General features: G+C 35.9%; 1 protein-coding gene and 1 long non-coding RNA gene across 3 annotated transcripts in view; one reads left to right on the top strand and one right to left on the bottom strand.

Annotated features, from left to right (window-relative positions):
* Positions 1–411,638: 411,638 nt before the first annotated feature.
* On the bottom strand, positions 411,639–418,894 carry LOC118978473 (uncharacterized). The gene is made up of 3 exons (XR_005064715.1): positions 418,750–418,894; positions 417,277–417,339; positions 411,639–412,139 (listed from the first exon to the last, which is right to left on the bottom strand). It is a non-coding gene; the product is annotated as an uncharacterized LOC118978473 (long non-coding RNA).
* Positions 418,895–575,673: 156,779 nt separating this feature from the next.
* The window catches only part of LMO3 (LIM domain only 3), a 222,481-nt gene continuing 221,438 nt past the window's right edge, over positions 575,674–576,716 (top strand). For both annotated transcript variants that reach the window (XM_037033847.1, XM_037033848.1), the window contains exon 1: positions 575,674–575,737. The gene's annotated coding sequence lies outside the window, so the exon portion shown is untranslated. The remainder of the gene's footprint in view (positions 575,738–576,716) is intronic.

Below are 576,716 nucleotides of genomic sequence, written 5' to 3' on the forward strand. Positions count from 1 at the left end.
AATTATTACTGTATATATAACTATTTCCATGTTCATTATCTTGTTGTATTAATCTAATTACTGCATAAGTTCCAAAATAAACTCCACTGTAATTCTGATAGGATTACTTCAACTTAAAAACAAATGGCATATGCCCATATTTAAAGAGCTATTTACAATACATGTATTTACAATACATATGTTTTGCATATGTTATAGTTACATGTTGTGCACATATATGTGAGTGTCCAGTATACATAAATTATTGTGTCATCTTTATTATGTTACTTTTGATTAAGTCCTTGTTATTCTAGAGCTGTTCCTAATGTTAATGAGATCATTATTCCCATTACAATTTAAGCTAATTATTACTGGCATAAAGGAAATTTATTTTATTTTGTATATATTATCCAGATATTTTCCTAGATTTTCATTAGTCATAATATTATTGTTAATTTTAATTGTAAAATATAAAATCTGCCAATAATGATAATCATTATTTAACTTAATATTTGTAATAATGTTTTATTATATTGCAACATTCACTGCAACCTTGAGAACAGTACTGAAAATTATTTGTTTTATTAAACATCCTTTTTTAAAAAAGATTTTTTTAATGTATTTGTCTTTAGAGGGGAAGGAAAGGAGAGAGGGAGAGAAACATCAATGTATGGTTGCCTCTCATGTGTCTCCTGCTGGGAAATGGCCTGCAACCCAGGCATGTGTCCTGACTGGGAATTGAACCGTGATACTTTGGTTAACAGGCCCACACTCAATCCACTGAGCTACACCAGCCAGGGCTATTAAACACACTTTTTTGTTGTTTGTTTAGATTTAATTAAAATACTTATATTACTTCTGTTAAGTATGATGCGTTCTGTTAGCTCTAGATGTTTTAACATGTTTAAAATATTTGGAATTGCACACTTGAAACCTATATAATTTTATTAACCCCAATAAATTTAATTAAAATATTTATAATGTTCCTTATATTTTATTAATTAGTAAGCTTAAGAGCAATACCATTAGCAATAACCAAGAAGTCTTATTTCTCTTTTCTTCTACCCTTTACTTGATTCAGGAGGTAAACAACAAATGGATGAGAGTCCTTTAAATATTTTGTCTATGCCAACCGGCCCTATGCTAGGCCTTGTCAGTAAAGGAGACTGAGGAGTCACTGCAAGAAGAAGGGGTCTTCTCTAATATCTTGCAGCAGGCTCTTCTAGTGCAGACAGCCCCGGCATTACAGTATGTGGAAGCTAGCAGCACCCAGCATCCAGCACCCAGCAGGTTCCTCCAGCACACCATTCTGGAGATTTTGCAGCACGGTATCTCTAATGAGATCCCACCCATAAATGGATTTGTGGTGGCACTACTTCTCCTCTATCTCCTCCTGTTCCTGAAACAATGCTGCTTCAGGAAGCATTGTTCATGCCTTCTCTAACCAGGTCAGACTCACTCAAGGTGGTGGTTGTGGTGGTGGTGTGCGTACAGGTTCTTCCTTGGGCACTCAGTCTCAGCGTCAGGACATTTGGTTCTGTGCAAATGTTCAAATTAAAAAAAAAAAGAACACATGGTTCATGCCTAAATGGTCCTTAAAATTTGGTCCTATCCAAACATGTACATATAGAAAATGTCCCTGAGTACAGATAACCCATAATGGTTATTTAATGGCTTTCATTTACAGTATTAATACATAGAAAAACTATCATATTTGGCCCAATAATTATGTTGTGGCTATATTGACAGTAATGATCTTTCTTGCCTTGGTAGCCTATCTGGTCATGTCCTGTAGGGTTATGTAGATGGGCTGGCGTGGAGCAAATGTTTCCATGGATGGCTTGGACAGGGCTAGATGCCCACTAATCCTTGAGGAATATTGGCTGCTCCTTATATCTACTATTCCTCTATTTTTCAATTCTCTTTACTTATTTAAGCCAATTCTATGAGATTTCCCCATCAACTTTTTGCTATAGTTTATAATTCTTTTATTAAAATTTTCATCATTCAAAAAAGCTACATAATTTCTCTTTTCTGATTGGACCTCAACTGGTATAAAATATATAATTATAACATGTCTCATAATTTCTTTATCCATTGTTTTGTTATAAACATTTAGATTACTATTTTTTATTACAAATACTGCTCTTATGGTAATATAACCATTTTCCCAAAGTCTAAAGAATTTCAGAGTATCTATCTATCTATAATTTTAAAAAGTTTATTTACCAAGTTGATTTGTAAATTTACAATTTGACCATCAGCATATGAGTATTCAGGTGCTTTATATTTAACCAATAGATGGTATTGTCAAACATTTTTAAAAAATGTTTGTGAATCCAATTGATGCAAGAGGGCATTTCATTGAGATTTAAATTTTTATCTTCATGATAAAAAATGGCCATTAGTTGTTTAATATCTGTTTCATAGAATCTATTCCTGATTTCACTGTTTTTTTTTTAATTGAGTTCTTTCCCTTTTATTACTGAGTTGGTGGAATTCTTCTGATATTCTAGATATTAATTCCTTTTAAGTTATTTTTCTTATTAATAAGTTTATGGTCTGTGATTTTGATTTTATTCTCTTTAGACTATATTTCAATTTGTACAAGCTTAATTATAAAATAATAAAGTTTATCAAGGATTTACTTTAAAGTTTAATAAAGTTCAGAAACAATATTATTTTATATTGTCTCCTAAAAGGTTTAAGCCACATAAATTGATTTCTAACAACCTTATTGCTTTTAGTGTTTGATATAAAATGGAAACAAAATTTGATTTTTTTCCATATGGATATTGTCCAGCAGCAGATATGATATTTCTTAATTTCCTACACTGAAATATTAGAAAAGTTCTATCATATATATAGATATAGAATTTCTATATATTTATGAGTATACTCATTTCTCTTTTCTGTTTTGATTTGTTTAGTATGGTACCTATAATACACTGTCTTAATTAAGCTTTGATTTTGAAAAGCCAATACTCATCCATTTGTTTTAGGAATGTTTTGTTCCTTTTGCTCATTTGCTCTTTAATATAAAAATGAGTGTTTTTCAATTTACATGAAATTTTTTGTTGGAATTTTGACTCATAATAATGCATCTTGCTGAACAATTTGTTGTTTTATAACAAGATATTTTAAAGTACTTATCATAGCTGTGTAGGTTGTTCTGTAGGCAGAGAATAAGAATTATTAAAACTTTATGCCTTGATTTTCCTAGTTTCTTTTAAGGATTATTTATTTTGACACCAACTTGTAATTCACTCTGCTGTTAACATAAGCATGCTCTTTTTCCCCCCTTAAGATTCTTTTACTAAAAACAGGTTAATGCAAAATTATTGGGTTGGCCAAAAAGTTTCTTTGTTTTTTCCATAAGATGGCTCTAGTAGTGCTTAGTTGTCTTGAACTTTATTCAAAACAATTTTGTTAGATTGTATTGTGACAGCTGTGGTAATCAGTGAATTAAAAAAACATAGTATTATGCTTTATTATTTCAAGAAAGGAGCAAACATAGGTGAAAGGCAAAAAAATATTTGCACAGAGTATGAAGAAGGTGCTGTGACTGGTTAAACATGTCAGAAGTGGTTTGTGAAGTTCTGTGCTGGAGATTTCTCTCTGGGTGATGATCGGTGGTTGGTTAGACCAGCTGTAGTCGACAGCGATCAAGGAGGCGCAATCATTGAGAATGATCGGTGTTATACCATGAAGGAGATAATTGACATACTCAAAATGTCCAAATCAATAGTTATTGGTGAAAATGAAAAATATGTCTTTTATTTTATTAAAAAAGCTAAACAGACTTTTTGGCCAACCCAATAATACCATTTCTGGTTTTCACATTCTCACTCCTGAGGACATTAACAACATTCTTTCCATGGGTTAAGCAAACAAAAAGCTCACTGCATCCTACTTGCTTTGCCTAATACTGCTACTTGGAGAAGTGTAGCAGAAAAACTCCCAAGAAGGGAAACTCCAAATTGGGGAAATTCGGAAAGTTGAAAATTAAACAAGTTCTGTGAAGATTAATTTCAAAATTCTTTTTGCCAAAACATTCCTGGTATTTCTCTTAGAAGTTTTCACTGCAATCCCGGTGGAACATTTCCCTGTGTAATTGATTGAGCTCACCTGACCTTTTATATGCCTACTAAGAGTTAAATCCTATATTTGGAGAAAATTCATAACTGGAGAATATAAGATAAGTAATAAAAATTTTAGACACTGTAATAATTTTTCAAAAAAAGAAAACAACTGTGGTCTTACACATTAAATTGTTAAATACATTGTTAGAAGGAAATGCAAAGCTGACATATAAATACAATAAAATAGACAGTAGACATATAAACATAAATGGCAAAAAATACCTTTTTGCCACAGAATAATAAAATCAGGCTTATATACCCACACTGTAACTTTCCATAAGGTCATTGCAATTCACTGTCCTTTATTTATTTCTATTCAAGTGAATTTAATAAAATTTGTCAAAATAGTACAAACATTTTAGTAATACTAAAATAACTTATGGACCAAGCTATTTCTTTTTTCTAAAAATATATAAAATTTGAATCATCAGTTGAAAGGTGAATGCCAGCAATATTGGGTGGACTGTTCCATTTTTGTTTAATGCGGAGAGTCTGGAAGTGAAGCAACATCAACAACTGGTATTTTCACTTGTTTGAAATACTCATGAAACATGCTCATTTTCCAGGCAAAACACTAAAGATTTAGATGACACTATAAAACCTATTTTAATCATAAAGATTAATTTTGCCTAAAATATAAGTACTTTTTTGTGTAATTCAGAGACACATATGAGCTTCATTTTAGAGTGCATCACACTTATTAAAGAGGCCCCTAAAAGGGTAATTTTCTATTACCCGACATTTCATTATTGACAAATAGAGCTTTTTCTTATAAATGAAATAAAAGTCATTGCATATTCTATTCCATTTGGGGTAAGTAACTACCCTCCCAATACTTTGTAGAATCTTACGTTCTGTAATTTATAATTTTTTTGTGTTAGTGAAACCCTCATGTAAAACCTTTAAAAAATAACTTGGTTTGGAGATAGATGATCTTAGTGTTTTATGTGAACTATTTTAAATCAAGCTGGCTTGTATGTCTAGTGTAAATTATTTCAGAACCTGAATGTACAAATGATTGGTAAAGTTAAGATATTTGAAGTAAAAATGTGGGGCGAAAAGGCATTATAAGTGAAAAGCCAATTTTGTTGATGTAATAGTAATGTAATACAGCAGAAGAGCTACAAGACATTAAAAAGTGTAATTCCAATATGGTACAGAGGTAACCAGAACCACAGAAACAAAATGAGACTTATATGTCAGGCTAGGGATTTAGAAATGTATTTATTACACTGTTTCTTTTGTGAAGATATATATTAATTAGAGAGATTGAATTTAACCTGGCAATTTTCTTAACTATTTCCTTAATAATTTATAAATCACTACATAATCTCCAAATATAGTAGAAGAATATTCAATTAATCTGAATTATGTTATACTAAGACTAAAAATGCATTTTCATATAAACTAATATACAACTAAACTCATTATAAGTAATAGAAAGAGGAAAAGAAGTCATTTTACTTAGCTTTACAGCACATTGTCTAATTTTCTTTGACATTATCAAGTTACTTGGGAAGATGTAACTGTCCCTTCCTTTCTGTGAACTTTGATACAAATTAAAATTTCAATAATACATATGTAGATTTCATTGGCGACAAACCTGCAAATTAGGTATAAATGTACATACTTGAGACTTTGTCAATAGTTTCAAGTTCAATTAGGTGGTTTTAAGACTATTTATCCAGAGCAGTTTAAAGTTTACAACAAAACTTAGAGGCAGTTACAGAGATTTATTTCCCTTATATCCCCTACCTCCACGCATGTGTGGCTTCCCTCATTCTTAATCATCACTCAGTAGAATGGCACACATTTTACCAAGGATGAACCCACACTGACACGTCATTATCACCCAAAGCCCATACTTTTCCTTAGGATTTAATGCAGTGTTGTACGTGCTACAGGTTTGGACAAATGCATAGTGAGATATACCCACCATCCCAGTATCACACAGGGTGTGATACTTACCCTAATACTTACCCTAATACCCTGATACTTACAGGCTGTCCCTACCCTAAGAATCTCCTGTGCTTGCCTATTATCTCTTTCCAGCATTATCTATCTCTATCCCTTAGCAATCAGTGATATTTTTCATTGACTTGATAGTTTTGTCTTTTTTTAGAATGTCATATGGTTGGAATCAACACATAGTTCTTTTCAGGTTGACTTATTTTACTTATTAACTTGCAATTAATTTCCCCGCATGTCTTGTCAAGACTTGATAGTTAATACCTTTTTGTACTAAATAATATTCCATTTTCTGGTTGTCCATCAGTTTATTTGTCTATTCACCTACTTAAGGACATCTTGCTTGATTCCAAGTTTGGGCAATTATGAATAAAACTATTTATTTATTTATTTATAAACAGAGTTTTATTTATTCTTAATATTTTATTTATTTATTTTTAGAAAGAGGGGAAGAGAAGGAGAAAGAGTGGGAGAGAAACATCAATGTGTGGTTGCCTCCCTTGTGTCCCCTATTGGGGACCCGGCCTGCATCCCAGGCATGTGCCCTGACTGGGAATCGAACCAGCGACCCTTTGCTTCACAGGCCCATGCTCAATCCACTGAGCTACACCAGCCAGGCTCGAATAAAACTATTTAAACATTTGTATGTTGGTTTTTGTATGAATAACAATTTTCACCTTGTTTGGGAAAATACCAATTAATATAATTACTGGATTACATATAAGAGAACATTTAGTTTTTTAGGAAATTGCCAAAGTGTCTCGCAAAGTGGCTGTAACATTTTGCATCCTCACCAGCAATGAATTAAAGTTTCTGTGAGGATATCCTTGTGAGGATTTGCTGTTGTCTGTGTTCTATGTTTTGGCCACTCCGATAAATGTGTAATATTATCTGTTGTTTTAATTTGCATTTCCATGATGACCTATAATATGGAACATCTTATTGCATGACTATACTTGCCACGTATATATCTTCTTTGGTGTGGTGTCAAGATCTTTGGCTCATTTTTAATTAGGTTGTTTGTGTTCATATTTCTGAGTTTTAAGAACTCTGCATATTTTGAATAATAGTATTTTATCAGATATGTCTTCAGATAATATTTTCTCTCATTCTATGACTTGTTTTCTCACTCTCTTGACATTATTTTTGACAGAGAGGAAGCTCCTAATTTTAATTAATCCATTTTCCATTTACCAGTTATTTCTTTCATGGCTCATGTCTTTAGTGTTGTATTTATAAAGTCAGTACCATAACCAAGATTATGTAGGTTTTCTATTATGTTATGTATTAGGAGTTTTATAGTTTTGTACTTTACATTTAGTTCTGTGATACATTTTAAATTAATGTTTGTGAATGGTGTAGTGTCCATGTCTGGATTCACCAGTTTTTCAAGTAAATTTTGAGTTGTTCCAAAATTATTTGCTAAAAAGACAAACTTTGCTGGATTGTATTGCCTCTGACTTTTTTTTTGTCAAAGATCAGGTGACTATATGTTGGGTCTATTTCTAGGCTCTCCATTCTGTTTTTTTAAAATTATTGTTCAATTACAGTTGTCCCATTTTGCCCCCATTACTCTCCCCTGTCCTACCCAATCCCACCTTCCACATTAAATTCTGCTCCCCCTTGTCTTTGTCCATGGGTCCTTTATAATATGTTCCTTGACTTGACCTTTCCTCTTCTTTCTTCCATTATCTCCCTATCCCCTCCCCTCTGGTCACTGTCAGTTTGTTCTTTATCTCCGTGTCTCTGGTTCTGTTTGGGTCTCTTGTTTGTTTTGTTGACTAGGTTCCATTTATAGGTGTGATCATATGGCATTTATCTTTCACTGCCTGGCTTACTTAACTTAGCATAACTCTCTCAAGTTCCACACGTTGTCATAAAGGGTAGAAGTTTCTTCTTTCTTTCAGTTTCATAGTATTCCATTGTGTAAATATACCACTGTTTTTTTGATCCACTCATTTACCAATGGGCACATAGACTCCACCACTTGGCTATAATAAACTGTGCTGCTGTGAACACTGGGTACATAAGTTCTTTTGAATTGGTGTTTCAGGGTTCTTAGGGTATAATCTCAGCAGTGGAATTGCGAGGTCAAAAGGCAGTTCCAATTTTAGTTTTTTGAGAAGATTCCTTACTGTTTTCCACAGTGGCTGCACCATTCTACATTCCCATCAACAGTGCACTAGGGTTCCCCTTTCTCCACAACCTTGCCAGCACTTGTTGCTTTGTTTATGATGGCCATTTTGACTTGTATAAAGTGGTATCTCATTATTGTTTTAATTTGCATCTCTCCGGTGGCTAGTGCTGCTGAACATCTTTTCATATGTCTCTGAGCCCTCTGCATATCCTCCTTGGAGAAGTGTCTGTTCAGGTCCTTTGCTCATTTTTTTATTGGATTGTTTGTTTTTCTGGGGTGTAGTCATGTGAATTCTTTATATATTTTGGAGATCAAACCCTTGTCCGAGGTATCATTGGCACATGTATTTCCCCATATGATTGGTTCCCTTTTTGTTCTGCTGATGTTTTCTTTAGCCGTGCAGAAGCTTTTTAATTTGATATAGTCCCATTTGTTTATTCTTTCCTTTATTGTCCTTGCTCTTAAGATATGTATCAGTGAAAATATTACTGTGTGGAATATCTGGAATTTTTCTGCCTATATTCTCCTCTAAGACTTTTATGTTGTCACGACTTATACTTAAGTCTTTTATCCATCTTGAATTTATTTTTGTGTGTGGTGCAAGTTGGTGATCGTGTTTCATTTTTTTGCACGTAGCTGTCCAGATCTCCAAACACCATTTGCTGAAGAGGCTAATTTTACTCCATCTATGCTCTTGACTACTTTGTCAAATATTAATTGATCATAGAGACTTGGGTTTATTTCTGAGCTCTCTATTCTTTCCCGTTGATTGTCCACTATTATTCCAGTACCAAACTGTTAAATTTCCTTTTAAAATTTTATTTATTTATTTTTAGAGAGAGAGAGGAAGGAAGGGAGAAAGGGAGAGAAACCAATGTGTGGTTGCCTCTCACATGGCCCCCACTGGGGAACTGGCTTGCAACCGAGGCATGTGCCCTGACTGGGAATCGAACAGCGACCCTTTGGTTTGCAGTCCATGCTCAGTTCACTGAGCTACACCAGCCAGGGCCACACTGTTAAATTTCTGTTAAAAGACTGTTTGTATAGTCTTTTGCCAATACTGTTTTGATTATTGTAGCTTTGTACTAAGCTTTGAAATTATTTAATGCTGTCCTACAACTTTGTTCTTCTTTTTACATTACCATGTTTGCTATTCTATTGTCTCTCCTTATGTATTTTAGAGTCAGTTTGTTGGTATTCACTAAATAACTTGTTATTTTTTACTGGAATTGCATTGAATGTAAATATCAGATTAAGAATAACTCACATCTTGACAATATTGTCTTCCTATTCATGATCATGGGATATCTTGCTGGTTATTTTGTTTTTCTTTTATTTCATCATTAGAGTTTTATAGTTTGCCTCATATAGATCTTGTACATATTTTGTTAGATTTTTATTAGTATTCCATTTGTGGGTTGTAAAGTGTTATTGTGTTTTTAACTTCAAATTCTATGTGTTCATTGTTTGTATGTAGGAAAATTATTAACTTTTTTATATTAACCTTATATCTCCCAATATCTTGATATGCCTACTTATTAGCTTCACAAGTCTACTGTAGTTTTTTGTACATATATATTTGTGTGTATACATTTTGAGTTTGTTTATGAAAATGTAGCATTAAAATATTTGATAATAATTGACTTTTTATTTTTTAATTACTGACAACTTGGCTACCTGAAGTTTCTTCTATAGAATTGTGCTGAAAAATGAATACAGTTAATTGTACTAAATAGATAACATGATCATTTTTATATACATTTCAGATAATTCTTATATCCATATATTTCAGAAAATGTTATTTGTGTTCTGTAATTACTATTGCCATATCAACAATTGCTTGGTTTTGTAGTTTGATAAGAATTTATATCATGGTAATACAGCTAAATGAAAATATTTCCTCTGAATTAGATAATGCAAGCAATTCACAGAAAAGTTACCATATAAAGACGGAAACAATAATAGTTCTGCTTGTTTATAACAGGAAACTGTGAAACTAACTCCTGAACTTATGACCATTACCTCTGTTTCTCTTTTTGTTCTTTTAACTTACATTGATTCTATAAAGGTCATTGCATGTTATTTCAGTCAACACCCCATCTGTCTAGTCATAACTCAATTAAACAGCATACTTAGATTTGATTAAATTTTCTGAGAAAATGTGATAGAGTGGAATTCCACAAGCTTCACTGAAAAGTATGTTATAGTGACCTTCAGTTAGACTTTATGAGTATTTACTTAAGACTGTATACTTGTTGTGGAATACAAATATCATTTACCCATGGTCCTTGACTTGATGTAGGCCTACTGTAAAGTAAAGACAGCAGACTCATTAGCAGGTAATTTCAACACAATATGTTATGTGTTAGATATGAGTATATGGGCCCTGAGAGTAGACACACATGAAAAATTATCTTGGTTTCAGTAAGGATTGCTAAAAAGAGATGGCATTAACTCTACATTTGGAGCGTAAGAAATATTTAATATTTTTCCATTTTTATGCACTTATTTTTATCTCTTCTTTAAAAATAGATCTCTCCTACCAAAAAGTATAAACACAAGTTTTTTTTAATGTCATAATGAGTTTGTAACTTGATGGAGACTGCAATTTTCTGCCTTTGGAGAGGCTGTGTTTTGTTTGGGATATAAAAAGCCAAAGATCAGAACTTGAGAGCTTCTTCTCTCTTCAGTGTTTCCTTGAGCAATCTATGGAGCTGGACAGAAGGCGCCAATTATTTGCTTCTCTCCAAATATTTGGAGGTCAGGAGCTTCGTTCTGCCCCATGAAATAAAGTAAATTACCATTTAAATTTGCACTTTCTACAGCATTTTCTCCCAGTTCCCAGAAAACTGTGAATGAAGAACAGTTCATAAGACCTTACATTTTTATTTCAATGATTATGTTTTGATCATATGTTGATTACTTTTCCCCTGCATTTTACTTATATCATTTTCAGAGCTCTTGTTTATTTTATTTTATATTATCACATAACTAATAAAGGGTCTTTTAGGTGATAGATCCTTGTTTATTGTTTATTTATATACAAATTTATGTACAGACAGGATTTGAAAAATCTGGAAGGCCATGAAAGCGTTTTTATAGGCCTCTGATTTATCCATTCCTATATTCAGTATTGTTTCTCAAAAGAAAAAAGAAAAGAAGAAAGAAAAACAAAAAAGTCTGTTTTCCATCTTGAATGCTTTTGATGTTTTCAGTGTTCTACATCCATATTTAGAGTTTAAATACATTATTTTTATGTCAAGTTTTGATATCTTATTATGATAGATGAGGGTTAAGATCGAATCACTTTCCCATTCTGTTTTGTTCCAGATTTAGAAATATCTAACCATTTGAATGCTTCTGTGTTACGCCTGTAACTTAAAGTAGAACTCCCCAACTCCCCAACTACTGTGCCATGATGATTTGTGGCTTTGCTAAGACATAACTTTTATAGGCTCTTGGACTTACAGGTCAGGCCTGTGATAGCCAAGTCCATAGATAACTTATCTGCAGCCATGTGTTAGCTTCATATATTGTAACAGTATTAATGGCATAGGGTGGTATTATGTGAAAAATTTCAAAATACTGCTCTAGGTGTTGATTGTCATCAAACACATTCTTTATGAGTTCTACTTCATCTTCTCACCTCTAGTCATCCCTAGTTTTTCTCTAATGTTGTCAAGGTTGATAATACCTTTATTCTATAAGCATAATTAAATAAGGCTTTTCTCTAGATTGATTCTGTAAGTCTACAATCGTCAACCAGTGTTTACATCATTCATAGTAGCATACACCTTATTGCTTTTTATAAAGGTAAGGAGTATTCTATGACTTCATAAATTTTCACCTGTAGCCTTTCTCTCACCTTGATTTTTTTCTTACTCCCTTTCTTTTCATATTGCTTTGACTCACTTTATAATATATTTAATTTCTTTCAACATATTGTGCATGTTTATAATCTCTGAGCACAACTTTGTTTCTGGACACATCATCCCAGAAAACTAGTGTCCCGCCGGAGTACTAAAGTAATCACTATAAATAAGGCAGAATAGGAGAGAAATAGGAAGTTAAAATAGGCTGGACGAACAGGGAACAGCAGTTAGATGGTCTAATTAAATCCAAGTATATCAGTCATTACGTTATATAGTAATTGACTAAATTCCCTGGTTAAAATGAAAAGTAATTCAAAATAATAAACAATAAAATTGCACTCTATTTTTATAATAAAAGCATGTAAGGATTCAGAAGGCTGAAGAAGGGAGAAGATGTACCATGCAAACATCAACACATTGACTCTGTTCAAAGGAAATATACAAACACGAAGAATCTGCAAATTCAGGAGTTGAATTTAAAGTAGCATTTGGACTTTAAGGGATTGTGATGTGCCAATGTAGATTTATTAGCTGCAGTCATTGTGCCATTATGGTGGGAGATGGTGACGACTGGGCAGACTCAGCATGTGTGGGGGTGGCGTATATGGGAAACCTCGTGCCTTTTCCTAAATGTTGCTTTGAATCTGTAACTACTCTACAATATATGTTGTAACAAAAATATCAAGAAAGTGAGAGAAAATAAAAATGTAGTTAAAAGGTTTTACTAGATGGGAACAGGGATATTTAATAGTAATATAGTTTCAATGGATCCAGTGAGAAAATTCAACACTGCTTTATCACTAATTGACTGAATTATCCAGCATACCAAAAAAAAAATCAATAAACATACGGAAGCTTTAACCTGACTAACACACCTAACATAACTGTCATGTTTAGAATACTGTAGGCCCAAACTGTGGAGTTTATAAATTATACATTGTATAGATAATTTGTCTAAAATTCATTTCTGAAACATAAAAAAATATCAACATATTTTAAAGAATTGATACCATGTAGAGTATCTTTTCTGATCACAATGAAAGGCAGCTAGAAATCATTTTAAAAGATTTTCCATGTCTGCATATCATAGGAAGCTATTAAATAAATGTTTATATAAACCATTGACTTAAAATACAGTTAATAATAAAAAGTACTTTGAGCTGAATGGTAAGAGTGTTTGTGGGGTGTGGCTAAATCTTAGAGAAAAATACATGGCCATAAATTAGGAAAGTAGAAATGAATAGCTGGAAAAGTAATGTTATCAGGAGGTTTATATAGCAGAAGATTAGATAAAAGCTGTGACATTACTGAAAATAAGTGCACAGGGAAATATTAAAGTAAGAATAAATATATGGTAGTGAAGAGGAAGGATGCCTCCTGTGGAAGCAATATACCACTGAGTCATAGACATTTGTCTTCAAGAGATTGAGGCAAGGCTCTGCTCATAGGTGACACACAATGAGTTCTTGCTCAGTGCACGAGACTAGTTGTCTCATTGATATCTGCTTTCAATGATCTGTACTGCTTAAGAGTTAAGCACGTTGGATTCAATTCCTTTCACACCAAAAGAGGTGTTATCATCACCTATTTTGGACATTGGGTAATTTACCATTTCTATTTCTTAGTTTCCTCATTTGTGTGAAGAAACGAAGAGTCTTTATCATAGAGTTTTCAGAAGACGATGTGATATGCTCAGCTCCGTACTTGAGGTACAATAAGCTTTTAAAGCATGTAAAGCATGTAACTTTTTTTGTATCTCACAACACTTGGGAGTCTGCAATCTGACTGTGTCTGATTTGGGGGTAAAAAAAGAAATAAAAACTCTATTGAACTACATGCCGTCTTTCAAACATAAGCTAATGTTGTTCCTTTTGTTAGGAATACTTTTAATACCATTGTCTATTTAGCATCCGTTGTTAATAATTCAAATGAGGCTCAAAAATTGCCTCTTCTGTAGAACATTCCTGACCATTTTCCCCAATTCTATAAGTTGGTTCTCAGTGTACATTTAATGAATGTAAAAGTGATGGCGTATCCTGATGAAGAGCAAATAACTAACAACAAACACAATTGCTAAAACATAACCATTGGTTCCTCTATGATTTATATACTTTCTACTTTTTGTATTTCAAATAAACAGCTTGTTAAGCTATTGTTGAATAATAAGTTGACATCTTTATTGAGTGATTCACAAAGACACCTGGATCCGTTTCCTTCGAAATTAAAACACCTTTACAACCCATCAATGTCTGGTGGAAGTTTCATTTATCTAACATTCATTAACTCATTCTTTTCTAGGTTGAATTATATCTACTTTAGACATTCCCATTCAAAAACAACTAAATACACAATCAAAATGAGAACATATGTGTTTTGTTGCTTTAATTTACTTTCGCATTCCACATATACATGTTGTGATAGTGTGGATAATGTTTAATAACCACTTTTTATGGACATACTGTGATAAGGATATTTATGATACTGCTTGCAAAAGATAATGTAGGTTATTTAAAGAATTAAGAGAAAACATTTAAAAAGTTAATTGATGGTTCCATCTAATGAAAATAAAGTACCATAGTAATGATAATATACTGAGTCTATCAAGAACAATTAGAATATATTAAAGTCATCTACATGTTCAAATCCCAGTGCTTCTACCAAAGTAAAAAAAAATATTTTAGTTAAGTGATAAGGAATGTAACCATTTTATTTTCCAGGCTTTTTATAATGAATTTAAAATTAGAACTTTAATTCAGTTGACTATATTTTTAGTAGACTTCTATCTCTTTTTACTTTGCAATGCTAAATAGATTTAATGACTCCTATCAAACACTTTAAAAGAAGTTGAGGGGAAAATGGGATAGATAGGCTTCTTATAATATTGGCTACTGGACAGAGTTTCTTTTTACTGTCCTCTAATAGGGAAGATTCATCCAGATGAAATTTGCACCTTAAATATTTAAATATTGGCTTATTAAAGGGGATGATTAGATCAAGCAGATTAAAGACACTTCATTGCTACAAGTGAATTTCTCTTGTTGTGCATAAATTCAAGTTCTCTTGCCTGCATAGGTTTGTGTTAGCCTGATCTTCCATTTTTTTATTGTGTTAGTAGTTGCATGACAGAATGCATTTGTTAAATTCTGAAAGTTTGTACAACAAATAAAGTAAAATTTTACTGCTGTAAATATTATCTTGATTCAAAATAAATAGAAGTGAAACAACTTAGCTTTTCTGTTTATAATGGAACACCTGGGACCATATAAAGAGGGAAATAACTGCAAAACAGCGATGCCTATGAATGGGTCATAGGAGCATTTGTATTGGAGCACTTTGTATTGGAGCACTTTCTATTCTGTAGTGCAGGATGGAAATCCCAAACACAGCCCTGATATCTTGCTAAATTCAGGACAATATGGTGTAGATTTAGAAAGCTGAGGACACTGGATTTGAGGATGTGTACTGGAGAAACACGTGTTCTTCAGTAAAAACAGTTTCAGTATTTGAATAAGGGTTATGTTGAGTTCTTTCTTTGAATGCTGAGCTGTATATGCATTGGGTAACAATCTGCAAGTCTAGACAAAGAATAACAAGGAAGTATAAGCTGGAGAAGTTTAGAACTCCAGCAGGTTTGGAAGGTACTTAACTTCCAGGCACAGTGGAGAAAGCTGTGTTAGTAATTGCCCCAAATGAATGCCATGTACTTTTTCGTGCATGAAATGTCACATTCAATCAGAGAGCAAGGGTAGCTGACTATCTCTGATCCAACAGAAAACCCTTTAATTTTTTTTAAAGAAAGACAGTGAAGTGAAAAGCTAAGACTCCCAATTTCTCACATTTGATATCTCATATTTTTATGTTAATGGTGAATATAAACCCTTAGGAAATAAGCCTAGTCCTGTGTTAATATTTTTATCTTTTTCCAGAATACAAAATAAAGCTGAAATTAAACAAAGTGAATTAATATTCAGCATGACTTCATTTGTCTTGGTTCAATTTACAAAGAAAAAAGAAACATTCCAAATATTTCATAGCCTTTAATACAAGCTGTATGAACAGTGATGGGATATGTTTATAAATTTACTATTTTAATTTTTGAATTCCTATGACACTGATATTTTCCCCTTTTCTCAAAGAGCAAAATCAAACAAAGCACAGAAACTTAGGATTAGAGCAGAATTGCAGATCATTTGATCCAAATTCATCCTGAACCCATGAATCTCTTCTCTAACAATGATGAAGAATCGATGGCCTCAGTGGGCTAACCCTTCTATAAGTGAATTATTTATTATATGGTAATGCATGGAGCAGAAAGATATCTCCCTTGTACTTTTAAAGTTTGACTCTAATAAAGATGTGTGCTTTATGGACAAATAGTCCAAATTTACCCTGTTAGCAATGACCTCTCTTAAAATGTTTGGAGATGCCCTGGCTGGTGTAGCTTAGTAGATTGAGCACAAGCCTGGGAACCAGAGAATCGCGGTTCGATTCCCAGTCAGGGCACATGCCTGGGTTGCAGTCCGGTTCCCTGCAGGCCATTTCCCAGCAGGGGATGCACAAAAGGCAACCGTACATGGATGTTTCTCTCCCTCTCTCCTTCCCCTCTAAAGATAAATAAATAAATAAAATCTAAAATAAAGAAGATGCTGAGAGTCACAGCCACATTTTAAAAAAAATGTTTGGAGATAATTGTCAGAACTCCCCCACTCCCTTACACCTCCTTGTGTATTGCTACACACTTCTGATTTCTTCAAAAGATCCTCACTTAACACAATCAGCTGAACTTCTTGTAACTTACTCTTGGACATATTAAATCCAAGAAAATTCAAAAGGATAGAAAATATGACTCCATAGATCACTCATTCTATAACCTTGAAAGTGTAGAGGGCTCTCTACCATTCCCTTTCTCTCTGCCCATGGATTAAAAATTTTAAATTCTCAAACCACTAAGAAAGGGACAATTTTTTGCTCTTCTTTTGCAGATTTTTGAGACAAAAAACTAAAATTTACTCATTTTCTTATCAATTCCATTTTTTCCATAGTCTTATTACTGAACAAAGGGAGACTTGCCTGTCTGCCTCCATACACAAGCCTAACACAGTAATTGGTGGGGAAAGGAAGAGGTTTTTATCAACAGGGTGCCCAATGTGGGGGAGCTGGGGCTCCACTGGCCTAAACCATTCTCTTTTGTGAAACACCTAAATCCTCTTGTTCCCCAAAAGACTGAAATCCAAATCCATGCTCAGAGGCCCTCCTCCATTCTTATCTGTCCTTTTGGAGTCCAAGGCTGCTTGCTACACAGATGGGTCTCCATCTCTCCAGCTCCAAGTTCAGTCTCTCTCTCCCTCCTCTCTCACTCCCTTTCTCTCTCTCTCTCCCTTCTCCCTCCCTCCCCTCACCCCTCTTCTCTCTCTTCATACTTGTGGGGCCAGCCTCTCCATTGCCCACCTGCAGCTTTCTGGGGTGGGGACTCAAAGCCAGATTGCTGCAGCTGGTTGTGCAAAAGGCTTCACCTGCTGGGCCCCAGCATCCAAGGAGGATCCCCCCACCCCCAGCAGGCAAACTTTCCCAGCCTGTGCATCTGTCAGAAAACAGAAGTGGTCCTCGACCTGTGCCCATTGCTGCACAGAGCTGCAGTGAGCCACAGGCGGCTGCTGTCAGGGTGCTCATACCTTGCAAGCCTGCTCCCAATCATGCCAGTATGGCAAAGCATCTGCTGGGGACAGCATCTGCTGGGTCCCATGAATATTTCTGACCCCCTGACCAGGCAGGGCTAGGGGGACACAGAAGAGGGGCCAGGTGTCTCTGCACACTCCATTTTAAAGCTTTCACCCCAAAATCTCATGCGATGAATGAGTCTAAATTCCCAGGCAAACTCAGCTGGTGTTTGCAAAGCACATCAGTCCTCAGAGCGTCTCCGTCTGTGGTAGGGCTTTGCCTTACTCACCTCCATGACACATGTGTGCTGCGACCTCTTCAGCCTGCACAGGCTCTGTGTCATCTGTGTCCCAAGCTGCACTAAGTTGTTTACCCTCCCGCGAGGAATGGAAGCCTGTCACGGTTTCAGTAGTGATTTCAATCTGCCACCTTGGGGTTTCCTCTGACCCCTCCCTTCTCCAGGACTGCAGCTTCTCCTGCTAGACTGGGTTTCCCTGCTCCCAGCGACTTTGCCACACACCTCGTTCAGTCATACACTATGAGAAAATTATAAAGACAAGTTCTGATATGGTAAGTCAAGGTTGATTGACTGGTAAATCATTCTGGAAAGTTCAGACAGAAGCAAAATAAACAGAAGCAAACCAACTGAAAAATGATACTTGTATACAGAGTGGGTATTGCAGTGCATTATAGGTTAAATGTTTGCAAAGTAGATGCTAAACAATGGATTTTAAGAACATAGACCCACAGAATTGTACTAGATCAAGGTCATGTATGGACTGGTAAGTGATTCATGAATTATGTCCATCAAACCTCACATTTTACTATAAGCAACAAGCAGAAATCAACTGGCACCATCAACACTTCGCCTGAAAATGTCCTTAGTTTAAGCATCCAGTTAATTAGGAACAATTTCTATTTTATACATTACTGTGGATGACCATGTTGCTAAATTTCTGCAACTAAATAATCTGTTTTCCTTTCCCCTAGTTTCTAGAAACATTTTCATCATTTTCCTTAAAGCCCCCACTGGCAGCACTGTCAAAGTCCATCAGTGCCTGGTCCAGGCACTGAGTATTTCACTACCTCGTGCTTTCATAAAAGTTGTTTCGCCTTCTTCTTATTGTCTGATGCCAAAACACTCCCTCTAGGAGTCATTTGTTGCTGCAACTCTCCATATCTAGTTTTCCTAAATCTGCATTAGTTAGTTATTGCTGAGTGATCTATTGACCCCAAATGTTCTAGCTTAAGACAATGATAACTTATTATTTGATACACTATTTTTGTCAGTCAGAAATCAAGCGATGGCCCTTTTAAGTGGTTTTAGGTTAGTGTCGCTCATGAGGTTGTAGCCAACATGCTGTTTCAGACGGCGCTGATCAGGAAGATCCAGGGGGCTGGAGTGTGTAATGCCAGCTTGGATCGTCTGCAGGGCTTGTGGCAAGATATTTCAGATTCTTACCTCATGGAATCCTCCGCAAGTTCATTGAATAACTTTATGTCTTTTTAGCGGTCTTCCTCCAGATAAAGTTCCCCCAAAAGGAGCAAGCTAGGACTCTCAATTTCCTTTTAATCTAGGTCGGTCCTATTTAATGAGAGACACATACATCAGGGCATGAATACACACAGGAAAGATTCATTCAAAATGATTTCTTAAAAATTATTTTCTTAAGATGACACTGGTTAATAAGGGCACGTAGGTTTCCAGTGCACATTTAGGTGACACATGATCTGTGTTTGCAGTGCGTGCCCACCACCCAAACCAAACTGTCTTCTGTCACCATGAATTTAGTCCCCTTTACCTTTACTACCCCAAACCCTCTTCCTCTGGTAACCACCCTACCATTTTTGGCCTATCTTTCACACACTGCTATACAACCCCTCTCTCTTCTTCTTTCAGCTTTGTTATGGTATAATCAGCAAATAAAATTATAGCAATATTTAAAGTACACAACACGATGATTGGGTGTATGTGCACGCTGGGATTCCCTCCCACCACCAGGTTAATTTCCAATCTCCTGCTCAATGTCTGAAAGCAGTCGCTTCAGATAATTTATCAAGTTTTCTAGTTGTTTACAATGGGGAGGGAAATCCGACAGGATTTATTCTTTGGTGGCCAGAAGTGCAACTGTAGTACCATTTACAGACATAAAGAGGAAACTGGTACGTCGGATGACAGAAAGCAGAAATTTTGGACTCATACTTTTGAAAACTCACACCAGCCTCCAAAGGACCATGTTCAAATAATCTTACATTCAAGTCTCCAGGTGCTATAAGGTGTTTGAGCTCTACGCATACATTTTGGAGTCATCAGGATATTCATGACATGTAAAATCGTGGGACCCAATAAGATCACCTAGGGAAAACAAAGGGGTGTGAAAGCTGAACTCCAGGACATTTCAAAATTTAGAACCTATGAAGATGAGCAAATTCCAGAAAGCATACTAAGAAGTAGCCACCCGTGAGGGAAGAAGAAAACCATCCTTCGTGTGTAGTCCATAGAAATGTGAGGAGAGCATTTTAAAAGGGACAGTGGTCAGCTGGGCCAATGCTGGCAAGATGAGATCTGAGAATTGGCTCTTGGGGTTGAGAAGCGGACTCAAAGTAATCTTTTTTATCCCCAAACCAGTATGAAAAACACACGTAAAAACACTTGCCGATTGGTTCAGATGGACTATTTAGTTGCACAATTTAACAGGTTACTTTCCTACTTCCCTGCTTTATAATTTCTCGTTAAAGAATCGCACTTGCTGCCGCAGCCCCCTAAACACCTTTCGGTTCCAAGTGCTAACTTAGGGAGTCCATCTGCTGCCGCAGCTCCGCGATGCTAAAGTGGAACTGGCAGGAGAACGCACAACCAGAGAGGCCTGGCCTGCGTCATGTGCTTTTCTTCCACTTTGGCAAAAATAGAACCTACACTTTGGCAGGAAATGAAAGAAATGTCACACTTTGGTTAGCCTTTGTGCAACTTACCTCAAATGACAAAGTGGGGCACCTATGGGTTTATGCTGCAAAATCACATTGTTTGCAACACAGCCGGTAGTTTTTCATACTTTTATTAAAAATAAGAAAGGCTGAATCGGAGGTTGTGATACCTCACGTCACTAACATTAACTCAAGTGGCATACCCTTATGTGAAAGACACGTCTGGGTGACTACCAAAATAATGCGAAAATATTTAAGTTCATGTAACTTGGGAGAACGTGAAGTAACATTTCAATGGACACAAAAATTCCTCTTTATTATATAAATCAAGATATACAGCTAGTAAAGGGAATTTTTAAACAACTACAATATAGTATTAAGCATTATTGAAGTAATTTTCAGAAATTCTAGTTCAAAACATCATATATGTAGATGCTCCAGGTACAATTTTCCAAAATTGTATAAAAGCACTTACGTATCAAATAAGAAAAGGACAGAAACTCACAGACATGCTTCACACTAAGATTTACAGACAATGCAGCATTAAACATAGTTAGGAATCCCTAATAACTAAAAAAATGGTGCCAGTCACAGAAAAGTCACCTTTGACTCTGACAAGTAATTATTTCATGGCTTCTCCTGATAGAAAACAAAATCCTCTGAATAAAAATGTACATCACCCATTGTTTTTTTTAATTGTCCCCCCCCCCCAGGGAATTAGGAGAAAATGTACATCACTTAGTTTTCTCTACTGCTTTCCTCACAAAATAATGGCCTATATCAAATAGAGAAACCTCTCTATGTTATACAGTCCTTGATCAGAAGGTGAAATCAGTATGAGTGAGAGTATTTCTCTGTTCTTCTCATTGGTAGTTCTGGTTATTCAACGTATCTGGACTTGGCTCATACCTACATTCAAACTAATTTCATTTGACATTATTCTATATATATCAAGTTCAAAACTTCTGTTTTATGCAATTAACATGTTAGTCTGAAAGGTAGTCAGAACACTGACCAATGTCACCGTTTGTCTGTATTCGGAGAGAGACTGCAAAGTATAAAAAAATGTCTTTGAAAGAAGTGATATTTTACCACGATATAGCCTGGAAGTTGTAGGTTCACTAAAGTAGGGAAATCTCTCAGAGGCTGTTTTAGTTTTTCGTGTATTCAATCAAATGAGTTACAAAAAGGAACAGACATAGAAGATCAACAAAAGATCTGCATTATAGTGGCGGTGTCCTAAGTGGCTGTATTTTACAAGACTGGAAGTGGTCTGAGATCTGTGCACGACCAGTTGCTCTTCAGAGGTTTATCTGAGAAGAGGATCGAATCTGCATCAAAGGCCAACAGACAACATCAAAAACCATGCATCGTGCATGTTGACTAATGCTAGGCAGGAGCAAAACGTGCCCAACAACAAACAAAAATGCAGCCCCAGTACAACTTTGCATTCGTTATCAGCATCTAGAAGAATAAGAGGAAGAATGTTCCTCTAAATGTTATCTACCCCAGGATCTAAAGAAAATGTCACAAGAATGTTTGACATCCTTGAAGTGTGTAAGAAGACAGGGACTCTGCTACGACCACATAATTCATGAAGTTAAACTAGGCAATTGCACGACATGGCAAGGGATCTGGATAAGATAAAACAAGATTGTGGGGAGTAAATGCAATTGCAGGGTTAAAATCTACATTAGGAGTTGTAAGGAAAATATTTAAAGCTTCATAATATTAGTAAATTAGGTAATAGAAAGAGGTACTTGAGATCCCACACAAGGTTGCTGATGGAAATGATCAAGAAAAGATTAAAGAGATTAAATACATTAGAAGAAAGTTAATATGGTAACTATATGTGGTAGCTGATGTTTCTAAGAGGCCAGAAAAATTGAACAGTATCAATAGCCAAATATGTTCCTTATGTTTCCTAACTAAGTTTTTACAACTTTACCTGTTTCTTTCTTTTCAGCTTATTGTTTTCCCGTGATATAGAGACCTAGTTATTTTGCTTTCTTCTAAAGATAAGTGAAACTTTCTGTGTCTAAATCATTCAGTAGATGAGTTTTCTACTTGCTTAACTTCCAAATCTTCATGATTGATGACATTTTACTTCAATTTATAGACATTCTTCTATATACATTTTGCTTTTGGTTATTTCTCTGTTATTTATTTTGCAATGTGTAAACATCAACTGAGAATTACCAACTGTCCACAGATATAACATACACAACCCTATCATACATTGAGTTCTTGTGTACACCTGTTTATATAGATGCGTGCGTTTACTTAAATAACTTTTATATGTATAAGAAAGTTTTCTTGGGAATAAAATGTTTATTTAAATAATTTTTGGCATTTATAAGAGTAATCATAAGAATTACTTGACATATTCAAATGATAAAGTATATAACCTAATGCTTAGTCATCTTCCCATGAATAAAATTTATTCAGTCATAGTTTTTATTTTCATTCATATGAAAGACTGACTTTATAAGGTTGTACTTTATTTCTTTTAATAGCTACCTTCATTTATTTGATTACCTATAATTTCTTACTTTTTACTTTTTCTGCTTTCATTCCAGCAAAGAAATTGTGACTTATTCAGCCCAGTCTTGACACATCTCTCCACAGTTCACCGGGCCTTTTAACACAAGTAATTGATGAGATTTAAATATATTGTATTCTTTTTTGAAAAGAGAGATATATTTTTTACATCTACGACAGATATCTATCTTTAATTCATTCTCATTAGTTGTGCATTTGTCTGAAATTCTTTTCAATTACAGGTTTCCAATAGTTTCCTTCCTTGACAAAGAAGGTAGATTCAGATTCCCTGTACTTGCAAATGTCTTTATTTTCTTCATAATTGTGCATGCATGTGATTGTGGTAGAAGTAGACAAACTGGCAAAATAATGAGGATCAAATAGATCCATTTATTTCAGGAAATCTTTCTGCCTTTTTCTATTAAGAAAAAATTTGTTTCTTTCACTGATTAAATTGAATCCATTAAATTTATTTCTCTTATTTATTATTTAAACATATGCTAACTTAATTAAAATTTAGTTTTGTATTTCAAAGTGTTTCAAATTGCAGAGCTAATTACCAAAAACATTTCAAATATTCTCCTCTTTTCAACTGATTAACAAGTAGGTAAGAGTATCTAATAGTATTGTACTTGGGGTTAAATATTGTAGTGAGCCATCTAATAAAAATATTTTTGGCTGGCAAAATGTTTATGCTTTTACTTTTAATTCACACTTTTTACTACATGGTTTAAAATCCTGGTTTCACAGTTAAGTGACATTGAACAAGTTATTAAAACCCTTGTTATTTTATGTCTCTAAAGTGAAAAAGCAATAATTTCTATTGCATAGGATTTCTGTTAAGATTAAATGAGATGACATAAAATTCTCTGAAAACATGTGGCACGTGCTCAAATAATTATTTATTATTGTCTGCCCTTTAGAGTTTTTTGCTTTAGAGAAAAGCAAAGTCTAGGGTTTTTTTTCATTATAAAAGAACAATTTTCTTTAATTTGTTTCAAAATGTTATTTTGTACAAACAGCCTTTACTCTAGAATCGTGTGCTCAAGAGTACAGTAGTTTTTATACTCTAGACAAAGTATGAGTTGCTATTGCTCTTGTTTTCTATAACTTTAACCGAAATAGTCTTAAAGGTTATGTTCATGTTCTATGTGTTCCCGAGGTTTAGCACATCCCCGTACTTTTCCAAACTTGGTTGTTCTATGTAATAGTTTATTATTCTTCAATTGAAGTTTATCTTAACCAGTAAAAGTTGTCAATTTCCCTGCTGTATTTCATTAATCATATAATTCTTTTATAGTGTCATGCTGCTGTTGGATTTGCCTCCAACTGTCTCAGTCACCCAATAACCATTTCCAAAAATATATACAATGGTAAAACTCACTCACATGTACACCCAAGTTCATTTATTATAATATTCATAACATCACTGTAGCAGCCAAAACTTCAGTCAATTGAAATGTTTATCAACAGTAAAAATGGACAACTGAAGTATGGAGTATTCATGTAATAGAATATTAAACAACACTTCAAATTAACAAGCTCCAGCTTTGGGGTATTTATTTTACAAACATCATGTTGAGTGAGAAAAACAAAATGCTGAAAAACCTATGTCGTAAACTATGATTCTGTTTATATAAAGTTCAGAACAAGCATAAACTAAACCAGGAGTCACCAGTGGTCAAATCTGGCCTATCACACGTTCTGTGTAAATTGTTTCATGGGAACACATCCATATTCATTCTGTTACACATTATCTCTGTTTTTACATTAAAATACAGTCAATATAACATATTGTGTTCATTTCAGGTGTACAACATAGTTATCCAACATTTGTATACCTAATGATCACATAAGTTTAGTAACCATCTGACACTCTGCAAGGATATTATGATATTACTAACTATATTTCCTATGCTATAAGTTACATCCTATGACTTATGTTGAACTGGAAATTTGTACCTCTTATTCCTTTCACCTTTTTCTCCCTTCCCCCACCTCTATTACCTCTGACGACCAACACTTTGTTTTCTACGACTGTCTGTTTCTGTTTGTTTTGTTTTATTTAGATTCTACACATAGGTGTAATAACATGGTATTTGTCCTTCTCTAAATACCCATTGATAAATAACTGGTTAAAGAAGATGTAATATATATACACACACATACAAACAATGGAATATTACTCAGTGATTAAAAAAAAGAACGAATCTTGCCACTTGCTACAACATGGATATCATGCTAAGTGAAATATTTCTATGAAATTTTTGTGCTAAAATGCAGAGTGGAGTGGTTGTGACAGAAACCCCACTATGGCCTGCAAAGACTAAAACATTTACTGACTTAGCTATATAGAAAATGTTTGCTAATCCTGAACCAAACTTGTCTTCTAGTGATAGATACATAACTCCTAAAATCTTAAGAAAAAAAACAAGGAACACAAAATAAGTGAAATAAGCCAGGCAGTGAAAGACCATATGATCTCACCTATCAGTGGAACCTAATTAACAAAGCAAACAAATGAGCAAAATAGAACAAAAGACTTTGAAAGAAAGAACTGTCAGTGACCAGAGGGGAGGGGAGGGGAAGAAGGGGAAGGGGCAAGCCAAGGAAGCAAGGAGCAGGAATGGAGGACTCCTAGGCACGGACAATGGGGGGATAATGGGAGTGGAGGTGATGGGGCAGGGAAGGATAATGGGGAAAAAGGCGGGTCAACTGTAAATGAACAACAATTAAAGAAAAGAAAAGGAAAGGAAAGAAAAAAATAATAGAAGTAAGCTTAATATTTGTTTGAGGTTGGGAGAAAGGGCAAGCGACTGCAGTGTGACACACACAGGGGACTTCACCACCGCAGCCGGCGCTCAGCTCATTCTGACCCATATGAAGCGATCGCTCCGTGTGCGCTCACATCGCAAAGGTTCGTTGCGCTACATGTGTGCACTGATGTAGGTTTTGCTATGCTTTACAATGAACTATCTTTAATAGTGTTTAAAAGAAAGCAAGAATAAAATAAAAAAAAACAAAAAAGAACAACAATAAACAAGGGCTTTTTATAAACATAAGACCATGGATTTCATTTGTTATCAATTTTCCTGATTCCACTATCTAAATTCTTCAGTTTCTTAATTAATGGTAAAAAAGAGACATCACTTCCAATTAATGCCTGTAATTTCTCATTGAATAAATCACATAGATACCCAAACTTCAAATACTTTATGATCTAATATAGATATTTGTATTTAATAAAGTCACTTGAAATCTTCTGTTCATTTTCTTCTTTTGTATTTCAGCCTGGAAAATACAAATACAAATTGGTAGAAATTTTGCTGAAACAATGAAGAAAGTATCAGTTACTTATTTCTGCTTTAAATGGCTAGGATTTTCAGTGCATTTCAGACCTAGCCACACTCTTTGTACCTTCCTTTCTCTCATTTGCAAAATAGGGTTATATAAAGCTCACTAAATTTATATATTTATTAATAAACATTGTAACAGAGTCTATTAGAACTGCCTGCAAGAAGGCCAACTTTAAAGATACTTTCCAGAAATATAAATTTCCCCATTTTATGTGCATTTTTATTTCAGCCACTAGTGTGGCATTGGGAAGACATGCTGGGTTGACATAAAGCCAGTTCCAAGCTTCGAGCCAGCTGAAGTTCCAAAGTTTAGTGGGAATGAGGACGTGCTGATTTGGGGCTCCAAAACTTACATTTCTCCAGATGGAGCATTGTTAATATTCTGGATTTGTGGCAATGCACTATTTTGAAACAAATAAAATGAAGCAGTAAAAAGCAAGTTTGTTTGCCATATGGCTGTTTATTTCTGTGTGTAGAACCTAACTGTGAAATATACGGCTCCTCAATATGGGACGGGCACACCTGCTTTTAGCATGAAGCATCCTTCTTTTAGATGATATTAAAATCACAGTCTCAGATAGAGTCATAGTCTCTGAAGTCTCAAATCTTCAGATTTGAAGAATTTTTCTTATCATTTATGGGACCGTAAGTAGCAGTCTGGCTTATAAGACCTGGAAAATGTGATTATATATTGGTACTTTTACCCTTTAAAGTGTATGTATTATTTAAATGAAAAAGAGCTGTTTTAGGTAAGTAAAAGAATACGACAGATAGGAATTTGGTTGTTAATACTGTGAGGGGGGCTTGTGTTCCAATTCTACCTGTGACAGTGATGTGGAATGTAGCCTTGGGCAAGGAACGACATTTCTCTATCTAATCTATTCTAGCTTTGCAATTGGAATTTAAATAATAGAATCACAGAGTTATGGATTTCTTAAAATTTGATCTAGGCTTGCTCCAGGAAAGATACAACGAAGGTACCAAGGAGCAACAACTTTTTCTTTCCTCGGAAGAAACAACTTTTGTTTCCCGTCAGTGCAGTGCTACTTTCAGGGTCAGGGGTCAACCTGTTCTTCGGAACTTACTTTCTCCGTCTCTACTGGAAAGTCAGAGAAGAGTGACCCTTTACAAACCTACAGAGGATTTTAAAGCGCTACTTTCAGGCTGTAACAAGAGGCAAAGCAATTCTTGTGGGATAAATACTCGCTGTTTAGCTGTGCATCCAGCATTCTCCTAAACCTGCACTACCATACCTACAGACTCTGTCGGATAAAACTGTTCAGATTTAATGGTGAATTTCATTATTTTAATTAAAGCTTCCATCAGTTCTTTTATAGAAATCTCATGCTTTCTTACATAATTGTTGTAACTGTTTTATAAGATTTCAACCTCAATGTCTTTAAACCCTGACAGTATAAAACAAACCATTCACAATTATCATTTACGTGTGTGCATATTATTAAACCTTGAGACATTTAAATATTTATTTAACTTTATAAAGTTAAATGCCATCGCATGTTAAATACTGTTTATTACCAAAGAGGAAGGTATATATTCCATATATTTGAAATATAAAATCTCTTTGCCTAATTGGAGAACCATAACTAATGTATAAAAACAACTTTATTATAAAAAATATATGCACCCATATAAAAATAAGACATTTTTTTCTGTTTTACTGTTATTCATGTTTTTCCTAATTCTTAGGTAAATTCTATTTTTCTTTGCAACATTTTCAATATCCGTCAATTTCAAGATCCATCATATTCAAACTGCTTCACTAATACCCCTTCAGTGTGAGCATCTCTGAATTTTTTTGGACTTTATTGCCAAACTCTGTCACTCATATGTCTTATTAAAGCATTTGCAATATATGCTATTTCCTACTTTCCAGGTCTGATCATCATATCTCATCTACAGGAAATCAGTGTGAAGTTCTATAACATACTAGTTTCCAAGATTGCCATTAACAAAGTACCACAAACTCGGAGGCTTAAAACAACAGTATTTTTTTTCTTTCACAGGTTTGAAGGCTAAAAATAAAAGTTTCAGCAGGGTTGCTCTATGCCACTTTCTTTTTTTTAATGTTTCTTAAGCTCTCTTCTTTTTTTAAAAGATTTTATTTATTTATCTTTAGAGGGGAAGGGAAGGAGAGAGGGAGAGAAATATCAATGTATGGTTGCCTCTCATGTGTCCCCTGCTGGGATGGGAACTGGCCTGCAACCCAGGCATGTGCCCTGACTGGGAATCAAACCATGATCCTCTGGTTCCCAGGTCCGCGCTCAATCCACTGAGCTACGCTAGCCAGGGCTCTATGCCACTTTCTTAGCTTCAGGTGATGGCTGGCAATCCTTGACATTTTTGGGCTGATAGATGCCTCCAGCCTTGGCCCCACCTTTACATGGTGTTCTACCCGTGTCTCTGTCTTTACAGGGTAGTTCTCTTATGAGGACAGCTGCTTTATTGAATCAGGGGGCCTACCCAAGTTCGGTGTAACCTCCTCTTAGCTAATTACAATGGTCACGAACTTATTTCCAATTAAGATCACATTCTGAGATACTTGGAGTCAAGACTTCAACATATCTTTTTTGAAAGACACAATTCAACCCATAATGGATGTATATTCAGGTAAATCCAAATAGTATTATATCAGAGAGCAAGGATTCTGGTGAAACACTGAGTAAGTCATTGAAGTTACAATGTCAGTCCTACAAATTGAACACAACTTCTTCCGACACTATTTAATCATTGGTTTTAAAATTACTTGTTAAATGGATGGAGAAACGAATTTGCTCCAATTACTTATTCACTTCCTGATTTAGGTTTATAATAATTCTTCAATCATTGTCAAAGATATCTGGCTGTCTTTTTTTTTTTTACCTCTGAGCAGTGGTTTAAATTGTGATGCAATAAAAGCATCACCCCTATATCTTCCAGGGTGTTTTTTTATTTGTATTTCTATTTTTTAGTGGTGTTAACATCTGAAATTCTCTTAGAAATGTCATGTTTTAAGTTTGCTCTTTGATAGTGGGTTTCTATGCTAGAAGCTTACTTTTACTTTTTCTTATCATCCACAACTTGACCGCCAGGTCAGGGGACCATGGTGGAGATTTGGCAAGTTGCCAAAGCCTATCCTAATGAGGCATTTATGGATTTAAGAAATGAATTATTTGAGAATCCATTGGGCCCACCTATCTGGACTAAAGCTCTATTTATCATCTCAGAACTATAGGCCCTTGGTGATAGTCTGTAACTCGCTGGAGGAGGATGTGTAGCATATAACATACCCACTTCTCTCATTAAGAAAAGTGAGTCTCCATTTCAATCACAGAACTTTAGGTTGTCAGGAACTGTGAAGAATCAGAGGTTTTATCCTGTTTGCAAACTAACAATTTAACCTGTCTCAGTTTCATGGATGCTGGTACAAGATGAGATGCTTGTGTGAAGAAGTAGAGATTTTACTACTTAAAGCCCAGCGGATAATGAGCTTCATGTTTGCATTGCTTCCCCTCACTCACAATTCCACAAGGTCACGTGGATTGGCCAGGTACATGAAGCGAATGCTGTGGATTTGCATCTCAGCTAAAGAACATCAAGTTTAAGAACACCAATCTTCTGCCCCAGCTGGTGTGGCTGGGTGGATTGAGTGCTGGCCTGTGAATGGAAAGAAACACCAATCTTCTGTCATGAATTACACACAGAACTGCTGAACCTTTGCCCCAGAATAAAACATTACATTCATTGTCCTGAACAACAACAACAAAAATTTTTCCTCTTGTTCAAGAAGGAGTCACTATCTTTGTATTCCAGAGTAGTTTGCTACATTAGTATCCCCGTAAAGATAGTACAAGATGTAAACTGTCTGTATCTCCACTCAGTGACTTGCAAAAGCTGAGAGACCCATGGAGAATTGTCTCTCAACACAGGTATGTTGAAGCCTGAAAAATGAGTGACAGGTAATAATTTTCAGTTGACGTTATCCAAGTCAGTTTTCTGCTAACCAGACTTTGATTTTTTTCATATTTTATAGATTAACTAATACTTTTTAGGCTGTTCCTACCCCCAACTTAATGTGCATTTGTGAGAGGTAGTCCTCTGGGCCCTCTGGTTGGTGAGTCAGCAGGAGGTAAGAGTGAGAGAGGGCATGTAGGTAAACAGAAAAATCCAAAGAGCATTACTGTCTTCTTGGTCTTTTCATCCCTTTCTCCACTTGAAGGCAGGCAAATTTTGGCATTTGAACCCAACTCAGTGTGGACTAAGATTCAAATCAAATTTTATTCAAACTGTTAAGGACACTTTCTACAACTTTAGTCAATTTATGAAATGTAAAATCTGTCGTTAGTGCATTCTTATGAATATATTCTGCTTCACTTGTCTTAAGTCAACCTTTATAATTGACTTCTGTGCATACTTTTTGCATTCTTCTTGATAAAATTTAGCAAGATTTTGTAGTTATTTTGGCAGTTAAACTATCCTGATAAGATCTTGGGAGTAATAGACAGAAAACTGTACTTGAAAAATAATTAAATATTTTTTTTAAAAAAAGAAAGTGCAAAAAAAAGATCTCCCTAGATATGGCATAATTTCAGTTTCTGGACCTAGAATCAATGAGGATTATTGGGGGTGAATTGTGAGAAGAATATGCATCTTTTACCAGGTGATTCTAGAGGTGAAGGTTTGGGAATTTGATATTCTCATATTTATCTAAGTCTGGCCCAAGTTTTTCAATCCAAATCTTAGGTTCCCTCTCATTTCCAATTAATGCCCTAATCTTAAAACATGAGTGATTTGATCAGGTTGCAGATTCAATTTGCAGCTTGGTAACTCTACCCATGTAGAAGCATTCTGGTTCTTGCTCTTTGCCTTGAATATCCATTTTAAGTCCCTGAGTTTATTGTAATTTCACTAAAGTTTTTTGGATGAACAAATCTAACCCCAAATAATAAATCTAACAAAAAATAACCCAAGAGGGTGATCTTATCATAAATTCTTTACTAGGTAGTCATGCCCCAGGCTTATAACTTTCCAAGTAATAGGTTATCTTTGCCTTAAGCAAGTCCTGTCCATTGTTTTGGTGCAACAAAGTTAATGCACATTTGAAATGCCTCTTTTTCAGACTCTTCAGAAGCATAGTCACCCTCAAGAGAGCACATAATCTTGTTAACTATCTTGTAATACCCAATCTCACCCTGACTTTCTCCCACTTTTATATAATCCTCCTCTCCTTCCCTACTTAATGTCAACTGCATACAATAAATGACAAATTGTCACTCTGGGAAACATTTTTCTCAGTCTCATGAGATTCATGCTTCTGTTTGGCTCAAATAAACTCTACTACAATTTTTCTACACACTGTCAATGTTCTTACCTCAGTACTCTCTATTCCAGTAAAATAGTAAAGAATCCTGTTATCCTATCATCAACATCAATGCATTTAAAAGATACAATGGCTGCTTGATTCCCTAAACCTTACTTTCAATCACCACTTTATTCAAAGCAAGCACATACAATGATATATGTAATCATTACGCCACTGCAGATCATACAGAGTTGTCATCCTACTTTCTGTTTGTACAAATGTTACCACCACATTCAATGGCAAACAGCTAAGCAACTCCTTGCCACTCTCCCATCTTTGATGTCTGTGTCCTAGGACCTCCCATGTACAAAGAACGCCACAAGTCAAGGTTCAGTTGGAGAAACAGAAATACTTTGGAATTGTAAATAGATGAAATCTAATGCAAGCATTTTAAAACAAAGATAAGAGAATTGCTGAGAACATTAATCTGAAATGGGAGGGGAAACGGTAGCTACACGGGGAGACATGGCACAAGCAGAGGAATATCTGATTTCCCCCTCCTTTCCATCTCTTAAATTTTTTTGTGCTGATTAGTACGGACAATTAGCTTGAAATAGTGAGGGATTTAGAAATATGGCTGACTGCAATGCAAACCAGTGGGGAATGGCAGATGGAATAGTGCCCTGCTTCTGATACGAGAGATCTGGTCAGGTCCCTGGGGAGGGGTAGGAGGGGGCGGTAGGTGAAGGTAGCCTGAAACAATGTGAACAGTTTAGGATGGGATTGGCTGAGAAGCTGAAAGCCTCCGTATTGCACGGAATTATGGACCAGAAGATTTAAAATGAAAGAAGGGCTCCCTGGTCCACTGGCTCTCCCTCAAGGATACCTGAATGATCAGTCAGGCTGCAGCTGCTTACATTTCCCAAAGGATGCCATTTTGGATGGGAAGGAACTCTGGGCCCAGCCTAGGATCAGGCGGGCCTGGCAGAGGGGGGCAGAGTTATTCTTCTTTAAGTGTTCTAGAGGGGCCGAGTTCTGAGACAGACGCCTGCCATTCTTCCAAAATTGTGTAGCTTTTGTATCTTATGTTACTTTAGTTTGTCAACTTATCCTATAGAAATAAGATAATTAAAAACTAACGGGAAATGAGTGGAGAACTGTTAGAGTTTACACTTAATTTATAGGTTTAAGTGATTCAAGCAGTAACCAAACAGTTAGAGTTTAGCCTCTAATAAACTCTAATAACCTGTGTGGAAAGCTGTTATTCCAAAATTGTGTAGCCTTTGAATAAAGACTCCATTCCTTTATGGCCAAACCTTTGCTTCAGGAATTTTGCCTAGAGGGTGGTGGCAGGCAGCAAGACCCCACTTGCTGTTTAGTAACAACAATGGCAACTCTAGTGGGATACTAGCTGCCTGTGGCTGGTCGACCCCAAGCATAGGACTGTGGGGTGTCCCAGTCTCCAGGAATTTTCCTGCATATCTGCTCAAGGTGTCAGCCACCTAAATGCTCCTGGCTGGTGAAATGGAAATGGGTCTGTTCAAGGGGCCATGAAACAAGGTCCAAGTAGGGACTGCTTTCGGGAAGCCATTGTGTGGGGACCATCATTTATGACATTGGTTGGCAGAAGATATGCTTGTGAGTACTCTTTGGAGACACGGAGTTGTAGATACCAGTTTTGTCTATATGTTCTCAGGTTTCTTAGATTTTTCTGGTTATAGCTCTTGGTCTGTACATCTGGCTAATAAGGGCAGTTCTGTACTGTCATTATCCAATGTCCAGGGAAGTACTGATTAATTACTGTAATACTGCGGGGCCTATGTGTATTTTGGATTGTGAGGAAAGGTGGTTGTGCATAGTTCCCTAAGTTACTGTACCATCAAGCAATTGAAACAGTATTACCAACAGTTAGGCAGATGGGATGAAATTCATATGTCAATACAGTTATGTCATTGCATAATAGGATTTCACTGGAGATGAAGAACCATCTGTTGGTGCAGAGAGAAGAAGATGCCTCAAAACCTCTTCATAATAGTAAGGCACAGGAAGAAAAGGAGAATGAGAAGATAAACCTCATCAATGCTCTGAACTTAAGGGACTCGGGATTGGTGGCAGGAGGCTCTCTCTTGTCACTCCATCCTAGAAAAGTTACTCCCAAAGAGCCAATGGCTTTGACTCTGTATGATAACAGTTGGGTCTTCTTCTCAAAGGCCCAGCAGGGCACCCAATTTGGCCAGGGAGCATCCATACCAGGAGCAAGGCAGTTCCCTTTGGGGCAATATCCTATAGGTGGAGTAACTCTGGAAGGTCATCCTACTGGCTACTATTGGGTTCACACTCCATTCTCCACTTCAGACTTACTGAGTTGGAAGAATTCCTTGTAGAGGGATGATCCTCAGAGAATGGCAGGTGTTACAATTTCCATTTTTGCAATTCATCATCCAAACTAGGCAGAGAGATACAGGCTGTCCTAAATATCTTGTTAAGTGCAGACGAGAGATGGCTGGTTATATATAAATAGGGCTATTGAAGAGGCCCAACATCTCCACCAAGAGAATCCCGATGGGACCGCCAACCCAGCTGGGACAATTCCTTGGACAGAGACTAACTAGAACTCAAGTGGTGGATGGATAGCCTTCTTAGAACATTACAGAAAATGCATACCAGAAAGGGTTTATGAAAGGGGTGCCCAGATAAAAGAGCCCCAATATAATACTGGTTGTTTAACAAAGACCAGATGAGGACCCTTCTGAATTTTCAGAAAGGCCTATAGAAAGTGCACTGATGCTGATCCAGAGGCACCAGAAAATGTGAGCATAGCAAACATAACTTTTATTGGGCTAAGCACCCCAGATATCAGAAAGAAATCCTGGCATTTATTTGGGGCATTGGGGATGAAACCCTCTCAGCGAGTGGGCATAGAATTTAAAGTGTACAATGCCTGGGAAGCTAGTAAGGTAGAACAGGCTACAGTGCTCTTAGAAACATTGCAGAGAAATCAGAAGAGAAGGAACCCTAGAGGAGAGAGGAGAGGCCCCCTAGGTGTCAATCAATAGGCCTATTGCAAGGAGGAGCACCACTGGAGAGGGGAATGCCCAAAACCAAAAAAGAAAAAAATAGATTAGATGGGAATCTTTTGAATTTTGTATAAAAGGAATCATACAATATGTACTCCCTTTGCCTGGCTTATTTGGTCAGAAAAATATTTTTTGACATTTATTTATGTCATTGTATCGGTTGTATGAATGTGAGACAAGCCAGTAGGCCAGGACAAGTGGAATAGGAAAACTGAGTAGATTGCTAAATAGCCGGGCACTTTACAGCCATCTGGTAAATTGAAAAATCCTATCTTCCCTAAACAAAGGGTACTTAAGAGTAAATGGTTTACACTTCTCCCCACCCAGAGGGTAAATAGCTTAAATCACTCCACTCAGGAAAATAGATAACTGAAACCCAATTAATGCCATTTGTACTAACCACCCAAAGACAGATGAAAGACCTGAAGACACAGGGTCCTGAAGGCAGCTAGCTGAACAATGGCCCAGGCCCTGTGATGTCTTTTGGAAAATGCACTCTTCCTCCCTAAAGCTAACAGGAACCAGGCACTGATGCACCACCTTCAGATAAAACGGGTACTGCTGAGGGGGACGCAGACCCTGCTGCTGAGGTTGGTGCTCAAAGGGAGAGCTGGGTCTACCCCCCTGAAGGAGATTTGAAATTCCTCTGCTGGAAAAAGACAGTGACACCCAATACAGGGCAACAACGTTTCTTTTACCTTATTCATGTGTTTGTAAAGCTAGGGACTTTCAGCTGCCGGATACTGAGTTTGAGTGTGGTTCTTTCCATGGTGAGAAAAAACAAGAATTGAAAGTGCGTTGTCCTTGTTTCTGAATGAGTAAAGGTATGTAGAAGGTTTGTGAAAGTTGCAGATGTGCAGAACATTTTAAACCTGAAGGAAAGGAAACGTTGACTATTGGAGGTGGTTATTCCTTGCTTGTTTTCTGATCAGATGGGGACAAGGTTTGAACTTTACCATTTTGGGTACATCAGGAATCCCTTGTCTCTGCTGTTTGGCCATTGGGACCTAAGAGAAGTCATCTGTGAAGCTGGTTGGAGAGAACTCCTTTGCCATTCGGGACCTAGAAAGGTCATTTGGTGCCAGTGAAGTCTGGCTTTGGGCAAGAGAGCATGGCTTGGCCAGGAGACCAGTGGGCACAGTGGTAGGTGAGGAAGTGCCTCTGCTACTGGGACTCTTTGGGACATGAGAATGGTCATCTGTATGATCAGTTAGTGTGACTGGGGAGTATGAGACAAGATTCTAAGACTGGTTCTAGTCCCCCCCCCACCCCCCGCCTTTGCTTTGGACTTTGCTTTGCATTGGTTTCAGAAGGAAATTGAGATTTTTCAGGGGAGTTAACACTTCCCATAAGTGGGAAAGGAAACAATGGGAAGGTATAAGTCATGGAGATGCAATGTGGGTGGGTGTGAGAAGGGCAAGCATTTTTCTTCATGCTTTGTAATTTTTCTCCCTACCTGGTCCTTCTAGAATTTGGTGTTCTGAAGATGGCATAAAGGTTCTTTGCATAAAAACAAAAAGGCCAGTTTCCAATGGTGGCTTTGTTAACCAAGACTTTGACTGGGATATCATGGCTGAAGAAGGCAGGACTGGACTCCGTACGTTACCAGAAAATCTTGTGGAACTGAGATTGGATTCCAAAGCTAATGAAAAGATACTGGAGAAATGGTCTGGTACTGATTGTGTGGTTCATGGCGGTCTCTCCAGGGAGGGAATGAAGGTTGTTTTCCTGAAAGATGGCCAGGAGGAATCCTAATATACAACAGGAACCTGAAGGACTTGAGGGAAGCAAGTACTTCAAGTAAAGCCAGATAGCAGGTGTGTGGCTTAGCTTCTGTGCCCTGAAGTGTGGACTTAGACTCAATCTAAAAGTTCCTTGTGTGAGGTCCAGTAAAACAGTTTTAAGCATCCTACGTGATCAATTATTGCTCTTGTTGTGTTTATGCAAATGAACAGGCAATAATTAAAACTGGTCTTAATGCAGACCCTTTGAGGACAATGAGGATGACCTCAAGAAGAAAAATCATGTTACAAGGAAAATCCCAATGCTCAATGATGGGCATTGGTCTACTGCAGCTAACTGTCTTCAAAGTTTTGTTACCATTTGAAAGTTAAACTGGGTTTATAGCATCATCAGAGATATTCAATTTACGGGCAAGAGGACTCATCAGGTTGTCATTGTTTGACGTCATTCCAGCAAAGGCCTTGCAGCTGGTTGTGTTCTCCAAAGACAGTCTCGTGGACTCAGAGACTGGTTTGTGATTTATTATGTGAACTAACCTGTGTGTTCTCATTTCTGTTTTTTCATAGGGCATACGCCTATGATCTCATTACCTGTGTGGTTGTTTATACAACATAAGCCTTACTTGAGAAATCCATCTGCATTGCTGCCTCCTGACACTCAATGGTTTAAGCAGGGCTGAGTGATTGGATTGGTGAAGTATGGAGCAATCTGTGTGCTTCACTGTAAAACTGGTTTCCTTTTCTGACCTAATAATTTGGACAGAAAGGGCCCACCTATTAAAGGGGGCCCTTCGTATTAAAGCAGGGAACCCTAGAATATTTTCCTTCACCCTGAGTTAAGGATAGTGGCAAGATGGCTTTGGACAGGTGTGACATGCTTTGCACACCTTCCTCCAAGGAAGCCACTCTTTCTTAATTGGAGCCATTGTAGAATTGGTACCTATCTTTGTCCTTTAGTGGTTATGGTTCTGATTGTAGTTGCCAACTCTCTCGCCAAATCTGTCATCTTGGACACAGGCCAAGGAATTCATCCAGTCTCTGGAATCTTGAAAATAGAAGGGCACAGATTAACTTCCATGCCCTTCAAAAAGAGCACAGCCTTGGTTTTAGCTCTGTGAGGCCCATTTTTGGATACTGACACCCAGAATTATAGATAATAGATTAGTGTTATTTTCAGACACCAAATTTGTGATAATATATTATAGTGATAGTAGGAAAATAATACACAGAGCAAGGCAAGAGGAAAATATGGATATGAGAGGACACCAAAAATTGACCTTCACATCTAACATCTTTGATTTTAAAGTAGAAGTTCACAATATTTTTGTATGAAGAGGGCATGCCAGAATCTTTGAAGAATAAACCTTAGTGGGATCGATACTTTTTCTTAACCACTCAATTACATCATCCTGTAAGTGAAACTATAGTAATAACTTTAAATGTATTCAAAGTCAATATTTTAAAATAATGCACATGGAATAATTCATACATATATAAACATATACTCTGTCCAGAAAGTATCCAGCCACACAATGTGAAACATAGAGACATTTCTTGAAGAAGATGTAAAACACGGGAAGCATTATGCATAGAACAATGCTACCACAGTCCACTTCAAAGTAGGCACCTTGGGGCCTCACACAGTTCTCCCAATTGATATCAGCTGCCTCATTACATTTTCCTGAATCTCATTGACAGTATAAAATCTCTTTTCTTTCCAAGGTGATTTTAGTTTGGGGAAAAGCCAGAAGCCACAGGGTGCCACATCTGGGCTGTAGCAGGGCTGAGTCACTGGGGTGATTTGATGTTTCACCAAAAACTCTGCACAAGATGTGATGCATGAGCAGGCAGATTATCACAATGAAGCAGCCGATATTGCATCTCTCGACCTATGAAGAACATCCTGGCAGTACCCCTTATAAAGTGCTTGCCCTGGAGGGGCATACTTATGATGGACAACAACTTCCCAATCAAAAAACACAGTTAAAGTGGTCTTCATTTTGCTGCGACTTTGCAACATCTTTTTTCGGGCATTGAGAACCAGCCAACTTCCATTGGGACAGGTAGGCCTTCACTTACAGATCATAGCTCTAGACCCACCATTCATCTCTGGTCATGACCTTCTTGAGGAAGTCTGGTTCATTGGTAGCAGTTTGAATACAGGCATCAGCAACCGCAGCATGATGTTTCTTCTGCTCGAGCAATAGAAGCTGCGGAACAAATTTTGCCATGATGCCTTTTATGCCAAGGTCCTGTATCAAAATCTCAAACACAGTAGTTTTCAGAATCCCCACATCAGCTTCTGTTTCTCCCACTGTCAGTTGCCAATCTGTGGTGGTTGCAGCCTGTACACATTCAACATTCTCAGGTGTTCTGCTTGTTGCAGGCCTTCCAGAACATGGATCACTTTCAACAGATTTTCAATCATCTTTGAAGTGTTTGTGCCACACTTCTATTTGCGCTGCATTCATTGCATCATCTCTGAAAACCTTCCTAATCATCCAAATAGTTTCCACGTGGGAATGTTCAAGCTTAATGCAAAATCTAATTCAGGTTCATTGCTCTCCTAGCTCAGTCCTTTTGAGTGCAATGGCCACACAGTGCACATGCTCACTCAACAGTGTCTTCTTCCCCCACCGACTAGTGCAGTGAAGTTGGCATCGTTCACACATGTGCCTTCCAGTCCACTCTGCTTGATGCCAGGTTATTTTAGTGCTGTACAAACAATTTTGCTTATATTAACAATGGATGGATATATATATTATATATATATACTTATATATATATATACATATATATATTATACACACACACAAACCATATTATCCATCTATAGTGCCCTCCAATGTATAAAACACACTCATATTTTTGGTAAAAACTTTCAGGAAGAAATCTTTTGTTTTAATTTTTTAATTCAATTATTTATTTATTCATATTTAGATACTTGTTTTGTATTATAAAGGGTATTATTTTCATACAGATATAATTATCACTTTCTAGAGTTACACTTTTAACACATTGCATAAATAAAATAATATAAAACATTTATATAGATATGGAATTAGTACTACCCATATATAATGTGCATCCTTATTTTTCCCTAAAAAATTTGGGCAAAATAGTGTGCATTATATACTGCAAAATATGGTGTGTGTGTATAACCATTTTACTACATATATTTACATATATATATACTTTACCATTTTACAATGACTTGTGATCAATAATTTAAGGTGAACTCAAAAATTATTATCAGAAACAAATATGACAAAAGACTATGAAGAGCTAGAAGCCCAGTGAAACAGCTGGAGGATTCTGGGACAGCACCAAAGCCAGAGGTCCAATACTATTCCTATATATAAGGGAAAGTGTGGTTTACTTTCTATCCAGGTAGATGGGTTAGCTCAGAACTTAGGCCCTCAAGAGAACCTAGACAATATGGAGAGGATTCAGGCCTGTGCTGATTTGACATTTGCATCATTCAGTTCAAAAGTAGAGTTTGGGAAGAATGGCTGAGGACAATTTAAATACTTGCTTTGTAAGGTAAGAGTTATATACTCATGGTATATGCAGTAGTTTCAGTTTGNTTCCTATATATATATTCCTTATATATATTCCTATATATAAGGGAAAATGTGGTTTACTTTCTATCCAGGTAGATGGGTTAGCTCAGAACTTAGGCCCTCAAGAGAACCTAGACAATATGGAGAGGATTCAGGCCTGTGCTGATTTGACATTTGCATCATTCAGTTCAAAAGTAGAGTTTGGGAAGAATGGCTGAGGACAATTTAAATACTTGCTTTGTAAGGTAAGAGTTATATACTCATGGTATATGCAGTAGTTTCAGTTTGTAGAAGTTTAAGGTTGGTGACACACAGAGACTTGGCACACAGTTACCCTTCAAGCAAAAACAAGCAAGCAAACAAAACAAACAAACAAAAACTGGGAGTAGTAGAATGCAAAAGAATAGGAAACTGGACAAAGCACTTTGCATTTCAGGACCCTAGGAAGTCAAATGGTTCCTGTACTCAGCCCACGTGGAGTGATTGCTTTCATGTCCTGCTTTGTTCTTGTGGATAAAACGAATTCTCAATGCAAGTTGCTTCTTGGAGTAAGGTAAGTGCAGGCATTCATTGCAAGGAGAGGAATCTTTTCATCTGGGAAGGAATCAGAACGCTAATGAAAATTTATTTGAATTTTTATTTCATTCCTGTAGTCGACAATTATTTAAACAATCGTGATACCATGGTCATTGTGCTACGTGCTGAAAATATAAAGGTAGCTGTTATGTTCATGAAAAGTATTGTAGGTTAACTTTGTGATCTGGGCTAGTCTTGACCATTCCATAAATTGTGTCTTTCACAGCTCTAACCTCTACCTTATTACTGATAGTTTGGTTGAATTGTTCCTATACTCTGTGAAAATCAAACAGTTGATAATTACCATTCAGATCATGTTCATTAAACACAGAAGAATGTTTTAATTTCTCCCAGTAGTATTCATCATGAAGCATATTTTCCATTTCTACCTTTTACTTACATTTTTTTCAATAATATCAATATCTTCATGTCTCACTTGGGCTTTGAAACTTAAAATTACATATAGAAAAAGCTTGTGTATATATTATATAATAATGACAATCAAAATTTCTAAATACAGAACCCTGCTTCACAGCTTACATAAAAGGTTAACTAATGTCCTTGGATTTCTGCAGATAAAACTTTGCAATGTCTCTTGGAAAATAACACTGAAAACAGAATCTTTCAAGAAGCCCTAAAGTACAAATGTGTAAGATTTGTCAGATGTAACAGGTTAATTTTAGAGTTAGTACTCTCTTGTGGTATGGTAGCATTTTAGCATGTTAAAGATAAAACACATTTAATGATCACAGGAGAAAATGTAATTACAAAAGCAAGCTCATTTGCACTCCTTTCCTAGTCTCTGGTTTAGCTGGAAAACTAGAGAAAACATCTGTGCATGCAGTACAATTGTAAGGGTACAGGAGAATGATACCTTCAGGTTAAATTGTTCCTGCACCATGCAGCTAGTCAGGAGCAGCATGGATGCAGACTTGAAAGTGTTAAGCTCTTCTGTTGTATTTGTCCTGGGTTGTCTGAAGAAAATCTGAAATGCCAATCCTTTCAGAATAAGCCAGTTTACCCTTATACATAATCTAAAACATATTATTTTTTCCCTGTATTTCCTACTGTTTACTTTATTAGGATTTTGTTTCCATGTAAATATTTTCTGGCTGAGACATTTACATATGCTAACAAAATTGGATGGCTATACTAAAACATTTATTAAGGAGGCCATTAAATCTTTATCAATCTTAACTCATACATGACATAAAAAAGCCATGTCCAAAAAACAAAGGCATATACTGGCATTTGGGAAAATTACTACATCCTATTTTTTTCATTTGTGATTCTGTGAGGAAAACTCAAATAAACCTCTTCCACCGATAACAAAGTCACAGGGGATTCTGTCTGAAATATGTGTGGATATTTGCCCCAGAAAAAAATATAAAGATCAAAACCTGCATTTGGAACACTGATCCAAAAACAGACTACCTCTGTAACTCGCAGCTATGTTTCCATGACAGGTGTAAAATATTTTGGACGGGAACAAACAGTGGAGGCGGGAACAGGGAAGAGGTGGGATGGGTTTGGGGGGGTATACTCTCCAAAATATCGAAGATTTCTTCTAGTAATTCCACTTTTATGAAAAATGTAAACATTAGCTATATTAAAATAGTCCAAATGATTGGGAGCTTTTTATTTACATGGTGAAAATTTAACCTAGAACAATGATTTTGAGTGAGAACTCAAACCGATGCCAAAGATGTAACCTAAGTGAATTAAGGAGCTGTGTCTTGAGCAATCTGAAAAGAAATATTTCATATTTTACCCAATAGAAGGATTTACAGTTTTTAACTAGCTTAATAAAACTCCATGATTTAATTACTGCTATTGCTTATTTGGGGTATGTTTACTTAATAAATACCATAAAAGGATTAGAACTCCTAATTGAGAAATAATATAATGTTCTTCAAATGAAAATTTCCTTGGCATTGTATTCTTCAGGTTATACAAGTAACTGCTTCAAATTATAGGGTTATTATGCATTTTATATGTGTAAGTATAAGGGGGGAATCTTCAAATGCAGTGAAGGGGAACATATACAAAGTCAAGAGGTGGCAATTAAAATTTGATCATTACACTTCCGATCACAAAAGATAATATAAATTTACCCATAGTTAATAATTAATCCATACACACATGTATTTTTTCTCCAGTTTTCAATGTATAACCAAGGACTAAGGTGTTCATAAATGTTATATTAGGAAGTTTTTACTTTATAATGCAAACCATGTCTGTGGCCCAAAGCAAGAATATACATTCCTTTTCTGTTGGATATTCAGTTGCTTTCATTCCCTTTGATGCTCTTCCTTCACTTTCAGGACAGGAGCAGAGGGAGTTCAAGTTTGTGGCCTGTTCCCCTGTTGTCCTACATTCAACAGTCCCTGAAACGAGACGAAACCTCAACTGCTCACTGGTGCACACACACACACAAACTTCTGGCTTTCATCAGTGACTTTTTTCTGTACGAAAGTTTCTATCAGAGAGCGCTGCACCTTATTATACAGTCCATCCAGCTCCACTCACCATGATGTGGTGTGAATGAGGGCTTGCAGAAAATTCCAAAAAGGGGTTTCTTCATCCTCAAATAAGTTTATCCATCCTTATAGTATTGAGTAGTTGAACTGCATGAGTCTCTATGGACCTACAAAAATTGGTAGACCATAAAGGTTTCTATGGCCTTGAGAATTCTTTTAGTTATTTTGTTCCACCAACAAAACTAGCATGGAGTTGAGTCAGCCTCTCCATGATCAGAATAGGTAGGCCTAAATATTTGTTGTTAGATGAGACTTCCCAAGAGCGGTGGGGAAAGACTCACTCTTATAAATTGTATTTATTTTTGTTTGTTTTATAAGGCATATTGAATTTTTCTTAAAGATGTTAAAGATAAAAATTCAAAATATCACTGTGTTATACAACTTCTCTTAACCTCATAAATGTAAACCCTTTTTAAATAAAAAGTCAATTAATGGAACGAAATAAAACAACAAACACAGCAACAACTACAGAGAGAACCAAATAACCTAGAGAGATCATATAATCAGTTTCCTTACTCCAAAAAAGAATCACTATTAACATATGATGGGATTTATTAAAATCACTTTAGGAAATATTTCTTTAGAGATAAAAATAAAAATATAATATAAGCCATATACTTTTATAATTAAAATAGGAATTTCAGAAAAATTAGTTGAATAACCAAGAGAAATGTTATCTAGTCTAAAATTTCTCTCAGCCACCACAATGTTCTTCCTTTCAGACATTTTGTAACTTCAAAAATGTTTCCTAGTTAATTCAACAACTCTACAGATATTTATTAAATGATTTCTATGTGATTGGTACTCTTCTGTGCATTGAGGATACAAATATAAAAATAACAACCAGGCAAAATCCTTATACTTAAGACTTTAAAATTTTGAGTTTGAACAAACAAATGCATCTATAATGATACATAAGTGCTCTGGAAAAAATAAAATAGAGTAAGTAAAAACTGCAACAAGAGAAGCTAGTTAACATAACTGTCTGAGGGATGACAACTAAATAGAGACCTAGACAAAGGGAAAACACAGGCATATATCTGTATGAAGAGGCTACCAGGAAGAGGGAATATTATGATGCAGAACCTGAGCAGGAATGGGTTTGGCATGCTCAACATATCACAATGACATCAGTGTACCTGACCCTGATGGTCAAGTGAGAAAGCGAGATAAGCAAGTAAGAGATGACACCTGGCTTCAGAGACCATGGTGAGGAATTGGGGTTTTACTTTATGCATACTTGGTAAGTATTTGTGGTTAACGCTGGTGCAAAGCTATAATTAGATTTATTTTTTAAAACAATAAATCGTAGCTCTGAATACACTCTAGTTATGTAAGAGTGAAAGTAGAAAACCATTGGTATTGTGGGAGTCCAGGTAAGACAGCAAAATGGCTTAACCCAGACTAGGTCCTGATAATTTTGGAGTTGATAAAAAAGTGGATAATTAAAGATATAGTTTTACATTATTTAAAAATTATTTTATTTAATTGAGGGTAAATGGACAAAACATAAAATTAACTATTTTAAAGTGAACAATTCAGTCATGTGTAGTATATTTATAATTTATGAAGCTAACCCCTCTATCTAGACATTTCCATGACCTTGAAAGGAACTCCCAATTCTGCCCCCAACTCCTATCCCAGATCCTGGCGGCAGCTTCCAGTCTGCATTCTGTCTCTATGGATTTTCCTGTTTGTGAACATGTGTCAATAGTACTCTAGGATACATAGGTAAATTTTCAGGTCAAAGGTTAAGAACAATTAAATTCTCATGTGCAGTAATTGATGTGTAGTGGTAGCTCACTTTCTTTTTATAGTTAAAGATGTTGATTATAAAATTCATTTGGAAGCAAAATAAAAAAGATACAGAGAAATCCCAATTAGAAGAATAATGAGGGGCTTAAGCCAACCTTTTGGAACAGTATGGTATCAGTTAATGAACAGAAAAAGCAATATAATGAAATAGAAATGCAGGAAAAAACTTAAGTTCATGTAGAAATTTAGTACGATGTAAAAAAGTAATCTTGAATCTGTGGGAGAAAGTGGACATTTAAATAACTGATATTGGAATACTAGATAGCTAGCTAGTTGTACCTAGAAAGATCAAATTTGATTTCCTACCCAAGCTATTCATGAGGGAAACTTCCAAATAATCAAAGATTTAGGTTTAAAAAACATAGAATCACACAAGTATAAGAATCAGAGTTGAATAAAACAGTCCTATAAATAAAAATCTGGAAGCATAAAGGAAACCACTGATAAATTTCACTGTTTAAAATGTTTGCTTAGCAAAAGTACCACAAGCAAAAGAAAAATGACCAATATCCAATCAGGGAAATATTTACAATTTATGTTACAAACAAAAATTTATTTTTATTTATTTTTTAAAAGATTTTATTTATTTATCTTTAGAGGGGAAGGGAAGGAGAGAAAGAGAGAAATATCAATGTATGGTTGCCTCTCGTGAGTTCCCTACTGGGAATTGGCCTGCAACCCAGACGTGTGCCCTGACTGGGAATCGAACCACGGTCATGTGGTTTGCAGGCCCGCGCTCAATAAACAAAAATTTAATATTTCAGTATATAAACTGCATAAACATTGAAGAACCATGGCTGACAGCCCTATAGCACACTGGGCAAGAAATGCAAAGGAGAGACTGTTCACATCTCTATAAATGTTGTATACATGTCTAGCTTCACAACATTTTATCATACCAAAAAGATACTCATTGATATTACTCCTTCAAAATTACCCCTTCATTCAAATGTAAATCCTGAAACTAATGTGGTATCTATCACCATAATTTTGTCATTTTAAGAATTTTAAATAAATGAAATTTTACAATATGTAATATTTTGAAATTGGCTTTTTTAACACATGTTTTCAGATTTACCCAAATGGAAGTGTGTATCAATGGATTGTCCTTTTTATTGCTGAGCAGTATACCATTGTACAGATGTACCAGTTTGTTTATCCATTTGCCCATTGAAAGATGTGTGATTGTTTCTAGTTTTTAATCATTACAAATAAAAATTGTGAACATTTATGTACAGGTTTTTTTATTTATACATTTATTTATAGATGAATTCAAATACATGGAGACTGAATAACGTGTTATCAGATAATGAATGGGTTAACCATAAAGAAAGAAATCAAAAAGTACCTGGAAATAAATGAAAATGAACACACAGCAGCCCAAAACCTACAAGACACAGTGATGACTGTCCTGAGAAGGAAGTTCATACCAATACAGGCCTACTTAAAGAATATAGAAAAATCTCACATAAACAACCTGACCCTATATCTGCAAGAACTAGAGGAACAACAATAAAGCCCAGAGTGAGTAGAGCGAAGAAAACAAGATCAGAGCAGAATTAAATGACAGAGACTAAAAACAATCAAAAAGATCAATGAACAGAGGAGCTGGTTCTTTGAAAAGATAAACAAAATTAACAAACCTCTAACCAGGCTCATCAAGAAAGAAAAGAAAGAGGACCCAAATTAGTAGACTCAGAATTGAAAGAGAAGAAGTTTCAACCAATACCCGAGAAACACAAAAGATTGTAAGAAATTACTATGAACAATTATATGTCAAGGAATAGGACAAACTGGGCCAAAGTGACAAAGTTCTAGAAACATACAATCTCCCAAAACTGAATAAAGAAGCAGAAAGCCTGAATAGACTGACAACAACTAGTGAACTTGAAGCAGTATCAAAAAACTCCCAAGACACAAAAGCCTCAGATACAAATAAGTGGAAGCACCTACTGTGTTCACGAATAGAAAGAATTAACATCATTAAAATGTGCATAGTACCCAAAGAAATCTTTAGATTCAATGTCATTTCTATCAAGACACCAGTGATGTATTTCACAAAACTAGAACAAATGTTTCAAAAATGTATGTGGAACCACACAAGGCTCTGAATAGCAACAGTCATCTTGAGAAAGAAGAACAAAGTTGGAGGAATCACAGTATGTAATATCAAACTATACTGTAAGGCTACAGTGATACAAACGACATGGAACTGGCATTAAAAACAGCTGCAGTTATCAATGGAATGAGATGGAGAGCCCTGGAGGAAACCTGAACCATTAAATATTATGTTCACTTCATATTTGACAGAGGAAGCAAGCACGTACAATGGGGTAATGACAGTTTATTCAATAGATGGTTTGGGAAAATTGGACAGACATGTGCAGAAAAATGAAATTAGATCACCTTCTTACACCACACCCAATGAATTAAAACTTAAATGTTAGACCTGAAGACAAAACAAAAAAATCCTACAAGACAAAGTAGGCAGTAACATCTTAGACATAGCTTGTACCAATATTTTATCTGCTATACCCACCCCCAGGCAAGGGGGAAAAAAGAAATAATTTAAATTTTAAAAGTCTATTGCAGATAAAATTATACCTTTGATTAACTGATGAGATTTTTAAATTTTCCTGTGTTTCTTAGAAAAGTCTTTTAAGACACATTGTTTTTAAATGTAGGCACACAATTAAAACAAAGTGTGAACATATGTTTGATTTAAAAGATGCATTTCAATTAAATGTCCTATTATTTTACATATTGATCCATGTGTATGGAATATCTTACTATTTACTTGTTGGTTCTTCAATATTTTTCATCAAAATCTTATCATTTTCATTGTACAGGTTTTTTACCTCCTTGGTTCAATTTATTCCTAAGTACTTTATCATTTTTATAGCTATTCTAAATTGGATTGGCTTTTTAAAATTATGTTTTCAGGCCTGGTTGGTGTAGCTCAGTGGATTCAGGCCTGCGAACCACACAATCACGGTTCGATTCCCAGTCAGACCACATGCCTGGGTTGCAGGCCAGTTCCCAGCAGGGGACTCACAAGAAGCAACCATACATTGATATTTCTCTCCTGCTCTCCTTCCCTTCCACTCTAAAGACAAATAAATAAAATCTTTAAAAAAATAAAATAAAATTATGTTTTCAGGAAAGAGAAAAAGAAAAACTAGCCTAAAATTAACAGGACAGAGGGGATAAAAAACAGAGCAGAAATAAATGACATAGAGAATAGAGAAACAATAGAAAAGATCAGTGAAATTAAGATCTGTTTTTTTAAATAACCAAAATTGACAACTTTTTAGCTAGACTAAGAAAGGAGACAGACTCAAATAAATGAAACCAGAAATAAAATGCGAGGCATGACCACTGATACCACAGAAATACAAATAATTATAAAATACTACTCTAAACAATCATACACCAACAACTTGGACAACTTAGAAAATGTGGCTAAATTTCTACAACCACACAATCTACCAAGGCCAGATTATAAAGAAACTGAAAATCTGAACAGACCAATGACAAATCAGGAGGTTGAATCAGTAACCAAAGGCCTCCCAACAAAGAAAAGCCCAGGACCAGATACATTGATTCACTGGTGAGTTCCAGCAAACATTTAAAGAAGAATTTATACTGAACCTCCTCAAATCTTTCAAAAAATTAAAGAGGCAGAAACACCCCCAAACTTATTTTATGAGGCCGGTGTTATCTTGATACCAAAGCCAGGTAGGGAGGACACTACAAAAAAACTACTGGCCAAAATGCCTGATGAGGATAGAGTCCAAAATTCTCAACAAAATAGAGCAACCCAAATTCAGCAGTACATTAAAAGCGCCCTTCTCCAGGATCTAGTAGGATCTATATCTGAGATGCAAGGATATTTCAATGTACACAGATCAATAGCTCCGATACACCACATAATAGAATGAAAGACGAAAATCAAATGCTTGTCTCAATAGGTGCAGAAAAATGTTTCACAAAATCCAATCTCCCTTCATAAATAAAGACTTTCAACAAAATGCATGTGGAATGCAGCTCAACATCACAAAGGCCAGATATGACAAGCCCACAGCTAACAACATATTCAACAGGAAAGGCTAAAAGCTTTTCCTCTAAGATCCGGGACAAGGAAAGAGTGCCCACTCTCACCACATCTATTCAATCTGGTGCTGGAAGTGCTAGCTGGAACAGTTAGTCCAGGAAGAGAAATAAAAGGCATCCAACTCAGAAAGGAAAAAGTAAAACAGACTCTATTTTCAGATGATGTGATCTTATGCATAGAAAATCTTAAAGATGCCATCAAAGAACTGTTAGAACTAAAAAAAAATGATAAAGTTGCAAGATACAAAATCAACATGTAGAAACCAGGAGTGTTCCTATGCACTGACAACAGACTATCTGAAAAGTAAATAGAGATGAATGTGTGTTTCAACTTTTGCCATTGTGTTTGACATACTAACATCATCAGGCCTATCAATTTAAAAATTCTAATTTCTCTTTCTCATAATATTCTTATTCTCTTTCCACCTTTCTTAATCTTTGCTCATTTGTCATTGTTTTTGATCCTGTTATGGTTTTTCTTCAATTATGTTCCTATTGGTTCACTATTTTTCTTTATTTTTATTTCAAACTTCATATTAGTCATGCACGTTCAGGAAGCACAGAGGGTCCCAATCAAGATGAACCCAAACAGCCCTACTCCCAAACACATCATAATTGAAATGATACATTTTATTTTATTTTTAAATTTTATTTATTTATTTTAGGCAGAGAGGAAGGGAGAGAGAATGGGAAAGAAACACCAATGTGTGGTTACCTCTCATGCAACACCTACTGGTGGCCTGACTTAGCCAGCAACTGAGGCACCTGCCCTGACTGAGAGTCAAACTGGCTACTCTTTGGTTCACAGGCTGGAGCTCAATCCACTGAGCCACAACAGCCAGGGCTAAAATGGTACATTGTAAAGGCAAAGAGAGGCCCTGGCTGGTGCGCAGCATTGAGTGCAGGCCCGCAAACCAAAAGGTCAGCAGTTCAATTCCCAGTCAGGGCACATGCCTCGTTGTGAGCCAGGTCCCCAGTAGGTGGCGCACAAGAGGCAACCACACATTGAAGTTTCTTGCCCCCTCTTTCTCTCTCCCCTCCCCTCTCTAAAAATAAATAAATAAAATATTATATATATATATATATTATTACAAACCAATATCTTAAAATAATGTAAACATTTTATATATTTATATATTTTATATATAAGGTCTATCTGGAAAAACGTCCAGCCATTGTTAATAAAACAAAAGTGTTTTGAGTGACATCTGATGTCACCTGGCAGCCAAGGAGACTGGACTGGAATACACATGCGTGAGCAATGATGACTTCACTGCAGTAGTCAGTGGGGGTGGTAGATGCCATTGAATGAGCATGTGGACTGTGTGGCTGTCGCATTCAAAATGACTGAGCAAGTAGAGCAATGAATCTGCATCAAGTTTTGCATTAGGCTTAAACATTCCTCTGCAGAAATTATTTGGATGATTCAGAAGGCCACAGCTATGGACAATCGGTGATTGGCAGTTTCATCACGACAAGGTGTCTGCTCATGCATTATATCTCCTGCAGAGCTTTTTGGTGAAAGATCAGATCATCCAGTGACTCAGCCCCACTGCAGCCTAGATTTGGTGCCTGGTGACTTATGGCTTTTCCCAAAACTAAAGTCGTCTTTGAAAGGGAAGTGATTTCAGACTGTCAATGATATTCAGGAAAATCAGATGGGGCAGCCATCTTATTTCAACACAGGATTTCCAACACAGGATTTTGTAGCATGTTTTGAAAGTGAAAGTGGAAATGCCTTTGAGAGAACTGTATGAGGTTCCAAAGTGCCTACTTTGAAGGGGACTAAAGTGTCATTGTCCTATGTACAATATTTCTTGAATTTTGTATCTTCTTCAATAAATGTGTCTATTTTTCATATGGATTGGCTGGATATTTTGGGGGCAGGCTTCATATTCATGAGAGCTGAGGTGGTCAGCTTTTACAATACTCAAATGTTTGATACTTATTTGTCCTTTGCCACTAAAGGTAATGTTCCAAAATAGGAGAGAGCTTTTGGGCATAAATACTTTGTTAGGCATATTATGAATATTATATTACTTATTTGTCGATAGCCCTATAAGCTTTGCTATTATTATTTTTTTATTACAGGTGGTCAAACATAATAGAAATGGATAAAGAAGGCCAAAGGAAAGCCTTGGTTGGAATTTTAACGTAGATCTTTCTCATCATAGTGCTCTTTCAATAATATTTGGACCTTCACAATTAAAATATATTTATAACATGATAAAAACTATCAAGTTTTTCTATATTTTCAATCAAGTTATTTCATATCTTGGTCAAAGTATAAGCTAACACATCAGATTTTTCAAGCAATACTTTCCATCTCACACAGATTGAGACTTCAGAAACATACTTATGACATTCTGGGAATCTCAATAATTTAGCAGTAGAGTTAATTTATGAGTGATTTTTAATAATTTCTGGTCATAATTATATTTATAATTTGTTAGAAAACTATCAGACCATTAAAAAACTTAGATAAAACTTGTTCTTTGTTAGTTTCAGCCTAATTTAACATTTTATTTTGATGAAGTAGAACTAATCATTTCTACCATTTGCAATAATCACTATAAATAAACTCACATTTAAAAACTTTTACCTTTTTGGTTTTATATTCTTTGAGCATAATTTCAAAATAATTGAAAGCTAACTTTTAAATGGAAATACTCCAAATTTTACTGAAGTAAGATGTCCTTGCTCTTGGGGTTTTACACTGAATCATTGATTGGTGCTTCATATGACTTCCAGTTTTTATATTTGTGACTAGATGACTTTGATTATTTTAACTTCTTCTTTATTGTTGACAGATGTTAACAACTGTTACAGATGCTCCAATTTCTCTTCATTTACTCACCAGCACCCAGCCCCCTACACCCAATAGCTGTTTGTTCAATGTTGTGTATGCCTCTGTTTCTATTTTGTTTGTCAGTTCATTTTGTTCACTAAATGCCACGTACACTAAGATCATATGGTATTGGTATTTCTCTGACTGGATTATTTCACTTAGCATAACATATATATATATATATATATAATAAAAGTCATAAATCAGGAAACATTGTTGATTGACACTATGGCATCTGAGGACAATCCCTATACTAAAAGATGTTAAGCTCTAGTGGACAGAGTGAAAAAACAGAAGAATAAATAATTTCTTATCAAACAAAAGTATACATATTCCTGGATGACACTTCCCCTTCTTTCCCTCATTATACCCTTCCTCCTTCCCCTCTGGTTGCTGTTTGTTCTTTATTTTAATGTCTCTACAACTGTACTTTAAGAACAATAAAAAATTTAAAAAATAAAAAATAAATACTGGACAAGTAAAAATAATAAAACAAAAGTAAATTCTACTAATATCAAAATAAATATGATTGACCTAGACTTGATTAGACCATTGAATAATTGGATTTACAAATGTGACTTTATTAAACATATATTAATAATATTAACACTTTACTTTCATTTTCTAGATTAGTTTATTTAAGCTTTATTAAATTCTTTTTCAGTTTTAGTTTTCTATCACTATTGACACTCAATATTATTTTATATTAGTTTCAAGTGCTACATGATTTTTGAAGCTTTACATTTTTGTAAATAGGCACAATAGAAAAGTCATACCACTATTATTTGTATAAGTGTAGAAGAACTACGGTTATGTAGATTTGATGTTCATAAAACCCATCTCAGGGCATGGTTTTATTTCTAAGGCAGAGGGAAGAATGCCCACCCAGAGTCATCCAGACCATTGTCTGCAGTAGTTCATTTTACCTCTAAGTATTTTCATAGAGACACATACAGGGCTGACTCCCATTAGATTGATAGACATTAAAACATCTCGGTTCATTAAAATGTTTCCAGGACACCTTCCTCACCATCTCTGTAAACCCAGAGGGCACAGAATGAGTGACAGGTGGCTAAGATAAAAGGATTTATAAATTTAGCAGAGGTGATTTTCTTTGTATGCCACATACGAAACATTAACTCATTGTGACCCATAATCACATTATTTCCTATTTTTAAAAGAGGCTTTCAAAGGGTTAATTGACCTGTAACATTCATGGAATTTACTTCCCACATAACAAATTGTTGTAATTTCAAAATGGTAAGCTGAGCATCAAAATGTGGTTTTATCTGAACTATTTAGTGATAACCCTTCTTTATATCCACACATGTATGCAGTTTAAAGTGTTGTTTACTCATAAATTAAACAAAATGTCTCTGAAAAAAACTTTCAAAGGGAATTCATACTTTTTTTAGAATATTATGTAATTTATATTGTTTGTATACTTTTGTCCACTTTACATTATATGCTCACAACATTTTGATATATATTTTTCTAATTCTTTGGGGTTTTTTAATGACTGAGTTATATTCCACATTATGAGTGTACCAGGGAGTACTTAATTAACATATACTTAGAAGTATTTTAGTTAATTCTAGCTGAATATTAAGAACTTCAATTTTTAGTGTGGTAAACAACACTATGAACATTTTAACATACACATTTTTTTCACTTGTCCAATTGATCTGAAGATAAATTCATTAAATAAAAGATTAATAAGTCAACCTAGTCCACTCACATTTCATACTAATAAATTTTGACAAAATAACTTCTATAAAGATCTTTCAGTTTTCTGGACTTCTGAACAAGATGGAGGCATAGGTAGATACACTTTGCCTTCTTGTACAACCAAAAGAAAAACAACAACAAATTTACAAACAAAATACAACCAGGACTGGCAGAAAATCTAACTGTATAGAAATCTGACTACCAAGGAATTAAAGAAGAAACATTCATTCTGTCGGGGAGGAGGGATTGAGATGGGCAGCTGGGGCAGAAAGGACACATGGCAAGGTGGCTGGAGGACCAGGCAATTCCATGTTTTTGTGCAGGTAAACCAGGAGGAACAACTGGGGAGCAAGACAGACTGCACAACCCAAGGATTCAGTGTGGGGAAATAAAGCCTCGAAACCTCTGACTAAAAAATTGTGGGGGTTGTGGCAGCAGGAGAAACTCCTAGCCTCCCAGGAGAGTTCCTTGGAGAGACCCACAGGGTCCTAGATGTACATCAGCCCACACATCTGGGAATCAGCACCCAAAAGGCCCAGTTTGCTTGCAGATAGCAGAGGAAGTGACTGAAAGCCAGAGGAGAGCTGATTAAGTGGCACTGTTCCCTCTGTAAGCCCTTCCTCATGCACAGTGCCACCACTGCAGTGATGTGGGTTGTCCCACTCTGCCAAATGCCTAAGGCCCTGCCCCTTAGAATGTAAGAGGCACTTGAGACAAAAAAAATATGGCATAAATGAAAGAACAGATCAAAGCTCCTAAAATAGCACTAATCAATAAAGAGATAGCCAACCTATCAAATGCAGGTTCAAAATACTGGTAATCAGGCCTTGGCTGGTATACTCAGTGAATTGAACACAGTCTGTGAAGCAAAGGGTCGCTGGTTCGATTTCCAGTCAGGGCACATGCCTGGGTTGCAGGCCAGTTCCCCAGTAGGGGACACATGAGAGAAAACCACACATTGATGTTTCTCTCCCTCTCTTTCTCCTTCCCTTCCCCTCTCTCTGAAAAAAACCAAATAAATAAAATATTTTTTAAAAACCACTGGTAATCAGGATGCTTACAGAAATGGTGGAGTATGGTAGCAAAATAGAGGAAGGCTATGCCAAGTGAAGTACAGGAAAATATACAGGGAACCAATAGTGAAGGTAAGTAAGCAGGGACTCAAATCAGTGATTTGGAGCAGAAAGAAGAAATAGACTTTCAACCAGAACAGAATGAAGAAACAAGAATTCAAAAAAATGAAGGGAGGCTTAGGAACCTATGGGACAACTTTAAACATCTCAACACCTGAATCATAGGGGCACCAGAAGAAGAAGAGGAAGAGCAAGAAATGGAAAACTTGTTTGAAAACATAATGAAGGAGAACTCCCCCAATCTAGCAAAGGAAATAGACTTTCAGGAAGTCCAGGAAGCTCAGAAAGTCCCAAAGAAGTTGAACCCCAGGAAACACACACCAAGGGACATCATAATTTCATTAGCCAACATTAGAGATAAGGAGAAAATCTTAAAAGCAGCAAGAGAAAGGAGACAATTAGCTACAGAGGAGTTCCCATCAGACTATCAGCTTATTTCTCAAAAGAAACCTTACGGGCAAGAAGGGGCTGGAAAGAAGTATTCAAAATCATGAAAGGTGAGGATTTACATCCAAGATTACTCTATCTAGCAAAGCTATCATTGGAATGGAAGGGCAAATAAAGTGCTTCTCAGATAAGGTCAAGTTAAAGGAGTTCATCATCACCAAGCCCTTATTGTATGAAATATTAAAGAGACTTATCTAAGGAAAAGAAGATGATAAAAATATGAACTGATCACTTCTTGGCCTTTTGGCTAAGATCAAGTGTAAAAATATGAACTGAAAAATGACAACAAACTCACAACTATCAACAACTGAACCTAAAAAACAAAAACAAACTAAGAGAACAACTAAAACAGGAAAAGAATCACAGAAATGGAGGGTTATCAGTGAAGAGGTTGTTGGGGGAGAATGGGGGAAAATGTACAAGGAATAAGAAGCATGAATGGTAGGTACAAAAGACAGGGGGAGGTTAAGAATAGTATAGGAAATGGAAAGGACAACGAACATATATGTATGACCCATGGACATGAACTAAAGGTTGGGGAAATGTTGGTTGTAGGTGGGGTACAGGGTGGAGGGGAATAAAGGGGAGAAAAAAATGGGACAAGTGTAATAGTATAATCAACAACATTTAAAATATATATTTTAGTTTTATACTTGGACTACTATTTAACTTGTGTAAAAATTTCATCATCTTTATGAACATTAGATTTTGTAAATTTTAAAAAATATTTGAGCAAAATTCTAGTTCATTTTAATTTTCATCTTCAGATTTCTTGTGCAGTGGAATATCATTTATTTATTTGTTATTTATATTTCTTTTTTGCAATGACTGAAATAAATTGCTATTTGATTCTCTTGATGAACTCTTTTTAAAAATTTTCACCCAAGGACCCTTTTAAATTCATAATTTTTAGGAAGAGAGGAAGGGGCAGAGAGAGAGAAACATCTACGTGAGAGAGAAACATGGATTGGCTTCCTCTTTGAAAGCTGCCTGACGTGATCAATTTCATAACTCGGGCAGGTGCCCTGAGCAAGAATCAAAACTGTGACCCTTCAGTCTACAGGGTGATGCTCCAACCAACTGAACCACACCAACCAGGGCCCTTGATGAACTTTTTTAAATCTTATTTTTGTAATAAATTTTAATCAAGGCTGGTAAATCTGTCTGAGGTGTGGCAAATTATTTCCTCCTTTGTTGTTTTTGTTAAATTTCTCCTCCTTAAAAAATGCGTATGTGTGTGAGAGTGTGTTTGTGCGTTCATTATTTTTCAAATCTATCAACACTTTTCCTTAGAAAATTGGTCAAAGTTAATGAATATTTGTCCCAGTTGATGAAGTTGCCATGGCTGATGAATGATTTTTCAAGATGATATAAAGCCTTAGCTGTACTGTTCAGCAAACTTCAGCTTTATTTTCTTTATAATTAGATAGTTAACACATGAGACGTTATTTGGGTATCTTGAACTAAGTCGTCTAATATTATATTTCACCAAATCTAAAATTAATACTATAAAATAATTTTAAGGGTAATCCCATTGTTTTTCAGCCAACATAAAAATACAACTTTTTCCTTGTATCTAAGTTCTCATACAGTATGTGTTCCATTTATGTCCTCTCCATCAATCTCACTGATTTGTTTGTCTCCTCATTTGACCACATCAGAGTATTTAGTCATATAGCACCGTAACGCCTTACCAATGTGTCACAGTTCACATCTTTCTGTTTTCCTACGCTTGTGTGTGTGATGTAGCATGGATATATGCTTCTGAATTGATTCATTTAAAATTTTATATTGATTGATTTTAGAGAGCGAGAGGGAGGGAGGGTGGGAAAGAGGGACAGAGAGAGAGAGAGAGAAAGGGGGAGAGAGAGAAGCGCGGACCCATCGTTGCACTTATTTCTGCATCCTTTGGCCGACTCCTGTACCAGGGACGGATCCTGCAAGGTCGGTGCACTGGGCGGATGGCACTCCAATCACCTGAGCTACCTGACCAGGCCCCGAGTTGATCCTTTTATCCCATTTAAAAGAAGCTTCATCAGGATTTGGTTAAAATGCATGCAAGTTTAGATTAATTAAAAGAATATTTAAATACTTACAATTTCTGAGACCCGAAACAACATAGAAATGTGTTTAATTTGAAGAGCCTTTGCTTTTTGTTCAGATTACTATTAGGCATTATGTTGCTTCAGTTACATTTACTAATTAGTTTTTTTGAATGTTGAGAAACTACAGAATTTGCTATATTTACAGCATCCATCTGTCTTGTTACCCATAATAGTGCATTAGATGACTTTCTTAAAATTTAAAGCAAGTATTTTATTTATTATTTTATGAGAATTTTTTAAAATTTATCTTCATTCTTGTATTTGTGTTTCTCTCATTTAATCTTGTGTAACTTTTTTATTTTATCATTCTTTATTCTTTTTTTTTCTTGTACTTCCCAACATAACATCCTACATTTATATCTCTTTCACATTTTTTAAAGCTTCATATTCTCTCTTGCCACAGATTGCTCTCATTGGCTTCCACCCACCCTATTTTTATTCCCTTCAGAAATTCTTTATTAGCTAAGTCTTGAAACTATTTATACCATACAATGAAGACACTTATTGTGAATAAATTACAGTAAATTGATGAATGCCAACCTCAACACTAATAACACATCAAAAAATTAAAATCCCTTGTTACTGTCAACTGAATGAAATAAATTATCTCTGTCTTAGAAAAAAATGATGCAATTTCAAAAACACAGCTGGAAACCCAGAATTTTTTTCTGAATATCAAATATCAAAAAAGATTTGTTGAGACAATATCAATATTAAAGCCACGTCTCAGAGTTATTAAAATGTGCTGCATTCCTCATTAGCCAAAAATGATCTGCTCAAATCATAAAAAGTATGCAAAATAAAAGCTTTTACATAGCACTTTAATAAAAACTGATCGACTTCTGAGTTAAAAGAAAACACTTATCTTTGCAGATATTCAGGGTAATACTTAATTTTAGAACTTTCTCCCTAAAGAATACAGTTTCACTTAAGCTGTTTATTACATAAAACAATTAATGCACTAATTATAGTTTATTAGATGAAGAAAAAATTAATGACTACAGTGATATTTATTTCCTAAGATTAAAATGGGTGGCCCTAGGGAAAAATAAAGATATAATGTATTAAATCTCTATCAGAAGTGGTAAAAAAATATATATATATTTCTATACTGGCAAATTACACTTGATTGATTATAAGATTATAAAAGATATACAGGTATTTTATAAAAGATAAATATATGTTATATATAAAAATACAACTCTACTTCAACAAAAATAAAAAAGTGAGGAAAGTTATATATATATATAAACTTATATATATATATTTATAAATATATAAAATTGAGAAAAATATAAAATATATTTTTATATATTAAAATATTTTTATATTTTTTATAAAATATATAAAATTTTATAAATATATAAAATATATATGAAAATACTGAGCTTTTAGATAAAAATGTGTCTTATGCTCTCCTGCTTGCATTAAAGGTATTTTCATTGTCCTCTGTTTATTCTTTCACTTTATTTTTCATTAACTTGATGACTTATAAGCATTTGTTTTACATTATTTATATTAGGTCTTCACAAGTTTTGCATATTGCAAATATCTTTTCTTGGTCTGTAATTTGACTCTTCACTTGCCTGAAGTAGTAATGTACCAAAACTTTAATCTTTAATAGTTAAATATAAACTTTATATAGCATAAAGTATCAGAAGTATTTCAAACTAAAATGCTGCTGTTGAAAAACTTTTGAACAGATGATATTTCAGATTTCTTATTAAAAGTTTATCACAATTTTCTCCATACCTGCAGGAGAAAGCATACATAATAGTAATACTTTGTTCTAAAGTGAGTTAATGATGAAACATTTGCCTGAGTGGGTTTGACAAAGCAAGCTGCCCTTGGACTACCAGCAAGAGTGGACGCCTGAAGATGTCTCTGTGCTAGAAATCCTACAGCCAGCCTACATGTCAGTCCTAGATTCCTGGGTCAATTCCGATCTGGGTAATACACGATACTTACTAAACTTCCTTCTACAGTTAGAACGTCGTACAAAATATTTATTCATCTTTTTTCATGAAGCTTTCAATATGATCACATATGCATTAAATTGTATTTTGATCCCCAGAGTAGATGCCTTTTACTGTGACATATTATTTTTATGTCATAAGCACAATAAAAGTTTGTTGTATCAAAAATAAATGCGTAGTCTGAACATATTCTAATCCAGCTTAACCCGTATGGCTTTATTATCACAAAGCCTTCAGATAATATTGTAGATAGGATAACTGATGCTGAAAAAATTAAGGTTACATGCTAGTTAGAGCTTCAATTTGAAAGGATCATGTCTGGATCAACAGAATTTATATATTCTATAAACTGGTTCTAAAGTTCAGATTCATGCAGATGGTAGAGATTTGAATAGATAAAGACAAGGCTGAGAGAAAAATGCAGATACATCTTTGTAAGCTGGTTATGTTCATCTCAGTTGATCATGCCTTAAAAAGACACTTTGTAAAGTACAATCCCACTAAGGTTATGTACAGAAAACCAAAAACATGGGTGGAAAATTATTGTTTGCTGACAGTAATTGCTTGACTACATAACCAAATTTACTGAGAATACAGAATTAGCAAACATAAACAGAAGAACATTTTTACATTCATTTATGCATTACCTATATTTTCAATGTATCATTAATTTTAACTTGAAATTGTATCATATTTTTCTTAGTCTTTGCCAAATGCATAAGGTGGATTCATCTATACTTCATGAACTCTATAAGTTTGCTTAGGTGCTTAATTTTTTTCCTTAAGTATTTTAATATTAGAAACCAGCTCATTAGAAAAATAAGAACCTCTGAAATAAATAGAACAACAATGGTAAATTAGAGAATATTTTCATGCACTTCAATGATCATTTCATGAGCAGAGCTCACAATGATTTTTGGAGTGATACTATATTATAAATATGACTTTTTCCTTTGGTATATTTAGGATAAGCTTAAACCATAAGAAATGTCTTGTTTACTTCCCTGGTACTATGTCAAGTTTAAATAAAATATGAAATAATTTTTAATCAAGTACCCCTAATTTACCCACATGCAACCTGTTACCAATTTTATTTCTGATGAACATATCAAAGAAATTGTTGCATGGCCCATCTTTTCAGAAAGCATATGTTAAACAGGGCAGGCGAAGAGAAACTTGAAAAGCACTCACTTGTCCTAACAGCCCATCTGTTTCCTACTCCCCGCAGAGCACATCTCTTTTCTGGGGTCCCTTTCAGGTGCGCGCTTACCTTATGTAACACTCTCTTTATTGTAAGTTCATGCTGTGACCCTGTCAGAATTGCTACAGCAGGGGTGACCTCAGTAATGACCATCCACAGCCTGCCAAGCTAACTTGGTCAGTGTTAGCTGATTAAACTTTTAACAACATCCCCTGTGCGATAAAGGGCAAAATGACAACTTTGCCCATCGTCAAGGTGTCTGTATAATAAACTAATTAGTAAACCACACAGTCTGTGGAGCTTTTAATGAGTGCTATCGGCTGGCCTCTGTAATAAAAACCCAGTCTGCCCCCTTTTGGGATTCAATTAAGGCACAGACTGTCATATGCTTGGTCTAGCTGATCAATGAATCCATTCCGACCTTTGTCGGAGCTGTTTGCAAGGTCAGTGGCAGTAGTGAAGAAAGCCAGCTTGGTAAAGGAGACATACCCAACAGCGACCGACAGGTTCCAAGTCCAGTTGTTAATATCCTTGTGGTCATTTGACACCAGCAGAAGTTTCTCTCATTCAAAGGTTAGCTGAAAGAGAAGGCCGCAATGAGAAAAAATATACTGGTGTGTTTTTTTTTTCACAGAAAGGTCCCTCTGTTATTAAAAAATGATCATTAGCCTGTTAACATCTACTTTTACCTTGTGGTATCTCTTTTTTCTCCACCCGGTGGAATATAGTATCCAACTTTTATTCTTCCAAATATGCCTATCGGTTTAATTCTTTTCCAGACACGCAAACAAATGTAACCTTTATACAATGTAGTCCTATTTTTTCATGATTCAAGATGTTGAGGTTTTAGAAAAGAAATTCAGTTAGAAAAAAATGATATTTCTTATTGAATGTCCTTGATGTCAAGAAAAATTGTTTACAATTAAATATTTTTAAACGTTCTATATTGCGGGTGTTGCAGGAACATAATAAGTTAGGAAAACTAAATATTTGTAAACATTATGGATTATGTATTCCAAACTTAGTATTTGTAGTTTTTAGAGTAACCCAGAAGATCTATGAGAGTTATCAATCCATAATTTTATTGAAACTTGAGAGGGAAATGCTCTGCTATGAGGCAGTGGAATGGACAATGACTGAGTGAGACAGTGGGTATAGCTGACCCTGCAGCCACAACCTGAAGTTACACTGTTGTTGCAAATGTGTCGTGTGAGACACTGTTGAGGATGCCACTCTTCACACCTGCATGTAAGGTGAAATATATGTTATAAGTGGCATTTGGGGTTATGGAAATTTACATTTAAAAAATCAGGATTCTATGGTTTATTATTTTCCACAATATAGATACCTGTGTCTAAATCAGGTTGAAATTATATCCAAATTAATAAATTTTAAGTTCAATAATTTTTAATGACTGTATACTTGCCCGAATATTGAGTGTAATTAAAATTAAACAATCTGTCCCCCCTGGCGTGATCTTTGAGTGTTCAAAACGAAAACACCATGATCTCAAAAAACTCTAACTTTATAGTTTGTGCTATGAAAATAGTTATATGGCTATAGAATATACAGTTATTAAAATGTTTACTATGGAGTTTATTTTAATAAGAGATAATTGTGTAAAAATGAAATGCCCAACTATATGGGATTAAGTATAAAGAACCATTTGTCCACTTATAGTCATAGGAAAGTGTTCATAATACCAAAGGAAAAATATATTTCATCATATGTTGTATTTATATGTAAAATGCATACATGCATATGAATATAAACATATAAATGTATATGCATAAGATTATATACACATATTAATAAAGTACATATCTATATAGAGATATATCAAAATGTACAAATTTTATACACATTGTAGATTTATGAGTACTTTAGTTTTTATGCTTTTAATATTTTTGATTTTTTCTAATGGTTTTATATATTTTTTCATCAAGAGAAAAGAAAAATATATTTCATTGTAGAAAGTGCACTTAAGATCAAATAAAAATCAGAAGACATGCAATGAAAATCTGAGATACGTTTTAACAAGTTTGTAAATTACATTTGAAATATATATTCCACAAATTTTTCACATATTTGGTAATTTTACATAAAATTATCTAGAAATAAGCATATATTTATACCCCAAAATTTAGCTTGAGCGTCAATATACATTTATATAAAATATTTTCTGTTTCATACACTTAAATAAACTACTCAAATAATCATAGAAATGCAACTTTCATAAATGGCGTGAACTGTATAGATGACTGTCCTCATTCACTTTTATCTATTCAGAAGAGGAGATGCAATTCAATTTCGTTAAAGTAATACTCTTAAGCATATTTAGAATTCAAAGTAAAAATCTTATGGTTATGTGAGATTTGAAGCTAAAGGTGATTATGAAGTAGAAAAGTGTGATTGACACAATCTTGAATTTTGAGTTCTATATTTCCAATCTCTTACTAGGACTAGCCCAGTCTCTTTATGCACAGCCCCTCTCCCCAACACACATGCATACACAAAGATACACACAGATACAATGTGAACATTAACCAGGTGGATTTGATCATTTTTATGCTAACTTGAAGTATAACCATAAATCTAAGAAGACATGTTATTTAACTTCTCCTTAGAGTTAAAATCTAAACATTGTTATTACAATATTATTACAATGTTCTAAGACATGAGAGGGTATTTCCTGTGTCCTTTTATAAGTCATTATGTGTAATCAGTGAAAATACTGAGCTTTTAGAAGATAAAAATGTTGCACATCTGGTTTGACTGGCCCGCTCATGTAACAAACATACATCGTTTCCTCACCAAAATTGCTTTGTGAAGATTCATTTTAAGAAATGTAAATGTCCATTTTAGGTCAAGAGAATTGATACTGAGGGATAAGAGAAGGCAAGTGTATGTTCAGCAATGATGAAAAAGCTGTGCATTTTTGGCCCAAATTTACCACATAACCTGGCTTCAAATCCTGAGTTCATAGTCTACTTCTAAGTCCTCAAATTTCTGACTTAATTTGGCAAGTCTTGAAAAATTATGATTTTGAAATCTGTGGCATTATGTCAAAGGTGATTTTAACAGGAAGAACATAAAATTATTTTTTAATGTAAGAATATTCTAATGTTTTTAATTTGTATGTTGTTCAATTATACACTAGAAGCATGAGGGAGAGAGGGAGGAAGGGCTGGGGTGGCGGGGAGGGGTCGGGGGAAAAGGCAGAAAACAATAACTGAAAAACAATTTTTTAAAAAGTGAAAACAGCCCTGGCTGGTGTAGCTCAGTGGATTGACTGTGGGCCTGCGAACCACACAATCGCGGTTCGATTCCCAGTCAGGGCACATTCCTGGGTTGCAGACCAGTTCCCAGGAGGGGACTCACGAGAGGCAACCATACAGTGATGTTTCTCTCCTTCTCTCCTTCCCTTCCCCTCTAAAGATAAATAAATAAAAATCTATAAAAATATAAAGTAATATAAGTAATTTGTTTCAAATTAGAACCAAAGAAGGCAGAAAATGAGTGGGAAAATAGAATCAAAGAACAAACAATGAGTTAGAAAATATTCAAAAGTGCATATATTAATAACCACTATTAATATTAACAGTTTAAAAATATAAATGAAAATTAAGATATTGTCAGATTAGATAAAAAAGACCCAATATGTTAGGCTCCATATGTTACTTATAAAAACATTTTATTTTGTTATTTTAAATTGAATTTATAGGGATGACATTGGTTAATAGAGTTACATATAATTTTGTAATACATCATCTATATATTGTCTTGTGTGTTCACCACCCCAAGTCGAGTCTCTTTCCATATTTATTCCACCTTTACCCTCATCTACCTACCTCACCCCACTTTCCCTCCTTTACTCATCATACTGTTGTCTGTGTCTATGAGTGTTTTTTCTTAATCTCTTAACCTTTATTCACCCAGCCCTCAATGCTCTGATGGTCATCAGCCTGTTCTCTGTATCTATGAGTCTTTCTATACTGTTTATTAGTTAATTTTGTTCATTAGATTCCACATATAAGTGAGATTATATGGTATTTATAGTCCTCTGACTGGCTTATTTTACTTAGCATAATATTCTCCAGGTCCATCCATGCTGTTGCAAAAGGTAAAATTTCCTTCTTTTTTATGACTGTGTAGTATTCTATCATGTAAATGCACCACAACTTTTTTTACACTCATCTACTGGCAGGTACTTGGACTGCTTCCAGATATTGGCTATTGTAAATAATGACGGCAAAGGGGGGAAATAGGGAGACTTGCAATATAATAGCAAAATAGAATGCAAAGATTTAAACAGTAAAATAATAAAAACAACAAAAAGTAATGTTTGTGGAACCTAATCAACAAAACACAAAAGCAAGCAAAATACAACCAGATATACTGAAATAAAGAACAAACTGACAGTCTGACAGTAATCAGAGGGGAGGGGGCAGGGAGATAAGGGGAAAAAGAAGGAGGGTTATCAAAGAACATATAAAAAGGACACATGGACACATGGATGTATTGAGGGTGGGGGGTTGGGTCTGGGGGAGTTGTGTGAGGAAAATGGAGACAACTGTACTTGAACAATAATATAAAAAAGGGGAAAAAGATAATGTGCAATGAACATAGGGATGCATATATTTTTTCAGCTTGTGTTTCTGATGTCTTTGAGTTTCTTCTCAGAAGTAGAATCACTGGGTCGTAAGGCAGTATTATTGAATTTATCGGGTGATATAGGTTCATCAAAGTTAATAGGTTATGAGTGTAAAATTCTATAATTCCTCATCTCTATATTGTATTGTATGTTCACCACCCAGAGTCAAGTGTCCTTCCATCATCATTTATTCTCTTTTTACACTCTTCTGTCTTCCCCCAACCCCTTTTCTCTCTGGTAATCACCATACTGTTGTCTATGTCTATGAGCTTTTTTAAAATCCATATATTTACATTTTAAATATAAATGTAAAGATCCAGATAGGTTAAAATAAAGTAATGGAGAAAGATATACCTTACTAACACTAATCAAAAGAAAGCCAGTGTAGCTATATTAATTTCAGACTTCAGAACAAGGAAGATTATTAGAGCTAGAGTCATTACCAAATGATGAAGGAATCAACTTCCTAAGAAGACATAACAATTTTCAACGCACATATATCTGAACAAAAGAGTGGAAAACTATGAGGCAAAACTGAAAGAACTAAAAGAAGAAGTTATCACATCTACTATCATAGATGGGAACTTTAACAATAATTGATGGGTTAGATTGTGTATCAATGGATCTGTCAATAATTGATAGGTTAGACTGGCAGAAGTCAGTAAGAATATAGTTGTCCTCAGAGCTCTATTAACCAACTTAATCTAATTAACATTTATAGGCCACTTTTAACAACAGCGGGACACACAACCTTCTCAGGCTAATATGGAATATTAACCAAGATACATCTTATTGTGGAAAATAAAATATACTTTTATATTTATCTAAAAAAAGAAATTACACAAAAAACACTTGCCCCCCCTTATCCGTGGTTTCACTTTTCATGATATCAGTTACCTGCAGTCAGCCATGGTCTGAACATATTAAATGGAATGTTTGCTCCAGAAGCAAACATATAAACAAAAAAAAAATCGGAAGTTTTAAATTGTTCACCATTCCGAGCAGTGCGAGGAAATGTCACGTGGCCTGTTCCCTGCTGCTCATTCTTCTGTCCAGCGTATCCATGCTTTGGGATACTTTAGGATGGTGGAACTGTGCTGTTTGTGATTATAATGGTTTAGATATAATACTTGTTAAAATTCACAGACAATGAACATTGTGTATGCCGATTTTACAAAGTAATTTAGGAGGCAAGGGGTGCCCAGATGGAATGCACCCTATGATAAAATAATCTAACACACATGAAACGACCTCTGTGAATGTGCTGGGGGAAAAGGGTGGCAGCCTAACTTTGGAAATGAGTAGAGTCTAAAACTCAAGACAAACGAAACTGGACATAGCCTTTTAGTTCATAAAATTGCTACCCAAGGGGAACAGGTGTACAATTCTGGAACCACTGTACACTGGAATTAAACAAGTAAGTTAATGAACGGTGACTGGTGGAGGCCAGTTTCTCACGGCGGTAGTGGCAGGTAACAGACATGCCAGGGAGAAAGCTAGAATGACCCAGGTGCATCACAGTTGGAGACATCAGCATGCATTTGTTTACTTTAGTATTTGTATGTAGCTACACGAAGAAATATGTATAAATACACGTACAAACGTGGGTTAGTATATCACATATATCACATTGTTCTGTGTGCTGAGGAAGTAGAGACACAATGATACCTAGGTAGCAATGAGCATGCCTAGCACACAGATCATGGTTTTTAATACTATTTCCCAGTAAAAGTAGCATGGGTTCCTTAGAAAGGTGGTTGATTCTATGATTGAAGCAAGGGGTTCCCAAGATAAACCTAGAGCATTAACTGTACCAGAAAAAAAAGTGCTAAAAAAGCCCTAAATGGTGGGAGGGTGTCAAAGGGACACAAGTCTCAAATGAAGAGCTTCTGTAGCAAAAGATAAAACTATATAAGCAAGAAAATAAACTAGTTTTGAATTATAACCCATAAGTCCTGAATCCACATGATTATAAATGAAGAAATAAATGAGGAAGAAGAGACAAATATCTCTTTGAGGGAGTTTCAAGTAATGTATGCAGCTACTTCACTCTCTAGGAAGCAGGGCATAACTGCCTACTCCTTAAGAGTGATGCGCACTGTGATTTCCTTCTTCAGAGCAGTGTGGAGAGGGGGGTGAGGATATTGTAGCAGAGAAAATGGACAGGCCAGCCTCAGCAAGGTGATTAAGGTGGGCATCAACAGTGGAAAGTTGTGTTGATATTATGTACCCTTGATGTGTTGTGATCTGACTAGAATGACACATTGCCTCTTTGGTCCTTCTCTAAAAATCCCTAAACCCAGTCTAGTCATATGAAAAAATCCAATTGAGGGACATTCTATAATATTCTTAACCAATACCCTGCAAATCTATTAGGTCATATAAGTCTGATACACTGTCACACCAGGAGATGCTTAAGGAAACATCATCTAAATGTAATGTGTTATCCTAGACAACACATTATCTAGGATAGTGTGCTATCCTGGGGTAGAAAAGGGGCCTTAAGTAAAAACTTAGAATATATTAATAAATTACAGATTTTAGTTAGTAGCAACATATGGATACTGGTTTATTAATTGCGACAAATGTTCATACTAATGTAAAGTATCAGTAATAGAGGAACTAGGTATGGAATATACAGAAACTGTGTGCTATATATTTACACCTTTTCTGTAAATCTAAAAGTATTTCAAAGTAAAAGTTATTTTCCATAAGAAAACTAAAAAAATCCCTGTAGCTAGACAGATAGGAAATGAAGTCTAATAGAAAGGGACCGTATCGTCGAGACCATAGTTTAACAGAGATATTGTGTACTCTGATGGGAGCATTGGCAGTGCCATGATTTGATTTCTAATTTGGAAAGACAGCTCTGCCACTACGAGGCATACAGACTTACAGGATGAACAGAGTCAGCAAAGGGGTAACGACTGGAAGGCTAGTCCTGTGGTCCAGGAAGATGCTGGAGGCCTAGGCAAGTAGAGCTGATAAAGTTGTTGGATGACTAAACATGGATGTGGAAGATAGGGGTCATGGCTCAAGCCAAGGATTTCTGTTCTGGTGGCATTTTCTGCTGTGGAACATTGAATGTTCCCTACTCTGCTATGGAACATAGCAAGCCCATTTAAGTTTGGGGATTGTTAATAAAGTATCCTATGCATCCTGTTCCACACATCATGATACCTTTTTTTCACATACACAGGAAAATGGCATTGAAATGTTATGAAAATTACCAAAACTTACAAAGCTAAACTCACCAGAACTGAGATCATCTGAGCATGTGATCTTTGCATATTCTGCATTGCTTTGGAGCAATATGCTATCCACCACAGAAGAAACACATTTCTATCTTCTTACAATTTTCAAGGCAAAGTACTTGTGTCTATGACCAAAGAAACTTTCAAAAGTTGACATGAAAGTCTCCGGAATAAGAAGAAATGTAAATAATGCCATTTCAAAATGTGTCCTCACCTTTTGTTTTCCTTGGGAACTCAGAGACAAAGCTTAACTTCCAACAAAATAAAGGGAGAAATTCCTCACCATTTGGTAACAGAATAAATTTGGGACATGGTTTGTGTGATTTGATCCAATATTCAGGGTCACATGACTTTCATGGCCTCTCTCCACTTTTGTGTTTGTGAGTCCCTTCTTCTATTAATTATATATTCAAAACTATATTTTAAAAAAGGATTGGTATAATAGTATATTAATATTATATTATGCCATTATCCTTGACCTACTTTGCCTACAATGTCAAATGGATGAGCAAACCCTGTTCATACTGGTATGGAGAAGGAAGTTATTTCAGTTAAGATGTTGAACAAGGAAAAATATGTTAACCCAAACCACAGATTCTAGACTTTTTCAAATAAGAATTATTTCAACTCATGAGGATAATATGTAAATCATTATAGACACCAAAGCATATTTTTCCTCCCAAACTTTTTGCTAATGATGTAGTTTTTAAAATGAAGGATATGAAGATGGTTGTGTCCTTTATGTTTATCCTAAAATTTTTATTCTACTGAGCTTATTGTAAGTATTATTAACTATTATTGTCATCATTATTTTTTTTCTTTTTTGTTACCTCTGGGTTAAAAGAAACTGAGCTTTTAAAAATTATTTTGTTTGTGTGTGCATTTTTTCTTTATTGCCCAGGTTTGTTTCATCTCTTTTGCATTTTTTATCTCATAGAGTGTATCTGGGACACATTTCTTGCACTTTTTAGGCTTGTCATAAGCTAAAAATTGTTTAAATATCTCAAGCATTTGGTCTTTGTCCTAAATATGCTAAGGCAAGAAAAATATTCTTTATTAATAATTCTACCTTTCAAAGCAAATCATGACATAAGAAGGCCAGCACATTTATTAATTAATACATGTACCCAGAGGATAATTAAACAATTGAAATAATAAATGTAGACATGTCTCTGAATATTTGAATTTAATTTTATTATATAAGTTACCGGCAAACTTTAATCTGTACTTTGGGGCAAGATAATACTTGCATGTATTTTATTCTGTAGAGCTGAGAATTCTGATTAGCTAAGTTTTGTTCCTTAATATGTATTTTAACCACTTATGATGGGAATAATTTTAAAGATACTCAGTTACTACTTTGGAAGAATCATGAATCTTCTTTTTCATGTTCCATATTCACATAATCAGCGAACACTGCAGAATCTATCTTTAAAATATATCCAGAATCTGACTCCTAACCACAGCCTTTACCCTGGCCAAAGCCATTCATCTCTCCCTTCTATTATTGGAATAATTTTGTCTGGTTTTCCTGTGCTCTCTCTGCACAGGGCAGAAAGAGGAATCCTTTCAAACTTGGCAAAATCAGGTTGTTATTATTTTGCTTAACCCTCTCCAGGGGCTCTGCATCTCACCCAAGGCCCTGCCCGATCTGGACACCAGCTATTTTTGTAAAGGCTTTTCCTACTCTCCAGCTTCCTTCTTGCCAGTCACAGCACCTTCTTTGTTATTTCTCAAGCGCATCAGGTATACTTCTGACTTAGAGCTATTGCAATTGTTCTTTTCTTTGTTGTGGTTGTTCTTTCCCCAAGCATCTCTTGATTCACTCCTTTTTCTTACCTTGTTTCAGTTTTTACTCAAAAAATTAGGAAAAAAAGTTCTCTAACTGCCCTACTTAAAATTGCTATTCCCTTCTGGTACCCCATCCTTCTTAGCACATATTACCTTCATATATATGTATATATATTTGTTTTATTTGTTTTCTGTACCCCTCCGTAATAGAAAGTAAGCTGCACGAGGGAATTGATTGTTTGTGTATTTAATTTACTGCTATCACCCTGAAGTACAGAGCAGTAGAAAAAGTGTCACATAGATACATGCTGGATTGTTGAATGGCTTTACAGAGCCTTAAAAAGATGAGTATTTAGAACAACCATGATAAAATTTTAACTTTATCCTGGTATCATAAGATTATGCGTGTTTATCGAGGTGAATAACTTGGAGAATTTAAGGTAGAACTAGGGTTATGATAATGAATGAGTTAGGTCAAATTCATGAGTAATTGGGACAAATGATTCTCAATGTTAGTAATGATTAGATAAGCAACTATTTGTAAAAAGAAATGTATTAAACAGGTAGCTTTTTGTTATCAAGCTTAGGAATTCTGATCTTCAGGTATTTGCATTTTAACAAATGTATGAGATGACTCATGCAAACTGTCCGAAGGCTGTGCTTTCAGTATGCGTATTAGGAAAAGAGACAGGGGAAGCTGAAAGAAAACTTCTAGAGTTTGAGAGGAGTGAGTTCAACATTTTCCAAAAAAAATCTCTCATGAAAGTATGTGATTAAATAACAGAATTAAAAATTAGGTCTAGAATTCATCAGCCTTTTTCTTCTTTGTAAGGACTAATAAACTGAGAAAGATAGGCTTTTTCTCTGGATGCATTTAAAATAGATTCTCATTTTTCTGCAGTGATTTTGATGACGGTCTATTTTAAGATATCAAATTAGGCAAAATGAACTTGCATTGTTCTTTTCAAGTGCTGTGATCATGACTTTTAATCTTTTTAACAGCTACAAAGGGGTAGAGTGTATGTTCTGAAGAATGCATCAAGTTACGATCATTGAAAATAGGGCCAACTTTGAGTATCAAGTGAATGAACTACAATTGTACTTTAAAGTTACCTTTCTGCTTACATTAACAATCCCCCCACACCCTTCTCTCTCTCTGTCTTTTTCTCTCTCTTCCTATTTCTGTCTCTTTTCAAGGTGTAGATTTCTGTGCCTAAGGAGGCTATATAGAAATGTAACATATTTTTTTCCTTCATTTTAAAATGTGGAAGAGGTGAAACAAAAAATAACAGCAGCACTAAAGACATCAAAATTGATGAGTTCAAAAACTGTTTTGAGCAGTGGGAAAAAAACATCTAGCTACCTGTATCATATCAAATGGAGAGTACTTTGAAGGTGACTGAAGTTTAAACATGTAAGAATAAATACGTAATTTGTAATAAATAAATTCCATTTTGGGGGGGTCCATCCTCTTATCTGCAATTGTTTTCCAACCTATTGCAGAAACCGGGAATGACAAGTCTGTCTTTGCGTAATTGGAAGACAGTTTGCCTGTGTGACATTAAACTACAAGAAAGGAAAGATCAGTGAAATTAGAAGGGGTAAAAAATGTTTTAAATTTAAATATCCAAGCCCACCTTTTTCAATTTTTAAAATTAGAACCTGAAAGAAGAATTGATAATATTATAATGCAATGGATGTTTGCTTTTGAACCTTAAGAAACATCATGAAATATCATGACCCAATTTACAAGACAATTTGGGGTAAGTCTCAGGCTTTTATCATTCATACTTGGGACTTATTTCATTTTCACCTCAGTTTTAGGCATAGGCTGAAGACCTGCCTAGATATACTTGAAGTAGAGCCCTAACTAAACTGGGGCCCTATTTTGCCCTTGGTGATATGGGTGAGGATTCAAACTCTGTTCATGTATTTATTTGTATTTCAATTATAAGAAATTCACAGCTGTGGATGATGTTAAATACACATGGATTTATCCTCAAAGAGCCCTGCATAAGACATAAATGATTTTTAATAAGAAATGTTTAAGGAGAAGCATCCTTTTAATATAATTTGGAAAACAAACAAAATATTGATATCTTATATAACATACCAGTAACCCTTTGTTAAGACACTGAAGTGAATAAAACATATACCCTAAAACTTTATTTTTTATTGATAATTTAGCTGAATTTTTAAAAAAATTTTATTTATTTATCTTTAGAGGGGAAGGGAAGGAGAGGGGAAGGAAACATCAATGTATGGTTGCTTCTCGTGCATCCCCTGCAGGGAACTGGCCCCTGCCGGAAACTGTCCTGCAACCCACGCATGTGCCCTGACTGGGAATCGCACCACGATCGTCTGGTTCGCAGGCCGACGCTCAATCCACTGAGCTACACCAGCCAGGGCTAATTTAGCTGAATTTTTAAAGTAAAGTAAATATGCTAGGCAGTATTTTTGATGGGCCTTAAAGTTTTAGCATGACTAAAAGATTACTCTTAAAAATAAGGTTTTTAACACAGAGGCCAAAATAGAACACAATGTACTGAATCAACTCAAATTGTAAAACTCTTCCACAGTAAAAAGCACAGAATTTTGAGTGCCTAAATGCAGGTCACAGGATTTATACTTAGAAGCTCTTGATGAAGATAACACCTACTATTTATATAAAACCTTTACTCATCAACAGTCACTTCACATTTTACTCTTCAAAACAAATAATTATTTGTATCATTATCTGCATAAAAGAAAAAATAACACTCAAAGAGGCTGAACTTTCTCTAAGCCATGTGTCTATACCTCTTTTTGGAACTATTTATATTTAATGTACAAAAATTCAAGTATTTGAATTTGTGTACAAAACATGATAACTGTCAAGATGTAGTTTTGGTAGATGTAGAGATTAAGCTGTCTAGACGGACCCTTGGGGAAAGATGCACCCTTTAGCTCTGAGGGGTGTGACAGGCCACCTCTGTGAATGAGCATTTGAGAAATAAGAGCTCAGCCCCTTCCTACAGAGGGGATAATCACGGGAAACCACTTCATTGGGGTTTTGTGACCAAAACCAATCTCTCTTCTGTCCCGTAATGCTTTCCTCTTTCCCTTCACAGAGCCAGTCCCTAACAAATATCTTTGTCTCAGTATCTGCTCCCGTAAGACTAGGACTGGCTATATAATTTGTGAGCCAGACGAGATGGAATACTGGAGGACTCTTTCCATAAAGAATCTGTTTGCATTTTAGATGCTCATCCCTAACAGCTCTCAAGCCCCATAGAGGGACAGAATCTTCTACTCCCTGTCTTGGTCCCAGATGGGGAAATAAAAAACAGTCAAACCCATCACCTTGGTCGAGACTTTCCTTCCAGCCCATCTCTAACCACAAGAAAAAAAACCTAAAGCTTATTTTGCCCTGTTTACTCAAACCATTGGGGGTCTGCTTGCAAGTGTATGCTGATCTCCATAGAAACCCATATTATGTGAATAATAAACCCTTACTCACTTCTTGGTGAAAATGTAGCCTCAGCAGGTACAACATCCAAATCAAATTTGGGTGGGAATTTGATCCTGCACAAAAAATCCTTGTTCAAAATTACTAAAAGTCTCAAGACTGATATCAGAGTCTCACACTAAACCCAAGGCCATTTTAGGTGTGGATCCTGTGCAATGACAGCCCTGTGTAAAACCCAAGCTGAGACATCAGGTAGAGCATGCCCTTGAATTAATTTCATCATCTTAGTTGAAAAAGCACCATCCACAGTTTTCATCTTCCTGGGAGATTGGACTAACACTTTTATAATTACAATTGCTTCTCCCATTTTTCCTTCTGTTGGTTTTACCACTGTTCTTCCACACCTCAGTCTGAGAAGTTTTCATAATGTCTCCTTCTCGGAAAGCCATTGTATTGAAAAGGATCACTGATATATGCATTCCTATGTTCCATTCCCCAAGTATCAAGGAATTTCTTTCATATATAGGTAGGATACGATGCATAAGCAACTTCCTATCCTCCTAACCAGGCTAAATTGTACATCCCCACATTCTATCTTTTGTGTGTGAACACTGCGAACTTTCTTGTCCTGCTTTCACTTTGTCACCCTCTTCTGGCAAAACAATAATCCTTGGTATATTGCACTCTCCACCTAAACTTCATCAGGCTCTCTGAATCTGAACACGGTTCATTGTGTCAAGACAAATTCATAGCCATTAATTTCCCCTCTCTATTTGGTCACTTGGAGAAGTACATTTTGTGTACATGTTCTTTCATCTTTCAAAGAAAACCTCTAACTCCCTGTAGCTGCCAGCCAATTTTTCTATTCACCTTTCACAACAAGACTCTTAGAAATACTTGTATGTATTTTCTATCTCCAATTCCTTTCCTCACAGTTTTCCTTAAATTCATTTCATTCAGTCATTGGATTCCATGTTATACTAGAAATGCTTTCACTGAGTTTGCAAATGATCACTAGTCATATTGACTGTTTTCTTTCTCTCACAAGTCCCATCTCATCAGTTATGAAATTCTTTTGCTCTAATTTAAAAGCATATAGAATTTGCATCTCTCTGACAATTGTGATGCTGAGCATCCTTTCATGTGCCTTTGGGCCCTCTGAAAGTCCTTCTTGGAAAAGTGTTTGTTTAGGTACTTTGCCCATTTTTTAACTGGATTGTTTGTCTTCCTAGTGTGAAGTCATGTGAATCTTTTATATATTTTGAAGATCAAACCCTTGTCTGAGATATCATTGGTGAATATGTTTCCCCATATGGTTGGTTCCTTTTTCATTCTGCTGATATTTCCTTTAGCCATGCATAAACTTTTTAAGTTGATGAGGTCCCATTTGTTTATTCTTTCCTTTATAGTCCTTGCTCTAGGGGACATATTGGTGAAAACATTGCTGCATGGAATGTCTGAGAGTTTCCTTCCTATGTCCTTCTTAGGACTTTTATGGTGCCATGACTTACATTTAAGTCTTTTATCCGCCTTGAATTTATTTTTGTGTATGGTGTAACTTGGTAGTTGTCTCGTTTTTTGGCCTGTAGCTGTCCAGATTTCCCAACACCATTTTTTCGAGAGACTATTTTTACTCCATTTTATTCTTCTGCTCCTTTTGTCAAATATTAATTGAGCATAGAGACTTGGGTTTATCCCTAGGCTCTTTGTTCAGTTCCATTGATCTGTCTGTTCTTATGCCAGTATACCACTGTTTTGATTACCATGGCCTTGTAATATAGATTGATATCAGGTATTGTGATCCCTTCTCCTTTGTTCTTCTTTCTCAAAATCGCTGAGGCTATTTGGGGTCATTTATGGTTCCATATAAATTTTTGAAATGTTTGTTCTATATCTGTGAAATATGTTCATAGCGGTGCTTTTTGCAATAGCCAAGTGCTGGAAACAGCCTAAGTATCCATCAACAAATGAGTGGATCAAAACCTGCGGTACATTTACACAATGGAATACTATACAGCAAAAAGAAAAAAGGAACCCCTACCCTGTTAGACAGCATGAATTGAACTGGAGAGTATTATGCTAAATGAAATAATCCAGGTGGTGAAAGATAAGTATCATATAGTCTCACCTAAAAGTGGGACCTAATCAATAAAACAAACAAGTGAGACAAAACAGAACCAGAGACACGGAAATAAAGAACAAATTGACAACAACCAGAGGGAAGGAGGGAAGGGGATAACGGAGGAAAGAAGGGGAAAGGTAAGTCAAGGAACATGTATAAAGGACCAAAGGACAAAGATGCTGGGGGGAGGACTGTATGTGGAGGGTAGGGGGTGGGTAGGGCAGGGGAGAGTAATGTGGGACAATGGAGACAACTGTAATTGACCAACAATAAAAATTAAAAAATAAAAGTATATAGAATTTGACTTCCAATATCCAGAATGATTGTCTAACCCAATTTGCTTTATCTTTTGATTGAATGATTTCCAAAGCTCCTTAACCAGTCTTCCTGCTTCCCCTCTGTATTTCTATTAGCAGATTTTCAATCTAGAAGCCAGGATTATCATTTTCAAATCCAAGTAGATTTATGCCACTTAGCAGTTAGAATATTCAAATGGTCTCCATCTCTTTCTCTCTCAAGGACACACACACAATCAATGCTTCTGCAAGAGCCTAAAGACCCTTCATAACCTGACCCCTAATACTTTTAAAAGAAATCTCTTATTACTCTCACTTTTATTTCTTCCCTTCCAACCACTCTACTTCCCATGTTGCTCCTCAAGTCAGGTACGCTCTTTCTTTCATCAGTACCTGTACCTGTACCTCTGTACCTGTCGATTTCTCTTCCGGGGATACTTGCTATGCCTGAGTTGCCTTTACCAGTCTTTGATCAAATGTCATGTTTCTCAAGGAGTGCTCCTGTGATCAATTTAAAATACTATTATTATAGTATGTTTAACTGTTTGACATACTTAATACATACATTTATTTTGTTTATTGTATGCCTATGTCGCTAGCATAAAACTTCCATACTAGCAGGAATCTTTATGTGTCTGGAAGATAGCAAAGGCTCAACAAACAATTATGAATTGGTTAATCAAAGAATATTTTCTGGTAGATTTCTTATAAAATAAAATATTTTTAAAGTTCTTTACAAGTTCTAATAACCCAAAAATATTTCATATTATATGAGCAACCTGTCTAAATATTTCCTGCAAGGAAAAATGAAAGACTGAGCACATATAAATAAGACTGAAGAGGCAGAAAATGAAAATTATTTTAAATATGAAAGAAATATATGGTCATGAGATCATTTAAAATGTAGACTTCAGATATGTAGAACACATGTAATGATTTCAAAATAAGTGTACAATGGGGAAAAAGTGGGACAACCATAACTGAACAACAATAAATAAAAAATAATTAAAATAAACAAGCGTACAAATAAATGGAAAATGTCAAGACAATCTGTGTTTTGTAAGAAGCAATAGCCAAAACTCTGGTGGGTTTTAATTAGTGAATCATGATTTTAGCTTATCATGATCCTGGAATATTATTCAAGGAGACAGCAATATTTTTAAAGCAGCAACTCTGGCTTGAGGGTGTCTGTATATGTATGTACATGTGTGTGAGTTCAAAGAAAGAGTGAACACTTTATTGCCACATGAAATGGATAATTTTGTACTTTTATTATTAGTTTAAAGGACAGACAAAATCTAGCTCACTCTTTTAAAAAATGTCTTCCTCATGTTTCGGGTTGTCCAAGCTTTTTTCTTAATGTTTTGGCAGGAGTACCAAAAGGCTGTTATCAAATTTGTCATAGTTTGATATTAAAATATGGGAGCATTAATCTTATAGTGACCTTTTCCCTGAACCTATTGCTAGAAAAAGAATGCTGCATCTCTTGCAAGTAACTTTAAGGCACGATATCATACAGCATTCAAATATAAGCTTTTATCCAGTTAATCATCAGTCCCTACCTACTTTCATCAATGTCCAGGAGCTTAATTCTAGGATTACTCATCCCCCAAAAAGCTAAACATGAAAATCAGAAGCATAGACCCAAACAATAGAACTTTTATACCATGATAATTAGAAAAGGAACCTATTACCCAGGATTATAATTAGTGACTAACATATTAAATGACCTTTAACATTTACCTTAAGCCCTGGATTTCTGGAAAACCAGCAAGGTTATGAATGCCATATTAGTAATCTTTAATCTTTATTACTGTTGTGGACAGAATTTTAATGATTTTTAAATAGGCAGTGGTCACTAACATATCCCTATTAAAATTAAAAAAATCTCATAAAAAATTAAATGGATTAAGACTTCAAATGTACCATCATCAAAAGTATTACCTAATTAAGGAGTTCAGTGAGCAGGCCAAGTGAAATGGTTGGTAATATTAGTTACTCGCCACATGGGAATGCCCAGGATTTATGCACAAATAGATTCTGCTTCTGTTGCAACACAGTAATTAAGAATTTGTCAGGGAAATTTGACCCTCTAGGGTAGAGATTACTTTGTAAAATAAGAATGGCGGAGCACTGGTATCCTTGCTACACGTAATTTAACTTGATTATTTATACATCAAGGAGAGTCTGCAGCGGCTGCAGTATAATATTTAAGTAGAGACATATTAAAGGAGGAAGCATCCAGTGGAATCTTTCCCCCGAATCTCCGTGAGAAAATAGAAGGAATTTTCATAAAGCATTTCATTTTGCATATAAATTGGGGCCTAGATTGTGCCTGCGAATTTGCTGCTGTCAAATTTAATTTTTCTTTAATTCTTCAGGCCCAGATGTGAAAAGCTCTGTGTGCAGCTGCAATTTTCAAGGCTTACAGGTAGCACCCAGATCGATAATGTGTCTTTATGAGAAATTACCATTAATGTTATTGAGTATGCATTTTGTTTTATAGGATAATAAGGTAATATGAAATGCCGATTCATTCATTAGAAGAGAGCTAAGTGCTTACATTAAATGGGTGACAGGTCTGAAAAAAGATGTTATGGGCAGGAAGGCAGGAATGGATTTTTAATGACCTAATACTTAGAGGTTTAGCATTTTTGCAAAATGTTTTTGCATTTTCTTTGTACGAACAACTTAATTTATAAAATAAAGGAGCTGATTTAAATCAGAGAATGTGGTTTGGCTGAAAATTCTCTGCAAAAAAAAAATAACTTGTTGTTTCAAGGATTTTTCTAATGGGTTACTTTTAATGGGTTCACAGCACCAAAATTAACAAAAACAGACATTTCTGTATGAAGCAAAAGCTATGAAAGTCATCAGAACATAAAAGAATGTCACAAACAAGATCAAAATGAACCTTGTAATAAAAGAAAAATGCATTTAATACTCTTACATTTAAAGTAAGCTGCTATGGGAGCTAATTGTGATATTACTTACAAAATGCAAGCACACAAAAATTTGGGAGACTATGATCAAGTAATGGAAGATCAGGGAAACAAATGACTTTAAATAATTTAATTAAGTTGCATGTGTTTTTTAACATGGATCAAAGAACTTTTTATTTTGACATTAAAGACACCTTGTCTCCACTTTTTCAGGAGTAAAATTAGTCTGATACAGCCTTGTGTTATTAAACCAAGAGACATTTGCATTATCTAGAAAGTCAGGTGGACTCATTAATGAATGTCTATAATTTCACGAAGAGTCAGTATGTATTCTACAAGAAAAGCATTAGAGTAAGTTATTTAAACAAGATTTTTGGCAAATTACAAATGAAATATAGACTTATGTAAGTTGAATTGAAATGACTTGTTTTAACTTCATTCCACCTTGATCATATTTAATTCTGAAGCCACAATAAACTTCACTGATGTGTTCAACACAGTGTCATGAGCAAACGTTTTGGAGCTGTATGTCTCCGGCATAACATGAAATGGACATCTCAGACTGAAAGGAAAAACACATATCAACAATCATAAACACAACAAAGTAATTAAAATAACTGTTTATTAGAATTGTACTGACCCTTTTACAGATTAAAACAGTACAGATTATGTTAGTAATGGTGCCTACCTCTATTTCAGTATTGAAAGTCAAATTGTGAAGAACAATATGTAAAATGTACAGATATTTTGGAGTCTGAAAGACGGGGATTTAATTCTCAGCTCTAGTACCTGCTGGTTGTTTCAGCTTGGAAAAATCATTTAACATCTCCAAACCAGTGTTTTTTTGGTGTTGTTGTCATCAAATGGGCACAAAAATATCTAACTCATCACAGCCAATGCCAGACATTGAAGGTAAACTAAAATGTGACTACATCTAAATCTTAAGCACTAACATCTCACATTGTAACTAGAACCACCTATCATTCTGGCTGCAAGTTTCACTCCCGCTACCCTAGCTAAATACCTTTATGGAAACAACAGCTCCTTAGTCCCATCTCACCTCCCATCAGCTAAGCTAGACTTTCCAAGATTTGCTGTTTTCTCTCCTGAGCACAGATCTCATTATCATCCACTTCAATTACCATTTTGCCAATAACCTCAATGCCTTATATGTGTATCTTTAGAGATACCTCACTGATAACATTTCAATAGTGAATTAGTTTTAGTATCCATCTTTTTATTGTAATGCATACGCTCAACATTGCTAGAGAAGTGCCGCAATTTAAACATCCATGAAGCCTTAAAGATGCATTCAACACAGGTAGTTCCTCAGATCATTTGACAGTCATTTGCTTCCTTGATGAATTTCCCTTCCTGTTTCTTTCAACAGCTTTCCTAACTTTATCTTCAAGGCCTCTCAATTCGTCCATTCTTACTCTTACTACCTAAAAATTTATACTATTAGAAAATTTGAATTCATAAAACATGAATTATTTGCTTCTCAGTCTCCCTCACCTTCAGATTTTCAATACCAACCCTTGCCTTCGGAGAGAATTCTGTACTTCTTTGCATGGTCAGTGATGACCCCAGACATTTGTTCTTTGTTTTGTAAATACCCTCCAGCATTTTTGTCCTTCAGTTGAACCTTTCCTCCTTTCCTTCTCCTAGCTTTCTTTAGCCTTCTAAGATGTATGTCATTAGAAAGGAACTTCTTTACAACTTAAGCCCCATTAACATCATCTAAATTCTCTTTTCCCTCTACCAACATGTTTTCTGAAATAAGATATATTTCTTTACATCTGATCCATTTTAATACCCTCTAACTTACATACTATTTCTATTATTCTACTGAAACTGTTTTGACCATCTTACCAATGACACATTAATTACAAACCCAGTGGGTTTTTCATCTTTCTTGACCTACTAGAACAGTGTTAATATTACCACTCTTATTTGTAATTAGGAAACCATTCTGTCTTTCTTAATTTCTCTGTCTCAGTCTTTTACAGGTCTTCTCTACTGTTACATTTTTAAATGTCTCTGAACATTAACATATGGTAATTCTCACTCGACATACATTTGTTGAAGACTTTTTTCCCACTTATTGTAGTTTTAATTGTCATCTATGTTTATGACTCCCATTTGTGTATTTCTAGTGCCAATACACTGAAGTTCAGATTTATATTTCCAACTGTCTGCTGGTTATCTTCAAAACTATCTCAAACTTGGCATGAGCTTCTTTTTCCCATTAAACTGTTGCTGTTCCTATATAACCTATTTCTATTGTCCAAATATAATTAAAAATACAATATTGGGATATATGTTAAATTCCCTTTTCCTTGCCTCACCTTCCAGAAAGCCTCCTACTAAATGCATCGACTAAACTGTCTATGAATCTATAATATTTTCTCAAACCATGCCATCATTCCTTTGGCTTAGATCCTGCTTGTTTATGGCCTCACTGAGTGCCCACTGCTGTCTTTGCCTGCAGTATCTCTTCCTTTCAATCCATTCTCCTTGGAATTACCATCAATACTCCATCCAAAATAAAATCTGATCATGCCACTTGCCTCCTTTAGAACCCTTCAGTGTACCACATTGCCTCTAAAATCCTTTCACTTTGTTATTCTGTACTGCATAGCCCCCCATGACCTGACTCTCACCTTCTCTCCTGCCATGTCCTGCCTCTTACTTTATGCACTTGGAATCTAATGACTTGCTGTTTTCCTCATACACCATGCTGTGTCACAGCTCTATGCTTTAGCTCATGCTGCTTAACTGCCCTGAATGCACTTCCCCATTCTTTGCCTGGCTAACTCTTACTCATCCTTAAAACTTTTGCTCTCAGGAAGTCTTCCTGTATCTCCCTGGTCCAAGTGTAAATAATCTGTGCTTCCCTGCCTGCAGCTAGTGTATCCCCACAGCAGGGCTGATTTATTTATTTTCTTTTTGAGACTGACTTATTTTGGAGTTTCAGCTTACTGGTGTGAGACATAAAACCGCTTTACTTTTTTTTTTAAATAACTGACACCAACTAAGTCAACCCCTGCCTCTTTCTCACTTGCTCATGCACACTCTTTACTGACAACTCTGTTTCTTTCTGTGACTTGCCAATCATGGACGCTATTAGAAGGGCACATGTCTAGTTTCTAAAATTCAGGTGTATCCGTTTTACAATTTAATATTTAATTAATTGTCCTTTAAAAAATCTTCCTCTTCTCTCTTGACCATGTCATTGCTTCTCTTTATAACATTGGCAGATTATAGCCATCCTCTGCGGGGCAAATCCCTACATGGGACACATGAATAGTTATTGATCTTGGTTTTTCAAAATTTAGTAAATGGTGTTTTGGAGAAGGTTGGCATGGAAGGGGCAGCCACTTTTTGAAGTATCTTTTTGCCATTGTATGTTCAAAAGTGGACTGAGGCATCATCATACCTTCCCTAGCACCAGCCGTATCAGGCAATCATTTAAGGTTTTAATGTAAGTTAACACTCCGACTTTATAGTTAATTTAAGCAGTTGCATTTTCAATTCAAAATGACCCATTTAAAAAATTTGCTGACTGTACTTGCCCGAATAAACCTAGTTTAGACAGAAATCGAATACAGCCACAAATCTCAGTGTTTTGAAATAAAGAACAGTTATCTCTTGGTCAAGCCACATCCATCACGGGGATGGAAACAACACTAGGTAAGCTGTCACTGCCATGGCATCAGGGTAGAAAGAGAGCCGGGAAGTTGCCAATCAGCCATTAAATGCTACACCTTATATGCCTACAGCTACTTGGGCATCCAAGAAGTTGGATACACCTTCATACGGGGAAAGGCGGCTGCATTAGTTTTCAATGTTATATAACGTAACAAATACAAAGCAAGAATATAAATGTCTCTCCATGCATCTCATAGGAGTAAGAAAACTTTTCTAAGAATAGAGCCTACTAGTCTAGGAATTGGAAAACCAAGGTTCTTCTAAATTATCCCGAGTGTTGGGTTAAGTAGATCATTAACTCTCAGCTTCAGTTTTCATACCCGTTAAATAAAGAGATCAAATCACATCATTTAAAAAACCACTACCCACTTTGCAACTTTATGAAACTATGTGAAATATTTATTTTCTTTAGTGTAAATACGTAATTGATATCTTATGAATAAATAAGCACTTCAGTGAGTCCACTCTCCTTTTGGAGGATGAAATTTATTTCTCTTCGGATGATTTCATCGTTAAGTTTTGTTTTACTCTCCTCTGTAAAGTGAATGGCTCCAGGAGCCTGAAGGTGTTGCTACGTGAAGAGAGGGAATTTCCTCTTAGTCGTCGTAAGGTCCCAGAGGCACTGCTTAACTCCGGCTCATCCAATCAATAGCCAGTTAGGGCTGAGGAGACACAGGGAGTAAAAATTACGGAATCGATCTGTCCTGCCCCACTTGGGCCATCATTCACTCTCTGCACTTCCGAGGTTGTGAAGGGAACACTCAGGTTAATGGAAACACAGCGGCAGACCTGATCCTGTGTTTTCTCATTTCTCCTCACTTGCCCTGGAGTGAATGTATAGGTAGGTCTAAGACAGTCAGAGACACCGGGAGAATCATGATGGAAATTCCCATCTAGACGCCTTTCAAAATTTGCCGGTACTAATCATGACATCTATTCGCTATACTTGGGGCAAAGGCACGTAGGTTAGGGAAATGAGAGGGAATTTTATCTTGCCAAGATAAATAATGTGGTATCTATTAAAAAATATAAAGGGCACTCATTTAGGAGAGAGAAATCCTGTAAAACATTTCTAAATTGTGATAACAATTGTTTTGCAGTAAGCAAATTGCTGATGTTATTTCTGCACTTGAATTTTTTTACTTTTAAATAGTTCTCTTAAGGAAGCCATCATTGAGTTAAAAAGTGTTGAAGACTTTTTAATGGTTACTGAGAATTATTTGCAATTTTGTACAAATACTAAACAAATATTTATATAGTGAAGAAAGTTTTGTAAATAAAGTTGGGTTCTAATATTAATTGGTTTTGTAATGTTGAACAAGTAATTGGAAGATTGTAGGATTTTTTTTTCCCCTTAAAGTCAAAGGTAAGGTGAAATGGCCAGTGTAGACTCACTCTATAATGTTCTGGCTATAAGATTCTTAATCTGTGCTTATTTAATTTGCATTTAAAAGGATAGCTAATTATATCATTTATCCTCAAGATTAAGCATAATAAAACCTCAGTTAATTCTACATTGTTTGGAGGCCTGCAAGCCAAAAGAATAAGGTAAAATTTAAAATTATTTTTAATTTATCCTGTTATAAAATACTATTCAATTTTAAAGACTTCTCAATACAATTTTTGAAAATGCAAAGCTTATGAAAATTTTAGAACTGGGAATCTTTTCAAAGTAGTCATCTGCATGTCAGCTGAATAAAAAAATGAATACCAAAAATGAAAAATAAAATATATTACCATATGTAAAAATAAATATATTTAGTCTGATTTCCTGCTGGAACCACAAAATATTGTAATTGATGTCAACATTCCAAAACGAAGTGAGAGACAATCTTGAAAAATGAGGTTGAGAGGAGTGAATGTCTAACTCTTAACTTGCTTCCTCCCAATGAGGGAGTGAAATTGGCAGCCTTTTGGTTACAGAGGGATTTCTTCTGAGAACGCTGTCTGTGCAAGAGAAGAGTGCAACTCCTCATTCTACAGTTGAATCGAAATGTTCAGGGGACTAGTTATTATAATGTGGTCTCCTGAAGTTTGATAGACACAGTAGACAGTGCCCAACTATTACTTAAGAAATCTGCAGTATGAGAAACTGGCTGTTTATCTACTGTGACAGAAAAGAAAGTAACCTGTACTTTTTCAGTGTATTAAAGGCAGAAGCTGTCTGTTTCCTTAGGACCAGATGTAGTCAAACTAGAGAAAAATATCTGGCCCAAAATTGTCTTTGATGTTTACCTGTAGGAATGAAATGTTTCCATAGGCGGTGCCAGGGGAATAAGGGTGTGGAATAAAATACTAGATCTCCTAAGGTCTAACAAAGAGATTATAAATTGTTAACCAGAGTATTTAACATCATAAAAGGAACTGGCAATGAATTATCCTCAGCTATTGAGGATCTCAGTGAATAGCACTGCAATGAACACAGAAGTATTAATATTTCTTTGAAATCCTGATTTTAATTCTCTTAGATAAATACCCAGAAGTGAGACTGCTTAATCAGATGGTAAATTCCATTTTTATTTTTATTTTGAAGAAATAGGAATGGTGCATGCCAACTGCACCATTTCCCATTTCCACAAGCAAGCAGTATGCAAGAATTTCAAATTCTTCACATCCTCACCAACACTTGTTCTCTTTTGTTTCCTTGATAACAAGTGATCCCAACAGGCTTAAGTTGTTCTCTCATAGCTTGCTTTTATTCACATTTCCTTGATGATTAGTGACATTGATTATTTTTTCAAGTATTAGTTGCACTTTTGTATGTCTTTTATTGGAAAATGTCTATTTAAGTCCTTACCCAATTTTAAAAATCAGTTTATTAGTACTTTTTTCCTCCATTTATTTGTTATTGTATTGTAGCGGTCTCATATATTTTGGAGATTAGCTCCTTATCAGATACTTGGTTAGCAAATATTGTCTCTCATTTCATAATTTTCTTTCTTACTCTGTTGATAGTTTCCTTTTCTGTGCAAAAGCTTTTTTAATTTCGTGTCATCCCACTTATTTATCTTTTTATTTTGTTGTCTGTACTTTTGGTGTTGTATCAGAAAATCATTGTCAAGGCCACTGTCATGAAGCATTGCTTCTATATTTTCTTTTAGAAATTCTAAAGTTTCGGGTCTTATGTTTAAATCTTGAATCCATTTTGAATTAATGTTTGTGTAGGTATAAAATAAAGGTTCAGCTTAATTCTTTGCACGTGATGTACAATTTACCCAACACCACTTGTTAAAGATGCTGGGCTGTCCCAATTGTGTATTTGTGGCATGCATGATCCAGATTGGCTGGCTATATACGTGTGGGTTTGCTTCTGGACCACCTACTCAGTCCCATTGGTTTATACAACCATCTTCATGCTAGTGCCATACAATTTTGATTACTGTAGCCATGCAATATATTTTGAAATTAAGAATCAATACCTCTAATTTTGTTCTTTCTCAGGATTGATTTGGCTACTTGTGGGCTTCTGTGGTTCCATATGAAGTGTTAGAATTGTTTTTTTCTACTTCTGTCAAAAAATAGCATTGGCAGTAAATGAATGGATCAAAAAACTATGGTAAATATACACAATGGAATTTTATGCTGCAGAAAGAAAGAAGGAGCTCCTACCTTTTGCAACATCATGGATGGAACTAGAAACCATTATGCTGAGTGAAATAAGCCAGGTGTTGAAGGACAAATACCATATGATCTCACCTTTAACAGGAAGCTAAACAACAAAACAAACAAGCAAGCAAAATATAACCAAAGACGCTGAAATAGAAAACAGGCTGACAGTGACAAGAGGGGAGAGGGGAGGGAATTTCAGAGGAAATAAGGGAGGGATTTAGAGGAACATATATAAAGGATACATGGACAACAACTGAGAAGGGTGGAAATGGGAGGGAGGGGGGAGTATGGGAGGTGGGATGGGATGGGAGTAATAGACAGAAAACTGTACTTGAAAAATAATTAAATAAAAATATTGGGAAAAAATAGCATTGGGATTTGATAAGGATTACCTCGGCTCTTTCAGTTGCTTTGGGTAGCATGAACATCTCAGCAGTATTAAGTCTTCCAGTCCATGAGCACAGGATGTCTTTCCAGTATTTGTGTTTCTCTAATTTCTTTCATCAGTAACATTACTGATAAAAAGAAAACATACTGATGATAACAAAACCACACACTGGTTTTCAATATTTAAATATGTTACCTCCTTAGTTAAGTTTATTCTTAAATATTTAATTTTTTTGGTGCCACTGTAAATGAGATTATTTTCTTAATTTCCCTTTCAGTTAGTTAATTGTGAGTATATAGAGACATAACTTATTGTGTATCCTGAGATTTTGCTGAATTTGTTTACTTGCTCAGTTTTTTATGACATCGTTAGGGATTTTTGTATATAAGATCATGTCATCTACAAAAGGGATGCTTTTACTTCTTACTTCTTGATTAGATGCTTTTTTTTCTTTCCTAATTGCTCTGGTGAGAACTTCTACTACTATGTTGAATAGAAGTGATGAGTGTAGACATCCCCTAGCCTTGATACTGATCTCAGAGGAGAAACTTTGGGTTTTTCACTGTTGAGTATTATGTTCATCCTTTGTCAGCATAGCAGAGGAGGCCTCTGTGACAAGCCACACTGCTGTTTAAGCATTCTGCCACAAGTGACACAAATTACATTCATATTTGATTGGTCGAAGCAAATAACTTGTCACTCCTAAATTCAGAGGTGGAGATAATTCTTTTTATCATGTGTTGTAGGAAGAAAAAACACAAACTATTTGTGAACAGTGTCAGAAAATGAAGAAAGAAGACAAGAAACTTGTTTTTTGAGATTACACACATCATAAGTAATGTATAATTTAATTTACTTGATGTATATGCTTATATATTTATCTAGTATTTACATGATTATCATTACTACTGGACAATGGTGTGGCTAAAATGACTGTTAAAACATGATAGGCACTAGTGGTATTTGAAAAAGATGCATCATTGCATGTTTGCTATACATGGTCCTAAGCGAAAGGTTTGCTTAAATGCTCAATAATGAAAATTTTCCTTATACCAGCAAATTTCCAAATGACTGTGATGAAGCTTAAATATGATTTTAAAGGAGATTTTAATGGTCACTGTTTTGGAAATTCTGTCACAATATCATTAATCTGCTTTCTTTTTTTCTTTTTAATTTTTCTTTCTTTATTTTTAGACAAAGGAAAAGAGAAGGAGAAAGAAAGGGAAACATCAATGTGTGGTTGCCTATCTCATGCCCCATACCAGAGAACCTGGCCCGCAACCCAGGAATGTGCCCCAAATGGGAATTGAACCAGTAACCCTTTGGTTTGCAGGTTGGCATTCAATCTACTGAGCCACACCAGCCAGGTCATTGATTTGCTTTGAGAAGAAGAAGAGATAAAAAAACAAGAAAAATACATAAAGTAGCAACCAATGACATTAAAAGTGAGTTTACCTAACAACGAATTGTATTCTGTCCCACCGTGTCATGAGAGTGGACCTTGCAATATTTATACCATGGCTGATTAAATTAATATCATGTGGAACTGGCTGGCAAACTAAGAACAAGAAACAGCAAAACACTAAAAGAATCTACATATTGTCATCGAGCTGACTAATTCCTCAAGAATTATCTAATTAAAAATATTTCTACTAAAAATTTATGGACAAAATTAAGTAATCTTTGAGATACCAATTCTCTCTTTACCTGCATTGTGACTTTCGATGTAGTTTTCTTTTAAGATCTTTTTCTTGAGTTGTCTTCTAAATGTTGGAACTCCTGAAGCTTTGTCTGAATTGTGCCTTTTTCCTCTTTTCTATTTACACATGTTCCCAAGGAATATCTCAAGTCCCATGGCTTTGATGACATCTGCGTGCCAGTGCCTTAAATCTGCGTGGTTAGACGTGATTGTCCCTCACATCCCCAGTTTCAAACACCACGGCTTGCTCTGAAAGTTTCACGTGGATATCTAAAAAGCATCTTGAATTTGACATGGCTCACACTAACTTAATCTTCGGCTTGAAAATTTGTTCTTCCTGTCTTTCCCTGTTTTATATTGACCACACCAAATATTTCAAAACATTATTCAATTTCATTTTTCCCATTACCTCCTCTTTTAAAATCTCTAGCACATTTTCAAGTTTTATTCACTTTACTCTACAAAATATAATTCATACTTGAGCATATTTTTTCTTCTAAAAGTACCATATTTATTCAAGTGAATAATATTTCTCATCCAGAACTCTGCACCATTATCCCTCACTTCCTTCCCTGCTCAACCACCAGTTTTTCACTGTAAAAGGTAAAATGATGTTACACTAACTACATTATCTAATTGTTTTGGTAAAACCATCCTGTGGCTACCTTCCCACATAAAATAAAACTTAACAATGCCACTGCCTTACAGAGCTCCATCAGACCTGACCTTTTGTATATCATCTAATTCTATTTTTTCTCCTAAAATTCCATTTAACTCATTCTGACCTTCTTGCTCTTTCTTAAGTATAGCAGGATTGTTTTGGCCTCAGGACCTTTGCATTAGCTCTTGCTTCTGCCTGAATATCACATCACTGTATCTTAGATTAAACCTCCTCCTCAAAATAATTTCCCCATCCAGTGTAAAATGGCCAAGTATCAGACCACTGTACCTTATTTCCCTGTAGGCCTCTAAATAATTTATGATACAGTTGATATACATTTGATATCCCCTGTGTACTGTTATTTGTTTATTTTCTGCCTATTCTCTTTTAGATATGTGTACCTCAAGCATAGATACTGTGCCTGCTTTACTGAATGTTATATTTCTAGAATCTAGAATAGTGTATGTTTAATAAATACTAGTTGAATTAAAGAACTTTAAATGCGTCTTGGAACATGTCATACTTTATCTTTTAGCAAATAATGATATTTTAAATGAGAAATTTGAACTAATGATTTATAACATTTCTTCTATTTTTCAACTTTCTTCTGATAATTAGAGTAAAACCCCTTTTCCCCAAAGTACTTGGAACTAATTATCTTTATCGGCATAGGCAATAGTTATAACAAATTATATAAATGATTGGTAACAACATGTGAAGTCACCTATACCTTTAAGAAATAAATTTAAATGGTAAATTATAAAATTATATTATAAATGATAAAATTAATAAATAAATTACTTATGAGGTATTTAAGATCTAAATCTCTTTTTGAAGAATTAAGATTGAGAAAAAACAGGCATTGAGTTAACAGGTGTTACTTTACAATAAACCTAATAATTCTTATTATATGTTAATGAACTTCTGAATTTGATTCAGCTATAACAGAAGAATTTATGCCTATTTACTATAGTGGTTTTACATTTTTGTTTTCTTTTTATTGAATGTCAATGTTTTCTTTCTTTCTTGGTTTTGGAATCTTAAACTGCATTAGTCACACAAGGTATTTGAAGTTGTGCACTCAAGTTGTATGTGCACCTGTGTGCGCACATGCAGCTACTTTCCTTGTTTGGAAAAGCAAGGGCTCTGGTTATAAGGCAAAGATACGGGAAGAATGAGGACAATTTAGTGAATGAGATGACAGACCACACGTATTGGTGATGGTCAGTAGCATCTTCCATTGTCTTGAAGAATAGAATTTTTATCAATGTTCCTTGTCCCAGAGTGGCACTTCAAGAATAAATCATATCACTAATTATAGTCTATAAAAAGATTTTGGAGTGTTCTAATGGAAGTAATCATTTTTTTCTGGCTCTTCTGTGTAACAGAATTCAGACATAGTGATTTTCAGTCATATTAACTTTGAAATAATATATGTTCAGTTAAGTTGATCATGTCACATGAGGTCTACACCATAAATTACAGAAAATTGGAAAGATTTTCCTGCTGTTAGCAAATTCAATACAAAAATTACAAAAAATGTATTCTGTTTTTACCAAAAATATTATTAGGTTTGAAACAAATACATTTTAATTTCCATATAATACAGTGTGGGACCGCAGGACATTCAACACATCTTATGATCTTGGATTATTCAGATAATTGAATAAAAAGGTTTTCTTCCTGTTTCTTGATTTCCTTGGTGATTCTTATTAGTTTGGGGTTTCATACACTCAAAAATTCACCTAACAAATAGCCAGTCTCCCGACTATTCATAATTGACCCTAAGCTACTCACACCCCAAAGATACTTGTAAATAAAGGAGGTCCACTCCAACTGCTAAGAAGTCTAAGACATGTTAAGAAAGCAATGTTATCAAGCTAGACCCAGATCTAACAAAGCCAAAGAAGATATTTACTTCGAAGTTAGTAACAAACTATTGAAATTGTTTTTCTCTTTTCTGTCAGCTCCTGTGGCATTTTAAGAACCTCATTTGAGATTATGAAGATAGCCTTGAGGCAAGGAGAATCCTTAAGAATGATTTTTGAACATCACATATCACTGAAATACTCGTCATGCCAAATCATGAGTCTATGTTTAGTATTATAAAGCATGGAATGGCTAATTGTGAGCAAGTTAAATTGCACCCAGCTTCTGCTCACTCAAAAATGAATTAGAAGTTAGACATTCATAATACATGTTAGCTCAGAATGTCTTTGTTCAGAGGCCATTCACATGAAAGACCCAGACTTCACAAGTTCAGTCACTTCACATAGTTTTCCAAATTTTAAATTTACATTATAAACAAGTCATTTCATATTGCAAACAATGACTCCATTGAATTCTTCAGACTGCAGATATAAAACCTAATCCTGAAAGCAGTTCTTAAGAAAGTTTTCATAGCATGCATTTCTTATTTATCTTCAAGTTCAAGCTCAGAATGAAGTAGGACTGCAACTGAAGATACAAGAACAAATGACAAACCATGGTTCACTATACACAAATAAACACTTTAACAGTAACTCACTCCTTTCCAAAGAGAGACCATTTTCAACCCAGCTCCATAACTGATGCGTGAGATACACAATGGGAAAAGGGGCAGAGGGCACAGGGAAAGATGTGTTTCTCTGGCTTGCAAGATTTGAATTGTACTTACAAGCAAGTTACTTGTGAATGGTTAATGAAGTAGTGGTGGGGCATAGGAAGGAAAAAAAAAAGGAAGAAAAGGGAAAATGCTCTCCATTTCTCAGATCACGAAAAACAAAAGCAATGCCCATTGCCCGAGTACAGCGTTATTTAAAAATCTCTAAGCCTTCAAAAATCAAGGGCCGATGCTTATTTATTTTTTTCTTTTTTATTCAATTCTTACTCAAGTACAGTTTTCTGTTTTATATTCCCAGCCCTACCCCCCAGTGCTCCCCACCTCCCTCCCATTTCCACCTCCCACCTTAATTATTATCCCTGTGTCCTTTATACTTATTCATGTGAGTCCCTCCCCTTTTCCCCTATGATTATTTATTGTCAATATTTCTATATTTGTTTGAATCACTTTTGCTTCTTTTTTGAATTTCAGAGAATTGGCTTTCAGATTAACGAAAAACATTTTCCCAGTTTGACTGAAATTCTGAACTACTCTTGAGAATGTTTTCTGCTACAGAAATTAAAGGAATCTTACAAAGTTTTGTTTCAACACTGAAAATTTAGGTTTGAAAACTCAACACCACAGATGTAATCACAGCCAGACACTAATTAAGCATCGGGCCAAATTTGGTCCTAGAAACGTGTTTGCATAATTTGTGTCTTTAGTGGGAGTTGTTCGTGTATTTTCAAGGGCAGACTGTGGCCAAACATTTATTAAAAAATCTTGGGAGAAATGCTTCTAAGTATGGTACTTTTATTTAATAACATTTATTTGTTTTTTAAACCATTTCCTTTTGATGCATTGTTGGTAAAACTGCATCCATCTTTTCATATTTCCCATGTGTATTGAAAGGCACACAAGGGTATATAATCCTCTCCATGAGAGATTTTACTTTTCAAATTTTTAAATTTCTAGGTTTCCCTCATAATAGGTTTTTGGTGATGGATGGGAGTAAGGAGGGCATTTGGATTCAGCCAAGTTTCTCTGGAAAACCACCTCTTGGTGAGGTTGCTCCAAAAACTTATGAAATAAGTGTTTTTTTGTTTTTGTTCTTTATGTCTTTTAATTCGCTTTACTATTTAGTGTCTCTGAACTGCAACTATTTGTGACTCTGAACGTTGTTCTATAAGCTTTGGAGATGATGTGAGCAATTGGATTTACGTAGAAAGCCAAAGACACATTATTGTTAATGGACTTAGTCAAGTTCCTTTACTTCTCTAAGTTCAATTTCTTCATCAGAGAAGCGTCGATCACAACATGTCCCCATGGCATTACTGTAATGACCAAAACAAAAATATGGGGGGGGGATGATTGTGTTAAGCACATGATAATGGGCTTTTAATTATTTTTTTGTTCTCCTCCTCTCCTCCTCCCCCTTTGTCTTCTTCCTCTAATGATGATGATGATACAATGATGATGATCTTGGATTTTTAGTCTAAATAACTCATTCTTTATGTATTTTGATGTAGCTATCCCACTAAAAACAGAAAGCCATGTAACTGCCAAAGTATTTAGTGTAAAATGATAATAAAGACAAGAAATTTTTTAGCAACCTTAACAATCTACATACAAAAAGTTAATTATGTCCACATTTAGTATTTTGTGTGTGTCAGGGTTTTTATAACTTGTAACCAGGGAATCCAAAATCAATGGGGGTGAGGGTTGGGTGGGGGACAAAGTGGGGGAATTGGAACATCTATAATAGTGTCAACAAAACAAAGTTTAAAAATACTATAAAAAAGAGTGGGCCTGCGAACCAGAGGATCGCGGTTCGATTCCCAGTCAGGGCACATGCCTGGGTTGCAGGCTGGTTCCGTTCCCTGCAGGTCAATTCCTAGCAGGGGACGCACGAAAGGCAACCATACATTGATGTTCCTCTCCCTCTCTCCTTCCCCTCTAAAGATAAATAAATAAATAAATAAAGTCTAAAAATACTATAAAAAAGAGAGGAAGGGGGAAGGGAGGTAAAGAAGAACACAGCAAACAAAATAATGGTTTTCTACACATTTCACTTCTCATTAGGAGATGAATGGTTATGTGGGGTTCCATGAGTCCCAGATGGTTAGGTGATAGGCTTTCTGTTGAACTTCTGTGACAAGTCCATTTTCTCAAGGCTTCAAAGAGTGTATCAAAGGTACCATAGTAAAAGAAAGAGGTTAGAACAGCAAGTCATGAATAAGGCAAAGAACTTTCCAGTCATGTTTGGCACTGTGGTTACTAGAAGAGTTTTAATCCGTGAAGGGCCTCTCTTTTTCTACAGAACACAATTTGACTCGTTAGCCTCAGTGTTCTATTCATTTGCCTGTTTTCTGATATTCATCAGTCCCCACACTACCACAAACATCATTGTGCCTAGTGTCGTCTGGCTAGGGAAGAAGTCATGGTTTCTCTTTCTCTCTCTCTTTAATTAAGCACTCTCACAGACATACTCCAAGGTTAAAGCCAGACATTGAAAATCAATGACTCTGGTGCACTTGGCCATCATTTACCAGGTAATGAGTGGCTTTAGTATACACTATAATGATTTAATAAGGTAAAACTTATACTTGTCCTGGGTCAGTGATTTCTCAAAAGGTTATGCTTTAAATTTATGTTTCAAAAGGACAGAATATCAGACAAACAGAAAAAAAAATTTGATAAATTAGATACTATACATTCTAAGTCAATCATTCATTGCAAACAATAAGTGAAGTTCAAAATTAGTTTTGGTCATGGTCAATGTGGTCATGGCTAAGAATTATATTTCTTTAAAGTAGTTCTTTCCTATTTGGGAAAATGAACAACAATAACAAAAGGCAGCCACGTTGTGCTGAGTAAAATGCTTCCCTTTTACCAAAGTGCAATTATGTTCATCACCAGCAGGTATTAATTAAATTACTGTTGATTGGACCTTAACATTGACTTTTACATCTTGTCTATCATATCATTTACGTTCTGTGAATGCTGTAACACCGCTGATTCAGAGCATGAAAGCATGTGCTTGGCTCCATCCCTAAATGTCAACCGTTTAAGTGGTTTGACTTTTATTTTCTATTTACTTTGGTCAGTGTAAATTTCTATGGGTTTTGTTGGTTGGGAAAAGGGGGATTTGAGGATCTGTAGTTCTTGGTTATTAATATTTGACTTTGTTAGTGCTATCTATTTACTATATGACTTGTGGGGAGAAAAGAGGAAGAAATCAGATATTTGTTCACAGCTCTTAAAATACGCGGGGAGAGAGATCACACATCGGGCTTGTAATCTCTATATTTGGCTGTTCTCTGCTGTTTCACATTTAAGTAACAGCAGTCTTTGATCTTTTATATAATTTACTATTTTTTAGCACTCTACATATTTGTCAAATCAGGAATTGGTCGCTTTTTTCCTTAACATATTGCTCCCGGAGTATTTAACTTTTCATTTAAGAAATTTCCCAGTGTGTCAAAAGCCTGGATAATCCACCCCAGGCATTTGTTTTGGATCTCGCTGCCGGTAATTATATTGTAAGATCGTGCCTGTGAACCTCCACGCATCATCCTCTGAGCTAATGGCTTAGTCTAAATATCCCCAACACTGGACCCAGTTGTCCCAATGAACACTGCCAAAAACAACTCTAGGCAGAATAACAGGATGTTCTAACAGATATTACTCAGCTAAGCATTGAGAAGCTCACCTATCACAGGGTCTAACTAAACTACTTGGAATTGGTCATGGGAGGTAGCATGATGGAACATAGGAAGTGGAGTCTGAGGGGTACATCATTGGCTCTTCTGCTCTTAAGTGTTCAATTTTACTTGATTACCCTAAATTGCCCTTGTGCTTGCTTGGTGCTAGGGCCAATTCATGGCCTTCAGTGGATTAAAAGCAGTTAGTATTTCCTCTCTGTTCTAAATGACATATGTTTATTATTTTTCAGTATCTCCCTGTGCACAAAACAAAGAATTTATTTTCTCTCTCAGTGAAAATATCTCTTATAAATACACCTAAGCAATTAGTCTGAATTTTTTAAGCACAGTCAAAGACTTCTGAGAGCTTTGGATTTCTTAGTCCATGAAGTTCAGCAGTGTCCTAGGATGGCAATGTGCTTTCCACAAACAGTGCTCACGGGGCTATTCTTTAGTGGTGGGGTAAGAAATGACAATTTATTCCTCAAAGTTTGAGAGATGTCTCTGGTTTCTCAGCCCTACGTAATTGGCTAAAATTTCACAGAATGAACCAAGTCTGCATTTTATCTTGGATAATCGACCAGTCAATAGACAAAATATAGGACAAAAGTCTTTAACTATTACTGCACTGCTTCTGATGGGCACTTATCATGATTTATGAATGTAGTACAGTGACTTATGCTTAGTGTTTATCATTTTTCTAAAATAAAGATTTTTCTAGGCTGCAAGACTGAGTATAAAAAAAGAAGTCTTTAGTCAACTCTCTCATGGTATTCCAGTTTCTGGTGTCCTGCTGTAGCTCTGGGATTTTTGTATGGTATTTCCCATAGTGGCCATGGCTGAAAAAAATGGTGGGGAAAGCATTTATTTTATTCCTGCCAATACAATACACTGTTGGCCTCCACAGTCTGTCTGTTTCTGTGATGCCAGAAAGGCCTATTACAAAGGAGTTAAGGGTACTGACTCTGCTCTCTTCACTATCATTTCCTTTAGCAGAGCAATGATCTTTTTTTATGACATACTGGAATTCTATATTGCTTATTGTTTTATTCCAGAAAGGCTTGGGTATTATAAAAGATTTCCCTTTTCAGTTAAAACTATGGAAAAGATGACTGTCATCCCACAAGGGTGTGAGAAAGGCAGGATCCCTCATTCACACATGATAATTAGCAATACAGCCACAGACTATTGAATATCTTTTCCAGTCAAATTTTTTAATTTTCAGCATAACTTTCATGGCTATTACCTACCAGCACAGCATCTCTATAGCATCCAGGTTTACCTTTGACCTTTTAGAATGATTTCTTTCTATCCTCCACAGAAATCTTTGTACAATGAAGGAATGTATCCAGTATTCCAAAAAGTATTGCGCAGCATTCTCAGACCATTTCAAAGTAAAAGAATTTCCATTCTCCACCAAGGATGAGGTAAATAGATCTCAACCATTCCATTTATATTTTCAAATTGATGTGTTTAACTGATGAGATATACTTAGCCCTTTGTTTGAGTATTTCACATTCAAAAGCATGATTCTCATGGTTGCATTTGAGTTCTGACATGCTGAAATGCATTGACAAACTTGAGGAGCCTTCAAAAGAGGTACCGAAGGACCAAAAGCAGCTTTCTCATCCCATAAGTCATTGCAAAGTCCTATCAGCTGAATGGTGTCATCCTCATCAGTTTCCTCATTTGTATCCTATTTGTCAATTACCATCTGAACAACCTCACCCAGCTAAGCCAGATACCAGTCTCTTCACCTGCTATTTTTTCTACCCTCCCACCCCCGCCTTCGTGCCATATTCTTCTGGATACCATGAATCTTTTTTTCCCATTGTTTAGTCTAGTGAGTGGTCACTGAGTTAGCAGATAGATCTGTTGTTTTGTTTTGAAAATATTCCTGTTCTCTCTTCTCTGTTCCCACTCTAAAGGAATTGTTAATGACACACTTTGGCCTCCAACATCCTCTGTACGAGAGGCATTCAATTGTAAGAATCTCTCTGATTATCATACAGCCAATTTTGGATTGCTTGCTCCCATTTACTGTTTTAAAAGTAGTGTTCAGTTTGTTAATTAAAGAGAGTGTAGGGAAATTACCTGTCTCAGTACAAACCTGCAGAAACCCTATCTTTACCCTTTGAAACAAGTTGGTTATTAAACGATCTGAAAGTGTCTTTTCACAAAAGCTTTCGGGTACTTGGGGGTCCTTCATAACCCAAATAACTCTTTTCATTCAACTATATCTGAAATCATTGACTTCCTGCCTGATCATTTATTCATTTATTCTTATTCTGAGAATCCTTGCAGGAATTCATCAAGTTGGTGCTTGTATTTCTCCATAGAGTATCCTAAACCTTAGCAGAATAAACTCTGGAATCTGAGGTCAGTTGGCTTATGATTGACTATAATGTTTTTACTAAATCAAGGAAAAATATTTTATTTCCCTAGCCTTTGTTCTGGTCTATTTCTACAGATGTCTAGATTTTAGTGGGACTGCCATTCATAGTTGGGGAACAGTACGTCTCTCTTAAATTATTTTCTGCTTGCATTCTTTGTCTATTCATTTAGCCAGTTTCCAAGATCTACGTCTATTTTCCCCAGATACCATTGTTAAGACTTTTCCTCCACAGTCTGACTAAAACTTTTTGCAACTTTATACAAAAAAAAAAATACAAATCCTCAGTAGATTTTTCAATACCTCCATTTTATTTTTAACAGTGCAATAAGTCAATATGACTTCCAGGTCTAAAAGTTACCGATGCCTACTCTACCCACCTGAGTCACCACAAAGGCTTGGCTTCTCAGATTAGACAGACACAATCTAAGGACTCAAAGAATCCAGACAAATACCAGGGTATTCTTTCCATGATTCAAAATGGAGCTCTTCCAAATGCCCATTTTCCCCCACATTGGTCTGAGATTAATGTAATGAGTTTTACAAGTAGTACGTGTGTAAGTATTGATCATAAATGTTAGCCATGTGAGTTGTGGAACACCCTTTTCTGTGCATTAATTACAGTGTTTATATGACCACTCCCCTTGCCCTAGTCAGCCCTGCCCCACGAGCTGTAAACCAAGAAGCAATCTAGACCAACCATGTATATTCTCCCCAAACACTTTATAGATAAGGATTTCTGGGGCTTTTCCACTAGGGACTCTATCAGTAGTGTTCACACAGAGGTCTGGCCAAAGTCATGCTCCCTCTCACCTCACCATGCATTGCCCAGGAAGGGAAGGAATGGGCTACAAGCTTGATGCTCACTTTTCCCTGCTCATTACTGGATGCCTGTACACAATGCAGTTTGTTTTAGTAATTTTGAAAGGTTCCACCAAAAGCCACTTTGATCATGTATCAGCTTCTTTCAGGTAACAGTGACTCTTTCCTTGAATGATCAAGTATTGAAGTGGTGGTTTCTTGCAATTGCTGATTTTGGGATTCTCCCCATTATTAGGACAATTTCTGAATTAGCTAATAATTCCATTACAATAATCTTAAATAAGCTTCATTACAAATATTTTAGCAACTAGAACTCTTGATTTAATAAGATGCCCTGCCATTTGTGCCTGAGTGAATAAATGAGGCTCATTTATAATTATCAGCTTTCTTTCTACAGACCAAATCTATTTTAAAATCCATTAAAACACTTGATTATTTTAAACAAGGCACTTTTTCAATTAATAGCATAGCTCCAGCTAATAGATCATAAACTCTGAATTAGTTGAAATCAGAATCAATTATAGCTTATTATAATAGTATTTTTACTTCAATCTTTGGGGTTTAGTTGCTCCGTGAATATCTTAGTCTTCATTTAGTGTGCTGTGAAATGGTAAGATTTCCAAATTTGTTAGCAGTTTTCCAGTGTCTTGTGCAGAACACTGCATCCATGAGATGCATCATAAACAAGCAAGAAAGTATTGAATAAAACAAATAAATTGTGATAAAAAAATATGAAACTTGGCTTACAATATACAAGTTTTTGATCCAATATACAATCTTGGATTAAACACTTGCATACATAGAAGACCCTGAAATCCCAATGTTTCCCAAACTCTCTGGATGATGACCTCCTTTTCACAAGTAAGACTTTTGTCAAATTCCAATTTAGCATCCTATGTAACAGCTTTTGGAAAGTGCTGTTAATAGGATTGACTTTATACTTCTTCTTCCAGCATTCAAGGCTTCATGACTCTCCATACTTCTCCAGAAGACTCATGATTTTTGATGCATTGTTTAGGCTTCTCATTTCTCGATTGCATCATTCACAGCCTTCCCTCCTCATTCTGCTTCACATTGTTTGCTGCTATGATTTGCTCTCCCCCTCCCTCTTTCTGCCGTACATTCCGTTCTTTCTTCAAAGTTTGGGTTATACTCATCTGCCAGAACTCTCGATGTGTCTACCTCATATGATAGTTTTCTGTTCCAGTCCTTGACTTATATGGATCTTAAATTGATTCCTTTCTCTTTTCGGCTCCCATATTGGATGGTGATCACTTTTGCAGACTGTACTTCTCAGCTTCCATGTAACCTGGATTTTGACATTTTAAAATATTTTTTTTTAGTCAACCGAATGCCTTGATGTGGGAGTGGGTGGGGGCAAGAAAAAGGGAGCTGTCAGGGTTTCCTCCTTGCTCCTTTAGCAAGAGTTGCCTCTTCTCTGTAGCCCTTCCTTTTACTAAACAGACCCACTGTAGATCAGCTTCTTTGGGGTGTCTAGTTTTTTCTTTCAGGTGACACTGACTCTTTCCTTTCATGATCAAGTATAGAAGCGTTAGCAACTTCTTGCAATTGCTAATATTTACATTGGAGTTTCTCATATGTTCCATCACTTGCATCAAAATCCTTTGCATGAAATTACTTCTGTTTAAAGGTTTGGAATGATTTCTACTCTTACTATCGTATCCTAATTGATATAACACCAAGCATTGACTGGACTACCATTCTATTATTATCATGTTCTTCTTTTCCATTAATTTTTAAATGTATATTGTCTATATTTCACTACAATAGTCTTTCAACATTGGCCATAACAAAGACTTGTACGTAATACAAATTCGCTGTGTTGAGTGATATTTTGTGATATTTTCAACACAAATAACTGAATTATAACAAATTTCTACAATATGAGATGGAAAGCACTCAAAATATTTTTAGCAATTATAATAAAATTTTTAATTATTTTGTCTTAGTATGTAACATGCACCTGGCTGTTTGTTTTCATATTGCCTTGCTTATACTCTTCCAAACTTCCTTATATTTTTTTGGTCCAAATATGAGGTCTGTCCAGAGCTATACAGTCATCTTACATGAAAAGTAGAGGCATGTATTGAAGATGATACAAGATACAAGAAACATTGTACATAAGACCACGACACCTGAGTCCCCTTCAAAGTAGGTACCTTGGGACCTTGCACAGTTTTCCCAGTAGCCATCTGCCCCATTGTACCTTCCTGAATCTCTTTGATGGTCTGAAATCTCTTCCCTGGTCTGAAATCTCTTCCCTTTCAAAGTTGTTTTTAGTTTTGAGAAAAAACAGAAGTCAGAGGGAGCCAAATATGGGCTGTAGGGGTGACTGAGTCACTTGGGTGATTTGATGTTTTGTCAAAGAACTCTACATAAAACATGATGCCTGAGTGGCCATGCTGTCCTGATGAAGCTGCCAATCACCAGCTGCCCTTAGCTACAGCCTTCAAAATCATCCAAACAGTTTCTGTGAAGGAATGTTCAAGCAGAACTCAAGATCTGATGCAGATTTGTTGTTCTACTGGCTCAGTCACTTTGAATGCAATGACCACACAGTACACAGGCTCACTGGACAGCGTCTACTGTCCCCACTAACTAGTACAATGAAATCGTTATTGTTCATGTATGTGCAATCCAATCCACTCTTCTTGGCTGCCAGGTTACATGATATTGCACAAACCTTTCTTGTTATGTTAACAATGGCTGGGCTTTTTCCAGACAGACCTCGTACCTACCCTTTTCCAAGGTAGTAGTCTGTGACATACTCTTTTTGAAAATTAGTTACAAAATTAGTTTTCACATCAAATTACCTTAAAAGATCAGAAGGGATGCCCTATTTTTGTCGAACAACTTCTGGAAATGTTGGCTTATTTGCCCTACTTGATGAATGACTTGAATTCATTTCTGGAAGGTTAATTCTTTTCTTTACCATAGAGAGAGTGTAGATGGCAGGGCAAGAGGGAAAGTCCACCACAAAAAGAATAACCAAAATTATCACTTTTACAGCTTAGTAAGCAACTCATTACTATAAAACTCAGCTCATTGCAGACATCTCTTTGATCTATCTCTTTCTGTTTTTAACCCCTTGTGTTTTACTCAGTGGGGGCCAGGATACCTACTACCTAGAGCAATGATAGAAAGCCTTAAATAACATGTAAAGAAGAAACTTTGGTAGATTTGTAATGAGATTTAGATAATAAATTGTATTTCCCCAGTGCATCCAATAAAAGCAATCAGCCTCTGTATTCTATGTTGTTGAAGAACTTAGCATTCTTTGTAATGGAACATATTTCTACTGTTGCATGGGCATGTTTCCAGTAAAATGAGGCCTAACTTAATAGTTGAATGTACCTGACTGCTCACTGCTTTTAAAAGCCATTATGTAATTTGTTCCCTGTAACTGGCTGATTAATTTCCACGAGGTAGCCACTAGGTGGCAGCAGCTATGTAAAAGCTCTGACGCTCATAATTGGCAAGTTGCAAAGTTGTACGGGTTTCTTTGTTATTTTTGCTTGTATTTTGTTTTGTTTCTCTAGAAAAAAGTATAAATGTGGAAACTTGAACTAATTATAAAGAAACAATAAGGAAAGGAAAACTTTAGCTGGATGTTTTCCCCTTCTGTGAGCAAGTATGCAACTGAGTAGAGCTTAAAACAGGGATGTGTTATGGAATTGTGCATCTGAAACCTGTACAATTTTTGTTAACCAGTGTCACCCCAGTAAACTCAATAAAAAGGAAAAAAACTGCGAATCTTTCAGACTTCATGCTACCAGCCAGCAAGGAAGCAAGAAAAAGACAAATATTCCAGTAGTTCCCAACAAACCAACTTTAGCTTGGGATTTAAAACTCCAGCTCTCTGTTAATGAGAACATTGACAAGCTAATCACTCCTTTTTTTTGTACAGAATTTTCTGTGTTGTTAGAGCCACGACGTAGATTAAAGCACCTCCATATATTTAAAATAGTCCTAATATTTTAGGAATCATTTTAGAGCTACCTGGTATAATAAAACTAAAGAAGTTTATTTTAATGAAATAGGACATGAAAAATATATGCAAAATGAAATTTAAAAAGAGAAACGTTTTTCTTATATGCAGCAATTTATTTTTAGATGTAAATGCATATGCTTTCTGAGCATATATATATAAATGTAAACATAAACATAAAAAGATTCTGAAGAATAAGAATCATACACAAAAAATTTAGTTAAACCAAGTTGTACTGTAAGTATCTGATGACTTTTTTCACTATAAATATTTAAGTAGTAAATAATGAAAGATATAGTTTATTATATGTGATATATTTTTGTTTTTTCCCAAAGCAAACCAGTTTTTAATTTGCTGAAATTATTTTGCTCTAAACCTGATTGATTTGTACTGGGAATACACCACAAATGCTCTCTGGGTAGTGCGCCCAAGCGACTAAACTTTCTCTAAATTTCTACGTGGAGATGGACAAGGGATGTAGAATGGAAATATTGATTGTGCAATTCATCAAAGGCTATGTTATAAAGTGATTGTGGTTTGATGGTGATTTGTTACCATTGTGTTTTATAGAATGTATTCATCAGCATAATGCAATTGTGGGAATAATTGGGGACACAGAAAATGTGAGTTCTTGTCTAAACCATTACATAACCTCTTTTCACAACTGGTTCTCCTGAAAATAAGTGTCCTGTGGTAAGTATTGTTTCATGGAATCTAAGTGAAAATATGAAGATTCAGTGTGTCCAGGTTAAGCCCTATATTCTTGTTTTCGATGAGATCCCCATGTGGATGCAGGATAGGTGAGGCTTGGGCTCCACTGCTGAGACACCTTCCAGCACAGAAAATCTGATGCCTCTCCCCTGGGCTTCTGCAGGGGGTCAGGTCGAGCTACATCCTTCTCTGTTTAGCAGGGTAAAAGGAAAATATTGGTTCTTCCCCATCATTGTCCCCGTGAGGTTTCACTGAGTTGTGGTGGACCCCAATGTGTCCTTTAATAGCATAAACGATCCTGTTCTCTCCCTAGAATGCCTCCATTCTTTCCTCCTCCTAAGAAGTATAATAGGCATGAGGATAAAAAAAAATAATAGCAAGAAGAACTACTTTTTAGCCATAGATATAGAAATAAAATGCCAGGCTTTAATTTCAGTTAGGTTTATATCATCTAAAAAGCAAGGAGAGCTTAAACTGTTATTTTGCTTATTTTTTTTTAATTTCAAAATGTGTTTGTTACATGAGGTAGTTGAGATAACTCTGAAGTTCCTATGTGCTTGCGTGGGTACATGGGGCAGAAGTGCTTAGATTAGGAAAGGGGTCGCTGCTTTGAACTTGCGTTTTCTTTAGCAAACAGGTTGCAAATTGAGTAGCAACATGTTTTCCTAAATTTAGCAAACTCAGTTTATTAGAATTACACTTAATTCATATCAAAATACTCTTTGAGGTATTTGACATTAATATATATTGCCATCACATTAAGAGAGCAGTTTTTATTAAACTAACTGAGACAGAAAAAAGAGAGGCACGTTGGCTGAAGGAACAGCCATAGAAAAGTGATTTTCCTGATGGTCGTGAAGCTCACATGGGTGCTCATTATCCTGCACATGTATCCGTCAGTCCTTAATAAATAGTGCAGTGCACTAGAGCAGCAGGAGATACTTTTGATATCCGTGCTACGTAAGGCAACGTTGAGTTAGCCTAGCTGGGCAGACCTATTGAGATAGAAGCCTAACCCAAATTAGGCTAAACTCTTTGAAGATATATGAAAATAAAAATGCCAAAGCATTGTGAGAAAGCTGGGTTTATTTTCTTTCTTCAATCACATCTATTTTTCCTATGTAGATTTTTTAAAATAGTGAACATTAAAAAATAAAAGCACCTTAATACCAAAATGGACATGGAAAAACCTACTATGCATATGCACTTAGTCTATAACCTGAAATGGGAGAGAGAAATGGAAATGAGAACGTACACTTTACACATTTACACAAACATTATTGTGAACATTGCCTGTGAAGCAACAGATGTGAATTTATAAGGTATTTGGGGAAATTTAATAATATATATTAATATGTATAGTAAATATATATATTGAGAGAGAGTCTTATAGTCTAAATCTTATAAAACTCTAGATATGTTCTCTAAAAGATTATTAGGAGTTTCAATAGAAAAAAAAGAGCAATGTTAATGAAACAAATGACTGAAATGACCAAATATGTGGTTATTTCAGGGATAAAAATTCTGACTTCTGAGTTACAGTTGAGTAGCTCATTTATGCCTACCTACGCTGACCAGTCTACTCAATTCTCAGTTGTAAGTGTTCAGGAAAGAAAGAAAGATTAGATGGCTGAACCATCTCAAAGTTGTCAGCAAAATGGAGCAAAATGCAAAGCATAAATGAAGACTATTATTAAAAATCAATTTCTTTATTGGCATATATTATATCTATAAATTTTCATATAAATAAAAACCTTCTACCTGCTTGATATCTAGGCTTATTGGATTTTTTAAAATGCAGGGAGAACACTTTACTAGAAATCTATAAACAGTGATGCTCCTTCTAGACTCCATGATCTGGAGTCTTTCCTATACCAGTTTCACTATGAGAGTACCCTGAAGTTCTTACACGTGCAACTTCATGGATATATATCAAGAGCATTTGTTAGGAGAAACAAATCCAAATGGTGTAACAAGAATTTAATGTATTTATCTCAGATTATTTATTAAATGAAATATAGATCATATTCCCTAAGTTTAAATACCAGTCTCTACCTCTTTCTCACTAAGCATGGTTAAATGCAATTTCCCCTAACATCTCTTTATGATAAGATTTATTTAGGATACCTTTTTAAAATCCAAAATACTGACCCCACTACTGATCCAGTGAATTAGAATCTTCAGGTAGTGTGTAGAAAGCTACACAGTTTGTTAACAAAAGTGTCAGGAAATATTTATCTTCAAAATTTGGGAAATGCCACCAAAGGCAACACTTGAAACAGTCTGGGACCTTCTCTCCTATCTTACATTGTTTTCGTCTTGCTCAGGCACTGCTATAAATGCCTTATCAAAGGCTCCATAATTTGGGAAAATCAATATTGCATGTAAAATAGGCGCAATGCTATGTCGTGCTTCTACCTTAGAGGGACATGAGGAGCTCGAGACTCTTCCCCAGGCCTGCATTTCCAAAGAATAGCGACAAGACTGGAAGTCCCTATGGGTTTGAACCTGAACAAATTGACGCCTCTCAAGTTCATTGAAACCCACTGGACAATGCACACTGCCCCACATAGACTTTTCCTGACAATGAATATTTTGGCTTCCATAAAAAGCCATTCTTTCCCTTAATATTTATGGAAAATTCTACTTCGGCTGCTGTTGTCTGAATCTCTTATTTAAGTGCTATCGGCCTGTGACTACATTCCCCAGGAATTCTAAGCATTTCTTCATGATGGGAGGGAGTGTTTTCATGTTCTCTTATTGAGCTGGAATTGAAATATCTCCCTCAATGAACAGAAAAAAATGGAGAATCTCCAAATTTGTAGATACTGTTTTTTTTTTTATGTTATGACAATTACCCTAAGGCCTTCTGGTACTAACTAAGCTTCTTCTATTGAAAATACTTTGCCCATTCTCTTTCCTTTGCCAGTAATGAAATAAAAATCAAGACCAAAATAAAAACAACTCCATTCTTATTATGATATTTTTCTTATTATAGCTTTCATAGAAGCTGCACTTTATGTCACTCAGTACATAATTTTACATGGTGTGTGTATATATTTAGCTACTGTCCTTCTGAACCACTAGCTTTTAATCTAAATGAAGGTAGAAACTATGACTTTATTGTTTACTTTTATAGCCTCAGTGTCTCTAGTAGATTCAGACACATATAATATAATTTTTAAATGTTATTAAGAACTATTAAAGGTTTTCCCATTGTCAGGAGGTCTGCTAAGTGCTTTACATGAATTAACGCATTTAATCTGAAAAACAATCTTGTAAAATCATTATCATTATTATTATTATTCCCACTTTCCCTAATAAAGAAATAGAGGATCAACTACGTGAAATTCCTTGTTCAAAGCCATATACCTGCCATGGACTGAGGTCCGGTTTGAAATCTAGACTATCTGAAGTAGAAATATTTACTAGAAAATGGATAAGAGAGTGAATGAATGAAAGGAATTGTCTTCTCGAAGCCGAAGATTGAATTGGTCTAGATCTCCTAGGAAATAGATCTCATGTCTCTTCAATTGCAGTGGATGTTATTAAATTTAATGCTTTCCCTACAAGTGTACTATTGGTTTATGTATTCCCGTTATCTAATTATCATCTAATTTTAGATATGCATAGTGATCTGCCCTATAAAATGAAATGAAATAAAAAGGGCCTAATACTGGAATTCTAACAATATATAACCTCTGAAACCTATTTATTGTGTATGTCTGAGTTTACAGCTGGTGAATCTTTCAATCATCCCTCTCATTCCCATAATGTTACATCAGTTTAAACAGAAAAGATTTCGGAGATATGTGTAGATGTTTAAAATGCAATTGAACACCCTACATTATTGTGTCATTTTAAAGAAATGTGTATGCTATTATTTTAAGAATTGTTCTATTTTCCCAAAGGGTTGATATGAATAACGAAAAATGGAATGATAAATGATGCCTAATTGGTAATTTAGATTAATTGAGCAACCAATACAGACATTTTCAGTGTTTTAAAAGAATTTTTTTCAAGGAAAAAATGTCCATGTTAATTTCTCTTTTTTAATGGAAGATAAAATCAATATTCTCAAAATTCCTGGAAAATGTCAAATTTTTCTATTATTAATCTGCATAATCTTAGCTGTTTAAAGCATATAGCCACATAACTCTTAATGAGTTTTATCCTAAAAATCATCTTAAGGATTCATTTGTGTACATATAAATACATTTTAGTCTAGTTTTCTGAGACCAAATTATTTAAATAATTTTGGGACAAAAGTTTAATTATGAATCATTCTTAATTGAGTACATTGAATAAAAATTGACATTAATTTAATTGACCAACCTAATTTCCTATGTCACCTACATTGGTAAAAATCATCAAATAATTTTCTCATCAAATAATTTCTATGTTTCTATTTGACTTTGTGCTATATTGAAGTAAAACTGAATGCTTTACTTTTCCCTAATTCTTTTAAATTGATAACTGGTTTCCACTTTATTGGTTTAGCTTATTACAGTGCACACTATTCAAGGAAATAAGATGAACTGACATATACATAAGGTTGCAATACTGTAGAATCTTTATATCCAAGGAGTATTATTCTCAGATTTGAGTATTTGCCAGAGATCAAAGGCCCATGGCCTAAAATACATAGTCATTTTGCTGAGGCAGATGAATCGCGAGCAATCAGGCTGGTATTCAGAAAGGAGTCTAGCAAATCACACAGCATCTTTTGCCAATAAGGTGTGGCAACTCATCTTATATTGCAAGGAAAGTATTTTCCTGGAGGTGTGTCGTGATAACATCAAGAGTCTAATGAAGTTCAAAAATGGAATTTAGTTGTGATGATGGCACTTTTTAAACAGCAAACAGAAAAGGTGATTTCAGACTGTTCCTAGGATTCAAGTGGTAAATTTATAAATATGTCAAAACACGAAGTCTTTTGATAGAATGCATGTGACAATCAGCTCACAGAACCACCGCCTGGTCAGTTCCTTTAAGCTGTACTCCGGTAATGGCTGCGCACTTGAGCTTTGCTGACTTGCCGTGAAAAATTTTGTAAGCAGCTGGTTCAATGAAAATCCTGTACTGATGAGCTCTCCAGGACTTTCAGTATGACCAAGCACTTTATCAACAGAGCACTCTGAAAGAGAATAGATGGCCTGACACGCAAACTTGTCAGAACAAACCGAAGGAAGGGGGGACGGCACAGCGTAGTTATAAGGAGAACGCCTGACAACGGGAGGAACACTGCGCACTTTATTTTTTTCAGCTTTCTACGGCATAGCTGTAGGCCATCTTTCCATAACACATCAACTTCTGACACCAGGGAAATAATATGTACGAGTTTAAAGGGATGTCATGATTTGACTTACAGAGCTGTAAAAACTATCATTGTTAAGAATCTGGGGGGAGGAAAGGAGCCAGAGTCATTTAACACTGCTAGCAATCCTGCTCTCATTGACTGTAGCAAGGGTATCTTGATGAGGCAGATAGTCTAAAAGAAAACCACGATAAGGAACATACCTTTTTTTTTAAAAGATTTGATTAATTTATTTTTAGAGAGAGGGAAGGGAGGGAGAAAGAAAAGGAAGGACATATCAATGTGTGGTTGTCTCTGGTGTGCCCCCTGCTGGAGACCTGGCCCTCAGCCTAGGCATGAGCCCTGACTGGGAATGGAACCAGCCACCCTTTGATTCACAGGCTCAATCCACTGAGCCACACCAGCCAGGGTAGAACACGTCTTAACTAGTATCCCGCAGTCCAGGTTCCTCCATCAATACAACCCAGTATCCACTGGTTATCAAGTACCACACTTTCTTCACAAATTTGTCTTTTTATTTATTGACCCCATAAGCACTACTTTTTCTTCTATGTTAATCTAATGATTTGCCTTATTGTCATTTCTTCTCTTTCCTTTCATGTTTTCCTTGAGTTTCTCTTCTCTCAGTTACTCGTTTATCTCTCTATTTTATCCGTACCCTACTATATTGCTTTTTCCTTGCAGTTAAGCTGCCACTTATCCAATTAAACATCAAATTAGGAGCACCTGTATGTATGTATGTGCGTGCATTCAAATTGATTGAACTGAGTTTAGCAAGCACTGTATACATATTCAAACATGTTTTACATAAATATACATAAATATATTATTCATTAATTCATTCAACATATACAGAGTGCCTACTATGTAACAGTTACCCTTCTTAGTATTAGTGATATTACAGCGGGTTAAATTCCTATGTTCATGGATATTACATTCTGGTGAGGACCTCAGACAAGGAAGAAATCAATGTAAATTATAATGGCAGTAGTAATAAGAGGGCATCACTGGGATGGAGGTTCCTCATTTAGGTAGGGATAATCATGGGAGACTTCTCTGAGGAGGCCATATTTTATCAGAATAAAAATGTAAGTTTGTGAATATCTATGAGAAGAGCATAAAAGTGTGCATTCTAGGTATTTCTGCACGATATCAGAGAGAACAACATGGTCTGGTTGAAGTAAGAGAGGAAATGTGTGATAGGAAATAAAGTTGAAAATATAATGAGTCCAAGTTGTGTAGGGGCCTGATAAATATTGCCTTTGAAATTTATTATAAATGAGATGGAAAGCCAAGGGTAGATTTATTTCAGGGAATTAACATGGTCTGTCTTGTATTATAAAAGGATAATTCTGGGTGCTAAGATAAAATGAGGAAGTAGGAGGCGAGGATCAGTTAGAAGGCTACCACAGTGGCTCGGGTGATAGATGGCAGGACTCTGACTGAGCTGGCAACTTGTCCAAGTGCAGTGAAGGTCAGATTCCAGACTAGTTTTGCAAGGGAAGCTTCAGGAATCTGCCAATGGATTTTATGTAGCATTTGAGAGAATTAGGAGATGAGGTTTAATCCAAGAGTTTAGGTCCAAGCTACTGAAAATATGGAAATGCTATTTAATAGGAGAATGAGAACCAGGGAGAGGAAGATTAGAAGGAAACAGTAGTAGTTTGGTGTATATTAAGTTTGAAGTATAAATAACATGTTCTAGATGAGGTGTGTGGGCAACAGGATACACAAGATTGTTTTACAGATTGTGGTCAGTAATCACTGACTTCTAAGTAGCTTGCTTCTCCTGCAGAACATTAAAAAATACTAGGCCCTATTGTAGGTAGAGAATAAAGTTGGTCTCTCTCAATAATCTTGCAAATTCTTCCCATTTATTTACATACATACATCTGCAAGGAGAGAAGTTTTTCACTCTTTCATCCGTATTTTTTCATTCTATATTATACAAAATTTTAATATTATGTAACCAGGTCACTCTAGTAGTATTGGTGCTTCCTCATATCTTTCTAATGTGTGTATCTAAATGTCCACGTAAGTGTTGTATGAATAAAATAGTAAGTACCCTGCTGAAAATTTGGTACAAGAAATCAGAAATTACTTGGGGGACTCCACATTTACTTACTTTGGTGATATCCTTCAGTTCTGGATGTTACATTAATTGCTGAGGATACAGATTGTTTCCCAGAAAAATCATGGGTTGGAAATTGGGAGATTTGGCTTCCTGGGCTTACCTCCAACAATTACCCTGGTGCTCAGTGTTTCATCTGTGCATTGGGGGAGAATAATATCTACTCTCTACCTCTGATAAAAACCTATAAAATGATAAAATCAATAAAAAATTAAAATTCTATAATATATTTTATTAATCATGTTGCTTATAACTAAATATAGATGGAGGAAATATTCTATCTTTATGAGCAACATTTCTGAAGAATGTTAAAATTCTTCTGAATCTCTCTTATAGCTCACTCTTTCCCTAAGAGAAATGAGCACACAGCATGTATTGTGTGACTCCTTGTCATATGTAATTCACATCATTAGCTATTTGGAAAGCATAGGTTGAATAAGCATAGTTCAATTTGAAGATTTAAAAGACTTGGCTATGGGAACAAATAATTGCAGTGTAAAGCAATATGAGATGTATGTCACAAAGCGGGAAAAGCAAGAACTACTAAAAAATGAAAAGCAATTTATATCCTCCCCATACAAGCTTATAGTTCAGAAGAAACCAAATAAAAACATTGTCCAAAATGATATCTAATAGGCAATCACTTTCCTTCCAGAAGCATGCAATTTGATTACCATCTTTTTAACTTATATGAAGACAAATGTGGTCTATGATCATAAAATTGCCTGAATGTTTGAGGAATCCATCCACATTATTCAGTGATATTACGTTGTGTAGTAGTACATTCCATAAGTTGATGGTGCACTTTGTTAAACCGTTTTAGTTTATTTGCTCCGTATTTACTGCCCTTCAACTCTAAGTATCCTTTTCCTTTCTTTTTACTATGACATGGTAATAGGCAGAATTGATTCATCAGCTATTATCATTCATTTTAAAATGCTGGCCTTCTTGGCTGTATTGACTTATGTTTTCTCTTCTGTTATAGCAATGAGCCACTGTTACACCCTTGGCTAAATTCATCACCTGGCTAGAGTCCTCTGAATGGAAATCTCATGTTTAGGGGAGTATAACTGAAATAAAAATATGTTCTTCCTACATGACCCAGTGAAGTAATTCTGCTTGCATTCAACCCTTCTGAACATATGAGACTCATCTAAAATATTTTTATCCTATTGTTTGGTCACTGAATACAATGTAATTTTTTGTTATTTTCTTAATAAACAGTAATCAGTGCTCTGAAACCTACGTAAGTTAATGAGGTTCAAAAATATAAGAAATCTATTTATTTTAACCTGAGATGGTGTTGAAATCGATTAGGAAATCTTTATATGAACTCTTTTATTCTTCATTATAAAAGAATGAAGAATATTCTGCATTAATTTATTCTCTTCATAAAACTAGATTGGATGCTCAGAGGCAGCATAACTCAGCATCCAAGAGTTTGAAATTCAAGAGTTTGGAATAGACTACTTGCTGCATCACCACTGATGAGAACTTGGGCAAACTATTTAACCCCTCTGTGCCTCAGATTATTTATTTTTAAAATGAAGACAATAATACCTACTTACTAGAGATACAGTATTGAATGAGCTATTACAAGCAAAGTGACTTGAAAAGAGTCTCAATGCCATATTTAATATTACCAAAGAAAAAGCTCTCTGCTGGGCATTGTGAGAACGACGACAAGTTAGAAGGAGATTCATTAATCCACTGAATTTCCACCAAAGTTTTCTCAGTGAAAAAGTACAACAATATTTATATTTCAGATATTGAGATATGCTCTGTGTGCCAAGTGTTGGATCTAAGAATCTGACGTAAATGTTGAGAGTATACATTAAAGCTCACTGAGGGGTACCCCATGTTAAAATGTGGAAAGACAAAGACTGAGTATAAAAGGGAAAGGTTTTACCTAGTGAGCTAAGTGCTACTTTCAAAGAACTTGCTACACAATATTTTTTCACTTCTATGTAAGTTATTTAACCTGACATCCTGATGTGAAAGATATAATACAACTTGAAGAATAACTAATAATCATCTCCAACTTTTTTAAAAATGAGATTTAATCACGTTGTCTTAAGTCATGCATGGTATACCAATGTACTTTTCATTTACTAGGCTTTTACTAATTAAAATAAAACTGCCTCTCACTTTATAGTTTAGTTTGCCAATATACTGCAAGTTTTCCTCTTGTATGACACCGTATTTTTGCCTCTGCTTCGATTGTTCTTCCTACCTTTCTTTCTTAAATTTGACTCTTGAACACTCAATTTAGATGGCACTTCCACCAGAATGCCTTTTCCTAAACACATAGATTGGGTTAGGTGTTCTTTACTTGTTTCATTTATATATTTTAATAACTGTTCTATATACTGGGTTATATTAAATTATATTGTGCTTAATCTCCTAATGGAATGCATGCACCTTTAAAGCAATGAGTGTTTCTCATTCACCTTTTCCACACAGTATCTGGCCTTACCTCACATGAGGCCTGAGCAGGCCTATGACACCTACCTGTGTGTGTGTGTAAGGGGGATGAAGGTTTCACATGGGGAAGGTCTGCCCCAAACAGAAAATGCTCACACACCAGGTCAAGCCTGGCAGGGTGAATGTGGAATATGGATGGGGCCTTTTGCCCGAGGTTTATCACAAGCCTGGAAGTGAATCTAACTTTCCTGGTGGAGGTCTGTGCAAACACAGGGCTGGGACTAATCCTGAAGTGGAAGGTCTGGTGGGCAGCAGCAGCAGTGACTAGGGCTGAGTAGGGCTTGAGGCCTCCCAACCAGCTACCAGTCATTGTCATTTCAGAGTTCAACTCAGATCATGGAGGAGCAACAGGTGGTCGATGAAGACCATCTCCATCGGAGCCCACCTTCACCAGGGAGTAAAGGAGCTCCACACCACTGAGACCCAGAGCAACCCTGAAGTCACTGTCACCACCCAGGAATCTGGGGAACTGGGACCCTTTTATGGACAGAAAAGAACATCTTGCCTGAAGCTTCCCAGGCTCCACAGAAAGAAGATAATTTCCAAAACCAACATGGAGTGAGTTTCCCACACTAAACAAATGGGGCCAGATGACCTGGAGCCTGAAATGGCAGAGCCCAAGGGGGAGAAGTTGGGATGGGGGTGGCAGTGATGGTGCAGGAAAGCTTGTGGGGAGAGGCCAGTGCCAGACACACAGGGAGCACCCGCAGTAGCTGGCCAGGCATGAAACCAACCTCAGACCACCCATCTGCTGGACTGCCCATGGAGAGGACGTGCTGGGGTGGGTCCTGGACTATGGCTTCCCTGGAAGGCTTGGGCTGTGTCTGTCAGTGGGAGGCATGTGGAAATGTAGGCATGTGGGTTTTCTTTTCTCTTCTCAAAACTTCACACAAAGTCAGGAAGACCAGCTGGTCGACAAAGAAACTCACCCTGTCTCCAACAACAATGAGAAGATTCACTGCACCACTGAAGACCTCAGCAGGCCAGAAGTGGTTCTGGCCAACGAAGGGTCTGGGGAACCAGGTCAAGTGAAAGGACAGGAATGGCCACCTACCCCAAACATGACCAAGCTCAACAAAAAGCTAACAAATTTTCTCTCCAACCTGGAGCATGGTGCCCATGTTAAACAAACCAGGCCAAATGACCTAAAGACTAAGGAGGCAGACACCAAGGGTGAGAAGGTGGGAGAGGTGGAGTGGAATGGGAGTGGACTGGAGGAGAGATGTGGTGAGGAGTCGGTGTCAGGCATATAGTGAACACCAAAAGGCTCCAAAAAGACCTGCCTCAAACCAGCCAACTATTGGCCTCTTCACAGAAAGGTCATCCTGGAGTGGGATGTTAGCTATAGCTTCTCTGGAAGGCTCTGGCTGTGATCTGTCTGTGTGGGTCACTGGGAATGTAGGCATGTGAGTAGTATCTTCTCCTTTTGCAGTTGCAACAACTGGCTAGATGGAAGAGCTGGTCAAAGGAAACCCCAGCCCTGTCACCAACAGTGAGGGGCAGGTTGGCCAAGCCACCAAGGGCAATAACAAACCAGATGTCACTACTGACAGCGAGGCTTCAGGGGAACCTAGCTCTGGGACTGGCCAGAAAATGACACCACCCTTGAAGCCACTGAGTCATCACAGGGAGCTGAACATTCCTGTGGCCAACATGGAGCTCAGTGCCAACATTAATGGAACTGGAGCAGATGACGTGGAGACCAAGGAGTCTGAGCAAAAATGTGGGACGTTGGAGGGCTACTAACATTCTAATATCCTACCCAACCTGGATATGCACACTTATTCACTGAAGAAAATTGGCAAAGCAGCCCTGAGCATTGGAGACCACAGGAACTTCAGCATATAGATGAGGCGTATTATTGAAAACAGGGCGCTGGCAAAAGTCACACCCCTGATGCCGTTTCTCGTCTTGGCTCCTAAAAGACTTCCTGGATAGCTGAGATGATACGAAAACAAATCAGCAAAATGTAGAAACTTAAAGGATGTAGATAAGTCATGTGCAAAATGAAACTTTTAAAAACCAATAGTCTCCTTCAAAGTGTCACAAGATATAACAACATAAAGAGAAAAATGCAGTAGAAAAGGTTGTAGTATACTAAATACAATTATCAAAATAGTACAATAATACATTTTTATCACAAAGTTGAGTAAATCTTCACAAGAAATTTAAAATATAAAATTAAAATGGAAAAATTAAAAATTCAAATATAAAATTAAAGATTAAAGTTAAACATTAAAATATAAAATTAAAGCATCATTATAGGAGTACCAATACTGAATTAATAAAATTTCCAGATGTAGAGAATGGAGAAAATGAGTAGGAAAAAATAATCAAAGACATATTATTTAAAAGATTCTAGAATTAATCATTATGAATTTCTAGATTAAAATGTCTCACTGAATGCCTGGAACAATAAATAAAATTTAAAATATTATTTTTAAAAATATCAAAAATTTGCATCATCTTTATAATTAAGAACACTATGAATCAAGAAAGCTTACATAAAAAACGTTGAACAGTTCATGTGAAAAAAAGAGGACAAGAGAAATTAACATTAGGTTTTTTACCAGTAAGATAGCAACTCAGAAAAAAGAGGATTAACACCTTAAAATTTCCAAATTAAAACATGATTTCAAACATAAAATTATCTATCCTGTTAACCATAAGAATATTTTCTAAGTATAAGGAGGTTCTGAAAAACTCTTATCTTTATGTGGCTATCATAAGGAAGAAACTAGAAAACATAATCTACCTAAACAAGAAAACCATTAAAGAGAAAGACATGGCAACCAAGGAAAGAAAGGGGAAAAAGGTGATGAATAATAGGATTGTTGAACAGAACCTCTAAAATGAATGTTTTCTTTTTCTTCTTTTTAAAAAAATGCACATTTTTAAAGATTATATTTATTTTTATTTTTAGAGAGGGGAAAAGAGGGAGAAAGAGAGGGAGAGAAACATCAATGTGTGGTTCCCTCTCGAGTGCCCCCTACTGGAGAACTGGCTTGCAACCCAGGCATGTGCCCTGACTGGGAATCGAACTGGAGATCCTTTGATTTGCAGGCAAGCACTCAATCCACTGAGCTACACCAGCCAGGGCAAAAGTAAATGTTTTCTGATGAGCATTGACATTAATCAAAGATACACACACTTCTGTGCTTCCTTCCACATGTCTATCTACATACATCTCTCGACATTCTCATCTCATTTCACAATCTTCTTGACAAAGCAGCTAAGCTTTTAGTTACTGTCCAAAGTTTGTGTGTATTCTTCCCTTTGATTATTGACCTTCCATTCAAACTCAATAACCAAGTACACTGCTTGAAGCTCTTCCCACTGGGATAATTGGCACACATCACTGGGACAGGAATCTAACTTCAGCATGTGTCACTACAGTAATCTGATCTGTGCATGTATCAAGACCTCTCAGCTGCTCAGATAAGGAACTAACTGATCAAGAAGCAACAGTTGTGAGCTGACAGAGACGGCTTTTTACTCCCAACCTACTTAGGGTACGTCTAAAATGTACCATTTTCATCATCAAATGGATTGTTACTGTCTGTCTTCACACTCAGTAAATATAAAAATAAACAGCTAATGATGAACTATTATCACTTCAATGTCAATTTTTATCTCAGATAGTCAGTCTCTACAAGGGCCAGTAGCTCATCAGGAGATGCTTTTCACACAGTGATCAGTTCTGTATTGTAGAGGAAATGGTCTTACTCTGTACAGTAAGAGACTGTGCCGAGCGTGAAGTTCACACAGATGATGTGGTGTGTGGCATATGATATACCTGGCTATCTTGTTGGGGCGTACCAGAGATTTGACACAGGATCTATATTATACATAGGTACCTCTAGCACCATTGGATACATCAGATCATATTTTCTAAGTAGCAGATCAGCTTCCATGGAAGAATGACCTACTTATGAGTCACTTGATCAAAAGACAGACCAACATTCACAGATATGATATATCTTTACCTGGCACCCAATGCCAAAAACAGCATGCTTCTTAATTATTAGAGGAGGTATAAGGTACAAAACTTGTTCTTTTCCATTAAGGATATGCCCAGCATGCACTAAAGCATCCGACTCCTATATGTTGTACTAATTAGGCAAACCCCTGATTTTTCCAGGTTTGGTACTCACTCATTGGCACATGTGTGTCTTTTCATAGCATCCAAGGAACTCATCATTCCTTACTCCTGAGTAAAATTAGTATGCTTTTAATACTTTGGGGGACCAGTGAGATGTGCTGCAAATGTCAAGATAATTAAAGTTCTTTTCGAGTACATTTTCACTGAGGACATTTTATGTAGCTCTGGACAGAAAGAAGTGAATGTGTACTACTATCTTTTCCATAGAAATACAAAGTAGTATTGATTTCCTATCTTAGTGAAGATTAAAAATAGCATTCACTAGATCAATATTAATATACCAATTGGCACAGCTGTGTTGAATTGTTCTAGTAAATGTAACATATTCAGCACAAGAGTTGAGATTGGGATTATGATTTAGTTATGTTTATGGTTATGCATAGTTATTCATTCATTTGTATGATTCATCAATTTATATGATTCATCATTTATGACTTATTCATCTATATGATTCACTTGTATGATTCATTTGTGTGATTCAACTGTACTTTGTTTTGTTTTTTTTTTGGTGGGGACCCTACCAGTGAGTTGCTTGGGAATATAAAAAAACTCACAGCCTTCAATATTGAAATCTTTAAGTATTGTGTTAATCTCTACCTGTCTATTTTCAGCTTCTTAGAATTTTTATTCAGAATATGGATATATTATGTATGACTTTGGCAGTTTTTAATCAATAAACTATTGTTTTCCATAGTTGGAATTGCCATTTTACACTGCAGGTATGCGAAGATCTGACCCTAATTATTTGTCAGAAGCTGCGCTTCTCAAACATTGGCATGAACTGGAACCACCTAGAGGGCTTGATCAAACAGATTTGCCCTCAGAAGTGGCCTGGTGCCACTTCAGAGTTTCTGATTTGGTAGGTCTAGGTCTAACCAGTTTCCAGATGATGTTGCCTATCCAGGTCTTTGTTGCTAAGGACCACTTGTCTAGGGTCGTGAGAAAAAAGGGTGTAGCTCTTGTGGAGAAAAATTATTTTTTGAGGCATTCAACTCAAATGGATTGTCTCCAGGCAATAGAAGGATGCTCCCTTCTATAGAGCAGGTGAGGGCCGCTCCCGTCTAACCAAAAGTTAAGGTGTAAGTTTCTTCATTTTTACCTGAATTTCAAGGACTGCTAGGTATATAGTTCAAGGACATCAAAGTACCTTTTCAAATTAATCCTTTTTAGATCATTTAAATTTTAAAAATCACAAAAACTTTATATGTAAAGGAGGCAAATTAAACATACACAATGTATTTTTCCATCTGCTAAAAGTCTATTAAAACTCCACTAAAATGACAGTAAGGGATATTTTCAAAGATATTAAATGATACATACAATGTGAGAAATGTAAAGAAAAATAAAAATACTGATGATGAAAAGCAAATGCTAGAAGGTAACTATAGTAACAGACCCAGGAAAGATGGATTCTAAACCGAGAGAGCAGGAGCCGCACACTGAGGTGACTTACACTGCAGTGTGTGCATGGCCTTAAACACTGGTAGCACCTGCTGCCCCTGGAGAGGGAAGTGAAACCGAGTTCTAAAGAAGAGGATTTTTTGGAATCTGTTTAAGAAATTAGAGTCTCCAGTCTCCTCCCTGTCCTAGTCAGAAAAACAGAAGCTTAATCAGTAAAAGGGGTAGGACATAAGGATCATCAGTGAAGAACAGATGAAACACAGAGCAAGAGTTCCGAAAACCCCCCAAGATGATCAAATTAGTACGTGCGTTCTAGTTATTGAGACCTTACTCTTACTCCACTGGGATCTCCCAATGCCAGACATAAGGTTTGTATTCTCTAGGCAGGAGGTCTGGGAATTTTTCTTGTAGACTACCTCTAACCACACACACACACACACACACACACACACACACACACACACAATGTTCTAAAGTCTTTACACAAAGGTACCACACTATTTCTCTTAAAGAAATATTACTGTTAGTTATTAAACAAAATGTCCACAGTAAAAAATATCACCCCACATTCTTAGTTTTCAATAATATTTATAGAGACACAAGGATCAGAAAATATCTAAGAAGGCCTCTAAGATGTAGAAAGAATTAACATGTAAAGAGCTGGTACAATACAAGAAATGAATTTTAAAAAACAACACTAATATCAACAGATGGCTCAAAATATTCTAAGCAATCAAAATAAACATTGGAAGATAAAAACTTTTCAAGAAATGGAAATGATAATAAATGTCAAATTACAATAGGAAATTTGGCACAATTTGAGTAAATGTCTCAGAATTTAGAGTAACCAGATAAATATAAACATCTGATTATTCAATAATTGCAGTTCTAGAGAAAGAAACAAAAATATTGGCGGGGCAGAAATTAATGAGAAATTTAAAAATTTTAGTAGAATCAAAAATGTAAGTTTCTAAATTAAAAGAGACTGTTAAAAACACAAAATGATAGTTGAAAATTGGCCAACTCCAAGGAAAATATTATTGCAAAGTTTCATAACCCTGGGAACAAAGAAGAGATGGTGTGAACCTCTAAAGAGTGATGGCAAAAAAAATTCTCACAACTGAAGCATCATGACCACTCGGCAGCAGCAATGGAGTCAAGACAAAATAGGACAACTTCACCACCGCTGGAGAATGGCTTCTGCTCTTCAATTTAGTAAGAACGACATCTCAAACAAGTATGAGGTGGAATTAAGAAATTTTTTGTTATATTTTACTTTTTTTTCCTTTTCATTGAATTTATTGAGGTGGAACTGGTTCACAAAATTGTATAAGTTTCAGGTGCATAATCCCACAACACATCATCTGTACACTGTATTGTATGCTCACCACTTCAAGTCCATTCTCCATCCATCACCATTTACCTCCTCTATACCATCTGCCACCCTTCCAACCCCACCCCTCCCAGAAATTTCCACACTGTTGTCTGCGTCCATGAGTTTTCTCTTTTTTCTTTTTTCGCTCAACCCCGCTACAGCCCTATCCAGCCCCTTCACCCCTTCTTGACAGCTGTCAACCTACTTTATAGAATTAAGAAATTTAAAACACGTCCGTTTTCAAAAAAATATTTTCTAGGTTGTCTTTCTCTGAGAACAAGTGAAGAACATACTTTTCTTAAGTGATACCATGGACTCAAATAACAAGAAGGGTTACAAAAGACAAAGGCACAACTTAAGAGAGAAATTAAAAGAGAATTTGGAGGATGGGGAAGGAAGGAGATTCCACGATCGGGAATTATCCAACAGGGGGACAGCAGGATCCGTAAGGACTGGAGAAGTTCAGATGTCTCAGGGGGACGTTTTTCTAATGAGACAAAGTTTTGAGAAAATTCCAAACGATTTAGTGAAAATGTAGGCAGTACTTCTTTTGCAGGTTTTTGATGTGGACAAATTTCAGTAACCACAGTTTAATTAAATGATGTATTTCCCTAACACAGGATTCAAATTTCAGTCACCAAAGCCTAATCCACTTCTAGCTGTTTGGTTTACAAATAACTACATAATTAATAGATATACATCATTAGTGACCAATCACAGCAGTGTCATTTGAATACTGTTGGTGATTAGTCACTGCACACCTGTTATCAGCTCACGCAGACAGAAAAGTGTGTAATTATCTTGCATGCTTGTCGCCCAATAATAAACAAATCCACATTACATATTAGAAGAATGAATAATCAAAATAGTCAGTTAGCAACCCAAGATGAAAGTGCATAAGTTAGCAGAAAGTGAAGAAGCTGGAATTGAACTTTAAATATACTATAAATGAATTATAGAAAACAGTAGCTAACTATCAGAACATTGAGCTGTCTATTGTTTGATACACGGTAGATATTCAGTCATTGGGACTTAACAAAAGAGAATTTATTGACATAAATGAAGAAATAAAACATATTTACAAAAGAGTGTTATGATGAAAAGGATAACTCAGAGGAAGTAATTCTGGTAAGAACTTTACATTAAAGGAACCTTTGGAGATATTGCATAGTATTTGTAGTATTAATGGTGAAATTTTCTAAGCTGACTAAATTTAGAAAGGAGGATGACAATTCTTAAAGGCATGGAAAAGATATTCTCTCTGTACGGCACATTATATAGAAAGGGAAAGAAAAAAACTCAAGTTTTTTTTAACATTCTATTTGCAATGTTTCTAATGTTGTAACTGAATATCAGTTTTACTTTTTATTATTCTATATGCTTGTAGCTGAGAGTAGGAGTCTTTAACATTAGTTTTGATAGTTCTAAAGGTCACAAAGGAATTATATTTTCCCATTATTTACTAAGGTAGCTTTGAGTAATTGCCCTTCGCGTGGCCCCCTGTATTCCCCACACTGCCATACTACATGAGGACTGCCTCTACTTGCAGATGAGTCCCTTTGAAATTGGGAAATTAGCGAGCAGAGTGGTAGAGGATTGCTGTTCTTCCTAATAAGTTTCTTTCACATAGTAGAATGCAAAATTTTGATAATGAGATCTAAAATTTAAAAAGCACATAAAAAACTTTGAACAATTATAATGAGAGTCTAGCATAGTATGCTCTTCAGACAACAGGTGACAGGATCTTCTCCAGCCAATACTAGTAAAACAAAAGAGTCAATGTATTAGTCATTCAGTGGTGCCATAGAATGCGTTTCAGTTTTGTTTTGAGGTTTCTTTTTTTTAAGATTTTATTTTTATTTATATTTAGAGAGAGAGGGAGGGAAGGAGAGAGACATCAATGTGTGGTTGCCTCTCGTGTGCACCCAAGTGGGGACTCCGCCTGCAACCCAGGCATGTGCCCTGACTGGGAATCGAACCAGCGACACTCCGAGGTTTCTTTAATGTAGCCATTACATAGTAATGGTAGTAGGAACTATAATGGCTGATATTTATTGAATTGTTCATGTTCCAGACAACAAGAGGCGAGTTATTCCATGTGTTATTCCATGTGTTCCCCACTACCACTCTATGAAGTATATAATATTAAACATTTTTCCAATGAGAAATTAATGGTTGAACTCCCCCAGAGTCACAGGACAATTCTGAGGTAAAGTAGCATTTGAAACGAAAATATCTACGTTCAGATATCTTGCTGTCAATCTTCTAGGTTACGATCCCACGGTGCTGTGCATGGTGATGACCGCGGTTCTGCAGTGCTGACATACAGGACAGCAACAAAGTATGAAGAAACAAGGAAAAAATATTAATGGTTAAGGCCATCAATATACTTCAAATATTCTTTTTAAAGCTCACCTGTTTTATTTCCTTTATGAAACCTGAGAGTTCCCAGGGGGGTGCAGGGATGTCTCTCAACTATTTCCAATAAGGTTATTTATTTCAGTTCGTAATACACACGAAATTTTTTGAGAAAGAGCTACCCAGTTTCATTTGCCATCATCTCAGTTTATTTGTCAGCCTAAGAAGAAGTGAAGAAGGAGAGTAGGAAGGTGGGTGATTCTCAATGAAACTCAAATTCTCTATCGTTTGTTCCTTAAAACATTTTTATGGAGATATAATACGAATGTTTTAGAAGGGAAAGGTTTTTAGTCTTCTGTTTCTTAAACTTATGAATGCATTAAAGTCTAAAGGGGATGGCTATACAGATTCTTTGTCTACATACAAGATCTGAAGAATCAAAAACTATAGCGATGATTCGGGGACATTTTATTTTTATCAAGCTTAATGGTAATGCTAATGTTTAAGGCCTGGTTTGAAGAATACCATTTCGAAAATTTTGGAAACTTGTTGAACAACCGGTGATTACTTTGTTCTGCATGGCTCCCAGTGGGAGTGCAACTCAGCCTTACTTGGCAAATTCCTCTGAAAAGCTTAGGCATAGCAGGTGGATGTCTATCAATCCGTCGGTTACTTAGATTTCTCTCATAAGTGGTCATAAAATCAATTATATATAGGGAAAGAAAACTTGTATATGTATGAAAATTTACTGTTTTCTAACTAACATTTAATTCTTTTAGTTCATAAAATATAAACCTCTTGGCTTTTGTTATAAGCAGGGATGATTGGTTTGTAGGGGAAATTATTGTTTGTTTTAAAATTACAATATTGAAATAACATATCAGTAACAAACATATTTATTAATTGAGCAATTTACAAGGTCAATTAGAAAAAGACACCTATTCCAGGTGTCTTTTACAAAAGTGCTCATATAGTAATTTTACATATTGATATCTATATTAATATTTGTTTCTATATATGTAAAAATATACCAGGTTACATGATTAGTTTCTAAATGTAGGAAAAGTATAAAACCCATCAATAATAGAAACATGGTAAAAGAAAATAATAAATGAAAATTTTGCATTTCCAAATTAAATAAAATATTTTAAAGTGTAACTTTCCCATTCTCTTTCAGAACTGGATATCTTATTTAAAGAGTAATCGAAATCATATAAAAATGACAAGAAGAAATTTTGATTGTGTAGTGAATATTTAAAGCATTTTGTATCTAGAATCCAGATGAGGGAGTAATGTGTAAAGAATTGACACTGTCAACATACATAATTTCAGGTTGTTAAGATTTAATAGCAAATAAAGAAATTAATGTGTAACCATTAGTTTTCTATGACTTTACATAGATTAAAACTATTCTATTATAAACAAAAACATGCTCAGTTTTAGATAATTTTCAAAGTTATTTGCCTTGGAGATAGTCTGACGTAACCTTTCACCAACTTGGACTTCTTATTGTAGTTTCCTTTGCTCTGTTTTCCAAACCTGCACCTCTACTTTACACATTATTGTGTAAAGTTCACTATTTGGGAAGAGAAAAAAAATAAGATTTTTTATGTAGATTGGCTTCAGTATTACTAATCTAAAGTTAGTTAGTTAGTTAGTTAGTTAATGTTAGATGTTTATGTAGATTGGCTTCAGTATTACTAATCTAAAGTTCGTTCGTTAGTTAGTTAGTTAGTTAATGTGTGTGCAAATAGAAATGCACACACATTCAAAGTCACACAGGAAAGCAGAATCCTAATCAAGGAGCTTCTTGAGGTGTTACCTACTCAACCCAGGATTCAATGCTTTTTTCTTTTTATCATTATTGTAGTAAGATAAAATTTAGTGAGAAAATATGTGGCCTAATATTATTAAGTTGTATAATTGCCCTTGGACTGAATATTTAAGTCTTTTGTCTTGGTTACTCAGTTTACAAGTAGTAACAATGATAATAACAACAATGGATTAACAATAGAAAGAGTAAAGGTCTTGAGTGTTTTCAACACAAAAAGTTGAGATGTAGGACATTCCTGTTTTGTATGGCTACATTCAAATTTTTTGGACCTATGTTTACTAGGTCACTAGTAATTTTGTGAAGATAAATGAGAATACAAAAACAGGGGCAATAAAAGTTAGCTATTAGCTACCACTGTTATCAAAGGCACCATGTCTTTATTATATGTTTACTAGTGACCTAGCTAACTTTTATTGCCCCTGGTTTTGTATTCTCATTTATCTTCACAACTTACCCATGAATATATTGTACTAATTACCACCATTTTGCAATGGAGTAAGGAGGGGCATAGAAAGCCTGAGTAAACTGCCCAAAGTTTCACAGTTAAATATCTGAGCCAGGATCCAGTGCCCAGCCAGCCCATCTTCAGGACTCCTATTCATTTAGTATTCTGGCATATGTATGTATATATTTTTGGTATTGTACAATGTAATTTATATGTTGATAAATATCTGTGCTTAAACTAAATAATAATAATATTTTTACTATAACAAAGTATTTTCATTTCAAATAGGGTAGAAAGTAGAAAACACTGAACCACAAATTAGTTATCCCACAAACCTATGGAGGGAATAAAATATTCTAATGCCAGAGAAATTTCACAAAGATCTATGCTTATTAGAGTAACTGTCATTATTTTTAACTCAGCATCATTTAGTCACAGTATAGTGAGTGTTAGTTATGCAAACAACACACCATTTCATAGTAAGAAATAAGTGTGTGAATTTGAATGTCAAAGCTCAAGGAAAAGAGTGTTTTTGTCCAATCAATAAACTACAACAACCCAGAGATTCCAATCCAACTTTTTCATCCCTCAGGAAATGGTGACAAAAATGGGATAATTTACTTTGATATTGGAGCTCAACAGAGCATCTTGTTTTGATAAAAATTTGTTTTTAGATTCGTAATAATTGCAGAAACAAACTGTGATTAACAGGTATCTACACAAGAAATTTTGGTAGCTATTTCCCAATCACGTGCCTTTCAGTCATTCTCAAAAAATGAACTACGTATTTTTGTTGTATTAGGAATAGGTTTAATCTATGAAATGAAATATGAATAAACCATGAATCTTCCTACTCCCTAAAACTATACTAAATGTGTTCTAATTGCTTTCGGTAAGAAAGCAATATACTGATATCACCATCATAGTAGTATTGTCATTGTTATAAGAAATAATATAGATATGTACTGATCATTTCATTTACCCTGAATATGTCTTTCTTTTGAATAGATTCTTGACACTTATTTGACAACCAATTAAAAAGTCATGCATTTTGGAATCAGAATGATTAAATATAAATTTTAATTTCACTGTTTTTGAACCTCGTGATCATGTTTTAACTACTTAACTCTATACCTCTCAAGATCATCTATGAAACAAATCAGCCATGCCCAGCTCTGGGTTATACAGAAGATTAATGGGAAAGCACCCATAAAGGCAATTGTAAAGTACTATGTCTGTCTATAATAGGTGCTTAACAAATTTTCTGGCCACTTTTTCTTGCCCTATTTACAAGAAAAGATAGTAGTGAACACCTGCTTAAAAATTGTTAAGATATACTGTTGGTTTTTTCTTTAGTCACTAGATCAAAATATTTGCAAATTATTATTTTGAAGGCATCAATTCAATGTCATCAATGTCTTTGCTTTATACTCTGTTTTGCTTTCTATAACCCATCACCATATACTGAACTTTGTGACGAGGGAGTGGGCTCTTGTCACAAGGTGGACTCATGAAAGATTGGATGCATTCGTGCCAGAAAACATTATAAAAACTGCTATGCTGGTAGTGAGTCGGAAGCATCTTCATACCCCCCAAATTATTAATAAAATAGAAAATACATGTAGAGTTATTTTCCTTGAAATTTTACCTTTACATTCTGTTGACATAGAGCTAAATTTCCCAAAACTAAAGTATAATCTTACCTCACCATACTCAACAGTCATCTGAATTTGGCTTTAAAACAAATGGTGGTCTTAGAACTTAATCTGCTTATTGGTCAAGTAGAGGAAATAATGACTTGGCTTCAGTATTACTAATCTAAAGTTAGTTGTGTTAAATAAAAATGCACACACATTCAAAGTCACACAGGAAAGCAGAATCCTAGTCTTGGTCACAGTTATGACCAAGTTCCTTTCCAAGTAATGTGAAACAGCCCATTCTCCTTCCAGGAGACTAGCTTCAGAAGTCAGCACTGGTCAACGGGAAGTTCTGAAACATCAGGCAACAGTCTTCTAACTTCCCTCGACAAGAGAGAATTTTGATGTCTACTTTCTAATTTTCACTGGGTGGATCAATTTTTCTGCTAAGCAAAGAACTAACACGTTTTAAAAAACCCCGCAAACACTGCCACCAAAAGGCAACTCTGTTATCTTACGAGGCAGGTCTAATTCCCTCGTGCAGAGGAAGCAGAGTAGGATGAAGCTAGCAGAATACTTAAATCCTCATTACCACATAGCCTGTCTTCACCCATAGATCCCCCAGCCTGCCCATTATTGTCCTGCCTGTACTTTCTGTGGGACTTTGAAAAGTTTCAAAGAGCGAGACTTTCAAGCTCCCCTTTCCACGTCAAACACTTTCAACTCCTGATTTCAAAGTGCCACTCCGTTGCCGTTCAAAGGCCTGTGGACTCGTGGGGGGTGAGATTGAGTTAAAGGTTGAACTACAAAGCTCCTTGCATTCACAGCAATATCCAGCTTGGAGACACAAATGGTAATACGCACTCAAGCATCTATCAATAAAACTGCCAATATATGAAAGGAGGGACAGAAACATTCTAAATGGCCTTTTTATTTACTTTTTCTGCCAGGCTCGTGCTGTCATCAGTTTGGATGAAAGCCTAATTGATATTTTGAAGTAACTACTTTCCCCTCTGTTCCCATTACAGCTAGGAGAACTACAGAAGCAGTTGAGAGAAAAAAATAAGGAAGAAAAAACACGCACAAACCCCAGAGAAGTTAGATAAGAATAACTAAAGGAGTCTCTTCCAACATCTGAAAAAAAAAAAAAAGCCTGCCCTATCTAGTTGAGTATTCATTCTCTTCCCCTCGCTTTCTCTATCCTTTTTATCTGCCTGCCCACAAGATTTGGAGCACCATTAATTGGTCCTCAGGGAGGCTAACAGGCCTCTGCTTTTATGACTCAGTTCTTTGTATTGTACACATGTGGGCATCTCTCTGGAGATAAACAAAAGAAAAATATATGGAAAGAGGCCAGAAATTGCACAGGTCTAAACACCGAATAGGCCATTGTCTTGATTTACTTTTAATGCTTTAAATTATGTGAAAAATTCTAATGCCCCACCCCTGCTGCCCTCCTCTGTCTGCTCAAGTTAATGTGGTTTTTTTTTCATTGCTACGTGGCCGTCTGAGGAATTCTATTTCCTATTTGAAATCAAACATCCTAACCCCTTCCTGGCCCCCTCCTCTTACCCCTCCCATCCTCAGCAACAAACGGGAGAGGTAGTCTTATGGGAAGATAAAAAGAATAGTTGATCATAAGAAGAAACCTGGAGCCAACACGTTGGCCTTTTGTCCCCTCAGCACTTTCCAAATCCTGAGCACCTGCAGCTAATTCACTGGACTTCCATCCCTGGTGTCGGATGTGCTGAGGTACGGACTCTGTAGCAGCATTTTCCTGCCTCTTGAACTGCTTACATGTACCGAAGAGAGTGACAACTCTTAAGAGCTCATGACAGTATTTATAGCAAGTTTCTCACATGAGAACTTGCAGGACTTTAGTACAACTAACTTTTAAATTCAAATTCATCTTGAAAGGAAGATCAGGGCCTAAATTTAGCGTACTTACACAGAAAAACCTAAAATCACACCCAGAGTAGACACTGGTTGTATTCAGGTATCAGAACAGGGGCTTGGGAGCTACTACATAACCATGCAAAACATTTTAACATAGTAGATCTTAAACTTGCAAAATATTTTGGAAAGTATACAATTTCTAAAAGAAGAAAAGATGTAGGTCACCTAATGCCTTAAATTTCAATTGTTTCCACTCTAATCTATCCTTATATATGCCAATGTATTTTATATTGCCCCCTTCCTGGTTGCCGCCCCTAGATTCTCAGAAAATAGGGCTTGTGGCAAAAGCTTGCATAATGCATTTTATTGGAGGGGACGAATCAGAGAAATAGCAGTGAGTATAACAGAAAAGCAAGATAACAGTAGGAGCGGGAGAAGTTACCTGTGGTTTATTCCTGAGTGAGGCTTGGATTCTCCATAAACACAGTTTCCGAGTCTCGGGATGTCTTCCTGGAGGCAGTGTAGCAATTGCTCCACCTTGCAATACCTTGTCAAGGGAAAGGAAGAGCAAAGCAGTCTATCTGCCGATTTCTTACTATTCCGGTTCTCTTCTTAGTCAACACAGGAAACGTGTCCATAAATTTGTTGCTCATAGGAAATGGGTGTCAGAGCCTTCTAGGCAACTGATGGAAAAGCCAGAACTTCACGAGCCCAGTCTCGTCGCAACACAGATGTGGAATCTGTCATTGACAGTCAGTATCTTATTTGCCTCTAGATGATTGGATTTCTTGTGTGGTTCATGAGCCACTCACAGAGCAGAAAGGTATAAGGCTTTTTTGTGGTCTACCCTCGGAAGCCTCGTGGAGATACTTCATTGTATTCTATTGTTCAAGATGAGTAACAGGGCCAGCCCATACTGGAGTAGATGGGGACGGAAAAGGATGTGAACTCCAGGAAATACAGCTTATTGAGGGACTCAGCAGACATAATCTGTCCTTTGACAGACACATTCACACGTCACAAAATTCTCTAACTAGATGCAAGGGAGGTGGCCTAGTCTAGATAGATTCTAAGGATATCACCATTTTTATAGGTGCAGAAAACTGTACATCTATCTCTTTTAGGTTCCTTTGAATAATCTTTTATGTCTGTTATATAGATATAAAATAAAATATATATTATATGTATTTAAACATATATATCTTAAAGACTTTCTATTTATTTATTTTTAGAAATAGGGAAAGGAGAGGAAAGAGGGAGAGAAACATCAATGTGTGATTACCTCTCACATGCCCCCCGCTTGGAGCCTGGCCTGCAACCCAGGCGTGTGCCCTGACTGGGAATCGAGCCAGCGACCCTTTGGTTTGCAGGCCAGTGCTCAATCCACAGAGCCACACCAGCCAGGGCTATAAACATATATTACATATACATATACATTAGAATGTACACAGATTTAATCGTACAATATGGGTTCAATCACATCACTCTCGAGAAATACTTTTGTTTTGTTCATAAATTACTACCTCTAGGTAATGTACATATATGGACAATATTAATCTCTTAATTTTGCTAAAATAAAGTATTCTACTGCCCAGTGGGCAAGAAGGCTCTATCCACAATGCCGCAAATAGAATTCTACCATCATAGCAGCCTATTTCCTCCTGGGTCTGCTACACATCGGTCTTTCATACACAGTCCTGAATGAATCTTTGTAAGATTCAAGGGGTAGATATTTATTCTTATTTCTAACTAGGGGAAACATCCAAACGTTTAAATAATTTGCCCCAAATAAGTTAAACAATTTGTCCCAACACAAAGTACTATAGTGCTGGATATTGAATTCCATTTTGACTAATATCAGATTTCATGTGTTTAACCTACACTGAATCACATGACCTTCGGAAGTCTAACACCATAAATATGCTGAGAGGGTCCAGCGTGGCGTTTGTCTCATGGGCCAGTTTATTGGACGAAATGTTTAACTTTCACCTTCCTGTGAAAGAAATGGGCCTCACAGTTAGAAAGTGATACCTTTATAGTTTGTACTCTCTCAGTGTTCTTCATTACATTTCTACATTGTTTTTATCTATAGTTACGTTTTTAATCCCTCAGCAAGACTCTAAATTCCTCTAGGTAGATGGTGGTTTCTATTTATCTGCATCCCAACCTGCATCATCACGTTCATGTTTCTACACATAGTAGGTATTTATTTTTTTGCTGTCAAACCAAATTTTATCTTTTTATCAGATTATTATGAGAAAAACAGAATTCTTACTAATCGTTTACTCCATCGCATCTAGTTAGGCAAAAATTATTATTCCAATTAACCATTTGCAAAGAAGCGATTCTCAGGTGGTTATAAGTAGGGGAAGGTCCTGGGGAAAACTACAATTATAAGCAGCTGCAGCATGAATTATATGTAATTATAGTTGATTCCTGTAAATTATTCTTTCTGTAAATTTCCATGCCAAAAGATTTATTGCTTGGGAACAGAACATTTTGAATTAAAATCTATTTTCCCAAATTTATATAAATAAAATTACTATATCTACTGTAAGAGAACATTAAAAGGAAGAACAAAGGATCAAAGAAGAGAATGTTTCCATTTCTAGGTGTACATCTAACAAGTCACAGAATGAAATTTCTGAGGTTAAATCTTAATATGATTCATATGTTTGCTTTTATTTTCTTTAGGCTGTCTAGTGGAAATGAAATACACCCCCCCAAAAAAGAAGAAGGATATGACATACTCCGTTCTGCAGTAATTGTCAGCAAAACCCCATAATTCTATTTCAGCAACATAATAAGCATGTAATGACAGATGGCATCTGATGTGTCACCAAGGCACTGTTGAATACATTAATATGATTCAATTTTTTTTGTTGTTGTTGTTTAGAAGGAATGACTGTTGGGCATTGAGCATTTCCTGTTCTATTAATAATTTTGCTGTTATTTTTTCATTATGGTATATATCATCTTCTATCAAATATAGGCCAATGTGAATTATTTATAATATATATTCTAACAAAAATGACAAGAGAAGAGTTGATATATTATTTAAATCAATCTAACATATTAATATGGCCTCTCTGATTTTAAAATGGCAAAATAAAATGCAAAAAGTAGAAGATGCGGAATGGCTGCTTAAAAATGAAAAGAATGTCTGCATTTCTGAATTATAACACAAAATTAAAATAGTTTATGATTTCCAACTCTTTTCTTGCAACCAGAGTTCATCTTCTTCTGAATTATAGCTTTGTTTTTCTGCACAGCATCTAATACCTATACTTTGCCTGACGCCCACATTAATCTAATGTGGAGTGAGTCATATTGTTCAGGGGAAAAGATGATATGCATATCTTTATTTGACATTCAACATGTCTAAATCCTTCAGTGCTCTAGTATAAGACAAACTCTATATTTTTGTTCCAAAAAAGTGAGCTAAATAGTATACACCATTTTGATTGCTAAATATTTATTTTACCAAAATTTATATTTCTTAAGAGTCTTTGAGCCCATGAAGGCAATTCTTCTTTGTGCATGTAATCAATATTAATCCGATTGTACATGGGAGAGTACACACAGCACATAGTTCTCAAATAATCGCATTTTTCTTATATGCATAAAATCTTGCAAGTAAACCAGGTGCATGAGCAAAACAAAAGGAAAAATGCATTGAAACATACAAAGGGTCATATTCACCTCTGCTTAGGGTCCTTTATTTTGCCTCATACATCAAACAAAAATAATTCACCTCTCAGAAATATTAAGCAAAAACAATATGGCCCTGATTTACTTCTGCACAATACTGTCTAATTTCCATAAAATGTCTGCAGGGTTTGGCACATTAAGATATCTCTTACTAAAAATGTTTATGGAAATAGGTCATTATGTGTACTTCTAATGGAGAGCAATTTGTTATGTTTAAAAACAGCTTTTGTATTAATAGCTGTGAATAAATAAGTTATCAAGCATTTTAAATATATACAATACATATGTTTATAATATATTAGTGATACACCACACACAAATGCACAGAGTGCTATACAACCTAATAAGGAATGGATATTTAAGGGGAAAAAAGTATATCATTTAACTTAGTTTTCTAATAGTTCTAGGAGGTGGTGATAACAGGATGTTTCAGAATCTGTAAAATGCCATATTAAATATTGGGCTCAAAAACGAAAACAAAATTATTAAAACAATATCTGTTCAATATAATATTCAACAATATCTTTAGTTCCTATGCAACATATAATAAAATATATTCATCAGTAAAACACACGATTCTAGTTAGTCTGGCTTTGATGTCAGTAAAAGTGAAAGAAATGTACAACATCTATTCAATTATTTCAGTTAATATACAAGCATTAGGCATTCAAATTCCTAATTAAGAGACAACATGCCCTGTCAGGCATCTGCATGGGCTATTGAACATTACCGAGATTGTTCCATAATTATCCCAGCTTAATAGTTCTAAAAATGGAGGCAATGCACAGCCATTGAAAGAAGAGTGTGGCTTATCACATAAGAAGGTGCAGCACACAGAACATGCTCTGGTTCCATGTATTCACACTGGAGGTTTTTACTGGAACATGTTTTAATTAATCCTTGAACAGAGAGCAGCAGCACGCTACCAGAAAGTTGTTCAAACATTCTTTATTAAAAGAAATCACAGCCTGTAGGCAGAAGTACATGTATATTTGTTGTAGAATTCATATTTTTGACAAACCCGTCTTGCTCCCATTCTAGTATATCCTAGAATAGCAATTACTTTGGCATGATATTACAAAACACAAGGAAACAATGTCATTCATTTAAAAAATTTGATCTGACATAGGGCATTTTGTGCCTCATTTGAAAAATAATCAATTTGAGCATCATTTTACAAAAACGATATTGTTTGTCATTAGTTGTAAGTTACAGTTTTTGAACATATAGAACATAACTGACTCCTTTTCAGGTCAAAGATAGTGGGGTTAATAGATGAGGTGACATGCAAAGTATTGTTCATGTTTTATGTTTAAGTGCATAGCTGTATAGAGTATAGGAAATCAAAATCGATCTGTAAATTCAGGCATATCTTTGCATTAGAGGTAAAAGAGTTTGACAAAGGTGAAATAAATGGTACCACGTATTTGAACAAAGAAACTCAGCAGTCTTTATCATAGTAAAGTAGTTAAGCAATACTTTTTGTGTTTTATAGCAGACATTTATTTTCTCACAATTCTGGAGACTGTAGATATGAGAGAGCTAGGTGGAAGCTGGTTCAGTTTCTTCTGAGGACTTCCTTCCGGGCGTGCAGGTGGCCGTCTTCTCCCTGCATATTTACGGGGTCTGCCTTCCGTGTGTGTCCGTTTCCAGACCTCCTCCTCTGGAAAACTCCTCTGGAGTGTTTTGATTACTACTTTTCTTTCCTTAGTTGTGATTGATCTATTAAGATTTTCTGATTCTTCCTGAGTTCTGGAAGACTGTATTTTCCAAGGAATGTATCCTTCTCACCCAGATTGTTCAATTTGTTGGCATACAGTTGCTTGTAATATTTTCTTACAATTCCTTGTATTTCTGTGTAGTCAGTCAATGCTTCTCTCTCATTTCAGGTTTTATTTGTTTGGGTCTTTCTCTCTCTTCTTTTTCTTGATGAGTCTAGTTAAAGGTATGTTGATACTATTTACCTTTTCACAGAACCAGCTCCTGGTTTCATTGAGCTTTTGCATTTTTAAAAACTCTAGTTCATTTATTTCTGCTCTGATCTTTATTACTTCTTTCCTTCTATTCACTTTGGGCTTTGTTTATTGTTCTTTCTCTAGTTCTATTAAGTACATAATGAGATTCTTTATTTGAGATTTTTCTCTATTTGTTTGCATTACAAACTTAAATATTCTTTATTTTTATTGTATTTTTTCATTACCAATTATCTGCCTTGTACCCTTCCCCCCACCATCACCACACTGTTGTCCATGTCCATTATTTCTTTTTACATTTTACTCAGTTCCTCCATCCTCTACTTCTTCCCCAAACTGTCATTCTGCTTTCTATGAGTCTGTCTGTAACTTTCTTGTTAGTTCTGTTTGTTCATTACATTTCACTTCTGAGTAAAATCATATGGTTTTTGTCTTTCTCTGACTGCCTTATTTCACTTAGCATAATGATCTCCCGGCCCATCCATGATGTTACAAGAGTAAAATTTTCTTCTTTTTTAAGGACAAGTTATATCCCATTGTGTAAATGTCCCATAGTTTTTTTTTTTACCCACTCATCTACTGATGGGCACTTGGGCTGCTTCCATTTCTTGGTGATTGAAAATAACACTGCAATGAACATAGGGGCGCTTTTGTTCTTTCAAATTAGTGTTTTAGGTTTCTTCCAATATATTCCCAGAGGTGATAGCTGGGTCAAAAGGCAGTTCCATTTTTAATTTTTTGAGGAACTTCTATACTGCTTTCCACAGTGGCTGCACCTACCCAACTCCCACCAACAGTGGACTAGGGTTCTCCTTTCTCCACATCCTCACCAGCATTCACTCTTTGTTGATTTATCGATGACAGCCATTCTGAGCTGTGTGAGTCGATATCTTATTGTGCTTTTAGTTTGTGCATCTCTGATGATTAGGGATGTTGAGCATCTTTTCATATGTCTATTGGCCACCTGTGTGTCCACTTTGGAGATATGTCCTTTCAGGTCCTTTGGCCCTTTTTAATTGTATTTTTTGTATTTTTTGATGTTGAGCTGAGTTCTTTATAAATTTTGGGTACTAACCCCTTATCAGATGTATCATTGGTGAATATGTTTTCTCATTCCATAAGTTGTCTTTTTATTTTGTTGATGATATTCTTTGCTCTGAAAAATCTTTTAGTTTAATGTTGTCCCATTTCTTTATTTTTTCCCTTGCCTAAGGACGTATATCTGATAAAATACTGTTACAAACAATGTTCACAATTTTATTACCTATATTTACTTCCATGATTTTTATGGCTTGCAGTATAATATTTAAGTCTTAATCCATTTTGAATTTATTCTTGTGTGTGGTATAAGAAGGCGTCAAGTTTTATGTTTCTTCATGTACCCACCCAATTTTCCCCAAACCATGTATCGAATAAATTACCTTTACCCCATTGCATGTCCTTGCTTCCACTGTTGAATATTAATTTATTATAAAAGTATGGGTTTATGTCTGGGCTCTCTATTCTGTTTCATTGATCTATGTGTCTGTTTTTATGCCAGTACCAGGCTATTTCCATTACTATGGCCTTACAGCATAGTTTGGTTTTAGGTAGCGTGAATTCCTCCAACTTTGTTCTTCTCACTTGGGACCCCTGCTGCTATGCAAGGCCTTTTAAGCTCATTTGATATTTTCTGGAGTTGTCTGAGGTTGGACACTGGGTGTGCTGCTTGCTGAGTCCCTTGGAAAGGATTCTAGTGCACACCAATATCAGAGTCTGCCTGTGACTGGCCCTAGGCAACCTGTTTAGAGGTACAAAGTGATCCACATTTTGCGGCGGCCTCTGCTCATCCTGGGTGTGCACAGGGAAGGCCCAGCTAGGCACCAAGGCTGGCTTTTACTTTCACCAGACCCAGGGACAGGTCAGCAAAAGTCCCAAGGCACCCTGAGATCTGCCTATGTCTGCTTCCACCTGTTGGCTGCCTGATCGACTCTGTCACTGAAAGAGTAGTGGTACTCAAGCTGCATGAGATAGGGTTTCAATGAATTACCAGGTAGGGGTGAGTGGTGTTCACCAGATTGATATAGGTTCAAACTCAGTGCTGGTATTGGGCCAGCAAACATCCCAGGGTATACCAAGTCTAGGTGCCACCTGCCAGGTCTGCAGACTATTGTGTTGGGGCAGGGTCTCAGGGAGTTGCCAAGTTGAGGCCAACATAGTTTATCAGGCCCCAGTGAACAAATATTTGGCCATGTGAAGGAAGGGCTCTGCACCAGTCAGCGGTGTAAGAGAAAACAGCTCTTGCCCTACAGCCACACAACCCACTCTGTGCAAGGTTATGCAAGAAGCTCAAGCTCAACAGACTGAAGCTTCCAGGAGTCCGGAGGGTTGGGCCAGTGCATCGCCTGTGAGGGGTAAGGGTCAGTGAGGCTTGAGGGAAGGTGCTCTAATGGTTCCCATCCCAAAGCCACACAACTCAGACTAACTCTTGTTCTGCCCAGATCTCATGGAGGAAGTTCCATCAACAGATGAGAAGGCGCAGCCACTTTGAGCCTAGAGGTGGGGACAATGGATCTTCCATGAGGGTGAGGCAGAAGTCAGGTTGAAAAGAAAGTAGGAGAAATGGCCCCTGCCCCAAAGCCATACCACGCAGTCACTGGCATTCTGAGTCTGCCCAGACCTTTATATGGTGGCTCAGGCAGCTGCCTCCTCAGCAAAGTGTGAGCTCTGCAGAGTGGGGCAAAAGGGACTCCAGAGTAGAGAGCTGTTGGATACCTCCAGGCTGACGCTGTATGCAAGGGAATGCTCCCGATGAGAAAGATGTTGTCTGTGGTGTTGAAGAGTAACTCAGTACAGGGTCCTGGCACCTGGCACCTGGCACCTGGGCTCTCTTCCCAGAGCCAAAACCCGCTATCTCTTCTTGTACAACTCCAGTCTGCTCTGCCCTCACCCCACCAGAGCCTGAGAGCACAGTGTGAGTGGTTACAGAGAAGAACCTGTGCATTGGCCCTTTAGGAGGGCACCTATATCTTTAGCTAAGTCCTGTCTCTCCCTGGCATACAGGAAAGGGGGGATGTGAAACTAAACTGTTAAGTAGCGTACAGCCAGGACAGAAAGTGACCCAAAGATATAGTGGAAAAAGGAAGCCCTTGAAATGAAATAGAGCCTTGCTGTGTATGGGAAGTCAGTATGAAAGCACTAGACACTTCGCCCTTGACCCTGCATGTTTAGGAGCTGAGGAGCAAGGGGAGGAGAGTAAATAAACACACACACACATATATAATTACAGAACACCCAACATGTGGTAATCACTGGTGCAGATGATTTATTTATGAATTTGCAGAACACACTACAAAATCTGTGGGACCCAAAACAAAGTTAAAATAGGGGATAATATTAAGAATTTCAAGACAGCAACAGCAGAACATGAAACCAACTGTGGACCCGTCTGAGCACATGGCTGTGTGTAAGCTCAGGTCATGTGTTCGTGAGGTTGGCCTTGCTAATTTCACACGGGGACCCTCAGGATACTCTTATCCCTATTCCACAAGTAGTAGACCAAGTCTTAGAAAAGTTTAACTGGTCTGCCTGAGTTTACACATGTTGTAAAGAACAAAGATACAGGTAACTTTCAATCTCTGGCTCTTTTCATTTTAATATGTACTTTTTAAAAGGCTTTTAGAACTCAATAGAAATATTATATGCTCAATTTAAAAATATATATTTTAATGTTTATCTGCCCTTCCTTTTTCATCATCTCGTGACATGATCTCTTCCTGTATGGTATTGCATACATCTCTCTGCAGCTCCCTGGCTAATAGTTTTTCAAATTAGAGTGGGATTACAGATCCAATGGGAAGAGGACTGCAATATAGATGTAATAACCACAGCAATCACAAGGCTTTTCGACATCAGCATAGAGTAGGACTCTGTTATTGACAAAGAAAACCACAGGACCAGAATTGTGGACACCTCAGATTCAGTGGACTGTTTCCTGGACGGTCCTCTAACTGCTCATTAATGTTGAGGGCCAGGGTAATTACTCTTACAAAGCCCTATGGTATTTGCAAACTTTACCGTTTGCCAAATTTTCTGGTCTGGTTTGTAACAGAGAGGTGGCTTTCACCCACAAGCGTGCACTCTATGAGTCACTGGGGGGTGTGCGCTGCTGAAGGCAGGGGCTGCAGCCTCTACGTGTGTACATTTTTGAGGGAGGTAGGTGAGCAGAGGGGATGTGGTAAGTAGCATATAAATTCCCTCTGAACAAATGAGGCCCTCTAAATTGTATAAGTGAGCAAATCTAAATTTAGTGAACAAAGGAGGCTGGGAGATGCTGAGTGTAATTTTTATGTAAAAATAGAAAGTCTCCAAAGACATCTCTCTTTAAACAGATGAATGCAAATTACCCAAGTCGTCCAAATCAAGAAGGTTGATTTATGCATTTTTCATTGTACCCATCAACACACAAAGCTTTTTCTGTCTCTAAATAGTATGCATGTGGGGTAAAGTTTCACTTTGTGCACCAAGAAAGGCTGAGGGAAGAGAGCTCCAAAGCAGTCATGTACAGAAATTGTTTCTCTCTTTTTTTCCCCCTCAAACACAGCTTCTGCCAAATAGGCTGTCCAACTGTCTACTGTATCCACTTTTAGAAACTTGAATTTTAATTAAAAATAAAGGCTTCAATGCTATGTATAAGAATATATGATTAATTCTCCATTGGCACCTTGTGTCTTCGGCAGAGTGCAGGCACAATAAAGAAAATCAAATCCTGCTTGAGCACAGGCAGCAGTTTAATTCACAAATCAGCACCAGCTATTTGGAAGGTGGGTGTGATTTGCTGGCTTCGTCAGCATTGTCAGTGCTCGAAGCTTAGTTTCAGCCTTCCGCACACAAAGCTCTTAAAATGGATAGTGAATTATTGGCTACCATTCAAATGATTGTCCTATTTAAAACAATGCACTACTTACATAGCTTTTATACCCTCTCACTCATAGGGTTTCTTTGCCCCCCTATCCTCTTTTCAACATCCCCCTTCTAAATCTCTAAGGCTATTTTAACCATAGCAAGAGCAAAGAAGTTTAATCTCTTGTTTCCCTGGTGTATGGCTATGTTGCTTCTTTCAGAACTCTGTGTGAGAATGGGCAGGCACAAGTCCCTTGGGCAGCCCACTAAATACTGAAATCTCATTCTACTCTTCTCATTTTATTGGAGGAGAGGCCCAAGTTCTGAGCCTCCTACAAGCTTAATAGAGCAGTGGCAACTGCAAGAAGATGCCCATGTCTCTAGCTGCCCCAAACATCTCAACTGTGAAAATTTGAACTTTCAGTGCCATGTGAGCCAAGGCTGAACGGACCCCTTGGGGAACTCACTGAAAAGCCCGGGGCATGGGACATTCAGCTCATTCATTCCCTCTTGCCTCCTCCTCGTTCACAGAGGGGTTGCCATTTTGGTGCTGGCCTGTGCTGGCTTGGTGGAGGGGCTGACATAGGTAGAGTGATTTCTTTTTCACCCATTTCAGTGTGACTGATCTTGGTTCTGTGCTCACCTGGAGTGACTGCAACAACAAGCTGGGATTTGGACCTGTCCTGAGACTATGTTGCTCCTTACGTGGCTGTTAAGTGACTGTTTCTGTGGGGACAGGTGCTGGGGCTTTCTGTTGTACCTTCTTGCTGATGTCTAAATACCTAAGTAAAATACCTTAAATTCTATATCAATATTAGCTACAATTTCCTTTAACATTAAAACAAAACAGTTTCAGTATTTAACCACATAAAGTATGGAAATGGTAGTGTATACTCTTTCCTCAGAGATTTTTGAGGATAATTGGAACCTCACATTTCCATGGTTAACTCTTGCTTCAAATTCACTTTCCCTCAATTCTTACTGTTTGTGCCCTGTTCTACAGCTCCCGTCCTCTCTCTCTGAACTTAGCTTGTGAAATTGATCACTTCTTCTTCCTTTTCTAAGGTTGCTTCTTTTGCAGGCTTTAGCTGAAGTTGGGGGATAATGTTAAGGGTGACCACAGCACAAGGTCTGGGGACCAATTACACATTCTCTATGCTACATGTCAATTTGTAAAAATTACATGTTCCTGTCCTGGGTGGGAACTGGGGGTTCTTCTGCAGCCCCCTGTTGATCTCCCTGTTTGGTTGTCCCTCTCTCAGACACCTTCCTCTTTTGAGCTTCAGGCCGATGTAGTCAGCCTATATTAAACCTAGTCTTTGCTATTTCAAAGCAATCTCAAGTTCAAATACATAAACTAAATCCATCATCTTTTCTTTCCCCAAGATAGGACCTCTTTCAGTATTTCGTAAATGGACAATTGTCGTAATTTTGCTATTTTCTAATGCTTTTAAAGCAGCGATGCCTTTATTTAGTGAAGTCATGGAAAAACGTCATGTCTAAAGGAGCCTGAAAGCAATAGAAATTCTAATATTTTAATTTTAAGTCTCTTGCAAGTCTCTTAGGTGCTTCGAGTGCACGGTTCACTAAAATATATTTTGAATCACCTGTTACTACACAGCCTTTGACCTCAGAAACTCCTGAATGGTTCTTATTTCTCCTACAAATACATTTTATTTCAAGCCAAGTGTTCTATTCTTTTCTCATTTTATCCCTTTTATCTCCTCCCCCTGACATGCATGACTTGTCCCATAGGAGACCTGTAAAGAGTCACACGTTTAACACTCTCTTGCTCAGTCTAATTAGAGACTGTTCTGCATCCTCTAATGTCTATGATCAGGCATTTAATCACCATACCACACCTTGCCAACTTTGTTTTCCTTGCCTGGGATGGTGTGTTAGAGTGGGGAAAATAAGAGGTGGATAAAAGGAAAAAGGGTCCATATTAAGCATTTATGGCAAGAATCTCCTCTCCTGAATCCCCGCATGTTAATGCCACCCCATTTTATGTCTGTGTATGTCTTGTGTTGTGTTTTTGCTTGATTTTTTGTCTCATAAAAAACAAAACCTCAATTTTTCTATTCTAATTTAAAGATACTGGAAAGCAACTCCTCGTGTCATTATACCTTCTGCAATACTTGCCAGTTTCTCAAAATCCAAGAGGTTATTTTTATGAATTTCCTAGGGGCTTGGGAGATTTTAGGTTATTTTGAGATTATATAAATTATGAATAATTAAATATATATATACTTACAAAGTATTATATTTTGCTTTTTAAATTTTAAAATAAGATTAGTTTTATGTTCTTGAATCATTCATAAAATGAAGAATAGATACCTTAAGTATTAAGTACTATTTTTAGCTTATATCTTTAATTAAAATTATACAAGTATTTACTTATATCTATACAAATACATTATATATGGATATTCATAGTAAATTTCCTGATATTTAATGTATTAAAATATACCATTGATTGTGTTATTCTCTTTTTCAAAGTACCAGAGAGCAGGAACTTGGGAATTAATGTCACAGAAACGAACACACTATACTTATCTAAAGCTACCCATGTTAATCTTAGTAAATATTACACCCAACTAGGTACTCTACCTGAATTTTCTCCCAAAACTAGAACTTGCGTGTTAAAGATTCTTTTCTAAGTTTACTTTATCATTCATGATAGTTCACTGTGTGAACCTAAGAAGCAACCTCAAGGTCCTGACTCAGGTGTTCAACTGACAAAAAAACAGATGGCCAACTCAAGGATGCTGACCATAAAAAATCCGTGTTGGGACCAGCAAGGACACTGCCTACACGCCTTCTTTCCTCTCTCACCAGCACCTGCATGCCCGTACTTCCCCTGGGAAGTTCCCTTTCTCTAATTCCCACCCACTCCCTACAAGAATCACTGGCTTGACCAGAGCTGGCAAGAGGGGCTTTGGAAAAAAAATCCCCTGTCTTCTAGGTTGCCAGCATCTGGAATAAACCACTTCCTTTTTCACCAGTACCTGCCTCATGTGTTTGGCTTCTATTGCAGCCGTCAGCCAGACCTGCGTTCTGTTAAGACTGTGAAGAGATTTAAGATTGAGAAAAACAAGTACTCTTCATTTACCTCAATGTTACTAAATATTGCAAAAATCTGTAAACAATAAAAAAATTCATATTTTGTGTGTTATATTAAAGGAGCAATATAGGGATATATTAAGCATCCATCTTGAAAACAAGTGTATATTTCCTTAATGTCCAAATAAAACAGCTAATGTTTGCACTTTCATTTATATTATTTGATTTTAAAATATATAATTGATGTTGTAAAATAATATACTGCATTTTATTATGTGGCTAGTACTTTCTGCTTCTTTTTGTTCTGTCAAATGTATCCAAATGCTTATGTCACTAAATAAATCTTTATTTCCCATAACATTGGTAAATACTTTTTAAATATATATATGGATTGTATGCAAATAAAGATGAAAACTTTTCAATTCCCATTGTTTCCAAACATCTTTAATGTCTCTCATGGTGGGATGGAAAATCACAGTCCCATCACGTAACTAGCATTGGAATTGCCCAAAAGCTTGTCCAAGCCCTAGTACTGCCACCTCTTCTCAAAAGAGCCCTCAGTTCTCCGTTTAAAAAATTAAATTGCATGATAAGTCAGATAAATTTCAACCATAAACATTAGAAAATAAATAAAACTGGGACAGTCCAGTCAATGATATTGACTATTGATGTGCGACTTCTATTCCTTTTTCCCAGACAAAGAGTTGAGTAGATGAAAAGACCAACAGGGAATGCCTCCAGGCTGAGACTACACAGAATTGAACTCAGTGTCTGGGCAGCCTCATTTGCAATTTTGATACAAGTTGAGTTTCTGGTCAATTGTCAAAAATATAAATGTCAAACACTATATCCAATGGTTTGCAGTAGTAGCAGCCATTCTAAAAATAATGAATATCACCAATATTCTAACATTAATTATTGTACTACCAAATTTTTAAAGTTGCCTTTAATCACCTTCACTGACCATCAATTTATTTATTCAACAAATATTTATTAAGCTACTACTCTGGAGTTGACACTGTGGTAAGCTTTGGGACAAGGCTTCTTACCTCGTGGTTCTGACATTGTAAGGTGAAAACAACAGACACTAAATAATAAAAGAATAAGCAAAATAATTGTAAAATAAATGAACATAACATTAAAGTGGAAAGGTAGCTGGCAAAGCTTAATTGAAGCTAACAAGTAGTAGCTCTCACATAGAGACCATGAAGGATAGTGAATAACAGTTTCAGCTCTATCCTCTACGAAGAAAATAAGGAAAAGAACAAGACAGTAAAAACAGGCAAGATTATTCTTTTGGAACCTAAGAAATGGAACTTGGAAATCTGCATGACTGAGAAATTGTTTCAGAGATATGGGTTAATGCTCTAATTGACTGAGTTGATTTATTACCAAGGGTCTATATTGTCACCTGAACAATAAAAGGACCAAAAGGAAAGATTTCATTCATACTTAGCTGCAAACAAAACATTTTAGACGTTGTGTTGGTCTTTATGATGGCTGAGAAAAAGTAGGGAAGGTAATGACATCTTTGAAAGTGGCTGAACTAAAAAGTGGCTTTAAAGAGAGGAAATATCCCCAGTATGAATCATGTTCTGAGGCTCCCTATTTTTTCACTTCAAATTTAATTATTTGCTAAATATAATATTCCCTTTATTTCAATTTACTCTCTTCCTTACTACAACCACATCTACTTATAGTCACTATAATTAATTGGCAAGTTATTTTGCTGTAATAGCATTGCCCTTGTGGTTTTTCTTTCTGCACAGGCATTAGGCAAATTGCTCCTTCATACAAGCCATTACTTTATTAGCTTATTTCTGTTTATAGTGATCATGAAATAATCAAATTATAGTATGAAATGGACCAAATTTAATTTGTAAAAAAAGCCCAAGACATGTTCAGTATGGGAAATCATAATTAGTAAATCTGCAAGTCAATGGCATATTTATGTAAAGTCTGCTCGAATAGATTTTCCATTGTTAGACCATTGATTATGTAAATCTCATCTCTAATCTGGGTTTGCTCTTGCTAGAACATCAGGACGATAACATATGGTACTAGACTCCACTGAAGTTTAGGGATTTTTTTAAAGATACTTGAAATCAATTACCTTTATTTTAAGATACTCAAGAAGGCAACAAAAAAGAGCTGTTGATGGCCAACCAACATTAGAGATAATTTTTTGTCATTTAAATAATTGATAAAATATGTGTGGTATGTTGGGCATTTTATCTCAATTATTTGTATTAGTTTATAAATAAAGACTTCAAAAACTGTAATAATCAGACACTAGTTCTAAATCTGGTACCAGTTCACATCTTTTACTAAAATCTTATTCATATCTAAACTTAGAAATATCTTTAGTTTTTTTGTGATCCATAATGAATTATTCATTTCTAGAATTAATTCTGATAAATTAAGATACTTCACCAAACTCCTTTATCCAAAAACATTTATTATAAGAAGCATTCTATATATGATGAATTCTTATAGTTTCTCTCAATAAAAAACAAGAGAATACTCTAACACTATATTTAATGAAGAGGTCTTATTGGTAAGTGAACTTAACTTGATCCAGTTTTCCAAGGATCTAACGATGCAGAAAAAAAGTTAAAAGCTGGGCAGAATTCATTCAAGCCTTAGATCTCAGACAAAAGCTTGGGATTTAATTTTCCATATTTAAGTATCACATTAGGCAGAACTAAAGGGATTTTAGCGAAGTTCCTTTTAGTGGTTGGCACATGGCTATTTTTGTTTCTCTCAATATGCCTGGAAAGTGGTGATCTGGCACTTGTGTCCTAGAGTATATGAAAAACAAATGAAGCTGGAAATTTTAAAGTCTTGGTATTACAAATTTCTTGACCACCCACATATTTTAGAAGAAAAATTTAAAAGATTTTATGTATTTATTTTTAGAGAGGAGGGAATGGGAGGGAGAGAAACATTAAGGTGTGAAAGAAATGTTGTTCAGTTTGCCCCTCGCATGCCCCTAACCAGGGGCCTGGCCTGCAACCCAGGAAGATGCCCTGACTAGCAACTGAGCTAGAGACCTTTCGGTTTGCCAGATGACACCCAAACCCCTGAACCATACCACTCAGGGCTATTTTAGATAATTCTTAACATATACCTAATTTTGAATAAACTTTTCTATGGCTGGATTGCTGGGACAAATTAATTGATTCGGAGTAATTAGATGAATTGTCTTGCTGAATCAAATGATTTAATTCATGTTTGCCTGTTGCCTTCTATTAAAAATAATATTTTTCCTTGGCCAAATTGATTTTGAGCTCTTCTTTTTTTAATATTTGAGTAATAGATGTTCACTATTTTTATCTTCTTTGTGATTAAGCACTGTACTAAGTATCTGTAGCATAGATGGGGGAAGATCAGGGATGTTGGCTTGGGACTGACAAGCTCCACCCATTCAGCTAGAAAGATGGTGATGGCTGTTGGCTGAGAGCTTCTGTTTCTCTCCACCTAGGCCTCCCCACTGTACAGCTTGAGTTTCTTCTCAGCATCACCATTGGTTTTTCCCGTAGTAACTAATTCATTCATAACAAATGCCAAAGCTCTATTTTCTTTTATGAATTAGCCTAGGAAGTCATACACTATCACCTCCTTTGTATTCATTTTGTCATACAGAAATCACCATGATTCAATATGGAAGTGGGACAACTGGAGCCATTTTGGAGGCTCGTTACCACAAAAATAAAAGACAAATAATTACAAACAGTATATAAATGCAACCATGACAGTATTTACAAAGTAGATTCATAGTCCAGAAAAAAGCAATAAAGTTATAATTGCATTTGAAGAAATAATACAAATTCCAATTTGGAATTATGCTGGGAAAACTAATAAATTTACCTAATAAGATAAAATAACGTATATGGAGTGGTCAACTTCTAAAAGTAAATATTGTTTTAATTCCTTTTCAATATAATACAAATATGTATCTAAATCTACATTTTGAGTGAAAGGGTAGATTATTTTTCACTAGAAAAATAAATTACATGATATTGCCAGATTTAGAGATAAAATGATAATAATACTTTGATCGGGTTTAATACACTTTTCATCAGATTTTTTTCTCTATAATAAAAATTTAATTGACAAATTTTTATTTCCGAACATGGTGCCGAGCAATTTTTATCAAAAGATTACAAATTGTAAGTTGACAAGGTAAAAATGGTGACTGGAATGAATAATTGTCTTGCTGTGATTAGCACGAGTAAAAATAACTAAATCAAGGTTATATATAGATTACAATTAGCCAGTCATTTGAAGCATCAGAATTTTTGTGTGCATGAATGGTACATATAAATGACTGGTAAATGTTCAGCAACGGGGGGCATATTAGTGTAGTGTGGTGTATTTTTGGAATGACTTCTACTGTCTCAGTACTCTGACCGTTATTGAAAGTATTAGGGATTTGGATTTTTTAATTAAAAATTATACATTTATTTTTAAGAAAAAATAGAAAATGGAACAAAAAATATACGTGTATTTCATGGATCAGTAAAAATAATAAATCACAACGAAACATTCGTATAATGTTGGAGCTTTTGGTGTTTTCAATCAAACCTTGTAGTTAAATATCAGTAAAATATTTAACCCAAGGTTATATTCTGCTAACACAACTAGAATACCAAGTTCCCCTGTTCTGTTATTACTCTTTCAACAGTCACTTCTAATGAAGATGGCAGCCATCATTTAAATACACATCATTAGGTAAAGAACATAAATGTCAATAAAACATTTTCTATTAAGTATCAGGCTGATGGCACCATAAAAATGAGAATTTTTCAAGTTGTAAAATATAGTCAAAGTCATAATGGAGTACATTAATATAGTTTGGCATTCTCTCGGTATTCCTTAGTGAACTGAGAAAGAACTTTAATTAAAAATGATTTTGATTGCTTCACATTTACACTGGGAAAAACTTATAGTGTTTCCCAAGAAACTGTTCTGCACATGAAATTAAGTTAGATAGATGTACAGGACTTCCAAAGTAGCTTCATTTCATTCTGCTTGATTTTTTTAGATTATTGATACTTATTTGAATTTATGCCACACAAAGTGTTTTAATTTGTGTGTGCCTATTGGTGACATAAACCCATTCAGGGCATATGTGTTAGTCAATGTTTGTAAAATGTACATTTTTTATAATTATTTTCAGGAGCTGACCAAAGGGGCTGACCCAGGCCTACAGGTTAATTTAATGTAATTCCCTTCTCTATGGCCTTCTTCACAACACTAATAAATGACCTTCCAAACTGGCCCAATTTTATTCAACCTGCATTTTCTAAAAGTAGAGATCTGAGCATCTTGATTGTTTTGGTTTTTTGACTATATATCCATGCACATATTTAACTGTATGTTATAAATAAACAACAAAGAACATTTTAAAAAAGAATTGATCTTGACAAATCTAACTCTAATTTCAAGGAAACTTCATTTACAATGTGAAGACCAAACAGATATTTCAGTCTTAAATCAGGAATTTTACTACTTTCAATCCCAATGAAAGCAATAATCCATCATGAAAATGTAGATTAGTGCTTACCATTAATTTTAGAGCTTTTTTTTTCAAAATGTTCTGCCAGGAAAGTGTTTATATTTATATTTCAGGGTTACAGGAGCAAAAAAAAATAAATAAAATTTGATGCATGAAAATAAACTATAAACCTGCATCAGTCTAAAAAACTAAAGGTAATCATACACTAGGAAATCTAAGCCTTTTGAAATATCTGTTTATTCTTTTTGTTCTTTGGTACCAGGCACTAATGTGCAGTTTTGGAGGAAAATCACAGGACACTGGAGACACCTGCCCACCATGAAAGGCACAGGCTCTCTATATGAAAGGCAGGCGACGGCGACTGCAGAACTGTCTGCAGAACTACCTGCAGTCCCCAAATTAGCAGCTGTTACTTTTAAAGGCAGAAGCAGCAGGCACCAGCACCAAGAATTCAAAGAGAGTAGAAATCTACAATTTTGCATGAGGAATTAACATATGTGAATTCTTAAGGAAAAGGAAAAGTGTATTAAAGTTCATCATGAGTAGAACTTTAATTAGCAAAAAAAGCTCATCTTCACAGATCTTATCAAATAATTTTTATTTGTGAAACTTCCTTGAATTTTCATTTCACTATGCTAGGAAAAAATCTAGTAAGTTTCTACAGCTCAAAAGATAATCTTAAGTATCTTTTTCACCTAAATCCTTTGGTTCTTGCTTAAAGGAATTACGTACCATTTGCAAATACACACGGTAATAAAACGTACTACTCAACACCAAGCAATGTTATCCATGAGAGTGACATTGCTACTCATGTAGAGTTGTAAAGTGTATTAATTCATTTATGCCTTTTTCATCTATAAACATTTCCATTATCATATCAAGTAAACAAAAAATAAAAACAACATTTTCTAGATGGAACAAAAAGTAAACCAAGAAATGTATGATTTAGCACAGTTAAAAATGTTTATTTCAAGTAAACTTCTTATTTCTGTTCTATGCATGTGTTCTTATCTGATATGAGCAAATCTTGGCCTCTACAGTAAGATCTGAAATAATTGGCAGGGAAATCCCATAAATTGAAGACTGAGAAATTTGTCATGTTCAAATATTTCAACTCTATAGTCAGACATTCTATCTGGTATATTAGAGACTTATTTAACCCTTCTGGTACGTGGGTTGCTTCATCTGTGCAATGGAGAAAAATAGTATCACCTAAAGACAGAGGTTCTCAGTCAAACACTTTCTTGTAGTCTTTCCTACTTAAGATTTATATTTTATTTTTGAAAATATTATCCACTTACAACAAAAACCCTAATTAGAAAGCTTTCTCCACGTATAAATTTGGCAAACATCTCTGACTGATGGCTTGTGTTCAACAGAGAATTCCTGAATGTCAATCACATATGGATACATAAGAATAGAATCACCATATGAGTTTCATTTAATGAAAGTAATACAAACTTCTCACTATTCTTTCAGAACAAATAAAATAAAAATAAATAAAATAAAATCCTTATTACAAACAAGAGTTTGTATAATCAGTAAGCACAAAATGTTATTTGTATTTAGAATATGTCTTATAATTGAATAAATCAGTAAAATACCTAATGCAGTACGTGTATAGCAGTTGGTAAATACCACTTATAAACTTGAATGTAATGGTCTTCAACTGACCGTGCAATCTGACATCTCACTAATTCAAGGGATTCCTACTATATTTATAACAAATATGACTCCCTTATGTGATAGGAAGCTCACTATCTCATGATAGATGCTATGGCATTATTCGTTCTATTTGGCAGTTAATTCTACTTTAGATACAAACACACCCTTTAATAATTTGTACTTTTGAGTTCTTTTAAACGGCTGTGGAAAAACAGAGGATGGATTTATTTTCTTTATTACACAATAGCCATTTAAATATTTGAAGGCAGTATCCATGTTATTCTTTAGCCCTTCAGTTATTCCTTAATGACAAAAAAAAATCAATGTATAAGATTTGTTTTATTAGGTTTTCTTTTGACTAGTCAATTTTAGGTTGCTGTTGTTGTTGTTATTTTCAGAGCAAGTACGTGTTGCTGAAGCCATTTGTTGTTAAGGAAAAAAAACTTAGAAAAATAAATGTTGAAGTGCAAAAAAAGCTGGTATACTCATTAAAATGTGATTAAATGTTTAAACTTCCAATACATTAACACTGACATTTTATCTTTTAAACAGTGTCAGGTAATGAAGGTCAACACAAGCAAGCATTCTGTTTTTGGCCCTTAGTTAGAAGCACACTGTACTTGGACTTCACAGCAGGGAACTGTCAGGCGCGGTTCTCCTCTGTGCTGCTTCTCTCTAAGTACTAGCTTGCAGCTGGCTCCAGCATATGGCAGTGTATGGAGATATTTTCTGGGGCCCACTGCCTCAATCACTGTTTAATGATTAATTACTGCAGTCTGATGTCAGGGTGAGCCATTCAATGCTTCAGGTAAAAATCGTAACTATAGGAAATGACAGCAGGCAAGGTTTTGAAAGCTGAGTTAACTTTGTATTTCTTCTGATGAATTACTTGATTTTCTATCCCCTTGTAAAGAGTAAGGTGAAAAAAGACAAAATCGTCAAGTAGCAAACGCCAACAATGACAGGGGTGGTATTCAGCAGAATGGTCTGTGATTGTCACTCACAATGAGAATAGTGCAGACAGATACACAATAACTAACTCTCTACTGGAAACCAAGCAAACAACTCTCAATTGACATTCCAGGACATAATGGATCTGAGCTGTGAAAAGACTCTTTTAACAATGTTCCTAGTAAGCAAATAAGGGTGAGATAAATTTTCCTCCAGTAAATGTTTTTGAGCTCTCTATACACTTAAGAAAGAGGTGGCAATATTCTCTGGTTATACTTACCAATAAAATAAATAGTCTGGCAAAAAGTCCAACTCAGTATTAAGTTACATTAGTGTAATTGTTTATTTTCACTTCTCAATAAATACCAATTACTCTGAATCACTTATATTGAAGTAAGTTTTATTTTAAAAAAAGAATCAGAAACAGTTAACCTAAGCTAATTATGCAACTGAAAATGAACTTTGGATTCTGAGAAATTTAGGTCACAACTTAAAATAATCCAAGAATTATTAAAATTATAATGAATTAAGCTAACCTATATTTTATTCATAAATATTAATTATTGTTACTTTTCTACAAAGTAAATCATTTTGTAATTTCTTCATTGGATGTCTATTTTTTAAATTATAGTTACTCTGAAACAAGCACAGAATATTTGCAGGGAACCATAAATATTTTTAAAATTCTGCTAAATAGATATTATTCAATGGTATCTGTCAATATTATTTGCATACACATTGGCAATGGAAATATTTAGGAATGTGAAATAATTTACTGACATTAGGATTACAATTCTCATTTGTTGAATGGAGTCCAGCAGATCACCAATCCATAAATGAATTATTTCAAATGGACATTTATGAATTTATTATTTAGAACTCAGAATATACTTTTCATATAATAATTTATAAATATTGGGTAGATTTCTGGGCTAAACTGCCAAAATATTTTAAAGTTAAAATTGAATGTGTATATTTACAATAAAATATAGTAATAAATGTTACTGTAAGACAATGTGTGGTATTACAACTATAAAGTTAGTAATATTTATGTGTACTTTTAAAAAATGTTGCATAGATTTCAATTTTGGGATCAGGGATCACATGTATTTCATTCAAAATTCTCAACAATGAATAAGAATTTGCCTTTCATGTTTAACACTCTCCTTCAAATTATTCCACAAATACATATGAAGAACAAGAAGAGTCCTAACATTGTTAATTTTAAATATGTACTAATCATGTGTTAAGCCACATAGTTGCCTCTTAGAAACTTCTTTCAATAGAACAAAATAAAACAAAATCTCAAATTACCACATGTATGTAATTTTTTAATTATGTGGAATAATTATAATATTAAAATGACTTTTGTTTTCTCTGTCATGGGTTGTTATAGAGGATTAAAATGAAAATTGTATGTGGACCCCAGAATTTTGTAGAAATATTGTCTATTTTCACAGCATTATTCTCCTCAAGATTTAAGTAAGTGTTTTTAAAGCTATTAGAATTATAAAAAGGAATTTGCTTCTGGTCTGTATGTCTAAATCATTTAAATATTTTACCTTCATTTTAGATTACTATTGTTCATTTTGAGGATCAATGAATGCATTCCAAGAAAGGCAGCAGAGACAGAATTTCTAAACACCAAATACTCAGTTGACAAAATACAGATAATAAGAATTGAATTATTTGACCTATTGTTATTCTTCTTTTTATTGTTGTTCAAGTAGAGTTGTCTCCATTTCCCACCCACCACTGCCCCCCACCCCACCCATCCCCATCTCCCACCGCAATCCTACCCCATTTGACTTTGTCCATGTGTCCTTTATATATTTCCTTGACAACCCTTCCCCTATTTTCCTCAATTACTCCCCTCCTCCCTCCCCTCTGGTTACTGTCAATTTATTCCTAATTTCAATGTCTCTAAATATATTTGTTCGCTCGTTTGTTTTGCTGATTAGGTTCCACTTACAAGTGAAATCATATGGTATTTGTCTTTCACCGTCTAGCTTATTTCACTTAGCATAATGCTCTCTAGTTCCACCCATGCAGTTGTGAAGGGTAGGAGCTCCTTTTTTTTTTCCTTTCTGCTATGCAGTTTCCATTGTGTAAATGTACTGTAGTTTTTCAATCCATTCATTTACTGATGGGCACTTAGGTTGCTTCCAGCACTTGGCTATTATAACACCAGGAAGACAAACAACCCAGTTAAAAAATGGGCAAAGGACCTGAACAAACACTTCTCCAAGGAAGACATAAAGAGGGACCATAGGCCTATGAAAGGATGCTCAACATCACTAGCCATCAGAGAGATGCTAATTAAAACCACAAAGAGATTCCACTTCACACCAGTCAGAATCACCATCATAACCAAAGCAACAAACAACAAGTGTTGGCGAGGTTGTGGAGAAAAGGGAACCCCAGTACACTGTGAGTGGGAATGCAGACTGGTGCAGCCACTGTGGAAAACAGTATGGAATCTCCTCAGAAAACTAAAACTGGAACTGCCTTTTGATTGGGCAATTCCACTGCTGGGATTACACACTAATCCTGAAACATCAATTCAGAAGAACCTATGCACCCCAATGTTTATGGCAGCAAATTTACAATGACCCATTATTATTATTATTATACTGTTTTCAAGCACCCCACAATATTGCCATGGTCTAGCTCTGAAATGTTATTACTTGGAATAGCCACAAAACTCATTTTGGGCTTGTCTTAGGTGTACAAGAAAGAATGAGGGAACTGATGAAGGGAAAGATTTGGACACACCTGTTTTATAGGATCTTATAGACAATTACAGCATAAAGTTGAGAATTACTGATATATGTTAATCATCGTGCTCATTGAAGTGGCCCTGCAATAACAAGGTCAGCAAGTGCAGTATGTGACCACAAATATAAAAAAGGTATCATGCTCATTCAGCCTACTCTAAACCTGGAATAGAAGCATTCTAATTTCATTTGGTTATCTGGCATATTTATATCCCCAATTTAATGAAGCCTGAAGAGTCAAACGAGTAGTGTTATGATGAGTTAACACCACAGCTTTGATTGCTCACCATCCAAATAGCAAAATTTCCTAATATCTTTTTATGGGGCTTAAAAGACATTAAACTAAATATGATTGCAGCTCCATAAAATGGTAGGATAGTTTTCCATATACTGTATATATGCAAATACAATATCCCATCTCAACCTCCAGTGCCCATAGTAAGTTACCCTTACAGCTTAGACTGAATAACTATTATTGGTTTACATGCTTCTAAATCTTGCATTTTGTGTAACTAAGACAGAGCTAAGCTTTCAAAAAATGGAACAATGTCTTATTCACAAAACCATCTTGTTTAAAAGCTTTGCCTCATTATGCAAAGTATTCTTACCCATTTGAAATAAATTCATAATACACAGTGAAGACAATGCATATGACCAGAAAATTACCAGGGAATCTTTTTAATGTCAGATGTTTTATATACTTCTCATTCCTTCAGAGAAATGTTGAGCTTGGGGTGAGGGGTTCAGAAGAAAAGGGAATTATATTCTGAAAGTACAAACTCCAATGAGTATGTACTGTAGGGACATTTAATTTCTAGCTTTTAAGAGAAGCTGTAAATGTATAAATCACTATTTTATCATCCACTCAGAAATCCCCAGATTACAAAGCCCTCATATAGTTATGAATGCCAGTATATGTACCTCAGAATTGCAAAGACTTTTTGTGATGTTCATTTTTTTCTTCAAATTAGTTGGTATAAAAAGAATTGTAAAAGTTAAGTTCATGGAGGAATACCCATGTAAGGCCTGAAGATGTAGCTAAAGAATATGCCTTCAGTTGTATGAAAGGTTTTCCCTGTCCCCACCCCTTGTGATACACTCAGTAAACTTCCCTTTATGCCTTTCTCCACTTTTTTCACCGACGTGATGACAACCATGACAATCACATTTCACAGAGGCATGCTCTTTAGTGTGCTGATGTGGAAAATGGGTTTACCACACCTAAAGCTTCTCTTTACTGGAGAGACTATCTCAGAATCACCTGCCTGTACTGATAGACAAAACTCAAAACAGCCTTAACTGGGTAGCATCACAAGGTGGGACACACATCTGCACTACCCAACTTTGCCACTCCGTTTTACTTTGTCCCTTAAGTATGTATTCTCAGACAGAATTTTCATTATCATGAATAGGACCTGGAATTCTATTTATTTTTGTTTCCAACCTATTTCCATCCACTAGTTCTTGACTATTATTTTGAAATAGAAATAATATTTATTTTGAAAAGAAATGAAATGAAAAGCCACAACACTTTTCTGAGTCTTAAAATGAGCATATTCCCATACTTGAATCTAATGATATTGATTATACTGTATGGTGTCAAAATTTAAATATAAATTTTAAATTACCTGTATATGATACAGAAAGCAAGTGTTTAGAAATCTCTGAATCAAAATTAAAAGATCATTAATCAAATCATTGAAAAGCCATATAGAAAGAGCCCATAAAAATAGGATATCAAAATGCCTGGACACCAAAACATTAGAGAGTTAAGGTCCAAACTGAGTAGAAGTACACATATACCAACTTTTATAAGAAATTTCAGAACTATTAATATCCCCCCCTCAGCCATATGAAGGACTAAAACTAGGGGCCGTAGTGAAGGTAAATTAGAATATTTTTGTGAGGAGGATATATTTCAAGAAAGGTGATCTGTGAGAAACCTTCATGCTGGCTAATGAGATGTGATGCTTCGAGGAAGTACCCTGCCCTACATCTGCGGCACATAGCAGACTAGGGTCTTATCCTCGCCTGAGCAATGTGGAAAACAAGAGATTACCTTTTATAGTGATAAAGTCAGGAAACTTCATGACAGTAATAGACTGCACTGCACTTTCTGAATTTGTTGGAATGAGGACGCAAGGGCTCCTATGCACGAGGAGCAACTCACATGACAGGGTGAGGTGTTGACTTCAACTTGTCTCGGCTTCTGTCTGAAAGAGCTACCTCAAGGGTGGCAAGCCCTACAAGAAACTGGAAGAGAAATTGTAGGAGAGGAGAAATTATTTTTGTTTAGTTTTCCTGCAGATGGGAGCTTTAGGGGAAAAGAACACTGAATCTCAGTAAATCGATGAAAGATTTTGGGAAAAAATGAGACATATTTCAAGTTCAGAAAAACAGATACAGCTCAGAGGGCACCATCTAAGTAAAAGCATTTCTTTTGCCTTTATGATTTCTCAGTTTGTTCCCTCTGACCCCTCATGTTTTCCAAGCTGGGTAACAAAACAATGCATGTGGTTGGGATGCGGTTATAAAACTGAGTTCAAGATGGAGAGATGGAGAAGAGACATACAAATGTCCTTATGCTAATGGAGTCTCAAAATGAAGCAAGTTCTATCTGAGTAGAGAAGGAAAATATTTAATGCTGAAACAAACAAAGACTTAAATAAAGGGTACTAAACTATGACATATTCTTCTAGCACCATTCCGCAATGACACTTCAAGGAGAAAAGCCAGAACATTTTTTGTCTCAATATTCTAATAAATAACAATTTTCTATTTTTGGACTAACACAAACATTCATCTTGCTTGTGATCTATGGTTACTAATAACCAACAAATTCTTGCCAAAATAAGAAAAAGGACCCCAGATAACTTATTTGTTTCTCTGGAAATACATTTATTTCTGCTTGCATTTTGAAGAACGCTTTTGCTGAGTAAAGAAATATACATCGACATCTTCTCACAGCATTTTTCAGGTAAAATTCTGGTGTTCTTCAGCTTGAAGGGTTTCTTTTAAAAAATAGCTATCAGTATGATTGACAATATAGAGCCAATAAACTATTTTTTGTTGCATTCAAAATCACTTATGTGTTTTTTTAAATATCGGTTTTGTGGGATGCCCCTACATGTGGTGTTTTTCCGTTTCTTAGTGATTCTTATCTCTGTGCTTGATATATCTCATCATTTTGCAAAATGTTAACTTTGTCTTTTTTTAATATTGGCTTCATTATCTTTTTTTTGATAGGTCAGTTGCATGGAATTTTTTTATCTTTTCACAATGTATGTTTTTTGCAGTTTTTGTATTTTACCTTGTCTTGTCACTTCATGGTTCTATCTTATTATTTAACTCTAATCACTTACTTTTTCTTCAGTTGTCTTTAATGGCTATTAAAGCCATTAACAGGGTTCTGAATTTCAGTTGTTTTACTTTCAATAAAATTTCTGTAGTTTCTTGTTTTTGAATTATCTGCCAAACGCTTCCATTATCTTGAACACAGCAATCACATTTCTATTTAAATATGCCCTTATAATTTCAGTCATTTAACATATTTTTGTTTGATTCCTAGTTTTTGTGTGTACCTGGTTATTTTTTATTGAATGGTGGCCATTTGGAATGAATATCTAAAAATCATATAAAGCTCTGGATTACACGATCTTTATTCACTGAACGTCCACTTTTGGTTTTGGCATGAGATTGAGTTGGGAGTACCTCACTTTTATCTAGTCAGATACTGAGCTGATTTAAAAACTGACGTCAGTCCATAAGAGCGCAACTCTGTATTCTGTTTACCTTCCCCTTACAAAGTAGCTCTGAGGGTCCCATTCTGCAGTGCATAGAACTCACCAGGACACCGCTGTTTGGTAATTTTGGGCTTTAATTTTTGCATTTCTAACTCCATTAACTATCAAAAATTTCTCGATATTTCAACTATAATTTTGAAATCAATAAAAAACATTACTGAGAAAGTGGTGCCAGTGTCTGACTCTGTTTACTGGGCTTCCCTTATTTATAAAATTTTATGGTTGCCTGCAAGTCTTGGCCACCTAGATGGCTTTCTGATGGCTCTAAATAAACATACAGCAGTATATACATATATGTATACTTATGTTAAGTGCAAGTATATATATATATATTATATCAATAGTATATATAATATAGTCTATATATAGTACACATTTGTGTGTATATTATGTACAATTATATTTGTTCTCAGTGGGAAGACAAGTGTAAAATGGGTAGCCTTCCATTGTTAGATATAGAAACTATGACCCATTAAAAAAGAAGAGAAAGAGAATATATATGCTTTTGGGATGTCTAGTCAATTCTGGTAAGAGTGTTTGACTCATTCGAGTCCTAGATTTGGGGGGAGGTATCTGTGGTCAGTTAAATTGGTTTATTAGAAAAATTTTAAAAATGTTTTAAGTAATCTTAACAGATATGATGATCTGTGCCTGAAAGCTTTTGTTATATGTAGCTACCAAGTTATGATGAGAAAACTTCCTCTTATAAGATTGACAGTTCTGAGAGAGTGATGCAGTCATTTGTGCTGATGTCAACGAAGTTTCTATGGCAACGCTACGCGATTACAGGTATGTAATCTGTAAGACTCACAGTCTTTGAATGTAATAGAGGCACTGGAGGTTGTGCATTCTCATGTCTGGTCCACAAGGTGTTTTGGACACAAGGAAGTACAATTTTTTTTTTGTATACCAATTTTTTATAAATGTTATCCTTTGTTAAATCTGGAATAATAATCTCCTCAGAGTAATGTCTAATTTAGAAGTAAATGACAAAATATTAATGAAAAATAAGGTTTCTAATGATGAGTCATTAGTTATAATTATAATGGCAGTATTTGGATAATTATGTATCTGGTAGGATTTCAAGTTATACTTCTTTTTAAACTCATTATTTCATTTACATAAACCTTTATGTTATAAAATGATGGACAAAGATTACAATTAAACAGAATGGAAAGAGTTTTCTCTATATGGTTTAAAATTCAAAATCCTAAATGGTTAAAAGTTCTAATAAAAAAGTCAAAATTACATGAAGGCAAAATTTTGAGATATGAGTGTGAGACAAAAGTAAAACTGAGAAAGCTTTTAGTCTCATACTCTCCTCTATTCAATGTAAAATTATAAAGAGAAATAATAATAATCATATTATTTGTACTTTTGCACACTTGTATGTGCACATCCACATACCGTTCACTATTTTCACAATATTTGGTGGCTGCTGTGCTCATACTAGGTTTTGGACGCCGTTGTAACCCTCTGCAGTCCTTCGAGGAGCATGTGTCTGCCTCCCCAGCTTTTAGATGGGAAAATTAATATACAGAGGCATTACATGTTTTTTTCAGTTTAATAAGAACCAATTATCTCACGAGGCCCAATTGCAAAAGGCTGACGTTTACGGACTACCCTCTGAAATCTAGGCTCTAGAGCCCAAGACTTACTAAGACACAAAAGATGCAATATCTTAATAATTCAGTTAATAATTTGCCCATATTAAACAGCAGTGTTAGTAAACATTCCATTCATGTTATACTATGAAATGCAAATAGGCTTTCTATGCTAAATTGTCAAAAAAGTAATACACACAAATTGTATGTAAATGAAGAAAGGTAACTAATTATAAGAAAAAAATTAAAGTTTACTGCTTACACTGGTCTACATGTTATCACTTTAATTGCTTTTAAACACTGTCTTAAGTTGTGTACATTAAATATTTCTTTTTAATGCAAATGCAATTTGCATTGAGATATGGTGGTTTCTATAAACTAATTTACTTCAAAGAAAACAAGAGTACATGGAAATAGACACTCAGAATTGTTCTTCACAATTTGAAGAGAAGTTGAGTTGGGAGTCAACTTCTCTTCCAAGAAGTCTTCTGAGCACCGGAAGTGTTCCAAATCCGGTAGATGTAAAAAGTACTTAGTTAATAAATATTATTTTATTGGTAAATTATATAAAAACTGATATATTGAAGAAATTTATGTGCATGTTATTTGACTGAATAAAAAAGGCAAATATTTGGATCAAATTGTATCAAAACAATAATTTTGAGGCTCTTAATTTTTCAGGACAATCCATGGTTCTTTAGTTAAATGGTTTGTATACCATATTTCTAAGTTTTTTTGGAATTTGTTGCATTCAAAATAACAGTATCATGTTTACCAGAGGGAAAGGGTTGAGGAGTTAGTCAAGGGGAAAGGAGCCAAATATATGGTGACTAAAAATGATCTGACTTTTGGTGGTGGGCACACAATGCAATATACAGATCATGTATCTGCATTTGAAAACTATATAATTTTATTAATTGATGTCACCCCAATAAATGTAATAATAAAAAAAGAATGAAAGACAACAAGGTAATATATCTACACAATTGTATATAGTAGCAGAATAACAATAGACAAACAAAAATAAAACTAAGGGTCAAAGACAACTTTTGCACTTTTAATTGGTTAATATTTTTTACAAAGGTGCCAGGGTGATTCTATAACAAATACAACTTTTCCATAAATAGCGCTGGCATCATTATATATTGTCCCTCTTTACCTCTGATAATTTTGTCTTAAAGTATACTTTGCTTGGTATTAGTATTGCCACTCCTGCTTTCTTTAGATTAGGTTTTGAGTTACATACTTTTTCCATCTTTTTACTTTCAAACTATTCATATCATTATATTTGGATTGAGTTACGTATAAAAAAATACAGTTGGGTCATACATTTTGATTCACTCTCTTCGTATATATTTATTCATTGGTGTGTTTAGACCATTTAAATTTAATGCAATTACTGACACATTAAGGTTTATATATGCTATTTAATTTTTCTATTGTGTTATAATAGACATATGAGACTGGTCCCCTTGTAATACAGGCCTGCCCCACAAGGTGGGCGTTCTAGGATCCCATCTGTATCAGAGTACTGGCTGGTGTTGTAAGAAGCTGCATTTGGCTTCAGTGAATTTTTTTGAAGACTCTTTTAACGTGTTTGCCCTTTTCATATGGGTGATTTATGAGTGTACCCGCCTACACCGTGCTGAGTGGTTAGCAGTTTTTGACCAAAAAGGCATGAACCCTTTATCCAACCCTCCTTATTTACCCAGACTCACCTCTAACAACATTTTTTTGTTCCCCTGATTAAAAAAGAAAGTACTCAGAGAGAAACATTTTGCCGATGTGGAAGAGGTGAAACAAAAAATGGTGTAAAGACGTCAAAATCAAGTCCAAAAACTGTTTTGAGCAGTGGAAAAAACATCTTGATAGGTGTATTGCTTCAAATAAAGAGTACTTTAAAGGAGACAGAAGTTCAAACATGTAAGAATAAATACACAATTTTTTACCAATTAATTCTATTTTGGGGTCCCCCATAACATACAATTTATCATATAAAAAGTTCAAAGCGTATGGTTCAGGGCCTCTTAGTAGGTTGTACAACCATTGCAACTATCTAGTTTCAAGACATTTTTATCACCTGAGAAGGAAACTCCATACCATTAAGGAGTCACTCACCATTCTCCCCTCTCAACAGCTACAGCCAACAGCTAATTTGCTTTCTTTCCTTTGGATTTCCTTATTCTGCATAATTAATATAAATGGAATCATACCATATGTGAATGTTTTGTCTGCTTCTTCTAATGGCATGTTGTTTTCAAGGTTTACAGCATATCGGTACTTGATTCCTTTTTATGGCTGAATATGTTCTACTGCATACATATGCGATCTGTCCAGAAACTATCTAGCCATGTACTGTGAAAAACAGAGACATTTATTGAAGAAAATGCAAGATACAAGGAAGATTGCACGTAGGACAATGATACCTCAGTCCCCTTCCAACTAGGCGCCGTGGGACCTCACACAGTTCTCTGATCTTTCTTGATTGCAGCACATACACGTCCAACTTTTTCAGGTGTTCTGCTTGTCGTAGGCCTTCTAGAAAGTGGGTCACTTTCAACAGATTCTCTACCATCCTTGCAGTGTTTGTGCCATACTTTAATATGCACTGCTCTCACTGCATAGTCCCTGAAATTCTTCTGAATCATCAAAATAGTTTCTGTAGAGCAATGTTCAAGCTTAACACAAAGTTTGATGCAGATGCTGTACTCGCTCAGTCATTTTGAATGCAACAGTCACACAGTCCACATGCTTACTCAATGGCACTCTACAGCCCCCACTGACTAGTACAGTGAAGTCATCATTTTTCATGCACGTGCTTTCCAGTCCACTCTCCTTGGCTGCCAGGTGACACTGATGTCACACAAACTGTTTGCATTATAATAACAGGGTCTGGAATTTTTCCAGACAGACCTCGTATACCACATTGTTTCTCCTTTCATCAGTTGGTGGACATTTGCATTGTTTCCACATTTTTTTGCTATTGTGAACAGTGCTCCTATAAACATTTGGGTACAAGGGTTTATTTTTAGTTCTTCCCTCTTCACTAGGCTTTTCTGACACCAAACAAACCTGGAAGAGGGGGACAGCCTCATTGTTACTGAGTGGAGGAGGTAATTCAAGCTTTTCACGTGATCTGCACTGTTACCATGGAGAAAAGATGAGATTACCTAACAATCCAGTAGGGATGAAAGTCTTGGCTCCCAACCAGGCATTCTTTGAATCCCCTGGGTGGGGATTAGGATGCTCTGTTACAGCCGCCCAAGGGTGAGAAGTCTGGGGCTCCCACCTGGCCTTTGCTGTTATGGGTGAGCATGGAGCCACAGGGTTTTTAAATTTTTTTTTCCTGCGGCAAGTTTAGGGCAACCTAGGTGCCCGCTAGTAAATGAATGTATATGTACCAAAAAACTATGGTACATATACACAATGGAATTCTATGCCACAGAAAGAAAGAAGGAGCTCCTTCCTTTTGCAACAACATGATAGAACTAGAAAGCATTATGCTGAGTGAAATAAGCCAGGTGTTGAAGAACAAATACCATATGATCTCACCTTTAACAGGAACCTAAACAACAAAACAAACAAGCAAGCAAAATATGACCAAAGACACTGAAATAGAGAACAGGCTGACAGTGACCAGAGGGAAGAGGGGAGGGAATTTCAGGGGAAATAGGGGAGGGATTTAGAGGAACATATATAAAGGGTACATGGACAACAACTGAGAGGGTGGAAATGGGAGGGAGTGGGGAGGGAGGGGGTGGGATGGGATGGGAGTAATAGGTAGAAAACTGTACTTGAAAAATAAATAAATTTAAAAAAGTTTTATCTTTCTAGGCTGCCCATTTTATAGTCCTTTAGTTAAGGAAAGTGGGCTCTGTTGGAGCTTTATATTTTCTACATTCCTAACAGATTGGCAACTTCATCAAACCTGAATTTAGAATCTCTGGTCTTGAGGGAACTGCATGGAATGCACCGTTATTTTGTTTCTTGCATCCTAAAAGTCCCTGGCCAGTCTGTTTCCTTCACCCCAACTTTCAGAGTCTTTCTGTTTTTGTTGCCCATACACTGTCTAAGGTTTTTAATTATGCTTAATACCAGCAATAAAGTAAATTATGTTTCTTCCATCTTCATGGAAATAATAATCCTGGATTTTTTTTATTATGTAGAGAAAGAGCAATTAGTTGCCAGAAGCTCTTAGTTGTCCTTCAACGTGAAACATTTTATCCCTTCCAGACAGGCAACGTTGCCACTTATCTGACAGCTCACTTTCGAGTGTGAGTGTACCTAGCAAATCATGTAAAAAATGTATCTGCAACATTTATACCATTATACTGGTCGTAGTCCAGGCACTCCACCTACAAGAATTATCACTTAAACTTCACAACTGCACATTTTCAGTATAAAAACTTTGGAACAATAAAATTAGGTTAAATGTGCACACTTACTTAGTGCACACATAATTTAATTAAATGTGCACACTTCATTTCAGGAAATGTTCACATGGGATCTGTACCTAGGTGCTATAAGACCTATCTTATACCTAGGTCCTATAAATGGTGTCTGAGCCCCAGGGCCAGCAATCCTGTTTATGAATCAAAATAGTAATCTTGGTTGCCATAGGATATTAAATAAGAATCAATTACTAATATAAGTCTGAGATTATCTGTAATTTTAAAATTAGTATTGCCCTATGTTTGCATATTAATATTTTACCAACTATTAAAAGTCAGTATTAAATTCATTGTAAATGAATATCAATTATATGCAGCAATTAACTATTAATTTAAATAATACATGAACATGCTTTCATGCTTTTTAATTTTGAGTGATCTGATTTTTAAGTACCCATTAAACCAGGATATGATTTAGCAATTTTAAAAATTAATCATCCATATTGACAGTTTCAAAAATTAGAGTAAATGTTTTTGTTCTATAATCTTACTTTTTAACTAAATAAAAGTTGCTGTATCAAGTTTTAGTATCATTTAAAAATATGTCCTTGTAGAAGCCATAAATGTTGATATTTTCAGCAGTGTAAATTTATAGCGACACTGAAATTTTATGACACCATAAAAGTCCCTACTCATGATGACATCCAGAGCTGCATTTTCTCAGAAATACAAGACTTTGTATCTTTCAAATGAATGTTTTTAAATATTTTATTTATTAATTTTTAGAGAGAAAGGAAGGACAGGAGAAAGAGAGGGAGAGAAACATCAATCTGTTAGAGACACATCAACTGGCTGCCTCTCTCACATCCCCAGGGAACCTGGCCTGCAACCCAGGCACAAGTCCTGACTGGGAATTGAACAGGAGCCGCTTTGTTTTCCAGGTCAGCACTCAATCCACTGAGCCACACCAGCCAGAGCAAAATTTGTATCTTAGACATGTGTTTTACCCTACCTGATTTTTCAAAAAGAAGAAACAGGAGTAACTAGTATTTCTGGTATCTCCAAAGAAGTCAAATACACATGTCATAGGAATTCAAATATTTGGTTTCAGTCCTTTAATATCTGGCAGCCAAAGAATCTCTATATGTTACTTTTTAATCAAACTAATTAGATGATAAGAAAGAGGTGCTTAGCTAGCATCTTGTAGATGAGTCCATTAATGGAAGAAAGAGCAAATTTTTACTAATATGTATATATGGGTGGCAGAAACAAAGCTATTATCATTTATATACCCAGAGACTTCCTGGGCTTGTTGTAGTCTTTATTTTATTTTATTTTATTTTATTTTATTTTATTTTATTTTATCTTTAGAGGGGAAGGGAAGGAGAGAGGGAGAGAAATATCAATGTATGGTTGCCTCTGCCGAGGACACACAATGTATCATGTGTCCCTTGGCAGGAATTGGCCTGCAACCCAGGCATGTGCCCTGACTGGGAATCGAACTGCGATCCTCTAGTTCGCAGGCCCGTGCTCAATCCACTGAGCTACACCATCCAGGGCTTGGCTTGTTGTAGTCTTAATTTGCCTAATTAGGTAAAAATTTTAAACTAAAATATTTAGGGAAAATGACATATTTTATAGGACGTACTCTTATAAAATTTATTTGAAGTTGAAAAGAGACAATACTTATAACTAGTTAAATATAACTAAAATATTTACTAGTTTCTTTCAAGATATATTCATACTTATATTCTTTCAATTTTCTTTTATTGTTTTTCCACATTTTAATGTTGTTAAAGTACAGTTGTCTCCATTTTCCTCCCACTGCTCACCCCAATCCCAGCCATCCCTACTCCCCTCCAAATTCTACCCCCCTTTGGTTTTGTCCAGATATCCTTTACACAATTAAATGGAATCAAACACTGGCTGCTTGTTCTCAAAGAGATAGTTATAAATGTCTCAAAAGTTGTGGTTTTTATGAACCACCCCTCACTGATCTCGAACTATCTAGAGGAACAGAAAAATTGTGAGTTCCAGGAATAAAATGACTTTTGTCAGATTGCTCATTTCAAAGAAAAAGTAACTTTATATGTGAAATATGGAGCAAAAGGTTAAAAACAATTGTTAAATACAGCACTTGTCTCATCTCACTATTTATCATGAAAAATTTTCTTAGAATATCCATATGTTTGAGGAAATGTTTACCTCTAGTTACTATTACACAATAATAATTGGTAATATTGATATGCATGTTATACATGCACATGTAGTATACAGTATAATGTTTTGTATTATATACTATAATAATATATATGTAGTATATAATGATATATATTGTACATTATATATAGTATAATAATATTGATATGTGTACTGTATTAGTGTTATGAAGCAACTTGGAGCTGTTATGTGAATGCAAGTTATGAATAATAGTTTAATTTTATACAAATGTAAAGTGTTCAATGCCATTAGATTGATAATGGCATTGGACATTGATGTATGTGATAATTCCAGCTACAGTAAATTATATCATATTAACTCAAAACCATGAAACAATTTAAGATATTTCTATTATGCTATTGTGATTTGATGGTGGGGAGGGTTTTTTTGGTATTTCTCAATTTTTGGTTCTCAGCTTTAACATCATCCCCTATTGGGGCCTTCTGCAAACATTCTACGTTAATATTCCTAATCACAGAACCATTTATATTTTCTTTTTAGCACTTGGCACTTCCTTTTCTGCTAATATTTTATGAATTACTTTTCACAATAGACCTTAATCCCCATGGGGAAAGGTACTTAATCTCTTTTACATTTACATACAATAGGCAATGCAGTGCTTAGTGCTTGACAGTTATACATTAAATATTGTACATTGGAGGAAAACAATAAATCTTACATTTTATAATTAATTATCAAATATTTTAATTCTTTACTTAAAGCTATTAATTATATGATCAATCTTCTTACTTTACCATATATGAATATTTAATTAAAGTATAAATTTAACTGAATTATAAATTCTACATACAGTTTTAAAAATGAATGATATTATATGCATATATGTGTATTACTAATGATAGATAAAATTCATGTAACTTTTACTAAATACTATTATAGGCAGCGTGTTAGGGGTTTATAATCATTATTTTAGATAACCCTCAAAGCAGTAAAAATAAATACTATTCTTGACACTTTATAGAGACCACATGGTGTACCCCCAGGGGAGAGTGGGAAGAAGGCGTGTGTGAGAGAACAGAACACTGTGAAACAGGGCTGAGTGATGGCGAACAAGAGAAGGGCAGGGCGTGAGTGCAAAGGAACAGCACTTTAACACGATGCGATCAATTTGACTTTTGTCAACTGCCAGATTATTTTAAGAACTTTTAGATACTTGTATATATTTTATATAGGCATACACTCATCAAATCTTTCAATTTTTTTATACAGGTGAAGTCACATCGCTCACAGAAAGAGCACTGAGCCTGTAGAGATTAGGCTGGTTGCCCAACACAATAGTTCTGCCTCTGGGTTCAAATTCAACTAGTTTGAATCAGCGCCTAGATGTTTAATGCCACCTGATTGCTAAGGGTAGAAATGTTTTCTTAAAAATCCTAGAATTCTATTTTTAAGGCAGACTTTTAAAAATCAAGTTAATCTAATCATGGTGACAAATATAGGTTGCTAATAACATGGTATGCCCCTGGAAAGGCAAAAGAAAGCCAAAAACCCCTTTCTCAAATAATGAGGAGGTTTACCACTGGCAACACATAAGAGGAGACACCTTCACTTCTTAGATTATTACAATGCTTTTGTTTCCTCCAAGGGAAAGGTGTGCTCATTAACAGGAAGAATGGATTTATTTTCGCAGGCAACTCGCACTTCCGGTGGAGGACTGGACAGGAATTGGCTTACTCACATTTATTCTTTGCACTAAGCTAGAGTCTCTGAGGAGAACATGAAAAGATGCTCACTGTTTTCTAGAAGAACTGCTAAAAATTTCAAAACCCAGGTACGAATCAACGGAAAAAATTTCTGTGAGGAGATTGAGATATTTTTAAGGTGAGTTGGAGTGGCCTCCGTCAGCTATTCTTGAGCAAGACTGGCAATGAGGTCAGAGGACCCAGAAGAGACCAGGACGAGTTAGATTCTCAATGAGCACACACAGGAGACCTGTCCTTGTAGAAGTCAGTATCTCCCTTTATCCAGCCCAGGGGAAGGTTTAGATTTGCATGTAAATTTTTAGCTCTTCTATAGTGTGATACCATGTGGTTCTTACAAGATTTGTTGAGGCTTAGAGCTTCCTGTATCCACATTATAGCCTAGAGGGCCTGGTAAATCAGTGGCTGGTGGGCAAGCAGGTCACCACATCTCCTTGTGGACTCCACAGAAAGTGCTGGAAGAGTGACTGGTGCTTCTCCATGGATGACAACATCCTATCAGTCACCTTCGGGTGAGAAAGCCATTTCTGGGGAAGTGTTATAGAAGTCACAGACTCACAAAAGTGAGTAAGGCCATACTTTCTGATTGCTGCTTACTCCCATTCCATCCATTCCCAACAGACAGTCTTTATCACAGGGAAATTTAAGAGAGTGTTCTTGTTACACTCAGTTCTATGGTAAATCAAGTTTTCATAGGCCATAGGTGTTTATTTGTTTTCAATAACTTAGGTGAATGGGGTTGTACAATCTAGCAATCTCTCACTGTCTCACCTAGAACTGTGTTTCCATTACTATTCAGTGATTTGCCCAGTATTGTCAGGTTAATAAAAATCAGAAGATAATCACCCCATGCTCTTAAAAAACCTTTATTATGGGATAAGATAGCAGGTAAATTTAGTAGACTGAAGTGACTATCCTTGCCCAGAGAATAACTTTGGAACATTATTTTTTTTGTTTTCACACTACTTGAATAATTCCACTTTTATTGATAATTGCAAGAAGAGATTAAATGTAGTCACATAGGCTGAGAAAAAGCAGAATGAAAGGAGAAGGGAAACTTACCCCCAAGGGCCTCCCAATAGAGGATTCCATCCTTATTTCTCTAAACAGAAAAATTGTTTTCTTCTTCTGAATAAAACCCTATTTGTGGGTATGGGTAACTTATGTAAAGGGAATTGAACGTGAAGAAATTAGCAGTATGCATCATTGTTAGTAATTTTATATATGTATTTGGTGGGGAGACGAGAGATGGGAAACAAACACAAGGAAGAACAAGGGGTGAAATAAGTCATAACACTGATCTGTCAGCATGACAAGGCTAAACAAATTGCACTTACCTTATTTGCATTGCAAGTATTTTAACCAGATAAATCACTAAAATGCTGGAGATTATCAGCTAAGCAATTGCCCCCTCCCTTGACTCGTTTGTCTTTCTGCTAAAAGTCTCCATTAGAAACTTTTCTAGCATACGAATTACAATCCAAGTCACAGAGTTAATGTCCAGAGTTCTCCTGGCTCAAAAATCAACCCACCATCTATGGCATAATTAAAAATTAAATGTCTCTTAATCACAGCAGTAACTAGCAAGATATGGATAGGCATAATTACATATTGAAATTGTCTAAGCTCCACTAATTCCAATATTAAGATATTTCAAAGAATGTGGCAAAAAACAATGTCACATTATATCTCCAGTTCATTAACAAGCCTGTTTTTTATCCACTATTCTTCATGCTATGTTAACATGTGACAGGGGTCAAGATTACATTAAATTATAGAATAAATTACTATAGTTAACAGTGTTATTTGACAGCTTTGTAGGTAACTGCTATTCTTAAACTTGTTCTGAAAGAGTCCTCTTTTTCCCTCTGTTCACATGCTTTTTACCTGTTTTTTTTTTTTAACCTAGAAAGGTGGATTTTACCTGAAGTAAATGTAATATGCTGGCATCTATTTTGTTTTAGACTGTACCACCCTATTTAACTAAGGTAATAAGCATAGAAGAGTAAGATTATGAATAATGGATGCACTGAATTCCTTGATTATAAGCAAAGACAGAATTATTTTTAAAAAGACTCCATCTTTTTTTCTTTTAAAAATGGCTTTCAAATATAGACCTAAATGGGAGACTTCCACAGAGAATATTTATGTTGCATGTGTGTACGTAGTACAATGCAAACTTTAGACTCTTTATGAAAAAGATTGATTGAAGGAAAATATTAAACATACAGTGTTAATAATATTTTAAAGGGCTTTTGCTAATTTTAGCTCAAATTAAAAAAATTAAATTATAGCAAAATTACATTCTACTCTCTAGAAATGAATGTATTTATGTGTATATATCTATAGATCTATATTTATAAGTATACATACATGTAGATATATTAAAATAGCTATAACTGCTTTAAAATACATTACATTATCACAAAGCTCTGGATTTTCCTTGTTTATACTGAACAACTGACCATTTTTACTTTGCTATCATTAACTGAGTACAGCTTTTGACCTTAAAAGGGTAGCATTTACATAGGAAATCTTATCTTACCAGGGTGCATGACAATATTGCCCTAAAGGAATAATACATATTGCAAATTACTAGAAAAAGGTCATAATTTTATTAAGTTAAATACTGTTTTTTAAATTCAGATAGGTATTAGCTTTAAGTAAGAAAACTTTAAAGTGTGTTTCTTAAATGTTTCTTCTTTTACCTAAGTAAAAATCAGCTTTAAAACCTGTTAAAAATTGAAAGTTTTATTTCTTGAGTTTAACAATTTTGCATGTTTTTAGTTCTATATCTGTAGTATCAGGTACCTGATAGGAACTTAGTTATGAGCAGAGAATCACAGAATCTTTTGGAGAAAATCTAGCAGATTATTCATTTTTAAAAAAGGTTTTGAAACCTTATTTCTTAAGCTATTATTATAATCAAACCTCGCAGGTATATTTTTTTAGAGTAATGAAAGATGAGCATCACTAATCACAGAGCTATGTCACATTGGGGTAATAAAATATGGACAATTATGATTTTATCTGATATTACTTTTTAATTTCTAATAAATATTCTTTAATCATTGCATGGAATCTTATATTACATTTGAATTTTCAAGGTTTTTTTTTGTTGGGTGATTTTGCTCATTACCAGTGGAGGACTAAAGAAGATTCAACTTTCTTATTTATATATGCAGTAAATATTTGATAGCCTTTTCAATAATAATGCACTCAAAAGATAGCATAGTTGAATAACAAATTTCCAAATTGCATAAAAATTTAGAAGGTTAAGCTTCAGGAAATTCAAGAACATTTTTAAAGCTGATATGAATGGAATAGCTGAAAAGGGGCATTTTGATTTTCTGTGCTTAAATCGAATGACAAGCACAGACTAATGGACAAAGTTTTAAAAATTAATTTATAGTAAATTTAAATGTAGAACTCACTGATCATTTTCACTCATTTAACCAATATGTACTGAGCATCTTCGGATCATGAAATGCTGAGCTAGAGGTTGAGAGTGAATGGTACAGCCCTCAGGAAACTCAGGAACTGGCAGCGGAGTCAGGTCTGAAGGCACATTATCATGCAACATGTGCTGTGTGTGTCTCGATATATAGATGTGTGCAGTACAATATTGTTTCTACAGAGAGCATTACAATGATCTTCAGTGACACTTGTAATGTAGTGAGTCGACTCACAATACTGGCAAGAGTTTTTATTTTTAACAAGTAACAAAAAGTAATATGTTCATAATAAGACAGTCACCAGTGTACTATACAATCCTATTTGCTACCATGAAAATAGTATCCAAGATTTATACAACTGCTTGTATTTCTATTCTCAACATTCAATGACCTCTTGAGTGGAATAGTGAGAGGGATATTAGAGGAATATGAGATAATTCTTAAATTAAATAGGGTGATTTAGAGAAAGGAAGTAATTCCTCTAACAACTTTGAGAAAACAATCAGTCATCTGGCAAGTCCTATGTACATTTCATCTCTAACTACACAAGTTGAGAAACTGAGAATTTCTCTTTATCACTTCCATTGGCACCACACACCATCTAATTCCTCCTAACTTCTGTGTCTTTGTTTTCTTCTGCTGTGTGCAATGTTTTTTAAAACTGTTTTATAGTTTTTTTCTGTGATCCTTAAATATCCAATATGAATAACTGATTTAGATTTTAAGTGTAGGTCTTAGCATTATAATCATTTTGACAAAAATAAAGTATTTCCACAACAGAAGAAACTAATCCAATTTTTGAGTGAGATTCCACCCATGTAAGCAGATGAGATCTTAGTCCTCACAGCTATTACTGAGCGTGGTCATCACCTATATTTGCAGCCAGAGATCTGAAATATTTGTAATCAATAGGCATTTGGCTACACACAAACACATCTGAATATTACTTGTTGACTTTTGGGGTAAAAAATTAAAATGTACAATTCTGAAATTCACTTTGGTTGTCTCATCACTTAGAAACATCTGCATTTTACAGCTTTCTAAAAATTTTGTTTTATAAGTAATTTGTTCGGTCATTTGATGTATATACTTCATTGTGTTTGGACTTCAGTGGTTTTTCAGATCTGTGATTTTTATTCCATCCTTTGTATCACTTTAAGTATGTTTAATAGGCTGCCTATATATCTATGGTTTAGTTATGATCTACATAAGCAAAAAACTGAAACTTTTTTTGGTTTTTCTGCATGCAGTACTCTGTACAATGTAGGCATATAAACATAGCCACTCACAAACATCAAAATGTCAATACAAATGTAGCACTTTGACTTGCAGACTCAGCTCCTCATTTAGACATTAGCAGGGAGATGGCTATTCTTTAACATCAGACGAGACAGGTTGATTTGAGTGTGGGAAAAGTCACCTTGCTAAATCTGCTCTGTCAGTGAAGACATGTAGTTACAGATCCCACCAGTTATCTTCAAGTTGTTCTTTGCCTCAGTAACGTTTACTCAGCATACGAGGCCAACTAAACGCTGTACCTAGAACTTACCTCAAACAGCCTTAAATTTATGACAAAAGAATTCCAGAAGGAACCAGTTTAAAGACATGTCTAATCTCCTTTTCCATTATTTGTATGGAATAAAAGATATAGATTCCAAGAGAGAGAGAGGAATTAAATGTAAGAAGACATATATTATCGTAAGCAGTTCCAAGGGTAACAAAAAAATGCAAAACAATTTCACTTATTCTCTCAATTCTATTTCTCCTCTAATCTCCCACTCACATCCCAAGAAGGCAAAATAAAACACCAACTTAAATGAATAGAAGACGGCCAGCATTAGAAGTCTTGGTAAAAATCAATTCCTTTCTGCAGTCACTAAGATCCGGAGAAATTGTACAGGTCAGGAAAAAGTAGTGCAAATTAGATAAAGACTGAATGTGTAAAAGTAAACATTATTCAATTTTGGCTTAGGTGCTAAAAGTGTTTCCAGTCTCCCAGAGAAAACTCCCAATGGCTCCTCACTGTGTGGGTTCTTTAACTGTGTTGTCATGTGTGTGAGCACAAGCACAGTGTACAGCATCTAGTACTTCAAACGACATTCCTGGACATGTGTTTGTGATCTGACATTATTGCCTTCTAATGCCAAATATGTGGTATCATCTTCCATTGTGATATCTTCCTTTCCTTTTTAAGTATTATATACACATATGCCCTCACTCAAGCCCACCCTTAGGAGCAGTGTTATTATTGTTTTCTGAGATAAAAATGTGATGAGTTTCACAGTTTTGATGCAAAAGTATATTTCTTAATGGAACTGTATTAATCTGCTAATTTTTGCATGTAAGTGGCACAGAAATCTCTATTGAAAATAAACATTTGTTCAGAAAAAACAAATCTTGAACTGAAATGTCTTCTATTGCATGAGGAAATTTTGTGGTGGTTACTTGTCTTAAGAAAATAACTGTGCTTCTCTAAGTCATAAAATATGTTGTAGAATAATGGCATTCAACTGAGTGAATTAGCATCTAATTTGCACAAGTACACATATTATATATGATATATACAATACAATGTACATTGCATATAAAGTACATGTATTCATTTAAAGTTACAAAACGTCCAGTCACGTTTTGGTTAGTGTCCATGTGACCTCAGTTTGGGAACACAGTGGCAGTTTCCTGACCTCCTCCCGGACTCCCAGAGCTGTCTGTGAATGTGCCTTTGCCGGGGACATCCTCCAAATGCCTCCTGTGCCACTGATCCAGGCGTCAGCCTTAGCACTAGTGAGTGTCTGTGAAAGTTTGGCAGACATTTAACATCTGTTTGTTTGGAACCAATCTAAAGGTAAAAGGAAAACTTTTTAAAACCATGTTTAAGTTCCCCTTAAGAAATTATTGTGTACTTAATGAATATGTGGTAATATAATCTTCATTCATATATTTTGCTTTTTATTCACTTACTCTAATTTTAATTACTCTGTTGTAATTTATGTCTATAGCAAAATTAGATAGTTAAATATTTCATGTGGCTGTACTGTACTATTCCCGTCACACCCTAAGATTGCCTTGACTAGGTCCTCAAGGCATTTCCTTTATTCCCTTTTAGGGAATTGTTATTTCAGCAGAACATTTGTGAACTAAAAATAACACAATCGCATGGCATATTAGGGATACCTTTCTCAGAGTGCTGTCTGAAATTCCAGACCTCAAATTTTCTGATTACACCGGCACTACACACTCAGTACAGAGTGGTTCAGTGATAGCAAGAAGAATGACTACCCCACCAGGTACGGTACCCATCCTGTCTTCCATAGTGGCTGCACCACCTCACCTTCGCACCAGGAATGCACAAAGGTCCCAAGTTTTCTGCATCCTTGCCAACAATTGCTATTTTTTTTGTTTTTTAATTAAATTTGCTGGGGTGACATTAGTCAATAAAAAACTGAAAACAACAAATGAATAAATAAAACAAACAACTGAAAACTAACAGACAAAACTCCTAGACACAGACAACAGTATGGTAACTACCATGCAGAGGTGTAGTAAAGGGTAAGCGGGTTCCAGTATATGACAATGGAAAAAGATGTGACTTTGGCTGGTAAACAGGCAGTGCAATACACAGCTGATGTTTTAAAGAATGATACACTTGTAAGATGTTTTGCTTTCAAGGATAATATTTTTATTTGAATCTGTTATGAAATGTAGAAATTAAGTAGAATAGGTAATATTTCAAAAGTTAGATTCTTTTTCAGAGTGGATTATGTAGATATTTTCCAGTAAGGACAATTTTTAAACTTTCTCAGACTACATGACAATTTTAATTTTTTTGAGGGGAAGCATGAGAAAAAAAATCACCTTATATCAATTTAAAGCAACATATATGGGTTACCTTCATTTTTCCCTGATTTCATATTTGTAAATTCACCTACCTGCTCAAGTATATTTATAAAGCCAAAATCAATATGAGCAGCACAGTAACCCGGTGACACATGTGCAGAGCAGGTAGAGATTCAAGTTGCCTGACGGACGTGGTCCCGGCTGAGTGCGAGCACAGCAATATTCTCCCTTCTTGCTTCAGCTCGGCTCTCAGACGGTAAACAAGTACCCCTTTTGCTGTTTATTTACTGCCAAGTTTTTCTCATGTTTTGTTTTTTATTGGTGATTTAGGATTTTAAAAGGCCCCAAGTATAGAGTTAAAATGCTGTCTAGTGTTTTTCCAAAAGCAGGAAGGCTGTGATGTGCCTGACACAGAAAACACATGCGTTTGCTAAGCTTTGTTTAGGCAGGAGTTATAGTGCTGCTGGCCATGAGTTTGATGTTAATGAATAAACAATATCTATTAAATATAGGTTATTTAAACAAAAGCACACATAACCCAAGGTTATGTAGAGATCAGCTGATGAAAACGCCATGACCAGAGGCTCACAGAAACCTAACCCTTTGTCTCTCCTAGGAGCCGTCACTCAGTATTTGCTAATTTAGTGTCAGCAGCAGCTTTATGGAGCATAACTACCAAGAATGATGAGAACTGACGGTAATTTATTTTCAGTCCTTTTTCCTAAACTGATGGGGACCCTACCTCTTTTCTGACAATTTCAGATTTTCCGCTCTAACTCGAGTTATCCTTAAACTGTAAAACATCATAATTGCATTGATCAGAAATACTATTTAGAGAGTGACACGGTAAGAGTGCGCACACTCATGCAGTATTCTACACGTGGCAGATATTTTTTTAACTAATAATTCAACAATTTTTTTCAAGTACTGATATGGGCTAAGCACTTTACTCTACAATTGATTAATCCAAGCATAGAAATAATCTTATTTTCAGAAAGCTTAGGTATGCATATATTTCATCCAGAATGCATTACAAAAATTAATCAAATATCACATAGATGCATGTGTAATTGCTACTGAATTGTATGTTAAAAAACAGATACATATAGCTATATATATATTTATAGCATGGCTATTTTTTTTTCCTTAACAAAAAGAGCAAAAGGCCTCTTTCTTGAGTAAATGACCTGTGCTGAGATGTGGAGGGAGGAATCAAAATTGGAGGTAACCAGAGGTAAAAGAATCCAGGCAGAGGAAGCAGTGTTGAGAAGTGTTGCTAGGGCCCGTGAGAAGTACACATAGTTGAAAGAAGAAGGCTGTGGTTGGCATTTAGATGGCGTGAAGGAACACTGCATGTGGTGGGCCCAGAGAAACTCAGAGAAGCTGGAGCTCGTAGGGTTTTCAGGTCATTCAAGAAATGTTATATTTCTCTTACACCACAGAAAGAAGTTTGAATTAGAAGAATAGAATGGTTATTTTTGTGTTCTGGACTGATTGCTTTTATCACACATGGGGAAAGGAAAGTTTGTGCCCAGGGGAATGAAGAGTTAGTGTCCCAGTCAGTTCAGTGTGGATGTAGGTCAGTCCACTTAGAAGCTGTAGCTGTGGCTCAGAGGAGAAATCGTCATGGGTGGATAAGGTGAGTGTTGGTGAGGGTGAGAAGTGGAAGACTTGCGATGTTCAAATACGTGATAGCAACTGTTCTCTGACACAATGGTTGCAGCTCTGTCATTAAAGAAATTGAGCTTACAGAGGTTAAATGATTATTCTGAAATTACAGAGTCAGTAAGAAAAAAAGCAAGGATTACAGCACAGGTCTTATGACTCTGTCATGATAAGAGTTCCAAATCCCTTCAAGGAGAATTCTAGAGTTGGAAAGTAAACAAGAAAGCCTAATTCTAAGCTCCATGCCCTCTCACTCCCCCTTCCAGAATAGGCAGATGCCTTACTTAGCAGAGTTTGGGAGAAAATTAGCCGAGACTCAATTTAAGACTTAAAGCTCAGATAGCCCCAGTGAACTTTGCATGACAGAGAAAGTCAACTGTTCAGCCTTTTTGCTTTGCTTTGTTTTGACAGATTCTGAAAAAAAATGACACCAGGGAAAGGTGGTTTGTTTATATTTTTATTATTATTTTTATTGCTGTTCAAGTACAGTTGTCTCTATTTCCCTGCCCCCTCCCATGCCCCACCCACCTCATCTCCCACCCTCAATCCTACCCCAATTGTTTTTGTCCACGGATCCTCCATACATGTTCCTAAAATGACCCTTCCCTGTCTTTCCCCTGCTATCCCCCTCTTAATCACCTCTGGTCATTGTCAGTTTGTCCTGGTCTATTTATTTTTTAAGAGATTTTTAAATTTATTTTCTAGAGAGAGGGGAGAGGAGGGGAGAAAGAGAGGGAGAGAGAAGCATCACTGTGTGGTTGCCCCTCACATGCCCCTACGGAGGACTTGGCCCACAAAGCAGACATGTGCCCTGACTGGGTATCAAACTCACAATCTTCTGGTTTGCGGGCCGGTGCTCAGCCCACTGAGCCACACCAGCCAGAGCTGTCAGTTTGTTGTAGTTTAAAACCGTGTCATGGGATGAAGAAAATGATAAACTTTTCATTGCTCTTGTGGATTTTAAATTTTAGATATAAAAGATACTTTGAGTTTGTTTTTTTAAATGGAGAGAGTAATTTCATGTATTTTTATTTGAATTTTGCTTTCTACTTTTATTCTGAAACAGCTTTAGACTTTCAGAAAATTTGCAATGATGCTACAGTCTCCATATACCCACCACCCAGATTTATCTAATGATCACCTCTTGCATTGTCATGAATAACAGTAATATCTTGAATTATCATTACTAAGAAATTAACATTGGTACAAAGTTATGAGCACAATGCAGACATTGTTCAGGCTGGCAAAGTTTTACACCAACGTCCAGGATCCAATCCAAGATATCATATTGTTTTTAATTACCATGTTTCCTTTGCCTTCACCAACCTATGACAGATACACAAGGAAAAAAATGCTTTTCATGTGCTTTATGCTTTTAAAATGAACCCTTAGGCATTTTGTAGAATATTTGTTAATATGGGTTTGCTTCATAGTTTCTCATGATTCAAAAGGGGTTATGGATGGGGGTGGGGAGGCACAGACATGTTATTTTCTTCTTAGCACATCAAATCTGGTTTTTGTGGCCATGGTTTGCTAGCCTCATATTGCATCGTTGGTGATGTTAATGATGATCTTGTGGTCGGGTGGTATCTGCCAGGTTTCTCTCTGTCAGTGTGCCCTTTCTCCCTATCCAACTCGATGCCGTAAGTGACTTTTGAGTCCAGCCCACAATCAAGAAAAGAGGAATTAAGATGCTTCATCTAATGGGAAATGAAATGTGAATTTATTTAGAAATCACCAGAGTAATTAACGCATATTCTGGAAAAATTACTTTAAAACTTTACAAATATCTGCCTTTCTTTAAACGTTCAACCACTGATATTAGTGTTCGTTAGTGGAATTGCCCATGGCAATTATGGCTGTGGTATTCTAAAGGTGGTTTCCTATCTCCCTTAGCTCTTCCGCATGCATTAATTATAATTCTATAAAAAATATTCTGTAGGAGGATTTGTTTGCTGAGTGACTTACTGTATAAAAGTTATACCAGCAACAGCCCTTCAAACAAACATTAAAACATGTGCAACCTATTATTTTAAGGACTTTCCTAACTGGAATGGTATGCCTAAGCCTTCTTTTATTGAAGTTGATGTCAAATAAGCAAGGTCCTCGGATGTAAAGATGAGCATAGCTTCCATTCTACAACAGTCCGGGGCTGCAGAGAAAATCTCCATTTTGTAATTTGTTTTCACCAACAAGACTGGGCAAAAAAAATGAATGAATGAATGAATGAATGAATGAATCTCTCAGGTGACAAGGTGCTCAGCTGCTGTTGTTTCAGCATAAGAGGGACAAACATTCCCCAAAGGACTGAATAGACCAAGATGTCGCCTTCTTTACCTATGTCACCACTGCCTGGTGAGGGGGCATCACTGTAGACTAAACACTTTTCATTGTATACTCTGAAAAAGAACTGAAGTGGCATAAACTCCAGAACAATGATGTCTTCTGATAATATAGTGTCTATCTGGTTAATACAAGCAATACAATTCTCAAGGGCAACAAAAAAAGGTAGATGTCCAACACAGGGGGAGGAGAAAGTGGGTTGTTGTTAAAATAAACACAGCAGCAACAAATAATGCAGCCATGAGTGCATGCAATTTCCTGCTTCAGCATATCTTTTCTCCGCCTTGTCTGAATGAATTGTGGAATAGTTTCATTGGAAGAGTAGATATATTTCTCTGAGGATGATGCAGAAAGATGAACATTTTTATTCACCAGAATCCCAGAAGGGCTGCCCTTATGGAGACATGAGGTATGGAAGTCCAAGAAAAGATTAAGAAGGCTTCTGTGCTGGGTGTACAGGCTTTTATCAGGGGTTAGGTATCGATGCCTCTACAGCAGATTGAATAAGTCAAGTGCAGTGTGGGGACGTGTGAGGAGACCAGGGGCTCTGAAGAAAGAGGGAGCCAGAGAAGAGGAAGAGACATCTAAAGAAACGTTACAAGATTCTCTATTTGATATCCTATAAAGCTTTTGTCTGTTTCTTCAAGGAACACTAAAATAAAGCTTTATATAGTGTTCTGAGACTAGAAGTTGAGATAATGTTTCTTTGACTGCAACTTTGTTTCAAAGACTCATTTCAAATGAAGAACAAAGATCCCCCGTTATGTGGACCACACCAGGATGAGTTTTTACCAAGAAATGCTCCCATTTTATTTATCTCTAGTCATTTTCCACTCCTTCCCAGTATAACTCTCCACTCCTAATATTGCTTTCCTGAAGATCCCTTTGCAAATACCATTTCCTTTTCTGAGATTCCCTCTTCTGGTTTTCAGACAATACAAGTTTTAAACACTCTTTAGAGGGGCTCTAATCATGATACAAGCAGACACAGTTTTCCTTGTCTGTGTCATCCCTTGCAGCGACTAAATGGCCTGGTGGGTAGTAGTTATAATAACTGCCTCAATTCACCCAAACCTCCTTTTCCTCCTGAAGCATGTCTTTTTTTAACACAAGTCATGCTGTTTCATTTCACTCTTTGCTTTCCAGATTACATCAGTTTACATGATTTTTTCCCTGTCCATATACAATTATTAATGATTGGAGATGTATTTTCTACATTTCACTATAAAGTGAGTAAATACATAAGTAAAGTTTTTGTTGTACCACCTGTGACCTAAATAAGTATTTACTTTATTTAATAGATAAATAAACATATTACTGGTTTACTCAGCCAAAACTTGTTTACTTGACTTAAAAGGAACACTGTAATTGACTAAGCTCAAATAGGTCATAAGCGAGAAATATTAGGATATCTTAGTATTCCAATATTACACACCTAAGTCCTAAACCTTCTTTTTCAATAGATTTTCTCTCTTTCTCACTTCTTAGTTTGTCAGTATACTATTTCCTTTCCTTATATGCAAATTTCAAAATTATTGCAACAAATTCGATGAGTCATGAAAATGATGAGGCATGACCCCATTAATATCACTAAAGGAATGCAATTGTGAATTTTAGATACCTTTGCATAATGATGTGCAAAGAATGAACTCATTTCTCTTCCTTACCCACAGCATTGTATTACTCACTAAATGTTGTTAATTCTTCCTTCTCGATGTGTATAAAATTCATTTTCCTCTGTTTTTTTTTTCTGTCATCATTCTTTTTTTGAAGCTTTTATTGGATTACTAAAACAACTATTTCATGGAATTTGCTGTCTCCAGTAGTAACCTTGTCATATGTATTTTTCCTTTTCGAACCAGATTTGCATTTCTATAAAGCAAATCTACCCATGTAAGTTCCCTGACTATGTTGTCCCGTGTCTAGTAATTGTTCTTGGGGAAGGTCATTCTAGGTTTATGAATATAATTTTGACATTTACTTGGAGATGGGCAAAATGTGTTTGCTTATTAATTCACCAGATGTTTACTGAGCAACTATTGTACCACTGGCACTGCCAGGCAAGTTAAGCTTCCTGTGCCAGAGGACTCGGAGTCTAATTTTTTGAGATTCGAATAGTGACCTAGGGACAACTTTATTCATCTTATTTCTCTTATAATAGCACTGTCTTTATTGTGTACTTGTGAGGATTAAATGAAAAAAAATTCATGTGGAGTACTTACTGTCCTGTCTGATACATAGAAAGTTATTAATAAAAACAAAATGTTTAAAAATATATATGCCTCAATATAAAACAAAACACAACAATGTGTCCTGACTGTGGCTTCACCCACATTTGACCTTATGAAGAAGTGAAACATTGTATTTGACCTTATTTGTTATGATCCATTACCCAAATGACAGCCAGACTACAAAACGCACAGAATCGTGGTCTCAGGAGGACTCTTAGCATAATCAAAGGAGTACCAGGGAAGTCAGAGCCCGCAACTGATTCTGGGGTTGTTCCTGCAGTAATTACACACCCTGTCCCCAGGGAGTTTGGCTGAAAAGCAAGTTGACTTCCCACCTGATGAGGAGAATTTCTCTTATCTCCCAAAGTTATTCCAGCTCTTCTTCCACTGGCCACCGCATTATTTCACATAGGCGCTGCTTCTCCCTGGGAGTTTTTGCAAAAGTTTCTGAACTAGAGTTTTGGGTCCTCAATTTCTTTTTTCTTTTCTATATTAAAGCATGAGTTACTCATAATTTGACTTTAGTGAGTCACCAGCTGCATGTCTCATCACTGCCGTTCGGTGTTGATGCACCTGTCTTCCCAAACAGTTAGCAGGTCTCCCAACTTCCTTTGCTAGTTCAGGTCTTCCTGCCTCCTACTAGTTGTGTCTTTTCTGTTTGACAAGCAAAAACCCTTCATGTTTCAGGAATAAACTTTTGCAGTTATCCTTTTCTGACTCCAGCCCTGGGGAAAGTGAATAAGTGTCCCTAGAGTGTGAAAGAAAATGTCTGTGCACAGGTTTTCTGTGTTTTTCCGCATAGGTATAATTGAATTGTTTCTTCACTGAAAAAAGAAGTGTGTGTGTGCACACATGTGTACGTTAAAGAAGTGAAAACTAGGTAGGGTTATATTCTTGTATTCTCAACAACTCTTGGAATGCATTTTCTCATCATTAATACTGGATTAAAACGTGTTAATCCAGGCATAGGAAAAGATTAACTGAGGCCATGCATTTCAATTGCTCAGACTAGAACTTGGAACAGAACAGGCTCCTGAAAGTGACATCTTTCTCCCCTCTCAACCCCTCCACCCAATGGGAAGATTCATTGACTGATTTGAATTTCAAATGAAGATAATTTAAAGAATGAAACCACAACCAAGTGAAAATGACCATGCGTAGTAGTAAGACAAAAAATTTAGTAAGCACAAATTGAAAAAGTTTTGTTCACATTAAAGAAAGTGTGACTTTTTATTTTGTATAAATGATGTGCTTTAACTCAGATGAGTTGCCATGTGGTTAACTGTCAGTGGGGTTAGGGGGCAAATGTGTAAATTTAAATTAGCTTTTCTGTTTCTGTTTGTCTTCAAGTTTAAATAGTTTCTTCAACAGCCTTCGAGGGAGTGTCCAGATGCTTTGGGCTTTATGTGGCCTGTTGGAAATGGGGGGGGGGGGTGTAAAAATTGCAGATTCCCCTGTGCTTTTCTCAAGACCTCAGTTTTCTGTGTGGCAGAAGGGCATCTGGGATATGACCTCTTGGACCTTTGCATAGCCGCCCTCTCAGACGCAGCTTATAGACATGCAGTTTATTTTCTTGAATCAGAGACCAATGGCACTTCCTTGCTTTATTAGCATCTCTTTGGCTTTTATAGAAGCGTCAGTTCTAAGTTTCAGCAACCTTCTTCTTCCACTCTGTGTCTAGGCTGGTGACATGTGGCCTTTGTGGAAGGGTCATTTTGCCCCTTGCTACAGTAGCCACATGTTAGGTATGCTATTCTTTAATTCAGTTAAATTTTACTCCCCCAATGACACTTTCACATCACATGGGATTCTCTTCTATCTTTTATGGGAGCTACAGAAGATAGAGAATGTTAGTTATCTCTAAGATGCTGGGGTGTTACCTTTTGCTCCAGCGCACCTACCCTGACTTAGCCTGGGGCCACCGGCAGATCAGTCTCCAGTCAGATTACAAATAAGGATCACAACAAAAGCCTTTTCTGCTTTGCACATCTATCACCACCCATCAAATTGCACCACACACACTCATGCACACACTTCACACTATTTGGGAATTCTGGGCCAAGAAGATTGGGTAGAGTTTTATTTCTAAAGTGGGAGGTGGAAGAGAGAAGTGGTAAGCTTAGTTTCAGTGCAGGACAGATGTGGGAAGACAATCTGTTTTATCAATTACAGAACATGCACTGGATGGCATTTTAAAAATATTGTTCCTATTAGATACATATGTAGATGCTGGACAGAGTTTCGTTAATACAGAAGCAATCGTGGGATAACCTAGAGAGGATCTGAATGCTGATGGCAACTAGGAATGACGGCACTGCTTTGAGCGTAGTCATTTAACCTTCCACCCCAGTCCAAGCAGCAAACACCCACCATTTAAAAGTCAACCAATCAACAAACAAGCATACATACGTACCAGCATAGTCAATCTGGAGACTTAGCATTTTCCGCAATAGTTTATAGAATTTTTTTAGTTGACCTACCAGTGGATAAAAGAGATAAACACATATGAAGAATGAGCCCCTATTTTAAGCTACTTTTTATGATGTACAGTACACAGTTACTAAAGGTCACATAAGTAATCAGTGGCAGGTTTATGAAAAAATGCAATGCTCCTGCCTCACTAACCAATATTTTTTTAAATCCAGATACACTTGTGATTTCTTTCTCTTTATTCTTTTTAAGTTTCACTGCATACAAGGTTAGGGTTTTTCTTTCTTTTGTTCATGAAGCATCAGAAAACCTGACTGCCTATGAACTAATACTACCTATTAAGAAATCTAGTTCCTATTAAATAGGGCCCTTAAAGTGATATCCTAGAAAATTTCATATTTGTCACCTTATTTTAAAATGTTAATAGTAAATAAGACAGTGATTATTGTGTTTTACTTACACTGTGATTCATGTTTGCTGTATTAAAGAATCAGTTAACACAAATCATTTAAAGCCACCATGTGCTATATGCTCATTGATATTTGCCTATATTTTCATAATTATATAGGAAGATAATAGATACTTTCTTTGAATTTAAGCCCTGGTATGAAAAACCCATTTAAATGTGTATTTAATAGTAAATATTATTGTTTCAGAGCATATATAGTACATTTATCTTGAAATACAATAGAGGTTATTTGTATGTATTTGTATGGGCTGATTATTGATATTAGAAGGTAAGAGGCCATATTCATGCCACCATATACAGGATCTTCTGTGTACAAATAGAAGAAAGAAAAAGAAAAACTGTCTGATGTTGTTGAATTAAATAGAATATAATTATTACTTCATGTCTTCACAAAAGAAATTTTGTAACATTTAAAATTTCTGCTAATTGCACAAGGTACATTATCATGCAAAAGAATGTTAGTGAAGGTTGAAAAGGACAAACCAACTATTCTCGTACATCACCATAATTATGCAGCCCCATGTTCGAACAATTACATTTATGTAGACTCACTGTTAAAATCAATGTTACTTGTACAGCTAGTCCTTAATCAATGAAATCAGTCAATTTACCATGGTCACATCCTTCTTCTTAATTAAGACAGTGATATCTCTGGAGCGCAGGGTTTCAAAGAGATAAATAAGTACAGAGGTTGAGAAATGTCAAAGAGGTGACTCCCCGATTTTACTCCCGACGAACTTGGGAGGAAATAAGACAGTTCCTTCAGTCCGGGGAAGCAGCGCAATCTTCTAAAGAGATGGCTTAGCATTCATTAAGAAAAGAGCAGGTAGTCGTGTCTGACAGAAACAGCACTAATGAGCAAAGAAGGCTTTCTACATGCATATCCTTCACAGTCATACTCTGAATTATGAAGGTTGTGCCACCTAAGCCAAGTTTAATTAGAATGAGCACGGACCCCTTTGGACAGTTAGCCTTTCTTTCCAAAATCCATTTCAATATGGTGTCATTTTGTTGTCATCATCAAAATGGCAAAGTGATGGAATAACCTACTTAAAACGTCGGTGGCGTTCAAGCCCATACGGCCAACATCCTCTAACGACTCGGGTAATAAGGGGATTCCCCCGGAGGTGTTGACAGGGCGCTCCTGTTCCTCCCGTGGACTGCAAAGGTGTCACTTATTGGAAGGGAAAGAAGTAGAAGGAAAACAGCTCTATCAAAAGTAGCAAATGTAGATATATCACACTGATATTTTTATCCCACAAGGCATGCTATCTGCACTTACAGGCTGGTATCAGCCATCTCCTTTTATCCTAAGAGAAGCCCGTGTCAGGCCACATGAGAATAAATGAAAGAAAAACAATACATACACAGCATTGATATTTCCCTAAGAAAGAAATATGATCATTTTTTTTCTAATAAATTCAGTCTATGTGCACCTCCAGAAATTAGATGAGTATTCAAGTCAAAGTATAGAAAGAGAGTTTAAAGTTAAAATTTAGCTTCTTAAGCGAGGAGGGATTATACAATATTTATGGACACAAAAAAGTAATATTTTGTTTTATGTGTCCCAGGTAGCAAATACCACATTGCAGAAATATCTGGCAATTAATGTGTAATAAAGCTACCTATTTGGTATAAGTATCCTCTATCATGCTTATCAACCTATATTTACTAAATAGATGCTGAAAAATAGTGGGCATGGCTTTTATCAATAACTATTATAACCACACCTTTTTCTTTATTTTCAAAGAAGTACTTTAATAAATGTATACATTTTTAAACTGCTTGAAATGGATTACTCTTATAAAAAACAAATGTGCTTATATCAATCACTCTTTCTATGTAGGCTTTTTCTTTTAAATTTTCTTTTAAATTTTATCACAAAAAGAAAGTGACTCTAAAAGGTAAAAAACTTGTAACAGATTTCTCTACACTTATGTGGTTGGTTTTCAACTAAACTAACTTTGATCAAAAATTGTTTCTTAGGTCATGTAAATTTTAATTGCAATTTAAAATTGGGGTGTTATTTTCCCTGTTTGCATCAAAAGACATTAGGAAAGAAGCCCAACCAATTAGGAAGACCATAGGAATATCAATGGACACACACACTCAAGAGGCTTTACAAATAAACATCATATAGTAGTAAAAGGGTAGTCAGTCACTAGGTTATCTACCTAGCAGGAGCCTGAGTCCTGAGACAACTTCGATAGAAGTCACTAAGGGGCACAGGAGCAGACAGGATTAGAATGCTCTGAATAGAGTGTACTTAAGTAGAAAGATTTTTAAAAATCAAGAGAGGAGAGATTTTGCAGTTTAAGATTTAGAGGTAAAATAATGTACAAATGGTTAGCAGAGATAAAGTAATGCTGTTTGTAATTCTAGTCCAATATTACTTTTTCATTGAATTTAAAGACATACAGGTTCCAAGTGTACAACTCTGGAAAACATCACCTGCACCCTGCCTGGAGCTCCCATCACCTCAAGCTAAGTGTCTGTCCATCCCCATTGCCCTCCTGCCCACCTTCGCCAATGGATCACCCCCTTTCCCTCTGGCTATGACTGCCTATCGTCTGTGTCTGTGTTTGTTTGCTTTTTGCTTAATCATTTCCCCTTCTTTCACTCAGTCCCTCTGCCTCCCCTCCTCTCTGACGTTCTGCCTGTCCATGCCTGTTTCTATTTTGTTCTTCACTTTATTTTGTTTTGTTTTTTACAGTCCACATATAAGTGATGTCATAAAACAGCTGTCTTTCTCTTACTGGTTTATTTATGTAATTGATGGGAAAGATAAGGACCCAATCAATGGTAAATGAATCTTTCTTGTATTTCAGTGTCTTAAACCATCTCAAGATGAAACAAAATCTTCATCATCCATTTTATAGTTACACCACCTTAGGGCCAACAGATTTGTAGAGCTGGTCCCGAAGACTTTTCTGAGTAGCCATCAACTATGTGGAAAAAAAAAGATTCTAATCTTAGAACAAGCCAAGAAGTGAAAACTGAATTCTGGGGAAAAAAAATGCAAAACAGAAGTTGTGTTCATGTATACGAAGTCTGTGCTTGGCAGAACTTGAACACGGGTCCTGGTGAACAACGCCCCCTGCCGTCCACCGCTGCTGTCTAATAACGGAAGTGGACCCACACCATTGGTGAGTTTGAAGATGCTCAGTGTCTGTGAGAGGAAGCATATGAGCGTGTTACTCCACCACACAAGGAGAGGCCTATTTAAATAACAACCGGAAACATTTGTGTCATAATATCAATCTATTTACATTTAAATAATTACCTAAAATGCATAGAATAGAAAGCAAGTTATAAGCTTTTAGGACATTTAGAGACACGACTTTATATTTGGTAGCTAGATCTCTTTTCACTAGAAGAGATTAGTAAAGCACCATACATGTTTTGGGGCCTCCTGTACTCAAGTAACATAATTTCTAAATCCTATTTGAAACGCAGCCTGTAAACTTCTTGAGGCAGGCAGACACTTTAACTTCCTATAATGGAATTGGTTTCTATTAAAAATGGACCATAACCATTTACCAAATAGCCATATAGTACACATAAAAATCAAATAACCATAAATCTGCGGTTATTATATATGTACATATATATATTTGTGATGTGATTTAAAAATATTTGACTCTATGGCTTAGTAATCAATTCCATTTCCATTGTGGAAGAAAATTGTTATAAGGCCACTCAGAAAATGTTTGAGGAAATACAAATTCACTTATTGCATCATTGCTTCAAAAAACAACAACAACAAGAAAAAAACCCAGTGCTTGTGTTATATGGTATTCGAGAGATTGCTGGATAATTACCCTTAATCTTTCCTGCCACAAAAATGGCAGTTCTGAAGGAAGCCATAGACTTCTGGTCTGCAGCAGTTGTTAGTATTAGACAGGCAAGAAATGGCATTCTCTCTTCCTAAGAAGTCAGCTTAGCAGGACTCCTGCCGGCTAGGAGAATAGAGTTGATTATTTCCATCCCTCTCCTTTCTCTTTTTCATCCTATTTTCTCTATAGAAAACACAGTTGAGGAGTAATTGATTGTGTGTGTGTGCGTGTGTGTGTGTGTAATGCAGTTCAATAGCATTGTATCACCTGGTGGTATAATACCAAATTCACCTACACTCTATTTCTCTCTGAATAGAATCTTCCTTCCTCTGTTATTCCAGTGCTGGGTACCTACATTTTTAATAAGGATCTCTACCCAAAGACAATAGGTCAGATTACAATAATTTGAGGATGATATTGAAGCAGATGCTGACAATAGAAAATAGTTGATTAATGTTAATAACATGAACACTTAGTTCTCAGATCATTTGTTGATTATAACTCAGCTGCAATAAACCAATTTAATATAGAAATAAAAGAAAACGAGTGATTATACCTTTACAATATAAAAACTATCATGCAGCAAGAAATAACTTATTATCTGTAAGAAGAAAAACAAAAACCATTTAGAAGTTCAGAAGCTAATTCCACATAAAGATAAAGACGATATAAATCTATTTTATGCGTTTATCAACTCTTACATGAGGTCATGATAAAAGAGAAGTCAAAATAAGGAAACATTTAAGAACAACATTAAAATAAACTAAACATATGTTTTTTTTTTGTGTTAGAGACAAGAACACAAACAACTTTTTTCCCAAATATAACATATATTTAGAACACTAAAGATATTTTTTCTAATTGTGAAACTGAGCATTTAGAATAATTAATGGGTCTTCCAAATACATTTTAATTATTAGAAATAAGAAAAATCCACCACAATACTTTAAATCTTCCAAAAAGAGTACCATCATTGTCTCCTACTGTGTTTTTCAAACCTTCCTGATAAGCAGTATTTCCTTATTGCTATTACTTGAGGAGGTGGTTGTTCCATTGACAGTAAAAATAAATGCAGTTTTCCTTGCTTCATGTAGAATTTAGAATTTTTATCCTCAATTCAAATTGGAGAAATATTAAAACTCATAATATTATATGTAGATAAATTAACACAGATTCAGGGGTAGATGCTCATGGAATTGGACAGACTGAGACTGAGACAAAGGGCCAGCCCCCCTTAACCAGCTCTATTTAAGCTTCACTATTTTACCAGCCCCAAGCCTCACTTTCTCGCCTGGGTACCGGGGATAGGATAGTTGTGAAGGTCAATGAGACAGATGTTAGGAAAACTTGTCCTGTGGTAGATGCTCAGGAAAAGATAGATTAGCTAGGTAAGACTGTAGCAAAACGGAGACAGGTCATCTGTTGATGCTGGAGTACTGAACAAGTAAATGCTGTTGAACAATTATTTTTAAAAAATTACACAGTGAATATTTATGCAAATGAAAGATTCTTTCTATGTCCGGCTGATGGAGTCCATTTTATTCATTTAATAAACAGGAAAATAATTTTATAAACAGCCTGTATTTCTAAGTTTCAGAAATTCTGAATTATCAGGAATTGAAACACTGCACTTTAAAACTATTTTTTATTCAGCTTTTTAACAAGACAGCAAATTATAGTCATTGTGGAAAGGAAAGACTATAATATATTTACAACATACAGTGTTCCTAATGGTACCTTGGTACATTCAGCTGTCTTTGGTGAAATGAAGAATAATACAAGTAAAATATATAATACACTTGTTTATATAATATTCCTACAATGCATCAACCAGTTTTTAAAAAAATCAAAACTACTTTCTATCATAAAAGATCAAGGACAAAACAGACTAAATCCACTTAAAGAAGAGAAAGATTCTCTCTGAGACTCAGATAATGTTTAACTATTCTAAATCTATTTGCTTCAGAATTCAGAAGCTTTTGTGATAGGATCAGAAACTGTGAAATGGAAATTGTAGTGATTTAATATTTGGAAAAATTATAATAAATGTAAAAAATAGGATATGTTTTCACGGTGCTTTCTGTAAGGAAAAAGAATTAAGAAGAAAAGCCAAGAAAGCTTCAGGGATTCGAGAAGATATTTTCTAAGTTTGAAAGCAGATGTTGTACCATATGTGCTTACCTGTTCTCTTTTTATTCACTTTGGCTGAATCATTACCACATGTCTTGTTTTTAATCCAGGAGAATCACTGACTGAATAACCAATTATTTCACCCCTTTATAATTCAGCTAACTATGACACAATGATCCTGCAATAGATTATAGGCAAGAAAAGGGAAAGAATAAATTAAAAACGAAGATAAACACAACAATGAGTTCTTAATTCCACCATATTATAAAATAATTTTAAAATAAAGTGATTTTTGGTTTTTGTACTTTTCTATTTTATGTTGCATGACTTAACAAATTGATTTTTCATTCTTTGCATAAAAGAAGTCATATAAGTATAATCTCACCTGCACATTTATGATGCATTTAGAAGATTCATGTAGATGAAAATATTAAATATTCAATAAAAAGGTCTTGTTGAAAGTGTGTGTTGGGAAGCAGTAGCCTTTTCACTTTTTTTAAAACTACTTATGTCAGAGAATAATTTCAGAAAACAGTTATGTTACAACATCCATTTCAGATCACATTACCTGTAGATAAGTCATTTCAAGGATATATACACAAAAAAAGACCCAATCACATGGAAAATACCCTGTAGAAAACACATGCGAAACAATTCTTAGGGTTTTCTGTAATAAGTACTTTTTACTAAAATATAAACTACACACATAAAAATACATCAGTAACGCAGCTGGTGGGTTGCACCTGCGACAAGTCAGTCGGTAGAACCCAACCCTCAGCACAGTCGTCAGCCTTGGGCTCCTTTCCAGCTTCTACCTGCCCCCTCCCAGACCAGAGGAAACCAGCATCTTGTCATCTGTCACAAACAATTGATTTTCTCGGTTTTTTACACATGACAAAATTAAAGCACAGATTACATATTTCCGGTGTCTGACTTTTTTCATTCAACATTATTTATTTTTAAGAATTAAGAAGGAACATAGCTTTATTAAAAGTAAGTAAATGTCACGCATAACATATACAGATAGCACATGGTGCCAATTGTATTTGAGATATTGCAGTACTCCAACTCAAGTTCACAAGTTACATCTTTGCCACAGCCTTGGCTAAATCTTGAACTAGTGCAGAATTCAGCTGTGCTGGAGCGCTGACCTTAGCATGCTTCCATGTGGCATAGTTGTTCTTGGTAGTGCTGTGCTTTGTAAGCCCATGGTTCACCATGACCGTATTCTTAGCGAGGCGTTCCATAACAGGAAGGGATTCTTCAGGGGAGGACGGCTAATGCTGTAGAATTGGCGTCCACTCACCACTACAGAGAATTTTCAGTGCTGAACAAAAAGCTCCCACTGCAATCTGAGAGGGAAGAACGTGCACCACATTGTAACCAAGCATATTTAGTCCCACCAGGGATTTGGCCAAAGGGCACTGCTCCTCATCCCCCTCTCCAGTCATAGATGCTCTCCGAAGAAAATGCAGGGGTAGAGGGCAACCCAGACTAAAGTTTAAAGATCAACATTATTTTTAAGGAAAAGTCTTTCCATTATTTCTCCAAATGTCTCCATTCATCTATGTTTAAAAAATTAGACAGAAGACTTTGGGATCTTCAGTTGAGTTTTGTGTGCTTATAAAGATTCTCTCTTAAAAAATATTATCTCATGAAACATTTCAAATAATTGTGAACTTAAGTATCAATTTTTTCTATATAATGTAGAAGAAATCTGATATTTGGGAAAATGAAAATATTTTGAAATATTTGGAAAATGATTGTAATGTTAACATCACATAAGAAATGTTCGAAAATATGAAATAGACCAGAAGTTCAAATTAGTTGAAAATGAAAGCAAGAAGAATCAAAATGAACAGATACTTTTTTTATCCTAATAGTTCTCAAAGCACAACCCTGGTGCAGTTGCAGCTTCATCTGGAACTTATTTAAAATGGAAGGACCACTCTCCGTCCTGAACTACAGAACCAAAAACCTGAGAGTTGGCTCCAGCTTTTCCGGCCCTTCTCATACACACTGCCCTTTAAGAAAGACTGCTTCTATCCTTCACCATTTAGTTCTTCAGGTATTTTTGTTCGTATATGTGTTTTACTTAAAAATATGTCTAGTCAACATTTCTGAAAAATGGGAAAACAATCTGTAGACTTTTTCCGTTGTCCTTTCAATGTTCCTTCAGGCACATTTGCCCCTAAGGTTTTCCTTTATTCATCTAATGAATATGTATTTATTTCCTACTATGTGAAAGCCACTATGCTTGTTAGCTTTCTATGGCTGCTGTATTAAATTACCAGAAATTTATTGGCTTAAAACAACACAAATTTATTCTCTTTAAGGTCTGCAAGTTAGAAGTCCAAAATCAGTTTCACTGGGTTGAAGTCAAAGTGTGCATTGTGTTGTTGTGTTATTATTTCTGGAGGCTCTTGAGGAGATAATCAGCTTTCTTGCCTTTTTTTCTAGTTCTGGAGGCGGCCGACCTTCCCCAGCATGTGGATCCTTTCTCACAGCCACGCAAGAGCTTGCTTCCATCATGTCACATCTCTTGTTGTTTTTGATGTTGTTGCCACCCTTTTAGAAGACCCTTTGCAACTACAGTGAGGCATCAGACCATTTCAGGTGGTCTATCCATCTCAAGACCATTCATTTAATGATAAACATAAAGTCCCTTTTGTCAGGCAAGGCAGCTATTCCCAGGCTCTGGAGATTAGCACATGACATCTTTGTGGGGACACTGTCCTCTCTACCACACTATTCAGCGAGCTTATGTTCTAGAGAATAAGATGAATATCGAGGGGGTAATGACAAAGTGTTTACTCTTCATTTTTAAATTTTGCTAAGCAATATTGACAGAGAAATATTCATGTAGCTCAATTTTAACTAATTCAATGACAATCCTGAGGAGAGGCAGACAATGAATGGATTTGTTCATTATTTTACTGATAGGTGTTTTGCAGCTCCCGTGTGCCAGATATCATTCCTGTGGTGCTTAAAGTCTAGTGACATACACAGAGTGACTATAAAGAGTATGAAAAGTGTCATTAGAAATGACACAGTGAAGGTATATCAAGCCATGTGTTTATTTTTCCTGTGAAGTTCAGCAAGTGTAAGGCTTAGGGAGGTGAATGCTCGACGCAAACCTAAAACATACGAATGTGTTAAGGGAGCAACGCAGACAATGGGAACACTCTGTTATAGGAGTCTGATACTAGGAATCAGTGTTCTGAGAATTTCAAGTACTTGTATAAGTGGAGCTTAACAAACAGGGTGACAAGTGGTGCAATGGCACCGGAGAAATAGAGAAATAAGCAGCTGACATCAAAAAATGGCCCACTGAAATAAACGAAGAAATTCGGACTTTAAACTGAGGATTTAAATGAAAATAGAAGCATGGGGATGATGTCGTGATATTTGCATTGCACAAACAACACTGGCTACTGTGTGAAGAGAAGTTTGAAACGTGGCAAATCTAGATATAGAGGACATTGGGGGTAATTTGCATGAGATAAAGGAAATCTGAATATCATGGGGACAAGGAAAAGAGGGTTAAGCGGGTGGATAAGAAATACACATTTACCAGCTAGAATTAATGGCATTCCATATTGAGAGGACTATATGACTAAAAACAAAAGTCAAAGGGAAAGTGAAGATTTCTTGTGTGTCTGACTGAGTACATGATGATATTATTAGTCAATATATAAAGCGGAGTAAAGGACGACATTTGGGAGAGGAAACAGTATAATGTGTCTTATTTTGCTACTGTACTTGGACACTTGTCCAACTAATATACCCTCTGATTATTAGTTTTCTGTGATCTCCTTGCTGGATGTATTTTTATCATTTGCTTTTTGGTACTTTTTTGTTCTTTCATTTATTAATTCTTACATGTTGAAATAAATTAGAATGTGAGTTTTTTAGAACAGTATCTATATTGAGTTTGTATTTATAACTTCACAATCTTTAGCTTAGAATTTTATATCTAATAGGCAACGAATACATATTTAAGTACATAATTTTATTTTTATGGCCAAGTGCTGTATGCAGTCAGATACCTATTTGCAAGAGAACAATGGAACTTCACCCCTGTTCTCACATTGGTTAATATCCACGGAGAGGTTTGCTCCTACTGTAAGTAATCACAGAGACTATTTCTGAACATTGAGAGTATCGGAAATTACCTCTGAAGCTTTGAGATAGACTTATTTGTTACTATAACATCATCCTCATTCATGTTTGTTTTATATTTGAGGTATAACCTTAGTCTACATAACAATCTTTAATTTCAATTTTGAATAAAACAATCAATACATTCCTTTGTGTTTACCCTTCATAGACTGTTTTACGAAGGGGAAAGATCTTACACTTTGGAGTGAGACTGAGCTGGGCTTATCTATTACTTTTCTGTATTTTAACAGTGACCTTGAGTGAGTTTCCTAATCTCTCAGCACCTGGTTTTTCACCTGCAAAATTAAGATAATAATATATATCTCATAGGGTTGCCATGGGGATTGAAAGTAGAAATTCCTAGAATTATGTATCTCAGATATCAATAAAATAATTATAATATGCGTCTGCTTTTCAGTACTTGATACCCTCCCCAAACAACTTTTCTCCCAGCTTTACCTGTGAAGCACAAGAAAATTTCATTACAAACTGGATTCTTATTTCCCATTATCAGATTACTCTTCTTGGAATATATACTCTAATGAAAATTGTCAGACTAATGTCTGTGCCAGCGTATGAACAAAACCTTGAGAAATAAATAGTCTGTTGTTTAAACAAAACATCAGACTTAGGAGAAGAATAACAATACAGCAAGTCATTTTAAAAATCTGTCAGGTATAATTCTCAAAACTTTAGCTAACTTTGGTTCCCTCACTCACACAGGTTTCAATGTTCAAGGCTACCATGTGATGTATTGCCGAGTTAGCAATGACAGCCTAGTTTGCCAACACCATCACTGCACTACATTATCTAAGTCATTGCTCTGTAAAGTGCTTTCAGATACCTTGAGTATGAAAGGCCATATATCAAGTATATTATATTTTATTCTATATGGTACCTGAGTTTTGGCAATGCATATTCAACAAGCTGAATAAAAAGACTTCTAGCAGTGCTTTATTAGTATTTGTGTGCATTCACCATGAGTATAAGCTCAACTCTCAACTTGAGCTAAAGGAAAGAAATTATATGAGAGGGAGAGGGAAAGAGAAAGAAGAGAGAGGGCGAAAGAAAGAGATCTTTCCTGAAGGGAGAAACTTAACCTAAATATGCGCCCCCTGGCATCCCTGACCTCTGAATATACCTACCTCTCACCCCTCACTCAGAGACCTAAATTGGTTTCCTTTCCATTCAAAAGTGAGGTATGTGAACAGGAAGCACATCAAAATAATTTATGACTGTTTTATTGAGGGTAAAACAATGTGCCTGAATGAATGAGTAAATGAATTAATGGATGAATGAATAATTTGTTTGATTATATTCTCACTTGGATTTTCACTGATGTATTTTTAAAGTAGCACTTTCAGATTTTGGTTACCAGCTTTGCCAAATCTTAGGGATGTTTGCACACATTACCAAGGGGACAGTTTTTTTTACAAGAAGTAAACAGCTCAGAAGATGGTTATATAGCATTTAGAATAGCCAACTCATGTCATCGAATTTTTTTTTCAGAGAAAGTGACATTTATGTGCTACACAGACGCATGATAATATGTCCTTAACCTGCAAAAATGTTAACATTTTTATTTTGTAAGTTATTCTTATGAATCAGTAAGTATGAAGGAATTACACAACAGGATACATACAAACATGCATACTAGCATATACTGAAACATCAACTTGCAATCAAACAAATTAGCACACACATCCTAGAAAAATAAGAAATACTTCTTTCATACCATCTTTTTATTTTGACTCATTATCTTCCCCTCCTTTTATGAGCATAATATGTAGAAAATTGGGTTTTCCATCTATTTATGCTTTCCAAATATATGTCTTTAGTATCTACATACATTTTTTAGTATCTACTATGTGCTAGACTCTGTAAACACAGAAGTATTGTAATGCTTACCTAATTTAATAGATGCTCATCAGCAAAGGAAAAAACTGATAATAAATTCAATTTAGTATAAAATTTTCTTCACTTATAGGGTTATGTGAATTATTTTAAATATAGGCTTAATCAGGTAGAATAATAAAATGTGGTTTCATAGAAAAGTATTTATTGAGTTGGAAAATAAACATTTCAAAAGATACTAACATACTAAACAGAATGTACTATACCACCATTCCTCATCCAGCCACTTTCAGCCATTGACTGTGCTAAGGATATAGTCAGAAAAACAGAAGTTATAAAACACTGCTATATCCTTCTTAAGTTTACTAAGTGTAGAAATGAAAGTTTTTTTTGATTGGTTAAATTAGAACTGAACCAAACCTTTAAAACACTGATCTTTTCAATAAAAGGTGCATGTCTATCCTTTTAAAAAATGAATCTTAACCCTTACCCCAAATCATGTAGAAAAGGTGCTCCATGTAATTTCTATAGCCAGAGGTGAAGGTAGAACAGTAAATTTTCTAAAATAAAACATAAGAGAAAAGTCTTTTAAGACCTTGGGACATTTAAAAATTGTTAACACAAAGCACAGAGTTCTTATTCCAAAGGAAAAAGAAAGATCAATCAAATTACATTAAAATTAAGAACATTTGTTTGTCAAAAGATACCATTAAGAGGCTGCAAAGGCAAAGCCCAGTCTGGGAGAGAACACGCATAGTGTTCATATCTGAAACAGGACTCATGCAGAATACACAACAAATCATCTATGAAGTAAGAAAAGGAAAGCTTCACATAACCCAATAGAAAAGTGGACAAATGGCAAACATGAAGGTCACAAATGAAGCTCTGGGCATGGTTATCCATCAAGGAACCACAGATTTAAATTCATATTTAATATGTGTTAGAATGACTAAAAGAAGAGGTAGATGAGAGTAAGTGTGGAAGAGCATGTAAACAATTTCAAGCTTCATAGCCGGTTGGTGAAGTATAAATTTGTGCAATTATTTTGACAAAATACAGTATTCATTTAAGCTGAATTTACCACACTTTGTGACATGGAAGTTCTAGGTATATGCCTCACTGAATCGCTTAGTGTTCACCAAAATGCGTAACAATCCCTGGCTGGCGTAGCTCAGTGGATTGAGCGTGGGCCTGAGAACCAAAGGATCACGGTTTGATTCCCAGTCAGGGCACATGCCTGGGTTGCAGGCCAGTCCCCAGCAGGGGACACACGAGAGGCAACCGTACATTGATGTTTCTCTCCCCGTCTCCTTCCCTTCCCCTCTACAAATAAATAAATAAAAACATTTGAAAATGTGTAACTATTTACAGTGGCACTATTATAGATAAACAAAACAAGAAACGATTCAAGTGTCCAACAAAAATTTAGTATAATTATATAATTGTCGTGTATTGTGTACTTCAGTGAGCATAAACAACATGAATGGAGCTCGCAAACTCAATGTTGAGCAAAAAAAGGAGGACACAAAACATTTCATACTGTATGGTTCCATTCACATAAAATTTGAATACAGGCAAAATTAATCTACAATATTACAAGTGAAAAGAGTGTGTTCGTGTTCCTGTGGTGAGAAGTAGTGAATACTCAGGGGCTGGATACATGGGTGTGTTTTCATTGAGAAAATTAATTGTGTTGGAGATTTATAATTTGAGTGCTATCTGTGACTATTATACTTTAACCATATTGAAATGCAGCCACAAGTAAGAGTTAATGTGGGTATTAGACACTGGCCAGGAGGCCAGTGAGAACTGAGTACTTAGATCCAACTTTACGGAACACATTTGTGTATCCATCAACATATCTATTTATTTAACTAATATATAGTATAATCTCACTATGTGTCAACTAAAAATAGTAAGTTAATTTTTCTAATAGTTTAATGTGTAGTGAGTGCTTATTATTCCCATTTGATAGACAATGAGGTAGAGAAAGGTAAGTAACTTGCCCAAGACCCAACATCTAGTGAGCAGACTTGGAAACCAAATCCAGTTGGTATGGTTTCAATTTTTGGCTATTACTGTTACAACTAGAACCTAAAATGCATTTGGGAGGACGGCTTATTAGATACCCAAAGATGCTATTACAAATGACCAAAAACTTGGTGGCTTAAAATAAGAGAAATTTCTTTGCTCATAGATCCAGAAATCAGAAGTCTTAACCAAAGGCATTGGCAGGGGTGGTTCCTTCCGCAGGGTCTGAGGGAGAAACTGTCCCATTCTCTTCTTCTAGATTTGGGTGGCTGCAGGCAAACTCGTGCCATCTCTGCTCTGTCCTCAAGGCAGCTTCTCCTCTGTGTCTCTCTCTCTGCACTTCCGCTCTAAGGACCCCTCTCATTGGATTTAGTGCCCACCCTAACACCCACATAATCTCAGCTCAATATCTTTAATTACATCTGCAAAGACCCTTTTGGAGTCACTGTCCTGTTAACAAGTTCTAGAGGTTAGAACCGGACCCGTCTTATTTTTTGGACTACTACTCAACCCACCACAGATGGGCAAGAATTGCCTAGATGTAGAGACTGGAATGCAGTGTGGATACGGTAACGTAAAATCGGAGAAACAGATACGTGAATACCTGGGCAGTAAAGATGTTAATGAACTCAGGATAAAAGACAAAACAGGGGATAAGAGACCCCTGTAATCCTTTAAATGTGACCGTGTCATAAAGGAAACCATACTTAAAGATGATTAATCTGATTTGTTTTTTTATATTTAAAAAAGCAAAGGAGTCTAGAGAGCTGAACAAAGGAGAAAATAAATGTTTCTAGTTGAGTAATGACATAATTAAAAGTAGAACACACCAAATGCAAATGGTTACTTAATGAAGACAGTGTGGAAAAGCAAAAAAATGCAAATGAGAATTAGCTAGAAAGTGACTCCGCATAAGAAAGAATATGTTGTACCACAGACAACCTGATCCTATCTACAAAATCCAGGGCATTTTCCAAATAATTTGTCTTCTTCAAATCTTCACCCAACCACCCCCATCGTCACTCTCCAAAAGCAGGTATAAGAACAAGGAAACTGTTCTCGTCATTGTCATGTGTGATCTCAGGCTAAATGAAGTCTTCCAGTCTGGGTAGAACTGCCGAGACTATTGTGTTGTCCACAAAACTACTTGGGGGTTAATGTACTGAAGAGTGAGGACAGAGAGCTAAGTCTCTAACAGAGAGGGAATTCCATTTTCCAAAACCGTAAAAACTCCTCCACTCTTCTTATTCATTTGCCAAGAATATGATTTTTTAAAAATTGCACGAGCCTTTATTCATTACTTTATTCAACAGTATTTATTAAGTATTACTGAGTGCATAAGGAATTATGTTAGATGTTTGGAAAATCAAAGAGAAACTTAAAACAAGAATAATATGAATTAGAGATTACTGAGCACTATGTTGTAGGCTTATTTAATGCACACAGCAACCCTATCAAGTGGATAGAATTATTGTCCTCAAATTATAGGCGAGAAAACACAGACAGTTTTGTTTGTTAATGTTTGTACTTATTTTATGTATAGTTCCAAATTAGCTGTATGTATTAATCCTAAATTATATATTTTGCGAACACAAATTCACAGTCACAGAAACAAGATAGTTAATTCCAGGATTTTCTTTTGTTTAATACTTGATACTGATAATTTAAGAATAAGCAGACAAAAAAAGTTTTCACTACCATCATTATTACCATTAACCATGTACTTTGAATCTCTTAGGTTAGAATTCAGGCCTGTACTACAAATTTAGAAACTAGGTCTTCAAAAGTCAGCTGCAGGGAATTAAATGAGATGCACTACATTCTTATCAGTGATAAGCACATATCCATGGAGTTGTAAGTCCATATCCATTGTTCTAAAACAAGTAGATGACTATAAATTTTTTTTTTTGAAGAGAGTCTGTCCTTCTGCAATCTGCCCGCTATGAGCAGTGTCAGACACGGGTCAACTGGAGAAGTCTGGCAATGATCTACAAATGTAAAAATGATTGTGTACTGTCAGAATAGGTACTACTATTAATAAAGAATAAATTTTCTACAGTATTAATTTATTTTGGATGAAAATGTAAGTTGAAAGAGTGCAAGGTAAATGATGAATAAAGTCCCCGAAATTTTTCTGCTCATGCTCTCTGCAACTCACTCACCTCCATTTCGAAGACGACTGGCCTGCCGTGAACAAGAGTCTGAGGCAGCCTTGAGTCTAGAGTGCGGCCAGGACGTTCCACGTGATTGAGTTCCATCTTTAATGACAGACCTCCTTCTTCACCCTGTGTTTAACCGGCTCCTCTTCTCTATCCATATACATGTACAATCTCTTAATCCGATTTCTTAGTTCCAATACCTACTTCAGGACAAGACTACCTAATAGCAATCTGTCAGATGAAGAATGGTTATAGCCAAGAATAAGCACCTTGGGAGAAATGCATTGTATTAGCTCAGATCTAAATCACAGATTCATCTCAGCCATGGTGCAGATTAATAAATGTTATATATTTACATATATGAACTGAATTAAAGTTGAGCCACAGGAAAAATACATATATATGTGTGTATACTCATATAACTAAAAAGTGATGAGATATACATCAGCTATAATTAGTAATGAAACCTATTTTGGTGTGCATTTGTTTCCCGTTGGGTCCTGTTTCGGGTTCAGTCAGATTCTGCACCGGGAAAAGTCAGACATCGATCTTGTGCTGCATTAATTGTAAGTTGAGCGGATGGCTGCACAACTTCAGTATCCTTTCTTTAATGTTGTCATGGGTGTCATCTCTGTTTCCAGCTTTTTGGTTTTATTGCAGTTTTATTTTCTGTAATTTTCTTGAAATGCGAATGCTATAGTTCTGCTGTGATAAATGAGATGGGGAGCCCATAGCTCAGTCACTAGTTTGTTCATAGATTGACCATTGAAAGTAAAGTATGTGATGCTAAGAACAATTTTGATGAGATTCATTGTTGAATGTGTAATGATTCATTCCTCTTTGGGAAGTTTCTACCTTTATGTCTTAGTTCTGCATCATTTTTCATGTTTCTCCTTTAGTAAGTGTCTGGAAGGACAAAATGTTTTCCAAAATAGAGCCTACACTAAATTGAATACAAGGGAGTAATGTCCACAAAATGGAAAGACAATATATACCTAATTATATCGTGTAATTTGTAATTTTTAATAAAAAATTAAATGGTGAATTTGTAGGGCAACAATCTTGGGTTTTAACTTCTTTTACTAATTTGTTTATGCCTGTACTCAGAGAATTTCTTATCTTTAATAAACCATATAAAATTCAAATTTAGATTTTGATAAGATATTGTCTGACTTTTTATGTTTTAGTGCAAAAGGCACTATTTCTCTGGAATAAACTATACACTCATTATTTTATTTGAATAATTAACTTCCCAAAATCAAAGCCACTGTTTCTATGTTCTAGTTAACCTTCACCAAAAAAAATACTAAGAGCTATTGATAAGAAGCTATCAGTGTCAAATTCCACTGTCAGAAAGAGAGAAAAAATGCCTCCTTCAATCAGTTGATAAAAAAGAAAAAGATATACAGATATTCACTTATACAGACACACACAAATTCACACAATTTTTTTTCATTGATTTAGTCTCAAGACAACCAGTAACACCAGTATAATTTAGAGGCAAATAAGGAAAAGAAATCTCCCAAACAGGTGAAAAGCAGAAGGTATGAGGAGATGCACTTTAAAAAGTTGCATCAAGGAAAAGTTGTGGGGAAATTCAGAGACTCTTACCCAGCATGTAGGTAAAGGGGACACTGGTTATGGTTACGTGGATGAAAGGAGCAATGGTAATGATCAGGAAAGGGGATGTAGTTGCTATGTTGAATTGGTAGTTGCTGTGTTGAACGTTAATGAGCAACATTTTAATGCAAGAAATGCACAAAAATGATCACTCTTAAACATGCATTGTTTTATCTGAAAACATGAAGACTTACTTGTGTCATTAACATCTCAGTAGGTTTATGAGAAAACATAAATCATGTAAAACATTTACGAAGTAATCTGCGAAGAAGCAGTTAGTCTCCAAGAAGTAGTAGTAGCTGGGCTGCATAGAAACACGGGAATGCTCAGGGTACTTGCTTTTATATGCTTTCAGCCTCCTCGTCAACTCCCACCTTCTTGGTGCCCCAGGTGCCCCAGAGGTCAGAGAATTTCTCTAGGTCCTCCTTCCTAGACTTCTCTTGCTGCAATCTCGTACTACAATTTCTTTCTTCATTTTCTCCTTTATTTGAAGCCTCTTCCCCCCGCCCCCCAAGTCCTTCTTCTTCATAGTTGGAAACTTGATTACCTATTTAACTCACAAGTTTCTAAGAAATATCTTCCTGGAGATACATAAACATATTTTCTGTGGTGTGCGGTTCCTCTGTCAGAAATCAATGTACTGCCGATCATCAAGGTGCTCAAATTACAGCCTATTGTATCTCAATTTGTTTGCCAAGTTTTTGTTGGGTTTCTTCTCAAAATGAAAGTTATTGTATTTTAATTCCGTGTTTCTGCATCATGAAGGTCTGCAAATATATCTTCTGGCATTCTGAAAGCTTTTACCATTTTGAGAAACAGTGATATAACGGTAGTTATAAGAACCCTGCTATAAACAGACACGTTCTTGAAAAAAAGGCATACCATTACATTTTTTAATTGAATGTATTGGGGTGACATTGGTTAATCAAATTATATAGGTTTCAGGTTTACAGTTCCACAACACATCATCTGTGTATTGTATTGTGTGTTCACCACCCCAAGTCCCCTTTTATTACCCTCTTCTACCCACTCCCTCCCGCCTTTCCCTCTGGTAACCAACACACTGCTGTCTGAGTCTATGGCTTTTTTGTTGGTGTGTTCGTTTTGTTTGATCCTTTCACTTTTCTCACGCAGACCCGCCCAGCCCCGTCAGTCGTCCCTGTCCCCTCTAACAGCCGTCAGTCTGTTCTCTGTATCTATGAGTCTGTTTCTCTTTTGTTTGATAGTTTATTTTGTCCATTAGATTCTACATATAAGTGAAATCATATGGTGTTTATCTTTCTCTGATTGTCTTATTTCAATAAGACAATAATATTCTCCAGGTCCATCAATCATTAAACAGTCCACATTTTTAGGCATATTATCTATATAATCTCACTTTTAATTTTAATCTGGATATAATTATCATATAATATTGTGTAAGTGTAGTATATACAATGTGTTCAGTTGATAAATTGATGTATTGCATTGTGATTATTACCATAGTGTTAGCTAATACCTCTATCATGTCACAAATTTATCATTTCTTTATTTGTAGTGAGAACATTTAAGAGCTAGTCTTTTAGCACCTTTGAAACATATAATACAGTATTATCGAATACAATCACAATGCTATGCATTATATTTCCAGAACTTATTCATCTTCTAACTGCAAGTTTATATTCTTCGGCTGACATGTCCTCATTTCTCCCACTCCCTAAACTCCCTAAACCTTCATTCTACTCTCTGTTTCTATGAGTTTGGCTCTATTAGATCATTATATAGAGAGAGATAGATAAATATATCCTTATAGATATAAATATATATATGATTTATATATCTCATGTATATGATATCATACAGCATTTGTCTTTCTTTGACTTATTTTACTTAACAAAAGGCTCTCAAAGTCCATGCATAAATGGTAGGATTTCCTTCTTTTTCTTGCCTGAATAATATTCCATTATGTGTATACACCACATTTTCTTTACCCATTCATCCACTGATGGGTAATGAGGATGTTTCTTTATTTTGACTACTATGAGTAATGCTGTAATAAACATGTGAGTTCAGACACCTTTTCAATATCCTGTTATCTTTTTTTAAATATATATCCAGAAGTTCAATTGCTTGGCACACGATACTTCTATTTTTAATTGTTTTAGTTATTCCATGCTGTTTCTCATAGTGGCTGAACCAACTTCTATTCCCACCAACAATGTACAGCATTCCCTTTTCTCTACGTTCTCACCAATACCTGTTGTTTTTTGTGTTTTTGATGACAGCCCCTCTAACAGGTATGAGATGGTGTTTCACTGTGGTTTTGATTTGCATTTCCCTCATGAGTAGTGATGTTGAGCCATTTGGATGTCTTCTTTTGAAAAACGTGCACTACTACTCATTTTATAATTGAACTGCTTTTATGTTTGCTTGTGTGTTTTTTGGTTCAGTTGCATGAGTTCTTTAAATATTTTACATAATAAGACCTATTTGTTAATGGTTTGCAAATATTTTCTTCTATTCCATATATTACCTTTCCATTTTGTGGATTATTTATTTCATAGGGCAGAAGTTTTTATGTTTGATGTAATCCCACTTATTGCTTCTTGCTTTTGTTACTTATACTTTTGGTCTCATCCAAATAAATTGTTGCCAAGACCAATGACAAAGCGCTTTATCCTTCTTTTTTTTCCTAGGACTTTATTGTTACTGAGCCGACGGGGGCCCATTCATATGGCACCTTGGTGAATGACCCAAGAATTAATGCTGGAAGGAGCAGGTCTTTACTCACTATGTTCCACCCTTACGAGAGTCTAGAGTGTTGGTTCTCTGAAGCCCAGTTTTCCCATGAATCCTAGCACATCCCATGCTCCCTAAAAGGCTACTAGCCAGAAATATCCCCCAGATGTTCCCATGTTATGGTCTGGGCTTGCTTTGTTTGCACAAAGTCTCTATCCTCATTCAGCAGCTCTCTCCTTCAGGATCTGGCATATGTAGTGATCAGCCTCTGATAGTCCAGAAAGGCACAAGTCCCGAGAGTCCAGGTAAAATCCAGTTTTATTAGGACAGGATCTTGCAAGGAAGTGCTTGGCAGCTCTGAAGTCAGCTAGAGCAGGCACAATCACAGCAGAAGCATCCCCTTTCTTATTAGTCTGGGCCATGTGGCCTCCTTCTTCACTATAAATTACAGCTGCTTGCTTACTTCTCCCGTCTTACTGTTCTCTCTCAACCCTCATGGCCAAGATCCCTTCTCCTTCCCAAGCCACATTGTAACAGAGTACAGCCAGGAGGAGTGCCCCAAATAGGAATTTGGAATGGGGTCCAGAACTCAAGGTGTCCAGGAAATATTATAAAGATATATAAGATGTCCTCACTGCTTCCCCCTCAGGCGTGAGTTGGGGGAAGGGACACATGGAGCAGGAACATGCAGAGCTGTTTTGTATAGCAACAGCTTTGCAGCTAATCCATGGCATGGTCATTTAATATATCTATAGCCTTTAGCTAGTTGCATAGATATGTTAAATAGCTGTGGTTATGCTTTGAGCCAGAGGGATGAAAGTGACTTCCACTCAAGATTAATTGGGATGCAACTCCCCCCTGGTTACAACACCTGCCTACGTGAGAGTTTGGAGATGATTGGCTTCACACCATGGGCCCACGCTTGCCTGGACTCACTAGGGCAGTCCAGTAAAACTGGAAGGATATGGGAGTGCTGGCAGGTGTAGCCGATTGTGGGAGGAGTCGGAAATGGGGCTGCAGAGGAAGATTGGTGCGGGAATTTAAACCCAGACACGGCAGCCATGCAAGAGAGAACCACATGGCTTTGGCCAGGGAGGACCACAGCTTTTCAGAGGAGAACCATGCGGCTTGGTCTTGGCCAGCTCTGGACACAGCTGATGGTGTCAGGAGCCTGAATCTACTTCTTTTCCTGAGATACAATACCCACAATTAGGGCAACGGGAGAAGGAAGGACTGTGTGCATCTGTGGGTATCCTAAAGGACTTTGATATTTTAATGAAGACATTAGGTCTCTACTTTTAGTCTGTATAGCTTTAAATAGACATTTCCTTTCCTTTTCACAAATCTATAACATTAAGAAACATCTTTCCTCTGGTGGCGGACAAGCAAACCTAGTGGGGTGGTCCTTTGGGTAATAGTATATCGTACCCCCTTTGGCCCTGTTCTGTGACAGCATGGCCAAGAGCAAAGAAGAGCTGCCATGCCTTGTTTAAATCCTGGGCCAGAGCTGCTTCTGTAACCCCATTTCTGACTCCTCCCCCAATCAACTACACCTGTTAGTCCTCCATACCTTCTGCCTTTCTCCAGCTGCCACTGTTAGTCTGGGAAGGCATGGCCCTGTGAAGCAGACCACACCACCCCCTGCTTCATGGGAAAGGGGCCCGGATACATCACAGGTTAAAGTCATGTTCATCTCCCTTGCCTGGAACATGGCAGGCACGGCGTTTTAGCATAACTATGAAGCTAGCCAAGTTGCCAAATTAACTCTCAATGGCCTGCTTCCACTTCTCCCATCTGCCAAGCCAGGTTAGTGGGGGTTTTCCAAGATCCTCAAGCACCCTAAGTTCTGACCTCCACTCCACCCCTGTTACAGATGGTTACAGGTTTTACTTTTTAAGTCTTTAATTCATTTCAAGTTCATTTTATGAGTGGTGTCAGATATGGATCCAATTTCATTTTTCTGTGTGTGGTTATTTCATTTTCTCAGCACCATTTATTAAAGAAGTATTCTTCACTGAGTACTGTTGGCTCCCATGTCAAATATTAGTTGGCCTTATATGTGGGTGTTTATTTCTGGGCTCCTGACCCTGTTTCATGTGTCTGTGTGTCCATTTTTAGGCAAGCACCATATTGTTTTTGTTACTGTAACAGTAACAAACTTTAAAATAATGAAGTATGATGCTTTCTCCTTTGTTTGTTCTCAAGATTGCTTTGGTTCTTCAAGTGTTATGTTGTTTCACGCAAGCTTTGGAGTTTTTTTTAAAGTTCTGTGAAAAATCCATTGGAACTTTGATAGGAATTCATTGACTTTTGTATATCATTTTGGATGGTATGCACATTTTAACAATATTAATTCTTTTAATTCATAAACACAAGGTGTGTTTTTATTTCTTTATTCTTCCATTTCTCTTATAAAAAAATCGTAGAGTTTTTGTCACATGTATCTTTCACATCCTTGGTTAAATTTATTATTAAGTATTTTATTAGTTTTTCATGCTATTGTAAATGGCATTTTTAAATTTTATTTTTAAAATATTTCATCCTAAGTGTATAGATACACAACTGATTCCAGTATAGTGATTTTTCATCTTGCAACTTTACCAAATTTGTTGATTAGTTCAACTAGATTTTAGTTGAACTAATCGTTAGGATTATATGTATGAGAATATAACATCATATCATCTGAAAATAATGACAATTTTACTTCTTTCTTGCCAATTTGGATGTCTTTATTTTTTTATCTTGCCTGATAGCTCTAACTAGGACTTCCAGTACTATGCTAAATGGAAATAGTGAGAGTGGCCATACTTGTCTTGTTCCTGATCTTAAAGAAAAGATCAGGCACTTGTCTTTCAACCTTTCACTATTGAGTATAGTGTGAACTGTGGATTTGCTGTGTATGGACCTTATCATCTAAATGTATATCCTTCTATATCCAATTTGTTGAAGGTTTTTATCATTAAATAATATTATATTTTGTCAAATATATTTGCATATATGGAGATTATAAAATAATTTTTATCTGTATACTGATTATGTGAGGTATCACAGAATTGGTTTTTGTATTTTTAACTACCCTTGAATCCCAGAGATAAATCCCAATTGAACATAGCATGAGATGCTTTTTTAAATCATTTTTTATTTTTCTATTTCAGTTGACATATGATATCATATTAGTTTTAGGTGTACACCCCAGTGACTAGGCATTACATAACTTACTAAGTGATTATCTTGATAAATCACATATCCACCTGAGTCCATACATAGTTATTAGAATATATTGAATATATTCCTTATCCTGTAATTTACATCTCTATGACTGCTCTGTAGCAACCAATTTGTACTGCATAATCCCCTCATCTTTTTCACTCATCCCTAACAGGTTCTTGAACTTGGCTTGATTATACTTTGTTGATAATTTTTGCATCTATATTCATCAAAGATTTTGGTCTATCGTTTTCATTTTTCCTTGCTGTGTCTGGCTTCAGTATCAGAGTAATCTCTCTTGTTTTCTTGAATGTAGCTCTGGTGCTCAAATTTATGGTTTCTTTCTTGCCCATTGGCCCTGACCTGTTTTCTGCACATAATCCCTATCTACCAGAACCTGCTTTTGCTGCTGCCTTCAAGTATCTGCATAAGAACCTAGCTGCAGGGTAGAAGGGATGCAGGTTGGGCACTTAGGCCACTGAAAATGCCTGCAGGCCTGTTGAAGGAATCTTCAGGTGAGGTTATCCCAGGAGCTGGTGGGAAGGCTTTCTGCTAGAGTTCTGAATGCATGCAGGACCTGTGTCTCTTTAATGTCCCCTGATATTCTTATCTGCCTCTTCCTGGAGCTCTTTCCTGCCCCCAGCCATAGAGATCACACTTCAATACTCAGGTTGCTACAGAAACGAGAAACAGGTTTCTCCAGCGATGTCCTGAATAGCTGGGAAACTGGGTACTCACTCACTACTCTCCCTTTCCTCTGGAAGGAGGAAGGGGAAAGTCACCATAGGTTAGTTCAACCCTATGCTGTTCCATGTGGGAGGGAGAGGCATTGGCGAAGTCTCTCTTGTTCTCTCCAAAATGTTTAAGCTCATTTTGTTTTGTTTTCCTTTGATTTGATTTGGGTTGGGTTGGGTTTCTTTGTTTTATTTTGTTTTTCTTTGCTTTAAACAGAGCGTTGAAATTCTTCTCAGGAAACCTGGACTTTTACAAAGGCTCTTTCATCCGTGGGTGTCTTCCCAAGTCAACACTCTCCAGGTGCTCCCCAACCACTACCAAGAGGGTCTGAAGCCAGGTCTTAGGCTCTTGCCATTTCCATAGCCCATAGTGAGGTCTGTCTGCCAATAACCTGGTGCACAGGTTGTTGAGACTTCTTGGCATATGGTATACATCCTACAACTCCCATGTAGGCACTTATATTCTTTGATGAACATTAAATATTAGCTTTTAAAAGGGGGGTGCAAAAAGAAATAATGTCTTCTGCCACCACGATGTGAGTTTCTTGATTAGAATGACCGAGATTGCAGCTGTGGGTTTTGACAGAGAGTTTTAATGATGAGAACTCGTGAAGGGCTAAGATAGCAGGAAAACATAGGCTTCTTTGTTTTTTTTTTACTCTGCTTCAATGCTTAGAGAGTTTTGTGTTACTGATATAAAGAAATCTTTACCTGTTGTTTGTGTCTTTGTTTATTGATAAATAGATGATTGACTAGAGAGAGAGATGGATACATCTTCCAAAGTTCCAAACATTCTAGGCCAGATTATCTCTCCCATGGTCTGCCATTCCCTATTACGGACTGAACTGTAACTCCCAATATTTATATATTGAAGACCTAAACACTTCAGAAGAGAGGTATTTAAAGAGATAATTAAGGTTTGAACAGGTCATAGGGTTGGAACTCTAATCCAAAAGAACTAATGTCACACACCAGGAGTGTGTGAAAAGATCATTTGAAGACACAATAAGAAGGTAGTCATAGAGATCTTCACCAGAATCAGCCCTGCTGGCTCATTGATCTTAAACTTCCAGTCTCCAGAATTGCAGAAAAATAAATTTTTGTTGTCCAGACACTCAGACTACTTTGTTACGGCAGCCCAAGTAGACAAATACACTCTCCAAAGCAAGATTTAGGGGAAACCACATTTTCTCTTAATTCCTGGTGAGATGGCCATGCACTCGTTTTATACAATCCACCCAATATTCTCTTCAATCATTACCAACACCTCAAAGGGGATTCCTCCTGAACCGATGACTCACCTGCCCATAGAGGTCCCCGGGACCCCTCCATACTGTGCTGCTTCTGAGTGTACCTCAATCTGTTTCCTATGCTGGAGTCTCTCATTCCAAATCTCACTTGAAATATGTGAGTTAAATATGAAAAGTTCCGAGACTTCTGAAAGCATTACATATTTTCTGAAATTTGATCCCTCTTTCATGTCATCTACTTTTTAAGCATACAAAATTGCAATATAAATACTAGTGAGTTTGGATTGGTAGAAAGTTCATATACTTCATATAATGACTATAGGGAAAATATGGTTACAGATTACCTTATATATCTGACCCATCCTTTTATATACTTTCAATATTTAATAAAAACTATAAGGTGTACTAGTTTTTTAAATGACCTACTTTATATATTTGTTATTGGAATTACCCTGTCATTTACCCTGGAGAATGAGTATTTATTTTCCTCTTATTTAATGATCTTTCATCTGTTATTTGTATATTTATTTCCAGCACCTTTCACTACTTCTTAATGTTGACAATCTTGCCACTTTAAATCTACTTTTGCATACAATGTTACCTGGAATGATAATTTTATGCCTCTATGGTTTCAAATAATTAACTACTCACCTACCAATATAACTAGAGGAACTGGTAGTATAAAAATTATGTTTAGCATTAACGTTCACTAATCTATTTCAGTAAATTCTTTACTATTTATTACGTTCCCTTTTATTCAATATTTATTGTTATTTATTCACATTTTAGACTCTTGCTTAGGATATGACTAATGTGGTGATATATTTTATACTGTAAAATGTAGTGTATATCTCTAATACACTACATATTATTTGTTGCTTTTTTGAAGGCATTGGATTATTTCCAACTTATTACTCCTCAGAGTCAATAGAATATATGAGGTCACCAATACATGCAATTAGAATAACATCAATATTATTGAAAACTTGACCAGAGAAAAGGATAGGTTTAACTGAGTAATAGAAAAATTATATTACATGTCAGGTGCAAAGGACGGCTGTTGGATAGAATTCATGCAGTGCTAGCTGTTGATAAAACAGATGGCAATTTGAGATCTGCATGCATCCAAAGTTGCTGAATAAAATTATCCAAACAGAATATTCTCATCAGCCAAGTTAAACAGAAATAATAGAAGAAATGGCAGGCGTAAAGAGGTATCTACATTGGATGATACAGTCAGTCACATTCTGGTCAAGAATGTGATGGTAATGCCAGTCCAAGTCTATACATTGTAAACACACTGTTTGGGGAGCATAGATGCACGAGACGTCCGTTTCATGTACGCTTTTTAAATCAACAGGCACACAGATTCTGTAACAAATAGCAAATACAGTTCCTAGGGTAGTAATGAACACCAGGAAAAGTATATAACATCAAAAACAAATACGGTTTTACATATACTTCTTGAAATCAATCAATCCAAGAAACAGAAATATTTCCCATAATAAAGCAATATATTCATTTTTGAAGATGGGAAAGCAATAGAAATAATAAAATAAAATTTTTAGGTTAAAGTTGAATTAAAATTAAGAGAAAAACCAACGATGCTTGAAATTTAAAAGTAGCACATGCATGCATGTCTATGCACACAAACACACATGCATCTAAAAAACATCTAAAAGTATCTGTACTTTTGTAAAGTATGCCTGCTACAATAGACTTTTAACATGCAAGAGAAAATTCTAGTTTCATAGAGTATACCATTTAGATACACAAATATTAACAAATAAAAAACTAAAAACAGTTCATGTTCAGTTGTTGAGCACTACAGTAAGTTCCTTTTTAGTTAATATGGAATCTTGTCTTTGCATTTCTTCAAATATTTCTGTTTGAATGCAATTGTAGCCCAAGGTTAAAATTCAGAAAAATATTGTCACATAAATCCCTCATAATAACTAGGTTTTTCTTAGTTCTACTACAGTAACTAATCCTTTATTTTTTTTTGTTTTACATTTTTTATTGAATTTATTGGGGTGACACTGGTTAAGCAAATTATACATGTTCCAGGTGCACTATTTTATAACACTTCATCTGTATACTGTGTTGGATGTTCGCCACCCTAGTCATGTCTCTGTCCATCACCCTTTACCCCCCCATCCCCTTCTCCATCTTGTCCCCACCACAGTGTGGTCCATGTTCATGAGTTTTCTCTTTTTTTCCTTCTTTTGCTCAATCCCTTTACTCCCCACCCAGGCCCTCCCCAGTTGCCTGCCTACCCAGATACTTTATTTTATATCTCAAATAATTGAAACCAAAATATCAGAGTATGTTTAAAATTCAGTAGGCTCACATAAAACCTATCCAGGGGCATGCTTTGAATTTAGTAGTATCACACACGAACTTAGAGATAATGAGCACATTTAAAAAATATCTCATAGTTTTTATATCTGTAAAATGGTGTTAAAGTATTCATCCTACCAACTTCCTTGTTAGTATGAAGTTAAATGATTCCTTTAAAGGAATATAAATTAGAAAGTTTTATTCAAATCTATGTTATGATTAATATAATCTTGTGAAAGAAAAGGCTGAATATATTTATGTGAAATTTCTTCAATGAGTATAATTCATAAAAAGGAACATTAATCAGATTCATTCAGATTTTAGCAGCCATTGTAATTGAATGACTTATTACCAATAAAGAAATAACTACATAAATAGTGAATGTGGCACAAAATGTTCCAGAATCTGTTTCTCTGGCTTCCAAAATGTTAGTAGCTGCAAATTCATTAGCATAACTTGCAGAGACTCATCACCAGGTGGTCTTTGCCTTCTGCTGCAGCCTCCTCTCCCATCCATAGTACAAGCTCTCATCAAATCTAGCTATAATAAAAAAATTTTCCTAGGTTTTCAAAAGGGCCATGCTCTTTCTCATGTTCCCAGATTCCTAGTGGTATCCATGTGATCCCCTTTCCTCCTTCTAAAATATAAATTAGACATATATGTCTTCAAGGTAATGCAACAGCTTCACCGTATTCTGTCCAAATACTTCAATGTGCTACTTGTTTCTCCATTTGCTTCTCTGCCCTTCCCTTCTTTATCTCTGTGTTTCAGAGTTTATTTGCCATCCATTGCCAAAAGATGCACAGCATTGTCATTTCTGTGTCCAGATATTTACAATCACTATTTCTTCCTTCTGGAATAACTGCTTCCCATTCAATGGTTAACTCTTAAATCTGCATAGAGTAAACTGTTGACCAGAAAAGAGTAGTGTATTTTCCATATTGTATAATTACTTGTGGAAATCAAGAGATTGTTGTATAGATAGACAAAAAAGACAAGAAAGACAGTATATCTGTTAAAGTTTTAAATAGTGCATATTAAATGGATATGATGAAGTACCATCTGAAATCTTTTTAATACAGCACAGTATTTTACAACCAACTTTTTTATTTGTAGAGAGAATACACTCAAATATAATGATAAAAAGCATAGATAGTAAAAGTATAAACCAGTCACAAAGTGATTTGTTATCATTATCAACTGTTATGTACTCTGTATAATTATATGTCCTATACTTTTATGACCCAGCAGTGGGCTTGTTTATACTGACATTGCCACAAAGATTTGGTAATGTGTTGCACTACAACATTATAACTATTATGGCATCATTACGTGATTGACAGACATTTTTCAGCTCCATCATAATCACATGAAACCACTGTCATATACGTGGCCCATTTTTAACCACTACATCATTATGTAACATATAACTGGATATAGATTCAGTATAATTTCAATCAAAATACTAAGAAGTTATCTGTGGACAGTAACAAATTCATTCTAAAGTTTATGTGGAGAGACAAAAGATCCAGAATAGCCAACACAATATTGAATGACAAGAACAAAGTAGGGAAGGGGCACTATCCAACTTCGTAACTTACTATCAACCTATAATAATCAAGACAAGGTGGTATTGGCAGAATAATAGATAAATAGATTAATGGAACAGAATAGAGCAGCCAGGAATAAACACATAAATATAATTGACTGATGTTTGACAAAATAACAAAGTCAATGCAGTGGAGCAAAGAGTGTTTTCAACAAACTCTCTCAGAACAACTGGACGTGCACATGCAAAAACATCCTTTTAGACACAGAAATATGCCCTTCATAAAAATTAGCTCAAAATGGACCACAGATCTAAACATAAACTTCAAAACTTTAAAACTCCTAAAAGATAACATAGGAGAATGCCTAAAGGACCTTGTGTGTAGTGATGACTTTTTAAATACAACACCGAAGGCATCGCGATTAATAAGCTGGATTTTATTGAAATTAAAACTTCTGCTCTGTGAAAGACAATGTCAAGAGAATTAAAAACACACTACAAACTGGGATAAAATACTTATCGTAGCTATATCTGATAAAGAACTGGTACTGAAAATATGCAAAGAATTATTTAAGCTCAATGGTAAATTCCAAACAACCTGATTTAAAAAGTATGGCAAAGATTTTAACAGACACAGGGCCAAAGAACATATGCTATTTGAAATTAAACACCTGAAAAGATGCTCCACATCATATGCAATGAGGCAAGTACAAATGAAAACAAAACAACAATGAGACACCTCTACACACTTCCTAGCATGGAGGACACTCAGGACACTGTCCACACTAAGTGCCGTCAAGGATGTGGAGCATAGGAACTCTCATTCATTGCTGCTGGAAATGCAAAATGCCACAGGCTATTTGGAAGACCATTTGCTAGTGTCTTATATAACGGCACATACCTACCATACAATCCTGCAATTGCTGTCTTTGGTATTTACCCAGAAGAGTTGAAAAGTTATGACCATGCAAAAATCTTGTACACAGATGTTTATAGAAGCTTCATTCATAATTGCCAAAACTTAGAAACAGTCAAATGCCCTTCAGTAGGTTAAGGAATAAATCAACACTAATAAACCTATACAATAAAATGTTATGCTGCTCATGCACAAAAAAAGAGCTACCCAGCCATGAAAAGATATGAAGGAACCTTAAATTCACATTATTAAGTGAAAGATGTCAACCTAAAAAGGCTACATACTATATGATTAAAGCTATATAACATTCTGGAAAAGACAAAGCTATTGATAAAGTTGAAATTTCAGAAAATTTCGTGTTTTTTATAGATTTGGGTGGGCATAACAATGAATTGGAAGAGGAAAAAGGATTTTTAGGGTAAAGAAAATATTCTGTATGATACCAAAAAGATGGGTTCCTGTCATTGTACATTTGTCCAAACCCATTGAATTCACAGCACCAAGAGAGATTCCTAATGCAAAGTAGTGTGGACTTCAGGTGATTATGATGTTTCAGTGTATGTCCATTAATTGTTACTCGTGTGTGTACAACTGCAGAAAGATAGGGTAGGATGAGCATTTCCAGGGGTGATAAAACTGTTCCATGTCCTTCTAGTGATGGTAGGTATATACACTTAACGAATGTGACAAAGTGCATAGGACTGCGTGTGCAAAGGGACAGTAGGTTTTACTATATGCAAAATGTACATACAAAGACAATGTAAGGAATCAGAGAAGGGAAGGAATTTAAAACTTTTATATCATATATGGCCAAACTAAGGCCTTGATAGTATAAATCAGTTGCCTAGAATTATATAATTATGTAAAAGTAAACCTGAGACTTTCTCTAAAGTTCTGGTTGATAATAAATGCTGGGAAACACCTGAGGTTTCCTGAAGATGGATTACATTATATTTTCCCTGGAATCTATTACTTTGTGTTAACTATTTTTCACTACATCACTCTCTCTCAAATAATTATTTTAAAATGCTTGTTGTACATAGTACATCCTCTGATAATCTTTAAGTTGGAAAATAAATTTACCTTGAGGGATAGTTTTCTTCCACTTGAGCATTGCAACTAGCACTTGAAACATACTACCTTATTTTTCAACTAGTCTTATAACAATGAGCAGTGAAAAAAGATGACCCTTCCAATGAAGTTCTGATGGTTCGTAAGTGCTGGAACAATCGAGGGGGAATGGAAGAATGAGACCATGGGAAATACCTCAACATCTCGAGACTTTGCCAAATGCTGAGTCAAAGATGCAGGAGGGAAGAAATCATTTGCTTCCTGCTCATGACTTGAGTCATCTTCTGCTCACTCAGCCTTTTCAAAGAAGGAATTGCAGCAGCCAGAGCCACAGAGCAGTTGGAAGCCACAGTTTATCTCTGGATGGTTAAAAATCAATCGCAGCGAGGAGTGAGGGACGAAGACAAATAGAAAGCACTGGCTTGGCCAAATAGCAACAACAAATAACAGTTTTCAACTGTTGTTGGCAAGGAAAGAAAAAAGGACAAACAAGACAGATAAAAAGGGACTATTAAAAAGCAGAAACAGATGTAGAAAAATAAAAATAAATTAACAATTAAAGTATTTAATTATAACTCAATGGCAAATATCTTGGCAGGCCTCCAGGGAAAAGACAAAACAAAAGATATTTACATGTTCAGAAAAGCTTGGATTTAGGAAAATATCAGGTTTTAAAAGAAAGTAAATCTAAACTATCTAATCAAATTATGTGAGCACCTAAAAGTAAAGAAAAAAGTACAGTAAGCTTAATTAACCAATTTTATTATACTATGAGAACAACTTGGAAACCTCCTGTGATTGTCTACTAATATTCAAATGAAATTAAGAATAAAATATAACAATACAGACTAAGGTATATGCATTTGCAATTTTTAAAGTAACATTTAGTATGGTTACTGCAATTCCTTGAAGATTAGTAAACACAACAAAAGGTGTATTATCTTAGAGTTCAGCGTTTTGTTTTGTTTTTTAATGGAAAGTAAGCTGGAATGTAAACCCCATGAGCACAGGGCTATTTCTCTTGTTCATTGATTTATCCCACATATCTAAAAAGGAGCCTCACACATAATAGGTATTTAAAAATACTTGATGGGCCCTGGCTGGTATAGCTCAGTGGATTGAGCGTGGGCTTGTGAACCACATGATTGCAGTTTGATTCCCAGTCAGGGCACATGCCTGGGTTGCAGGCCAGTTCCAAGCAAGGGACACACAAGAGGCAACCATACGTTGATGTTTCTCTCCCTCTCTCTTTCCCTTCCCCTCTAAAGATAAATAAATAAATAACTTTAAAAAAAGAAACAGATTATTTTTAAAAATAAGTAAAAATAAAAATAAAAATAGCTGATGGGACCTTATTTTTGGTGAGTAATGAATGTTCTAATTATACATGCATAGTAATTAAGAATACTAGTTTAAATGTCATTTTTTTTCACATAAACATAGCACCAAGTTCTAATAGAAAGAACTGAACATAGTATACAAATATTTTAATATTTTAAAAATTATTTAGAAAAATTTATAACAGTAAGAAACCACAAAACCAACGTGTAGTTGAAAACAGTAATCGAGAAAGATAAGCAGAACAGTGTAATCTCTTTCATCTTTTTTTAAAAATATATTTTATTGATTATACCATTACAGTTGTTCTATTCCCCCCTTCAATCCCCTCCACCCACACCCTCCCTCCCCCACCATTCTCCCCCCCTTAGTTTGTAACCACGTGTCTCAAGTTCTTTGGATTCTATATTTCCCCCACTATTCTCGCCCTCCCCCCTATCTATTTTCTACCTACTGTCTATGCTATTTTCTGTGCCTTCTCCCCCCTTCTCCTCCTCCCACTCCCCTCTTGCTAACCTTCCATGTGTTCTTCATTTCTATGGTTCCACTCCTGATCTAGCTGTCCTCTTGGTTTGCTTTTGTTTTAGGTGTGGTTGTTAATAACTGTGAATTTGCTGTCCTTTCACTGTTCATCTTTTTCATCTTCTTTTTCTTATATAAGTCCCTTTAGCATTTCATATAATAAGGGCTTGGTGATGATGAACTCCTTGAACTTGACCTTATCTGAGAAGCACTTTATCTGTCCTTCCATTCTAAATGAAAGTTTTGCTGGATAAAGCAATCTTGGCTGTAGGTCTTTGGATTTCATGACTTGGTATACTTCTTTCCAGCCCCTTCTTGCCTGTAAGGTCTCTTTTGAGAAATCTGCTGACAGTCTGATGGGTACTCCTTTGTAGGTGACACCCGCCAAGATGGAGGCATAGGTGGAAACACTGTGCCTTCTCTCTTTCATCTTAAAAGCACTTGCAACCCATATAATAGAATCTTAAATTTAATGATGACCAGAGGTACAAAAGGCTGAAAACAAAGTCGGGGGGAGGGGAAACTACCTTCATTAAGTTGGGGCTCCAAAGGACTCTCAGATTGAGATGAATTAGAGGTAAAATCATAAACAAGCTAGGCATTCATTGAAAGACAAATACCATATGATCTCACCTTTAACAGGAAGCTAAACAACAAAACAAACAAGCAAGCAAAGTATAACCAAAGACACTGAAATAGAGAACAGGCAAACAGTGACCAGAGGGGAGAGGGGAGGGAATTTCAGGAAAAAAGGGGAAGGATTTATAGGAACTAGTATAAAGGACACATGGACAGCAACTAAGGGGGGTGGAAATGGGAGGCAGATGGGGAGCACTGGGTGGGTGGGGGGGGGCTGGGATGGGAGTTAAAGACAGAAAACTGTACCTGAACAACAATTAAATAAAAAATAACATAAAAATAAAAATAAAATCAATAAACATAAAAAGAAGTAAAATCATATTTACTCCTGAGATTGGCTTGTAGAGCTTATGAAGGACAGCTATCACCACAATGAAGAACTACACTGAATCCCAAGCACAGAGGAGAGGAGTGAGGGAAGGAGGCAGAGAGGGGGAGGGAGGGAGATAGACAAAGGGAGGGAGAAAGGAAGGAAGCAGTCAATTCTCACTTGGACACATCACAAAGAAACTGCAGGATAACAAAGACGAAAAGGAGGTGTAGAAAATAGCCAGAGAATGAAGAAAAATTTATTTTCATGGAGTAACAGATACATAGACACTTACAAATGGAGTGTAGTAATATGAAAAATAATGCTACATTTTCATTAATTTGAACTGATTGTCAGAGTTTCAGGGATCTAAATTTGCCTAATATTAAAAATCAATTAAAGAAAATTAACACACTGACAAATTAAAGAAGAGAAAACTACAAGATCATTTTAATATGGACAGAAAAAGCATTTCGCAAAAATTTTTATTTATTGGTGAAAAGACAGATATTAGTTTTATAATCCCCTTTTATATAGTTCAGTAAGAATCCTGTTTTTCACAAAATACTTGAACTAACCAGGTACACCTGGGTTGATGTTCTGGTTTGCAATGAACTATCTGTTCTATCGGAATAACAGCAAACATACGCTACTACAGGTACCAGTTCTCTTTAGATATTTTCAATACATTTCACGCATTTAACCCCCTTCCAAAATACAAGTACATAGAGTATGCCCCATTTAAAGGTGAAAGATCATGCATTATAGAAAGGTTAAGTACTTGCCACATTTTACTGAGGTAACATGGTAAAGCCTAAATGTGATACATACTCATTCTACATGAGAGCCTGACTTGTCTTACTGATCAGAAAATGTGAGATATTAGTACATACCTCTAGAGTTATTTAAGAGAATTGACCAAAGTAATATCAGTAAAGCATACGGCACACAGTATAACCACTATAATAACCACAAAATTAGTCGGCACTGGGAATATACAAAAGAATCACAGGNAAGGTTAAGTACTTGCCACATTTTACTGAGGTAACATGGTAAAGCCTAAATGTGATACATACTCATTCTACATGAGAGCCTGACTTTTACTGATCAGAAAATGTGAGATATTAGTACGTACCTCTAGAGTTATTTAAGAGAATTGACCAAAGTAATATCAGTAAAGCATACGGCACACAGTATAACCACTATAATAACCACAAAATTAGTCGGCACTGGGAATATACAAAAGAATCACAGGCCCAAATGTGATATTGAATTTCAGCATTTGCCTTCTAGTTGAAATTCAATGTTAATTAATATACATGATACATTCATAAACAAGATAGATACTATTTTCTGCTCAAATGGGTGACAGCAATGGATCATAGCAGTTAAGTTTTAAAATAAACGTATGCATATTTTCCTATTCAACACACAATACTTTAATTGCTCTTTGACACTCATTGCTTTCTACTTTGTGTAGTAACTAATCAGTAGTCCCCCCTTATCTACAGGGAATACATGCATTCGAGATTCCAAAGTGGATGCCTGAAACCTCAAATAGTACTGATCCTTTACATTTTATATTTTTCCCTATACACAACATACCTATGGTAAAGTTTATTTATTGGGTTTAAATTCCTGTGCCAATCTTCCTCTGTACGCCCATTTCCGACTCCTCCTACAATCAGTTCCACCTGCCAGCATTCCTGTGTTATTCCAACTTTATTGGGCTGCCATTGTGAGTCTGGGCAAGTATGGCCCTATGTCATGGAGCCAATCTTCTCCAAGCTCTCATGCAGGCACTGTGATTCGGGGGACCTATCTCCCAGTTACACCTTTTGGGGTAGTGACTTCCATCCCCCTGGCTCCAACCATGGCCACAGCTTTTTAACACTTTTAAGTGACCAGCCAATGGCTATAGATATGTTAAATGAGCATGCCGTGGATAAGCTGCAAAGCTGTTGCTGTACAAAACAGTTCTGCATGTTCCTGCTCCATGTGTCCCTTCCCCCAACTCACACTTGAGGGGGAAGGGGTGAGGACATCTTATATGTCCTTCCAATATTTCCTAGACACCTTGAGTTCTGGACCCCATACCAAATTTATTTGGGGGGCTCCCATCTTGGCTTCACCCTGTATCATTATAACAATATAATGTAATAACAGTTATGTAAATGCGGTCTCTCTCTCAAAATATCTTACTGCACTGTACTTGCCTTTTCAATGAAGGAAGGTAGTTTACAGCTTCTCTTTGGCATCCCCAAATTGCCAGCATTAATACACTTGTGCTGCGGACCTGTTAAGTAAAATAAAGGTTACTTGAACACAAGTACTGTGATACCACAACAGTCCATCTGATAACCAAGATGTTTACTAATGGGAGTTTAGTGTATACATGCAGTGTGGAGACCCTGCACAGAGAGGTGATTTGTCTCCTGGGTTGGAAGGAGCAAGATGGTGGAAGATTTCATCGTGCTACTGAAAATGGCATGCAATCTAAAATGTATAAATTGTGCCCCGGCTAGGTAGCTTAGTTGGTTAGAGCATCACCCCAATATGCTGAGGTTGTGGGTTCAATCCCTGGTCAGGGCACATACAAGAATCAACCAATGAATGCATAAATAGAGTAGAACAATACACTAATGTTTCTCACTCTATTTTTTTCTTTCCTTCTCTAAAAAATTAATTAATAAAAGAAAAAATCTACAAAGTATTTATTCAGGAAATTATCCATTTAATGTTTTAAGATTATGGCTGACTGCAGGAAACTCAAACCCCAGAAAACAAAACCATGGATAAGGGGGAACTACTGAATATACCGAGATACTTGATTATTTGTGTGAGATTTTAAGTCTTTTAACATTCTAAAAGTCAGCTGAGGATAATATGTGATCAATTTTGAAACTTCCAATGATTTCTAGAGTGATTATCTGTAAATAATAATTACTATATAGTGATTAACTAAAAATAGAATTAATTAAGACTAGCTCAGTAGAAAACCAAGATTGGGCCTTTAACTGATATTTTAAAACTTTAAGCAGAAAGAAGAAAAAGTCTTCTCTGCTTTTTTTTTTTCAGTTATTCTGCCAACATTTTCATGAAGACAATGTGGGGGATTTGAATTCCAGCCATAATAAGTAGGCTGTAAGCAGCCTTCAGAAATCTTTTAAATATCTCAGTCTTACATACTTCTAAACTGATATAAATTGATATTGTGTTTTTACATAGAATATGATATTAGTGGTCTATTTTGATATCCATAATAGAAAGAAAAAGGTAGAGTTTCAAAGTATTTTGAATATGGAAGAATAACCCACGTGGAAACTATTCTTCAGAATAAATCAAATGGATTGGAGTTCCCTGAGCATTTTCATATCATTTTAAAAATGCCTAACTGCAGCCTTTAAAGCCATGTTGCACCTGCTAATGTCACACTGAATACCATATGCGCATGCAAGCTCTCTCTCCAGGATTCTCTTCCAAAATTGGTGATATGCTACCCTAGAGAGAGGAAATTCTAGGAGAAATATACCGAGAATAAGATGTTTTCCTTATTTAAAAGCAGATGTGCTTTTCAAAGGCAGTTTCTTTCTCATCATGCTTGTGGCTGTGTAATTAAATACAATCTGGGCTATATTAAGGGGAGGAAAGCATACACATCACAGACAACAAAAATGGTCTAGCTAACTAGTTAATCACAGGCAGGTACAGCTACAGGCCTCAGTAGTCTTACTATGGAGAGCTAGAGAACAATCTCCAAGAACTTGGCAAGGTAGTTAAACTCTGAGGATGAAACCAACATGTATCAATGTGTAATGAAAAACTTTCATGATATGTTGAAGTAATAACACCCTGTGAAAGGTCACACTGTTTGTTTGAGAATGAGAAAACCTAAGAAATAACCAGGTCCAACTCAGATAGTTTTAGAAGCCTCTGTAATAAATACACCAAGACACTTTATACATTGAAGCACCAAAGACTGGAAATTATAAAACAAGTAAAATCAATAATTGATTTCACAAATAAGTTGAGGCTTCACAAATGGATAATAATTCACCAAGTGAACTTGCTGGAAAAACCGGGGGAAAGTAAATGTTCATTTTCATATTCATGTTGTACAATACATGTATTTCTTTTTAAAAATCAAAACCATATTTTACTGAAAACCATGTGTACATAATTTAATTAGTCCAAACAAACTCCATTTAATTAATCATAAGTTTCTGAGTCAAATTTGTGAAGATCTATCTACAGACTTAAATCATTTTATTAAGTAGGTATTTTGGTCAATGTAACATACTAAGACAAATTGTAATAATGGTTTATTGAAAGTAATAAAAGTAACTGCAAACACATTATTCTTTAAAAGTTGCTAATAATACATATTTTTTTAAAAATAGTTTATTTATTTATTTTTAGAGAGAGGGGAAGGGAAGGAGAAAGAGTGGGAAAGAAACATCAATGTGTGGTTGCCTCTCATGTGTCTCCCACTGGGGACGTGGCCTGCTACCCAGGCATGTGCCCCAACTGGGAATCGAGCTGGTGACCCTTTGCTTCACAGGTTTGTGCCCAATCCACTGAGCTAAACCAGCCAGGGCAATAATGCACATTTTTAAGAAATTTATTTTCATTGCTATGCTTATGAGAGGGTAAGCATTGTGACGCCTGCCTTCCTGACTCCAAAAATCAATTCCTCGTTGATTCTGGTTAGTATTTCTACTATGTCATTCAAAAATTAAGAAATTATAGCAATAACTTCTAGAATACAAATTGATTATCTAGAATTTGTTTTAAACGGGCACTTATAAATAATGACTTTTATTGAAGTGTATTCCAGAGAATAAATTCAGTAGATTTCAAAACTTAAGTCTAATTTTATTTTAAAAGTTAGGTGTTTATGTTGAATTTACAGTTACCTTTTATTATGCAAGCTGCACCCTCTAACAAGACCAATCTTTCTGAATGTAGATACATAATTTGGCAAGTTTAGCATCAGAGTCTTATTTCCAAGGAGTAAATTTCAGAACTGCAAAGATTATAGCCTTGTGTTTTTAATTTATGTGTATATAAAGGTTATGCTTTATTTTTAGTATTATTTTTTATGAATCCAAATAATGTTTTCAGTACTTTGGAGGTTTTTGTCTTCAGGTATATGGACATCCAAATTTTTTTACCTGTGCTAAAAAGCTTTTGGTTTGTTTCCCAATCTCACTTAAAGTAGACTGTTAAAGCATCAGGGCCAAATAAAGGCAATAATTTATTACCTAAATTATTATGATATTAATATACTTACATGACCAGTAACTACAAAATGCTGAAATGCTAATAAAACAGGTGAACATAAACATTAAATGATGATAAAATCATTCATGTTGACTTTTTTTATATTTAGTAATTGAGCTTTCTTAGGTAAATTTCATTTTGCTTTTAATTATATCTTAACAAGTAGTGATTATAACATGTAACTACTTTTGGAAAAGAAATGACTTCAATCGACCTACTTTAATTTTATTCATTATCTCTAACTGTTATTAAAACTTGTATTTGACATATGTGAATATTATTTGATCTTTTCAAACCACATTCATTCTCATTAAGAAAGCCCCAAGACATTTTCTTTCAGAATATTTTTCAAATATTCAGAGACTTTACTAGTTATGTAAAATGTGACAACACTTTCAAGTTCTTTATTATGGTTTCCTTCTACAGCAAGAACCAATTATTCCACCCATATTAATGCCTAGTTTCGAACTCAATATTTAAGCAGTTAGTATCTGTATCTTTAAATTAATACATTCATATTCCTAATGTAGTTTTAATCATACAAAATGAATAGAAACTGTCTTTTGGGTGCATTAGCATTAAAGGTAAAGACTGTTTATTTGGTGTTAAAGCTCAATTAAACTACAGTTAGGAAAAGTGAAGGTAAGTTTTTGACACTCTTCTGGCTGAATCTAATTTCCAGTTCTTCATGAAAGAAGATAACTAAAGAAATATTCACATTACTTTTCAAAGGAAACATGTCTATTTTAGACAAATTGTACATGTTTTTATATTTTTATACCCAGTAATTGCTGACAAAGATGTTCAGATAATGACACCTAATCCACTAAAATCATTTGAACTTCAGTATAAGCCCTTTAACTTTGAATTAAATAATACACTCAGCTGTGGAAATGGTTTTTAAGCACTGACAACTATGTTTATATCCATCAGTCTAGACAAGTTCATACAATTCTGTTTATGCTGTGATTGATGGAGGGATTATCATTTTCAAATGAATTTGATATCTTAGTGATATCAGAAAGTGCTTGAGATATTTATACTCATTAAAAAGTAAATGTTATTACACTTTCAAGTCCATAAAACACCTTTGATGAAAATTAAAACTAATTTAGCCACATTGTTTTCAATCTGGCTGGCTCATATGAGTAATACAGGTGCACTTCATAAATCCAAATGCATTATTCCTATGTCTTTGTTTATGACCTATTGGGTAAATCTGCTTAAAAGTTTCACAGTAAATAAAAGTAGATATGTTGATGACAGAAACCTAATGGCCAGACAAGATAAAGGGATATTCTAGAGTGCATGCCATATTTCCCATACGCCCCCCAAGTAATAAACTGCTCACTGGAAAGGCACTCATAGCTCAACTGCTAGGATCTAATGATGCTTTTTAGACACACTCTGGAAGGCAACATGTCCCCTTGAGAGGTAATAAACTCTTCCAGCCCATATTCTCTTATGTCCAACCTTACTAGGGACATAAGAGAATATGAAAATGCACAGATATATCTTAGAAAAACTAAGCCTAATGTAAGACAGAGCTACAGCAAATTTTCATTGATAAGAATAAACCAATGACAACAAAAGCACCTTCACTAACCACATAACCTCTATAAGACCCTCCTTGGCTGGTAGACCACAGTGCTGCTTGACACCTACAGAATCAGTGTCCAGTAATCCTGACAATTCTGACGATTTTTTCTTCCCTAATCTGAAGTCAGGTTACAGGGCCCATTAAGAATGCTAGGGAGGATGGCCAGCAGCATAAATTTTTGGAGGAGTTGCAAGAAACTTACTCCAACGTACATGGCCTCTCTTATGTCAAAGGGGCTGTTTTCCTGTGAATTGGAGCTGTCCTCATCAATGTGTGTACGACAGCGATGATGAATGGTCTGCCCCTGATGAGATGTGTGATTGAATCTCAATTGATAAATCCTCTTTAGCATTCCAAACTTTCTAAATCTTCTGACACCTTCCTCTATCCTTTTAAATTTAATTTTAATTATTGTTCAAGTACAGTTTTCTTAATGAAGGAAGATTTAACATTTCCACTTCATATAATATAGATTTTGGTTGGGTCCATATGTCAGTCAATGGACCAAGCAAACTGTTACAGATGTTCTTAACCCGACAAGCTTAAACACTGAGTCCACAATCTCTGCTTTAAAGGGCTAATTACCAGTAAATCTGGCCTGATCCGTGATTTTATATCCTTCTACCTTAATCTTACAATCATAAAATCCATTCCCACACCAGTTTCTAAGCAGTCTACCTATATAAACTAGCTGAATCATGCAAATATTTCACTGTATATTACAACTTCTAATGGGTCTTATTTGGAACTTCAGTCTCTAGAGTTTGCTGCAGAGTCTGGGTATAGTTCTTAAACAGAGGTCAGTGAGCTAGCACAGGAAAGAAATCTTGTTTGTCCAAATAAAATTCTTAAAATGGCCATCATTAACAAATCAACAAACAAGTGCTGGCAGCATTATGGAGAAAAGGGAACCTTAGTGCACTGTCAGTGAGAATGCAGACTGGGGCAGCCACTGTGGAAAACAGAATGGGATTTCCTCAAAAAACTCACGATGGAACTGCCTTTTGAACCAGTGATTCCACTGCTGGGACTATATACTGAGAATCCTGAAACATCAATTCAAAAGAATCTATGTACCCCTGTGTTCATAGAAGGATAATTTACAATAAGCCAAGTACTGGAAACAGCCTCAGTGCCCATTAATGGCTCAAAAAAAAAACAACAACAACAAAAAACGATGGTACATTTACACAATGGAATACTACACAGCAGAAAGAAAGAAGAAATGCCTATCTTTTCTGACAGCATGGATGGAACTGGAGGGTATTATGCTAAGTGAAATAAGCCAGATGGTAAAAGACAAATACCACATGATCTCACCTGTAGGTAGAACCTAAACAAAATACACAAATAAGCAAAATAGAACCAGAGACATGGAACCAAGGAACAAACTGACAGTGACCGGAGGAAAGGGGTGAGGGGGACCATAGGGTAAAGAAGCAGGAGGGGCAAGTCAAGGAACCTGAATAGAGGACTCATGGGCATGGACAATGGGGGGGCATTGGCTGTGGTAGTTGGGTGAGGGCAGGACAGGGTAGAGCAACAGTGTAAAAAGTAGGACAGTTGTAACTGAACAACAATTAAAAAGCACTCATCTATTTGTATATGTTATCTATGGTTGCTTTTGCAGTGCAATAGCAGTGTTGAGTAGTTATGACAGAAATCATACAGCCTGAAAATATGAAATATTTATTAGCTCTCCTTTTAAGAACTTGCAAAAATCTTAGATGTTGTCACCCCAGTCCTTAGAAGAAAAAGATGGACAAACTGAAAATCACTGATTTTCTTATACACTGATCTCTTATCAGAGATCAGATGTTTCAGGGTAAAACCTCACCATGAAATCAGGAGAGACAGGCACATCCTGAAAGATGCAGCCAAGATTTGTTTATGGGGGACATAAATTACTAAGCCATAAAATGAGAAGAATACTTAAATGGCAATCGTAAAGAATTAATGGACTCCAAGTGTACACTAATTTGAGAGTGAGGAAGCCTTGAAGGGAGACACATAGTTTTTGTGGGCAGGTACACTTTCCAGGGCTTTACTCTCAGTAACCCCACAAGGTTATCACGGTAAAGATCATTCATAGTTCTGACAGTGGTTGAAGAGTAGATATTATGAAATGAGCCCAGAGCATATTTCACAAAAATGGTCTATTCAACAGGAGAAAAGACATTTCCCAATCCTTACTCCAAATCTTTGGATTTCTTGTCTTACCCAAAGTACCTGTTGGAGGGTGGGGACTGTGGTGAGGGAGAAATGGCATAGTCCACAGAAGTTATGGCTTCAAGGATGTAGATGTAAAAGATTTAGCCAGTGAAGGGAGGAGAAGGCAGGGAAGAAAAGAAAGTGATGCCATTGGAGAAACATGAGGTCACATTCCAAAAACGTAGACTCATTGAATAAAGAAACTTAATTATATTATGGACTACTCTCTCTCCCCGAGATCTTGACAAAACGCAAACAAGATACCGAAATAACAGCAAACATTTATTCCTGAAAGACCTGCTATGCTTGGACTCTCTCTCTGAGGAGGAGAATTTATGGTAGTCCAAATCAACAAAGGTGACAAAAAAGAGAAAAATAGAGGATTGTTAAACTTTGAGCACATATAGCTACAGCAAATATTAACCATGGATCAACACTTATTTCAACATGAATTCTGGTATAATATCCCATTGTTTCAGTTCCTACACCCAAAACAACATTTCTGCCTAGTTATTGAATGTACAGGTTGATTTCTGCTTTCTCAATTGTATTTGAATGATGTATCTTTTTATTCTTGTGCCCAGCCCCACATTGTTATAGTTACTGTTGTTTTGTACTAAATTTTAAAATTGGATAGCGTGAATATTTCCACTTTATTCTTCTTTTCAGTACTGTCTTGGGTATTTGGTTCCCTTGCTATTTCATATAAATTTTAAAATCAAATTTTTTAATTTCTAGAAATAAGTCAACAACAAGAATTATGCCAAAGATTGTGTTAAATTATTAAATCTGTTAGGAAAATGTTACCAACTTAACAATGTTAAGTATGTCTTCTAGTAAACAAACATGGAATATATTTCCACTTATTTAGATCTTCTTTTATGTCCTTCAACAACACTCTGTCGTTTTCAGATTGTAAGTTTTGCACTTCTTGAAGAGAAAATTTATTCTTAAGAATTTTAATCTTTTTGATGCCATTGTTAGTGGAATTGTTTCCTTAAGTTTCATTTTTGGATAGTTCATTGCAAGTGTATAGAAATACAATTGATTTTTGTATGCGTATTTTATGTCTGGCAACCTTGCAATCATTTTTCTATCTAATTTTTTGTGGAATATATGTATTGCCTTTATACAGGACTGCATCACCTGCAGGTTGGGACATTTTTATATCTTCATTTCCAATCTGGATGACTTTTACTCCTTTTCTTGCCTACTTGTCCTATTTAGAAACTCAAATAGAATGTTAAATGTAAGTGGCAAAAGTATGCTTTTTTTGTCTTGTCCCTGATCTAAAAGGGGGGATCATTTAGTCTTTCATCATTAAGTATGATATCATTAATAAAATTAAAGTGGTAATTCAAAAGTATGCAATTACTTTAAAAAGAAATATAAAGAAGTAATAGAGGAATTCAAAACATGTAAGAAACTGAACAGAAAAGTAAAATGAAAACTTTAAGTATATCAAAATAACATTAAGTGTGAATGAATTAAATAATCCAATCCAATCAAATGGCACAGATTGTCAGGCTGGATAAAAAAACAGAACCCCAAAATACGTTGTCTATGGGAGAAATACTTAATAAACACAATTTGTGTAAAGACTAGATAGACTAGAATTAAAATCATTTAAAATGATATATCTCACACACTGCAACTACAGAAAGGTCCAAGTGATTATGTTTCTGAACAAAAGTGGAGTTTGACTGCTCACCACTGAACACAGGTGTATTCCAAAGACAGATGTTTTGTTCTGTTTTGTTTTATTCATTTATCTTTAGAGGAGAAGGGAAAGAGAGAAGGAGAGAAATACCAATGTATGGTTGCCTCTTGTGAGTCCCCTGCTGGGAACTGGCCTGCAACGCAGGCATGTGCCCTGACTGGGAATCAAACCGCGATCGTGTGCTTCACAGGCCTGTGCTCAATCCACTAAGCTACACCAGCCAGGGCCCAAAGACAGATGTTGATGGAGAAGAAAAATGGTCCTCATTAAGATGTTGCATTATTTGGGGAAATAGGAGCCTCACTGGCTCCAAGCTCCTCTCTTCCACAAATTACAGAATAAAACATTTTTTAAAAAGATTTTACTTATTTATTTTTAGAGAGAGGGTAAGGGAGGGAGAAAGAGAGGGAGAGAAACATCAGTGTGTGGTTGCCTCTCATACACCCCTTGCTGGGGACATGGCCCGCAACCTAGGTATGTCCCTGACTAGAAATCGAACCTGTAACCCTTTGGTTCACAGGTCTGTGATCAATCTACTGAGCTACACCAGCCAGGGCAGAAGAAAACATCTTTTTCCCCAGAAGACTGAAACTCAAAACCATACCCAGAAATCACACTTCCCTGTTGTCTGTCCTTTGGAGCACAACACTGCGAGGGATGGCCCTCTGGCTTTAGGCTTCCTGGGGTCCATGCACACAGCCCACTGCACCATTGCCGCACAGCAGTTTTCTGCACTGAGAGTCCAGGGCTGCTGCCAACTGCTGCAGCTGGCCAAGAAGGGGCTCTGTGCATGAGGCCCAGAGCCTGCCACCTGGCTGCAAAGCTTCCATGGCCCACAAGGTCTCATGAGCACTCTGGCCCACACATCCATGTGTGGATCCCAAAGGAAGAGAAAGGGAGAGTCTCTGCCCTTCCTGCATTTAAATCCCCCAGACCAAAATTCTGTGCTCTCCAGTCCCAATCCCAAAGAACCCATGCACCCCAATGTTCATAGCAGCACAATTTACAATAGCCAAGAGTTGGAAGCAACCTAGGTGCCCGTCAGTAAATGAATGGATTAAAAAACTATGGTACATATACACAATGGAATTTTATGCTACAGAAAGAAAGAAGGAGCTCCTACCTTTTGCAACAGCATGTATGGGACTGGAAAGCATTATGCTGAGCGAAATAAGCCAGGTGTTGAAGGACAAATACCATATGATCTCACCTTTAACAGAAAGCTAAACAACAAAACAAACAAGCAAGCAAAATATAACCAAAGACACTGAAATAGAGAACAGGCTGACAGTGACCAGAGGGGAGAGGGGAGGGAATTTCAAGGGAAATAGGGGAGGGATTTAGAGGAACATATATAAAGGATACACGGACAATAACTGAGAAGGGTGGAAATGGGAGGGAGGGGGGAGCATGGGGGGTGGGATGGGATGGGAGTAATAGACAGAAAACTGTACTTGAAAAATAATTAAATAAATTTAAAAAATAAAATAAAACAAATATATATGCACTCAATAACTAGACACCAAAACACATAAAGTAAAACTGAACAAAATGAGAGGAGTAATAGATAATTCAACAATAATAGTTAGAGAATTTGATATTTCACTTTCAATAACAGATAGGATAAGTAGAGAGTCAAGATCACCAAACAAATAGAACACTTGGATAACAGTATACAATTGTTAGATCTAAGAAACATCTATAAAACCCTTTACTCAAGAACAATAACCTATAAATTCTTCTTAATTGTACATGGAAATTTCTTGATGATAGACTGCACAACATCCCAGAAAAAATTTAATATATTTGAAATGATATAAATAATATAAATATGTTTACTGAGCATTTAGACTAAAATTAGAAGTCAGTAATAGGAAAAAATTTGGGAAGTACAAAACCATAAAAATTAAATAGCACATTCATAAATAATCATTATATCAAAGAACATCTTTAAATGGAAATCACAAAATACTTAGTGATGAATGAAAATTAAGAGAATCATAGGGGAAAAGGGAATGGACTCACATGAACAAGTATAAAAGACACATGGACAATAACTAAGGGTGGGGGGTGGAAAGGGGAGGGAGGCGGGGAGCATGGGGTGGGGGGCGGGCAGGGTTGGGATTATAAGACAGAAACCTGTACTTGAACAAGAATTAAATAAAAATTATATTAAAAAAAAGAAAAAAAAAAGAAAATTAAGATACAAATATATACTAAAATTTTATGAGATACAGCTGAAGTATTGCTTACTCAGAAACATATAACAAATACCTATTTTATGAATAAAAAAGATCTCAAATCATTATCCTATAACCTTCTTCCTTAAGGATACTAAAAAATAAGAATAGAAGATCAAACTTCAAACTTGCATAAAAATGATAAAGATTATGGTATAAATTAATAAAAGTGAACAGAAAATCAATGACACCAAAAGATGATTCTCTGAAATATAAAAAGAAATAACAAGCCTATAGCTATTTAATCATATAAAAAAAGAAAAGGAAAAAAATAGACCATACTAGTTACCTTAGAGAAATAAAATATATATGTAAAAAATAGTATAGAAAAATTACATACCATAAAATCTAATAACTTCAGATTAAATGGAGATTCAAAAAAAGTTACAAAATACTGTAACTGATTTTAGAAGAAATAGACCAGATCTATAAAAAGTGAAGAGATTAAATTGGCAATTAAAAATCTGCCCACAGAGTAAAGCACAGACCCAGATGGCTCCACTGCAGAATTTTAAAAAACATTTGAAAAGAAATAAATTCCTATTCTTTATATAATTTCTCCAAAATAAAGCAAGAAAACACTTCCCACTCCCCTTATATGAGGCCGGTATTACCCCAATAATGAAACAGATATTGACATCACAAGAAAAGAAATTTATAGAACCCCAAACCCACCAAGGTATAAAAATAATTATATAGCATAAATGATGATATACCCCAGGTTTTCAATATTGGTTTAACATCAAAAATTAATTAATGTAATATACCATACTAACAGAATAAAGGGAAAAACATAATTATATCAATAAATGCGGTAAAACATTTGACAAATCCTACACCCTTTCATTAACAAAATACCCAACAAACTGGAAACAGAGGACAACTTCCTCAGTCTTAAAAAGGGTGCCTACAAAGAACCCACAGCTCATAATCAATGGACTCTAGAGCATCTTGTAATATCAGAACTTTTTTGAAAAGTTGAAAAAAAGAAATCAGAATGATTTGGATATGTCAAAGGGACACACAGGAGCCAAGTTAAAGAACTTCCAATCTCCAGTTGCCCATAGCTGTATTACCTTCTGTATTACCTAAATAGTTTCCATGGAAGAAAAAGGCCTTCTATATTACCTAAATAGTTTCCATGGAAGAATGAATGTTCAAGCTTAATATAAAATTTAATGCAGATACTCTGCTCTAGTGGCACAGTCATTTTGATGTGACAGCCACACAGTACATGCCCACTCAATGGCACCCTGTGATTTCTGGATTTCCCCAAATCTAAACTCATCTTTGAAAGGGAAGAGATTTCAGGCCATCAATGAGATTCAGGAAAATACATGGGGCAGCTGATGGTGATTGGAAGAACTGTGTGAGGTCCCAAGGTGCCTACTTTGAAGGGGACTGAAGCATCATTGTTCTATGTACAGCATTTCTTGTATCTTGTATCTTATTTAATTAATATTTTTCATATTGCATGTCTGGATACTTTCTGGACAGACCTCATATATTTATACTATGGTTACTTCTCCCTGAAAATAAAGTAAATAACCAAAATTTTGTTCCAACTGATAATCTTAGTGTGCAAAATTTATTACTTCTTCTGGAATATCTATCTTATTAGAACATGTAAAATGTGGCCCATTCACCATATGTAACTAGCATTATGCTATAAATATAGTGGATCAAAATGATATTCTGTGGAATTTAAAACAATCAAAGGTCTCTCTGGACTATATTTCAACAGTGGGAAGAGAGTTAATACAACCCTAGGGGTAGACAGTAAAAGTGTATTTTCATCTTTGACATGTAAAAATGTAGTGCATTTTATCATGCCAGTTAACAAAGATTTTAAATAATAAGTTTGTTTTACCATTGGTTGCATATCAAGTGTCAATCCCAGGAATGTGAGAAACAAGAATGATCTGGAAAAAATCAATCAGCACATGGTAAGGAAGTCGTGTGTAATGTCATCTATTGTTTTGTGACAACCTGACTTCTTAATTTCATAGAAATCATTTAAAGAGACAACAACTGAACTGTACTTCTAAATAAAATACACTTGGAGAAGAGAACAATTTATTTGTATGTTTTTGTATTCAGACAGTCAAAGTCTGCCTCTGAAGAATCCATAATCTTGCATTTGTGACTCACACGTTTGTGTGCCCAGCGGCTCCTATGGTGTCTCCTACTTCAGTGATAACGGGGCACAAAAAAGAAGGCAAAAGTTCTGTTGGTGAAGCAATGTACTATCTACTCAGCCCATAAGCTCAAGGGTACAGAAGCAGCAGCTTGTGTAAGTCTCTTTGCAGCAACAATATTATCATTGGTAACTTTGGCTGCAAGGACAGAGGAAGCCATTACTAAGTCTGTTCTGCTGAGGCCAAAACAAGTATGGTGAGTTATTCACTGAATCTGGCACACCAATAGTTACCTGGAAAGTTCTGAAATCCAATATGCAAGATAATAAAAACCATTCCACAATTTGTCCTCACAGTGATTTTGGGGTTTTGGTTTTTGGTTTAATGGCAATAAATCATAATATCACCCTCACAATCCTCACCATTATCAAGTCAGGAAACCAAGTGGTCTTACTTGCAACACACGTCCCATTAAATATCAAGCCCTGCTGTGTCTTAACTATCTCTGAAATGAATCAGTTGTTTTCTACCTCCACTGTCACTACCTTTACCTGTTCCATCATCACCAAGAGCCTCCTGACTTATCTGTCAGCTTCAATACTCTCACTCCTACATGTTTTAGAACAATATTACATGGTATGTTTTTTCAAAAAGAAAGAAAATCATGGGACAATATTTATGCTTTCAAAACTCTAGACCTCATAGGTGATTTCCTGCTTACAGATGTAATATTGTTTTTATTTCAGAAGATGTTTGTTTATGAGATAGGTGAAGATAGAGGGAGCAGATTTTTGGGGTCGATGTGGGTGAAAATTTTCTAAAACACTACATGGTTGATTTTCAGTATCAGTCAATACGTAAATCAGTTAAGATTTTCTGCTGCTTTAAAGGAACAGTTCAGATTTTGTCCTTTTAAAATATAAAGAGCTTGATTTTGGTAATATTTTTTGAAATAGTATCTCATCCCAACCACCCAATTTTGTGGCACTCAGTTATAAATGCAATTATATATATCTATATATAAATGCAATAATATATATGTCAATGGCTGGCAGTAAAAAAATGAGGGAAATGAATGGCAAAACAATAGTAATTACAACAAGTAACAACAATAATTTTGACATAAATTCTAGCCACTGACTCCAAGGACTGATTCCAAGGGCAGCCTTATAAACAGATGAAAAGATAAAAAAATAACTTGCTGAATATATACATATTCAATATCTGAACATGTTTTTAATTAAAGTAATAACTATTCCCAAATGCATTTGAAATATTTTATCTTTAAAATATCAATACATATGAACTATCTAAAAGGAAATCCATCTTGTAGCATAAAATGGAGTAAAGATAGCCTCTTTAACAAATGGTGTTGGGAGAACTGGACAGCTACATGCAAAAAAATGAAACTCGAGCACCAACTTACACCATACACTAAAATAAATTCAAGGTGGATAAAAGACTTAAATATAAGCCGGGAAACCATTAAAGTCCTAGAGGAGAGCATTGGCAGGAAAACCTCAGATATTCCACACAGCAATATTTTTACTGATATGTCCCCTAGAGCAAGGGACATAAAGGAAAGAATAAACGAATGGGATTTCATCAAACTTAAAAGCTTCTGCATTGCCAAGGAAAACAGTATCAAGATAAAAAGAGAAGCAACAGTTTGGGAAAACATATTTGCCAATGACACCTCAGACAAAGGTTTAATCTCCAAAATATACAAAGAACTCACACAACTCCACTCAAAGAAGACGAGCAACCCAATTAAAAAATGGACAAAGGACTTGAACAGACACTTCACCAAGGAGGACATACAGAGGATCCAGAGACACACAAAAAGATACTCGATATCACTAGCTATCAGAGAGATGCAAATTAAAACCACAATGAGATACCACTTAATACCAGTCAGAATGGCTACCATAAACAAAGAAACAAACAACAAGTGTTGGAGAGGTTGTGGGGAAAAGGGGACTCTAGTTCACTGTTGGTGGGATTGCAGACTGGTACAACCACTATGGAAAACAGTATGGAACTTTCTAAGAAAACTAAAAATGGACCTGCCCTTTGACCCAGCAATTCCACTGTTAGGAGTATATCCTAGGAACCCTGAAGCACCAATCCAAAAGAACCTATGCACCCCAATGTTCATAGCAGCACAATTTACAATAGCCAAGAGTTGGAAGTAACCTAGTTGCCCATCGGTCAATGACTGGATCAAAAAACTATGGTACATTTACCCAATGGAATTCTACGCTGCAGAAAGGAAGAAGGAGCTCCTACCCTTTGCAACATCATGGATGGAACTGGAAAGCATTATGTTGAGTGAAATAAGCCAGGCAGTGAAAGACAAATACCATATGATATCACCTTTAACAGAAATCTAAACAACAAAACAAACAAGCAAGCAAAATGTAACCAAAGACACTGAAATACAGAACGTGCTGACCGGGTCCAGAAGGGAGAAGGGAGATAATCACAGGGGAAAAGGGGAAGGACTCACATGAAGAAGTATAAAGGACACATGGACAATAACTAAGGTGGGGGGCGGAGATGGGAGGGAGGTGGGGAGCACTGGGGTGGGGCAGGGCTGGGAATACAAGACAGAAAACTGTACTTGAACAAGAGTTAAATAAAAATTTAAAAAAAAGAAATTTGAAGTGTTTTACTTCCACTTATACTTTTCAACACAAATTGCACTAATCCTGGGCCTTGTAATCATATAACATTCTTTAGATCTTCTGTTTATTTTCCACTTAAAAACTAACTGATTAGCCAAAGCAAAAAAAATTTTTTTAATCAGATTTTTTGTCATTTTGCTGAATATGATCATTTTACTATAAATTTAATTTAAATCCAAATGTTTGCAACATGTTTAATATTTTTCATAGAAAATTTACAAAATTAAATAAATCACAAGTATTCATTAAGATTTCACAGATTCCTCTAGCCTCCTCAAGCAACACATGCTGGATACATAAAGATTCACTGGCTCACTCAGGTTCATACTGTGTCCAGTACTGTTAGTACTGTTACACAGCAAGCTATAATAATATTTCTACTTTTTTGTTGTTATTTTAAGATAATTGTGAATCTATGAGCATTTGTTAAGAAATAATACAGAGAAATCCCATGTATTCTTTCCCCAGTTTCTCCCTAATGGCAATATCTTGCAAAGAGATAGTAAAATATGTCACCTGCTATACTGACACATATGATCAAGATACAAAACATTTTCACCAGCACAAGGGTCCTTCATGTTGCTCTTACACAGTCACTTCTGCCTCCCTCACTCCCTAACCCCTTCCTAACCTCTGACAACTCTTTTCTCTTCTCAATGTGTATAATTTAATTGTTTGGAGAATTTTGCATAGGGGGAATCAAACAGTATTTAATTGGGGGGATTTTTTATTACCATTATTCTCTGGAAAGTCATAAAGGTTGTTATGTGTATTTGTTCCATGTGATAACTAGCATTCTATGGTATAGATGTACCAATATTTGTTTAACTACCTGTTGAACAGCATTTGAATTGTTTCCAGTTTTTGATTATTATTAATTAGGATCATTATAAATTTTATGCATGATTTCTTTGAAGAGCTAAGTTTCCATTTCTCCAGGACAAATTCCTATAAATACAATTGCTACAATTGCTAGATTGTGTGGTAGTTACATGCTTAGTTTTTTTTTAATGAAATTGCCAACCTTTTTTGCAGAATGTCTACCATTTTCCATTTGAATCACCAATATATGAGTGATACAGTTTCTCTGTATCTTCACCAACATTAAATATTGTCGTCGTTTTTGTTTTAGCCACTCTAAGAGATATGCAATGATAGAGCACTGTAATTTTAATTTTTACTCACCTAATAGCTAATATACGGAATAGATTTTCATGTACTCATTTGACATGCTTATATCTATACAGTAATATCTTTCATGCCTTCTGCCAATTTTCTAATTATATTTTTCATTTTTGCACTGGCGAAATTTGAAAGCTCTTTATATATTCTAGATATTTATCTTTTGTTGAATATGTGGTTTACAGCATTGCTTCCAGTCTGTGCTTTGCATTTTCATATCTATAATAGGCTCTTTGGCAGAGAAAACATTTTTAATTTTGATGAAGTCCAATTTATCCATCTTCCTTTTTATGAATCATGCTTTTGGTGTCAAGTCTAAGAATTCTTTGCCTGAAGATTTTCCCTATGCATATTTTTAAAGTTTTATAGTTTTACAATTTATATTTAAGCCTTTGATTAACTTTGAGTTATTTTTTACATAAAGCATAAGGTTTACTATCTTCTACACTTTGCATATATTTCATCTGTCTATATACCTTACTCCCTTGACCTTATTTTTGACTAATTTCTACTTGTCTTTCAGGAATCCATTTGAGCAGCTATCTCTCCAGAAAGTCTTCCCTGAATCTCTAAATCAGGGTTAGATGTTATTTATATGTTTTACATGCTCCAGTGTTCCTCTATTAAGCTTATATTATAGAATATTATATTATTTTTCTGATTACATATCTTCTTTATTGTGTTTTAAGATCTTCAAGGAAAGGGCATATCCTAGTTCACTTTTCCCAAGTGCTTGACACAGTATCACTAAGTAAATATTTGTCAAATGAATAGATGAATAAAGGTTTCTGCTCCTTACACAAATCAAGAGAGCAAATAGGTTATTGCTGTTTTCCTGTTAGTTCCAACCTTTATCAGGTACATTCAAAGTTTTGCTCAATCTTTACTACTGTAATCATTTCAAAATGCTTCAAGGATGTGCATAAATGGTTGAGTCATCAATAATAGTACAATATATTTGCAACATCTGTGACTAAGTTAAACTTTTAAGCACTTCTAGGTTACTGTATTGCCCCTTTAAAACTTTATCCACATAGCAGTAGAAGTGGAAGATGAATTTTATAACCATTGTAACCTTCTCTCTTCTTATCTTTTTCTTTCCTTCAAAAGCAAAAGTTCTTCAGTATTAAAAGTCAAAGTAATTTTGAAATTTTGACTGCAACTCCTTTGAATATATCTCTTTCAAATGAGCTTAGGAAAGTTTAGTTAATATATAAGTATTTTATCGAAGCTGTTGACCAGCTTCGATAAAACACATACCTATCAGGAAGTCATGATTTTCCTACTTTATGGCCATCCAGATACATAGTGTAGTATATAGTTTGCAATTACTTTTAACTAATTAATCATTTTTCATATTCCACCATTAAGTGAATGCATTAGTCAGAGCTCTTTAGGTTGTTAGTGACAGAAATCCTCCTCAACAAACTTAAGGAAAAATGAAATTTGTTGATTAACACAACTAGAAAGTCAAAGGGATGGCACTGTGTTCACAAATTATTGATCTAGAGATCCAAATGATAAAATGATAACATTGAACATTCCCTACCCCACCTCACCACCCTTTCTGTCTCTCTGTCTCTCTCTTTTTCTATCTCTTTCTCTGTTGTTTGCTCAAGCTTATTTTCACCTCTTAAAGGCTTTTCTGTAATTGACTTTGTTTTTAGGCACATTCTACTCATGAGGAACAAAGACAAATCTCTGAAATTATAGGTTACATGGTTCTCATACTCCAAAGATAAAATCCTTTCTCTCACTATCCTTATAAAAATCGCATAAAAGATTTCAAATGTATTATTGGTATTGTCTGATATTGTTAAATAACTCATGATCAGTTGGTTTGGAGTCTAATGTTTTTCTCACTGTCCAAGGTAGGTGTTATACCAGGTAGAAATAATTATTTCACTAGACTCACATGAATATTGGGAGAGATTTCTCATCATATAAAGAGGTCCTGGGACACAAGAAGGAAATGAACCCAACACAGTATCTCCTCTCAAGTTCATAGCTCAAAAAATGTGAATAATACTCTTGTATTTAAATAAGGTATCCATCCTACTTCCTAAGTTAGGGTATATGTCTAAGCTTTGAATTTTAAAAAAATCATCAGCTGAAAAGCATTTAAACAAATGCATATAAGACTGATATTAAAGAAAATTTTGAGAATTGTGTATCTATCTACAAGTAATTTATCTTTAATTGGTATATTATTATCATGAGTTTGTTATTACTTTAGTAATAACAACTATTGACAGAATATAGTAAATAAGAAGTAGGTTTTAGTTTTCAAAGTGTTTAATTATGTCACAATTTTAGAATAGAAATACATAAATACACTTATCAGATTAATTTATTCTATTATTCATTGAATTAAAAAGATTGCCATCTCCATCATTGCATATGGAATTGGGAATACACATTATCCCATCTATCTATATTAATATCACAACCTACATATAATCCCCATTTATAATACCTCAGATACTGATTAATTTATGTAATATGTATTTTTATCAGTTAATATGAGCTGGCAAAATGATAAAGGTCCAGTCGAAATATAGGCCAAGTTAAATGATTCCAGTAATTTAGAAAGGCAAACTAAATATATTTAATATTTTCAAAATGTTTTTGAATCTAGTCAACATATTTTTTTCAGTGCTGTAAAACACAGAACACTGATAGGCCTTGCTTTCAATTCACTCCCTCCATTAAGTCAATCAGCTGGACAATGAAATGTTATTAAAAGTGAGAGACCTCAAATTCAAGCCATAAACCTACGCAAAGCCTCAGCTGCTGACAGATTTTTCCATCAAGTCTTATAAAACCTGATTGCAGCAATTATCTCTAACATCAGAAAGTCTTTTCAGAATTTTTTAAGACCAGAATTATGTCTCAAGACATGAAAACTTCCCTGATCTCATAATCCTTAAAAAGATGACAAGGTAAGAAACAATTGGGGGATTTTCATCCTCTTTCACTCTCCTGAATAGAGAGTACAAGATTGTTTCCCAGGTTTTAGCTATGCATCTTGATGATATCATTCCTGCCCTCCTACACTAAGATTAGGAAGGATTCACTCTGGGTGGCTCTAAGAAGGTAATACCTGAAAAGTATTTCCATTTAATCAATCCATCCATCAGTCACATTTCCCCCAAACCATCCTATCGATGCATCAGTTAATGCTTTACAAAGGAAATAAATACACTTAATAAAAAGCCTTTGGGTGATCTTGTCCACCCCATTAGGTTGATCTGCCCATAGAAAAGATTTAACTCTCTAATTTGCTCATTATGCTTCAGTGCTCATCTTACTTCCAGCCAAATTACCACAGCTCTCCTGCCATCTGGTCATCATTCAACTGTTGTTTTTCGGGTGTCAGGGAAATTTTAAACAGATAGAAAAAAGAACTTAAGGGATTTTGGAATGATTCACATTTATCTAAATTCAGATTTTTTTAGCTTAAAAAAGTGGGGTGAGGGGTTTAGGAATGCTGACCATTACAATCCTTTATATCACAAAGATCTATGATATCATTTTAACCTGCAGTTTGGGTCAGGATAATTTATATGCTAATACCTGTATTGTGAATGGATGTTATTGATTAAAGCTACCAACCAAATACCCAGTCTTCACTCATTTAATCATTATTTATTTAATAACCAATTATATACTGCTTACCATGTCCCAGCATAAGGAACTGGAGATATGAATTAAATGGAGCACACTTCTGCTTAGAAACCACCATAGCAAGGAAGGCAAAAACAGATTTACGCTATTACAACTAAGTTATAGTAGGTGACAATTAAGTTTCATGAGGACAAGAGTTTTCATACCTGCTAGCTCAAAAGTGACTGTCCTATACCTCAGTCATCCAACTGCTTGGTTAATGTTGAATTTTAAAAAAAAACTGCAAATGCAAACAATGTTGAGAAAAATTCCCTTAGAACTCACTCATGTACGATCAATAGAGCTGGTAGAACTCAGACTCTGTATCCTGAAAATAGATTCCACAGTCTCAACCTGTCTTTGGTTTACACATGAAGAGAACAAACTTCTCTCTGAGCTGATCCATAAAGTATCTCTAACACAGACTAATCTACATGTATTACAAAACTTTACTTAATTGGAAATATGCGCATTAATTAATTTATAACAATTCCTTTCCTATCCCATGCTTCCTCTACAATAGTGAACTTCAACCAAGAATCTTAGGGAAGGTAAGATTTTCAAAAAAAGCAAAAAAGCTATAGGAAATATGCAGAGAACTTTTAGTCTGGGCTGACAGGATGTAGATATTATTGTGGAGATGCTACTAGAGAAGTTAGCTGACTGTTAAATAGAGGAATGTAAACATGGTTAGTCCCATTGGAGCATGTTAGAGCAGGTGCTTGGCCAAATAGTCCAATTATGGTTGGACGATTTGATTCAACCAATTCACTATGTTGTAGTTGGCCAGCGTAAGTCTCAATGCTCAAGATTCAGTACACTATAGGTATCTATTTGAAAAGAAATTATTGTTCCTCAAATCTGTATGTAGCCTGTACCCAAACACTCTCATGAACAACCACATGTTTACTGTCCAGTTATTTTTCTTCTAAAACACTCTAATCTGGGAAGAAGGTGATAAATATGAATCTTTTTAAAACGTTTTTAAAGATTTTATTTATTTATCTTTAGCTGCAAAGGGAAGGAGAGGGGGGAAGAAACATCAATGTATGGTTGCCTCTCATGCTTCCCCTGCTGGGAACTGGCCTGCAACCCAGGCCTGTGCCCTGACTGGGAATCAAACCACAATCATGTGGTTCACAGGCCCACGCTCAATCCACTGAGCTATACTAGCCAGGGTGTAAATGACATTTTTTAAAGAAAGTTATTTCCTCAAAATTCTTTTTTAAGTCTTTTATTTTTTTAAGATTTTTAATTTATTTATCTTGAGAGGGGAAGGGTAGGAGAGAGGGAGAGAAATATCAATGTATGGTTGCCTCTCGTGCATCCCCTGCCAGGAACTGGCCTGCAACCCAGGCATGTGCCCTGACTGAGAATTGAACCACAGTCCTTTGGTTTGCAGGCCCATGCTCAATCCACTGAGCTATGCCAGCCAGGGCAGTAAACATGAATCTTTATAAGGTCTATATTTGGAAATAGATTTGAACACTGTGGAAGGTGGTTTTCATCTTTTCTCTTTCAAGTAGTAAGTTAACACTATTGCTAAGTAAGATAGATGGTGTGTCATAAAAGTTTGGAAAAATATGAGAGATTAAATAGACAAATAGTCTTAAAAACAGAAAAGAAATATAACTACTCAATTTTTAGTATCAATTGTCAGCAGTTTTCACTGCATTGGAATCAGTATTACTTTGCTAGGGTTTTCATTACAAACTGGGTATTTTAAACTGTAAATTTACTGTGTCACAGTTCTGGAGGTTGAAGTCCAAGATCAAGGTGTTGGCTAGGTTGGTTCCTTCTTATGGACTATGAGGAAGAATATTTTCTATGCCCTTTCTCTAACTTCTGGTGATTTTCTGGCAATCTTTGATGTTCGTTGACTTATAGAAGCATCACTGTTCTTTGGCTTCATCTTCTCATAGAGTTTTCCCTACATGTATGTCCATTTCCAAATTTCCCCCCTTTTTTAAGGATGAGAGTCACATTGGTTTAGGGGCCCACCCTATCCCAGTAGGGCCTTATCTTAGCTAATACATCTGCAATGATTTTGTGTCCAAATAAGACCACGTTCTAATGCAGTGGGGTCAGTTCTTTAACACATGGGTTGGGGGGCACAATTCAATAACAGAACAACAGAATCCCACCATGGTGCGTTGTGTTGACAGCCACTGAGAAATGTATTTTTTTCTTGATCTAATAAAACATAAACAAATTTATTAATTTTAATCACTTGAAATATAAAAGTTGTATTATCAAAACACAACTGCTCTCACACCAAGAATTCCCTACTGTCAAAAGCAAAGGCGTTTTTCAGTTTTCACGATACTCGACTCCTCCGTGCCAGCGGACATTCTGTTTTTGAAGCCCTGTTTTTCCTACTTGCACGATAATAACATTCTTTCATGGGTTGCTCTCTCATTTCTTTTGCTCAGATCTCGTGGAGACATAGTGTTCTTCTTCTATATATCTGAAACATGCTCAAAGGGCCTGTTGAAACCCATACATTCATTATTTTCTTTATATTTTGACTACAATATCTTTGCACGTAGGCAGAATTAATTTCTAAATTCCAAATTGTCATTCCTACTTCTTATCATAAAAAATTTAGTTTACAAAAGTGAACTCATAATTACCTCCACTAATACCCTCTTCTCTCACCTTCCTCCAAAAACATCTACTTCACCATGTAATTTCCTCTTGGTGTTCACAATATTGTCATTCTCTAAGTCTCTCACGTCTAAAATATCAGGTATCTTTATTTCTTATACTCCATATCTAATTAGTTGTCAAGAAAAGCAAATCCTACCGTTGTAATTATTTCACAGTTTGCTTAATCCTTTCCCCCTGTGACTAGTACACTACTTGACTAGTACACTCTGCAGTAGTTACATTGTCACCATTCTGTTGAGCCCTCATTGTTTCTTATACATCTTAGTAATATAACTCTTACAGCGTCTACTGACTTTCTAATGTTATCTGTGTTTTCTTAAAGCGAGGACAAACTCACGTCACTAAAGGACAGATTAAATCATGCTCTTGCTCAAAAGTAGCCAATAACTTCCCACTAGATTATAAATTTAGATGATTCATTTTTATCAATACATTTTATTAGATATATTGCCTTTTATTGTATACTCATATTTACATAATTTTCACAATTTAATGAAGTAGAATGTGTTTATGTTCATAAATGGTTGAGAGATTATTCATTTCTTCAAGGTTATACATTTATTTGTGCTTTTAAAAATGTTTGTTGAGCCCTAGCTGGTATGGCTCAGTGGATTGAGTGCCAGACTGTGAACTGAACAAAAATGTTTATTGATCACTTACTTGGTGCTGGGTCCTATGAATAACACTGAAATTTCAACAATAAAAAGGTTTTCATAGAGCTTCAATTCTATGGGGGAGGGTAGAGGGAAGGAAATTAGTATACCAAAATTAAGTAAAATAATTACATATCTATGTAATATCTATGAATAAAAATGTGAGGAGATAAAGCATAATGTTAGTAGTAATTGGAAAATGGTACATTACAGGGGGTGGGCAGAAAATCACCCTAAAGAGATAACGTATACCCTAAAAATGTGTTGGTATCTCTCACTTTCTGACTTCTACCAACTTTTTCTTGTCCTTTTATGTTCTACCATTCTTTTTTTAAAAATTTTACTTATTTATCATTAGAGGGGAAGGGAAGGAGAGAGGGAGAGAAATATCAATGTATGGGGATGCTTCTTGTGCATCCCTTGCTGGGAACTGGCCCCTGCTGGGAACTGGCCTGCAACCCAGATTTAATCTGTTCGATTCCCATGTTCCTGACTGGAAATGGAACCCCGATCTTTTTTTGGTTCACAGGCCCATGCTCAATCCACTGAGTACACCAGCCAGGGCCATCTACCATTCTTATTACTTACACATTTTCTGCAAGTAATGGAGAAGTTTGAAGAAGAAATGCAAATAAACATTTTTGTTCAGTCTACCATTTTAAATATGATTTATTCATGAACTGGTTTTGAGTTAAGCAATTAATGGTGGAAAACTGGAAAAAATGGGTTTTTAAAATACAAGACTCAATCATTACTGAAGAGGAGAACATGAAACAGAGGAATTAGGGGGTCAACTGTCCAAAAAAGGGGACAGGTAGAGTCTAAGTAGCAACATAGTCAAACCTGGTAGAAGGATGTTTAAAATATACAGAACGTCTAATACTTAATTTCTGGTTATCTCCTTTGCCATTTTTCTATGCCATGCAGTGATACCACTTCATAATATTTTAGTGAATGAGAACATAGGTATGTGAGTGGAATGAAGTGGACTATTGCTATAGAAGGTAAGTTGCTATATGAAGAAGTAAATGTGGAGCAGAAACTATGAGGCATTAAGGCACTTACGCTTGTTCCTCTGTGATTCTTCACATCTTTGGGAAACTAAGAAACAAACACTGGAGGTAGAACTCTATTTCCCTGACCACATGGGATGATTTCAGCCAATTTATTAGTGTATTTTAAAAATTGCCAGTGAAGCTTACAATGTGAAAACCAGGGCCCTTCACTGAAATGATAAATTACTTCTGACATAGATTTCTATATCTGAGAAGTAGAATGAAAGATCATTTCATCCAGCAATCTATTTTTTAGGAAAATATGTATATCAATGCACCCAAATTTTGTAGATCTTTATTCTTAATAAGCAGACATATAACAATCTCCCTGAGAGATCAATTCTTTATCATTCTGACAACCAATAAGTCTATTTTAATTATATATATATATACATATATATATATATATATACACATACATACAAACACACACACACATATATGTGGCAAAACAGTGTTGTATAGTGAAAAGGGCTGTGGGCTTTGAACTCACCATATCTGGGTTCATGTTTCACCTACTTTGTGCATGAGGCCACCTGAAAAATTTGCTGAACTTCTCTTAGTCCCACCACATACCAATAAGGTGGCAATAACATCACATATTTTGCATTTATGTTGTTAGAAATACTTTATGTAAGTGTATAATTCAGAGTGTGGTATATAACAGACTGAATCAATGGTTTTTATTACTCTTATTGAAAATTTTGTTGAAAGTACCTAAACGAAGTGAATCACTTGTTGATAAAGACTGGGATCATAATATGTCCACACCTAAAAAGTGAATTAAGGAGTGAAAGATGTCTAGAGAAGGGAATCTTGCATAATATAAAAGTACCTTGAATTGGGAGTCAAAAGAAGTGCACTTTAGCCTCAGTTTTGTGCAATGGCAGCAACTTTGTGCTCCTCTGCAGACAAGTTACCTCTGTGGGAAGTAGCACTCTAGTCTGAGTAAAAAGAAACTCAAGCAGAAAAAAACAGGTAGGATTCGGTTTACAAAATCATTAAGGTTTCTCCTTGCTCCAAAACACTAACTTTATTTACTTATTTTTTTGAAGATTTTATTTATTTATCCTTAGAGGGGAAGGGAAGGAGAAAAATATCAATGTATGGTTGCCTCTCTGAGTCCCCTGCTGGGAACTGGCCTGCAACCCAGGCATGTGCCCTCCTAACTGGGAATCGAACCGCGATCGTGTGGTTCACAGGCCCACGCTCAATCCACTGAGCTACACCAGCCAGGGCACTTACTTATTTTTTTAAAAAGGCTGACATCATATTTTAAAAAGCAAAGCTTTAGAGACAGCAGCGTAAGATTTGGAGACCTCTTTCTGTACCATGAATAGCAGTCAGGAATATGTTTCCTATGAGTAAAGAGGACTCTAGGAACATAAATGCCTGAGTAAGTGTATTGAATTTTCTTTCACTCTGCTTTCAAATTACAGTGATCCCAGTTTAACAGTTGTATTGGTGTTTTTAAACAATTTGTCTCTATCTCACTTTAATTAAGCATGCACTTTCTCCTGTCCCCACACTTGTAAAAATGTAGTTTGCGATTTGACAGAATGATATTATAGTATTGAGCAATATGTGAATTGGTTTCAAAGTAACCAGAGTTGAAGCACACATCAATCACCACAAGTGCAAATGCAGGTCACTAAAGCTGTCAATTTCAATCAGCTCTGTAATTAAATACATCACCAATATGGATTTTGTGTAAGAACGTCACTTGTTCTTCAGATGTCTGCCATGAGGACAAATCACAATTCAGAGACTCCTCACAGGCATGCTAAATAGACTATTTTTAAAAGCATAACATCTTCATCCATCTTTCTTGATTTGTTAAGTAGAAATCCACTTACTAATGTGTAGTCAAACAGCTATGTTTTTAAATATATATTTGAACTGCTTTCTATTTAATTAAAATGTTGCAACATCTCCGTTGGCATTTTAAACTCATCTTTCACACCTTTAGTGGCATGTGGTATGAAATAAATAGATAATGAATAATAATCATCTTTTAAGAGGCTGAACAATTTGTGATTACAGATAATTTGTAATTAGAGATTCTTTATTATGTGTTCAAAAAGCAGAAGATGCTTTTGGATATGAAGAAATAAATTATTCATTTTGATTGCAGCATGAGGACAAAACTATTTCACATTTAGAAAAATCTTTTATTTTTTTTTAAGCAGCTATAAAGTATCATCTCCTTCTATTACACTTACCACTATGTGGGAAAATGACTGCAACAAAGCCGTATTACCAGATATATATTGCCTGCCATTTGATTTAATCTTCAAATAAGCTCCAGGAAGCAGGTCCCTGGACAGTTAATCTTTAGTTTTGTAGCCCATGCACATTTTCAATAAGGTTACTGGGGACTTAGGCCCAGTAGGGAGAGGAAAAGCATATTGTCTTATTCCACAGGCAGCTGTTGTGAGCCCTGTGAGCAAATTATAACTTCCTTAATTATGAAACACTTTATTAGTAGAATCTCCACCATCATGTCTGTGCTCGTCAGAGAAAATCATTATAAATCTTGAGTATGAATGCCAGAGAGTTTTCAAAAATTCTCTTGGATAATGACATATCCCATATAATGTCCCTCATCACAAGGATCATCAGAATACAAAGCCCAATTGTGGAACTTGAAATAATAACCATAGTTGGGGCCCCAATAAATATATGAGCCAAAATAAAACACCCAATGACAGGTGTTTTATACCTTTTAAAAAAGGATAGTAGTGGCTCATTTTAGATTGTGCCGTTCTCATTAACTATGTACACACGTCCCTCTCCCAAGTATCCTTTAAATTGTTCCTATTTAAACAATAACATCAAAAAACAACAAATGGGTAAGCAGAAAACACGAATCTGGAAAAAAAAATCACAAAAGCTGACTATCACTCTGCGTGCCATCCAGAAAAAGAAATTAAATGGCTAGGGGAACATAAAACAAGGGGACATTAACCACAAGTTGCTGACTTCAGGTTTCTTGGGGTGTTTTGTTTTTCTTTGTGGTCAGCAGCGGGATGTAATAACTCAGGAGCAATTTTCAGTGAATTATCGCACCTACTCAATTTATTTTGGAGCAATCTCTGTAAGTTAAGGCCCCACTTATATAAACCTACATATTGGCTTCAGAGAGATCTTCAATGGTGTGCGAACACTCTCTTGTTATTGTTCTTCCATCTTCATGTTCTTCCATTGTTTCTGAAATACACGAGTAGCATAAAATTGTCTTTTTCAGACCAAACACTACATAGATAGAATAAATTGTAAACTTAAGTTTTAAATTTTAAAAAGGTGAAACCAATGAAATTTGCATTGACTGTCTTGTAGATACGTGGCCTTCTGGTTCTGAGAAAGAGCTCTCCCCTCTGCTGGAACTAGCAAGCGGCCGCTCCCTCGATTCTGTCGTGAACTGTCTCCAAGTCCCCAGGTGAGCACTTCTCGGATAACCCCGGCAGCTATTTCCATCATTTTATTAGTTTCCTGGGTCCTCTCTTCCACGTCTTTCAACCTCCCACACAGCAGTGCTTGTCTCCCACTTCACAGTAAAACGAAAGTAAATAACAAAGGTCAACAGGCAGAAAGTCAAACTCCACACCATCAATGCCCACCATACTTGTAAATTTTCATGGACAGATTAGCTTTCTTATGTGAAAATGAACCTTTCTACCATTGTTTGGGGTTATTGTCTGTCATTCACCACCATTTCTTTCCATTAATTATCCTCACTCTTGACCTGTCCGTGTCCCTTCTTTTTAACCGATTCTTTCCCTTCCACCCCTTCTACATAGAAACGATCTTAAGTTTCTTCCCTGTTTAAAGTGACAGTGTCCTCTCGTCCTTATATTAATCTCTAACTAGTGAAATTCTTTCTCTTTTCCTAATGGATAAAATGGTTCCCAATAGTGTCCACGTGCTCTACGCAATTCTTCAGCTCTCATTCCGCCAAGGTCCCTGTCGCATCAGACACTAATAAACTTACTGTGGTTAAAATCAGTGATATTATTAGGCAATATATTACTTTTGCTTTTTATCATTTGACATTATTGACCTTCTTTAATCCCTAGAAAGCAAGTTTTCCTCCCTAGTACTGGGACTTTTTTACGTACTCACCTGCTGAAAGGCGTCGTTCTTTTTTTTTTTTCTTACTCATGTAGCTGGACCACTCCAGATCTGTTTAGTGACTCTACAGGACCTTTATTTCTGAGTTCTAAATGTGTAACATGCTCAAGTTGGATGCCCAATGTCATCTCTATACTCTCTTCCCAATTGGCGCCCCTTCTATTCTTACTGTTTCCTATTTTGAGGAAAGGTCCTCTCTTTCCTGAGTAAGAAAGGTATGAGCAGATAACAAGTAATGCCTATGTGAAAACTAGAAAACTAGGTCATTTTTGTTAGTTTTTGTTTGTTTGCTTTTGTGTATTTTTTTGAATTCTATGTTTCCAGGACAGTTAAGTTACAGGCTCGTTAGCATGGTATTGAAATAATTTAAATTATTAAAGATTAAATTACAAACTGTATTTTTTTCACATTTTTAATTGTTGTTAAAGTACTGTTGCCTCCATCCCCCCCTCACTGTATTTTCTTAATAATGGTCTTTGTTACAAGTAATAGTATTTATTACTGTTGCTATCAACAAAGATAAAACTAATGATATTGTGAGAGAGGAAAACGATTTTTCTCTGTCCCTCTGAGTTATTACCTGAGACGCTGGTGATAAAAAAACAAGAGTAAGAGAAAAACAAACAAGTTTGTTTTGCAAACATGAATAGCCCGTGCACACGTGGAGATACCCAGGAAAAAAAGAGTAACTTTGTGGAGGTGGCTTAGAATTCAGGGTTAATACCATCTCAAGAGGGAATGGAAGGGAGGATAGAGGCCTCTTTGGGGAAAGAGAGTATCTTTAGGAAAGATGAATGGGCTTGGAAGAGCAGATGGGAGGTGTGGTGTTTGTGACAGAGCTCATCTGGGGGTGTTGTTGACTTTTACTCTCCTCACCTCCTCTGGGTGTGATTAGTCGGTCTTCTCTGACTGCTGAAACTCTCAGGGAGGTGATCTACGGCATCTGGATTCTTGTTGGAAGGCCTGTCTTTGACAGATAAGTGGACCTCAGAGAAAGTTTCTCCTTACATTTGCTATTTTTTAAGTGCCCTATTGCTCAAAATAATCAATATTCCAAAGTGGCTTAATATGAGTGGGCATATTTCTGCTACCCTTCAATGTCCAAATCTGCTTAATTCTCTTGAGAATACACAAATTTAAATTAACATTGATGATCTAATATAAGGCATGGACATCAACTAAGAGGGTAGATGTAGATGAGGGTACAGGGTGGAGGGGGACGAAGGGGAAAAACATGGAACAACGGTATTAGCATAATCAATGAAATATATTTCGAAACTTCTAAAAAAGAGAAACTCCAGTGTAAAATAAGCCTCATAGTTAATATCTTTTAACAGACAGACATGACAGGGCTATTTTATTTTAAAGTCACCCATTTTTTTTGTCTTTTTACAACAGTAGCACTTTGTGGAAAAGAATCAAGTAGTTTTCTTTGCAACTGGTTTCATTCATTAGTAAAATACCACCAACTAACAATATCTACTGGTCACTGAAAGAAGATATTATGGGAAAATTAAAATTACATTATACATTACATAAAGGAAACCTATACAAAATAGTTCCAACACACTGAAAGTATCCTGTTTGTAAATTGTTTCTTATGTAACATGGAGCCCACTGTAATAATATACTGAGTTTCTATTTAAAAATAAAAATAATTTTTTTTCAAAGTAAATCCATATTTGAGACTCTAAATGCCAAGTATAAGTGAAGTTATTGTATTATTAGTTTTCTAACAGCTCTAAACAAATTAGGGATATAATAATAGTGGTATTACTGGGAAAAATAAGATAGACAAATTTTAAAATCATAAGTACTGTCATCTATTTTTAAAATTCATAAGATAACTGGGTTTGAAAGCTTTACAAATACTTAGAAAAATTAAAAAATCAAATTATACCAAAATGGTTAGAAGAGTTGGGGGATATTATTCTATTCTACCTATTGTGAACTTCAGATAAACCATATTAAAATATTAAGTATGCTTGCAAAGAAGTAATTTTTTGCTTCTAAAGGCCTCTGCTCTCATGCAAGTTGCTGACTGGCCAGCTGGGGATTACAACAATCTTGATGATCAAGAGGTCCACAGGGACAAAAAGAAGGCCTTGGGCAACCACTCACCTTACAACGGAAAAGCATTTCTTACCAAATTAAACACAGAATGGGTTACATTGAACTCTGCTCACTCTTGCTTTGTTTCTTTTATCTTTTTTCTTTGAAACTCAAGAAGCAATGCTGTATGAAAGCATTAAGGTTGATTTCATTTGTGATTTGAAGAATATCCATATTACAGATTATTAAATTAATGACAATCTAACCTTGAAAGCACCTCTATCTGCTGAAAGAGCAACACTTCATCACCTGTTTTGATTCATTAATGTATCATTTAACTTGGTATGACACATGTTCAGCAGTTATAATTACATTATGGTCTTCCTATTACATCAGCTCTGCTCCAAGTTTCTGTCACCACAAGTCCAATTTTCAACAGAGAGCAATCCACGGCACTCTCTCCTTATTAGTGTCATCTTTAATGTAGCAGAGAGGCTGAACCATTACTTGGCACTGAGAGTTTAACAGCAATTAACCCCTGCTCTATCCCCAGGGAGAAGTACATCAGCAACTTGCCAAAACACTGTAAACAAGCTGGCCAGGATCAATGTGCAACCACGCTGGCCACGGAGCACCTAGTGTATTAATTTAGGATTGATATAGGAGAAAAAAAGGAGGTGATAGTCAGCATGAAATTAACCTCAGTCCCTCCCCTACGCTGGATGAATTCCTTCCCAAAGATAGGTGTCCAACTAAAATATAAGAAAGCCATGCTTATAGTTAGCAAATATGAGTACACTGCATGTTTATTCAGCTTTATTACCCTAAAAATATTGAATTGATTGTTTCACTGGATGGTGTTTTGAAGATGGAAAATGAAATGCATAAACAGTGTATTTCATATAATTTAAAGGTCAAATTCAAAGAGCAAATGACAAAGCAAACCGAATTTTGAGATAATCCTTAGTTGTCTTAATACACAAGTGAAAGGCAAAGGGAGCCGTACATCATTATTGTCAATTGCAACTTGAAAAGTTCTCATAAACTCTAAAAAAGTACAAAGTGCCCAGAGCAGAAAGTGTTCTCTTACATGTTCTAGACTCATTCTGCCACACTGCGAAGATGCAGAAAGCCTCAGTACAATGGAGGATGCTTTACTACTACAGTCTCCTGTTACATTGAGAGGGTAAAGTGCCTGCTATAGAAACAAGGAATGTTAAAATATCTGGAGGGCATATCTAGCCCAAGACCAAAGATTTCACTTATTACCTCAATTCACTGCATAAGAAAGAAGATACTAACTCCAAAGTTCCCAATGATTTTCCTATTGTTACTTGAGTCACATTTGTATGCTTATACTGTGTATTTTAACATCACTACTCCAAGACTGGCACCAACCGATCCTCTTTCAATATAAAAGCAACTGCCCTTCAGGCTGAGTGCTAGCCTGAGGGACTTCACTTTGGTATGAAACAATAACTCTTGCAGGTACAAAATTTCTTTTGTGTGCAAATACTAATGTATTTATTTGTGTTGCTTTCCTCTCTATATGGTTTTAAGAGATGGCAGTTTTATGTATAATTGTCTTATTGCTATACTTTGCTTGCTAAAATAATCATGCTTCTCAAGTCCTTGGGAAATCCTAGAATCTGAAAATACCTGAGAGACAGATAACAGTATGTATGATTTTATTTGGGAGTATTTTTATTCTTAATTTTACACATCAAGACCCTGATATCCTTCAGAATGTAACATGGACCTAAGAGACAATATGACTGATGGGAATTAGTTCACAGCATGGGGGCAAAGAGTTTTGTGTTACCAGACAACATTTATATTTTTATTCTAAGTGACTATCAAATGACTGTATAGAAATGAAATATAGAAAGTCTCCTTTCAAAACTGATTAAATCATTGCCTATATACTTGCTAGTTTTATGACATACATTCAACTCTGTCTAGTTTCTCAACTATACTTAGTACAAATGATGGCTCTTTCCTGGACGTCTTCCTTCCCTTAACCTCCAAGATTATCACACTTTTTTTAAAGATTTTATTTATTTATGTATCTTTAGAGGGGAAGGAGAGAGGGAGAGAAACATCAATGTATGGTTGCCTTTTGTGGGTCCCCTGCTGGGAGTTGGCCTGCAGGGAACCAGCCTGCAACCCAGGTATGTGCCCTGACTGGGAATCAAACCGCCATCCTCTGGTTCACAGGCCTGTGCTTAATCCACTGAGCTACACCAGCCAGGGCAGATTATCACACTTTTAAATCTCCTTTTATGTCACTGTGTCCTCCTCTTAGTTTCCTTTTCTGGATTCTTATCCTCTTCCCTTTCCTCAATTTTGAGTGCTCCGAAGGCTCAGCCCTGGGACTCATTCCACACCCTCTTCTCAGTGATTTCACTTCATACATCCTCCTGAATGCCACATGCAAGACTGATAACTCAAACCTCTTTATTTAGTTCCATCTCCTTTCTTGGGATCCATATTTGCATATCCAACCCTCTACTGCACTTCACCAGGGGATTTATGTATAATGTGCCCTTCAAGCTTAATAGGAGCAAGACGGAACTCATGGGTCTTCCATAAACCAAAAACTTGAACATTATTATATTTTCCATTATACCCTTAAATCTCACCAAAATGTGTCCAAAATGAAAAAGCATTGTCATACAGAAAAAAGTTAAATGAAAAAAATCTGTAGAGAGATGTAAACATATACATTAGAAAAGATAAGGATCTGTGGCTGAGTGTATCTTAAACTGTAGTGTCATTCGACAGTTATTTTTAACACAGCTTGAAAACCTCTTTAAGGTTTTAAAAGTTATAGACCTATTACAAATGTCTATTTTAAAGTAATTAGCATTTGAGAAGTTATGTTGTCAAATTAGGTTTTCAGCACAAAACAACATCATTATTTCCCTTTCCAGAGATGTAGCATTCTGGTCTTATGATAGGACAATTGCCTTACAGCAAATTTCATGTTCTGAGTTGATCGTGATTCATTAGCTTAAGATACTAGAACACTAAACTGTACCTCACAAAGTCAATTCTAACTGGTACGGACTCTCTGAGGTGGTCACAATCAATCTTCATATGTTTTAAGTCAATGCAGATAGGAAACCTTCCAGGATAGTGGGTAAAAGGCTTTTTAACCCACTCATTTATCTTATATTCTCAGTAAAGTTAGGAATTCTAAATGGGCTTAGGCATAGAAAAAGGGTAACCAGAGTCAGGTTGTTCCAACCACTAGTAGGCAGAGACTGAAACGCGATTTTACTTCTGCGCACTGCTTTTCTCTCCCTCCCTGTCTAGACAACTCATGTAACAATTTTTTGTTGACGACTTACTATACACCAGGTGCAATTCTAGAAATTGAGGATACATGGTATCTAAAGACAAAAACTGGAGACCTCATAAGTTTTATGTTTAAATGAGAAGAATTTGATAATTTTTAAAAAGGGCATAAATATGTAGTACATTGGATGAGGATTAAGTGCTACTGGAGAAAGGCAAAGCAGGGAGATAAAGTAGGAAATTTGGGGCCCTCCCAGAATAATAACTTTAAATTCATGATGAGTGAAAGCTACATTAAAAAGGGACATTTGACCAAGGATCTGAGCCGTTCCGAAAATAGGCACTAGAAACTCAGCTACAGCTAAAGTGGAGAGAACTTAACTATCAGGTGTTATAATAGCTGATTAAAGTAACTAGCCAAAAATGAAAGTAACAATCAAGACTTTGATTATTTTCTTCAATAGCATAAGCAAGAGGTTAAAACCAGAGAAAGCCTCATCTCCTCCACCCACCCCCTGTTCCAGTGCCCCCCAAGGGATACACTGGTAGAGGATTAGATGGATTAGTACAGATCTGGGAGTCTTCTTCCCATCTTTCTGTCCATACACTCCCTTCCCTGCAAAAAAAAAAAAAGAAGTCTCCTGCAGTGTATGGAGTTGAGGGCTGGTAGGAGCAGGAGGGTAAAGTACTGAAACTGAGTTAGAGCTGGAAAAGGCCTCATCAGGGTTTTGCTTCCCTGAATAAGGAGTGATTGATCAATGCACCCCAAAACCCTTGTCTCCAAAGTCTCATATAAAAACACCTACAAATAAAGGTGTCTGGTCTGGGACTGTTAATAGATGTCAGACCCCGGGCAGCCAGAGGGGCCTGAGTCCTTGATTGCCATCCCTTTAGAGACTGTAAGACCCCAGTTGCGCAGCAAATCTGAAGTGGGAGGGCCAGCCTTCCTCCGTGAGACATGCCAGGGAACATGAAACTGAGGGTCTTTAAGACTTTGATTAAACTGTTTTTAAATATGACCTCCAGGAGTCACCTCTCTCTTCCTAAATATTCATATGCCCACCAGAGACCCAGCCTTTCCCCTAGACAACTAGCAACCCTCGAGTCAATAGAAGACAGTAGCCTGGACCTGACTAATGGTCACAAGGTCTATCCCTCTGGCAGGCTAAAGATAACATCCTGACCCAAGCTACGTTTCAGTTCCTGGGCTCTAAGGTAGAGCAGCGCCCTAGATACTTTTGCATGAGAGCAGACAAAGGCACACCAGGAAAGACCCCAGAGCTGTCCTCGAGACCTAAAGAAATGATTCATTACCCCTAACTCACCTCCAACCAATCAGTTGCCAGCATAACCCTGAACACCTAACCCATGATGTCTTCTGATTTTGCCCTGTGGGATCTGTAACCTACACACCATCAGGGAGTTTGGCTTTTGCCAATTAGCTTTCCATTCTCCTGGATGGTGCCATTCGTAATTTTAAAAAAGCCAATATCTCTCCATTGCAACTCTCGGTGTCTAGTGTTTGGCTTGCTCCAAGTGGACAGATTTTTTGTTCTCTAACTAAAGCCTTTGTCATTGCTTATGGTCAGACCTGAAAAATCACACACAGGTTTCCTGGTCAGGAGCCTGCCTCTTTAATAGGAATGGTGAGGAAACAGCAGGTAGGGAATGCCTGAGAGGGGAGCATGGCTGGGCCACTGGAAAAGTATGAAGGGGCAGGTAAAAAGAGCTGTTAAAAAGTGAGCTGCGGAGGGGGGATGTCAGGTGATGAAGTCAGGAAGGGCCAGATTGAATGAACAGAGCTTCGGAAAGCTCTGGGAGAACTCCAGCTTCAACCGTGAGGGAGATGGGAAACTACTGGATGGGACTGGTGAAAGGAATGCCATGATCTACTCATGTTTTTTAAGTAATTATTCTGACTTCTAAATTTAGGATGAAGCATTATAGAGAGAAGGGTGAAAGCAGAAATACCCGTTAAAAGGCTAGTGAAATGATCCAGGAACATGCGTGATGGTGGTTTGGACTGGGCAGCCATCGTGGAGGTAGTAGAAAGCGATGATATTCTTAATAAATTTTGCAGGTAGAATTAAACAATTTACTGCTGCCTTAGCTGTGGGATGTGAGAAACAGAAAGGAGTGAAGACTGGTGCCAAGATATTTTAGCCTGAGCAACGAGGAGATTGAATTTTTAGTTATTAAAATGAGAAACGTGGGTGGAAAACAGGTTCATGTGTGTTTTGGGGGCTGTGGTTTGGGGCGATCTGAAGTTGGATTTTGTTGTCTACTAGAAATTCCACGGATGGTCCTCTGAGTTAATTATTTAATTACTCTATGAGATCTTGGTATGCAGGAAACTGAATGGAGGCCAAAGACCTAAATTTAGGAGTTTTCATCACATAATTGGAATCCAGTGCAAAAGGATGAATGAGATCACAGACCGTGTGAGTTTAGAGAGAGAACAGATGCCAAGGTGAGGCCCCGGGGCACTAATGCTGGTGTCGTTGCTGTTAATGTGAAGTGGTCCTGGAGATGAGCTGGCACACGCAAAGGAGACTGAGAAGGAACAAAATGCTAAGTTAACGAGGAGGAAATCCAGAAAGATGGTGTGGCATCTTAAGTGCCGGCTAAGACAGCATTTCAAAAAAGTAAAGATCAATTGTATCACAGGCTGCTGAGAGGTCAGTATTAACTGCCCCAGACCAGAACAGTTCACGTTGGGAAGAAAGTCTTACTCGAGTGTGCTCATTAGTGTATTGGAGGAGAGGATTAGAGCTTAGACCACTCATTCAAGGAGATTTGCTATTAACACAAGGAAGTGAAAATGTAGTACAATAGAATGGAGTGGATCTTTTACAAACCTTTATTTCTTGTAATAGGGGAAGTTACTGACCATTAGTGTGCCAGTGGAGATGATTAAGTAAATAATTAAAAACTGTTGATTCAAGGAAGTGAAGGTAGAATTTGCAGAGCAATGTCCTTGAGTAGGTGAAAGAGATGTATGTTGAACCCAGGTGGGGGTCATCTTTAGACTAAAGCATGAAGAGCTTATCCACTTGATCAAAGAGGAGTCAGTGAGGTGGGCAAAGATCCAAGCGAGTGGTACATGTCTGCAGACTTTTGGAAATCATCTTCCGAGTCCTGGCTGCTTCTACTTTCTGAATGATGTAGGGAAAGTCATTTGCAAAAGTCACTTCTGACTTTCAATTAGACAAACAAAACATAAAATATTCCAGTTAATACTAAAGTCCTGCCAACATTTAATGGTAATGAATGCTAAGTTAATTAAGCCTGAATGGTCGTGCTTTTTCTCTAGCTGTCATCAGCTTGGTGGCAACAGATAAAGAGTACACTGAGTCACATTTAATCAGGGCTCAAGTTCTGCTACGTAATTATAACAAACTAAGATCATTTTGGGGATCTGCTCCCCTCATCTGCTTTCCTCTTTATCTCTCTCACTCTTAAAATTCTCTAGAGAATTGAGAATTTAATATCTTTCACATAATTTGGCTTAGAAAATGTAGATCAATGTTTTAACATATAAATCCAGATTATCCAATCTGTTTATAGCAACACCAGGGGCAAAAGCCCTCCTTTGGAGACACCTTATTATATCTAACATAAAACATAATAACAATGAATATTAAGTAGCTTTCCTTTACAATGTATGCTGAAATACTAAGCCTCCTCCCAACTCCCCACCTGGACCTGTGTGGAATTCAAATATCTATCCTTGTAATTACCACTAGTCAAATAAAATAATCTGAAGAGGAAAAAACACATTGTTAAATTTTGGGTTCACATACACACACGTAATTTAGTTGGCAATGAATTAAAGCTCTGCCTAGCCTTTTAGCTAACTATCTCCAAGTCAAAGGCCATAGCTGCCAAGGGCTGTTGCGACGCCAAGTTAATTACCTGACAATGAGAACCTGAAGTTAGACCAAATAGAGCTTCATTAGCACAGAGCATCAGTGCCTCAGAAGGAAGCCAAAACCAGAGGAGGAGAAATGACAGAAGAAAAAATATGTATTTTCTTAATGGAAAATCATGTAAATATTAATTCTACAGAATTTGGCCAATCACCCTGAAAAAATAATAATGTTTTTATAGAAGGAAACAGAAAGCGTCTATTGTATTTAGTATTTTCTTGGGCATGATATTCAGGTACTGCCATATCTTTCTAGGATCTTAGTTTTGTTATAAACCAACATCAAGGCCAAATTCCCACTAGGCTAAATCCCTCTGAGCTTCCTCCAATGCCATCTTCTGGTTAATAAGAGAAGTAGCACATATGTCTAGGTTAGGGAAAATCATCTATGTTATCATAAAAATATAGGCAAAGAAAAAGCTAGAATACTATGAAATTAACTTGAATTAACACTGGTACTTTTTTCCTTCAGCTTCGATTTGAGAACTTAAGCACAGAGTGTATATGCATATGTGGTGTGTGTGTGTGTGTTTACAGTGTTTCTTTTCAGATACAAAGCAAGAATAGAAAAATATGTTTTTAGGTAAAATTTCCTCAAAGCATTTACGGGACATAAGGGAAATGGTTTTATTTCAGCCTAATGAATGACGAACAGACAAAAGCTAAACAAACATGAAATGCTATGCCATTGGCAAAGGACTCAGCCTTTAATAATTACTGGCTTAGACCCATTACCAGAAAAAGTTTTTGTTTTTTTTCAAGAAAGTTAAAAATGAATTATTGACATAATATAACACATTACAGGTTTTAAATAAAAATCTTATTTCTAATTGATAATTGGCACCTTGCCAATAACTAAACTTGACTTCAAAGGCAACAGCTGGGGAAGCATCTTTTTAGTTCTTAATTACTGCCACATTTAAACGAGTTTTTTTTTCCTTCTCATAAGACACTTGTCTAGCTGAGGATGAGATCAAAGTATAAGATGTAGGAAAAGAAATTATGCCCTAAATGATAAATACGAAACCTAATAAAGCACCATGAGGAGCCTCAAAACTAAACTCACACCAGACTTTTTTCATTATATAGAGTCCGATCCTGGAGAATCATGCTGAGCAATTAGAATAAAGCTGGAGACACCTTTTTCTCAAATATATTTTTTCTTCTAGAAGGCCGTTACAAAATCAGAGGAAATGAAACGGTGTAGTCTGAGTTCAGTTCTCCTCTGACTACTGAGATCGGTAAAATCTAGGGCGAACAGGACCGCGAAGGCTCCATCTCACTTCTCTAGTGTTTGACATTGGACTACCTTTTCCTCTTCTTAATCTGTTATATTTCTGTGTCTTGGCTCTAATATTCCCCTCTACAATCCTAAGGGACCTTATAAAATACCAGAAGGCAAATTAGTAACTTATTACTCTGTTCTGTCTAAGATGAAGTAACTTTGAGAGTCACTTGTTTTCCAATCAGGGAAAAAGGGTTGCTCACCAAGAAAGCGAGAAGGAATATTGTTCGTCCCGTGTGAAGTTAAAGAAGGCTGTTCTTTGAAGGTTTATATATTTATAAGAGCTTAATATTCACAAGGAAACTGGAAAATCAGATACACATATATACACTGTTTTTCCTGTTCCATTTGACCCAACCTCAGGTACTTTTTCAGACAACTGCTTTCTTATTAACTAATTAACTGACACATTCATGAATGATTCTCTTACTTTAAGTAAAATCATATTTTAAATCATCACATTTTAAAATCGGCAGAATGATTTCTTAGATGATAGCACTTTTTCTCTTTTATTAATGTAACAACCAGATACTGGTTGTTACACCAAGAAAGAAAAACCACACTGAAATATTTTAATATGGAGCACTGCCAATGAAATTGTTGCAATAGAGATCCCTAGCATACCGAGAGTGTTTTGAGCGGTGCCCTAGTAAATGTTTTGCAGGTGGCTGCAAGTGACTGCAGAATAGGTGAGAAATGGAAGATTATGTTGTGGGAAACAGAAAAAAGGCCTCCATTTTTCCTTCAAAACAAAGTATCAAGGCAAGCTGGCATGACAAACTGGTACCTGGTGACTTCTCATGCTCCTACAAATCCTAGCGCTGCGCAAAAGTACTTTCCTGTAGGGGAGGTGTGCTGTATCGTTGGGGCTTCTCTAGAAATCGAGCCAAATTATATTGGGTCAGATATGAAGATAGCAGGGATTTGGAAGTATGAGAGAAGGAAAGTGTCACAGATTACTGTAATGACCAGAACATTAAAGGTATCAATATGGCTGTTTTTAGATATTCACAGAAAACATGAAACAATAGGAAAGTAATAAATCATATAAAAATTGACTTTGAACAATGTGGGGTTAAGTTGCCAAACTTGAGAAATTGAAAATCTATGTACACCTTTTGATGCCCCCTACCACTCACACACACACAAAATAACAATAATAATAAACGTAACTGCAATCAGCACTTTACTCCTGCAGATTCAGCTAACTGCAGATGGAACACAGGTTTCCGTCTGGGTCTGGGAATGTGTGGCTGTGAAACTGCGGTTGGGAATGAGAACATAGTTTTCCATCTGCAGTTGGTTGAATCTATGGATCCAAAACTGCACAGAAAGGGCCAACTTGGTTTATTGAGAAAAATCCAGGGACGGGTGAATCGGAGAATTTAAACCTGTGTTGTTTAAGCATCAGCCTTAAATGTGCTGGCTAGTCTTGGATGAGGAACACAAAATAATTCAAACTAACATTCATCCATATAAAATAAGTGAAGACATGCAATGTATTATGTTTGCCATAATTTCTGTATAACCTTGGCAAGTTGCAATGTTTCCATGATATCTTTACAGCTGGGAATTGGATTGATAACTTCAGACACTTTCGGTTCGGCCCTTACACATGTACTCTTCTTCATTTAGGCAATGTAAAATGGAATGGACCCCAAGGAACAAACATTTTTCAGATGATAATGATAAAACATGTAGAAAGACGTATTTTTATTGTTAATTTTCATAGACTCCAATGTTCCCTTAGTTAGAAGTAATTTAATCAGTGATACAGAATTCTGTGATTTTTAAAAAACTTGACATTTGGTACCTATTGATCTCGTAATGGATTTATTTTTAAGTAGTTTGATAAAGTATAAGGAGAAGAATAAAACTTTGACTCCGGGCCCAGGGAGAATCATATTTGAACTGGGAAATTCTATTTAATTTTGAATGTCTCTGTGGCCTCTTATTAGCCAAATGCCTTCCAACAAGTAAGTTCATCTGTGTATTTCTCAGGTTCCTCATCTAAAAATTATAATTAGTATTGATATCAGAGAGTTACTGAAATGTTGTTAAGTTAGATATATGGAAATACTTAGCACATATATTTATTAGGTTTGTTATATGCTATTTCTTGATTCAAACTTTGCAAAAATATATAAGGTTGCATATGTTCTCAATAAATATTAGGAGTGACCCATGATATTTATGGAAAATAAGTGTACGTCAGAATTGAATATACTGCATATTTTAAATTCTTCATCTCATTTCTCTTTACTCTCCTAGAGCCAGCAAATTAACAAGTCGTTCAGTCATCGTTATGAAGAGGTCATTGCCTAAAATGTTCCCTTGAGAAAACTAATTAGTGTGAGTGCACAAAATGAGAAACACCAACCAAAAAATATAAACAAATAAAAAAACTTCATGAGAGTTTCAAATATAAGATTATTTAAATGCAGGGTGTTTTTTTCTTATGTGAATGCCAGAACTAGTTAATTCTAAAGAATTCTGCTTAATAATCCTTCAAATGATTATTAATCCAAACAGGGATGATCCAGGAATTTATGTATTAAGTTGGCATCATAAAGCACGAAGATATTCTGGATAAGATTCCCTCAAAGGAATTACTGCACACTACCTACTGGTACCTGCTATAAGTGTTTCTGCAAAGCAGTGCTTAAATATTAGCTTTTAAAAATTTTCCTTGAGGGAAAATGAATACACTGTGGGGGGGGAAAAGCATTTAGAAGATTCTGGTGTTTGCTTTCCAAATTGTTTACACCCTGAAAAACCGGATGGAGATGCTTTCTGATTGTTGCACAAATATATAACCAACACCCTCCCTCAAGTAAGTCAAATGAGTAGGTAAACATGCAAGACTGTGATGAGGAGACTTTGTAACCCTAACACATTCTCCCCCCAGGTTAACTTGCTAGGTTAATTCATCCCTGGGTACTCATTCTTAAACTCCCTTTAATTGGCAATTGAGAGGTATTTCAGCAGACAGGCCTGCTGCAGATACCCTAAAGACAACAAAAGGGGAAAAGTTAACAAGGGGTTCTGAGGCACTGCGACAAGGGTGACAAGGTTTGTTAAGCACGAATAAAGGGGACGAGCATTGCAGGAGGTATTATGGATTGGCAGCCTTTTCAGAAAGGTCAGCAGCTTCCTTTTATAATTGCTTCCATTCATTTCAATACAGTGTGCTAGAACACTAAGGCCAGAAGCAGGGGAAAGGCAGGTGCACTGGTAACTTCCCTCTCCTTCACAGCATCCCTTTCATCAAAATAACTTTTCCTTTAATATGCTTAAAAAGTCACATGCGAGAAAATCATATTTTAAAAACTTGGGTTACAACTCTCTTCTAACTCTCTGGTAAATTTTATATGAGCCACATGAGAAAAACGGGAAGTAACTAGACCACAGTGAAAAATCCACTCTATTTTAAAAACAGTATTAAGTATGTAAAACATTTTTGATGTAGTGGCTCAAGTATCTTGGCTTTTGGAACATTAAAGTGACCAAATATTAGACTGGAAGATTTCAGAAGCACTTGTAATTCGCTGGTGTTTTTCCTTTTCAAATGCTGCTTGATCTTCCTGTTTTGTTTTTTCTTATTTAGCAAATTTGATCCAACTTAAGCTAACCTCAGTTTGAACTCCCCAGAGCAATATCTAATGTATAGGGTCTTAAATTTTTTAATATAATTGGGGTGTTTCTTTAAAATGTGCATGTTTTAGTCTCATCCTCCAAAATTAAGGTTTGGTGGTTCTAGGATGTGGTCCGAGAATCTGCATTTATACCAGCATGGCATCTCCCAGCTGATTTTGATTCAGAAGTCCCCTAGACAATTATAGAAACATATTAAACCACAGATATTGATGGGGGAACTCAAGAATTGGGACATTTCTAGTTTTATGTTATAGTTAATACGTTTAGCAATTAATGCACGTAGAAAGCTATTGTTCCAGGAACTGGGATGACTGGACCCACCCTGACTCCTGGAGACCCACAAGCAATTCAACCTCACTTCCTCAGGAAGACTGCAAGCTTTCAGGATGGTATCTGAGCCACTGTGCTCCAGGGAGAGATAGGTAGCCCAGCTCAACAGATAAAGAATCACCAGTCAACAGATGAAAGGATGCGAGGAAAATTGCTGGTCTGCATCTTTTACCTGATTAACCTTTTCCAAACCTCTTAACTACTTTTTCTGGAATTCCAACCCCCTTGCCTACACTTTCTTCTCCTTATAAAAAGGGTCAGTCAGAGATGAGATACAAGACAGTCTTTTAGGGTACATAGCCCACTGTCTTCTCAGATTGCCAACTGTCTGAATAAAACACCTATAAATATTCAATCCTTGTCTCTACTTACTAGTTCTGGTAGTGACAGGCAGCATGAATACTGAGTTTTCCAGTTTCAACACGAGAAAAAAAATTAGTTTGAAATTAACAACATCATTTATTAGATTTTGTAAATTCCTAAAGCTGGTGGTATTTTGGTATACATACCCTTTTATTTTATTTTTGGTAAATTTCTTCTAAGTCATTATGGTGCAAATTGGATGATTCTACTAGCCTTGGACAGTGTACTGTGGCAATTGAAATCTCTCATGGGTGCTTAGTAAATAAAAACAAATAAATAAATGCATACTGTTTTATATGAAATAAATTTTAAAACAACTAACATCTTGAACATAAAATATTTTCTTTATAATTTTTAAAAACAGAATAAATAATATTAGTAGATAACATTTATACAATCATGTTTATGAGTACTTCTGAGTAGTGTATGCTTTAAAAAAATGCTCTATATCCCACCCCACACCTTCCTATTGCAACAGGTATACCTGTATCTCTTTGGCAGGAATCTCGTAATTTGTGTAAACTTATTTGAATGCAAATTACTTAGGTTCACCTTCCCACAGCAAACTTTCACAAGCTGTTAGTTCTATTGGAGAAAGTAAGGTATAGTCTTCCTTTTTCCACTCACAGATAGAGACAAGAGTTGGACACAGGACTCAAGCTTGGTCAGTCAGGGAACCTGAAATGTTGGGTCTTGTGCTAGTGGCAGAGGAAGCACGTGGAGGACAGATTCCCAGCAGCAGCCTAGATAGTGTGCAAGCCATTTGGTTTTTGGTACCTGCCCTTCATCGTGTTCCTGCTGCACATCTTCCAGAGAGCTTCTTCGACTTCTGCCAATTTTTAACCTTGGTTTTTCAGCTTCCTGCTATTTTCCTGAGTCTAAATTTGCTTGCAATGATTCTTTTATTGTTTAAAACGACTCAGTTCTTACCCTGTTGCTTTAACCAAGAACTCTGGATGAAACGCTTTTATTTTATTGACAATGGCGTGTCTGTAGTAAATATGCATAAATTGTGTACGATTCAGGAATTATTCATGATTATATCATCAATGATACACTATGAAGGAATTAGGAATTAAACTTAATATGACATAGGAATTTTTAAAGAAAGTACTTAAAAACATATAAAATAATTCAGTATGAACTTAAGAACATATAGTTGCATCAAGGAAACATCACGGCTGATTTTGGCTAAGATGAATTTCTGTTATATTTTTAACATGTGGTTGAAAACTGAGCAGAGTGAGAACCCATAAGTTATTTGGAGCTCAATTGTATATATATGTTAGTGTATCAAACTTGAGAATTACTTGCTAAAACCAAATTTTAAGGTATGCAAAAATAAGAATTGGGAAAATTAGAGACATGTTTGTATGTAGATCACTATTTTTTTAAAAAAAATATGGCCTATCTCATACTGAGCATTAAATAGAGAAACTAAAATGTAAATGCACATGAGAAACAAAGATTTCAACTTCAGCTAATGTGTTCCCATTTACTTAACACATTTATAAAGGTGATACAGTGCATCTAGAATTGGTGGGATCGCTAGTTAAAATAGATAAGCTATTATTGACTTATGATTAAATAAGTAAGGAAATCCCACATTTTAAAAATCTTCATTCAGTTATGATCAAGCTTTTGCCTAGGGAAACTTTTAACCTATGGCGTGCCTCGTTTGTAATCGGCCCAGCAATGGCGGCCGTGTTGGCTGTTTTGTAGTGGTGAGTAGTGGACGGTGGTAACACTGGCAGGAAAAGGGGACTCCATCACATTGAATTCAGGACAGGTCAACAGGAATGGAGCAGAAAGGTAAATGCACACAGAAGTACTGAATTTAATTTGAATCATTTAAATGCTAAAAAACAAAAACAAAAATGAAAAAAAAAACCCTTTGTTGAACATGCTCTTCTGTGTCTCTTATCCTGCCTCTTGATTAATTTCATGAGAATGAGAGTTTGGAAATAAATGTATTCAATACAATAGGTTCATATATGCATGAATATAGACATGCATCTGTGAAATAGGAAGAGAAATAATTACCTCTTCGGGTGTAATACTTATCAGTGAATTTCTGAAATATTTCTAAGTATTCTCCTTTTCAGGCAGTTCGTAGGGTTTCATTTCTCCACCCTCTATGAGGTTACATGTGGCCATGTGAATCATTTTGGCCAATGAATTGTGAAATGGAAAGGATACATCACTTCTGGATGGAAATTCTTAAAGTCAGTGCACCATACACTGTTTTTAAATGATTATTATTGCTGTGGAGATTAACATATTGAGATGAAGCTTCAGTTATACAAGTTCTTGTTGCTGTATATATAAAGATATATAATATATATAATTATCTCCAGGAAATATGTGTAGTAAGCAAGAAATAAACACTTCTAGAGATTGTTATTGCAACATAGTCTAGTTACTTTCACTGGTACATTGGGTTATTGTGAGGGTTAGATAAGTAAAATAAGCCAGGTGAAAATGCATTATTGATAATAACATTTTATATATATGTATATACATATATGTGTGTGTGTGTGTGTATATATATATGTGTGTGTGTGTGTATGCTATTTTTATTTTATTTCCTCAATGACTTTCTCAGCATTTATGAGCAAATGGCATTTAATAATTAAAGAAACTCATATATTTGGCAAAAGCTACGCTGAAAGAAATCAAGAGACTGGTTAAGAAATGAGTAAATATATGACATAAAATTCCCAAGAAAAAGATGACTTATAAATGCAAATTCAAATGCTGATGAAAATTATTTTGTCATTAACTAATGCTCAAATTTTCTTTGTTAGAATCATAACAGAAATAAATCTGTGGTTTCTGATATGTTGGATCCAGGGTCATCCCAGGGGAAAACTGTAGTAGGCAAGACAATGGTATTTTTCTCATTCTCTATTTTAGAGATAAAATTACCTACTCCCCTCAAGCTCCCATGAGGATTCTTTCTCCTCTCATCATGGATATATAGTCTCAAAGTGGGACTAAAATTTTTCAAGAGTTTGGTAACAGTTGTATATGAGTGATACTATTGAGTTAGTCAAAAAGTTCATTTGATTTTTCCCCCATAAAATGGTTGTGGTGGCACTTAGTTGTTTTTAACTTCATTCCAAACAATTTTGTTAAATTGTATTGTGGCAGCTGTCATATCAGCCTGCGTTTAAAAAAAACAAAATTGGTGAAATATCATTTGAATATTGAAAATAGAAAAATATACATTTTTGTCATATTATACTTTATTATTTCAAAAAATGAAAATAAAACTGAAATGCAAAAAAGAAAAAGATTTGTGCAGTGTATGGAGAAGGTGACTGATCGAATGTGTCAAAAGTGGTTTGTGAAGTTTCATGCTGGAGATTTCTTGCTGGGTGTTGCTCCACAGTTGGCAGACCAGTTGAAATTGATAGTGATCAAATCGAGACATTAAGTGGGATCAATCAATTATACTACATGGAAGAGAGCAAACACATTCAAAATATCCAAATCAATAAAGCTATTGGTGACAAAGAAAAATGTCTTTATGGAAAAAAACCACACAGGCTTTTGAGTCTACCTGATACATTATATCAGTCATCAATATTTGAGGCCAAAAGATTAAAATTTTTATCTTGGGTCACAGTAAGCAACTAATGGTGGTCTGAAGGAGCTATTTGAGAGTAAATGTACTTCCCACAAAATATGTGAAATTAGAGAGTGGGTCTTCATATTCTGATATTGCATTAGTTGCACATAGTAGAAAGAAAAGCAAAAAAATGTAACTTTCTACATTTGTAATTTTATAGAGCAGATTTATTCAAATAAAATATATCAATTAAAACATCAAAACTCAGCCCTGGCTGGTGTAGTTCAGTGGATTGAGTGCAAGCCTGCGAAGCAGAGGATCATGGTTCGATTCCCAGTCAGGGCACATGCCTGGGTTTCAGGCCAGTTCTCTGCAGGCCATTTCCCAGCAGGGGACGCACTAGAGGCAACCATACATTGATGTTTCTCTCCCTCTCTCCTTCCCCTCTAAAGATAAAGAAATAGAAATTTAAAAAAACCATCAAAACTCAAGTGTGTTTCAATAGGTCTTTCCACTGTCCATTATCTATTTGTCTCCAGCCATGTCAAAAGAAATTACATATAACCAACCACTCCTATTCATGAGAAGGGATGGAGGAGTGGGGGAAAATGTGAAAGAATTAATTAAAAAAAAAAACTATTGGGGCCCTGGCTGGTGTAGCTCAGTGGATTGAGTGTAGGCCTGCGAACCAGACGATCGCGGTTCAATTCCCAGTCAGGGCACATGCTTGGGTTGCAGGCCAGTTTCAGGCAGGGGCCAGTTCCCTGCAGGGGATGCACCAGAAGCAACCATACATTGATGTTTCCTTCCTCTCTCCTTCCCTTCCCCTCTAAAGATAAATAAATAAAATATATAAAAAAAACTATTTGGGATGGGAGGAGGCAAGAAAGATGATGGAAAGAGGTTCGACTAGGGGTGGCAAACACATAGTACAATATACAAATGATGTATTATGGAATTGTACACTTTATACCTACATAATTTTATTAACCAATGTCACCCCAATAAATTCAAGAATAAATAAATAGAATTATTTTTTCCCTGTCCAGGCAGCTCAGTTGGCTAAAGCATCATTCTAATATGCAACAGTTGGGGATTTGATTCCTGATAAGGGCACAAACAGCAATCAACAATGAATGCATAATGAAGTACAATAACAAATTAATGTTTTTCTCTCTTTCTCCCTCTCTCTATCTCTATCTCTCTCTTTCTCCCTTCCTGTCTCTCTCTACAATTAATAAATAAAATAAAATTTTAAAAGACATTGTGAAAAAACATAAATCTGCATTGAGGAAATTCTACCAAATAAGAAACTATGATCTTTAATACTGTCAAGGTCACAAACATTAAGGAAAACCTGAGGAAATGTTCCAGAAAGAAAGAGACTAAAGAAATATGAGTAAGGCAATATATGGTCAATTAACATATGTCAACAGATTCAAGACACACAGTGGTGTGAAGACAGTTTGTTCAATAAATGCTGTTGAGAAAATTGGACAGGTACATGCAAAAATATGAATGCAGGCCACCTTCTTACATCATGTACAAGAATAAACTCAAAACGGATTAAAGGCTTAGATGTAGGACTCAAAACCATAAAACTCCTAGAAGAAAGCATAGGCAGTAAAACCTCTGACACTTCCCTTAGCAATATTTTTTTCTGAAATATCTCCTCCAGCAAGAAAAAAAATGACTACATCAAACTAAAAAAGTTTTTGCCCATCAAAGGTAACCAACAAAACTGAAAGACAACCTACTGAATGAGAGAAGATACTCAGCAATGATAAATCTGATGAAGTATTAATATACAAAATTTATAAAGAACTCATATCACACAATATCAAATTCAAATGTAACCATTGTACTTCAGAATGGCTACAAATGAATCAAAATAAATGGGCAGAGGATGTAAATAGACACTTTTCCAAAGAGGGCTTGTAGGTGGCCAATAGAAATATGAAAAGAAGTTTAATGTCACTAATCATCAGAGAAAAGCAAATTAACACCACAATGAGATATCCCCTCAGATCTGTCAGAATGGCTACCAGTAATAAATCAACAAATATCAAGTGTTGGTGAAGATACGGGGGGCGGGGGGGGGGGAGGAGAAACCCCAGGGCACTATTGGTGGGAATGCAGATTGGTGCAACCACTATGGAAAATAGTGGGGAACTTCAAGTACAAATTGATAGTTACAAATTAATGGTGGGAATGTAAAGCACAGCATAGGGAACGTAGTCCATATTGTAACAACTAGGTATGGTTCCTTATGAGTACTGGGAATATTGGGGGGAACACTTTGTAAAGTATATGATTATCTAACCACTATGCCGTGCACCTGAAATTAATGCAAAATAATGTTGAATGTAAACTGGAATTGAAAAATAAATATTAAAAAAAAGAAGTTACATTTAACCGTCCCTAATCATGTTTTCTGATCACACTGTATTTGTAGAGACACACGTAACTGAGCCAAAAGGAAGGCCCCAGCAAAAAGGAAAAAAAATCCTAAATATTTGTAAAATACTATTCTCTGTGTATGTGTGTATGCCCTTAATGCTATGAATATTTGAGAAAGAAAATGTCTAAGATCGATTTTATTTATTTCAGTTATGATTTCATTTTATACTGTCAACATACTTCTAAATTCCGCTAAAATCAATCTCTCTGCTGGCTTTAAAATGCTATTTTAATCTCTTTTTCGTTCAGTCAAAATCTGGATGTGTGCACAAAAACAGAACGTATGGTGTTCACCCATTCTGCTGTTAGAAGAAGTTCTCTATGTCCACTAAATTAAAACATCCTCATCATCGGCTGTCAAGCCTTGGAGAATTTGGCACAGCCTCGTGTTTCTATTTATGACAGCTCACGGAGGGCATGCTGTGGACTGCTTTTTTCCTGCCTGGGACCCAATTAGGAGTGACAAATGCAGGAGCTTTAATACCCCCAGTACAAATATGTGATACTAAGCATACATCTAGAGGTGAGGTCACAAACTTATCTGCCAATGTTCAACATTCTGAAACAAGAGAGTTAGGGGTTGCTTTGCCACGGTTGAGACTCTAGATCTAGAAGTCAAAATACTGCTTAGCAAAGCAGAAATGAGTCCTGGGAAGTGAAATTGCCTGCCGGTGTGGAGAAGGCGATTGACTCCTGGGAAGAAAAAAACAAACACAGAGACTTCATTTCTTTAAGAACATTGAAGAAGTATAATAGATACTTAGTAGCCCAGGAAGGTAAAATTTGTGAAAGGAGAAGCATTTATTTGATCATTATCAGAGGGATTGCTAGCAGATATGTGTCTGAAATGATTATCGAATGCAGGTTGAAAGATACCGGGAGGGAGACACAGCTCGTGCTTCTCTTTCCTGCCATTGAGCAACCAATTCTTCCTTACCTTGGGCGTATTAGAGGATTTTGCAATCGAGTGACAAAGAGAACTAAATACACAACCCTTGATTAGGAGTGATGTTAAAAATAACTGTGACAGACTGTGTACCCAAGCAACGTGACAATAAGTAGAAGTGCTTCTTTATCAGGCCATGGTGTTGTCACTGAAGGCAACCACCGGTGTCCTCACAAGGCTTTTCCGTGTCTCCGAGGAAATAATCTGTAACTTTCGGCAGTTAAGATGAAAAAATAATTGGGGGAAGATCAGAACAATCTACATTGTGACATATTGTGTATCTTGAATTTTGTGATTGGTGAATTTTGCCAGCAGTGATAACATCACAATGATATACATATGTACGCCCCTTAAGCTCTTGTAAACTTGGATCCTTTATGTAACATGAGCAAAAGATCCAAACTTGAATCCTTTATGTAATGTTTTTGAGATGATCTAACCCTTCTAGTTCAACTACCACAGATTTTTTGGGGGGTCGAAGCCTGATAGTTTCTTTGCCCTATAAATTCTGTAAAAATCATGGACTTCCCCGTAGTTTTAGAAAAGGTAGTTCTCTTCCCTGCCACTAAGCCACTGAGAATACTGATTACTGAGTTTATTACAGTGCTTACTTAAGTGTTATCTTTTCAGTCAACTCTGTGTTATTCATGAGCTGATTATCTAGATGGTGAATTACCCCTGTTCCTCTGTCTCTTCCCTTTTTTCTCTACTCCCTGCCCACTGGCTATTTCCATGCTTGTTAGCATTTCTACTAGTTTGTAAGCAACGGAAGGAAAGCAGAATGAAGTGCCAATCAGTCAATTTTATTACTTGTTAGCAACTCTTATAAAGGTTTTGGTACAAGAAGAAAATTTAAAATAGCTGTTAAAATTAGGTTTGGAGGATTATCTATGGCTTGTATTTATTCATGTTCTTTCTCTTGTCTATTAGCATAATCTATGACTATTGCAGTTTACAATTATTTTGAATAAAAATATGCTTTTAGTGGAGATAGCCACATTTTATTAATAAAGCTGTGTAGTCTATAAAACACATTGGGAGCTTTCATTATGATGGTATAAATATACATGTAAAATATTATGATTAAAAGTGACTACTTAAATAACATTGGTAGTATTTAATAATTGATATTTGCAACATGGAAAAAGAACCAACTGATGAAATATGCAGTTGTAAAGTTTCCATCTGCAGGTTCTCACATTCTCTAGTTTCTAGTGCCTCATAAGCAGTTAGATCGCTAAGACTTCCAGTTTATAATATTCCAAGAAAGTTCAAACTAAAGATCCTAGTGATATCCTGTCTCTTTTCCATGGAAAATTTAACAGAGTGATTAATTACAGATGGTATAATTCTATAATGCCATTAACATTCATTGCATTGTTATTTGCCCATTGCCTCAAAGTTGGTAGATTTTATTTACTGAGATGATTTTAAAAGTGCCACCATAGTGAGATATTTGATTATAGCGAAAAATAAACAGCCTTACCTAGAAATTGCTAAAGTTTGACAAGTGCCTGTTTCTCTTAAGAATATAGACTTCTGGATTCATTACCTTGCCTATCTCTCATCCCCCATCTGGCAATGCAGAACAATAATCAACAGTATAGTCTTGCTATAGGAGGAAAAAATGACCTACTATTTACATATAGCCTGAACTACTAATTCACATTAAAGGTTTAAGGGCTCTTCAATATTTCTTAAGGAAACTAGTACACAGTCTCTCCTTCTGACAGGGAGAAGCTTTGACCTCTTGAATGGGTATGTTTGGAGTACAAGCTATTTACCTCCATTGGAATTATTTTCATGCCCTCTACACTGCTATTTTCTCAATAATAATTATCACAGGACAAACACTAATGATTAATAATTTGCCTGAGCCTTTTCAATTTTTTTTCAAACTTGGCTGAGTACAGATTAAAATGGGGAAATTTTACCCAAGGCAATGCAGGAAACACCTTCTTCCCTCCACCCCCCGCCCCACCACACACACATTTGAGTAAACAGGCCTGCAAAGACCACAGATGAATTAATGGAATAAATGAATGAAAAATAAATAAACAAATAAATACGATCATAAGTGTGTTTTTACATTAACCTCAATGTCAGTAGAAGTTCAGACTCCAGTCATGTAAATGCATTTCTAAATTATTTCTGGAAGGAAGATAGAGTCTAGACTATTTGTAGGCCAGGCATACCAAACGAGGAGAAAAGATAAATTGTGTTCTCATGGATGAAAGAAAAGTTGTGAAGCCATAAGGTTAGTGAGCTTTTATTTCATTGAAAGATTGCATGTTATCATCCCCCCACCCCCCCGCCAATTTTTGCAAAGACAGATAATATATGTACTGGGAAGAATGCAGTGCAGTATTTATCTCTGAAATATACCCCCAAATGAACACCATCTCAGAAGCCCTACCAAAACTGGAACCTGCATTTTTCAGCATCAGATGAGGAAAATATTTGGCTGATCCTTATCCCAAGATGGTATATTTTGCAAAATATTGTGTATCCTTTCCAGGCACTAATGTACCACTGTGGGAAGTGATGGTTAGAGCAGGCTATGGAATTTGAGGATCTTGAGTAAAACAGAGACCAGTTTTACTAACTAGGAGTTGTACTATGCCCTTTCTCCACCCACAAAAGTAAACTACGGGCTCTCCTTCGATTGTCACAGGATTTCATGACTTTACTATATCTTTCTTCTGCTTTATTTTCTCAGAGAGAGTTCTTTAAAACTGACTGAGCAGTGGACCTGACAGTCAAGTCCTGTCCGGAACAATGAATGATTATCCTCTGGTAACAGTGACAACCTGGGAATGCTGCTAAATCTGCACAGGCGTACTGTTTTCCCCTGTTGATGCCCCACATTCTGAGGAGAACGGACAAATACATTAATATCACTCCCATTTATTATTAATGAAATTTTAAGTCCTCCTGCATGTACGAAACCATGCTAACATCCTCTCAGTCTGGCTGTGGAAATAAACATGAGGAGAGAGCTCTACAATAGAAATCTTGTTGTTAAAAATACTTAGCATATGCCGATCACAATGGGAATAGAGAAGTAGCAATTAATTTTAGGATAAGTACTCGTGAGAGGTTCTGAGAGAAAACTTTTCCTTTAGGAATGCTTGTGAGAGACTCTTGAGGTTTTGTAAAGAGAACATAATTCAATTAGACAAACACTTAAGAATGGCCATTATGTCTTAAACACTTAGAAAATACAGAGATGGACAAAAAAGCACGGATATCAAATTGTTTGGGCTGTAACAGCAGAGAAAGACATATACAAATCCCATTAAGCAAACATACTAATGCTTTGAAGGCATATGAAAGCAAAAGAAAAAATGTTCTAACAGTGAGATTATGAAAACTTTCTTACAGACTATTCATCTTTCTATTTATTCAGTCATTCATTTGATCATTTATACAACAAAGTATTAGTTATATAGGTGTTCTAGACACCGAAGATACAGTGAAGACAAAGTCAGACAAAATGGACCTCACATTGTACTCTGAAAGATAATATGATAAACTATTAGATAAACAATTAAATAAGTATCCTATGGCAACACATGCTATTCTGACAAATTTTGGCCTCAAGCATACTTTAAATTGCCCAGAGAAAGCTTCTCAGAGAACAGTAACACTGTAGCTGGGTTCTGACTGACAAGGAGCCAACCTTTTAAAATGAGGGGGAAGAGTCTTCTAAGCAAAAGATGCTACTTGGCCAAAGACTTAAAGAAGAAAGAGAAGAGGCCAATTTGTCTGGAGCAGAAGGAGAAGGAGATGGGGTAGTCCAAGAGTGACAGGAAAGGTAAAAAAATTCCACATCAACTAAGGATTCATAATCCAGAATTTGGAACTTATATTAAGTGCTACAGAAAGAGATTGGAGAATTTTAGTGGGTGTTTTATAGGATCCCCTTTGCATCTGTGAGGTGCATGGAGTAATAAAGGGACAAAGTTTCCCAGTTGTAGAGCAACTTCAGAAGCCCAGGATGAATGTGACTTTGGGGGGGGGGGGGGCGGCAGGGGGCTTCGAAAGTTCATAGTGGAGGAGGAAAAATGTGAATTAAATCAGAATATTTTGGAATCACTGAGTTGACTGGAGCACTGTGGTTAGGTCATGGGAGAGTGAGGTATTTAATAAGATCCTTAAGGACTTCAACCAGGTAGACAAGGACATGAGATACTGCGTGAGTAGGCAACATGGCCGAAGTGGGGAAGCGGGATGGAGGCTTGAGATATGTAGCCCTCAGGAGCACAGGTGGCTTAGAGCCAAGGGGCACAGGCTTGCTAATTCCTGCATGTTCCAAAGCAATCATGGGCCTACTTATCGCCGTGAAAACATTGCTTTCAGGTCAAGCAGGTTCACCCACAGACCGCTGGTCAGAGAACAACTTGCTTCTTAAGATGATGTTGGTCATACGAAATCCTAGAAACCACATTGCCTAACATGACATCGCTTATATATGGAATCTTAAAAAGCCAAACTCCTAGAAACAGCAAGCAGAACGAGGATTACCAGGGGCTGAGGAATGGAGGCGATGGCGTGCGGTTAGTCAAAGGATGAAAACTCGCAGTTAGGAGATGATTAAGATTTGGAGATCTAATGCTCAGCGTAGTGACGATAGTCAACAATGCTGTCGTATTTCCTTCAAAGTTGCTAAGAGACTAGATCTTAAATGTCGTCACCACCAAAAAAAGAAATTATAATCATATGACATGATGGAGGTGTTAGGTAACACTGTGTTAAGAATCATATTACAAAATAGAAATATATCAAATCAACACATTGTATGCCCTGAAATTTACCAACACTGTATGTCAATTATATCTCAATGAAAAGAAAAAATGAGATTATATCAAGAAAAGAGAATTGGACTAGGTCATGACTGAAATGTAATAGTGTGCTTTTTTTTTAGAATATCTCTGTTACAACAGTTTTGTTCTTACAACTAGCACTATATCAATTCAATGTTTTTCAAAATAGTGAGAATTCACAGAATGCTTGATGATATATCTTCAGAGCTTCATGATTAGGAAACGCTATCAAAATCTAATGGCTATTATTTTGAGTCTAAACCCAAAATTCTTGTTAAAAATTGAGTTTCATAAATAGGTTATAATTTGAGTATATTGATGATTCATAGTATGTTAATTTCTCATGAAGAAACTACACAGCACAGAAAACATATCCGTGTAGTATCCAGTTTGATATATGACCGGGAAAATATTTCTTAGAAACTTAAATAGGTAATTAAGTCTCCAGCTAAAAGTAAGAATAGCAGTATCTAATATGGTCTAATAATTATGATTTTTTGTTTTTGCTGTCATTGTGTGTGTGATTTCTCACATTAATATTCTCATATATAATGCTCAGAATTTTCTAGGGCGACCTGCACTGGAACATTCTCATTGTGAACAATTGAAGATGTTTAAATTTAATAATTTGTCTTTATGTAATTCTGTCCAAATTTACCCATTTATAGCACTCCATTTTTAAAGTCCAAGATTCAGCAAGTGAAAACTTTGGATGAACTAAAAACTGATAACAAAAATTACTTCAATTAAAGTGGAAAGTTCAATGGATGTATAGCCATGGCCTGTGCTTGAGAATGGTGTTCAAGTCAGCAGGTGCCTCACCTGGAGGGCTGACTGCCTAGTGAGTAAATGCCGAGAAAATGTTGGACTATAATTTTATAGCCCAACATTTATAGCCTGCCTATAATTTATATTTCATAATTTTAGAGAGATATTTGAAATTTCTTCATTTCTAATTTAGTCCCTTTCCTGACCTAACTCAGTACACATGATTTAATGAATTTATGGTAGCTTAATATTTTAGAAGATACAATTTTGGCATCTTGATTCATAATTTAAGATAGAATTTGAAGTAAACAATCTTTCATTTAGGCAGCACTTTTCCCTTGATGAACATACATACAAGCTCCTTGAATTTAAGTCCCAAGCCTTAGCCTCATAAGCATTTTGTGTTTTTAAATATTTTTTAGTGTTTCAAAGTCCTCTTTCTGCATTGTGGAAATAGTAAATCCTTCCAATATACTTAAAGAATTTAAGTTGTGTGGGAAAAAGGGAGGTTATAGTTTTGTTAAGAGTCTACACTGCGGCCTGTGTTTCTTGACCTGCGGCCTGACGTTTTTATGATCTTTCGCGGTCCTGCACTTGGTATTTGCCCTCCCATCCCGACCACCACTTTACTGTGTTTTTAATATTCCAAAGCACCTTTAATATCGGTCAGCTTGTGTGTTCACCTTTTATTAAAGATTTAGGGCGCAAGATAGAAGATGAAATGGCTAAAGATTAAATGCTCAGTATCATTGTTCCTGGAAATACTCATTACACAATTTTTAATTTGTTACTCTGGCTCCCCTTCACTTTGGATAATCCTCCAATTTTAGAGCCCCTCCCTGTAAAGCTACCCAAGAAAACTTAGGATTTTTTAAAAAAATTTATTCTGCAGAAAAATTCAGCTCTCACCTTCCTCTTCCTGACTTTGCCTTGAGGATACCTAGGGTGGTGGGAGTGGGTTTCCGACTGTCACATCCCCGAAGGGCCTGCATGCGCTTCGCTAACGGAACAACCCTCTTCCCAAAGAGAAGTTCTGAGCAGCCCAATACATCAGAGTGGCTGCCCCAGTTTGTTTTCTTGAGTGCGCATTAAAGAGACGTTCTTCCTTTCCCGTCGTACATGCAGGCAGCCTGAGAGTTTGAAACTATTTTGCTTCACTTGTAGTTAGACAGCCCTTGAGGAAAAATGGCACATATCTTTTTAAAATGAGATTTTGTACTTGCCTTACAATTTGCTTAGAATATCCTCACTGAGCTATTACAGTCCCCAACTTATGAGTTCATTTTTTTTGTTTTTTTAATTATCTTTTTATTGTTCTATTACAGTTGTCCAAAATTTCTCCCCTTGTCCTCCCTCCCACTCCCACAGTCAACCCCCACCCTGTTGTCCATGCCCATGGTCATTATTACCTATTCCTTGATTAGACCTTTCCCTTTCTTCCTTCCTTTATCCCCTCTTTAAAAAAATGTAAAACACCAATATGTGCGATTGGAAGAAGAAAGCATTGAGCACTGAGAAGTAAGTTGCCCTAATACTGACACCCCGTGTTTTCATCTCCCTTCCCAAGGGCAATCACTATTACCAAATTCATGTATTGTTCTACACATTATGGCTATATACATGCACAGAGATATAGAGAAATAAATCAACCATTAGAAAACAAATAATGATAAAATAATAACAATTACAATAGTAATAAAACATTAAGTTATGTGTGTCACAGTCTTCTAAGAGCATTATATGTATTCTTTCATCTAATTCTAATTGGACCCTATGGGGCACATATGTATATAGTGCATGCATATACAATAAAAACAGTAATAAACTTCCGTGCACTGCTTTGCTCCTTACTTTTTATTTGCTCCTTATTCATATCAGAAAAATAGTTCTACTTTTTATAAGGGACTAATGTAGAGCTCCTTGCCCCTGGTTAAGGAGTGTTTACATGTATACAGTCCAAAAATTATATTTGGCCCTTTGAAGGCAACCAGGAGGCTGATATGGCCCCTAATGAAAATGAGCTTGATACCCCTGGCCTGGAGTATTGTGATGTATTTATTCAGTCTTCTACTGATTGACTTTGTCATTGTCTGAACTTATTGCTGGTCCACATTGTAAAGCAATGTGTACTCTTCTACCTATATTTTGAGGACATGAAACATTAGAGTCCTAGATAACCCTAGAAACAGAATTGCTGGTTCAAACATAAGTCAATTTTACATTTTGATAGATGATGCCAAAATATCTTTTACCTCATGTTCATCCACTTGCATTCAATCACCTGATCATTCTGGAGGACACAACGTTGGTGATGCCAATCACACCCAGCTCCTGAGAGGCGACAAATGAACCAAGTCAGAGAAAGTACTCTGAGTGCAATGCCTGGTTGAATCCTGTGTCTATTATCTTGTGACCTTGCAGAATTCACTTAATTTTTATACTTTAGGTCTTTTTATTTGTAAAATATTATTTGCAATAGAATTCATCTTTAGGTTGTTACAAGAATTTTAGTTAGTGCGCATAAAGCACATAGAAACAATGTATAATACCAAGAGAATACAAATTAGCTGTTATTAATCCAATCTAGAGGACAGACAGACAATAATCAAATAAACATAAACATATATAAAGTGGTAACTATTATGACCATTTGAAGGAGAGTCACTCAATTCAGAGTCTAAATTGTGGATCTGGCTGTGTCAAGAAGCCTTCTTTCTTTATAACAGGGATTGATGATTCCGTTGAAATCAGAAGAATGAGTCAGAGTTAACCAAGTGAAGTTTAAGAAGACCATTTGAGAAGGAGAGAATTATGTGAAATAATCCCTGTGTCAGGGGACCGATCGCCAATATAGGGGGCTGACCAAAGAGAAAGAACACAGGTGAGCGTTATCTCAGGTAAGACTTAGAGGTGAGCAGAGTATGAGCAATGTAATTGTCTTTATCCTAAGATAATAGGAATCCATTGAAAGTTTATGAGTGATAAAAATCAGATGGTGACAAGATCAGATTCAATCTGAAAAGATATGATTTTTATGCACATGGAGAAAAGATGAGAGGGTGACAGTGAGTGAAAGATAAGTATTATAATAAAAATAGATGATGGTAGTTCAGAGTAAGTGATGGTAGAGATGTGGAGAAATAATGAACTTTGAAGATGAATTGGCAAGACTCGGATATGGGTAATTTATGGAATTCAGAAACCGTGGGAAGAAAGTGACACATGTAGGCACTTGATAGCTTTGTATTTTCCTTTCCTTCTTTTCTCCTTCACTTCCTCTTTTATAGAGTATACGTAAAATCAACCCAATTTTTGAGTACATATACTTGCTTTATTTTTATATTTTAACATTTTATATTTCAATATTATTTTATTTAGGCTTAATATGTATTATTGTAGTCACAAATTTATTTCTAGTTGAATATTTCTCAGTCGCGTATCATTAAGACAGGAATCTCTTAATTTCTGACATACTGGAAATCTTACCTTCTGAAAGTATACTAACCTATGGTAAATACCAAGTTATTATATCCCTATAGTATATAAGATGTAATAACTATAATTAAAAATAGCTGCCAAAGAGAAATAAATCAATCATTAGAAAAAATGATAAAATAATAACAATTAAAATAGTAATAAAACTTTAAGTTATGTGTGTCGCAGTCTCTAAGAGCATTGTACGTATCCTTTCATCTAATGCTAATTGGACCCTATGGGACAGGTTACTATTAGATCTTAATATTAGTATTCTCATTTCACAGATTAAAAAAAAGTTGTGACATAATCTGTTCAAGTAAGTTGAAGATTCATTGCTTACAAGCAGTAACACAGGGATTTGAACCAAAGTCTTTTGTATTCCAGAACTTTCAGAATTTGTACTCCTATGATGAATTTGAAAATTTCATTTCAAAAATCATTGTATTCAGCCCTGGCTGTTGTAGCTCAGTGGATTGAGCATGGGCTGTGAATCAAAGGGTTGCTGGTCTGATTCCCACTCAGGGCACATGCCTGGGTTGGGAGCCAGGTCCTCAGTGTGGGCCATGTGAGAGGCAGTTCTCTCTCTCCCTTTTGCCCTCCCTTCCCCTCTCTCTAAAAATAAATAAATAAAATCTTAAATATATATGAAAAAGTCATTGCATTCAATTTGGGTTTCATAATTTACCAGTTTTATGGTCTCATACCATTATCCTTCATCAAGTTTCACATAAAAACTGTAGATGAGAAAATTCTTGAAAGGCACTAAGAAAATGTATGATATGGTACATGCTAATCTATAAGTAAAATAAAAAAGGTTTTAAAAATTACATTATTATTATTTGTATTGTCATTGTTAAAGTTTATTTATTCAATGTAGACAAAACTATGTTGGTTTTCAACTCACATTATTTTGTGTTAACTTATATATTTACCTGGTATTTGGACATTTGAAATCAGGTATTATTGAGAAATAAGTAATTCCTAAAAATTTCATAGTCTGTGAAACTAGGTTTGCAAATGTTAAGTCCACAAAATTCTGCATTGAAATAAGCAACTGATTAGCAAGTATAAGTTTGCTGAAGAAATAAATGTTAGCAGATTTTTTTAAAAAATTTGGTGCAAGTTTAGTTCATATCTAACAGAAGAATTTGAACACCTGAAAGGAAGTGATTTAGACCACATTTGCATGCAGATCTAGTTCGATTATTATGAGGGTCAAGTCATTCAAAACCCAGTTTTGACAGAACCTGCATTGCTTAAAGTAGTCATCTTTAAGATGAGTATGGTTTGAGACCTTAAATATTCATCATTAATAAAAATTCCATGACATTTTTCAAAAGAACATTTGCCCAGGTCATTTGAACAGATGCCAAGTTAAATCATTAAAGCATGGCCACTGCCATTTCATTTTTCTTTTTTACCTTAACATCATCGGGTTTTTTTTTTTCATTTAAAGAAACCTAAAATATTATTTTTCATGACTACAGAATTTTCAAGTGAATATTAGAATCTCAGAAAGTGCCTTTCCCAAACCTAGAACTTCACAGGTCTTTGAAAAATCTCTCCTTGGGATGGGAATATGGTTTATATGGAAGAGTTTTTCTGAGTTCTTAATCATTAAATTCTGGATAAAGTTTCCCATTTGCAAGGTTTCCAGTGAATAGGCCAGAAGCAGTTTTCTTTGTTGTTTATTTGTTGTTGTATTAGTGCTGTTACTCTCATTTTTTTGATAACTAAGGATTAAACCACATTCCATATAATAAAGTTACTCTGTTGGTGATTTTTTGTTACAATCACAATTTCAGAAAAACAAGTGAATTATCATTTTTTACTTATCCACACATTTTAGAAACCTTTACCATTTCTCACTAATTGGAGGTGGGGTGAGTCCTTTCCAATCTGTTCCCAGATATAATAAGCACATGCTTTGTTTTACATCCCACATAGTACACTTTCCTGTTTTGCTCTCATAGAAATTTATTGTGTTATCTCATCAGATTTGATAGTTTGCATGTTGAAGAAACATACTACATTTCATTGGTACTTTTAATAAGGTTTTTAAAGGGCTACTACAGTTAAAGAAAGACTCAAGTAACATAATGAAAATGAAGATTGATCTTGAAAGTAAGCTGTTAACTAGATTCTTTCTTTATCTCATAGGTTATGTATTTTAATTAATATATCATTCTTACTATATTTGAAAGCATATTTACCATCCAGGGTGAAATGTCCCTAAGTTAGTTTCATCTTATCTCTCATTTATTACTTTCGATATCTTGAGTAACTAATTGTACAGGTAGGTGCCTACTAAGTGTCATTTGTAAATGTATTTAACAACAAAATGCAAATGTTTTTAAAAATGTGATGTTTATATCCAGCTACATGCAAAGTCATACTCACACTTAATGGCTCATATTATGATAACACTTTTGTGATTTCTTATCTAATTCACAAATGTAATCTTTTCTGCATGAGTTTCCCTCGAAACTTTATGAACATTTATTTATCAGAGATCATTTTATAGTAATAATGTAGCTAAGATTCATTCAGTGCTTACTATACCAAACACAGTTCTAATGTTTTATTTTATTTAATGGTTTTATTGCTTCAGGGGAATGTTTAATTTCCATATTTGCCAAATAATTATTATCACTTATTCATTCAACAAGAACAGCACATGTTCATTTGTGTCTGCATGTGTGTGATACTAGGCACTTACGCTATGCCTAAACATGGGGAATTCACAGATTGTTAAGACAGTCTACTTGGTTACAAAGCAATAACAAATACATGAAATAGTAGTAGTAGAAATAACCAGAGAATAACGGACTTGTGCCACTTGATAGTGTTCATAAAAATTAAACAAAATATACACATTACACAACATAAAAATATTAATTTCCATTCACTTATTACTTCAACAAATATTTATTGAGCCTTGGATATAATGGTAACATTTTTATTAACATTCATAACTAGCATTAATTAAGTAGCTACCATGTGGTAAAAAGAGGTGTACCAACTAGTAATGTGATAAAGGAAAACCAGATGAGATCTCTACAATGAAAACCACAACTAAATTTTTACCCCATGTATTATTTTTTCTTGTTATTAAAATTCTTTTGAAATTAAAGGGCTTTGATTAATTAGATTCTCCAATTGAGAATATTTTCATTGTTAAAAAGTTTTAATGAAATCCTTCTTCTTCTCTTCTCCCTCTCAATGTGTTTAGGATGACAAATGCAAGATTTTCTAGACAGTAGATCCTGTAGTGTTTCATGAGAATTTTCTAAATATTAATTTGAAGTATCCAGGTGTTACTATTGATAATTAAAAGTAATAAATTTGTATTCATGTTCTATAAATCTATAAAAAATTTGTTGGACTAGGATGTGAAGGTTTGACTCATTTGGCTTTCTATTATGCTGTGGTTTCCTTTTTAGTGTAGATTTTATGAAATAATCTTATTTATTAGATAATTATATGGTATCAAACATCTATCTATTTGAATTCAGAATAAGCAGTGAGGTGATTATTATGAAGAGCCATATTTTTATATTTTCACATTTTACATACAAATATGAAGATCACACAAATAATTGTTTATAGTCCAGCTCACTACGTGATTCTTGGTCTTATCAAGGAAGCTCTGGGGAGATACTTTAAGTACATTCAGAACTGTGTTACAGCATACAATTTTGGGTTAATCTAGTGATGTTTGGAGAGTCTTCAAACTCAAATGGTAACTCCTTTCCCAATTTGGGGGTGAAATATTAAATTTACTTTGGGCTTTTTTGTGCAGGTTTCAAATCACCACGTTGTATTTCTTCTGTGAGAGCTGTTTCTAGAACTTCGACCTTTCCAAGTTTTGTCGAAGCCCACACGTGGTTAGCCAAACCTAGACACAGGAAAATTCCTCGCCACCCATCCTTTTTTTGCAACTCCCTCTTCAAAGGCGATGTTTTCCTCTATTACAGCATTCTGCTGTCTTTGCTAAGTGTGGCAGAACTTAAAGTGTTTTTTCAATGAATAATTTTAATGCACCACCTTCTCCTTTAGTAAATTACTGTTATGAAAAGCGTGCTACTTGGAAACTTCAAGTACCCTTCAGAAACTTGTAATTAGAATGACCTGTGCTGAAGCTATGTGCATTTTTATTGGGTATAATTGAATAAGTATGCGATGACTAATTATTTTCTAGAGTTCACAAAGTAATAGTTTACAACAATATTTCCTACTTAGATATTTTATCAGCCTCTGGGATCAAAAACGCATGGAGAATGGCCATCCTCAAGGCTTTAGGTTTAGAGATTTTATTGTTGGAGAAGTGGTATCCCTGTACACTAATTCCTGAAACCACTGCATTTCCCCACCAAGCTTAGTGACTCTTCGTTTCCTGATTTCACCTTCCTCTTTGGGGAATCTGGCAACACCAGAGTGTAGTGAAAGTGAAACAAAAAGTAAAAAAAGAAAAAGAAAAAGAATCCTATTTGTAATAGTACAGTCTTTGTAATTTTTAGATTTAGGTTTGAGTTAAATAAATGTACTGTTTCTTTAAAAAGACTGCCTGCCTTATTCAAATGAAGACTCAGTCTTCATCAGTGAACACTTTAGGTAGTTTACTTGAAATTAGAGGAAGAGTTCTCAGGAGCTTCTATAAAGGACACATGGACAAAACCAAAAGGCAGTAGGATCATGGGTGGGAAGTTAGGATGGCAGGGGTGAGGGGAGTGGTGGGAGGAAAATGGAGACAACTGTACTTGAATAACAACAAAAAATGTGGAAATAAATTAATAAATAAATTGGTCTGCAAAAAAAGAAGAAATAGTTCTTTTTATACAGGGGAATTCTGTAACCTCAGGAGTTTCCTATATTTGTAAATAAGCAAAGAGCATTGTCCGATTTTAAAAATAAGAATGGAGGATTCGTGGACATGGGCAGTGGGGGTGGTGGACTGTGGGAATAAGAGGGATGGGGCAGGGAAGAACAATGGGGGAAAAGGCGGGACAATGATGACTGAACCAAAAAAAAATAAAATATAGTCTATGAAAGAAAAATCAGAATTTACTTATTGCTTTGCTTATAGCACTATAACCAACACAAATTAAATCTGTCAATTATAAGCTTAGGGATATCCATTAGTATCAGAATGATGAAATGCTGTACTCCAGTGAGCAATGGCTAGAGCTGATTGCTGCTTAATTCACATATGACGTAGCATCCTTTTCTTTATTAATGCCTGCATATTTTATTAATGTCTGTATATTTTTGCCTGGAAATTACCACATATATATTTACTAAGCTGTTTATAGGATATAAATGTACAAATAAACCTGAAGCATTTAATCAACAATAACAACACAAAGGACTGGGGAAAAACACTTCGCTTAGTGTCAACCAAGTAGCCTTTTCCCTAGCAAGACTCCTTCCTGGCTTTTGGCAATGGAACTCATCGGGCACCATGAAGACAGGGAAGAATAAAAACAAATCAAAATTCTTTTAGCCTACAACAGTTATACATCCTTTTCTTCATGTTTTCCAGGAATGTGCTAATAGAAATTCACACTTCCAAAGATGTAAATTAAGTTATATTGTTGAATTGTTCAAGAACATCATTATTACATATTGCACAAGGAATAACAAACCGCAAGGGAATGATTCTTTTACAAATGCTTCAGTTCTGTCAGTATTGTTCTAATAGTGAAGTCAAAGTTTACATGCTGTAATTAAAACAAACAAAACTTTAGAGTTATTACTGTCGATTTTTTCAAGTGCCTGCAATTTTTTAAGTGCCTGTCATTCTGATTAGACAATAGGAACTTATATTTGCCAATTAAAGATGCCTTACTCAGATTCAATTAAAATGTGTATTTATAAATAATTTCAATTCCTTTTGGGTAATCCCTTAGTTCAAAGTTCAAGGGCCACTCTGTCTGCTCCCTGACATGGCAACTGGTTTTAAGTGAAAGTTGATGTTGAGGGAAAGACCTGTCTCTGAGCTTTCATTCATTTCACGTGTGTCCTCCATGTTTTGGCTTCCATGACCATTTGTTTTGATGCTTAGAGTGAACAGATATTAGTATTTTCACTTTGATGTCAAAGTAATGGAGTGTCAAACAGGTTAACTCTTTACTCATATAATAAAAGCTAACCTACATGAGGTGTCATCTGACAAAGTGTTTTAGTATACTGATGTGTATTCATTTAAACCACAACAACCTATTATGCAGATACTTATATTATTTCCATTTTGCAAATGAAAAAAAAAAGACTCAGGGATTAAGTAACTTGTCTGAGACTCCAGTGATACGTTTTAGTGGGGCCAGTATTCAAACTCAGGCAGTCTGCCTTCAAAGACCACACGCTTAATTAGCACTGCCTCTATAAAACACACAGGACTCTCACAAGTCAGATGGTTTAAAAGTGGAAGTAAGTCAGAATAGTGGGTTTGTACCTTTGAAGTACCAAAGAGACAACACATTATCTCATACGTTGTTCTGCAACACAGCATAGAATATTCCACTGTAGCTGATGAGTTGGCATTAGCTGCCGCCCTTGCTTGCCTGGCTAGCACCGCAATCTCACTGTCTGCTTATAACAAGAAATCAGTGCAGTCTGAACTAGTGGGAATGTGTTCCATTTACTAGTCCGCACTCATTTACTTAAACATGCATTCCTACAGCCTTGGTGTACCAGTGTGATTTTCCTGGCAGAGTTAAGAGGAAAACTAAAATGTAGGAATGGAAATGGAGTTGCAGCCTGCCCCAAATTCAGCATCCATGTAGCGATATCTTACACAGGCAGTAAGCACCCTGACCAGTGAGGGACCTTTCAGTCTGTGAGCTTCAGACCTGATGAGCAGTGAATTGAGGAGAGGCCCTTGGCTGAGCGAGGAGGGAAACAGCCTAGAGTTGCAGAGACCTCGTGCAAATATATTAGAAGGACATGGATGTCCATTAAAAGAGAGAAAAGTGTCACTCGCAATTTGTTTGTGACTAATCCTCAGATTCATTCTTCAGCTTCCAGAGCCATGACTTTTGGATTTTTGATGATTCTTTTATACAATCTAATAATAAACACTATAACTACTTAAAATCATTTCAGACAAATTTTTAAATTATGGGAAATATTGATGAACATTTTCACAAGATATTTATCATGAAAAGTAAAGCAAATATAAGCACAAGCCTATTTAATATTTAACAAAATTTAGTTTATAAGTATGGCCATATTCCTTTTCTTAAAATGAACAAAGGATGAAAACAATGACAATAAGGAAATTAGCTTTGCCTTCATATCTAACTTTTCTAACTTAATAAAGAAAATCTAATAATATACCATAATTGTAAAAGCAATGTAACTTTTGAAACATGATCAAAAAAAAAGAAATCAAGTGCCTGTCAAATTTCACTAAAATCTGTCTTATTTTCAGATGGTCAAATCAAGCTCTTTGAAGAGCCCATCTCTAATCCTTGTTGACTTTATTTTCATTTTTCTTACCTCTACAAAATGCAGCAGGACTTTTAACTACATTAACATGCATTAATTCTGTTAATTATATTTACCTGCGTTACTTGTTACCAGTTTTAATGCAGTTAATCATTAGCAGTGACTAATATAGTTCACCACCACTACTTACAGAAATTTCTTGAAATCTCACAGTTTTTGTAAGATTTGTAGTTTCACTTTGCAATCACATGTCATTGTGCTCACATTGCTTTCAGATGTTTACGACAGCTAACAACCAATGAAAGACTAACCAACAAGGAATGAAGATTTGATGCAATGAGGATGATGTTTGGCAATAGAAGCAAGGCTGATATTCAGCCAGTAAACATGGTTGCGGCCATGCAAGTTCTTAAATTACAAAGATATACCACACCTTGAAATAAAACCCCTCCTCTGCAGCCCAGAATATGCCAGGTGCTGCCGCCCTCACCAGGCAAACCTGACTCAGGGACTCTTAAGCTCCTCATCGTGGAATAACTGGAATGAAATCCCTGGCGCAGCACAGGGTCCCTTGGATTCTGTCTGTCCCACTGCCTCAGCAGCCATCCTTTCCAACTGGTTAGTGACTGTGCCACCCCTAGGTAGAAGACAGGTGGAACAGGGCATCTGAATTAAGATCAGTTTTGAAAAGTTGTCTGAATATTCCCAGTGTGAGTTGACTGTCAATGGTGGCAGCAAAGCCACAAACATGCTGGGCAGCTGACATGACACTCATGAGAAAATGATGCCTTCTCCTCCTTGAGGCAACAGACTGTGCTTAGATGATGGCTTGACAAAGGAGGAGTGAGTTGGATGTTTAGTCCACACTCCTCATCAAACATTTATTCCAAAATTAGATTTCTCCATGGTCAGGTCCAGCTGTAATATCCTGAAACAAAAATTAAGATATTAAATTGCTAATCTCCCTTTAAGTAAAGAGTAAGTTCATTAGCCCATTTAAATACCTCATAGGACCTATGAATTCAATAGCAAATTGTTTTTAACACATATAGTGTATACAGTTATATCTCAAAACAATTTTGTAAATGTTTTCTGATGAATTTAAAGTGTAGTGAGAAACACCCATCTCATAACGTTCCAATCATGCATTATTTGGCAAAAGTATTACCCACCTTGGTTAAATGATCCTTTTAGATAGTAATGACATTTGGTTTCTGCAAATCAAGCTGTTTGTCAAGGCATAGAGATTTTGTTCTGCTGTTTATGCTTAAAATGTATTGTGAACTTTAGAAATAATTCCTGAGCTCAAAATGATGTTTGAAGTTCTAAGTTATAATAGCTAAGTTATTGTAATAACTTCAAATAATAAGCTCTAAGTTTGTTTTTCACATAGTCCTCACTAAGTTTTGAAGATGACATTACTCATTTGAATGTATAATTTTGGATATATGTGTTGATAATTGAATTATACTACTTTTTCATTTTATTAAGAAATTACTTTTTTCTGATTTTATACAATTGCTTCCTTTATATACTTTTTTTAAAAACTATTTATTTATTTATCTTCAGAGGGGAAGGAGAGAGGGAGAGAAACATCAATGTATGGTTGCCTTTCGTGTGTCCCCTGCTGGGAGTTGGCCTGCAGGGAACCGGCCTGCAACCCAGGCATGTGCCCTGGCTGGGAATCGAACCACGATTCTCTGGTTCGAAGGCCCGCACTCAATCCACTGAGCTACACCAGCCAGGGCTGCTTCCTTTATATACTTTTGCATAGAACAAAAACTAGAAAACAGTAAAAATACTGCAGTTTCTGATGTTTGAAAGACTATTTGGAAATAATGTATTCTGCTCAGTATAATTTATTTAACAGAAAATTAGTAAAATTGTACCCAAATTATCACTTTTATACTTTATTCAAAATGTAAATTCATCTATTATTTTTTATTTTTATGTTTTACAGTTGTGCCAATTATTTTCCCCTTTTCCCCCTCACTTAGCCTGTCCCCGGCTCCCATGGTCAATCCCCGCCCTGTTGTCTGTGTCCAAGGGCCCTTCACTGTTCCTGGACCGATCCCTTCAAACAGCCCCTCCTCCCCCCTCACTTCGTACCCCTGTCAGTCTGTTCCATGTTTCCCTGCCTCTGGTCCTATTTTGCTGATTAGTTTATTTTGTTCATTGGATTCCTCTTATAAGTGAGATCATCTGGTATTTGTCTTATACCTATTGGCTTATTTCACTTAGCATGACAGTGTCTAGTTCCCTAGATTGAAAACAAAATAAAATAAAACAAACCTGTGGTACATTTACACAATGGAATACTACACAGCAGAAAGGAAGAAGGAGTTCCTAACTTTTACAACAGCACGGATGGAACTGGAGAGTATCGCCGATTATTTTTGTTATTCTGAACAAACTAAAGGAGTTTTCAGTATATCAAGGCCATTCCCACATGCATTTTCATTGTCCTATCCTAGCTGGGAGGTAAAGAGATATTATCAGGTGATACAACACTATGTGAAGAAATGTTATACTCAATTTAATTAGGATTACTTTGGAAATATAATCACCAGTGAGGTTGGAAATTACACTTACTCAGAAAGATTACAAAGAATTTACCAGCTATTGTATGTGGATTATAGTTATTTCATATATATGTATTTCTGGGTATATATATATATGTACACAAATGTATTACATATATTACATATATATGCAATTTATCTTTCCAATTTCTTTTATATGTAGTATTTCTTAGTAAAATATGTATTGATGAATTTGATTCAAAGCCTTATTTTTTCTACATTCCTACTTGACTTTATTCCAATTTTGAAAATTTGTTCTAGACTTGAAACATTTTCATCAGTGTTTATCTCCAAAATATCATCACTCCATCCCACCCTCATTCTTTTCTGGCTTCTGTGAATGAGAACTTTCCTTCCATGTCTTCCTCTTTCCTCCTTATCGCTGTGTCTCTAAGCTTCCTCCTTCCATTGTCCATTTTCTGGCCTAAGCACTTTTTAGAAATTTCCATCTTGATGAATGGGACAAAACAATCTCAAAAACAGAAATCAAAACTAATTCTAAGTTTCTAAAATATTCATGAAACAATTGGATTTTGCTGATTATTTCTTTTAATGTCATTTTTCATGACATTTTGTCTTTTTTTAACTTTGATGTTCGAATCTTGATTAGAAAATCCATTTCTTCTGAAATGAAGCTAATTCCAGTGTTAATTACCCAGCAGTTCTTGCAAATGAAATAAAATTGACAGTGTTCTATTAAATTTTAGTTCTGAAAACTAATATAATATTATATATAAATACACGCACTAGTACATTTAAATGTTAAATGGCCATATTTTATCTGGTTTTTGGAGTATAATTTTCAATGGATTAGGATTAAATTTAAAACTTTAAATTGCTAACTTTCTGAAGTATCTGATGTATACTTCATTATGAAGTATTGGAAGGGCTGACAGTAAAAACGTTTAAACTGTATGCTCTCATAAGGAACAAAAACTCCATATTGAGTTGAAAGTTGATCTATAAGAGCACTTTTATTTTTAGAGAATGGTAGGTTTCTAGTTTTGGGACAGGCTAGAGAAATTATACTATGCTTACCATTCTCCCAATAGTTACATAATTTACTTCTGAAATTCAATTGTAAGCTGGAGTGAAATATTTTCTAGTGTACGATGTACCCTTTGTACTCCATATGTTTGATCAGGCCAAAACTCATTTCTCAGTCTATTCCAGATCCAAAACCAGAAAAAGAGTCTCTAAAGCTGCCTTCAGGGAGTTCTGGTCAATATTAAAATTATTCTGAAACTATTTCAAAACTCTATCCAATGCTTTCAGGTCTACATATCAACTGGAAAAAGAATGTTAATAAGGTTCATTTGTTCTCTAATATTTTGAGCTAAGGACATACAAATTTTTTTTTTTTACTGTAGTCCACCACTCAGATTTCATATTATGTTTTCTTTTTATAAATAACAGTCATGATATATATTCTTCAATATTGATCTTTTTGAACAAAGAACAAGAATTTAAAGGAAATTATAAAGCAAATTTCAACATCATTTTAGATTTCATGACTCCTCCATCTACTCTTATTTAATGTCTTCCCCACTCCTGACTTTACAGCAGCCTCTTGGCCACTCAACTTTATGTGGACTTCCTCAAAAAAATTCTACTTCATTATCACAAAAATAATTCACTTTTATACTTATATTTTACTTAATTACATACAAACTGTCTCTTGGCTTACAACTAATTCAATTGTCAGGACCAAAATACATTGTGGTATCAAAGAATAATGGCTTATATGTTAGCGCTCGGTGTGACTTGTGTATCACACCGTTGATTTTATAGAGGAAATGAAGAGTATCCAATAAAATGACAAATGGTTTAAATGGAAGTGAGTTAGTAATACATTTACTGTACTTGGTTTTTTTTTCCCCTTAAAATGTCAAGTCCACAGTTAGATGCGTCTCATGAGGATAACTGTGCATTTGGCTTGGAAGGAGAAATGAGCAACCCTTGGGAGGCTGATCGCAAATTCAATACACGCATAAGAATCACCTGGGGCCCTTGTTAAAATTCAGATTTTTAACCCTAATCCAAAGGCACTGGATCTGGAGGGAAACTCAATATATATTTTTTAAAAACTAGCATTCAAGATGATTCCAGTACAAGTAATCCATAGAGTACTTTGTGGACCAATAACCTACAATGCCCAATCCTCATGAAAAAGGAATACTTTGCTTCCTAACACCTAATATAATACTATTATCATTTTAATTTTATCCTGTTTGTGAAGGTGAGGATGTCTTTAGTGGAAATTTTAGAAAATACTAGGAAATAAAAAAAATTAAAACCACCCAAGATTTTATTATCCAGATATAAATTTTTACGTATTTTGTGTATTTACACTGACTTATATATAAACACATACCTTTATAAATTACATGAGAGGTTTTTTTAGGAAATATTCAAAAATATATGGTCAAATTCTTTTAAAACAAAACAGAACCTATGCTATATATTGCAAACAGGAAATTGACCAGCTAAACATTAGGAACATTCAGGATGCTGAGAAAATTCAGATACTACTGACCAAAGCAGCTGCCTCTCTTAACACTAAGGGAAGAAACAAAGTTAATAAGTGTGACCTAGAACCAGGGAGATTAAAGAAGGGACCACAACACAACTGGAGCTTAAGGTCAAGAAGAGCCCAACACTTGTGGTGACTGGTCCACCAAGGATGCTTGGTACTTGTACTTCTGACAAGGTACTGCATGTATAGCATTTCCAGTGATCAACTGGGAATGGAGACATCTTCTGTTCCCAAAGAAATACTGTCATTAGAAACAGAGTGGGAGTTTCTTTTAAGCCCTATGTGCTAATAAGCCTCCCTCTAATGCTTCCCACTAGTAATAGATAGTAGGAACCCAGTGTGACAGGCAGAGTGTAGAAGGGTGGGCGTGGAGAAGAGAGAAAATGAGTCAGCACAGTCCGTCCTTCTGATTACTCAGCATCAACACACCTCCTTCTAAATGTATTTAAGCTTTCATAAAGTACCAGTAACAACTTAATGCTTCCTCCTAGTAAGGCACAATGATTTTTCATTTATGTGAAGATGTTTTGATCATCTCTTCAAGAATACTTAATGCAAAGTCCAGAAGTCACTGTATGCACTGTGTCCTCCCTGGAGTGTTGTTAACGGTGTTTTCATTTGAACACAGATCCACCAGAGTATTCAGTCACTGAAAGAGACTCAATTTAAAAGTTACCAACAACAATTATATTAAAAAATGAAAAATAAAAATCATATGATCATCTAAGACAATGCAGAAAAAGCATTTGACAAAATACAACATACTTTGATGGAAACAAATTCTCAACAAATTAGGTATAGAAAGGAGGTACCTCACTATAATAAAGGCCATATGCAGGGTTTGGCAAAGTAGTTTTACAGTTGTGAATACGAGAAACAGAGTTTATTCTTGTATCATCGTTTATTGATTATTGCGCTGTTTTCCTCCCGTACAGTGTTAACCTACTTTTGTCCCACCCTGTATAACAAGATCACAGCTGTCATCATTCACAGTGGTGAACCATAAAACCTTTCCCTCTAAGATCAGGATTAAGTGCTGGATGCCCCAATTTGCTCTATTTTATCAAAACCAGAGAAATTAAGCAGGATAAAAATTTAAAAAGCACCCAAATAGGAAAGAAAGAAGTAAAATTGTCTCAATGTTCAGAAGACATTATATAGAAAGAACCCCAAAGAAACCACCCCAACCCTCCTAGGCGACAAGCGTTTACTGAGTTACTCTACTGAATACTCTAGCCAGTCGTAAGGTGTTGTGTTGTAACTGTGATGTCAAATGGTGATAACAGTTTTTCAGCTCCGTTATAACCTTGTGGGATGGACCGCAGTAGGGCATGCCAGCCATCACTGACTGAAAGATTTTTTGCACTGCAGGGAGGGCTGTATCACTACTTACTAAAATCCATACTACCTGAACTTCACTAGTTTGTCCTTAACGCCTGTTTTTATGTCCCAGGATACCTTCCCGGAGATCACATGCACTCTGAAGGCAAATCTTCTGACATACACTTGTTTGAGGGGGTATGCTTAGCATCTAGATAAATTCTAGTATTTTTAAAAGAGATTAATACTTGTTGGAATTGGACACATAAATAAACTAATGATTTCCACATTCAGAAACTTTTCTTATCGGAGTATCAACAGGTATGTCTGAAACGCAAGTAGCCTCAAAAAACCACATTTGTTCTTGCCCATATTAAATGTTGAAGTTCACTTGCTTCTATTTGTTTGTCTGTATAAATGTGAATAATCAAAGTAAACTACCTAGGACTGATTTCCTGGGTGTTGTGGAATCTTAAGTGTGTCTGTGCGCACGCAAATGGGCATCTCACGTTTTCCTGTTAGCTTCCCTTTGATGGGCTGTAATTAAGAAATGAATCTGCTAGAGGCATGCTCAATTTCTTCTGGTTGCTTCAATGTATTGTTTTAATTTTTATTCTTTTAATTATATTTCTTCTGCTGGATTCCTACAACTTCAAGCTAGAAAGATGGAGGTTAAATAAAAACTTAACCATTCTGTAAAAATCTAATCTATAATTTTCAACTAAGTTGAGCTTAGTCTCTGCTGATTAAAAAGGAAAAAAAAAGAAAAAGAGGAGGAAGAACAAATCACTTTTGCTTTCCAATGCTCTGAAGATAATTTTCAACAGTACTTAAGAACGAAAAGGGGGAAAGTGATTGATAAGGTAATTAAATGATAGAAAGTATCAGACAAATATGCAGAAAAAGTACAAATGATGGAAATGATCAAGTATCCTTGATCTAAAAATATTACAGTCGCAAATCATATAAATTATCATTTTTAGAGTGAAAAAGAAATCTTTTTTGCCTATAATTTAAATTTTTTTAAAGCAATCACTATGGTTATGCTTTCTCTTTCTCTCAACTTTTTCTTCCCTTTCATTGTGTCATGATTTTTAAACAAGGCAGGTCCTTCACCATCCATGTCATTTTTATGTTAGTTTTATGTCTTTTGTTCAAGAATCAAAAAATAATAATAATTAACTTTCCTTGTTTTCCATAATATTCATGCAAACCAACCACATTAACATGGGAGAATATGTACAGGCACATGTACTACACAAAAAGTAATAATTGTTAGAGATCACAGGCACTCTGATGGTATTTCTTATCTAGGTGAATGCAAGACTTTACAGTTATAATATAATATTATAGAGTTTGGTGTCTACATCACCAATATCAAATTAATACTTCAGAGAATGTAAGTCTTTGAGGTTATTAGAAAATAAATTAGCAAGTTGCTCTTCTAGAAACAACAATGTGTACATTACCTAGTAAAGCTCAATATGTTAATGTAACCACAAAACAGAGAAAATCTTTAGTAACATTATTAGTGGCATATGAATAGCTTAAAAATCTCTCCTTTTTCATTTTTTTTACTTTCTTTCTGTTTTTTTTTTATTTTATCTCTCTTTCACTTCCAGTTTATGGTTCTCATTTTCTTCATAAACTTAATAAACTGCTCATCCTTCTGCATTGTCACATTCTATGCTTGGCTGGTAGGAAGATTCACTCGCACACCTACCTTTGTGGGAAATCCATCCCTCACCACTGAGCAGCACTAACCTTCCAGGTGGACCATCTCTAGGCCTTACACACAGGGTGGGTTCAAATAATAAGATTTTGGATGTAAAGATGAACAAATGCTTCAAAATTTATGCATAGTATCTTATATCAGAATGCAAAATACAGTGGCAGCCTTTAGCATCCTTTTTATAAAAAGGACTGAATGTGTTTAGAGATGTTTTAGTTATATTCATATTCACTATATCTGAAATTAAAAACTGCCCTGAGATTAGGAAAAAATATGAAAGACAGGAAAAAATCCCTATTTTGGTTATCATAGAAAACTATTAAATACTAAAGTGTGTTTAATACTTAGGGATATAAATAAATGCTACATATCTATTAACATTGAAGATAAATCTGATATCTTTCGAAATTCCCTTCAACAGACAAATAAATTATTGATTATTACAATTAGTAAATAAATAATGAATATTCACAGGGCTTACAGTATTATCCTAAGGTCACATACATTAATTTAGGCTCAATAAGAATTTTGTGAGTGAATACTTACATAAAATCATTATTTTGTGCATTTCAGAGAATATCAAATTAGTTTAACTCATTTTTGAATTAACTAACTTCCCCTCCCCCCACTTTGCTGTACTCTCATGCGCCGCGATTCATCTCTCCCTCTGCTGGGTTACAGAGCTCCCACAGCCGAACGTGGCTGAAGGAAAACACAAAATAATGCCAGTTTCACTGTGTGCATGGCCAAATGCGAGTGGGTCCTTACCCAGTCATTCTCCCTCCTCTTCCTCCATACAACTATTTCTCAACTTTTTCTTCTCCTCATATCTTCAATACCTCCTGCCAAGGCTCAATCTTAGTTGTTGACTTTGCGTCTTATTCCCTTACGAGGAACACATTAAAATCAAAAGTGAATTAGAAGATGTGGTACAGAATGAACCTTAGTAAACCAAACTCTTATATAGGTACTTCTGCTTAAGTGTGGGCACAAGTTGCCACTTATGTCTAAGCAATAAAATATGGAAAGACGATGGGATGTTACTCACATTATATAGCAAAGTTAAAAGGATTTGGCAGATATAATAAATATCTCCAACCACAAGGAATTCCCATCAGACTGTCAGTGGATTTCTCAAAAGAGACATTACAGGCAAGAAGGGGCTGGAAAGAAGTATTCCAAGTCATGAAATCCAAAGACCTACAGCCAAGATTGCTCTATCCAGCAAAGCTTTCATTTTGAATGGAAGGACAGATAAAGTGCTTCTCAGATAAAATCAAATTCAAGGAGTTCATCATCATCAAGCCCTTATTATATGAAATGTTAAAGGGACTTATCTAAGAAAAAGAAAATAAAAAAGTTTAACAGTGAAAGGACAACAAACTCACAGTTATTAACAATCACACCTAAAACAAAAGCAAACCAAGAGGACAGTTAGATCAGGAGCAGAACCATAGAAATGAAGAACACATGGAGGGTTAGCAACAGGGGAGTGGGAGGAGGAGAAGAGGGGAGAAGGTACAGAAAATAAGTAGCATAGACGGTAGGTAGAAAATAGATAGGGGGGAGGGCAAGAATAGTAGGGGAAATATAGAATCTAAAGAATTTGAGACACATGGTCATAAACTAAAGAGGGGGAATGGTGGGGGAGGGGTATGCAGGGTGGAGGGGAATGAAGGGGGGGAATAGAACAACTGTAATGGTATAATCAATAAAATATATTTTAAAAATATACATCTCCAACCATTTGATTTTAGTTAATCAAAAGGGAAATTTTCTTAGGTAGGGCTGATTGAATCAAGATAACTTTTTAAAGGTAGAGATTCAAAGCTTTGAATAAGCACGCTGTCATGACTTCTGCAGCTCTAAGGAAATTAATTCTGCCAATAACCATGTTAGCTGGGGAGCAGACACCACAATTTTGACTTGGACACAACTAGGAAATGTGTGGTCTTTTGACCCATGAAAACTGAGATAGTAAACATGATTTGTGTTAAGCTGCTAAGTTTGTGCTAATTTACTATGCAACACTAGAAAATTAATACAGATGATTAATTTTGATTACATATATATACTTACTTGAAATTGAACCCACATAGTTTGTTTATCCTCTTATAATGGTGGGTGGATTTTTTTCTGAACATATCTGAGAGTAGTACATTGCTTACTGCTACCTTTAAGCTCTTCAAGGACATTTTTCCTTCTGTGTGTGTGTATGTAACCTCTTATTCCCTTCCTACTGATGATTATTTCATTGTCCTGCTTTACATATGTAAAAATATGCATTATATGTACACATAAACATATGCAAAATATGTGTGAAATCCTGTGCGTAACATATGTATTATAGGTATGTATTACATGTGCATTGCCTATAAATGTATATATATATGCACATATACATCTCAACTTTTTAAACAATACCTTCAAAACTTATGTTTTGAACCACATTCTATTAACACTTCACTCTTGTCACCACGTCTCTTGCCATTCCGAAAAAGTTGCTCTCTATCAAGGTCAACAGCTTTCATGATGTTGTATCTGATGATGAGTTATCATCTTTATCTGAAGTGACTTATCAATATTATAGAACAGGATTGACCACCTCTCCCTTAAAATACTTTATTTATCTTCTAACACACCACACAGTGATGGTTTTTCTATTACCTTTTCTTCCTCATCCCCCCTGAACCACTAATATTAGCACATTCCCTTGCTCAGCCCATGAGCTTGTTTTTTGCAATCTGCTGTCACTCTTGTAGTAAGTAATCCCATTGTTTTCTAGCTTTAGCTACTACCATCCATTTTCTGATAACTTCCAAAATAACTGTTTTTGCTTAGGTCTCTTCAAATCTCATAAATCTCACACCCTCCTGAAATGTCTAGCAGGCATCTCAAATTTAGTATCCATAAGTCTACTGAGATTTATTTTCTAATACTCTTAGCATCTTATTTTCACCACCTCTAGCACATGATCCAATCCAATCTACATCATTTTTCCCCTGGAATACAACAGTTGTGGTCCTTCTGCTTCTGAACAACTACAGTGATTCTTTTCAAGCATGAAGTGAACCATTAAGTGGAATATAATCAACAAAACAAATAAACAAGCAAAACATAACCAGAGACATTGAAATTAAGAACAGATGGACAGTAACCGGAGGGAAGGCAGGAGGGAATAGTGGGGAGAAAAAGGTGAAGGGTTTTCAGGAACAGCTACGGGGGACACATGGACAAAACCAAGGAGGGGTGGAATCAGGGGAGGGAGATGGTGAAGGCTGAGTTGGGGGGGAGTTGTGGAGGGGGGGACGTTAGACAACTATACTTAAACAACAATAAAATAAAATAAAAACAAAGAAAGAAATGAATTGAATAAAGATTTTTCTTTCTATAATTTTATTAATCTAAAAAGCTTGAAAAATAAATGTTGGTCCCTCCCACTATTCTATCCTAAAAAACAAAACAAAACAAAACAAAAACAAACATAAAATGGTTCCTCTTCATTCTTTGCTTCAGCCTTTCCAAAGGTCCTTCATGTTACTCAATGTACAGACCAAAACCCCTTTACTGTCTTTCAAGGCCCTTTACAATCAAGTTCTCTTTATCTTTCTGACTCATCCTCTCACATACTCTGCTATAGCTCCACTGTGGTCCTTGGTTTTCTTCTTGTATGCTTTAGGGCCACTTAATTGTGTTTTCTCTCTCTGAAGGACTCGTTGCTAGATCTCTACAGCTCTTATACATTTGGTTATGTGTCATTTTTGTCAATGAAACTGACCTGACTACCCAATTTGAAGTTGCAATCTATTACCCCAAAACTTGTTAGCCCTTTCTCTGATCTTTATTTTTCCAGTGAATTTATTACCTTCTGATATGCTGTATAATTTTCTTGGTTTTTATTAATGTATTTAAGTATATGATCAGGTGACAAGAAAAAATAGTGATTGAGAAAATACTTAGAAATGAATGTTAATAAACTAATGAGTGAATCCAGCTTAGAAACTTCCAGTAATTTTTCCCAGATAAAGTAGCAAAACCAGTATTCAAATCTAGTCTTTCTTTCCCTAGAAAAGAAGGTTGTATTTTTTCAAGATAATAAATATCCCAAGGTTCATGGCCTGCATCAAGTTTTGGAAATACAAAAAAATCAAAATCAAATTAAATCAAATAAATGTGCTGAGGAGTTTACAGCATAGCAAACATATAATTACGAAGCAATTAATTCAGTTATTTGTTTCATTTTAAGATTTTATTTTTTTAGAGAGAGGGAGAGGGAGGAAGAGAGGAAGAGAAACATTGATGTGTGAGTGAAACATCAACCAGTTGCCTCTAGCATGCCCCAAACTGGGGACCTGGCCCAAAATCCAGGCACATACACTGACCGGGAACCAAATCAGCAACACTTTGCTTTGCAAGCTGACCCTCAACACACTAAGCCACACCAGCCAGGACTCAATTGTTTTTAAGGTGTTTTTTTCCCCCAGGAGGACAGAAGAATAGGCATTTACATTGAGTCTTTGTGTTTTGTTTTGTTTTTACATTGAGTCTTTAAAGATTTGGAGTTTACTTGTTGCTTGCAGTATATTTAAGAAAGAAAATGGTATTTTCAAAGGCATAACTGAAACAGAGAGAGCAAAAACATTTAAGTAGTCATAGAGAAGTCTAAGTGGGGAGAAAGGGGAGATGGCTTTAAGAATGAAAAGGCTAACAAGAGAGGGCAGGTTCCAAGACCTTCCCTTTCTCTTTCAAGTGTTAGTCCAGTTAGTATAGCAAGTAATGAATGATCTTTGGCTAGGGATAAAAAATTCTGAACCCTAGAATTTTCTTTTGTCACTGTCACTTCTTAGACATCTGTGAGAAAAATTACCATTGTGCACACACAATCACACAATTTGCAACTTTATTAGCATGAATATATTTTTTTCTGGCACCAACCTAGCCTTCCGGGACTGGTTTAGGCTAGTGGAAGAACATCTTTTGGTCTGTGTTAGATGTTGTTCAAAAAAACTTACATGAGTAATGTTTCATGAAAAGTTCTCTTGGTTTCTTCCAAGCTGAGTTTTAACTTAACATTTCAACAACAGTATCTTTCCACTTTGATGATAAGAAATGGCGAGACAGATAGATTAGATGGTAGATAGATAGATCCATAATAAGCAGATCACACCAAGGAAAATAAAGAGAATAAGCTCAGTTTCTTGAGAATGAATTTCAAGGTAAATGTGGTCTAATTTATCCCTTTCAAAACACTGTCACCTATGAGCCACCTTTGGCCCTACTTTCTCTAGCCGAGCAAACAAAGAGGGAATCTTCTCCAAGAGATTAGATTTTATAGGAGAGACAACACCTTAGCAAAGATCCTGAAAATAATTTGTCTTCAACTCAGTATTTCCCTATGCTTTGCATGAAGAATGAAGCAAAAAGAACCTGATTGCCTTTTTTTCAGTGAGTAGATGATATAAAACTATGGAAGGATGTTGAAGGAGAGGGTGGCGTCTGCTGTTCATTTTAGAAGTCTGGAAGAGAGCCAAAAAGGAAAGATGAAATTATTCTCACACTGGAAGACCAGTTTGGGTGCTGTTTATTTTGAGGGAAATCTAAGTGTAAGCAAACAACCGGGAAGAAAGACCAATGTGAGAGGTAAGAAAAGTTGAAAATTTAAACAAAAATGAAACAAACTAAACACAGGAAACATTTGGACTATGCAACAAAGAAAGAAGTTTAGGATGATTCTCAGATTTTTGGCTTTGATAACTGGAATTACTGGGAAAGCAAGTTAGATCACATATTTCCAGATAATATGGAAAAGTTGGCATACTTAGGTCCCTCTACATCAGCAACGGTTTATATCTGGCAGTAATTAGTACCGTCAGGAAAAAAAAAAAAACAGAAACAACAAAACCCTAAAACCTGTTTTAATTCACTAACAAGCTTGAATGAGGATATCAACTGTCATTTAAATAAGAAACGATTAGGTTGTGAACATATTGGCCAATCTACTAATTTGCCGATCATCATTAGTCATTAGCTGGTTTGCCAGACAATTACATGTTCCAACTGGGATGATTCCCTCCCGGTAACCAAGGATTGGATTATTTGACATCTTTGGGGAGCTTCTTACATTATCTAATGTCCTAGTAACAGACTGCAGTAATTTTACCTGAAGATATCAAAACAACTAAATTAGATTGGGTAATTAAATTATGTTTCAATTGCCATGATACCCTTGGATTAAAGGACAGTATACTCCAATTTGCTGTATGGTAGGATATAACATTTGTTATTGTTTTTGCATGGATAATTGTGAGATGTTTTTGCTTATTTTATTATTTGAAAAGGAATTGTCTACAGATAGCTTTATATTTATTTATTTATTTATCTTGGTTGATTTTAGAGAGAGTGAGAGACTCAAATGTTTTTCTAGTTATTTCATCATTCATTGGTTGGTTCTTGTATGCGCCCTAACCAGAGACAAACCCAGCCACTCAAATCAACTGAGCAACCCCAGCCAGGGCCTATTTTTTTGAAAGTTGATTTTGTAAATGTTAAATTTCACATTTTCCAAAGTTCAGGAAAATGCTGTTCAAACATGAATATTGCATCCATTCCAACAGCTTTGGATATTTTGTTAAGAATACCTTACATTTTTAGGTTGAACTGTTTTCTTTTGTATGTTCTTATCACTTCTAAAGTCACAGTTTATGGGCAGTATAGCATAGCGATTAAAAATGAGACACAAGAATAAAAAAGACTTGGGCTTGGATAACTGTATTTACCACTTACATGTTGTATGTAGCACCCAAATTTTGTGTGTGGCACACTTGTAGCTTCAAGTAACAAAACCATTAAGTGAAAAAGTTTAAATCGATTAAAAAAGCTCTAAATTCAGAAGAAGGTTAGTCTCCAGAGGTGCCCTTATTCTCTGTGTCCAACATTCTTCCAATTATCCCCCCCATATCGTTCAGATACATCCCTGTGTTATATGAAGCAGCTCAATCATTTCCTTAAAACCCAGTAGTCTGGGAACTTTCTTCTTTTGGGCATGAACAAAAATACATTTTCCATTTACTACTTAAAACTACATCTTAAAGCTACAAAGGAAACAGCCTTTGAATGAAGCCAGTGCTCAAACATCTGTAGACCAGGAACAGATGGACCTTGGATACTTAAGGACATCATTGAACTACTGACTGAATGAACCTAGAGAGTTTTCCTCTTTTGGACTTAACAGTTATACAAGATAATAAAGTTCTGTATTGATCAAGTCAAAACGCAAGGCCATTTAACTCATCTGCTTCACGTTTAACTATGTTGTATACATATAAATATGTTACAGAAATAAACATAAATATATATTTATATAAGTGCATATATATAAGCATAAGCATATATTTATATATAAATACACATTTATTATATAAATATATAAATAAATGTATATAAATGTATCTGTGAATGTCATACAAATAAATATATAACATACACACACATAAACCATTATGAGAGAAACAGTTTACAAAGAGAAACTTAACCCAACATCAAAACATTTCTTCACCATGATAAAGTTATATTTGGACACTAAGCCACACTCAGATCAATATAAATCAGCAAAGAAATGCCATCAAGTGCCAGTTTTAGGTTTAATCAGAATGGTCTCCTGGAACTTTGGAATAGTGATCTTCTTCTGAAAACTATGGCTACATGGAAGAGTATTATATGTTTTTAACATTAAAAAATGTTCTGTTGAGAAGATTTAAGAGGAGTGAAGGGATGTTGAAATGCACAATAGTGTCCACCATAATGTGTAATCTTGGACAAGTTATATCACTTCAGTCGTCATTGTCACCTCCTCCTTCTCCTCTTTTTTTTTTTACTTCTCCTTCTTCATATTTATGTTTATATTTATAAAAACTGGATTTAATAACTGTATTATTTAAGTTCCTGTGATGATTGAGTGAAATGATACATACAGAGTACTTGTGCGGGTACATTCTGAAACTAACCAACTTTAGTAGCTATAGTTTTTCTGTTCATTTCTCTCAATATTCTGAAAAAACCTTCCATAGTGTGTAGTTGTGCTGAATTTCCCCAATTTCACTCTCCAACCTTGGTCAGCCTTCTCCACATCACATGGTCTTGGCCCATAAAACTTACATCATTACATTTCCTTCCTCCAAAACCACAGAACTAATATCTGTAAAGGAAAAATGTACTTTTATTATAATAGTTGCATTTATTAAATATTATTACCAAAATATGTATCATGTTAATTTTTTGCTTATTTTCTCACTTTTCTACTATTTTTGTCTTTGAGGTTATTTTTTTATTTCCTTACTACATTTATTTTCATTTTGCTTACTTAGAAATTAGGCACTCAATTGTATTTCCTTCATGGTTCCAGTAGCAATTTAAATGTACATATTTAGCTAAAAAGCTCATCTTGAAGAATGTCTAAATGGAACTTATATATTTACTTTATTTCAAAATTTTCAAATTATGTGATATAATTTTCATGGAAAGTACTTCTATCATAATTAAATGTTAATTATACATAGTAACATCTTATCATTTTTAAAAATAAAATTTTAAATATATGCAAATGATTCTTTTTCACCAGAATTTCTTCTTGCATTTTGATTCTTTCTTTTAGGATATTCTCTTACTTCTTAGGTTTATACTTTAATAATGTTTTCCTTTAGAATATCTGTTGGTAACTTTTACTTGTCTAAAACTGTGTATACTTTTGTTTTCTTTCTTCAAAGACATTTTTTCTGAGTTTACTATTCCAGATGACAGCCATTTTTAGCATTTTCAAAATTATTAGAAAAATTACAAATGTAATTTATCATGTTGTCAAGTTACAAAAACCATTTCGTTTCAACAGTAGCAGATAAATACTTTCGCAAAATTTTTAAAAACTACTCATGGTGAAAGAAAACTGTCAAGCTAGTTAAAGTTAATTTCTAAGCAGGTTGGATAGGAAATTCTTATTTGTTGACCATAGGTAAAGAGTTTATGCTTTTGTTTGTGTATTTTGTACTATTTTTATATTTCTTATATTTCTGTGTAAATTCAGAATTTAAAAAAAAATGGGGAAAATAAAATTTGGAAAATAGCAACAACCTGAGTCATCTGAGATGGGTGAAAGATGTTAACTTAATGTTCAATAGTTATTTGAAAAGTTAAAAGTACTATCTTTTTTAAACCAATGTGTTATGTATTTTAAAGTGTCATTGGTAAAGAACGTTAGCATTTACTTAACTATTACATATAAATTTTTTTCAAAATCTGATGTATAGTATCAGAAAATAACATAAAGCAAATAGATTTACCAGTAGGAGAATGTGAGAAATATTTCCTTTGAAATCAGAAGCTGTCAGGGAAGTTGACATCACCTTATCTGTTAGGGAGCTCTGCTCTAGTCCCAAAGAAAAGTATATAGCGAGGCTAATGATATTTAACCTGGGTTCGGAGAAAAATAATCCTGTCACTATCGGCACATATTTGTCTACCTGAAATAGAATTTGAATACAAAGAAATGATTAGTCTTAGAGACTTAAGCAAGATAGTTTTATATAACATTATTATAAAAAAATCAACTGTGTTGGTTTACAAAATAGACAAAGGTTAGTAAGTATAATTATTCCAGTTTAAAGTATCCTGATATATCACCCACAAAGGGATGAAAATTTATTCTCGTAGGTGAAAAAAATCTTATTTTTTGACCCTAAAACTCGTCTCAACTTTATTTGACCAAAAGAAAAATCTTAACAGTACATTGGAATTGAAACAGAGAAACCTATAAAGAAGAAAAGAAGGTTGAGAAATACACATTAAATCACAGTTTCAAATGACTCGAAAACCTCAGTAGCTTAGAATTCCATGTATGATTAACACTGATATTGGAGAAAAACAAGAGTAGATCATAACGTTCACAGGCTCTTCAAGTGGCTACCCCTAAGTGACTTATATAAATATGACCAAGCTTGTTCTCAAAGATGTAGGGAAATATAAACCCTCCCCAAGGAGAGTCATGAATATTTTCAAGTAATAATACTGTCAACCAAAATAACAACATATGATATCATTAAAATATCAACTAAAAATGAGAAACATAGGGTTAAATATTTTGAAACACTTTCAAGACTTTTACAGAAAAATTTAAAGCATCATTAAATGATATTAACAATGAAAAAAAGCTTGTAAGGAGGCAGTTGTCCACAAATTTATGTATAGACTCACTTCAGCTCCAATTAAAAAACCAACAACACATATCTTTAATACTTTAAAAAGCTGACCCTAAAATGGCTGTATCAGGAAAAAATATCAAAAATAGTCAAATTTCCCTTGAAGAATAATGAGATGGGGAGATTTGCTCTATCAGATATCAAAACCATTTTTAATAAAACTCTCTGAGTTAAGTAATATAGTGTGGTCTTGGTAAAGGGATAAAGATCACTGGATCAGAGCTGGGTCATCCTGTTCAGAGACACCTCTGTTACAACAGAAGTGACTGAAAAAGAGCAACTACTCAATTGATGATGCTGGGAAAATAGCTCTTTGAAGGAAAAAATAAAATTGGTTTGTTGCCTAACACAAACAAATAAATCAAGTTTCAGTTAGATCAGGGAATGAAAGATGAGAAGAAGCATTTTACAACTTTTAGAAGAAAGTAATAGCTTTAAGACATCAGGCCAGGAAAATATTTTGCATTTAAAACCTCAACACATATACAACAAAGGAAAATATTAATATATTTACTACATTAAAATTAAGCTTTATTATTCATGAACAGACTTTATAAAGTCAATTAAATGACTAGGTAGAATCCGGGAGACACTACTTGCAATTAGCACAACCATAAAATAACTAATATGTACAGAATAAACATTTCTTGAGATTAAACCAGTAAACACACACCGTATTTAAAAGTATTTAAAATGGGAACAGACATTGGACAAATTGACAGTGGGTATTTCATGGAAGTGGAAATAAGACTAGCCAGTCATCTAATGAAAACCACTTCAAGACAAGAGAATTGTTCATTAAGACCCCAGTAATATTTCTGTTGGTTTTATTGTTGGTAAGGTAATGAAGCAATAGTAACTTTTGCGTGCTGCTGGTGGAAATGACAGGTAGTATGAACATTTCTGTAATCCAGACCAGACAGGCTGAACTAGACAAATAAGAGGTACAGAGTCAAGAAATATTTGAGTCAAAATTGTGTATTTAAATACATCCAGCCATGAAATTCTATTAGATTTTCAGCCAATCAATAATCAATCTTACTTTTCTGTTTCTGTTATTTAAAATAAAAGATCCTTCATTGTTTAATGCCATAGTAGTTGAGTTGTCTATAAGAAGAATATTTATTTCTTAAATGTAAAATGTGTGGGCCTTGAAAACAAGGCTCAAACTTGGAATTGGGTTCTGCTCCAGTTCTTTAGATTACATATGGAACAGAGACTTTGGGTGGTCTCATTGCATACCTTGTAATTAAAATACAAGTCTATGTGGTATTTCAAGCAGGTGTGAGCTCAAACTGTTAATTGCACTATAAATTCATGCTCTTGCACCTGAAGAGGATTCATTTGTATATTTTCAAACATATTACAAAAGAACTACCAACATATGGTGTATATTCTGTGCCATTAAGTCACAGAACAGACAGCAGCAATTCACCAGTGTAAGTGTGGTGCAGGTGTTAGGTGGCACCACGGATGTGCTATGACTGAGGAAATACTGTAATTCAGTGCAGTGGGTAGAATTATTTCCTAGACAGTTTCTTCCAAACTGTTCCAAAGCATAAGATCATGCAGTTGGAGATATAATAAAGATTGCATTAAAGGGAAACAAATTAAAAGATAGTTATGGAACAGGAAATCCACCTCCATAAAGTTGGAAGTTACAATTTTCTTTTCAGGTCTTGAACTGTACCTTGAACTTTGATAAAAGTTTGATAAATCTGTTTATCACCAGGGAAGCAACCATTTCTCTAGAGGATCTTGATGTTAGATGTTTAGATGCTTATACTTATCTGTTACATCAAAGTTCTCCTGTAATAGAGGATAATGAACTCAGGAAATTATTACATGAAAAAAATGTTAAATTCCCTCTAGTTATTTTTAATACAGCACTTATAGTAGGTTAAAATGTAGTGAAACTAGACTGATAAAAATGTTAAAATTTAAAATGACTGTGAATCCTTTAAGATATGTAGACTATAAAAATAAAGGTTTTTTTCACATAAGATTTGCCCTTTTAAAATTTCATCAGGTCAGAGTCAGTGATTCCAAACATTCTGTTTGGAAACTTTAGGGCAGATTCCTAGGAACTGATATTAATCTTTGTGATGTTTCTTCAGGAATTGCATTGGCCAAGAGAAACAAATGTTGACTACTAAACCCAGAATCAATTTGATAGAAGGGCTAACAAAAAAAGACATTTGTAATTTACTAAAGGAAGACAGTTTGTTGACCAGAATCAACAGGAAACTTAAAGTTATCTAATACTCAAAAATTTAAATAAATGTAAGTAGAGATTAAGAATATAGAAGAGGAAGTCAAAGCTAATATGAAATAAGCTACGTTATGAATTTTAGGCTCTATTTATGGTCTTACTATCAAGTATGTGATGGTTAATTTTATGTGACAATTTAGTTGAATCATAGTGCCAGGCATTTGCTCAAATATTATTCTGAGTGAGGATCTTTTTTGGGGGGGGACGATGGTGGTGAGATTAACATTTAAATCAGTGAGCTTTGAATGCAGCAGATTACTTTCCACAATATGGGTGGGTCTTACCCAATCAATTGGTTTAAAGAGAACAAAGACTGACTTCCCCTCAGTGAGACCGAGGTCTGCCAGCAGATGGCCGACATATCTGAACTGCAACTTTGGCTCTATCTTGGGTCTCTAGCTTGTTGGCCAACACTATACATTTTGACTTGCCCAGCCTCCATAACTGTATAAGCCAATTCATTAAATCAATCTCTTTATATATATTCAGGGTGGGAAAAAAGTAGGTTTGTAGTTCTTAGTATGCAAAAAAGAGTTTGCTCTTTACTGTATTACTTTCCATATGAATTGACCTGAACTGGTACTGAGTGAAATATGGATTCGAATACAGTATAATGAGTCAGGCTCATAGATCTCTTCTCCACTAAAACACCAAGTCACACTTTCCAACTGCAAAGTGATCCTAGGTATTCCTATTTTGTATTAAAGTCACATCTCTATTTCTAGAGTTAAGATAAATTAATAAGATAGTTACATAAAATGGAAATGTCTTTATATGCTTACTAAGCATTTGAAGCTGTCAATAGGTTTTTTTTTTAAAGTGACCAGTGCCAGAGCCTATCAGCAATAAATGATTATCCGATAGATTAGGGCAGATAGAAAAAAGTCTAACAAGGACAGAATTTAATCTATTCAGCTGACAGGTTTTTTAAAGAAAAGCAAAGCCACTAAAACACTGAGGAAAAGATAAAAGGGCAGGAAACCAAACTAAAATTATTTAACCGTTTGTATCTAGCAAACATGCTGCCATATTAAACAGAAGGAAAAATTGGTGTTTGAACTCCGTAGCATGTAGACCACAGGTTCAAATGATGGGAGAACCTAGTTTCTTTCTATCTTTTGGCTCTATTCTCTGTATGTTTCTAAACCATTTTCTTATTGCTGTAAACATATTAGAGTAAATTCGCCTTGCCATCTCTGTACTTTAAACTTCATAAAAGAGAAGTAGACACATTTTCTAGACACATGTTGTTCCTTACTGGTTTTGAAAGTACGCTTGCGTGATGACAATCACTAAAGTGATTACTGTTTAACAGCCTCATTGGTTTGAGCCTGGGAACCATTCTCTCTCAGCCAGGAGGGGAGCCCTTTCTACAGCACAAGGACTAAGAAACGAAGGAGAGTGCTTCCCAAACACAGGCCAGGGTGGGGTTATCTGGAGAAGGATAAAGGGGTACTGAATTATCACACATAGAATTTCCATGTGAAAGTTAATAACATATAACTACATAATAGTACAGCCAAGGTGAATATAATTTAATATATTCTTGATGATACTTATTTTCAGCTGGAATAATTAATATCATTTCACGCACACACACAAAGCTGCATAGTAAAGTATGGCTGATGGTTGTAGAAATATCCTATTACCCCCTAAAATAGGTTAATAAGGAATTAATTGTGATTAATTGTAGAACAGTAGCAACAATTTAAATAAACTAATTTAAACCTAAAAATGAAATCCACACACAGGCTTATAAAGGACCTATGCACAGCACTAAATTTGGGATAAAATCTAGAGTAAGGCAAGGATATTTCATTTTAATAATCATTTATAAAAACATGGCATATTTTAAGCATGGTGTTGGGTGTGAGGAGTACAACTTGCATCTTTTCTATACACAAAAAGATAAAATGGGGAACATAAAGAGAAGATCGTATCTGTACAGGTGGTGTAAGCAACAAGTAAAGTAGGGTTCAGATTATGAAATTATCATCCTTAGTTGAGATGGTTAACTTTCATGAAAAGGAAGAGATTTGGACATTCACAGGTAAAGATTTACAGCAAAAGAAAATTCATTTTCAAGGAGATATTGGACAAAGTTTGTGTATGTCAATAATGCCAAGACTATCCATTTATTTTTAATTTTATGTAAAAAATGGGTTCAGTTCAGGAAACATCTATAGCTTTCACCATTTATTTTTTTCTCAGTTATTGTTCAGAATTATTTTTAAAGTATTTTTCTTTGATGATAATATGGAAAGTGTAAGAAGATTTGAGAAAAACATTTACCTTCTGAAACTATGGTGCAGAAAGTGCATTTAGCTCTCCAACACGTTATAAAATCCTCCCTTCTGTCTTAATTAAATTTAAGGCCTTAGATTTTCACTTTAATAAGAGCACGACTCACACTGAAAATTCAGGGAAAAACTTGAAGGAATCCAATTAATTTCTTTATTTTTTCCTTTTTTCAACTTCTTTTATTTTTCTAATATATTTTCAGTAAACATTAAAAGTGCTCAATGTCCCTAATCATCAGAGAAATGCAAATTAAAACCACAGTGAGATATCACCTCACACCTGCTAGAATGGCTACCATCAATAAATCAACAAAAAATAAGTGCTGGCAAGGATGTGGAGAAACCTTTGAACACTGTTGGTGGAAATATAGCGTGTGCAACCTCTGTGGAAAACATTATGGAGTTTCTTCAAAAACTAAATATGGAACTTCCTTTTGACCCAGCATTTCTATTTCTGGGATTATATCCTAAGAACCCCCAAACATAATATCAAAAGAATATATGCACCCTTATGTTCATAGCAGTATTATTTACAATAGTCAAGATCCGGAAACAGCTGAAGGGCTCATCAGTAGATGAGTGGATAATAAAGGCTGTGGTAGATTCACACAACGGAATACTATGTGATTGTAAAAATAAAGACAACCTTACCTATTGTGACATCATGGATGAACCTGGAAATTATTATGCTAAGAGAAATAAGCAGCCAGAGAAAGACAAATACCATATGATCTCACTTTAATGGAGAATCTAATGAACAAAATAGAAACCAAGACATGAATTTATGGAACATACTGACAGCTGTAAGAGGGAGGGGTTGGGGGGACTGGATGAAAGAGGGTGAAGGGATTAGCCAAAGAACATAACACATAACTCACAGATACAGACAGCAGTGTGGTGACAGCCGGGTGGAAGGGAATATGCGCATGGGTGGAGGCATGCAAGGGGAGGGGCAGGGAGAAATGGGACATCTGTATTAGTGTCAATGATAAAAATAAAGAGGGGAAATCAAATGATAAGAAAATGTAATTCAACAAATAAAAATAAAAATATATAAAAGCAAAAGGAAAATAAATAAAACCATTTGACCTGTTGTCCTTATTCTGGCTACGACTTTACAATTACATGAAACACAAATGCTGGAAATCGCTTCATAAGTTTGATTATATCAGTCAATAGGAGACATGTGATAGCAAACACTTAATGATCCTTCCCTCCTAATATTTGCACATTGTGTAATTCTCTCTCAAATTAAATTAGAGCCACCATATAATGGGCCAACGGAATACGGCAACCATAATGCTATATACCTTCTTAGACTAGGTTATAAAAGACAAGGCAACGTCCACCTGGCTCTCTCTTAATCTGGTTTAAGTTAACTGCTGTGAAATGAGAACACTTAAACAGCCCTGTGGAGAGATCCACATGGCAAGGCACTGGGACCTCTCGCCTATGGCCAGCAAGGAACCCAGGCCTCAGACACCACTGTTTCAGTGAGCCGTCAAGCAGGTGCTTCAATCCCAGTCAACCTTCAAGTGACTGAAGCCCCAGCCAATCTATTGACTGAAATTTTATGTGAGACCCTCAGCCAGAACTACCTAGCTAAGTCCTGCCCAGAGTCCTGACTTTTAGAAATTATGTGAAATAATAAATAATTTGGGGTTTAGTTGCTAAATTTGCTCACCCAGCAATAGACAACTGACACAAGATAACTGTGAAATAATTAAATGGCAATGATATTCATAATATCAGACTCCTAGGAGTCTAATCCATCCAAAGAATGAATATCATTAGACTCCAAGGATCCTGAGAGCAAAAGAAAGCATTGACGAAATATCAATTCTGTGTCAAATTATACTTGCGATGCCTTCGTGGAAATGAGAGCAATGTATGATTTGGTTCTGAATTCAAACTGAGATTGGAGGACAGTCACACAGGGAAGTATGAGAAACGATTTTCTTTTGGGAGAGACAGGTTTGTGAGGCAGGGAGAAGCAGGCAGAGGAAAACGCAGCTCGACGGGCTGAGTAAGGGACGGCTTCAGTGAAAGAGACCGAAGTTCAACTGATTTTTGAAAAGTATGTACGATTTGCATAGAAGGAAGAAAAGAGATAAAGTGTTCTTCTATAGTAGAATGTTATACTCAGCTATGATGGTGGAAACAATATGTAAACAAAAATGAAAGTATCAGTTTTTCAGCAGGAGGCTCTGACTTGGGGGATGGCTGTAAATACAAATTGATAGAGCGGGGCCTGGCAGCAAGGGTCTGAATGCCAGGCAGGATATTCTGAGTTTAATAGCATTCAGGGGACCGACAAATGATTTTAAACTGTGAATATACCTTGACATTTCATCTGGTAGGGAATGAGGCTAACTATGGAGAGAATAAACCGTATCAGGATGTTGTACAACCATAATTCTTAGCAACTTGTTTGGTCTCTTGAGCTGAAATCTGTCTCCCCTTCATTTCCATGCTTGCCCTTACATATGAAGCAAATGAGAGTTATCAGGGGATCACAGAACCTTTACACTGACAAGAATCTTGAATCTGCTCTACTCCAACCACCCGTCAATTCTTATAAAGGTACATAACACATGGCCGTACATTCCCCACTTGAATGGCTCCTATGAAATGGCTTTCAAGCAGTTCAAGCATCTGTACGTATCATTAGACAGTTGTGACAATTAAAAAGTTTGCTTAAATCTGTTTACCTATAAACAAACACCCCACTTTTAAATCTCTAATTCACACAATCAATATAAATAAGTCTGATTCTTCTGCCATAAGGACACCTATTAAGTGTCTGAAGATGGCATGCTTCCCTCAGGAAAAAAAAAAAAAAGAGTAAAAAGGTTCAGGTCTTTCTGTTTTCCCTGTGTATTACAGTGTAGAGTGCCTTGAATCCTGTGCCTATTCCCCTCTGCCTGTGTCACAGTGTGTCTACAGCATTCTAAAAGTGTGATTCTCAGAGTGAGGCTAACACTCCAACATGGTCTTTAAAATAGAGTAAGGCACTATTGTTTTGTGTGTGTGCATGTGTTCGAAATTTATTTTATTTCTCCTTAGAATTCTTTAAACTTTTTGGCTAACACTGTGAAAGTTGAGTTTATTGTTTGTAAAATTTTCCACATCTTTTTTTAAGTGTGCTGTATCAGTGCCACATTACATCATCTCTCTCTATTTGTGTGCTATAAAACCTGACATGTCACTTATGTCCATCTAGTGTATTTCAGGTTGCAATGACACATCCTGGCAACTTACATTTTAGGGTCTGAGTTTACCTTCCTGTGTTGAGCCGGTAGAAAATTTATTTATTTATTTATTTATTTTCCAATTTTTTTAAAAAAATTAATTATTTTTCAAGTACAGTTTTCTGTGTATTACTCCCATCCCATTCCACCCCCGTGCTCCCCCGCTCCCTCCCATTTCCACCCTTCTCAGCTGTTGTCCATGTATCCTTTATATAGGTTCCTCTAAATTCCTCCCCTATTTCCCCTGAAATTCCCTCCCCTCTCCCCTCTGGTCACTGTCAGCCTGTTCTCTATTTCAGTGTCTTTGGTTATATTTTGCTTGCTTGTTTGTTTTGTTGTTTAGCTTCCTGTTAAAGGTGAGATCATATCGTATTTGTCCTTCAACACCTGGCTTATTTCACTCAGCATAATGCTTTCCAGTTCCATCCATGATGCTGCAAAAGGTAGGAGCTCCTTCTTTCTTTCTGCTCCATAAAATTCCATTGTGTATATGTACCATAGTGGTTTTTTTTGTACCATAGTTTTTTGATCCATTCATTTGGCTATTGTAAATTGTGCTGCTATGAACATTGGAGTGCATATGTTCTTTGGGATTGGTGTTTTAGGGTTCTTAGGATACAATCCTAGCAGTGGAATTGCTCCATCTTCATTCATTATCCCAGTGAAAAAAGTGAAGCTTCAGAAAAAATGTACTTGACTAAGCTAATATAGTCAAAGTCAACTTTCACAGAGGTAGAAGAGTAACTCCAACCTTACAATATTTTTTTAGAATCATTTTTACTTTTTCTATTTCATGTTTATTACCTACGTTATAAATATGTGGCTTTTCCCTTACCAAAACCAGTACCCTGTTGTTTAGATTTTCTCACCTTTCCCCCTTATTCTATCACTGTTTTGATTTCAGTTATGAATATATCAAATCTCTTCTGTTTTCAAGTCATTGCCATATTTTATGGTGGGGAAGATCCAGTAAGACTGTATACATTCAACTTTTACAAAAGACAAAAGCATTTTCTTTTACATGTAAAGCAAAACAAAGATTCAAAGGAGAATAAGATTCCAAAATACAACATAGATCTCACTTTTTTATGTATTAGAAAAGTTTTCAATGTCTGATTATAGTAATTCCCTACTCATTCAGAACTTGCTAATCATTGGGGTTTTTTTCTTGTCCCTATATAGGCTGTGCCTTTCCCAGACAGTTAAATAAATGCAATTACACAGTATATGGCCTTTCATGTCTTTTTTTTTTTACTTACTGTGATTCAAATTTACCTGTACTTTTGCATGTATCAGTACTTCATTTTATTGCTGAATAACGTTTCATTTTATAAATGTACTACAGTAATTTTATGTATTTATCAGATGATGTCCTGGTTGTTTCCAGCTGAGGGTTAAGCTGTGATGAAGTTCCCCATATAGGTCATTGCATGGATATATTCTTTCAGTTATCTTGGGTGAACACCTTGAGCGAGATGTTTAGTTTGGGTGGTAAGTATATATTATTATAAGGAATTACCAAACTATGTTCCAAAGTGGCTATGTTAGTTTGCTAGTGTTACTGTAACAAAGCATCACAAATTCAGTGCCTTAGAAATCAGAACATTTATTGTTTCACCAAACGGACCCTGAAAGTGTGAGATCAAGGTGTTGGCAGGGTTGGCTCATTCTGAGGGCTGAGAGGGAAAGCCCTGCTCCAAGCTGCTCTCCTTGCCTTATCCATTGTCATGCTCTTCCCATGTCTGCTCACATCGTTTTCCCTCTCTGCTTGTCCTTTGTACTAATTTTCACTTTATATAAATACAGCAGTCTTATTGGTCTAGGTGTCACCCTAGCAACATCGTCTTAACTTAAATAACATCTGCAATGACCTTATTGCCAATTAAAATCACACAATTCAACCAGTAAAGGTGATTGTACTTCTTAGCATTCTCTCAGCAATGTCCAACAGCACTTGATACTATCAGAATTTTTAATTATGCCTTTTCTGGCAGGTGTGTAGTAGTATCTCATTATGGTTTCAATTTGAATGTATTTAATACTAATAATTTTAGCACATTTTTATGTATTTTTGTCATCTGTATGACTTCTACATGGCTACTCACATAATTTGCTAACTTTTTATTGGGTGACTTTTTCTCTAAAATTGAATTGTAAGATTTCTTTATATATCTGTATATAATTTTTAATCAGGTGTATTTTTGCAAAAATATTGTGACTGGTTTGCTTTATCATTGTCTTCAGGAAATCTTTTGAAGAATAATAGCTTTTATTTTTGATAAACTGCAATTAATTATTTTTTTTGATCTGTGATTGTTTTTGCCCTTTCAAAGGACTCTGTTAAACCCAACTCACAAGATTTTCTCTTAGACATTTCATAATTTTGCATATTCTAATTCTAGAATTATTTTTAAAGTGAATTTCCGTGTATACGCAACAAGGTAACATTTTGAGTTAGTTTCTAACACCTGGATGCCCAATTCTCCCAGCATTCTTTACTGAAAGGACGTTCTGTATTTACTCCTAATTGCATTCCCATGGCATCGATATCAAAAACAAAATGTCCATTCTTGTGTGGGTCTATTTTTGGGAAATCTAGTGTTTCATTGTTCTACACATGTGTCTTTACACTAATACCTCGCTATCTTTATGTTGCAGATTTAGAGTAAGTCTTGAAATATTACATAAATTTTGAAATCATGTTGTCTTTGAAAATTAGTTTGGCTCCTCATAAGCTTTTATAGATTCAAATATATCTCATGACGAGCTTATAAAGTTTTCAGAAATGTTCCTGGGTTTTTTATTTGGTTTACTTGGAATCTCTTTGTAAAATTGGAAAATTACCTGTTATAGAGATTTAGTCTTATGATTTATAAGCATGATATATTTCTCCACACACTTAATTAATGTATTCACTAGTTAATGCTTTAGGCTTATTAATGTAGTGATCAATTGATATAATAAGCTTAATTATTATACATATATCATATTTTATAGTTTTCAGATTAAAAATCTGGCAACTTTTGTTAAATTTATCTCTAAATGCTTTATGGTTTTGATGTTATTTTAAATGATACATTTTGAAATATCAAAGTCCAATCGTTGCTTTATTTTAGGTGTACTTGAATTTGTATATGGACCTTGAATTTTGCAGTAGTACTAAACTCATCAAGAAAAACAGTGAGGACAGGATGGGGGAGTGTGGGGAGAAGAGGTGTGTGAAAAGTTGAGGATGGCACTAGAAAACTAGCCGTGGGTGGGCTTGTGTAGGCTCCACAGACCATATGTAAGTTTTATTCCACCAATCCATAAAATCTTTTATGGATTTTAACTTTAGATTTTATTCTAAATAAAGTGAAATCCACTGGTTGCTTTGAACAGAGAAGAACATGATATGAATTATATATATATACATATATTTTTTAAAGATTTTATTTATTTATCTTTAGAGGGGAAGGGAAGGAGAGAGGGAGAGAAACATCAATGTATGGTTGCCTCTCAACCCAGCACCCCCTGCTGGGAATAGGCCTGCAGCCCAGTCATGTGCCCTGACTGGGAATTGAACCATGATACTCTGGTTCGCAGGCTCGTGCTCAATCCACTGAGCTACATCAGCCAGGACTCATCTAAATTATATTTTTAAATAATTCCTATGACAACTGGGTCAGGTAAAAGGAACAAGGAGGAGAGCCAGGGAGGCTTATTGGTGTATGGGTAACAAGAAACAGCTAAATTCTGGGTACATTACAGAAAGAGAGCACATAAGGCTTGAGTAATTCAATGTGGAAATTGAGTAAAACAAAGGAGTCAAGAGTGATTTCAAGTATTTTTGCGTCAGTGACTGGTAAAAAGGAATTACTAATACTTTTTTACCAGTAAAACAGGAAAAGAAAATGTTGGTGTAAGGAATCAAGAATTTGGTTTTAGGTCTGTGATGTTTCAGTTGCTAATTAATTGTCCCAAGGTGAAAGTGAGTAAGAAGGGACAAGGAAATAGTAGTTTTAGATGTGGATATCTTAAGAAGTTCAAGTGTGCTTGTATTTTCCAAGATGAGTCCATGTTCTTACCCCTATTCAACCATGGCTGTTCCTTTTGGATTTGCTTAGTGTTAGATTATTTTCCCCCATTTTCCCTCTGTCCACTTATGTGTCTACTTTCTCCTGACTCATACACTTTCATCTTTTCCTTTCCTTTTTAAAAGATTTTATTTATTTATCTTTAGAGGGGAAGGAGAGAGGGAGAGAAATATCCCCTGGGGATATTCCCCTCATGCGACCCCTGCTGGAAACTGGCCTACAACCCAGGCATATGCCCTGACTGGGAATTTAACCACATTTCGTTCCCAGGCCCGCACTCAATCCACTGAGCTACACCAGCCGAGGGCCACTTTTATCTTTTCTTGTTAGTTTGTTCCTCTTCAATGGCTGACTTGGAAAGGGCTCCCACCACATACTAATTGAAACCAATTGAAAACTTTTATTCTCATGTCTCAAAAGCAGTCAAAATCCAATCATATCTTATAGGAATGCCACTCAACACCTTGCTGGCTGATTCTCCCACAACGCCAGCCTATCTAGAGCTGTCACAAGCCATCACAGGTAGTTATTATTCCCTCTCCTCCCCATTTGTCAGAAATCTTTGTGATTTTTTAAGGATAGCCTTTTTAGTTAAATCATCTTACAAATTGTGTAATACTTATCAAGAAGTAGTAGCTTTGTAAATTCTCTCCCTCACCGGGTAGTGAGAGAATGGAAGGGTGGGGTGATGTGCTGATGGAAAGGCCTTGGGGTGGGAGAAAGAGAAAGTGAAAAAGTCTAGTCTTGCTACAAATATGGTAGTGAAAATAAAGTTGTTTTAATGAGACATCGTGGACTAGTAGTACGTGTGACTGGGCAGTTGGTCTCTGTCCCACATTTTATGTCTCAGGGTCAAGAGGCACTGCTTTTAGGTTATTTATACTCAGACTTGAACAATAACTATCTGAAGGTAGCATTTGTACATTATACAAAGATGATATATAACTTTTACAATATTTTTAAAACTGAAAAATAGTTGTACAACATCTTTATTTTTGTCTCCCAAATGAGTTTGTTTTAAAGATTTTGTTTATTTTTAGAGAGAGGAAGAGAAGGGAGGAAAAGAGGGAGAGAAACCTCAATGTGTGGTTGCCTCTCACATGGACCCTACTGGGGACCTGGCCCACAACCCAGGCATGTGCCCTGACTAGACGTTGAACCAGCAGCCCTTTGGTTCACAGACCAGCACTCAATCCACTGAGCCACATCAGCCAGGACTCAAAAGGGTTTTCTTAAATTTATTTTTAATTAATCTTTATTGTATTTTTCCCATTGCCATTAATCCCTTTATAACTTCCTTCCTTAGCAGTCACCACACTGTTGTCCATGGCCATGAGTCCTTTTTACTTTTGGCTCAGTCCCTCAACCCCCAACTATTTTTAAGGTGTTTGTGACATCAAAATACTTAGAATTTGCCCTTCACTACTGCAGACCTGGAGGTCCTGCAGTCTGCTGTCCCAACAGACTCGCCAGGGCTCCTCGCATTGCCTGCACTGGACTTCATTGTCGGGGCGGGAAGTTCTCCTTGGGACTGGCCTCTTGGAAGTGCAGTTGGTCAGCCTCATGGGAAGTTCAGACCTTTCATGATGTCTCCATTTGGACTTGGATAACAGGGGTTGTCTCTTCTTCCCTAAAGTCAGGGGCATCATATTTCTTTCAAGGTTTCCCAGAAAAGGCTGGCTTAAGATCTTTATTCTCACTTATTTTTCCATTTCAGTTCTTCATTTGAATAGACTTCTGTTCTACTGAAGTGTTGAAAAGTGGCCAGATCAAACTTATTCTGCTCCTTCTCTGATAGTGTGTTGTATTAAAATGGAAGAAAACTTGCTCCATGATGCAGTCCGTACAAAATCAATGAGTTACATCTGCAGTAATCATTACCCACCTCAAAATATGAGCCTTTTATGTCAAAAATTTATTTTTAAGCCTTCATGCACCATCATTGAATTAGATTAGAATTTAATGCTGTGTGATATCATTGAACATAATCTTTTATTCTTATTTAAATTTAAGTTTGTTGCACAATCAGAAAATCCCACTCTTCTGGTCTGTCATATGTGTGCTATTATTTTAAGGTAATACGTGATTTTTTATCACTAAAGTATAAAGAGTTTTACCTTATCCTTTTTAATGCACAGGATTTTTTGTCACTTGTCTTCATTTTCACCCTAAGATTGATAAGGGCATTTCTAATTCATTGGGCATAGCATTTTACCACATAAAATCTGCAGTTTAAAGTAAGTATTAGGTATAGGTTTGGTTATATTTGTGCAGAATTGTAAATGTCTGAAGCATTTGTTATATTTTATAGCTGATCTTTTTCAAAGTAGTCCCTTTGGTTGGGGGTTTTGTGTCTAGATATTACCAGCATTCATATCTCATTTCACACTGACATGCATATTAGTTTCTAGGCAAAGAGAGAACAGACCTGCTTCTCTATCTCTTTTTTAAAATGAGGTAACTATTTTTGCAACTATTTTAACTACTTTTTTGTAGATGGAAGTGTTTATATAAATATGAGTTATAAATCTGATAAAATCTTAGATAATTCAGAAGTGATCACCAATGGAATGGAGACCCAAGATTATGGCCACCTGTGATGCTCATGTATATTCCAGTTTAGTAAAATTATGTACTCAACTAACATCATGTCTTCTTTCAAAATTAAGTATGCTGTTCTCCACAAAGTTGGGGATCAAGGGAACTGGTTGATTTTCTCACTTCCTACTGCAGAAGGAGTCTGTAATAATCAGATGACCATGTTCATTCTCCAATTTTTCCCCAATGAACTTGACTGCCTTTTTTTGTGATAAACACTTTTCCAGTCTATTCTCTTAGCAAGTTTCAAACCTTCAATACAGTATTATTCATTATAATCACCACCCTTTACATTATATACCTGTGATTTATTTTATAACAGAAATTTTGTACCTTTTTACCCCTTCACCCATTGAGTGACTTATTATATTGCTCACATCATATTACCACATAAAAAAAGAAGTCCAAACTAATCCCAATATTAATCTGTTTATTTTTCTGTTCTTTAATAATCAACAATTACTACTTATTAATTACTTGATGAATAACACATTAGATACTAAGAAATTAGAAAATTAAACTTTGTTTCCCAGTAATGATCAAAGCAATAAATATGCCTATAATATCATATCATTTTCTAAATTTTTATTTCATTCAAAATGAAACAAACATTTGAACTAGAGTGTTATAAAATTTGATATTCATAATATTTATATATTTAACTTCTTTGATGTTTTAAAATTGCCTTTTTATAAGTTTTGGTAGTATTTCTCTTGGTACATACTATGGAGTAGCTCATGGGAGAAGAATGAATAAAAGACATTTGAAGAACAGCTGAAGCAACTAAGATTTGAGGGGTTAGTGTTATAGAATGGGGTGAAGAGAAGTCATAGTTTAGGGCAGTTAACTGTTCTGGCCACTGTACCCTGAGAGTATTTGGCATTACTGGTTTTAGGGCATGGACCTAATAACCAAGATCTTTCCTTGGCAGAAAGCCAACACTAGTAGATTTATTTAAAAAACCCACGATCAGCCCTGGCTGGTGTTGCTCAGTGGATTGAGCGCGGGCCTGCGAACCACACGATCGCAGTTCGATTCCCTGTCAGGGCACATGCCTGGGTTGCAGGCCAGTTCCCAGCAGGGGACTCATGAGAGGCAACCATACATTGATATTTCTCTCCTTCCCTTCCCCTCTAAAAATAAATTTAAAAAAATTNCAAGATCTTTCCTTGGCAGAAAGCCAACACTAGTAGATTTATTAAAAAAACCCACGATCAGCCCTGGCTGGTGTAGCTCAGTGGATTGAACGCGGGCCTGCGAACCACACGATCGCAGTTCGATTCCCTGTCAGGGCACATGCCTGGGTTGCAGGCCAGTTCCTAGCAGGGGACTCATGAGAGGCAACCATACACTGATATTTCTCTCCTTCCCTTCCCCTCTAAAAATAAATTTAAAAAAATTTTTAAAAAAACCCCACGATCATATGGCTGGAAAATCAGTCCTGAAAGCTTATGATGAAAATATTCTGGTTATAAGAGGAGACTGGAGAAGTGAACCTCATAACTTTTGGCTATATACTTAAGACATTCACCAAAGTTCAGAGATATTTGAGTCGAATCCTAAAATGCTTATAAGAAAGCACAATTTATGGCAGTCTCTCCTTGCTGAGGAGTTAAGAGTTAGATACTAGAGAAGATGCCAGAGTGAACACAGGCTATGGGGCTCTGCAAGCAAGGACAAACCTAGCCATCTCTCAAATGTGTCCCTTACGCAAGTGGAGTGATAAATCCAACTTAATCTACATGGCAAAAGAAAGGGTAAACCTTCATTGGAGGAAGGTTGTTGCTTCATCTTTTTTATACAAAATGATGTTCTGCATTAAATAAAAAAATACATAATCAATTCGTCAGATTGGGCTATAAGACCAAAAACTAAAAGAAAAAAAAACATAGCCAAAGCAGATATTACAGTTACCAAACAAGAGTTCTGAAGTGACTATAAATAATAGGTTAAAAGTAAAGATTAAGAATATAGATAAAAATTCACCAGAGATTTAGCATATAATCTAAAAAATGAAATAAAATTTAAGAAATGAAAATAATAGCTGACAATAAATGAGATAAAACAAATACTAGATAGGAAGACAACATTAATGAATTGAAAATAGGGCAAGAGAAAACATAAACAAATATAGAGCAAAAAATGGAAAATATATAAAACAGTATAAAAAGCATGTAAGACAAATGAAAGTATCTAACACAATAATAATTGGAGTCAGGAGAAAGAATAAGGAAAGAAGGAAATAAAGCAATATTTGACAGGGTAATGCCTGAAATTTCAAAATTTGGGGAAGGGTTAAGGCTATGAGGATCCTAATAATTATTTTAAAATAACGCAATAGCTCAACACATCTTAGTTAAACTTTTGAAAACAAAAGACAGAAAGAAAATCTTAAAAGAGTTAAAGGAATTTTATACACATTATTTCCAAATGAGCAGCAAGAAAACTGACAACCGATACACAAGCCAACATGGTGAGAGCTAGGAGATCACAGAATGGTGTATTGCAAGGGCTGAATAAAACAACAGCCAAACCAGAGTTCTATACCCAGTGTGGGGAAACATCCTTCAATGCTGAAGGTATAAATAAGGCAGTTTATATATCACAAAATTGATAGTTCACTACTAGGGAACATAATAAAATACCAAGTTTATTTTAAAATCTTGCAAAATAGGGTTTAAAAAGGGAAGGAAAATAAATACCATCAGTAGGTTACCGTTGGATCACTATAACCTATCAGCATTCTCCCTTAAAAGAAAATCAGTTTTTAGCCATTCAGTGAGAATTAAGAAAAATATTTACATATGTGTGTATGCTTAATTTGTAAGGTTTTTGTGTCTATTCCTGTTTATTATTTTTAGCATATTTGAAAGACAGTATCATCTATGCATTGCAAAAATTCTATGTTCATTCTCTTACCTTTGGTATTTCCAAAGTTTGCCTTCCTTCTCTACTTATGGAATTTATGTTCAGTGTTCAATGGCAAGCTCAAAGATTATGCTTTCTACTAAATTTTATTCAATAAAATATTTCAACATGATTTTAATTACCACCTCTTTTCCAATTACTACCAAATTCTTTTTGAACTACAGACTCATTATGAGTTGCCTTTTGAAGATTTCTACTGAATTTCTACTTTTGGAACATTGGAAATTTTGATGAATGAACAGCAGTACCTTAATCTCCATATAATCTAAACTAAATACTATCCCCAACCAAACACTCCAACCATCTTGGGTCATGATTGTCAGTCCACACAAGTAATATTACAAAAAACTTCAGTAATAGTTGGCTCTTCCTTTACTCACATTTATTGAGGCATAAGGTATTGTCAGTTTTACTATTTAAAAAATCTCCTAAACTACATCACCTTTTCTATTGCTGTTGCCTAGTATGGCTGCCACATTTACTGAATTAATTTACAGTATTTGTAAGTTACTCTTAGTTTTTTCCCTTAACCATACTAGTTCAATTTCAAGTTCTGTAAGGCTACTGATTATGGTTTGTCTTTTTATCTATTCCTTGCTTATAGTAAATATTGCATTGGCTTTATTAGTAGGATTATTGAGTGAATGATTCAATTATACTGCTCAAATACATAGTATTACCTATATTATGTATATAGATTAAATCATAAATATATTTTGAGTTGTAGATATTCAAATACTCATATATAGTGTATGCAGATGTTACTGTTCTGTATTCAGCTGTAGCTGTATCTTAAAACATCTTCCACACCTGAAACATAAAATTTGTAAATATCACATACAAATTTTTGACAGAAAATTGACTTGGTTTTGCAAACACTATTTTTTTCAAAAGTGGCTCAGATAATATGTTTTAAATCTATTTTACACACATAAATTCTTAAACTGCTTTGGATGACTTGAGCCATTTTTTTAACGAAGTTTAATTAAAGAATAAACCATCCAAGACATGAGACCACATTAAGTAGCTAAGTTAGTTTTAAGAAGAAGTAATTCTTGCTATCACTTAGCTTAAATATATTACATTAGCACATTAGCCACAGCATGATTAAATATGAATGATATGTGAGATCAACTTAATGTATATCTATATCCATTTTCTACTTTATAAGTAAATACGAATTCCCAAAAGAATAATGAATGTTCTAACTACTTGTTTCCTTTCAAATCAGGTTCTTAAAAGAATACAGTGAGTTTAAGTGGAAACTCAGCCTTAAGAGAGGAAAGTGGTAGCTCAAAGTTGACTCTATTGATGAGTACATTCTATAGGAAATCACAGAGCAGATTTAATCTTTGAAGTTTGTTTTAAAAACCTATGTGGTTACAACTTGGATATGAGACTTGTCATTTTATTAATAATGAATGACGGGTTGTCACCACAAATGGAAAAATTTGAAACATTAGTGGTAAACAATCATGAAACAAAGCAAATGTCAACACTTAAAATTTAAGCACCACAACCCAACTAAGTGGGTTGCCCCACCTTGGTGAATGCCTAAGGCTCTGCCCCTTATAGCATAACAAGTACTTTAAGACAAAGAAATATGGCCCAAATGAAAAAAAAGGATCAAAACTCCAGGAAAAAAAAAACAGATCAAAACTCCAGAAAAAGAACTAAGCAATGTGGAGATATACCACCTATCAGATGCAGAGTCCAAAACACTTTTGTCAGGATGCTCACAGAAATGATTCAATACGGTCACAAATAAAAGTGAAAGTTATATAAAGTGAAATGAAAAAAAACTATACAGGGAACCGACAGTGAAGGGAAGGAAACCAGCACTCAAATCAACAATGTGGAACAAAAGGAAGAAATAAATATTCAATTGGAACAAAATGAAGAAATAAGAATTCAAAAAAAAATGAGAGGCTTAGGAATATCTGGGACAACTTTAAACATTCCAAAATCTCTGTCATAGAAGCTACAGAAAAAGAAAAAGAGCAAGGAATTGAAAACTGACTTGAAAAAATAATGAAGGAAAATTTCCCCCGTCTGGTGAAGGGAATAGACATGTAAGTCCAGGAAGCTCAGAGAATCCCTAAGAAGTTGGCTCCAAGGAGGAACACAACAAGAAACGTCGTAATTAAATTACTGAATACTAAATATAAGGAGAGAGTCTTAAAAGCAGCAAGAGAAAAGGAGTTACCTAAAAAGGAATTCCCATAGGCTATCAGCTGATTTCTCAAAAGAAACCTTACAGACAAGAAGGGGCTAGAAAGAAGTATTCAACGTCATGAAAGGCAATGACCTACATCCATGATTACTCCATCCAGCAAAGCTATCATTTAGAGTGGAAGGGTGGATAAAGTGCTTCCCAGATAAGGTCAACGTAAAGGAGTTCATCATCACCAAGCCCTTATAGGAAAGGTGAAAAGGACTTATCTAAGAAAAAAAAAACTATGAACATTAAAATGACAACAAACTCACACTTACCAACAACTGAACTTAAAATAAAACAAAAACAATCTAGGCAAACAACTAAAATAGGAACAGAATCACAGAAACGGAGATCACATGGAAGGTTATCCTCAGGGAGGAGGCAGGAGGAGAATAAGAGGAAAGGTACAGGAAATAAGAAGCGTAATTCATAGGCATAAAACAGAGAGGGAGAGGTTAAGAATAGTATAGGAAATGGAGGAGCCAAAGAACTTATATGCATGACCCATGGACATGAATTGAGGGGGGCAATGCTAGAGGGAGGGGAATGCAAGGCAGAGGGGGATATAAGGGAAAAAATGAGACAACTCTAGTGCCATAATCAATAAAATGCACTTAAAATTTTAAAAGGTAATTAGAGCTCTCCAGATAGCACTTATGAAAAGTGAGCATGGCAAAGTGAATATATGTTAATAGCAAATATTCATATTGATAAAGTTATGTATAAAATCTTCATTGTACATTATATATGCCTGCCATTCTTTGGAGGTCACGAGTATTTATGAACTGTGTATAACTGTTAGGCTTGTCTCCCTATCTTGTTACAAGTAACATATGGTTAATACTTTGAACATAATATAAACTATTTTCAATTTGAGTGCATTCCATGTAAAATTTTTTAGATTAAAATAAAAATCTTATGGGATATTTTTTTCTCTTTGGCTTCAACAAGACATCAGAAAGGTGTTAATACCTGGAGTACACCAGGGAGGGAAAGTTAGCTAAAATAACCTAAAAACTTTCTTAATTTTGCTTATAATATTTCCTGTTGACAAATAATGGTTCAAACTTTAACTTTAGAAAATCAAAGATGGAAACTGTCAGAAATATTTCAGTAACTGGAATGAGTCACTCAGCAGCCTCGGTTATCAAAGTGACATTTAAGATGAATTTCTGAGGCATGACCACAGCTAGCTATAGAGAAAAATAAAAACATTAGTTTGGTATCTACTTACATTCTGACACTTCTAAGAGTTTTTATCTGTAGCTATTTTCTTGGTATCCTGTTCTGATATACATATGATTTCCTGTCTATTGTGCTCAGATATTAATTCAAATAGAAGGTAACAATTTATAAACAGATAGAATAAATATAAAATAATGAAGTGACAAGAATTGAGGTTAATTTAAAAAAAGACATTGACCACTTAAGCAATTTGGACAGTCACTTTTGTCCTCAGGAACTGTGTAATAAATACAGTAAAAAAAGTCACATATTGGTATGTTTGAAGAAAATCAACTGGTTTTGTTTTTCCTTATTGATTTATCCTTTCTGTTGCTTGTCATAAAAAAAAAATACATTCCATTGTGGTATCCAGGTATTCTGAATTTATTCTTACTGACAAGTAATGCCAGGTAACTTTTATCTCATTGATTTTTCAGGGTGAAATCAGGAGTTATTACATAAAAATCATAATTACATATAGATGGGTGGGTAGATAAATAGACAAGAGAAGTCACTCATTTTTATGTTTATTTATTCATGTGACTATTCCACTCTTTTGCTCTGTCTCTCTCTGAGATACACAGACACACACACAAAAACACATACATACTTCACACATGGACATGGAAAGAACAGATATCGAGGACCAGAAGTTCATTGCAATTGCAGAACAACTGTGCCACAGCTTAAGCATATATATCCCCATTCAGGTATCACCCCACAAAAAATAATAGAGCTAGGATAGGTCCTGGTTATCTTTGATTATGTAGGATTCCTTTTTTCCTAACTTTAACTTTATTAGTGTTGGCACTGAATACAGTTTCAGTATAAACTACAACAAGGTTACAGGGAAATAAAGAAGGCTGTACTTAACAAAAGGTTGAGCATAAGAATCCTTTATAGGTTATATCCTCAGGTGAATTTTAATTGACTGAACTGGGTAAAACACTTGATTTGCAGAGAATATTTTTAAAACTCTGGGAAAGATACAATGACACCATTTTTGTATGATATAGTTTTCCGTTTTGAATTTGTTTTAATGGAATACAAATTTTAATTTCTTAGATCATGTCTCTTCTTTGCTCAAAACTTTGCAACAGCTGCATATTCTCTAAGTAAAAGCCTAAGTTAATCCATTGGCTAATAATATCTGATTTCTTTTCTATAAGCCCCCTGTCCTATGCTCATATTACCCCCAGCTGCTCCTGTTCATAGAACTTGATGAGCATGTTTCTACCTTAGGGTCTTCATTCCAGTTTTTATCTCTAAATTTTGCCCTAGACCACAGGTGGCAAACACGTGGGCCGAATCTGGCCCTCCACCTTGTTTTATATACAGCCCAGCACACTGTTCCTACCCAGCGGCAGCGCCGAGCTCCATGTCCCTAATTAAGGAGCAGTTACATTTATACAGTCCTAAAATTGCATTCAGCCCTTTGAAGGCAACCGCGAGGCTGATGTGGTCACCAGTGAAAATGAGCTCGACCCCCCTTCCCTAGATATTTGCTTCACTAGAACCTCCCTCTGTCTAAGTTTTGCTCTATTTCATTTTCTCTTCAGAATTCTCCATCAATCTATTTAATATTTTAATCTGCCCACCCACTTCTAGCATTACCCAAACCTTACACTCTTCTCTCTTTTTTCTTTAGTCCATCAACTTCTTATATCCTATACAATTTACCTATTTAGCAATTTGATGTTCACCATCTCTACATACAAAAATGTAAATCCCACTAAGTAAGGGTTCTTGGTCAGATTTGTGCAAAAAGCCTAAAAGAGTGCATGGTAACACCGAATGAATTAATTTTTATTTTAAAATTTATATAAAATAAAAAATGTATCTCAATACCTTATTGTGTAAACACTTACTTGCAAAAATATATAAAGTACAGAGATTTACAAAAATACTTTGTACTCCACCAAACTACGTTATACCCTACCTACAAAACTTAGCATGAATTTGACTGTGTAGTGCTATGTAAGCTGTACCAAACTTGGAAGTAATGATCTTTACTACTAATCTTCCATATTGATCTTGATACCTTTGGTCAAACTATCAATAAGCAATTGACAAGTGTCTGTCTCTTTAAATCAGGTGTTCAAAAGATTATGACAGTTAATCATGAATCACCTTAAAATTAGAACTTGATAAAGAAGTAATTAAATTTTGTTTTTAGAAAACTCTACAATTAAACAATGTTGAAGTAAGAAAATGACAAGAACATAATTTTACGGGGACCTCTCGTTCCACAGTCACCAAAGATGACTCAGACACAAGTCATATGCAGTTCCTGATTTGTTTATAAAATTTGATGAGAGAGAGACAGCAGGCATGAAATAGGAAATAATAAATAATTACTGCTTTATTGCCATATGTCCCACAGTAATGAAGGTTAAGAAAGCAATCAGAAACATACCACACCATGACCCTTCAGCTGCCCCTCTGTGTTTAAACTGTCTTAACACCAAGAACCGCATCTGTGGAAGGTGGAACATGCCTTCCATGGAATAATTCAGGTATTATCTTACCCTGTGGTGTAAATGTGTGACATTTGGAGTAAGGCTGAGAAAAGCATAGAGTGCATGTGAGTGTCCTGCTCAAACTCAAATATGGAAGAAACAGGAAAAAAAGGAAATAAAACATTATGTGTAAGAAGGGAGATCAAAGAGCGAAAAGCCAAAGAAGAAATACAGTCTTCTAGACTTGCTTTACACTCTAAAAACTGATAACCCCACCATTGTTTTTACCTATGGTCAGTTGCAAAACCTAGTTTGCATTTTTCTGTTAACACCAAACCTAGGAAATGGAGTTATTCCCCTGTATTACTCCAAATGCAATTGCAATATATGTAATTAATGCAAATCAAAACATACATACATTATAGAAAATAAAACTAAAGAATGTGTTATGAAAAGATGTTTCTCTACAAAGCTAATAGAACAGTCTCTAAACAGATGGGTTAAAATAAATAATAAATAATTACAGAAAAACTGAAAAGAAAAACTATTGTTATAAATTTAAAATGTATCTTAAAATATAATATAGAAGAGAATATACAATACAGTGAATTATTGTACATGAGATCTTGAATCCTTTACAGTTTACTTTTTGTCAAGAAATTATCTCCTTTTCCATAATTTTGCTAAACCTACACAAATGTACAAAGGACAAAATTTAACAAACTTATGTGGGAACAAAAGAGTAGAATTTTTTTAAGTGAGCTTACAAAGTAAGGTCTTTAGAGGATATGTGTTATAAGCAGCGCAGTGTGAAAAATAATGTGTTGCTCTTTATATAAGTGAAAATTCTTTACCACCCACCATGTCATTTTTGATACAGAATCATACTTTGCCTTGTTCTTTTGACTCAAAAATAACTATCCCCTGCGTTTGTTACAGTAATAAAGCTGATAATAATTTGCTCTTATAGTGTGCTTTTCTTGCAAGAGTTTAAGCACTTTAGAGCAAACTATTCCACTTGTCTTCATAAGAACCCTGCAAAGTAGGTATATATAGATAAATGGTCATAAAAGATAAATAAAGGAAAATAACCTGGGGAGCTGGGTCCATATTCATCTTGGTCATCTGAGCCAGAGAAATGGAGTCTGTATCACGGATATAGACTTAAAATTCCCCCAAGATTTCAATATTTTTTCCTGGATCTCTAAGGTAAATAGTGAATATTTTTATTGCTTGAATTTTTACCTTGACTTAAATTTAGATATATTGTCAATTTTTTTATCTAGTGATATATTACTCAAAGAATAAAAATACATTTTTGGGAATTTTTGGCACAGATAGTAAAAGTGTCCACCCTTAAAAATATAGGCTCATTTAGTGTATATATATATTTCCTAATTATAGTACATTTCATGTGTCAACTAAGGACACCAATCAATAGATATACCAAGCTAATGATTTTAGAAAGATTGCATTAAATATTTCCAAGGAACTCATGTGTTATAAGAACCCCATAGATAATGTCAAATCATGTCTAGAACTAGTAAATGACAAATGGTCAGTTTCTGTCCTTCTAAAAGAATAGTTAAAGATTAATTTCATTGACCCTAAAATGTGAGTTTGATTAATACATTTTGAAGCAAGAAAAATTAAGCTAAACTTTCTAGGATTTGAGACACAGTTAAATTTAGTCACAATTTCAAAACTTTAGGGAATATGTTCAAATATGAGAAAAAATCTAAGATTTAGTTGTATCTGCTAAATTATTTTATTTTGTGAGATATACAGTCTTATTGTTTGCCACTTATAACTTAAAATTTCAGCTAAATTAGTCATACATCTAATTTATATTAAAGAATGTTGAAAATGAGTGTTGAAAAATATATCATTTATAGCCAGCAAAGTTGACATTTCATTTATTTTTGCAAAAAATTAATAAGGTTATAAGGTTATTTTCACACTGGCAAAATGCAATGTGGTATTTGGTAAAATGCCACATACTGTTTTGCATATTTGACACTGCTGTAGCTCTCTGACAAAAGGACATTTCATTATACCCATACTGCCAACTCTGTAAATTCCAGTCAATGGTGAAAACAAACCCAGGGCTCATTGTGATAATATGGAATTGAGTGCAACTGTATTCTAAATTGCCAAGTAAAAAACAGTTGGAAAATATAGTAACATCAAAAGAACTGTATTTATTCCTTTTGGTATACAATCAACACTTTATTTAATATCTTAAATTATTTGCCCTTTGCCCATTCTTTCTTTTCTATTGTATTGTATTTCGGTTGTATCGTGGGTATTGGCAACCAATTTCTAATGTCACATGGAACAGCTAAACAGACAGATTAATGGATAGAGAGATAGAAAGACAGATGGTAGATAGATGATAAATAGATAGATAATAGACTTTCAGACAAATAAAGGATGAATACCAGTGGTGGGGGGAAGAAGGAGGTAGGAAGGAGAGAAGAAAGTACAAAATTCAATCTGAGAAACCATAGTAGAAAAAAGTGTATTATTCTCCTTATTTTATCAATTAGGAAGCTGAAACTCACTGAAATTAAGCGCATTGTTCCACATCACACCTTGGAATTTAATGGAGTCAGGTCTGTACGCTGATCCAGACAGCAGGAAGACTGATGAATAGGTTGGTATTTAGATTGTTGCCCACATTGAATATGAATAGAGATCAGTTAGCATGTAAGGGCTGGAGATCAAAAGCTTATTCCCCATATATTTTTGTAAGTCATGAAGAAAATAAAGCAACATTAGGCAAGGGGAATCTCTAAATGAATTTAATGAACAGAATAAGAAGCATCATATAACTCAAAATCTGTAGATTAATAGTCTATTTTTGTAGGCAAATTTATTCTAAAAGTTAATTTATTTATAACGCTGTTTCATTTAAGTTGTAAAAATTTTCATCTGCTATTCAATCAAATTAACTAGAAAGAAATCATGTCTTTTCAGCAGTTATTTTCACTTCTAGCATCTTGAAATTATGTCTTAGACTGTTATAATCTCTTCTCTTTTGTTTGGTTTTATTCACTGAGAACTCCCCACTGTGACCACATGGGTGGTAAGGTCCCTCGAAACTGTGAGACCCTCCACTGCCATACACACGGTTTGCATTTCATTGCCCAGAAGGGCTTAAAAGCAGCTATAAGTTGGAAGCTTCAGACTATCACTATTATAGAGGGTATTCGATTTCTACATGAGATCATCAACTGAATAAAATATAAAAGATGTTCCTACTTGTCCCATGAAATAAAAAGCCTATCCAAATAACAATGTCATAGATAGATCAGAGGGGAAGAGGGCTAACAGTGGAAAAAAGAGGAAAGGTCTAGTCAAAGAACACGTATGAATGACCCATGGGCATGGACATCACGGTGGGAACTAACTGTGGGAGAGGGGTGTACTGAGCAGAGGAGGAAAAAGGGGCAAATTAGGACAACTGTAATAGAATAACAGTAAAAGCATCTTACAAAATAAAATAAAGAACAAATACCGAAGACTGATGAATTGGCCTCATACCATAGAAAGTGAAGAGTGTCGCTTCTTAGGTGATATCACAGCTGTTATGTCTTTAAGCATTCAATTTTAACATCCATTATGATAAATTAGCAAAATGTTATGCCTTTATTTCTTTTTTATTTTTTATTTTTTTAAATTTAATTATTTTTCAAGTACACTTTTCTGTCCATTACTCCCATCCCATCTCACTCCCCGTGCTCCCCCCCTCCCTCCCATTTCCACCCTTCTCAGTTGTTGTCCATGTATCCTTTATATATGTTCCTCATGCCTTTATTTCTAAATCTTAAAAATTTTTTACTTTATACATTACAGTTGTGAGCCAGATGCGATTTTTAGATTTTGAGATGATGTCTATGATGATAATGGGGTTTTAGGTAGTGATGGTATGGGTTTTAATAAGCTCATAGTTAAACATCAAATATAAGGTTTCAATAATAATAGGTAAATTTTATATTAGCTTATCTTTTATATAATCACTGTTTTCAGATGATAAACACATGTCCATGTTACCAACAATTCATAAGTGTTTATGCCACAAAGGTAAAATTAGCCAGTAATGTAGTGATGGATCCTGTGAGCTAATCATTAAGACAAATAGACATTGTTTACTATAAATGATTTCTGTGTTACTTAATATACAGCATGAAGACATAAAATTTTATCAAGAAAAAGTCTGTTTCAATTTGTAAATTAGACTTAACTTTAAAAAAATGGGTTCCAAAGATTCAAGATCCAATAAAATTTTGTGTTTAAAATTATGTAAAAGAAGCACAATAAAACTACATAAAAATAAAATTACTGCTGCAAAGTCAAAGTTTTATTTAACTCAAGGCTTTATGATGTCTGGTGTGTGTTTACCGACAAAGCTTTATGGCAAGTGAGAGGAACACTAAATGGTAAATATGGCGTTCTTTGTAGAAAGCCTTATTATCCTTGAACAGCTATACAAAAAGCTTATTTGCTCATCACATCATGGCACAGATGAAAATCAACACTTCAAAGAGCCAGAACCATTGTTCTCTGACATTACCCTGTTCAAACCATCATTCGAGCAAGAGAAATGAAACAGATTGAGGGATTTTGCAATTTTCAACAGCAGTCAATTCCAAAGATGGTGTCTGCTCTAACAAAGATCTGGATGTCGTTTGAGCCAGTGCATCGACTGTGCTGAAAGAGCCACAATGCTGCCCTCGGCTGTGGCTCTGAGATAAGAATTCTGGTGAATAAGAACAGTTCTAGGACAGGCACAAATGAGATTATAGGACAGAGGCCCAAGTTGTGCCAAAACTCAGGCTGACGTTTTTGTCTTCAGCTGTCACAGACAGGATGGCTTAAAGCATGCATACCACATTATCCTTTTAAAAGGAAAATTATGAAGGGAAAAATGGTTTTCAAGGACAAAGTGTTATAAAACGCCAGAGAATTTGGACTTAGAGTAAAAGACTAGAGAACTAAACCTATTACAAAACTGGCACATCACTGTTCAGAATCTTGGCAGGACATATTTATAACAGATTTCATGTAGGGGATAGAATCCAAAAACTGCTCCTCCCCTAATTGTGAACTGAATTCTCCCTGTTTGAAAAAAAAAAAAAAAAGAGGAAGAAATAAAAATAACTTCATTTTTGGATTGTATGGAAATTTGAAAGGATACCCAGCCCAGCAGGATAGATTACCAACTGGAAAAGTTGGAAGGAAGGGAAGGTCTGGGATTTCAGGTCCCAAGCTGGTGGACACTGATTTGTCACAGAGGTTAGTTCTGTCTAGAAAGGGGAGCCAGCCAGCCTGTACAAGAGTACCCCCTGCTGGTTGGTTGGCCAGAGAATATTGGAGTGTCTGCTGTGGCAGCTGCTCATTTAAACTTCTACCCTGACATGTGCTGAAAGGAAAGCAAGAAATACTGGAGAGAAGAGTCAGGGAGAAGGGGAATAGGATGGATATGTTGCAAAGAGGGAAGTTAGGTGTTAGAATTTTCTTCAATTCTTTTGCTAAGGTCAAAAAATAATAAAAGATGATTACAGAAAAGAAGAGGATAACCCTGTGCCTAAATTTTATCCAAAGACATTAAATCATTATTAATGCTAATGTGTTTGTAACAGTGGCTTTTATTTTTTGACAATAGTTGTACCTCTGGATTATTACAGTGCAAGGGAAATCCTCATCTTTATCCAAAACACTTTGACTAGGTGATTTAGAGACCATAGAATAAAATGAAGATGATGTGAATTTATTTCTCCAAATGATGCAAATAGAGTCTGAAACCTTTCTTGTCCTTCTCAATAGTCAATGCTGGGATTAAGCTGAAAATTTAACAGAATTCTTAGATGAATACAGCCAGCGTGAAAATATGACTGAGACTGAGGCCCTATCAGATGCAAAAGGATGACCGACTGGGAAGGAAAACGGAAACAACAAAGACTTCATGGTGTGAGCTTGCAGGTGCCCTCTGCAACCTAGCCGTGCCATTTCAGTTTTCAGCAGTTACATAATTTTAACGAAAATAATTCTATCACAAGAAATGTACATAGCTCTATGCTGAGCTGCAGTATTAACAAATGCTAGCAGAGTCGAAGTCAGATTTGTTGTAATCTTTACAGCAAAGATACACTGGGGTTCTAAAAGGTTAATGAACCACTTGTGGTAGACCTTTCCTTCACATTTTAACTCTGTTTTATTCCTGATAGAACCATTAACTTCTACACTAACCTTTCTACTTGTTACTATTGCACACATTCTACCCACTAAAGCTTTCTATTGATTTTTGCCAGTGAGGTTTTATAAAATGTAGCTTTAAATACGTGGTTTCTGCAATCGTGTTAGCATTGGCCAGTGTGTGTAAAGACAAAAATTAATTCTCTGGTTTTAATTTTTTTATATTGTCATTCAAGTACTCTTTCCTTGTGGTTGTTTTTCAGCAGGAAACTTCTCTAAAGCTTTTACATTGTACTTTGTGAATTGTTCAGAAAATAGCATTTTCTTTAATTTCTTAGTTTTAAATAATATGCTCATCCTAAAAATGCTAGAAGGTACATAACTTTATTTTTTGTTGTTCAATATGTTTCCCAACATGTTCAATTATTGTACATGTGTGTATGTTAGAATAGGAGAGTAAGAACAAGAGATGAAAACAATGTATATAGACATACAGATAGTTATATCATGTGAATTTTATTTAGAAGCCTACCAATGTTGCTAAAATGGAAACATGAGATTGTCGAACAAAAATATTTAAGACTAAACTTGGCTCTGTCAAAAGCACAAATTTAGTACACCTTAAATAAAAATGCTACAAAGTAGTTAGTCCTGCCATTTCAGCATGAGTTTCCTAGTTTGTTTTGAAGATTTTAAGTTGGTTTTATTATTTTCAAATAATAAAATCAATATCCTAAAATCAATTTTCACCTAAAATCAATATCCTTCTTTAAAAAGTCTTTCAGGCTATTATTTGTTCAGGGTGAAGATACTTTTTTCTTAATTTAGAAGAGTAGTGACATATCATAATGACAAGTGAGAAGAACAATAAATGGTTGACCCTTGACCAAAGTGACTTGGACTGCACAGGTCCACTTATACGGGGATTTTTTTCAATAAATACCAGTACAGTGCTCCATCATGGTTGGGAATACAGGATGGGAAGAGCTGCCTTTATGCACTGGTCTTCACCATCTGTGGATATCAGTATCCATGTGGGTCCTGAACCCAATTCCTTGCAGATATCCAGAAACAACTTAAGTTTTCATTGAGTCAAAAGTTATCCCGGATTCTGGACTAGGGGAGATACAGCACCTGACATCCACATTGCTCAAGTGTCCACTGTATTAATTTATGTATGTTAAGTCACCTCTGAATCAAAGAACAGAACATTTTTCAGACATTTGACTAATTCTAGGTAATTTAAAGAATATTTTCTTCTGTAATAAAGCATTCACAATGAAGAGCAGAGAGCTACTTGATAAATAGGCAGTAGTATAATAACTATATTAAAATATTAAAAGTGTTATTTAAACATAGCATACACAAATATAAACTCAAGATGGATAAAAGACTTAAATATAAGTCACGACACCATAAAAATCCACAACAGGATAAAAATCCTAGAGGAGAACATAGGCAGGAAAATCTCAGATAGACTGTGCAGCAATATTTTCACCTATATGTCACCTGGAGCAAGGGACATAAAGGAAAGAATAAACAAATGGGACTTCATCAAAATAAAGCTTCTGCTCAGCTAAAGGAAACATCAACAAAATGAAAAGGGAACCAACCATATGGGAAAATTTATTTGCCAATGATACCTGGGATAAGAGTTTGATCTCCAAAATGTGTAAAGAACTCATGTGACTCTACTCTAGGAAGACAAACAATCCAATTAAAAATATGGGCAAATGGCCTGAATAGACACTTCTCCAAGGAGGACATACAGAGGGCCCAGAGACATATGAAAAGATGCTCAGCATCAGTAGCCATCAGAGAGTTGCAAATTAAAACCACAATGAGATAAGACACTACTCCACATAGGTCAGAATGGCCATAGAAAACAATCAACAAAAAAGTGCTGGGGAGATTGTGGAAGGGAACCCTAGTGCACTGCTGATGGGAATGCAGACTGGTGCAGCCACTGAGAAAAACAGTATGGAATTTCCTCAGAAAACTAAAAATGTAACTGCCTTTTATCTCCTAAGAATCCTGAAACACTAATCCAAAAGAACCTATGCACCCCACAGTTCATAGCAGCACAATTTATGATAGCAAATTGCTGGAAGCAACCTAAGTGCCCACAGTAAATGAGCGAATCAAAAATGTGACACGTTTATACGATGGAATACTACACAACAGAAAAAAAGGAGCTCCTACCATTTGAGACAGCATGGATGGAACTGGAGAGCATTGTACTAAGTGAAATAAGCATGGCAGTGTAAGACAAATACTGTATGATCTCACCTTTAAGTGGAACCTAATCAACAAAACAAACAAGTAAGCAAAATATAACAAACATTGAAATAAAGAACATACTGACAGTAAGGGGGGAGGGTGGTGGGAGAGAACGGGAGAAGGAAGGGCAAGGGTTAAGGAACATGTATAAAGGACACAAGGACAAAGCCAAATGGGGATTGGATTGAAAGTAGGAGGTGGGCATGGGTGGGACAGGGAGAGTGGTGGTAGGGAAATGGGGACAATTGCACTTGAACAACAATAAAAAAATAAACATAGGAAATTGTTAGTGTTATTTTTTTAAATTAAAGTGAATCAGATAAGAAAATTAAATGCTTAAATGAACTCAATGGTCTTGGATGAGATATTTATATATATTACTTGAAATAATACCACTTTTAGAAAGTTTATTTAAACACTGGCTATTGAAAACATTTCAGATAATTTCCAAATACTTTCCTGATTCTGTTAACAAAGGCTACAGTATCATTTAGCAAATTTATTTTATGGTGAATAAGTATATTTCAGTGTTTCAAACTCATAATAATGTATATCAATTATTTTTGTAAATTATCTATAAATTTATGAGTTTTGAGGTATTGAATTTAATAAAATATAGTCCATATGCTTCTTTTACTGAATACACTAGATTGTATTATTGTTATTTATCTTTCTGCTAAAATTCTACTAACTGTAATAGAATTGTATTATATTTAAGACATATATACATTTAATATATAAATGTGCATGAAATTTTAAAAATAAAAAGTCTATATAAAATTATAAATAATTAGATGTATCCCAAGCTCCCTGGCCATAGCACAAGTATCATCACAGAGAATCTTCACATTAACCCATTTTCTAAGATATTTTCTCATACCTTCCTTATATCCTTATATGCATATGTTCCTCTTACAGTAAATACCTCCATGTAAATCATGTCAAAGCACCTCATTTATACCATATTCCAAAGTAGACCACTGGTTTTCCTTACAAGTATGTTCCAATCTTGTGTTCACCATGATTGATGAGAATATCAGTTAATATCCGGTTTCTCACACTCAAAACTACAAGTCTTTTAAACAGTGCTTTTTCCCTAATTACTGGCCAAGTATTATAATTCTAACTTTGAAGTATTTCTCTTTCCCTCTGCATACTCACTTTATCCAGCTCCTTAATGACCTATTGTGACAGCCTGCTCTCCTGAGGAGGGCTGACAGTGGTCACACATCCTATGGATGGCTCTGAGTATCCCAGCCATGGTGTCCATGAATAAATCCTGTAGGACTAGAGGAAGAGGGGAGGGAACATACAAAGGATGTATGAGGCAAAATAAGTTACTAAAACATTTCAAAGGGAAAATTATGTATATAGGATTCTGATGTATATTATCATAGGTCAATAACAGAATAGATAGATGAACAGAAGGAAGGAGAGAGGGAACATAGGCAGAGAGAAAGTGAGACTGATAAAGAAACTGCATTTGAGTAAGATAATATCAGAGTGAGATAATTTAGAATCTACACACATAAGAAAAGCAACACTGTTCCAATAAGAACAAACATGTGGGAAGTAGAAAATTAACTACTTATCATGGTAATACTTTTGCATTTATTTTCATATGTAGTAATTAAAGTCTAGTTTGATTATTAAAAATCTCCTCTTTAGATTATGTATCTGAGGGTTGGAGAATACCCTCAGTTCTTTTAAAATTGAATATCCTTATCCAAAACTTTAGGATTGTACTTTATCCTTAGATCCCAAATAGTACAACAGTTGTCTGGTTATCTTAACTGTGTTAAATCAATCATTAACATGAGTAGAAATGACTAAAAATGCATTGTTTATTCTTAGTAGCAGTATCTAGATTTTTTACACAGTACTTACTATTTATTATATAATTAAATAAAAAGGTATGCATAATGTTTATTTTGTAAGAAGCTGATTAGTATATGCTGGCAATACTCACCTCTTTCCCGTAGCTGTGCTATGTGGAAAGCCTAAATTTTTGAACCGAAAGAGATAATGTGTCTATTGTCAACAAAGTGTCTTGAACTGAAGACCAAGTACATAAATATTCTGAATTTTTCGAACTTGCTCTTGTAATCTAACTTTATAATGGGCTGCAGACAGATACACTTCAGTTTGAGACACTAACACCGTGGAAGTGTTCACTCATTCTCTTTAAAGCAATGAAAGACTACATTTTTACCATAAGACATCAGATTTTAAGCAATCAGCAATTTTGTTTCAGTTCTTTTTTTTTTTTTTTTGCTTCATTTGATAATATGAAACAGCTGGACATAGTTAATTATTAGATGTCATTTCTTTAAGATAGCTGAGTCACAGAAAAATTTAATGGCTTTGAAATTTTAAATTATACTTGTGATTAGGTCGTTTAAGTAAGGCCACTGATCAGGAGATCAGAGTCGTCTGAGATGATGCCAAACGTCTTAAGGTGGAGACAAAGTCAGGATGCCACTTGACAAACTGTACCTTGTGTGGAGAGTCCAGACAGCAAGTGGGCATTAGGAAGCTGGAGATAGGCGAGAGGGAGTGGGATGTCAAAGCTTGTTTTGTTTGTCTTATTATTTGTAAAAGGAAAGTCATAGAAGAATGATCTAGAGCACAGGTAGCAGAAACAAGGCCCGTGGGCCGAAGCCTGACCTCCACCTGGTTTTATCTGGGCGGCACCTTGCTTCCATCCCAGCAGCAGCGCCAAGCTCTCACTTAACTGTTAAGACGTAGTTACATTTACACAGTCCTAAAATTATATTCGGCCCTTTGAAGGCAAACACGAGGCTGCTGTAGTCCCCTGTGAAAATGAGTTTGACACCCCTGATCTAGAACTTGCATTGCTCTTGATAACATCCTCCTTTCCATTCTAATGTTTGAGAACATGAATAACATCCCTAGAGAGTATAATACGGAGGGTTTTGTCCTCAGGAGAAAGCCCAAGTTTAGGTGAGACAAGGCAGAGGAAATTTCAGAAGGCTGGTTGAGGCCTGTGGCCTCTTTTGGCTGCAGAGCGAACTGTGAAAACACTAGGGCAAGAGGGGAGAGAAGAATATCGGGGGAGGCAAAGGCAGCTTTCTGGAGCTTTGAGTGGCACGGTGTTCAAAAAGGCCTGACTGTTTTTAAGCCCTTGAGCTTACCTAAAGCACTTCAGCTACTACTTGGCAAGGCTGTGCTTATAAAGTTGTGCGTTTATAATTGCTTTTTTCCTAAATCCACACACGTCTTGTCTTCAGCAGCAGAGGAGATGCATGGATGTCAGAGTAGAGCTATCAGGCATGGAGGTATGCACCTCCTCATGGCTGAGGGAAGGGGCAGGCAGTCAGGCCTAAGTAGTCTTTAGTTGGTGCCGTGCTTTGCAAGAGGCCTTGGCAAGCTGTCAGGGGCCCACCATCATTGTGCGGCGGTATGCGCTCCATATTGGTGTTTGCGCAGGCAGCTGTGGTGTTACAGAGCCCTTACTAAAAGATGTTGACAGGTTTTTGGAAATTGTAACTTCAAGTGAAACACTGTAAAATAAAAACAATTTTACCACAGACTAGTTGATGTAAATTAATTCTGGACACAAAAACATCACCAAACTTTTAAACAAAAACCCATTGAACTTCTAATATTAAACTTTGAAATAAATGTGTGCTATACATTTATTTAATAAAGATTCATCATAACAAGTAAGATCATTGTTTTCTAACCCACTGGTTCCAGCTCTGGGTAGAGGTGACTGGAGCCCATCCCACTAGCTCAGGGCACCGGTTGGAAGCCCACCCTGGACAGGATGCCCGTCCATCACAGGGTGCACTCACACACACCCCACATTCATTCAGACTGGGATAATTTACACACACATATTCACATCGTGTACATCTTTAGGACGTGCAAGGAAACCAGGATACCAGAGAAAAGCCACACGGACACGGGGAGAACATACACTCTCCACACAGATAGTAGCCCCAGCCAGGAATCAGATCTTTTTTGTTGCTATTTTATTTTTAATTGTTTTTATTGTTGTTCAAGGGCAGTTGTCTCCATTTCCCCCCTACTACTTTCCCCCGCCCCACCCATACCCACCTCCCACCCTTGATCTTACCCACCTTTAGCTTTGTCCATGTGTCCTTTATACATGTTCCTTGATGATCCTCCCCCATTTTCCCCCCATAGCTCCCCCCCACTCAGTTACTGTCAGCTTGTTCTTTATTTCAATGTCTCTGGTTCTATTTTGCTTGCTTGTTTGTTTTGCTGATTAGGTTCCATTTACAGGTGAGATCATATTTATGTCTTTCACCAGCTGGCTTACTTTCCTTAGCATAATGCTCTCCACATGGGATACTATGCAGCGGAAAGAAAGGGCTCCTTCCCTACACAACTGCATGGATGGATCAATTCTTTTTTCTCATCAATGTTATAACGTGACAACATCATGCAAAGGTATGTTATTCAAAGATCGGCTGTACTTGCACTGCGGCTAAATTCACAAATCCTCTTCTTCAGGAATGTACAGACCAGCTCCCGCACTTTAGGAGGTCTGTATTCCATACATATGGCCTGGTCAGAGCTCCGGTCACCCTAACTAGAGACCCCAAGAGATCATAGGGACCATCCATGTGATGTGTTCATTAGCACCACGACGTATTGAAGGCCACTTAAGGGATCATATCATATCACATCTTGTTATATTTAACCCATAATTGAGAGAAAAAAAGATTCAGCTGTCCTTGAGAGTGAGAAAATACATTCATGCAGTTACTCAATCCTTTATCCCAGGCTCTATGGCAACACGGGGTGGGGAGGGAAGAGCAGGAAAAAGTATATCCTTCAAGAGCACTTTGTTGAGTTGAAACAACAGATAATTTTATTACAATACAATATGTTCTGTGATAGTGGTTTGTACAAAGTACACAAAGAGCACATAGGAAGGGGGCTTATTTCAGTCTTGAAGTCAAGAAAGGCTTATTAGATAAATGTATATCTGCTCTGAAATGTGGAGGAGGACTAGGCGTTAGTCCAGCAAAATAGGATGGTTCAGTCCCTCGGGTTTGGGAAACAGTGTTGGCCAGGTCTCTCTGGAGAGGACCGACTGTCTTAGACATTAGGAGAGTGTGTGGGCAAAGTACCAAATGAAGGGGATCCAACAATGTTCTCTAATTTTTTATTACTTTAACTTTTGTTTTCACTGCTGCTACTGATAATTCTAGATGTATGCTTCTGCTATATAGATAAGGAAGACATGTACTTTTGAACATAATAAAACTAAATAAAATAGGCAAAATCTGCATCACTCAATATTATATACACTCATATGCTCCAAGGTAAAAAGATGCTATTCCCAAAGCATGAAAATTAAAAATCAACTACTTCAGACAAGTGGATCCGGAGAGGGTTCCAAATACTGTCCATTATTGTTGGCTGGAATAATTTTTAGATGTATATTACAGACTTTCTCAAGCAGAAATAAATGCATGTTGTAAGATTAAAGGTCTCCCTACCTCCAATACCAAACAGTGCTCTGCTATCCCGGTGATTTTCACCTTCCTATCACATGACACACAAAAACTGATTACCAAAATTCTGCAGCACACCCAAATGTTGTATTTTTTGCAGATCTGGCAGAAAAAATAAGTATAATGTCGATTCGTTCACACCAGACAGCTATTGTTGTGTTCTGTTATTTTTTTTTATTTGACGATCTAAAGGAAAAGATATCAGTGTGCCTGACTAAATGGTGATGTATTGCATGTTTTAAAACTTTTGCAGCACAGTAGTTGAAAGTTGCTGTGCTGCTCCGTAAATCCTCCCAGACCACAGGTGAGACCATGAAAAGGATGGGAGACCTTGACCATGATGAAGATTGTTTTTACCACCTTCATAGGATGGGGCCCCATTATAATCAACAAATATTTTCAACAAATAAAGTGAAAAGTTCTTATCTCTGAGTTAATGAGCACATACAAAAAATGAAAAATTATTTTACTAATTTTACTATTATTTTATTCACTACACATGTTGTCTCTCCTACTAAAAACTATGTTCTTTGAGAGCAATTATGTGAAGTTTTGTTGTCATTTTAATGGTCCTATGTCCAGTAAAGTACTTGGTCCATTTAATGTGTTTAATAAAAATTACATAGAGAGATAGACCAACAAACTTAGAGAATGTCCAAAATTCTGAAAATAGTTGGCATATTATTTTAGAGTCTAATTTATCTCCCAGATAAGATTAGGTGTTTGGCATTGTGTCAGTAGAGTAAGGAATTGAGAAGCAGAACATGGCATTGGAAATACTATGCCCATGTAATTCCAGAGTTGAAATTAGAATAGGCAAATTGAATCTTAGTATTTAAATGTATGCCACATAGTGGGGGAAAAACTGTTTGAAGAAAAGGTTTCACAAACACAGTGACTTCTAAAACAGGTCATAAACTATTCATCTCTCTCCTTTGTTTCAACTATGTGAAGCCATGAAAGCAAATATGTTTCTTAAACTCACTTTCTCCTGAAGATAATTTGTCAAGTCTTTGCCCTTAACTTTTGACAACCCAATGAATCCATGAAAATAGAACTGGTCCATATGCCCAAGGCCTAAAAGAAATTATAGTTCCAATGGATATTAGGTAGTGTATTAAAAAGGAACATCAATCCCTTCACTTGGTTTTTGTGACAAGCTATGTCTATGACCAAAATCTGAGAATATGTGCTAAAGGATCAGTTGTATTTGTCATTCCTTTAGTAGAATGGAGGATAATAAAGACAGTAGGAATAAATAAAAATTGTTAAGGTGGTTCCTTAACAAAAATTCATTTGTGAATATGCACAAATTAATTACAGTTTTTATTAAAGTTTATCATAGAACAAATGAACTTCAAAATATTTAGTAAAGCAACTTAGAAAATTGCCCAGGACATATGTTTCAATGACCCAAAGAAACATTATGTTCTTTGGTGAGAAATAAACCATAATAGCTGTTTTTAAACATTATCCAGAGAAACAATAATTTATCATAGTAATCTTATTTAAATAACATTTGAGGGGTGATTAACAGGAGGTATGAATCAATGGAAGTCTAGTTTTGAACATTTCATAGATAAAAACTATCCAAACTATAATCTAAAATGATTTATATAAACACTTATTTGGGACCTACTATGTGCCAGATAGTGTGTTAAGTATTAATCATATACACAATTTCTGTCTTAAAAACATTAACAGTCTTGATAAAATGTTATAGCAATGAAACAAACACAAATACAGAAACCTAGCAGAAAACAGATGTATTGTAAGTGAAATTATTAAAAAACATAATACAAAATGTCATTGAATTTCCATTTTGTTGTAGAGATTGCAATACCATGTAGAAAATAAAATTTAATTTTAGCATAGTATAGCGTTGAGAAAATTTGATGTGTATAGAATAAGAAGAAAAAATTACAAAACATATATGAGACCTTTAGAATAATTGAGAATTATATCACTGTCCAAATCAATAAGGAATATGAAAAATAAAAGCAACAGAACATAAGCTAAATAGAATTTTCTGAGTGCATTCTTCAAAGTTTTCCCATGAGGTGCTAGCAGTTTGGAAGTACTTTTAGTGTACTTAGAGTATAATACCTTTCCATAAGGAATCATCTGTACGCGAGTGATTGTCCATGAGAGATACATTGTGTAAGCCTTGTCATCTTGAATATATTTTAAGTAAACTGTCTTAAAGAAATATTTATTGCCATTTCATGAAACTATCTTCTTTTGGTCTATATAGAAAAATGATCAAATTGAGTATGTTTAGCATAACTCTGACCCCAAAGTCCCATGACTGGAAACCATAGTCTTTTCCAGGCAAAACTGTGCTTACTAGTGGTTCCCATTGATCTAATTGTGCAATTTTTCTCTTTATGGCACTCAGATGGATAGTCAGAAAATATGTCAGTAGTTTCTTTTGATAAGGGAGTCTTCTGTAAGGTGCCCAAGGGAGGTATTGAGTGGAGATATTTTATTGGTAATACTGGTACTTCAAGGAAAGCACTTGAGGAAAGGCAAGCCCACACTATTTTTGCCACAGCATTTCCCTCAGCCTCTGGCCATCTTGGAGTCAAGGCTTTGCAGAGTCGATTTTGATACCTCACGTCAAAATTCATTTTGACTAGATTAGGGAAGCGCTAAGCCATTAGAACCCCATGTTTATCTTTTGAATCACAAAGAATATGATTGAGGATTTCTTCTCTAATTAATCCAGAGTAGCAACAAATAACTTGCAAATCAGTCTTACCTTGGAAAAAACAAAATTCACTGGTAAGGGAATAAACTCACTGTAAAAAGAAATGACCATAACTATCAGAATACAAAACAAAGGCTGATAAGGAAGCGATATCTCATAGGTGACTGAGTTTAGGTTAGAAGTACTTCCTTTTTTTAGACCAATGATAAATGTAAAATGTTTACTTAAAAAAGAAAAACAGTTAGACAAGAGCAATATGTATGAGGACCTGAATAGAAATTTTCACAGAAGAGTACTTGTGGTTTAGTCTTCTGCTCAATATAAACCTGAGGTAGTATGTGGATGTTTAAAAAATCAAGTTAAGTGTCTAAACTTATATAACTATGGAAGGGCATGAGCTTAGAATCAGTGGACTTGTTACCGAACAAGGATGGGGGGAGGGCAATACTTGGCCCACCGAGGGATGCCAAAAACTGCTTCAGAAAACAGAGGCCACTCCCAAGGACGATATACTAATATCTATTGGGCTCTTCTGTCCGCCAATTGGAAAGACATCTCTCAATGCCAGAGATTTGTGAAAAGGAAACAAAATGTTTATTTAATGCTATTTAGGCCTAATGCCTTCATTAAAATATTAAAGTCTTTAAGGGTATACACCTACACACACAACCACACACAGCGCTCCCTTCTCCCACTATCCCAACTCCGGGTACCGTAAATCAGGAAAAGAGCACACGTCCATTTTTCAGGTCGCTGCCACTGTGGGCTGTGTCGCCTGTCCAGGCAGGATCTCCAGTTAACCCAAAGTCATGCGGCACCTTCCACTGGCAAGAGTTCTTTGTACCAAGTTCCAGTCAAAGTCTCTCCTGCTTTCCAGGTCACTCAGCCAAAAGGAGCACCCCAAAGCCGCGTGGGCCTCTTCTACCAAAGCCGCACTCCACCAAAAGCGCACGTCTTTCCTCTTCACCTGGCCGCAGGGATCTCCATCCTGGCAAAGCTGAGTGGTCTTCCCTTTCACCTGGCCAAGAAGGGGTCTGCACTCTGCTGAAACCATGTGGCTCTCTCTCCTAATGGCTACAGGGGTCTACATCTTTCCAAAACAGTGTGGCTCTCCCCCTTACCTGGCCAAGAGGGAGTCCTCACTCTGCTAAAGCCACATGGCTCTCTCACAGGCACTCTCTCAGAGAAGCAGCCCCCAATTACATCCTGGGTAGCAGCCACTCACTGCTCCCTGGCCCAAAACTTGGCCACAGCTATTTAACATATCTATGAAACTAGTTAAAGGTTATAGATGTTAAATGACCATTCCAGAGGTTAGCTGCAAAACTGTTGTTATGCAAAACAACTCTCAATGGCCCTGCTCCATTTGTCTGTTCCCCCAACTGATACCTGGGGCTGGGGGTGATGACATCTTAATATTTCCTCCAGTATTCCTATACACTTTGAGTTCTGGACACCATTCCAAATCTTTTCTGGGCCCCCCTGGCTGCACCCTGTATCAGACGTAGCTCAGAGAAGCCATGAATCCCAAATTGCTCTGCCATGTTTAGTTCCGTTGGATGGTCAGGGACATAAACCCCTATCTTCACCTGGAAGTCTCCATCAGCAGAGCTCCCTCATGTGGACTTGACCTTAGGTCTGTTGGAAATTTGCTTCCAATGTACTATGGCTTAATCCTCAAAGCCACCATTTATGCTCAGTATCTAGTAACTTCATTCTGAGAGTAGGACCTTGCAGATGAGTTCCATTAGGTACTGTAGGAGACCGTTCTGTGTGGTGTGGCCCAGCTCCCACCGGGAGATGCACAGGACCCACGGCCATGGACAGGTTCTCCCATGGGGGATCAGGCCTGCTATGTACCTAGACCTCTTTGAATCTTGTTTTTTTTTGCTAAAAACTCCCTCACCCGGATTTGTGGCAAACATTCCCTGCAAAGTAACTTCCTAAAAACCTTCCAAGGACCACTGTAATCGGTTCAACCACTTTGCCTTTTCCTTTGCAAATATCCCTCTTCTGCAATATGATTGCCAGCATCCTCTCCTTTGTTTGCTGTAAAAGGTAACCACCTAAAGCAACGTGTGCATAGTAAATGAGGACCATCATGTAATGTGTCAGTGAAATCCAATAAAGGCTGGTCACAGCAAGGGCCTGGGCTTTTTGCTCCCCTTGAGAGAAGAGCCATGCCTGCCCTTTTCCTCCACAGGACTTGGTAGTCCTGCAAATGTCTCATTTCATCCATAACGACGTGGACACTGTAGACTAGTGTCTGCATCAGGTACTATAGTGAGCGAGAGAGTAAAGACCATTAGATTTTCCCATTGAGGCAAATCCTCCATCCAATGAATATGAGTCATTACTGAAAAACCTCAAAAAGATATAATCTTATCAGTAGCTTTTATCTGGAGCTAAGTCACCTACGTAGAAAATATTGAAATTTCAGGCACTTACATAAGTATATCATATAAGTTTCATTTGAAGACTTCTTGAAGCAAAAATATTGATTTAGTCATTTTGTTCTTATTCCTGTATGGGTCAATAACCCTTCCCTCTCTCATATTCTCAACATAAAATTTATGTTTACCTCATACTTAGTAGGGTCACAGAAAAATCTCAGTATCACTAGAATAGATGGCCCAATAGTATTCTATCAAAAGTTCAACCTACTTAGGCAAAGGAAAGACATTATCCACTCAGAAAGTTGGTGCACATTGCTCCCCTGCAAACGTATAGTTTGTCATAGTACAGCAGTCGTTGCTTAAGAGAAAAGAAGGGTCTCAGCGCTGGTCAATTTCTCTAGGTCAGCTACATGATACCAATGCTGGAGCATCCTCACTCCACATTGAATTAGATCCCCAGCCCCTGAGGGGAAATGTTTTGATGTAGGAACCCTCCAAAAATTTGGAAATAAACTTTTTAACTGGAAAACTTCTGTAAGAGTGGGAGCATGAGATTAAGAAGAGTGTCAATGGGCCATCAGTAGAGGTACACACTCCAGCTAAGCATGAAGGGTTCTCCACTGTGCTTGAATTCGCCATGACTTGCCACATATATGAGATCTCAGTATGCATGGGCCACTATTTTGTTCAGTCCCAAGAACAAAGACAAAATTAAACTCCTGGGAGAGAGAGATCACGAAATAATTATTCAAAACTGTCTCTGAGAAATCTAGGATCCCTACACTCAGATTTAGGTTGGATCCTTTCAACCAGGTTTGAGTGCACTTTATATGAGACTATGGTAAAACTGTGAATATACGTGGGAGACTGCGGAGGAGGAACCAAATATGACATTTAGAGGTGAAGTTGAGCCCAGGAAAGGAAGAAACACTACCAACCAAGCATCCAAACCAACGGAGACTAGGGGAAAAAAATCACAGAGGCCAAAAAACTCTAAGGAGAGAAAAAGGTTGGCAGGAAAGGGAATGAAGAATGTCAGCTAAAGGGAGAAGCAAAGACATTTCTAGAAGTGCTAACAAATTATGCAACAGAAAAGGACAAAGGACAAGCTCTTAGCTTATCGAAATTAGTAGCATATAAGGCTTGGAAATTAATAACTCATAATGTAAAATGCATTGAAAAAATAAGAGGATTTATTAAAATTACAGAATAGCTTTGGAAATTTAGGAAAGCAAACTAGGGGAAGTCGTTTCAAATGTTCTAAGAGCTGGCAAGGTATGACAAAGTTGATATGATTGCTTTAGAAAACAAAACTTGGCCTTTTGGGTAGAAGATGAGAGTTTTTTCAGAGCCCTGCTATAAAGGATCAGTTTCTCTCATGTTGCAATGAATTGCCCACTCATAGCATCGTTCAAAAAGAGCCAGGAAAGACACCCCCCATTGACCATATAGATCTTCATTTTCTTTTTCAAACTTTAAGCTTTATAAAACAAGATGTATGTTCTACAAGTACTCAGTGTTATAAAAATACCAAATTAATATAACAATTCATCTCCTCATTTCTAAGTTCTTAGAGCATAAGACTTTGTACAGATCTATGTGTAAAGGCCCAAATCTGACAGGACAATGAGTAGACACTTTGTAATTATTTTTCTGACCGAGATAACTATTGGAAGTTTTCTAAATCTTGTGGTTTATTTATTACTCCATTTTTACATATGAAAAATCACAATGACATGACTGATTTGAGTTTAACATTTCCCACAATAACCATCGTGGTTAGAAATAGAAGTCCCTATCAAAATCTCTTTCTCTAATTAGTGCACCTAGGATATGCCCAATAGATTTGATTTTTTCAAGATTCTAAAATGTAAAAGACTATAATAAAGGCATTCTGTATTTATGATTTATTATATAAACATATTTCTCTAGTGATAGAAAGAGACAAAATTATTTTAGAATGATTTGGGGGTATTTAAACTTAGAAATAGATAGATGAATATATCAAGTCATGCCATTTTGATGCTTTTATATCAAATATTGAGGGTTTTACTTACTCAGATTCCATTTTCACTTAACTTGAATTTGAATACTTCAGTAATTTTGATCATATTGTCCTTCTCATTGTAATCATTTTTAAGCCTGATTTACATACTTTTGAAATTTCAGTTTCATTTTATTTACCCACACACTGCACCACATTTTAACTTTGAAATAAATTATCTTTACACAAACATCATTGCTATAAAAAGGGTGAGGAAATGAGGTGCCAGTTATATTTTCTTAAGAATTGTGGGAAGTTATTTGCTGTTTTAGCGCAATACACACATACATGCGTGCACACACACACATTTAACAGAGCTTTTCTATTATGTCAGGAAGCTCGTGGGAGATTACAAAATAACCTTAAATTGGTAAATAAGTCAAGTGGGTGGCATTATCAGTGAGTGCACAATGTCAAATTGCAATGCATTGGACTTCTACAATTGCACGCCAATTCTGCTTAAAAGAATTGTTTTTTTCTTCCTCCCAATTTGTAAACCCACAGTCTCCTTGAAAAATAAAACTCTGCACTTGACATTCTAAGAGTCTCCTTATCCCATTTCCATTAAAGACAAGTCTGACTTTGGGAGCACTAAGAATTTCAGAGAAGTGAATTCCAGAGAGAAACTCCTACTGGAATAAAGTCTGCCTCCCCGGGAACAGGAGGACAGCTTTTTCTCACCCCTGCTAATAAAGAGCTAGACTAATGTCTCCTCTTGGGGGCCCCGGTAATACTCTCATGGAACATTCATTTACAGAAGCTGCTGAGCTAACTCCAAAGTCCCCCTTTCCCATAGCAAGTTGTCTACAAAGACAGTAAATTTAAGGGGTCATGATTATGTTGTCTCCCAAGACACTGAGTAAAATGCTGTAAGTTCTCACACCCCATTTTAAACTCTCTCATGGATTGTTGATGACAGGATGTGCATATCTTGAAGAGGTCACCTCCAAGAAGTTTCCACAAAGCAACTAATAACACAGACTAGATAACTGTAGAAATAAAGGCACTTAAAAAAATTCTTCTTTCTTGCACAATTAAAATAGATGGTGTCACTGTATATGCAATAGAATTAAGGATGTACAACCTCATCTTAAAGGCAAAAGATAATAAATGAAACTTAGCATAACTTCTTTAAGGAAGAGAAATTTAGCTTTTTCCCAATATACAGCTTAGAATAAGGCCTTTCACAAAGAAAGACAAAAGGGAGGGGAGGAGAAGGGGAGAAAGGAAGGAAGAAAGGGGGAATAAAATAGTAAATAGAAAAGTTTATATTACAGCTAGGATGGCGAGGAAGTTATAAAAGATATTTGGTAATCACATGCATTAGGATTTTATTTTTTAGTTATTTGATACTGTTCTTGAATTCTCTTCTAATAAATATATTATGGGACTAAAATATAAAGTAAGATCCTGTATATGAGAGGAAATTGAACTGAAGCAATTTCTATTGCTGGCTGAGAGGGGTTTCTTTGTTGTTTTTTTCCCTAGTGAGTACTCTATCATCAGCAGGAGGTCAATTTATGGTCTCTTTAAAATGAATAAATCCAACAGGTTTTCTTTCTTTTTTTTTGTTATTTTTTAAACCTGCCTTAGCATTGTGAGAGCAAACTTAATATATGGACTTCAAGTTGATTTTCTCTAAAAAGGATGGTTTATGCCCAGAAGTGCATCTCTCACTGATACTCATTTTCTGGGGACTGGTTTGTGACTCTGTGTAACACTAGCTCTTTTCGTAGCCACAGGAAGAATTAGTTAAAAATTGACTTTGAATGTAATTCATTTGCTACAAAGTGGTCTTTCACCCCCTGATTTTCTCTTTAACTCGCAACCACATTTTCCTTTCCAGTCCTTTGTTCAAAAATGAAGCACACAGCAAAGCGTGTGAGGATGAGGATTTGTGAATACCTCCACGCGCACCATGGTGTTCTCAGCACTGAGCCACTAAGGCAGCTCTGCTGTCTTGTGCTGGGTGAGTGAGGAGAGAGTTAAGAACAGCGAGTAGCTGGCTAAGAGGAGCCTCAGGGAGGAGCTCCCAGAGACACTTACCTGGGAAGCAGAAAGCCATAGCCTTCATCGTGTCTGGGCTGGGTTCCCTGCACTCAACTCCTAGGGATGGGCTGGTTGCTGGACATGCCACTAACTTCCGTGTCATTGTACACAACTCAGCACTGGTAAAACTGAAAGGAAAATGTTTTCCTTATCTATCTGCTCAAAGTTAACTTAGTCATAGCTTAGGGTCAGTTACATTGCAAAGCTGATTATAAGTACACATTTTAATGGGGCAAAAATCGTTTAGGACCTGTTGCTACTCCACTTCCTTTGTAAGTAGTCAAAGTTTGTTTACCCTTTCCTTCTTTCTAAAATCCCATCATGAATATTAGGAAAGGAGATTGTGCTATGACTCAATGTACTTTCAAATCAGCATTGAGATTCTTTAAGCTTCTTCTCAAGTTATAAATTAAAAGGTCTTTGCCATTGGTCTCTCTGCTAATGCTGTTTGCTAGCATACAGGTGGGATCTTTGGGATCATTCCAATAGTTCACTCATAAATAAGAAACATTTTTCCATCTACATCTCCCATAGCAAACCATTTAGATACAGAGTAAACTTGGCATTGATCAAATAAAACATACTTTCAACTCCTATCACAAAATCTTTCTAATGCTCATACAAAGGGGAAAAAGATGTTATCTGTGATTAGTTAGCTCACACAGTCTCCATACCCTTTAATAAGGGCTCATCTTTGCCTCTTTCATCGGTGCACTATTCTTGATCCTGATTACTAAGTCAAATGAAAAGGGAAAACAATTCAACATTCAACAGCTTTTGTAAGACAGAAAAGTATCAGTAAAAATAGGCAATTAAAAGATACAAAAAGAGATAAAAACTGCATCTAACATTGATTTTCAATGGCTATTAGTTTTATTCACAAAGCAACTGAAAATATAATTCAAAAAAACTAAACACCTTTAAAAATTATTTTCTACTCATGTCTTCCTTCTTCAAAGAACCTGACATAGTAAAAATTCCTTTACTTCATATAATTGGAGTCTACACCTTTTAAAAAGAAAGCTAATTAAATACTTCTTTTTTCTCTGGTTCTCTAGAGGCATTTATTTTAAAAATGTATATTTTGAGAGAAAATTAGTTTGTGCAGAGAAACAAATGTTAGCTTGGAAGGTCAGTTAACTAAGTTAAGGTTTACCACTGTTAACTCAGTTATAAAGGAATCTAAACCCCTTAAGAATAGTATCTAGAAACAGAAAAAAATCAGTAATTTGAAGGTTGAGCCTCACAACTTAAATCTGGATGAAGTTATTTCTGGAGAAATAATGTTGTAATGTTTCTAATATTTACTTAAATACAAATAAAATTAAAATGCGTAAAAATTCAGACAGATACATTTAAAATTCTACCTGCCATCAACTGAGAATTGTTTTAGGTGATATTATTATTATGTGGAAATCATTTTATGTAATTATTTTGTGTGATATTACTTTTAGATATTCAGAATCCAAAATTCTATTTATGACTAATAGGTAGAATAAGCGATTAGCATCATGTTTGGTACAAAATAATTTCAAATTTAACCCACCTCACCATCAGATATTCATTACTTTAGCATCTCTTAAACTGTCACGGACATGGACCACAGTGTGGCGATTGCTGGTGGGGGGTGGTATAAGGGGACTAAATGGAAGTGGGAAAAATACAATAAAGATCAAAGTTTAAAAAAAGGAGAAATGATGAAGCTGCCAAGGAGAAGAAAGTTAATGTGGATGGATCAATGCTCTATTTCAAAATAGAATCTGCTTGAATTCTTTATAAAATAATTTTTTTACACATTGGTGTTCCTCACTACGGCAATGTTATAATGAGGAGTAGGCGTCCCTTCTGGAAAAATCTTCTCTTAGGCAAGATTTATTTTGGAAATCTTACAAAACAAGACTGAATGAAGCTTAAAAGTTATGCCAATGAAAACTAAACAGGTTATTTGGAGAGTGCGTTCTTTTACTTTTAGTAATTTGCCTTACTTCTCATTTTTAATGGACATATATTACTTTTTAATAAAATAAAACAAACTATAAATAAAGGGCTTCAAAAAACCTTCAGGTTTCTCACCATTAAGTATGATATTGACTGTAAATTTGTAGATATTCTTTATCCAGTTGAAAAATTTTCCTCTATTCTTAGTTTACTGATTTTTTAAATCAAGAATGAATGTTGGATTCTTAAAATTCTTTTTTCTACTTCTATTAATATAATCAGTCTTTCCTGTGTAGCACGTTGATATGGTGGGTTATATTAATTGATTTTTAAGTCTTTTACATCATACTAGAAGTTCTAGCTAAGGCAATAAAAAAAGAAATAAAACATATACAGATTGGTGAGAAAGGTGTAAAACTGTTTGTTCACAAATGATATCACATTTCTATGGAGAAAACCCCAAAGTAACAGACACCCTCCTAGAACTCATAAGCTACTTATATCATGGTTGCAGGATAAAAAGTTAATAGCCAATATAACTGTTTCTCTATACTCCAATAATGAACAAGTGGGATTTGAAACAAATGGTGTTAAAAACACCATTAACATTAGTGCCTCCCCAAAATGAAATACTCTAAGTATAAATCTAACAAATTACATAAGATTTATCTGAAGAAAACTAAAGTTCCAAGGAACATAATCCAAAAAATTCAATAATAGGGACACATCCACGTTTATGGATGGGAAGGCTCAATATTCTCAGTGTCATTTTTCTCAGTTTGAAAAAAATTTACAAGGCATCCCAAAAGGCAAAAACGCAATTTTAAGAGTTAGAGCCAGCATCAGAACGACTCATGCAGAGGTCATAGAATTAGACTGCAGAAACTGATAGCTGAACAAGGTGAATAGGCCTTATTAAGGGAGTCAGAAGCTACAGTGAGAAGCGCCGTGTTATTCCGTCTTCTGACGAGGCCCTGTCTTGTAGTGAGTTTGTGTCTTTAGACTGTGAGCCAGGCAGTGTTTCTCTGTTTTCTTCTCCTCTCCTCTCAGGTTGGGCAGGATGGTCAGAGTGCGCTGTGTGGTATTTCCTGACCCCAAGCCAGTTAGTCACTGATAATACCTCGGCGGGGGGTGTAGGAAAGTTCCCCCTTAGGGCAGGCTTTGGTGAGACCAGCAGAGTGGTCTGCAGCGCCGCAGAATGGCCCTTTACTCTCCCTCTGCCAGGAGCAGAAGCAGATTTTTCTTCCACATTTAATACTGTGGGAACCTGGTTGAGCTCTTGGAGGCAAATCTCACCCTATGCCTGGGTGCTCTTGTTGTGTTTAGTTCTAAGACTTGTCCAACTGAGCTCCCAGCAATTTGTCAATTATAGTTCAGGTTTATACCCTGTTCAATAAATTTTTGGAGAACATCTTCTGAACATGAAATCAAAATTCTTAAGCCTGGAAGAGTTTGATACAATAAACTAACCAATGACTTGAGATTTGAGTCAAGATAAATTTAGTTCTAATTCTGTTATTCATTGACCTTAAGTAAATATTTTATAGGTGCAAAATGGGCATCATGGTAATTTTGCAAGGTATAATTAATAAAATGTTAATTGTTCTTTGTACAATATCTATTGCTGATACTTGTTACTACATGAGGGTGTCAGAATGAAGTGTTATCTTAATATACTCCTTAACTGTTATTTAGTACAGCCCAGCATCAATTTTTCCAAAACTAAAAGGAAAATATCAGAATCTGTTAAAATATATATGAAAGAAAAATAACACTGTCTGGATTGGGGCTGAGTAGGTATTAAATGTATGTAATTTGCTTTTGAACTTCAACTACTATTACATGAGTTTTATATAATAATAAAATTTTCGTATTTGAAAACAACATGTAAATTAAATTTAATTCAGAAAATCCATTTCCTTCCAGTGTTATTTTAATTGTATGGAGGTTTTCTTAGTCAGAAACTGTACCTAACTGAGAAACTGTGCTTGTTCTTTAAAAGCCCTCTGGCGTAAAACTGCTTCACAACTTGTAAATTATTATCATTTATTTTTGCTGTTTGACTTGGGATTTTCCCATCACTTTTGAATTGTCTCTCTTGCTTTCCAAGATCTCTCAGCTTTTGACGAAAAGAATGGGCTTTCCCCTGGGTGAAATTCAGACAGAGCACATAGCTTGACAATTTGAACTTACTCTTTGCCTTTCAACTTCTCCTTCCACCTTTCTCTTTTTGTAAAATCCCCAGGGATGCACAAATTTCACCTTTACTATGTGAAGATGTGTTTGGAGGAAAAAAGGAAAAAGTGCTTTTCACAAATACTTGGACATGTCCAAATTATACCGGTGGAACTTGATGAGAAATGTAAAAAAAAATGTAAAGAGATAAATCTTACTCTGCTTTATGTGGAAGAAAATTTGTATGGTTACTGTATAAGTCTTCTCACTATTTATTAATATTATTTTAGCAACCTTAGAAATTACTCTAGTTGTCGCAGAAGCTGAGAAATCACTCTAAGAGGAACGATTTCTCATCATCACTTTACCAGTATTCATTGCCTTTTTCATTGGAAGCAAAACATAGTTGGTGTACCAAGTTCCATATTTCTTCTTTGCTCAAAATAAAAGTTGGAGAGCATTTATTGCATGAAGTCAGTAATGGACTAATTCTCTAACTTCTGCTGTTTAGTTTACAGGGTCCTGTGAACTAAAACAAGTAAAATGGAAGCATGTTTATATTAGTAATCACACCATTGTCATCATCCTCAGCTCCCAGTTATTTTGTACTCACTGCCCACCAGGTGCTGTTTCCTATGCTCCGCATCTATTAACTCATTTAAACATTTAAGCACAGGTGTGTTCACCTGCAACAGTGACCTTTGTCTTCTTTAGGCTTCACGGTATTACACAGTCTCTCTGGTGCCCTCATCTAACCCCGTAGCCCACCTATTTAGTCGTGGTGCACTTAGGAATTTTAGCCCAGACAACATTTCTGAATTTGAAGCCTCCTAACAAGCTATCTTGCAAACCTCTCCACTTGGGATGTCCTACTGACATTCCAGCTAAAAATCTTCCCTCTCATTGTGTTTTTCCCCCGACAACTTGGACAGCACACGTCAAGTCACCCCAACAAGAATTCTTTCAGTCATCTTACATGCCTCTCTTGTACTTCTGACATTTTTCATGTTTAAGTTCAATCAATTCAAACTAATATCATCTATTTTGCTTATCATTGAGTTTCTGTCCCCAGTGCAGTTGTTTTGAGCACATACTGATCCTTCTACACACCGGGAGCTAGTTGTTAAGTGGGAAAACACTAGATTCAAGTAATACATGAATCCAAAGCCCATTTTCATGCAGCCTAGCTATGTAAACTTGGACAAGTGTCTTAGCCTCTGTAAGAGGAGCGCAGAAATCTTTATCAATAATACAAGATGTAGGAAAAGCAAAAACAAAGTCAAGGAAACAAATTGATAGTAAACAAGATATATCAAATGGCATGTCAAATGAGAAGCATGAAATATAAGCATGAAACATCAAATGAGAAGTCTAAATATATAAGTAAATAAAGCAAATATGGAAGACTAAGTTTAGTTTTAAGAAGTCATAAATTATGATATTGCATTTAAAAATATTCTCATGTATGCCCTGAGTGGTTTGGCTCAGGTGTTTGGGCATCATTTCACAAAGTGAAAGCCTTGCTTCCCAGTCAGGGCACACACCTGGGATGCAGGTTCCGTCCTGGCTGGGGCAGGTATGAGAAGCAACTGGTCAATATTTTTAGCGTGGATCTACTATTTCTTCCCCTCTCTCTCCCGCCCTTCCTCTCTCTCTCTAAAAATAAGTAAATAAAGTCTTTAACTTTTTAAAATTTTTAACCTAAAAAAGACTAAAAGGTTTGTGAAAAACATACCATAAAATATCAATGATAGAAATGCTGATATATCAACATAAATACCGTAATAGAATCCTAAATCATAAATGTGAGTTTTATCTCCCTTTATTTTCTATATCAATCAGTAATTTCCATGGGAATTCATTCACACTCAGTTGAAAACACCTTACATAAATCAGAGAAAGCATTGATTCGCATAACTGGAAGTTCAGTCATGGATTTGGCTTAGACATGGCTGTATTCAGAGGCTTAAATGGTGAGGTCCTTCTCTCTATCTTTTGGCTCCATTTTTCTCTTCATGTTGCTTTAATTCAGCAGATAGATTATCTCCACATGGCAGAAAAGACATCCACTCTCATCCCTTTTTACAACCTGCCAGCTAACCAATTCTAGCAGGTAAAAAGAGAAGGAGACTTTACTCTCCCCACACCATGTAACAACCCTGGAACACACTCTGTTTGGGCTCGCCAGGGATATGTCTATGGATTATTCCTGACTGGGACACGTGCCCAACTGCCTGACCATGAGTGAGATGAGTCACTGTGATTGACGGAACCACATGAATCACATCTATATTGGAAGGTGGAGCAGTTCTTCAAAAATAAGGAGCAGTGAGCAAGGGAAAAATGCACACACTACTGACTATTTTCTATAATAAAGCAATAAGTGCCAAGACCAGCCTGTGTGCCTGTGAAAAGAGTTCAGAGAAGCCTATTTTAACATAGACCTTAGGCCCAGGGGGCAAAAATAATACTCTTGTGGCTTATGTAGGAGTATAAACATAATTCAGAGTGACTTAATTAGCTACAAAATATTAATTTATTTAGATTATCAACTGTAAGACCTTTTTAGGGATCTTATACAAACAGTAGGTAGCTGACTTTTATAGCCACCTTCTCATTAGGCTAAAAATTAAATTTTATTTATTTGGAAATTAAAAGAAGGTGTAATTAATTGAATTTTAAGTTATACTTTCTAGCAATATCAAACTGTGAATCTTAACACAGTACAATAAAAATTTAAAATTTCTTTTGAAGTCATTTGGTATAACTTTGTGCTTTGCAGTATTTTGTTTACATGTTTCCCCACACTGCAGTGTTTCAGACAAATAAAATTAGCCTTGATTTTGTTATATTCCAGTGACCAGATTATAAGGTATTTACTGATGGTACATTTTATTGACTCAGATAAACCTTTAGGCAAAGGTTGGAAACCTCTGTAACTCTAAATATAACAGAAGTAGCTATACTTACAGATTACCATAAAGGTAGTAGTGTTAAAGGAAAGGAAAGTCAACAAAAAGATAAAATTGAGGGCTTAAGCATGGAACATAAAAGTACATATTAATTAGCTGTCCTATATAAATAAAGCTTTTCTGGAAAATAATAGTGTGTTAAAAATCAATTACAAAAAGAAAACTGGAAAATTCACAAATATGTAGTGATTAAACAACATGCCACTGAACAATCAATTGATCAAAGAAGAAATCAAACAAAATTTTTTGATTAATTTAAATGGAAATATAACAACCAAAACATGACATGCAACAAAAGCAGTTTTAATGGTGAACTTTATAACAATAATGCCTATGTTAAAAAAAGAAACATCTCAAATTAATAATCTAATTATATACCTCAGGGAAATAGGAAAACTATCTTAGCACATAGGTGGGCACAAGAAATGGAAATAGCAAACACCACAGTGGAAATAAATAAAATAGAAACTAAATAGAAAATTGATTTTAAAAATCAATGTATCTAGAGCTTTTTTTAAAGAAGATTAACAAAATAGATAAAGCTCAAGTTAGACTCACCAACAAAAAAGAGAAAACTCAAATAAATAAAATAATAAATGAAAGAGAAGACATTACAACAAAAAACACAGGAATAATAAGAATTATAAGAGACTACTATGAACAATTATATGCCACCAAATTGGACAAGCTAGGTTAAATGGATGAACTTCTAGAAACATACAATATGCCAAGACTAAATCATTAAGAAGTAGAAAATTCAAAAAAACAATTACTAGATTATTGAATCAGTGATTAAAAACTTCTCAACAAAGAATAGTTTAGGACCAGATGACTTTCTTGATGAATTCTAACAGACATTTTAAAAATAATAAATTCTACAAACAACATGAGAAGAAAAGGAAACCTTTCTAAGCCTATTTTATTATGTGAGCATTACCCCAATACCCAGGCCAAGAAAGAACACTATAATATAAAAAGAAAAACACTATAGGCCAATATCACTAATGAACATAAGTGTAAAAATCCTTAACAAAATATTAGCAAACAGAATTCAACAGCATGTTACTAAAATCATACACCATGATCAACTGAGATTTATTCGAGGGAGACCAGGATACTTCAACACTAGCAAATCAATTATTTTGATACAGCAAGTTCACAGAATGAAGAATAAAAGTCACATGATTATTTCAATAGCTACAGAAGAAAACATTTGACAAAACTGATGATAAAAACTCTCAACAAACTGGGTATAGAGAAGATATACATCAACCCTCAACATAATGAAGGCCTTGTTATTATGGAAGCTTTTCCTAAGATCAGGGACAAGACAAAGGTGACCGCTATGATCACATTTATTCAACATAGTACTAGAAGTCTAGAAAGAACAATTAGGCAAAAAATAAATTTAAAAAAGGCAAAAAAATTTAGAAAAAGACATAAAATTGTCTCTATTTGCAAATAACTATATTATTTATAGAAAACTTAAAAATTCCACCAAAGAATGTTTAAAATTGATAAGCAAATTTAGGGAAATTACAGGATACAAACTTGATACATAAAAATCATCTGGATTACTCTACACTAATAATTGTCAGAAATATTTTTTTTAAAAAATCCAATTTACAAAATCATCAAAAAGAATAAAATAATTAGGAATACACTTAAACAAGGAATTGAAAGATCTTACACTGAAAACTATAAGACCATAATAAAAGGAATTTCAGAAGCCACAGATATAAAAAGCCACACCATGTTTATGGACTGGAAAATTAATATTGTTAAAATAATCATACTACCCAAATCAATCTGCCACTTCATTGTAATCCCTATAAACATTCAAAAAACATTTCATTTATTTATTTATTATTTAATTGTTGTTCAAGTACAGTTTTGTCTTTTACTCCCACCCAATAACATTTTTTTACAGAAATAGTTAAAGCAATCCTAAAATACATATGAAGCCACGAAAGATTTTAAATAGCCAAAATGACAGGAAAAAGAAAATGAAATGTAAGCATCACACCTCCTGGTTTCAAACTATTTTACAAAGCTATAGTAATCAAAACAGTATAGTATTGGCCTCAAAATGGATACATGGATTAGTAGAACAGAATAGAAAGGCCAGAAATAAACCCACACATACATGGTCAGGTAATTGAAGACAGAACTGCCAAGAATATACAATAGGAAAAAGACAGTTTCTTCAAAAATTGTGCTTGGAAAACTAGACAGCCACATGCAAAAGAATGAAACTAAATCTCTATCTTACAGCATACAAAAAATCAACTTAAGATGAATTAAAGACTTTCATTGCTCAAAGAGTAAAATTCCCAGAAGGAAACATAGGTAATGAGCTCCTTGACAACAGTCTGGGAAATCAGTTTTTTTGGATTTAACACTAATCCAAAGGCAACAGAAACAAAAATAAGCAAGTGTGACTACATCCAACAAAAATATTGTACACAATAAAGGAATCCATTGCTGAAATGAAAAATCAACCTTTGGAATGGAAGAAGATGATTGCAAATCATATATCTGTAACAAGTTAATATCCAAAATATACAAAGGAGTCACACAATTCAACAGCAAACAAACAATCCAATTAAAAAGTGAGTGGAGGAACTGAATAAACATTTTTACAAGAAAGACATCCAAATGAACTTGTACATGAAAATGTGCTCAATGTCATCAATATCAAGGGGATGCAAATCAAAACCTTAATGAGATATCACTTTATACTAGTTAAAATGGCTCAAAATAACAAGATCACTGAACAGGTATAGTTCAGGATGCGGAAAGAAAGGAAAAGTGTCCACTTTCGGCAGGAATGTAGATGAGTGGAGCCATTATGGAAAACAGTATGGAATTCCCTAAGAAATTAATCAAAAACTATTACGTGACCCAGAAATCCCACTTTTGGATGCATAGTCCAAAGAAAGGAAAACAAAATGCATCCCACAGTCACTGCAGCATCCATCATCCATAATAGCCCAGATTTAGAAACGACTAAGTGTTATTGAATGAATAACACTTAGTATATGGTATATGCATATATACCATAAAGAAGATATGGTGTATATGCACAATGAAATTCTAGTCAGCAACAAAGAAGGAAATCCTACCATTTGCAACAATGTAGGTGGAACTTGAGAGCGTAAAGCTAAGTGAATTAAACCAGAGGAAGACAAATACTGCATGACATCACTAATAGGTGGAATCTAAGAAAAAGCATAACTCCTTGAAACAGAGTAGAAAAGTGTTTGCCAGGGGTTGGGAAATAAAAGATATAGGGACAGGTTGGTAAAAAGGCACAAACTTTTAGAATAAGATGTGCAAATCAAATGTATAGCATGGTGAGTATATCTGATAATACTGTGTTGTATAATTAAGATTTGCTAAGAAAATAGAATTTACATATTGTCATAAAAATAAATAGAGCAAGATATCTACATGTGGTGATGAATGTGGAAAACAAAAGCTAAGTGTAAATACTTAAATGCTAAGAACATATTAATACCCTTAGTAGAACAAGATGTTTCAATCCCTCTTTAAAAATCTATTTACTTATTACTGTATTATTTTTGTAAAGCAAATAACATAAGTATTAGAAAGCCCCTGGAAATTAAATGGTATGATTTGGCAATGATTTTTAATTTGAGATTTTCCACTCATTTTAGTGAATCTTAATGTACATATTCTGATTATTATGCCATTTGCTGTTGAATCAGTGGTTCCCAATCTGTGTTATCAAAACCCTGGAGTCTGGTGAGAGGTGTGTAGGAATTCTGTCATACACAGTTTCCATGCTGAAACATCTTTGGGGAGTGGTACAGCATGAATAAACATTCTAACTCGGGTAACAACCATTAGAATCCCTATCGTAAAGAAAATTGGTCTGACATAAAAAAAAAAACAAAAACAGCAGACTTCTGCTTCCGGCCAAGATTGAATAATCAGTACTGGACTAGCCCTGCTGTCATTGAAAACAAAATGACAGAAATTTATGGAAAATTAGGCAAAAACTATTTAAATATCTCCTCACAGATACTGAACAACAACAACAACAAAAACAGCACAGAGCTTGAATTCTGAGAAAGGAAAATAAATGAAGCACATCCTACAATTTCCAGGTTTCATTCGGAGGTACTCTCCAGAGTAGAGTTCAGAGAAAGGAAACCCAAGCAAAGAGAGCCTTGTTGATAAAGGAACATACAACCAGAAATTTGAAAAAGGGCTTACTAAATCATAGAACTGAATATTGAACTGACCATACAAAAGCTAATACTCCATGAAGCCAGGCAAAGAAATTTCTGAGTGAGCACCTACAAGGGAACTATAAACTGAGCTAATGCCTGAGTTTACCAGCTCACACCCACTGAGACATGTTTTGGGCCCCACAGTTTCAAAGACACTTCAGTGGACACCCAGGATAGCCAGTGAAATCTCCGGAATACCATGACTTAGAGCAAGACTAAGCATAAGGAGATATACGTGAACAAACTATAAAATCAAGGTTCAACAAGATGAAGTTGGCTGGAGAGTAAATGAATGGCTTGCCAGAAGAAAACCACTACTGAAGGAAGAGAGTAGGAAGACCGACAACATTCAAAATGTCCAGCTTCCAACGAATAACCATTAACAGGCAAAATAAAGCTTGAATGCATGAAAGGTGTTAACGAAAAATTCAGTCAGCAGAGACAACAAGAAATCAGAGGCAAACTTAAAAGAACTGCTATAAATAATAGGTCTGTCCAGAAAAAGTCCAGCCATTGTTAACACAATGAGAATGGTTTGTGCGACATTGCTGTGAATCATGTAAAGGTGATAGCCACTGTCCTATTAGGGTTGGCAGCTGAGAACGTTTACCCCCAATCCTTGAAGAAGTTATATAAGAACTAAGACAATATTTATCAGGATTTTAAAATCAGGCCTTTTAAGAAGTGCAAATATTGATACTACATGATATAAATGTTCTCCTTATTGCTTCTCAAAGATAACAATTCTCACCTGAGGTGCAACAACGTGATGGTTTGTGTGACTCATTACGGGGTGTCTGAAATAAGGTCGTAATAACGATCACATTGCCAAAGTTTGCAAACAAATCACTTAAAATATCAGTTACCTGTGATACAAGTTTATCACTAAATTCATTGTTCTCCTCACTTGTACTCAGTACGCTTTCTTTCTTTTGTTCTTCTTTTTTTCCCCATCATCCTTTATCCCACCATACCCTCTTCCACCTCCACCCACTTCTCACCTGCAATCACCACACTGTGGTCCATGTCTATGACTTCCTCCCTCCTCCCTCCCTCCCTTCCTCCTCACTCCCTCCCTCCCTCCCTCCCTCCCTCTCTCCCTCCCTCTCTCCCTGCCTTCCTTCCTTCCTTCCTCAATGGTCTTGAATAAAAGGATGAGCTTTTTCCAGGTCAGTACAGGAACCTTTGTGATGCATCATTATCATTCTCTGTATGTATGGCTGATAAGTGATGGAGAGCTGCAATAAAGAGGTTAGGCCAAGTTTTCTTTTGGGACACAGTACTGTCAATCTATTTACTTGTGATTCTTCACATCTTCACACACACACACACACACACACACACACACACACACACAGATACACTTTTGCTGTGTGATACTTTACATCTTTATACACACACCCCACCCCAGACCCACATACACATCACAGAATTTGAAATTATAAATTTCCATCAAGTTTTCCTCATCTCTGACATATTTTATTCTGGGTTTTAAATTCTACAAAAATAAATCTGTATCTACCATAAGGTATAGATTTTTGTAAATGCCAAATAAATCCATACAGGAATTGGGAGCACCAAGAAACAAGCCAGGGAAAAATCAATGCAATCTCTTTTATAGAGTAGAGCAGTCATAATATGGAGTCTAAGATATGTGTTCTGCAGTATTTACAGGGATACTAGAAGGTCCCTTGATGACATACAAACTTATTTTTCAGAGTACTTAAATCACTTGCGACTTCAGTAATAATGTTTCACTATATTTTCCCTCGGTAGCAAAGAGTTCCAGAACAACTCAAAAAGAGGGAGGACTGAAAACTGATGCTCCAAATTCTGGTTTGGGACTAAGTTTGTTGTAATATAAAAGGTTCTTCTTCCAAACTGGAAAAAAAAAAGTGTTTTCTTAACACTAACATAAAGAAATGGGAAATTAGCATGTGAACAAGCCAGCCTGAACATCCTCTTCGTCATATGGTTTTACAAGGGGTAACTAAACCTAACACACTCCACATGTGCAGATCTGTTGATTTTCTAGAGAACATCATCCTTTTATGTTGTTGAAGCCAGAAGCACCGTCCCTGCAGTTTCAATGTCCACCTATGCCTGCATAGATATTGATCTAAATCAGTTTGGATGGGTAATACAATTTCTCTCATGATGTGGTTTACTTTTTACCATAACACAGATGCACTCCAACTTGGAAGGCATCCAGTGTTCCGATGGCTAAGGGGAGAAAATACTAAAGGAGCTACTTGCACCTACAGGCTACACCTACACATAAAACTCACTGCACAGTCAGCTTGGGTGAAATTAGAGAGAAAACTGCCCAAGCATGTCAAATGTTTAAGCTTTAAGGCCCTGGGTCGAATGAAACAAAAGAGGAAGGAATCCAGGGGTGCTTTAGCATAATCAAGCTGGCTCATGCCACTGAAGGCACAGCTGGGATGGAGAGCACACTGCTGTGAGGAAACTTGTAATTGTATTTCAGTCCCACAGTCACCAGTGGGCAAGTGTGTGTGTGCGTGCACCCGTGCGTCTTAAGTTTCCCTGCTAGGAAAGTGAAGGGGGAGAACAGATAAGTACTGTACAAAGTGCTGTCTCTCATACCTTTTAAATAAATGTGTAATACCTTAAATATTTCTTCGTTCCTCACACTCTGAACTTCACTTTTGACATACTTACATAAGGGTGCCCATCACCTTAAGATCTGTTTATTATCTGAAAGTCTATTAGTACATTACAAAATGCACTGAATGGCAGTAATACAGTACTTGCCCTGACTCATTTTTTTAAGCAATAGGCACATTAAGAACAAAATTATTTTTATTTATTTTAGTGTGCTCAGTGCTGAGTAGAGGTAGCCTTCAGCTATCCGAACTACTGGGTTCAAGCCCAGGTATTAAGACAGCAACATTCTGTTTCAATTCCCTATGCTTCTATTTTAATGGCTTTTCAGTCCATTTCATGTGGTGATTTAGCCATTTTGTAAAACTGACAGCAAAGTAAGGCTCAGGAGAGGAAAGTTTGATGCCATTTTTGAAAACAAAAACCTATTTATAGAATACAACACCCACTAACACATCACATATTTATTTGCCACGTATATTTAATTCTATTATAGAGATAGGATTAGATCTAGTGAGCAGATGGGGCAAAAAGTCATTCGCTTCCATAAAAGGGTTAAAAGACTACCTAAATTGCTTTTCAAAATTTAGAAAAAATTATACAAAACACGATACAAGTCTACAGGAACAAAAACGTTTCACATTAAATACTCCAGCAGAATGTCGCCATGCTCTCTGGCCTACTTCAACCCAATTTATACCAAAAAAATTAAGTGCTTGCTAACACTGTGACAGATGGTTATCTAAACAATCAAAGCCAGTTATGTTACACATTATTTACAAAAAAAGACATGATTAATGAACGCTTTTCTATCATTTTAGTACTATTCACAGACATTGCATGCGTTCATAGACACTCTCGTGTTTTGCCCCTTTGTCCAAAGTCTGAGATCTGATGTTGAAGGAGTTAGTATGGTTCTTGGTGTGCTGAGTTACTCTTCTCCCTTCCACTTAGGGGAGCTAAACGTTGCAGCGTATGAAAACATTCGTGCTAGAGAAGTAAATATGATAGAGATTGAAATATTTGGGTAATGATGCTTCATCTCCAGAAGTGGATGTCACTTTAGCGGTTTTCTTATATCTAGGCAGATAAAAGTTAATGTCTGGCTCTCCATTAAATAGTTGGGAGGAGCTGGGCATATTATTTAAGTTCTCAGCACCTCAGTTCACAGATTACTAAATACCACCTATTTCATGGAGTTGTTAATTTGAAAGACTGCATGTCTACCATGAGAAGTACAGACACTGACACACAGTGAGAACTCAATTAATATAAGCATTTTTTATTGTTATCATGACATTAGCATAATTATTGAGGAACCTATTTAAGTTAATTGGTTTATTTTTCCTCTGCTACATAATATGTTTGATATGTATACAATGCTCAGGATATGTTAATACATAATATATTATGTCCTAATAGAGTAACACGTATAACTTTTCAACCTTCTGTCCTTTTAAAAAAAACTAGCATTTCAAGAATTCTTCCTAGAATTCCTGCATTAAGCTGAATGAACTAAGAGCTGAGTTACTTCAAACCCTTACACATATTTCAAGTCAATGAACAAATTCATTACTGTAATTTAGCCAAATTTACTGTTTTCTTCAGATGACTGATTTAGTGTTTGAATTTTTTAAAATAAAAAATTAGTAAAGATTTAATTAAAATTAAAACATCTCATATGCATTTAGATGCACAAATACGAAACAGTGTGGCCTATAGACAGCCTATGAATTAAGCAACTGATTTGGGTACTAGACAGACCTGATTCAAATCACAACCCCACATTTACAAGTTGGTGTTTTGGAAAAAAATATTTAATCTGTTTTTTTTCCTGTAAAGAAGAGATGATACTGGCAATAGCCTCATAGTGTTTCCTTGAGGATTTCTTTGCAGATCTTAGTTGATAATGTGCTCAATAAACACAATTGGTGGTTGTTGCTAGAGTTACGTGCATCAATCTGCCTAGTTACAAGAAAACAGAAAAACAACATTTAAAGTGTGATTTGATAAATTTTCACAGATTCTATATAAAATTACATTTAAATCGAGTAAAATATTTTTATCTAAACACTCAGAAATATATGTGATTCTGATCCATTTTGAATTTTGATACTATTTTTCCTATACCATTGCATTAATTTTTTCCTCATAGATTTAACTGTGATATTTAGAGAGTTCTCATTTTCTTAACTTAGCAAGTTAAGTATCTCTAAAATGTCAGATCAGGTCTTTACTTAAAAGCCATTTCTTCAGTTATTTAAAAAAATTAGTTTCTTTTTGTTATTTATATTGTTAGCACTTATTAAATTTATTAGCATAAAATACAGATCTGTTTTGCTCTGTTTTGTTTTAAATTCTCTGTCTCTTCCAACAGAATAAAAGCTACGTAATGAAAGAGAAATATTTTGTTCACAGATATTGTCCACAGAACATATCATCTGAAACTTAGTACATTAAATATTTTTTTGTGAAATGAATAAATAAATGAATAAAACAACCACATATAATAGACTTACAGTTAATAAAAAATGAAATAAAAAAGACAGAAAGAATTTCTGTCTGTGCATACAATGTCTCGGATATGCTTCTTTTTTTTACCTTTGGGTAACAGATACATATTTCCTTTCATTAAAAGTTTTAAAAGCTTGTGGAAATTTTATTTTGAAAATATCCCATATTCTCTTAAAAGGGAGACAGTTATTCATAATACCATCCCGCCATCTACAGATAGCAATAGCTAATAACATGCATCCCCTGCTTGCTTAGGGCCTGGCCCTGTGCTAAACGCATAGTACGATCTAGTAGAAACCCCATACAACAACAGTCAGGTGCAGATGACGTTCACCACGTTTTTGGATTAGAAAACTGGGATACAAATAGAGTAAGTAACTTTCCAAGACATCTAGTTAAAATAATAAGGCTAGATTCCAAAGCTAGAATGTGTGCTGATCTTAGTTAGCTCTTAGCCCTATACTACACTGTTAAAATATTTTTGCCTATTTTACACATGCAGATTGTTCAGTGTGCAACTTATTTTAGATGTTTTGTGGTTTCTTTTACTGTTTTTTTATAGTAATTCTGAGCATTCCATTATGCATTGCATATTCAAAATTTCATTTTTAAATTGATGGATACCATTACTTTAACAATTCCACTTTTTGTTAGATACTTAAGTTACTTTGAATACAATTGAAGCAAGACTATTCAGTATAGTAGGAAGATACAAACATTAGTTTCAGCTGTCAAATTATTTTTAAATATATAAATTGTTTCTCTTGGAAACATTGTTTATTATATTATTTGGATGCCCTTGATTGCCTTTTGTCATTAACATTTCCTTTAAATTCAACTCGAAAGTGAACAATAATGTTTCAACATTTTAGCTTTTATGTTTAACATGATTTTCACATCTTTAATTACCCTTTTTTTCTCTGTAAATTGCCTGTTTATGTCTTTTCTACCCAGTTTTCCTTTCACAGTGATGTATTTGTTTTCAAGGAATTGATAACCTTAACATTTCTCTATCATGTAGATTAAAGAATTGAATTCTAACCTAGTTTTGGCTTTTATTTTGTTTATTATATTTGGTGATATATAGGAGATTTAACCTCTGTGCAGTTTCTATATCATTTTTTCTATGTATCATTACACTATCTACTTAAAAAAATTCTTTCCTGGATAAAATAAATTCTATTTTAACTTATATCTAATATATTTGATTATCCAAATAATATGAAATTTTATTAGTAGAAATATAAAATTATTATCATTAATTGGCACATAAATGTTTATTGATTTATATTTCTAATCTCTTATGAACTTTGACAACTGCTTTTTTTCCACAATTTTATATTGTGGTTTTATATCTATTTTCTTCTTTTGAACTTTATGTCAATTTCTTACAATTAATACCTTCTTCTTATTATTAGTTTTGTATGATTATTATCTAGTAGAGAATGCCTTTTATTTTTACCCTTTTTTTTCAAAATGCTAATATCTGGCCTCATTAATTTAATTTCCAGATGTACTCTATAATTATTTTGCCAAGATCTAAATAACCTCTACTAATTTTTTAACCAAAATTATATTCAATATATAATCTAATGGAGAAGAATTGACACCTTTAAAATATTCAGAATTCTTTTGTGCTTTTCAGTAATGTTATTACTTTGTCCATGACACTTTTGATCACCTTTTGTAAGGTTGGATCTCTGTATATTATGTTGAATATTTTGTCACTTTTGCAATCATTTTTTATTTTTCTTCCATTACAGTTGTCTCAATTCTTCCCCTTGGCCTTCCTCTGCCCATCTCACCCCTACTCCTACAGTCAATTCCCACAATGTCCATGTCCTTGGGTCATTCACACATGTTCTTTTCTTTGTCTAGTCTCTTCCCCTTCTTTCCACCATTATGCCCTTCTTCTTTCCACTATGTTCACTTTCAGTCTGCTCCTTGTTTCCATGGCTGTGGTTCTATTTTGTTCATTAGTTTATTTTGTTCATTAGATTACACTTATAGGTGAGATCATATGGTATTTGTCTTTCACCAACTGACTTAATTCACTTTACATAATACTATCCAGTTCTATTCATGCTCTCACGAAAGGTAGAGCTTTCTTCTTTCTTACTGCTGTGTAGTATTCCATTGTGTAAATGTACCACAGTTTTTTAAAATATTTTATTAATTTATCTTTAAAGGGGCAGGGAAGGAGAGAGGAAGAGAAACATTAATGTATGGTTGCTTCTTGTGCATTCCCTGCTGGGAACTGGCCCCTGCCGGGAACTGGCCGGCAACCCAGGAATGTGCCCTGACTAGGAATCGAACCGCGATCATCTGGTTCGCGCGCCCGCGCTCAGTCCACTGAGCTACACCAGCCAGGGCCTTGTACCACAGTTTTTTGATCGACCCTTTTACTAATGGGCATGTAGGCTGTTTCCAACATGTAATTATTATAAATTGTGCTGCTATGAGCATTGGGGTGCATAAGTTTTTTTGAATTGGTAACTCAGGATTCTTAGGGTATATTCCCAGCAGTGAAATCACTGGATCAAAAGGCATTTTCATTTTTAGTTTTTTAAAGAAATCCCATACCAGTTTCTACAGTAGCTTCAAGCTGAAACCAAACAAGAAGCGATGGCAAAAATCATTTTCTCATCACCATTGATTTTTGAAATCATCAACCTTGGTAATATAATGATAAAATTAATGGTACCTGAGTATCAATTAAATATCAATTTATCTATATGATTAGTCACATGTGAGCACCCTAGCCTCCCCATTACTCACCACACAAAATACACACACACTTATATATATTCAGTGGTTTGGACCTAAACCTATAAAAATAGAAATCATTTAAGTTTCATTACTTTTTTCAAATCCCCATAGAAACACTCAGGGTATCAATTTTATTTTTTATTGATTTGTAAATTTTTAATTATAGTCGACATACAATATTACACTAATTCAAGTGTATATCATGATGATTTAACATTTAAATGCCTTATGATGTGATCATCACAATAAGCCTAGTAACCGTCCACCATCATACAGTTATTATGAATTTATTGTCTATATTACCTATTATGTACATTACATCCTTGTGACTTACACCTGGAAGTTTGTACTTTTTTAGCCTTCTCTTTCTTTTCTGTCCATCTCCTCATCACCTCCCTCTGGCACCCATCAATTTTTTTTCTGTAGCTATGAGTTCATTTCTGTTTTGTTTTGTTTGTTTGGTTTTATTAGATAGCACATAAAAACTGAAATCACCTGGTATTTATTTCTCTGTGTCAACTTATTTCACTTAGCATAATACTCTCAAAGTCCAGCAAGGTATCAGTTTTAAGCAATAATTCATTGCTTTCCATGCTTAAGTGGAGTGTAGGCTATAGAATGTGGTTTGAATTCTTGTCTTGTTTTTACTGGGGTGCCCTTCATCATTATTTAATTGTTATAACTCATTTTTACTTAACAATAGAAGAAATAAAATAATAAAACCTAACTCATAGGATTAAATGAGAGCGTACATGGGAAAGCATTTAGAACAAAGTCTGGAATCTAGTTAAATTTTTTTCAGGTTGGATAATATTATGCAAATGTTGACATTTAAGAAAGGATAAGGGGACACAGAGAGTATAATACCTTTCTTTTAAATCACAATTCTAATGACTAGAATAAGTAAACATGCAGATAGGTGTCAAAAGAAAAAAAAAATGTAACCAGTGTGAAACATCCTTTTGCAGAGTTCTCTTAAAACTTAACACATAATTCTACCAGCATGAAAAAAGAACATGGAGAAACTTTTGCACTGAGGAGTGTTTCTGATGTCTAGTCCTAGCTGATTAACTCCCACCTACTGGGTTTAAGTCAGGGCGAACCTCCAAATGTGAAAGATCCATGGGCACAGAAGAACTCATGGTGGTGAGGTTATATCCCAAAGTGGCCACACAGTTTTTCCAGCTTTTGTATAATTTTATAACTGAGTAGTGCAATCATAGAATAAGATTCTCTGAGGTTTCTGGATATATATTTTATTAAGAAAAAATAGTTAAATTTAAAAATTGAATTTACAAATGTCTATTTAAACATATATACACATACATTTATGAGTACATGTGCATAACTGCACTAATAATATATATATATTATAAAACAGAAGCACAAATTAAGAGAAAAACAATACTTCTGGATGAGTCAAATCATCGTAATGCATAGTATTGTTAATTAATAACTCATAGTAAAATATACATTTTGAACGAGAGTCACTATTAATCACAATGTATTCAAATGTAAGTTTTATTTATTCATTTTCTACTTTTTTATTTAAAATTGCATTTATTTTATTTACTTTTTGTTGTTTTTCAAGTACAGTTGTCTCCATTTTCCTCCTTCCATCCCCCCACCCCATCCAACCCTGCCTCCCACAAAGTAGTTTACAGATTCAATGCAATCCCTAATAAAAGACCAATGATATATTTCACAGACATAGAACAAACACTTCAGAAATGTATATGGAACCATAAACAACCCTGAATAGCCACAGCAATTCTGAGAAAGAAGAACAAAGTAGGAGAGATCCCAATACCTGGTATCAAAGTATATTATAAGGCCATAGTAATCAAAACAGTCTGGTACTAGCATAGGAACAAACATGCAGATCAATGGAACAGTATAGAAAGCCCAGAAATAAGACTAAGTCTCTATGGTCAATTAATATTGGACAAAGGGAGCAGAAGCATAAAATGCAGTAAAAATAGCCTCTTCAGTAAATGCTGTTGGGAGATCTGGACAGCTACATGCAAAAAAAAGTTTTATTTACATTTGGATTTAATCTTGTTTTTTTCCATTACCAGTAGACCCCTCACACTCCCCATCCCCAGAAACTGTAAGCATTTTCTCTCTTTCTTTTTTAAAAAATAAGGGGACTAGATGGTAGTGGAAAAATACAATAAAGGTTAAATTTTTAAAAAAGCAAATGTGAGCTTTAAGTAGACTGTGATTCAAAAGAATTTTGGGGTGATTATATCGTCAGTGTTTTCTTGTTTGTGCTTTTAATCTTTTAATATGGGTGACAGATAGCTCACATTGAGACCAGAGGAATGTGAGTTCTACATTCTCATTGGTCACTTTTGCTTACATATTTAGTATAATCTTATTTCTGTGCTCTCCTGCTAAAGATGATCCCCAAGTATGTTTCAGGTTATGATTTTCTTAGTTAAAACTGTGAGTTACAACCTGCACATTTAAACTGGGACAAGCAAGTTATTAGCAGTTGAAATATGTTCACTGGAATGGAAGAAAGGAAGGACCCTGATCACCGTTTCCCCCAGATGTGTGGGATGTCCGCTCTTCCCTCACGAGCTCTGGGATGTGTCTGCTGTTCTAGCAGATGGGGTTGCCAGGGCCGGACCTTATACTAAAAATTTAGAATGCTATTTTTTCTCATTAATTAGTTACCTATAAATTTTAGCTAAAAATGGAAGTTGTCAAGCTATGGGAGCTACACCTCCACTTGCAAGCTTTACGTATTGATTGGAGCAGCACAGGGAAGGCGTGGCGGATGGGAGCAGAGAGCTCCCTTCCGCTTTTCTTCCTGAAGCTTTTCTCACCTCCAACTCCTCATCTCCATGAAACCATATTCAAACATAGTTAGTACAGCATTCAGATGGAGGAGATTTTGTAATTGCCAGTTGTTCTGTAGCCATGGTTACATCAGAGATTCATAGCAAGTAACTCCAGGCTGGGCACGAACACGCAGTTAGCTAGAACAACGGTGAGAGAAAATGTTTGCGTGCACGTGCAGGTGTGCCCATGTGAATGTTTGCCAAAAAAAAAAAGGAAGAAGCAAGAAAGAGAATATTCGGTGACATTTAAGGTGCTAATATCTGGAAGTCAACCTTTAATTTGACAGCTTTTAGTGCTAGTTAATTTCATTCATCCAGGCGAGGTGTAGGAAATTTGCAGCACCTTTAAATTATCACGTTTTTCCACACTGCCTCAGGCCTATGTGGAATACCTGAACCATACATTTTTTTTTACCTTTTTTTTTTCAGGTCAGTTGAAGTAAAACTTTCATTCCCTTTCTCAGACAATTAATCTTTAGCTAATTGAAGCGGGGATGCTGCAGGATGGGTTTCACTGGGGCCTGTAAATCTCATTTAGCAAAGTGAATTCAAGGCACATGCTGCACCTAATGATGTGACAGGTGGACTGCACCGCAAGACAGCAGCCTCGCAAAAGTTGATTCTCATTAGACCCACAGAGTCCTGCAGTCAGTTTTCTGACGGCTCAAGAACACTAATCGCATCTGTTTGCTACTGGGGTGTGTGGGGGGAAGCAGCGAAGTTGCAGGGTGTGTGGTGGTGGTGGGGGGGGAGGGTTGTGAAGAGAGGAAACGAAGAGGAAGGGGCAAAATGCTCTTCTATTCTTTCACAAGTTAATATCCTTGACTCCTGCCCAAACACCCAGCAGGTCTACCCCCCACCGAGCGATCAGCCTTCGATCTGCTGACTCCAACTGGGTGCACCCTTTTTCTAATTAACTAAAACGGCTATGGAAAGCAAAGGAGGCCTTGTGTTGGGTGAACCAATTATTTTGAAGGGTATTAAGTCATCAGATTTACTTTTATCTTGATTGCATTGTGGAAATCGTGCATAATTAATGGTGGGAGCTTATTAGGAAAATGATTAGGCAAATTACACAGGTGTCGGATGCATTTTTTATGATAAATTTGCTAGAACAATCCTGCAGTTCCATCTGTTCGGCTCATATCAGAATGTCACTCTGAAGAAATTAATGGGGCAGAGTTATACAAAGTTACTAGAGGCTGTGGTTGCAGATTTAGGTAAGATATGTATAAATATATCGATATAAATACATAATATCCAGCAAGTTACTAATAAGTACTTGATACTACTGTTCAATAAATCTCTTATTTAATCTTGAAAGTAAAGGGCAGTCAGATGGAAACAAAGAAATAGAGCATGTGTGAACCTCCTCATCAGTTTGATGTGTGTGTAAATAAAAATTATCACAAGCTAATAACACTTTACTTTGCATGATGACTGCAGATGAGCTACCAGCTCACTAGTAGTGTGTAATCCTTGTGTTTTGTTCCAAAATATTTAATCATACCTGCAGCCACCTCCATTTTTAGTTTTCTTGGTTTTAAATGGAATCACCTTAACCCTCACACTTTTCCAGAAGTCTGTGTAGGTAGTATACCTACAATGTCCATATACACCGAGTGCTACTACCTGAGGAACCAACTCTCTTCCTTTTTCCACTTTATTTTTGTTGTTGATACTGTTGCAGAGGGCCCCATTGCCCCCATTGCCCCACTTTGTCCCCCTCCATCCAGCCCACCCCCTTTGCTCTGGCCATCACCACAGTGTTGCCTCGGTCTCCACGTCATGCGTGTATGTCAACTTTCTCCTTGAATTCCAGAAGGAAGCTGAAAGGGATTCCTAGAAGCCCTCATTCTACCTGATCATTTGTTAGGTGGGACCAAATCATGCTCATTCTTGTCTATTCATAGATGATCAAGTAATGTTGTATATTGATGTCATATATTAGCTTTGCTAAACGTTTTGATGCCATGAACTGGTATAATCTTTGATCTGAACTATGATGACTAGTAATATTTAATGATAGTATTAAGTATCAATAAGGACAATATACTTCATAGTGCCTTTTTAAAAAATGCCAGATTTCGTTTCGTCTTACAACAAAAAAGTAGTTAGTTCTTGTTAGTGGTTATTATATATCTGTATTAAAGACATCGGAAAATGCCTCTATCTTAAATTATTAGTAGGACTTATCTAAACGTGCTAATAACTCTTGTTGCTACACGTAACATCATGTAAAGAACTATTATAATTTTGCCTTTGTTCTCTTCAAACGCCAAAGCCAGTCGAATGATTATAAATGAACAACTATAAATGTTGACAGTGTAGATTTCCCATCGGTGTCGTTCACTAAAGCAGCATTTTTGAGTTACAAAGGGAAGATAAAAGATGATCCCGACTAATAGAAAGAACCAACTTCCATATTCCGAATATTCTTAACTACCCACTGCACAGCTGTTTGCGCCTCCTGCACAATGCTCAAACCCAAGATAAAACTGAAGACATTACCACTAATTTCATAATCGCTCCCATCGGTGTATAGGGAATTCTTTAACAAATATCGCGGTATTCCCCTTGATTGCCGTACACTATGTGAAACCCATCTGTTCTCTCGATCTTCCTTCCGCGTTCAATTTACCACAAAGTCCTGTTCTTTCTGCCTCTGGAAAGCCTGTAACTCTCCTTGCTCATATGACCTCAGTGCACAATGCATTGTTTCTCTTTGTATGGATTTGGTATTTTCCAAGCTTGCTTTCTTGCAATTAGGCATCCCATATTGCTGCTGGAATTATTTCCTAAAACTCTAGAGCGGCATTTCCACAGCACCTATAAGATAAAACCTATCTCCCTTAGAATAACGGTCATTCATTATTTGGTGTTTTCCCCACACTGCTAGTCTTACTTTCTGCCACTGCCACCCCCCACCCAGTCATTCCGAACCACCTGTGATTCCTTGAGTACACCATGCATTTCAAAGTCTCTTTGCCTTTACATGGACTATCACCTCTGCAAGGAATGATTTCCCTTAGTGTTCGTCTGCCTGAATACTCTTCCTCCCTCATCAAGCCTAGAACAATGTCACATCCTCTGTGAACCTTTCCTCAATCCTAAAGATGTCATTTCACTTTTCCCGCTCTGCTAATAAGGAGCTTTGTGTTCAAATCGATATCACCATTCCCCTCATCGTGTCTGTCGGAAGTCTTCACTTAGATGCTAGCTACTTGTATGAAGGAATCACCACTTTACAGCTACTGCTCAAGACATTTTCTGAAATATAGAGAGCAGATCCTTGACAAAGTATCATTTTATTATGGTGTTTACGAGATGCCTAGGAGTATAACTCTTAGTTATATCAATTAGCCCATGGTAAAATTGATTTTGTTAAATGTCATTTTTCCTAAAGTTGCAGAAGCTATTCACTACACTAAGTGAGGACTCACTGTAGTACATGATAGATGGTTGAATAAATAACCAAATAAAAGTGTATGTGTAGCATGACCTGGTTAAATAGTAACACCCCCAAACTGCTTCGGCCAGGAGAGATGTTTGCCCATGGGTAATTGAATTATTGAATAATAAATAAACAAGGTATGTTATACTAGCACCTACTACAGGAGCCAAAAACTCAAATAAACTATAATTTCCCCTTATGTACATCATTCTTACGTACACACATACTCAGTCATTCATGAACCACAGGAAGCACAAGGAAAGGTGATCTCTGGTAGCACCAGCAGAGAGCTGTGTTCAGTGTGACATGATTATTACCCTGGGATGACTTTCAAGGGTGGAATGATTCCTTTCATTTTTTAATGGTCAAAAAAAAGAGAGAGATTCCTACAAACTTATACTATCAAATCATATTCTAGTCACTAATCTGCAAGGTTGAAATAGTGCAATGGCTACTTAGCAAGGACTCGATAGCAACTCCATTCAAGAACAATAATTGAAAAGGAGTAATTCCTTTAAAAAAAGAGTTCTGGATCAGGAAGGTCACAATTAACAGAGATTCACATTCTATGGAATACAGAGCATTTTCCAAATGTCTAAAGGTTTCTTCAAGATGGGGAAAAGAAACGTTGACAGTATGAACTATTCATGGTGAAAAATATGTCTTACAAAAATAGTTTTGGCAACACGTGGTCACTACAAACCCTCAACCACACTGTCAACTCCCCTATGTATGTGTTTGTTACTTCCAGAACAATCCTGCTGATGTACGTTTATGGTTAACAGTTGAAAACACTACTACTGAAGTAAATTACGTTTATGTGTTTCAAAAATGAAGTCAGTTTTTGTTCTATAATGGTAACACAAAGAATCCGCCAGTTGAGAAACTTACTTAATATCTTATTTATTCAGGCCAAACTTGTACTGGAGATCATTCTGGTTTTCCAGCAGATAATCTAGGAAGATAGGGCAAGGTTTCCATTCTGTCACAAAGCTGAACGCAAGTTTCCTCTTTCCCAACACAAGTTTACGTGTTAATCAGCAGACTGCTAAATCGCTGTCTTTGCCTAGAGAGAATGGCAGCGTGACTCAAACATTGAGGAGACCTGGGATTCTCTTACCACCAGATCGTAGTTGCGTTGCCCAGGGAGAAACTCCCTGTGGGGCTACTCGTGGAGAAATTGCATTGATACTTTCTCTCTTCCTTTATTAGATAGCAGAGATCATCTTTTGCTCCTGAACCCCTTTACCTAAGATATTTTGTATGAGAAAAGAGAAAAAGGTATTGCGGAATGAATGAAAGGCTACATATTTATCCCTTGAGTAACTTCTTAAAGTATGACAAGAGGGCAACAACCTTCCTTCATCCATGAGTGGGGTTACTATTTGGACACACAGCCTGATAATGGTTTTGTAATGGGGTACACGGTAAGGAGTGCCCAGGAAAATAGGACAAAACTACCAAAGCCCTTGGAGCAGAAGATACAGGTTAAGATGCTTTTCATAACAAAGGCTAGTTTAATAGCTGTGCTGTCATCTGGGGCAAGATGGGTGTGACTGTAAGGGTGTATCCTGAATCCTGAAGTAGCCAGGGGAGGAGGGTTCCCCTGGATCGCTGAGTCACTCTTGCCCTGAGTGGGGATGTCAGCCAAGACAACGTAAACTATACAGAAGGACTAGAAAATGTAGCTCATTGTGTGGGAGGAGTGGGAGATGAATTCACACAGGAGGCTCAGGTCAGGATTTAAACAGAGGGTGGGCAATCATGAGGAATTTGGCCATGTGGCTTGGCAGGGTGTAGAAGAGCCAGGAGGGAGGAGTGGTGTAGCAGCCACGCGAGGGGCAGAAGTAAACAAGCAGCTAGGCGGTGTGTGGTCGGGATCTGGCCAATGGGCCTGGTGTAGGAAGGAAGATGTGCTGGCACTCTAATGGGGCCTGCTCTAGCTGACCCTGAAGCCTACCTTGTAAGATCCAGGCTACATCTAGACTTTTGAGACTGGGGCCTTTCCTTGGCTTCGCCGTGATTCAGTGCACCATGGCACATGCTTTCCTGGACAATCTCACAGAGGCTTATGACAACGTATCCCAGGTCCTGAAGAAGAGAGCTACTGCATGAGGATGGAGACTTGGGTGCCTTCCACAGAGACTGGAGAACTGTTTGTGCAGCAGGCTTAAGATAAGAATATGGGGAACCACTGTGTTTGCTTTTGGCTTATAGCTTTTTGGGGAACAAGGGAAGTGCTGGGTCTTGTGGAAAAGGAGGGCTCTGAGCATAAGTGCTCTGAGCCCCCCACCGTTGGAATATTGCAAATAAAGACCTGCTCCTTCCAATGCCAATGGGTCATGCACCAAGGTGCCACGTGAACGGGCCTCTCTGCTCAGTTATTAAGGAAGGTGAAGTTTTCAGAACAGAGTTGAGAGGGGAGAAAAACAAATGATCCTGCAGATAAAATGAACAGGAATTAAAGAAGGCAAAGAGATTTTAAAAAAGTAAAAGAAATGAAAGAGCAAGAGCGAAATCAGGTCAACAGGTAACAAAATTCTATTTTGAAAAGGTGGCCAGTGCTAATTTCCTGGCTGCAGAGCAAACCGCTGTGCATCTCCACACAATAGAAAGCTTGCTCTGTGCATGTGTCTGTGTAAGAGGTTAGAGGGAAATTAAAATAAAGAACCTTAGTTACAAGTCTGAGCAGGCCTAATAAACACAGGAAACAAAGAGTCATGTAAGTGAGATAAGGGAGACTAAAAAATTAACAGAAAGAATAGATACCTTGAGGACATAAGATATAAAGATTCCGCAACATTCTTGGGGGTGACACCACACTCTCTGAAGCTATTGAATAGGGGCATATACACTGAGTTTAAATCTCAGTGTATAAAAGGGCATCGGCCCTTTTGTTACATAATTTTTAAAGATAAATATATTTTCTGTAAAAAATGAATGAATTAAGCATTTGGAGAACCATACCCATAGATGAAGCTATAATCTAATTTGCCAAAATGGGAAATAAATGTGGCAGAAGGTTTCTAGTCCTATTATTCCATTTTATTCAAATTGTTGAAATATGAACTAAATGTATATTATGTGCAAAGTTTAGGACTATATAAATGCAAGTGACTAAAGCAAACATATGAGTTCTATTCCGGAAAATGTGTAGCCATTGCTAATATAACAAGAACGGTTTGTGCGACATCAGTGTAACCTGGCAGCCAAGGAGAGTGGACTGGAATGTGCATGCGTGAACAGTGATGACTGCACTGTACTAGTCAGTGGGGGTTGTAAACACCATTGAGTAAGTATGTGTACCGTGTGGTTGTCACATTTAAAATGACCAAGTGAGTACAGCAACACTGCATCAAGTTTTGCATTAAGCTTGAACATTCTTTTTTGGAAACTGTTTGGATGATCCAGAGGCCACATCTACGGGCAACTGGTGATTGGCAACTTCATCACAAAACTCGTCTTCTGAAGAGTGTTCTGGCAAAACATCAAATCACCCAGGTGACTCAGCTCCCCTACAGACTTGGCACCTTGTGACTTCTGACTTTTCCCAAAACTAAAATCACCTTTGAGAGGGGAGAGATTCAGGCACCTAGAATGGGGGTGCGGATGGTGATTGAGACAACTGTGTGAGGTCCCAATGTGCCTACTTTGAAGGGGGCTGAGGTGTCATTGTCCTATGTACAGTGTTTTTTGTATCTTGTATCTTCTTCAATAATCTCTTTATCATACTACAGGGCTGGATACTTTCTGGACAGACCTCCACACAAGCAGATATACAAAAACAAATGTATTGGCCACTTTATCTGGTAAATTAAAGAGTTATAAGATTCAAGTTACTTATGCATCTACCTGTCATCTCTAGGCAGTGCTTCTCAGTCTGTTGCCTTCATTTTAAGGCAGTTCCTCCCCTATTGTGGTGTTGCCAGCCACCTGCAGCTATACCAATGAGAAAATGCTTTTATTCTTGAAAACATCATCAAAAACACCATTGTCATAAGTTTGAGTCATGTGTCTATTCTTAGTCCAATCAGCGCAGCAAAGTAAAACTCCAGAAAACATTCGGAAAAGCAGACAGAGTCAGAAATGCTAGTGTACAGTCTTTTTAAATTAACAGAGTCTAGTTTCTTTACTGATATGCAGATATGGACTTTAAAGCACATCTCCTCTAATCTAAAATCCAGACAAAGGCCTCAACTCAAATAGCATAACAAATAGTGTCGACTTTATTTGCTTTGAAATTTGTTTTAGTCACGTGGTCTTGGTCAGTTCCAATTTTACTATTGATAGCTTTCCCAATGAATCTAGGTCTAGAAAGGTACTAGTAATGAATACAGAATAATCTTCTTTTTTATAATCCTCACTTGAGGTTATGTTTATTGACTTTAGAGGAAAAGAGGGAGAGAGAGTGGAGAGGTAGAGGGGAGAGAGAACAGAAGAGAAGAGAGAGCAGAGGAGAGAAAGGAAACACTGATCTGGGAGAGAAACAGAATGAAAGGAAGGCTTTCATTCACGGAAGGAAGGCCCATCTGTGGTCTCCTATGTGCGCCCTGACCAGGACCAAACCCGCAACCGAGGTATGTGCCCAGACCAGGATGGGACCCACAGAATGTTGCTGAATGGACACATTCCAACCTACTGAATCACCTGAACAGGTTTCTTTGTTTATGTTTCTGTTAACTATCTACAAACATATATGTAGCTCCCTGGTTTTACATTTTAATTTGCAACATATTTCTGTTATCTTTATATGATCATCTTTTACAACACACATAAAATTCTTTATGGACACATTGTACAAAATGTTATTACCAAACAAGATTCCCTGGTTTTTAATACTTTACAAAGATAATAAAATCATAAAACTGCTTACATATGCTTTACAGCTAATTGTTTTTACAGATAATTGTTTTACTCTATTGTGATCATAAATCCACAATTAATACTTATATCCTCTCAGTTAAAATTATTGAAACAAGTAAAGAGCAAAGAGATGGTTTTGTTACTATAGGAGTAGAATTTTTTAAAGTTACTTTTTTCTTCTTTTCCTCAAGTTTAATGTCAGAATACTAATATTTGTAAAACACAAAGGAGCACATTAAATATGTTAAAATGTAGCAAGTCAAAGTTCACAAAGTGCAGATAGTGAATTCACATATATGTCCACGTAACAGGCCAGACTAGAGACGAAGAATGGGCTGAATTACATTCAGCTAAAAGTGAGGAAAAGATGACTGCTCAATAATTTATGTAGACTTCTCTGTAAACATGAATACCTTATATAAGTTAAATAATTGTATGCTAAGTCTGGTTCAAAGAACTGCTTAACTTTGAAAAATATGGAAGCCTAGTAAAAGCAAACAATGGATTAATACAATTATAAGGCAATGCCATAATGTTTTCAATATTTATTCTCAAGATGGGTTTGTTTCCCATTTAATCGTGATCACAGGTTTAGAGCAGAAATACTTTGAAGGTCATTGTTCACCTTATTGTATGGTTTTTACATTACAGGTGTGTTTCCATAGGTAGTTAGCTAATTATTAACGAGAATACGGAGGAACATGGAGCTTAATAAAGTGGGGGTCATGAATCTGTTTGCTTCCTGGGGAAGTTACTGCTCCACACCACCAGGGACACTGAATTGCTCTACCAAAAGGATTCACACTCCTCTCTTCCCCACTCAGGTACAGGATTTGGGAGAGTGGAGCTGGGAGAGGTGCTGGACCATAGAGGATTGTCAGTGTGACTAAGGACTATAAGCTTATCAGCAGCCAGTAAGAGCTCAGAAAGTTGATTGGTTCTTTTGAAAAAGCACCTAGTCCACCCCAAACCGGAATTGATACAATCCCAGGAGAATAAATATTCTCTCTCTCTCTCTCTTTTTCTCCCTTTCTTTCTCTCCTTCTTGCCTACCTGGTGGTAACACACTCACACGTGTGTTCATGCATTCTCTTTCAACTGGGAGCAAGAGACCATGCAGGTGTAATAGCTACGGGGTCCACAGCACACTGTGTGGGTGCCAAAGGACTAAGTGTTACTGTGAAGCAGAGACTCTGGGAGCAGGCTTTTATTTTGGCCTTGTAAAAGACATGGTTGGACTTTGTCCGTGGTGGCATGGACAAAGATGGGAAATTGGAAACCCAGTGGGCAGCTTCTATTTCCACACACACAAAATCCATCTTTCCACACCACAACCTCCAGTATGTGGGTCTTTGGAATGCTTTCCTGTGATCCTGTGGAAGAGCCTGATTTCAATACCTACCACACATAGAGGAGAGCTTCCTTAAACTTATTTTCTGTATGTATTTCAGGGTTAATAACAAAATGAAAAGGTAATGCTTAAGTAGAAGAAAGTGAGATGGGGGATTCAACACACATGTCTATCTCCAAATATTTAAAGTGATGATAAGAAATGAATGTGAAAGGTGAGATTTTAGCTCAATTAAACAGAGTTTCTAATAGAGCACTTCAAAAACTGAAACTAGCGGATTCCTTATCAATGGAATTGTGCATGATAAAACTGACTGTTTCTTCTATCACTGGGAGGATCCTAGGCTCCGAACTGGGGACTTGGTAACTCGATGACGTCGGTGGACTGCAAACCTCTTCATTTCCAGATGCTACTAATTCTTTAATCAAGACTCTGAAGGTAGATACTCCGCAACTGTTAAGAACTGATGCTGAGACTTCCGCCAAGATGGAGGCATCGGTGGAAACACTGTGCCTTCTCCCACAACCAAGTTTGAATAAAACAAAGATTTGGAGAAACAAAGACACAACCAAAGGACAGAAAATTGAATTATACAGAAGTCCGACTACATCTAACGGTTCAACGGGGACGGTAAGAGGGGTGGAGCCAGCAGTGAGCAGGGTCGGCAGGACAAGGCCCCCGACCCAGGCGCGCAGGCAGACGGGAACCAGTTGGAGTGCGGGGCAGACCGCGGGCACATATTCGCGCACAGTGAGACGGACCACGCAGGCCCCAGGGGGCGAGGGCTGACGGCGGTGGCACACTCGCGAGCAGTGGGACGAAACGCGTGGGCCCGGTGACAGCAGCAACTGCAGCACCGGTGAGGGCCGTGGCTGCAGGCGGCGGACAGGACGCCATAGTCCCTCNTAGGCGCGCAGGCAGACGGGAACCAGTTGGGGTGCGGGGCAGACCTCGGGCGCATATTCGCGCACAGTGAGATGGACCACGCAGGCCCCAGGGGGCGAGGGCTGATGGCGGTGGCACACTCGCATGCAGTGGAACGAAACTCGTGGGCCAGGTGACAGCAGCAACTGCGGCACCGGTGAGGGCCCTGGCAGCCGGCGGCGGACAGGACGCCATAGTCCCTCTTTGACCCCACCCCCACATACAGCGTCACAACCCAGCGACTGAGTTGCCCTGTTCTAGTGAACATTTTAGGGCTCTGATCCTGCTATGGAACAGGCACGAACAACCCGAAAGATGGCACAAGAAGAACTCAAAGTCCAAGAGCCAATAACTCTCAACGACCAAGAAATTGCCAGCCTCTCAGAAGCACAATTCAGGACACTATTTATCAGGATGCTCACAGAACTGGTAGATTATAGTCACAAATTAGAGGAACAAAGTCACAAATTAGAGGAATATATGAAGGCTAAACTAATTGAAATGAAGGGAGATGCACAGGAAACCAATAGTGATGGAAAGGAAACGGGGACTCAAATCAATGGAATGGACCAGAAGGAAGAACAAAACATCCCACCAGAAAGGAATGAAGAAATGAGAATTCAAAAAAATGAGGAGAGGCTTAGGAACCTCCAGGACATCTTTAAACGTTCCAACATCCGAATTATAGGGGTACCAGAAGGGGGAAAGAAACAGCCACGAGTGGAAAACTTATTTGAACAAATAATAAAGGAGAACTTCCCCAGTCTGGCAAAGGAAATAGACTTCCAGGAAATCCAGGAAGCTCAGAGAGTGCCAAAGAAGTTGGACCCAAGAAGGAACACACCAAGGCACATCATAATTACATTAGCCAAGACCAAAATGAAGGAGAGAATCCTAGAAGCATCAAGGGATAAGGGGACAGTCACCTACAAAGGAGTACCCATCAGACTGTCAGCGGATTTCTCAAAAGAGACCTTACAGGCAAGAAGGGGCTGGAAAGAAGTATTCCAAGTCATGAAATCCAAAGACCTACAGCCAAGATTGCTTTATCCAGCAAAGCTTTCATTTAGAATGGAAGGACAGATAAAGTGCTTCTCAGATAAGGTCAAGTTCAAGGAGTTCATCATTACCAAGCCCTTATTATATGAAATGCTAAAGGGACTTATATAAGAAAAAGAAGATGAAAAATATTAACAGTGAAAGGACAGCAAACACACAGCTATTAACAACCACACCTAAAACAAAAGCAAACCAAGAGGACAGCTAGATCAGGAGTGGAACCATAGAAATGAAGAACACATGGAGGGTTAGAAACAGGGGGGTGGTAGGGGGAGAAGGGGAGAAGGCACAGAAAATAGCATAGATGGTAGGTAGAAAATAGACAGGGGGGAGGGTGAGAATAGTGGGGGAAATATAGAATCCAAAGAACTTGAGACACGTGGTTATAAGCTAAGGGGGGGAGAATGGTGGGGGAGGGAGGGTGCGGGTGGAAGGGATTGAAGGGGGGGAATAGAACAACTGTAATGGTATAATCAATAAAATATATTTTAAAAAAATAATAATAAAAAAAAACAAAGGTAAAAAAAGAACTGATGCTTAGCAAAATCATTTAAAGTAAGTGATAAACAATTCATGAAATTTAATGGGAAATCACATTTTTAAAATGAAATTCAAATTGGCATGCAGGTTCTTGGGAACAATACGGATATCTCAGTTGACAATTTGTTGTTGTTGTTGTTTAGAAAGAGAGGTAATGTTTTAATACATCATGCAGACAGCCAGCTAGTCAGGCAGCCATTTGTCCATTCCTCCATGAATATCTATATTAAGTAGTAAATATGGGCTGGGTTTTTTTTTGTTTTTGTTTTTTTGCTAAGAGCATGTGATACATCAGTGATCTTGATAGACATGGCCCCTGCCATACGTAGCTCTCATTCTAGTAGGGAAGCTAGACCAGAAGCAAGTTACCAAATAAGTCATTTAAATAGGTGGGTAGTTAGATTCTAAGCATAGTCGAGAAAGCCTTTTCTAAAGGACTGACATTGATCTTGGGACTTGATTTTGAAGTGCTACTTGGTGGAAAGAAGGGCAAGGAAAATTTCATGGCAAAAGTCTTGGAGGCAGCAAAGAGCTGGCCAGTTGAAAGATATAAAGATAGCCTTTATGACTGAAGTCAGAGAGGAGAATGGCATGAGGTATAAATGTAGAATGAGGCAGATTCCAAATTACGCACGTATGGAGCTTAGATTTTATTTTAAATGCAATGAGGAAAACATTACATAATTTTAAGTTGGAAGAAATATGATTCAATGTTTTTTTTTAATCTTAGGGTAGGTGAGTAAAGAATGCCTAGAAAGTGAGAAAAAGTAGAAGCAAAAAGAACAGATAGAGAAAATAAATGATTTTTATTTACCATTCTGGGTAAGATTGGTAGGCTAGGCTGAAATGTATAAGATTGATTTAGGCGATATTGAAACTTTAAACGAGTTTTGGAACTTGACTTCATAATGAGGGCAGCAGTCTCCTGTCAGTGGTAGCAGCCCGATATCTCTCACTGTGTGTTGACGTAAATCCTCACCACACAAGAGCCAAGACTCTCAGCATTTTTCCCAAATAAAGAGTAATACCGTGCTTACCAAAGCTTTATGAGGTGATGAGTGTGTTAATGAACTAGATAAGAGGAATCCTTTCACAATGTACAAGTATATCAAATCATAACAATGTACACTTTAAATATCCTTTAAGTTTTGTCAAGTATATCTCAATAAAGCTGGGAAAAAAGTAATATGCTGCATTAAATGAATTGATACAAGCTTCACTAATGTCCTTAAATATTTTTAACCATTGTAGGTACTGGTTACCAAATTGTGTGGCAAATCAGTTAACAATAAAAGTTAAAAGTGAAATAATGACCAACATCTGAAGGCAGTTGAAGTACAATGTTTTATTATTCATTTTCTTCAAGATATTACAAATTTGTACAACAGGTGTCATGAACCCCATCTTTCAGATGAAATAACGAAGGGTCACACAGCTTAGTTGATTCACCTAAAGTTACAATACTAAAAAAAAAGAAATAGCCCTGTGCTCTCACCTAGGTCTCTTAATTGTTAACCATGAACTCATTCTAACACGTAACACTGTCCTCGCAATGCAAATTGGATCTGTTTTGCTTTATCTCAGGTTTAAATATGCATTTGTGCAAAGTGGCTATATTCAAAATTTGCTTCTAATATCCAGCTAGCAGAAATAGTCACAAAAAAGAAGGAAGTTTAGCCTCTTTAACCAAACCTTGGCCTTTCTGCTTAGACTGCAAATTACTGCTGATTGTGATAGAGGTTTCCATGGTGTAGGCACTAGTCTTTCATGAACCGAACTTACACCATCAACACTGAAAGCTGAAAGCCACGAGACATCCGTAACTTAGGTCACTGTGGTTATCACAAAGAATTGATGTGGCATTTTATCCTTGGAAAGAGGTCAATGAAATGTAGACAGATTTGAGTAGAGCTTAAGTGGGGAAATCTGCGCTGGCATCTCAGCATCACAGTGGCTTCATGAGAGAGTTTTCATTGTTTTTGATTTATGACAGAATATAGGATTTATAACATATACACAGTTTAAAACAAAGAGAACCTTTACCCATAGTGACCAAGGAAAACATTATGTTTTTTTTTAAGGTAACACCTTTATCATTAGTTATAAGATGTCCAATTTATCCCTTGGTTCTCACATAATAAGGGGGAGAAAATCACTGACACGTAGCAGACTTAGTTCTTACTGAAACAATTTAGAATACTTTGCTGGTTTTATGCTTTGAAGTCAAGGCACACATGAGTTTCTATTTGTATGTAGGCCCCATATTAATTCTGTTAATTTAGGTATGTGCTTAACTTTTCTGCATCTCTGTGTTCCAGGCATTCTTGGAGGAATTAAGGAAAAGATCTATGGATATTATGAGCATTATGCATTATTTTTGGCTACCCAGCCTTTGACGTAGCTTTCGTTAACTGAAGCTGTCATTCCAGACATCCTACTTACTTTTCTATCCTCCACTGTGACTGTGATGCCGGAACCTTATCAGTAATTTGTCATCCACCGAAATCCCCCCAGATATTGGTTCTACAGTTTTGTATGCAACAAAGTGGTGAGTGCCACTGAAGTGGTCCTTTTTTCTTCAAAGGGGATCCTCCTTCATCTTCTGCAGGTCAGTGAACAGCGCTCCTCACCTTCAGTTTCTCAGTGAAAAATTTGGAATCGTCTTGACACGTCCTTCTCTCTTACTTCACATCATACTTATCAGAAAATCCTGTTGATTCTAATTTAAAAAATATGAACTATGTGATTCTATCTCTTAATTATCTCTACTTCATCCTAACCAGTGTTCTCAAGATTACTGCAGTGGGCTTCTAACTTAAGAGCAAACTACACCTGCAGGCCAAATTATTGGTTCATAGGCAACAGTCTAATATTCTGAATACTGATTCTTTGCCTACTGTATATTTTGCAGCTGTTATCTCCTAAGCTTTAGCTTATGTTTTAACATTATTTCTGCTGTTATTGGCACATAATTTTTCAGATTAAAAAAGATAAAAACTAAATATATTTTAAGTTCCCTGAGGGTATGGTCCTTGCCTGATAGAAATATAAAACCCTGTTCTACCAAACACATCATGTGTGCTCAATGAACACTTTTTAAAAGATTTTATTGATTTATTTTTAGAGCGAGGGGAAGGGACAGGAGAAAGAGAGGGAAAAAACATCAATGTGTGGTTGCCTCTCACACACCCCCTACTCAGGGCCTGGCCTGCAACCCAGGCATGTGCCCCTACTGGGAATTGAACCAATGACCCTTTGCTTCACAGGCTGGCACTCAATCCACTGAGCCACACCAGCCAGGGCTCATAGAATATTTTTTGATTGACTGACTCAAAATACTGCATTTTACTTGAATTTCAATACACAGAGCGTGAGTAACAAAGCAGTAAGATTCAGCAGTCTTCACTAGCACTGACCTGTACCCTATCAGCAGTGAGAAATGAGCTTTGGAGGATAAGCTGGTTTCCCATGCTCCACTGTGTCAGAACTCAGGTATACAGGGCAAGAAGTAGGAAGCAGCATAAAAATGCACAGAAGATTCCAGGCAGAATCTTAAAGTAGTAAATGCACTTTCAAAAATGAAAAGGTTTACTTCAAGGTCCCGGTTTCTAACACTGATAGAAATATTATTCGGGAGAAGTCTTTTAAAGAATCTCTGTTCACATAGTATGAAATTTTATACACACAGGGCAGTCAAGCTACTAGGGACTAGTTTTGTATTCTATAATTCATTTGCCACCTTCAACTGTTAGCTTGTATATATGTTTATGTAAGACTATATTTTACATTTATTACCAGATCAAATAATATATATGCAGCACCAAGAGAAAGTATTCCTCCTGCCCCTGCGATAATATCTTTCACCACAAATTTGAAGAATAAGAGAGATGACTGCCTAGCCAATGCATTTTACCTCTCTCTCTTTCTCAAAAGAAATAACTACCTTGGAAGTTCACAAAGTTCGTAAGTCTGTAAATGAGTTCTACAGATATAAGGAGAGTCAGGAGAGACAACATCTGAGAAAAATAAATCTGACGGAAAGGGAGAGGGGGAAATGCCCAATGCCCCAAACTCTAGGTATCCAACAACATGAAGCTCATGCTTATTTTTTCTATATAAGCCTCAGAGGCCATTACAGCTGGGTGTCTAATGAGAAAAATTAAAAATACTTTCTGAAGATTACTAAGTAGAGTGAAAAACTGCCTTCTTAAATAGAAAAAAAATACATAGAATGAGATTATTCTGGGATTGTCAGTTGTAAGAAGAGTGGGCAGGAATAGACAGTAGGAAGGGAAATACTTGAGGAGAGATGCGGAGAAAAAGAAAGAGGTATATACAGAGAGAAGTTAGATTTAGCCAGTTTACAGTGACACCTGGGAGAAAGTAATACCTGATGCCACCTGTTCCGTGTACTCATGATATTGTTGCCAATTATTTACTGCACTGTGAAATATGATCTGGTGTTCATTCCCAAACATTTATGGGTTTAAGAATCACCTGGAGAGTTTGTTATAAAATAGATTCCCCAGATTGAACCTCCACCTCTGAACCTACATCCTATGTTATGCTTCAGGATGGCATGTGAGCATCATTTACTCACTTAGCCATCTATTTATTTAAAAACCTCCTTGGGTGTACGTGCAGATAGGTAGGTGATAGACTGAGAGAGAGACAAGTGATGATGATGAAGATAGATAGATAGATAGATAGATGATAGATAGATAGATAGATAGATAGATGTTTAGATTCAGGAACTGATCTCAATCTCCAAACAGGAACTAATACTAATTTTGTTGAGCAATAAAAACATGGGTGGAAAGAGGTCTCTGTTCCTCCCACTGCTTGCCTAATTTTTTTCCTTCAAAACAGGAAAAAATTACTAACCGCATTGAATAGGGTTTCAGAGCTGCCATTAAAATGCAGGATGTGAAGCTCATACATATGGCCAACTTGCTGCTTTTGCTATTCTTTTTAGTGGAGATTACTTTGATCCCTTCAATGATTTATTTCTTATGGGCAAATAGCAGTGAGGTTTGGACTTAGAGAAATGTGCCTAATAATTTCTCACAAGTAGTTAACTTGTAGATTTCTCAAGCCTCAACTCTGACTCCATCTGTAGACTAGAGATAATAAAACAAATCCACCATGCAGTTTTGAAAAGAGTACAGATAAATAATGTATATGTATAGATTTGTAAACTAATATCAAATTTTATTTATATAGTTAGCTAAAGGTAGAACTGTTATTTGACTGTCAAACTAGACATTGCCTGATACTTTTGATCTTCCACACCAGGCAAAGCACACTGTGTGACATGTGATCTCAGGGTCTCATCTCAAATTTTCAGACTCCCAATAAAGGCTTAGAGTTTTAGTCAAGCTTTTTTTCACATTTTTCCAATTCTTTATTCTACCTGCTTTTAAGAAGAAAGGGAATATCAGCCCAATCTTTAATGTTGGAAATTATTCTGTGAGATGCATCAGATATCAGAATATGTAGCTGAAGACTTCAGTTTCCTGAATCAAAGTAACAAAACTAAAAAAGGAAGAAACTACGTATCTTAGAAATACTTTCATAAGATTTACCAACAAGATTTCACCTATCTTTTTAGCTATGTAACTATGGTATGGTTATTTAAACTTATTAGGCCTCATTGTCTTCATACTTAAAACAATAACAATAATTACTTCTACCACCTTTGATTAATATAAAGATTAAATGTTATCATTTACATAAAACAAATACTATAGTTCCTGGAATATGTTAAGTGCTATGCAAAAGTTAGCTATTTTGGTTAACTATATAGTCAAAATATAGAATTGTCACCCTCATAGAAGCTTCTTGGATCTCCTAATCACTTCTACAGTATTATTTTATTATTTATTTTATACATATAAAATTTATTTCAAAATATGTACTTTAATCATTACAAAATAAAAGAAAGTTGAAAGTTTTTTTCAAACCCATAATCCTTAAAATAAAACAGTATAGTGTTTTAAAATAAAACTAAGAAATATTCATACTTGTTAAAAATAAATTATATGTATCAGGAAATGGTATAGTATTAAAATATATATTAAAACCTATTAATCATTTCTTTATTTATTTCTTCATAAAACAGCGACACTGTTCACTATTTAGGGACAAGTCTGACATGGTATCAGAAGAAATTTTCAAACCCAAGTCTAAGAATCCAAATCTGGTTCAGAAATTTTAACTGATGGGAAGTTCTACAAACATACAAATATCTAAACTTAGTTTTGTTATACTTTTCAGAACTTCACTTACAATTGTTTACTTATTTGCCTTTTTAAAATAATGTGTGTTTTTGATAATATACATTTTGGATGGTTGCACTTTATACAGTATAGATGATATAAACACAAAATGACAATATAAGGAACCATAAGGCTTTCCATCACTTCCACTATGAAAAAATATCTAGAATTTTGCCTAATATCAAAACCTGAGAAAAGAACTTTACTTTTGGGGAAAAGTTAAATGAGTCCAAGTAGGTCAATTACGAGGCTTCAAAAACTAGAAGAGTTTGGATAACATTGTTACTCATATTTTTAAAGACACCCAAGAGCCTTTGAAGTAACAACCAATAGAAAACAATTTTGTAGGAAGGACTTTTAAAGTAAGAGACTATATTGCCATTTTATTTTTTTTATTTTTTGCTTATTCAATAATTCTGATCATGACTGAAAGTCAGACTTGCATTAGTACAAAGAATCTACTGAGTGAAAAAAATCACTAATAGAACTATACCTTTTACGAGGTGCTGGTGGATACACTGGAAAGTTAGCAGGACTCAAATGCATGGCTGATTTTCCTGCTAGATATTTCCTGAATTTTGCTCTCCACCCAGGTCTACAGAGCCAGGGGGAAAAGAAATTCTAAAAGACAAAGTAAAACACCCTGCCATCTCATAAAGCATAAAAACAAAGACATAGTTAAAATTCATCGGCAGTATCATTTTTCCAAAAGTTAACGTGTTTACAAAGGCAGGAGGTTAGGCAAGTGGGTGGAAACATCTGAAGGACAAAGTTGGAAGTAACGCCGTGTTTCAGGGCCACCGAGAATATGCTGCTATGAACGTGTGTGTGGAAATATATCCTTGAGAACCTGCTCTCAGTTCTTCTGGGAAGCGGAGTTGCTGGATCATATGGTAGTTCTAGTTTTACTTTTTGAGAATCTTGCATACTCTTGTCTATAGTGCTTATATGATTTTACAATCCCACCAGCAGTGCACAGGTGTTTTATTTCACCACATCTTTGCTGATAATTTTTTCCCTGAGACTTTTCCCCCTGGCTTTTTGTTTTTGGGTTGTTATTTTTGTAGCAGTCGCTCCAGTGGGGGGTGTCTCCTTCATTCTTGAAAAATAATTCCACTGAGTACAGAATTCTAATATTTTGTCTTTGAATAGTTTATATGTTTTATTCTACTTTTTATTCAGTTCCTGAAAAAAAATGTGTTCTGTAATTTTTATGCTTGTTTTTTCATAAGTAAGGTATTTTCCCCCTCTGGGTATTTTCAATATTTTCTCTTTGTTTTTGGATTTTTATCATCTGCACATGATATTCCTAGGTGTCTATTTTTAGCTTCTTGAATCTGTACTTTTGTGTCTGTCACTAATTTTTGAAAGTTGTCAGCAACTGTTACAAATATTTTTCCTGCTCCTTTCTCTCATTCTTATCCTAGTATTCCCAATCCATGAACACTTATTGCAAACATATCACTGCTTTTGAATATCTTGTCCCATTTTATTCATTCACTTTTCTCTTTTCACTCACTCAGAAACATTAAATGACATATCTTCAAGCTCACTTATTCTTTCTTTGGTTATGTCTAACCTACTAATGAGTCGATCAATGCCAATCTCCATTTGGTCGTATACATTTCAGCATTTCTTACTGTTACAGTTGTTAACTTTCTGCTTACATCATCCATCTGCTCTGACATCATGTCTGCATTTTACATAATGCCTTAACATGTCAGTCACAGTCACTTTAAATTGTATATCTGATCATTCCAAAATATGTTACATCTGCATCTGGTCTTGATGTCTGTACTATCTTTTCAAATTGTGCTTCTAGGATTCCTTGTGATTTTTTGTTGCAAGCTGCTGATGACATAGTGTATCTGGTAATAGGAACATGTAAGTAGTACTATCAGTTTCTGGCTCCAATACAGCTCTTCCAATTAAGCAGATCTTGGTTGTAATTCTCTGTTTTCACCTGTCTCCTTAGGTTTTCCGGTGGTAGTTTGTCCTTAACTTCAGTTCTCTGATAGATTTTTTAAAAGTCTTTGATTTTCAGCTTGATCAATATTTTTCTTATTGTGAAATTAAAAATTATGACTTTCACACTGTTTACATATTAAAACTGAAACTTAAAGTCCTAAGTGTTATTTTTAATATTGTGTTTTTATCCTTTTGTAAAAGTACTAGTCCTTCCATACACATGTTCACTTCATGCTTTCTTATTTTTAAATTTTGTAGAAAATAAAAGTAATACTCAAGAACCTTTTTATCTCTATTTTATCTAAATTATATAAAATAAAATAGAGTACTTCTACTTATTCAGTCCACTAGTATTTCCACTTTGACCCACTCAGGGAAAATTACTATATTCTATTTGGTGTCTATCTTTTCTGAGTTTTATGTAAAGCTATATAAATGCACACTCATACTTTTTTAAACAAAACTTAAATCATATTTAATAATTGGTTGCTTATCTTATTGGTTTGGACAAAAAGTTTGTTTAGTTTTTCCATAAAATAAGAGGCACATTATTTTTATTTTCACCAGTAACTTTATTGGTGAAATTTGGATATTTTTTAGTATGTTGGCTATCTCCTGCTATTGGCTTCTAATGGGTAGAGGCCAGGGGTGCTGCTAAACATCTTCCCATGCATAGGACAGCCCTGTAGCAAAGAATTATTTGGCCAAAACTTCAAGAGCACAAGAAACTTTGCAAACCACTTTTGACGTGTTTTGCCAGTCACAGCACCTTCTCCATATACTGCACAAATCTTTTTTATTTTTTGCACTTCAGTTGTATTTTTACCTTTCTTGAAATAATAAAGCATAATACAATGAAAATGTGGTGTATTTTCTTCTATTTTCAATATTAAGATGGCTACACAAATTTTGATAGATTTTTTTAGTGCATACTGATATGTTAGCTGTCACAATACAATCTAACAAAATTGTTTCAAATGATGATAAAGACAACTAAGCACTACTAGAACCATTATTCAGGAAAACTAAGCAAACTTTTTGGCCAACGGAGAAGACCCTAAGCTCCATAGAGAAGAAAGTAGTAATGTTAAGGTATATTTTATTACATAGTAATTCTACTGCAGCTTTTCTTAGTTACTTTTATAATGGTTATAAAGAAAAATTATTTGTTGAGCATATACTTCATTCCAGACACTCTAGTAGGTGTGGTGATAATGATGGGAGTTTGGGAAAACAAAACATACATATTTTAATATTGTACTAGCAATTAAAGGAAACATCATATTAAAAATCAAATAAGTAGCAGAAATGTATAATTATTCCAAGTGCACAGGAGGATGAAATCACTATCTTATGCAACAGAAATGTTTTCATCGATTAGGATCTGGTGTAGGATGATTTGGGAATAAGAGACAGGATGATGTGGGGAAGAAATTTTGAACCAAATAAATAATAAAAATAATTTCAAATACCCTACACTAAGCACTGTGCACGTTCTGTTCTAGCAACTTCACATGTATTAACACACTTAATACTTAACAATCCTATGAGATAAATACTCATTATCTCCACTATAGCTGCGAGGAGAATGAAGCTTAGAGAGAAAAATAACTTGCCCATATTTATGCAGACTTTGAGGCAAAACAGTCTCTAGAGCCAATGTTTTTATCACTCTGCTAAATCCCGCAGGTGGCTATGTATACCATTTAGGGAGGGAGGGGAGGTTGGAGCTGCAGTTTCCAGGCTGCTGAACGCCAGCCTAAGTATTTTGAATATTTTTCACTAAGCAGTGAAGTGTCAATGAAGACTCGACCAGAGAAATAGCTTGTACAAAAGAGTGGTTTAAGATAATTAACATAATAGCAGTATATAAATGGGCTGAATTCTAAAAAGATACAAAGGAGAGTAATTATTGAGAAATCTGGTCCAATCATTGAGTAACAAAGGGGTGAATGCCTATTTCAGGGTAATAGGAAGGAATAACAATGTCAAAGGAAAGATATGACAGTCATATTATTCTCTTAATTGTATCAGAGACATGACACCAAAAAGAAAAAAGTCTCTCTTCTGTTCATAGTCTAAGGTCTCTAACACAATAGCTCTTACCTCTTAGTCTAGCCAAATAAAATAACTTTTTGTGGGTATGTCATGGTTATGGGTGGATGGAGAAAATTCCAATTGCTATTCAATGTAATAACCAATATTATTTCCTTAAAAATGCTTTATAATGTAAAATTACAAAATGATATATACTTGAAAAATGGAAAAATAAAGATATTATGAGGGTCAAAATAAATAAGTTAATGTACCACACATTGTCTTTAGTGAAAGAACCATTTTCGAAGAGGTAAGCAGGAAAAAAATCTTTTAACTGAGGCAGCACAAATAAGCACCTCAGAAAATGAAGAAATATAAAAATGAAAGCAAGATTTGAAAAACAGATTTTCAGTCAGAGCAGAACATTCAATATAATAACGAGAAGGACATCATAATGGGATAGGGAGAGTGCATAAACACCTCTAGCACACGCATAGATAATAATTGTTTTTAGAAACTAGGAGATGGGTTGCAATTTCCATAACTTAATAAAAAGACACTTTACATGCAAAAGAGCCCTAGAAAAGATTAGAGACTGAATGACCTAAAATAATGCTTTAGAATTGCCCTGCCTTTTTGTCAAAATCTTATATTATTCAATATAATCATATAACCAAAAAAGTAATCTAGCAACAAATTAATTCCTAGATGCCTGAATATAACAGAGGAGGACATGTGCAAATAAACTCAGCAGGTAGTTAATAGCTGGCTTCTCCAGAGAACTGATTGTCATCTCTATCTCTGAAAAAAATCAGGGTCCTGCCTTTGGGAACATTTCTAAACATACTTAGACTGGCGATTTACCCTACTAGTTAAAGGACATCGATGTCCTGGCACCAAAATGAAAATACTGGGAAGACACTGAAATGAACTCAAAGGGAGTATTTCACTTTAAGATAAATACCATGAAAATATAGTTGATTGTATTTTCCTGAGCATAAATTGTCATATGTACACCCTTCATTAAAAATGAATTTAATATAAAAATATTATTGGTACTCCACTGATGTATGTGTCCTCCCCACCTCCTGTAGCAGCACAGCTTAGCTGCTGAGTTAAAAAAAAAAAATCAGCGTGCCGTAGGCATGGGGCCAAGAGCTGTTGACAGTGGTGTCATGACGAAGATTACATGGGCTGAAATGCATCATCTTAAATTAAAAACAACTTATAGTCAAAAGATATGTTAAAGTAAAAATGCATGTTTTTAACATTGCCCTATTTTTTCAAGGACTTATGATGTGACCTCAGTTTAGAATATGGAATGTTATGATCCTATCAATGAAGTGTTGCTAAAAAATAAACTATCTTGTCTTACTGAGCCACTCCTTGCTAAAGCCCCATAGGCGTTCTCTCCTGTTGCATTTCATCAGCTCGTCTGGCTGTTGGAATGCTGGACGTGATTGCCACGCATCACATGTCATAGAAACAGCCCCAGAACCACGACGAACGCCATTTCCAGTATCCTGGGAAGTATAAAAACTGTACCATCTTGGAAAAGTTGCTTTCTGGACTAAAAATTGTCAAGTATTTTTATTGTACTTGAAAAATTGTTTAAGATTTTTGTTTATTTATTTTTAGAGAGAGGAGAAGGGAAGGAGAAAGAGAAGGAGAGACATATCAATGTGTGGTTGCCTCTCACATTCTCCCTACTGGGGACCTGGCCGGAAACCCAGACACTTGCCCTGACTGGGAATCGAACTGGTGACCATTCAGTTCACAGACCTGCATCCAATCCACTAAACCACAATAGCCAAGGCCTGTACCTGACAAATTTAATGAGCTCTTAGCTTCTACATTGTCGTGCACTCAACAGTACTTTCAGGTTCCAGATTTGACTGGAAGGTAAAATGTGATGAACTGGATGTTTCACAATATTCAAGCACTGAAATCCCATCAGATGTCACCAGTACAAAGTAATCCATAACCAAGTTACTTTCAACTTGGTCTTTTCATGTTCCCAAGCGCCTAGCAGCCTGTAGTATACATGGTAAAGATGCCTTCAGAGATGATGTCAAATTTAAATTCAATGAACACTGATTGAACATAATCTGTGTGCAAGGTACTATGCTAGGTCCTGACATTAAATGATTTATTTAACTTAATCTTTACAAAAATGTCTACATGTGTTGTCATTATCTTCACTTCACAGTTGCAAAAACTGAGGCTTTTCAATGCTTAGAAAAATGGAAGAATGAAAAATTTTCAGACCCAATCTTATGGTCCTTACACTTAAGGACACACATGTGTATGAGCGCATGCCCATCCATGTAGTATGTATGCTCCATCACTCATTATTGGTCAGACGTTGTGCTTATGGGTTTATGTGTGCATGTGTGTTTTACATATGTGTGTGCTGCGAAGTATTAAATTAGTAATTTAAACACAGAGACTTGATAACTGGACCAAAGGGCCGGGGCTCTCACGGACCCAAGACTCCAACACTCTCAGTCCTGTCATTGTACTGCCTGTAGAGAGTGTGCCTATTTCCTTCTTCAGTTTTTAGTTCACTTCCATCACTACTGGACCACAGCTCCAAATAGCTCATCATAATGAAGTTATTTGATATCTATACAATGAAATGTGGGACAGTACTTGAATATTTCCTATTATCATCTTTTGAAGTCCTCCAGTTCCTGCCTGTCAGATTACCAAGAAAATAATTTGGAGAAAATATTTTTTTGCCCTATGTTTTTGTTCTGCAAATGGATTAATGTATTTGCATATATAGTAATGTGATTATTCTGTTTACAGTGGGGTAGGGACTATTGATCAAGCCCTGTAGTAGAACTTGTGAAGGTCTTATTATTCTGCTCTTGACTGTGATCCTTTTATATTTTTAAATGTAGAGGGTGGGGCAGGGGGCATACCTACAATGCCGCCCTACAGCATATCTGATCTTTGAACCAACACCTAGAAGAAATAGCCAGCAGAAATGTCACTCGGTTTAACTGCAGATTCCTTTCAGCACATCGCTTGGATGACCAGCCACACATACATGCCTGGTTTTGCTCTCACCAATGTACTCAGTTTCAGCTGTAATTTACCTTTAAATACCACATTTTCCTTCAGAAAAAAACACTTTCACTTTTGAAAACTTAGCTAATTCTCCAAAACAAAATTTATCAAACTCCCTCCTGTTTTTAGCAGCAACAATGAAAAAAGACAATTTCTTAAATAGAGAATTGACAAGTGACAGTGATTAATGACATTTTTGTTTATTGGGTTGGCCGTAGGCCAACTATAAAATGATGCTTTCCTAGACCTCTCGGTAAAATTGCAGCAAAAAAACAGGTGCGAAATGTTACACATAATGTAGTAGTAAAGGGATTACTTCCAAGAAAGTCTACCTACATAAGCTGATGTATTTTGTACTCACTAAAGAAGAAATAGGCATCAAATCTGTTCCAACACAGTTGCGAGTTCTATTTGTTTGTTCGTTTGTGTGTTTGTTTGTTTTGATCTACATATTGTTTAAAAGTCAGTTGAGATACATGTAAAGTGCTTGTGCTGGTTTCTATTTTGTAATTATTTTAAATTTTTGCTGGTTGTTCACTTTTTAATTCTTCAGGCTAATTTTATGCTTAATAGGGAATATACATATACTTTTTAAAAAGAATATTTATCAAACATCAATGTTCCTTGCTTTATATGCTACAGGAAACAGTTTCTATCCTTGAAAAACTTCCATTTTGAGCAGAAAAAACTAAACTTTGAGCATAAACTGCCGTCTTCTCTAACTAGAGAGCGGCTCCTGCAGTTCCATTAACATCCCACTTGCCTCAATTACACTATTTATTTCTGTTTCCACCGTCTCATCACTTGGATCCCAGTTTTGTAATATTTATGCATCAAATGTTCTCATTAAAGCTACTGAGTGCGATGTCTCCATAGGAGAGTACAGTCAGCGTAGGCACTCACAGTCTACAGGCGCAGATAAAGAGATACCAGACAAGGGGAACAGAGTGACTCATTGTTGCTGGGGGAGAAATAACGGGCAAAACTTCAGTGAGAAGGAAGCTCATAACATGTTAGTACTCAAACAGGTACATTGAATAAATAAAATTATTTTGGAAACCAAAATTGGCTTATAAAAGAAAAGAAACTGCCATTATTTTTAAAATGCATATATATTTTATTTGATATTGGACATCCTGGGGCCTCGAATGTTCCCAAACATTTTCTAAAAATCATTCAAGTGCTTTAAAATGTTATGTGAATTTTCTCCTGGCATACTCTCTGGATTTGAGTATTATTAAAGTATTTATTTCTATCAATTAAATGAATATGTCTCCAATGGAACCGATACCTAGACTCAGGTTTGCAACCCCCTACTGTATACTGACATTGTGAGGAAGAAATAAAGTTATCCTAGCAATAACTTTAATATGTTAAAATTTTGTTATGATTTTAAAGCCTCTTACCCTGAAGGCAGCTGAGCAGCACAAAAATTGAACAGAGAATTTGAAGCACAACCATAATCCATCACCAACTGTTTAAATGTAGTTCAGTCAGGACATATCTGCACCATGAATCACCATTTCATTGTGGAAATTACCCCATAATCAAACTTTAGCTGAGTGGTGTCTAACCTCAAGAAATTCAACCCATTAGGAGCATTTGAAAGGGTGGGGGTAGGAGCATTAACAATCATCTGGTAAAATTATGCATTGTCTCAACAAAAATACCTGTGGCACCTCTGCTGAAAATCATTGCCTGAATCTAGCCCTCCTCCATGAGGAAAAAAACAGAATGCAAATATTGCGCATGAACCAATACCAACTCTGGTCTTGTGGGCATGCCAAGGTATCACCGATGATCTTTAAAGGAGTAATGATACGTGTTTATACATTTTCAAATTGGAGTTTGGGGACCTTCTTTTAAACAGATATGCTACATTGCATTTTGTGGTGAGAAGGTCTTGAAAACAAGCTAGATAAAGCACTGAAACTAGTTAAAGATCCTGTATTATGTACCCTATTTATACCTAGTATTTAGGGCACACACTAGGAAATTGGAAACCACTCAAAGCTGATGCAAATTTAAATGGGTCGACTAAATGAATAGATACATATTTCGCTCAGTTCAAAGTGCCTACCGAGGATGTCAAAAGGAATCAACATTTTTCCTGTTTTTGTGTAGCTTTATCCTGAATTGTGGGAAAAGGAGTAGCTATTTCTCAAATGTTGACTTAAAAAAAGTATCTTTAGAAATACAGAAAACAACGCTATCAAAGATTTTTATTGACAATTCTGAGAACCCCGCCTAGGTGGTAAAACTTTGTCCTCGTATAACTGGCACCAGGAAAATGGCTGGGTAAAAATGTAGATGAGAGATGGTTGTGACTTGCTGTTTAATTAGTCACTCACTGTATGACTTTGTGTCCTGGCTGGTGTGGCTCAGTGGACTGAGCACGGACCTGCAAACCAAACAGTTGCCGGTTTGATTCATGCCTGGGTTTTGGGCCAGGTCCCCAGTGGCGTATGTGAAAGACAGCCACACATTGATAATTCTCTCCCTCTCTTTCTCCCTCCCTTCCTCTTTCTGTAAAAACAAATAAATAAAATCTTTAAAACAAAAGACTTTGTAGTAAGTTTATATCATTTTATGTTCACAAATCAAAGAGATAGAAATATGCAGTGTGACCAAAGAAGTTATGGAAATTCAATCATTAGTTTTCTTTTTATAAGATCCTAAATTGTATTGTTATTTATATTTTTACCTTGGCAACTTATTTGAGGGATCTTCCTATTTATTTATTCATTCATTCACCCAAGTAAGTTTCCACTGTGCAGCTCCTGTATGTTGGACAATTTCGGAAAAAACAAAGGTACGTAAGACAAAAAAAATCTATTCTCTAAGAATTTACAACTTCCAAGTTCTCTCTGACAAAATAAATATGGAAACCTTCTGCAAAGGCATTGCTCTGACAGCAAAGACATTCTTCATGATGCACGAAACTGGGACAGTGTTGTAGCACAAAATAGACCTAGAAATGCCATTTAAATAGAGCATAATAGATGTTCATTTTGCCATGTCCCATCTTGCCCTAAGTGCTCTTCTGAGAGCACCAATTAGTCTAAAATAGCTTGATCATCTCTCCATTCACCAAAAAGAGTAGTGACACTAAGTTTGCATTGTCTCAGAAAAATGTTCATGATTTACCATTCATTTGCTGATCCTAGGTTTCAAATAGGCATCCCATGCTGAAGTAATGACAAAAAAGTAATGCTGCAATATTAGAATGATTGACACTTTTATGGTATTTTTAACAGTTCCATTCAGTAAAACTGTTTTCTATGGGTCTTCTTGTACTTCCCTGCTATTATTCTGCTAGTCATAAGTTGAAATCAAACTATAAAACACGGAGAGAGTTATCAAAGTCCTTGTCCCTACTTATCTCTGTTTCTATACATATATCCATATATATATATATATATATATATATATATATATATACACACACACACATACAATACAGGATATGTTTATGTTTAGGTAAGTAGGTAGGTAAATAGATAGATACATAGATAGGTAGATAATAGATGGGTATTATGTCTTCCAATTCAGTATATCTGTTTGTTTTTAATCCATTTATTATATTATTGAAAGCAGAAAGGAAGGGAGGGAGGGAAGGAAGGAGGAAGGAAGGAAGGAAGGAAGGAAGGAAGGAAGGAAGGAAGGAAGGAAGGAAGGAAGGAAGGAAGGAAGGAAGGAGAGAAGAAAGAAAAATATATATTATATTTATATATGTAGGCCCAACATCGTATAGGTTTATTTTAGGTACTTCATTTCTAAGAAAAGACAGTCACGATCTCTTTTCAATGTTCTTAAGCCATAGACACATGTTCAGGGACCTATGTTCCAAATTGTGAACTACTTAGGTCTTTAGATTTTTCTCCTTCTTCTTACTGTTTGCCTATAGACAACTTAAAAGATCAGCCCATGAATCAAAAGACTTGAAAAAATATTAGAAATGATATGAACATTAGAGTGCATGGATTCTTTTAAATTAGTGTTTCAGGATTCTTAGCATACATTCCCAGCAGTGGAATAGCTGGGTCAAAAGGCAGTTCCACTTTTAGTTTTCTGAGGAAATTCCACACTGTTTTCCACAGAGGTGGAAGGGAATAATGGAGGGGAGGGAATGGGTCATCAAGAAGCATGTATAGAGGACACATGGACAAAGCCAAAGGGGTTAGAAGAGAAGGTGGGAAGTGGGTATGGGTGGGGCAGGGGAGAGTGGTTGGGGGGAAATAGAAACAACTGTAGTTGAACAATAAAAAAAGAAAAACTATTAGAGATACTATTAGAGAACTTAAAAGCTTAAAATTCATCTTGTGCCTAGCTCTAGCAGGAATATTGGTGAGTGAAAATTTTAAATAACTACTGTTCCTTTCATTTTGGTTTGCTTCATTTTAACACAAATAGTCCAAAATAAACACACCAAAAAAGGTGCCCCTTCAAATTATGAGCCACCTTTACTCTCTCCTTCTTTTTAAAAACAGATTTCCTAAAACTGCCTCCCACCCACAGTCCCTCTTGTGGATCCTCCGACGTTCTGCATACACCGCTATCATTCTATTGAAATTCCCTTTTCAGTTGCCATTTGTAGGCTTTTCTCTCAAATCCAAAGGCCTCTGTTCAGTTCTGTCCTTGTTTTATTCTGTTGCATTTTCTATTCCAGACCGCCATTTCCTAGGCATTCTAGACAAAAAAAAAAATAGCATGCTGCCATAAAAAAAAAAAACACTAAACCAAATAAGGAGTTTGGCTCAGTGGGTAGTAAGAAAAACAAATATTGCAAACTGGGAAGCTACAGGCCTTGTTACATCATGGCCAAATATTTAAACTGCCATCTGCAATAACCTGGAAAGCAGATTACACATCTTAAATAGAATGTAATTCTGGGACTTAGAGATAAAAACACAATGTTGTAGTGTGTTGAATGTATTTTAACGCTTTTAGCAAGGTATTATAAAAAAAAGAGATGAGCCCAGTCAAAATTTGACAAATTTGCATGCAGAGATGGAATAGACTGGAATTCTATAATGAAGATTTTATTTAACTGTAACCTTGCTTACACAATTCAGTAATTTTAGTAGGCAGGGTTAAAAAGTCACAACTTCTCAACCAGAAAAACGGAAGCTACTTAGAGGTAAACATTAGATGAAGGATATCTTACTCCATTCGTCAATTTAAAAAAAATTTAACCACCAAAATGAAAGAGAAAGAGGAGGATCCTGGAATAGAAGTCAGTATTTAACACAGGTTTAGAGAACTATCTGCAAAAATTAACTTTGGTGTGGTTGATGGTACCTAAAATATTGAAGTCATCAACTGAAGTCAACTCAACTAATCTGAAGTCAAAAAGTTTCTAAGGAAATTACATTGTCAAAGAAACATCCAGCCAAACCTTCAAAACTCATGATTGTTTGAGCTATAAACTTATTTCTGAGCTTTTGAACCTTCACCCAGGGAGTGGGTTGCAAATGCTGGGCAGTTCAGTAATGTCCACTCCAATGCCCACTCCACTAAATTCACAGAAGGTAATGAACAGGAAGAGCTACTAAATGTGCCAAGTCAGGGGTCACAGAGAACAACGAATCAAGTTCTTTCTTTCCAAAAAACCCAAAATCACAGAATTTGTGTCATTTCTGTTCAGTATAATTTCATCATTGATATAAGCTAGTAATGGTCGTGTCTCCTGCTTTTCTCTTATCCAAATGGTCAGGTCTTTTACATTTATTACATACTACGCCTGCTCAGTGCGAGTGCTCTCACGTGGGAACAGAAAAGTAACTATGGACACCCCTAAACCTTCAGACACCAGAGTGATAATCGTAAGCTGTCCTTCATGTTGCATTTTCCCTACTCACCCTTTTGGTAATTACCCTGTTCCACTTATTTTCAGCTGAAAACATATAAAAGAGGGACTCCACAAAACTGGTACTTATTTATAAAAATTATGGATTTACTCTTACATGTTTGAACTTCAGGCCCAGGGAAATACTTCAAAATACTCTCCATTTACTCAAGTGCACCTATCAAGACTTTTTTTCACTGCTCAACAGGCTTTTGAACTTGCTGATTTTAATGCCTTTTAGTGTTTCTGCCATCCTTTGTTTCACCTCTTCCATATCTGCAAAATATTTTCCTTTGAACACTTTTTTCATTCTGGAAATTAAAAAAAAAGGTCACTTGGGGTGAGATTAGGTGAATAGGGAGGGTGGGGCATGAGGGTTATGCCGTTTTTGGTCAAAAACTGCTGAACACTCAGAGCAGTGGGGGCAGGTGTGCTCATAAATCACCCACTATGAAATGAGTAAATGTGTTGAAAGAGTCCTTAAAAAAAATTCCTGAAGCCCAGTGCAGCCTCTCACAGTAAAGCCAGCTGGTACACTGATAGAGATGGGTTCCCAGAACACTCACCTAGCAGACAAAGCCTGTACTATAAGGGGCCCACCCTCCAGAATATAATTCTAGTTTCTGAGGGTTTGGTGGACTCTTATATATGCTCCACCTGAGACTATATTTCCCAGCATTCCTTGAAGATATGGGTAATCATAAAACTAAGTTCACAAAAAAGGGATTTGAATAGAAGTTATGTGTTCAATTTTTAGGTTATGTATGTCTAAGATGAAACTTTTGCCTTCAGTTTCTTTCTACTCCCATCTCTTGGGCTAAAACATGAACACTGTGTTGGTGAGCTTCCTTTTAACATGCTAATGACTACAAGCAAGTAAGAAACTTTAAGGCCAATGATCATAGGAGCACATATATTCTTTGAATTGCTGTTTCAGGTAACTTCAGATAAATTTCCAGAAGTGGAGTTACTGGGTTATAAGACAGTTCCATTTTGATTTTTTTAATTTTTTAGCTGTATTTCTTTCCATTACCATTTATCCTCCTTATACCTTCTTCTGATTACACCCACTCAACACACCCCCAGTCACCACACAGTTGTCCATGCCCATGAGTCCTGTTTTTTTTCCCTTGATTCTTTCACCCTCTAACCCCTCACCCCAGAGCTGTCAGCCTGCTCTCTTTCTCTCTCTGAGTCTGTCTCATTTTACTTGTTAGTTCAGTTTGTTCATTAGGTTCCACATATGAATGAAATCGTATGGTATTTGTCTTTCTCCGACTGGCTTATTTCACTTAGCATAATGTTCTCCAGGTCCATCGATGATGTCTCAAAGGGTAAAATTGTTCTTTTTTATGGGTGAGTAGTATTCCATTACAGAAATGCACCACAGTTGCATTGTCCACTCAACTCTTGTTGGACACTTGGACTGCTTGCAAATCTTAGCTACTGTAAATAATGCTGCAATGAACACAAGGGTGCTTATGTTCTTTTGAATTTTTGTTTAGGGTTTTATACTTTTTGATATTGTTGATAGCCATTATGATAGGTGCAAGGTGATATTGCGGTTTTAATTTGCAATTGTCTAATGATTAGTGAAATTGAATATTTTTTCATATGTCTATTGACCATCTGTATGTCTTCTTTGGAGAAGTATCTATTCAAATCCTTTGCCTACTTTTTAGTTAGATTGTTTGCTTTTTGTTGTTGAATTATCTAAGTTCTTTATAAATTGTGTGTATTAACTTATTTTTAGGTATATCACTGACAAATATTCTACCATTCACTGGGTTTTTATTTTGTTGATGGTTTCCTTTGCTGTGCAAAAATTTGATAATTTGATATAGTCCCATTTGTTTGTTTGTTTTTGTTTTTGTTTTTACCCGTGGAGACAAATTAAAAATATCACTTCAAAGACTGTCTGAGATTTTCCATCTATAATTCCTCCTAGAGTGTTTACAGTTTTGAGTGTAACATTCAACTCTTCGATCCATTTTGAATTATCCTTATGTATGGTATAAGAAGATAGTCTAGTTTCTTTCTACTTCTTCTTCTTCTTCTTCTTTTTTTGCACCTATCTGTCAAATATTCCAAACACCATTTATTGAATAAACTGCCTTTACCCCATTGTATCTTCTCATCTTCTTTTTGCCAAATATTAACTGACAGTAAAGGCATGGGCTTGTTTCTGATCTCTCTACTGCATTGCATTGATCTTTACATCTGTTTTTATGCCAGTACCAGGCTGTTTTGATTACTATGATTTCATAAGATAGTTTTGTATCAAGTAGCTTGATTCCGTCAACTTTTTCTTTTCAAGACTGTGGTGGCTAGTTGGGGTCTTTTTGTGGTTCCATATAAATTTTTGGAACATTTGTTTTAGTTCTGTAGCATACACCATTGGTATCTTTACAGGAATTATGTTTAATTTACAGATTGCTTTCCACAGTTTAATGATGTTAATTCATCCTATCCATGAAAAAAGTATACACTTCTACTTATTTATCTTCTTTAATTTCTTTCTTCAGTGCCTTATATTTTCCAAGTACACATATTTTACATCCTTGGTTAAATTTATTCCAAGGTATTTCATTATTATTTCTGAAGCAATTTTAAATGAGATTGTTTTCTTAGTTTCCTTTTATGATAGCCTATGATTGGTATATAAATTTGCTACTGATTCCATGATATTTACTTTGTATCTTGGTACTTAACTGAATTCATTTATCAGTCATAGCAGGTTTTTGGTGCCATCTATAAAGTCTCTCTATATAGTATTATGTCATGTGCTAATAATGACAGTTTCACTTCTTTCCAATTTTCATTCCTGTTCTTTCTTCTTCTTGGTTGATTGCTGTGGCTAGGACTTTCAGTACTGTGTTGAATAAGAGTGGTGAAAACAGATATCCCTGTCTTGCTCCAGATCTTAAGGGGAACACTTGTAGTTTTTGCCCATTGAGTATGATGTTGGCTTTTGATTAGTAACATATGACCTTTATTGTGCTGAGGTGTGTTCCCTCTATTCCTGAAACTTACAAAATTTTACAAACCAATGCCACCCCAATAAATTCAATAAACACTTTTTAAATTGAAAGAACACCACATGAGAAATTAATTTATAGACAGCTGAATCAAAGAGAGGCACAAATGAAACTATAAGTTTGCATATGTGCTGATTATCTAGAATTCCAAAGATAAAACAACAAAAAATACTGTTGTCAAGAGCTGCTTAGCAAAGTCACAGGAAATAAGATCAATGCTAAAAATAAAGTCCATTTCTACATAGCAGTACAAAAAAGATAGAAATTTGAATGTGTGTATAATTTACATTTGAATTAGAAACCCTAAAGTTAGAGATAAACATATGAAATATGTTTAAAACCTTTATACTCAAAACTATAAAATGTTGCTGGCCTAATGTAAGAGACCTAAATGAATGGACAAAATGTGCCATATCTAAGAATTACAAGACAATATCATCAAGTTTTTAAATCTTGTCAAATTGGTGTACATATTTTAAGCAACTTAATCAATATCTTTGTGGTATTATTATTGCTTTTGTTGTGATTATTAGAAAAATGAGAAAATATAAAGTCCTTGCAGAAGTCAGGCATAGATTAAATTTAAATATAAGCTTAAATTTACAAAGAAAAAGTTGTTAAGCCCTGAGAAAACCTATGTGGTAAAAAGTAATCAACTTTGAAAAAGTCACATTACCAATAATAGTTTAGAAGAAATATATTTCATAGCTGGAAATTAAAATATATCATTTACAAGTAATGATCAAGTAATAAATGCATAAATATATTCTATTAGTATAAATATATTCTATTAGCCTAAATATTACTGAAACAAAATACAAACTCTATAAATTATACTGCAAAATAAGCCAAACAAAAAAATCAATAAAAAAGAAGAATATAACGACAGACACTATAATTTAAATATGACTTCAGAACTCAAAGCAAACACTTTTTATCAAAACAAAGAAAAGGATTTAATAGAATATCTGTTATAAAAATTAAGTTGCCACCATATAGTGAAATGTTTGTGGAATGCATGTATCTATTGAAAAGAATGAAGCAGGTCAATATACACTAATGAGAACAGTCTTCAAATAAAATTTACACAATGAGGAAAGGTGAATGAGTCAGTTCATGTATTTTTAAAGGTCTTATACACACAGAATATCTGTGAAGATATATAGAAAAAATAATTGAATATTGATTTTACAGTAATATTTGAGAGAGAGAAAAGATACTTTAAACAGCATATACTTTTGTATATTTTAAATTTTGTGTATGCATATACTTTATTTAACTACAAATAATGTTTTAATTAGTAATTATTTTTTCTATCTTACTTTTTTATTCACTTGTTTCAGAGAAGTAATAAAAATAAAATATTTTTAATATTTACTGTTTAGGAGGCACATGGGGCTGTAAGCTCCGTGGGGGCCGGCACCAGGCATGGTCCCCACTGTACAGAACTGGTCTACAAAGTGGCTGTAAATGTGCACATTGTGAGAGAATGGACCGGCGTCATCAGGCAAATCAAAGGGTAGGTTATTGCACCACAACCAAGGGAGACTCAAGGTTTTTTTTTTAATTTTGCAATAGTAGGAAACCAAAATATAGAAATTAAAACCAAAATGAGATATTATTTCAACAATTTGTGAAACACTGTGTGGTGATAATGCCCAACACCTGTGATTGTGTGTGAACAGACCCTTTCAAACAGTACTATGTGAGAATGACTAATAGCCTTCAGACAAATTTTCATAAAGTAGAATAATAGGACTTATAAAATTATAAACAACTAGGATTGGCTAAAATATTAGGTATAACTCTGCAAGTGAAATACTGTGCTGCAAAGGAAACCCATTTTATAATAACAATATTATGAAAAATTTTTGCATACTGAGAACCTGACGATGTTTCTGGACACACTTCCCAAAAGACACAGCACACAGAGGCCCACGTACATTGCAACGATACTGCAAGTCTATAAGGCTAGAAGTTCAGGATAGCTTTGTCTTGAAGCCAGGGCGCTCTCTCTCTCTCTGCATACTTACATATTTTCCAAATTTTATGTAGTAAAAATATGTGACATTTTAAAGATAAAATCTATAACAGAAACTTTAAAAGCTTGATTCTAATCTGGCAAAAACATACACCCACAGTAATAATGAGAAAACGCAGTTTCTATTTTGAGCCCTGTTCTTATAAAATAATGTTTTAAAGCATTTCTTTTCTGTTTGGGGTGAGCTGAAGAGGCCACTTCAGACTTGAGGTTTGTTGGCATCTTGTGTAAACTAAAGAACATGCATTTGACTCTTGTGTGATCTTGGACTCCTCTGTGGCTCCACTTCTCGCCGGAGCCCAGTCTGGCCTGCAGGGGCCAGACTGTCTTTATGCCCATGACCATGGTGCTACAGGCCTAGCTCTCTGCAAGGACAGACTACCTTTCCTGTCTCAGAGTCTGTTTCTATATCTGAACTGGTGCCAAACCCAAAACTATTTAACAAAATACTGCTCATGAAAATAATTAGAACACATTTATCTTAATGAATGTGTACATAGAATATACATTTATAAATTACAATTAACATAAACTATATGTAAACAGAAATACAGATTGTATGCCCACAAAATGGAAATTTGTAACACCTACTGAGAAAAGGAAGTAAACTATGGAAACTACATTTTCATAAAGAGAAGATTTGATACGCTTGCAAATGGAACATAAAAGGCCAGTATATTTTTTATCTTACAGAGCAATTTTAAGAATAAACAGAAGAGATTTACAGAATTTGATTTATTAATAATGTATCTTATTTTTGGTTCTGAACTATGTTTATTTTTTTAGGATGGGCAGAAATATGCAAGCAAGAAAGAAAAGAAAGCCAAGAGTTAAGACAACTTTGAAATAAAATATGCACACAGACTTGAAACAATCTGGTCGTAGGGTAACAAAGTAACAGGTTTCCCTCCACGCACTCCCCCACCCCCAAGGAGGCACTGAAGCCCAGTGTGCAGACAAAAGGAACATATTGCAAAGGTGATCCATGCAGCTGGGGAGACAAAAGGTTGCACTGGCCAAAACATTTAACAACCACCTCGCATGAAAAACTTGTTTCTCTCTTTTTTTTTTTTTTTGAGAAAAAGCAGCATGTTTGAGTAAGTGGCATATTCTTCAAAGTTTCCAATTTTAAACATGAACAAATATATCTCAAAATAACAACAAACTTTCCCTCTGTTATAGAGAAACCGAGTTTCTCATAAATATCTGTCTGTGCTTTCATCTGCACATGTGCTGCCATCTTCCCATGAACTCAATCACAGCATCGTTTAGTCCATATTGGTAAATGCAGAAAGACTCTCAGATGGCTTAGAAGAAATAGAACAAAATTAGTTTGGATTTTTTTCCAAGTGGATTGCCACAATCTGTGCATGTTATTTCCCTTATCATTACATTTATGCAACACTCAGATTCCCTTTCCTCCTTTATCCATCTCCTATTAAACATGAACAGGGGGAAAATAAGTGGATATAATCACCCCTCAATCCTTTATAAACTTTATACAATAGCTAAGAGACTGTAATGTTTGAATGGCTGTTACTGGTTTGAATTTGGCCTGTGACATGGAAGCGATGTGTCTTCTGCTGTGCCCAGGAAAATATCAGTCAGAGTGCCAAGCACAGATAGACAGGGGAGAAATTCCTGGCTCTGCCGTTTCACATCCGTGAATCTGGTCTCCGTCACGATCATCTTTCAAAAGAATCTCTATTGCAATACAGCTACCAATAGATACCAAGAAAACAGGCACTAAAGCAGCTTGTTTGGAGAAATGTGTTGTCTCATTTTTAAGCAAGTTTATATTCGACATAATTGTGTTAAAATGTGATAGCTTGCTATTAAAGACACATAAGATGAATACGAATGTCAAAGCCATAATTGAAATTATTTCTTTCAAGTAGCTCCAAGATCATCTTCAGATTGCCAGGCTCTTTCAAATTCCTTTTCCTGAATAGTTCTCTAATAAGAGGATGACACCTAGGATTTAAGCATCTTTTTCCTAACATTTGACAATGTTATCAGAAGTATTTGAAATAATCAGATTTAAAAGATGTTTCTAATTCTCCGAGATTCAATTGATTTCTCCCTGTCGGGTGTGTCTGCTAAACCCTTTACTCACATTTTTATGATGCGCACTTACTACAATGAATGTCAATTACCCATTTATACTGTTTTCTCTCCTACTAGCACTGCCTGCGGAGCAGAGCTCCTGTCTCCTCCCTGTCTGCACCCAAGTTTAAATTGCAGTGCTGAAAGATTCTTATAATTCCATAAATTATCTATTGTGTGCTAATCTAGTTTAAAGTCCACAGTCACAACTCTGATGTGCAGAAAATTTTTTCACAATACTGAATTTAATTCCATTAGAGACTTCTCTTTCTGCTAAGAAGCAGATAAATAACACCAGCATTTCAGCTTCGATATAACCTAGTCACTTCCAGATGAATACAGTTTCCTTGGGGGAAATCCTCAGCTTTCCAGGATTTCTCCTTCATCTTTCATTAGGTGACATCTGGATTTCGAAATGGCTTTTGTAATGGCAGGGCATTCGAAGTGATAGGTGGAAGAGGCAGGGCAGACAGGCTGTAAGGTTCCACGGAGGCACCCGGGGCTTGGATCCCTTAGCGTACTTTTTCAGTCTTCACAGGGTCAAAGCTAACTTTCCGGTACTCCATCCATGTTCCAGAGTTGTAGGAAAGGAGGATGAGAAGAAATGAAGAGCATGCTGTTTCCTGTTTACAAGTATGACCTAGGAGTTGTGCACATTATTCTGTTTATATCCAGTTTACTGGGACATAGTTCCACGGGTCGTGCTAACGGGAGAGTCAGAACATACGTAATGATAACTGCAGTGTATGGAATAAAGAAATAATTTTCACAAAATGGGTGAAATGGTGTCTAAAAATAGTGGAGCAAGAAGAATTAATTCATCTTGAGGAATTAAATAAAGCACTTTAGAATATGTCTCCCATAAAGTGAACTGGTTGTTACAATCAATTGCTTTGTTTAATTAATATTTATTGAATCGCATCCATGTAAGTAATGGGAAATTATTAGACATGAAGCAAAACAATTATAGTATCTTCCTTAATGAGAGTTACTAATTATTCACTTTGCTGTCATTTTATTACTGGACCAAAATGGAAATGTGAAGGTGAAACTTGGGATTTTTTTGAGATCGCTTTTAAAGATCTTGGCGTTTCCATGGGTTATCGGTCACATTCAATGTCAGGAATTAGGGCGGTAGCAAAAAGAGACCTCTAGTCAAGTTTCTTCTTTTCAACAGTGAAGAAAAAACTTATGTAGACACTCCCTGGAAGATCTAACTTTTTACTCTCTTGACCAGAACTGCAAGAAAATTTAGGAAAATTTAAGAAAATCTGGAAAAGGAGCTGCTCCTATAAGGAACCTTAGTCAATAATGGCTGCACTGATCTGCCAGCATGGAACTCACTGACACTCTAATGAAATCAAAGTTTGTATAATAAGTGAACAGCGGAAGAATGTTTCTGTGGATAAGCAAATACTGGGTTCTGTCATAGTTATACGATCATCAGAGTTATACGGTCATCTAATGTGTGGCCTTAAAGTACTAAAGGACCTTAGCCATTAAAAAGAAACAGACACAAAGGGGCCCTTTTCTCTTCAAAGAGGTGGGGAGCAGCCTCTTCAGCAGAAATGCTGATCTTTGTGAAGATTCTGACTGGCAGGACCAGCACCCTCGAGGTTGAGCCCGGTGACACTACCAAAAACATCAAAGCTAAAAGCCAAGGAGGGCATCAAGCCTGATCAGCCGAGCCTGGCTTTTGAGAGCAAACAGCCGGAGGATGGCCACACTCTCACCGACTACAGTATGCAGGAAGAGTCCACCTTGCACCTGGTGCCTTGTTTGCATGGTGGCATCACAGACCCTCCTCTGCCAGTTTGCCCAGAAGGAGAGTTACACCAACAACCTGCACCCCCCAGAGAAGGTTGAATAAGGCTCCTCCACCACTTCCTCAGCTCATGTGTAGCCTTCTGCCTAAACTTCAGGGCTATTGGGTCTCAATGGAGTTCCTCTTTTATTGATTGGAGTAGTACCAAAAATTCTCTATGATCTTGGAGAAGTAAAAAAATGTCATGTATTTACAATAAAAGAAAAGAAAGAGTGTTGTAAGAAATAGGCTTTCTATGTCTATTACATGCTCAAGTATGGAGCCTGATTATATGAGGACTGTCCGGGAAAAAGTCCAGCCATTGTTAATGTAACAAGAACAGTTTGTGTGGCATCCATGTAACCTGAAGGCCAAGGAGAGTGGACTGGAATGTGCACGATTTAGCAATGACAACTTCACTGTACTAATCAATGGGATCAGTAGGTGTCATTGAATAAGAATGTATACTGTGTGGCTGTCACATTACAGAGCCAGGAGAGCAATGAGTCTGCATGAAATTTTGCATTAAGCTTGAACCCTCCTCTGAAGAAACTATTTGGATAGTTCAGAAGGCTTTCAGGGATGAGGCAATGAGTGCAGCACAAGTAAAAGTGTGGCACAGATGCTTCAAAGACGGTTGAGAACCCGTCGAAAGTGACCCACATCCTGGAAGGCCTGCAACAGGCAAAACACCTGAGAATGTGGAACATGTATGGACTGCGACCACCAAAGATGAGTGACCGACAGTGAGAGAACTAGACGCTGATGTGGAGATTCCAAAAACTGCTGTGTCTGAGATTGTGACACAGGATCTTGGCATGAAAGGTGTCGTGGCCAAATTTGGTCCTCAGCTTGAGGTAACAGGACAGAAAGAACATCGTGCTGCAGTCGCTAATGACTTGATCCAAATCACTACCAATGCACCAGATTTCCTCAAGAAGGTCAAAACCAGAGAGGGATCGTGGGTCTATGATGGTGATCTGGAAACAAAGGCCCAGTCATCCCAATGGAAGTCACCTGGTTCTCCACACCCAAAGGCACACAGTAAGGTCACAGCAAGATTAAGATAACTTTAACCATATTTTTTATTATAAGTTTTCTATTACAAGCACACCTCTCCAGACCAAACAATTAAAAAGGAGTCCAACCTCAATATTCTTCTATGGTTGAGAGATGCAATACAACAAAAATGGCCACAGCTACAGTCAACTAATGATTGGCAGCTTCATCACGACAATGTGCCCACTCGTGCATCACATCTTGTGCAGAGATTTTTGCAAAACATCAGATCACCCAGGTGACTCAACCTCCATATGGCCCAGATTTGGTGTCCTGTGATTTCTGGCTTTTCCCAAAACTAAAATCACCTTTGAAAGAGAATAAACTTCAGATCATCAATCTGCTTCATGAAAATATAATAGGTAGCTGATGGTGATTCCAATAAAGAACTTTGCAGAGTATTTTGAACTGTAAATGAGATCCTGGGAGAACTTTTTGAGGGTCTGAGATGCCTGCTGAAGGAGACTGTGTCATTCTCCTATGTTGGAACAACATAGGAATGATTAGCTTATCTTCTTTTCACAAATGATATGCAAGTTTGTCAATATTTCTATATCAATGTTGGCATCAATACCTAACCACTGAGTAAGATATCACGGACTTATTTCACTCATGAATATTAGTGAAATAATCTTTACTATCAAACATAATTCAACAGTATCTAAAATTATTTTAATATAAAATTTAGAAATGCAATGATGGTTCAGTGTCTATTACATATTTTATTAATATTTTCATCTAATTTATCCAAGGAGGAAACCTATAAGAGTGTGTCTGGAATTCATGAGGATAACTTATATAAAACTTTAAAGCCCACAACTGCTACAAACCACATATTAAATAGGAATATGTAGATACAATGAAAAATAAAAAGAGACAAAATGTCAAATTTTGGTGAAGATGTGTAGTAATCAGTACTTTCCTTACTATTGAAAAGAGTATAAATTAATACAACTTTGGAAAATGTACATCAGTATCTGCTAAAGATGAACATTTGTGTAACCTATGACCAGCCAATTTCATTCTTATATATATTACTGACCAAGAGGGTCTTAATATTTCCCTCAGTTTTTTCGCCCCAATGTTGAACAGGTTTCTTCCTTACTCTTTGACCTTGACCTTCCTCTCCTAGAGCATTTACATTAGAAAACCTGTTATCTAAATGCTGTCTTTGCATCTTTGAGATGTAAACTTTTTTTCTAAAGCCTCTTGCCAGCTTTACAACCCCCCCGTCTATCTTTCTTGAGGACCTGGGAACCATCCTCTTGAAATGCAACCAACAAGGACGATAGCACCTTTAGCCGGCAGTCCCTTTTGGAGAACTACCTCCTGTTCTGAAGGCGATTGGGTGCCACCAGCATACAATCTCTCACCCCAAATTTACTAACTCTTTAGACTGCTGCTATTTCAGTGGAGTTGGGTTGAGACTGCATTCTGGCCTCTGTTGCAATAACCTTGAATATGGTATTCCTTACCTTTCTTTGTCTGGTGCAATTTTTGCTTTGATGTTCTAAACATACACACTGCAAAAAAGTGCACTCGAATGTTTGTAGTGACACTATTCAAAATTACCTAAAACAGGTGGAAACTAACCAACTGTCCATCAAAATTTGAATGACTACACAAGTCACGGTGTATTCACAATAAATTGTATTTATCAATGAGAAAAATAATGCAGTAAAACTACAGGAAAAAACACAGATCAGTTTTTACAAACATAATGTCAAGGTAAAGAAGCCAATCCAAAGGGCACATCCTGTTTGATTGAACTCATATCAATTACAAAAACAGGTGAAACTTACATGCTTTTACAAATCAAGGCAATGATTTTCCTTAGTGGAGACAGTGACGAGGAGTATTATTACTGAAGAGGTTTCTGGCTATAGTCAAGAGGTATTCTTTTCAGCATCAAAAAGTGCTTGTCGCATTCTGTGTTTTTGATCAAAGTGCTGGTTATACGGGTGTGTTCAGAATGCGAAGTCTCGGCACACTGTAAAGTTGTAAAACATGCACTTTCCTCTATGGATATTACACTTAATGTTTCTAAAAGTCACCCAAGGATCTTGTTAAACAGATTTTGGTGTTAGGATTCTAGAGATTCTGATTCAGAAAATTTAAAATGAGGCTAGCCTGGGCACATTTCAATAAACAGGAGGTCTTGGCACACTTTGAAAATGCACCACTGTTGAGTGTTATAAGGTAGTGAAACTCTAATTACAGATTCTGTTCAAGACTGATAAGGAAAAAAACAGTAATATTTTAATGTGACAAAGAAACAAATTATTAAATACAACTCTACCAACAATAACATTTTGGGTACTTTGTTAAACAAAGAGCTACGGTTTAGTGAACAAACTGAAAAGTTTCTTCTACTTCACCCTTATTTTTAAAAATGGCGTTTTCAATGGATGGCCTCATCATTACTTGGAGTGGTGGCATTACTATGGGAGTGCAGCAACAATCGTAATCGACTGTTAGCGACTAAATGAAGGTTGAATTGCATGGGACCTAGCCTCAAGGACCTATCCCCCCTTCATCTCCAGGACTGACTTAGCCATTCAGGAATCCCCTGTCTCCCCATACCCATTCTCCCTGATGTTGCAGGAGAGGATGTGGAAAGGAACTTGGCCAGGTAAGCTGTGAACTGATTAAAACAAACCTTAACGCATACCCCAGGGCAGAGTCTGTAGGAAACAGCAGGAACACAGTAGCCTCGCCCATTCTAGATCTCAGCAGGTGCGTTCTCTGAGCCACACTGAGATACAGAGAGAAATGACTAAAGAAGGTCTGGTTTTATTCCGATGGCTTTCCAACGATAGGTAAATTTTTGAAGTAGTTTTACAAATACCCTAAAAATCACAAATAAATAAAGTATGCATGTCTGCTGACTATAAAAGATCAAAGCCATAACTTACTGCTGCAGGTAAGAGGAAAATCTCTGTACTTACTGGCTGGGCTGTAGATTCATAAAGCTCTCCTTATTCCAACTTCTTCCCTGACTCCTTTCCTCCTACATTCTCCCTTACAGACTATCTTGTATTTTCCCTGTAACAGATGTTGAATTCAGTGATTCACTAGTCTACAATTTTCTGGTTTGTCTTTTGACCCACTTTGAAATTAATGGATTTGTGTTTGCCACTTTTAAATCCTCAGATATCTTCCCTGAATCATGTGATTTCCCCCCCTTTTGCTGTCACTTTGGTTTTGAAAGAAGTAAATCAATACCGTGCCCTAAAAGCCCTGGCACTGTTGTCGGTAAATATATTGCATTCGGTTACTTTCGCTCACTAACTGTTGTTTGATATAATGCCAGCGCATCCTCTGCTGCAACAGGAAAAAAGATGCTATTCTGAGCTGTGGAACCAAGGATTGATTTCTTTTAAGATGTAATATATATTTTATGTATTGCATCTAACCTTGTTATTTGTCAGATTCCGTAGAAACCTCCGTTCTCTCGTTTGTGTGCAATCTAGGCTGCCTCCGGCAGAGGTGAGGAGTCGTCTTTGTCTCTTCGGTTTGTATGCCGGTAAATTCCACCTTCGGTACTTTAATCAAACATAGTTAGGAAGCTTCATGCAAGTGCTTCAAAGCTTGGCTTTAGTAGTCAGAAAGCCAATGTGGAATCTTTAACACATGTCAACCTCCCTGAGTCTATCTTTTCTCAACCATCAAATGGAGATTTTCATAATAAAGCCATTTTGTTGTATTGGCAATCAAATGATGTGATGCATATGAAAGTGTACACTGTAATATTGATACAGAGAGATCTGGTCAGATCCCTGGGGAGGAGCAGGGAGGAGCTGTAGGAGGAAGTTGCCTGGAGCGATTCTGAACAGTCTAGGATAGGATTGGCTGAGACCCTGTATGCCTCCAGAGTGCATGGAATTATGGGCCAGGAGATTTCCAATGAAAGGAGGGCAGAGACTGGCTCTCTGGGTCTCTTCCTGGAGGAGGCCTGGATAATGGTGCTGCAGCCGCCGGCATTTCCCAAAGGGCGCTAGAAGGAATTGAGCACAGCCTAGGATTGGGCTGGCCTGGCAGAGCGTGGAAGCCTCATTCCTCTTTGGCTGTTCTAGAGGGGACAGGGTCTGAGGCAGAAGCCTGCCATTCTCCCCAAATGACGTAGCTTTTGTATCGTATGTTGTTTTAGTTTGTAAACTAACCCTATAGAAATAAGATAAATAAAAGCTAACAGGGAGAATGATAGGGGAACTCAAGAGTTAAAAGATTTCCGCTTTAATTGTAGGCTTAAGTGACTTTGCTGGTGGAAAGCTGTCATTCCAAAATTGCGTAGCTTTTTGAATAAAGCCTCCTGTCCTTTATCACCAAACCTTTGTCTCTGGACTTTTGCCTAGAGGGGGGCTGCAGGCAGCAGGCCCCCACTTGCTCTTCAGTAACAATACAACGTGGAAATGCCAGCCAACCCTCCATTACAAAAAGTTGAGCAAAGACTGTCTTGTAAGAAAGAAGGGTAATTGTCCTTCAGTGACTCCCATTGTTTGCCATTGAAACAAAAGGCGGAAGATATCTCAAAGGAATTATTTTGATTAGCCAACTTCTCTGTAACTATATCCAAAATGTGGCAGCCTCAGGAGAAAGCGGACAATCCACTGGTCTTGCAACTTTCCATGGCGGACAGGTTCACTTGGGATCACTGTTGGGAATACCTGACATGTTGATCCACGGGTGGAGCCAAGAGTCACATCGAGAGAAGTCCTCACTCCCTTATACACTAACTGCACACAAAGCCGTCAGAATACCCAGAAATTATATAACAAAGCAGGATTCTGCTCATGCTGGCCCATTCTTAAGGCTACAGGAAAACGACTCATCGACCCGGTGAGGGAGCCTGAGTGACTCCATTTCCCCTACACACCACATCTCACCAAATTAAATCCCTGCTCTTCAACACTAGGGGGGCCAAATGTGCCCTGTTTTGTCAAGTTAGGGGTCATTCTTAAACACCACATAGGCTCTCTGAAACTCCTTCCACTTGCTTAAATCTGCCTTATCCTCTCTTTCTTCACTTTCAGCTGATGAGTTTACCCCTCATGGCTTGTTTTAAAAAAATACAAGGACTTGAATGGGGAATTATACAATCCTCCACCATAAGCTTATTAACTGTGCCTTCATTCACAGTCTTTCCTATGACCGGAGAGCTGGTCCTGGAACTCCACCCTCTCCCTTTCTACTACTTCAGTCCAGGGAAGAGTTAAACCTGTTTCAGGTGCTCCATCTCAGTTTTCCCTGGATAGCACATCCATCTCCAACTAGAAATGTGCCTTCATCCACAGCCAAATTTCTTCACAGATTCAATCCTTGATACCTCCACTTAACATCTTACTCATGCTTCAACCCACCGCCATCTGGCCTCTTCCCACTGCACCACTAACAGCTCTCTTTAAAACACATGGGATTTGATTCCCAGTCAGGGCACATGCCTGGGTTGCAGGCCAGTTCCCTGAAGGCCAGTTCCCTGAAGGCCAGTTCCCAGCAGGGGACGCAATAGAGGCAACCATACATCGATGTTTCTCTCCCTCCCTCCTTCCCCTCCAAAGATAAATAAATAAAATCTTAAAAAAAAAACACACATGGGAACTTTTTAGTGTTTTTCATTCTTGATCTCATAATAGCTTTTTCTTTTTGTCATTTATCTTCCTTTTTTCAAAAAAATATGGAGGTAAATTCATATCACGTAAAATTAACTATTTTAAAATGCATAGTTCTGTGGCATTTAGTTTATTCACAATGTTTGAAACCACCACCTCTCACTAACTCCTAAGGATCGCCATCACTCCAAAGCAAAATCCCTTCTGCGTTAAACAGTTTCTCCTGATTCCTGCCCCCCTTCTAGGCCCTAACAATTACCAATTTGCATTTTGCCTCTATGGATTCATTTATTCTGGATATTTCATGTATCAAATGAAATCATATCATATGTGGCCCTTTATCTCTGGCTTCCTTTTTTTACTTGACGTGTTTTGGAGGTTCATCCACATTGTAGTGTCATTTGTTATTATGGCTGACTAATATATCGTTGACTGTATATACCCGATCTGTTTATCCATTCGTTTTCCTTTCTTCTTGAAACACACTCTTTCTATGGTTTCTGCACCACTACACTATATTTTCCTCTTACTCTTTGCAGGGCAAACACTTAGCATAATATTTTAGAGGTTCATCTACATTGTAACTTATGTCAGTACTTGATTCCTCTTTAATGATGAATAATACATGGTCTGGCACAGAAAATGCCCCCTTTTATTACAAAATGTTTTATTACAATATCATGAGCATGTAATTCTGTAATATAACAATATCACACTCAAGCACACCATATGACATTTTAAGTAAAATGTTACAATTGCTGTCCATCTTGTATGAGACAGTTACATACCCTACCAATTGCACTCCAGCAAGCCTGACTTCCGCTGGACCCTGTGTATTCCATTATATGCAAACGCTCCACTATACTATATACGTGCAGTGTTCCTCCTCCTCAGTTTCAAGACCCATATCTCTGTCCCAGGTATTTCTTCTGCATTCCAGACCCATACATTTAACTGTTATTGCGTATTGTCATTTGGCAATCATATATACAACTGTGATGAATGTATCTCACATACAACGTAAAGGACTGATATAATCATGTTTTCCAAAATAGCATGTCTCTTTCTACTCTACATTCCCCCTCTCATTAAATGCCACTAATGTTCTCTAACTTTAAAACTTAGCCATTATCCTGGTTTTATTTCCCCCTTTTACCACATTCAAAGACATTTTATTATTATTTTTAAAATTAATTTTTTATTTTCAATTGCAATTTACTCTAAGTATCATTTTTGTTTTTGTTTTTTTAAAGATTTTATTTATTTATTTTTAGAGAGGGGAAGAGAGAAAGAGAAGAAAGAAACATCATTGTGTGGTTGCTTCTTGAGCACCCCCTAGTGGGGATCTGCCCACAACTCAGGAGTGTGCCCTGACTGGGAATGGAACCGGGGACCCTTTGGTTCATAGCCTGGCCCTCAGTCCACCTAGCCACAGGAGCCAGGGCTCTCAGTATTATTTCGTATTGATTTTAGGTGTACAGCATAGTGATTAGACAATCATGTACTTTACAAAATGTTCCCCTAATATTTCCAGTACCCACCTAGCACTATACAGAGGTATCACAGTATTATTGCCTATATCTCCTATGCTGTACTTCACATGCTTATGATTATGTTTTAACTACCAATTTATCCTTCCTAATGCCTTCACCTCTTTCATCCAGTCTCCCAAGCCCTTCTTCCCCCTGGCAATCATCAGTCCACTCTCTGTGTTAATCAGTCTGTTTCCATTTTGTGTGTTTTGTTCTTTAGATTCCACATGTAAGTGAAATCATGTGGCATTTGTCTTTCTCTGACTTACTTATTTTACTGAGTATAATACCCACTAGGTTGATCCATGCTGTCACAAATGGTGAGATTTTATTCTTGTATATGGCTGAGTAATATTCCATTGTATAGATAGGAGTGGGCAAAATTAGGTTGCTAGCTGTTCATATAAAAATGCAAACAAATAATACAATGGTTAATAAATAAACAATACAAAAATAAGTTATGTTTCACACACTCAGAACTGTAAACCTATTTTCCCACCCCTGTACGTACAACAACCATGTATTTTGTCCACTTTTCTATTGATGGGCACTTGGGTTGCTTTCATATCTTGGCTCCTGTGAATAATACTGCAATGAACATAGGAATACATGAATACATTTTTAAATCTATCTCTTTAATAGCTCCTGAATCTAATCACTTCAATCAAACCTTATTAACATTGAACTTGTCCAAGCCAACATTGCCCATCCTGTTTCCTGTGACTTAAAACAAATGCTTTTTAGTTCAAATACATGTCACCAGGCAGTGTTTTCCACAGTGCATCTAGAGCAATCTTCATTATGGTATACAAGTCCTGTATCAATCCTATGACAAAGAAATCTCTTCAATTGCTTCACACTGTCCTCAGGAAAAAAGTATTAATTCCTTAAAAAAGCAGACGAGACCCTTCGGGAACTGATTCTCCTCACATCCGGCCACCCATCCTGGCATTCTGCATCCCATACATAAAGATTCATTTTAGTTCCTGATCAGACCACACCCCCTTTTTAGGAAAAAACAGTCTTTGCATAAGCTGTTTCTCTGTCTGGAAGAGTCTCCACACAGATATCGCACTATTTCCATGTTGCCAGTTGTTACTCAGAGGTGAGAGGTCAAGTCTTTCCTTTCTGCCTTCAATATAAATTTGATTCTGATCTTGTTTTGGTGGTTCTACAATCTGAGCGGTTCAGTCTACTGTATAGGCTGCTCTGCCTTTGGCTCAGCCCTCTGGTTTCGAACTCCTCTTTGAACAAGACCTTGTGATTTTGCATCTTTTTTGATAATAGTAAAGCACAGTTTTCTAAAACTATCATTGTATCCGAAAGACATTTTTTGCTCCCTTCAGCCTTCCCTTTGTGCACTTGAAGGTGTGTATTTAGTGACTGTGGTTGGGTATCAATGAAGTGACTCTCCTGTCCTCTCACTAACCCTCACTCAACCTTTCTCACTTCAAGGTCAGTCAGTATAGAAAGATGACGCATCAACATAGAAATGTCCTTCAAAATACGCCTGCAAAGCTTTGAGGTTTGGAAATTTAAGTTTTGAGGGTTGTGATTTAAGAAGAGATAGTGTAGAACACTCAGTCTATTAACTAATCAAAATTTGAAAAAAACAATTGAATACAAATAATAAATGTACTTTATTACCAAAAGGAAATCTTCTATAATATGATTTGTATGAAAATAATATTATTTTTACTCAACTCAAGATTTTAAGTGTTTTAAATATCTTTTTAAAAGGCGATCAATCAGAAAATGCAGAGAAAAGAACAAAGTTTTCTAAAACATTTTGGAAATATCCCCAAATGAAGCCAAGTGAAAATGCTGGTAATGAACAATAAATCAAAAGCCTTCAGTAACTATCATTGTCAAGGTTAAAAACAGTGAATAGACTGAGAAATGATCACTCTGACTTTACTGTTTAGATACATGAAATAATAAAACAATTTCATCACTTTGATAGAAAAGAAAGTAGATGTTCCCTTAATGATCCACATTTCTGAATCGCCCATAAGTAATCTTTTAAAAGTACAGTGCTTCTGGCATGTGAAGCAAAGTTAACAGTGCTACTTTCTCTTTTTAAAGTCCACAAAAGCACATTAACATATTCTATACTTTCACATTTGAAAATTGCCTTATATTATGTGAGTCTCATACAAGATGAATTCTGTTAGCGTTGCACCAGGAGAGTGCAGGTGGGAGAATATTGCACCAGTGGTCAAGGACATAATTCTAGTGTTAGACTTACAACTACATAACCTTGGACAAGTTCTAGCTTCGGGTTTCTCTGCGCCACATTTCCTCGCCTATGGGGTAATGAATGGGTTGGACTCCACAGTCTCTAAGATCACTTTCAGCTCAAATTCAAGAATAGAATAAAATTGAAGAGCAATTGTGTTTTTCACTAAAGTAATTACTTGCTACTTAGTGTAACCTCTTCCTTTTGGTAAAAATACATGCTCATTATACTCATTTATATGTGTATAACAATTTTTTCTATTTACACATATGCCCACAAAGCTATCTGATGTTTTTTGAGTAAACACAAAGGCACTTACGCTTGCAAAGGAGTCTAGTCTGATCTTAGGCGACTGAGTCTGGAGATTGTAGAATATTCTTTTGAGGCTGAGATTTATTAGGTTAAAACTCTAAAAAAAAACCTTGAAATTAAAAAATATGTATGTTTCAATGCACTTAATATTTCATGCATTTATTCATTTATCAATATATCTTGTCTAGAAGTAAATCTTAATCCTTTGAATGTGTTTTGTATTTATCATTTTCAGTAACAATAAAAATATATTATAGCCAGAACTCTACATGAAGATAGGGTGATAACACTGTATAATATAGCATTTGGTTTTTAAATCGTGTGATTTAATTAATTAACATAGAAAGATAAATTATCTTGTGTGGCTAATAAAATAGCATTTTTTAAATGTCAAGAGTGACTCTAAATGCAATTTGAAAAATAGCAGCATTATTTAAAATAAATGTATGATTTCCTAGGAAAAATACTTTGAAGTCTAATATTTCTCTGATTATATAAGTTCTACTGTGGTTTCTTTAAAAAATCAGTCATTGCTATATGAATGGACATTTATATAAACATAGAAATAATATTTGTCTTCATATATTATATAGTTATATGATATAATTTGCTAGCTTTGGAATTCCAGTTTCTTCCATCATTCTTTGCCTTAAACCACCTTCATGTGCAATGTCCAGAATAAATAAATAGTGATCAAAGGAAAAATTGGATTTTCCCGGCAGTTATCTTTAAGCTCATGTAATAGTGACCACTCATGGAAACCTATTTCTGTAGCCCAACTACTAGAGGACTCCGTGTTTTTGTCAGCACTGTGGCCATTTCTTCACCAGACTGAACTAAACTGATAAGTGAAAGCAAAACCACATTTGGGAAGATAGACAAATTTTACGATTTATCCTGGTGCATTTTATCACATAGACCTCTTGTCACAGAACATATATTGAGAAAACATCTCTATGAAGTCCTCATTGGTGGTCCATCGAGGCAACTATGTTTTTGTACAGATCGCTTTTTCACATGTCATGTGGAAGATGACATCAAATCCTACAATTCCTGGAAGTCACACACATTTGTTTGTGAAAAAAAAGACAAAACAGGATGCTATCATTAACATCTATAGATTTGCTATTGTTAATTTCTGAGAAATATAAGAGAAAAATATTTGGAAATATTAAAATATAGCTGAGTTACTTCCATTCTCACATTTTACTTCCTTTGTCATACAATTTTTACATTTTGTCCTGTGGGGGCAATTTTGCCCACAAGTACCCCCATCCACCATGGATGAAAATGAAACTAGCAAGACATGATCTGCTTGGGGGGGAGAGGTGGTCAATCTCTCGCAGGAGAAGGACCAAGAATGTCTTCTTCAATGGCTTTTATTGGGTTCGTTTGCACAAGAATACAGGTAAGGATCAAACAATAGATAGCATTTAAAGAACTATGAGAGCTTATTCCCAGTCAGGTTCAGATAGCTAAAGAGTCATAAAACTTCGAGGAACAAACTTCTTGCTTGGACCCTTATCATTTAAATGAGAACATTCTAAACAAAGCAGGCTTCACAGGACTTTACATATTCTTTCTTAGGCCTGATCACCTGGAACCTGCTCTAGCCAGCAAAGGGCTGCACTGCCTTCCCAGTCACAGGTTTTTAGGTTTACGTGGATTAGAGCCAGGAAGTGCTTCTCCCAGACAGAAATGGGGACTCAGGCTATGTCAGAATAGCTGGAGGGCAAGGGTCCATCACACCTTCTTTGCTGCAGCCCCCTAAGTCCTTCCTTTAGGGCCTCCCAAGTGAACGTGTCTGGCTTAGGTTGCCCCTCCTTTGAGGGGTCTTACCTGTCACTGATTAACCTGACCAAGAGTTGGGGGCAGGGGTTGAAGTAGAAGCAGTGCTGCTGCCAGAGACAAGCTTTGTCTCCTTAGTGGCTCGCAGTCCAGAGGTCACTCACTCAGCCTTAGCTGTGGGGGGCGGTTACAACTCCTGAAACCAGGCAGAGCAGTTCCCAACATTGTCCTTTATTTATTCACTAATCTAGATTTTTTTATTCTATCATATTGTCATTTTCCATACTAAACACAATTTCATATAAATAGGCTTTTTTGTTTATCATTTTTTTAAACATTATTTGTTAAACACATTCCACTTGAAATCTGGTCAGGAAGAAAAAATATGGCAACATTTTTATTTATGTTTTAATTTCATATTATTGTCATTTCTGAGTTAACAACTTGTTTTAGTAAATCAGTCGTTGACTTGCAATCACTTCTTGGAGGAAAATTTTGAAATGGGTGTGAAGAAGTTGGTATTATATGACATATATTGACTAAATTCAAATTTACACTTTCTACTAAAGGTAAAGTTCTGCAATGATAACACTTAGGGCCTGAACTCCTTAACAAAGTTACAAATATTTCATGATAATCTCGAAATATTTGAAAGGAAATCTTGCTGAGCCATATGTACCAAGGTGACTCTCCAAGGTGAACTCCACCCCCTTTAATAAAAAAAAACTTTTCTGTGTGTACTTAAAACATGTTTATAAGAGGTAATATGTGTGTATGCATGTATGTTTTTCTTATTCCAATTGTGTAATACACAGTGACTAATAAAAGGCAGTGCTCTTTATCCATGAAAGAATAAGCTCATAGAAGGCACTGTCTTAAGAACTCACCAGCATTACTTGACCCCACTCCCATGCCAGTTTATCAAAATGAGACTCAAGATCTCAGAGTCCCTTTCCATATTTGCTTTAGCCCCTATAATAACTCCTCCTCCAGGCATGCTTTTACATGGGCTCCATCTTAATTTTTCCATTATCTAGAGCAAATTTCCATGCAATTTTAAGGTCTGTCTTGATATTATTCACCTGAAAAGTGTTCCTGATCATCTGAGCCCGTGTGTAGTGATTGACGCTGCTTGTGATCCCACAGTATCTTCTACTAATTTCCACTGTAGCATTTAACAAGGAGCATTACGACTTCTGACTTCCAGGTATGAATAAAGACCACGTCTCCTTCACTGTTGTATCCCCAGTTCATTCTGTAGTTTTTGCAACATTCTTGGTACTTGATGCTCTGTTGAATGACTTCTCACTTAAAAAGTGTGACGCCCTCCACTTTTACATTGAGCGTGGTATCTTATCATCCAAGCTTTCCAGCCTCATTTTGAGGCTTGAAGTCAGTTTCTCTGCCAGTCAGTCAGACAGAATCAGTAACACTGAAAGCAAGTTCCTGAAATCTCAACCTTGTCCATGATACTGTACTCTCCAGTGACTGTTCCGTCAGGTCGACTCAGCGCACCTTACAAAACACGGCTCGCATGTAGTCCTCTAATCCTTGGGCACTGCTGACCTTGGCTCTTCTCAACCTGGATTTGCCAATTTTTTGCCATAGGCTTTTCTACTTTAAAGCACTCTCAGAAACAATACAGCATAATTCAGTTCTTGGTTCAGACCTTGGCTTTGGCTGGATTTATCTTAGCTTTTATGAACAATAACTTCTCAGTATAAAGATTTTGTACAGTTTTGTGTTCATGATACAATGTGACAAGAATGCTCCTCTAATTTTGTTTATTTTCTACTTCTGTCATACACTAAGTTTCTAACTATCATACTACTTCCCTAATAATATAGAGATTAAATAATTTAATAGGTTGCAGGCAAATATTTCACTTTAATCTTATTAAATTATTAATACTTTAATAAGCAATTTAATCACTATAAGTTTTGTGAACATATAGTATATATAATTTCTTAATTTAATGTTTTTATTTTCTCATAAAGTGAAATGGCCATCTATAAATTGTCCACACACTTGTGGTAATTCATGTCTTTGTTCACCGTATTTGTTGTTAAGAGTGAAAGTCGTCACCCTTCGGTACTGTGAATGTGTCACAGTAAGCCCCTCCTACCATTCGTCTCCAACTTAGTCCCTCATGACACTAAGAGACCATTTAACTCATGGGTTTCCATAGTGATAAATATCAAGTGCACTGTCTCACTTTGTCTTTACTATGTCCCATTATTTCACCAGCAGTGTCAAGCGTGAAAGCATCTGAACTTACATTCAACAGAAGAAAATTAAGAGGATGTTATGCACAAACATATCTGATAAAAATATATTTAATACCTGTATTCTATAATTTCAGGGGACATAATGTAATATAAAGTATATGTAGTTTATTTGCACATTCTATTTTTAAGCCAGATGAAATAATTCGTTAGCAATGAGTTTCAAGTACTATTCTGACTTACTTGTTTGTGAGGAAGAAATACATTGTGGACATATTTTCCCATGGAAATATCCAGGCTTGAGAACAAAAGTGAGTATAGAAAGAAGATATGGAGGGGAAAAAAGAGAGAAAAAGGCCTCAAAAGAAGTTAAGAAGGAAGGTAGAATATCGAGGGATCCCTGAAAATAATTGAACTAACATCTTTTTGTAAAGTTACTCAAGTCTGGGTTTTCAGAAAATATTAAAGACAGAGTATCTGTAACCAAAATGTTTTATAATTTCTTTGATCTAACAATATTTTTAGGTAGCATATCTGATCATCTTACGTAGACTGGGGTGTCTCATATAAAGGAATCTGATTTTATGAAGGCTTTTGTAAAAGCATTTAAGTGTGACTTCTGTTGGTGTTCAGACATATATGCCATGCTTTGCAAACAGTGGGGTAGCCTGGCAGAAGCCCATTGGCAATGGAAGCTGAACAGCAGTCTAGCCTCCCAGTGGAGAAAGGGTCTTTAGAAAAGCACGGATTACCCTGCTGAACTTGAACAGGTAGATAAGAAAACCTGAGCTGTTGGAAAGAACTAAAACTCTGAGAAAAATGTCACTGCTATTTCATGAATCTTTCCTCAGCCCATAGATCATGACTCAGGTTCAGGGTGGAGTACAAGCATACTTTGGATAAAATTTTGGTATCCTAGAAGGTCAGATCTGCTTCCAGTAGCGAACTACTGTGCTTGGTGAGGACTGTGGAGCTACAGCAGAGCAAGACACCTCCTCTTGGGCCTCACAGGAGAGGGGTAACAGCACGGCATGAATAAAGTAGAAGGAAACTTATACCAGAGCCCATAGGAGGTTCTCCCTGGATATTCCAGGAAATGATTAAGGGGGCAGATGTGGTCAACATGAAGAAGGGTAACTCAATCCATGTTAACTTTAACATAGCATGTTCTAAAATGTGAAGGGGTTTACATCTCCACATCTATAAGATTTCCAGGACCATTTTTCCTAATAAGACTCTGATTTTAAAATATTATTGGAGTAATGGCAGCAAAATGGCAGATTGGGAATTTTCAGCTATCATTACCCAGAACATCAATTTTTGACAACCATCCATGACAAGAACGCATTTGTGGCAACACAACAGACCAACTTTTTTTAGAATAAATATATTAAAGAGGAGTTTTACTTTACCTGTGTCTTTACACTCTCTTCCAAGGCAGGACAGTTCAGTGCCAATACAGTTCAGTGTCACCAACAGACCCCCTCGGCCCCTGATTTCTCCGCAGGGATAAGTCAGAACATAGTGAGTGAGTGCCTGGTTTCCCCAGCTGTGTGAGACACTGTCCACAAAGTTCACTTCTTTTCACCTACCCTGAATATTCAAGGGAAATGGCACCCAGAATACTGGAGAAAGTAACACAGTTAAGTGCTTGGGAGAATCTGCAAGCAGGGCAGAGGAGTGGAGACCAAGATATCAGAGCTTAGAACTCAACAAAGAGTCGCTGATTCTAATATTCCCTTTATGGTCTCCATCAAGAAGGCCTTCAAACAAGCTGCTTGGGAAGCCTCACATGGAGACCCCTCTCACTGGCCTATGGGCAGCTTCAATGCTCTGCACACTTCACCCCCACTTTAGCCAGCTTTCATAAACAGCCCTGTGAATGGCAAGTATGGACTTTTGCAGACAGCTTGCAACTACACATAGCCAGCCAGTCTGACTCTGCAGAATTGAGAGTAGACACACACACCACAGCATTTCAGCGTACCACCACCCTAAGAAAAACAAATAGGAAGCTCTCTGTACCAGGCTAGGTTTTGTAGATTGAGAGAAGGCAGATGATCTTCAGAATTCCTTTGTTAAGAGGGAAAAAAGGTATCGAGTCATTGCATGCACAGAAAAGGTCTGAAAGAGTTTCGTAATCCCTAGTTGGCATTCGGATTAGTGAAGGAGTTTTCTCCTGAAGCCACTTAGTAAATACTAAGTGGACACCTCTCCTTCTTCAAAGACAAAAACAGCAAAGCAAAACTTCAAGGCACTTAGAGAACCAAGGAACCATGACACCAGAAAGGAATAAGATAATTTTTTAGTAATTAATCACAAAGAAGTGGGTATCTATAAATTGTCTGGTGAAGAATTTAAAATAATTGGTGTAGGGAAATTGAGCAAGATAAAAGAACACAGACAATTCAAAAAAATCAGGGAAATAATAAATGAACAAAAAACAAAGTTCAGCAGACAGGAATCATAAGAAAAATTTCTAGAGCTGAAGAATACAACAAACAAAGCAAAAATTTAAGAGACAACATTGACAGTAGATTCAGCCAAGCAGAAGAAAACATCCATGAATTCAAGGACAGATTATTTGAATTATCTAGTTAGAGGAGAATAATTAAAACATAAATAAAAGGAATGAAGAAAGCCCAGAGGACTTATGAGATATCATCAAGATAATTAATATAGGCATTATGGAAATCCTAGAAGAAGAGAGAAAGGTGCAGAGGTTATTTAAAGAACTAATGGATAGCCCAGGCCAGTGTGGCTCAGTTGGTGAAAGCATCATCCCATAATCAAAGTATTTCTGGTTTGATTCCCAGTCAGGGGGATATACCCGGATTGCTGGGTCAATCTCAGGTCCAGGTGTGTACAGGGGGGCAAACAATTGATGTTTCTCTCTTACATTGGTGTTTGATGTTTCTTTCTCACCCTTTCTTTCGTTTCTTTCCCTCTGAAAGCAATAAAAAAACTGTCCTTGGGTAAGGACAAAAAAATAACTAATGCTTAAAAACTTCCCCAATCTTGAAAGAAATATACACATCCATTCATATACAAAGCTTAAAAGTTCCCTCAAACAGGTACAACTGAACGAGAACTTCAGTGAGGTGCATCACGATCAAACAGTCAAACACCAAAGACAAAGAAAGGTTGTGAAGGCAGTAAAAGAAAAAATACTCATTACATCCAGTGGAGTCTCCATTAGACTATCAATGAATTGCTCAGTAGAAACCCTCAGGCAATGAGAAATAGGTTGATATACTCAAAGTGCTAAAAGAATGAAACTACTACCATGAATGCTTTGCCTGTCAAATTACCCTCCAGAACCCAAAGAGAGATACTTTCCCAGACAAACAAAAGCTAAAGGAGTTCATTACAACTAGACTTATACTAAATACTAAGGACAGTTACTTGAGCTGAGGCCAAAAGATGCTGATTAGTAACATAAAAACATAAGGAAGTATAAAGCTTATAGTAAAGGTAAACATATATTCAAATTCAGAATACTCTAATACTATAATGGTGGTGTGTAAATCACTTTGGATTCTAATACAAAGGTTAAAAGAATAAATAATTGAAAATAGCTATAGCTACACTATTTTGTTAATGGGTAGATAATATAAAAAATGTCAAGTAAAAAATAAATGTATAAAATAAAGTAAGAGATAAATGTAATGTAAAAAATAAATTGTATGTAACTATATTTTATGCAAGTATCATGGTAACCCCAAAATAAAAAAAAAAAAACTACAGCAAATACACAAAAGAAAAAGAGAAAGGAGTCAGAGCATTCATTAAAAAATCATCAGCCCTGAATGGTGTAGCTCAGTTGGGTGTCATCTGCAAAGCAGATGGTTGCCAGTTCAATTCCCAGTCAGGGCACGTGTCTTAGTTTGGTCACAGTCAGGGAGTGTGCAAGATGTAGCTGACTGGTGTTTTTCTCTCTCACACTGATGCTTTTCTCCCTCCTTTTCCCTCTCTCTAAAAATAAATAAAATCTTTAAAAATATTTTAAAATTCGTCATATCATAAAGGAAGAGAGGAAGAAAAAGGGACAAGAAAAATACAAAATAGTTAGAAAACAATTAAGAAAATGTCAATAGTTGGTCCTTACATAGCAATAATTACTTTAAATACAAATGGATTACATTTTTTAATGAGAATACATAAAGTGGGAATGGATAATAAGCAAGACCCAACTACATGTCTGCAACAGATTCGCTTCAGTTTTTAAAACCTACAGAGATAAAAGTGAAGGGAATTGAACAGATATTTCATGCAAATAGAAAACTAAGAAAGCAGGAGTAGCTGTACATAAGTCAGACAAAATATACTTTCCATCAAATCTGTAGCAAGAGATAAAAAGTTTACTATATAATGACAAAAAGGTCAGTTATCTAGAATATAGAACATTGAAACACCTGTATATATAAATCAAGTACTAAAAGGACAAAAGGGATAAATAGAAATAGAATAATTAGAGACTTCAATACTCAGTTTCAACAATAGACATATCGCCCAGACAGAAGATCAATGAGGTAACATTGGACCTTAGACCAGGTGGGCGTAGCAGACATAGACAGCATGTTCCAACCAATATCAGCTGCACACACATCCTTCTCAGGCCACACATAACATTCTCCACTTATATGTGGAATCTAACAAAGTCAAACTCATAGAAACATCTTGAAAGGCTCTCAGGAGCTGAGGGTGACACAGGGAGATGTGAGCAGATGTTCGTCAAAGAGTATAAACTTTCAGTTATAAGTTAAGTAAATTCTGGAGACCTAATGCACAGCATGGTGACCATACTTAATAACAGTGTATTGTGTACTTGAAATTTGCAACAGTCTATCGTAAGCACTCTCCATGCACACACATACAACAGTAACTATGTGAGATGGTGGATACGATTTTAGCTGGAGTGTGCTAATCATTTCACAATGTACACATAAATTAAAACATCATTTTGAACACCTTAAATGTATTTAATATTGATAAACATACTGCAATAAAGCTGGAAAACTAAAAATAAAATATTGTTAAATATCTCATGAAGAATGTTAATTTTCCTCCCAGCCTCACTCAGGCTCCTTTAGAAATCCTCAAAATAGAATTGAATAGACTTGGACATCCTGTTCTGTGAGTAGACTACCGCTATAGTTTTCTCCATTCAACATAAATAGGATGCAGGTAATTTAGCAAATGTTATTGGTATGCGGATTTAAAACTTAAAGACACGGTCATAAGGCACATCTCACAGATGACCAGCTACAACGTAAATAAACTGTAATATTTGTTGCAATTAAATCCACTGTGTCCATGCATTGTTCCAAGCATTTATGTGTATTAACTCACTTTATCCTAACCACTACAACTCCAGATAAGCTTTTTATAATCTATATGGTACAGCTAAGAAAACTGAGGCACAAGTGACGTTAACTCATCCTTAGAAAATGTGAGACGTGGAAGTAAAATCCAGGTGGTCTAGTTCTAAGGATCACACCCTTAACCTCTACTTTCTGGCTCCATTTCAATCTCGTGCCCAAAGACTGTGTCAATTTCCCTGTTCTTTCTGTGAAAAGACTAGTCACCTTCCATTATTTACCAGCATCTTATTTAAAGAAGGTAATTTGAGGATATTTAAAGGCTCCAGGATTTCTGACAAGGCAGGTAAGGGTATTGTTCTTGATGGGAATGGTCTCTCCAAATTTCAGATGGGATTTTGAACAACCTACTTGTTTCTGTGGAGGACTCTACAGGCAGGTAAGTTTGCCTTTTCCCTCGACTCTAGTGAGTTTAAGGAAATAAGCTACAGTTTTTAAAGGAAAGAAGGAACATTTAATCTTTTCTTCAGAGAAAAAAAAATCCCCTTGCATTTTTTATGGAAACAGAAATAATTCTTATAGTATTAATGGTTTATGAAGTGTTTGGAGCCAAATGGTTTTATTGTTAAGCAGAATCTTCCCTCCCCCAAATGTATAAACTTGCAGAAACAAGACAGGACTTGTACTACTTTCTTGTTAGACTCCATAAAGGTTACTTGACTAAGTAACTTATAAGTTACAGACACATATTACTGTTGAAGGAAAAGTAATTTGTTATCATCATTTTTAACTATAGTTATTTTTAATTATCTTTGCTGTATGTGTAAACATTAAAAATACAAACAGTGTTGCCAGAGCACAGATGGCCGGTGCTTGTTACCCAGTCTGTCAAGCACCGTTTGAACACCACTGCCTTCTTTTCTAAGAAAAAACAATAGAGTTGCTTCTTGGAAATGATTTTTATGTTTGAGAAAACTGACTGTTATGAAAGAAGGGAAAATCAATGTACAGGCAATTTAGTGACCCTTTCTCTCTCCCTCAGCAATGCTTTGAACTCCCCTGCATTTGGGACCCTGTCCACCCTTAACGGTCTGGGTGTATCCAGTGTATCACCCTAGACATGCCCATGTTTGGCTCTGCTGCAACTCAATCAACTCATCGAGGACCTGGAATGATTAAAAAAAAAACAATGCTTCTTTTAAAACTTGAATATGTGCATTGAAGTGGCAATGTTAAGTATGTAGATAGCACCAGTATTTCAAATATCTGATTTTATTCACATCCACACACAAAAAACAAAGCAAAACTAAAGAACATTCCAAGATTTTCACACTGGGAGCTCTCCGGTGTCCAGATATTACTAAAGAAAATAGCTCCAACTTTTTCCATTATTAGCATAATAACTTTTAAATCTGCCACCTGGTGGCCAGCACTGAAGTGGTCGAATTCCAGTTTGAATGTCCCTCCGATAGATGAATTTGCTCTGTGAGCTTAAAGCCAAAAGTCAAAGGCCATATCATAATCCAAGTATTAAATCTCTAGATCAATGCAAAGAAAAAAAGTGATCTTGGCTGAGCTGGACCTTGGCCAACACATTATAATCCTATTTTTTTGAACTATTGTTTGCTATTTAATGCTGTTCACACAGGCACATTGGACTGCAGCCGTGGGGAAAAGGGAAAAAAGAGAGAGAGATTCTCATGATCAGCTGTACACTGAAAAGAATATTCTCTACAAACATGGAATTATAACCAAAAGGATAATTCAAGTTCCTAGAGAAGGAATTTTACCCACAAAGATGAAAATGAGTATACCATGGTTAAAAGAATGTGGTCCAATGGCAGATCCCATCTGCTTCAGTGGTCATTTGGTGGTCATTTGGTGGTCATCCACACAGAGCCACTCGCTTTCCTACCCAGCATTCTGATGGTCCAGGATGGCAGAAAGTACCTGCAGGAGAGATAACCAGAGTATTTCCCACTGTTTGTGGTGCTATGTTTTAGGTCATTTAAGCACGAATCTATAGAAAGATGCACACAGTGTATCATATAAAAAATTTTACATATTCTCTTCTCCTATATAGATACATGAGAGAAGTTAATGAGATTGAAAGTCATTTACTCAAAAGTTAAGGAAGAGAAGTCTAAATTTGAAAAACAAAAGTTACCTTCTTTGAATCCACAAATACTTGTTAATAATGAGTATCGAGATCATTAAAAATCAAATTTTAATTTATCACTGGAGATGCCAGATGAACAGTCCCAGAGTGCATGTCTGTTTTTATCACAGAAACAAGTTACAGACCACTCTGCCATTTCATGTCAATTATATATTTAATGATGAAATTGCCCTTATTAAAGCCATAGTACGTTGCTGAGAATATGTATTAGTTATAAAGCATGCTCCTCTGTGGGAATTTGACAAATAGTACAATTGAGATTAAACTCCAGTTACATTGAGCATATCTTGTCATGAATAAGCTAGAATTAAACAATTTCACAACTGTTATTTAAGTTAGTGTCTATTATATGAGTTAAAAATTTTAAATCTGTACTATGAAAGCTTATTTTAATTACACAGACAAGCAATTTAATCATATGTCCAGTGTCCAGATACTGAGTCTAGTAATAGTCTTTAGAAAAAAATAAGGGGCCTGAGAAGTCTATGAGTTTGCTTCTGAATTAGTCCTTTAGTTTAAAAAACCCTCTGCACATTGCATATTTAAAAAAATATTTAAAAGCAACATTGGCCTAGTAAAAAGATACATACATATATGAGAAGGCAAAATTAAATTAAAAAGAGGAATCCAGAGAGCTAACTCAGTACTATAGCCAGTTTTGCCTTAAAGACAAAGGTCAAAGTCCACTCTCATGCAGCTTCTAAAGCAAAGACTAGACAGAGACTTTCCTTGACACTGGTGTGATCCTGGAACACCGGGGCTTTAAAAGGCATAATGGAATATGAGGGGGGTGAATTTTCCTCACAGAAGAATACAAAGAAGCTTTCTTTTTCTGACTTTGGAGCCAACAGGAAGTGGTAAATATCTCCCCTGAGTTTGCAACACTACACATCAACCCTCACAGATTCTAATATTGTACTAATTCACTCTTTTCTTTGTGATTCCAAAAAGCTCTTAAGCTTCATATTCATTGGTCTTGTTTTAAGGTTGGTAGCAATACTTACACCCAACAGAAGTAAATGCGTCTCTTCATGAGATAAATTGAGCTTTTGCTCAACCCTCCACCAAAAAAAAAATCTCACAAAATAAATTTCCAGAAAGCATAGCTCACTTTCAGAAGTTAGAACATAGATGAGGTCTGTCCAGGAGGTATCCAGCAAAGTAATACAAATTTTTTTCATTTATTAGAGACATTTATTGAAAAAGATACAAGCAACATTATACTTAGGACAATGACTCCTTAGTCTCCCTCAAAGTAGGCAACTTGAGACCTCACAGAGTTCTCCCAATTGCCATGAGCTGTCCCCTTGTGTTTTCCTGAATCTCACCAATGGTCTGAAATCTCTTTCCTTTCAAAGGTAATTTAGTTTTGGGAAAAGCCAGAAGTCACAGGGCACAAAATCTGGGCTGCAGAGGGCTGAGTAACCTGGGTGATTTGGTGTTTCATCAAAAAAAAACCCCTGCAGGATATTTGATGCATGAGTGTGCATGTTGTAGTGATGAAGCTGCCAGTCACCAGCTGCCCTTTGCAGAGGCCTTCTGAATCATCTGAATAGCTTCCATAGAGGAATGCGTAGGCTTAATGCAAAAACTGATGCAGGTTATTTATCCTACTTGCCCAGTCATTTTGAATACTATGGCCACACAGTACACATACTCACTCCATAGTGTCTACTGCCCCCACTGACTGGTACAGTGAAGTTCTCATTGTTCACACATGTGCATTTCAGTCCACTCTCCTTGGCTGCTAGGTTACATCAGATGTCACGCAAACGGTCCTTGTTTTATTAACAAGGGCTGGACATTTTCTGGACATGCCTTGTACGTGACAACACAGCACTATGAGTGAGAACCAGCAGAAATAAAAACACAATCGAACACATAAAAACTTCCAAATGATCAGATACATAGTAGTAGATATGTTGCTATATGTAAAAATTTGCAATATGTTCAAATTTGAATTTGAAACTACCTTTCAAAACTCTCCTTAGACCTCCTCAGAATAGTGGATATTATATCCATCCTTCACTGACAGAGCCTTGGGACACACCTGACATATGTCTTTTACACCTCACATCCAATTTTTCAGGAAATTGATAGACTCTACCTTAAGATTAAATGCAGAATATGATTAGCTTGTGTTTCCATGTTTACTATGTAGACTGATTGTGTCAAAGCTGTTTGCCTCAGCATACTTTTCGTTGTCCATTTCTGCAATAGGAGGTTCTGCTCTGAATTCCAGCTTGGAAGGATTAGCTAAGAGTAAGAATTTAAGAGTCCACCTAACGTCATCAATCTTCTCCTGCAATAGGAACTGCTAATACACATCTATTTAGTTTTTCTTTTCTGCAATTCTAATCAGAAATACTGAACACTTTACCTGATTATGATGCAAAATTTTTATGCCTTACCTATCATGTGCCCCTCCTTTGGGTACCATTGACATCTCAGATTAAATCTGAGTTGCCCATGATGCATTAAGCACTACATATTCAGTAGTGGCTTAAACATCAAGTGTCAGCCCTACAGCTAGGTCAAGACTCTGGCCGCATGCTGCTTGGTCTGATTTTTTCTAACCCATCTCACTTCACCTTCAACCAATGGCATACATGGCTAAGGTGCTTTCACAATTCAAATCTAAGTCTTAAAGCCAGTGAAGACCAGAGGTAGGCAGTCCAAGACTCATGCAGTGGCTTGACAACTGACACAGAGACACGGCCTTTTAGTCTTTCTGTCCAATGTGTAAGGGGAGGTCTTCATCTTCATCCTTCTGGTCTCAGAGCTGTCAAGTGACCGCTTCTCCTCTAGACATCATGGTTACATTCCAGCTACCTGGAGGAAAAGAGGTACACAAAGGGCATTACCTATATTAGGAAAGTGTGAGTTTCCTAGAAAGTTACCTCTCATTGGAAACATGCCATATATCATCCCAACTGCAAGGGAGTCTGGATGGCAAGTATTTTTAACCCTTACATTGGATCTCTGAACATAATCAGGATTTTCTTGGTGACAAAAAAAGAGCCATATATAATGCAGACAGTCAGTTTCAGCCACACTCAGCAAAGAACACTTGGCCTGTTTCATAATCTGAAAGAAAGGTCATACAAGTTGAATAAGTACTAACAGTAGGTTAAAAATAAATCCCTCTTTCCTAAAAGTCTCTCTTGGCTTTAAAATTACAAAGATAATTGTTCATTGGGTCATTTTTTCCCCTTACAGCCAGCTCAGTGTTGGACTACTTTGTGCCCTTTGATCGTGAGCAATTGGGCAGCTTGCTTCCAGCGAGAATGCTTCGAAGATTAGTGAGCTCTGCTCCAACATGCTTCTCAGTTTTTAAAATATTCTTCTGTTCAATTCAGCTCCTTTTCATGGTTCAGAAGCTGAGTAGTAGAAATGGTCTAAATTTATTGAGCTAAGAATAGTTATAAACATATGACTATGGCTGGTTATAAGAAATACTAGTTAAATACATTGGGCTACCCCAAAAAGCCTGTTTATTTTTTTCTGTAAAATAAATGACACAGTTTTCATTTTCACCAATAACTTTATTGATTTATATATTTTGAGTAAGTGGGCTATCTCCCATGTGGTATAACATAGATTGTTCTCAATTAATGTCTCAACTTGATCGCTGGTGTACCCAACCATGGAGCATGGTCCAGTGAGAAATCTCCAGTACCAAAGAACAAACCACTTTTGACACATTTGATCAGTCACAGCACCTTGTCCATACATTGCACAAATCTTTTTTTTTCAATTTCAGCCATGTTTTTACTTTTCTTGATGAAATATGCCAAAAATATTGCATATTTTCTTCCATCTTCAATATTAAAATGGCCACACAAAAATTCACCAATTTTGATGTTTTTGTAAATGCACGCTGATATGACAGCTGCTATAGTACAATCTAACAAAATTGTTTTAAAAGAAGTTAGAGACAACCAAATGCTAGTGGAGCCATCTTCCAGAAAAAAAAAAACAAAACAAAGCCACAACAACTAAAAATCCCGAACTTTTTGGCCGACCCAATACTACTCTTGAGAAAATAGTTTGCTCTGTGAAGAATTTCTACTCGTTGACCCCCAGAAGGCTTGAAGCCAAATTTGGAATCTGCTGTGATCAAGTTTATTGGTGCTTTAACAGTACATTTTTTTAGAACTTCTTTCTTGACTCTGTTTTTCTCAGACATGTATAATTTATGTTCTATTACCATAGTCCATACAACTTCAAAATTTAAGTCTTCTTCCAGAAAGGTGCTTTGAAAATAAACTAAAGTATTCCTACATAAACCTGTGTTACACAGGCCAAATTTTTTTGTACATGATGCATTGTTTTGTGAATTGTGAAGATGCACAAGAAAATTGGAACACCTGCTCCTGTTAACAAGAATCATAAGCATATATGCACAGCCTCCTTCTTCATGTGAAACAGTAATGCACAATTTGGAAATAGGCAACGATTAGTGAAATTTAAGTGTAAATTAAGATTGAATATCTGCTAGAACATGCCAAATAGAAAAGAATTAGAAAAGATGAATCTGTGATTCCTCTTTGAGTAGAAAGTAAGACATATTGGAAAGATGAGGAGAGCTTCATAGAAAGACAAGATGAAAGAGAGGAAGGCACAGACGGAAGTGAACATGCCGTATGGAGAGCCACAAGATTACATGGCTGGGTCAAGGATCCATAAAGACACATTAAGCTGATGAGAGCAGGATTCAAAAGGAGAAAAGTGGAGAGCCTTATGTTTGATTCAGTAAGAAACTGGGAACCACATCATTCTGGAAGAGAAAGAGATGTAATGAAACAGTGTTTCAGGAAGATTAATTTTGTAAGCACTATGAAAAATGGATTGGCATGAAACCGAATTGAGGGAGAACAGCTAGGAGTCTGTTGAAATAATCCATGTGTGAAGTTATGAGGGCCAAGATAAAAATGGTAACTGCTGAAATGGAAACAAGTAACAAAAAAAGTAGGGAGTCATTATGTGAAGCAACAGCAGTCTCCAACTTTAAAGGGAATCCAGCTGAGAACTGGAGGTTAAGCTGCCTGTATGGCAGCATTAACCATGCTTATAATAGTGCATATGTTGTTACCTATTTCTTTAGATCAAGAGGTTCACAAATAATGGACCCCATGTCTACGATTCCTACCAATTTTAAAATGATCTCCTAGTGGTTATAATTTGTGCTCTGATGATTTCATGAAAATGTGGTTTTTTTTCCCCCTCCATTCTAATTACATTGATAGATTCTAAAATAAATCACTGATTCAATCAACTCTCTGAAATTTGTCCTTTATTTGGACCTTCTTTACAAAGTGTTTTTGGCTTGTGTCATAGATGAAAGACAGGGCTAAAAAAATCCAAGGCATTATGTCTCTCTGCCCTAAGGTTATAGATAATTTTAAATGTCACCAGATATTTATATTTGGAATCTCCAACAGCATTATATGTTTCCTGGGTCTGATGAAGTGACTGATTTTACTGAAATCCACACTTTCCTCTCATCCTGAGAACTAAACTGGATTACGTTTTCCTTCAGTGTAGCAATATGACTGAGCTCTTACTAATAGGTGGCCAGTAGAGTTAATGTTCTGAGCACTTCCAGGCCTTGTCCACACCCATTCTATGGAACTCTATGAATTTCAATTCCAAGTGACCTTGTAAACCTTGGTCCTTGTAAACATGGTCCTCAATCAGTCTAGATCCCTGAAGAACTGCACAAACCACTCCTCAAAGCAAACCTGTTACAATCTTGGACGCTTACCTGAACAAAATATAAACTTCTCCTTGTGCTTAAGACATTATAACAGATTAGGGTCCATTAGTTAGAGTAGTTAACATACCCTAATAAAATAGATATCAGGATTTTCCATAAAAATGCAATTTGAGCCCTGGCTGGTGTAGCTCAGTGGATTGAGCGCAGGCCTGTGAACCAGAGAATCACGGTTCGATTCCCAGACAGGGCACATGCCTGGGTTGCAGGCCAGTTCCCGGCAGGGGACCCACAAGAGGCAACCATACATTGATATTTCTCTCCCTCTCTCCTTCCCTTCCCTCTAAAGATAAATAAATAAAATCTTTAAAAAATGTAATTTGACAAAAGTCGCAATTCACTTTTTTGAGATAACAGTAAATATTAGGTTGAGCATCAGGTTCCAGCCAAAATTGGAATTTAAAAAAAATGTTTATCTAAGCTTTCGTTTTTTGTGGCTTTTTTCTGTGACTCTGGAGTTAGGCAGCTTGTTGGTAATGTCTACCATGCAGGGTTTTAGGAGACCTAGAAGGCTATTTGCAGGATTCCAAAACCACATACAAAAGACAAAACAAGTCTCAGGAAACAGATCTAATAAAAAACTGAAGAAAAAGTTGAAAAGTTTATCAAATCGGGCATGCTTAAATGGTGGGTGATAGACAGATAATGAAAGGTAGAGGGACAGATTGAGATATGTGGGCCCCAAAACTGTGTGTCAAAAAGAGACCATAGCAGTTACTACTCGATGCCTTTCCCTTCCTTTTCACTGTTTTGTAAACATTTTTGAGGTGCAGCATACATCAATTGCACACATTCTAAACTACAGTTTGATAAATTCTTATAATGTAAACACACCCTCTTGTCATACACCTCAGTCATATTCAGTCTTAGAGCCAATCACTTTTCTGACTTTTATTATTACCTATATATAGATAAAGGTACCCAGAAGGTACTATACAGTGTTTTTTTGCTCAATATTTACATAAGAATATATATATCAATAAGTCAATAATATTAACATATTTTTTCTATTCTCTGAATATATCAAAATTCATTTATTCATTTTAATATTGAAGAAAATTCGAGTTAACTCCAATTTGTAGCTATTATAAATAATGCCATTAAGAAAATTGCACATTTATTTTGGTGCACATTTGCACGTATTGCTCCTAAGTAGAAGTGGAATTGTGGGGTAACAGGATATTCCTATACTCAGCTTTAGAAAATATTGACAGTTTTCCAAATTTACTTCAGTAATTATCATGGCTACTGACAGGATACGAGAGTTCCAGAGTTCCTTATCTTTGCCAGTGCTTGATATTATAAGGTTTTTAAAAAGTTAGCTATTCTGGTCATTAGCTTTGGAGAAGGCAATGATTGGAAAGTGGCAAGAGAAAGACTTTCAGGATTATATTGTACCTAATCTTTTCTAAAATTGATAATGTAATTTTTTTGGTTTAGGCATTCTAGTGAGTGCGGTATGTCATTGTGATTTTAATTTGTATTTCCCTGATGCTTTGTGATATTGACCTTTCTATGTGCTTGTTTACCACCCATGTGTCTTCATTAGTAGGTTTTCATCTCTTATTTTTCTTGGTGTTTTTGCCCTAATACTCTCTACCCACCACAAATTTTAAATATATTCTAGATGTATATCTACTACAAAATAGACTAGTGCATATACTTTTTCCCAGGCTATAATTTGTCTTTTCATTGCCTTGAAAATGTCTTCAATAAGTAGACATTTTAAACTCTCATGACTATTCAAAACATCTTTTTTTCCTAAAATGAACAGTGTTCTTAAGAAACCTTTGGCAACCTCAAAATTATAAAGATATTGACCTTTGTTTTATTCTAGAAGGCTTATGATTTTAACATTTACATTTAGATCTGTAGTCTAGGCCAAATGAAATTTTGTGTATAATGGGAGATGTTGAAGTTCATTATTTTTCCCATGTGTTTATCTCATTGTTAAAGCCCATTCGTTATTAAAAAAAACTTTCCTTATTAAGTGGCTTGATTCCTTCGTTTAAAATCAGTTGCATATAGAAGTATCCGTCTATTTATGGACTCTTTATTCTCTTGCATATCTGTGTTTATGCCAAACCACACTGTCTTATACATGATGGCTTAATATTTTTTAAAAAGACTTCTTTTTTATTTTATTTTATTTATTTATCTTTAGAGGGGAAGGGAAGGAGAGAGGGAGAGAAATATCAATGTATGGTTGCCTCTTGTGCGTCCCCTGCTGGGAACTGGTCTGCAACCCAGGCACATGCCCTGACTGGGAATTGAACTGTGATCCTTTGGTTCGAAGGCCTGCGCTCAATCCACAGAACTACACCAGCCAAGGCTTATGGCTTAACATTAACTCTTGGATTAATACAGTGTAAGTTAGCCAATCTTGTTTTTCTTTTCAATTTTTTTGTTGCTAATCTAGGTCCTTTGTATTTTCATATAAATTTTAGAATCAGCTTGTCAATTTCTATTTTTAAAAAACCTACTACAATTTTATTTGTAACTGTGCTAAATTTATGTAAGGGCAGAAAATTGTCAATCCCTCAACATGGTATATCTCTATAATTATTATTATTTTTTATTTAATTCTTATTTAAGTACAGTTTTCTCTTTTATATTCCCTGCCTTGCCCCCCCCCAGTGCTCCCCACCTCCCTCCCATTTCCGCCCCCCACCTTAATTATTGTCCATGTGTCCTTTATACTTATTCATGTGAGTCCCTCCCCTCTTCCCCTATGATTCTCTCCCCTCTCCTCTCTGGGCCCTGTCAGCCTGCTCTGTATTTGAGTGTCATTGGTTATATTTTGCTTGCTTGTTTGTTTTGTTGTTTAGATTCCTGTTAAAGGTGAGATCATATGGTATTTGTCTTTCACCGCCTGGCTTATTTCGCTCAACATAATGTTCTCCAGTTCCATCCATGATGTTGCAAAAGGTAGGAGCTCCTTCTTCCTTTCTGCAGCATAGAATTCCATTGTGTAAATGTACCATAGCTTTTTGTGGGGAAAAGGGGACCCTAGTTCACTGTTGGTGGGATTGCAGACTGGTACAACCACTATGGAAAACAGTATGGAATTTTCTAAGAAAACTAAAAATGAACGTGCTTTTTGACCCAGCAATTCCACTCTTGGGAGTATATCCTAAGAACCCTGAAACACCAATCCAAAAGAACCTATGCACCCCAATGTTCATAGCAGCACAATTCACAATAGCCAAGAGTTGGAGGCAACCTGGATGCCCATCAGTAAATGACTGGATCGATAATTATTTAAACCTCCTTTAATCTACTTGTTATCACCAATGATTTGAGTTTTTAGAAGAAAGACTTCTAAACTTTTGTTACATTTATTTTTAACTATTAATTTTTTATAGTCAATTGATTTTTTATTGTAGGTCAAGTACAGTTTTCTGACTATTACCCCCACCCCAGTTTAACACCCCATCCCTCCCCACTTCCCTCCCCCTTTTCCACCCCCCCCCGTACCGTTATTGTCCATGTGTCCTTTATAATTGTTGCTGCAAACCCTTCACCCTTCCCCCTGAAATTCCCTCCCCTCTTCCCTCTGGTCACTGTCAGCTTGTTCGCAATTTCAGTGTCTTTGGTTATATTTTCTTTGTTTGTTTGTTTTGTTGATTAGGTTCCTGTTGATTAGGTTCCTGTTAAAAGTGAGATCATATGGTATTTGTCTTTCACCCTCTGGCTTATTTCACTTAGCATAATACTTTCTAGTTCCATCCATACTGTTGAAAAGGGCAGGAGCGCCTCCTTTCTGCTGCAGAGAATTCCCTTGTGTAAATGTACTATAGTTTTTCGATCCATTCATTTACTAATGGGCACTTAGTTTGCTTCCAGCACTTGGCTATTGTACATTGTGCTTCTATGAACACTGGAGCATTAATTTTATGCCATTTTAAATTGAAGTTATTTAATTTTATATTTTAATATTCATAGTTTTATAGAGATTTGTATATTGCCCTTGTAGCCTGAAACCCTGCCCAATACAGGGGAAGAATTAGGCTGCAAATCTGAAAGTGCTATATTTAATTTCATATATATATGTGTGATGCTTGTAAAATAAATATGTAGATGCATACATATTTAATAAATTGAAAAAGTTACCTTCTAGCTCTAGTTTTCTAAATTTTAATTAAATTTGTCTGTATTTTATCTATATTTAATTATATTTTATCTGTATTTTGAATTTTTGAGTGCTTTTTTGTCTAGTTATTTTTTAATATATTTTATTGACTATGCTGTTACTGTTGTCCCATTTCCCCCCTTCATTCCCCTCCATCCTGCACATCCCTTCCCACCCACATTCCCCCACTTTAGTTCATGTTCATGTGTCATAAGTTCTTTAACTTCCACATTTCCCATACTATTATTGCCCTCCCCCTGTTTATTTTCTACCTACTGTCTATGCTACTTATTCTCTGTATATTTCCCCCCCTCTCTCCTCCTCCCACTCCCCTGTTGCTAACCCTCATGTGGTCTCCTTTTCTGTGGTTCTGTTTCTGTTCTAGTTGTTTTCTTAGTTTGCTTTTGTTTTTGTTTTAGGTGTGGTTGTTAATAACTGTGAGTTTGCTGTCTTTTCACATTTCATGTTTTTTATCTTCTTTTTCTTAGATAAATCCCTTTAACATTTCATATGATAAGGGCCTGGTGACGATGAACTCCTTTAACTTGACCTATCTGAGAAGCATTTTATCTGCCCTTCCATTCTAAATGAAAGCTTTGCTGGATAGAGCAATCTTAGATGTAGGTCCTTGTCTTTCATGACTTGGAATACTTCTTTCCAGCCCCTTCTTTCCTGGAAGGTCTCTTTTGAGAAATCAGCTGACAGTCTTATGGGAACTCCTTTGTAAGTGACTGTCCCCTTATCTCTTGCTGCTTCTAGAATTCTCTCCTTGTGTTCTTCCTTGGATCCAACTTCTTTGGGACTCTCTGAGCTTCCTGGACTTCCTAGAAGTCTATTTTCTTTGCCAGATTGGGGAAGTTCTCCTTTATTATTTGTTCAAATAAGTTTTCCACTTGTTGCTCTTCCCCTTCTGATACCCCTATAATTCAGATTTTAGAACTTTTAAAGATGTCCTGGAGGTTCCTAAGCCTCTCCTTTTTTTGAATTCTTCTTTCTTCATTCTTTTCTGTTTGGTTGTTTCTTTCTTCCTTCTGGTCCACTCCATTGATTTGAGTCCCATTTTTTCCATCATTATTGGTTTCCTGTGCATTCTCCTATATTTCACTTAGTGTAGCCTTCATTTTTTCATCTAATTTGTGACCAAAATCAACCAATTTCTGTGAGCATCCTGCTGTGCATCTGATAGGCTGGCTATTTCTTGGTTTCTTAAAAGAATTGGCTCTGGGGCTTTGAGCTATTATTTTATTTGAGCCATTTTTGGGGAGGGGGGTCTGGTCACACCTGTTATGTAGTGAGGGGCGGAGCCTTAGGTGTTAACCAGGGCAGGGCAATCCACCTCACTGGGTCCTGACTCTGTATGTGGGGGTGGGGTTATAGAGGAAACGATGGCACTTCCTCTGCTCTCTCTCCGATTTAGTCCCTTCTGCCACTACCCACATGAAAATCGGGCCCTTCTGGTGCTGGTTCATGGGTGGGTGGGCTTGTGTATGTTCTAGGATCTCGTGGGTCTCTCCAACAAACTCTCCTGTGAGGCTGGAAGTCTCTCCCAGCACGTCAACCCCCACAAGTGTTTTCAGTCAGTGATTTTAGGCTTTATTTCCCGGTGCTGGGGCCCTGGGTTGTATGGTCTGTCTCACTCCCCATTTTCGCCTGGTTTATCTGACTGCAAATGTGTATTCATGGTCAGCCAGCCGGCCTGTGCGCCTCACTGGGTCTGCTCATTGCCTCCCTGTGCCCAGGGTTTGCCAACCGCCTCCCGCACATCCTGGCCCACCAGCCACCACTTTTTCCTGCTGCGACCCCTCTCCACTGGCCGCCGACTCCACCCCCTCTTGCCAGTCTGGATGAATGGTTGTTGAACTTCTGGACAGTTCAAATTTTCTGTAAGTTCTGGGATGTTTTGTTTGTTTGTTTCCAAATTTTTGTTGTCCTTAATTTTGGTTGTGTGAGGAGGCACAGTGTGTCTACTTGCACCTCCATCTCAACCCTCTTCTTGTCTATTTAAATGATAATTGTTTTTTTCTTTAATCTGTTATTATGGTAAATTATATTGATTTTTCAACAAAAATAATAGCTTTACCCAGTAAAGAAAATAATAAAAGAAAATAATAAAAAATAATAAAGAAAAAATAAAAGAAAATAATAGCTTTACTGGGTAAAGCAGTTTTGGCTATAAGTTCTTGCTTTTCATGACTTTGAATATTTCATGCCAATCCCTTCTAACCTGCATAGTTTTTTTTTACCATTTTTAATTAATTAATTAATTTATTTTTAGGTTTTTATTTATTTATCTTTATAGGGGAAGGGAAGGAGAGAGGGAGAGAAACATCAATGTATGGTTGCCTCTCAAGTGTCCCCTGCTGGGAACTGGCCTGCAACCTAGGCATGTGCCCTCACTGGGAATAGAACCACAATCTTTTTGTTTGCAGGCCTATGCTCAATCCACTGAGCTATGCCAGCCAGGCCTAACCTGCATAGTTTTTTTTGACACAGCTATTGATAGCCTCATGGGAACCCCCTGTAGATAACTACCTGCTTTTCTTTTGCTGCTTTTGAGACTCTCTCTTTATTTTTAGCCTTTGGCCTTTTCATCGTAATGTATTCTGGAGTTGGCCTTTTTGAATCCATCTTGTTTGGGATTCTCTGTGCTATCAGGTCTTGCGTGTCTATTTCATTTACCAAATTAGGGAAGTTTTCTTTCACTTTTTTTCAAATAGATTTCCAGTTTCTTGCTCTTCTTCCTCTCCTTCTGGCATCCTTATGATGCGAATGTCGGACCTCTTGGAGTTGTCTCAGAGACTGCTTGTACTATCTTCATTTTATTGGATTTTTTTCCTATTGTTTTTCTGAATGGTTGTCTTTTGATCCCTCATGTTCCAAATCATTGATTTGACTTTCAGGTCATCCACTCTACTGTTGTTTCCCTTTAAATTGTTTTTTTTTAAATTTCCATTAGTGTATTCTTCTTTTCTTTTTAAAAAGATTTTATTTATTTATTTTTTGAGAGAGGGGAAGGGAAGGAGAAAGAGAGGGAGAGAAACATCAATGTGTGGTTGCCTATTGAGCACCCCTACTAGGGACCTGCAAGCCAGGCATGTGCCCTGACAAGGAATCAAACCGGCAATCCTTTGATTTGCAAGCCCACACTCAATCCACTGAGCTACACCAGCCAGGGAGTGTATCCTTCATTTCTGACCAGATCTTTTTTATGCTGTTGAGGTCCTCTTTAAGTTCCTTGAGCATATTTATAACCAGTGTTTAGAACTTTGAACCTGATAGATTGTTTATATCTATTTTATTTAATTCTTTTCCTGGAGTTTTGATTGTTCTTTTATGGGCTATATTTCTTTGTCTCCTCATTTTGGCAGCCTCCCCATGTTTGTTTTTATGTATTAGGTAGAGCTGCTTTGACTCCATGCCTTGGTAGTGTAGTCTAATGTAGTATGTGTCCTATAGGGTCCAGTGCCACAGCCTCCTCTATTATCCAAGCTGGATACTGAAAGTGTGCCTTCCATATGGGCTAAGTACACCATCCTCTTGTAATTAAGACTTGATTGCTATTGACAGATCAATGGGAGGGATTTACCCATGCCACTCAGCTGCAAAAACTGGCTATGACCACTGACCACCAACTTCTACCCATTCTGCAGGGTCAGCTACTTAACCTCCAGAGTAGTATCACATTTATTCCTCCAGCTAGTCCTCCAGCTACTCCAGGTGATAGCAACTTTCAATGATTGAGGAGGAGACTGAATTGATAAACTTGAATGAAATTAATGCTTATAATTGCAACCAAAGTTTGATGTCTCTTAGACTAAGTTGTTTCATAGTATTAGTCAGATAATACTGCATAATAAATCACCCTTTAAAATTGATTTGCTTACAAAATAAGTATTTATTTTTTTCTCTCATATCTCTGTAGGTCATTGGCAAGGCTCTCCTTTGGGATGTGCATTGACTGCACTTGGCTGAAGACTTGGGTTTTGAATCAGGAATCCTACATATGTCTCTTTTCTCCTATTTGATCCAATGGCTTTTCAGCACATATTTTTCTCATGGAGAATGACAGCAGCACAAGAGAGCAAGTAGAAAAACCTAGTGACTCAGAAGCTCTGTCCAAAATGAGCACATTGTCATTTCTGCCAATATTCTACTGGTCAAAGCAAGTCACACAAAAAAATCCAATATTAATAGAATAGACAAATATACCCTTCTCAGTGGAAAGAACTGCAAGGGCAAAAGAAAAGGGGCTGTAATAAATAAACAAACAAACAAACAAACAAACACTGGGGAAGTGTTTTTAAATTTTCAAGTAATTATTTACTCTATTACAGATACACGACTCACACGCTGTCAAAGTCAGTACATTGGAAATAAAAAAGCCTTATTAGAAAAATTCCTCATGAAACAGAAGGGGAAGTATGCAGTAGAAGGCAAAGAGAAATTTATATCAAATGTAGTCACAAAAAGGGAAAGAAAAGAGAATTGAATTGGAAGAACCTCAGATCACACTGTAGTTCTAACAAAGCCATGGGCAGACCAAAGGGAAGTCCTTGGGTTAAAGTTGCCCAGATGAGTCTCACCTCTCAGGGTTGTAGCCTTCACTAATAATTTTTCCATCTCGTTTTTGCTTATCATATAGAAAAAAGCTTGGCTTTAGCATGAAGGTAGTGGTCGGTCCAAAGGGGCAGGAGTTGGCTCTGTCCGTCAACTTCACTTCCCATTTCAGGAGAGCTACCTGGTACATTTCCATGGGTGGGACGGTCATACAGTATATTGGAGTAGAGAGGAAATACTGAGAGTCAACTGTCAAAATTGTCAATGAATTAGAGAGATTACCACCATGATGCCAGAGATGATAGTCCTGACAGTAATGAATGATGAAGGGAAAGCAACACTGCTAGTCACGGAGCTCACAGAGGAGAGTTAAAACAGTTTGTTCTGATGAAACCCACAATGGACATAAGCATTCACTTCTCTCTTCAAGAGTTTATACATTATCAGTTTAATAACCTGTTGTACCACTTTGCCAAAAATTACCAAATTTTTGTCCCTTCTACAAAAAAAATCAACATTTTTTTCTTTTACAATAATTTTATGTTGTAAAAAAACACATTACATGAAATTTTCTATCTTAACCATTTTAAGTGCTCAAATCAGTGGTACATTTCAATAGAGAAGCTCCTTGCAAGGTCAACTGGGAAATAATTCAAGTCCAAGAATAATTTTAGGTAAAAATGTGTTTTAGTGTCATTTTCTCTGTAGACTTTATGTACTCTGTTCCTTTGGGCCGATTTTCCTCTTTCTTCTGATTCTTCTCACCTCTATTTTCACTTTTTTGCTCTTTCTTTGTTTCTTCTATATAATTTAACTTCTGTTTTATGGTTTGAAGTTCTGTCCTTTTCTTGTTGTCTCTGGTCATTAGTTATATATATCGACCCTTCCATGTTTGTTGTATGACAAGTAAATTGCAAGATTTTCAAGAAATGAATTGGTTCCATGTATATGAGTTATCAAAGTAGTATAACATAGCTTCACAGAAAGTTAAAAATCAAACCAAAAGGACTAGGTACTTACACAATCAGCTAGAAAACAGGAAGATTATACATCAACATCTAGAAAAACATGTCATAGACAAAGGAAAGAAGAAAAATAGAGATCTTAGCTGTCACTACCACATTATGCACTTTGCAAATATTATTTAAGTACATCTTTTCATAGTTCTCTCAAGCAATCATTATTGAGGAAAATGAATCTCAGAAAAGACTATAATTTATTAGCTAATGTCATACAACTACTTCACAGAGATGGAAATCAAATTCAGGTCCTTATGTCTCCAAAACTCTATGTTCTTTTTAGCTTATCACACTTTATGGTGGCTTTGAATTATTTACATAGAGAGAAATCTAGTGCAGTTGTTTATTTGGCTAATTATAATATCTAAAACATTACCAGAGAAAGTGAAGAGAGTATAATCAATTCAGTCAAGTCAAGTTGTTTATTATTTTCTTTTGATTTTGGTGCATTGGCTTGCTACCTAAATGGCTAGTGGTTGAAACTGATTGGCTGGTACAATAAAAGTCTTGTTAAAAAGGAAATTATTGCTATCTAATTATGGTATCAAGCTTAAGGATTCTCATATGTATTCCAATTTACTCAGTCTCCAGGGATGTAAGTTAATTTTGCATATAAAAGAGTCCACTCAAAAATACTGTACATGTTTCATGATGGAATTTCTAATCATTAGGCTATGATATACTCTATATGAGCATTTATTCTAAGATACACAACAAATAATGAATTAATAATGAAAATTCTGAAGATCACATGTGATTTTTTTTTTAAGTTACAAATTAGAGAGCATTAAAGATCATGCCTGGACCAGAACCTTTGCTTTCGTTTGCATGAGCGGATGTTGACAGACAACTCTTTATGGGTCTCTTATGTTTCTGCACATCTATGAGCACAGGCACTGACTGCCCTTTGTTCCAGACTACATTTTCAAATGTAATTGTATAGTGAACAGCCAAGGAAGATTGCAATAACACCTCCATCTAGAGGAAAGGAAAAATCGGCTTACAGTCTTGAGAAGCAGGATTAGTGTCTCTCTCTGAGTGCTAGGCAGGCTCGTTCACTGCCCAGCATAAAGGACTCAGGTTTCCTGAAAACAGGGTTCATTTCCTGAATCTCATTTATGAATGTAGGTATTACTTGGCCCTCTTCATGCTGTCTTGTGGGAATTATAGCTCAGGGAACCAGCCTAAAAATATGGTAGACTAACGACTGCTATGATGATGAGTAGTAAGGTGTCTTCTGCCTCTTACCCAGGAGAATGATGTCATTTGCCAACATCCATAAAACTGTGGCAGCTTAACATGTTAGCTGGAAAGTAAAGTCTTGCCACTTCATGGTTCTAGACGGGTGAAAGGAAACATCGTCATAGAAATTATGTTAGAAAATGACAGAAGACACTCGACAGAGGAAGAATTTTGGGAGAAAGAATGAATCTAAAATCTTTTCATAGTTTTGCTTAGGTTTACACCTGTGATCCTGGACTAGATATTTCAGTTTACCTGGTCTGAAGGTTAACTTCAAAGGGATTCATTATTTAACATGCTGCTATTTGTATTTCAAATATTTTTGTTTGTTTCCTATTTTAGAGTCAAATTTGGGGAATAAGTATAAGTTTATTGACATAAAAAGTTTCTTTAATGTGTTTTATTTTACTATATTTCAAATAGTTTAATCTATCAAAAACTTTACATCTCATGTCCAGTAGAGAAAGCAATAAAAATTTACCTGTAGTCTAAGTCAGTATTATGAATCAATATTATAGTAAAATATTACTATTATATTTAAAATATTATCTCCATTTTGTATTTCACAATTAAATTATGTTTCTATGTATTTGAATTAACTATTTTTTCAGCTGATTTTAAAATTATTTATAAAAATGTTTCATTACATATTTGACTTTCAATAGAAATAACCTGGGAAGTCAGATATTCAATGGAATATAGTTGGCCTATGAAATAATTATAATAAAAATAAAAATTTGCATATTTCAAAAACAATTTTAACATGAAAAAGAATCAAATATTTTGTCCGAATATCTGGACTATCATATCGGGAGCAACAAATATGTTTTCTCTGTTTAGATCAGTAGCATATGATGCTAGTTGATTTATAGTAGGCTGTCTTTGTGTCCTCTCCTAATGAATTTAAGCTAGCCGTTTAGAGAACATTTCACCCTTTTCTCAGGGAAAAAAAAGCTTCTTAAAATTAGAAAATTACAGATTTAAATATCCAATACCAAGAAGAGCAGATGTTTTCAACCCTAAATTATCTTTCCTCTTGCTGACATTTGAAATTTCAATGTATTCACGTGGAACATTTCGTCATTTCCTAACCCTTACTCTCTGCAGCATTTTTCTGTAGAATGTTCTATGCTGCTCTCCACATAACATAGGACATTAGCGAGTGCAAGAGAAACCTTAGAAAGTGTGAGTGTCACTTTTGTGTATTTCTTCACAGTCTTTCATAGGTGCCTGCTACTAAACATACTTAATCAGCAGCCTGATAAATGGTGCATCCACATAATTGGAATAATTGCCAAGGAGAAGAATTGGTGCAGTTCATTTCAATGATTCCAAACAATGGATAAATTGCACACAGAGTCCATTTAAATAGCACCCCTGATGTTGTCCGTAGGCCTGAAACAGGTGTGAATTGGTATTTGCCAGCACGAACTTCCCACCATGTAACCTTTTCTCTGCCTCATGCTGCTTTCCTGTTCTACTACAGCTGCTGAATTAGGTTACTGCAGCTCGGATGAGGAGTTACAGTCCTTGAAACTCTGATTCCTCAGCAACATCATCACCACGTGAGCAATACATCTGTTGATAGAAGAAAAAAGTAGGTATTCTGGAAAGGAGTAACAGAATAATTAGAAGGTGAAAGAGAAAAATGAAATTAAGTTAAATTCTTTTTTTTAAAGCTCAGAACACTATAATATCAGAATAATTCTCAGGCTTTTAATAAGGAAAGACCAGAGCACTTACATCACAGTGGAAACATCTTACAAATTATGTTAAAAACTTGGAGTAGTTTTTCAGAAGTGGAGATTGGAGGCAAAATCTCTCTTTCTAACTTCGGGTATCTATAATGTTGCATGTATGGGTATGACATTTTGATAATCATGATAAGTGATTAATTAACACATTTATCTTTTTTTCATAATCTGTGCTAATTAAGCATATTTTACTATGTTTTTTCAGCTTCTTTTAAAACTGAACCCATATGCAAAGTGTCTCTGTCTTCCTACATGTTTGCTTGTTTATCTTGCAAACCTGTTTGCTGAAATCTGTTCATGAGCAACATTGAGACTGGAGATCTGAGAGTTGAAATGAGAGCGATTGGGACTAATTTCCTTGGTATTCCTGATATACTTTCTCACTATAAATTTTGGCACCCTTCAAAGGGATACAGGCTTCGTGAACTCTCAAAGGGAAGGGTAGGTGACACGCTAAATATCTTATGCAAAGTCTTCATTTTATAGATGAAGACTATAAATCCTAGACAAACTAAAGCTTGTTTTGAGTTCTTTCAGCTGGTTAGTGGTAGAATCATCAGGCTTTTCTGGTCCCGTTCCAATACCTTCGCATTCTACTCCAGCTCCATAAGGAAGTAGCTATTTTATCATACACGAAGTAAACAGTATACATTCAATTGCCATATTTCAATCTATGCCCTTACATTCTAAGTTCTCATTTGCACAATCATTTTCTCATCTACTTATGCATTCTCTCAGCAAAACATAACAGTTCTTGTATTTCAGGCCTGGTAATAGGCGCCAGAGATGCTATGAATTGCTATGTCCCTGCTTTTAGGGATTTGATGGTATGGTGATTGACCCTAGTACATGGGGAGTGGTACATTTAACCACCACCCTTCATGACTCTGCTCTGTATAACATCTCATTGAACCTTCACTACAACCTTCAGAAACAGGTATTATCAACCACATTATAGATGAGAAAAAAGGATGTTTACACCTGCTCAGTCAATAGGGGGCAGAGATAAGTCTCTCACCTACTAACTCATAATAACAAGTGCCCTTCATTTTCCATACCATCTCTGAAGCACACAGAAACAGTGCTGCAGATCAATAAATGTGTAATAGTTTCCACTCTTCAATGTCCATTCATATTTTTAAAAAGTGGCTAAAATTTAATATCTATCTACTTCCTAGACTTGTTTATTACAGAAAAATTTGGGTTGTAGAAAATGTATGTATTTATCCTGTGAACAGCTAACCTTGCTTATTCAGGAGTGGCAGTGGCCTCCCCCGAGAGGACAGCTGTGGTTTAGCTCAGGACACAGAGCTGAAAAGAAAGGGACAAAAGCCTTCCCTTCCACTTTAATTAATAAACTGAACTTGAATATGGTTTCCTCTCAAACCATTCCTTTCCAGCTTTACAACAGCTAAAAGGATACCCCTGAAACTAGAGGTAAAAGGTCACATTTGTGTGGCCTTTCTTGTGGGTATCATGGTCATTTCTTGAAGGGGAGATTTTACACAAGTGAACAACAAAGGCAACACTGCAAAAGAAATGAACTAACCACAGGTCAACATGTAGACCGGAGCAGAAAAAGTGGGAAGTTATATGTACATGACCCAGGTACATATCCATGAATATCAGATATCTGGGGCAGCAAAATCACAAATTCTCAGGAAGCCACTGTGGACCACCTTGAATACTGAGCAGGGCGGATGGCTCTGGGGAAAGAACCTGCAGATCAGGGCCCAGTCGGCCACTTCTGATGAACGCGTTGAATGTAAACGTAAAGACAATATTGCCACTTTTAATCTCACAATCTACTAAACAAATATTTCATGAGTATTGCATTACACATGCCATCCCAGGACTGAATTTATGGCCATAGAACACGGTCCACAAAATTCCATTTTAATTTCTCTACTTCAAATATTAACACAAAAGTACAATGTATTGCCCTACAACATTTTTTGTGCTGATATTTTAATTTTGTACTATTATTGTGCTGCACATAAAATATATCCATAGCTTTTAAAAATTGAAACAAAAATCAAAATGTTATGTGAATGTTAAAGGGAATTTTCTTGAAAAATATCTAATGTAACAGTATTATTTTTGAACAGATGGTAAAACTTAACTTTTATTTTTGCAACGCACATATTGTTAACACTTGACCTGGTATGTTCCCTTTGGATAATGATTGTAACATGATAAAGAGAAGAAAAAAACAACTAAAACTGTTATCCTGTTAGCAACTAAGATTAATTCGATAAAGCAAAGCATTGCTAAATAATCTGGCAAAACATGAGGTATTTTGCATATCTATTTTAAGAACATACACTAGTCACTACAAAGGACAGTGACAAGCAGGTATGCTGCAAATTTCACATTAATTAAAATTCTGTTTTAAAAGCCCATTAGAATGCACACATTTTTTCACGATTGCGGTCACAAGCTGGGGTTCGGTTTTGTCTGCCAGTTTTCCTATCCCTCTAAGTCCTTCTATCCCTCCATCCCCAGCCTCCACTCCTTTGCATTGAAGTGAACCCAAGCACAGTGGCATTAGTATAATGCGTGAGAACAATGAAGGGAAGAAAAAAAGACTAAAGAAGTAAGTCTAATTACTCTAGTTTCATGGAATAAGCTTTTAAGGCTAAGTTCACACGAGGGCAATTACCCACCTAATTGCTCTAGTTCGAAGCTAGTTTGAAAAGATGTTTTCAGTAATGTGAGGGGACAACATGAAAATTCAGTGGATTGGTTTGATCCCTATTGCCCTTTTTATTAAAGAAAAACCCCTTGAAGTATCAAAACGGCATTCCTTGAACATACTTCTAATGTACCACAAAGCCCTTCCTGATAGCCTGCAAGCCAATGTGGAATCACATGGAAATCCATGTACTAACGGTACTCTAATAACTGATCAGAGAGCAGAAAGAAGGTCACTGAAAGTATGCAGCCTATATTTGTAAAGACAAAGGTGGCAATATAAAAATCTAATGAATGTTTTTTTAATTTAAAACTACTATTTTATTCTTTTAAGAGCATCCTAAAAAAATTACGTCTAATATAGCCAGTTAGTTTTATAACCTAGCCTCTTAAACTGCAAGGTCTATGTGTCTGAGTTAGAACAGATTGATAAAATATCCAACAGGATGCAGTTCTCAAATATCTGATGGAAAGGGTGTTTCAGGAGGGAGGGAGGGGAAATGGCAGTTAGATTGAAGGAAAAACTAAACTAAAATGGGGTGGGGAGATGAGTCCTGAAGACGTGGAGCCCATACCTCTGGCAGAGTATACACACTACCGTGGGTTGGCATCTCTTTCAGGAATTGCCTGGACACGAAGATAGAAAAAGAGATATCAGGAGAATTATTCAAAGCAAGGGTAGATTTAAGGGCTAAAGAAATCAAATGATCTAAGACAGCCTCCTCATTGTGATAAGAAGGAAATTAAACTTCAGAAAACTGGCAAAGTCACGTGAAGAAGTAGTAATACAGACTGTTCTCAAATCTGAGTCTCCCAACTCCCTGAAAGGTTAGTTTATTGGATTAATAAAAAAGAAAAGCAGTGCCTTTTAACTGGAGTCTACCATTCATTAGGGAAGGCAACCAGCAAAACTCTGTGTAAAATAGGCTACCTGGGTCTAGTAAGTCAGCAGGTAAAGCTACGGAAGGAGAGCTGTAGAAACAGTGGTATGAAGAAGGAAAACAGTGGATAGTATCAGAGGAAGGAGGGTTATGTCTTGGTCTAATGCTGATGGATATTTTGCACATTCTCTACACCAGAATACCTGGTGTTCTAGGTGCTTTGCAAGAAGTAAAGGCAGAAAATGTAAAATGTATATTTGATTCCACTCTGTCGTGTCACTTGTCACTTTTCTCCTGATGTGTGTACCTCTGAGATAAAGAAGTAAAAAAGTAAGATAGCAGACAGACACCATATGGAAAGAAGTGTGTTGGCTATTTGTCTCATAAAGCCATATCTTCACAAAGAGTAACTTGAATGATACTTTATTTAAGAAAAGCAAAAAAGAGAACTGCTATGGTTTGTAGAAATCAAGAAATCATGAAAAAGGAAACAAATTGACCTTATGGTTAGGCTGAAAATTTTTTGTTCTCATTGCCCTGTTTTAAAATTTGTCACTATGCTTAACTCTTTCAATAATTAAGAAAAAAAGAGAATTTATTCTCTGTAATTTTATTGATGATTGCTAAGGAAAGGCTGTATTTTTTAGACCAAGGATGGTAAATAGATGGTATAAATGCTCCTATTTCCTGTTGTTTTCACCCATTGCAGACATTACTGATTAATCACTATATTAGAGTAGTCAATTGATTTTTTCATAGCTTGTCATTCCTGCTTTAGACCAGTTTTCAACAAACGTTTTTTTTTTTTTCTAAAGAGTCAGATACTAGATAATTTATGCTTTGTGGTCCATGAAATCTCTGTTGCAGCTACTCAAACCTACCGCTCTAACTCCAAAGCAGCCACAGACAACACAGAAAAGACTCAGCTACTCTTTATTGTAGCCATTCTCAGTGGAAGTGAAGCGATTTGTAATCTCCTGAGCTCTAATGTAATGTATTTAATTATAATCTTTTATCACATAATTTTTAATCACGAGGGGGCTTACCAACCAGCCCACAAAATTCCTGAAAATTCATCAATAGGCTCTTGCTGTCTGGTATTAGTTAGCCCCTCTATGTCTATAGACAAAGGCAGGAGTGCAACATTGTGCTCATGTAATAAGTGATAAGCATTTATTGTTTCAATTTGTCTAGCATGTTACCAGTATGTGAAATATCATATTTCATTAGTATTTTAATACATTTTCTAACTGGATTTGCAATGACTTGGGCAGATAAACACACAAGAAATATTTTAATCACAGTTTTATTCAGGTTGCTGTGGACAAGTTAGAGTATGTAAACTTTATTTTGTTAGATTCTAGAAGTTTAGTCATCCTTAAGTTATTCTCAAACATTGCTTTTCCCCCTGCAATCTACCTACACCTTAAGCATAAAAAAAAAAAATTACCTGCTCTAGAAAGGTAAGCTTCCCTACAGAACTATGTCTTCCACCTGGAATCTGAAATTGTACTCGGCCGAACTAAATATTCTACGAACTATTAAGCATACATTATGACAAAAGAGCGATCGTCATTACGGTCGTTGCACTTGAGGCTTGCATTTTAACTTCCTTTGGGTTCAACACAGACAAAAATCTTTTGTTTTACCTACTTTTTTCCTCAGCCCAGAGGCAGAGTAAGGGAGGATAAGAAAGAAAACTTCTCCCTAGACTTTTGAAAACTTTAAAATCTAATGATAGAAAAGAGCTGCAGTTTGAAACATGAAAGGTCAAGGCAGCCTACTAGAGACACAGCGAATATATAACTTCTTATGGGAATCTCCGAGGCGTGAGATTATTCTGAGATTTCAATCTCATAGTTAAATAGTAATATATCAAAAAGACGGAGAAAATAGTTGCTTTATAAAATGTTCAGGAGACAGTCACTTAACTCTCACAAAATGTCAGTAGCTTTATTCACAGGCCTTAAACTTAGGAAACTTGAGATATGAGTATTTAAGAAAACATCCTTGAAAAATAAACAAACTTCCTCTTAAGAGGAACTTGGAATAAAACATTAGTGAATCATTTTCACAAAGCAATCATTTGCCTATTTCTAAATCCTGAATGAATCTATACAGAAAGAAATTGGTGGTCAGATTCATGTATCTGCTACCAAAGAGTTACCTTTTGCAAAGTTCTTGTGGACATAAAAAAATATTTACGAGAGGTTCTGAGAAGCTGGACCACAGCCTCAAGCATTCTGGGCCCTAGGTGCCCATCACCAATATGATGCCATCCTCATTCTCTATCAGTGTCCAGTGCCCGGCCCACATCTTGGCCTCATCTCTGATTTCAGCCAAATCAGAACACTCCTGTGCAAGTTTTGGGTCACTCTTTTTTTTTTTTAACTAATAATATCTTGCCTCAACTGTTGACATCTTAGATTTCTGTGTCTAACTCTAACCACATGTAAATAGCTTAGAAATGTAGGGAAATTGACAAATGACTCTCAACCAGTGGTGAGTTCAAACTGATAATAACAATCTCTGCATCCTGTGTCCTGGGTGATACTCTAACCTTACGAGCCTCTTCTACACATCAGCCTCCAGCCTTTGTCACGGACCAGAGGTGCACTGGGCTACCTATACAGCCACCAGCCCTAGAGACAGCATCAGGAGTAACAGTAAGACAGCACAATTGACTATGCTATTCTCTCAGCTTTTATTAATGCAGAGTCAGTCCAAATCTATAATAACCCAATAAATAATAATAATCACTCAAAAAATCAGCAATAATATCACACAACAGAACTGGGGGGGTAACAAACCCAAGTCCCAAAAGAGTCCAGAGCAAGTCCAGGTCCAGGTGGCAGCTGGTCAGCGTCTTACAAGGCAGAGTCTAAGGCGGCTTCAGAGTGAGTTGCGGTAGGGTCCATCCAAGCAGTGGGGCATCTCTGAGCTATCTCGGCTGTCTGTTCAAAGGCCTTTGCTTTCATATTCTTATATGATGCAATGTAGTCTCAGCTTCCAATTAGCCCATGTTGTTTTGTGCCACCACCATAAGCACACATTGATTATGCTGTTCTATTGCACATGCTCTAAGAGAGTAGTATTACACTTCAGATAAGCATGTTGTTCACCGCCTTGTACTGCGCATGCTCAAGGGATTGCAACATCTACGTCATCGCTCAATTGCGCATACTCTGAACATGGCTTCTTAGTTGACGGTTCTCCACATCCTGTCTTGGGTGGATAATTCTAAAAGACATTCTGTACTCTTCTTAGCATGATTTCAAGGCTCCAATTGCCCACACTTGCCATCCTGATGAAGCTTCACTTCCTTTTCTCTTCTGGTATCCACCACAGATCTTCAGAGTTCCATTCTAAATACCACCTGTAAATGAATCAGACTTCCTTTCAGGGGCACTTAAACTGAAACATGATCAAATCATCACACAGGTATGTGTTAACCAGTTTCACATCTAAGAAGATTTGATACTTGCCAGGGGCATCAAAAGACTCCTTATTTTACTACTGTGCATAATTTTTCTTTATTTACTGTATAGAATTCAGCGACCAGCATACTGTCCTGAATCTGTCCATTCTTACATATACGCAGCCATCTTAACTTGCCTTTTTAAGGATATGCTTTGTCCTTCAGAGCTTTTCTGACTACTCTCCCCAGCAAAGTTTTTCATGTCTGTGTCCAGGCCCTAGAAACCTTTGTGTAGAATATGATCTAGATAAAGTGGGAGCATAACAGAAGAGAAAACTGGACCATTGCTACATTTGTAAGACCACTTTTATAGTTACTTTGTAAGGACAATGCCTTTTCTTTATGTCAAACACAAAGGAACAATCCTAGTGGTAGCAATACTACACGTCTTGTAAAATGTAATTAATCATTACTCTGGAAGTGGAAGTGACCCCAAAGACAGTATTGAGATGTAATATAAATATAGAAAGCAACAAAAAATATGTTTTAGTTTACAAGCCGTTTGCTTTTCTATAGGAATACTAGTAGAATAATTTTTAATGACCTAGAAGTATGTTCTTTGTCACTGATGCTTTCTTAGATTTATATTTTCTTTTCTTTGAGGAAATATTGTACATATTCCTACAGTCTACTAAAACATTGCAGTTCTTTATCATTGTTTTTCATGCTTAAGGTATTGAGTCAACTCTGCATACACTGGGCCATACTCAGAACCCAATACAGTAGACAGAACTGTGCTGCTTCAATACTGTAACACATCTTGTTGTGAAGAAAGACTGGGTTTCAACAGGAATTTCTAGAAAGATCCTTATTAAATTCTTATGTACAAACATATGCAGATATGTATGAAGTTTGAACATTTTAAATCTTATGTAAAAACCATTGTTTCCTACTTAAATATGACAAGGGTAAATTATGAATTTCACTCAGTTCAGAGGGAAGGAGTCTGAAACATTGACCATGACACACCACATGGTCAAAGACACAGGTTACCCACCACTTGTTTTAATGAGATAATAAAGTCATGAAAGAAATATAGTTCATTGTTTCAGCAAGGAATCAATGGAAATAATGATGATATAAATTATGTTATATTCATTTATTTTATATGGATAAGTGAAATAAATTCTTTTTAAGCATCTTTTGTACTTATTTCATGTTATGTTTTGATGCTTGTGTGTGCTTTTCTTTTTTATCTAAGGCAGTATTTTCTTATGTTCGACTGTGGTGAACATGTTTTGCTAAAGAAGGCATCAGTTTTTTTTTCTGCTTGGACCCAAGACCGAAGTCAATTTTCCCCAAAAAGAAGCAACCAAAATGCATCCTGCCCTTTGGGCATATGGAGAACATATTAAAAGCAAAAGAAGAGATGAGAAAAAGAAAGTAAGCAGAACAAGGAAGACGACGACCAATATCTGGTGGTGAGTAGATGTCTAAGAGTGTGAAAGATAACCAGGACATTTCATATTGCTCATAGTACTCATAAAATTATAAACATGGAGAGGTTGAAGACAGGTAATAAAAATTTACCTGATCTAAACAATTACCTTTCATGCCAAGAGAGAATTTTTAATAGCAGATTTGGGGAGGGGCATTTAGGGAAGGGAGACAACGGCCGAATAAGAGAGAAACTCAGACTGAACAAATATAGGGACTTAATTTTGAAATTCATAATCAAATCCTGTTGGCTCTGCTTTCATACTCACTTTTTCGTCCCACCAGTTTCTCTTTCCAAAAACATTAGCTTCTACCTGGTCTTGCTGATTTATCGCTTGCCCTCCTATGGTCTTTTATTTTCATTATGACCAGAGAAATCTATTTAAAATCTAGATTTTCAGTTTAAGTAAAAAAATGCTAACTTGTATTACAAAGTAACCCTTGTCCATAATGTTATAATACACAAAATAGTACAAGTTTTGTAAGTATTATTGTCATTGTTTAAATTAGATTCATGGAAATAGGCGAGTTCCTCTCCAGGTGGTCATTTAAGAACACAAGTTCTACATTTAATTTGCTGAATTTCAGTCACAGAACCACATCAAAATCCAAAGGAGGCTGAATATTGGTCAGAAATTCTTTCAGATCTCCTGAGAAAAGGCATTTGGTTCTATGCACCCATTCCTTTTTTTTTTCCAATTTTTTTATTTAATTATTTTTCAAGTACAGTTTTCTGTCTATTACTCCCATCCCATCCCACCCTCCATCCTCCCCCCTCCCTCCCATTTCCACCCTTCTCAGTTGTTGTCCATGTATCCTTTATATAGGTTCCTCTAAATCCCTCCCTTATTTCCCCTGAAATTCCCTCCCCTCTCCCCTCTGGTCACTGTCAGCCTGTTCTCTATTTCAGTGTCTTTGGTTATATTTTGCTTGCTTGTTTGTTTTGTTGTTTAGCTTCCTGTTAGAGGTGAGATCATATGGTATTTGTCCTTCAACACCTGGCTTATTTCACTCAGCATAATGCTTTCCAGTTCCATCCATGTTGTTGCAAAAGGTAGGAGCTCCTTCTTTCTTTCTGCAGCATAAAATTCCATTGTGTATATGTACCATAGTTTTTTGATCCATTCATTTACTGACGGGCACCTAGGTTGCTTCCAACTCTTGGCTATTGTAAATTGTGCTGCTATGAACATTGGGGTGCATAGTTTCTTTGGGATTGGCGTTTTAGGGTTCTTAGGATACAATCCCAGCAGTGGAATTGCTGGGTCAAAAGGCAAGTCCAATTTTAGTTTTCTGAGAAAATTCCATACTGTTTTCCATAATGGTTGTACCAGTCTATGCACCCATTCCTACAGCGTCTGCACACTTGGTACCTACAACCTTAATGAGGAGATGAGCTGCTGAAGCTACTTTGTCCCAAAGCACTGTTAGCAGAACTACCTGGGAGTTTACGCCAGCTCAAGGCTGCCCCAGCCAATGACTGACTACTGTAGACATTTGAAAGTCCATATCTCTCACCTCAAAGTGGTACAAACTCCGCAAAGTAATTTATATTCCTGAACACCCAGAAGAGTCAGGTTGAGGAGATGATTTTACCTGAAATTGCATTCATGTCTAGCTTTTCTACTTTTCTGTCCACCTTATCAGTTTTTTGGTAAATTACTTGCGCATGAATCTAAAGCTCAGACAATCCGAACTAAGATCCTCCTCTTTGCTCTGCTCCAGGCACACTCATGCCCTTGCTCTCTCTTGAACCTGCCAACGTGCCTCAATGTCACGGACATGTAAGTGCTTTTCTTTCTGCTTGGAATGCTGTTTTCTCACATGTCAACATGGTTCGCTCCTTTACTTCCTTATGTTTTTGCTCAAATATCAAGTAATCAAGGAAGTCTTCCATGACTACCCTCTATCCTCAGCCCTGCCAGTACATACTCCTTTCTCCTTTCTCACTCCATTCTTCACAGCACTCACCTTCATGTGGCATCCTATATATTTATTTAGGCTTGCTAATTGATTGTATTGCACATTGGGATAGAGGCTCCACCTGGAGTACCAACTTTGTCTCCAAGATCCCCACCAGCATCCTGGCACCCGGTACAGTGCCTTGGTTCATAATAAGCATTAAGCACATATTTTCAAATCAAGTATACAAATGGATGAATAACCATGAAGAACTAGGTACAAAAGATACCATCTATAATTGTCATTCTACAATTAAGCTTTATATTGCTTTTCTAATGTCCAAAAATGTTTTAAATTGTATAAGACTGTGATTGACAAATATCTGGACCAGCTGTGCCTCACTGTCTATTACAGAAATAAGTATCTTAATGGTAGGCAGACATGGTAAACAGCACTTGGTGCAGTATAGTTCTTTAACCAAGCCTAGATGGGCCTGTCTGGAATACACTGTATAACACATTATGGAATCAAAACCACAGATAATATTAATAAACAACATATGAATACTCTGCCTGGAAGCTGCCAATAATTTCAACACATTTATTGAGAATACAGTATATGGTTAGAGGCCTTCTCTTGGAGATTTGTGCTATTAGTGAATAAATAGCTAGGTGACATAAATAACCTTTAGAACTAAATTGGTATACAGGAAATGAAAGACTTTCCCAATAGTTTTATAGGGATGAGCAAGCTTGGAAGGGACAGAGCTGTAACGATAATGCTGAGGTGGTAAGCACATTAATAAATTAAAAGAGAAAGAGAATTAAAGCATGAAATGAAGAGTGAACTTTAAAGGTAACTTGATCAGAACATCAGGAAAGGCAGTTGGCGACAGAGGGCTGCTGCAGAGTGGTCTGAAGCCAGACTGTAGCACAGGGTACATATTATCCTTGTCTTTTGTATTTTTTTTTACCTGAAGAGACAGACACCCTCTGTTGCCGGTTTGGCTGGAACTTAGGATCTTTGATAAATACGTGGCAACTTGTAGTAAGTTGAGTCAAGTCCCTTCTGGACTACACAGTGATATGGAGTCAGGCTGTCTGTCCGTTTTTATCCACAATGTGAGCACCTAGGTTTTCATCCGAACAAGAGACTTATGACTGAAAGTCTATCACCATATTGGCGTATCATATTGACTTTCTGATAATGTTCTAAAGCAGTTGAGTAAGAGGGAGAAAATGCCACTGGGTCCAAACTGTGGCATCAATTCTCCACCAGACTGATCAATCGGATTTATATATTACCTCCAGCTACATTCTTAAAATCTTTGGCTTTGCTCTCTCTTCAGTGCACAGCCCACAGCTTAAATAATTGCAGACTCAAATGAATTTTAAAAGAATTGCACAGGCTTTAAATTAAAAAGTGTGTGAACAATGTTGTTTTAAAGATTAATTATATATTAATTTAACTCAATAGATTCCATGTCTCCCTCTCTCTCTCCCTGTCTCGCTCCCCTAAGGGCAATGATTCCACCAAGCTTCCAATGTTCATCCTTCAAATGATTTGGAACTATTTTAATCAATGAAGGAGACAATATGTATATACAGATTTTTGGATCCATTAAACTGGATCATCAGAAAAATCACAAGTTCTGAATTGTAGATCATCTGCCTTCCATCTTTTTTTTTGGTTTTTCAATTTTTTAAATATATTTTATTGATTATACCATTACAGTTGTTCTATTCCCCCCTTCATTCCCCTCCACCCGCACCCTCCCTCCCCCACCATTCTCCCCCCCTTAGTTTATAACCACAACCACGTGTCTCAAGTTCTTTAGATTCTATATTTCCCCCACTATTCTCACCCTCCCCCTTATCTATTTTCTACCTACCATCTATGCTATTTTCTGTGCCTTCTCCCCCCTTCTCCTCCTCCCACCCCGCTGTTTCTAACCCTCCATGTGTTCTTCATTTCTATGGTTCCACTCCTGATCTAGCTGTCCTCTTGGTTTGCTTTTGTTTTAGGTGTGGTTGTTAATAACTATGTGTTTGCTGTCCTTTCACTGTTAATATTTTTCATCTTCTTTTTCTTATATAAGTCCCTTTAGTATTTCATATAATAAGGGCTTGGTGATGATGAACTCCTTGAACTTGACCTTATCTGAGAAGCACTTTATCTGTCCTTCCATTCTAAATGAAAGTTTTGCTGGATAAAGCAATCTTGGATGTGCAGGTCTTTGGATTTCATGACTTGGAATACTTCTTTCCAGCCCCTTCTTGCCTGTAAGGTCTCTTTTGAGAAATCAGCTGACAGTCTGATGGGAACTCCTTTGTAGGTGACTGTCCCCTTATCCCTTGATGCTTCTAGGATTCTCTCCTTCATTTTGGTCTTGGCTAATGTAATTATGATGTGCCTTGGTGTGTTCTTTCTTGGGTCCAACTTCTTTGGCACTCTCTGAGCTTCCTGGATTTCCTGGAAGTCTATTTCCTTTGCCAGACTGGGGAAGTTCTCCTTTATTATTTGTTCAAATACGTTTTCCACTCATGGCTGTTTCTTTCCCCCTTCTGGGACCCCTATAATTCGGATGTTGGAACGTTTAAAGATGTCCCGGAGGTTCCTAAGCCTCTCCTCATTTTTTTGAATTCTCATTTCTTCCTTTCTTTCTGGTCGGATGTTTTGTTCTTCCTTCTGGTCCATTCCATTGATTTGAGTCCCAGTTTCCTTTCCATCGCTATTGGTTTCCTGGACATCTCCCTTCATTTCAAGTAGTTTAGCCTTCATATGTTCCTCTAATTTGTGACTATAATCCACCAGTTCTGTGAGCATCCTGATAAATAGTGTCTTGAATTGTGCTTCTGAGAGGCTGGCAATTTCTCGGTCGCTGAGAATTATTGGCTCTGGGACTTTGAGTTCTTCTTACGCCATCTTTTGGGTTGTTTGTGCCTGTTCTGTAGCAGGATCAGAGCCCTAAGGTGTTCACTAGAGCAGGGCAACTCAGTCGCTGGGTTGTGACTTTGTATGTGGGGCCGGGGTCAAAGAGGAACTATGGCATCCGGCCTGCCGCCTGCCGCCACAGCCCCCACCAGCACCGCAGCCACCACCATCACCAGGCCCACACGTTTCGTTCCACTGCATGCGAGTGTGCCACCGCCGTCAGCCCTCCACCACTGGGTTCGCCCCCTGGGGCCTGCGCGGTCTGTCTCACTGTGCGCAAATGTGCTACCTGGTCAGTCTGCCCCACACCCTGACTTGATCCAGGCTGCCTGCGCACCTAGGTCGGGGAATCTGTCCTGCCCAACCCAGCTCCACTGCTGGCTCTGCCTCTCTTACCGTCGCCGTTGAATGGTTCGTAGTTGTCCGACTTCCATATAATTCAATTTTCTGGTCTTTGGGTGTGTCTTTGTTCTCCAAACCTTTGTTGTATTCAAACTTGGCTGTGGGAGAAGGCATAGTGTTTCCACCTATGCCTCCATCTTGGAGGAAGTCTCCTGCCTTCCATCTTAACTATCTTTCTCTTAGAGTCATGAGATCTTAAAATCCATTCATTAGGCATCAATGTTGTATAAAGAGAATTAAAAATGCACCTATTCAAGTCTTTTAGAAGAAGACTTAAAACACTGAAGCCTTTCATTCATGAAGTTTTGGACAAAATAGCAAAGCTCTGACAGTAACCCCAAACATAATGTCACTTACAGAAAATTCAATGCATATTACAGAAATTCATCAAACTTATATAATATAAAAACTTTCAAAATATGTCTTATAATTTTACTCTACATTTTGAGTATTAAGAAAAATCACTTAAGCAATCTTTCACTAGAAAAGTTTTAAAAGTGAATAATTTCAAATTGCTTTAATTACATAGCATTGGTAAATTCTTATGTCATAATTTAAATGTATATTGTTTAGAATTATAATACTAATGAATTACATTTACTGAATATTTATGATTGACTAAGCAATATGCTAAGCCATTAGCATGTGTTAATTTAATTTGTTTTAACAAACACCCAAGGAGTTAGGAGTATTCTTTGTATTTCAGATCCAGAAACCTGAAACTGAAGGGGTTAAATACATGTATAGATGACATGGGAAATTAAGCTAACACGGATGATTCTCCTCTCTAAGAAAACTTAGAAATACTGGATAAAATAGGGAAAAACCTATTTTAATAAGCAAACAACCACAAAACAGGGTTAAATACACAATTTTTAGAAACTAAAACAGTACTTAAATCTTAATATTCAGTGACTCAAAGCTGAAGTCAAAATGGTTCAATGGAGTATCAGAGCCAGAAACAGACCTTACAGGTTTTATTCTAAAACCTCTGACAGGGAAGAAATCCATGCCATGAACTATAGGAGCTCAAGCTTCATTTATTACATTAGGCAGGTACTTATAAAACTCTACCATATCCATGAAACAAAAGCTAAAAAAAATTAAAAGCAAAAATAATTTTCAACTTCCTGGAGCCATGAGAATTTTAACAAACATGAAAAGAAATAAAAGAGAACTCTCACGGATTCTCTAAATCCTGTTGCTGTGGGACCCAAACTCACAACAGACACGTTTCCTAGACACAAAACAAACAAAAATGTGAAACATCCCAGAACAGATGCTTTCTAACCCAGAGCACACAGTTTTCCACCCAAAAAAAATTCACAGGATAAATTCATAAAAATAAACTACATAAGGAAATAAAACATCAGAAAATAAAGTGAAGAAGATAAATAAATTATATGTCAGACCAAGTATAGAACTAATGGAACAATCAAAATAGCTTGAAAATGAATATGGTTGTTATGAATTCTTTTTATGCCACAAAAATTCATGTGTTGAAGCCCTAACTCTCCATGTGATGGTATTTGAAAGTGGGATCCTTGAGATCTTAGGTTTAGATGGAGTCATGAGGATGGGACGGCATGAAGAGATCACTGTCCTTATAAGAAGAGAAGAGAAGGGCAGAGTGTTCTCTCTATTTCTCTCTCTTTCCCTCTCTCTCTCCCCTCACCATCTGCCATGCAAGACCATAGCAAAAAGGTGGTTATATGCAAGACAGGAAGTGGACTTTCACTATAAACTGAATTTAATTGACTAGAACTTTGACCTTGGACTTCCCAGTCTCAAAAATGGTGAAAATGAATGTCTGTTATTTAAGCCACCAAGTCCATGGTATTTTGTTATAGCAGCCTGAGCTAAAATAATGATTAATATGTTCAAATCAATAAAAAAATTTTGGAAAATACAAGCAAAAGACAACATTAAGTCAGAATAGATTGGCTTGAGGAAAAAGGCAGTTCATTAGTCTGCATGAGCTGTGTAACAAAATATTATGAACTGAAATTTACTTTCCCACAGTACTAAATGGTGGAAGTGCAATATCAAGTTGTCAGTAGGGTTGATTTCTCATGAAGTTTTTTTTTCTTCTAATCCTCACCCCAGGGTATGTTTATTGATTTTAGAGAGAGAAGAGACAGAGAGAAACATTAGTGTGAGAGAGAAACATCAACCAGTTGTCTCCTGTTTGTACTCCGGTTGGTGATGGAACCCACAACCTATGAATGTGCCCTGACAGTGGATCAAACCTGTGATCTTTTGGTGTATGGGGTGATGTTCCAACCAACCAAGCCACCTTGCCAAGGCTCTTGTGAGATTTTGCTTTCCAACTTGCTGACAGAGCCTCTTGTTGTGTGCTCACATGGGGTTTTCTCTGTGTAGGCATAGGAAGAGAGAGCACTCTGGTGCCTCTTATAAGGACACCAGTACTTTTGGATTAGGGGCACACACTGTATGTCCTCATTCAGCCTTAGTTATCTCCTTCAAGTCCTGATCTCCAAATAGTAGTAAAGTTGTGTGTTAGGACTTCAACTTATGAATTCAAGATGAACATCATTCAGTCTATAACAAAGTTCTCAAAATTAAAAACAAACATATTTAACGAATCTATTAATTGAAAAATAGATTCATTAAATTATCAACTGTACAGTGAAAAGGATAAAAGATGGGTAATATAAAAAGAAGTTGCTAAAAGATATTAATTCACTTTTAAGATTTTGTGTTTTCTTTGAATGTTGTACACTTCCATTGTCATGTGAAAGACTTTTCTCAGAAAATTTTCACCTGAGTGTCTCCAGTAATTTCTATGAAAATATATCGGTAAAATTATGTCAAATATCTTGTTTACCAGCCAAGGGAAGGGATGTCTTTGAGTTAAACAAGTAAATTTATAGAGATCCATGGAGGTCCATGTCTTACTAGTAGAGTTAAACTAAAACTAGAGTAAAACTATTACAGATTTTATCTAATAACCCTTAAAAATAAACCTCCAGAGGAGTAAGTTAACCAACAAGTTAATTACTTTCCAAACCAATTCCAACACTCTTGAAAAGGAGGCAATATGATCTAAATACCAAGTGATGTAATGGTTACAATATACAATATATAGTTGAAAATTAGGATATATGAGAGAAGATTCTGGGACTATGGTGAATAGAAAGCATCAAAAATCAGTCTCTCCTCCTAGAGACAACAGTTACACTGGCAGAATCTGTAGGAAGTTTTTGGGAATCTGCAGTCTCTTGAAGCCTTCAACTTCTAGGGGAAGGCTAGGATGAGAAACTAAGACTAATATTGGTCAATTTTAGCTTTTAGTCCAGCAGCGACTACCCATTCCCACTCCCAACACTGTGAAATGCAACTGTGCACATATTCTTAGAGATGCTTACACATAGCTTAAAGGAGATAAGATATAAACTTCTATCTACATATAGATTTATATCAATATCTACATAGGTTAACTTTATGTACCAACTTGGCTAGACCCAGATATTTGGTCAAATATTCTGGTTATTTCTGTAATGGTGTTATTAGATGAGATTAACAGTGAAATTAGTGGACTGAGTAGAGCACAGTGTCCTTCCTAATTTGGGTGGATCTCATTGAATCAGATGAAGACCTAAATAGAACAAAAAGTCTGATCTTCCCACAAGTAAGAAGGCATTCTCCTTGATTAACTACCCTCAGTCTGAAACACTGCCTCCTTCTGGGTCCTGAGCCTGCTGACCTTCAAGTTAAAACTAAACTATTAGTTCTCCTGAAACTCCAGTTTGCTGCCTCAGTAGATCTTGAGACCTTCCAAGTTCCATGACCACATGAGCCAAACACTTGCAATATCTGCATCTATATCTATATTTATATATACCTATATCATTTTTAAATCCTCACTCGAGGACATATGTTCATTGATTTAGAGAAAAGGGAAGGGAGAGAGAGAGAAACATCGATGTTAAGAAAAAAACATCCATTACTTGCCTTCCATATCTGCCCAGACTGGGAATCGTATACACCCAGACTGGAACAACCTTCTGGTAGTGAGGCAATGCTCCAATCAACTGTGCCGCATCTGTGTCTAGGTCCATATATATCATCTCTATCTACATCTATATCATTTATATCTATACCCATATCATTTATATCTATATCTGTATCTACATCTATGTCTATCTACATGTATCTTTGATCTGTGACTCTGGACATTCTTGACTAATACAACAAGAGCCATGCCCTCAGATATTAGGGATCTGTCTTCTAATTGCTAAGTGTGGCTTCTGACTCGAGAGGCACAGACACAGAAGTGGACAGCCATTGTTGCACCGTTCCCCTGATTGTTACAAGTCACTCCCCTTCAGCTGAAGTAGCCACCATCAGATTTAAAGGTCTGATGCCTTTGCCCCTTACTTTTTAAATTTTTTCACTCTTTTGGGAATAGCCATTAGAGACTATCACATTCAAAAACAACTACATATAAAAGGTCATCTAAGAAAAAGAATACGTCTAACACTGTATGGTATGGTGAAACACTAAATGCTGCTCCCTTAAGATAAAAAATGAATAAAAGTGTCCACTTCAAGCATTTGTATCCCACTTAATGTCAAAACTATGAAAGGTCCCAGATTTGACCTTCCTTGAAACTAACAGTCTATACAATTTTATGAATGATAGCAGAAGACGTAATTTACTGGGTCTGAGACAAAAAAACTTTATTTCTCAAAGAGTAGTAAGCACAATGAGCTTCATAGTCACACCAGTTCCCTTTGACCCCCAAATCTGATGGGTCACATGAGAATAGCTTAGTTGAATGATTCATGTGCAGTAATTTTGCATCACAATAAGGAACCCCAAGATTAAGACTTTCTAATGTTTTGCAAGGAGATACAAGTGAACCTGACAAACACTTGCTGAAGAGAAAGATAATCTCCATTGTTCTGTGCAGGCTTACTGGAGTAAGAACACCTGCTTTATGTTCTGGAGAGAGACACTGTCTATACCTTCCAGGGCTTGTCAACACATCGTTGACAAGAACAAAGGGGATCAGTGCCTCTGCTCACAAAATGTGCAGAAACAAGACAGACATTTGGAACATTGTCTACCTATGATTCAGCCATCAGTTCTGCAACATCTTAGCTTCTGAACAATTTCCCCAGAGAGACAGATGATGGGCCACAGCTGCTTAATGAGTATATTTGTTTCATATAATTAAGGCTACTTCAAACAGACTACAAGCAGTGGGATGAAGCCAACTTGGTGTACCAGAGTAGTCAGGGCTCCTAGGGTCCTGAACCTAACCCAAGCCCCATAAAATTTCAGTGTCTACTTTAGAAAGGCAGATGGCTTTCTACTTATGTTTCTTTATTGACCTTCCCACTTGGTTTAAGGCATTAATCCAGGCATAGCAGGATGCATTAGCAATTGCACAGACTCGGCCTTGGCCTGAAAGGAGGGAGACTGGGAACATTCTGTCATCCGTAACAACTCTTGCTGATAAGTTGAATCTGCTTTAAATGCCCTCCATAATTAAGGAAGGATCATCAGACACTCTTCAACTAAAATCAGAGACAGATTTTATACTATTTTTCCAATTCTACCACTCTGATTGTAGAGAAACACTCCCCCAAGTATATTCATAAATAGGAATCTGTTATTCCTCTGAGAAACCCCCTACCTTTACCACACTATTACCCATCTTAAGTAAACCAGGCCACCCACAGTTTGGAGAAATCTACACTGCCATCTGAGACCTGTGTGATCTACTGGTGGTGCTTTCTTAAACATTTGAAGCTATTCTGTAGCCATTCCTGAAGTGCAGTTGCTGTGTTTTCAAAAGGCCAGTTTATGTCTGGATTATATGCAAGAAGTATAATCCTAGGAGCATAAGAGAGTATTATTGATGCCCCCAAGTGTATGTGTGTGTGTATTCTCTATATATTTGTTCTCTCTATATTTTTCTATATGTTTATATATTTTTCTATATGTATATATATATATGTGTGTGTGTGTTTATAAATTATATATATATATATATCATTTGGGGGGCACAAGCTGATTGTGTCTGGTGTGGCTCCCTGGCTGGCTGATAAGTCTTTAAAGTCCCACTTCAGTTTAAATAATTGAGTCTCTGTCAGGTATTTGAGAGGGGTCAGTCTAATCTATCTTGGTTGTTATACCACCAGCCAGATGGCTTTCATCTACCTCAACAAAAGGCATTATGTAGGCAAGGAAGATCTTGAAAAGTATCTATTAGTATTTTGCAAGGAAGTTGTGGGAGTGGAGCCATTGCTGTTGTTGCCAATAGTCGCCTTAATAAGTCCAGGGGAAAGGTGGTTTGACTTCAATCAGAGTGTTCCGTTGAGGAAGAACAAACCCAGGAGTCAGTTAGTCTTAAACACATTTAGAATGATGCATAAAGTTATTTTCCGCCACGAGGGAAGCTTCAGGATGATTCTGCATGAGTAAGGTCCATAATGCCACCTGCCCCTCACTCGAGGCCCAGTCGTTCTACCTCCACAAAACTGGTGTGTCCATTTTAATATTTGTAGTGTCACCTTTTCTCTTAACCATCACCTGCTTACTCCCAGAATTTTTACCCAAAAGATCTGATGCAAGCGGGAGAGAAACATTTTTATAAAACTTGGAGACCCTTTATCTCTCCCCCTTCGGCCCACAAAAGACATGAGATAAGGAGTCTGTGGGTAGTTTTCTCAACCATGTGATTATTATCCTTATTTAGAACCGAGTCCAACCAGTATGAGAGCCAAGATGGATAAGCCAGAATTAAGTTTGAATTTCCTACACTCTCTTTTGGCTGGAATACCACCCAGAACATGTACTAACCATGTTGGCCTGGAGTTGATGTTGGCGGAAAGAAAGCTACTACATTTCTAGGATAGATCAGCATGGAACTCCTAATTCTGAAAATTATATAAACCTCTCTACCCCTTTAGGGTTGATGTTTGCACAGCAGCAGCTGAAAGAAAATGGTCCTTTTCTGGAAATAGCCACATTCAGTGACCCAACTGCATTAACAAGTTTAAAGGGTTTTTTCTTCTCTTTCTACATTTCCAATTTCTTTTCCGCCCTCCCCCCCACCTGCATTTCCTCCTGTATTTGTCTATGAATGGATAGAGAATTTTGTTAAATGCTCATTTACATCTTTTAAAATACTGTTACAATTTTCCCCTTTATTTTGTTATCATAAATCACATTTATTGACTTCATAAACCTTAAAGCAAATTTACAATACCAGAAGAGCTATAATGTATTATTTTAATACATCATTGACTTAAATTTTAAAGTAATTTTTTCACCTATGGTTATGAGGGATTCTACATTTTTCTTTCCTTGTAAAGTATCTTTCTACTTTCAAAGAGGGTAAGACTGGCCTGATGAACACAGTTGAAAAGTGTTTCCTCCATTTCTACTTTTCTGGAGGCATTCACAATTAAGTAGTAATAATTCTTTCCTAAATATTTGAGGGAATTGGCCAGTTAATCCATCTACAATTTTCTTTATAGGAATTTCTTTAACTGGAAAAGAATTTTTCAAGTTTTTAAGTGCTTTCTTTGTTCAGTCCTAGTATGTGTCTTTAAAGGAATTAACTGTGTCTTTATTTCATATTAGTTGTTGAATGTTTTGACATGAAGTTTTTCTTAATATCTCCATGTTTTGACTTCAATATTAGTAGAATCTGTAGTGATGGCCATTCCCTCTTTCCTGATATTAGAAATTTGCCTTTTCTCGTTTACCTAGGCATATGAATTTTGATGTTTTTTCGAAGAAAATGATTTTGGATTTATGGATTTCCTCTATTTTTCTAATAGAGTTAGAATCTACATCTTATCTTTATTATTGTCTTTCTTCTACTTAATTTGGGTGTAAATTTCTTTTCTATGTTTCCAATTTCTTAAGTACAAATTTCATTACTGATTTGAAATTTATTTTTTTAATTTAAGGCAATGCTTTGCATTCTTTTATTTATGTCTCCTAAATTTTATATGTCATAGTTTCATTATTATTCAGTTCACATACTTTTAAATTCTCATATCATCTCTTTTTAAACTATTGGATTATTTAGAAGTCTGTGTAATTTCACATATTTTGAGTTTCATGGTTTTTGATTTTTAGTTTAATTTCAGTGTTTCTGGTAGTTGCCTTTAAACTGTATCCTAATTTCATGGTTGCTCTCTGAAGGTTTGTCATCTGATAAGTTCTGTCATTACTTTAAATGAGAATCAAAAGAGAGATTTTTAAAGAAAATGTTGGTGTTGATAATGAAAACTAGTCAAAATATAAAAAGCTTTTAACCTTAAAATGTTAATGCAAAATTATTCATTTGTTTTTCACATTATAAACCTTAGGCCACCAATCGAAACACTGAAAATAATACAAGTTACCTTGAGATTTGTGTATTTTTTGAAGATACTATACATTTCTATGAGAAGTTTTCTAGAAATTAGTAGAAAAGGTGGGAGAGAGCAAAGCTGATATATAATTAGACATTATCTCTTTCTCACATTATATCCCATGTCACTGCCTGCAAATTAAATACTGCTACGGTGTCATTTGAAACACATCATAATAAACAGGAATAAGTTGACCTTCGTCACTGTTAGAAGCACATGTGCACATATACACTGACCAGATCAAAGAAACACTTTCCTTGGTCATTGTTTCCAACTTTTGCAAACAAATGAAACTGGCTTGGAGTAAAAAATCTTTTGAATAAGTGAGATGATTTTGTTTTCTTAATTGTTTGATTTCTACTGCCTTCATTCCATCTTTGATTTTACAATATATGCTTATATAGTTTAAATGATATTAAATTACTAAAAGAGCCAAGAAGTCTAACAATTTAAATATTATCTATGTTGTACATGAGCCAAAAATCAATTTCAATTTCTGCCAGTGTCAATTTCTTAAATTTATTTGTCTTACTAAGTGCAATATAATAAATGTGACTTACTTTTATTTTTTTGATGGTTTAAGAACTTTTTATATGTAAGAATATTATAAATAAAAATTGTCCTGTTACTGTTTCTAAAAATGGTAGATATGCCCAAGTTTTCTTTGTATTTTATTTTATTTTTTAAAGGTTTTATTTATTTATTTTAGAGAGATGGGGAAGGGAGGGAGAAAGAGAGGGAGTGAAACATCAATGTATGTTTGCCTTTAGCACACACCATACTGGGGTTACGGCCTGCAACCCAGGCATGTGCCCTGACTGGGAATCAAACCAGCGATGCTTTGGTTCACAAGACTGTGCTCAATCCACTGAGCTACACCAGCCAGGGCCTGTATTTTAAAAAAATAAAAAATTGTAAAGATTTTGTTACTATCATTGGCTTCTCTTTTTTTTAACATAAAACAAAAAAATTGTTTATCAGTGATGATCTTCAGGTCAATATAGTCTTAAACTAGGAATGATTTTGCCCTCCAGGGAACATTTGGCAATGTCTAGATATATTTTGGGAAGTGCTACTAACAACTGGGAAGTGCTACTGGCATCTAGTGGTTAGAGGCCAGGGATGCTGCTAAATATCCCATTATATGCAAACAGGTCCCTATAACAACAAATTACTGACCCAAAATATCAATAGTGCTGAAACTGAGAAACACTTTTAAATGAATTCTGGCTATTATTACTTCCAAAATAATATAATATGATGATTCAATATTATTTATGTGAAATGTTCCTCCTGTTACTTGTGGGTTAATGTGATTACAGAAAATTAAATTATTTTCAAAATTTTATCGGAAATTATTAGAAATTATTAAAGTATCAATAAAATCAAATCTATTAAAACAATTATATAGCATTTAAGAAGCTGAATTGTTTCCTCATCAAAAGAATATACAAATATAGAATATATGACAACTGCGTAATCTGGTTTAGCTACTTTATGGACACAGTATTTAAGAAAGGAATTGTCATAATATCACAAAAAGATGTTCTCTTTTAAACTCAGAATTTCCTGTAACTAATTCATGAAACTTTTTTGTTGCTTTTTTCTTCTTACCACAAAAAAATCATTCAGTTATGGGAGGTTGTGGTATTTTAGTAACTTAGTCTCTAAAATAATACTAAAACATAGGAAACTTAATGGCTAAAGGATAGAAAATACCAAAGAGGTGACAAGTTCATAAAGGTCAAGGCATTCACACTCTCATAATAGATAACTGCACCATTACTAGATGTTTGTAAATTTTCCTTGTTTGTTAGTTTGGTAGCTCCATATTTTCACATTCTTTTTAAAACCTAGACATTTTATATTTTGAATCTATCAAAAAAAGCTTTGTGTAACTGTAAGAATAATAAATTATAATTTGCATTTCTTGGCCTGAGTATGAAAATATTTAGTAATAGTAGACATTCATATATGACAATTCAGAAACCTGAGAATTTTGATAAGCATACAAGTTTTAACTAGAGCTTTATATTTAGAGTTTTATTTTCTCCAGCTTGGTGACCTACTTTAGATATGATAGTTGACTGGCTTAATTGCTTTCACTGTAGAAATTTCAAAATTTTATATTGATTTTCTACTGAATGTGACTATAAAATGTGAATGATACAGTGGACATTGAAATCTCAATAATTATGTAGTATAGCACATCCTTGACAATTTACTTTAATTAGAAGTTTTCAGGTGCACTCAATAATAAGCCCTACAACTATGAGAACACATCAAATGCATTATTCAGTAAATACTAATTAAAATCATAGAATTTGTTATAAATTTTTGAAAAACATTAAACAGGATATTTTATATTAAAATGTATAATATTGAAATATAATAGCAAGAATTAAGCCAAAGAGTTGCATTCCTCATGTTGATTTTGCTGCAGAATGATTTATAGTGACCATAATTTTTACTTCAAAAAATAGTCAAAAATTATTTATTTCAGTAATGGAAATGTTCTCCCAGATAAGTGAGTTCCAATAAGTTATTATAAATTTTATCTTTATAAAAATTTTAATATTTTACTCTTTCCAGAATATTACCTTTAATTTTAAATTATTGTGTTTTGAAGGAGATGAACCCCAATATGCATATATTCTGTTTGATATGATAAATAAAAATAGTACATATAACTTCCTTCCATAGTATTCAATTTGAACCAGCTAAGCTAAAATCCACATGATAAAAGAAACGTGTGAAATAATAAAAGTGATCGTTTTATGTGCACTTCAAACTGAAAGTGATAGTCCATTTGCAAAAATCTGCATAACGAAAAGGGCTTGCTAGTCGTCCTGAATTAAAGGTCGCTAATATCTATAAAAAATACAAGCAGTAGAGTGAATCATTTTATAAAAAACAAAAGCAAGCAATTTAAACCTTCCGTAGTTAATCTATGTAGCTGGGAAGGTTCATGCTTAGGGAGGACCCATCTGGCCTCTCTACAAATGGGAAGGTTTGTACATATGGCCTATTATAATGCACACGTGGCTAGCTGAACCAACCCAACCCCTCCAACTAAACAGTAATTAGCATGAGGCAGGTTTTTCACGGCTGCTAGCACACTAGCAAGTCCTTCCTGACCTACATCCAAATGGACATATGATTACATAAAATGGGTAGTTTCTTTCTCAAGCATTTATTTGTGTGCAAAAATGTAGGATTTGTTTAACTGCCGCCAACTAAAGAACTGAGACCCATATGTTACCCCATAAACTTACCGGTTAGCAATTTGTTATAAGCAAGATGCAAATATTATGGTAAGCATTCAGAACATTTATTCAATGAACCTTATGTTGTAAATGGAAACAACAGTATGTCTGAAAATTTTGTAACCACAATTTCACCACTGGCCCCATTTTATGTGTAATTCAATGTTTCCAAAATCTACAATTTTCAATTAGAAACATCAAGATCGGCAGAGTTTTAAATATAAACAAAGCAGTAGATCATTCAATTTTGAGGGAAAAGACATAGTTAAAATCTGTAAGGCATCGGATGAGTTTAATCTTAAGTAGGTCACAGTAGAATTATGAGATGTATCAGAGGGAATACATATTTATTATTGACTTTATTGAGGTGACATTGGTTAGTAAAAATGTATATCTTACAAGTGTATAATTCTGTAATATATCATCTGTGTATTGTGTATTCACAATCCCAAGTCAAGTCTCTTTTTATTTTTTAAATTATACTTTATTCATTATGCTATTACATTTGTCCCAATTTTTCTCCTTTACCCCCCACCACCCGGCACCACCAACTCCCTCAGACCATCCCCACACCATTGTTTATGTCCATGGGTCACGTGTGTAAGTTCTTTGGCTACTCCATCTCCTATACTTTACTTTACATCCCCATGGCTATTCTGTACCTACCAATTTTTACTTCTTAATCCCCTCACCTCTTCACCCATTCCCCCACACCTCCCTCCCATCTGGCAACCATCAAAATGCTCTCTGTATCCATAATTCTGTCTCTGTTCTTGTTTGCTTAGTTTGTTTTTTAGATTCAGTTGTTGGTAGATATGTAGTACTGCTATTTTATTGTCCATAGTTTTGATCATATTTTTCTTAAATGAGTCCCTTTAACATTTCATATAGTAATGGTTTGTTGATAATAAACTTCTTTATTTCTTTCTTATTTTGGAAGCTCTTTGTCCTTTAATCCTAAATGACATCCTTGGCTGGGTAGAGCAGTCTTAGTTGTAGGTCCCTGCTTTTCATGACTTTGAATATTTCTTGCCAGTCCCCTCAAGCCTGCACTTTTTTTTTTTGAGAAATCAACTGACAGACTTATAAGAACTCCCCTGTAGGTAACTAACTGCCTTTCTCTTGCTGATTTTAAGATTCTTTTTTAATCTTTAATCTTTGGCATTTTAATCATGATGTGTCTTAGAGTGGACCTGTTTGCATCCATCTTGTTTGCAACTCTCTGCTTCCTGTACTTCCTGTCCTATTTCTTTCACCAAAATTTACAAAGTTTGTTTTTATTATTTTTTCAAATAGATTTCCAGTTTCTTACTATTTCTATTCTCCATCTGGCACCCCTATGATGCAAATGTTTTAATGCTTAAAGTTACCCCAGAGGCTGCTTGCACTATCCTTGTTTTATATTTTTGTGGGTTTTTTTAATTCTTTTTTCTTCTTGTTCTGTTTGGTTGTATTTTCCTTCTTTATTTTCCAAATTATTGATTTGATTCTTAGCTTCATCAATTGTACTTTTATTTCCTTGTAAATTGTTCTTTATTTCAATTAGTTTACCCTCTGTTTTTGACTGGATCTTTTTTATGCTGTTGAGGTTCTCACTAAGTTCCTTGAGCATCCTTATAACCAGTATTTTGAGCTCTGCTTCTGACAAATTCCTTATCTCCATTTCACTTAGCTCTTTTTCTGGAATTTTGATCTGTTCTTTCATTTGGGCCATGTTTCTTTCTCTCCTCATTTTGGCAGCCTCCTTGTCTTTATTTCTATGTATTAGGTAGAGCTGCTTTGACTCTCTGTCTTGGTAGCATGGCCTAATGTTATGGGTGTCCTGTAGGTTCCAGTAGCACAGCCTCCCCCATAACCCAAGCTGAGTACTTGAAGAGCACCCTTCATGTGAGGTGAGTATAGTTTCCTCTTATAGTTGAGGCTTGATTGCTGTTGGCAGGTCAATGGAAGGGGTTTACCCAGACTAGTCAGCTGCAAGGACTGGCTGTGACCACTGACCACCAGTCTCCACCATCTCTGGAGGATAAACTGTACAGATACAGGGTGGTGGTGCTCTGATGTGGTCTGTAGCTATCCACTGAATGCATAGGTTCTGGGGTGTCCCAGATGGTACAGGCCAAAATCAGCCCCCCACCTGTTTTCTGGCCAGGGCCACCCTGCATGAGCTATGAAGTAATCTGAGATGGCTGCCACTCAGGCTGGGTTTGGAGATTCCCAAGCAAAGCCAATCTGTGAATCTAGGTTAGGTGCTTCTAGTGTTGGGGCTGGATCACTTAGCAAGAGGTACAGGGCCTGGAGACTCACTGTTACTCTTTTGATAGCATTTAGGACATTTTGAAGCACAAGCCAAGTTCAGGCACTCATGTGGAAAAGTCATAGTTGTCAGTTTGGTTGGGGCCATCAATTAGGTGTGACAGAATCTCAGGGGATCTCCAGGGAGGGGCAAACAGTTTTTAGCCAGGTTGTTGGAGTCTCAGATATGACACCATCCTTCCAGCTCTGCAGCTCTGTAGGGGGACGGCTCAGCAAAAGGACAATGGCCTCTACCCTCCTTTCTCTCTGAGAGAAAGCTGACCCCCAGCTCTTGCTCTGATGCCAGGTACTTCAATTCCTCCCTGTATGTCACTGATAACTTTCAAGCTGCTGTTTTGGTGCTGAATTTCAGAGGGAGTGAGTTTGTGTAACTGTGTGTGGGGGTTCTTCAATGGGAACTGCTTGGGACTCTAAAAGTTTCTTCCACTGACTGTCTCTGATGGTTTTGCAGCCAGAAGTGATGTGGACTTATCTTCCTGGCACTGGAACCCTGGACTGGGGGACCTGGAGTGGGGCTGGGACTCTTCACTCCTGAGATATCCCTCCCCAAATTTTATCTACCATGTGTGGATACGGGAACAACCTGTCTGGCATCCTCGCCCCTCCTGGCAGTCTGAATGGATGTGATTTCTTTAATTCCATAGTTGTCAGACTTCCATTCAACTTGATTTCTGATGGTTCCGAGTGACGGTTGTTCTATATTTTAGTTGCAATTTTGATGTGGCTGTGCAAGGAGGCAAACCGTGTTTACCTATATCGCCTTCTTGATGGAATTCCCTCAAGTCTCTTTTTATAACCATTTAGCACTTCTTTACCCTCCTCAACCTCCTACCACCCCCCTTTTCTTTGGCCATCACCACAGTGTTGTCTGTGTCTCTGAGTGATACATACGCATATATGCTCTTTGGCTAATTCTTTCACCTTCTTTCATGCAATCCCCCTTCCTATCTGACAGCTGTCAGTCTGTTCCATGCACCCATGCCTGTTTCTATTTTGTTCATCAGTTTATTTTGTTTATTGGTTTCCACATATAACTGAGATCATATGGTATATGTTTTTCTCTGACTGGACTATTTCTCTCAGAATAATAATCTCCAGGTCCACCTACGATGTTGAAAAGGTAAGATTTCCTTCTTTTTAATGGCCACATAGTTCGTGTTCATTGTGTAAATGTACCGCAGTGTTTTTATACACGCATTTATTGATGGGCACTTTGGCTACTTCCGAGTCTTGGCTCCTGTGAATAGCAGTGCTTTGAACATAGGGGTGCGTGTATTCTTTCAAATTAGTGTTTTGGATTTATCTGGATATATTCCCAGAACCAGATTTTCTGGGTGACAAGTTAGTCCATTTTTAACTTTTTGAGGTACCTCCATACCGCTTTCCACAGTGGCTGCACCAATCTGTGTTCCTACCAACAGTTCATGAGGGTTCTCTTTTCGCCACATCCTTGCCAACACTTGTCATTCGTTATTTATTGGTAACAGCCATTCTGAAAGATGTAAGGTGATATCTCATTCTGTTGTTATTTTGTATTTTTCTAATGATAAGTGACATTAAGCATCCTTTCGTATGTCTGTTGGCGATCTGCATATCCTCTTTGGAAAACACTATGAATATTTGGTTAAATTTAGTTTGGATCTGAAGGAGATTTGATGAGGCAGTTAAGCATACTGAACCTTTAGTCTGTAGAGAGACCACAGAATTCTAGAAATTAATATTAAATGAAGAGTTTGACAAATTTATGTTTATCTGAAAGTAGTTAATGTAGGCAACAGAATAACAGGTGTAGATTGACTCTAGCTTTGTTCCAGGTGCAAAAATATGAAGAGATTGATGATTTTTTAAATTTTAAGTAATAAGTTTTATGAACACAAACCACATATTTATCATGAAAAATCAGAAATTGTGTAACCCAATGAGAATTTAAGTACAGAAGTCTATTATAATTTTGAGGGGTTAAATTCTAATTTTAGATATTGGTCCTACTGCTTATAAGTATATAAAAAGAATGAGTTTCAGTCAATTTTGCCATGCTAAAAACAGAGAGAAAATATAGCAGACTTTTGAATCAATCATTGTTATTTGCATAACACAGCTTAAAATTATTTTAGGCAGTGTAAACAAGGTTAATGTAGGCTAGTCTTTGTCAGGGACACTTAGATGTTAACAAGAAAATATTGACTAATGTTTTCCTCTTCTTAGAATTTTTAAAATTGCGGTCCAAAAATGATGATTCTTTCAATTTCGAGTGTTATAGAAACTAATCTTTTATGGCCCCCAAATGAAATTCGCTTTACTTTAAGAAAAGCTCTGACTCCGGGTACACTCTAATCCAGAATCTCAAAAATGCTACAAGGTTATATTTTATTTTGTTTGTTTGTTTCCACCTGAATCTTTTAGCTCTGTCTTCTGTGTTGGCTTTGTTACTGATATATTCCTTTATGTGGTATAATGACTGCTGGGAATTTTAAGTGTTATCTCCAACTTTCAAATTTAGTGAAGGGTTTCCTTACTCATAAACCCTCCAAAACATCACTTTTCACCTTATTAAGTTTTATCATTTGTGGGTTAGAGGGATGGCATTTTTATGTGATGTTTAATTCCATATTTTGTGATTCTAGACTAGTGCCTGATACATATATGTCACTCAATTAATAAATTTTCAATAAGTGAATAATAAATCCTTCCCCAAACTGCATGGCTGAGAATAGAGATACATGATTTCCCAAAAGCAAAACTTTTCTCTCCATCCCTCCCTCCCTCCCTTCCTCTTTCTACCACCCCATTCTCTCCCTTTTTTCATTCTTTTCTTTTTCTTTTTTTCTCTCTGCTTGCTTTTTCCCCCTCCCTGATTCTGTCCCTTCCCTCCTTTTCTCTTTATTATCATCATCTCCATTATTGAAGTTCACTCATTTCTTAGTATTTTTATAATATTTAAAATCCTTATGCTGAGCTTATGAATATATGATCGTGACAAAACCTATGATTCCATGGGCCACTTCATAGGTGAGTAAAGGTTGCCTTTTTAAAAAACAAAACAAAACAGTAGAGTAGTAAACTCTGGTTTCTCTTCAGGTCATATAAATCTTTGACCTTTTACTACAAACAGTGTAGTAGCAATAGTGATGAGTATGATAGTAAAGCAATAATATAGCCATGATATTTTATGCTCGCTATCATGAGAAAAGCCATTATAGTCCTGAACACTAAATACACTAAGTCCAAATATTACTTGGAATCCAGCATATTTAGTTTTTGCTTACTAACTTTCCCAGAGACCAGACTCCTGGTCTCTGCTACTCCTCAATTTTCTTTGCAATTTCTTTTACTCCTTATTGACCACTAATATTGGGATTACTCGATTTTTTAAATTATATTTCTTGTGTCATATGACTCACTCTTCCCAGACAATTCTATTCACTCCCAGGTTTCAGTTACTATCTTTAGACGACAACTGTGAAATTTGCATCTACCCCTGATTTCTCTGTTACCTCTTAGACTCACACGTCCAACTGCTTACTCAACATTTTTAAATGCCAGATGACAAATTCTTCTGACTTAACCAATTTAAAACTTAATTCATCACCTCATTTACATTTTTGGGTTTTGCCCAATATATTCCTTCTCCTATATTCCCTACAGTAGCCAGTGAAATCACTACCCACCTGTTTATCCCACGTGAAAAATCAGAACTGCGAAATTCCGTCCAATGCCCTTGGGTAGACACTGCCAGTGCTCTGCTGAGACACCGTCAAGTTGCTTTTGTCATTCTGTTTCTTAGCGTCCTTCTCCAGGCTCCCTGTGCTTTTACATCCAATGGCCCTCAACTTCAATTCTTGTTAAGAGAAGTTTTGTGGGCTACAACAGTCATTTTGGCCAATGTGCAGAAATCCATAGATATGTACCATAGGAGTAACAGCAGGGTTTAGCCACTGATTATTGGTGCAGAAATATGACATTTTGACTAGATTTTTTGGCATGTTTTATGCTTCTAAGGTAGCCCCAATTTCTCCTCTCTGCTAGACTCTGACTCCACAAGGGCTGAGGACATGTATATTTTCCTTTTTAATTTTTCAATTTGCAGGCTAAGCAACAGGCATGAATGCCTGATGCATAGTAGGCATTTTGTAAATATTTGTTGGAAGCATGACCTAAAAATTCCTTTAATTTTTGAAAGTGTTCTATGATACCTCAGTTGGGTAGGCACACCCAAGGTGGATAATTGCATTCCTTGCTGGCAGGTGGGGCCTTGTGCATCCGTGTAAACAAACCTCTACATTCATATGATATGCATTCTATTTTATATACGTATGAAGGGAAGACTTCTTGACAGACTGTTTATAAAATACCAAATGGCACTATGTATTGTCTTGTATAATTTTAAAAAGATAACACTAAATTTGAAGCACTTTAAAGTATGTGACTACATATGTCACTTCTTCCCATGTGTCTTCTACAATCTTTCCCCGACTAAAAACAACAACAAAACCCCAATTCAGATCACAGTCATTTTTCCTGTTTTTCTTGTTTAACTTTACCAAGCCCATGAACACAAGAGTCATCTTACAGAATCCTTATGAGGTATCACGTATCCAGTATATATTGTATATATAAGTATGCAGCATATCTTAAGGAATACATATACTTGTTTGCATATATGTGTGCATGCCCCCACCTATCCAGAATTACTTGATCCTGCCAACGAAGGCATCTGATTATCCATATTGGTTGTGCCTAGCCAGCTTAGGCATTGCACAAATGCTTTCTCACGGAATCCTCGTCAGGGAGGCTCTATACTCAAATGTGTGTTTGTGGGACTCGAAACCATCTGCCCAGACTCCATCTCCAGAATATTTTCTTCTTCCCCATCCCTCAGTCCCTGGTTCCACTCCACACTCTGCATAGGCACAGTGGCTTGGTTCCTTTATTCTCCATCTGCTGCCTACAGCCCTGACTCAACTTCACTAAAGGCATTTTATTTTTAATTAGCTTGTGCTACTCATTTATTTTTTAAATCAATTAAGACATTTTAATTCTGTTTAATTTTTCTTCTTGTCTTATACTCCCTTTTTTATCCTGATTATGATGCGTTCTTCACATACTGGCACCAAAAAGCCAAAATTCAGGTAAAGGAAATAGTTCATGCTCCAATACCTGGTAAGTCTTTTGGTCCTGGTTTTTATTTTTAATAACTTTTGGTCCTGTAGTTTATTTATTAGGAAAAGAAAACAAAGAGGAACAGAATTTTCTTGTAAAAGAAAATTATCATTCAGCAATTTTATAAGATGTCTTTTAGAGTTTTACCTATGTAGTCACAAAATCTAAAAGGTAGTAATAATACTTTTTCTACAGTTCTTTTTAACAGATTTAACATCTCAGAAACTTCCCTGAAAATATATTCATTGTTTTTAACACTGCTTCTTTGATATCATACCAAACTTATGCTTATCACATGATTGCTCACCCAATTATAGAGCAAAATACAAAGCATCATCAAATAGTTTAATAGGAATATAGGAAAATATAGTTTGGTCCATCAAATGATGCAGAAAATAATGTGACAAAAAATTCTGATTGCTTGTAAGATATTAGTTGTACTAGAATCTGTATGCCCACATTTGGAGAAAAAGGAAAGCACACAGCTTTGAGAACATAAAAAAATAGAAGTGCATGGACATAGTAAGATCACCGAGTTTTAACAATAATACAATGACAACACAATATAAAATATTTATGTCTAAATTTTTAATTGCACCAGATTCTAAGCCCTGTGAGGGAACGAACACACCTTGTTCAAACTAGTGTTAATGACTGTCAGCGTGCATGACCCATGTGTTCATGTGGTTTCTCATATTATTTTAAATAATTATTTAGCAAAAAATGAGAAGAAACAACAATTATTTTAAGATGAGTATCTGACCTTAAAAAGTAAAAACACATAATACATCTTGGTGTGGGCATCAGTGCATGTACACACGTACGTATTACACAATTTCTGTTAACTTTTTCTTTCTAGGCTACTTTGGTTTATTCAATTCCTTCAATCATTTACTTTGTTACTATTTAACATATATGTGTGTATATATATATATATATGGTACAGTCATAGTATGATTTTTAATAATCTCTATACCATAGATATTAGAAAGGCTGCCTCTTGGTTAAATTAAAGTATGCACAATGCAAAAATAGGATCAGTCATCTTCACTTTTTCTCTTCTATTTCTGGAGCCAAGCAGGCCAGCAGAAAAGCAAGCCAGTAGAGTATCCCTCAGTCTAATTAGGTCTCTTTAAGGCCTAGACAAAATGCGGGAAGGGAAGAATACCAAGCACCCTCCAGTCCCTCCAAGCAGCTGGAGTAGCCCAGGCCAACAGTGATAGGCCTCCAAGAAGCACAGCAAAGAAACTGGCATTATGTCCACAGGTTATCATTACCATCTAAAAAAGAAAAATAAAGAAAGAAAGAAAACCTGATCGATCCCTCCCTACCGCAATGATGCTTCAGGGCATCTCTCGCACTGCTGGGGAGCGATTGACCATCACCATCGGGTATCATTAAAGAAGGTAGGTGGAAAGGAAGTGGGGCATGCGGGCCAGGTGCGGGGGAGGGCGGAGGGAGAGGAAAGGCAGGGTCAGAGGCAGCCACCAGCTCCAGCTCCAACTTGCATCTTTTTCTCCCTCCTGAACTCCACTGACCTTTCACTCAGGAGCCAGCTGGAGCCGAGAGAGATTTAATTGAATGAATTCCTCAGATGTGTTTGGAGTATGGGTGATGAAGAAAGGAGGAGGAGGGAAAGACGGCTGGATACTGTGGTGAAAAGAGAGAAAAGGGGGAGGGAACCTTCCGTGACCTTCAAAGGCTAATTGCCTGGCTCTTCCTAGGCCCTTACTGGAGCTTGACTTGCAGAGGGCTCCCGTTGTCTGGTCTGGCCAAAGCTCTCCAGCCGCTCCCAGAACTCCGGCCTCAGAAATGCAGCCCCGTCAGCGGCTCCCGGGTGACCTGTGGTCCAATCAATAGCGGGCCAGCCCAAGTGGCTGCAGCTCCACTTCCCTTCTTGGGCCGAGCTGCATTAACAGGCTCTGCTCATCCTGGCTTCCCAAACACCCCTCATTAATCTGAGCCCAGGAAAAAACAGGGAGTACAGGATTGACCAGAAGCACTGATGTGTGTGTGTGTGTGTGTGCTTCCATCCTTTTCATTGTTAGTTTAATAGAATAAAATCGAAGTCAGTGAGAAAATCAAATGTCTCCTCTGGCACTTTCGTTCTATCGTGTTTCCATTGTTTGTTTCTCAAATTATAAATCACAGGGAGTAACCAGATTAAGAGTTTATCCACGAACACTGCCTCTCCCTACTTCGCTCTCTCTCTAAATCCTGTCGTTATGGGGCTTCGAGTGTGTATGTGAGTGTGTGTCTGTGTGGGATTTTTTTTTTGAACATAAGTAAAAAGGAGTCAGTGAATGTCAGCTGAGTTAAATGGGTGACAAGGGAGATGGAAAGAAGAAAATTCATCCCTTCTTGTCTTTGAGAGCAATTTAATTAGGCCTTAGCCCCCTGTGAGTGAGTAAGAAAAAGGCTGGGGGTGGCTTGTCTAGGCTTCCTCTAGGGGCAAAAGCGGCCTTGGATGCTGAACAAGTGCCTGTACACACACACACAAAGGATTTTTAAAGGATCATGTAAGAAGATCAACCGATAAGCAGCTAATTTTGTGTACTTAGGGAGCAAACGAGTGAGCACATTCCCACTGGAATACCTAGGGTAATGGGATAAAAAAAAGTGGAGAAAAGATCTTAAGGTATTTTACTTCTAATCTGATCACTAAAATTAAAGATTTATGCTGCTTAACAGGGTGGCTAGCTGTAGCTATTGGGATGCCTGTGTGTGTGTGTGTGTGATGGGTTTGTGTGTGTGTCGCAGTGCTTGTGTATGTGTGTGCAATACAGCCATATACATGCAAATATGAGTTGTTTTATGTACCACTCAGTTATTTTGAAAATTTTCATCAGAAACCACTTTTAAACTAATTGGAGTATGCAAAGAGGAAATCTCATTTTTGATTCACATGAATTTTCAGAAATGACATTTGATTCTGGAAATATGACTGATTTGCACGATATCTTGATAAGAAATGAAATGAGCCGTTGTCCTTCAGGACATCATAGACTTACGATGGGGGATTTTATGGTTAATGCCATCAGATAGAAGTGTCCTGCTTTAAAACGAGAAGTCCGTCAGCCTCCGGGGAGGTCTGAAGTCTGAATGCATCTTTAAATCTGCTGCTGCAGTTAAAGTTGGCAGGAAGCAATGGTGGATTTTTTTCTAAACAATAGTTATAAAATAAATCATGATAAATAATGAGATGGTTGATACCAAAAAGTTAACTAGTTTTATACCTTAACATTTTGGATTTCACTTTAATCCCCCTTTCACTTTAAGTTCCTAATGTCAGTGTTTGATAAGGAAGTCAAGAGTGAACATAGAGGCTAAATTAATACGTTTAGATCACAGGATGGAATATTACATGTTTAGAAATATGATTAATAGTGTCATTTTTGTAAAACACAATGTCAAAATGGAAATGGAAAATCAATGAGGGAATAAACTGATAACAACATAGAAGAAAAAGTACAAATAGCCAGGAACAAGAAGATAAATATCTTCTGGGTCTTGGGCACAGATGAATGAGAAAGTATGTAGCCATGTTAAGAAAAGGTAGGAACCCTGTCTGGTGTAGCTCAGTGGATTGAGTGACGGGCCTGCGAACCAAAGGATTGTCAGTTTCGTTCCCAGTCAGGGCACATTCCTGGGTTGCAGGCCAGACCCCCAGTGGTGGGAATGTGAGAGGCAACCACACAGTGATGTTTCTCTCCCTCCATTTATCCTTCCCTTCTTCTCTCTCTAAAAATAAATAAAACCTTAAAAAAAGGTAGGCAATAGAATGGTGTCATGCCATATTGAGGTGTACATGTATGTTTTAAATGGATTGCAACAGGCAGCATAAAATCATCAAGAGAGACTTATTCCAGGGGAAGAAAACTCATAGTGAATAAAGCTTATATCTGCTGTCTCACAAAACTACTAACCAATCCCTTCACTCTCAATAGCCCCACCCCGCACTATTGGTCCAGGTTTTCATCTCTTCTCTATATGTACTTGTGCTGAGAGAGTGTATATCATGGTCAGATGTATTTAGAATTCTGCAACAAATAAAGGTTTCCATGAAAATTACTCAGAATATAACAGAATTGAGTTGTGAAAAAGAAAAAGATAAAAACTAAGGTAAGGAAAAGATATATTTCAAAGCAGTTTCTTCAGTGCAGAGGGAAAGTGTGAAAGAGATAAGAGAAGAAAGAAGCAAAGGCAACCAGTAGAGATGGGGAACGGAAGGATAAATAAGGTGAAATGAGCAGAAATTATTTGACGAAAGCCGAGTGGGGATGGGGCTAATGTACTTAGTGCTTGAAATAACTTACCTGCTTCTTTTTAAGATACTTTCTAATTTCAGTTACCATCTAGAAATATGAGTACCAATTCTATGATTCACATATCTGTGAGTTAGCACTGGTACTAACATGAATGCAGAAAATAACATAATCACAAAGTATTTTATATTCTATCAATGAATTGGGAATGCCCAGTCATGACATATGAAATCATATGTATTGACTCATTATTTATACATGTGGCATGTCACAGCTTTCTCATGGCCTTTTTAGAAATAAAATTGGCTTATTAAGGAAACATTAGATATTCAGAACTTCTGTGAAATTAGGCAATTCGGATTTTCAAATATTTAGAGGAGTAATCCAGTCTAACCCTATATAAACCTGATATAAGAGTTTACTGGTCAGTCTCCTGATTAACATGTAGCTGACCTGCAAAATGCCAATAGAAATAAAAGTTTGACACCTCCATAGTAGGTAGGTCATTTTTTTTAAGTTACCCCTGTTTATGTAATCAATAATAGTTTGTATATACTTGTATGCACGGTGGGGCAAAAGTAGGCTTACAGTTATTTGTATAAAAATAATACCACAATTGATAAATTACAATACAAGATTAAACTCTGTGTTTCAATTACTCACAACTGTAAACCAAATTTTGCCCCATGCTGTATATTGGAGAGTCAGCTACATATGTTTCTTTCAATATTTCTTCCTCAAACTTGACACATTTACAAAAGAATATAAAAATGGTACACAGATGATGTGTAGATGACTTATTTTGGAAAGTAAATGGTTTTCTATTCTGAAATGTTTAGCATGAATAATAAGAAAGCATTAAGTTCAGGAATTTCAACTTCTTAAAATAAATCAGCTCAGTATATGTAACAAATAACAAAAAGGCTCAGTCTGTTTCCCTTACATGTAAACCAGCCAAAAATAAAAATTTCACTTAAGACAAGATAAATGAGTTCTTACATACAGGTGCATTCCGTAGTGTTTTTTAACTCTTCATAAATACATATGACAAAGAGTAGTCTTAGAGCATGACACGCATTTGTTTGGCCCCACACTTTGTACAGCAACCACTGAATGAGAGAGACCCAGAAAGAATTACAATTGCATAGGCATTGATAGAGCAAAGCTAAGAGGAGATGATATAACTCAGCCTTAGACTGCACCCTCCAGAAATCATGTTGAATTTCACAAGAGGTAAACGTCTTGATAAATCCTTCTGAGTATGATGAAATCAGCTTGCAAAAATAGCTTAAAGTACATACTGGATAACATCTCAGACACATCAATTTTGTTTTCGGGCCCTTTTCAGTATTATACTTAACTGGAGGTAGAGCAAGGTATTTCTTCAATCACACCATCGATCTCACAAAGCCAGTGCCAATAACCTTTTTTATAATACCAAATTTATCACTTGCTTAAAGTTGCAATTTTTTAATTCTGAAATTTTGTTAACCATGTGTTGATAAAAGCATTAGTTTAGGGAAAGTGCTCCTCCTCTTACAAATACCACACATCAGTTAACTTGTGGAGGCCTCTCCAAGAAGCATTATTTTCAAATTGGATATTCCATATGTCATCTTATGTGGAGCAGAACAGTAACTAGGCTTTTCCACTGATACCAGTTTTTCACAAAAACCAATCTTCTAAACTCCGCGTTTATGTATTATTTTTCATTCAACACCTATCAAATGGACTTCTGCATACCTAACTCTGTGTAGTTTGTTCACCATTATATCCTCAGTCTGAGCACAATACCTGCCAACAGTATTAACTAAGAAGAATAAAATTTGGGGTACTGTTAAGAAGTAGCAGAACAAAACTTATAAGTAAAAAACCCTGAAATTTTATGTTTCTTTTTAAAATTCTTACAGAAAATCATTGCTCAAACCATGACGCCTTCCATAGGTCATAAGCATATATACTTGCCTTGGACTGAATAAAAATGGCTATTATCCTGTTACTTACCTAGAGCCTCAAGTAGACACAGTGGCATATAATGGGGTTTAAAAGGAGAAACAGGATCCCAGATGAAACTCAGATCAACAGAGTTCTCTATTATCTTACAAAAAGCAGGGGCAAGGGGACTGATGAGTCATAATAAGGAAGAATGTCAAAGACTAGATGAAGAGGTTCTGAGGACAGAGGCAGACTTTACTTCTGAGAAAAGATACTCCTATAGATTAAAATAGCCATGGAGAACCAGGACAAGCTATAAAATATTAAGTCTAGGCACTTAGCAAATTAATCTCTAATTCTCCACCCTTGGATTAAGAAATGACAATTGAGGAATTCGTTTGAGATGGCCCTTTTCCCTACTTTTCCTATGGGCTTCCTGACAGAACCAGACTCTCACACTTAACAAGAGCACTCCCCTCAAACGCTATCAGTGTTCCACTGGGAAGGAGTAGTCCACTGAGTGTCTAACATAAATGCTGTTCAGTTACCTTTCTGCTGGCAGAATTCAATCCTGGCATGACCTCTGACCACAACTGGTTAAGTCCACAGTTACAAATAAGACAATCTAAAATAAGTAATATAATAGAATGACCATAAGTCTCCAAAACTTGGCAACATGCTATTAAGCTAATGAAGTCAGAAATCAGATTCAACCATGTAGACAGGAGAGAGAGAGACTGAGACCATCTCAATCTTCTCATTATTTTCAAGTTTCATGAAGCTGCCTGCATTGTTGATGATACCAAGAGGTTTAAAATGGAAGGGGGGCATTGTGGTACAATTTCAATTTTAAGAATTGTGTTAATCTTACCTTTTCTCTAGGGCTCTGTCTTCCATAGTAGGTAAACAAGAACAGTGATTGGAAAATGAATGAATGAATGTGCATATATATATAAATCTAAGAAAGACATTTTTGTGAAAAAATTACTATTGGATTATATAATTATTCATGCTATTAGATATTTTTTAAATATCTAATACTTTAAAATCTTGATATGGCGTGCTCTCCCTCTGGGCTACCATCCACACCATTTTCTTACCTCTTCCTCCCTCACTTCTTCTCCACAGGCATGTGTCTTCTAAACTCTAAGGAACCCCGAGACTTTCAATCAGGGGAGCAGTAGGTAGTGGCAGATCATCCCAAGCTAATCTTCTGAATCTGTCCCCAAGGCTCCCTTTTCTCTGACTTCCCAGTGATCTAAGACAGCCCAGCCTAAGCTCGCCTGTTGCTTTTTCTATGTTAAGCCCATCCTCGTTTCACTGTCTCCAGCTTTAATAAACACATCCTCATAATCACCTGACCTCGTGTTGTGAAATCTTTCCCACATGAAGTCAAGAACTTCCTCACCCCAGAAATAATATAAAATAAATCCTGATATAATGATCCCTATACCTATGCTGATTTTAAAATCAGTGACAATATTTACTAGTGAAAGACCTTTTTTAAATATTAAATTAAAATTTATTTTTAAAATATTTTATTTATTTATTTCTAGAGAGAGGAGAAGGGAGGGAGAAAGAGAAGGAGAGAAGCATCAGTGAGAGAGAGAAACATCAACTGGTCCCCTCTTGTAGGCGCCACATCTGGGGACCAAATCTGCAGAATCTTACTGGAATCAAACCCACAACCTTCCGCTTTGTGAAATGATGACCAGCTCAACTGAGCCACACTGGTCAGGACAGAATATTAAATTAAAATTTCAAAAACTCCTTCTAATTTATAGATTTAAAAATGGTTCTATAAAGCACTAGGACAATGGAATACACAGACATTTCAAATGAAATTGTGAGTGAAATTTGGAATAACAAAAGTAATGTCTATTTATTTGAACAAATATTATGCTCCCTGAATAAATCTGTGATAACATGGCTTAACAATGTAACCTCTAAAATAAAAGCTACGTTCATTTATGCTTACTGTTGTGAGTAATGCACAGGAAAAAAATAACTGTGAAAATACAACTATATTAAAAATACATTAAAAATTACTTGTAGGTAACTTATGCCTGTAGCCATGATAAAGTAAGATTTTATTTACCTTCCCATCTCCAACAATACCAACAAAAATAAAACAAGATCTATCAAGTGATAATCTTCAAACATTGGAAATAAGCAGCATGAGATGACCCCTGAGAGTAAGGAAACAGGTGAGCCTTTTGATTATCTCAGCTTCTTGCCTGAAGGCAATTTGCAGCCAACAGTGTGAGGAAGGTTATTCAAAACAGATCCCAAAGGACTTTGAGTTGGTCAGACAGATTAAAAATTGGGAAGGCCCAGATGACTGTAATTTGTGAATATAGTGCAAAAGAATATGTACCAGGGAGAGATAATGGAAGCTCCAAAAATGGGCAGAAGTGTTCACTTTACTCTCTGGCTTAGTAATTCTTCAGACATTTTTTTAAAGGAATCATTAATTTACATTTTTTCCCACCAGCCAGAGAAGAAAGAATTATATTATTAATGAGAGGCATCAGCAGAAATTTAAAAAATATAATTAAGAGGTTAAATTAGTCCTAGATTAAAGTCTAGTTTGTAGTTGTCATAATAAACTGGAAGAACAAGCCTCAAAAAAATGTGATAGATTCCTTACTCCTGAACCAAGTCAAACACTGTTTAAAGGAATACAACCAAATCCAGCAACAACAGTGTCAAATTCACACTGTCCCTTACCCAACTAAAAAATTTTCCATGTACAAAGAGTCAGAAAGAAAAAGTCAATTAATACAAACTGATTGAAAAATAGCAGAGATGATAGAATTATCAGACAAGGTCATTAAAGCAGCTATTTCCCATATCTTTGGAAAATTTTGAGAAAATATATCATGATAACTAGAATAATATAAAACAGATTCAAATAATACTTCTAGAAATTAAAAAATGCAATGCCTGAAAAAATACAGGAAATAAAATTAGTAACATGGTAGCATATTAAATTCTGCAGAGTAAAAGATAAGGAAACTTAAGAAAAGTAAACAAAAAGAAAAACTATTCAAAATGATGCACAGGCATAAAAGAAATTGAATATGAAGCAAAAGTATATCAGCAAACTCTGATAGTACAAAACAATCTAACATTATGCAATAAAAGTCTGAGAAGAGTGACAGAGAACGTGTTTGAAGAAATATGGCATCCCTGCCCCTTGATTTTATAAAGAGTATAAAAACTACAGACCTGGGAATCTCAGTAAAAGCAAGACAGAAAAAAAGATGAGAATAACAACACATTGCTGAAAACTAGTCATAAAGAGAAAAGTCTAAAAGCAATCAGAAAAGAAGACACATTATATAGATAAGGATTATAACAGACTTGTCAAAAACTATATAAATAAGGTAAAAAATCAAACAAAATATTTTATGCACTAAAGATTTTTTTTAAAAAAATCTCAATTTTATATTTGGCCAAATAATAATTTTTCAAAATAATAAAATATAGAAGTTTTCAGGCAAGTAATCACTGAGATCATTTATTACCAGTAGACATGCATAAAAAGAAGTGTTAAAAGATACGAAAAAGGCACCAGACTTAATTTGCATCTATACAAAGATATTAAAAATCTTTGAAATGGTAAATATGTGGGAAAATGTGCAAGACTTTTTTTTCTCATTTTCTCTTTAAAAGATAATGCACTGCTCTAAGTGAAATAACAATACATCATGAATATGATAGATTGAATATTTGATTTCTAAAGATGTCTACTTTCTAATCCTAGAATTTATAAATATACTACTTGACATTCAAAAGTAATATTCAGATATGAGTAGTTAAAGGTCTTGAGATGGAGAAATAAGCCTGAGTCTGGGTAGGCCTAATTTAATCACAAGCCTCCTTATAAAAAGGTACACAGAGGTCTAAGAACAAGAAGATCAGATGATAGAAACAGGTTGGAGGAAGAAGCCACATTCTGAAGGTGAAGGAAGGATGGACCAAACAACACAGACAACCTCTGTAATCTGGAAGAGGCAAGGAAAAAAACTCTCCCCAGCACTTCCATATGGAACATAACCCTGAAGATAAGTTTTTAACTTCTTATCTCCAGAACCATAAGAGAATGAATTTGCATTCTTTTAAGCCACCAGATACACAGTAATATGACACAGCCACGTTAAAATACAAATTGTGTAATGGTAATAAAATCTGTAAAAAATAAGTACCTCATAATAATAACATGGAAAGTGGAAGAGGAGAAGAATGGAGGAATATAGTTTTAAGTTTCTTACAACGTTCATGAATTGATATATGGTTATCTGAAAGGACCATGTTAGGTTAAAGATGGATACTGAGTCCTAGGACAACTGCTAAAAAATTAAACAAGAGAATGTCATATGGGATCTCCCCACCCTTAAAAATCCCCCCAACCCCTGGCTACTATGGGGGTAGAGGAGGGGATGAGCGGAGGTGAAAGAGGGTATAAGGGGGGTAAATGATAATGGAAAATACACAATAAAAATGAAGTAAAATAAAGAGAACATCAAATAAGTGAAAGTGCAAATAGAATGGAATCATAAAAAATATTCAATCTTTTCAAGGAAGGCAGGAAAAAAGACAAATAAAACTACAAATAACAGAAGAGAAAAATAAAAAACTTTTTTTTAAAATTTTATTTATTTATATTTAGAGGGGAAGGAGAGAGGGAGAGAAACATCAATGTATGGTTGCCTTTTGTGCGTCCCCTGCTGGTAGTTAGCCTGCAAGGAACCAGCCTGCAACCCAGGTATGTGCCCTGACTGGGAATCGAACCGCGATCCTCTGGTTCGCAGGCCCGCGCTCAATCCACTGAGCTACACCAGCCAGGGCTAAAAATAAAAAACTTAATATGGCATAGTTAGGTCTGTTTTGGAAATCACATTAAATAAAAATATGTTAAATTCTACATAAAAATTAGACATTGCCATCTTGGATAAAAAAAGTGAGATATGATCATATAATATCTAACAACAAGAAAACATAGAGCTACTTTAATATAAAGACACAGGTAGCCCTGGCTGGTATGACTCAGTGGATTGAGTGCTGGCCTGCGAACCAAAGCATCACAGGTTCAATTTCCAATTAGGGCACATGCCTGGGTTGTAGGCCAGGTCCCCAGTAGGGGGTACGCAAGAGGCAACCACACACTGATACTTCTCTCCCTTTCTTTCTCCCTCCCTTGCCCTCTCTCTAAATATAAATAAATAAATCTTAAAAAGACACAAGTTGATTAAATGTAAAGAAAGGTGGAAAAAAGGATATGTTTTATTAATACTAATTATAAGACAACTAAAGTTGTGGTATAAGTATCAGGAAAAGTAGATTTCAGAGAAAGAATGAAAGGGATAAAGAGAACTTTGCAATGATAACAAGTTCATTTCTCAGGAGGATGAATTTGTCCTAACTGTATATATACCTGGTAACTTAGCCTCAAAACACATAAAGCAAAAACCTGTAAAACAGACAAACCTGAAAGAAAACAGACAAAGCCAAATTTATTTTTGGAAATTTTCAACACTTTTTTTCCTGAGTAATTCAGAGAATTATAATTAGACAGAAAATCAATTGAATATAATAGAATTCAATAAAACAACCATCTTGACCAAATGAGTCTTTATTTACAGCAATGCCACCACACAGCAGAAGAATGCATATTATTTTTCAGAAACAAATGGAACACACATGTATTCTGAGTAATAAAAATAGTTACAAGTTGAAGAGAAAAAAATCCGTGCAAAGTACATTTTCTGACCTTAGAAAAATTAAACTATAATCAGTAACAAACTTTATCCGGAAATCAAATATTTAGAAATTAAACAATGCATTCTAAATAACCAATTGCCCAATGAGAAAATCACTAGAGGTATTAAACGATACATTTAGTTAAATAAAAATGAATGTGTAGTATTTTAAATGTTGTTAGATGAAGTTAAATCAGTTTTTAAGAAAACTTTCATAGCACTTAAAATAAGAAATTTCTCGTTGATCGATGTTTTGCTTTATGTAAATTAAATTTGTAGTTAAAAACCTACCCACAAAGAAATTTAAGCCCATAGAATTTCACTGGTGAATTCTAACAATCACTTTAAAAGTAATACAATTCCACAACCTCTTCTGGGAAATGAAAAACAGGATATATTTCCTAGCTCATTTTATGAAGAAGCATTAATCTGATAATAAAATTAGAAAGTGTTATTACAAAAATACAGACAAATGTTTCTGAACCCATATAATAAAATACTTATTCCAAATTTAGTTAATTCAATTCAGGCATATATAAAAAGGATCACATGAAATAACCAAGTTAAGTTTATCCTGAGAATGTGAGAATGTAAAGATAGTTAAACATTAAAAAGTCAATCATTATAATTCACTATATTAATAGACTAAAACAGAAAACTGTACTTGAACAAGAATTAAGTAAAAATTAACATTAAAAAACAGACTAAAAAGTGAAAAAACTATAACTATCTCAATAAATTAAGAATGGGTATAGAAATACCATTTATCAAGATTCAACATCCATTTATGTTAATAAAAAAAACTCTTAGAAAACTAGCTTGATTAAATACATCTATATATCTGTACCTCTGAGTGACTAAATATTTTCCCATTAGATCATAAATAAAACAATAATATTCATTGCCATCATATGTAGAGAAAATTATAATGGAGATCATCATCAGGACAATAAAGGAAAAAATAAAGCCATGAGAATTGGAAATAGATAATATCTATTTATTAATATATAACATGGGAATCTACTAAAAATCCTAATAAATATACAGGAAAAATAATGAAAAATAAGTAAATTTAGCAATATTACAGTACACAAAGTCTATATGTAAAATTACACTACACATATTATATAACCCCAATGAAGAAATTAAAATGAAATAAAAATATATCACATATAATAGCATCAAATATAATTAAAATCTTAGAGATAAATTGTAATAACACATGCAAGGCCAAGATACTGAATATTACAATGTATTGTTTATAGATATTAAAGAAAACTTAAATAAGTGGAGAGAAATTCTATATTGATGAATTGGAAGACACAATAATCTTAAAATGTCAATTATCTTCAGTTTGCTGTACAAATTGAATGCAAATTCAATTAACTCCCAGAAAGTTTATTTCTAATTGGTAAGCTGATTCTTTAGTGTACACGGAAGTATTGATGAGCTAGATCAGTCACCAACTACTGACTCATGGCATTATAGAAAAATCCCCAAACATTAAGTTAATTAACAAAAACACACATAAAAACTATGTGTTGTATGGATTCCATTTATGTAGAGTTCTGGAAAAGGAAAAATTATACTGACAGCATGTTGATGGTTGTAAACACCAAGGGTTGGGGGACAGGATTGATTGCGGAGAAGCATGAGCAGATAGTAATGTTATATATTATGATTTTGTTGATTAAACAACAATATATATTTGTCAAAATTTATTGATTTGTATATGTTCAATAAGTAAATTTATATTATTTATATCTTAACATGTTAATATACCTCAAATAAAACATATTAAAATAATATCATTCAAAATTTGTTTGAGAAAATCTGACACATAATTTAAGAATTGTTGGCATGGTAGGACAAATGTATCTTAATGCTTCTTAAGAATCCATGACCCTCAATAAATGAATAAGTAAAAGAATAATTAAATAAATACTACAACAAAGAATTAAGAGCATGTAAACAAAGTAAGAGCAGCTTTATAATCAGAAGACAATAGTAAATATTTATAGTTTTGATGTGGTCATATTTTGAAGTTATATGTATTTTTTACACAAAGACACCTTTTATGAATGTACGTGTAATTATGTGTAAAAAAGAGTTGCAAAAACAATTTTATTGATCAAACCAACAGATTTCATCAAGTTCATTATCTATGTTCATATGAAGGTGGAAAAAGTGAATTTAGTTTCACTTAAGGCCAAAAATTTTAACACTAAAATAATATAGAATGCTGATATTTCATATGCACTACAACAATTTTTCAAAATACCAATTTAGCTGCATCTATATTAAAAATGGTAAAATATCTCCCACAAATGTAAGACTTTCCAAATATGAGCATAGTGGTCAAAACCTCCACATGATCAGCAAAGTCAAAAATAGCTCATATTACAATAGAAAAAAAATAGTGCTTTAACAGGAAGACTGTTTAGACATGGTCCTTTCCAAACCACCTCCACCCATTCTTTTTGCTGATTATAAAATAAAAATTGAGTAATGTGTATTCACTTACCTAAACTCACAATGTGCCCGCACCTCGACAGGAAGCCCAACCTGGGTCTTTATCCGTGTGTTCTTTTTATTGGCACAGTGCCGCACTACCTCTCACATTCATCAAAACATGATTCGATTGGGAATAGGCAATGTTAACATCTACCAAATATATTTCTAAGCACCTCCTGGGAAATCACTAACTTACTCCTCAGATGTAGAGCAGTCCCTGGGGCCGATTTGTAGTTTCTGTGAAATGCAACAAGTCTTTCACTAGTCGAATTATACCAACCTCACACATTTTTAAAGTTGAAAAATCATGGATCCCATCAACAACTGACATCAAGTAGCATGTAAAACACACCCAAGACCAACACTGAAACTAGATATTCTAGAAATAAAAAGCCAGGTTTGCAAGGTGTGCATAATAGATATACAGTTGGCTTTCAACACAGTGTTAAAAGATAGAAAATGCATATGGATAAATTACTCATTAACACATTTACAAAGATAACCAAATTGTTATGTAAATATTATTGACACGCAGTTACTGTACAAATGTGGTCTGTTGTACTGCTTTGAGGAGAAAGATGATATTTCAAGCAAATTCAGAACATATCTCAAATATAATCACTTCACAGAATATTACTTAACAATAAACTACAAAGAAGGGAGGATGTTCTGCAAAATACTACAGTTTATACATTTGTCTTGGAAACATACCTTTGCCTAGCCATTTTCTGTAACAGAATTTGCATGCAAAGTAAGTTATTCTTAATAAATACTTTATGTCTTTCAGAAAGTTTTAGTGATAATTTCTGTGGTGTTGGGAGGAGACTATGTGAAACAAATTTGCTTGGATGGACTATTTTGTTTTTGTTGTCCAGAACACTTTGATAAATTATTATGGTTGAAATGGGAAGGAAGGAATGAGTTCAAAGGTGGTACTGGTGGCCCTGAGGGTTGCAGCTCGGTTGGTTGCGCATCTTCCTGCAAAGTAGCAAAAGGTCACCAATTTGATCCCAGTCGGGGCACGTGCCTTGACTGAAGCTCAGTCCCGGTTGGGGAGTGTAGGAGAGGCAACCAGTTGATGTTTCTCCTTCACAGGGATGTCCCTCTCCCTCTCTTTCTCCTTTTCTTCCCCCCTCTCTAAAAATAAATAACATATTTTTAAAAGGTAGTATTAGTGGTTATTAAATATTTTTAAATGCAATATGTGTAATATATATAATCTTTATAGTATTTCTCAAAGGATACACTTTATATGATTTAAATATAAAGAAACAGAAACAAAGAAATTACCAAAAATTAACAAAATTATCACAAAGTTGGGATTCTAGATAAAGCCTCTTGGGTGTGATATACTAATATTCTAAAAGGATGTCAGGCACAATGTATCTGGGCAATTTTTTTTGATTTGGACAAATGGAGTATAATTTTTTTATGGGAAAGTGTTCTTGCAGTTGATTCTATGTGTCAGCTGGGATAGGCCATGGTACCCAGGTATTTGGCCAAACACTGGCCTCAATATTCTTATAAGAGGATTTTTTTTCGAGGAGAATAACTTCTGAATCAAGATACTTTGAATAAAGTAGATTACCTTGCGTATTTTGGATGAGCCCATTAGTTGATGATTTTAAGGGAAACAAAGCAAAGACCTACTCCCTCAAAGAAGGGTGAAGAATTCTGCCTGTCAGCAACACTAACTCTTCGCTGAGTCTCCAGACTGATAGCTCTCTGCAGTTTTTAGACTTGCTAATCTTTACAATTCCTTCATTTCCTTAAAAGTTCTTGCCCTTACGCTTGCTCTCGAGATCTCTCTCTCTCATTCTCACTACACACACGCACACACACACACACACACGGTCTGTCTTTCTGGAGAACCCTGGCTAATAGTATTCTCCACACCTTATCAAAGCCCATTGAATGCCTACTCCAATCACCTAACTGCTTATATAAATATAATTTATATGAGCTAATTCATAGTACAATTCATAACCTTCCACATACAATCAATATATGATATATACATAATGGTGTTATGCTAGGAAACTTTCTAAGTGATAATAGGTAATATAAAGTAAGTTACTAAAAATCTCTTTGAAACTGACTTATATAAAACAAGGTATGGAAATTCTGAGGATTCCTTAAAAGTATAAGAATGAATTTCTCAATATAAAAATTAAATTTTTAAGGCAGTTAGCTACTTGGGTTATACTCACTCTTTGACAAAATTTGAGTAATGCATGAGTAATTCTCTGAAAAATCTGTATTTAGATAAGCAAGTACTTTAGACTTTGAGCTCCAAGACACTTCTGTGGGCTATATACACGAGAGGGAACTTTCAAAGAAAATGAAGTTTCATTAAACTGAACACCATTACAAAAGTAGACCTATAATTAATGTTATATTAACATCTGTCTTATTTATTTGAGTGTAAAATTGTATGACGGTAAAGGAAAAAATGAATAAAATTAAATTACACACGAGGCTAGAGAACAGGTTTGCTATGTGAAAAAAATGGAAATAGCCACACAGACTGTTTATCACCTAGGGTTTAGTCCCAATAATGGTGGCGTGCCCACCAACACTCCCTTTCCAGTCCTGTTTGCCCCCTGCTAAAGCCACCACATTTCCACCTGTGCACACGGTCACTAGATTCAGTATTCGCTATTTAAGAGCGACTCATCTTACATTGAAGATCTTCTGCCTTGTTACAAAGACTAATCCTTTTTTGCTCCTAGTTCTTATTCTACATAGTGGATACTTTAAATTATTTCAACTTGTTTTCTGATAGCAAACTGATTTCATTTTAGAAAACTCGGTACCATTGGGTGCAGTCCTGGTAGGTCAGTAAATTCAAATGTCATGCTGTTCTACTACAAAAGCAAATGACCCTCAAAGATTCTAAAATAAAATCTTCTCTAAAGACCCCTTATATACTCAACAGGTTGTCTTAAACCTGACTTTAGCCAAATGGAAGTCACCCCGTACTTGAATCTTGAGCTGAGTGACACAGAAAGTAAGATGTAATTGGAGACCATCTGTTTTTTGTGGTAGTGACCTGAGAGGTGGGGTGTTTTTGTTTGGTTTCCTATCCTAATTCCATACCAAATTCTCATTGGTTCTGTGTGTTACACAAAGAACTTTCTAATAGAGTCTTAATTTAACCATTTTATTGTTAAGCTTAACTAAAAGATAAACATGAATGACTTTACAATTTAACAACAAGTGCCACCCTTAATTACATTGTGCTTAATCCCCTCTCCCACTGGGCAGTAGTAGGCCCCTTAATAACATTGTGATCAGATTCTATAATTTTAAGAAAATGTTTATTACCAGGCTGTTTGTATTTTGTTTAAATATTTAGTTCCAGACACTCCTAAAACTTTAATCTCACACATGGTTCAAAATTTTCTTTTTCCTTCCTCCCAGGGCAGGTTAGAGCTGTAGCAATTTAAAACAGGTAACATAAGGTGTAAATGTGGCTTTGTGACAACTTCGTTCTCTACATTTTTTAGGAAACAAGCTCCTTTTCTATTTGTGAAATGGAGGTGGAACATGGAGGTAGCAGTCACCTGACCTTGCTGCACTGTAGATGGTGTGTTGAGTTCTTCATCTTATCAGACATTTGTAGCTTCTCTGACATTCATGCATATGCTGTGCTTGGGTTCTCTGATGTAAGCGTTCAGGTTCTCCCCAGTGATCTCCAAAGCTGAGGACCTTGTAAAAAATAATTTATTCTTTTTTGGACCTACCAATAACACTTTTCCCATGCACTTTCTCTGGGTTGAGCACCACACTTTTTGGCCCAACAACCATTCAGGCAGTACAATGGCTTCTGACCCTCCAGGAACACCTAAGCTCTTTAATGGTGTCCATGGTAACTACCGCACACAGCACTCTTCTATATTCCTACAAGATTGGAAAGATCGCATGGAGGTTAATCCCATCCTCTTTCCATTTATGTGGCATTGTGATTGTGATGGTTAATTTTGTGTGTCAAGTTACTAGAACATGGGGCACCGAGTTAAATATTGTTTCTGGAAGTGTCTGCAAGGATGTTTCAGATGAAAAGTCCCCCTTGTCCAAATTTATAGTCTATCCCTCCTGATCCAGCACCCTCAAGATCCACCCCAGGATACTCTCCTTACACGTGACAGCCTACACTGACCAGCTGCTGTAGCTCTTGGATCATATACTCATGTTCCTTTAGCAGAGCCAGTGCCACTCCATTTCAATCATGCTAAAATTTGACACTCATAATGAGTCTGGTGATCACAGTGTAGTGGAAAACGGAATCTGAGGAAAGAAGCATCATCTTTTAAGGCACCTAACACATTTGGCGTTCCTGGGTAGTCTTCAAAGATTGGAGGTTCTCCATCTTCCAACAAGGGGGAACAGCTGTCTTCATGGGCCCCATGAGTTCAGGAGATACTGGGTTCAAGGTTTTTCAGGCTATTTATCCAGATATTTCAGTTCTATATGCCAGAGCCCAACTTTTTTATATCAATAGCCTGAATTTGACATTGGAGTTTTTCCCAGGCTAATAATGTAACCTTTTATGCTAACCTTACAATGAAATCCTGGGGTCAGGTTTCTATTCTGTCTGTGATTCACCTACAGGAGATTAATGGCTCTTTAAATGCTGCCAGGTATACTATCTGACTCACATTTTGCTTTAATTTGTGATTCATCATCCTAAACTTGTGATTTAATTCTTTAAGTCATCAATTTGTCTCACACACATCATTTTAATTTCATAGGCATTCTCATCACTGCCTCCGTACCTATTAATACCATAGAGTCAGTGTATCTATCTATTAATTACACAAGTCAGTGTATCTCTTCCTACTGTATATAGTGCCGATTTCCACCAGTGGTGGTGTGGTCATCCTCAGCTACTCGAGGGTGATTCAGCTCCAGAATCCCATCGTTAGTGTCTAACTCTTAAGACCAGTCCTGGTATCAGCTATCTTAAGTTGGGTTCTTTAGAAGCAAGCGTGAGACATCTACTAATGTGCACATGATTTATTAAAGAAATGCTCTTCAGAAAAACCTATAAAGAAGTAAAGTTACTTTTCAACAATAATTTTTTAGAGAACAAAGTCTTAGGTAGTGTCTAGCCTTTTCTTAATTCATAAGGTGCTTAGAGCATAAATCACACTACAGAGTTATTCACCTTTGTGGAGATAAAGAGGCAAATTTCAATTTATCCCCACATCTGCCAATCACTACTGGGGGAGCACTAAAAGTGAAGAAGCTCTTTTTGACTAACACCTATTTGTATAATTGTTTAGAGAGAGAAGTAAATACTTCTTAGCAGCAAGTACTCACAGTATTGGGATGATGAGGGATCGTGCCTGACAAAGGGAAGCTGAACAGGGCACCAATATTTGATTTATTGGGCTGGCACATAGCAAATATTCCATGTTAATTAAAATAAAAATAATATATGCCAAAATTTATTAATTATAAAAGATTGATACCGTCATATTACAATCATAATTTAACAGTCATTCGGGGAAATATTTGAAAATGTACATAACCAAAAACTCTAAGAATTTGTTTGAAAATAAGGATGGGAAGCAAATTTATTTTGAAAATAATTGAGTTGTTACTAATATTCACCTTATACACACAGATATGCACACACCTGCCAGTGGAAATCATGAAGTCCTTCAAAATTTGACTCTTGACTATTTTAACTTTCATCTGTGACAATTCCTCCTTGTGATTTTATTTCTGACAATAAATATATTTCTCCACACACAAAGCCATGCTGTACTTGCACACATTTGCAAACGGTGTTCACTCCTTCCTCGATTTCTCTCTCTCTCCCCCCACCCCTCATACACACAAACACACATCTTTTAGGCCTTTCTTGGCCTCTTTCAAAATAACATTATCATATGCTTATTATTTTTATTTCTTATTTGTAGCCTAGCCAGATGTCATGTCCATTTTAATTGAGATGTTTGTCTTTCTAACATGATGTTTAAGACATATTTTTCTATTCTTGATAAATGTCCCTTATCACATATATGTTTTGTAAGTATTATCTCCTAATCAGTGCATTGTCCTTTCAATTTATTGATGGTATTCTCCAAAACACATAATTTTTTCATTTAGATGAAATCCCAGTGATTTTTTTCTGTCTTCTTTAAATATTATTTATGCTTTTGGTGTCATAGCTGACATTTTTATCTCTGTCTTTGGTTTTTAGTATTTTTGCTATGATATGTCTGGGTATTGATTTCAGTATTTATCCTAGTTAAATTTTTGAGCTTCTTGGATGTTTATATTAACATTTTTATTATATTGAAGAGTTTTGAGCCACTATTTCTTCATTACATATTCTTTTTTATCACTCCTTCTGGCTCTTCTATTGTGTATATGTTTATAAAGTTAGTTATGACTTACTTTCTTTAAGGTTTTGTTTTATTTTTCTCATTCTTTTTTCTTGATCTTAGGAATATTTCATCTCTATCAAGATATCTACAAGCATACCAATTCTTTTTTGGAAATTCAAATCTGTGACTGAGCACCTCTAGTAAATTTTTCACTTCAGTTATTCAAATTTTCAACACCATAATTTTCATTACTTGTTATTATAACTAGTCACCTCTATCAATAAGTTACCATCAGCAAACTTTCTTTTCCTTTCTGAGTATGGTTTCTGCAGTTCTGTGAACATACTATTGTCTGTCTCACTTCTCCACAGTCAAGGGCAGTTCTACTGCCTGCTTTTCTTTCCTCTGTAAGGATCACACTTTGCTACTTTTTGGATGTCTTGTACTTTTTTAAGGTGGATATTTAAGTTACTATATTATAACAACAACTAATCATTCCTCCCCCTCCTTCATCCAGGTCCTGCATGGTTGGACTTTGTCTAGTGACTTGATAGACTATTGTCATGATGTCTGTTTCCCATACAGTGATAGCTGGATAAATGTGTTTCTTGTTCTGATACACCACCTCAAGGGCATAGCCTTGGTCATGTGCACAGACTCCCTAAGAGGATAGTGCATTTTCTAAGTCCTCCTTTGACTGTGTGTTTGTGTGATCTGCCCATAAAGCCAAACACTTCTGTTGGTATTATACTTACCAAGCTGTTAGCTTCCACTACGGTCAGCTGATTGCTCTGTAGCTTTCAACTATGTCATGGGCATCAGTTGCTCCTGTCTGCTCCAATTTATTGCAGGCCTCTTCAAGGGTTGTCTTTGCACAAAGTCCTTGAGAGTTGTTCTGATTTCGTGAGAGTTCTACTTGGCTTCCTTTTCCCCAGAGTTTTCATTTAAACAACTAAATGATCTATAGTTTTGCTTGTTACTCTCATGAAGCTACTATATACCTCTTAATTGCTTGACACCAAGACCTCCATTGTTTTCAAGAGCACCCTTAAGTTTGAACTTACTGGAATTCTGTTTTTCAAATAAAATCAGCCCCCATGGGGAGAACGATGGAGCTCTTTCTTTCTACAGTCTACTTCTTACCACTGGGAGAAAACTCTGCCATTTCTCCAGAGTTGTGGGCATTAACTCACGTGGCTCACTTCTCTCCAACAAGTATGTCTTATTTACGAGCTGGGTGTTGGAAGGGCAGTGTCTTTCGGTCTTCTCATTTTGTTTGTCAGATATGGAACCTCAACCCCAAGGTCAAGCTGGAGTGAGAGCAATTAGAAACCAGTATTTGAGGCTCGCTTTGCCAAATACAGATATTTTATGCCATAAATAAAACGGGGTAAAGGAAAAGCTTCTACAGCTCTCAGGTACTCTTGGCTGTAGTAGACCCTCTGCCACCTGGAGCTGGGTGGAATGAGCAATGTTGCCAAGCTTTCCCTTTAGAAAAATACTACAAGAGTATACTGAGAGTTGAGTGAACTGGGAGCGCTGTTCTTTTCCTCCCAGATTAGAGTTTCTGGTACACTGAGCTGGGGATGGGGAAGGGTGTCGTTTGTGGTTCATTTGTTTGTTCTTGCCCTGCTGTTACTGAAATTTAGTAGGTTTTACTAAATAAATACTTTTTCATTTGCTATATTCCCTAAAGATAACTTCCAGAGACTTTACATAATTGGTACATTGGTTTTTAATTTTGACCAATACGACTTCACTGAGAAGAGGGTCCAAGTAGCTCATCACACCACCATTTCCCATTCAGAAGTCTGCACTCCAGAACTTTAGTTTGGTTCTGTACTATAATTTTCAGTTTCCTGCCAAAATTAAAAATTATATCTTTAATATTTTTCAACATGTTAAGGACATTTATTTTGAATTATGTGTGTAAACTACATTCATGGGAAGCTGTTTTGTTTTTTAATGTTTTCCTACCCTTTTTTGTAATTTTTAAGACTTTCTTTTTTAGAATAATTTTAAGTTTACAGCAGACTTGAGAGGGAGTTACGGAGATTTCCCATATACTCCCCTACATTCACACATGCAGAGTCTCTTCCATTATCTACATCGCTCACCAAAATGGTACACTCTTAATGAAGCTTAAGTCTGCATTTGACATATCATAATCACCAAAGGTACATAGTTTATCTTACAGTTCACACTTGCTGTTATATATCCTGCACTGTACACTTACAAAAAGAAGTACTCAATCATTTTTCTGAATCAGTAAATTAATATTAAGCATGTCTAATTTGGACAATTGTTTGTTTTAGAGGAATAGCAAACAAGTTAACAATTGCCTTCATATTTCAATATGAATAGCTTTTTGCTCTTTTGTCAATAGGTTATACTAGTGCAATATTAAGTCTTGATTGAGATAAACATGTAAGATAAAATATCACTCTCCATTACTAAGTGTGCCATGTCCCTGCCCCTGTTCAGTTTTCGCTGCACAAAATCTGCAAGAACATGTTCAACATTGTGTAACATAAATCCAACAAAAACCATTGCTGGGACTATAACAAGACTTGTCTCTATTTATAAAGTAGGAATAAAAATCTTTCATTGTTCTATGTCAAATGTATATTACTGGTCTAATAAGCCTATAAATACCAGATTTCATCTTCCTGGATTAATCCATATATCTCATATATGTATATGAGAGAGAGAGAAAGCCTGCCTGAATGTTCCTATACCCTGTTTTCTATGGAATCCATGGTCAATTGGGTACCATGTTTTGTCCACTGTTTAGTGGGGAGGGGGGGTTCATTTATCCTTCTTAATTTATCCCCCTTCATTTATCCTTCTTAATTCAGGGTTCTTTCCTTTAACTGGCCATAAAATAAACTGATCTTATGTGCCGTATAGACCTAGATGTAGTTTTTGAGGTCTTCTCTTAAAAGAGTTTCTCATATCTCATCATATTGAGTGGTGCACTTGACTATGGTTTCTTTCTTAGCAAGAGATCCCAACATATCATCTCGGAAACATGATCCTTCATGAAGATACCCTACTCCTTAACACAGTCATTCATCAACTTATTCAAGAGACATATATTGATTGTATCTTCTGTGCTCGACCCTGGGAATATAGAGATGAAAAAGTAAAGTTAGTACTTTCCTTCATACAGGAAATAAAATGTAATAAGGAGACCTTGTATTAATATAAAATCTACATGTGAATATAAATGGATCTTTATATAAAACAATGAAACACACTGATAGGTGTCATCTCCTTCAATTTTTAAAAAACATTTTATTGAATTTTTTATTGCCATTTAATCCCATTACAACTCCTACCCCTGACAGTCACCACACTGTTATACATGTTCCTGAATCCTTTTACCTTTCCACTTGATACCCCTACCCCCCCTAAACTGTCCCCACCTATAGCTTTGTCGATGAGTCTGTCTCTATTTTGCTTGTTAGTTCAGTTTGTTCATTAGATTCCACATGTAAGTAAAATCACGTGGTATTTGTCTTTCTATGACTGGCTTTCTTCACTTAGCCTAGTGTTCTTTCTCCAGGTCCATCATGCGATTGCAAAAGGTAATTCTTTTCTTTTTTTATGGCTGAATTGTATTCCATTATGTAAATGTCCCATAATTGTTTTATCCACTCATCTACTGAAGGACACTTGGGCTGTTTCCATATCTTGATTATTATATATAACACTGTAATAATATAGGAGTATTTATGTTCTTTCAAATTAGTGTTTTGAGTTTCTTCTGATGAATTTTCAGATGCGGGATGACTGTGTCAAAGGCTGATCCATCTTTAATTTTTTGAGGAAACCCTATACTGCTTTCTGCAGTGTCTGTGCCAATCTACATTCCCACTAACAGAGCAAAAGAGTTCCCCTTTCTCCACATCCTTGCCAATACTTGATGTTTGTTAATTTGTTGATAAAAGCCATTCTGACAGGTGTGAGGTGGTATCTCATTGTAGCTTTAATTTCCATTTCTAGATCTTTTCTAGTTCAATGAAATATGACATATGAAATCTTGATACGAATTGCATTGAATTTACAGATCACTTTGTGTATCGTGGAAATTCTAATAATATTTATTCTCCCTTTCCATGAACACAGTATGTGCTTCCACTTATTTGTATTTTCTTCAATGACTTACCATTTTCTGCATACAGATCTTTCACATCCTTGGTTAGATTTATTCTGAGGTATTTTATTCTTTTTGAAGCAACTGGGGATGGAATTATTTCTTAATTTCCCTTTCTGTTAGTTTATTATTGTCATATAAAATGCAACTAATGTCTGAATATCAATTTTGTATCCTGCAACTTTGCTGAATTCATTTATCAGTTCTAGTCATATAGTGGTGGAATTTTGGGGTTTTTCTATGTACAATATCATATCACCTGCAAATACAGACAGTTTTACTTATTTTTTGCCAATTTGCATGCCTTTTATTTCTTCTTCTTGTTTGATTGCTATGGCTAGGACTCCCAGTACTATATTGAATAAGACAGGTGAAAGTGGACATTCCAACCTCATTCCCAACCTTAAGGGGGGCACTTGTAGTTTTTGCCAGTTAAGTATGGTGCTGGAAGGGGGTTTGTTATATATGGCCTCTATTATTTTTACGTATATTCCTTCTATTCCCACTTTGCTGGCATTTATTTATTATTTATTTATTTATTTATTTATATTTTATTGATTATGCCATTACAGTTGTCCCATTCCCCCCTTCACTCCTCTTCACCCTTCACACCCCCTCCCCTACCATTCCCCCCTTTAGTTTATATCCACGTATCTCAAGTTCTTTAGATTTTATATTTCCCCTACTATTCTTGCCCTCCCCTCTATCTATTTTCTACCTACTGTCTATGCTGTTTTCTGTATCTTCTCCCCGCTTCTCCTCCCACTCCCCTGTTGCTAACCCTCCATGTGATCTTCATTTCTATGGTTCCACTCCTGATCTAGCTGTCCTCTTAGTTTGCTTTTGTTTTAGGTGTGGTTGTTAATAACTGTGAGCTTGCTGTCCTTTCACTGTTCATATTTTTCATCTTCTTTTTCTTAGATAAGTCCCTTTAACATTTCATGTAATGAGGGCTTGGTGATGATGAACTCCTTGAATTTGATCTTGTCTAAGAAGCACTTTATCTGCCCTTCCATTCTAAACGAAAGCTTTGCTGGATAGAGCAATCTTGGTTGTAGGTTTTTGGATTTCATGACTTGGAATATTTCTTTCCAGCCCCTTCTTGCCTGTAAGGTCTCTTTTGAGAAATCAGCTGACAGTCTGATGGGAAATCCTTTGTTGGTGACATTTTTAAAAATAAATGGGTGTTGAGAATTACCACATTTTTTACATGTCTGTGTAGTATGATCATGTTGTTTTATCCTTCATTTTTTTCTGGTGAATCACATTAATCAATTTGCAAATGTTGTACCAATCCTGCATTCCTGGAATAAATGTCATTTCATCATGGTATATAATCTTTTTGTTGCATTACTATATTCAGTTTGCTAATATCTTGTAGAGGATTTTAGCATCAATGTTCATCAGGGGTGTGGCCTATAATTTTTATTTTTTGTACTGTGTTTTTCTGGTTTTGGAATTAAGATAAGGCTGGTCTCATAAAATGATCGTGCAAGCCCTCCCTCCTCTTGAATTTTTTGAAATAGTTTGAAAACTAGAGTTGTTAGTTCTTTTCAGAATGTTTGGTGAGTTTGTTGTGAGTTTTTAAATTACAGTTTCAATCTCACTGAGTATAATTTGTCTATTTGTCTATTCAGATTCTCTGATCCTTCCTGGTTTGGTTTTGGGAGACTGTATGTTTCTAGAAATTTATCCACTTCTCTCAGGTTGTCCAATTTATTGACATATAGTTGTTCACAATATTTTCTTACAATTCTTTGTATTTCTTTGGCATCAGTTGTTTTTTTTCTTCTTTCTCTTCTGATTTTATTTATTTGGATCCTTTCTCTTCTTTCTTGATGAGTATAGATAAAGTTTGTCCCTCACGTTTAAGCAGTGTAGATTCAATATATTAAAAGAGACATTGGAATATTCTGAGTTAAGAGTTTACACTGTACCACAGACAAATGTGTAGCAGGTCATGTGAGACTAAAATGTGTGAGGATAGTAAAAACATAGAATTATCATTTAAATCTGTAGTTTCGTAAAATGTTCAAGGATATGTAGAGTGAAAGACAAATAAAGAAACCCAAAAGAACAAGGACAGCTAGCTACAAAGAATAGTATGTGACCAGAAAGTTCAAAGAGCCAGAGGGCTTGTTTTTTATGAAAGCCATGAACAATTAGTTGAAAGAAGAATGGTTTACTAAGCATTTATTTTTTGCTCCATAGCAATGTTTCCAGAACTTACAAGATTATTGTGATTTTTAAAAAAAAGAATGTTTTATAATAGGTTTTGAAGAGGACCCATTTTCCAAAGTTTCAATGTGAGTAGATAATGAGAGTGGAAGCAGCAGATGAAGATTATAAAATTAATTTTTATTTCATTCAAAAGGCATTGAATGTATCTGAAACATACAACATATGATAGTGTATATAAAAATGAATCAGAGATGAAATGTGACCCTGAGAAACCTAATTGAAACACATGAACACCCACTAATGTGTCAGGGGCGGAGCTAGGCACTGGGGATTTGTTGGAAACATGGTTCTTTTCAGTCGTACACTCATACATTCAATAACTATTGCGGTGTGCTAGAAATTGGAGATACAGGAGACAAAAAGAGCATCCTATTCTGAATAGAATTTATGTTCTCATAATAAAGCAGCCAAGTGGATAAAAATAATTAAAAATCATCACATGTTCTTGAATTTTAGCACATAGAAAATGCAATGTGTTTAATAACAAAAATAATTTTGTTTCTCAGAGGTTGGTAAGTGTTAAGAATTCTCTTTAGAGTTCAGAAATGATGAAAATGAGAATCTAAAGAATTATTGGAGTAGAATTGTAGAAGGACTTTATTTTTATATTCTTATTTATTTTTAGGATGAAACAACCTGAACCCATTTGTGTAAGCTGTTAATTGATCCAAGGAAGGGCAGACCAGAGATAAAAAAATGAAATTATTAGTGAAGCAAATTATTTAATCTACATTATTTGAGACTGATATTTGCATCTTTGAATTTACATGCTCATAATTAAATTAATAAAATGTGATTCTAATTATAAACTAGTGAACTTTTAATACATTTAAGAATTCTGTCTTGTGCTTTGGCAGCTCTAAACCACAGTTTATACACCAGACAGAGTGTTTGACCTTTGTAATGAGTGGGGTTTCGAGCTCTCCCCTGGGGGCACGTCTCCCTGGTGACAGTGAGTGTCAGTGGTGTCCCCATTTCCGTCTTTACAACAATGATGATGTCAGGACTTGAAATCGTATACATTTTATCTTTGGTCTTTTATAAAGATGAGTTTACAATGGAGTGAATGTGATGTAAGTATAAAGATGAATAATTTTTACAAATGTAATAATGTTAATTTGTAGAGGTAAATATCAACAGAGTAAAAGGGGCAATTTTCCAAATCAGGTTCATTAGTTGGGTATTTCCTTATGAGGAATAAGGATAATATTTAAAAATATGTGCAAAATACTGGAAATATGTGATAGGTGTGGATTAAAAGGCCAGTGTTTAAAATCACTTTTTAAGTTTCTGGGAAAAGATTATTTTCTCTACATGTAAAATTTCTCCATTGTATATTAAACATTTGTAAATGTGTTCAATATGCATTATACATCCATTTAAGGTTCTTTTCTTTTATTGTATATTAATTGCTGTTTCCAAAACTAGTATTCCAAAGAACACTATTCCTTTAGGTGGCAAATCGATGCAAGATAAAACTGCATTATATTCAATTAAGTTCAGACAATATTGGGCTTTTCCAAGTTAAAAAGGTTTTTTAATGCAAAACTGCTCAGAACTTTTGCAAATGTGCAAAATAAAATGCAAACATGCATTTTAATTCTCCAAGAAGAGAGTATGGTACATAGTGTTCTTCAGACCAATTTGACCAGAGTCATTTTTTGTTTGTTTGTTTCATAAAACATTTGTTAACACCCACAGAACCAGTGTGCTGCAGATATGGCTCGGAGAATTCTCTACACTTTAGAAGAAAAATCATGATTAGAATGATAGTCACCACAAAGCAGTTCATAAGGTTTAGAGATAGAAGTGATCCTAGAGGTCACATCTATTACAAAGTTCATGCAGATAATCACTGCAACAATACCTCTGATAAATAGTCAACCACATTTTGTTCTAATTTTCTATTTCATGATACTACATTCTACGTCAGTCCTGTCTGTTCTTAATCAGTTCTTCCATTTACTAAGCCCGTAAATGACCCACTGGTCCTTATTCTGTTTGGCCCCTCTCTACATGACACCTCTTTAACTATTTGAAGATGGTTTACTTGTCCTTTGGTAGATCCCTTCTGCTTCCAGATAAGTGCTCCCTGTTCTCATGAATCTACCACACAGAGAGGAGTTGTCAGACTCCTCATCATGTCAGCTGTCTCTCCCTGTGTGCACTGGAGTCGGAGGACGGAACGTGGCTTTCAACACCCCCTACTGCAGTTTGCGCATTTATTAATGTTCGTTCTTACTTGTGCTGTGTTATATTTTTATAGAAGCTTATTTTTAGCTGCTATGAAGCTTCCTTATGGTTAAAAAAATGTAACCGAAAGCAAATGAGATTTCTCCTTCTGCATTTACTTAATTAACTAATCTTTTCTTATCATCAAAATAACCCCATTCTATAGATTGACTTAAAATACAACTTTCTATCCCTTTGCAGTGATCAAATTTGTGAGCTGCAAAAAGACAGACAGGTATTCCTATATCTAAAATAGCTTATTTTGGAACTAAGTTGTTGTTTGCCATTTTATGCTTGTAAAACAAAATAAAATATATCATATGTGCATATATAATTTGTTTAATGTACATATATATATACATTTTTAATCTAAACAATAAGTGAAGGAATAAACTTTTACGTAATAATATTTCTACTATTAAATAACTACATCAAGTACTAAATTTCAATTTTGGTTTCTTTCCTTCTCATTCCCACATAACTTAGTAGTAGGGAAACAATGGAGTTCCTAATTGAAGCAGTAGAGTGTTATCTATTAGACTGAATGGGTAAAGAAGACACACTTACTTTGGATGAGGGACAACATATTTGCAAAAGCTACAAAGATTTACTCAGTATTATATCACTGAGTAATTATCTCTCGTATGTCCTCATAAACTCTTCTTTGGGGGAAAAAAGGAAAGAAAAAGTTAATGAGATCATGGTGTTGCGGATGTAGTGCAAAAACGACGCAGGTAAGCATGCAGAGAAATGAGGTCTGAAGTGTGGAATGATTGTAGAAGGCCCCGGGCAAAAAACGAAACACAGACGTGCGGGAGTCATAGCACATCTTGTCTTCACTTGTCTTTGTTAGCGCAAGTGAAAAGGTTAATGCCGTTCAGTTCCATCAACACAGAGCAAGGAACTGTGGCACCTTTGAATTCTAAAGTTGCCCACAGTGCAATGGATTTAATTCCTGTGAGAATGGTACTATTTACAAGTTTGCTCAGCAATATGAATGTCAATTAACCATGTGCTTCTGTCCTGTACCATCTATCTCTCTCTCCCCCTCACCTTTCTATTTTGTTCTAGAAACATTATTTTTAAAATTATTATCACATGGAACACTGACTGTTATTTAAAGCTTCCTTTGATTGGAAGAAAAAATGTCAGATGAGTACTAGCCCACAGCTTTAAGTCTTCTCTAGTCTTAAGATCATCAACTATTACATTCTCACGTGTCCTCAAAAATCTCCAAACCTCAAGTACTCTTTGTCATTTTTCTAATTTTTCTGCCCCAATGTATTGCAGCTGGTGATCGCATTATTAGCTTTCAATATTGTGATATAGCCTACTATTTTCAACTATGGAAATGTCAACATGTATATGTGGATGTGCATGGGTGGTGTTTTTACAGACGTTCAGCCTTTAGGCAACAGCTTCCTTCATGCTTGTGGCTCCAGCTTTGTGGCCCTATACCCTCCCTTGTTGCATCAACTCTGTTCTCACGGTGACTCTTCACAAACCTCCATAACCTCTATTGCCATTCATTTCCAGAGACCACCATCCTCCTCATCCTCATTTTGCTCATTTTCTCTCATTCTCTTAAACACTGGGCTCAGACCTGGGGGAAAAATCCACTGACATAAGGACATATGTCACCAGGAATGAGGAGGAGGAAGGGGTCACTCTCCCTTTTCCAGGTTGCTGGTTGATAGTCACCTGCCTCTCCACCAGCTCTTCCATCTTGTTGATCATTTACTCACCAATCAGTGCTTTGGTTCTTTTCTACCTCTTTAAACAGGTCTCTCTGCTCTTCTCCACCAGTGTCCTGCAATCTTTAGCTAGAATATAAGCTTATATTCTAATACAAGGACTATAAACCTGCATTACTCTTCTCGAAGTACTGCATTAATGCAGCTAATTTGTTAGGTGTTTTTCTTTGATAGAGTGATGCCCAGAACATAGTTTTATTCCCTTAGTATATAAAGACACCTACAAGAAAGTAATCTTTTTTAAAGATTTAAATATATATTTATATATAAATATATTTAAATATTTTTTTAAAAAATATATTTGATCGCTTTTGCTATTTCAGTTGTCCCAGTTTTTACCTTTCCGTCCCTCTCCACCTGGTACCCCCGAATCCTTCCAGCAATTTTCCCTCTAGTTTATGTCCATGAGTCAGGCATATAAGTTTTTTGGCTACTCCATTACTTATACTGTCTTTAAAGGTGCTAGTATTAATAAGCACAAGTTGGTAGGTACAAAATAGATGGGGGGATGTTAAGAACAAGAAATACTCTTATTAATATTCCTGGGTTTACAGGCAGGTTTTCTCTACTTTTTAAAAATTAAATGCATACTTTATGCCAACAGAGACCATAGAAGTGAGTGGGCATATAGATCAGACTGTGTATCCTGCTGAGCAATTCACCTCCATACCTCACACCTTGCCTCAGAACCTCATGAATGTCACTTATTCAGTGGAGTGACAGGGAGTTCAGGAGATGTATGTCTAAACCAAGAAATAGCAAACGTGGCTAAGATTGCAGTTAGGGTAATGGATATTATCTTTTCTATCATCAGTAACATAAATGAGGTGAGTATATAAATGAGGTGAGTATTCAGATGTATATATGTTCCAGGAATTCTCAGCATCATTGACTGCTTTCTTGCTTCTTGCAAAGTGTACGTTATTTAGATATTTTCTGCTAATTAAATTTATTTCTCTAGCATTAAGAGTATAGGAATTGGCTTTCTGTAACAGATACTTCCTTGAATGACAGAAGAAAAAGGTGTCCTGGAAATGCAGACTTCCAAAGGACCAGGGTATTCACTAGAGGATGCCAGTGTATGAGTCGTCTAGATGCACAGTAACTCCTCACCTAGGGTGGTGGATAGGTGCTTGGAAACTCTGACTTCCAGCATCATGACATATAACAAAACCAATTTTAACATAAGCTACTTGATATAAACAAAAGTTAAGTTCCAACAGCAGAATTCTGGTAACAAAAACACCACTGAACTTCTAAATAAAGACCCAAAACACTTATAGTAAACATTGAAATAGATTTGAGCTATAAATACATTTAAGAAAGAATAAGATAAAAACAAGATAATTCTTTTCCAACCTGCTTGTTCCAGTTTAGGCTCCAAGGTGACTCATGCCTACCTTGGCAGCCCAGACTGAAAGCTATGACACAGCACATCACGTGCACTCCCTCAAACTGGGACGCCCCAGTTCACCCGACATGCACATCCTTGGGAAATGGGGTGAAACTGGAGTCCCAGAGGAACCCCACATCGACACAGGGAGAACTTGCAGAGTCCACACAAGCCATGGACCCGAGGGGAATCTTGCTTTTTTTTTTTTTTTTTTTTTTTTGGTCAGCATTATAATGAAATGACACTGACCAAAACAACGTTATTTGAAAAATGGAAGGAGTCTCTAACAAAGCTATCACAAAACAAAACTTGCTCATTGAATGGATCATGTGCAGCTCTGAGGCTGCAATCTAGAGGAAATGTTAACAGAACCTACGGTAGTAAATATGTGTATAGTTGCGGATGAGGAAGAGAAGCTTGGAGAGACATGAAACGTCATTAGTGCTTTTTTTGCTTCTAGAAACAACAAACAGCAAGACGAAGACTGGCAGATGCACTTTTCAGGCCCTAGGGGAATGGCCCCCACCCTCACGCCCGTTGATGGAGAGCTCAGAAGAATCGCCCGGACCCTAGGTCCCCTTCTTTCTGTTTCTGTAGCTCTGCTGGTGTGGGGCTCCTTCCCACCACCTCACAGTCCTCTGGGCTGTAGAAGAAACAATTACAAACATACCTATTTTATGGAAAAAGACAGAATTGAAGTGGGACAGGGAGAAAAAGCATAGAGAAATGAGGACTGCAGTGAGGTCACTTTTCCCACAATTTCTCTGTAATTCGCACACGGAATCTATGCATTCTGAAGTTTGAGAAACCAGAAAATTCCCACCGGGGTTACAATGCCCTGGAGCATTATGTGTACTTTGTTACAAGAATTTTGATTCAAGTATAATAGAAAAACCTTGAAAGTGTCTTGCTACTTGAACAATGTGGTGAGAAATACTGAAGAGGCCTTTAGCGACAGTGTTTTAGAGACCCAGGAGAATAGAAAGGAACAGCCTGGACCTTCATTACTACAAGGAATATTATGTTATTGGAAAAGAAATGGAAAAGTCACTTTTGATTCTTTTCCTCGAATGAATTAATAATACACCAGTGGGCATTAACCCCTATCGTGCGCAGGTTAACGTGTAACAATATCATTCTGCCGGTGAGGAGGTGAGGTTCCAGGGCTCTCCTCCTGGATTCAAACCCTGGCTCTGCTACGCAGTAACCATGGGACCTGGGGCCAATTTTAAACCCCTGTGGACCACAGTTTCTTCATCTAGATGGTGAAAGTAATGATCGTAACTACCATTTCGGTTTATTTTGAGAATTCAGTAAGTTATCATCTACTGGGCACTTAGAATGGGCTTGACACCGAGGTAAGTGCTCAGTAAGTATTTGCCACGATTTCCTGCATTCGTTGACAATGAATAATTCAGAGATAATATACATTATTTTTTAATGCAATGGGCGCAGAATATTTGCCATCTCCAATGTAAACTTCTTTGAACTTTAATTCATATGTGGATCAGGCAGGATGGTGGGGTGGTAAAATAATCACAAGTATGTTTTGAATATTAAATATGTAATCATTTTCTTCCAGATTATTTCAGCACTTTGAAACTTTGTTCACTGAATTCTAATACACTTCTGAAATTATTGTACACACAAGTTCACATTTATATTGATTATGCACGTGTGGCCTAATTCTTAGGTAAGTAGAGTCCTTTTACCAAGTACCAAAATTTAAGACCCTGGTGCACTAGATAAGGCTTCTATAAACACCATCCTTACTATATAATTTAGGCAAGTACAGGGACGGAATCAGACCAATCGGACCATGTCATGGAAAGAAGGACTTGTATCAATTGTGGGAGAAAAGAGAAAAATACATATCCTTTTAAATATCAGGTGTGCTTACAAAAAGTTTGGCAGATGCCAGGCAACCAGGAAAGAGCAATGAAGACTCTCAGTGAAAGGTTTTAACATAGAATCCTTCATCTGCATTTTAAAATTTCCAGAACATTCAGCACACCAGGTAACACAGGTGTTAATTAGATTTTAATAGTAGCAAACATGTATAATCATTAATATATACCCCATTCCCTGCCTAAAGCTTTACGGATGGTCAAATGCAAAACCAGGACAAAAACTTCCTTTCTCAAACTCAGTTGCCAATCTTTATTTCAGCCAAGCTTCTCATTCTTTTTTTTTTTTAAGATTTTATTTATTTACTTCTAGAGAGAAGAGAAGGAAAAGAGAAACAGAGGGATAGAAACATCAACCTGTGGTTGCCTCTTGTGCACCCCATACTGGGGACCTGGCCTGCAACCCAGACATGTTGCCCTGACTGGGAATCAAACCAGCAACCCTTTGGTTTGCAGGCCCAGGCTCAATCCTGAGTTACCCCAGCCAAGGCATTGAGTCAAGCTTCTTGAAAGCTTGGATTTTTGTTGGTGGATTGGATTTTTGTAATGGATTTTTGTTGGTGGATTGGATTTTTGTAATGGATTTTTGTTGGTGTCCCTTCTATATTTTAATGACACCTCCTTCTGCAAAATGAAATCTCTTCCCACACTCTACTGAATCTTTTCATCCTAAGGTCACTCATGATTTCTTTTTGCAAAATAAAGTCAGTTCCCTTTTTAAAAATCTTTTCTATTGCATATTTTCTTCATTTATTTATACTTGCTAAAGCATTTTACTGCATTTAATATAGTTAATCTTGAAGTTTAACTAATACCCCATTGCTTTATTTCCATAGTAATCTTCTTTCTTGTTTCCCAACATTTCTGGCATCTTGGATCATTTTATCCTGGTTTCTTCATGGATTTTACTTTACCTGATCCAATGACAAACTAATTTTCTCCCTCTCCATACTTTCCTTGAGTAATTTTATCCACTCTGATGGCATTTATTTTCTTATATACTGAAGACCTCAATTATCTAGATAAGGGGTCAGCAAACTGTGGCCTGCAGGGTGGATTATCACAGCTTGCCACTTGAGTTTGGAAATGAAAATTTCATGAAACACAGCCATGCCTGTTTCTTTTGTCTATGACTGCTTTAATGCTACAAAGACAAGCTTGAAAAGTTACAACCAAGAACATATGGTCCTCGAATATGAAAAGACTCTCTGTCTTCTCACACACACGCAAGCCAACAGCTGATCTAGTCTTAAAGATTAACCTTTTGGTCTAATGTATCTAATTATCTGAAGAAATTATACACCTTGGTATACTGAACACAGTTCAATCCAGATATTCAAACCTGTGCTTCTGCCTACACTCATTTGTTCTCTTATTGAGAATCTGTAGCTAGCACAACCAGAAACCTCAGAATCATTCATTCTTTTCTTCACATCACACTGATCTCCAAACTCTAATTAATACAATTCATATTTGTGCTCTCTCCATCGATACAACCAGTCACAATTTAGGATCTTAGCCACGCTTCTCGTGGTTGTCAGTAAAGGTTTCCATCCACAATTCCCTATCTGTCACTCATCATTTCCCCAGGTAATTAATGCCCCCAACCCCTAAGACGTAAGTGAACTGAGCCCCAATCAAACTATTTGGGGTTTCCACAATTCAGGACTTTGAGAACTCCCAACCATGGAGTGTGACTTTGGCACAAAGCATTGTCATTGTTATAAAACAGAAAGGCCAGTGTCTATCCTGGAGTGGAGAGGAGGCTCTTGGCTGTGGTGGAACATAAGCTCATGGCAAATGCAATGAGATTAAACCTAAATTAGGATGCTAAGTGCCTGGGAGAGTCTAGAAATCTTTGCGGAGGAAGTGACATCTTAAATAAATCTTAAAAACATAAGAAATTGTCAGGAAGTGTGACATATTCAAGGCAAGCAAGTAAACTATACAAAAACAGAAGTGAAAGAAAGAAAATGAAATGACAAGCATTTGGCAAGGTTGTAATAATGACTGTGGGAGGTATTTGTAAAAATGTAGACTGAAAAGAAAATTTAAGCCTGGGTGTGAAAGTTCATTTTTGTTTTTTAACAACATGCCTGAGCGCATAGACTTTATAATAAAAATAATGAGAAACCTATTTTTTAAACAAGAGAGAAACTTACAATTGACATTTCTAAAAGGTATTTATTGTGACAGATTAGAGTGTAAGCACATCACTGTGAAGGGTAGAAAAAAAACTTGTTATAGGCAAAATTTAGGAGTCCGCTGCAATAATCATGAAGAGAAGTTATTTGCTTAAACTAAGTCTTATGGGTAGGAGCAGGAGGGAGTCAGATTCAAGAGATAATTCTGAAATAAGTCCACAGGACTGTGTGTACTTAGCTGAAATTGAGTGGGGCCCCAGGAGAGGAGATGGGGAGAGGGCAAACCAAACAGGTCCAGCAAAGTGGATAGAGGAGGCAATGGTGCTATTGACGAAGAAATTAACCTTCCACAAAAGGAATAAAAGGTTTGGGGGAACAACAGAATGAGCTTATCGGGGATTGTGTTAAACCCGAAAGGCCTTTGACGCAATCAAGACGACCAACAGACAGGTCCAGGAGACAGTTGGCAGCACTAGAGTAGAACATGTAGGAGAAAGAAGAAAAAAGAAACCATATCCACAGGTTGAGCAACATGACACAATGAACTCGAAGACAAACGTATCCAACCACTAGATTGTTTCTATTCCTGAAAGGCTAACTTAAGCATTTATGTTTTCAAGATAAAGCACATATTCTTAACAAGCCCCCTATCAAAATGTTGAGCTGTTGTAGTAGTGGTATTTTAAACATTGATCCACACTGATACATTACCTTGAATTATTTTCCTGATAGACTTTAATTATTTAAAGAAGCCTTCAAAAACACAATATTTAGGCCACAGAGTGTCATTTGAAAAGTCAGAAAGAGGAGGTCTTATCGGGCAATGTGAATACAGTAATAGACCCAAACAAAGAGGTGGGATGTAGGGAAGCGGAGGGGAAAAGAGCAGCAACGTAGGGAAGAAAGTCAAGAGAAAAGTGAAAGTGGAAAGCAAAGATGGGCGATGCCTACTGATTTCCCAGTTTGGACCAGTTATCTGAGTGTATCAAGAGTTCTGGCGTCTTCGTGGACAAAAGCAAGGTGGGGTGGGATCAGGGATTGGAAGTAGGGATGGCTGGGGTGGGGGGGCGGGGGGGAATAAAGACAACTGTACTTGAAAAACAATTAAAAAGTAAAAAAATGAAAATGTGGAAAAAAGCAGACTTTGCATGTCTTACATTTTGTGTTGTTTTGTTTTAATCATTGCTCCCTTCAAAAAATATTTTTAGAATGGAAACATGTGATAACACTTCAGTTTCAATTAAACACTCAGAAATTGAAAACCAACCTGTTCAATTCTCTTAATTATTCTCTCAGTTTTTTTAAAAAAAATTTATTTATTCATTTATTTATCTTTAGAGGGGAAGGAGAGAGGAAGAGAAACATCAATGTATGGTTGCCTTTCGTGCGTCCCCTGCTGGGAGTTGGCCTGCAGGGAACCAGCCTGCAACCCAGGCATGTGCCCTGACTGGGAATCGAACCGAGATCCTCTGGTTCGCAGGCCCGCACTCAATCCATTGAGCTACACCAGCCAGGGCTCAGTTTTATGGCTAATATTAAAAAATAGAGTTCTAGGAGAAAAAGTTCTTTGGTCGCTTTAAGTAATGCAAAAAGCTCTCCAAGCATTGCCTTACAAATGCTTTAAAAACCCATCTATCCTTAATAATTTTTTCTATATATGCATTTTCTTCAGCCCTTAAAAGATTAGGGAAATGCTTAGATAGTAACTATTTGATTGTGTCAGTCAATGTTCCCTGAATCCCTGACTGATATTTTAATGCTCAAATTGTAAGGCAACACTCTATGTGATTGCATTTAAAAAAATTTACCGCTCCCCAGGCCTTAAAGTGCTTTCATCATTGGCATGGCTAGAAATGGAATATTGATATAAATAAGTATACATTTGATGCCTATTTCAGGTTACTATTTTTTGAGGAGGAATGCCAAAGGAAAGGAATCTTATGAAGGGGAAAACCAGACATACGTTAACTATAATAACTTTTTTCATGTATGCCAATAACTTACTTTGTATGCCAAGTACTTACTTTGTATACCAATTACTTATTATCCCTATTTCTGTAAGTTATTTATCAGTACAGATTTGTTAAAATCTCACAGATTTGTTGCATTAAAATTTATGAAAAATTGTATTTGTGTATATTCTTACATATTTACGGTACATACATATATGTAATTCAGTATATGCATGCATGTATATTTATGCATATTTGTCCAGTTGTTCAATGGCAATAAAGGAAAATATGATTTAAGACTACAAACATAACTGATGATTGTAAAAAATTTTATTTATATTGGTAAAGTATAACTCATAAAAATATACAAAAACAGTAAAATTTTAAACTCTATTTTACAATAATATCTTTTGGTGATTGTGGAGCTTTTAGTGTATTCCAGAATACTGAAATCATTAAAGATTACATGTTATGTTTATGCTACCCTATTTTAGTGTAGCTGAGGGTACGTTTTTTCAGATTCTAACATCTTTTATAACAAGATGTGTGCTACCATTGACGTGATTGACTAGCAGTTTTATTTCTTTAGTGATACATGAAGTAATAGTGTATCCAACAATAATGCTTCCAGAATCAATAGAGTCTTATATTAGTGCATTTCACTTCTTTGAAAATAGAGAAAACTGTGTGGCGTAGTAACTGTTAACATAATATCCTTCTTGTATTATCAGTAAATAAGAGTTGACTTTAGGTGATGTTTTTCATCTAAGTTTATATAAACCTTGCAAGAACTATTCAAGCAATGAATTTCAAAAGATTTTTCCTAAGGTAGTAGTCATTTTATGTAACATTGGATAAGAATGTAGGGACAGGTCAGGTGAGTAATATGTCATCTAAGGTCATGACCCACGTCACAGGCAAAGCCATTCAGCCAGTTTTGAATCATTTCTAACTACCACACATCCACACATTTTTGTGTTTTCCGTTTTTTCCCCCAGCTCTATCAAGACACCATGTGGGCTTTACAGAGGTTTTCTTTGGTCCTTTGAGTTTTCTCTGCTTATGCCGCCAGTGGTAGATGTGATAAGAGAACTGTAAGACCACAAGCAGTTGGTCCAATCTTACTAGAAATTAGGATGTCATCTAATTCTATCCATAAGTACACGCTGTAAATTAGTTTTCCAGGCTTTAGAGTAATATTTTCTTTCTCTGCTCTTAGGATTTTTTAATGTATTACAATTTACTTTTGGTAGAATCATTTTGATCTCTATTAGAAATTTGGTATAATCATTCTGATCTCTCCCGTGGCATAATCTTGAGAACTGCTGAGGGAAGTAGAGTCAACTTAAAAGCATATTTCTTGGATCAAGAAATTTGCCTGCTGTGCTATTCACTGAAGAATGTACAACCTTAAAAGGACAAATGGGGCCTTATACTGTGCCCCTCATATATTTTAAATGAAGGACTCTAAACTTATGATTATCCAGATTTCTCTCAGGTAAAATTTGTCAGCAGATTCAGCTCAAAAGTGCTTAAACTAAATAATCCCACACTGATAAATTTTTTAATTCAAGCTTTTATTTCTTACTCTAGAAAATCTTAGTCCTCAAAGAACCTTATAAATGATATCTTTATCTGACAATAAACATTACTCTTTTTGCTCAGCTAATATATGAAAAAGTGATATTGAATGGAAAGCAATAAATATGCAAAGAAGGCATATCAGAAATTAGGTATTCGATAGCTAAATTTTTCTTTGAAAAATTAGAGTGTACTTTTGAAGGAAACATCATATGCCATGTATTGTCAAAATGCTTATTTTGAAATAAAATTGCATGTTAAGTCCTAGAAACGTATGTGTTGTCAGAGCAACTTCTCTGGAAGTGCGAATTAATTTGCCTTTGGCTTTCCTCTTAGCAGCAGAAAATGTGATATTATATCCATACAGGCATTGACACTCCTTCTGTGCCAATAACAAAGTACGTGAAACTGGAACCAACAGGGCAGCAGTCTCTCTGTTATGTGATATTAATGGTAGCATTTTTTCTGGGAATATTTTAAAAATAAAATTTGGCGGATATTAGGGAAGCATTTAGGAGAGTCAACCAAAAATAATTGGCACAAAGGACTGAGGTGGTGATGGAACCGAGGCAAGCAGACAGGACGGGCAGAGTCCTGGTAAGCCCCGGGCCAGCCCCAGCTTCTAACCCTGTGCCAGCGCATCAGCTTATCTTGAATAGTTGGCATGTATGGAACATGCGTGGGCGTTTGTAACATTTGCATTTGCAGGATGACTTTAATTTTGTAATACCTTTTATACATAGACGCGCTCTCGAGAACCCTCAAAATCTCTGTTAATCAAGGCCTAGGCGGTTGCTTCAGTTAGAACGAAGCAGAACCCATGGAGAAGGGCTCCCAACACTACGCTCTGCCTTTCCCTTCAGCGTCTTCCCCTCAACAAAGTGGTGAGAGTTCAGCTGACAACAGAGTAAACAGATTATTGTGTTATTGCTGGCTGATTGCCGGAGTTATTTTGGAGCTCCATAATTCATTTAAAGAGATTTTTGACATTTATGAAATGACTTCTATAATCAACTGACAGTGCAATATCCTATAATTGTTCAATTAAAAATGACTACTAGTGCAGTCATTTATTAGTAGAATCAGATAATTGTCTTGCCACTAAAGAGTACTTCTCACTTTGCACATCAAATGGAAATGTTTGAGTATAAATCTGTGACACAGCAGCCAAAGTCCTGGAGATTTTCAAGTGCATATGTAATTATTGCAGACCTCTGAAGTAAATATGGTTTAATGTGATAATCTTAAATGGATGCGTGTGAGTCTTACAAAATACTTCTCTGTATAAACCAGAGAGCATCTGTCAGAGCGGATAGGAATTCATTTCCTACCCATATGAAGTTAATGATATTCCTTCCAACACGTGGTTTAACATGTGTACTTAGAACACAGGACAGCATGCGTTTGCCTCAATTCTCATTTATCTTTTTTTCCTCCTGAAGATGAAACTGATTACCAAAGTAAAGAACCGGGAATGGTTGCATCGATAAATCAGTTTCATATGGACTACTGCCCTACTGGGTTAGCATTCAGAAGCTCAGGCTTGCAGATACATACCCAGATAGGAATGCGAATCCAAGGAAGCAGAAAGGTGTATGCACACACACACAATTTCAAATGCTGTATTTCTCTGAAATCGCTTTGACGTGCATTATTACAAACCATCTGTTAAACTAAATCATAAATCAGTCTTTGATTAAATAATTCAAAAAACCCTTCACCACACTGAAAACAGAGAAGGCATGGATCATTTAAAGACTAAAGTAAAGAAATAACTAAATGGAGGGAAACCACAGCAGCCCCCTTAGAGATAATGGGTTCTTAATTTTTTTCTTTTAAATTAGCATGGTGCTTCTTTGGACAAACTGGCTAAAACTCAGAATTTACATTCAAATAATGGTAATTAGGGAGATCCAGCGGGTTCTCAACAGATGGAAGATGTTACTTAATTTGAGGGTGCTACAAAACAGAATTTAGTAGTGTCAATTCAAAGTTGCTGCCTAATTTTAATTTTTAAATAAATAATTTGATTTAGTTGTTTGTTGCTTTCTGTTTTATTTGCAGGAACATGTTTAAAAATCACTGTCAGATTCAATCACGATCCCCCCCCCTTTCTTTCTAACCCATCAGCAAAGAAAGAGCATTTGAATCACAGCTGCTCTGGGGCTTTTTGTTTTTGTTTTTCTTCAAAAAAAAATTTTTAAGCTTGTTTTTCTTCTTCTTGTATGGATTTTAAAAAGAGTTTTGATAAAGACAGTCCTGGCAGCTGGATGATAAATATTATTTTCTTAACCTGCCTAGCTTTGTCAGCCACCTGCGACTGCAGCCTGCCACACGTTGGAAGCAGCTCATTAACTTTCCCACAGCTTCCCAGGAGTTTTCCTTGTTTTCTTTCACCTTGGGTGCGTGCTGCCTTCTCACTGAACGGTTAACTATCCGAGTAGGCCGAGTGGGCTTTGGCACCGCGAGCAGAGCACGCTTCAGGCGGCCTCCCTGCTAAGGCTCAAAATCTCTCTTAAACACATTAAGCAGCCCATTTTGGATTGATAGTGCAGTAATTATTCTGCTTCACCCTAAAAACCATCCTGGGGTAATTGGCGCAGAGGAAAATTACCCAGAGTCCTCCTGGGTAGTTAAGGAACGAATCCAGGGAAAGATAAGTGAAGCAGGAAAAAAAATCGGCACTTATTTGATTTTAATCTCACCACTTTGCAAGCATTTAAATTGCCTTAATCAGGTGGTTGGCTTCCAGCCTAGCTGGTAATCTGTTATCAAATTTGAAACTAGATTTTTTAAAATGTCAGTGTAGGCTGAGAATTGAAGTCTATTAACAGTTATGAGCCTCCCTCCTAAACTTCCATAATCTATGTATTAATAATCCTTTTAACAAAACTGTCAAATATTGCTTTATTAGAAGTCTATATTAATAAAATGGAAGTAAAAGCAAGCTGTAATTTTTTATTTTTTATTTTTACTTTAAAGTTGAAGGAACACATAATGCCAACATTCTTAACACTAAAATCCTATTTTTTCCCAAGCTATAGCTTGAGTCTATGGAATAACCTTGATATATGTAATTGAATTTTTCTCTGATAAGAATAACTAGTGGTAATTGTACATGGGAGGTCTAAATGAGATGTCTGACAAGCTGAAAACAATCAATTTTTTCTTTTCTTTATTTGATCCCCAATTTTTAAAAATGGAAAGAGAAAAGCAGGACCTTGTAGGATGAAACATTTTTGTGTGAAATGTGCTTGTGTACACTGCTTATCTCCTATCTCCTCAGTGTGTCTAATTGTGCTGAGCTTGGTTTAAAATGAGATCAACACATTGAAACCCCAGAAGGCTTAATTAAGGGAGGGACTTAATAGCACCGAAAAGGAGATTATTTTTTTAAACAAATGTGCCATACGTTTTACCTGCAACATCCTAGACTAAAAGCATCCCAAAATTGTTAGGCCCATTAACTTGTAAGTTTCTTTCTCTTTTTTTTAGAGACAGAAGGAAAAAAGAAGAAAATAATTTTACTTTGAAAATCTTAATTACTGTGATAGCAGGGTTGGGTTGTGCCTTTTTACGATTCCTGTATGATTTGCCTTTTCAGTTGAAGTTTTGTTCTTCACAGCACACAAGCCAGCAATCAGGAGCATATAGAAATGGCTTGATAGATTCCCCTTTTAAACATGCTTATAAAACATTTTGCCTATGTAGCTTTTTGTGTTACACATTCCATGGGGTTTCTCACATACCAATCAAGAAAGCATATTCCTTTTAATTCATTTTCTCAGAAGTTTAAGAGCTTGGAAATGTACATTAAATACAGAACAAAAAATAGAAATTGCTGTACCATTGTAAAGTGTTTCATTTGAAAAACAAAAAAATACTGTTATTATTTTTATTCCCCTTTCATGGTTTTTATCTGACCATAGAATTGTAGCAAGTAGATCAGACTACAATAGACACTGCTCCACACCTTCAATTCCTAGTTTCTGACTCAGTGCAGTAAAAGACTTTCAGAAACATAAAATCTAGTGGCAATGAAATTAATTACAATGTACAAAAGAAAAGCTGCCCTCAACCCAACACTGAATAAAGCCAAATGTGTATTTAACTATCTACCAACCTCAATGTATGGAATATGTACATATTGTATACATCTATATATACTTTAGCAAGGCACAATCAGCGTTGATGTCTTTCCATTTGTATGTGTACTGATTTCCTCCATTACCTCCAAATTAGTTTTATTATTACTGTTTTATAGCCTACTCAACTAAACATAACAAGCATAGCTTGTCTCTTTTTGAAGATCAGGACATATTGAAACCTGGTCATTATAGATATGCATATAAGTATATATTTGTTGGTTAGGCATTTCCCTTTTGAAATAAGTTTTAACATATGCCTTTGCCAAAAACCAGCTTCAGGAAAAAATTAAAGAGAGCTATAATGGATGTTTTCTTCCTTCATATATGAGCATGAGGTCACCTACATCTTCCAAAGAGAAAGGGTATTTGAGGTGAAGTTAATGCCACAAGGAACTAATTCATACTGTATCTAATTTGTAATTTGTTATTGCTAGTATTAATTCTTATATGAGATTATGTATGAATTCATAGTTTTTCTGGTTCATTATAGCACAGACTGGTCTCTGGCTGAAACTGCTCATTAGTATCTGTACAGGAAGGTTCACTGCTTGGTCTGGTCCTCTCACTCATCATCTTCCATGTTTTAGGAATGGCCTGCATTTCAGACACGTTTCTTCTCATTGACCACTATTCTAAGTCAATGTATGACATACAACATAAAAATCAGTGGAGTCTTTGGAAGCCAAAGTACTTCTTCACATACAGATTTAGAGAAGAAAAGGTCATGTTCGAGTATTTGCTCTTTTTTTAACCTGAATTTCAGTACTATCTTGAAGGGTATAAAATTAGGGTGTTGGTATACTTTGGGACAGCTATGTAATGTGCCTGTGCAATCATTCTTATTTATCTTAAAGTTTATGATCATATTAAAGCAAGGTTTAAAACCCTGACACCTATTATCACAGAACACTTGACACCATTATCTAATGTAGTCAAGAGGTCAAGACAAATGAAAGTCCAAATCAGCAGGACACTAGAGCTCATTTTATTTAGGGACAGTCATCTATTGCTCAGCTAACATACAAGGTCTGTCTAGAAAGTATCCAACCATGTAATATGGAAAAATAGAGATGTTTACTGAAGAAATACAAGATACAAGAAACATTGTACGTAAGACAATGATACTTCAGTTCCCTTCAAAATAGGCACCTTGGGACCTCACACAGTTCTCCCAGTTGCCATCAGCTTCCCTGTTGTATTTTCTTAAATCTCAGTGATAGTCTGGAATGTCTTCCCTTTCAAGGGTTATTTTAGTTTGGGGGAAAGCCAGAAGTTTCAGGGCACCAAATCTGGGCTGTAGCGGGGCTGACTCACCTGCGGGATTCCATGCTTCACCAAAAAAAAAAACTCTACAAGATGTGGAACATGAGCACGTTGTTGTGATGAAGCTGCCAATCACCAGTTGTCCATAGCTGCAGCCATTTTCTCTGTATTGTAGCCCTCAACTGACAAAGAACTTTGAGGTAATACTCCTTATTAACTCTTACCTGGAGGGGCGTCGTGATGAACAACACCTTCCCAGTCAAAAAACCACCGTTCACATGGTCTTGATCTTGCTGAGACGTTGCCATGCCTTCTTCACGCATAGAGAACAAGGAGACTTCCATTGGGATGCCTGAGCCTTTCTTTCCAGGTCATACCTGTAGACCCACAGTTCATCTCCAGTTCTGACCTATTCGAGGAAATCTGGTTTATTGGTAGTGGTTTGAATCAAGTCACTAGCAACTGCAGCACAGTGTTCCTTCTGCTCTGGCAACAGAAGCCGCAGAATGAATTTTGCTCTGACACGTTTCATGCATGGATCCTGGCTCACAAACCTGGACACAGTAGTTTTAGGAACCCCCACATCAGCTTCTAGTTCTCTCACTGTCAGTCATTGGTCTTTGTTGACTGCAGCCCGTACATGCTCCGCATGCTCAGGTGTTCTGCTTGTGGCGGGACTTCCAGAACATGGATCCCTTTCAACAGATTCTCAACCATCTTTGAAGCATTTGCGTCACACTTTTATTTGTACTCCACTCATTTCATCATCCCTGAAATCCTGTATCATCTGAATACTTTCTGGGGAGGAATGTTCAAGCTTAATGCAAAATCTGATGCGGATTTGTTGCTTTACTCACTCAGTCAGTTTGAATGTGAAAGCCGCATTTAAACTGACTGAGACACATGACCACTCAATTGCATCTACTTCCCCCACTGACAAATACAGTAAAGTCATCATTGTTCACACATGCACATTCCAGTCCACTCTCCTTGGCTGCCAGGTTACATCAATGTTGTGCAAACCATTCTTGTTATATTAATAGTTGTTGGACTTTTTTCAAACGGACCTCTTATTATGAACCATTATTTGCCCAGCCTTCTCCTCAATCTTGAAGGTAAAACTAAGAATAATATATTGCCCTTGTCCTTAGGAAATGAACATCTTCCTTGGGGAAAGAGTTACGTGAGAAGATAATTATGATACATCACAGTAAATGACACAAAAAAGTATGAATTAAGTTCTTTGAGAGATCAAAGAAGGGAGCTCAAATTGACCTGGGAAATTGAGGATAGTATGATAAAAGAGACATGTCATTTCTTGAATCAGAAGAAGTAGACAATTAATGATAGTCTATGGGTTAAATGTTCTTGTTTCGAAAAATACAGAAATAAGTTTAAAGTAATTCTACTTATAGAATCGTTACATAGGCAAACCCCTTGTGACTAATTATAATAACAACAATAGCTAACAATAGCTAACACTTATTGTGTACCAAATATTCTAAGTGCTTATTTGCATTAACACTATCACTCCTCATAATAATCATAGCTACATTGTTACTATTTGCATTTTATATATGTAAAACCCAGCATGCCGACAGGCTACATGACTTGTTCAAGGTTGAGTCACAGAACTAGAAAACAGTCAGTCTCCGGGTCCCAATATAGTAAGGTTTTTTCCTTTTCAATAAAATGCCTTATGATGGAACAATAGTATGCACTCTATTTTGAATAGTATTTTTGCTAAGTTCCCCTTCAGTATCTCAAATATCTGAAAGGGTAGCCTGCTACCCTGAGCCCCTTCACTCCTTCCGCATTATGAAGGTAGCTAGTGCTAAGCTCCGTAGCAATATATCCTTGAGAGCAAACAAGAGCTGGCTCACTTTATTCCTCAGCCTTTGACAACCTTTATTATTTCATTTATCTGCTATTCATAGCGAGAGGTAAACATCTTACTTCCCTGTGTGATCCTCACATCAACAGTGGGTCAGTTTAAAATATTGGGAATCAATATGTTATAAAACATCAGCCAGTACTAAAAAGGCAGGCCCAGAGAAAATTCATTGAATGTCAAATAAAAAATAAACATCAACAGTTAAAAATGTAATAAGATAATAAATAACAGCAGGGAATTTAAAAAAATTCTTAACCCCAAAAGCATTTTGACAAGTAAGATATACCTGTACTAAACACAAAGCCACTTACAGTACAGAGGACAATGAATTTTTTATGCAGGTAGACAGACAATTCTTTTCTAAATTTAATAGACAAAATACATGACATTAGCGCCATCAATGGTGGGGCCTGGGAGTCGGGAAGGGAGGGGCATTGGAGCCTCTGAGAAAACATTAGCACACGTTCTACATTTTTTGTGGATTTGTATAGACACTAAAGACTAAATGTTTTTTTTTGTTGTTGTTTTCATTTTTTGACTGAGGATCACTTTTTCATTCCAGATATGTATGCATATATTCCCTATGTGCAGGTACTTGACTCTGGTTTTTCTTTCTTTTTTTTTTTAAGTTTTATACCTTCTTATCCTTCTCCTTCAGACTTGTACAGCCTCATCCTGCTGTCAGCTGGTCAGTTAGTCTGCGTTTGTGGGTAAGGACTTTTTTTTGACCTATCATTAAATCCACTGTTCTGTAGAAAGCCCCACAAGAAGTGACAAAAGGAGGGCATTGCATCCCTTTGGGGCTACTTAAATATTAGTGTGTAATGCCTAGTAATTGAGAGGAAACAAATAATATTCCTGAATTTTGTGGCCTGAAGAAATCAGTCAAGAAAGCCATAGTCCAGCAGGAGAGTGATCATGGGCTTCCCATGCTCTCAATTCACATAGCAAAGAATATATTACCCTACACACTTCCACATACACTAGCATTTAGCAAATGTTTATGTCCTTCAAGGCTGCTGCTGTTAGGGCCAGAACACATCCCCGGGAGTCATAGCTTTCCTTATGGGCAGCTCCTTCACCTAGCTGCTCTTCCTACTGACCACAGGTGCCCACAGCAACTATGAGGCTCTTTATATGAAGTAAAAGCATAAGCCAAGGAATGAGTTTCTAACTGTAAAAAGGCAGGGATCGGGGAGTATTCAGAAAAGGGTTTTGTTTTGTTGATATTTCTGACAGTATTTACCCAAAACCCTAGCAACTGCAAGTATATATTCACTTATTCTTGTGCTTTTTCTAATAATATTTTGTAACCTCTCTGTGCTTTGGGCACTATTAAAATTTCTAGAGAAACTGCACATTCCTAACCTCAGGTCCTTACTCTAATGGATAAAGATGTATATGTGTGTGTGCATGCACATGTATTTGAACATGATGAATAAAGTAATACAATTCTACGTAGTATGTTGTAGGAAAAGTAGAGAAAGGACACCAACAAACCTGGGATATGGTAGGAAACATTGGAAAATGATCTTGGAGATGATGCCAGAATTCTGAGCTGTTGAAGAGTCGGAAGTGGTTTTACAACCGAGGGAAACTATGAGTGGCTACTATAGATCAGCTTCTGTAAGGAAGATAAGAAGTTTGGATTGTAGCAAGGTAGAGACAGGTAGAGTAGCAAAAGATGACAATACAACGGAAGGCCCCAGTCAAATCACAGGGAGCCGGAGATGCCCTGTTGTGTAGTCCATGGAGGAGGTCTGCTCTGGGTGGTGTGTCCACGAGGAAGGCAGTGGGGCTGGCCTGGAATAAACATTCCAGGAAAAGGAGGAAAGTAGTGGGGGACGAGAGGTAAAAGTCAGGTTAGGGGGCTCTTACTGTAGGTCAGAGACCATGGAGATCTGGCCCAGAGCTGTGGCTGCCGTGTTGTTAAGGGGGCAACAGAGCCAAGATACATGTAGTAGGAATTCACGCATGTGGTGAGCAGTAGGGCGAGGGAGAAATCACAAGTTGCTTTCTAACACCAAATGTTGGACAGACCATCTGTTAAGATAATAGCTACATCAAGGAGAAAACATGTTTATGGGAGGTATTAGTTCAGATGTGGCAAATATGTTATTAACGTACACTAATATTGGTCCACTGTAAATCTAAAGCTTAAGGGAGCATATTATGTATAATTTATATGTAAATTGGGGGCCAACTATATGTAGGTTATAATTGGAAGTCTGAGGTTATATAAAGCAACTCAAATATGTTTACAAAATTTAAAAACATCATGGTCCAAGACTAGAAATATCATCATTTTTTAAAAATATTTTTTTATTTATCTTTAGAGGGGAAGGGAAGGAGAGAAATATCAATGTATGATTGCCTCTTGTGAGTCCCCTGCTGGAGACTGGCCTGCAACCCAGGCATGTACCCTGACTGGGAATCGAACTGCGATCGTGTGGTTCGAAAGCCTGCACTCAATCCACTGAGCTACACCAGCCAGGGCAAAATATCATCATTTTAAGGACATATTAAAAAAAATAAGATCCCGAAGAAGGAAACTGAAAAATCTGACACAGAGTAAAAGGACCTTCAATAATTTAAAAATAAAAAGGAGATGCTCTTCAGAGTCAAGAATTTGTAGCAGAAAAAAATCTGATAAAATAAAGGCTACAAACCACTTCTTACATTTGACAGTTAAGAATCCTTATTCCTTGTAGCGAGGTCAGTAGTGGGAAATGAGTATAAGTAGAAAAAAGTGTCAGGTTGTGGGTGAATATATACGAATATGTGAGTACATATGTCTCTCAAAAATTTGGATAAATATTAACTAATAATTTAATTTAAGTTGAGGGAAGTTGTTGCAGATAGGAAAAAAGTAAGACTTAGGATGATTATTGTTTGAAGAGCAGAGCCTAGTAGAGTAAGGCATTTAAAGACATACCAGAGAGGAGATGACGGTTGGAATATCCCAAAGAGGACACAAGGAGATGGAATTAAAGGTGAAGATAAAATTGTTGGTCTTCAGCAGGAAGAAGAATATAGCCTCCGAGACTATAGGAAATGGTAAGAGAATGCTTGTGGTGGAGATCATTATCACAGTTAGTGAGGTGAGAAACTGAGCAGCATCGTCCCTGGAAGTCCCCTGGCACGTCTGGGATGACAATAGTGAGAAGAAAGAATGTTGGCTAAGTAGATTAGGAAAAGAGGGGAAAAATTGGAATGGTCTTTAAATAAAATGAGAAAGGAAGCTGATTAAGCAAAACACAGATGAGCAGATAAGGAATTCAAGCAGATTTCTCAAAATATAGATTGGCAGTACTGACAACTGCAGGCACCATAGTATTATCCAACAGATTCTGAATATTCGTTTCTGAGGTCAAGTAAAGCCCGTTTGAGTATTTATTTTGTGCTGAAATTTACTGAGCAGACGTGATAAGAAGGTAGTTATCTATTTGGCCATTTGTGAGGGTGACCCTTTTTCAGTTTAGTCCACTTCTTAGAAGCAGGAGGTTCATCACTTCACTGCTAGTCTTCATTGGCCTCCATGGTATTGCCCAGACTTCTGCCCTAAACCCTTCTACCAGACCAGCTGTGCACTCCGCCTCTGCTGACTTCTTCTCTAAGGTTTTATAGACCTGGCATTCTAAATTCTGTAATTCCATTTATTTGAAATATTCTGAACAGGCAAACTCATAGAGACGAAAATCATAAATTAAAGGTTACCAGAAACTGTGGGACATGGGAATGGGGAGTGACTGCTAATGACTATGAGGTTGCTTTAGGGATTATATTAGCTTTCTAGGAGTTCCTTAACTAAACACCACAGACATGGGCTGCTTAAACAGTGGAAGTGTATTTTCTCACAGTTCTGGAGGATGGAAGTCTATCATCCAGGTATAGGCAGGGTTGGGCTCCTTGGCCTGATGTAGATGGTCACCTGCTCTCTGTGTTATCACAAGGGTCTTTCCATTGTGTAATCTAAGAGTGTCCTTACTCTTTCTTTCTTTCTTTCTTTCTTTCTTTCTTTCTTTCTTTCTTTCTTTCTTTCTTTCTTTCTTTCTTTCTTTCTTTCTTTCTTTTTCTCTCTTTCTTTCTTTCTCTCTTTCTCTTTCTCTCTTTCTCTCCTTCCTTCCTTCCTTCCTTCCTTCCTTCCTTCCTTCCTTCCTTCCTTCCTTATGATTTATAGACCTAATTTGTTATGAAGGAAATACACTTATGTGTATATTTAATTATTAGATAAAAGTTATGTGACTTGGAATACAATGAATTTTGCAGTTGGCCACTTTATAATAGAGTTTCTTATGCAGTTTAGTCATCCATTCCATTTATGGTAACTAAATTTTAGACGTTGTTTTTATGTGCTTTCAAAAACCTAGAAAACCCTGTTAAGAAAAGCTAGCCCTTAATCCACATCTATCCATTTTGTGAGCTATACCCCAAAACAGAACTCTACTTTGTCCATTTCTCTCTTTCCACTAAGATCACTTTGGTCCAAGCCACTAGCATCTTATCCAGACAATGAACACCCTTTTCTAACCTGTCTGCCCACATCAGCCTAGTCTGTGTTTAAGCCTTTCTCTTAGTGATCATTTAAAATATTATAAAAATGATTCTTCACTCCTTTGCATTTTTGCACTTAAAAAAATAGAACCTTCTTTAATCTAACCTATAAATCCCTACAGGGCAGAGGACCTTACCTGCCCTTGACCTCATCTCCTATCACATGTTCCCTCGCCTACAATGTCTCAGCCACATTAATTTTCTTTCGTTTTCTAGAACTTACCAAGCACACTCCTGCCCTATAGCCTTTGCACTAATCCTCTCCCAGAATGCTCTTCTTCCATCTGATCTTCTCGTGGCTGGCTCGTTCTCATGTTTCAATACCCAGCTGGCAGGCTACCTCCCTGGAGAAAATACTTTTACTCTTTTTACTCGATTTCATGTACATGACTTCTCCATCCCTCCATAACTCTATTATAACATCATACATTTTCCTTAATAAAATGTATTATTTTATAGCAAGCAGAAAAATAGAGCAATGTTATTAATGTATTTTACTACTCCTTGTTTTCTCTCTTTTACATGAGATTGTAAAATCTTTGGGGAAGGAAGCCTGACTTACATAACATTGTAAGGCTAGTCTCTAGTACAATGCCAGCTCATTAAATGGGTAATGGTGAAAGAATAAACTGATGATCTATTAATTGCCAAATATATAGTCTTAATTTTGCTCAAGACAAGATGTCTTGAGCATTTAACAATATTGTTCACATTTCCCTTCTAGAAACCCCTTTAGTTTCGATTTCTGCAACATCTCGCACCCCTCGGAACACTTAGTGCCATTTACAATTGCCTTTCCCTGTAAATGCTCCTTAAATATTAACATTCTCTGGAGATTTGCCTTTGGCCCTGTGCTCTTCCTATTCACTATATGTTTTTGAGATAGTCTAAACCATAGTCACCACTTTAACCAAACCTATGTGCTAATAACTTTCCAACTCTTCAGCCTATATTTTTCTCCATCATGTGATTTAAAACTGTTTATTCAGATGCCCAGTGTTTCTAAATTGATATTTCTAAGTTTCCTAAAACTTAAGATTTCTAAAATTAAGCATTTTGTTACTAAAGTCCCAACCCTGTTTCTGCTTTTACATGTCTCATGGCACCACTGTTTACCTAGTTACCTAAGTCATCCATTCACATATTAGTTTTTTCCAGTAAATATTTGAGTGATTTCTGTGTGCCAGACACTATTTGGGGCACTTGGAATAGGTACATCCATGTACAAAACAGGCGGGTGTGCGCACACCCTCCTCCAAAACAATAAAAACCTGCTTATGTTTATCATAAAATCCTTAATCATCTTAAAAATCTCCTTTTTTCTTCACTTCCTATTTCTAGGTGGTACTCAGGTTTGTAAATACTTTCACTTGCAAAGTCTTCATTCATTTCATTTTCTCTATTCCTTCTCTATCTGCCTCAGTACAGTTCTTATCATCTCTAGCATTATAATAACTTTTTAAGTGGTCAATCTGCCTGAGGGCGCCTTACACTCTACCTCCAGAATACAAGGCAAATCATTCTAAAATGCAAATCTGGCCATGATCCTCCCCTAGATGAAAATATTTCAGTGAATTTCTGTTTCCACAAAGTGAATGTCTTATTTAGACATCTCCCAAAATTAGGTCCAGGGGAATGACTCAGATCAAGTCAAAATCAGAATTATGTGAAGCAAAGAAAGGCAAGAGCCCTAAGAGAGGAGAACACCCCAAATACTCCAAAGTTTTTATCACAGCACATCATCATAATATGAAATGTGCTGGCACCAGCTGGAGTAGACCAAGCAGATCCAATCAATTTATGCGTGTGTTTTTTCATCCTAGAAATACTGCTTTCATTTTCTCTCTATCATTCTTTGTGCTTGTTATACGTTCTTATATTATACTATCTGTTAAATTATTAAGTTTAATTTTAACTTCCAATTCCTGATGATTTATGAATACACTGAATAAAACAGTTCTCTAATGTAAAATTGTATTGGTCATGCTAGCTATTTTTACTAAACATATGTATCATAATAAAGTAAGATTTATTTATATACCTAATGCTCATTTCAACCTCAATTTTCTTTTAAGGGAAACTTTGTAGCAAATAACTATCTATTGGGTCAATGTAGAATTTATCTTGAATGTTACTTAATGAATAGACTAAACCAAATCACTCGATTTTTAAAAATAATTTTGGAATGATGTGCTATTTGTAAAATTAGGACTACCTTTCAACCAGAAATAATCCTACTCTGCAGTAACCTTGGCATTTATATTTTAATTGGAAGTGAAAACTACTGTTGTAGGAATAGCTTGTCTTACCTGAAAGACATCTTAAGTAAAGTCATATCAGCCATTGTTTTCCTTGGTTGGCAGAATCAATCAATTCATCTATCAATCAAATATTTATTAGGTGCCAACCTTGAGCCTGGCATTGATCCAGTCCTGTGCACTAGTGAAATAATGAGTACAAAGAGGCAAAATAGGATGATAAATTCTAAATGATAAAATATGATTAATAGAATATTTTTATTTTTACCAAAACAAATTGTATATATGTGTATATATGCACACACTTCTTATTTTATATATAATTGTATATATAAAATGTATATATACTTTATGCTAAATACATATACTAATAGTATATATTATTATTTTATACTAATTATAAACTAATATATTATACTGTAGTATACTATATATTACAAGTATATAATATATACTTATATAGTATATATTACTATATACACTATATATTAATTTAGTAGATATATTGGTTTAGTGTGTATATATATATATACTAAATGTATACTATATATATTTCTCATATATATATATATATGAGAAACCTCTGTAAGAAGCATAATTTTTAGTTTAAAAGATGAAAGGTATTATTTAGAATCTGGTATGACATAAACTTTCACCATTTTCAGATCTCCGGGGAAACCTGTTTTCTAGAGCATTTGTGTGGGCCTTTGTTAACTTTCTATAATTATTTCCTATTGAAGCAATGAACCAATGCCTCCACCCTACAAGTCAAAACATTGGGTGGTAACGTTTGGGGCTTCTCTGGAAAGAACTAATTCTGGCTTCAAGCGTCCTCTGCAGTGGACTTCCAGACCCCATTGTCTCATGGGATTCTGCATTTACACACAACACCCTCCTGAGCTCTAAACCTGAGAGTGCAAGTAACCCTTGTAGAGCTTAGTCCCAAGAGACTAAATAGAAAGTCCAAGGAGCTATGCTTTCATTAAATCAACAAAGAACAATGACTGAAGTTTACCAAAACCTTTATATATAAAATACTTTCTTTATCTGGATTCTAAGCATTTGCTTACTACCAATTCAAAACTTGAATTGGCTGAGGAAATGTAAAGTGAAAGTAACCTCTTTAATGAGTTATGTTTTTCAAGGCTCTTTGTCGTTGTATGAGTTAGTAGATTCAAGTCACCATTTCCCAGAGAGATTCCAATAAACAGAATCCTCTCTACATCTAATTATTTCATGAGTAAACAAACTCTTAAACAGGACAATGTAAGGCAGTTGAGTAAGCACAGAATACATTCAGCCAATAATGTGTTAATTTAGTGAACAGTGAGAAATGGGGGCCAGCCAAGTCAAAGCCACTGATCTTAGTCATCTGAGAAAATTGTATGAGCACTTTTCAGGGGAGGAGGTCAAATGATCTGAAGAAATTTAACTGTTGTGAGCCCATATTTTAGAATTGCTTTTGCAATTGCCAATTTTATTTATTTAAGTACTTTTACTGATATTATTCAAAAGCTAAAGATTCACCTGTGTTTTTAGTTGGGCCACTCACTAATGAATCTCCAGCACCTTCACACACAGCATCCAATGAACAGGATTCCAGACACCTGATTTCTTCCTGTTTCCTTCCATCATATTCTTCTTTGCTACAGCTTAAAACGTATGAGAGCTTGCCTTCCTGTACATTTGTGGATACTAATATTAGCTTTGTCTCCTCTAATATGTCAGTTAATTAAATGTTAATCTTCTGATATAAAATAACAATAAATTATATTCCAATAGAGTGTCCTTTCTACAAAGCAATTTGATTATATTGACCACATCTAAAATAGCAGGTATTCCAATTTATTTAAGAAATCTATTCTAAAAATATAAGATTTATAGTTGAATATGTTTACTGTATTTTCCATATTGAATTTTAAAATAAGGTCCTGTCTGTTGTGGCTCAGTGGACTGAGCACCAGACTGCAAACCACAGGGTTACTGGTTGGATTCCTGGTCAGGGCACATGCCTGGGTTGCAGGCAAGGTCCCCAGTAGGGGGCATGTGAGAGGCAACCACACACCAATGTTTCTCTCCCTTTCATTATCCCTCCCTTCCCATCTGTCTAAAAATAACATAAATAAAATCTTTAAAAAAGTAAAGATGTTCAATGTATTATTCAGAGGGAACACCAAAAATAACATTTGTAAAACATAATAATTAAACTAGTGTCTTAAAAGGTAAGGAAAAGCCAATAAAAATTTATAAGACATAATAAAGTATGTAAAATATTAATTCCATTTATAAAAAGTTCAAAAGCTAGCAAAGCTAATCTATGATCATACAAATCAAAATAGTAGTTGCCCACTAGGGAGGTGAAAATGTTTTAAAGGAGGCACAAAGGAACTTTATGGCATGCTAAAAATAATATGTGTCTTGTTTGGGATACTGGTTACATGGGTATACTCTACGTTATTTATCAAAATCATTGATCTGAACGTAGTGTACAACATTATATTTACTTCAACTACAAATTAAGCTTTAGCATCAATATGCCAATTTCTAGATTATTGTTTCTTAACACCAATTTCACCTGCTATTGTTGACTTTGTGATGCTGAAGCCGACTTGACCAACCACACTTGTTTCTGCTTTTCCAGGTAATGCCCCATTATACCCAGCCACTAGAGGGTGATAGAGGGAGGCTAGGAGGCTGGAAGAAGAAGAGAATGTTCACCTCTGGTTGCCATCAGTGTGTAGTTGTTGCACACATCACTTTGGCCACAATTTCACCTCCACAGCAGCAGAACTTGCCCATAGCAGCAGCTGAATTCAATTTTTAGTCACTTCAGGCATTGCAGAACCAGCCTTTTCAACATCCCACAAAAACACCAGCACACAACTGGTACCTGCTCTACTGAGTTATGGGTTCCAGTCCAATAAAAGCCTCTTTTGTGGTCAGAGACACTGAAGGCAGCTGAGCAGAGCCTCAGAGATGGGGTTTTGGAAACACAGAGACCTTTCTTTAAATTTCTAAGTTGTAAAGATTTCAATATATTTGGTACCTATTTCTTACAGTTGCTATTTCCTTGACATATATTTTTTTCTTTTTACCCTTGTAGTTATGAAGTTAACAAATATACCTATGTAATAGTTCTTTATTTTAAATTTTCTTTGTTCAAATAACTGGTTTATGATTTTGCCTTTTGCCCCTTTACTCTGTGTGTGTGTGTGTGTGTGTGTGTGTGTAATTTTTACATATTTGCACCTTAACTGACCAAAAGTCTTAACTTCCCTAAGCCTCAGTTTCCTTATATGTAAAATGGGGCCCATATTAGTACCTAATCATCTGGCTGTTATTAAGATTAAATTAAACAACACATATAAGTGTAAAATGCGTAATAAACTTAAGTATAGAGTGTCATACAATCCCAAGAAATTTATAATCTGGCCAATAAAATAACAAAAATATGTTCTAATTTGTAATCTATGGAGCAGGTACATGAATTTTTATTTTATTATTTGTCTTTAAATTGGATATATATATTCTGTTGTATTAGTATTTCCTTTACAATATATAAAACTTATACTAAAATATAGTGGGTATGAGAGAATTATTATGAAAGACTATATATTGTGAAATGAAAATTGTGAGGGAAAAGATTAGAACAAAAATGTAGGAATCTACACTGGTTATAAATGTCTTCACTTGTCAAATTTTCTAAAGTAAGTTACATATCACTCTACAACAAAAACAAACAAACCTAAAGAGTTAAGAATGATCTCCTTCAGTTAAATAGAAAAATATTTTATGACATTTTTCTATGAAAAGTTCTGGGGAATTTTCAGAAGATAGAAGAGTCTGCCTGTTGCTGGTCAGGAGGGGACACGCGTGTGTTCCAGAACCCATATTCCTGAAGTATCGCCTACCCCACCACTCCGGAAAGCTGGCCATGTCCCCTGAGAACATGGCTCTGTCTCTCTGGGTGTGTTATCAGAAAGACTTGTGCTTAAACATAGCCAATTTAACAAGATTTTTCTCATTCCTATCTTATAATAACCCATAAAATGAAAGTAATAAAATATATACACACCCGCACACAAAAGACTCAAAAAAGGGAAAGAGAATCTAGTGGAAAAATGGTGTCAATAAAAGTCTGATGATGTTGAGAGGATAGATAAGCCATGGTTGAATTAGAGTTGAGGGTGCTGAAAGCTAAATGTCTGTGGGAAAGGAAGACAGTGAGAAGCAAGTCGATACATACCCCAGAATTCAGAAAGTAGGGGAACAGTTGAATCAGATTGAACTGGATTGTGAGAAATGTGTATAAGCAGTCAGGCTTCAGATTCGCTCTTTCCTAAACTGCACAGCCTGGCAGAAACAAGAAAATTTCTGGAGAACTGGAATGAGAGAGTTTCTTGACTCCAAGGACATCAGGCAAAAGGATCACCAGCCCCTTTCACACCTGAAGCTTCAGAAAGCTGGCTGACCTCATATCACATATCGTGTCTCTATTTGTACACTCCTGCTAACAAAGTATTAAAGGAGCCACCTCTGGGGAAATCAATCAGTTGAAGAGTGATGTACACAGATAAAACAATTTGAGTTAGCTGACAAAATATCTGAGTTCTTATTCAATTATCCTACTATTAGACCTACTAATAAGAGCTCCGTCTATGCACGCTGACCTTAAAATTCGCTTTTTAGTAATTCAGTCTAAAAAAATAAATGGAGATACGAGGATGACTACACAAATTAAAGAAACCTCAAACATAACTGAGAGAAATAAGACCAAATCCACTGTTTGAAACAATTACTAAATAAATGAACATAATATAGGGAGCAGAAAAAAAACTTAAACGAAAAAAATCTATAATTATTGCCTTTGAGTGTTAAGTGTATAAATATATACTTGTAATACGTAATACATATTCCACATACTTATTATATACATATAATTTAGCTTCTATAAAATGATAACAATATGCTATTAGGAAAATAAAATTCAAAGAATAAAAGAAAGCTTTTGGAAATTGAAAACACAATAGAAAAATTTAAAAATTATTCAAAGATATGAATAAAAAGTTGAAGAAATCTCTTTGAAAGCAATTGAAGAAAAACCAAGAACATATAAGGTTGAAAAATAATCAACTTACAGAATAAAACTAAAGGCTTTAACATCTAAATAACAAGAGATACAGCCCTGGCTGGTGTGGCTCAGTGGATTGGGGTTGGAAACAAGAACTATACTCAAAGAGAACTCCAGATTCTAAACCCTTAAAACTTACTCTCAAAATGAATGAATGTTGCTACATCGGCATATGCTCAGAAAGAGAGAAATAACTGTATAACTAGGAATTCTCCACATTTATCTTCATGCAGAATGCTATTTAATATAAGCGATGCAAATGTGCTCATTTGAAGGTTACATACATATTATTAAAACTCGAGAATACCAGCAATTGTTCAGAAACTAGAGTAATAACAGATTGGGGGGGATTGTTGGCAGACAGTAATGAAAATAGAGCATCTTTTAGTCAGTTTTAATATTTTTTGAAATTCTCTTAAGACACTTCCTTACTGCCTGAATCAAAAAAGACTGCTCCATTGACCCTTGGTACTCCAGCTCCTAAAACTGAAAAATGTGTTTCCAGATTGAAATGGTCCACCAAATGGTCTGCAAAAGGAATTTAAAAACAGTCACAGTAAGAAATTGTATTTGGAAATGGCAAAATATTTATGATAAAGAAAAATGTCTTCAAAATGTAAGAGAGAAAATATAAGTTATGTGCTACCAATTGGATTGCACAACAGCAATAATGAAATCTAGAAAATAATGCAACATATTCTGTAAAGGTCTAAGAGACATTTACTTCCAACTAGAATTCTTATTCAAGCTGGACTATAGAAAGTATAAGGGAGGAATAATGACATTTTAACACAGCCAAGTATCAAAAAATGTACTTTCCATGCATCTTTCTCAAGAAGCTATTGGAGGTCGTACTGTGTCAAAAATGAAGAGAAAAACTAAGAAAGGAGAAGATGAGATGCAACACGTAAAAGAAAAGGGGCAATTTTCTCAAGATGGTGAAGAATGGGACTATATCTTTGAGGAACTGGTTTAGAACCAGTTTTAGAAAATAGACAGGATATTATAGAAGGAATCGCCCAAGAAATGTCTGGAGTGGTCAGAGTGTCAAATACACTTGATTCTCTTTGCTTTGACTCTCCTGTTAGAATGTAACTGACAGGGAATAAGAGAACAGGCCTGCCTTTTTAATTGATTCAAGGCCCAGAATCTTATGTGCATCTAGTGCTTAATATATAAATAATGTATAATTATTTGCTGAAATTAAAGAGAACATTGACATTTTCATTTTTGTTATCTTATTCTTCTACTAGAAATGTCTCTTTGAAAGGATGGAAAGTATGTGCCTGACAGTGCATTCTTAAAGCTGAAGTAGCCTGCTATTAAAGATAAAGGAAAATAGGAGAAGAAAAGAGTTAACTGTTTTAAACTATACTTTAACTGATTCTAAATTTTACTCATGTGTTTAGAAGTGCAAATGAACAATATTTATTAAAATTGTAAATGCACCTACATTTTGATTTGACATTTTCACTTCTATTGGATATAAAAATGGCTTATACAATGATAAAGTGCAAAGAAAGGAACAATGCAGCATTCCTCAAAACAGCTAAAAACTGGAAATTGTCTGTTTTTCAGCTAAAAGAAATTGGGAAAATAAGCTTTAGTGAAGCCATAAAATGGACTGTAATGTAGCTCTAAACACAAAATGAAGTAGATTTGCATGTGCTGATTTGGGAAAATTTCCTAAGATATATTGTTAAGTGAAAAAAATGAAGCACAAAAAGTTAGGAATGGAATGATTCCACTTGTGCAAAGGGAAATATCCATTGAAAGCATGAGACAATGTGTAGGTATTCTATCTCCTTAGTAAATACAAATGATCAGTCCTAACTATCATTCAGTGAATTAACATTATCAGTAAATTTGAATTAATGAGAAGATTAACTCATGGCATTCTGGTAAATATTTAAAGTTGGCTCCTTAAGAAACAAAAAATATTTGATGTGTAGCATTTGCCATATCTTTTGTGTAAACATTCTCACCGGGCTGATCTCACATTACCAACATATTAACTGAACTCAGAGTTGGAGACCAATATTCACAATTTTCCGAGCCAGGAGTCGATAGCACACCAGTACACTATTGGGGGAAACCACAAGATAAGGAGCTTGTATAACCACGGCATACGATCTCTGCTCTCAGTCCTCATTGCCCTTTATATTTTCCTATTGTCCAATAGGAAGGCCAGAAAGGCCATTCAGCAGTGCAAAACTTTCTGTGATGTTTGATTTCTCTGTGAGGCTGGATGAGCAGAGCTGCTAAGTTCAGCTTCTACACTGAACAAAGATCAGGCAATTTACATGATTTTTCTTTGCCCCTTTTCAGCTGTTGGATGTGTTTGCATGTAAAGTAAAGAAAATATTAGGTATAACAAGAATAAGCTATCAAATTGATATTTCCTGACCTTTAGAAATAGAAAGCACATCTTAAATTAACAACATGTATGGAATAAATGCAATGAGTTTTGCCCTTTGACTTCAAACTATTTGCTTTCTAGATACGTGTGTATGACCATCAACTTTCTGACAGAAACCCTAATACTAGGTCTTTGGAAATCCCCACAGTAAATGCTTGGCTAAATAGCAAGAAAGGAGAAATGATCTTTCCTCTTAAGTGACTGCTGATCCAAGCAGCAGTTTCTTCATTTGCTCAATGCAGTGCCGTCTACCTACCATCACATCTGGGCAAAGGTCATGCATCAACAATGTTTACCTAGGTCTATGTTTATTCACAACTGGAAGTAGGCAGAAAGTGTAGTTATAGAGAAAAAATGAGACAAATTCCAGAAGAAGGAGAATTTATTTTATAATACATGAATGTTTCTCATCTTGATAATGTCCTAATGGGTCCCAAATGGATGATTCTATCGTAGAAACCAGGGTACTTGTAAAAGGGGTAGAGGTACATAATTGAGGATTAAGACTAAAAAAAGTATAAATTGGGACTGTCCTGAACAATAAAGGATACTTGGTTACTTATCAGTAAATGATATTACAATTAAGTGCATGAAATTGGGAATGATATATTGAAGCTTTCACTTGACAATATAAAACCAATGTTCCAAAAGAATATAAAAATATAGCTCAGAAAATTGATTAGGAAAAATAAAAGTACGTATGCCTTCAGACAGTACAGAGATCAAAGTCATAGTATATGAAGTTGAACTATAACCACCCAGTTGCAGAGGTCCTACAAGATATTTTTAGAAAAATAGAATTGAACTTTGTTTTGCAGAAATAAATGTATTTCCAAAAAGACATCGATGAAGTGAATGTTTATTGAACTTGATAATCCTTTAATTTCAACAATGAAAGAAGATTGGAGTTTTGAAAATTATGTACTTATACACATTTAATAAAATTGCAGTACTTTTATAACTGTCGAAATGCTTAAAAACAATATATGTACTGAACATTTAACCAAAATAACATTGAGAGGCTAACATTGAGCAAAGTGTCTTTAGTCTTGCTTTAATGTTGAGAACACTATTTTAAAAGCATAAAGGAAAAGAAATAACATTTTAATCAAGCAGACAGACAGACCACATTGTTTTAAACAGTAAGTTCTACCAAATTTTTTCCCCAACATTGTACAACAGAGCATGTCTTCCCTTTGGTTTATAAGACCTTGTTTCATAAGTATTTGTACAAAGTATAGACATAAAGAAATGGAGAAGTTCATGTAGTTTAAACATTAGAAATGATTCAGAATAAGAGACTGTTCCTCCCTAACAGCAGTAAATTTACTTTGCATGTTCACATTTGTTGGAACTTCCATGACTGTGAATAAAGTAACAGGAGATTGCACTTGCCCTGAGTGGTAATTTAAGTAGCAGATTTGGGGGACTCTCTATTCAATGAGGAGAATAAAAATTATCTGATATGATGATTTCATTAATCTATGTCAAAACAAAGTCCTGATTTATCAGTTTTGAAATGACAAATTTCTGTGCATGGAGTTTCTGCATTACAACATGTACTCGTAAAATTTAAAGTACTGAAGTACTGTCACTTTTCCCGCTGGACAAAACTCTATTCAGACCATAGCCTGAATAAAATGTCAGGTTCTGATCTCTAAAACCGAAGAGGAATGTATAACACATAATCGACCAAAGTTTTGCCTTGCTAAAGCCAGAAATAATTTCTTTCAAGTTGCTTATTACTTAGTGTAGGCCATGTAACCTGAACCAAACATAGCTAGTTATAGGTCTTGGGGCATATTGTGATAGGGACCCTATCGAATGTCTTTAAAATATACTTTGTATTCAAATATTCCAATTTCTTTCATTTCAAGTGAAATTTTAATGTGCATAAATTAAGAACCAGAATTTATAAATGCCCTAATGTTATTAACTATAATATTTGTGAAAGATTATTCTATAATGCTGTTTAAATTGATGGAACAAGTATATCTGTGAACACAAACCAGAATAGAAAAGAAGCATGACTTGAATGTAAATCTTAATTGGCATTAAAATAACATCTGAAGAATTGAATAGGCATATGGAACAGAAACTGTGTTTTATAAATAAATACAGTGCTGCACTTAATAAAAGAATGTTTATAAAGAAGATGTTTGGCCATCGAATTACTCACCTATTCATTCTAAAGCATAATTGTCAGCTTTATTTTCCTTTGCCGGAGCAAGCGGCGGCAGCTTTAGGATATTTACAATTTGTGCAATTTATTGAGACAGATCCAATTCCTTTTTTATTTGTTTTCCCAAAGCACCTATTTTTTTACCTTTGCTGACCAGTGCAAAATCATCCTCACTAATGTTTATAAAATACCACATTATTGTTAGATATCGAATCCAAATGCAAACACTGCAGGTTCTAACAGATAAGGCCTTGATGGAATCTGTCTTTAGATTGCGGCTGTCCAGACTGCCTAAGCATAGAGTCTATAAAAGTCAGAGACATGAGAACATGGAAAGGAAGAAAGACAAGTGTGTGTGTGCGTGTGCACAGATGTATGTTTGAGAGAAAGAAGCAGATGGATACAAATGGACAGAGAAAGAAGGATAGAGTAATTTCAACTATGAATACCATTCCAAAACTTGGACAAAAATGCCAACATCTTATTTTTCCAATGGCTATTAACTTGTCATAAATTAAACTAAGAAGAACTAGAATTTATACTCTGAAATAGGTTAAATTTTAATTAAAAATGTATGTCATTGGTAATCCAAATTCTGAGTGTTTATGAATAGGTCTACATGTTATAGAAAACATAAACTACCAGCATAGTAAATTCNAAAAAAACTCAACATCTGTGAAGTGCAATGAAATGAAGTGCAATAAAACAAGGTATCTACAGAAAAAAAAAAAAAAGAACTAGAATTTATACTCTGAAATAGGTTAAATTTTAATTAAAAATGTATGTCATTGGTAATCCAAATTCTGAGTGTTTATGAATAGGTCTACATGTTATAGAAAACATCAACTACCAGCATAGTAAATTCTGTAGCTTCTAAATAAATTGAAGTGGTAGACATGCTATTTCCTGATAGTTAAGGAGACTTAGAACAGACATGTAGACCAGACAGCACCCCCATAAGAAGATCTAGGCTCAAGTCCAGGTCTTTTGATGTGTAAAGCATAGAAATAAATCACAATAAACACCTTCCAGGGCTTATGAGGAAATTCTGAATATTTGAACATTATTTACAAATACATTGCTGCTTCATTCATGTGAGTTCTATTTGCATTATTATGAAATTCACGTATGTAGGTATAATTGGGGAAATCTTCGGTCTATGAATATTTTATATATAGAATCAGATAAACGAGTTACTTTTTGATGTCTAAAAAAGCCATTGAAGTTCAGCTTTGGTGACCACCAATAACCTAAATGAACACAAGATGAATCTGATGACAAAACAAAACTAAGCTTCTTAGATCTGTGACAGGAACTTACTTACATAGTAAGTTCCTTTGACGTAGTCTCAGTTGCATCTCCAAATGAGGTGATAAGGGAGGGTAGTTATAGTTTTCAAGGTCTGGATTGGGTGATTGTAACGCAGATATTGAAAGTGGGAAACTGGTTGGGTTTGAGTTGAGTTGTGACTAAGTAACTTTGAATTGATGGAAACAACAAAGAGAAATTCGTAAATCGAGTCTTATAAGTAAACTGTTAATCTTGCTAGGTAATTTATTGTCATCGGGTCAAATACTTCCAGTAGGAAGTATTTCTTAGAGCATACAATAAAATCAGTTTCACTTACTCCATGTTGATTAACACAAGGGAAGGAAATTAAGGTGGTTTTGGTTAACATTTGCATCATGCCAAATACCAAATGTTTTGCTTTGACACCTAAGTCCATTCTGATTTGGATGCTGTTTCTTCTGAGAAGTGAAACTATCCACTGAGTGAACCCTCAACACTCTGCCTTACTTCAATCTGGATTTCCCTTTTTTTCTGGCCTTTTACTCTTCCTTCCAGTTATAGAAGGTAGAAATTAGCCTACTTATCTGAAGACTAGCATGAATGTCTGCTGAATTTCTGTGGGATGAGGCTTACTTCCAGTGTCTTTCATTTCTCCCATTCTTCTATTGCCTTTCCCTCAGTGTTTAAACATACTTAGGCTTGTGGTCTTTAAAGAAGCAACTTAAAACCAGACTTACACAATCCAAAGGTAATAAAACACATTACTTTGGATGCCCTGGTTCTCCAGAGAGAAAAACCTGGGGAGCTTATGACCAATATTCTCCTTAAAATATAGAATGCTAGAGGAAGTGAGTTCTCAGTCTTTATAGAGTTTTATCCTTACTAGTTAAAAACTATGCATTTAGATGGTAGAAACAGATGCCTGTTTCATGAAAAGAGACTTCTAAGTAATAAGGAATTATAAACTCAGTTTAGTTGTTATTAATCCTGGACATGTTATAGAGTTTCAAGAAAATACTAATCCAACTGAGTTAGTCCCTGTGCCAAAAGATAAAGAAAGAGTTCTCCTGATGAAATTCAAAACTGGTCCTCATACACAGCCAGCAATGCAAAAGAGACTGAAGACAGAGTCAGGCCACTCCCGATTGGTAGGCAGTGATTTTAATAAGCAAGAGAACTTACAATCAGCCTTGTTTAGATGACCACAAAACAAATAGATTTATACACCTGCCCACCACAGTCTTAAAAGTTTATGCTGAGGCCTAATGGGGTTCAGTCACATACACAGTAAAATTTTCATCCACAGCACATTGTTCTTTCAAGGCCACGTCCTTGAAATGGCTTCATGGGAACAGCAGGCAGAACTTACACTCCAAATACAGGGAAGCAGGTAAGGAACTTCCAGTTGTCAATGTCCAGTTTACAGGTCAACCAATGATCATGTTCTACTGGTGACCTCTTCTAACAGAGACAGAGACAGACAGAAAGACAGAAGGAATAGAGACAGAGAGATCAATCCAGCAAACAGTGTGGTTTAGAAAACTTGTGGAGCAGAGGAAAATTTTATCCTTGGACCACCAACTGGAAGTTCTGCAACGCTAACTTTTCAGACGACTCCAATAAAGGCTGAATGCAAAACTGAATTGCTCCCAAAGCCATACCACCATGAGGGGATGACTTTATATCGCTTAAACACGTGTAAAAAAGTGTGTGTGTGTGTGTGTGTGTGTGTGTGTGTGTGTGTGTGTCAGGGTTTCCAAGACCACGGTTTCAGAGGTATGCCAAGAATCATCAGAAGAACTCCTACTCTCTGCAGCCCATTCTGAGGGAAGCTGCTAAGGCAGTTTTCTCAGCCTTTCTGCTATCAAATAATTATACAAGGAGCCATGCCTAAGTTAAAAGCAGCCCAGTAGGGATGTTCTGTTTGAATGATTACTAAGCAACCAAGCTAGAATATCTGTGCCAAGAAAGTTGGGAGAAGAACCAAATAACAACAGGATGACAGGACCAGGTGGGCATGATGGTCTAGGCTGTGCCTACAGTGACCTGTAATTACTTTTCAAACCTCCAAGATACGAGCTCATCCATTTTCTTCTTGAGCCATGCCTCTGTGAATAGCTTGATGTAAAAACAAACTAAACAAAATACAATATCCAGAGAGGAAGACTAAAGAGCCACCAACTTGGCATCAAACTTGGCCTCAGCCTCCCTGGAGCAGCTTGCAAGTCCTTTGTCAAGCTGATCCATCTAGCACCATCAACAGCCAAAGGTAGCACAACACCCAAGGCCGTTTTACCTACTGCAGATGCAGGCTGAGGATAGAAAGGTTTATGACCAGGTGTGAGTTGGCTTTTGCCCCATTCCACACCAGAAGCTATTGGCAGCAGAGACGGAGTGGGGCCAGGGCACTGTGAGAAGGGCAGGAGCAACAGATTTTGAGCACTGGTGCGTGTTTCTGAAAGGACTCTACGATTTTCCCCCTCTTTCCTATTGTTTCCCAGAGGGAAAAGCACAGAAAGCTTGGCTAGGTTTGTCAACTTAGGGGCAGAATTTGCTTCAAGGACATTATGTCTTAGAGAAAAATGCCTAATAGTGAGATTGAAAGGTGACATAGAAATGACTAGACATCAGATGCCAGGTCTGAAGGGGCTCAGGGCAATTCCCCAAACAGATTGAAACCACAGCATGTTGCCAAGAGAGACTCACTTTTGCACATAACCCGGAAAAGACAAATATGTCCTAGCTGGTGTAGTTTGTGGACAGATAGGAGATTCTTGGTCAGGGTGAGAAAATGCCACACAGCACCAGAAGCATCATGGTACATTGAAACATCAACATCAGAAGATGCAGAGGACATGTTTACACATCAGCCCATGCCTGCAGAGAGGGCAACAAGAGCTCCAGGAGGAGGCCAGAGGACAAACCCCAATGGATGCCAATGAGCACAAGCTGACCCAATGCCTGATCCAGAAGCCATAAAGCAACCTCAAGATATTAGATGCCACACTGGAGAGAATACATAAAGAGGTAAGTCATGAATTTACTTGGGTTTAAGACTGAAATGTCGGAGAAAACATAGGCCTGTTGGGTTAACCTAACTAAACATTTAAACAACTAAACTAGGTTTTCTGCCAATAGGAATGGGAGCTCAATGGGAGCTTAATGTCAAGGTAGATCTTAAGTTTAATTATAGAACATGAAATATCATTTCTTGTACACCTGAATGCGTGGTTTTGAAAAATGATACACACTGAACTAGAAATTAAAGACAGAAATGAGTACCCTGGTTTAATTCTGTCTCATTCAACCACACCAAGAAGTGAATAGTACTGTATACAGTTCAGAAAGGAGAAAACTGAAGTTAAGAGGTGTTATAAAACTCACACACATATTTAGTAAATATAGCCAAAATTAAAAATGAGCGATGTATGAGTCAGCCAGTTTTCTCTAATGTATTGGGAGTTATTAATAACCTGTTTTAAAATTAACCTCTATCCTTTTTAGCACTCACGTAATATTTTTCTTTTTAATTGTTAAAATTCTAGAGCAGATTACTACATTTAATGTTTTGGCATAACATCCAGAACTTCTTCAAATCAAATATTAAATTCAACTCTAAATCTGCAGATGTGTGAACACATACACACAAGTATGTGTGTGCACATGTGCAAACAAACGATACAAATGAAGCTGTTCTGAATGACTGTGGGATTAAGGGGCCAGCAATGTCTAATGCAACACTCTGTCAGTTTCAGTGGTGATCACTAAACCACTTCCTCAAGATTCTATTAGAAATTCTAATATGATTTCCTTTGGAAAGAATCAAGTATATTTATATACCAACTGTCCCTGTATCTTGCGCCTTCAATCTTTTCTACTCCTGCCATTTCACTAAAACTGATCTCTGCAAGGTTTTAAAGTATTTCCTGTTTGTCAAATCAAATTCATCAGACTTTTATCAATTCCATTGCTTCACAACCTTCTCTGCAATTAAATCTTTTACCCCTTGAAGTTTTCTCCTCTCTCTTGTTTCAGAACATGTCGATTCATTAGTTCCTCACACTCTCTGACCATTTACTCTGCTTCCTTATCAACCTTGAATTCCTGCTCTTAGTTTTTAACTGAAAATATCCCTTGAGACTCAGATCTTAATTCTCAGATTGTCTGTTTCTTCACGCACTTTCTCAGTGAGCTGGTCCTTTTCCAAAGCTTCATTTATGACCTCTTGGTGATAATCCAAATTACAAACCCCTCTATTTTCCCACCATAGACTTTAAATGCCAAAAACCTACCAATCATCTTCACTATTATCCCCCACAAACCTCAAAAAGCCCCAAACTGAATCTCATTATCTTCACCCCAGAGCTGCCTTACTTTGCCACATTTCCATTTCAGCACTAGCATCATTTTTCTACCTCCCAGAAGTACAAACTTAAAAGCACAGTAGATTCTTTTCTTTCTCTCAATCAATATCCAATCTGTCACATTATTTTAGCAAATCTTTCTTCAGAATAGCTCTCAGATTCATCCCTTTCTCTTCATTCTGGCACTGGCGTCACTCTTGCATTGCCTCGCATCTGGTTTGCTTCAAGTTTCCTGGCTGATTATGTTGGTACCTCTATTATCTCCCAATCTCCTCCATCCGGCATGTAAATACCTAATTAATCTTCATGCATCTCTATCCTCCCTACAGACACTCTATGCTCCGGTCCCTTCCTGTTTATTCAGTCATGTCGCCTACCTCTCCCCAGCACTCATTTCCTCTACTATCTGATGATCTCCCAACTGGTGTTCAAGCCATCTTTATGCTTGGCCTCCACTTCTTGCTAGAGTCTGAATCTCTGTTTATCCGAATAATGCATGAAGCTTTTCTCAGTTCCTCAAACTATTCCCCCAATTCTTTCCTATGACTTTTTTTATACCTTTTAGGAAATAAGAGTTTAGGCCATAATGATATCCTTATCTTTATAGGTATGTTTGTGTTCTTCCCTTTGAGGACAGGAATCAAAGCATATGTATTTTATATCTCCTATGGCACCTAACACATTGTTGAGCACGGTGTTAAGAACATGATTTATAGATTCATCTGACCCTAAACTCACTCTACCATGTCACCTGTCGTTTTTCCCCAAGAGGAATTGTAGAGTGATTACCATCCTCCCGACATTCTTCTTTACAGAGAGAACAAAAGCTACTGAGTGAGAATACTCTCGTTTCCTCAGTACCCTTCAAAATCTCTCTCTCCATCAATACTTTACTCCATTCTGTCTATTAAAAGGAAAGTATACTTTTAAACAATTTCCAAGTTAATCACTCTCCTCATGCATTCGATTATAATCTCTCTTATTTTTCCAAATTTTACATTATCAATCATTTTTCTCCTTTGTTTTCAGTTCCATTGTCTCTTTGGACATCTTCTCCTTGATCTACACAGGTATTCGATCTTCAGCTTCCTAAAGGGCCTTATCTGTCCTTCCAGACAGTGATTTTCTTTTTGTCCCCACCCAGGTTTTTATCTGAACAGTAAACCACACACAGGCCTTCAGAACCTCCCAGTCTCTGCTTAATCTGCTTTCCCTACTCCTTCTGCTTACTCAAACTAATTTCTAACAGGAAACGAGGGATGGCATTGTCTTATTCGGTGTCCTATTCTTAGCTCCCGCATAATTTCATTTTTAAGTGTGTTTTATTGAGATATAATTGACAAAACACTGTGTAAGCTTAAGTTGTGCAGTGTGTTGGTTTATATATTTACATATAAATATGATTTTGCATATTTATATTGCATATTTCATATTGCAGGTATACTTATATGCTGCAGTATGATTGCTATAGTAATGCTAGAAAACACCTTTATCAAATGATATATTTTTATTCCTGTTTGTGTTAACAATAGTTTCAAATTTTAGTTTCAAAAATTTTATTTAGCCCTGGCTGGTGTAGCTCAGTGGACTGAGCGCAGGCCTGCGAACCACACGATCATGGTTCGATTCCCAGTCAGGGCACATGCCTGGGTTGCAGGCCAGTTCCCGGTTCCTGGCAGGGGACGCATGAGAGGCAATCATACATTGATATTTCTCTCCCTCTGTCCTTCCCTTCCCCTCTAAAGATAAATAAATAAAATCTTTAAAAAATTTTTATTTATTGCTGACTATAATCACTACATTGTGCATTCGATTTTGAGAACTTATATATCTACTACTTGCATGTTTGTACAGTTAAACATCTTCCCAGTTCCCCCTCAGCCCCTGCTGACCACCATTCTAGACTCTGTTTTTTTAAGTTCGGGGTTTTGTTTAGATTGCATCCATAAATGAGATCATATAGTATTTGTCTGTTTTTGTCTGACTTTCCTCACTTAGCATAATGCCTTCAGGCTTTATCCATGTTATTGCAAATAGCAGGATTTCCTTTTTTCTCATGGCTGTGTAGTTGTCCATTCACCTGCTGATGAATGCTTGGGTTGTTTCCATGCTTTGGCTGTTGTAAATAACGCTGCAGGGAACACACACGTGCAGGCATCTCTTTGAGCTACTGACTTCAATTTTGAATTCTAGAGTAGAATTGCTAGATCACATGGTAGTTCAACTTACTTTTAAGAAACTTCCATACTGTTTTCTATAGTGGCTATAAAAATTAAACTACCATATGATTTTCCACAGTAGTCAAGTTTTCCCACCTTTGGTTCATGCCCACTGTAAAAGTTTCTAGAATTTCCTCAGAAAACTATAGATGGAAATGCCTTTTAATCCAGTGCTCCCACTGCTAGAATTATACACTAAGAACCTGGAATCACCAATTCAGAAGAACCTGGGCACCCCAATGTTCACAGCAGTGTTATTCATAATAACCAAGTGCTAGAAACAGCCTAAGTGCCCATCAGTAAAATAGTGGATCAAAATAACAGTACATTTACACAGTGGAGTACTATGCTACAGAAAGAAAGGAGCTCCTACCTTTTGCTGTAGTATGGATGGAACTAGAGAGTATTATGCTAAGTGAAATAAGCCAGGTGGTGAAAGACAAATGCTATATTATCTCACCTATAAGTGGAACCTAACCAACAAACAAATAAATGAGCAAAATAGAACCAAAGACATGGAAATAAAGAACAAACTGACAGTGGCCAAAGGGGAGAGGGGAGAGTAATAACAGGGGAAAGAAGGAGGCAAGTCAAGGAACACAAATAGAGGACCCATGGGAATGGACAATGTGGGGGGGGGAATTAACTATGGGAGTAGGGGAACGCGGCAGGGGAGAACAATGGGGAAAAGTCAGGACAATTATAACTGAAAAGCAATAAAAAATTTCTTCTTAATTTATGACACACATTTTCCTACTTCATTTCCAATTTTACCTTCTTTTTTTCCCTTTGCTCATCCGTCTTCATTAACAGATTTCTCTCCTTCCTTTTCCAAAGGCAATTTCTCAAGAGCAATACCAAGCATTTTGCTGATGAAGCTAATGTGTTCAAGTGAGAGAAGTTGTAGTGATCCACTCAGTCTTCAGGGGAGCTGGGACAAGTAGACATCAGGATGCTGGTTGCTCAGAGAAAGGAGCAGCCTTGGCAGTTAGGACCACGGTGTCATGCAAATTTGTAGATTTTGTTTGTGTTCTCTGAGATGTGTGGAACACACTGCCTTGAGATTTCATTCTTAACATTCTTCTCATCTCCTATCAGAGTAATGTTTCCTACCTTTTTACCCAAAAGAACAAAAAAAGAAAGGAAAGGAAAGGAAAGGAAAGGAAAGGAAAGGAAAGGAAAGGAAAGGAAAGGAAAGGAAAGGAAAGGAAAGGAAAGGAAAGGAAAAGAAAAACTTCTTGCCTACAGAAGAAGAGCCAAAGTATGTAGCTTGGATTTCAAATCTACTCATGATCTGGTCCAATTGTACTTTCCCAGCTGTATTTTTTGTAATTTTCTCTCCTGTAACTTACTATCACACTATAGCATACTGCAGACTGTTTGTCAATTCTGTTGGACAGTTTTACATTTGAGAGCTATTGCTTGTGGCCTATTTCTCTGACTGTTGAATTCATAAGACTCAGCTCAAAATGCCATCTATTCTGTGCATACTCCCCTCTCTCCTTTTGGTAAAAGAAATAATTTTCTTTTACATATCCCTTTGCTACATTTATGTACACCTGTAAATTAACAAGTATAAAAGTCTAATTTGTACTCTCTACTTGACAGCATTAAGTGAATGGGCAAATCCCATATGTATACAAATAGGTTTTATATATAGCAAACCTTACCTTCATTTATTTTTTCTTTAAAAATATGTTTTATTGATTATGCTATTACAATTGTCCCAATTTTTTCCTCCCCTTTATCCTCCTTCACCCTGTACCCCACCCATGCTCCAGCATTCCCCACTGCCTTAGTTTATGTCCATGGGTTGTACATATAAGTTTTTTGGCTCCTCTGTTTCCTATACTATTATTTTTTTTCAAATATGTTTTATTGATTATGCCATTACAGTTGTCCCATTTTCCCACCTTCATTCTCCTCCACCCTGCACACCCACTCCCCCCATTCCCCCCTTTAGTTCATGTCCATGTGTCACAAGTTCTTTAGATTTTATATTTCCCATACTATTTTTGTCCTCCCCCTGTCTATTTTCTACCTACCATCTGTGCCACTTAGTCTCTGTACCTTCTCCCCGCTTCTCCTCCTCCCACTCTCCTGTTGCTAACCCTCCATGTAATCTCCATTTCTCTGGTTCTGCTCCTGATCTAGCTGTCCTGATTTAGTTTGCTTTTGTTTTAGGTGTGGTTGTTAATAACCCTGAGTTTGTTGTCCTTTCACTGTTCCTATTTTTTATCTTCTTTTTCTTAGATAAGTCCTTTAACATTTCATATAATAAGGGCTTAGTGATGATGAACTCCTTGAATTTGACCTTATCTGAGAAGCACTTTATCTGCCCTTCCATTCTAAATGAAAGCTTTGCAGAATAGAGCAATCTTGGTTGTAGGTCTTTGGATTTCATGACTTGGAATACTTCTTTTCAGCCCCTTCTTGCCTGTAAGGTGTCCTTTGAGAAATCAGCTGACAGTCCAATGGGAATGCCTTTGTAGGTGACTGTCCCCTTGTCTCTTGCTGCTTCTAGGATTTTCTCCTTCATTTTAGTCTTGGCTAATGTAATTATGATGTGCCTTGGTGTGTTCCTTCTTGGGTCCAACGTCTTTGGGACTCTCTGAGCTTCCTGGACTTCCTGGAAGTCTATTTCCTTTGCCAGACTGGGGAAGTTCTCCTTTATTATTTGTTCAAATAAGTTTTCCCACTTGTTGCTCTTCCTCTTCCCCTTCCCCTTCTGGTACCCCTACAATTCAGATTTTGGAACGTTTAAAGATGTCCTAGAAGTTCCTAAGCCTCTCCTCATTTTTTGAATTCTTGTTTCCTCATTGTTTTCTGTTTGGTCATTTTTAAAATTTTTTTATTTAGTTCTTGTTCAATTACAGTTTTCTGTCTTATATTCCCAGCCCTGCCCCCCCTTTTTTCTTCCTTCTGATCCACTCAATTGATTTTAGTCCCAGTTTCCTTCCCATCACTATTCTATATTTCCTTCCTATCACTATTCCTTGTGCATTTTGCTTCATTTCACTTAGTCTAGCCTTCATTTGTTTCTCTAATTTGTGACTAAAGTCAACCAGTTCTGTGAGCATCCTGATCACCAGTGTTTTAAACTGTGCATCTGATAGGTTGGCTATTTCTTGGTCACTTAAAAGTATTGGCTCTGGGGCTTGGAGCTGTTCTTCCTCTTAAGCCAGAGTTTTGGTCTGTTTGTGCCTGTTACATATGAGGGGCGGAGCCATAGGTGTTCACCAGGGCAGGGCAACCCAGGTCGCTGGGGTGTGACGCTGTATGTGGGGGTGGGGTCAGAGAGGGGCAATGGCATTTTTTTCTGCTCTGTCTCGAATTTTGGTTTCCTCTTCTGCTTCCCACAAGCAAATTGGGCCCTTCTGGTGCTGTTTCCCAGATGTGCACCCTGTGCACCCTCCAGAACCCTGTGGGTCTTTCCAACGAACTCTCTGTGAGCCTGGAAGCCTCTCCCGGCACCTCAACCCCCAAAAGTGTTTCCAATTGGTGCTTTTAGGCTTTATTTCCTACTGCTGGGGCCCAGCCAAGATGGAGGCATAGGTGGAAACACTGTACTTCCTCGCACAATCAAGTTTATGAACAACAAATATTAAAAACCAGAACACAACCAAAACAGAGAGAAAATTAAACTGTACCGAAGTCTGACAACAACGAACCATTCATCCAGGATGGTAAGAGGGGCGGAGTCAGTGGCCAGCGGAGAGGGGCCTCGGCACCCAGGCTCAGGTGAGGTTGGCAGATCCCAGGCATGGGGTGGCAACGGGCAGACCTAGTGAGGGCACAAGGTGGCTGGCTGACCACGGTCACACATTGATGCACAGATAAACCAGGAGAAGGAACAAGCGTGAGACAGACCGCGCAACCCTTACCTTCATTTAAAACAATTAGATTTATATAGACAGGAGACTTTCATTCAAAATATTTAGGTATTTGGAAAAAAAAAAACATGTGAAGTATAATCCTCTCTTTTATAACTATGAAATGTGAGAGATAATAACTTTCCTACCCACCTCACACTTTCCCTGTCCCCAGTCACCCTACATGAGGACCAAATGAAATAATTGATGTAAAAGCACTCTTACGATAAGTCTAAAATAATATACAAATATCTGGTATTAGCATTGCATTCAGCCTAGCTGTTATGGCCTCAAGCGAATTTTTTTCATTATGGCGAAGTGCATACATGCTAAGTGAAGTATAGCACCAAGGCAATCATTGGATATTTCAAGCCAGATCAATAGTCATACCCTAAATAGATAGAAGATTGAAGCAAGGTGTTTGGGGTTTAAATTATTCAGACGGTTGCTTCAATTCTATACTTTCTTTGGTTTGGACAAAGAATTATGTCAGATAACCACGTGCTTAATACAATCATGCATCATAGCTTCTCTTGAAAAATAAAAGTGTTTAGGAAAGTTCCATTCTAACATCTTCTAAAATGTATTTCTTCATTAGTTTTTTTTTAAGTTTGTCTTTTCCTTTTAATAACATTAACCTTAATAATTGGCTTACCTGTTTAAGTTTCCACGTATGTAAATAGAATTGAATTCAAACCAAATACATTTAATACATATTTGGTAGATGCCAATCTATAAAGTCACTTTTCTATGTGACATGTGTTAAAACAAATTATTACATCAAGATTTCTATCAGTGTAGAGCATTCAGAGGAAATAGAGGGATACATATAAACTATAATTGAAGGGATGATAAAATAAGGCCTATAGGTAAATAATAATCAAAGAGAGTGCGATCAATGCTAGCTTAGATTAGAAGAGGTGTATTGCATGAAGGAGATAGCCTTAGAATTTGTCCACACATTTTACTTTGGATGTGTGTAAATGTTCAAGGTCAGAAGAAGAGCAACTTCTGCTTTTCCTGTTATAACCATATTTTTCAGCTTAGATGGAAACAGTTCCCGGGCAATTCACCCCCTCCCGGTGTTCTATCTATGTGTGTTCATCTTTGAGAAGTGGGATTAGAGAGAAACCTGCAGGCATATTAATAAATAAATTTCACATGCTGTTAGATATTAAGTAAACATACAGATAAATATTCCCCTAGGGGTTATGATCTTATAACCTGGAGATTTCTAATTTGGCACTGGTGACATATAGTTTCTTCCCATGGGGGGTTTCAGCAAATGAATTCTCATATTTTCCATTTAAAAATATGTGCAAACCAGGTGGACTTAATGGACTTCCTGGATGATTCAGTATGTTACCTTGGTATCAACAAAGTAAGTTACAGATTTACAATTCGCATGTCTGTTCTTATTTTCTATTATTTGGAGCATACAACGATATGCAGCGTGAGTACTTGGCAGCAAAGCAAAAATAGTGAAGACCTTCTAAACAACCAAAAGGGCTCCAGTGTTTGAAAGGCATATTTTGGGTAGTAAACAAAATCCAAATATAAGTATCTACATGATTAAAAATGTCAGTAACAGGACAAGAAAATTCTGCCAATTGGTTATTAAAATATTAAATTGATAATATTAATAAGATCTGAAAATGGCTGGTTTAGAAAAGTGACACCAGTCAACAATGACTTTAAGTATGGACTTAATTCTCTTGGGTATATTTACAATGCATGTGTTATAAATTCTTCCTAGAGTTAAAAACAACAAATGACACCCCAATATAGTACAAATAAGATAGAAGATAGTAGGTGCATTTCAGAGATATTACTTAATCAAATTGTTTTAAACTTCATTTCCTTCATTTGTAAAAATGTTTTCTTTTTTTAAATCTTTATTTATTTAAAAATGTTCAGTGGGGACAGAGAGCTAGTATAGATGCATCTTTAAAATGACCTTATGGAATTATCAGTTAGCCACAAAAATAAACATGCAAGTCCTCCAAAGCAGATGCAAATAAAACGTTCTATGTTGTGGTGCCAGACTAAGAGGAGGAGGAAGAACAGAGCAAATTCCCATCTTCTGCCATTCATTCTGCCATTCTTCTGGCAGACGCAAAGACAAGAAGGATAAGCAGGAGAAACACTCCAGTTTCTGGAATGGTGAAACAGCAGGCTCAGGCGAAAGGGCCCCATGTGTATCTCTTCACTTGCCTGGTTCTCCTCATCTGCATGCTTCACTGAAACAGTTGAGTATAGCACTCTCTTGAATTCTCTAAGACATTCTAGCTAGTATCTAGCAGGAGAGAGTTTGTGAAAACCCCCAAATTTAGAGCCAGCCAGTCAGAAGCGTGAATTTGGAAAACCTGGGATTCTCAAGGTGTTGTTGCTGTTCATAGTACGGGCAGACTTGCTGGAGGCATTGCACTTTAAACCTGTGGGTTCAGGCAAACTCCAGGTAGTTAGTGCCAAAAGATGATGCAACATTCTTTTATGGTATTTCTGTTTTTTTCCTAGTATTAGGTTTAGGGGTTTTGCAAATATATTCATAAGTGAAATGTCATTCTTTTAGTTTTCCTGAAATACCCTTGATGTTTGGGGGTTTGGGGGAGCAGGGTTTGTTGAGTATACTAGCCTCCTAAAATGGGTGTGGAAAAGAGAGTCATTTTTGTTTTCTGAAAGAGTTTGAGAACGTAGAATTATTTCTCCTTGGAATGTTTGGCACTACCCATTAATGAAGCTATCTGGAACTGGAGTTTCTCTGTGTGAAGGTGTTTTTTCCTGCTTTCTTTTTTCGCTCAGTCCCTCCAATGTCCCGACCAGCCACCCTTCCCCCATAGTTGTCAGTGTGACCTCTGTAAGTCTGTCAGTGTTTTGTTTGTTAGTGCAGTTTGTTCATTAGAGCACACATACTATGAGCACACACATACATCTTTCTATGACTGGCTTATTGCACTTAGCATAATATTCCCCAGGTCCATCCATGCTGTTGCAAAGGGCAAGATGTCCTTCTTTTTATGGCCCAGTAGTGTTCCATTGGGTAAATGTACCACAGCCTTTTTATCTACTCATTTACTGATGGGCCCTTGGGCTGCTTCCAAATCTTGGCTACTATAAATAATGCTGCAATAAACATAACGGTGCATATAGCCTTTAGAACGGGCGTTTTGGGTTTCTTCAGATATATTCCCAAAGGTGGAATTTCTGGGTCATAAGGCAGTTCCGTTTTTAATTTTTTGACATATCTCCATACTGTTTTCCACAGTGGCTGCACCAGTTTACATTCCCACCAACAGGGCACAAGTGGTCCCCACTCTCCACATCCTCATCGGCACTTGTATTTTGACTTATTGATAATGACATTCTGACAGGTGTGAGGTGATATCTCATTATGGTTTTAATTTGCATTTCTCTGATGACTAGCGAAATTGAGCATCTTTTCATGTGTCTATTGGCCCTACTACATCTTTGGAGATGTACTATTGGAGAGTATCTGTTCAGCTCCTTTGCCCCTTTTGTAACTGAATTGTTGGTTTGGTGTTGTGTTTTGTCATTATTTTGTAACTTTTGGAAATTAACCCTTTATCAAATGTATCAGGGAACATGTTCTTCCATTTAGTGGGTTGTGTTTTCATTTTGTTGATAGGAAGGCTTTTGATTGTTTAATTTTTTAATATTTATGTGTATCTACATATCTTTTCCTTCTAGAATCACTTTTGGATAATTGTATTTTTCTAGAAATGTATCTACTTATCTAAAGGTGTAAATGTGTTACTGTAAGGTTATTCATCTTGTCATATTAATATATCTTTATTATCTTGGACTCTGGATTAATGTCCTCATTTCATTCTTCATATCCTTTACTTTTGTGTACCTGGGCCTCCTTGCTTTTGCCATAATTACTCTAATCTGAGGGTTAATCAATGTAAGCAGCAGTTGTAAGAAAGCAGTTTTTGACTTTTTTGTTTCTCTTTATTGTATGTTTCCTATTGTATTAACTTCAGCTTCTACTTTTGCCAATTCTGTTTCTACCGCTTAAGATAAATATTTAGTTCACTAATTTTCAACACTTTCTCTCTCTCTCTCTGGTGTGTGTATAAAACTTTTCCCATCTGTGTGGCTTCAGCTGCATCCTCTAAAGTTTGAATAGCGCTATACACTCTGTGACAGGCTTTTGTTATTCAAGTTTCCTATATCTTTAATAATTTTACCTGTTTTTCTTTATTTCTTCATTTATTTTGTTTTTTATTGCTCAAAAAGCTTCATTTTTTAGCGTTTAGCTTTCTGACTCTGTGTCTGTGGCTTCAGTACTTCCTCAGTAGTTGTCTGCTCCAAGTAAGGAAAGCGCGCTTGCTTGCTCAGGCTGCAGACACACACAGCACACGTGCACCTACCACAGGCCCCGCGATTTGATTTCATCCTTTTTTATGTTTTACACCCGATCTTTGTTTCTTTCTGTCTCCTTCCCTTGCTTCTCTGGAATGATTAATGTTGTCATTTCATATTTTCTTTTTCTTTAACATGTTGACATTATGATTCTCTGGTCTTCAGATTTCCATTATCTCCTGAGAACTCAGTTGTCAGTTTTTTGTAGGTAATTGCTCTTCTTCTCTAGCTCTTTTCAATTTTGTTTCATTTGCCTTAATGTTCTCCAGCTTGACTCTGATCTGCCTCTGTATGAATTTTTCTTATTTATCCTATTGCATATTTATCGGACTCTTAAAATCTGCATTGGTACTTTAGTCTATCAATAATTCCACAAATTCTAATCTATTGTCTCCACAAATGTTGCCTTCACCTCATTCTTTAGCTCATCTCCTTTCATTTCCCTAATTAAAGACATATTGACCAAATAAAAAGGCACTAAGCAATCTCATTCTATCTATCATGTTTCTTATTTTTTAAAGATGGTTTTTTTGGGGAAGGACGGGGATGTGTCTCTCCATCTTCCACTCTAGATACTATTTCCCAACTTTCTGATCACCAATGATCTCTTTAGTTGTTCTTCAAGGGGGTAGTCTGTTTTTTGTTTTATTTTGCCCATAGTTACCCTGCTGTTCACCATCAAACCTGAGAAGTATCCAAAGCCAAAGTCCAAATTTGGCCAGATTAGTGTCTGCTCCAAGATGTGCTTTTTCCCTCTACTTCTTATGACTATGTAAATTTTCTTTTCTCTGCATTCCAAGGTGTGTTAGCAGCTTGAAAGAACTTGGTGCTCCTTAAAGAAAATCTATTTTAATATCCCAGCAGCTGCCATCTTCACATAGATTATTACTGTAACATTTTGGTTTGTGACATAGCTTTGCAAAGCTTCAGACACATAGCTATGTTTACTAGTATTTGGTGAACAAAGTCAAGCACAAGAGTTACGAGACATTTTGCCATTAGAGCAAAGAGTTTTAACTTCATATTAAAGGTGGATTTTTTATTTTAAAATGTAATACTTTAGCATTTTAAAAAGGAGCAAAATTTACATGTAAGTTAGGATTCATTAAGAAGTAGTACATTTTTAGTATGATATTAGCTGGAGGATTATAGCTAAGCCACACACACACACACACAAACCACTGGATAATTTTAACATCAGTAAATAAAAAAAGAATAATTCACTTGAAGATCAGCCTATCATCCTAATTTCCTTGATAAATTTGGAATCTTCATATATCTAATCTATCAAAACAAATGAGAGGGAAAATATAACCAGAGACATGGAAATAAAGAACAAACTGACAGTAACCAGGGATGTGGGGAAATGGGGTAAAGAAGGGGAAGTGTCATCAAGGAACATGTATAAAGGACCCAGGGACAAAGACAACCTGGGGGGGTGGGGAAGAATTGAATGTGGGAGGTAGGGTTGTGTAGGGCGGGGGAGAGTAATGGGGGGAAATGGAGACAACCATAATTGAACAACAATAAAAAAAAGAAAAAAGATATAAATAAACCATGCTGTCCAGTTGGGCTCTAAGAAGCATGTTTACTAATTCCATAAAATAATGTTTGAACACATTTGATTATTTCTACTCTTCTACTTTACTATGTAATATGAGGATTCAAATGATACATCATCTCTATTTTCTCAATTTGAAAATTGAGTAGGATATAGTAATACAAGGGGGTGTTCTAGAGGGATTTGTTCTTTAATGTGTCTAAAGTCCTGCACAAATGCCAAACTCATTATAGTGTGCATGCTGGCAAGAGGCTAGGGTTTAAGAGATAATGCAAGAGGACACATAAATCAAAATTTCAACATGAGCAACCTTCTTTTTGGACCAGAGAATGATTAATCACATCACTGACATTGTGTATGCAGGTTCTTGTTTAATAAGTAACAGTCGACACTTTTAGGTTAGGTTATACCTTCAGCCTCCTCCCTTTCCTTTCCACACAATGGTGGTGGGGGTTGAGAGGAAGATGACCAATTCCAGACAGACACTGAGTGCCTTTCAAATTACAGTCTAGAAAATGCCCAGACTATCTAACCTTCACCATCCAGGAAAAAAAGGTAGAATTTTCATGTCATAGTAAATTGTTTCCAGACTTCAGAGAGATCACTTTGGAAGATGATACTTAGAGTGACTTCTGTCAAAATCAATGCCAGTAAATAAATTCAGAACTGTAAGGTTCTCACTGCCTCCACTTTACCATTCTGCTCCTAGCCAACATTATGTCTTGCAAGGATTACTGTGGTAGGCTCCTTTTCCAGTTAGGATGGTTGAAAAATAAAATATTTTTAAAAAACAAAAAACATAACCAGTAGGACGTGTATATATATACTTATGTCTATATACAAAGGTCTGTCCAGAAAATATCTAGCCATGTAATATGAAAAAAAGAGATATTTATTGAAGATGATACAAGATATAAGAAACATTGTACATAAGACAATGGCCCCTCACCCCCTTCAAAGTAGACACCTCAGGGCCTCATGCAGTTCTCCCAGTGTCTTTTTTACTGTTCAGAACACTCTGCAAAATCCTTTGTTGGAATAGTCATTCGTTGCCCCATCATATTTTCCTGATGGTTGGAAATCTCTTCCCTTTTGAAGGGATGTGGAGAGACTGATCAAAGAAGGCACAAATAAATCAGTTCAATAAGATGATTTCACATGTACTTTTTCAGTGGTAGGAGAATTGAGTAATAATACAAGTTCAGTATGTCTGGGTTTTTACTGACTCACAAGTGGGGCCAATGATTTGGCCATATGGTCAGGCACATAGGCAATGGAAAACCATACTATTAAAGCAATTTGTCCATACAGCATGGTCCTACGGGAATTACTATGGGAATTTAAGGGGTACATTCAATTAGGAAGTATTGGAAAAGGTAATAAGAAACAGGAAATGTATTAACATGGGGAAGAGTAAAATGAACATTAAGGGCAAAGGAAACAGAAAATTCAAAATCCCTGAGACAGACGCATGCTTGGCATGATCAAGATGGGCCAGTTATGCTATGCATGGTCAGAGAAAAAGTTGGTCTGAAATTAATCTATCTTAACACATTTGTATTTCATCCTATAAAAGTTGGGAAGTCATTGGAGAGTTTTTAGCAAGAAATAAAGTGATTTATATTTTTAAAAGATTTCTCTGACTGCTATGTTACACTGAGAAGGATTGTGGCATGTACAGTGATGCTCAGACATATTTAACATGACCCTTATATTTATTAGGTTTTGAAAAATTAAGAAGCTCCCAAAACACTCACTTCTGACAGGATCTGGGAATTTGAGGGTTTCCAGGACCATATTCAGGTTTAGTAGTTTGCTAAAAGGAATCACTGAGCTGACTGGAAGCTGTTGTACTCATGGTTATGATTTATTACACAGATTTCAGTCAATGGCACCACCATTTATCTATTGCCAACACCAGTCACTTAGATGACATCCTGGATTCCTTCTTCCTAAATCACATCAAATCAGTAATCACCTTGACCTTTTAATTTTCCATCTGACATAGTTATTGGTTCTATTTGTTATTCCTGAAAGAACACAGATTAAATCAGCTAAGGGTTGTTGGGCAGGGTCCCAGAGAATTCACATGCAGTCGTCCCACATGTTCTCTCCCATTAGAGCCCTGGATACCACTAACTTTCCCCCAAAGTCATGTGTGACAATATGCACAGAATATTGCCAACCAAAGAAGCTTACCCAAAATTTGGGAGACACAATTCAACTCAAAACATAGGCGCTTTCTTTGTTCATTGCTTTTTCCAATGACTAGAATAATTCTTGATGAATAATAAATATTCAACTCAAATTTATTAAGTGAATGAATAAATATTAAAAGTCATGCACAAAGGTAATAGCTGGAGGTAAAGGTTTAAGACATAATCTCCACCATGAACAATATCACATTCTAGCGGAAGAAACAAGTAAATAAGCCTTATGTGATAACTGTTAGTTCGTAAGTATACACAGACACTATGTAGAAGCCAAACCTACAACATGGAGATCAGGGAACAGTTCACAGAGATGATGATGCCTTGTGCTGAGTGTTAAAGTGTTAGAACTGATTACTGATGACAAAGAACATTCCATGCACAGGGAGTAAGACATACAAACACAAAGAGGCAAGAAAAAGTGTGACACATTTTATGAACTAACTACAAGTAGTTTGGTATGGAACCAAAAAGAATAAAGAAAAGTTCATTCTGGGAAGAAGCCAGACAGCAGTTAATGAAGGACATTTCATAAGCTAGAGTTCTGATTTAACTTTAACATAATGGAAAAACACCGATACCTTTAAAAGTAAATTAGTGACATAGCCAGTGTGAAATTTAAGGAAGGTAATTGACAATAGTATAAAGAATGAACTAGAAAGAAATAAAAAAGACTAAGAAAAGTAAACTTTCGATGTATAATCAAATGGAACAATCAATAATCAAAGGGAAAAGTACTGGGAACCTAAATTTAAAGAATGACAAGATGGTGAGAAAAAACAAATAGAAGTAATAACTATGTCAGATGGAAAATTAAAAGGTCAAGCTGATTACTGATTTGATGTGAAGTAGGAAGAAGGAATTTAGAATGTCATCTAAGTGACTGGTGTTGGTAATAGATAAATGGTGGTGCCATTGACTGAAATAATAGGTCATTGACAGGTAGGAGAAAGGCAGAGGATTTAATGGGTAAGAGTCAAAGAAGAATTATGCTCAGCATCACTAGCCACCAGAGAGATACAAATTAAAACCACAGTGAGATACCACTTCACACCAGTCCGAATGGCCATCATTAACAAATCAACAAACAGTAAGTGCTGACAAGGATGTGGAGAAAAGGGAACCCCAGTGCATTGTTGGTGGGAATGCAGACTGGTACAGCCACTGTGGAAAACAGTATGGAATTTCCTCAGAAAACTAAAAATGGAACTGCCTTTTGACCCAGCAATTCCACTGCTGGGATTAGACCCTAACAATGCTAAAACACTAATTTCAAAGAACCTATGCACCCCAATGTTCACAGCAGCACAATTTACAATAGCCAAGTGCTGGAAGCAACCTAAGTATCCATCAGTAAAGGAATGGATCAAAAAACTATGGTGTATTTACACAACAGAATACTACACAACAGAAAGAAAGAAGGAGCTCCTACCCTTCACAACAGCATGGATGGAACTGGAGAGCATTTTGCTAAGTAAGCCAAGCAGTGAAAGAAATACCATATGATCTCACCAAAAGTGGAACCTAATCAACAAAGCAAACAAGCAAGCAAAAGTATAACCTTTGATGTTGAAATAGAGAACAAACTGACGGAGACCAGAGGGAGGAGAGGAGGGAGATAAGGGGAAAGAAGGGAAAGAGTCATCAAGGAACACGTACAAAGGACCCAGGGACAAAGCCAAAGGGGGAAGTTTGGAGGGTGGGAGGTGGGGGTGGGTGGAGCAGGGGAAAGTGGTGGTGGGTAAATAGAGATAGCTATATTCAAACAATAAAAAAACGTTTAAAAAGGAGTCAAAGAAGAATCATTATTACATATTCCAATTTTAAGTTAGATCATCTAAAAATCATATCCTATAAATAATACAAAATTAGGGAATTCAAGGGAATTATGGTTGAAAATCATGAAAGTATGTTTTGGATATCTATAGTGTGCCAGATATTTTTAGATCATAAGAGAACCAGAACTTAACCTTCTAGAGGTTAGATTTTAGAAAAGTAGCTTAAGTGTAGTCATTGTTCTAATAGACAACATTCCTAAAATACGAGGATTTGTTGGCACAGATGGTTCTGGCAGGATCAATCTCAAACTCTCCTCTTCCATTTGAAATCTCCATTGCACATTTCAAATTACCACAAAGCACCACTGCGGCAAGTAGAAGGCCATGGTTCCTGAAAAAAATTACAAATAACAAAGGGGAAGGGCCACAAGGTCAGAAGATATTTTTCTGGGAATTCTTGCAATATAGCAAGTGATGCCTTGGAGGAAAAAAAAAGCCTTTTAGAAAGACAGCAGCCGCTATAATGCTGCTTCATTACAGACTCAGTGGAGCAGAAGCAATGCATCCATTTTGCCTTCTTCTTCATTGATGATATCAATGGAACATTAATGGAATTCTTATAGTCTACCAGTACAGTGTAAATTTAACCTGAGTAAATCTTATATTGACTACATTATAATACCGTTTTCTAAAAACTAAGGAAGAACTTCACTGGTGTATTTTTAATTTTAAAAAATTACATAAGGATTATAATTTCAGATCCACAATAAATAGGTAGTCAATACATTGTTTAAATTTCTATCACCATTAAGAGAATAGGTAGAATTTAAATCTAAATTAAAACTCTCATTAGCAAGCTTGTTTCATTGACATGTCACACAGTCTTTCTCCAGTTAACAAAGTCAAGGTGCTTTTATTGTTGTTTCTTTATTGATTTCACTTATTTAATTATCTTTGAACAGAAAAAGCTTAGTTTCTGTTTGTTCTTTTATTTTGTTAACAGGACAGATTGTGCTTTCAAAACAAAAGCTATGCAAATGACTTAACATTTATCTGGATTTTTAAAGTCTTGTCCAAACTATGATCCTAGGAGCGTCCACTTACATAAGAATTTGGGGGCTAGACTGGGACCCAGATGTTTCAAGTGGATTTGCAAATGGCAAAGTGTTGTTTGTTGGATCTGCCTGAAAATCTATTTGCAAATGCAAATCCTCTTTCCAAACAGATCAGGTTTTTTTCTTTTTAGGTCCAGCAAAAATCCTTGAGCAAAGCAAAATGCTGATGGAATGTACATGTGGCACTTCTATGAATTTCTAGCCATATGCTCTTGAATATGCTCTGTGTACATTCAGATCATGGCAGGAGAAGACAGAATGCAATGACACATTTCCAGGGGTTCTGAGGCATCCTGCCACAAGTTAGGGGACAGGCATCAGCTGTGGTTCCTCTAACCACCTCCTTTTTTTATTCCTACCTGAATACTTGGAGCGCACCGTACTTCTGCTGTGATCCCTTCCTGCACTGGTTTTTTGTCTTACCAGTTTCCATTTGTCCAAAACGAAGTCTCCTTCCCTTACATGCTTTCTCTTGAACACGTGTCCCCCTAGCAAATCCCTGTCGTAAGGGTCCAGGCCATGAGTGAAGCTCTCCACTGATGCTTGTCTGTTGAGGTCAGTAACTCATTCATATTTTCACTTTTTGTTGCTCGATGATGATGATGGTGATGATAATTAATAATAATAATAATAAGGCAATTTATAGCCCTATGTATATTAACTCATTTAATCTTCACTACTCATCCATTACATGCACACTGTTTCCCTTCTTCTTGTCCTGTGCTGCTCTAATTTAAAAAAATATCAATCTACACTACATATTAATGGTGGAAAGAAAGCATGGCTGGCTTTTCACCCCTCACATCTGTTGTCTTCTCCTTATATTTTGCCACTGCCCTCTTCAATGTCAGACTATTGCCATAGCCTCCTAACCAGCACCTACCAGGCTCCAGACTCACCGTGCTGTAATGCTCCTCTGAATTGTTATTAAAATGAGGGACTTGAACTATGAATCTAACCTTGTCATTATGCTGCTTTAATGTTACTCTATTACCTACAAGAGGAAGGCCTTCACCCTGAGGAGAGAATACAAAGCCTGCTGTACCTTCACACATTTACTTATTTAATTTGTTTCCAGTGAAATCTGAGTTCTTGAACTTAATTTGTTCTGAAAGGCTGTTTGAGAAGTGGTTTGTTTGAACCAAATCATATTCATACTTGTACATTCTCTCCTTCATCTGTTGCCTGAAAGACACGTGACTGATCATACAAATATCAGCATAAAAAGGTTGTTGGGATGAGAACCGAAGTTTTGTTCAACAACCAAGACATTTTTTCAATAAACAACTTGATCGAGAACCAAGTTGTTCAAGATGGGAGATGTTTGAGAGCCAAGGTTTGACTGGTACTTTCTTCTTAGGAAAAAATGACTTTTCAATTCAGTACCTCAGATACAATATTACTTCATGTTTTTTAAAATATTTTAATATGAATTACATGAATTTGAATGGGAACTATATTCTTTCTTCTCGGTTTACCCTGATTCTGTGTTCGTTGCAAAAAATGGCTTTGGACACATGTTTATTGGCATTAC

The sequence above is a fragment of the Sturnira hondurensis genome, unplaced genomic scaffold (assembly GCF_014824575.4).
Source record: "Sturnira hondurensis isolate 20B ecotype Veracruz unplaced genomic scaffold, ASM1482457v3 Scaffold0021795, whole genome shotgun sequence".
Classification (NCBI taxonomy): domain Eukaryota; kingdom Metazoa; phylum Chordata; class Mammalia; order Chiroptera; family Phyllostomidae; genus Sturnira; species Sturnira hondurensis.